This window comes from Mytilus galloprovincialis, chromosome 6 (genome assembly GCF_965363235.1).
Source record: "Mytilus galloprovincialis chromosome 6, xbMytGall1.hap1.1, whole genome shotgun sequence".
In the NCBI taxonomy this organism is placed as follows: Eukaryota; Metazoa; Mollusca; class Bivalvia; order Mytilida; family Mytilidae; genus Mytilus; species Mytilus galloprovincialis.
In genome coordinates, this window is record NC_134843.1 from 9012108 (window position 1) to 9480263 (window position 468156).

Sequence of the window (468156 nt, forward strand, 5' to 3'; positions counted from 1 at the left end):
ACTATGTTTTGATCTTGCCTAACAGATTTACTTTAAGTTTTAAGCATTGAGTGACAACTATGGGTATCAGGGCATCAGTGGCTGTACGCTAATTTTTTTTTCTATAATGGGGAATCATAAAGACCACTGTCAGTAAAGCAGACTCAAATAAATCATAAAGCTAGTGTATAAAATTGAGAATGGAAATGGGGAATGTGCCAAAGAGACAACAACCCGACCATAGAGCAGACAACAGCAGAAGGTCACCAACAGGTCTTCAATGCAACGAGAAATTCTCGCACCCGAAGGCGTCCTTCAGCTGGTCCCTAAACAAATATATACTGGTTCAGTGATAATGAACACCATACTAAACTCCAAATTGTACACAAGAAACTAAAAGTTAAAATGATACAAGACTAACAAAGGCCAGAGGCTCCTGACTTGGGACAGGCGCAAAAATGCAGCGGGGTTAAACATGTTTGTGAGATCTCAACCCTCCCCCTATACCTCTAGCCAATGCAGAAAAGTAAACACATAACAATACGCACATTAAAATTCAGTTCAAGAGAAGTCCGAGTCTGATGTCAGAAGATGTAACCAAAGAAAATAAACAAAATGACAATAATACATAAATAACATCAGACTACTAGCAGTTAACTGACATGCCAGCTCCGGACCTCAATTAAACTGATTGAAAAATTATGTCTTCATCATATGAATATCAGGCACAATCCTCCCCGTGAGGGGTTTAGTATCATACCATCATAACATATATGAGAAGAACATAACCCGTGTCATGCCAACAACTGGTTTATTAAGAATAAATGTGCTTAGTTCCGATGCAAAGACCCTATAAGTGAATCAATATTAACGCCAAAATATGCAATCTTTAATGACCTGACAACACTATCGTAACTATATCCCTTCTTAATAAGTCTATTTAAAGGTTTTGTTAGCTTCTGAGGTGAATACTGACACTTTTGTGCTTTATAAAGAATATTTCCATAAAATATTGGATGTGAAATACCTGAACGTATAAGAAGTCTGCATGTTGAGCTATATTTACGAATGATGTCCTTATACCGATGATAAAATTTAGTAAATGTTTTGACTAGTTTGTCATATCGAAAACCCTGGTGTAATAATTTTTCAGTAATACATAAATTTCTCTCGTTAAAATCTAAAACAGTGTAGTAACTTTCACTAGCTTAATCTAACATCTTTTTAAGTTCAAAATTACATTGGAAGGTTTTAATGCCCCATTTATGGGCACTATGTTTTTTTCGGTCAGCGTCCATTTGTTCATCCCTCTGTCTGTTCATTGTACTTTCTATTGTCCCGCTTTAGCTTAAAGTTTTTGGTCAAGGTAGTTTTTGATGAGGTTGAATTCCAATCAACTTGAAACTTAGTACACATGTTCGCTATGATATGATTCTTCTAATTTTAATGCCAAATTAGAGCTTTAATCCCTAATTTCACAGTTCACTGAACATAGAAAATAACAGTAAGAGTGGGGCATCTGTGTACTATGGACACATTTTTGTTTTAGCAATTTTAGGTATATGAAAATTGTTCAATCGTGTGAATATCATCTCAAGAATGTACAGGTAATTTGATTACCGGTAAACATATTTCATTAGTAAGAAGAAAGTTACCTGATAAATCAAAAGTAATAGTAGTATACCACTGTTCAAAAGTCATAAATAGATTAGGAAAAAAAACAAATCTGGGTCACAAACCAAAACCAAGAGATACCAACTACAAGTATAAGAGAAAAAATTTCACAAAAAACAATGAAACAAACAAAACGCAACTGCTACACAAACAAACATAGAAACAAAGTATTTGATAACAACTGCAATATTCCAATATAATCCCGACTTGGTAGGCTTTCCTTTTATTTTCATACTTGCTAGAATTATTTCATAATGAAGAAAAGGGTTTAAACCATGCTGCAAGATCAACATATTTTTTCTATCAAGTTAAGCAGTACTCGGTCATTTACATTGAAACATTTACTTTTATGTTTAGAAGGAATGTATACTTGTAATCAATCAATTGTTTTTCTACCTAGTGAATTTTCTCTACAAAATAACATCTTTTCAATGATTGAAAACAAAATGTCAGCCATGTAGTTGAGAGGAAAAATAAAGAACTGAAGAAGGCCAATGGCCGAAACGTCTTGAAAAATTGGTTTATTTATACAATTATAAAAAGTATGTTCCCTATTGGAATTTTGAAAACAAGGATACAAAATTCTGTTAAATTTTAACAAATCTGTTGTCAAATTGAGCTGTTAATGATTGAATATAACAACTACAAACAAAAGTTTGGTGATTTGGGAACATTAAGGTCGAGGTTGAAAAACTTGACATAGCAAGAAATGGCATGCTCACACTGAATGCTGACTTTAAACTGACTGCACTAAATTGGCAGAGGTTTATTTGTCAAACATGATAGTCACAAACATAGAAAAGGATATTTCTCTACTACATAAATTTAGTTAGCATACATTGTTCAAAAATTCTTAGTAAGAACTTAATCCAAGTCCTCCACCTGGAAAAGAAAAAAAAAGTTAGATTTTAATAGTGTCTAAATATCTCAATAATACATAAGGAATGCTTGGAAGTACCCAATATTCGGATATAGAAACCATGCCTTCTTTCTTATTTCAGCTGCCAAACTAAGTTAATTTCATACCTAAACATCAGGTTTTTAAAAACAATGAAAAAATCATGAAAACAACTCTTAATAAATTTCATGTGTGACGGCAGTCATTTTGCTGTTATTCCTTAAACATTAATACTTCTTGTAGTTCCGGCCATTTCCCATCCCGGGACGGGCCTATAACGTCAATTTAGGGATAGAAATACGTAAGCTCTAGGGTTTGGGGGAGTTCACTTTTGAGAACATAACGCCAGTTGATAGTTGACTTTATTATATTTATACTACATTTTTATCTAAAACTTCAGATCATATTTATATCTTACTTAAACCAGGTAATGACTATAAATGTAAACTTGACCATCGTATTCTTTATTTATGTCTTTAATATATATAATTGAACTAAATACATATGTAAACAGCACATAATAAACATATACTGTTTACTATAATCATAATTTTATTAGAGAACCTGGAAGAACTTTAGGCAAACGGGAACAATTTAACACTTTCCTGTTACGCATGTATCTTAAGTACTTTTCTGGATATACCTTCATCAGGAACGCCCAAGGTTGCATGATTATTTGAAAGCCAAGAATCTTTAAAACATAACAGATGAAGAGCTATATCAGCAATTCACTAAAAGTTCATGAAAAAAAGTAGATGAGTTTGTGCTTTAGAATAAAATATTTGTATTAATTTGTATTTGTTTTTTTTTTTTTTTTTGGGGGGGGGGGTATGAGTCATAACATTTTTTCTCATGGGAAGCACAAACATTTTTATCTAGTTTCTGCTAATAGTCAAATTATCTGTTTCAAAATTGAACACTCTAAGGTCTGGGGGAAAATGTGGATTCAGAATATTTTATTGTCCGCTGCTTGACTTTTTTACTCCAATATTGGGGATACAAAATTTAAAAAAAAAATTAGGAGAAAAAAACATCCCCCCCACCCGCTTTTGAAGTTAATCCCTTACAAAACGTTCAAATTAATACATACATTAAATTGATAAAATAATATATGGTGGATATCACACTCTAGATCTTGGAGGTGTGCCTTGGCTGGCAGCATATGTTAAACAGATTACAAATTGGTACATTGCAAATGGTTTCACTCCCCACACCCACATATAGCCAGGATTTCGAAATATTTAATTACCTAAGAATGAATCAACTACTAAAAATTGACATCTGGGACATAATATATATTGTCGATATTGATATTTCTGACATAAGACGACAAATTATGTATTCAAATTAATGTGTAACTGTGAGTTAATTTTTTTTTAAGGATAAATAGAATACGTAAAATAGAAAATATTTACATGTAGGTAGTCGTAGAGTGGGGTGTCAAAGGTGGACACATATTCGCCGTTTTTACACATTTATTTAAAACCAAAAATTGCAGCTTTAAACAATATTTATCAAATCAATTTCACTATAGATGAATAGCAGGGATTTCATGAGTGAAAAAAACCTAAATTTAGGGCAATCAGTCAAAGAATTACTAAGAAATACTTCTTTTTTTTTCATTCAGGAATTTTTTTCAGTCCTTTCGGTAAGTGCCGAAATTTTGTCCAATTTCAAAAAATAATCATATTTTTAATTGTTATAATAATATAATTTATTGGCATATTTCTAATTCCCTTTTAGCCATCCTTACACCATTTTTACACCTCAAAATTATAAAAAGGGAAATTGTGTCCCCAGCGAATATAAGTGCCCCACTCTATGTCAATATTCAGACCTATTCTCATTTTACTTGTTTATTTTCAGTCCTAGATGATATAAAAACAGTCCACTTGTCTGTTACCATTTACCATGATCATGAATAAACAGTTTTTTTTTATTCTGTCAAACAGGAAAACTATACACTGAAAAGTCAAGGACTTATAGTCTGAGACGTCCAACGGCTGTTTTGCCAGACAAGCTGGTCCCAGGAATATACACCTTATTGCTATTTCAGTATTTGTTGGCCATTACTGGACATCACAAAGGTTCCTTAAGCTTAGTCCTATAATTCAAGAAGCAACAAGAGTTACACCTTATTCTAGTACACTAATTGATCATGTTTATGTCACCAATAAAGATTTGATACTAGAATCACATGTTGCTAAATTTTCAATAAGTGATCATTTTCCAGTTTGTTTAACTAGAAAAGAAAAAAAATCCACTTGTATCAAAAAAGATATTCATACTACCATTTCTTACAGAAATTTAAAAAAAAATCAATGAGACAAATTTTCTAAGTGACTTAGCTATTGCACCTTTTGATAAAATTGAACATGAAAGTCACCCAAATACATGTATTCAGATGTGGTATGACATATTTAATGCAGTTCTAGATAAACATGCACCAATTGTTACTAAAAGAGTAAAAAGAGACAGACAACCTGAATGGTTCAATAATGAAATTGCATATGCCAGAAAAATGAGAGAGAAATACCATAAATAAGAAATGTGGTCCAAGTTCAAATTTTGGCGAAACAGGACAAAACACATAATCGATGAATCAAAAAGAAATTTTTATTCAAAGATGGTAAAAAATTCAAAAGCTTCTAAAGATTTGTGGAAATGTATTCACAGTCTTAACCCATCCCAACAAGAAAAGGCATATATGAACTCTTAAATGAAGATGGTGTTAAAACTAATAATTTCAGTGACATTTGTAATGTTTTTAATAATTTTTTTACATCTTGTGTTGAAAACCTGAGGACTGACAGATGTATGAGCAAAAATCATGATTATGCAAAATTAACTCAATTTGTACAACAGAAATTTACTAAGTCAGACAAAGTAAAATTTTCAATTCCACCAGTCACAATAAATGGTCTATGTAATGAGATGACCAAACTTGACATTAATAAATCCACCGGATCTGATAACATAGGACCAAAAATTTTAAAATTGAGTGCTCCTTTCATAACTTCATCTTTAACTTACATTTTTAACAGAATAATAGATACAAGTACATTACCCAGTGTTCTAAAGAATGCAAGAGTAACCCCTGTTTTTAAAGCTGGTGAAAAATTCATGGCAACAAATTATAGACCAATTTCAGTACTTCCTGTTTTATTAAAACTTTTAAAAAGGCATGTTTCAAAACATTTGTATGACTATCTAAAAAGATTAGATCTTTTACACCCAGCACAGTCTGGATTTCGACAAGAACACTCTTGCCAAACTGCCCTTATCAATATCATAGATAAATGGATACAGGATATAAATGATGGTGATATCAACTTAGCAGTCCTGTTGGATTTTAAGAAAGCTTTTGATGTAGTAGATCATGATATTCTCTGTAAAAAACTTGAAATTTATGGACTTGATAATACTGCTGTTTCTTTTTTCAAATCAAATTTGAATGAAAGAACTCAACAAGTACAAATTGGTAATGCTCATTCTGAAAAAAACTTTATATCAAGTATGGTATCCCCCAAGGCTCCATATTAGGCCCCCTTCTGTTTATATTATACATAAATGACCTTCCTTTTTATATGAAAAATTGTTGCACTGATTTATATGTCGATGATTCAACTTTACATCTTTCTGGTAATTGTTATCAAACTCTACAGTCAAAGGTACAAGAAGATTAACATGGGGTTGAGGAATGGTGCAATGATAACAATATGTTCATCAATAAAAATAAAACAAAATATATGATTATTGGAACGAAGCAAAGAGCAATGCCACATTACAATGAGAGTTGTTTAACTATTAACAATCAAGTTATACAATCTTCCACATGAGAAAGTCTTTTAGGCATTAAAATTGACCCCTCCCTCACATAGACAAACCAAATTGAAGTGATCTGCTCAAAAATATCATCTAGACTATATCTACTATTAAAGATTTAAAAATTTCTAAATCTAGACTGCAGAAAATTATTCTATAATGGTTATATCTTGCCACTAATTGATTATTGTTGTATAGTGTGGAGTAGTTGTAGCAGTGACGGTTTAAAAAGGATATTAAAATTACAAAAGAGAGCTGCTAGATTAATACTAGAAACAGACCCTTTCGCTCCTTCTGCACCCTTATTCAAACACTTAAACTGGATGACAGTTGAACAGAGAATAAAATATCACAAGTTTGTTATGACATTTAAGTGCATTAAAAATGATGCCCTATCATATCTTACTAACAAGTTTCATTATGTTTCAGACAGAAATCCATACCCCTTGAGAAATGCTGTTCAAGGAAACCTCATACTCCCTAAACCAAAAACAGAATTGTTCAAAAAATCGTTTATGTATTCTGGACCATTCTTGTGGAATAATTTGCCAATACCGTTAAGAAATATTACAAATGTTAATTCTTTCAAATACAAAATAACAGATCATTTATTGAAATCAACCTAGCTGTATAAATAATATTAAAAACTGATTATGTCATCATGTTTATTTTTTACATCAGAGGCCCCTGAGGGGCCTCGGGTGTATTGCCATCGCCGACTTTTCATAGATCTTCAAAGATCAAAGGAATACATATATAATTCGTGTTGGGAAATTAACCATTATGAACCCGCGGACCTATATAGTGCAGAATAATATTCCTTATCGCTTCTTTTAAATTCATGTTTTCATAGGAAACTCAGTTTTTTTAATTTTTCTTAATGCAAATTTATAATATGAAAATGTTTTGTCGATAGAAATATTAGTATATAAAATCAAACGATCTTCAATATCAATTACGTGTCGAAAAATTGTTGTTGCGGATGAATACCACGAGTGCGCAAGAGGACAAGAGCGAGCGTGTAGAAAATCAAGAGGAAATCAATTCGCAGTTACACACAGAAAAGTAATTATATTTCAATTATTTGATTTGAAGTAACCTTTTTAAACCGTTTATAGCATATTTGTCTATAATATTAACGTAGCAAAACCCGTAAAATTTAATCTGTCATAATATTAAAAGAAATTATCAGGTCGCGTCCCCCGCAGCCATTTTGAAAATATCAGCAGATTGGGAAGGAGAAACAAAAATCTGCAAGGCCTTTAAAGATAAGGTTACTTTTTTAGTATTTTTTATAACAACAATTTGTTTTTATAAAGATCTCAGCAATTTTTGGAGTTAAATTTCTTTTCTTCGTAAATAACAAGTAGACTGATCACTTGGACACACACACGGAACTATTTTCTGTTTTTTAAGATACTGTTTCGGATTTTCGCTCCTTCTCCGACTTAGTTTGTTGCATTAGTATATGTGAATATGATTATGTCCCTTGACTGGAAAATACGCGGAATTTGTTTTGTAATGACTTTGACTATGTAAGTAATTCTAATATATAATTATTGGTTGTATTTATTGTTTATATAACATTCAGAGAATCTTCGACTTCTTCTTCCAAAAGTCTTACCTTTACACTGAAACGTCAGAATTTGGGTAAATCATTTACTGAATTACTATAGATATATTGGGAGGATCATTACAGTTTTGGAGATATAAATATAGATTAACTGTCCTGTTTTTTTAAGTCTTCCTTAGTTTGTAGTATTGTATTATTTCGACCATACATGACATGTGTTGCCAAAATTATATGATAATTTGATGACATACTTAAGTGCTAATCATACTCTACAGCATTATTTATTTTAAATGTGTAACCATATCCATGTCAAATTTTAGTAACTTATATTAGACATTTGTTCACACATACATGCATGTGAGAACTTGAATTGAGCAAATATGATGATAGTTATATCTATGAGCAATACAATCAGTTAAATTTATCTATGAGCACCCATGAGATCTAAAAATTGAGCAAATATGATCAGTTATATGTTGAGTAAAATTTGAGCTAGATCTACTTAATTGAGTTAGATATAAATTAATATTGAGACTAATCTAGATGGTTTTTTGAGCACATATGAGCCTTTTTATACTATTGAGAGCAATATTGGGATACTGCATGAGCAAACTAAGCAAATCTTTATTGAGACAAACCTATGAGCGCTATATAATATATGCACAGAGATATTGAATATCTATTTTAAATTTGAGCCTTTTCAGTTTAAGAGCATTAATAATGAGCAACTATCATCACTTTGCTTTATGAATTTTTTGTTTATTAAGATTATGTATAGATGAGAAGTTCTATATTATATATAGTTATAAGTATTAGTCGTGCAGATTGTTGTACATTGATCAAATGATATGTTGAAATTTATATATATCACTAAATACACATAGGCATATATTGATTAATAGTGTGTTTATTATCAAAGTAAATTAACTACATGTATAGCTATACATTTGTTAAACATCGAGAACAATAAAACATACAATACATACATAAACACAAACTACATAGCTACAGGCTCTTGGAGAAAAATGCAACAACAGAATGAATGAAATAATTCCAAACTTAACATCAGTGTTATGTGGGAGTTTCCACCAGGGGTCTGATATATTTTCTCCAAACTCTCGGGGTAAACAGTGTCTTGCTAACTCACTAGTTTTTCTTACTTTATCAAAATTAGGAGACGTCAAACAGTGGTCAAGTGACATTTTAGATAAGGTTCTATTAAGTGGTGATAATCTTTATAACTCAATTAAAAACAAAGGTTTAACACACAACCATTTGCTACCTACAGATCTACCAAAGTATTTCTTTTATCAGAAAAAATATTTTTCTTTAACATTGAAAGAGACATATTCTGGGTACGTAGACAATTTTGTTGATTCTTATCCTTTTCTATCATTAGAAACATGTGTACAACTGCTAGTAAATTTTTTACACTATAGTCATGGGAGAAGTCGTTACAAAGCTAGTGTAGATATGATCTTAGTGGTGTTAGATTATGGAATTGCACTGAAAAAAATAGATGAGAGGGTTTATGTTTTTGACTCCCATAGCAGAAGCAATTATGGTTTGTGCAATGAAAATGGTAGTTCGGTAATGGTTGAATTAGATGGAGATGTTTACAGCATATGTAGTTTTCTAAGGTCTTTAATTCGTTCCCTTACAAGTGCAGATCTTGAAGAAATAGAATTTAACTGTCAGTTTTTAGCAGTGACTGAAATACAGCGTTACTATTTTTTTTCAAAAAAAGAACAAATTTATATATTGGATAATCATGATAACAAAAGTACAACATGTACAAGTCTAGGTAGTTATGAAGATTCAAAAATCGATAAAACGTATAAAAAACAGGGAAGGAAAAGAAAGTTGGAAAGTAACACAGAAGCATTAAAGAAGTGTAAAATTGATAGTTTTGGTAATGCACATGACAAGAATATAGACAATCAATCTGTAAAGCAAACATCATGTGATATCATAACAACTTTTAAGAAAGCTGTTAGTTGTGGTCCTGAATATGTATGTTGTTGTTGTATCCAGACATGGTTTAGGCATAATGTTTGTCGTGATAGCCCAGCTATTTTGAAAAATATTGATGAGTCTCTATTAACTTATAATGCTGAGTCGCAAGGTAAACGGTGGCTGTGTTATTGTTGTTATGACAGTTTAAAACAAAAGAAAGTTCCAAGTTTATCACTTGCAAATGGGTTACATTTCCCTGAAAGACCCCAAGACCTTGAACTAACATCATTAGAAGAGCGCTTAGTTGCACCTCGAATTCCATTCATGGTCATATATGAAAAAGCAAGGGGAGGCCAATATGCTGTAAAAGGTAATGTTGTAAATGTGCCAGTTGATGTGAACAAAACTATTAGAGTTCTTCCACGTATGTTAAATGATTGTGAAACTATACCTGTGAAGCTGAAAAGAAAGCAAAGTTATAAGCACCATGTTTTATACCAAAATATAAGACCAAACAAGGTTCTAAATGCTGCCAGATATTTAGTATCTAATAGTACATTATTTAAAAATGAGGGTATAACAGTTGATGAATCGTGGCTAGAAAATTACCAAACGGCACTAGTAAATAACCAGGATGACGAAATTGACAATAGAAATACTAGTACAGAACTAGAGAGTGAGAATAGCAGTGTAGTTCAAGATAAAAATCTTAATCATGGCTTATTAAACAGTAGTTTTTCTGAAAATGGGAAACTGAATGGTAGTACCACTATTAGTAAACCCTTATATCAAACAGATGATGAATTCTCAGAAGTAGATATGCATGACAAAGTAGATGGTAACCTTGATACTGTAATGCACCCTGCTGATTTTAGGGAATTTAATCAGATATTAAATTTGGCCCCTGGTGAAGGCAACGTACCATTAAGCTTGTATGAAGATAAAGATGCAGAGTATTTAGCCTTTCCTTCTGTTTATGCTGGAACATCGAGAGATTACAGTAAATTCAAAGTTCCAATTTATTATAGCCAGGTTGTTAAATGGGAATTAAGGAATATTGATAGAAGAGTGGCCACTAATGTTCCTCTCATATTTTTTAAGATGAAAAAGGTTCAGATAAAGTTAATGAGAGATAAAGTTTCTATGGCAGTAAGAAAATTCAAGTCAAAAGGAAAGAAGCTAACTGCTGGTGAAGTTGTAGAACCAGGTGGTATAGATAAACTTGTTAAGCTTGATGAAGGTTATAGAGTTTTAAAATCTGTCCGTTCCTCACCACCATATTGGGAGCAAGCTAAAAAGGATATATTTGGTATGATAAGGCAGCTTGGGCTTCCAACTCTTTTCTTATCATTTTCTGCAGCAGAGACAAAATGGGTTCCTCTCCTTCAAACATTGTCTAAACTCTCTGATAATAAGGAATTGTCAGATGAAGAGGTAAATAATTTATCATGGCAAGATAAATGTAGGTTAATTAAGAGTGATCCTGTGACATGTGTCAGGTATTTTGATCATAAAGTGCAAAAATTTATAAACATGGTTTTGAAGCATCCATCTCATCCTGTTGGAGAAATTAAGGATTTCTTTTATCGTGTTGAATTCCAGCATCGGGGTTCACCTCATATTCATATGCTTCTATGGATTGCCAATGCACCTACTTTTTCACCAGAGTACAGTGAAAGCAATGAGATTACTGATTTTATTGATAAATATATATCTTGTCAGAAAGGTGGCGCTAATCCTGATCTAATAAATTACCAATCACACCGGCATGCTAAGACTTGTAGAAAGAAGGGAAAAGCTATATGTAGATTTGGGTACCCATTACCACCAATGCCAAAGACTATGATTTTGACTCCTTTGTGTGCAACTGATAGAAGTAAGCAGGCAAAGCTTAATTTGGTTAAAATCAATGAGGCTTTGAATAATGCAAAACAAGGAGATGAAAGTACATTTGAAGAATTCCTATCCAAATTGGAGTTGAATTTCGATTCATATATACTTGCTGTACGCAGTGGATTGGCAACTACAAAAGTTTTTCTTAAGAGAAGTTTAGCTGAAATACGTATTAATTCTTACAATAAGGTCTTATTGGAAAGCTGGGAAGCTAACATGGACATCCAATTTATTATAGATGCATTTTCCTGTGTGAGTTACATTGTTTCGTATATATCTAAAGGTCAAAGGGGTATGTCAAATTTGCTATCTGATGCAAGTCGAGAAGCCAAGGACAGAGCAAGTGGTGTCCGGGACCAGGTGCGATCAGTCTGTAATAAATTTCTTACTCATGTGGAAATAGGTGCCCAAGAGGCAGTTTATCTACTGCTCCAAATACCCCTACGTAAGAGTTCAAGGGCAGTGAAATTTATCAATACATCACCTCCAGAAGAGAGGACAGTTCTATTGAAACCAAATGATGTTCTTGAAAAGATGGCAAAAAACAGTACAGATATTGAAACTGACAATATATTGAAACAGTACACAAGAAGACCAAAAGTCCTTGAAAATGTCTGCCTTGCAGACTATGTAGCTTGGTTTGAAATAAGAAATTACAAGAAAAAATGTAATGTAGATCAAGACTTCAATTTAGACAGTGAAAATCCAGAAAATGACGATTCTGTAGAAATGTCCGACTTACAGGAAGAAAGAACAATAACAACAGATCCTAATGATACTAGTAATAGATTTGAACAAATTGATAGTAACACATCCGATACTGAATCAACTCATATTACCCTCACTTATCAGCTACCTAAAGAAATAGAGTTGAAAAATGGGCTAAAATTGGTAAAAAGGAAATTTGAGAAGGTAATAAGATATGTTAGGTTTAATGTAGACATTGATAGGGAAAATCATTTTAGAGAAAAACTTATGCTATTTTTACCATGGCGAAATGAAAATATTGATTTAATGGCTACATTTTCTACATATGAGGAACATTACACAAATGTCCAATCTCATATAAGCACAAAACAGGCACTGTATGAGAGAGTTGCTCCATTAAATAATATTGACGAAAATGTTTCCCTTGATGATGATGATGCTATAGACAGCAGCACTGATGATATAGATCAAACTGAAATAAGTGCAAAATATGGGTGTTTTAATCCAGATGATAAATCACTGCATCAATCGTATGACTTGGGAATAGATTTGGGCATAAGAAAGTCAGTAGTAGGTGTTAATGTTGTTTCAGAGGCATTATTACCTGAAAGCAAATATAGAGAAACGATCAGATCCTTAAACAAGGAACAAAAGTGTATATTTTACCATATTCTACATTGGTTTAAGGTCAATACAGATGAGCCATTGTATGCATTTCTATCAGGTGGGGCTGGTGTTGGAAAATCTGTAACAACCAGGGCTATGTACCAAGCATTATATAGGTTTTTTTCCCATCAAATTGACAGTTGTCCAGATGACGTAAGAATTTTAATGTGTGCTCCAACTGGAAAGGCTGCCCATAACATAGGTGGCAATACACTTCACTCAGCCTTCCATATACCGGCGAATCAGAGCTTGTCATATAAACCCCTAGATATGCAACAGCTTAATACTCTAAGGAGTAAATATGCTGCCTTATCAGTTGTTTTCATAGATGAAATATCGATGGTAGGAAATCGAATGTTTAACTACATCAATATGAGACTACAGGAGGTAAAAGGTAATTTAAGGCCATTTGGAGGTGTTAGTATAATTGCCATAGGTGATCTATATCAGTTGAAGCCAGTAATGGATGGTTGGATTTTCTTAGATATTAAAGCAGGTTATGGACCATTGGGATCAAATCTATGGATCGATCACTTCCTTATGTATGAACTACAAACTATAATGCGTCAGAAAGATGACAAGATTTTCGCTGAATTTTTGAACAGATTGAGGGAAGGTTATCACACTAATGATGATCTTAGGATGATTAAAGAAAGGGCTGTAAATAATAAGGACCCTAGGAGACCATTAGCAGATGAATCTTTGCCACATTTGTTTACAACCAGGAGAGAAGTATTTGCATACAATGAAAAGATCTACTGTGAAACAAACAATGCTAAGTGTATGGTTAAAGCTGTTGATTCAGTTTGTGGAGATATGACAATTGAGATATCTCAAAAAATATTGCATAGAATTCCAAATGATAGTTCAAAAACAATGGGGATAGAAAGCACCTTATTTCTTGCTGAAAACATACCTGCAGAGGTTTGCGTGAATATTGACGTTGAAGATGGGTTAACAAATGGAGCTTCATGTTTAGTGAGAAAATTTGATTACAGAGTAGAAGGTTCAGAAAGATGCAGTATAGTCTGGGTTGAGTTCAATGATGAAAATATTGGTAAGAAATGCAGAAATCAATTCAGACATCTATATCTACCTCATATATCAAAAGATTGGACACCTATTTTAGAAGTAACCAGGAAATTTTCTATCCAGTACTTCAAATCTTATCAGATTGTAAGAAGACAGTTCCCTCTGCATTTAGCAGCAGCTAAAACTATCCACAAATCTCAGGGTGCAACAATGCCTGAAGGTGCTGTAATAGACTTTGGTACTAGAAAAACTGATCATATACATTATGTTGGTTTAAGTAGAGTTCAAAATATGTCTAAAGTCATCATTTTGAATTTAAATGAGGAAAAAATATCAACATCAATTGATGTACAGATAGAAATGGAAAGACTACGAAGCATACATTTGCCATTGTCCATCCCAAATTTAAGTCAGGATGATAGAGAAAATTTTACTGTAGCTTACCACAATACTAGGTCATTACATATGCATATGGATGACTTACAACATGAATATGATATGAAAAATGTTGATGTACTTGTATTGTCTGAAACGAGATTAACAAAAAATGATGCATATGACAAGTTCAGCTTGGATGGGTTTACAACTGTTCGGTATGACTATATGACGTCTGATAACAGTAGACCACATTATGGTATGATACTGTTTAAGAAATCATATTTACCAAGTAATGAATGCTCTTACCGATTGTTACTTGGTATTGAAGTTGTCACATTAATATTAGAGGGAAAGATATACTGCTATTTTATATATTGTTCTCCGACCATATCTACAAAAGAGAGGCTGGTTGCCCTTTTCACTCAACTTTACCAGGAAGCAGGATTAGACAGCAAGGTATTCATTATGGGCGACTTCAATGTAGATAATCTGAAACAGTCATTTTTATCAGATTTTGGCAAACAGCTAGGATTTTCTCAACTAATGACGAGCTTTACTACCGACTATGGTACATTATTAGACCACATATATACCAACATAGATATATGTAGCAGTGATATAACATATGGAACTCTTGAAAGCTACTATTCAGATCACAAGCCAATTTTTTTCAAACTAAATTTGAATTCCATCCTAAACAATGTTGAATGACTCTGCACATGATAACGATTATCTACATCCTGTTCTAAGGATGCTACCCATCAACAATTACTTGCTGTGAAACGTCACCTTTGTGTCATTTTTGTGATAAATGTAACAATTAAGAGTAAATTGAAATATATCAAAACAAGATAATTTTCTAATAAACATATAATAAAATCCAAACCATAGTAACAAACTGGATTTTAGTGTCTACATTAATGCTTGAAAATAGAAATTTCCTGTATTTGAACTGTTAAACAGCTAATTGTAACAGGACATAGTCACATTCCCAGGATTAAAATATATCAGTACTCCATAATTAATCTGTATAAAAAATTAATTTCTCTAATCTGGAAATATGAACATTGATGAGAAGTTATAAAAATCCACCTGTTCTATATATTTGCTAGAATTCTAATGTAAAAATATGTGTGGTTCATCCACACATTTGCCAAACATATTCTCAGTAGACTGTGTTATTCACAGTGCTAAGAATTGCAACAATGTAAAAAAATGTAAGTATACACAAATTTACATGTTACAACAGAACCCGGGTCTCTGTACAGTAGCAAAATAAACAGTTGCTTATAATAAATATACATATATATATATAAATATATATTGGGAATGACTAGTAATGGCCTGAACTAAGGTCCCTCTTCGCCATATAAAAAGATCTCTGCCACTGAGACCATTATATCCAATATAATGACAAGAAAATTAGTAATTTTAATGTTAGAACTAATGCCCATATTAAATAATAAAATACATTTATGCAAATTTGTCAAACACTACTGATAACTGCACAAGCTTCTGAAAATGTTTCATCAAAATACCAAATGTGCGACTGCAGAATGAATATAATATATTGAATAATATATCAAAAGGTCATCTTTAGAATGTATTCATACCAAAAGTGTAAATATATTAAATGATACATGTTAAAGTGAGCGCTGTACATGTGCATCTCTTAACAAAGAATATCAGAAGTACAGCAATTGAACAAAATCTAAAATAAATAATGTTCTACATGTATCTTATACCAAGCAATAAAGAGTCCTTTTCATTTCAGATGAACACATTGGAAAAGCTGTCGGATAGGTCTGCACCATTCACGTCGCCCATCAAAGTTAAGATAGTAGCCAGGAGTCAGCAGATGACCTCAAAAGCTGGCAACACATACATGACAATGTCAATGGCTGACAGTACAGGAATAAAGAAGGCTGTCCTGTATGATGTGTCATTAGCAGATAAAATGGAGGAAGGGAAATCAATCCTCTTAAGGAATTACACTGTCAGTAATGGCAGTGTAATGGTAAACACCAAATCTAAAGTGTCAAATACCAGTGAGGTGATGGTAGACAGAGAAAGAGAAAGGCAGGCCAGAGAAATAATATACCCACCTACATCACCGTTTGTGAACATAAAAGAAGCCCTTGTAATGCCAGTTGGTAGCATGCTATCAACAAAAGGACTAATTGTGGAGGTATGTTGTGAGTTTCTATCTTAACATAATCTGATACTTCAATCATCAAAAATATATGTGTTTATTTAGGCGTACTTCCACGTTGTTGTACTCTATGTACATCCTGTGCAGACAATAACTGTAGTATAATCTAATGAGTAAATGGATTGCATGTTTTCCATACCATAAAAGCAACTCGAGGGTAATTCTTGGCGCTATGGTTTCAACAGTTTAGGAATATAGGACCAAAAACAAGATTTTTTTCAGATTCTCTGCAATAATCAGTGTACAGAAATATATGAAAGTATTGGTCCTTGATGAAGGTTCAATTTCATATAAAGAAATCAGTATTAAACATTAAATTTGGGGTTTATAACCTAAACTCTGTAAATTGTTTCGAAAAATGATATATATATCAGTTTTTGGAAATGCTTAATCTAACTGAATTTTATTGTTTAACCCCCATATCAAATTGCTCAATAGTATAGTCCAAAGTTTCAAAATATTGCCAAATATAATAATCACAAGATGTAACAAAATGAATCTTGCTGCCATTGACGATTGCCAAATAAAATAATCACAAGATGTAACAAAATAAATCTTGCTGCCATTAACGATTGCCAAATAAAATAATCACAAGATGTAACAAAATGATCCTTAAATACATGTATATATATATTGTTATATACATGTTTTTTCTGAATAAATCAATATATTATTACAGGAAGCAATGGTGAAAGTTGTTATGGGTGATGTCCCTATTAAAGAAATAACAATAGAAGAAGATGGTAAAAAGATGATTGTCAGCTTGTGGCGGCAACACAGCGCCAATGAAGAAGTTGCCATTGGGAAGTTTGTCCAAATAGAAAACATTGCCATCAAAAAGTTTAATGGCAGTAATGTTGGAAATACTACTGCCAGAACAAAGATAATAGTAAGTTACAAAAATACATTGTACAGACCATGATATTTGCTGGTTATACGTTGTAAGCTATTAAAATGTCAACAGATATGAAAAGTGTGAGTTCACTGAACTAAGGATAGGCGATAATCATATAAAATACATCTATATATATTATTGAAAACATCTATAGTGTAAACTCTCATTATGGGACCATATAAAGCTGACTATGGGGAATGGGCTATGCTAATTATAGAAGGCTGTTTGGTAACCAATAGTTGTTAATTTCTGTGTCATATTAGTCTCTAATGGAGAATTGTCTCATTGGCAATCATACCACATCTGAATTCCCGTATTAACTGTACACACATTGGTGGCCAATGGGTGTTGATTGCTTTCTAATCGGGTTGTTGTTGTCCAAAACCACTCCCGATTTCCATTTGGAATATAATTAACAAATAAAATAAATAAAAAAATTGGCAGGATGATTATAATTGTTGAAAATGGCTTGATTTTTCTGTTAAAGTATACCAACATCTACTATTATTTTTGCAATTATGATATTTAAAAATTTATAAAACATTGAGATGCGGACACATTTTTAAGACCACCACTGATTACATGAGATAAAAGATGACGAATATGTAGACAAAAATAATAAATTATATCTCACAATTACAATACTACATGTACTAATGTGCCTGTCTATATTAAGATGGTGTGAAAGGTAGTTTAAATAATAAGACAAAAGGAATGGTTTTCAATTCAATAAGTATATTTATTGTATAGCAATATAATATTTCCCACAGAAAATAACCAAAAGTTAGCGTGCAATAAATTCCAATATTGCACTAGTGCAATAAATCTATAAAAAAACATGACATCATCAATGTCAAAACCTCATTTAAACCAATTTTTACTTGAAATATCATATTGCTATACAATAAAAGGGTTATTGCATGAATATTGGGGAATATTGTCCCTCGTAGAAAATAAAATTTTATTTTTACTTTCAAATATTATATTGCTATACAATAAAAGGGTTATTGCATGAATATTGGGGAATATTGTCCCTCGTAGAAAATAAAATTTTATTTTTACTTTCAAATATTATATTGCTATACAATAAAAGGGTTATTGCATGAATATTGGGGAATATTGTCCCTCGTAGAACATATATTGCACTCGCAAACTCGTGCAATATAGGATTCTACTCGGGACAATATTCCCCAATATTCATGCAATAACCCTATAGTATTATAACAAATAACTATAATACCATTATACAAAATGTGCCATATCAATAAAATTTAAGCAGTGCAAAATGTTCTATGTATATTAAAACTAATGAATTTAATGCAATTTACAGATAGACGTATCTCCACCAGAAAAAACCCATATGTGTGAGGTGATAGGGTATGAAAAAGAAGAGGAATGCTTGGTCCTAAATTGCTTAGAAGCAGAAAATGTTATAGACATTAAAGTGGCAAGGGCAATTCTTGAGATTTGCTTTGGGGAAGATGCCACACCTGAGGATGTTCTTGACAGAACAATGCCAATAATGGTCAACATAACAGAAGTGTCTGGGGTTGCAACAGACATTGTACAAATATAATTCCATCAACGTGATCAAGACATTTTATGAAATTTTACAGTGAAGTCCAAGTTTTGTTATTACAATAATTATCTCCATATGTACCATTTACAATGCTGAATTTTATAGTATATGGTATATTAATGACAATTGTTTTGAAATAGTGCTGCTGATAAGTTATAGTATTAAGGTCAAAGAATGTTAATTATGCAACACAAATTGTTTCAGTTCCCAATAAAACAACCACAATGATGACATTTCTCATCTCCCAACTTTACAAGATAATGAAGAATGTTCAAATCATTACCTGGGACAATTCTGGCTTCCCGAGAGCTTTGTAATAGTATTTTTGGTATATTTCAATGCAATATATATATAAAATGTAAAATTTCTCTTTTATGAATATTTGTGATAGTTGTGGAAGAAAACCATAATAGCTGCTAATCAAATGATAAGTTGTCTGTGATAACATTATAAATATCTGTGATACTATAAATAATCATAAATGTAGGGCCATTTTTGTGCAATTAAAATTTTATACAAATAAAAAAAATACAAACTAATATAGGCAATGTAAGGATCAAACATTTTGAAGTATAAGTATAAGAAAACAGATATTCATTACTAATAACTGAGTTACTAATATGCATGTTCAAAAATAACAGTGCAAAATTATACCTATATATAAGTGCATGAAAAAAAAAAGGCTGCTATGAATTATGTTCAATTGGATGTCTGTATTAATTATATGAATTGGAAGACAAAATAGGAAAAAATATAAATAGCTACATGAGGGGTATAGGCGTACAATATATATATATATATATATCATTATTTCAATAAAATATATTAAAATTGTTTCCTAATTACTTGCAAGTCCATGATTATTGACACTTGTTGCCAGGTTGAGTGCAGCTTTATTGTTATATTGTTATATTGTAATATAGAAATATACAGATACATTCCAATTGCAAACAGTTGAACCCGGTATGGAAGCAACCTAATATTATATAGCCATGATAGATGATAAGTTATAACAATTTATATGGATGTCATACATGATTAGTTCCAAAAATGAAATAAGACTTATATGGTTAGAAAATGGTTGTTTACATAACAATGCCAATATTTATTGTAACAGATAAAAAAGCTATATAGATATATGTGTAATGATGTGAAAAGAACAAATAGAATCCAGTTTAAAGAAATATTGTTTAATGCATAAATGGTGCAATGAACTATTAATCCAATGATTATGTGCCATCAATTACTATTGTTAAATAGTTCAGAGGTTGAGTTATGGTAAATAAAGAAATAAAGAAATCCATAGTCCTAATGTATATATTTTAGTAGTAGTAGTGATATATATTTAATGTTAAAGACTTAATTAAAAACTGTATGACATGAAATGTGCTGTTTGTAAATATAAACATGTTTGATAAGTTTATGTCTAATGATATGTTCATCCATATTATATTATTTATTATAACAGAAAAAAAGTATTGTTGTCTGCTCTATGATCAGGTTGTTGTTGCTATGACATAATCCCAATTTCTATTCTGAATTTTTTATTGACATATGGTATTAAGAAAAAAAAAGATTAGATAATAAATATATTGTTAAAAGCAAATATAATAAAATGACATCTTAGCTTACTGTTAGGATATGTTATGTTATCTCTTAATAATATTTTATAGATTTTTGAACTAAAACTGTATGCAATGGTCTTTTGTTTGAATATATATATGTAGACAAGATTGTAAATGCATTAATAGTGCTGTTCAAATTCCCAATGCATCTATACTAGTCACTACAATGTTAATGCCCTTTTTGCTAAGCCAATAGAGGCAGTCAATGTTGCAGTTGTCTGTCTGTTTGTAAGTCACTGTTCATCTCGAAATTGATTTCCGTTCTATAATATTAATATGGCTCAACTGAATGTTATTAAATAATTATCAGCCAAAAAACCAAGATAAATTTAAAATTTGGTTTGTGTCCCTCTAATAATAATAGTTTAATTTCCATTTATATGTGGAAATATTTTTATAATTTTTATAACATTTCAAACCCTTATTTGCCGCAGACAAATGTAAATTAAAACACTACTTATTCTAAAGTGCTCATTCCCACAAAAAAATAATCAAACACAAATTTGGATAGTTGTTTTTTTAACTTTTCTAGAGACTTGTCCCATAGTAACATAATATGCAAGAAACACCACTGATACATTCCCAAATTATTTACTGTTTTATATATATAGTTTAGAGATATGTCCTATACTATAGAGATATGTACAACTACAAGTATATGCTATGCAATGTAATTAACATTTTGTAGTTTGATAAATGATTATCTTTAATGAATACTGTATATATGTTAGTCCAATGTATATATTTTTTGTTTGGCATTTTTTACTATTAATAATAGGAATAGATAGTCTATTAAACTGTATTAAATGGAAAAAGTATGAATTCAATTGATAATAAGATAATGAATCAAAATGTTTATATGTACCAGTTATGACATTTTTTAAAGTTATCTCATGGTCAATCCGAAGTTTGATTGTTACACATGTGATCCATATAATCCATTTTTGAATATTAAGAGATTATTTAAATGCTTAATCAGCATATAGATAAATGATTCTAAAACATAACAGATATGTTAAATAAATAATAAAAATGGTTAAATGTAAAATAAAATAAAAATATTTTGGTATATGTTGGTATGTTAAGGAATATCAAATAGAAATTTACCAGTATTATAGGAAAAGATAGGTTCACGAGGGTTTAGAATGGCCCTTAATTGGTCAAGTAATCCCAAATAAATAGAAATGTTAGTGATATTCTATTAAGACTAAAAATATACTATTTTGGCACTTACAATTGAATATCTTGAAGCTTTGACCCCATATTTATACATTATTTGTATTTTCGATCAATTTTGTCTGAAATTTATATGTTTTTTGCATAATTAATCATGGCTGCCATACAATTCCTTAAAGTTTTCATTTTGATGAATACCACATCAAATTATAATCTATTGGTTACAGAACATTTTGAATTGTAGGTGGTGCCCAAATTTTTCTAAAGCTTCCATGTCTGATAATTGTACCAAATCAATATATTTGATAAAATGGGACTAATTGGAGAATAAACTGTACTATTATGAAAGAACTGATTTATTGAGCGATAATATCTGAAATCAACCAATATACGAACCAAATTGTGAACTATATGGAGTTAAATATTATAGAACGCTCTAGACTATAAATGAACTGTGTCCTCTCAATAAGTGATTTCACAATAACACATGTTAGAAAATAACACATTCACAGTACATTGTTAAAGATGAATTTATTCCAAGACTGACCAATGTTAATGATGTAATGAGATTATATATATACTGTTATATATTGTTTTATATTGTTACATATATAAATGAAAATTGAAGCCAAATTGTTGTCATTATTTAAAATAGAGACACGAAAAGGGAGTTATGATTGGTAATCAGACACAGAAACAAAATGATGAAAAAGAAATAAAGCTTACCATACAACATCTTTACTATCAGAACAAACTATACTAAAATCAGCTATAAATAGCCTATAGATATGAAATCAATATTTATAGAAAACTAAAAGCCACATCAATGTTCTAACAGAAAATCAAAAGATATATACATCAAAGAATTACAAGCCCTGTTTTACAGGCCTCTAATAAGAACGAGTGCATTGATATTGCAGTTGTGATCTAGCAGTTTTCATTTGACCACGTAAAATTTTATGGATAATTCACAAAAAATACTATCTACCTATAAGACGGTATCTTAATTATGATAGCAAATTGTTTAATGTGTACTATATTGTAAGGTGAACATCTGTCCAGCAGGTATTATATAAACACCTGTCATTTATCAATAATCCAACATAACATGAGGTCCTCTGATGTTCAGTACTTCAGTACTTTGATTCATCACATTTTATCAAGTTGTATTGAACATTATTATCATACTTGACTTTTTATACTAATGTATGCATGTTTGCATTTTGTTTGATTTTTCATGATGGCCTCAGGGAAGATTAGTTATATAGCTAACTGTGTAATCTCTTAAAATAAAGTATTGTTGTTGTTGTTGTTGTTGTTGTTGTTGTTGTTGTTGTTGTTGTTGTAAATGTACATTGTAATTAGGAATTATACGCAAAATCCTAGTTATGGTATATAACTGTAGTCAGTTGAATCTGTCATGTGACTTCCATCACCATGTGACCAGAGACATATACATGATATTATGGATATATATGTTCCAGACCATATGAGTATTTGGACCGTACGCGTACGGTCTGGACTGTATACATATACTCGTACGATCTGACCATACGCATACATATGAGAATACGCGTATGGTCCAGTAAGAGCTGACCATACATGTTATTGGATCATATGGGTTAAATTTAAACAAACATTTATCACAATCTTTATTTTTAGTTTTACAAATTGCTATTATTACAATTACTAGTAGATGGATAAAATGAACAAGCGAACAAATGAAATTAAATATTTGTTTAATTGTATATCTGAATCCTGTTTTGGTACTCTTGCCCAAGGTGGCACTTGCTACCACAAGTAATGAAATAATGTTTACGTTTACATGTTTGCAGTTCATGCATGTTCCTTTGCATTTGCTATTTTTTGTAAAGTTGCTAAATATTCTAAAACAATTGTCCTTCCACATGTTTACTTATGATATCTTCGATTTCAGTGATCAGAATTCAATTAATGTATTACTGATCGACATGCTAAATACAACAGATTAACAGATTTAATTAGTGTGAATTTTTTAAATAGTTAAAATATAAAGTTTTTATTTCAATTACCATTGAACTTTTTTATATTAATTTAAGCGTTAAGTTATGTTGATCTGCTATATGCATTTGTATCTAATAAACTTGACCAACTTCCTAATATCAGTCAGACCGTACGCATATGGTCTGACTGTATGAGTATTTTGAAAAAGTACACATACAGTCCAGACTACACGTACGGTCCAAATACTCATACGGTCTGGAACATATACACAGAAATTGGCAACTCCGTGTTATCATAAAAAGTCAAGGGGCCAGGAATGAGAATCTTACTGATGAATTTTTTTACAAATTCTGTGACAAATTACCACATTGTGTACCAATTTCTGATAGCTTCACAAAAAAAAAAAAAAAATGGAAAACTTGCCTTAGATCAAATCATTTCTTATCTATTACCTTGTAAACATCAAAGGAATGCTAATCCAATTCCATCATCAGGTGGGGTCCTCCTTCCTTGGCTGTTTCGGCGCTATTCCACAACAACCTCCAGAGGTGCGCCGGCTCAGGTGATCAATCTGAACCTGGAACTGGATGGCCTACACGGCTCCGATGTCTCAGCTGATGTCATTGCTGTTCTTCTGTAACTGAATGCTGTTCTGTATATCTAAATCTGTCCATTATCTACACAATAAATGTTCATTGTTCTAACACTTTGTACTTTTCCACACTTCGTCTCTTTTCCTCCAAATCCACTGTGATGCCACTTCTGCTTCTCTACACACTTCTGTAATCAGTTTCTTCCTCTCTGCTCCTACTACTCCCAAGGTCCTAAGTGCCCGCCACATTGACTGTCCTGCAAAGCCCCTGCATCCGACTTCTATTGCCAAACACCACGTCCTCCATCCCCGCTGTTTGCAATCCTCTACTAGCTGCTGGTATTTTGCCATCTTTCTTTCATAAGCTTCCTCTATTCTGTCTTCCCATGGGACTGTCAGTTCCAGCAAGACCGCCTGCCTAGTTCCCTGTGACCAAATGACTATATCTGGTCTTAGCGATGTTGCTGCTATTTCTGCTGGGAAACTCATGCGTTGATGTATGTCTGCTGTCATCTGCCAGTCTGATGCTGTTCCAAGTATCCCTAAACCTTCTGCCTGGTTATCTTTCTTTTCTCCAGCCCTCACAAAATTTACAAATGTGATGTTCTTCTGCATCTTTCTCTTCTTTCTCCTGGTGGTATCCAACTTTGCTGCTATTGTTTTCAATACACTGTCATGCCTCCATGTATATCTTCCATCTTTCAATGCGACTGGACATGCTGACAACACATGCTGTAGAGATGCTGGTTTGTCTTTGCATAATGTGCACGTTGGGTCTTCTATCAACCCCCAGGTATAGAGGTTTGATGGGCTTGGTAAAACATCATACACTGATCTTAGTAGAAAACTCAATCTGTATCCCTCCATACTCCAAATCTCGCTCCAGGTCAAAGCCCTGCTTCTCGCTCCTTGCCAATTCAACCAACTACCCTGCTGTTTCATTCCTACTGCCTTAACATTCCTACTCTCTTCTTCCATCTGTCGTATTTCCTGTTGTACCAGTTCCCTCCGTCCCTTCTCATTTGCTGTATCCCACCTTGGTTTTGTTGTCATACCAAATCCCTGTCTACCAACTGCTGTTACACCAACGATGACACTGTGCTTTAGTCTAGTCTCAGCTTCCTTAACTGCTTCCTCTGCTTTCCATTTTCTTCCTGTCCTGATCTTTACTTTGGCTCCTCTCACTTTAGCATCTTTGCTGTCTCTCAACGTCATAACCTGTCTTGTCTTTGTAACTTTATACTCTTCTGTCAATGCCTTCATTGGTAATTGTAGCTTTGTTCCTGTGCTGTACAATCCAATGCTGCTGAAACTTCTTGGCACACCCAACCATCTTCTTAGGCATGCACTGATCTTTCTCTCTAAGGCCTCAACTTTGGACAATGGGAACTCGTAAACTAGTAATGGCCACAATATCCTTGGTAAGACCCCATGTTGATATATCCAGGCCTTATATCTTCCTGGGAGCCCACTTTTGTCTATCTTCGTCAGCCATTCTACCAATTGCATTTGAACTTCACCCATGTTTACCATATCTGCTAGTGTTGCATCAAACTTTTTACCTAGGCATTTCACTGGTTTCTCTCCAACTGTTGGTATCTTTTCACCTGCTAACTCAAATGTCTCATCTTGCACTTTGCCTTTCCTCACTATCAAACTTCTAGATTTACTTGGTTTGAACTTCATCCTGGCCCACTTAATCATCCTTTCCAATTCCTCTAAAGTCCATCTTCCCTCTATGACTGTTTTTGCTGTCACTGTCATATCATCCATAAAAGCTCTTACTGGTGGTTGCCTGACCCCTGATGACAATAATGGTCCTCTACTTGGTTTTTCTACTGATTTTACAATCAAGTTCATTGCTGCTGCAAACAGGACTACTGATACTGTACACCCCGTTAGTATTCCAACCTCAAGTCTCTGCCAAGCTGTGGTGAAGTCTCCAGCTGTGAACCTCATTTCAATCTTGTCAAAATACTCTCGCAGCATAGTTCTGATAGTTGGTGGAACATGATACCTCTCCAATGTCAGGTCTACTAGTTTGTGAGGTATGGACCCATAAGCATTAGCCAGATCTAGCCAAAACACTGCTAAGTCACTTTTCTTCTCCTTTGCTTCTCTTAAAATCTGTGTAATAACGCTGGTGTGTTCGATGCAACCAGATACTTCAGGCATGCCTCCTTTCTGGACTGCGATGTCTATATATTCGTTGCCAAGCAGGTACCTCGTCGTTCTCCTTGCTAAAACTGCCAGGAATATCTTCCCCTCAATGTTCAATAGGGAGATGGTTCTAAACTGTTCAACTTTCCTGGAGTTCTCTTCTTTTGGTATAAAACATCCTTCTGCCTTGTACCATGACTCTGTCATCTTTCTCCTTCTCCAAATTACTTTTAATAGCTTCCACAACCTTCTGATCAGTCTGGGACAGTTCTTATATACCCTATATGAAATACCATTTGGTCCTGGTGCTGACCCTGCTCTTGCCTTTCTCACTACGTCCTGCACTTCTTGGAACTTAAGGTCTGACTCATCAAACTGTTCTTTTGGCTCCTCTGGTGTTAACAATTTCTCACATTCTTCCAGGTCTTCTCCTCGTCTCTCATCACTGTGGGTTTTCCTGAAATGTTCTTCCACTTCTTCCCTCGAGTTTTCCAGTTTGCCAGATCCTCTCGCTCCAAATAATCGCTTCATATACTGAAATGGGTTTGCTGTAAATGTTGTTCTCTCCTTTGCCTTTTTCTTTCTATCTCTTCTATGCGTTTCTGCTCTTGTAAGTGTTTTAAGTTTCTCCCTAGTTTCCTTTCTTAACTGCTGTAATGGTAACCTTTCATTCTCATTGGCGACTTTGTACCTCTTCTTTAACCTTCTCAGGTCTCCTCTCAATTCCTTGATCTTCTTCTGTCTCCGGTTACTATGGCCTAGTTTTGTTGGTTGTTTCCCTTGTGGTACCACTCCAAATCTGTCCTTTCCTACGCTGTAAATAATGGACGTCATTGCTGTTATCTTTCTGTCTACACTGCCTGCTAATGTTGCCTCTAAGATGTTTTCCAAATCTTCGTCAAGCGCTTTCCAAGCTGCTTTGTCTGCATTCGTTGGCCATTTGATCTTCTCTTTGCGTGGCTCATTCTCTTCTCTACGGGTTGTTGGTTCTATCCCGTCTTCTTTACGGACTGTTGTTTCTATCCCGTCTTCTCTATGGACTGTTGGTTCTATCCTCTCTATCTCTTCTGCCTCGTCAAGTTGTTCTACCTCTGTAGGCTGTTCCTCGTGCTCATCCTCACCCTGGGTCACAGGGAGGCTATCATCACTGTGGTTTGCTTCCTGGATGGTCTCCTCCTCCGTCTGACCAGATCTCTCTGTGCGTTGATTGCCAGAATGGGGTTGCACACATTTCATTCTACTTTGATGGATCTTCAAACCTCTAGAATTCTTACAGACTTTACCACAAAAACATTTACATCCGTTGTTCTGGTTCGTTGTCCTTGTCGGTTCCATAGTCGTTTCCTGGTCCTGTCCTATGGGCTGTTCATCCTCCCTCGCTCTCGCACAGCCCCGAGGGTGTCTTAGTATATATCGTTCCATAGCGTGTAAAATGGGTTCCCCTTCACAGGAGATGCACTTTGACTTGCCAAGCCTCATGTCCCGGTTACCAGTCTCTCCTGGCTGCCTCCTGTCTCTCCAGGTTGCCACTGTTCTCTTCACAGTCGTCAACCAGACTTTCCTGGTGGTCACTGGGTTTCCAGAACAGGCATGGGGTAATGGTAATCAGTAATTGTAATCAGCTGTAATCGATTACATTTTGCAGTGTAATCCTATGTAATCAGTAATCATGCCATTTCTGATTACAAGTAATCGTAATGTAATCGATTACATGGCAAAAAAAGGTGTAATCATGATTACTTTTAGATTACTTTAAGATTACATTCATAAGATTACTTGATGATTACAAATCTTGTACAAATATGAAAATCGTTTTTGATAGACAAGATGAAAAATAAGAAAATGTAAAGCGTGAATGAAAAATCATGAAACTAGTAATCACAATGATGGGACCTTGTTTAATGTGATCATCTATATAACAAATGTGTATAAACAAGTGTTTTATTTTGTTTTAACAGTTTACAAAAAGAAATTTACTGTCCAATATTTCTTTGTGAAATTGAACTCTTATGATACAAGAATATGCCTTGAAAGCATTTGTTTTCCTTGATTGAAAACTTCTGATATTAACTCCAATTTCCTATTAGTTTACCCAATATTTTTACATAAATACATTGAAATTCAAATGCAGAAAACATTTAGTTCCTATTTGACTTTGATGGTAGGCATAAATATATAAGCCCACTTAATTCAAAATGGAAGTTAAAACCAGGTTTCATTTATTGACAAAATTGAATGAATTTTATTTTCCATAAATTCGTGTATAATATGTGCTTTCTTATTTTTATTCTTTATTAACTTTATTAGCCTTAAGGCTCACCAGTATAAACAAGTACATTTTGTACATGTACCATGTATACATATGGCATAAATATTGCAAACAATATGCATAGTAAACAATAGGTGACGTCAGAAGTTTCATCAATACAATAAACTGTTGCTTAATATGAAGAGAAATGTATAATCTTTCCTAAGTTACAAAACTGTTTTGTGTTTTCACCTGACAATAATTCTATTAATTTCAATTACATGTAGATCAAGTATTAAAAATTTTCAACAAATAATGATAATCAACCACTTTTAACTTTATTTATATCGTTATTAAGACAATAAAATTTTAGTACCAAAGCCCACCCATTGTTTGTTTAAAAAAATGGAAGTAGTGATCAACACCTGTAAAAACATTAATGGATGTGTCAATTATGTCCAACAGACAATAAAACTATACTTAATTAATTTTTCCTTATTTTTAGTTTTTTTGTTAATTAGGCAGTTGGTAACAATTTGTATTTAAAAATAAATTTACATCTTTTACATAGAGAAAGGACACTTGTCTATAGCTATTTTATCAAATTACACATGTTACACTGTAACTGTAACTGTCTTGTCTATAAATTATTTTAAAAGATGAATAAATTAAGGCTTTTAAAAAAAATCACCAAAATAAGTGGATAAAAAGTTATAAAAAAACTTTGATATAGCAATATACAATGTAATCATAAGTAATCTAAAGTAATCATGATTACAATAAAGAAAAGTAATCTAATGTAATCGATTACATATGAAATACGGTGTAATTGTCATGTAATCGATTACATTTTATTAGCAAAGTAATTGTAATTTAATCGATTACATTTTAAAGTAATCGACCCCATCCCTGTTCCAGAAGTTGATTACCTTGTAAACATCAAAGGAATGCTAATCCAATTCCATCATCAGGTGGGGTCCTCCTTCCTTGGCTGTTTCGGCGCTATTCCACAACAACCTCCAGAGGTGCGCCGGCTCAGGTGATCAATCTGAACCTGGAACTGGATGGCCTACACGGCTCCGATGTCTCAGCTGATGTCATTGCTGTTCTTCTGTAACTGAATGCTGTTCTGTATATCTAAATCTGTCCATTATCTACACAATAAATGTTCATTGTTCTAACACTTTGTACTTTTCCACACTTCGTCTCTTTTCCTCCAAATCCACTGTGATGCCACTTCTGCTTCTCTACACACTTCTGTAATCAGTTTCTTCCTCTCTGCTCCTACTACTCCCAAGGTCCTAAGTGCCCGCCACATTGACTGTCCTGCAAAGCCCCTGCATCCGACTTCTAAATACTAACATGACTAAGGTTCTTGGAAAACATTGTATTATTTTTATGAATTTATTTAAGAAAAATATTTTCTGCTCTTTTTGCCATAATTTTTGTTCAGTCCCTGGCGGACGAAGTCAAAGGAAAACGAAAATAGTCAATGCACATGTTTAAAAAAGAAATAAGACAACTTTTTCATAAATAAAAAATATTGCCAGTGGAATTTTGTCAAATGTGTGGGTATGAAAACCAGTTACCATCAGTTATGAATTTAGCCACTAAATGATCATGATGATGGAATTTATTATTAATTTTGAAACAGGGTAAAGAACATCCTTAAAACAATTTTGGTGCATGCATTTGTACTTGCAGATGTTATGAACATTTTGCATGTTGGAGAAAGTGTGAAGTGTTTATATTAGTCATATATATGCAACTAAGAACAATTTTATAATATATTTTATGATATTAATTACCTCATGATATTTTTTTTGGCAGAATTCTGAGACAAGATGAAGTTGACTCACTTCAGTCTTACATTTGATGTACAAGCAAGAGTTTTTGTGGCAGGAGATAGAATATCAGGAACGGTCAAAGTTGGCTTTGGGAAGGAAACTAAAATGAGGTGTAAGTTCATCAAAATTTCACTTTTTTGTGATTCCTGCAAATTGTTATTTTAGAAGCTTATAGATGTCTTTTTAATAGTCCATTTTCAACATAGTACATATATTTTAGACTTTCAACATTAAATTAATGGTCAGTAATTCAGGTAAGAAATTTCAGCATGTATACTCTTGTTTTTATATAAATTCAGCTTTTTTTCTGATTAAAATGAAACATCCATATATTTCAGGTTTAATGTTATGTTTGGAAGGAAAGGCAAAGTCCTATTGGGATGTAAAACAGGGGAAAAGTACCACAAAATACAGAGCCAGAGAAAACTATATCAACCAGAATATACTTCTGTGGGGAGGTTAGTACTTAAAGATAGTTAACAAGTTAAATCAAATTATATCAATCAGAATATACTTCCATGTGGATGTTAGTACTAAAAGATGGTGGAACAGTTAAATCACACCAATCAGAAAGAAGGACATCAATGTCTCTGCTGTCAATTAAATGCTTAATGCAGGATCAAAGGGTAGTTATAACTAAAAATGTGTAAATCTTTATCAGATACAGTGAAACCTGTACAGATAACAAACTGGCATTAATAGTTTAATAGACATAACATTTACTCTTTATAATTCATATGCTTTTCGTATACTCTGATATCATTTTTTGGGATACGATTGCTTTCAAGCAATCTGTAGCCTTATACCATTGACTCAGGGCCATTCCCTCACGTCAACTGTTTTATACTAAACACTAAGGAACATTTCAGATTCTTACGAAGACAGATTGTTTCCGGATAATAACTTTTGAATAAGTCAAAATAAAAAGAAATCAATAAAATTTTAACAGAATGTTTATAACCACAAAAGGAAGCTTGGGATTGATTTGGGGGTTATGGTCCCAAAGGTTTAGGAATTAGGGGCCCAAAGAGGCCAAAAACAGCATTTATCTAGTTTCAGTACAAAAAGATGTGTATTAGTATTTCAATTGTTCTGATATTGTACCACAATGTTTAATACCATGAGTAGAAGGTTGGGATTTATTTTAAGGGGTTATTGGGCTAACAGTCTAGGAATTAAGGGCCAAAAAGGGGCCAAAAACAAGCATTTTTCTAGTTTCAAGACAATAACTTGTGTGTAACTGTATGGATCTCTCTGACATTGTACCACAAGTTTCCATATAACACAGGAAAGGCTGGGAATCAGTTTGGGTTAATTTTTGTTGAGCCTTCGACTTAAGTCAAAAAAGCGAGACTAAGTGATCCTACCTTCCGTCGTCGGCGTCGTCGTAGTCGTCGTCGGCGGCGTCCACAAATATTCACTCTTTGGTTAAAGTTTTAGAATTTTAATAACTTTCTTAAACTATACTGAATTTCTACCAAACTTGGACAGAAGCTTGTTTATGATCATAAGAAAGTATCCAGAAGTAAATTTTGTAAAAATAAAATTCCATTTTTTCCGTATTTTACTTATAAATGGACTTAGTTTTTCTGCGAGGAAACATTACATTCACTCTGTGGTTAAAGTTTTCGAAATTTTAATGACTTTCATAAACTATCCTTGATTTGTACCAAACTTGGACAGAAGCTTGTTTATGATCATTAGAGAGTATCAAGAAGAAAATTTTGTAAAAATAAATTTCCACTTTTCCGTATTTTACTTATAAATGGACTTAGTTTTTTTGCCAGAGACAAAACATTCACTCTGTGGTTTAAGTTTTTAAAATTTTTATAATGTTCTTAAACTATCCTGGATTTCTACCAAACTTAGACAAAAGCTTGTTTCTGATCTTAAGATATTATTCAGAAGTAAATTTTGTAAAAAAAAAAATCACTTTTTCCGTATTTTACTTATAAATGGACTTAGTTTTTCTTCCAGTTAACATTACATACAGTGTGCAGTTAAAATTTATAAAACATTTATTAGATTCATAAACTATCCTGGATTTTTTACCAAACTTGGAAGCTTCTTTCAATCAAAAGACAGTATCGAGAGGGAAATTTTTATTGATGTTTTTCCTCATTTTTGTTGAGTCTGCGATTAACAGCAAAAGTAGGCGAGACACTGGGTTCTGTGGAACCCTTATGAATTTTTCTGAATATGTAGGAATAAGGGGCCAAAAAAGGGCCAAAAAGAAGGATTTTTCTAGTTTACAGACAATAACTTGTGTTCATGTGTATGGATCTCTATATTTTTTTACAAGAAGATTCAATACCACTAAAGGAAGGTTGGGATTGATTTTGGGGGTTATGGTCCCAATATAGTTTAGGAATAAGTGTTCAAAAAGGGGCCCAAAATCATTTTTGTAGTTTTCAAACAATAACTTATTTTTAAGTGTATGAATCTCTCTGAAATTAAACCACAAATTTCCATACCATGAAGGGATGGTTAGTTATGACTTTTGGGGTTTATGGCGCAAAATTCTGAATTAGGGGCAAAAAAGGGGGAAAACTAGGTATTTCTGGTCAATGGACAATTAAGAAAATTTAAGAGTAAGGGAGGTAATTCTCAAACATTTAACTTACAATGTTGGGTATGTTTGTATTTACCTCCCTTACACTACTTGTATATTATGTATAAAGAAATGTCAGGTTTTGGACTAATTGCTAAAAAAAAAGGGGGCGTGATAGTTGTTTTCAATTTTTTTTTCTTCAAATTTCTAAAATTTTTAAAAAGTTAAAAGAAGAAATCTTTAATTGCACAATATTGTGCAATAGATTTATAAGATCTTGACATTTGTTTTTGTGTCAGAAACCATACTTGCCAAGTGACATGATATTCGCGTGTAATACACGCTTTTCAAAGGTTTACACGTGAGGATTTTGTCACATGGTGTGTACCCGCTTTTCATCACTTTACATGCAATTACAAGCCTTTTCGTTCTTTTCTGACAGAAACTCATATTATGTCAAAATAAAATTGTACTTCCATAAAGAAATAGAGAACTATCTAGGTCATTTAATTAACATTTAATATACGTTGTTCCTCCAAATCACAAGTCTGAGGTTTGTTTAGGTAATTATGGGCATGCGTATAATTTTCTTGACTTCCAGGGGTATCAGATTGAATGGTTGCTCTGGATTCCCCACTCCATTGATTAATTTGAAACTCATGAGATCCTTTCTATGCCTGTCTGCTATTGAGGGTTATTAATGTTGCATAATTTTAAATCGTATGCATCATTTAAATTAAAATAAATGTAGTCCACATTGTAAAGGTGTAACTACAACACCCCTTCAGCCGAAATAGAGTCTTCCATATTATCGTTTCAAGTTGTCTCCCTTCAGTAAGTAACCTCTGTCAATTCTGAATCAAAAATACGATACCACACGTCGAGAAATTAACTCGTTTTTTGGATAGACGTTGTATTATATTAAAAACGATTGCAATTTAAACAGAGGAATGTGTACAGAAAGGAGTCATGCCCACTGACCTAAAGGAAATTAAATATTTAAAGAGTTAGGAATGGGGTTCCTTCTAGAATTAGCGTAGGAAAATAGGTGATATTATCTTAAAGAATTGAAGTGAAATACCTTCTCTCACTCTCAGTGACTGTTGTGGAAAGTAAACTTGGAATTGATTGTACAAAACTAAAACAAACTAAAGTACATTGTTCATACACTTGTATCAAGGATTGGCTATATTTAGAGTTGAGTAACTATTCAGATTACATAAATTGCATTTTACATGTGCAGTTGAATTAGTTTTGAAAATAATACCATCCAGCCATACTTGTGTCAATGAAAACAATGGCAATCGTATCCCTCAGAGCAATCTGCTCTATGATTAAAATTTGTGGGTATCAGTTTTCATGGGAAGAAGAAAAAGGGCTTTTCCTGGGATATGTAAATTTATGGATAAGGTTTTTATACGACCGCAAAAATTGAAAATTTATGGGTCGTATATTGGTATGACGTCGGCGTCATCGTCCAAAGACATTTGGTTTTCACACTATAACTTAAGTATAAGTAAATAGAAATCTATGAAATTTATACACAAGGTTTATGACCATAAACGGAAGGTTGGGATTGATTTTGGGAGTTTTGGTCCCAACAATTTACGAATTAGGGGCCAAAAGGGTCCAAAATTAAACTTTGTTTGATTTCATCAAAAAATGAATTATTAGGGTTCTTTGATATATATGCCAAATCTAACCGTGTATTTAGATTTTTAATTTTTGGTCATGTTTTCAAATTGGTCTACATTTAAAAGGTCCAAAGGGTCCAAAATTAAACTTAGTTTGATTTTAACAAAAATTGAATATATGGGGTTCTTCAATATGCTGAATCTAACCATGTATTTAGATTTTTAATATTTGGGCCCGTTATCAAATTGGTCCACATTGAGGTCTTAAGGGTCTAAAATTGAACATTATTTGATTTCATCAAAAATTGAATTCTTGGGGTTCTATGATGGTAAATGTCAAATTTAAATTTTTTTAAGTTTTTAAGTTCAAGTTCTTAGACCACATTCATTCTGTGTCAGAAACCTATGTTGTGTCAACTATTTAATCACAATCCAAATTCAGAGCTGTATCAAGCTTAAATGTTGTGTCCATACTTGCCCCGACTGTTCAGGGTTTGACCTCTGTGGTCATATAAAGCTGCGCCTGCCGGAGCATGTGTTTTTTTTTGTAAAAAAGGTAAAAAAAGTTTTGAAAGAATGTTAAGATTTATACTATTAACTGCAAAATTTAAAAAGAACATGCAGTGAATTGTAAATGGTTTGGTTGTCAATTTTGTGTTTTCCCCATTGTTAATAGTTATACATGCAACAATCCGACAAAGAGAATTTTTCAACCAAGCCCACAACATTTGTTGGTTGCTTATTGCATGTTGACCCCAGAAATGGGTGATAATTATTTTTTTGTCATTCTAATCGTGTGACACTGTATTTTGATATCAGTAAACACCTGACTAATATTTGCTTTGCTCATCACTGTAATAAATCAGGTCTACATACAAACTAATTTGTTCTGCTTACCTTATACTTTTAGGTATGGAAGGATCTCGGTTGCACCCAGAGGGGTATGCTACTTATCCGTTTAACTTCCCTTTGAATTCAGATACACCTTCATCCTATGAGGGTAAAAGGGGATATGTCAGATACACATGTAGTGCAATCATTGATCGACCTTGGAAATTTGATGAAATTATAAAAGAACCCTTTACAGTTATCCATCATTTAGACTGCAGCCAACTTCTCAGTGCTCTGGTAAGTTAGACTGTACAAGTATAAGACAATGAGACTATAAGCAACTAGTGATAGTATTTCAACAAGGCTAAATTCACTTAAAGATACACAAAATCAGTGACAATATATATCAAAAGATGAAGTCTCCAGTGAAAGTAAAACTTACAGAAAAAGTTGCATGTCAAGTCTACAAAATGTCATCTTTTCCAAAAGAAGCAATTAAATTATGTCACATGATTTATTTCTTACAAAATACATAAAAAAAAATCGTGACTATTGTCAGTTTCCTAAAACATGTGTGAAAATAAAAAACAAAATGTAAGTTATTTGATTTTTCTTATATGATTTTAAGCATGTGTGGAATTCAGGTACTCCTCATTACAGAATCTTGGATCATTGGAGTCAGTTCAAAGTAATTTTTCTATGATTCAAAATTAAATTTGTTGAACTATATTATTAAGGATACATATAAAATATAAACACAGAATGGCAACTTTGGTTTGCTTCTTTAATAAATGAAGGGTGCGGTAGTGAATTGACAAAATAGGGTGGAATTCAGGTGATCTTATGAAACAGCACTACTTCCTGCATGATGGAGCTTTATAAAGTATAATGATGTTTTGATAACTCAAAAGTCTGGAGTCTAAATTTTATTTTGTAGAATCCCATTTATGAACATCGTAATGAGACAATTGAAGGTTGCTGCTGTGAAGATGGCTCGGTGGAGTTGGATTTAAGTATAAACAAGACGGCTTTTGTCCCAGGGGAGCCTCTTATTTATGATGTGACGATTAACAATCAAAGTGGCAATACAATATCTGAGTTTTATCTCATGTTACGACAGGTATGTATGTGTCATCATATCTCATGTTACGACAGGTATGTATGTGTCATCATATCTCATGTTACGACAGGTATGTATGTGTCATCATATCTCATGTTAAGACAGGTATGTATGTGTCATTATATTTTATGTTACGACAGGTATGTATGTGTCATTATATCTCATGTTACAACAGGTATGTATGTGTCATCATATCTCATGTTACGACAGGTATGTATGTGTCATCATATCTCATGTTACAACAGGTATGTATGTGTCATTATATCTCATGTTACAACAGGTATGTATGTGTCATCATATCTCATGTTACGACAGGTATGTATGTGTCATCATATCTCATGTTACAACAGGTATGTATGTGTCATCATATCTCATGTTACAACAGGTATGTATGTGTCATCATATCTCATGTTACGACAGGTATGTATGTGTCATCATATTTAATCTCATGTTACGACAGGTATGTATGTGTCATCATATCTCATGTTACAACAGGTATGTATGTGTCATCATATCTCATGTTACGACAGGTATGTATGTGTCATCATATTTATTACATTTCTCAGTTTCTATATTTATAAGATATGAAAACTGGTGGATAGAAAGACATTTGTTATCTAGAAATTTGATGGGAAATTGAAAAAAATTGAGTTAATTGAAATATGAATCAAAGAGAATTGACATGAAATCAACCAAAGGGTGGACAACTCAAATTTCCATGAGGTACAAAACCAGTATTTCGTGTTTCTGTTGAGTTTGTCACAGATTGTACTAGTGGACATGGATCCAATTCAAGTGTTTCATTAAAAGATCTTGCATTATTTGTGTATATATATCCTGTTTGTTAAAGCTGTTATCCTAATGCTTTTAGTTTAAAGGTTTGGTTGGCTTGCTTGCTTTGTTTTTATAATTGTTTGCTCAAGCATTGTAATTAAGATTGGCATCTGCAATCAATAGAAATGTGGGGTTTCAGCTTGTATACATTATCATGATTATAGATACTTAAATGTTATTGGGTGTTATGTATAATGTCAACAAGCTTAAGTTTTGCCTGTCTATTGCTTGTAGATGTCAATCTTAATTACAAACAAGCAAGCCAATCAAACCTTTAAATTACTAGCATTAGGATAACAGCTTTAATTTAAATATCTTGAAAATTGTTTAAATCCTTACCCTTAAACCATAAAACCATATATATTCTTAACTGCCTTTATACAAACTTCCCATTGCATCAAAGATTTTGTCCTTGACATGCCTTATTAAAGTGTAATGATGATCTTTTTCAAAATTGACAAGGTTTACATGACATAACAGTTTGACCATGAAATTGTTTTCTCTTTTTATTCCAGGTTGCAACTTTTACAGGATATTCAGACAGTTTTTTCTCATCAGGAAAACCTCATTATCATACAAAACAAGAAAACTTTAGCATGTTCAACCAGGCTGTTCGTGTTAAGAAAAATTCTAAACAGACATACAGTGGTGCCTCAACTATACCTTCATTACCACCATCCATTCTAGAAGGCTGCAATATTATAAACCTTCAGTATTTTATTATTGTAAGTAAATTTAAAGTTATATCTCAAAAATATTATCAGATGACAGTTATTTATTAATAATTTAATTTTGGATGTAACACGTCTGCTGATTGGCTGACGTTATTATGTTATCAGCCCATAGACATAATTTAGTCATGTGACCGTGACGTCATCAACGTTTTTTCATGGTTTTCTACCGTTTAAAATGGAATTTAGAATTAAATTATAAGAAATGACTGTAATAATTTTTCTGTCTATTCGAAATAATATAAAAAATGTGATGCACACTGTTAAATAACCCGCTTCGCGCGTTATTCAGTGTGCACCAAATTTTTTATGTTATTTCACCAAAAACAAAAAGATATATTTCCAGTCTTTTGTAGAAATTGAATCTGATAAAGTGTTATTTTTTTTTAAACAAGAGTCTCTAAAGAGCCTGATTGTGTCTTTTGCCAAGGTCTATGCAAATCTTCAACAATGGACACTCTCTAACATAGTAGACTAGTAAAATTCATGAGGAAAATCGTTTTGTTGATCTTGTTATATACTGATCATGTTTTATATAAACTATTTCTCTCTATCTTTATAAATTTTTTCCCTAAACACAAAAAAGATAAAAATTGTCTTTTAGTGCATTAACTCCAAGAAGGATTGAACTGTTCATTTTATTTGCAACATTGTCTTATTACTAACTCAGTTTGCCCTTTGCTTTTCTCATCACTTGGTGCCCATTGTCTGTCATTGTCTTTCATTGTTGTTTGATGTTGTCTATTTACTTTTACAAAATTCTTTTCTGAAACTGCTTGGCTAAACTTAACCCAACTTGACCACAATCATGATTTTGGTATCTTGTTAAAAAAATGTCTGATGACTCTCTGCTAACCAAGATAGGAGATATGGGTTTGGGCTAAAAATAGAACATAAAGGTAAAATGAAAGTCTGGATGAAAGGGCAAAAATGTTCAGAGTGTTGAGCTCTACCTAATGTTTATTTAAGTCAGAAGACCTCTAGTAGGGGTTATTGCCCTTAGTTGACTTTTTTAACATGTTTTCATATGTTGCCTATTATCTTGAAAATTTAAATAGATAAACAAAAACTTTGAATTGCAAAAATGATCAGCAAGACAATATAAATAAGTCCACATTTCCAAATTATTCAGTTGTCTTCTTATAAGAGTTATTGCATTTTAATGGTGATTGTTTACCAATGTTTTGCTTTTTTGTCTAATATCTTACAAACCGTATAAGATAGATAGAAATTTATTTACATTATCTAGCATATTTTCCCTATTATCCTGAAAACTGGAATAGATAAATAGACACTCAAAATGGAAATCTTATCAGCAGGAGCAGGATAAGATTTACAAAAATTGTCAGAAGATTCTATATAGGAATGATGTACACTTTTTTGTGTGTTCTCGGACAAAAAAGCAAAAAAACAACATTAAACACAATTATGATTAGCAATGCAAGATCAGCAAAAAAGAGTTTTTGTCTTGAATTAAAATACATATACATTCTAGTCCACAATGTAAGAGAGTTTCCATTGTTGTAGATGCACATAGATAGAGCCTCTTCGTTATTTTTGTCAAGGAAAAGTTCATATCTCAGCTTCAATAAGACTTTATAATTCTGTCATGCAATAGATCTTATCTATTTCGTATGTGTACATTATTTATTTCATATCCTCATTAAAGACAACAACACTCATGAATTACTACAAAGTAATAGTTTTATTGGCCCACATGTTTTGTCAGCAAGTGTGGTGTCTTCAGGACAAGTAAACAATGAAATAAAACAGTGAAGTACAAACAGTTATTGTGGTTAACCAGAAGTAATGTTACAATACACCTTATTGCTATTTGTCCACCATTACTGGACATCACAAAAGTTCCCGTCAAATTTTGACTTCATGATAGAAAATATCTGACGTCACAGTGTGAAGCGATTGTTGTATGACGTCAAAAGTTCGAGAGAAAGTAAATAATAATATTGTTAGTTTACAGTTATTCTTTATTTTAGTTGAAGATTCCAAGTGGCTGGTCATCTCTTAAAGTGGAGAGAGAAATAATAATAGGAACAAAGCCAGCTAGGGCAGTTCAGCCGTGTGCACCCAGAATACCTACATCCAATGAAGTTGCACCATCACAAATTGAGCTTTCAGTGTTCCCATCAGCTCCACCATCATATGATGAATGTAAGGTTATTTTTATGCCCCATTTATGGGCATTATGTTTTTCCGTCTGCATTCCTTCGTTTGTTCATTCGTTCGTCCGTCCATCCTTCTGTCCAGCTTCAGCTTAAAGTTTGTGTTCAAGGTAGTTTTAGATGAAGTTGAAGTCCAATCAACTTGAAACTTAGTACACATATTCTCTAATGATATTATCTTTCTAATTTTATTGACAAATTTGAGTTTTGACCCCAATTTCATGGTCCATTGAACATAGAAAATGATAGTGCAAATGGGGTATCTGTGAACTATGGACACATTCTTTTTTAAATCAAAATATCAATTTCTGAAAAGTTTCATTCAAATTATGCCATGTTATGTTTTTACTGCATTCTCAACTTATCATTGACATTAAGTTTTCTAAAATTTCCTTTAAAAAAGCAGAAGTAAACTTATTTAACATATATGTACAAGCAGAGTTGTCTCCACCCAAAAAATTCATATAGCATCCTGGTAACAAGACAATTTTGAAATACCATCTTGTTTCTAAAAGAATCCTATCCACAACACAATCTACCGGTATATGAAAACCATTATAGATTGCATCACATTCAAGCAATAAAGCATCACATTTACATTACAGTAAAAGCTGTTTGGATAACATTGCACCTGAATCAGAATGTAAATGTTACCACATGTTTTTGTTTGGAAACAATACTTGTGTTAGATGTTATTATATATGTTTAACTTTTTTATGGTTTAGTTAGAACTGAAGATGAATGTTAAAAAAGACCAATTTTACTATTCATTTATATAATATCAATTTATAACAGTATTTTTAAAATCTTGTTATTTATAAACAGAGTAGTGAACATCCTAAAGTTTTTTCTACAATATAATTATCTTTTATAATAGTACCTCCATCCTATGCTGAATATGTATTCTACAATATAATTATCTTTTATAATAGTACATGTACCTCCATCTTATGCTGAATGTGTATTCTACAATTTTATTTTGTTTTATAATAGTACCTCCATCTTATGCTGAATGTGTGTTTGGAGCAGTGGATATTCATGATGAAGATGATGGAGAACATACAACAACACATGGAAACTGGGCCCCTGCTTACACGTACTATAACTGGAACCAGCAGAATTATTCAGGTCCACAACCACAACCAGTACGGCCAGCACCTCCATCTTATGATGAGTTGTAGAATGGAGTATATATATGTATCGCCTTATAGTTTGCTGGTCGGTGTGTGAGCCAAGGCTCCATGTTGAAGACTGTACTTTGACCTATAATGGTTTACTTTACAAATTGTGACTTGGATGGAAAGTTGTCTCATTGTCACTCATAATACATCTTTTTATATCTATATACTTGTTCAGTCTAATAGAAATTCCACAGGAAACTTTGTTATGATCATTGCCATAATATCTTCCTGTTGGAACAAACATTCTATACCATTTATTCTAGTAGGAACCAATACTGTAATGGAAGAACTAATGCTGTTATATTTGTTCCAGTTGGAATTTGTATTATGAAGGAACTTGTTTTTCATGACATGTGATATATATCATTATTTGGATGAAATAATTTCAATTGCACTCATGCCTAAATAATTACATCTACATGTATGTTTCACAAGAATTTATTAGTTTGATTGGCTTGCAACAAAAATTAACTTTTATATCAAAATAAAATGTTACAATTGATGATGACACATCCATCATATTAGAATAAAAATGTAATTATAAGAAATGAATACATTGTTTTGTAATTTTATTGGGTGTAAAAGTGTTGATCATGTATACAGTTTTAAAAGGAATCACATCTTCTCTTCTCATAAAAATGTTTTTTTGGTCAACACTTTCACACCCCAATAAAATTACTAGGTTGTTTAAAGCAAATTTTGCATTTTTGATGGGAAAAGGGGCATTATAGACAGTATCTATCATAATGAACTTTGTAATTTTTATTTCTAATTGTTTACATTCTCCATGTACAAGAATGGGAATTGGCATATGTTTTGATACTTGTATATTCATATCACTGTATGATTTTCTTGTTACCAATATGCCAAACTATAGCATGTATAGTGAAAACTTTTAAAAGCAAATGAACTATATACCTTATTCACTAATTGAACCCATTTGGTAAATTTAATTTGTTAGCAATAATTGACCCATAGTTTTAAAATAATCTATTTTCTCTCTCACTTTATTTGATATATATGATGTACAATTTTGAAGAATATTTCTCAAACTTATATATTTTTTTTCTAGTCATTAAATATTTTATTATTTAAATGATCAGTCTTGCCATTTAAGTTTTATATCATAAAACTGATCAGATTTATATATTTTATTTTTGTCTTGCCTTAGCAATATTTAGAGAGCTCTTAAATAACCCTGTGTCCATATCAATGGGGCCTTGGTGGCAGAGTGTTCTAAGTTGTCAAACTACTGTATCACTACTAAGGCTGTCAACATTAAGATTGTGAGTTGGAATCTGGCCTTTGACAGGTGTGTTTGACTCCAATCTCATATGACTAGGATTGTTAGTTTCTACTGAAGGACGTTGGTTCTCCCTAGGCACTCTGTCTTCCTAAAAAAAAACTGACTGCAAAGAGATAGGGCAATAGTTCTGAAAGTGGTGTTAAACACCAATTTTTCAATCAACACTATCAACCATTATGTATATAATAATAGACAGCTATTATACAGAAACTAATAACTATACAGCAATAATATTTGGTCTACAAATATTAATGCATATTGGAGAGACTGACCATAAGTCATAAAATGGAAGTTGTATGACCAATTGCTATATTTTTCAATCTTTAGATGTTCTACTTTTCTTTCAAATACAATTTGCATATTGTTATAAACCCGCTACGATTTAACTTGGTGAAAAGATGCATCTAAGGAGGTTGACAAACTTCTTTAGAAGCAGATCACTCTGACCATTCATTGACTTTGAATTCAGTTTTATCTGGGTAATGCATATTCCATATCAAGTTTCATTAAGTCTTTGACCATCAAAAGTCTTTTAAAGCTAAGGGTAAGATCTTATATTTCTGTAATCACAATTTGTTTCATGAAATATTCTTTACTTTAAGAAAATTTTTAATGTTTTGAAGTATGAGGGAGCATTTCTCAACACATATCTACTATAGTCAGGATATAGCTACATTCTTGCTAACATTTTCTGACGATTAATTATAAGAATGTGATATTTTAAAATTTTAATTTGGATGATTTATACAAATATTTTGTATGCAAAATTTGATAGATGTGTTTTTAGTGATCAGAAAAAGAAATGTAAAAAATAGAATAACATACTAAGAATTAATCAGAAGTTAAAGACAATACATCCAGACTAACAATACCAGTATCATTGGTATTATCTAAATCAATTAAATTTACTTCATTTTAATACATGGAAAGGTGGAGTTGAACATTATAACTGGCTGATACTTATTGTATATTTTATGTAACTACTATATTAAATGTTGTTTTTGTAGAAAGGTGCTATGTTTATTTCACTTGAAAACGTTTGTTTAAAGTGTGCTATCTTTTAATTTATTGTAGAAAATTTTATGCTAATTGTACATATACATTTATGTTTTAGGTAATTAGATGATTACTATATTGATTTTATAACTAATTATTAATCTTGTTATTTTATTTGTAGAAATATAAATATATTTAGAAAACTCTATTATCTATGTACATGTATATTTTTATATGTAATTTTTTTTTAATTCCCGTTAAAGCAAAGGATGGAATTTTGTCTTTGTGATTTCTAAGCTTGATGTTATTTAATCAAGTATTATGTCTTTTAATAAGCAGTAAATAGTTTCAGGATATAATTTAGTACGCCAGACTCATCAGTGGCGCTCATATCAAAATAGTTATCAAGCCTAAACCAATTATACAAACACAAAGTGGAGAAAATGATAAAACTATCAAATACCAGTAGCTTAGTAGTTGTATACCCACTTCCTAATGGTATGGTGTTAACATATCTCAATTATTATATTACGCTGATGTATTTTGACAATTTAAAGACTTAATTATGGTAACTTGGTGTTCTCCTTTCACAAAAACTGCCCTAAAAAATTATGGGAAATAATGACTGAAATCAACATAACATAAGTTTAATAGTTACTGTCACAAAAAGATGACCAGTATAAGATATGACTATGTCTCAAGTTAGAAGTGACATTTTGTTTCTGTATTATATCTTTAAATACAAGCTGTAACATTTTGAGTTCAGCTTTGGATGGGGTTGATACATGCATAGAAAATTATGCTAACCCTATGTATACATTCGACTTAATCCTTTCAGGGTTCATAGGGTTCCCTCAGTTTTTGTTTCTTTAGTTATTACAAAATGTAGTATCTTCTGAATGGGTTTATAAGATTTCAACATCTGATAACTAATGTAGCCTGGAATTTAGTATTGAAATAGAGTGATAAATGGAACAAAAAAACATAATTATGGATAGATAATTTCCTCAATGAAAAGAATACAATTTACACTTGGGTTTCTATATATGACTTTTGCTCTAAGATATGGACCACAGTTTAAAATGGTTCTCATCAATCTGATAGGCCATATCTTCACCTTAAGATATCCATATATACATTAAAATCTCAAGATGACCTATACACTATATAAATGACATTGACATAAGTTATGTTTAACACATTATATGAGATATTGCCAAGTTATCATAAAAACAAAGATATTTTACATTCAATTGCATTTAAGTAGTTTATGTATAATTTAATTCATTAATACATCTAATTTTTTTTTTACAAAAGACCAATACAGCACATTGTTTATGCTCAACCTAAGATAGTTTATAGGGACTTTATATTTTTCTGGGTTCTGCATCCTAATTGGTTTGTCCGTACATTGGTTCATTCATTTTGTATCAGGTTAAATTTTGTTAAGTAAGTTTACCATTAAGTTGTGATCACATTAATTTGAAACTTTGTACACAGTGTTAATTTTAATCTGAACTTTTAGCGTTGATTTTATTGTTTACTGACCATATAAATGTGATATTGCGAAATCAGTGCATTCGCAGGTTGAATGTTTTGTAAAGGTTCTATACCTAAAATTTAGGGTCACATTATCTTGACACCTAGTTCCCATGTTCATTATAAGGTGAAGTATTCAAATTTTAGGGTGTCCTATTGACATATATTCTTGTTATTGTCTGTTATTGGATTCATTGATATTTTCTGAGTCTTTTCATGACATTTTTATAAAACAATAAGCAATGCAATGTTGTAAGTGATGTTTTTTTTATTTGTAAAATGAAAAAGCTGGTAGTTTTAAAATTAAATAATATCTGTTAAATATTTATGATTTTATTTCAAAATTCAGCTTATAAAAATAAGAAGATGTGATATGATTGTCAATGAGACAACTCTCTGCAAGACACCAAATGACATGGAAATTAACAACTATAGGTAACTGTATTGCCTTCATATTCAGCAATCAGTAAAAGCATACCTCATAGTCAGCTATAACAGGCCGCAAAATGACCAATGTAAAACAATTCAAATAATAAATCTAACGGCTTGATTTATGTACAAAATAATGAATTAAAAAAAGAAACACAGCAACAAACAATAATCACTGAATTACAGGCTCTGCACATGAGGCATGATAATTCTAGTCTGAAGGCGGCAACCCTACCCTTACCTGGGAGAGAGGTGTAACAGTACAACAGGAAAATAAGCTATGAAAATCAGTTGAAAAGGGTTTATCAAAACACAGAGTGGAAGTGGAAAGAAGTAAAATCACAAAATTATTGAACTCCAGGAAAATCGTCTGGATATGTATTAAAGAAGTAACAGTTATTATAAGTTATTATAAGTCATGATCATCTTTTCCTCATTTTTAAAGAAATTTGTTAGAATGACTATCAAATACTGTCAAAAGGCTATATTTTAAATAACTTATAAACGTTAGACGCAAGTTTCGTCTACAAAAGACTCATCAGTGACGTTCATATCAGAATAGTTATAAAGCCAAACAAGTACAAAGTTGAAGAGCATTGAGGATCCAAAATTCCAAAAGAGTTGTGCCAACTACGGCTAAGGTAATCTATGCCATAAACTCATCATAGATATAAATTGATTCTTAAGCCAAAAAGATTGAGAATAGAAACGGGGAATGTGCCAAAGAAACAACACAACCCGACGGAGGAGCAGAAACGGCAGAAGGCATCTAATGGGTCTTCAACATATCGAAAAAAATCACACAAACGGCGGCGGACTGCAGCTGGCCCCTAAACAAAAATGATTACTGTAGTTCAGTGAAAATCCACTTCATACTGAACTCCAAAACTTATAAATTAACTAAAATTAATTACAAAGACCAGAGGCTCCTGCAAAAATGCGACGAGTTAGAACATGTTAAGTGAAATCTCAACTCTCCCTTAAACCTGTAGCCATTGTAGATGCAACGTAATCGAATGCATCACCATTAGAGTCGTGTCTAGCTATGCTCAATCCATCATGCGAATCATGCCAATGTTAAGATGTCACTATTTTGAAAAGAAACAATCAGACCAACCAATCAAGATGGCTGCCATGGCTAAAGATAGAACATAGGGGTAAATTATAGATTTTGGCTTATATTTCTGGAACCAAAGCATTTAAAGCAAATCTGACATGAGATAAAATTGTTGATCAGGTCAACATCTATCTGCTCTGAAAGTTTCAGATGAATCGGACAACCCATGTTGGGTTGATGCCCCGGAATTGGTATAAACTATACGAAAATTTGACAGTTGTTGGTTATTATCTTGAATATTATAGATAAAGATAAACTGTAACCACCAATAATGTTCAGCAAAGTAAGATCTACAAATAAATATGCATGACCAAAATGGTAAGTTGACCCCTTAAGGAGTTATTGCCCTTTATAGGCAATTTTGAACATTTTTAGTAAATTTTAGTAATCTTTTAAAAATGAATTCTCCTCTGAAACTTTTAAGACAAATTGAACCAAATTTGTCCATAAATATCATTAGGGTATTTAGTTTATAAAATGTGTCCGATGATCCTGTCCGCGAACCAAGATGACCGACATGGCTAAAAATAGTACAAAGGGTAAAATGCAGTTTTTGGCTCATATCTCTGAAACCAAAGCATTAAGCTTAAGGGCAAATCTGACGGTGATAAAATTGTTCATTAGGTCAAGATCTATCTGCCTTTACATTTTCAGATCAATTTGGCAACTCAGTGTTGTTGGGTTGCTACCCCTGAATTTGTAATTTGAAGAAAATTTGCATCATTTAGTTACTATCTTCAATATTATTATAGATAGAGATGAACTGTAAAACAGCAATATTGTACAGCAAAGTAAGACCTACAAATAAGCCAATTCAACAAATTGATCAATTGACCCCTTAAGGAGTTATTGCCCTTTATAGTCAATTTACAAAATATTTTCCTCTGTAACATTATAGAAAGAGATAATTGTAAGCAGCAAGAATGTTCAGTAAAGTAAAATCTACAAACACATCACCATCACCAAAAAATGATTTGTCATGAATCCATCTGAGTCTTTGTTTAATATGCACATCGACCAAGGTGAGCGACACGGGTTCCTTGGAGCCCTTAGATTCATTTGTACGATGATTTTTGTCTCACTGTTGATCCGGACACATTTTAATTACTTTAAGAAGTCTTCAAATATCAATTTTATTACCTCTTCCCATGTTGTGCAATTGTGTTATTAGAGGCTAATGTTTGAGTTGTTCAATTTTCACAGCTATATCAAACTTGACCGGATGAAAGTTAAGAAGGCACATGTAGTGTGATTCAGTCAAATGCAATATATCAACCTTTAAAAACAATACATTGTAAAGAAAACATATCTTATGTTGAAATAACTAACATAGTAATTTTACACTCTATCCAATAATATTATTTTTCTATTTCAAGAAATCAATTAAATATGCATACATCAGAGGCGGATTTAAGGGGGGGCATGTGGGCCGGGCCCCCTTTTTGGGGACAAAATTGGTTGCAGGCTTATGGAGGTAGAACGTCATTGTTAGAAAAATTACAAACATGATAAATATCGAGATTCAATGAAATACGTATTTGTGAAGAAGAGATAAACACTTTCGTTGGCTTCCTTTTTGCGGACGCCGAACTATACATCATATATAAGTTTTGAAGAAGTTTTACTTTATCGTTTGAAGTGAAAAATATTTGAATCTACATTTTAAATTGATACAAAAAAAAAATCAAATTTCTGCTTTATAGATTTCCTTTCATAAATGAAGTCTGAAATAAAATTAACGGTACCAATTTTCTTGCACCAGATCCGCATTTCGACAATACATGTCTCTTCAGTGATGCTCGTGGCCAAAATATTTGCACGAGGGAGATACATTCCTTAATTTATAATAATTTCTAATATTTTGTAACAGCAAATTTTAATAACACAAAAACTCCGTATGTTCATGCCAGTACCGAAGTACTGGCTACTGGGCTGGTGATACCCTCGGGGACTAATAGTCCACCAGCCGAGAGGCATCGACTCAGTGGTAGGAATAAAATTAACGGTACCAATTTTCTTGCACCAGATGCGCATTTCGACAATACATGTCTCTTCAGTGATGCTCGTGGCCAAAATATTTGCACGAGGGAGATACATTCCTTAATTTATAATAATTTCTAATATTTTGTAACAGCAAATTTTAATAACACAAAAAATCCGTATGTTCATGCAAGTACCGAAGTACTGGCTACTGGGCTGGTGATACCCCCGGGGACTAATAGTCCACCAGCAGAGGCATCGACCCAGTGGTAGTAATAAAATTAACGGTACCAATTTTCATGCACCAGATGCGCATTTTGACAATACATGTCTCTTCAGTGATGCTCGTGGCCAAAATATTTGAAATCCAAAGCTTATATAAAAGATGAAGAGCTATAATCCAAAAGGTCCAAAAAGTATAGCCAAATCCGTGAAAGGAATCAGAGCTTTGCACGAGGGAGATACATTCCTTAATTTATAATAATTTCTAATATTTGGTAACAGCAAATTTTAATAACACAAAAAATCCGTATGTTCATGCCAGTACCGAAGTACTGGTTACTGGGCTGGTGATACCCTCGGGGACTAATAGTCCACCAGCAGAGGCATCGACCCAGTGGTAGTAATAAAATTAACGGTACCAATTTTCTTGCACCAGATGCGCATTTCGACAATACATGTCTCTTCAGTGATGCTCGTGGCCAAAATATTTGAAATCCAAAGCTTATATAAAAGATGAAGAGCTATAATCCAAAAGGTCCAAAAAGTATAGCCAAATCCGTGAAAGGGATCAGAGCTTTGCACGAGGGAGATACATTCCTTAATTTATAATAATTTCTAATATTTTGTAACAGCAAATTTTAATAACACAAAAAATCCGTATGTTCATGCCAGTACCGAAGTACTGGCTACTGGGCTGGTGATACCCTCGGGGACTAATAGTCCACCAGCAGAGGCATCGACCTAGTGGTAGTAATAAAATTAACGGTACCAATTTTCTTGCACCAGATGCGCAATATATCCATAATAAATGCACCGTATCAAATGCATATAAGAGAACACCTACTTATAAACTGTTACGCGTCGCTAACTATGTATAGAGACATGCATAATAAATCTAAATTAAAAAAAGGAATTTTTAAAGCTCACTTTGATAAATTTTAAACTAACTTCATTTCGACAAGTTTAAATTAAATGTTCAAAAATAGAGCTACAAACAAACAAATAATGCTCAGCTCTAAAGTTTTTCTTTCATAAATGAAGTTTGAAATATATCCATAATAAATGCACCGTATCAAATTAATATATGAGAACACCTACTTATAAACTGTTACGCGTCGCATACTATGTTTAGAGACGTGCATAATAAATCTAAATTAAAAAAAAAGGAATTCTTAAAGCTTACTTTGTCAAATTTCAAACTAACTTCATTTCAACAAGTTTAAATTACATGTTCTAAAATAGAGCTAAGAATTGTTTGCATTGTAGTAAATTTAAGTGTTTGAATTTTTATTCAAATACGCTATTGAACATCACTTAAAGCCGATAAATACAATAATTTTGTGTTTTATAAATTAGTGGCTTCAATAAATAAAAGTCGTCATAGAACCGTCTCATTTTCATACCGGTATTCGAAATGACTCGTTTCATTGCTATTACAACAAATATGTCATAATAACATGACAGAGAGTTTTGTTTCGGAATATTCTAGATAAATATACAAAAATCTAATTTAGACAATGTACCCTCCTAAGCCTGGAAATGGCTAGTCACATATAGTTAACGGCGATGTTCTCACAATGACGTTCTACCTCCATAAGCCTGGATATGTCGTGGCTGGTCACATATAGGGAATCATTGAAGCATGACTGGAGCGGGCCCCCACTTAGGTCAGTCAGTGGGCCCCACTTATGTAAATTTCTGGATCCGCCACTGTACATGTACTTTAATAGACCTTTTTATATCTAAAATTAAGAATGGAAAGAATTATGTACTTTAAAAGACCTTTTTATATGTAAGATTAAAGAATGGAAATGGGGAATGTGTCAAAGAGACAAAAATCCGACCAAACAGTAGACAACAGCCGAAGGCCACCAATTGGTCTTCTCTGCATATTCTAAAAATAAACAAAAAAATAATATCTATATACAAGTTATGTATAAGGTTTTGGAACTGGTTGGGATATTACATTGGTGGTGCATATGGTGTTGTACTACAGGTAATCATTAAACACCAGGTAGGTATACCTGGTGTTAATGTAACAATACTACACCCCGACTACTCCTGTCCCCTCGGCAAATCCAACATCAATAATGTACACAAAGTGAAAGCATACGAAGTAGTATTGCATCAAAATCTATGTATCGTCAATCATCCATATCGCATGACACCTGCAGCTCACTACTTCAATCGATACATTAAATTGCGAAATTCCATCATCTGTACCTATATTAGGTACCAGTCATAAACACGTGGCATGTCATCCGAGACTTCAACTCTAGATTCCTTAAGAAAGTGAGCGGAACAAAGTATAATTTAGGGTTTGTAAAAAGTCCCATCTTAACGCCTTCTTAAATTGAGGGTCATTAGAAAAAAAAACATTTTCTTACGTAGAAAATGGTTGAATAAACTTGGTATGAAGCTAGCTAAATCTCTCACTTGTATGCCAGTCGCTTCAGATTCCATTATATTGAAAACGATGTATGAACGAAAAAATTAGACACAATGGGTAAAATGTCATATATAGCAGTTTTACCGCAACAAGAACAATCCAAAACTTGGGGTGATTTCAGGTGCTTCGGAAGGGTAAGTAGATCCTGTTCCCCATGTGTAAACCCGTCATGCTGCTCATGTTATTACAATGCCGGTAAATAATCTAATTCGGTAGGTCACTTTCGTGAAAAGGGAAGGAGATAGTAGTTATGATATCATCTGTGAAACGGATATTCCACAACGGTCAACCAACTCGTGATGGCATCCGTAAAATTAAGGAAGTGATGATTATTTGGAACAGTTGGTTTTAAAATTAAAAGGTCACAATGGGGAAGCTGAAATATTTTGTCGTAATGTTTTGTTTTCAACCGACCCGCATTGTCAACTTCTAAATATAAGTCCTAATCAAATGGCAAAATCAAAAGCTCAAACACAGCAAACAATAGATAACAACTGTATATATATAGTCCATCGGCATTATTATATTATAATTATTCATCCCTGTCATGCTTTTTGTTGGATAATAATCGAAAATAAATTTGTGCCGTACCTAATGGCAATATGAATAATTAGAAACCGGTGACATAGTAGCCTCAGGAACTTCCGGGATGACAATTGTTATTACGTATTCAATTTGATACCTTTGAAAATAGTCAGATTTACATTTGAGATGTCTTGAATCTTCTAGTGTGTGAAATAAAACTGATATTAATTTGTTTTTTATTTATCTTTTTCATGTCAGAAACATTTATGTCTTCGAATATAATTTAAAATAAGAATGTGTCCTCAGTACACGAATGCCCCACTCGCACTATCATTTTCCATGTTCAGTGGACCGTGAAATTGGGGTAAAAACTCTAATTTGGCATTAAAATTAGAAAGATCATATCATAGGGAACATGTGTACTAAGTTTGAAGTCGATTGGACTTCAACTTTATCAAAAACTACCTTGACCAAAAACTTTAACCTGGAGCGGGACAGTCGGACGAACGGACAGACAGACAGACGGACGGACGAACGGACGAACGGACGCACAGACCAGAAAACATAATGCCCCTCTACTATCGTAGGTGGGGCATAAAAATAAAAGAAAGAAAGAAAATCGTACGTACAATCCTGTTTGGATCTTATCCAAAATATAGTATCAGTTTAACAAATAAAAAGTTTTGTGATGTCTTATGTTAAAGTTGATAAATATCAAATGTATTATGTCAAATAAAAGTGCTACATTTATTGAGATGATATACGGGTATCCCTGTGTGTTTTGACATTAAGTTTTAATAATATAATTCAGTTACCATGTATCAAAAGAATCATAATGCAAAAAAGTGTGTACTAGTTCAGTGAAAATGGACGTCCCACTAAACTCCACAATATGTCTATTCTGTGGTTATCATGTAAAAATGCACTATTGTATTGTTTATTTGTGTATTTTATGTCCTCAATGTTCTTGCATTTATTTTTACTGTATTCCTGTCATGTAAGTTTGTCATTATTGTGTTATATTTAATATTGCCATAAAAGCACGGACCATTTATTATCTTCTGCTTTTTTAGTTACTTTATTTATGTACCATAAATTTATAACAGTCTTTTAAAAAGCGCATTTTTATTAAACAGAGTAGCGAACATCCTTAATCTAAATTTGTATTGTATCTGTAGATATATGATCTTTTTTCATCTGAACAAATACAATGTCAGATATATATATATATATATATATATATATATATATATATATATATATATATATATTGCAAAACTTTTAGGAATTTTGGTCCTCAATACTTTTCAACTTCGTACTTAAAAATATATGTTTATAAATTAACTGTTTACAAAACATTTTAATTTTTGAAATACTAAGGCTTTTTTTTTTACCTCAGGAGTAGATTACCTTAGCTGTATTTTGCAAAACTTTTGGGAATTTTGGTCCTCAATGCTGTTCAACTTCGTACTTTATTTGATCTTTTTTACTTTTTTGTATTCGAGCATCACTGATGAGTCTTTCTGTCGTAAATACTAATTTAATCCTGGTATCTATGATGAGTTTATTTAAAATGTAATTTAGAAAAAAACAAATCGTACGTATAATCCAGTTTGGATCATATCCATAATAGTTTCAGTTTAACAAATAAAAGTGTTTGATAGATGTCTTATGTCATAGTTGAAAAATATCAAATAAATTATGTCAGATATAAGTCCTACATTTATTGTGATGGTATACGGGTACCCCTGCAGTTTTTGACATTCAAAATTTATATACTTGTAATATAATTCAGTTATCAGGTATCAGACGAATCATAATGCAAAAACGAGAAGTAATTCAATTAATTGCAAAGATGTTGTGATCAAACTGTTTTGAGTAAGATAATGTGAATAAATTGTCTTTTTTTATTATAATAAACCATATATATACATAGTTACACAGATGAATGCAAATATGAACATTGGCTTGTTACACTGATGACGCATCACTTGATACACAGTAAGGGTCCAGGCTACTTTCATTTGCCTATCTTCCTCAAACATTGATTGTACTGTAAGTATATGTATTCCATTGATAGATAACGTGCCTTTAGAGTGGTGGGTTATGGGTAAGATTCAGTTCTAGATTATATAATTGCATTGTCTCTTCGTTGTCAAGCACGCTGTTATGATGAGTTGAGATCAGAAGCTGATCAGCTCCCGATCAGAATATCGAGTCAGATCATATAGATGTCTTTTTTATGGTGATTTGAGCTATTATTTTGAAAATCAGACACAGTATGACGGTCTTGTATAAAATAGAGTACAAGCACATACTAGTATATAATTGTCTTGATATCGTTTACATGTTCAACGTTTTAGCCTTACAGATCTAAATTCACAGGAAGCCTTACTTCGTTCATATTTTTATGGATTAAATGAATAGACATTCTCAGAATGTCGAAGCTTTGTATACTGATATAATTTTAAGTTTTATCATATAAAGAGTCAAATATTGTCTTTTCATCGTTTTGTTTTGTTTGTTGTGGTATGGTCGGTGTTTTGTCCATAAACTGTTTTCGATTATCCTTCTAGCTTACTATCTTTTCATCCTTTTTGATAAAAGAGGGGCGAAAGATACTAGAGGAACAGTCAATATTATAAAAAACCTTAATTTTGGTTAACGTTGGAGACCCGGTCATTTTTCTAACCAAATAGGACCTAAAGTAAAGCGTTATCTTGACATATTTATTTAGCTGAATATACGGTGTTGGTTTGTGCTCATGTTATAGAACGTACGATGACCTATATTTGCTTATATGATATATCCACTGTATTTGAAATCTATCTATTGTGGATTGCCATCATTAAAGGATGTCATTTATGGACAGAGACTTCTTATTTTTTATTAAACCTTATAGTGTTCAGCTTTGGTGTTTGGTTTGAGTCGGCGTCTTGTGACGGATAAATGTTACTTGAACTATATTGTTCTTCAACAACTGATTACGCTTAATGTGAAACATGTGGTTATTGATACAAGGTTGAGAGTAAAGATCTGAAGTATGCAAAGAAACCTTTAAATACAGAGCTGAAATGTTGCAGAAAATGTTCTGAAATAAGAACTGCGTGAGCAAAGTTATATCCGATAATTTCCTTCATGGAACCGTAAGTCATAACTGAAGAGACATAGGAGAAGCTTCAAACGGCAAGTCGTTGTTATATTTCAATATAGATCAACACGATAATGCAGATCCGTGACTGAATTAAAGTACCCACGTCTTCGTTTTAGCATGTATTTGTAGTAGAATTAGTATCATCATTTGATAAAGTCATGCTGATCCAAATGTACACAGTTTTCTCTGCTTTTATAATCTTTCTGTGTGAACCCATCCTGTTTTTATCACTACAATACAGTAGTGGTACTCCAGAATGTGGAAAGGATAATGCAGAAGAACAAACGGAATACTACATGTAACAAATACTATTGGTATTGGTATCAGATTCGACCCTGAACCTGTTAATTATTGGTAATATTAATAATATGGAAACAAATGAGCCTGGAATGGTATTTTTTTAAATAACAGCGTTGTCCTATATATTAATTAAACATAAAGTTGATTTCTTTGATTCGTCGTTTCGATGCCATGTCGGCTAACAAATTGGATATAGATATCAATTTGTAAGTGCACCTATAGGTGTTATACCACCATTGATTTTCCCCTATTAGTCTTTGTTAAATTTGCACTTTTCAAATATTGTACAGAATTCATCTTTGTTTCAAATAAAGAAATACTTGGCATTTGTGAAGTTTTATCCTGTCCAGTACTATAGAAAAAATTTCATATAAAATTTCATTGCATATAAGAAAATAACCATCACTGGAAGTTAAACAATCAAATTTCTCCCCTTATTTAACCTATTTACAAGATTTAGTAACCACGTAACTCAAGTTTTCAAAATATTCTATAGAAACCACAAATAAAAAAAATGGTACTTTGAAATACCCAAGACATATGTTTATGACACAGGAATATTTTACTGCAATAAAATGTAGGATAAATTACCTATAATTGTCAAATTCAATATTTTTTTTGCCTTTTTTCGTATACAACCGGATGTGACGTACCATGATTTGTTGGAATTACACATATAGAAATATTGATCAAATCTTGCGACGAGAATATATTTGAAACTCTTAATTCGAGAAATCGATAAAGCTTACATATTATTTCGAAAAGGAGTATATTCTTATAGATTATCGTTGATCATCTCATCGAGATTGATTTTCTCGTTTGAGCCGGTACGGCGAAAGCGAGAAAAGCAATCAAGTTGAGATGACCAATGATTATCTGTTAATCGCTATTTTACCTATGACGACGTTGTTAATTTCATGTCAATTTCATTAGCAACGCCACGTGCCTCCTTAGTTTCTTGCGATTATATTCCATCCCATGAAAAAATAACGTAATTCAGGTTGATATTTATTTTTAAAAAATACCCATCTATGCGAATCAATTCAGAAAATAATCAACCATTCTTTATGACATCAAGCGAGATTAACATTTTTTTCTAGGATGACCTATCAGAAGGTTATCTCGTAATTGAAACAAAAAATATATCCTTCGTACGTTTATGAATTATTTAGCTGACTATGATTGGTTCCGAAGCAATATAGATCGTGGCTTGTTCATTGTCCTTTACAGTTAATTTTCTTTTTCTTTCAGAAAAAAATCGAAAAACAAACGACGACGATGAATCAGAAGCAAACGGTAATTATTCCCATCTTTGTTTTGGTGATTATGAAGTCTTATCGGTAAGCATCATTAATGTCCCTGTTTTAATACTCGTCATGGTTTATACGTACAAGTATTGCTGATTAAGATAAAACTGTTTATTTTGAAATTTAAAAAAAATGTAGTATCATTGCCAAAAAGACAACAACCAACAGAGTTCAAATGACATGAATGAAAGCAATTATAGGACACTCACTGACTAAACAATGACAAAAACCATATCGTATAGTCTGCAAATAAAGGCTATGCCATGAAAAATGAGAAACAATTTAAGCGAGAAAACTAACGCCTTACTTTATAAAATAAAATTGACGAACACATAGATAACAGACATAAACCAACATCAACTACTGAATAACAGGCTCCTATCTCTCAACCATAACAAGAATATGCTAGGCTTACCCAAACCCTAGACAGTGCTTCAACATTACCACATAAAAACATTCTTAAATCAATGGCGCAAGCATTACTAAAAGAAAGAGTACCAAGCGCGATACACAACTTATACACAAAGCACAAATCACATGGTCAATGTATACGTTTTAGGTGTAAAATGCAGAACTGGATGGATATCAACAAATGATTCAAGATCGTGTTATCTTTTTAGTAACGATAGCAGAGATTGGACAGGAGCGCAGGTATTGATACTTTTGCTGTCAGGTACCGTTCTGTTTGAAGAATAATACAAATTCAAATTAAAAACCAATTATTCAGAGAACAATTGAAGGTCTTTCCACCAGTAAGGATCTATTTTGAAATGAAAAATATTGAAATAAATGACAATTCCAGCGTAAAAAAATATAGATAAGGGAGATATTGTTTTACTTCCAGTTTGAAAAATGTCACTTCCTGTATTTGTTGATAGTTTACTTGACACTGATATATACTTTTACATTAATTTAGTGAAAAAAAATAGCGACTTCCGGTTGGTTCAAATGGCTTGCAACCTGATGCAAAATGTCCCATGACTTTATGTATATATACACAGGAGATAAAAGCAAAGGTCAAAATATAGAACGTCGAATCAACTTTTGACCTTTTCCCTAATTTCAAGGTCATGAAACAAGGGCCTCAAATCAAAAGACCCTATGTCTTAATTATGTATGATAAATGAGTTATATCACCATACGTTGAATTTTAAATATGAAAGAGTTGAAAACTCCCATTAAATGTCTCCATACCCTTTCAACTCAAATTTACGTGTTACGACATGTCGCAACTGACAATTCTATAAACATATTTTGTTGATATCTTAAAAGATTTCTGGCAGTTAGTGACAACAAGCCAAAATCAAAATTTTGAACGTGATCTTGACCTTTGACCTTGACCTCATTTTCATTTTTATGGACCAAGAACCTCAAATCAATTGACCCTATGCCTCTATTACTTATGGTTTTCAAGTTACAAATACATTTCACTTATATCAAAAACAAAAGGGGAAATAACTCTCATATGGAATATTTATACGGCTTCGGTCAAAATTAAACGAAACATCCTGAAGACATAACAAGCAAATTGGAAAAATTAATTAGTGGATTTCTTATACGGTTGCAAACTTTTAAAAATAACTAGAAAAACAGTGTTCGGGGAGATAACTCGTTCATGGAAAATTATTCAGTCAAGTAGTAGTAGTTACAAAAGCGTACAATTTATCATATTCCAAATATCTAAGCGATATCTTACGAAACAATAATACAGAAAAGGAAAATAATTAGGCGGGGGAAAAGAAAAGAATCAAAAGAAAACCAATAGGTCTTTCCATGGAAAAGTGGAAAGACCTAATAAAAAATTAAATTCATATTAATGATACGAAAAATGCGTCGATTTTATCGGCTATTTGTTAGATCAATGATGAATTTCAAAGGAGGCAACGCAATACTTATTTGCTACATAGAGTGGCCGTGACCGGGTACTTGTATATCCCAACACAAAGACACTAAGTACAGATCTGAGAGTACTCACAGTTACTGATAGCTAATTCAAAGCCACTAACAAGTAATAAAAAAAAAATCATGCATCAAAGACAAAGTTGGATTGAATGTAATTTACATATATTACTTCTGATTTTTTTCAGTCTGAATGCCTTAAACATGGCGGATCGTTAACAGAAGTTGAAACAAACAATGAATTGATTTTTCTAAATCATCAAGTGAGGATTCGGTCTTTAGGTAAATCTTACATCTGTATTGATTTTTCAACTCTGGTATTTTATGAAAAGAACTTTAAATTAGTATAACATTTGACAATAGTCATGTTTCCAATTAGAAACGATAAAGTTTAAGAAAATAAAATCAAGTTGTTCAGCTGACCAACCATTACATTCTGAAATATGACGTATGATATAAATTAAAGAACGGAGAAAACCAAAACCATCATAAGGCTTGTATACTCTCTGTATATATTTATCTTTTAATTTTTGGATTAAACTCAAAATTGTTGTTTTTGATTCCAATTGATATAGGAAAGTATAGTTCACGAAGAAAAAAAATAAAAGTGTTCATATCATTGCAATGAAATCCGGGTTACAAACTAAAACTGAGGTAAACACATCAACTATAAGAGAAAAACAACGAAACAACAGAAACACTGAAGTGCAACAAACATAACATCTCTGGTTCCGAAAATCATGCCAGTATGTTAGAACTGGCTTCTTAGTTAATGGTACCACTAGGCACCAATAAATCATTATCATCTGAAGACAGAGTGGTAGTATAAAAGGACTTTAAGTTAGTTTTGGTAACGTGTTTATTTTAATTTGTTTTCGTATCAATTGACGTTTATCTGCATTGTTTAAGGTTTGTTTTGTGAAACCTCCTTTTTTAAAAGATCTTTTGATAGCTAAAATATACTTTTATAAGTGACAGATTTTAATAAAAATTGCTGCTATATTTGTTCAGTGCCTGTCTATAACTCAGAGCGCGAAATTGTTTATTGGTTTTATCATACATTGCCTAAACAACATATTATCAGGATAGTTCTATGCAGTTGGCTTTTGTTTTTTCTCTGTATTGTTTTGCAAACTGTTGTTTATCTTTTTTTCGTTTTTTGTTATTTACATGCTATTGTCTGGTTTTCTGTGACTTTTAATATGTTATAACAATTTTGGCATTCTCTGTTTATTTTAGGCATCACTGTCAAGTTTTGTAAAAATCAGTTAAAATATCAATAGTTTTTAGAAACAATAAGCATAATATGTGTCCAAAAAATGCGTCTTATCTACAATATGAAATATGAGAACTTTACAACAACCTGTATCATAAAAATACAGCTTCAATAAAGTATTACTTAGGGCAAAGCATAAAAGGAATATTTGCTTTGGAGTAAGCAATGCTGATTTTAACGTGACAAAACTTTATTTGAACAAAAAAAAGAATAACAGATTAAGTTAGACGAAAAATGTCTGTTCGTTGAAAACTTGAAAATTTTATCTTACCTTTTTTTCAAAGATTACTGGATAGGCGGAACAGACAATGGAACAGAAGATATATTTAGATGGGAACCGAGCGGTCATCCATTCAATGTAACAATATTCAATGTAACACACTGGGGTCCTGGCGAACCGAACAATCTCGGTAATATCGAGCATTGTGTCGATTACTATCAAAAAACGTGGAATGACGCTCCATGCGATACCAAAGTTAACTACATATGTGAAATTAAGGTAATACATCAAAGATGCTAATGATTTAATATGCAAGACGAGAGCTTCGTCGGCAGAAAACTCACTCAAACTTCAAACCGATTGAAGGCCAAAATGAAATCAAATTATATATAGTTGTTATCCATTCGTTTACTGTGTTTGACCTTTGGATTTTGCCATTTGATTAGAGACATTCTTGTCTGGAATTTCTGACTTTCTTCATATATCATTTCTTTTTTTGTCTTGTTTTAAAGTAAAACTATTTCATTCGGAGTCTTTCAAAAATCCTCAATTGTAGTTACAAGAATAGATCTTTTTTTATCATGTACAATGAATTCTAAATTAGAAACAATTTGATAGTAACTTGGATATTTAGACTATCATCAATGCTATCTATATTGATATGAACAGATTTCCGGATTGTAGCATTAAACTATCATCAGTTTTGTAAATGAATTAGGTGCGCTTGCCAACCAAATTGGTAATCAATTATTTTGATATAAAGAGCCTTTCCAAATTAAAGTTTTTTGATTGCTCATCAATGGCAACTGAGTAATACGTATAGCGGAGATCGACTCTATCCATGTTACAATTTTGTTTTATCAAATTGGATGCCATTTGGTCCGCTAGTGTTGACAGTGAGTTACTTGCCATTAATTTTTATAACCCTTCCAAATTTATTTCTCCATGTTTAATGCCTCAAATTGCAAGAAGGAGGGGGGGGGGGGGTGAAATTACACTGTAAAAAAATTCAGAATTTAAAGGAAAGTAGTGATTTGGTCCAGGTGAAAAAGGTTGAAAAATAGTATTTCGGAAGCTGTCAAAAGATTTCAAGACGTCCTAAAGATAAAATTGTCCATATTTTGAGTTAGAGGCGATGAAGTTTTCTATAATTTTGATATAATTTTTCCCAAAAGTAGTACAACACACTGTAAAAGTTTCTTTGAGAAAGCGCAGGTGGGATTTTTTTTATTTTCATTTATGTTCTAAAAGAAATGCACTACGAAATAATTGTGGTCTCGGACCTAATTTCAAAAGTGCTCATTTTAAATTGCTGATACTCTACATGTTGATTTTACCTTACTTTGGTGTTGTAATGTATCTACAGTATTGTTTAAACTATAGTCAATTATGATGTTTTTAGGACTGAGGATATATATTTTTGTCCTTTTGTGAAGTTGACTAGATCAACGTTCACATAATATCATTTGTTTATTTCCGACCAGTGATTTATAAGTATGGCTTTTTACAGGTTTAAATGGATTTTAGAGGAAGAAAGATACAGTTGTTGAGTACTGCTATATACATGTATATGACAATGCAATTCTGTATATGAATTCTGTATATGACAATGCAATTCTGTATATGACAATGCAATTCTGTATATGACAATGCAATTCTGTATATGACAATGCAATTCTGTATATGACAATGCAATTCTGTATATGACAATGCAATTCTGTATATGACAATGCAATCCTGTATATGACAATGCAATCCTGTATATGACAATGCAATCCATATAAAAAATCTACTTGCATTGTAAAGTGTAAATAAAATGATGTTATATGTGGTCAATGACACAGCAGTAAGAGAATAAATAAAGTATGAAAAACGTCTACGCAACAAATCATGTTGATATGATACCAAGATATAGACATAATTGGGAATTAATGTCTTGACGAATTAACGATGAATGAATGTCATAAAACACGTCGACTTTGTACATGTTGGTGAATGATATGTTTATAATCAAGTACGAGTGAGCAGGTCGACAGGTCGACAAGTCAGCAGCTCGATAGAATTAGAACATGAAAATTTTTCGTAGCGTTTCTTGAGTCGACCTAGCATGTTAAAAAAGCGTTTCAGTCTTCATGCATCGAGTTGAATTTTAAAAAAACATGTCACATCTATTTTATTTTATTTCGTTTTGTTTGTCGAGCTTATTTAGTGTATATTTTTTTAATTTTCAGTGCCTCACCGATGCAATGTATTTTCCCATCCTATAATATTATTAAAATTTGAATTTGTTCTGTGTAATTACGATATTACATGTATATTAGATATGCTTTATGTTTTAACCAAATAAATATATATTTTTAGTTTGTTCTTATAGAGCCACAAGTAATTAGTTTGTTTCCCCGACGAAAAATAGTAATTACAAAGCGGAATCTTCTGAACATGTAATAGTTACTCCCCTTTGGCTGACCAACACATATTTACGTTTACCTGACTTATGGATTGTGTTCAATCCAAAGCTTAAAGTGAATTATGTGTTTCGTCATTACGTAAGAATCCTAAAGAGTAATCAGACCAAGTTGTTTTCCTCCCAACCTCCTGTAATATATATCGTTCGATTGATAATTTTGTACTATTTTTTTTTACAACCAGTGACTTTAGCAGCGAATTCTTTTTAAATTATGTTGCTCGCCGATACATATATTTGTCTTGTTTAAACTCTATCAGCAATTGTATTTGTTTTATTTTTTATATTTATGTTACAACATGTATTTTGAATGTGTTATGTTTTCGGCCAAAAAAATATATATATTATTGCATTATTTTAGTGAAGGCAGAATTAATACTGTACAGTAATTATTTATGCATGTGCCTGTACCAAGTCAGGAGCCTGTAAATCAGTGGTTGTCGTTTGTTTATGTGTTACATATTTGATTTACGTTCATTTTTTTTACATAAATAAGGCCGTTAGTTTTCTCGTTTGAATTGTTTTACATTGTCTAATCAGGGCCTTTTATAGCTGACTATGCGGTATGGGCTTTGCTCATTGTTGAAGGCCGTACGGTGACCTATAGTTGTTAATGTCAGTGTCATTTTGGTCTTTTGTGGATAGTTGTCTCATTGGAAATCATACCACATCTTCTTTTTTATATAGTAACAATGTTGAGATTGGTTTTGGACCAAAGCGTTCCGGAGACTCAATATTTGAGTTATTTTCCCTTACGCATTTGATATAAGTGATATGCATTTGTAATTGATAAACCATAAGTGCAATAGACCGAGAGTTTATTAATTTGAGGTCCTTGGTCCCAAAGAAAAGGAAAATAAGTTCAAGGTCAAAGGTCAAGGTCATATTCTAAATTTTCATTTTTGGCTTATTTTCATTTCTTTTTATAAACCGTACAAAATGTAGACTACATATTTTTATCAAATTATCATTTACGACATGTCGTAAATATTAAATTTTCGTTGAAAGTGTGCGTAGACAATTAATAGTAGTTTTTGTTCCTCGTATATTAATAATTATGCGTACATATATATATATATATGATATAACTCATTAACCACATATATTAAAGATTTATCACCTTAAAATTGAAGTTAAGGTCATATATCTATTAGACGTTTTAGATTTTGACCTTTGCTTCAAATTCATATTTATTCTATGACTCTGTGCTTTAGATTACAAGCCATATTCCATATAACCATATTAAAAATATCTTTACTTTGTAAGAGTTATCTCTCCGATCAGTTTTTCTTGTGTATACTACTCCTTCGCAACCGTAAACGATTACGATAAATTTATTTGACCAAATTGCTCGTTATATACTCAGAATGTTTTGATTAATTTTGACCGAAGCCGTTATGAGATTCCATATGAGAGTTATTTCCCTTTATGCATTTGATATAAGTGATATGCATGTGAAACTGTTAAACCATAAGTGATAGAGACCTAGGTAAAAAAAAAAGAACATTAGGTCAAGGTCATATTCTAAATTTTGATTTTGGCTTATTTTCACTTCGTTTTCAAAACAGATATCGATAACATATTTTTATTCAATTGTTAGTTGCGACATGTCGTTATGCATACATATTGTTTGAATGGGTACTGTTACATAAAATGGAAGTTTCCTCCCCCTTTATATATAAAACAACGCGTATGGTGATATATATAGATACTACTACTGCATCGATCGTGATACGATATTTATCCTCTCGCGAAAGTTAAATTTAAATATTTTTTTTTTTCAATGATAGTAATATATTTATTGTAAATGAAACAACTTCAATACATAAAAGAAGGGAAAACAATATAAATATAAAAAAGAAAGTTTTACTAATCACATGTTTCATTCAAGGTCCTTGCCTTCCATTTTCATTTGCTGATCTAGGCTTTCCTGATAATTATATAGACATGTGAGTTTAGGTTGGTAAACACCTTACAAACAAATTGTTTTATATCAAGAAAACATTTAAATTTGAACTATCGAGAGTGAATAAATATCGTATTACACGAGATTTGGTGATGGAATCTGTGTTTCTAATGATTTTCAAATAATAAGCAGGCAAAATGTTTCCTGCTTTTCGAGTGATCTGCCAAAAGATGAGTTCTTTCTACGTGACCTCATGGGGCATGGTCGCCTTTTTCATGCCGTCACAATAGGAAAGTTAGAGGAAAGCAAGAAAATTCGACGTCATAATCGGATTTTAACCAATGAAGAACTGACACCAAACGAACCACACGTTGATTGTTTTTTTTATATAATGGGTGCAGATAGGGATAAATTGACGAAGAATTAGAGAAAACTCATTAACGATTTATAATAAAGACCTAGGGTCTTCTGATTTGAGGTCATTGGTTTATGACCTTGAAATTGAGCTCAAGGTCATTGATAAATTAGACTTTCTAGATTTTGACCTTTGCTTTTACGACATGATAAAGTCATGGGACTTTTTGTATTATCATTCGAAGCTGGAAATCCAATCAGAAGTGACCTTGTGTAAACATGAAGTAGCTTTTTTGTACATATTTAATATAAAGTATATAAAACCATATATTTTTGGAATCGGTGTCAAGTAAACTATAAAATAATATCGGAAGTGTCAGTTTTCAAACAGGAAGTCGCATATCATCTCTCTTATTTTGTATAGAAACCATACTTTTTTTAGAATAAGCATACAATAAGTCATCATTTGACGCTGGAAATGACATTTAAACCGAATTTAAATTTTTTATATCAAAATGGATCGTTAGTGGTGGAAAGACCTTCAATTGTTCTCTGAACAATTGGTTTTTAAGTAAAGTGTTGAGTTGGTAACCTTTAAGAATAATGTATCTCAATTTCTGGGCTCAGTAAACAATATCTCCATAAAAATCACGATATATTATACCAGTTTGAAATAAGTTTTCAACAGGTACAACGAAACTTCCAACCCAAATCTCTATATCTATGATATATATTAAGTAAAGGTCTTACTCTTAGGAAGTTTGTGGTAACGAATTCTCTGACTTAATACTTAACCATTAATACATAGACAACGTTCATTATAATCCAAAACGTCAAAACATAGCGAACAAGCAGTGATATATATTTTAATTGGTTAACATGTCAGCATATCACTACTAACATTTTACACCTTATGTTTTCATATAGTGTGCAAACATAAAGAAATGTATTAACAAATGTATAACACTTTCAAAATGGTATGCATCTTTAGTACTTTACTGGAGTATATGCATCAGGAAACTTCGAATTACTGAGATCTTTATTAAAAGGAGGCACCTATATCATTAAATTATTGAAAACACAAAAGAATCTGTCTACCCTCATATAAAGTTGGCTTAGCCAAATTTAAAACATAATTAAGATTCTATTAAGCTTACCTGGCCTTTTTATGTGAGCTTTTGTCATCACATTGTGTCTGTCATCCATCAATCCATCTGTCGTCTAGTGTAAACTATTTCAAAGATTTTCTTCTCTGAAACCACTCGACCAATTTCAACTAAACTTGGATTGAATAATAATTAAGGTATCTAGTGTAAAGTGTTTTCCCTGGAAGGTCAACACACGTGGTCGTCATAACTAGAACTAGAACAAAGGGGTTTAATACAGTTGAGCCTTTATTTAAAATTAGAAGCAGTTAGAGTAAATCTGACGTAGTGATCAGGTCAAGATATTTCGACTGTGCTATTAATTTACATCGAACAAATGAGGTAAAATCGAACAATCTACTTGAGTTTTTTTGTTTCTGAAATTAAATTTTTCAGGGCAAACTTTCGGAGGTTTTTTTTTATTATCTTGAAAACTTTAAAAGAGATCGAAGAATGTTAAACAGTAAAAATGACCAGAAAAATATCTACAAAGTGGTTAACAGAAAAACGTTTGAGCAACATGCCAGGAAAGAGCGTGATTGATATAATAGTCAATGCATCATACCATTCGTGCAGTTCGACACATGCTTACATCTAAACTTGTCGTGTTACACCCATGAAGCTGAATACAGAAAAAGAGGTGTTGTTATAGACGAACAAATAGAGAGTCTACACATTGATCTTGTAGACAACAGCGATATTGAGAGTGACAATGATGACAATGCAAAACTTACTTTTAATTGTAATATTTTCAAATGTACGTGATGGCACGGTAAATATTCTGTGGTAACAATACCAGTTTCAATTAATATGTATTACATTCAAACATAACTTGAGTATGTTTAAACAAGAGGCACAGAAAAAAAAATAAAGAAAAATAAAAGATAACAATAGATAAAAAGCTGGTAAAATATAGAACAATCAAAAAGAAAGAGCATTCAACTCACCCCACCTTTTATTTCCTTAATTACATTTGATATAGCAATATAATGAAATTTGAATCGACTGTCATACAAGTTAGGGGTTTAGCTAGCTTTTAAACCGGCTTCAACCCACCATTTTCTACATAAGAAAATGTCTGTTCCAAGTCAGGAATATGGTAAAAAAGAATGGCCAACATAGATACAAGTATCTTGTCTTAGGGAGGGATAAATCCTACTTTGTAAAGGATCACTCTGATTCGAACAAAAAATTCTCTGAAACTGATATTATCAAGATACTTGATTTCTTGATTGACAACATATTTGTTACGTTCGGAGGACGTGTTTTTCAACAGACTGTCGGCATTCCAATGGGAACAAACTGTGCCCCTCTACTTGCCGACTTGTTTCTTTATTATTATGAGGCTGACTTCTTGCAGGAACTTCTTAGGAAGAAAGATAAGAAGTTAGCAATATCCTTTAACTCTACTTTTCGCTACATAGATGATGTTCTTTCACTAAATAATTCAAAATTTGGTGACTATGTGAAACGCATCTATCCAGTCGAGCTAGAGATAAAGGATACTACAGATACGGTTAAGTCGGTCTCATATCTTGACTTACATCTAGAAATTGACAATGAGGGTCGGTTGAAAACAAAACTTTACGACAAAAGAGATGATTTCAGCTTTCCAATTGTGAACTTTCCATTTTTAAGTAGCAACATTCCAGCAGCACCTGCATACGGGTATATATCTCCCAACTGATACAATATTCCCGTGCTTGCATTTCCTATCATGATTTTCTTGATAGAGGGTTGCTGCTCACAAGGAAGCTATTAAACCAAGAGTTCCAAATGATGAAGTTGAAATCATCCCTTCGTAAATTTTACGGACGACATCACGAGTTGGTTGACCGTTATGGAATAACCGTTTCACAAATGATATCGGATATGTTCCTTACGTCGTAACTACAATCCCCTTCCCTTTCATGAATGTGACCTACCGAAATAGACTATTTACCGGATTTGATATCACATAAGCAACACGACGGGTGAGATCACCCCTAGTTTTTTGGTGTGGTTCGTGTTGTTTATTCTTTAGTTTTCTATGTTGTGTCGTGTGTGCTCTTGTTTGTTTGTCCTTTTCATTTTTAGCCATGGCGTTGTCAGTTTGTTTTAAATTTATGAGTTTGACTGTCCCTTTGGTATCTTTCGTCCCTCCTTAATATTCATTCGTTTGATGTGTTTGAGCTTTTGATTAGGGACTGTCCGTTTTAAATTTTCCTCGGAGTTCAGCATTTTTGTGATTTTACTTTTTTATGCATCAAGTAAAATCTTTAAGTAAAATCTTCAAAGTAAATTCTTCTGGCTGTTCCATAAAAGATTTCAATAAGTTCAAAATAACATTTGCAACTTATCGTCCCTCCCTCTTTACAAAAAAAAAAAAGAAAAAGAAAAAGGTATATTAAAACGTTATAAAAACGACAAATGCATGTTCATATTTTTCAACTGCTGTCGTGATAATTATAATTTCATGTCCACAATTTCAAAAATGTAAACGACTGTGTCTCACTATTTTCTTTGCGAATATACATATAGCATGTATAGTGTTAACATATTTAAACCGTAGTAATGATCATAACTGGACACTTCACTGACTTTATCCCAAAGTACAAATGGACTGGTTTATGAAAAGCGAAACTATTAAGCCCCTCCCAGTCAAGTGAAATAAATCTAGTAATGAGTATATTAATAGGTTACACGCACGATGTTGTTCATTTATCAATTATTCATACTGTGGATTCATTTATTTTCGTGGGTACCAATTTTCGTGGATTAAGGAAAACCTGCATGTTCGTGGATTTTTAATTTCGTGGTTTTGTCGAGGTCAGCATACACGCCTTTAGAAAATTTGTTATTCGTTGAACATTTAATTTCGTGGTTCATCTGTATCCACGAAATCCACGAAAATTGGTATCCAACGAATAATAATGAATCCACAGTACTACAGAGAAATTTATGTTTGGGTATACTGTTCCAAAAAAGGAAACCATTGTAAGTAACCAACAAATAGTAATTCATTTAAGGTATGCTTACAATAACATTAATTTCAGCTGAATATTTTGTTTTTGTTTCAATAATAACTTATCTATAAACCCAAATAAACTGTCGAGTTCGCATTCACATATATTTCGAATTGGCCGCAAGTAAAACATTTAGACTGATATTTGATTAAATCATTACATTTTCAAATAATCCATTTCATTGTATTCAATATGGTTTTGGTGATATGACAGTATGTATTTTTGTTATCGTACATTCCTTGTATGATAAGTTCTTCCCTTATAAGGATAGCAGCTGCTTCTTATGTTAAAGGCCATGATACATTTTGAAAGAAACATATGTTGCTATCATTATGTTTCAGTCGTAAAAAGATGTATGAGTGTTTTGTTGCATTTGCTTATCTTAAACAGATTTTGCTCCGTGAAGATGATGTTTTGAACAATTTCCCTCCTGATTTGATTTGCTTTTTCTACAGAAAAAAATTCACATCTTTTTCCAGGGTAATTCCAAATTAGACTAAATATTTCATTTTATTTTCAAATTTGAAACAGTGTTTAAGTTTAAGGACTTTTGAACTAATATCAATATTTCACTTTAGATTACTTACTTATTTAGTTTATTGTGAAATTCAAAAGTACTTTTAATGTAATACGTTGGGTAGAAAGTTTTTATAATGTCTTTGCACGATTTTGTTTTAGATAATTTAATCTTGACTATTCCGAATACTATAAAAAAAAAAGAGGGACAAAAGATACCAAAGGGACAGTCAAACTCATAAATCGAAAATAAACTAACAACGCCATGGCTAAAAATTAAAAAGACAAACAAACAAACAATAGTACACATGACACAACATAGAAAACTAAAGAATAAACAACACGAACCCCACCAAAAACTAGGGGTGATCTCAGGTGCTCCGGAAGGGTAAGCAGATCCTGCTCCACATGTGGCACCCGTCGTGTTGCTTAAGTGATAACAAATCCGGCATACAGTCCAACTCGGTAGGTCACATTCATGAACGGGAAGGTGATTGTAGTTACGACGTAAGGAACATATCCGATATCGTTTGTGAAACGGTTATTCCATATAATGCCCGCGTCACACTGTCCCGATTTTTATATACGATGAACACCCGAATGCTAAAATTGTAAGTTCGTACGAAGTTGGTCCCGATCTCGTTGAAATACCAAAAAGTGACCGAAGCAAGTACGATGAATAACGAAGTCTATACGATGGTGCCGAAATTGTATACGATAGCAAAAGATGGACATACGAAGGTTAACCGAAGACGGGTATTTAAGCTTCATATCTCAGCCGTACCCTACACGATGGATCACGAAGTCTACACGATGGATTACGAAGACTACACGATGAATTACGATGATGGCGCGATGGCCATACGATGTCTAGAAAATACGAACAGAATTTCGACAACATATCGTTTCTGTACAAGTCTGCCATGCATGGCGGGTAATCGCCTACTACATGTAAGTTGCGTGGAGATAAAATTGTTATGGACACTCTAGAACCAAAGTGCTTAAAACTTGGTATGGTGTTACTCGTTAAGAATATCTTAAGCGCTATTGACTTTAAAGTTCAAAGGTCAAGGTCACAGTGGCAGTTGTAATACAAGGCAATATGACCCTTGTGGACACTCTAAAACCAATATGCTTCAAAAGATTTTAACCACATTTGGTATATTGTTCCTCGTTCAAGGCCAAAGGTCAAGGTCATGCAGATGGACTTGTTTTTTCTCCTTGAAATAGCATAATACACAGGAAATTGGTTGCTAATTTTTTACCTGCTGGTTCTAAAGACAATATTAAAGGTATTTCAAGTTACTAAATGTTTTGGTTGATTTCTAAAAGAAGAATGTGTCCATAGTACACGGATGCCCCACTCGCATTATAATTTTCCATGTTCAGTGGACCGTGAAATTGGGGTCAAAACTTTAATTTGGAATTAAAATTAGAAAGATCATATCATAGGGAACATGTGTACTAAGTTTCAAGTACTTGTGACTTTAACTTCATCAAAAACTACCTTGACCAAAAACTTTAACCTGAACTTCGCACTTTCATTTTCTATGTTCAGTTGACCATGAAATTGGGGTCAAACTATAATTTGGCATTAAAATTAGAAAGATCATATCATGGGGAACATGTGTACTAAGTTTCAAGTGGATTGGACTTCAACTTCATCAAAAACTACCTTGACCAAAAACTTTAACCTGAAGTCGGACGAACGAACGGACGAAAACATACCAGAAAACATAATGCCCTCTACTATCGTAGGTGGGGCATAAAAATAGTTTATGTATCAAATATGCATATTCAATTTACCTTTTTCTGCATGTGTCATATAGAAATATAGTGTCCATATTTGTCCCCAATATGTTACATACGAGGGGATGCCACGCTCGGCATTGCCTTGTTTGAACTGTAAAATGTGCGCACTAGTCTGAATAATCACCCATAATTATGCCCATGTTTACTGATCTATCTTAAAGGTAAGATAATGGGTTCGTTGATCCCTTTTATTCAAAAAGAGCTCTTTCCAGGAGAATATCACAATAATATAGACAAAAGGAAGGATGTGGGGAAAGCAACAAAGGCGGCAAAATATGAAATATAGAAAAAAAAATGGTTATGTAGTAAACATTCGTGTGACAACAACTCAGACGATGCATAAAAAATCAGAATAATGAAAAAAAAGTTGGTTTCCCTATATACGTGTACCTGCAGTGTTGGTGTACGAGGCGCTTTTATTTAAAGGAACCCCAGCATGTAATGATATGAAACAAACCAGATGGAAAAGGCCTGAACATATCGCTCTTATCATAACTAACGTTTTTGTCTTTTCGTGTTGTTGTTGTTGTGAATAGAAGAAATTGAATATGTTCCGACATTGTCTAATATAAATTAAAAACCTTTAATTATGTCACTTGATATAAAAAATTGACAAAAAATAATATTTTACTTGTAAAAGTAAATCCTGAGCCTGTAATAGCTGCTCTTCTTGTTCCATTTGAATTAATAGAAACAACGCTGTCGCCTTTCTTGTTCTCATAGAATCATATGATATGAGCTCCATGTTTTGTGAACGTCTTTCTTAACTGTCGTATTGGACTGACCAGTGTATATCGCGCATGGCACTTTAAATGTATTTTAGCGCGAAAATTAACTTACATTTAGCTGGATTTATTGCCGTCGTAGTTCCATCTTGTGGCCTTCGTACTTTTATTCGATGGCAACACGACGGGATTACGAGGTCTTCACGAAGTCGTGTTGCTATCGTAAGACCTTTGGGTACCTTCGTGAATCATTCGTGTAGACATCGTAATGTCAAAACTGCCCGATGGAAACGATTGAAACACGAATGCAATACGATGTGCAAAGATGCATTCCCGGTGACATTACGATATTGAGGATGGTGATACGAACTCAATACGAACCCTCAACATCGGGCGCACCTTCTGGGATTTTTTAACATGTTAAAAAATTTAGAACCCTTCACGAAGTTGTCCCCGAAGGCTAGAAAAAGTGGCCGATGGTTAAAGATGGTGAAAGATGGCACTACGAATAGCCCGATTTGGATACGATCAGCCCCGATTTTGAAAATTTCTATTATCGTGTTGCAATCGGCGTAAAAATCGGGACAGTGTGACGCGGGCATAACGGTCAACCAACTCGTGATGTCGTCCGTAAAATTTACGAAGATAAGGTAGATCATAAGTATATATTTTTTTAGACAGAATTTTCTTAAAAATAAAGATTTTACTATGCTTTTTTTTTTTAAATATAATAAAAAGTATGGGTCACCGTGATATTTTTGAAGCTATGCGTCGTTGAAAATTGCCTTAATTTGGTTAGTTTGTTCATGAAAAAACTCTTAAAAAAATTTTCTAAGAGATAGAATTTTGAAATAAATAGTTAGAAGCTAGGTTTCATAATATGTTTGAAGAAAAGGAAAAGAAAACGTGGTGTCACCGAACTTGTTTTCTTGCTACAAGTAAAAATAAAAAAAATTCTCTATTAGCCCAGTATAAATTATGTACTAAAAGAGTTAATTCCCCTTAAATGACTCATTTGAAAAAAAAAATGATTTAAAAAAAAAAATGATATTTGTTTAAATATTTTAAATAATACAATAAATCAACAAGTTTTCTTTATATAAATAAACAGTCTAACCATTAAATCGCAAATCTGTTTCCAAATGTGCAGATTTTGGCAAATAACTAGACCGATTTTGTACTGTGATTGCACAATCTAAGATGGCGGTATACCATGAATCTACTATGTTTTAGGATATTGTATTATTATACAAAGTTACCGCATTGGTGTTTTTCGATCTTCATCCGAAGTTTTTGTACGTTTTCACTTTTTTCCGAAATAATTTCAGGAAAAATTTCAAATCAAATAATATTCTTTTAGATGTACGCCAATTAAAGGCAACAGTAGGCTACCGCTGTTCAATAGTCATAAACCAAGAAGGAGAAAATGAAACCAAGTAACACAAAAAACCGAGGGAAACGCATCAACTATAAGATGAAAACACTTAACTGCTACAAAAAAACCCAGAAACGAACATTTGTTTTATAAATAATGCCGTCAGTTTTCTCGTTTGAATTGTTTACATTTTTCATTTCGGGGCCTTTTATAGCTGACTATGCGATATGGGCTTTGCTCATTGTTGAAGATCGTACGATGACATATAGGTGTTAATTTATGTGTCATTTGGTATCTTGTGGAGGGTTGTCTCATTTGCAATCATACCACATCATCTTTTTTTTTTTATTTGCAGACAACTGACTTATTCCTGACTTGGTAATCGACATTTCTTCATAATTATAAAAATTAAGATTTTTTTTAATAGGAACTGAAGACGAAAATGTATAAATGTAACATACTTCAGTTTGGAAAAACATGAGTTATGTTTAGTTGAACTTTGGCTTTGAACTAGCTTACATTAACTGCGAGTACTCTTATATCGATGATTTGCCTCTATTGTTTTTATGTAAGAGGTTTTTGTACTTCGTACCGATCTTTACAGTTTGGCCAATTGCAACTGATTTTTACAGTTTGTGCATATGTTATGCGGTACGACAACTGTGACACGTTGGGAGAAAGGAGCTCGTACAAACATGTAACCCCGCCACACTCTGTTTGTGCTTGTCCAAAGTCGTGATCATTTAGATCAGTGGTTGAGGTTGGTTCATGTATGTCATAAAGGTTCTTCGGAAGTTATTTTGTTATAAATGTGGTCGTTCTTTAGTTTTCTCTTTTTAATTTATTGTTTCACTTATTTCATGTTGTGGCTTTTTTTTCAAGTATTTGATTTAAAACATATTTTATTCATTAAGATATGAAAGGGATTCAGCAACAGGCATAACCTACAAAAACTCTCTCCATATTATATGTACAAGGTATAATTCAATTATAACAACTATATATATAATAATGTAATATAGTGGAACATGCATGCTACTTTTGAGCACACACGAGCAAAAATGTGTTTACAGTGTTACTTACTAAATCTAAATTAAGCACAAAGGTGTCAGTATTCACCTCAAAAACTAACGAAACCTTTGAATAGACTTATTAAGAAGGGATGTAGTTACGATACTATTGTCAGGTCATTAACGATTGCATATTTTGGCGTTAATATTTATTCACTTATAGGGTCTTTGCATCGGAACTAAACACATTTATTAAAAAACCAGTTGTTGGCATGACACGGGTTATGTTCTTCTCATATATGTTTTGATGATATGATACTAAACCCCTAACGGGAAGGATTGTGCCTGATGTTCATATGATGAAATCATAATCTTTTAGTCAGTTTAATTGAAGTCTGGAGCTGGCATGTCAGTTAACTGCTAGTAGTCTGTTGTTATTTATGTATTATTGTCATTTTGTTTATTTTCTTTGGTTACATCTTCTTACATCAGACTCGGACTTCTCTTGAACTGAATTGTAATGTACGTATTGTTATACGTTTACTTTTCTACATTGGCTATAGGTATAGGGGGAGGGTTGAGATCTCACAAACATGTTTAACCCCGCCGCATTTTTGCGCCTGTCCCAAGTCAGGAGCCTCTGGCCTTTGTTAGTCTTGTATTATTTTAATTTCAGTTTCTTGTGTACAATTTGGAAATTAGTATGGCGTTCATTATCACTGAACTAGTATATATTTGTTTAAGGGCCAGCTGAAGGACGCCTCCGGGTGCGGGAATTTCTCGCTACATTGAAGACCTGTTGGTGACCTTCTGCTGTTGTTTTTTTCTATGGTCGGGTTGTTGTCTCTTTGGTACATTCCCCATTTCCATTCTCAATTTTAGTAAGTATATAGGCAATTACTTATAATTTATTCAAGTACCTTGAAACATGCAAATATCCTTTATAAGTCATTAGAAATATATATATGCACTGAAAAAGACACTAAGCTTAGTGGAATAAATACGGTATGGGGTTTTCTCATTGACGTAAGGCGCACGTTTATACTAAATAATTGGCCTAATAGACACTTTCTCCATTGAATGCTAAGTTTAAATTTTAAGATAAATAATTTTCATCATCTGATTCATAACCAACCATATAATTTTCTATAATTATATTCGATCTTAAATATAAGAATGTAAATGATTTGTGATTAACTTTTTCTTATCATTTCCTTATTTAACTTTTATGCTTTTTATGAAATTAATGCATGTGTATGTTTGTCGAAAGTGGGAGAATTAATAAGAATGACAACCACAAAGCTGTTTTTTTTCATAGTCAAAGTAAGTAAATTTCATATACATGTGTATAAAATAAAATTGAGAAAGGAAAGGGGGGAATGTGTCATAGCGACAACAACCCGACCATAGAGCAGACAACAGCCGAAGGCCACCAATGGGTCTTCAATGTAGCGAGAAACTCCCGCACCCGGAGGCATCCTTCAGCTGGCCCCTTAAAAATATGTATACTAGTTCAGTGATAATGGACGTCATACTAAACTCCGAATTATACACAAGAAACTAAAATTAAAAATCATACAAGACTAACAAAGGCCAGAAGCTCCTGACTTGAGACATTTTTAGTTTCATATATAGTTATATATCAGCAACTGGAGTATGTGACGAAACAGAGTTTTGCCCCGCAACTGTTTTAAAAGTTGGGGCAGGGAGAAAAAATGTCCCCGTGTGTCTTAACTATAAACCAGCTTTGTGTATCTTTCATCAAGCTTTATGCCAAACAGTTTCTTATGAAGTTATATACTTTCATGCATACAGAGAAATAGCATTTTCTATCTCAAGAATTCAATTAAAATAGCATACTTCAATAGTCCTTTCTATATCTGCATATTCTAAAAGTCAATAAAAAAATTTGATATCTATATAAACTAATCATAGATACTAGGATCAATTTGTTACTATTGCAACAGACGCGCGTTTCGTCTACAAACGACTCATCATTGACGCGCGAATCAAAAAAAGTCGAAAACAAAGTTGAAGGCATTGAGGACCAAAAATTCCTTAAAGTTTTGTCAAATACAGCTAAGATAATCTATTCCTGAGGAAGAAAAGCCTTAGTTTTTCAAATATTCAAAGTTTTGTAAACAGTTCATTCATAATTATGAACATGCCAATGATAACTCTAGTCAACACAGACTGCAGATTACTGGGCTGGTGAAACTCGCGGGGAATTAAAACTCCACCAGCAGTGATATCGACCCAGTGGTTGTAAAAAAAATCATCATAGATACCAGGATTGGAATTATATAATTGCGCCGGAGGCGCGTATCGTCATATTTGTATTTTGAATTAGTTATTAGAACTGGTTGAGGTATTACATCGGTGGTGCATATGCCGTATTTCATGTATTCATTAAACGCCAGGTAGGTATACCTGTATTTCTGTTACATTAATACATCCCGAATTCTCCTGGCCAGTCGGCACATTTTACATTTATGATGCACACAAAGCCAAAGCATACGAAGTAATATTGCATTAAAATTGCGTCTTAGTAATCATCTGTGTGTGACACCTGCAGTTCACAACTTCAATCGAGACATGAAATAGCGAAATTCAATCACCTGCACCACACATCTGTTACCCATGATGAACAAGAGGCATGTCACCCGATACTCCAATTCTGGATTCCTCAGGAAAGTGAGCGGAACAAAGTATAATTTGGGGTTTGTAAAAAAAAATCCATTATCACGCCTTCAAAATATGAGGGTCATTCAAAATAAGTCTGACTGAAATATAGTCCACCAGCATCACATATAATCATTAGTTATCTGTGTCATGCACTTTGATGGATAATAATCGAAAATAAATTTGCGCCATACCCTTATGCCAATACGAATGACTGGAACCGGTGACGTAGTAGCTTCGTTCTGAGTGACTTCCGGGATGAAAATATGCATACTAGTATTCAACAGGTTGTAAAATCATTTATAAATATATTTTATCAAACATATTAAAGACATGTAAAAATAAACATTTTAAAACAAAATTGAAACTCGTGTTATTTCTGCTTTAATGAAGCTATTAATTTCATACAAATTTATGTAGGAATTTTAGTATCGGAAAACCAACTTGTTATTTTGCGTTGAAACCTTTAACAATATTCAAGTTTACATTGCGAAAATTTGAAGATGCTTGTGTGTGAACTAAACAAAATCTTAAGTTATATTTTAATTGCATATTATTATATTTTTTCATGTGACCAATATAATGTAAAAAAAAATATATCTTCAAAGTGTATGTACAATTCAGTTTGGATCTTATCCAAAATATAGTTTCAGTTTACAGTTTAACATAAAAAAAAAGTTTTATGATGTCTTAAGTTCAAAAATATCAAACGCATCAGGTCATATACATATAGTGTGATGATATACGGTATCCCTGAGTGTTTTGATATTTGATATAATTTAGTTATGAGATATCAGACGAATCCTCATGCAAACATGAAAAGTTTACCAAGATTGGGTTTTATAAAATTGCAAAGAATGTTGTCGTCAAATTGTAATGAGTAAGATAATCTGAATAAATTGTCTTTTTTTATTATGAAGAACTAATACTATTAGGTAACATAATGTGTTAGTGACCTTATACGATATATGGAATTTACTATCCCCGTATATATCTATTAGGTCATTAGCACTCTATGTAACGAATTTATCTTACCGACTATCTTTATTTGTTGATTGTAGACTAGAATTGTGTCATTTGCAAACATACATCATCTTCTTATATTTATATAAAAGTGTTCAAGTGTTCAATTTTAAGAACCTATTTCCATTGGTTTGCACAAAAAAAAAACTAATGTCAACAATAACAATTTAATATTAACAACCTTGATATAACAAAATTAAACCAAATTTTCAATACATTTAAATATTCAAATAGTGCCATAGTCGTAACTCCACTACTAACTTTGTATTGAAATAAGGAGTGAAGAGCAGAAGGAAGTCAACTCCGGTCAGCATATTGAGTGTGCATAATGATGACTTGTGTTTTATCATTTGATTTTGCCATTTGATTAGGGACTGTCCGTTTTGAATTTCAGTACTTTTGTGATTTTAATTTTTGTTGTGTTTTGAGCTATAACTTTGAAAAGGCAACGCGTTGCGATGGACCTGTATAACAAAGTGTACAAGCATATATCATTGACTTGATATCGTAAACATGTTCAAAGATTTACCCTTACAGGAAACTTTACTTCGTTCAATTTATTTGGAATGAATAAATAGAAATTCTGAGAATGTCAAAAGTTTGTTTTGTTGATATTATGTTAAGTTTTGATAAATAAAGAGTCAAATGTTGTCTGTTCAGCTTTCTTCATGTTGTCGTGGAATGGTCGATGTTTTTGATATATAAAGTTATAGAGTTATCGATTGTCCTTCTAGTATTTTGTCATCTTTTTTTATAAGTAATTTACACAAACATCAGACAGATTAATTATTTCTCCACCGTATTAAGTTCGTAACATTTCATAAACGGTTATACTGAAAAAGCAATCTTCTACCTCACTAATAAATTAACAAGCCCATTTTTCTGCACCAAATACGTATTTCGACAATAAATGTCTACAGGAATGTTCGAGGTAAAACTATTATGAATATCTAAATTTTACAAACGTTGATGACCCGGTACTATTTCTTACCGAATAGGACCTAAGTATATCGATATACGGAAATACTTTGATAACTAATTCTACGTTGTTTGTTTTTGTCCACGTTAGAAGCCGTTCGGTGACCTATATTTGCTTATCTGATATATCTACGTCATTTGAACTCTATCTTTTGTGGATTACCATCATTTGAAGATTTCATTTATGAACAGTGACTTCTTACTCTTTTATAGTACCTTATAGTGTTCAGTTGCGATGTTGGTTTTTGTCGCCGTGTTGTGAATACGTTTAACTTTCTTTGCAGTATTGTGGGGGCCATTGTTCTGTATTTTTGTTTTTCTCTTTGTCAAAGTATTGGTCTCTTTTCCGTTCTATGCTTTAAGCAACCAATAATCAATCAATAAATCTATGTTTAATATTTTGTACTTCCCTCTCGGCACATACCTGCCTTTTTGACATTTCACTATCTTAAGTTTGGCAATTTATTTGTTTGCTTGGTCTTCTTTCCGGTGAAATTGTCATATCAAAGCAGAAGTAACATTTGATTTCTCTTAGTATCCAACCCTCATTGCTGTTTTAGCAAAGGTCAAAGAAAATGTTGTTCTTTTATAATAAAGTATTTACCTATCGTAATTTTGATAATAAAGAAAGATAAACAAATATTTTTGATTTATTTCTTGAAATGTTTTCCTATAATCATCTTACTTTTGTATTGGTCACTAAATGAATACAGTATTTAAATGAGTACTGATTGGTTTAAAGGAAAAAAAAACCAACGTAAATATCTAATCAACAGTTGCATTACAGATTTAAATCGAATTAAATCACTTGATCCTATCTATATTGGATTAAAGGTATAGGGTAGAGTTGAGATCTCACAAAACATTTTTAACCACGCCGCGTTTTTGCAACTTGTCCAAAGTCAAGAGCTGCTGTCATTTGTTAGTCTTGCATGTTTTGTTTTTTTTAATCTTAGTTCATTTATATGTTTTGAAGTTAAGTATGACGTCCATTTTTACTGAACTAGGTCATTTTTTTATTTAGGGTGCAGCTGGGATGCGGGAGATCTCTCTTCGTTGAAGACTCAATGTTGACATTCGGTTGTCATCTGCTCTTTGGTCGGGTTGTTAATATATATCCCATTTCCATTCCCAATCCTTATACTTATAATTACATTAAACAACATGATTTCTATCAAGTTGTCTTTTATTTATCTGTGCACTTTATTGTGGATGTACGTGTCATCATGAATGTTACATTCATTTTGAAATGAAGGTTGGTTTCATAATGACGCAAAATTGCTGTTAGGCAATCAAAATGACGTATCATAATGTAGCATTTATGTTATGTAATTATTTTAATAAGCATGCACACGCATTAAACTATTGTTTGGTACTTTTAGTAATAATTCTAAAGGTTTATTTGAAAATGGCCCATCTATGCGAATCAATTCAGAAAACTTTCGACCATTCTTCATGTCGTTATGTTTCAAGCCGATGTTTTACAATTATTGAATTATCTACTCTGTCACCCTAATGGCAGTGTTTACACTTTTTTATATGTACATATCCTTTTATCGTTCCAAATCTTTTTTGTTTTTGTTTTTTTAACAATTGAAAAATGCCGATCATCCTCTTCATAGGTGTGGAAAAGATCGTAGCCCGATTAACACTACAATCGTAAGTATTTCGCTTTTAAAGTATTTTGATAATGTTAAGGCAGTTGTTTTTTTCTAATAATTTTTTACAGTATGCTGTATTTGATCAATATATGTTTTGTATGTTGTCTGACTTTTTATGTAAAAGTATATACTTTTAAAGGGAACATGATTCAACACTTTGCATAGCACTACTATTTTCGAATATTTTTCAGAAAATATAACATCTGAAACATTTTTAAACATGAAAACAACAAGGCAAGATGAGGCTACATATGCAAAAGCTGACAAAAGAAAAAAGAAGAGAGAAAGGAAACGTTGTTTGATGATCTTTTGTTGTGTGCTCCTTGTTGTTTTTGTGATCGTTGCCATAACGATAGCACTGATTTTTGTACTGCTGATAAATAAAGGTTGGTGCAATTATATGAAATACACCGTTGGTTATATTTGTACTTTGTAAGATAAAGAAGTAAAAAAGGAAGGGTTTTCTTTTTCGTTATCGCAATGTTATTGTCTTATTTAGATAATTCAGAGTTATACAAGGATTGAGACTGTTTATGCTTTTGTATTTTCTCCGAAAACAGTGTGTAGAAATGTTCTCTGCATTTTTTGTTACACTCTGAGATTTAAATAAGAAAGAAAGTTAAACACTATTGAGTTATATCACGAAAGAGCCGTTATAGTATACTATAATAAAATCTATATATTCTTGCATTTCATTTTTGCTAATGTGCTTTGTATATATAGTTACATATTTTCTTCATAGTGATTAAGATCATAACAAAATGTGTAAGACATTTTTATCTATTATGTATGGTTTTTTTTTGTTAACACATTATTGTCAATATAAGGGAATTTTATGCGACTGGCACACAAGTGAGAGGTTTAGCAAGCTATAAAACCAAGTTGAATCCACCATTTTCTACACAAGAAAATGCCTGTTACAAGTCAGGAATGTTACAGTTGTTATCCATTCGTTAAATGTGTTGCAGCATTTGATTTTGCCATTTGATTAGAGACTTTCCGTTTTAAAATATTCCCGGAGTTTAGTATTTTTATGATTTTATTGATAAACCTTGGATCCAAAATTCATTAGGCGCTACACACGTTGTTGAAGATAATTTTGAAACAACTACTGCAAATTCACCTTTTTAACAACTACTGCAAATTCACCTTTTTCTTTTACTTTATTTAAAAATAAGAAGATGTTGTATGGTTACCAATGAGATAACTCTTTACAACCGACCAAATGACACAGAAATTACCAACTACGAGTTATCTACTGGCCATCAACAATGAGTAAAACCCTTACCGTATAGTCAGATATAAAACGCCCCGAAATGACAAATCTTAAACAAGAAAATTAATGGTCTGCAGATTTATGATCCAAATAATGAAAAAAAAACACCACAAAATGAATCAATTTTTATCTGAAAACAATTTCAATCATATCTCCTTTCCAGTAGAATTTCTACTTTATTTGAAAATGTATGTCGTAAGATACAAACAGAAAGAAACTGAAATTAATTAAAATCTTTCATAACTGCAGTTTTATGCAATCCACAGCTAATTATGGATTGGACATATGAAAAATCTGACAATAACATAAGAAACTAATGTAACAAATGAAATTGTGATGCTTTGTATTTGAGTAAATATTGAAAGATTTCACGTGAAAGGATCCCGGGTGTAAAATGCATTCAGGGAAAATCAACCTTTCGTTATGAAGTCAATTCTAACATTAGTATATCATGAACTAAAAGGCCATACGCTCCTATATAGACGAAAAATACGATTATTTTAGTTTCAAGTATTACCAAGTAATAAAAAGGAAATTTTGAAATTACATTTGTTTTTAAGCAGTCATTTTGGCCAAAATGTGTCAAATTAACTAAAATCATCACTGATGAATTATTTACTTGAGAGTGAATAATTTAACCTCAATTGAATTTGTATTCATGTGACCTTCGATTTTACTCCTAAGCTTAATATTGCTAACGCTTGTACTAGACATATTCAGCTATTTAATGGAAAGGAATATCAACAAGGAAAGTGCAACTATTTCGTTGACTGATTCGATCCACAAATGATGATTCATATTCAGGTTTTCATATAATCGGGTAAATGCATTGTTAATTGTTTATTTTTAGATTTTTTTGTTATTTGAATAAAGTTCAGTATGTTATAATTCAAATATGAGAACTAGAGTCAAATTGATGAACTTGAATTTGACAGGTTATGTCCCTTTAATATAAATTTAAAATTAACCCTTTTCTTGTAAAAATTTAAACATAATTATGTTTCAGATTGTAGGCACCTTTAGTCGCTTAGGTTACATACATGCCGTCGTGAGATAACTCGTTTGTTATTGAAGCAACATATATCTCGTTCGTACGTTTTTGGTAACATTTAGCTGACTATAATAGGTCCCGCAGCAATATAGATCGTTGCTTAATAAATTTACTTTTCTTTTTCAGAAAATGATCCGAAGGCAAACGGTAATTATTCCTATCTTTGTATTGGTCTTTAATTGATAGTGGTTTTATCGGTAATTATATAAGCAAACTAAATGACGTTAGTTTTATATGCATTAAGAACTAAAACAGGTAACATTGTTTTCCTTACTTTCTATCAATTGCAAATGGCTTTACTCAATAGATCGGTCCCAAGCACGAGACACAATTTACACACAAAGCACAAGTCACATACTCAAGTATACATTTTAGGGGTAACCTGCAAAACTGGATGGATAGCAAGAAATGGTTCAAGATCCTGTTATCTTTTCAGTAACGATAAAAAAAGATTGGACAGGAGCGCAGGTATTGAAACTTTGCTTTCAAGTAACGTTTTTTTGAAGAACCTATACACATTTGAATAAAAATTAAAAAAAATAAAATTTATACAGGTGATACGAAAAATGCGTTGATTTTATCTCGGCTATTCGTTAGAATAATGGTGACTTTCAAAAGGTGACAACGGACTACTTTTCCACCGTGGTAACGGATATTGGTGATGTTTCAATAATATACAAAACACTGATACGTTTCACGAGGAAATACTATTTTTTGTTGTTTTTTGTTGTTTTTTTTATCAAATTTGACTCCCGTCTTGGATTAAACTGTTTTTTAAACTTCTGATTTTTATATTTGACATCGGGAGGGAATTATGACGTCATAAAGTTGAGTTACAAAAGACGACAACAAAGATTTTCAGAATATCGTTTTGGCAGAAAATTAGTTTTTCCCAAATCAGAAATCGGTTCAACAATTCTAGATAAATACATATTGCATGATATCAACTATCGTTACTATCTTATTTCAATACTAATTAAAAAAATATAGATATAAAAAAGGTCTCAAATTCGTATACTGGTTATGAAAACTATAAATCTTTATAAACTTTAAAAAAAAAAAAATTGTTTACGAAAATGTTAAATATATAACAAGAAAGGACTAATGTCGAGATACACAAGCCTATATGACTCTGAAAATGTTTGGGAAAATATTCGAGGATACTAAAGATAGTTTTAATAGACGCTTCTTTCATTCATTAAAATCAATTAGAATAGTCGTATCAGAATACTAATTAAATACTTCGAATATGTCAAAGGTGATATATGTACATCAACATATGTTTGGCAGAATTCTGGGCTCTCGCTACTCTTCAACTTCATTTTTTATTTGGTCTTTTATTTTTTTTAAACTTGTTTTTATTCAAGCGTCACTGTTTAGTTTTTTGTAGACGAAGGTTACGTCTGTTGAACAAAATAAAAGCTTTGATGAGTCTTTCGTTAATATATGTATACGCTGATTTAATGAAGTAAGGGAAACCAAAATAATTTAAATAATACACGTGACGAGTTATTTTTTTTTACAGAATCATTGATTAAAGCTGTATTTATGCCTTTTTTTTTTAGAAAAAAAATGCAAAGCTGTTTGTCTGTATTTCACATATGTGACTTATTTTCCTTTTCAGTCAGAATGCCTTAAACGCAACGGATCTTTAACAGATGTTGAAACAAGCAATGAATTAACTTTTGTAAACCATCAAGTGGAGATTCGGACCTAAGGTAAATTATACACCGATATTGATCTTTGAAAGTCTGCAACTTTATGAAAGGAACTTAAAATTAGTCTTATATTTGACTAAGTAATATTTCAGAAAAATTAGAAATGATATAATATAGTAGTAAGAAAATCAAATCATGTTTTGCGGCTTACCGCCTATAACATTATGAAATATGAATTTTTGATATAAAGAATGGAGAAAATAAAAACCATCACAATGCTTGTATATTCTATATATATAGATTTAAATTAGATTTGGGAACGTGTTTATTTGTAAAAATTTTGTGCGCATCAATTGACGCTTACCTGCATTGTTGTAGACTTGTTATGTAAAAAGTCCTCTTTCAAAGATCGTTGGATATCTAAAATAGACTGAAAAATGGCCGATGTTTTTGCTGTAAAATTTATTCAGAACTTTTCTATAACTAAGAGCTCAAAATTGTCTCATTGGTTTTAACACACATTGCCTTTGACTCGTATTATTTGGAAATCTCTCTGTGCAACGGGCTAATGTTTTTTCTCCATTGTGTTAAGCAAACTGTTGTTTGTTTTTTTCTTCTTTTTTTGTTGTTCACATGCTATTGTATCAGGTTACTTGTACTTTTGATAATTTATAAACATTTTTGTATCTTCTGCTTCTTTTTATAGGAATATGTCCATCATACCATTTTGAGTATTTACTAAACTGGCTTAATAAAAAAAATATGGCAGAATAAACCGATGTTTAAAATCAAGAAGTACTTGGAATGAGCAAAGATTTATCATTTCCAATACTTCCAAGGGAATTTCATACAACATTTCATTGCATAATAGAAAATAATACCTTATCGAAGGTACACACAATTAATTGTCAACACTCCTGTCTACAATCTTAAGTAACCAGGTGTCCTCGAGTTTCTAAAATATTTTTAAGAAATAATAGTGCGTTGTCTGCTTATGGCTTAGAAATCATTGTTTGCAATCAATGAAATGCAAGGTTTCCTTCCTACAGCTGTATTATTAAATTAAACGTTTTGGTCTTGTTTTTACATGAAACTCTATTAAACACGAAGAAGACATTTTTCTATTGATACACTGTTTATTTTAAGCAAAATCAGTTCAATATCAATAGTCTTTAGAGACAATAAGCATAATTTATGACGATATCTATGTTAGTAGAATTTTATGGAATAAAATAAATCATGCCGTCTCAGTTTGAAATACAATGTGAACCAATGAACAATAAAATATTGATACTCTCATCTACATAAATTAAGATGACATTAGTTTGCCAATGTTAAATCTAGTAAATCGATTGGATAGATGAAAATCCGGAAAAAAAAGAAAACTGAGGGATCATGCTGCGTCTACATTGCAAGTATCTCCTTATATGCATACATAGACCACCTTACTCATTCACATTCAGTCAAAATGTGACAATCGGGGAAAAGTTAAAAACAATAATTCTCAATTGGCATTGTTTAAAACGTTGTGTAGATATTTCACTTTTTCTGTTTACAAGCGTAAGATTCAAAGACACTTTGAAACACTAAAGATTTAGTTTGATGACGCAGATTTTCAGGGAAAGTTTTACAAGTCTCAATTTCAAAGATTTTTGTTCTCCTTCTTCAACATGAAACCGGATGTGACGTACGTTGCTAGTTCCTCACATATAACATTTTAAAATTCGATCTTATGTATATTAAAAGTGACAGTTAAAGGAAAGCATATAAAGAATATTCGTGATAGAGTAAGCAATGTTGATAATAACCTGATAAAGCTATATTTGGACAAAAAATAAAAAAAATAAGTAAGTTAATTTTAAATGGATAAAGCATGTCTGATCGTTGGAAAGTTGTTAATCTAATCTTACCTACTATTTAAAGATTACTGGATAGGTGGAACAGACACAGGTACAGAAGGTAAATTTAGATGGGAACCGAGCGGTCAACCATTCAGTGTAACAGGCTGGCATCCAAATGAGCCAAACAATCTCAACAATAACGAAAATTGTGTCAATTACTATCGACATTCTGGAACGACAGCGTGGAACGACGCACCTTGTAGTGCCAAAATTAACTACATTTGTGAAATTAAGGTAATACAATTCAATCATAAACGGCTTATGATTTGGTATGCAAGACGCGAGTTTCAACGGCTTAAGACTCATCGAATCCAATAGTTTGAAGGTCAAATGCAATCAAATTAAAGAGCATTCGTTTTCAAATGTTATATTGTTGTCATCCATTTGTGTAATGTGTTCGAGCTTTTGATTTTGCCAAATGACTTTTCGCTCTGAATTTTATCGAAGATCGGTATTTTTGTTATTTTATGTTTTGTTATTTTAGAGATATACGAATAGATGAGTTAAACTCAAACACTATCAGGCAAATATAAGACAGGAAAATAAACTTATCCTAGATACATGGATTAAAATTGAAAATTCAAAGCTCATTTCGCGTTTCAGACGCTCGAATGAAAACATTGGAAAAACTTATTGTTGTCGACCAAAGGATTTTGCGCACCTATAATGGTTTTGCAATCTATAAGTGATCAAAAGCACACGTTTACAGTATGCAGAAACACTTATTTTTTTTATTCAATTTGGATGGAAGTATTGAAAAATTATTACATAGTATTTATTTTAAGTAATTTCGTTTAAGTGGGAAGTTTTGCGAGCTGATATTGTTCCCGTTTGGCTCGTTTACAATCATTTTTAAAATTGTATCAAGTAAATAGAATATTGATACTTTGAATATACATTTTTAAGTTTTAATTTTTCTCTCTCTCTCTATCTTTTCGTCATTGAGATAATCGCGACAACGGAATTACCAGAGATATCACGTTTAAACACTAATAAAATTAACGTTTGATTAATAGCTGTATCCACATTTGGAACTGAGACATACATAATAAATAAAATGCTGCAATTAGATATAAGAAGATGGGGTATGAGTGCCAATGAAACAACTCTCCATCCAAGTAACAGTTTATAAAAGTAAACCATTATAGGTCAAGTTACGGACTTCAACACGGAGCCTTGGCTCACACCAAACAGCAAGATAGAAAGGATCCCCAAAAGTAACTATTTTGAAACCATTCAAACGGTAAAACAAACGGTCTAATCTATTTTGAAAAACGGGAAACCATCATGAACCACATCAACAAACGACAACCACTGAACATCAGATTCCTAACTTAGGACATGTGCAAACAATTGCGGGTTGAAAAGTTTTAATGGTACCAAACCTTCACCCTTATCTGAAACAATTGTGTAACATTTGAACATAGAAAGACACACTTTAAAATATCAATTGGAATGGCTTAACTTTTCCACTTTGCCAACTCGACACTCACTCTTTTAAAAAAAGTATATGGTTTCTTACGCTGTGGCGAGTTTACAATTCGCAGTTCAAAACTATTTGATTGTAACAACAATTTATGTATATCTGATGTTTGATTTTATTCTGACTGTGCTATTTTACATTTAAAGCAGTCTAAGACTGACCCTTGCAGAATGGGTGTGAGACTCAGAAACACAAATGATTATACACTTAACGAATAAATTTGATCTATGATACAATGTAAATACGATGAATAATAAAAATAAAAGTATTATACCGGTGTGAAATGCTAAACAATTTCAGAAAATCATCAACTTTGAAAAAAATGAGCCATTTGCATAATCAAAATTATACACAGGTAATTGAAAATAATTTTGTTGTTAAGTATACTTCTTATACTTTGATATGTATGCATTTAAATTGCTTGTTTGTCTTTCAAACCGTACGTACATGCATCACTTAGTAATATTCTAACAATTTTTCATTTGTGTTGTGTTATTTTTATTTGAATTATGTTGAACAAAGAAATTCAATAACTGGGAAAAGCACAAAAACAAGAAAACAACTATGGAAATATATTACTCACCTGATAAAAAAGTGTAATGGTACTTATAACAAATTAAATAAAAGCAAGAGTTGTATTCCGCTGTTCAATAGTCCTATAATATAGGGTTATTGCATGAATATTGGGGAATATTGTCCCGAGTAGAATTTTATATTGCACGAGCTTGCGAGTGCAATATATGTTCTACGAGGGACAATATTCCCAAATATTCATGCAATAACCCTTTTATTGTATAGCAATATAATATTTGAGAGTAAAAATTGGTTTAAACTAAGATTTTGTCGTTGATGACGTCATGAATTTTGAAGATTTATTGCACTAGTGCAATATTAGAATTTATTGCACGCTAACTTTTGGTTACGTTCTGTGGGAAATATTATATTGCTATGCAATAAATCGTTTTATCGAAATCAATTCCGGGTCACAAATCAAAACCGAAGGAAACACTTTAACAATAAGAGGACAACAACGGAATAACAGAAACAATGAACTGCTACAAAAACGAAGGCCAACAAACATAGAAACGGACGATTTGTTTCCAACATGATTCCAACTAATTATGAGTATTGTGACTTTGATCTTATTGTACCAACGGAAATATTCAAACCATAGTTTATAACGAATATCTAAGGAGTGTAAAACTAGGTTTTGGTTTCCTTTTGTGAAGTATAAAACTTTTTAAATCAATGGTAACATATCAATTTGTTTTTCCAACAAGTGATTTATTTGTATGCATTTTACAGGTTTAAATGGATTTTATAGGAAGAAAGATACAGAAGTTGAATACTAATATATACATGCATATGGCAATTGCAGTTTATATACAAAATTAACATTTACTGTAAAGTGTTGCTATACATCTTCAATGGTATAAAATTCCGTACACCCCTGACTGCACCGAGATAATTTAATTTCATATTCAATCGGAGTCGGCCTAGCACAGGCCTCCACCTCTCCTGGATATCATCCAATAGAAGGACACATTTACTCACTACTAACGGTACAATTTGCAAGAGTTGGTCACCCCTCTTTAGGTGGATAGTTTCTACTTTTAACACAACGCGAAGCAAAATTACTTTCCTTTAATTTTACTTTTAAAACACTTCATTTTCATTTGATATTTGAATTTCTTTATTTTTTATCTTCATTTTAGAAAGTTTTCATTCGCTTATTTAATCATAATCTGTTTAGAAAATGCAATTATCGTACATTTTTATATAAAAAAAGTCTTCAAGTTTGTCAGTTGTTCAGTCATAATCTGATATCAGGTATTCAGATGGCCGATTATGAATGTGTTAAGGTACTCTTAGTTTATGAGCGTTTCATTCTCCATACATCGAGTTGAATTTTTAAAAACGTGTCGCAACTTTTGGATTTAAGCACTCTTTTATTTTATTTCATTTTGTTTGTCTATCTTGTTTTGTGGATAACCAACTTTTCAGTGCAAACATGTATTTTCCTTCCAATAGTATTTGTATTTGATCTTTAATACTATTATAATAAATGTATTTTAGATACTCTATTATTTTTCAACCAAATAAATATATATTTTTACATTGTTTTAATGAAGCCATAAGTATCGTTAACCCCTCCCCCTCTACGAAAACTAGTAATTTCAAAGCGGAATCTACTAAATTTGTACCAGTTACTTCCCTTTGGCTGATCATCAAATATTTACGTTGACCTGACTTGATGGATTGTGTTCAATCCACTATTTAAAGTGTACTTTATTTCTCGTTATTACGTCAGAATATATTAGTGTAATAAGAACAAGTTGTAATCCTCCCTCAAGCTGGTCATATATATCGTTCGATTGATAATTTTGTCCTTTTTTTCAATTAGTGATTTATACAGCAGATTTTGTTTCATTTTTTGGCCCGCCGATACATATATTTGTCGTATTTGTTTTTTTATATTCATGTTATAACATGTATTTTTGATGTTTTATGTTTTTCTGCAAATAAATATATATTTTATTGCATTACTTTAATGAAGCCGAAAGTAATCCTGCAACAGTTAACATCAACTTAATTTGGTTTTTTTTTTTGCTGTTCAAAATTCAGTTTTTGGTCCGTTTCAATCATAAATTCTCTCAAACTGATCATATGTTTAGGGGCAGTTGTAACTGATTGATATGTTATTATTCTGTTTTGAAATTTAGGTAACAAATTAGACAATCGATTACTAGGAACATGTTTCACATGCATGCAGCACAATTAAGTAGCAATACTATTGGTCGGGAACACGTTACCATATTTTAGTATAAGACGGACACCTTCAAGTTAAAAGAAATCATCATTCAGAGTTCATTACTTATTACTCAAAATAAAAATAATTGGTACTGAGAAACTTACTTAACACATCAACTTATCATCAATACCCGGCTTAATATTTTATACGCTAGGCGCGCATTAAAACGACACATCAGTAACGATTTACTCAAAAAAAGTTAAAAAATTCAAAACAAAGTTAAAAGTTGAAAGCCCTAATAACTTCGAAATACCAGAGCCTCCTTGCAAGCTTTAGTTTTTATTCACCTCATCAAGTTTTGATTTACAAGTTTGCACCCATATAATATGCTCTCATTTACATATCAGAAAAATCGATTTATGACTATTGAACAACGCGGTATACTACTATTGCCTTTATTTACAGAACACATTTCATAATCAATAGGTGCTGACATGAATATCAATAATGTGGTCATTTTTATAAATTCCCTGTTTACAAAACTTTGAATTTTTTTGAACTATTACGATCCAAAAAGCAAAAATAAAGTTTTGAAACACTTCTTTGGTCACTATGTTGAACACATATATTCCATCAAACCTTAAATATAGGACGAAAAGTAAAGTAGCAAAAATTCCGAAATTTCACATTCCTGCCTTGGCTCTGGCATTTTCTAATGTAAAAAATGGTTTTACCATTAGCTTAACCCCTCAATTGTATAACAGTCGAATACCAGAAATAGTTTCCATGAAAGTTGGTTGCAGCGTATAAGGATTTTTTTTAACTTAGAGTACCCAGTGCTGAAGGTGAAGTCAACTTTCGGAAATTTAAAGATGACAACAGATATGTTCCAATTGTCGTATCAACAATCCCGTTCTTTTTGTAATTTGATGTGACATGCCAAGTTAGATTTAGTAATAGGTGTGTACTTATATGAGCAGCAGGACAGTGCAAGGAACAGGATCTGTCGACCCTTCAGAAGCAAGTCAGATAATCCCTGGTTATGTTATTATTGGTTCATGTGTTCAATGTTTAAATTATTTTTTATCAGTAACAATCTAATAAATCCTGTGCCATGGAATTAGATGAAGTCTCAGAACAAGAATATTAACCTGACACATAGTTTATACATTTTATTGTGTCTAAGGTTAAGAGAGGAGTCCACTACCGATCCGCTACTGGATGATGCCTAATTTTTTGATTTAACTAATAATCGTATTTTATAGAAATATCACGATAAGTGTCGCATTTGGAGTAGGAAATTCTTAATCACTTGAGATCGCCCAAATTTTTAATATTAGGGGTGGGAGGTTGTGATTCGTTTTCTGTGTTGTGTTTTGTTCACTGTTGTTTTTTTTATAGTTTTTTTCCATAGCATTGTGAATTGTCATCAAAGGTACCAGGCTTATAACTTGATACGCCAGACGCACTTTTTGTCTACATTAGACTCATCAGTGAGGCTAAGATCAAAACAGTAAAAAGCCATACAAGTATAAAGTAGAAGACCAGTAAGAACCCCAAAAGTTGTTTCGAGTATGTTTTCGACTTATGAATTTGAATACTAGTATCCCTTTTCTATCTCTCGCCCCAATAATATATCTTCACTTATATCTTTAAGTTGGCAATACGGGTCGTTATAAACAAAACTTTATGACAAAATGTATTGATTTCAGCTAAGAACCTTCTAAATTCTATGTAGCAGTACTATAAAGTAAAATTACAAAAATACTGAACTTAGAGGAAGATCAATTGGGAAAGTCCATAATCACATGGCAAAATCAAATAACAAGACGCATCAAAAACGAATGGACAAAAACTGTCATATTCCTGACTTGGTACAGGCATTTTCAAATGTAGAAAATGGTGGATTAAACCTGGTTCTATAGCGCTAACCCTCTCACTTTAATGACAGTCTCATCAAATTCCGATATTTTTACATTGATGCGTTAAATAAACAGACACAACAGCATCTGCTTATTAAGTATTGATCTCCCAGTTGATTCTATTTTCTAGTAAATGCTTTTCCTATCATGCGGTCGTAGATTGAGGGTTGCTGCTATGGTTCTAAGTGTTAACGTTAAACTTATTTCTGTAATAGTGCTCATCAACTTTGACTTGTAATCATATTGACCTTGCAACTGCTGTAATACTAATGCTTTTGGTGAGTCTAATGAAAACAAAACTGGCATATTATATCGTAAGCCTAATATTTTTGATAAACTTATATAACCACTCGGTTCATGCCACTACTGGTTTTAGAAGTTTGATTTTCATGGCTATCATCAGCCCAGTAGTCTGTGTCCATGTTCAAACTTAAATCAATATCGATACGGTTATTAAAAGTAGAATGTTGAAATCATGTAAAAGATAAGTTTTTTTTTCAACCACCAATTAAGACAGTCATAGCCAGATTTGGCACCCCTTTGAGAATATATTTTGGCTTGCAATGCTGTTCGAATTCGTCATTGAATTCCCCTTTAATTTGTTTTGATTGTAATAGATGAGTAAAAAGTAGCTTTATTTGACAGTCGTGGAAATATTTTCATCTTTTTTTGAATTAAAAAGGAAAAAAAGTATCTCAGGTTATTGATGTGGTCTGACTATAAGATTAATCATAAAAAAAGAAGATTGAGTATGATTGCCAATAAAACAAGCCTTCACAACAGATCAGATGACACAGAAACTAACTAAAGGTCACCGTACGGCGTTCAACATTAAGCAAAGCCCATACCGCATAGTCAGTTATAAAAAGCCCCAAAATGACAAATTAAAAACATTTCAAACGAGAAATTTAACAGCCTAAATCATTTACAAAAAGAACCCGACGAACAAATATGTAGCACAGCAAAAAAACGACAAACCCTGAATTACACGCTCCTAGTTTTGGCACAGGCACATACATACAGAAAATGGCGGGGTTAAACATTTTAACGGGATCTAACCCTCCTCTAACTTGGGAAAGTGATGTGACAGTACAACATAAGAACGAACTATAAAAATCAGTAGAAATATGATAAACTCATCAGATGGATACAAATAATTTGAGATAGACGCGGCCGGGGACATGTATATCCCAACAACAAAAAGATACTTAATACATATCTGAGAGTACTCACAGTTACTAACAGCTAGTTTAATTCCAATAGGAACTATTAAAAAAAACATACAAATAAAACTAAATTATCTATCATTACACATCCAACATACAATGGATTTAGTGTATAGACGTTATAAACAGTCAGAGAAAACATTACCTTGTGCAATGCCAAGATACAGGTATCGAAATATTGTAGAACCAGGAATGTGCATATGTATATAACAATAATATCTAGTTTGCTTTTAATTCACTGATAACAAAATCAATACCCATACGCATAGTAAACAATATTATATTCAACAATCTAACTACAGGGTTGAATAGACAATTTTAATATTACCGACTTTTGACTCCGGGTTCTATAATATTTGATAGGTTACCAACTCTGGTGGTGGAGTTTCTGGTACTCGGTCAACGATTAAATAAAATCAAAGATATAATCAATGCAATTTGGGGGATAAGTTCACCTATAAGTTTGTCATATGTATAGAAAGCATTAAATATATAACTTTCTCTCAAAATTGTACTGATTACAGTTTACTTATTTACGTTGCTCTTGCTTGAACGTGGAACACGCAAGGATGTCCTACGGAAAAATATACAACTGTCATGTCAATATAATGACATTTGATGCTACTGTGATACAATTGAGAGGCTTAAGTACATATAAAACCAGGTTTAATTCGCTTTTTTCTACATAAGAAAATGCCTTGCTGTACCTATTCATGAATATGGCAGTTGTTATCTATTCGTTTGATGTGTTTGAGCTTTTGATTTGCCATTTTCTTAGGGACTTTCCATTTTGAATTTTCCTCGAGTTTTGTATTTTTGTTATTGAGATTTTTTCAATATTTCAAGATTGTAAGAGAAAAGTATTTACAAAAAAACTGATTTCCTATTTAAATCCAAAGAAGGGAGAAGTCGGTAAAGCCTGACAACGATCGGCTATATCAACCAAACAAATAGGAAACAGCTATCGTATTGTTGACTTGGTACAGGTATTTTCTAAACAAAAATAGAATGGTTATCCCCGGTAGCGGGACAAGTTTTTGTTTACGCTCGTGATTAATTATAAAAGAATTATCAGTCTCTTAATTGAACAAAGTTGCAAGAACTTGATTACTTTTATTCATAATTACTTAGTACAGGTTATAATTTATATCTATGCCAGTTCGATGGTAATGCGCCAACAATTTTTGGTTTGTAAATAAAGGCAACAGTAGTATACCACTGTTCAAAAGTCATAAATCGATAGAGAAAATACAAATCCGGGTTACAAACTAAAACTGAGGGAAAGTAAAATCATTCTAAACATAGACCCTTCTTGTATATTTTGTGTTGTTTTATTACTGATATTTTGACATTTCATTTTATTTCTACTTCACAATCAATGTATATTATTTGAATGGACTGTTATTTTCATATTCATATATTTATCAGTATTCAACGTCTGTATCTTTCCTCGTCTCATGTTCATTCAAAAATGCTACAAAAAACATAAAGAACAACTTTAATGTCAACATTGACTTAGTTATCTTCTTTGCAAAACGCAAAAAAAAAATAGTAACGTGCAATCCCGAGATGTATACAATAAACATTGATTTTAAATCATTATAAGTACATGTTCTGAAAGAAGACTAATTTAATCCCGCTGCAAATGTTTGCACCTGTCCTAAGTCAGGAATCCGGTGAACAGTAGTTGTCGTTTGTTTATGTAATTTATACGTGTTTCTCGTTTCTCGTTTTTTATATAGATTAGACATTTGGTTTTCCCGTTTAAATGGTTTTACACTAGTAATTTTGGGGCCCTTTATAGCTTATTGTTAGGCGTGAGCCAAGGCTCCGTGTTGAAGGCCGTACATTGACCTATAATGGTTTACTTTTATAAATTGTTATTTGGATGGAGAGTTGTCTCATTGGCACTCACACAAAATCTTCCTATATCTAAGTTAGAATACCCTGAATATTCGCGTATTGCATACCAAATCATAAGCCGTTTATAATTATATTGCTTTACCTCAATTTCACAAATGTAGCTAAATTTGGAATTACAATTAGCGTCGTTCCATCCTGTCGCTCCATCCTGTTGATAGTAATAGACACAATCCTCGATATTACCGACATTGTTCGGCTCGCCAGGATTCCATTTTGTTACATTGAATGGTTGACCGCTTGGTTCCCATCTAAATTTACCTTCCGTACCGTTGTCTGTTCCGCCTATCCAATAAACTTTAAAGAAAAAGTTCAATAAAAAGATTTTTAACCAACATGCATTTTTTTTAAAAAAATTATTTGATATTTTTTATTTAATTTGACAGATTGTAGTTCTGTCATGCTATATCTATCATTGCAGACTCGATAGTGGTAGTTATAAAATCAACGGTACTAATTTTGTTGCACCAGATGCGCATTTCGACAAAACATGTCTCTTCAGTGATGCTCGTGGCCAAAATATTTGAAATCCAAAGCTTATATGAAAGATGAAGAGCTATAATCCAAAAGGTCCAAAAAATATAGTCAAATTCGTGAAAGGAATCAGACCTTTGCATGAGGGAGATACATTCCTTGATTTATAATCATTTCTAATATTTTGTAACAGCAAATTTGAATAACACAAAAAATCCGTATTTTCATGCCAGTACCGAAGTACTGGCTACTGGGCTGGTGATACCCTCGGGGACTAATAGTCCACCAGCAGAGGCATCGACCCAGTGGTAGTAATAAAATCAACGGTACTAATTTTGTTGCACCAGATGCGCATTTCGACAAAACATGTCTCTTCAGTGATGCTTGTGGCCAAAATATTTGAAATCCAAAGCTTATATAAAAGATGAAGAGCTATAATCCAAAAGGTCCAAAAAATATAGTCAAATTCGTGAAAGGAATCAGAGCTTTGCATGAGGGAGATACATTCCTTAATTTATAATAATTTCTAATATTTTGTAACAGCAAATTTGAATAACACAAAAAATCCGTATTTTTATGCCAGTACCGAAGTACTGGCTACTGGGCTGGTGATACCCTCGGGGACTAATAGTCCACCAGCAGAGGCATCGACCCAGTGGTAGTAATAAAATCAACGGTACTAATTTTGTTGTACCAGATAGAATGGTAGTTTACGCACATTTTAATAAGACTATGTTTTAAGGATAAAGGTTGTTGTACAGTCTCGTTTTTTTTCATAAACAGGATAAAATGCAATGTTGTTTCAACAACTAAGATCTGTTATTTTTTATTTGGCCCTTTAAACATTTTTTTATTCGAGCGTCACTGATGAGTCTTTTTGAGACGAAACGCGCGTCTGGCGTAATTATAAATTTTAATCCTGGTATCTGTGATGAGTTTATTTACGGTACAAAAATAGTACATAACATCAAGTTGTATGTTATAAATGAGAAAAAAATAACTGGGGAATGTGTCCAGTGGACAGATATGATGCCCCCGCTTGCATATCATTTAAAGTTTTAAAGGGAAATAACTGAATAATTGTTAATGTGTTGCAACCTGAATTTGTTACTAATCTGAGGCTTATAGTAATAAGTAGTGTGTATAAGTTTCAGACAATTTGGTTGAGGTAAACTTAAGTTTGAGAACAGAAACGAAAAATTCAGCAATGTGTTCTTTTGTAAAGGAACATAACTCTAGAACAGTCAGGGTGACACCCCCGAAAATCCAACTTGATCTGTATAATATGGTAATAAGCATTTGTGTATAGGTTTAATAACATGTGGGTGAAGCCAACTTAAGTAAGAGAACGGAAACCAAACATTCAGCAATGTTTCCCTTCGTAGAGGGGCATCACTCTAGAACGATTTAAGTTACGCCAACACAATTAGAACTTGGTCTGTGTTTGAATGTAATAAGCATTGTTTATAATGTTGATATCATTTGGTTGATATTTTTATTTGTAAAGGGGCATAACTCTAGAACGGTAAAAGTGAAGCCACCAAACTTCAAACTCTATCTGTGTTTTGTGGTAATTTCATTGTGAATATGTTTCATAATATTTGTTTGAGGAAAAATAAAGTTAGAGAACTAATTAGACGGTAAAGAGTTAAACTTAATGCCCCCTCCGCTACGTCGGGTCATACTAATTTCGTGGAAGATGATAGTTGTAACCTTCAAGTACACCTTTGATTACTCCCCAGTTTTTGGTGGGGTTCGTGTTGCTCAGTTGTTTGTTGTCAGTTTTGTGGTTTGTGTACTGTTATTTGTCTGTTTGTATTTAATTTTTAGTCATTGCAGTTTATTTTCGACTTATGAGCTTGAATGTCCCTTTGGTATATGTCGCTTCTTGTAGGAAATTAACCCTGCATTTTATTGGAGAAATTATCTGTGTAATAAACATATATTTTTGGTGTTTAAGGGGTCGATTCTTTTTCTATTTGGTGATCTTGCAAAAATTATGGACACTCAAGGAAACTAAGCTTATATATTTCCATTAAAGGTATATCTTATCTACAACGAAATATGTAAAATGTTAATTATAGTACCGGATAAGAGAAAACATTATTCATTCAAGGTATTTCTTTATTTTAAGCATAAAATTTTTAATAAAAAAAAAAAAAATGAAAAGAACCGTGGATGTTACATACAACTTTTAATTATTTTTTTCAGTGAAATGCACATTTAATTTTTCTTTCTGAACTTCACTTCAGATAAAGGCGCTAGGATTGAATCACAGACAATAAAAAAATTAAAACTGTATGTAAAGATAATACATGCCTTATGATGCGATCTATTTCTACATTTTTGTTTTCTAAAAGTGAGATTTTTTTATGGTATTGTCGCTAAGCTGAATAACAATGCATTTTTTTTCTAATACTATACCGCACGTCTGGTGTATTAAATTTTAAACCTGATACCTTTTGTTAGCTATTATTCGTGTTTCTCTGTCCTATATTTTCTCCAATTTATTTGTATTGTAGTCTTGTCATACAATGTTGTCATTTTAATTTTATATTTAACATTGCCATTAAAGCGGGAGGTTTGGCATGCCACAAAACCACGTTCAACCCACCATTTTTCCCTAAATTGTCCTGTACCAAGTCTGGAAAATGGCCAATGTTATATGCCTTTTCGCCATCGTATGTGACGTCACATTTTTTTAATTACGTTGACGCCTGGACTGATTCGGGTGTGTCTATTCTGTGTTAAACTTTAATAGCATTATGTATTCGGGTTAAGTTTTCTGTAATTAGTTAATACTTCAGTTTCATTATGTATATCTCTTTCATATTCATTTGTTAAAATTTACTGTTTGCAATAGCATGAATTGTTCTATATAATAAGGATGTTCTTATCCCGGGCATAAAAACAATGCCGTATTTGGCAAAACCTTTTCAACTTTTTATCTTCAGTGCTGTACAACTTTGTACCTTTTTCACTTTCGATCTTTTATATCTGGGCGTTATGTATTCGGGTTTAGTTTTCTGTAATTAGTTAATACTTCAGTTTCTTTATGTATATCTCTTTCATATTCATTTGATAAAATTTACTGTTTGCAATAGCATGAATTGTTCTATATAATAAGAATGTTCTTATCCCGGGCATAAAAACAATGCCGTATTTGGCGAAACCTTTTCAACTTTTGATCTTCAGTGTTGTACAACTTTGTACTTTTTTCACTTTCGATCTTTTATATCTGGGCGTCACTTGTAAGTCTTGTGTGGACAAGGCGCGTTTTTGACGTATTGAATTTTAAACCTGATGCTTTTTGTTATCTATTAATCATGTTTTTCTTTGTCTAATATGTTCTCCTATTAATTTGTATTGTAGTCCTGTAATATTATGTTGTCATTTCAATGTTATATTTAACTTTGCCATTAAAGTGCGAGGTTTGGCATGCCACAAAACCAGGTTCAACCCACCACTTTTATTCCCCTTTAAAAGTGTCCTGTACCAAGTCAGGAAGATGGCCATTGTTATATTATTGTTCGTTTCTGTGTGTGTTGCATTTTAACTTTGAGTCGTTTGTGTTTTCTCTTATTTTTGAGAAATTGAGATAAGACGTGGCACGGTACTTGTCTGTCCCAAATTCATGTATTTGGTTTTCATGTTATATTTGTTATTCTCGTGGTGTTTTGTCTGATGCTTGGTCCGTTTCTGTGTGTGTTACGTTTCGGTGTTATGTCGTTGTTCTCCTCTTATATTTAATGCGTTTCCCTCGGTTTTAGTTTGTTACCCCGATTTTGTTTTTTGTCCATGGATTTATGAGTTTTGAACAGCGGTATACTACTGTTGCCTTTATTTATATAATAGTTCGTTTCTGTGTATGTTACATTTTAATGTTGTGTTTCTGTTGTGTCGTAGTTTTCCTCTTATACTTGATGCGTTTCTTTCAGTTTAAGTTTGTAACCCGGATTAGTTTTTTTTTCTCAAACGATTTATGAATTTCAAGTAGCGATATACTACTGTTGCCTTTATTTATGACTTTAAGAATTATCGTTTTGGTCAAACATTTTACTTGTTTTAACTGCCTATCATAAAATGGTGGGAGTATGAAGATTCAGAATAGGTTTATAATTTACCTGATAACGTACTCCTCACTCTATGGTCTAGAAAATTCAATTCATTGTTTGTTTCTATATCTGTTAAGGATCCGCCTAGTTTACGGCATCCTGACTGAAAAAGAACATGATTCATGTATGTAAATTACAAATTTGGGTAATTTCTACCGTAACCGTATTTGGCACAAATTTGGGGAATTTTGGGTCTTCAATTTAAAAAAAAGCCCATAAAATCATAGAAGACCAACAAAGGCCAGAAGCTCCTGATATCGAACAGGCGCAAACGATGCGGCGGGATTCAAGTTTTGTTTTAACTCAACCCTCTCCCTTTACCTCTAGCTAATGCAGAAAAATTAACACACAGCAATTCGCTCAGTAAAACTCAGTTTAAAAGAAGTCCAAGTCCGATGTCAGAATATGTAACATAAGAAACAAAGCAACATGACAATGATGCATATACACATTTATGTCTTCGTCATATGAAAATCAAGCACCATCCATCCCGTTAGGGGTTTATGATAATTCTATCATACAACATATATGACAAAAACATAACCCGTATCGTGCCAACAACTAGTCTTAGAATAAATGTGTTTATTTCCGATGCCAAGACCCATTTTTAATGACCTGCCAACAGTATCGTAACTATGTTTCTTCTTAATAAGTCTGTTTGAAGGTTTTGTTTTGCTTTTGATGTGAATGCCGACATTGTTGTGCCTTTGTATATAATATTACCATAGAAGATTGGATGTGAAATGCCTGAACGTATAAGATATCTGCATGTTGATTTAAATTTACGAATGCATACTATTGCGAAGTTGTTCGAAATCTACAAGTTTCAAAACGGAACTGAATTTGATATCATTTAATACCTACTGAAGTTATTCAATTTCAATGTAATGATAAACTAGCCTTTTTAGCAGGAGAAGTCAAGAGGATTATTAAACGCATTTCTGGCTTCGATCATTCGATCACACTTCGTTACAAGCGTAAGAGTTTTCACTTTAAAACGAATTATATAAATAATTTTCTTAATTTCATTGATCTTGAAAAACCGGTTTCAATAAGCAAAAATAATACTACCTGCGCTCCTATCCAATCTTTATGGTCGTTACTAAAAAGATAGCAGGATCTCAAACCAAAAGTTGTTATCCAACCAGTTATACAGTTTACATCTAACATACCTGATAATGTTACTACAATAATAAGAAGGTGTTGTATGATTGCCAATGAGGTCACCGTTCGGGCTTCACAATGAGTAAAACCCATACCGCTTTGTCCCCGAAATGACAAATGTAAAAAAAAAAAAAACTTACGGTTTGATTTTTATGACTAAATAATGTACAAAAACACATACGGTATACAGTTATAAACAACACCCACTGAACTACAAGCTCCTGACTTTGGACAGACCCATACAGAATGTGTTGGTATCAAATAAGTTTTAAGAAGCGCCAACCTTGACAATGTTATAACACTATAAAAATCAGTTGAAAATAGCTTAACTCATCAAATTGGTACACATCATGAATATATCTAACGACACACAGAGTGACACAACAACAAAAACCACAATAAGTACACAGCTAAGAGTACTCGCAGGTACCGACAGCTATTTTAAATTTACTAACAACTTATTAAAAAAATCATGTATCTAAGACTTATATATCAATCAGTACGCATACAACATTCTTAGTGTAGTGATTTAGTGTAAAGACGTCATTAACAATCAGAGTAAAACATGCCCTTGTGCAAAGCCAAGATAACGGTATTGACATAGAATCATGAATGAACAGAAGTGTATAAAATCCTATTTAGTTTGATTCAAATTTACTTATATCAAAATCAATATCAATACCAATAAAAATAAATTTGAAAGGTCAATTAAGGTTTTGAATGCGTTACCTTTTGGAATATGTTTATTTATATGATCGATTAGTTTACCCGGATCGTATCTAAAGGAGGGCTCAGTTAACAACATCTCTGTAAAAAAATATAATATGTACTACTAGTATCCCGTTAAAATGTTGGATTAAAACTTGTTTTATAAATAGCGAAACCTCTCACTTGTATGACAGTCGCACAAAACATGGACGTAAGATACCAGAGGGACAGTAAAGCTCATAGATAGAAAAATAAACTGACAACTACATTGTTACAAAAGAAAAAGACAAACAGAAAAATAATAGTACACAAGATACAACATAGAAAATTAAAGACAAAGCAACACGAACCCCACCAAAAACTGGGGGTGATCTCACAACCAAGTCTACATACCAAATCTTTATATCTTTGGAAGAACTAAGAAAAGGTTTCAAGTAATGTGTGGGTAAAAAACTCATAACTTGATGATTTAACAATTATACATGATAAGGTTCATCGAAATCCAAAACTTCACAACAGACACGGGCATAGCAAACTAGTAGTGATATATATAAACACCGTAAAATTGGTTCAGATGAACTTTTTTCTTAATTTTTAGTGTAAAGTTTCCTGTGTAAAACCAAAATATCTAAATTTTGGAGTGAAAAATCATCACCGTTTATGTTGAACCACATATTTTCTGCATTCATATTAGTTATATATTGCTTTGTGTAAATGGTCTTGCTTTTCTGCTTTGTTCCGATCTATTGAGATAAGCCTATGACAACTGATGTGTTTAGTTAGTTCTTATGTTGTGCTGATACAACATTGTTCCAGATAAGGAGAGTTGAGCAATACCAAACATGTTTGATCACGACTCATTCTTAATGTGTCTGCCCAAATTCAGGAGCCTGTAATCCTGTGTTAGCCAAAGAGACAACTATCCCTTAAAGACCAAGACAATGATGAGAATAATAAGTTCGGCCGAAATAACAACTTAAATAACAAAAAAATTATATAGAACAATTCCAACGGCCAAATTAGCACCGTAAATGATTATGATAGTCAGCAACAATCGACTAAATAACACTGGATTACAAATTCCTGTCGTTAGACATGAACATGAAAAAAAATGCGTTTTTTCCATGTTGATGAGCGGTAGACTTTTTCCTATTAAAAAAATCGTATAAGAACCAACTGTAAAAATAAGGTAATGCTTTTGAGGTTTTCCCACAGTTTGCATTCAAGCTTATAGGGAATCTTAACTTCATTGCGCACTTAGATTCGTGGTTCACGTTTGGCAAAAAAATCCATGAATATAGGTATTCTATGAGTGAAAATAGATTATTGTAGATAAAAGTGAAAAACATAAAAAAAATTAGGAAAAAAGATTTTTACTTTAGAATTGAATGCTTCGTTTTTGTAAATTCATTGGGGTGTAAAAGCGTTAACCGAAGTTCATTTAGTATAAAGCGCGGAAGCGCCTCATTCTACAAATGTACACACGGTCAACGCTTTTACAACCCTATGAAACTACTAAAAGAAGCATTCAATACTTATAATTACATTTGTTCGCTATGATCATGAAAACACGATTACTATCAAGTTTTTCTTTTATTTACCTGTGCATTAAATTGTTGCATAATGTGATATCATGAATGTTACAATTCATTTTGAAATAAAGGTTGATTTCAGAATGACATGAGATTGATGTTAGCAAATCAAAGTAACACATACATCTAATGTAATTACTTTGTAATATATGTCATGCTAGATTTTTTTTCAACCATGTAAATAACCTTTTTTATGTGATACTTTCTGAAGTAAAGCGTCGAGCGCTTTTATCAAATTCAAAATTTACACTTGTATCTCAAAAGTTTGAATTCGCATGGCGGGAAATGCATGCAAGCACGCTTACCTTGTAGACATGTGACATTTGAGCATCGTTAAACGACTGCTGAAATGAAGTAAAAGAATATTTAAAATTCACGAAGATTATAAATTACACATCCAGCAAGATGTCCCGTTAATTATTGTCAAACTGCAGTTTTATTGATTTACCTGATGTATCTGTATCAGTTGTTTTACGGTTTGATGAGGTCGTTTGTTGGTTGTCTGTTGTCTCTAAAGTGTTTGACAATTTTTCTGAAAAGAAAGTAAACTTCAATGAAATGTACAAGGAACTCGAAGAAGAAAGATGCCATAAGACCTTTGATAGTCTACGTACGTGCAAATATTTGCCGGTAAATACACAAGTTTGACATACACAGCCAAATATAGTTTTTCTCAATGCCTCTGTCTTAAGCAGTACACTAACTGCTGTAACTCCCAGACATAAACAATGAAGTTACCGCATAATGACATATTTGTCTTAAGTTCATGATATTCTTATGACAAACTTGTTTTACTTTACGCGATGGCGAAATAGTTAGAATAACTTATTTTTCTTAAATTAATTTTCATCAGAAGTAATGCTGATTTGATAAATTTAGTTTTTTCAGTGTCTACCTATTTTGCTCTCTATATGAACATTCTATAACAAAGCCTAAATTCTACTGGGAACTAGGAAATGACTGAACGGGTAATTGGATTCAACTCTATAATAATTCCCAAAAATAGCTTCAACCTTTATAATTCTGAGTTATTATGATAAGAATATTGAAATGCAAAATCAAACAAAAAAGAAAACCCTACCTAGTTTTTACTCCTTCATCATCTCATAACATAATTTTTCTTTATTTTTTTATCAACAATTTATTTCACATAATTGTACCAACCTTTTGCTAAAAGTAGTGCTGTAAATATTATCGTTACAGCAACGATCACAATGACAACAATGACCACAATCAAACGACGCTTTGTTTTCCTCTTGAATGGATTTTTAAAACTATTTCTTATGTCAACATTGTCATATGTATGATCACTGTAAATATGTTCATCGGGCGTTGTTCTGATAAGGTCCTCATACATTTTCATGTCGAAATATTTTTTACATGTTATTTTCCCTTGAAGATAATCTTGAATATTATTTCCTCATGAAATGTAGATTTACGTAATCACATGAGCGTAATCACATGAGAGAACACATATATACGTAAAAAGTTAAACAAAGAACAAAATACATACAAAACAATTCAAAATAATTTAATGATGATGCAAAATATCTGTTTCCTTATTAGCAACTGACCCAACATTGTCATACGACTTTTAAACGGAAAATACTTAAGAAAACGAAGTGGTAGGCTGGCTACGATGGTTTCCACTATCTTAATTGTGATCGGTATTTTTCATTTTTGCAAAATGACGTTATGAAGTATGATCATGATTTATTTTGCAAAGAAAGGCCGTTTTTATATAGACTTTTAAATTTATTAGTTCAAATTACAATTATATTACAATTTACTTTCTGTTATATGATCAGAAGTGGTCCTTTGTTGTTGTACATCATATTATTTTTTAGTTTAGAGGTTGCATATATTCGTTTAAAAAGCTTTACAACTGTCATATTGGGTCTTTACAGTTTGCTAATCGGTTTGATTTGTCAATGTTGATCACCATGTGATCTCTGGAATAAATTTTGTCTCTGTGGCAATTAAATCATATCATCCTTTAAAAAAAAAAAAAAAAATTTCGTCAGGATTTATCAATTTCCAAATTATGACCCAATAATTTGAGAAAACAATGATATCGAACTGTACGAGTAGTGATACGCCATTTTGTTTAAAGACTTGTATGCATATCCATTACAAAGGAGATTGTTTTACCTTCTCTTAAACCGATGGTAAAAAAGTATCAAAAGTTTTGAAAGGTGCAAGACATTCTTCTTTCTTAGAATGCACAGATCATCAAATATTTATCAATTTATTTTTTTTTTAATGATTTAAATTTACAATCTTGAACAGGTTAGAAAATGCCGATATTTTGAAATTTTTAGTAATTTTAAGATTCCACAAGTTAACATTTTTTTATGTAATAAAACGCAGATTATGGTCCTCAATTAGAACTATTAAATTAGGTATAGAGTATACTACAGAAACGCTAAGATCACCACAAGTCACTTCAATTTAATCTTAGAAATGTACAACTAAATAGGGCGTCCTGGTGATCTATCGGTAATTCAAGAGAGATGTCACTTATTATTCTGTAGTTTACATGTTTAACTGTACTATTGAATTATCAATTATGAATTTCTCTGTTCTGGGTGTTCTTGCGTTTATTTGTTAGGCATTCCTGTTACATAATGTTGTCATTTTAACGGTATATTTTAACATTGACATATAAACGGGAGCTTTGGCTAGTCATAAAACCATTTTCAATCCAACATTTTCTACATAAGATGTCATGTGCCAAGTAGGTACCATGGCAGTTATTATCAAATAGTCAGTTTTTATGTATGTAGGCGTTTGTTTATCTTTTAGTTCAGTGCTTCTGTTAGTCCGTTAATTTTCTCTTATAGGTGATATGTTTCACTGGGTTTTGGTTTGTGACCCAGATTTGTTGTGCTTTATCGATTTGTGATTAATGAACAGCGATATGTTACTGTTTCTTTTTTTAATATATTTTTGTACACAAGATCTGCGCCAGGAAGATAAACGAGGAAGAACGATTCAAAACGACATTTTCCTTTTTGTAGGCTTATCATTTCGGAATGGTGGATCCATACGATGTATCTGTGCCTCAATTCACTATCGACATGATGAAGTCATTGGTCATCATAATGGTTGTTTTATCTGTTATTCATCGATGGTGACAGACTTTTGTATTTGCATTGTGGGTATGAATGCATATGAAGAGATGCTTAACCCGTCGAAAAACTAATTTTTGCTGTTTTGAATTTCAAGCTATAACACCATTTTTTTCTTAATATTCTTGAATAGTAAACAATATTTTAATATATCATTACATATATTGTAAACTTACATTGTCATATCGGGGCCTTTTATAGCTGAATATGCGGTATGGGCTTTGCTCATTGTTGAAAGCCGTACGGTGACCTATAGTAGTTAATGTCTGTGTCATTTTGGTCTCTTATGGATAGTTGTCTCATTGGCAATCATACGACTTTTTTTTATATAACAAGTAATTTAAGATGTTATTCCTTTCGACGCAATATCTAGTTATACTGATGAATTGTAGTTGAAATATTGACACTGACATTTAATGAGTGTACGATTTTTTATTTGGGTTTAAATTGATTTATCTGGGAACGTGTTCCCTGAAAAGTAGGATTAACGAATATAATGTTATTTGACTGTTTACAATAGCTGCTTATTGGTCATCTACGCATTCTTATTTCCTTGAAATCAAGCTGTAATCATTTGACAAACTCAGTCATTTCATGTAAGAATTTATGTTTAACAAACCATAGCCAGACTTAGAGAAAACTGATACAAACCAGTCAATATTATTATATTTTGCTTACTGACATTTGAAAAGCTATTGAAAAATATTTGGTAAATATTCTAATTTCAACTCGGATAATATCAAAATGAAATCGGGAATGCATAAAACAAAATCTTTGTTATGTTATGAATTCATACATATAAATCTTTGTATTTTTTGGCGACGACATTGCAATATTTTCACATTATTTTATATACCTATATTAGTTCAAAACATACTGATTGAGAGCTTGCTCGAACATCAATGAAGTTTGGAAGGATGGTTGATCAAAGGATAACATAAGAAAATAAAAAACACAAACAGACAGGAGTGTACAAAAAGGGACGACAAAAAAAATCAATGAAAGACAGACACCACTATGACAAAGAGAAACAATACAAAATACAGAACAGGTTTCACATAACACTGCACAGAAATTACAAACTTAGTATACGAAACCGGGGTTAAACACAGTAAGGTAAATATGTATCCCTTAATAAATTCAAACTTAACATCGTATCTAAGTGAAATGCATGATTCTTTGAGAATCTTAATTAATTTTATGGAATTTCGTTGGTTATTAAAGTAAAATAACACAAATACCGAAATTCAAGGAAAAGGTGAAGGAAAATGCAACTTGGAAATTTCCTAATCAAATGGCAAAATCAAAAGTTCAAACACATAAAACGATAGAAAATACAACTGTCATATTCCTGACATGGTACAGGCATCTGTTTACGTAGAAACTGATATATTAAACAACCTGATTTTATAGCTAGCCAAAACTTTGACAATCGCACACATTTCAATTATATTGACAACAATGTGCGAAGTAAAGCTTCTAATGCATTTTGTTATGCAAGGTTAAAACGTTGAACTATTTGTCCTTGTTATTTCGATATGAAGCAAATTGAATCTTCTTTATCATTTGTATTTAATTTGTAATCAAATCAGTCCTAACAACATTGCCAAGGAAAAGTCTCAGACGCACTAATTTGTTTCATTGCCTGATCATTGTAATTTCAAAAAATCATTTCCGTCTTGTAATCATGTCAGTAAGCATAAAAACCAAGATTTTTATACCTTTTCGTCTCGTCAATGCATATGCTTGGTCGTATGTATAAAGAGCTTTCGACAGCGAAAACGGAACATCCGTTATCATTTAATGCAACAAAGTCAGGCAGGCCAAGAGATTAATAGTCTGCATAATTGGTAAATTACAATTCTTAAGTACGACACAGACCCATTAAAGAAAAGGTCGAGAGAAAAAAATACATGGAAATAGAATATGACACGGAACAAATATAGATATTGTAAATGTGTTGTACATTATACTTTTTTGGACTGATATAGTTCACCGTGTAGAATTTGCAAGTAAATGATTACTTATGGTAAAAGGGTAATGAAATAAATGTCAAGCTTACGATAAAAATAAATAAATAAAATTGATGTCACTGACAAAATTGATAAAAAATTAAAAGTGCGATCAATGTATCAATACGGAAAAGTGATACAGTGATAAAAAAGTACCTCCTCAGCACAAAATAATAATGGGTTAACTAATATACCAAGTTGGCAAACAATTCCTGTTCGTAAACAAATGAGATATTGGTTTGGTAAAAGAAACCCCAGGCGTTTCGAAAATTCCTGAAGTTTATGAAAATCTTTACAATTAGTTTTTTTCCTTTTGTCATAAACGAAAAAACATGGTACAAGAATCGTTTACATGAATTTTGAAACGATTTCAAACAAGATAAAAATTGACTATACATCTAAGCTTACCAGCTTGACATTGGTGTAGGGCTTTTTAATTGGTCTAAGGTCCTATGTCGAATATCTGATTAGTCGTGAAATTTACCATTGAATTTTCATTACTTTAGTATGGTTTATAGTTGATTTTCTAACGCAGAAAAACGTTCCAATACGGTAATGAGAATAAGCAATTAAAATCGACACATCATTTTCAGACATGTTCACCAATTGTTGGACCGATACGTTATGGCTACTTCTATACTTATGAACAGCATATTTACTCAATATTACATCTTAATTCATGAAAAAATGTCTGATCAGTTATTTGCCGAATATGTTTATTCCAAATTGTGATATATTTGATTGATTCTGGATTCGCATGATGAATGATGCATGCACAGCTAGAGAAAATTGCCATGTTGACGATCATCTCGTTCTGTTTACTTTCTGCTTAACTCTTTACAAGTTTTGATCTTAAAAAACTACTGTTTCTTACAAACATACAATTCAATATATTTGTTTATGTGATAAAGTTGAGAAAGGAAATGCGGAATATGTTAAAGACACAACAACCCGACCAAATAACAGATAACAGCCGAGGGTCACCAATGGGTCTTCCACGCAGCGAAACAATTCCACACACGGAGGTGGACCTCAGCTGGTTCCTTAATAAAGATGTGTACTAGTAAAGTGAAAATGGACGTCATACTAAACTTCAAAACAAACAATTGAACTAAAACTAAAAAAACATACGAGACTAACAAAGGCCAGAGGCTCCTGACTTGGAACAGGCGCAAACATGCGTAAGAATTAAACATTTGTGAGATCTCACCCCTCTCCATATAGCTCTAGCCAATGTGAAATAAAGAAAATCAAAGCAATACGCACAGTAAAACTCAATTTAAAAGACGTCCGAGTCCGATGTCAGAATAGGTAATAAACGAAACTAAGCAAAATGACAATGAAACACAAATTATCAAAGGACTATTAGCAGTTATTGACATGGCAGTTTCAGACCTCAATTAAACTAATTGAAGGATTATGTCTTCATCATATGAAAATCAAGCACTATCCCTCCTTTTAGGGGTTTAGTATCATACTGTCATAAGATATATGACAACATAACCCGTAGCATGCCGACAACTGGTATTATAATGAATGTGTTTATTTACGATGCAAAGTTTCTATGATTGAATTAATATTAGTACTTAAATATGCAATCATTGATGTCCTGACAACAGTATCGTAACTATATCCCTTCCGAACAAGCCTGTTTAAAGGTTTGGTTAGCTTTTGAGCTTAAAGCCGACATTTTTTTACAATAAATATGCTTTAAAAAAAATAACACTTGGGAAGTTTAATGATTTTCTGGACTGACATTTAGTAGGAAGTATCGAGCAAAAACATTGAAATATTAGAAAGTATCAAAAACGAAACACTTAAAGAGCTTTATAAACAAAAATAACACAATCCAAAACAAATAGAACTAAGCCAGTGATGTCGTATGGACAAAAATGGGTAAACCGTCCATAATACGAGATGTTTTTCCTTTTTTTGTAGACTTTTTAGCAGCTTTTCTTGCCTTCTTTCTTTCTTTTTTTGTGTTTCCTGGTGTTGTTTCTTTGTTCAGTGACATAGAATGTACCAGAATGTCTTCATCATTTCCATTTGTTAATTCATCAGTTTCCTCTATTTTGTCATTTTCTATAGGAGTTTCATTTTGTTGACTTCCTTCATACTTTGCATTTTCTTCATCTATAGCTATTGTTGTTTCTTGTTGCTCTTCTCCTTCTGTTTCAGTATGTTTTTCACTGTTCTTTTTTACAAAGGTAGGCCATTCAAGCATCTTATCGCCATATTCATTGCATAATCTGCATTTCCATTTATTTGGACATTTATTTATATTATGTCCTTTCAGTTGGCATTTGTTACACAAGAAATATGTCTGTATCTTTCAATTGACCAAAGTGATATATTCTTGCTGTGTATTTACCTATTTTTAGAAACCTTGACAGTGGTTTGTCAAACTTTTTGCATAAGACTATTCTGTCACTGGTCCAGCAATGGGTAACCAAATTGTCAACCCTGATTTTTTCTCTGTTTATTATGATGATTTTGTTATTAATTTATGTCAATTTGACCGTCATCTGCTGCTAGTGGGATGTTTTTAACTATTATTGTTGTTGTTAACCACTCATCATTTTGATAGTATGGGTTCTGAGAATGTAGAGGTACCTTCTTGTTTTTTTTTAAGTGATATCTTCTGTTAGCAACAGCATTCTGTCTACCTCATTGTCTAGGTATATTCTCCACATTTGTTTTATTCTTTGTATGCCTCTTACAAACTGCGGTTTGATCTTATGTTCAAGTGCTTTGTAGATTTCAACATGTGTTATCCAAAGTTCTTTTGGTGATGTTTTGTTTCTAAAGAAGTTTGATTCTTTAATGGAGATAGGTTTCACTCCTTTAAGCTTAGATTCAGGATCACTGAAGGTCTGATAATTTGCACTATGATGTTTGACACCATTGGAAATAGATGGTGCCGAAATAATGTCGCTACCACCGGACGGAGATTTGTCAATTTCTGGTTGTTTACCATCTGAATCTTGCTTATTGCTTTCATTTTACTGTTCCGGTATCATGTTTTGGTTGTTAGACATTGTTTTAATGACATTCTTCTATAACTATACACTTTTTAGGATTTTTTCATCAGAGCTATTCTCCACTAGGCCTTGGTTAAAGGTCGATAATTCCGAGTTCCTCGGGTTGTTTTTTAACACGAAAGGACTATGAAAACTTTTATCAAAGACAGTCAATAATCATTCTTAATTTTATAACTAAATTTGAACATCAATAATCAAATCGATAGATAAACCATCGACTGTTTTTATATCGATCTTCATACTGATTGTAATCTTTAGATATATGAAATGGTTATAAATATTTGAACCGATCCAATTGTTAATAAATATAGGAAGATGTGGTGTGAGTGCCAATGAGACAACTCTCCATCCAAATAACAATTTAAAAAAAAGTGAACCATTATAGGTCAATGTACGGCCTTCAACACGGAGCCTTGGCTCATACCGAACAACAAGCTGTAAAGGGCCCCAAAATTACTAGTGTAAAACCATTCAAACGGGAAAACCAACGGTCTAATCTATATAAAACAAAAAAAAAACGAAAAACGAGAAACACGTATAAATTACATAAACAAACGACAACCACTGTACATCAGATATAAGTTTTTATTCTATCCACTGAATAATGATATAAAAACAATTACATTGTGAAAAAGGCTACCGTGAAAATATAATGCAATGGTTCCCTGCCTCTTAACTAATAATGCTTCATTTGAAACATTAGCTTGCGACAATATTTGAATGTTTTTCAAACACATTTAACTTAAATCAGGAAAAGAAGAAGGGTTATCTTATAATGAACATTGCCTATTACTGTACCATAAGACCAACCATACAGAAATATTTTCAGGGTTTGTCGATTTGAAACAACTTTATAGATAGTATATCAATATGCCTAGACATATTATTTTGACCCAGAGTTGACCACGTTTTTTTTTTTCTATCTCTTATACAAATACAATTAATCTAGACTTAAATCGAACACACGATCTCCGTAGACAAAGCAGGTAAACGATCGTTAGATTGTACTTTGAAAACAAACACATATAATACAGTGAATGTTTGACAAAGATAAGCATTAAACATTAACATGGTCTTGACCCCTAATTTCTATTGAGTGATGCGTGTTATCGAAAATTCTAACTTGATAACCAAAATAACAGACAAATTTCATCAATCAAATACGAATCAAACGTCTTCAGTGTTGCTTTTTTATAGATGCTTTTAAAGAAATGCTAGCATTATATTGACATCAACAAATTAAATTGTTGTTCTGAGTGCATGAAAGAATCAACGAATTTTATAATCAAACGTGTATCTGTTGCATTAAATCACAACTAGGTTTAAATCACTCAAATTCATGTTCCTTCTAGATTTGGTACTTGTTTGAACATACATCATTTCATCAAAATCATTAAAATCCGAAAATTACACAAGGAATTCAATTCCTTTTTTACTTTATATAAATTATTTTGATTGGTTGTTTGATGATCCGAAAATCAAGAGTTATGTCTAATGTATGTGACACAAAACCAAGTTAACAAGACAAATAGAAAATAGTAATTATTCATCCAAGTCATTAGTTGATATTGCTATAAAAAATTGTCTTGTAACGAAAAATGTAAGCACAACACCAACACATATTAAAAGTAAATAACTGACAAAACAATTTTATTTTCGAATCATTAATTTGTTTATTATCAACCCATATACGAACCTTGAAAATCAGTTAACAACTGTTTACATGAAAGACATTTAAAGAATAACATAAAACATAAATTTGATGAACTAAAAACTCATGAACGGGACATATTTATGGTTGTTTAACTTAAGGATAATGACACGGTGTGCTCATTTTTCGAATTCCGCCTTTTTATAACTTTTGTCCAACCTCTCTTTGTTTTAATCCCTGATCTCAAGTGCACTTTTTACACTTATATTGCAACATCCCCATTTTTTTGTACACTTAATATCCGACTTCCTTTCGTTTTTACTCCAATATTCAGTTGTCATAATGGAATTTAAAGCGACTATCATACAAGTGAAAAGTTAAGCAAGGTTGAATCCACTATATTATACATAAGAAAAAGTCTGTACCAAGTCATGAATATAAAGGCAACAGTAGTATATCGCTGTTCAAAATTCATAAATCGATAAAGAAAAAACAAATCCGGGTTACAAACTAAAACCGAGGGAAACGTATCAAATATAAGAGAACTACGACACAACAGAAACACAACACAAAAATGTAACACACACAGAAACGAACTATAATGTAACAATGGCCATTTTCCTGACTTGGTACAGGGTATTTTATGAAAAAAATGGTAGGTTGAACCTGGTTTTGTGGCATGCCAAACCTCCTGCTTTAATGGCAATGTTAATTATAACATTAAAATGACAACATTACACGACAGGACTACAATAAATAAATGGGAGAAAATATAGGACAGAGATAAACACGAATAATAGCCATCAAAAGGTACCAGGTTAGAAAATGTAAACGCCAGACGTGCGTTACGTCCACACTAAACTATGCTCAGATGAAAATAGTTTGAAAGCCAAAACAAGTACAGAGTTGAAGATCGTCGAGGACCAAAGTTTCCAAAAAGTTGTGACAAATACGGCCAGGGATGTCCGCCTGGGACAAAAACATCTTTATTATCAAGAATAATACATAGTTATGCAAACAGTAAATTTTATAAAATGACTATATAATAGATATACATGATTAAATTGAAGTGATGACTAGCTATAGAATAAAAACGAATACATTACAAAATCACAGTCGTGTTAGCCAAAGTCATTGCAACGCCCAAAGTGACGTAACATTTAAATTTCTAAAACCAGTTCCGTAAATTAAGAAAGAATTAGGATGAAATTCAAGATTAGATTTGTATGACATATCTAAATTATATTAATAACAGTGAAAATTATAATACTAATTAATATGTAATTGTAGTAGTAATTAGATAATTAATTGTATTATCTAGCTTTGTCGGTGTTTCTTCTGATCAAACTGCAACCCAAATATATGGTGTAAATTTCGTTGATCCAAAATAAAACCTACCAAATGAACAGGATAATTAGTTATCCCCAACACAACACACGAATACAACAGAAAACAAGAATGTGTCCATAGTACACGGATGCCCCACTCCCACTATCATTTTCTATGTTCAGTGGACCGTGAGATTGGGGTCAAAACTTTAATTTGGAATTAAAACTAGAAAGATCATATCATAGGGAACATGTGTACTAAGTTTCAAGTTGATGTAACTTTAACTTCATCAAAAACTACCTTGACCAAAAACTTTAACCTGAACTTTGTACTATCATTTTCTATGTTCTGTGGAGCATGAAATTGGGATCAAAACTATAATTTGGCATTAAAATTAGAAAGATCATATCATTGGGAACATGTGTTTTAAGTTTCAAGTTGATTGGACTTCAGCTTCATCAAAAACTACCTCGACCAAAAACTTTAACCGGACGGACGAACGGAGGCACAGACGGACGGACGGACGAACGGAGGCACAGACCAGAAAACATAATGCCCCTCTACTATCGTAGGTGGGGCATAAAAAATACAATTTACAACTACAAACGTTAAGACATTTGACAAACTCCGATATAACAGTTGTTTTCCATTCGTATTTTGCGTATCAATACTTTTATGATTTTACTTTTTGGTAACTCAATCATTTTTCTGAAACACAACACAAAAATGTAACACACATAGAAACGAACTATAATGTAAAATCTCACTAATTAAAGGCAACAGTAGTATACCGCTGTTCAAAACTCGTAAATCCATGGACAAAAAACAAAATCGGGGTAACAAACTAAAACTGAGGGAAACGCATTAAATATAAGAGGAGAACAACGACACAACATTAAAATGTAAACACGCACACACAGAAACGGACGAAGCATTAGACAAAATCCTATGAGAATAACAAATATAACATCAAAACCAAATACATGAATTTGGGATAGATAAGTACCGTGACACGTCTTATAGTAATGTGAATTCTCGCTCAAAAATAACAGAAAACAAACGACACAACGAAAACACAACGTTAAAATGTAACACACACAGAAACGAACTATAATATAACAATGGTTATAAACAAAGAATAAGTATCCCACTTGACGACCCTAATGCTATTAAAAAAACTATAACAAACATCTTCTCCTATCTTGTGTCGTCATTGTTAAACGAGACTAATATTGTTGTCACAACTACAGTAATCCGGAATTTAAAAGACATTTATAAGAGGCACAGATTGTGAAATCATCTCTAAATAACAGAACAATGCAGTTTATCGTCTATATTCAAGAGACATTGGCTGCTTCGTCTTGTCTCATTTACCCTAATAATTGGTAGTATATGTGGCGTTTTAACAACGGTTGCATTCTGAAATCTGCAGTGCACTAGCTCATTATCACAACGTTACAGCTATCTTAATTGAAAAAAAGAGTTGATGACCACGTACAAAAAATAAAACAACAGAATAACACGAAGAAAGTGTCTAGAAAATTGGTAATACCGCCTGGTACTTTTTAATAGAGAACATCGAAAGTAATTTTCTTTTCTGCGAGTTATGTGATAGGTAATCTACGTCTTTTCTCGTTCCATATTTAGATGATGGAATTAAGTATTGGATGATCTAATTTACGATTTATTTTATTGCATACAAAGTTTCCCCATAAGCAACACAAGACTGTCTTGTAATATATTAAGTTTCGCCCAATCTGATTTCTGGGATTTGAGCAACGTTAATCCTTGAGGAAGGTAAATAAGTATTTATGTGCAATTTCAGACCTACGTAATCAGAAAATAAAAATTTGATATACGGAACATGAACTTGACATATTGAATACGGTTAATTTCCATAACCTTTCTGTACTGTGACTTTATTTACAAAACTGGTTGATAATTAGAGGGAAAAAAATAATAACTTCATCAGAATTTTGGGAATATCAAATAAATCTAAGTGAAACCATGTTGCCAGAGGATTTCATCATAAAGTTCAAGGTATGTATGTTGTTTTTTTTTACCAAATTGTATGATAATTATGCAAATTGCGAAATATAAGATGAACCAATGTTTCTCTTTAAAATCACAAGTTTCGTTACGTTTTCAAATAATTAATCATAGTTCTTAGATTCATAGATATGTATGCTACTTGATTGACAAACACAACTGTTCGAATGGTAATACAATACAATATTTGTATTGTCAGTCAAAGACTCCCGAACAGGGCGTCTTTAAATACAAACAATTTATTACTATGATGATTGTTAGTTCCTATTTATATAAAATGACAAAATCTATAATAGAAAAATTAAGCATCACAAAAACATAATACTATGTGTTGCCTTAAAAACTAAAAAGAAATTTATAGAAGAAAATAGCAATAATTTAAAATGTTAGTTATGCAAATATTCAAAGTCGATGAACCATGAAGGTACATGGCTAAACAATCTCCATAGAAATGAGATGTGCCAATGTTAATACAACCGTTTAACACATATCATTGACTTATAATAATGTAATAAGTTGTTCCCTTTAAACAAACTTAAAAACAAACATTAACTTGTAAACTATGTAGAAATTTCAAAGTCAATGAATCACGATGAAAGGGTAGGGATATATTATCTCCAGTGAAACGATACTTGCAAATGCAAATGTATTTGCATACTAAATATCATTGAATTAACATTAACAGATCATCTTTATTTGACCGTATCACAAACTAATACATGTAAACTAAGCAAATGTTTCAAAGTCAATACACCATGACTGAGGGGACAGGGCCACATAATCTCCATTGAAATGAGATGAATCAATGCTTAACTGCATACCAAATATCATTGACCTACCACTTGAGGTTCACCATAAACTAGACCTACTCCCAAACTAATACATTGTTGACGCCGCCGCCGAAAACAGAATACCTATGTCTTGTTTAAGAAGGATATAAGTGATCATTGTTATTAGGATCGAAGTCGCAAGAACCGTGTTATAAACAGGGTTCGAACTCAAAACTTCTTTGTTGACGACCTATCGATAGTTTTAAAATTTGAAAAATGTGAAAATTCGAGGTCAATATACGATACAGGTTGCTATATTATTGCAACAGTTAGAATGTGATATAGATACAAAGGAGGGACGAAAGATACCAGAGGGACAATCAAACAATCTTCCTCATTGCAATTACAAATATTTGTCAACAAGAGAGATAGTTGATTCAACATTGAACTTTTTCTTCAAATTAATGTATGAACATAGTTGATCCTCGTATCAAATATTAAAAAAAATAACATTCACAATTGCTTTAGCAATAGTTATCAAAGGTACTATAAAATAAACTGTTATCACATAGATATGTCTCGCTTTTTAGTAATTTCAATAATGCAAATGTTGAAATAAAAATAACAGCAGTTTAACACGTAGGATTTGCAAATTTTAAAAGTCAATGAACCATGACTGAAGGTACATGGCTAATCAATCTCTATTGAAATGAGATGTGCCAATGCTAATTATAATACAATGTAAACCAAAAACTTTTGACTTATCATAAGTAGTTACCTTTAAACAAACCTTAACACAAACTTATACATGTAAACTAAGCAAAATTTCAAAGTCAATTGATCATAACTGAGGGGGCAATCTGCATGGCAATTAGAGGTGCCAATACTAAGACAACTGCATACCGAATATCTTTGACTTACCACTAGTGGTTCACCATAAACTAGACCTAATCACAAACTAATATTGTTGACGCCACCGCCGCCGCCATCGTCCTCTTCGTCGCCGACACCGGAAACAGCATACCTATGTCTCGCTTTTGGACTCCGTCAAGCGAAAAACAAACTATATTACGTGTGATTAAAGAAACCAAACACATTAAATGATCTCGGAAAAGCTCTGTTTGTTAGACATTATGAATCTACAACATAGAGATACTCATCGTTAACATCTAAAATATACTGTCTATTTCCATTCCTAATTCTTCTACCTTATGCATGGGTATCGATCCTTTTCAGAGTTTAATTAACTCATTGAATATTCTAGATATGGTATGCCGCTTTAAGTAATACTTTGTCTTGTTTAAGTTATTCTTTTTTTTCTGATCTGTCTACTAGACTATCACATAATCTTATAAAAAATATCGTTTTCTGATCAAACTGTCTTTCCATAATTATGCCGTCTTGAATTTATTTTTGAATAATAGTAAGAACTAAACATGCTAAAATCTACCGATTGCCTTTGCAGAGAAATGAATGAGGTTTTGTCGAGCCTGCAACTTTTGTTGCAGAAAGCCCTACATAGGGATAGTGATCCGGCGGCGGCGGCGGCGTTAGCTAACTTCTTAAAAGCTTTATATTTTAGAAGGTGGAAGACCTGGATGCTTCATACTTTGTATATAGATGCCTCATGTTACGAAGTTTCCGTCAGTCACATGTCCAATGTCCTTAACCTCATTTTCATGGTTCAGTGACCACTTGAAAAAAAAGTTCAATTTTTTGTAATGTTGAATTCTCTCTTATTATAAGTAATAGGATAACTATATTTGATATGTGCGTACCTTGCAAGGTCCTCATGTCTGTCAGACAGTTTTCACTTGACCTCGACTTCATTTCATGGATCAGTGAACAAGGTTAAGTTTTTGTGGTCAAGTACATATCTCAGATACTATAAGCAATAGGGCTAGTATATTCGGTGTATGGAAGGACTGTAGGGTGTACATGTCCAACTGGCAGGTGTCATCAGACCTTGACCTCATTTTCATGGTTCAGTGGTTATAGTTAAATTTTTGTGCTTTGGTCTGTTTTTCTCATACTATATGCAATAGGTCTACTATATTTGTTGTATGGAATGATTTTTAGGTGTATATGTCTAGCGGGCAGATGTCATGTGACCTTGAGTTCATTTTCATGGTTCAGTGGTCAAAGTTAAGTTTTTGAGTTTTGGTCTTTTTATCTAATACTATATGCCATAGGTCAACTTTTTTTGGTGTATGGAAATATTTTATGATCTTTATGTCAATGGCGGAGGTTTTATTTGACCGTGACCTCATTTTCACGGTTCATTGCACAGTGTTAAGTTTTTGTGTTTTTGTCTATTTTTCTTAAACTATAAGTAATAGGTCAACTATATATGTTGTATAGAAGCATTGTTAGCTGTACATGTCTGCCTGGCATGGTTCATCTGACCGTAACCTCATTTTCAAGGTTCATTGGTCTGTGTTTAGTTATCTTGGTTAATGTTGAGTTTATGTGACAGTTGTTATAAAGCTTAGCTTTATACTTAGGACTATGAACATAATATCAATGATTAGTATAGAAGGTGAGACATTTCAGCGTGTGCACACTTGTTATGCTTGTTATTGTGTGAATTTTCGCCCTGACGTCAAGTTTGACATTTAATTGCTATTAATCGGTTAAAATCTAAACCTCGTAAAGACTCAAATATAATCGCACTTCTGAAATACTGATATATCTGATAAATGCGATATTTCATATCTAGCATTTTACTTAATATAATTGTACATTAAGCAGACACATATGAAAAACAAAAATTATCAGATAGGAATTTGAAATGTCATGTAGTTGTGAACTGTGTATGAACTTTGCCATGTGAAATCTGTGAAGTACAGTTGAAAGTGTTTTGAAACTGCTCACATCATTTTACAGTTCTGTATTTTTCACTGGTTCTTTTTCTGTTATAATGAGTGGCCTCGAAAGAATGCTTAAAGCAAGCACTTTTGGCTTCGAAGTATCTAAAACTAGCAAATAGTCTATTGATTACTGATAATATACTATAGTTCTTATCGGGAAGTCCTAGAATGAATTGTATCGTCTTTTAAATATAACAGCTACATTTGCGGCAAGGTGGAATCTTAAATGTAACAAAAACAAATCGAGGTTATGATAATAGGTAAGTGTTCATTTTTGGGCCCTTGCTTGCTTTTCGATGTGAACCAATGCTCCGTGTTGAAGACCGTACTTTGACCTATAATATTTTATCTTCACAAAATGCGACTTGGATGGAGCGTTGTCTCATTTGCACCCATACCACATGTTCTTTTATCTACATAGTTAAAAACAATGGTTCTAAATAAAGAACATAAGTCGCTCATGGCCGAAAATATAATCATGACTTTTAAAAGTGTCTATTTTTGGTGATAATTTTGGTTGATTACAGTTTCTCTCTTCTATAATGTTTTCATAAACGTAACAATAAAATAAAATACATAAGGGCAGTAAGCGATATATTGAGAAGACCTTGAATGTCAGCTATTCGAATAAGTTGTACACTTTTTCTTTGGGTCATATATTTAACCAAGTCAGGCATATGGAAGTTGTTCAACTTATCAAATACTTCGTTTCTAAGTGTGTTGACGTTTGTTTTTGTTGCACTTTGGTGTTCCTTTGTTTCCTCTTAAAGTTGATGAGTTTCCCTCGGTTTTGGTTTGTCACCCGGATGTATTTTCTCTCAATCGATTTATGACATTTGAACACAGGTATACTGCTGTTGCATTTATTTATAGCATGTAAGAACTGTGAAATCCAAATAGATTGAACATAAAAAAAATATTTTTTCCTGACTTAGCCCTTCTACTTTTTACGCATATTGACCACACATAAATTTTAGATATCACGAATAATTTTTGTAGTAATTTACGAAAGCACAAAGAATTATAATGCAAATTGCATAGAGATTGGTTGCGTGGGAGATGCATATGAAGCATACCTAAAGTTATTGATAGAAAGAGTGTTCGTGATTGGTAATCATGATTCAAGCTGACAGTTATGCAGTGACCGTGTTGATTTTTATAGAGAAAAAACATACAAATATTATGTCATCTTTTTATTGTATTAATTTATATCTTATGTAAATGCATTTTGTGCTTAACAGCTTTTGACTTTTTAGAATTACATTTTAATTCAAATTAGAAAAAAAGAAATAGTCAATGATGTCTTTCATTCCTTTGATAAACAGGAAGTAGGAAGCAATACAAGTTATCAAAAGGACAGTCAAAAAGTCTCGGCAAACACATGAGAAAACCATGAAAACAGTTATCTAAGGTACCATGCTTATAATATGATACACCGACGCGCGTTCCGTCTACATAAGTATCAGTGCCAATGATTCATCTCTCCATAAAAAATGGACATAAAATCTTTACTTTATAAACGGGATAAGTGCCAGTTCGATTGATAATTCGTCCACTATGATTACAATTTCATAATTCTAATATACTCAATTTTCAAACATTGAATTTTGTTTTAAAGAAAACGATTAAAAGCTTTATGCAGTCCAGTTTAATTCCCCATTTTTCCGATTACTTTTTTATATGATTTTCAAAAGAAAAATGGTACTAAATTAAAGAGAGTGATTTAAAAATCCAAAGATTAGATTTTAGTCTTATACTGTCCTTGTTTGTAGAGCACCCGTTTATTAAATCACATGAGTTATAGTAAACATAAATGGTATTGCATAGAAACTACGTCTAAGTTATGTTAAAGTAAGAGGGACATAACACATAAAGGTTGGGTCATAGAAAACAAACACTCCTCATTGTCATTCCTATATATACACCTCGCAAAAGTTAAGCAACACCTAATAATTTTCCAGAATAGTTTTTTACTGAATTCATAACTATTGGAAATATCAAAACAATGAACTAAATTTGCGTTTTTATAAGATAACATGCATCATGTTAATTGAAAAGTGAAAGTCTGGACTGTTTTCATGATTGATTGTTTTACTATTTCATTTTGGGCAAATGGTTGTAAAATGGCAAAATAGAATACAAGATAAAATTTCAAATTATACTGACGTTTTTGAAAAATTTGCTTTTCAGCATACACAAATTTCTTCTTAAAACTCGAGAGTGACAATTTGTGAATACATTAAAGTACAAATTAGGTGACTAGCGAGTGTATCCTACACGCTTCCGGAAAAATTCATTTACACGTCGTCTCATGACTCTGTTGCTTTGAACTAAGCGTCGTAATGTTCTAACAGGAATTATTTGCCATTCTTCAATCAAGGCTGCTCGTAATTCCTGTTAATTCTTAATAGCAGGAATCCTGTTATTAATTTTTCGACCAATATCGTCCCAGACATGCTCAATGGGATTCATATCCGGTGACATGGGTGGCCCAGGTAGCATTTTTTTTTGTAAAATTGCGTCAAAAAGTTCGTGTAGAAAAAGAAAAATCATCTTGATGCACTTATAAACCATCTTTGAAGGCTAAATTAGCACTTATCTGTGTAAAAATAAATTTTATTACACAATAACTTTCCTATTTGAAAAATCCACAGGTGCCAAAATGCGAAACTAAACTCCTAACTGTGTATTGCAACCCAAGGTAGTGCCAGTTACATCCCTGCGTAAATAATCTGAAACAACGAGTGCTCTGTGTGGCTTAGCAATATCGTCAATAAATATTGGTCTAGTTGCAAGATTGTGATAGTCAATATGTTGCACAACGATAACCCGGGTATGTTATTGCGATATTTTTGACACGTCATAGTCCCATCCAGAACATTTTGCAGTCAAATGAAAAGCATCTCCAAACAGTCAAACTCCCTACCACACAACGCTGTAGTTCCAAAAATATACTGTTTCCTGTATGCTGTATTCCGAAAACGCCATACGCGCATGCGCTTATCAATATGATGTTGGAGGAATCTTCTCTCGTCAGACCAATGGACTTGACGCCACTGCCCCAAAGTCCTACTACAGTGACCAAGTGACCACTGATGTCGAGCTTGGCGATGCATACGAGTCAGCAATGGTCTTTTAAATGGTCTACGGGCACGTAAATTGACACAATTTAGTCTGCGATAATAGCTTCATTTCATTTCACGAAACTTGCAAGGATAAAACTTGTATGTATTTTAAAGGTACTTAGGAATTGAATTTGTACCTCAATTCTAACCTGTCGATTAGCGAAATATAAGGAATCAAAGCGGTATCAAATTTAATTTTAAAACAAAAAATAGTAGCAAAAACATTTAGGTGCTGCTTAACAATTTGCGAGGTGTATATAAAAAATATCCTAAAAACACAGTAAAAAGGATATGTTATCAAATGATGTTCTGAATTGCAAAGTTTATGATGATAGGCTGGCAATAAAATCTGGAGGAAATGTGTATCGGATCAACGTTTATACAAACTATTACGCCTTTGTTATTCCCTTTGTAGTGTTACACACGGAAAGGTCATTTTCTGCCTTGTCAATACCATTACAGATTTTATTTGTATAAAACCATGACATACAATTTGAACTTGAGATTTGAAATTGCATTCTTACTAATTACAACAATAAAAAGCATCTTAAACTCATTTTTTTTTGTAAACTTCAATTAAATATTGCTGAATATAGTTGCTTTAACTCTAAAAAAAAAAAAACATGTCGTATTTGGAAAGATTTCCTGTATTACTATTTGCCGATCACATCCACTGGTTTTGGATTTGATTAATATCTTGTCTATTCAGTTGTTACAACATGCAAACTTGAACCGACTTTGATGCAGTAATCCTCCTAATTTCGTATTGGATTTAATTTTGTCGTGCCGTGACTTATCGTTAAACTGTTTGCTTAATTCCTGCTATTCAATTCGTTTTAATCCTACATTCTTCTCTGGATAAACGATTGCTTACATTTCCTTCGTTTTATAAAGACTTGATAAAACGTTTGAAACGACTGCAATTTAAAATCAATCCGTTTCATCTTGAATTTCAATTTCGCTTTTGATATATTGAACTATAAACATCATTCACTGCAGTTCAAATAAGAATGTTATACTAAACTTAGTCCTATCATACTTGTTTCGGATTATTTTTCTTTTCATTTCAATTGCCCTTTTTTTATTCCACATTAAGAAAATATGAAACTGTTTCGTCTACCAAAAATGACCAAACCACTTGTTAGTTTTATAGTGGTGTGTTGGCTTTTTTTATAAGGTAGCAATATACAGTTCGTAAATATACTGTTTGCGTCATATACGGGCATATGCCTATCTGTTTAATCTGTATCTTCCACGAGTTAAAATGGTTTAAAAAATCGGAATATCCATGGCAATATCTATTTAATTGCTATAAAATAGTACTGCTGCAGAAATGGGGTAAAGAAGCCACAAAGTTCCTCAAAATTTGATCAAAAGTAATTTTAATCCCTTGGTGTGATACCTTTTCTGAAACTGTTTACATATATCTTAGCAAGAAATCAAATAAAATCATTTCTTTTGTTCAATATTTTTTTTTTTTTTGTAAAGGAAAATGGATTTAAAAAGAAAGTTCGTGTGATAAAAAGTGTTTGAAAACATAGCAACCACTTCTGGACCTATGGCCGGTTTATCTATGAAAATACGGACAGTCAAACAGGAAATAGTTCCAGGATTATAATTTAGTACGCCAGACACGCGTTTCGTCTACATAAGACTCATCAGTGACGCTCATATCAAAATAGTTATAAAGACAAACAAGTACAAAGTTGAAGAGCATTGAGGATCCAAAATTCCAAAGAGTTACAAAACATGTGTAAAATAATCGTGATGTTCCGTTCCTATCAACCAAACTTAAAGACTAAGTTAGCCATCAACTGTTCAAAATGTTTTTGGCCCAATACATTTGTTATTTGAAAAATCTCCCAATACCAAAATGTGAACTGAACTCCTAGTTGTTTATCTTTCAATTTTGCTGATGTCCTTTGTCTTATGACTTTCTGTTTCTTTGTTACATATTTGTTTGTTTTTTTCAGTGTTGACTGCTGTGCCCGAAGTTTTGACCTTTTTGCCTATTGAGTTTATTTTTATTTTGTTCAGCATCGTCGTCAATATAACGGAATTGTATGCGACTGTCATGGTTTAGCTAGCTATAAAACAATTTATCCACGATTTTCTACTTGAGAAAATGCTTGTGTAACCAAGTTAGGAATATGACAGATGTTATCCATTCGTTTGGTGACTTTGAGCTTTTGAATATATAATTTTATAAGGGACTTCCCGTTTTGAATTTTCCTAAGATTTCGGTACTAATGTGATTTTACTTTTTATGTTAGCACTAACATAAACTGTTGACAGAGATATATGTCGCTTGAATGTTATATTGAACAATCGAAAATGCAAACTATGCAAAATGTTAAACAACAATGACTTATCATAAGTGGTTCCCTTCAAACTAAGCTAAACACAAACGTTTAAAATACAAACTTTGTGAAAGTTTGATTTCAATAGTAAATGTCTGAAGATGGTGGAGCCAAGCAATTTTCAAGAAAAGGAGATGTGCAAAAGCTCATATATCTGCATTACAATTATCATTGACCTACATATAGTGATTCTGCCTACACTGACCTTAAACTTAGCAGAAGTTTCAAGGTCAATAGACAGGAACTATGGGATTTGGGCCAAAAAACCTCCATAGATATCATATGAGATTTACCAATGCTAATACAACGGCACACCGCATATCATTGATTGAACAAGTGGTTTCCTCTCAACTGATATGATTATAAACTTCTACATTGTTGACCCCTTCGCCGTCTTACTCACAAATACAGCACGCATAAGACTCGTTTTTACAACTTCACCGAGGAATACAAAAATGGCAGATAAAAAACAAATTATGACAAAATAATAATGTGATACTAAGGACCTTTATACAGGAATGTATCATACTGTCTTTATGTAATTCAAATCCATCAGAGACAATCAATAGCACTTAATGTAAATAATGTTTTTTAAATGAAATGACTGAGTTTTTAAATAATAAACATTTATATACAAAGATTAATTACAGCAAGAAAGGACAACTTTTATCGTAGTTGAATCAACAGTTTTGTTGCAAGTTTGATCAACAAATTGAAATCTATATTAATGTTACTGCGCCAAAATCGTCTGACACGCCCCCATGTAGTAGCAGGGAAACAGGGGCTTGCTACACCATGGAATACACGGGCAATAGCTCTTCCATTTAACTTGTGTTCCTGGCTGTACATATGGATAAACTGTTTTATATCAGATGACACTTGGCTCAACTCGTATGATGATAACTAAAAGTAAATAAGTAAATGTTTAACAACAATAAGTTCTTACATTACTTAATGAAATCACTATTATAGTAATAAGGGGAGACAGGACCTTTTTCGGGATGTCGAAATCAGGTGTTTAAAGCTCGGGATTTCGGGATTGATACTTTCGGGATCCAGGAATTCTTTTTTCGAAATTCGGGATGTCCGGATTTAAATTTCTTTAAATTTGGCACCTCGGGAATTCGGGATCAGGAACCCTCCGCCCCCCTCAGTAATGAGGCAATGTTAATTATTAAATTTAATAAGTTGTCTGTGTAATCTTCCGGACAACTGATGTTTTAATCAATTTTTGAATATATCCTCCCGAAACAAACATGAGCATGCTCACAAATTTTAATTCATACAGTTTGGATATTTAAAATAAATTTTCTGCATGTTTGTTTTTCTTGTCAAATTTTCTGAAATACATAATCGGTATAATGACATACTGTTGGTGAAAGAAATTTTCAATAACCGGAATGAGTGTTGGTCAAACTACTATATTTTCTATACATTATGTGGGTGAATTTCTTAAAAGATTATGTTTTGGGTTAGGGTTTTAGATTGGCAACAGGTCAAAGTTTATGTCTTAATTTTGTGAAAATTAAACGCACTAAATCTATTCAAATCTTAGTGTTCAATACCCTCTTAAAATGTAAAAATGTTAAGAAATACCTCTGGTTCCGTTGTATCTAGAACTGCTGCCTTAAAATCAGTTTGATCTTGGAAATAATCTTCCAGAATGATCTTGAGTTTGTCATTTTTCTTTTCGTCTAAATCATCTGCACACATCCAGAAGTTTTTGTGTGAAACACTATCGAATAAAAAGAATTATAATACTATATAGATATAGGAAGACGTGGTATGAGTGCCAATGAGACAACTCTCCATCCAAATAACAATTAATAAAAGTAAATTATTATTGGTCAAGGTACGGCCTTCAACACGGAGCCTTGGGTCACACCGAACAACAAGCTATAAAGGGCCCCAGAATTACTAATGTAAAACCATTCAAACGAGAAAACCAACTGTCTAATTTATATAAAAAATATATGTTAAAATGCAAGTTTATGATTTGTCAATTTGAGAGCAATATTCAATCCTAACATCTGTTTTATCTGTGGATATTTTTTTTGAATGTTGTCGTTAACAATAAAATTTGGCAAGAAAAAAGGGTGACAATGTTTTTTTTTTAGAGCTAACAATTTGCCCTATCATCATCTATCTGTTAAATTTATCCTTTCAAACATAGCAACCGCCTTTTCCCTGATTTCCCTTTGAACTTATTTTTATACAGGTTAGTTACAATAACAAATTGATCATAGTTAATTGATAAATAATCATTAAGTTTCAACTCCCTCAGGGAAAGTTGGCCTTAGATGAATTTGGCTATTTATTTTATGTATTTTTGACATATAGCTCTTCAACGATTTTCGGTTTTTATACATCTTCAGATTTCAAATGCTTGGCTTTGAGCGTTCCCGATGAAAGTAAATCCAGAAAAGCGCAATAAATTAATAAACGTGTTGTTTTCCATTTTTTGTGAAGAATCTCATCATTTCTAATGAAACAAAACACAGATGGAGATGAAACGAACAAGGTTAAATATGACTTACAAGCCATAACAAAAATAGTGTTAAACGATTCAAACTACTACATTCGCTAGTAAACAGATTTTCATCTGAGGGGCACATTATGATCTGAGCAGATTTAGGACTGGACAATAAATAAAGAAGTCATCACCAGTCTTCTTTCCAATTTGCATACTTAGTCACTTAAGTAAACTCTGTACTGTTAAGAAAAATTTCTTGCAGACCATTAAGATCAGTTGTTTATCTGTAGAATGTTTAGCAACCGTTATTATCTGTACAAATCAAGTGCGTAAAATGTCTAACCAGTTCTTGTTTGAATATAGGCAAAATGTGTCAACAGTCCTTTAATTTCAAAAAGAAAATACCTGAATAATAACAAGGTTCAACCCACCATTTTTTCTTAAAATGTCCCCAAGTCAGGAATATGGCCAGTGTTATATTATAGTTTGTGTCTGTGTGTGTTACATTTTAATGTTGTGTTTCTGTTTTGTCGTAGTTCTCCTCTTATATTTGATGTGTTTCCCTCAGTTTTAGTTTGTAACCCGGGTTTTTCTCAATCGATTTACTAATTTCAAACAGCGGTATACTACTGTTGCCTTTGTTTAAACTCAATTTAGCTTTTTAAGTTTTAAAGTTTTTACTTGATGTTCAAATAAAAAAAAGCTGTGAAATACTCTAGTATATACTGTCAGTTGAAGGACCATATGCTAAGGTATTTCCCCGAGGGTATCACCTATGCTTAGGTATTTCCCCGAGGGTATCACCTATGCTAAGGCATTTCCCCGAGGGTATCCCCTATGCTAAGGTATTTCCCAAAGGGTATCACCTATGCTAAGGTATTTCCCCGAGGGTATCACCAGTCCAGTAGTCAGCACTTCTGATTTGACTTGAGTTATCATTGATATGTTCATTACAATATATTAACTGTTAACAAAACTTTGAATTTTTGAAATACTAAGGCTTTTCTACAACCGGAATAGATTACCCTAGCTGTATTTTGCAAAAGTTTTAGGAATGTTTGGTCCTCAATGATCACCAACTTCGAACTTTATTTGGCCTTTTAAACATTTTTTGATTCGAGCGTCACTGATGAGTCTTTTGTAGACGAAACGCGCGTCTGGTGTAAATATAAAATCTCAATTATTGTATCTATAATGAATTTATTTGAGGTATTAACCTGTCAAGTAGCAAGTCATTTATCAACGAGGAAAGTATTGCATTGAGAATATAAAATTCTTGTTTCAACAAAAGAGTATTTTAATTTATAGAGATCAAATACAAGTTCATTCCTCACCTATGTAAAGTATCGAACAAATACTTGAGGTTTGTAAGTTCTGCTTTTTCTTGCTTCTGTATTTGGGTATGTAATGACATGATGACGTCGTCAATCTCATCTTCTGTCAAATCACCAGGTGCACGATAGTGGAACGCTAAATTGGCAAATTCGACCATGACTCCAGTCCTCCTTGGACCATTAACACCTAAAAGATTGATAGTCGATACATTCAATTTGAAATACATCGTTTAACATTTTTAAAGTATTGGCTTAAAAGCTTAAAATCGCTTTATCTTGTATTTTTCGTTAATTGCAATAACATGAAGTTATTCAAAGTTTTATCGTTAATATTTACTTGTTCCGATTTATTCAGTAAATAATTGTAAACAAGGATATTAATTGCATTCGCACAAGCACGCCTCATAACTAATGTCTATTGACAGAAGAAAATATACCTGACATGTTCCACATAAGCATTTTGAGTTCCCTTTTAACCGGACCTGAGTCCCAACCCATACAGTCACTAATCTCAACAACTGGGAAGTCGATGTCTGTTTTCCCTGCAAAGTTAATTCCATCTTTCTTAGCTTTAGCAACTGCTACTGCAACTGGAGGACACTGCATACAAATTAAAATAAAAAAATGAAATATTTCGTTCGGTTAGAGAACTAGTATACTGTGGATTCATTATTATTCGTTGGATACCAATTTTCGTGGATTTCGTGGATACAGATGAACCACGAAATTAAATGTTCAACGAATAACAAATTTTCTAAAGGCGTGTATGCTGACCTCGACAAAACCACGAAATTAAAAATCCACGAACATGCAGGTTTTCCTTAATCCACGAAAATTGGTACCCACGAAAATAAATGAATCCACAGTATATAAATAGGTACTCTTACAGCAAGATTGATTGATTGGTTGGTTTTGAATGCCAATTTCAGCTCCAATGTGCTATTTTATGGCAGTCAGTTTTTATTGACGGAGGAAACTCGAGTGCCAAGAGAGAACCATCTACCTGAAGCCAGTTCCCCGAGATAACCATCTACCTTCAATACGAAAATTGACCACTGTAGTCAATTAGGATTGAAATCGAATTTACAACCTAAGTGTTGACTGGCAAGTGATACAGCAGAACGACTAATTAAATAATTCAGACACCGAAAAATACTAACACAACAAGAACAAAACATATCAGGATATGCTAAAGACAAACCCTGTTTTGTGTATTATTCTAAGAGGCAACGTATAACAACAGCATGTGGTATAAGCATGACAACGTATAACAACAGCATGTAGTATAAGCATGACAACGTTGAAAATTATAGCTTCCTATTTATTTTGTAACGGATATATTGGAAACGCAAATATATCATACACATTTCAATTCAAATCAAGGACTAAATATAAACATTAGGGGGTTCTAGTTTAGAGAGACACGTAGTCCTCCATAATGTAGCTTAGCATGGCCACGACCGAACCCTAAATAGGGTCATAATAAATATAATGAAGTTCTATGTCATATTACAAAATCAAATAATTTCTATGATAATGAACCACAATCTAAACTTACGACTGACCTTCTTAAAATACAAGCTTACAGAAAAAAATCTTAAAAACTACAAGATTATACTTGTATGTCTTATATATAAAAGATCATAAAGGAATCGAGAGTCTGGCGAACCTAGTTGTAAGCACTGAATCTTTGACTTTGTTTACTTCCAATTTTATGAAAAAAATGCACTCATCACAGTTCTCTATATTAATCAAAAATAATTCGAAGTTAATAACAAGTAAAACTTTCAGCTACTGCTCACTGATGATACCCCCGCCGAAATATTTCCGTAAACAGGAAGTTGTTGAGTGATGAATCTGAAAACGCGTCATAAGGTATGGCCGACTTGTATAAACCATGAAACAAAATTTCAGTAATCCTTATATTGTAGTTCCTCAGAAATTGTGCGAAAAGTTTCAACTTGGCTATCATGTGTAAAATGATTCAAGTGTTCGGTAAACATGAAGTTGTTGCATGATGAATATGAAAACGCACCACACGGTATAACTGATTTATATAAAGCCTGAAACCAAATTTCAAAAATCTTTGTCCAGTAGTGCCTGAGTAAAATGTGACAAAAAAATATTCATGGGACGCAAGGACGGACTGACGGATGGTTGGATGGACTGACAGACAGAGGTAAAACAGCATATCCCCACTTTTTCTATTGCAGAAACAAAAATATGAAACATACAAATAATTGTTAGAAGAATGAGGCGCTAGTACATGGATATGTTCATAAACTACTGTGCTATGAAAGTGAATGATCAGTCAGTAAGATCAAAGGAAAAGTTCGCAAAATAGCGATAATAAGGAAACAATTGTGTACAGTTTCAAAATAGCCACACACTTTTGTAAGAAAAAGCTCCTGTGATTGTTTGTATCATGAATGTTTGTATTTCACATACAGTTTTAATTAAGTTTTGTTTTGTTTCATTCGTACATACATGTATTATAGCACTATCATTGTATGTTTGGTTTATCTCTACACTGTAGCAAATTCAATATTACTGTCTTGTTTTAAGTATGATTTCGCACAGCGGTATACTACTGTTTATTTGTTTTAAGTATTATTTGATATCTATATCAAATTAAAAGCTTGTATCAGGTTATATGAAATTGACAAATTATGTTCGCCGATTTTTGGTCATTCGGTAATGCAAGATTGATAAATCACGCAGCTTCATTCTAACAAAATTAGATCAATCAATCAAATACATGTCAAACTATCTAAACATCTATGTGGTTACTCTGGCTGAATGTGCGAAAAGAGAACCTGTCCTATGTCCTAAGTCAGGAATCTGATGTACAGTAGTTGTCGTCTGTTTATGTATATCATACGTGTTTCTCGTGTCTCGTTTTTATATGCCAGGATTAGACCGTTGGCTTCTCCAGTTTGAATGGTTTTACACTAGTGATTTTGGGGTCCCTTTATAGCTTGCTGTTCGCTGTGAGCCAAGGCTCCGTGTTGAAGGCCGTACCTTTGCCTTAAACGGTTTACTTTTATAAATTGTAACTTGGATGGAGAGTTGTCATATTGGTACTCATACCACATCTTCCTATATCTATTGTCTAAAAAAAACATAATTTGAACGGAAGTGAATTGTAACAAGAAGTAATTGTAACAGGATGCTGTTACGAAGTCTCCCAAACAAAGCTCCCATAACTCGCCATTTATATGGTCCCATGTTCATTTGATTTGATTTTTTGTCCCATACAAAAATATATATGGCTTACGAGTAGGGATCTCCACCATTTACAAGTATTCAAACGGGAGGGGTAGTGGTGACCCCCAGGGACTTTACCTACATTTCATTTGATTTGTTTTATTGTCTCCTACAAGAATATATATGGTTTAGGGGTGGGGATCTGGACCGTTTACAAGATAATAGCACATTCTCAAATTGAACGGGGTGGGGCGACCCCAAGGAACTTCCCTTTAATTTCATTTGATTAGCTTTATTGTCCCATACAAGAATATATATGGTTTAGGGGTGGGGATCTGGACTGTTTACAAGTTTTCAAACGAGAGGGGGTGGGGTAACCCCCTAGGGACTTCCCTTTTATTTCATTTGATTTGTTTTATTGTCCCCTACAAGAATATATATGGTTTAGGGTGGGGATCTGGACCGTTTACAAGATAATAGCACATTCTCAAATTGAACTGGGTGGGGCGACCCCAAGGAACTTCTCTTTAATTTCATTTGTCCCATACAAGAATATATATGGTTTAGGGGTGGGATCTGGACTGTTTACAAGTTTTCAAACGAGAGGGGGTGGGGTAACCCCCTAGGGACTTCCCTTTTATTTCATTTGATTTGTTTTATTGTCCCATACAAGAATATATATGGTTTAGGGGTGGGGATGTTGACCGTTTACAAGCTTTCAAACTAGAGGGGGTGGGGTAACCCCCTAAGGACTTCCCTTTTATTTCATTTCATTTGTTTTATTGTCCCCTACAAGAATATATATGGTTTAGGGGTGGGGATCTGGACCGTTTACAAGATAATAGTACATTCTCAAATTGAACGGGGTGGGGGTGACCCCCAGGAACTTCCATTTAATTTCATGTGATTTGTTTTATTGTCCCATATAAGAATATATTTGGTTAAGGGGAGGGGATGTTGACCGTTTACAAGTTTTCAAACAAGAGGGGGTGGAGTGACCCCCTAGGGACTTCCCTTTTATTTCATTTCATTTGTTTTATTATCCCCTACAAGAATATATATGGTTTAGGGGTGGGGATCTAGACCGTTTACAAGATAATAGCACATTCTCAAATTGAACGGGGTGGGGATGACCCCCGGAGACTACCCTTTAATTTCATTTGATATGTTTTATCGTCCCATTCAAGAATATATATGGTTTAGGGGTGGGGATCTGGACTGTTTACAAGATAAAAGCATATTCTCAAATTGAAGGTGGTGGGGATGAACCCCCAGGGACTCCCCTATATTTCAAGTGATATGTTTTATTGTCCTATAATCATTTCTGAAGACTGCATGCATCTATCACTTACAGTTTTCAAGTTATATTCATTTAAAAATTTTAGAAAATAAAATCCCATAGGGTTCTATAGTAAACCCCTCCCCCCTTTCTACCCTCCAAAATACCCCTTAATAGACCCCAATTCACAAACAAAAGATTGATGGCTCACCTAGACATATTAGTCTACCATTTTATGAAATCCTAAGTCAATCTGACAAGCGGTTTTGGAGAAACGCTGCGCACAAGTTCATTTTTAAAGTGGCGGAAGAAGAGGAAGAAGAGGAAGAAGAAGAATAATAAAAATAATTAAAAACCAATTGTTCAGAGAACCATTGATGGTCTTTCCACCAGTAAGGATCTTTTTTATATGAAAATATTAAAATTCGGTTTTAAATGTCAATTTTTAGCGTCAAATGACAGCTTATTGAACGGTGATTCCAAAAATGTATGGTTTCTACACAAAAAGATATAAATAAGGAGATCATTTTTTACTTCCAGTTTAAAAGATGTTACTTTCGGTATGTTTTGATAGTTTACTTGACACTGATTCCAAAAATAGATGGTTCTATATACTTTTACATTAAATTAGTACAAAAAATGTCTACTTCCGGTTTACAAAAGGTCACTTCCGGTTGGATTTTTCAAGGTCACATTGCTTGCAACTTTTTGACAAAAGTCCCATGGCTTTATCATGTATATATAAGAGGAAAAAGCAAAGGTCAAAATCTAGAACGTTAAATTTACCTATGACCTGAGCTCAATTTCAAGGTCATCAACCAAGGACCTCAAATCAAAAGATTCTAGGCCTCTACTTTATATTGTTAATGAGTTATATTACCATACAACTAATATTAGATATACAGTACTTGCAACCTTAGGCGTTACTATTTCAGCGATCAGTCATCGGTCATCGATCAGTCACCGATCAGTCAAGTTCGCGTCAAACTCACGTCAGCAATCCGTCAAACTTATAGTAAAAGTAATTGACTGATCGGACTGATCGGACGGATAGTACCGATCGACCTTGATGACGGATTGAACTTTAATACGTCACATGATAAACTAATACAAATTACGGAATCTTAGTTTCGTTTAATCTAATTAAAATGGCGACTCTTGAAAATCGAACGTTCAATGATACATTTTGTTTATTAATTATTTAGCAAAGTTTTATGAATTGAAATGAAAAGAAATGTACAGAAAAAACCTAAATTAAAATATCATCATTAAAGAATGGTCTTTTTCGTTTTATTTAGGTTATATATTTTCAAAACCGGCGAGTTCTAAAACGGTGTCTACATCGCGATTTTTATTTCATTATTTTCCAAACATTCTCGGGAAAAACAAAATGAAAGAATCAGTTATTGAAAATGTAGTCTATATTTTTTTTCAATATTTTAAATTTTTGTATCCTTATCATCATAAAATTCTTATCATAATCACAGACTTTGTATATTCTCGTCACAATCGAAGCATTTAAAATAACAAATTACAAAAATAACTGCTGTTTTTTTTAACAAGAAATAGAAATAATTTTAAACAATGCAAACAACATTACATTATATTTTTCTGATAGTCTTTTTTTAATAAAAAAAGATAACTACTCCTAAACAATAAACAGTACAAAAATCCAATGTTGGTAAACATAAATATATTCCTTAAAAAGAAAGAAATAAGCAGATTTATTCTTGAATAATTCACATTTTCTACAAAAAAACATGAAAATCATTTATAACAACTGATTGAAATTACAATATTTTCGAATATGAGAAGAAATATTTGATTTTTTTGCCAAAGGTACAAAAAAATAATATCTCTTTCCTTAAAGTAAACATAATTTATGAAGAACAACCAATCCTGATGGACAACAAGTAATGCAATCATTTATTTGAAGTATTTTAAGTCTCATTAAATCTCAATTCTAATTAGCAGACTTGTCTCAAGATGATAAAATAACTGATTTCAAATAAAATAGTATCATCTTTAATAAAAAGAAGAATAATTTTGGTTATTTTAAACAATGCAAATAAAATTTTAGTATGATTTCTCTGACATTCCTTTAATTTTATGAACAAAAAAACTATTTTAAACTATAAAAAGTACAAAATCCAATGGCAGTCAATAATTTTCAGTAAAATGAAGAAATATTTGCATTTTAGGTAAGGCGTACAAAAATTTAATATCTTTTTCCTTAAAGTAAGCATGTTTTATGAAGAACAGCCAATCCTGATGTACAAAAAGTACTGAAATCATATGATGGTTTATAATTTGTATAAAAATAAATCAATAACTACATTTTTATTCCACAAAAATAAAAGTTTAAGTATTTTAATTCTCATTATATCTCGATTCTGATTAGAAGACTTGTCTCAAGATGGTAAAAATAACTGATTTCAAATAAAATAGTATCATTTTTGATAAAAAGAAGAACAATTTTGATTATTTTAAACAATACAAACAAAATTTTAGTATGATTTTTCTGATATAATTTTAAATTTAGGAAAAAAAAACTATTCTCAACTATAAAAAGTACAAAAATCCAATGGCGGTCAATAATTTTCAGTAAAATGAAACAATATTTGCAATGAAGGAAACGCGTACAAAAATTTGATATATTTTTCCTAAAAGTAAGCAAACTTTATGAAGAACAGCCAATCCTGATGTACAAAAAGTACTGAAATAATATGATGGTTAATAATTTGTATCAAAATAAATCAATAACTACATTCTTATTCCACAAAAATAAAAGTTTAAGTATTTTAATTCTCATTATATCTCGATTCTGATTAGAAGACTTGTCTCAAGATAATAAAATAACTGATTTCAAATAAAATGTATCATTTTTGATAAAAAGAAGAACAATTTTGATTATTTTAAACAATGCGAACAAAATTTTAGTATGATTTTTCTGATATAATTTTAAATTTATGAAAAAAAACCTATTCTCAACTATAAAAAGTACAAAAATCCAATGGCAGTCAATAATTTTCAGTAAAATGAAGAAATATTTGCATTTAAGGTAACGCGTACAAAAATTTAATATCTTTTTCCTTAAAGTAAGCATGTTTTATGAAGAACAGCCAATCCTGATGTACAAAAAGTACTGAAATCATATGATGGTTAATAATTTGTATCAAAATAAATCAATAACTGCATTCTTATTCCACAAAAATAAAAGTTTAAGTATTTTAATTCTCATTATATCTCAATTCTAATTAGAAGACTTGTCTCAAAATGGTAAAAATAACTGATTTCAAATAAAATTGTATCTTTTTTGATAAAAAGAAGAATAATTTTGGTTATTTTTAACAATGCGAATAAAATTTCAGTATGATTTCTCTGCCATTCTTTTAATTTTATGAAAAAAAACTATTCTCAACTATAATAAGTACAAAAATCCAATGGCGGTCAATAATTTTCAGTAAAATGAAACAATATTTGCATTTTAGGCAACGCGTACAAAAATTTAATATCTTTTTCCTTAAAGTAAGATTATTTTATGAAGAACAGCCAATCATTATGTACAAAAAGTACTGAAATCATATGACAGTTAATAATTTGTATCAAAATAAATCAATAACTACATTCTTATTCCACAAAAATAAAAGTTTAAGTATTTTAATTCTCATTATATCTGAATTCTGATTAGAAGACTTGTCTCAAGATGGTAAAAATAACTGATTTCAAATAAAATAGTATCATTTTTGATAAAAAGAAGAATAATTTTGATTATTTTAAACAATACGAACAAACTTTTAGTATGATTTTTCTGATATAATTTTAAATTTATGAAAAAAAAACTATTCTCAACTATAAAAAGTACAAAAATCCAATGGCGGTCAATAATTTTCAGTAAAATGAAACAATATTTGCATTTAAGGAAACGCTTACATGTACAAACATTTTATATCTTTTTCCTAAAAGTAAGCATGTTTTATGAAGAACAGCCAATCCTGATGTACAAAAAGTACTGGAATAATATGATGGTTAATAATTTGTATCAAAATAAATCAATAACTATATTCTTATTCCACAAAAATAAAAGTTTAAGTATTTTAATTCTCATTATATCTCAATTGTAATTAGAAGACTTGTCTCAAGATGGTAAAAATAACTGATTTCAAATAAAATTGTATCTTTTTTGATAAAAAGGAGAATAATTTTGGTTATTTTTAACAATGCGAATAAAATTTCAGTATAATTTCTCTGCCATTCTTTTAATTTTATGAAAAAAAACTATTTTCAACTATAATAAGTACAAAAATCCAATGGCAGTCAATAATTTTCAGTAAAATGAAAAAATATTTGCATTTTAGGCAACGCATACAAAAATTTAATATCTTTTTCCTTAAAGTAAGATTATTTTATGAAGAAAAGCCAATCATTATGTACAAAAAGTACTGAAATCATATGACAGTTAATAATATGCATCAAAATAAATCAATAACTACATTCTTATTGCACAAAAATAAAAGTTTAAGTATTTTAATTCTCATTATATCTGAATTCTGATTAGAAGACTTGTCTCAAGATGGTAAAAATATAAACTTATTCTAAATAAAACAGTATCATTTTTGATAAAAAGAAGAATAATTTTGATTATTTTAAACAATGCGAACAAAATTTTAATATGATTTTTCTGATATTCTTTTAATTTATGAAAAAAACTATTCTTAAATATAAAAAGTACAAAAATCCAATGGTGGTCAATAATTTTCAGTAAAATGAAGAAATATTTGCATTTTAGGCAATGCGTACAAAAATTTTATATCTTTTTCCTGAAAGTTAGATTATTCTATGAAGAACAGCCAATCATGATGTACAAAAAGTACTGAAATCATATGACGGTTAATAATTTGTATCAAAATAAATCAATAACTGCATTCTTATTCCACAAAAATAAAAGTTTAAGTATTTTAATTCTCACTATATCTCAATTCTGATTAGAAGACTTGTCTCTAGATGGTTAAAATAACTGATTTCAAATAAAATTTCAATATGATTTCTCTGCCATTCTTTTAATTTTATGAAAAAAAACTCTTCTAAACTATAAAAAGTACAAAAATCCAATGGCGGTCAATAATTTTCAGTAAAATGAAGAAATATTTGCATTTTAGGCAACGCGTACAAAAATTTAAAATATTTTCCTTAAAGTAAGATTATTCAATGAAGAACAGCCAATCATTATGTACAAAAAGTACTGAAATCATATGACAGTTAAGAATATGCATCAAAATAAATCAATAACTACATTCTTATTCCACAAAAATAAAAGTTTAAGTATTTTAATTCTCATTATATCTTAATTCTGATTAGAAGACTTGTCTCAAGATGGTAAAAATAACTGATTTCAAATAAAATAGTATCATTTTTGATAAAAAGAAGAATAATTTTGATTATTTTAAGCAATGCGAACAAAATTTTAGTATGATTTCTCTGACATTCCTTTAAATTTATGAACAAAAAAACTATTCTAAACTATAAAAAGTACAAAATCCAATGGCGGTCAATAATTTTCAGTAAAATGAAAAAATATTTGCATTTTAGGTAACGCGTACAAAAATTTAGTATCTTTTTCCTTAAAGTAGGCATGTTTTATGAAGAACAGCCAATCCTGATGTACAAAAAGTACTGAAATCATATGATGGTTAATAATTTGCATTAAAATAAATCAATAACTGCATTCTTATTCAACAAAAATAAAAGTTTAAGTATTTTAATTCTCATAATATCTCAATTCTAATTAGAAGACTTGTCTCAAGATGGTAAAAATAACTGATTGCAAATAAAATAGTACAATATTTGATAAAAAGAATATTAATTTTGGTAATTCTAAACAATGGGAACAAACTTTTAAAATCATTTCTTTGACATTCTTTTAATTTCATGAAAAAAAACAACCTATTCGGAACTATTAAAAGTTCAAAAATCCAATGGCGGTCAACAATAACCATTTTCGTAGAAATAAGTTCATGTTAACAAAGTTATATAATACAATTATGTATTATATGTCTCTGATGTTTATAATATTTAATACGAAAATATTAATCAACACAAACAATTTAACGCTCTAAGCATCTTATTCTGTTAAACTATTTTTACTTTTGTATTGCAACTAATTTTATTACAAATTATAACGTGTAAATTAAGGTGTCTTCGTAGAGGTCCGCGTTCATCGATTGTAAACACTGTGGAGTTCGGTCTACATAAGAATTTTAAATATATACGTTTCCGTCCGATCCGTGCATAAATTTAATTTACTGATCGATCGGTGACAGTTGGCAGGGTAACTCTCACATAGGTTATTTGACTTATCTGACGGATCCTATCGGTCACCGATCACCGATCACTCATCGATCAGTCAAACATCCGTCACCGATCATTCACCGATCAGTCAAGTTCACGTCAAACAGTAACGCCTAAGGTTGCAAGTACTGTAAAAGGGGGCAAAACTCGCATTAAATGTTACGTACCCTTTTAAGTAAAATTTACATGTTACGACATGTCGCAACTAACAATTGTCTGAAACTATTTTGTCGATATCTTGTATGATTTCTGAAAATAAGAGATAACAAGCCAAAATCAAAAATTTGAACATGACCTTGACCTATGACCTTGACCTCATTTTCATACTTTTTGACCAAGGGCCTCAAATCAAAAGACCCTAGGCCTATATCACTTATGGTTTTCCAGTTACAAATATATTTCATTTATTTCAATATAAAAGGGGAAATAACTCTCATATGGAGTCTTCGTAAAGCTTCGGTCAAAATAAAAACTAACATTCTGAGGATATAACGAGCAATTTGGAAAAATAAATTTGTCGCTTTCTTTTACGGTTGCGGAGGAGATCTGATAACAAGAAAAACAGTGTTTGGGGAGATAACTCTTACAAAGAAAAGTGTTCGGTTAAGCAGGGTTAGTTTCAAAAGCCTATAGACTGTATGATATCATATACAAAAAAACTAAGCGACATCTTTTGAAACTTTTTTACACCGCAAGAAAAAAATTAGGCGGAAGAAAAAAAAAAAATTAAAAACCAATTGTTCAGAGAACTATTGATGGTCTTTCCACCAGTAAGGATCTTTTTTATATGAAAATATTAAAATTCGGTTTTAAATGTCAATTTTAGCGTCGAATGACAGCTTATTGGACGCTGATTCCAAAAATATATGGTTTCTATACAAAAAGATATACATAAGGGAGATAATTTTTTACTTCCGGTTTAAAAGATGTTATTTCCGGTATGTTTTGATAGTTTACTTGACACTGATTCCAAAAATAGATGGTTCTATATACTTTTACATTAAATTAGTACAAAAAATGGCTACTTCCGGTTTACAAAAGGTCACTTCTGGTTGGCTTTTCCAAGGTCACATTGCTTGCAACCTTTTGCCAAAAGTCCCATGGCTTTATCATGTATATATAAGAGGAAAAAGCAAAGGTCAAAATCTAGAACGTTAAATTTACCTATGACCTTGAGCTCAATTTCAAGGTCATCAACCAAGGACCTCAAATCAAAAGACTCTAGGCCTCTACTTTATATTGTTAATGAGTTATATTACAATACAACTAATATTAGATATAAAAGGGGGCAAAACTCGCATTAAATGTTACGTACCCTTTTAAAGACCAAACAGCCTATTGTTTATGCGCATCATCTAGCGCAACTTGGTACTGACATAAAAGCTCTATGACGTTGTTTCTAGCAAGAAAAAACGTCAAATTATAACGTCCTATTTCGCGTTTTTCACGGATTCCAACATAGTGTACGCTTAAAAATACGTCTCCCAAGTAAAGAGGAATTAAGCGTCCAGCTGATATCTTGTGGAAATTTAACACAAATGGACACAAAAGATACTACACTATATTTAACCTTCGTTCTAATAAAAACAATAAAATATAACTTTTGATCTCTACTTTTTTGCGGCGATCTGCATTTCATTTTTTTTTATTCTTTCATTTTGTCTTTCATTTGCGCCGATTGTGTACAGGTTACCGGGGTTATTAGATAGGTGAAAGTTATTTTTATGTCCAATTTATGTTTTCTGGTCTCTGCGGCCGTTCGTTCGTTCGTTCGTCCGTCTGTCCTGCTTCAGGTTAAAGTTTTTGGTCAAGGTAGTTTTTAATGAAGCTGAAGTCTTATCAACTTAAAACTTTTAAAATACACATGTTTCCTATGATTTGATCCTTCAAATTTTAATGTCAATTTAAAAAAAAAAATTAAAATTGAGTATTCAGAAGGTCAGGCCGATAAAAAAAATATTCCTAGAAGTTTTGACATACTGGCAGGGTATGCATGTAACTAATGTCTGGATGATTCTCGTAGAATAATGTCCGATCTTGAAGTTAAAATTTATTTATACTGCTTATTTGACAAAATCTTATAATTATGACAAAGGGTCATTGTCGTTTGTCATTTGTTTCATTTCAATTTGTCTTAAGAAAAAATGATAAACATTTCGCCTGATCTCACTGAAGCTTACAGCTAATTTCCTACTGATGTAGATCATCACTTTAGTTAGTTGCTTGCTTTGTTGGTATATTTTGTTAATGTTCAATTGCATTAATATTTATATACAGGTTAACATACCTGTATATGAAGATGTCAATCTTAATTACAAAGCTTGAATAAACATTTATACAAACAAAGCAAGGAAGCTAACCAAAGTTTTACCCTACATGCAGTAGGAAATTAGCTGTTAGGCAAAACATATAAAATAGTTGTAAATTTAACTTATGACAAAAACAATTGCTCCAAGAATAATATCCAACATAAAATCTCTCCCTTTCATTTATCTAAAACTATGACTGGAAAGATTGAAAACAAATTTCGATTTTCAATTCCGGCAACAACCTTGTCTTTTTTTTAAATTTACAAAATTAGCAATCTAGATTTATAATATTTTATCCTGTTTTCAACAGAAAATGATTTCTAAATTAATTTTTGAATTAAAAACTTTTTGTATTTTATATTTACCGTCTCGTTTTTTCAAAACATCGTCATGTGAGGTAGTTATTAACAGGGATTGTATTTCATGATAGATGTATAACGTTTTAAAATCAAAAACTTTAATTTATATGTTATACCTATAATTTTAATTTCCCTATATATCTTAAATATTCAGAAATAATGACTTCACAAACTAGATGGAATAATATCTATACGTTCCTCTTAGTCGGGAAATATAATGGCATAAAGAAGTCCGTCCATGCTTTTGTGTGTCCGTCTGTCAACAGTAGCAAATGAGTTCGTTACGGCAAACTTCTGAAATTGACGCGAACAAAAACACACACATATAGTCTGATATAGTCAAATACTCTGTAGTTAGCCAGTGCCATCTTTCATTTATTTTCAATAATTTTGCTAATGAGGGACAGAGGACAAAAACAGACTTTCCTAACAAAAGCGGCGAGAAAGGTTATTTCAAACAATTTTCCATTCCGACGGATGGGGTTTCTGAAGGTAAATATTGTGCGGCAACAACATCATAAGATCTAATACTGACACATGCATTTAATCTCTTGTATTACCGGATAATTAAGTAGGTAAATAGAGTTGTTATTCTTGGAAATTTAAATGTGGGTTTCAAACGTCCAATTTGCGATTTTTTTTTCAAAAAGTGCGCCAGCAAGGGAAGTTTGTACTATGACGTCAGATGCGATGTTCTGAAGAAAGACAACTCTTTTCTTCAAAACGAACAAGAAAAAAACATGAAAATTGCTCATAACTTTTTTGAAAGGTTGGTGACATACACTTTTTTTGGCTTTATTTTGAAGAGTACACGTGGCACTTTCCTTCTTGAAATTATTATAAAGAAATCACTGGTAGATATTTTTTGATACTGGAAACATTTTTCATGTTTACGTTTTATTTTTGGCGGGAATGAAATAAATCATATTTTTAAAGATCAAAACAATATGAGGCTTAAACTTTTGAACATGTATTTGATAGATACACATCTACTGTTTAACGTGAAACAAGAATTATGCTTGTAGGTTTTATATAAAGGATTTTTTGAGAGTTTAGATAACCAGCAAATATTATGCTAAAATTCTGGAAAACACGAAACTGAGGTTGCTATAGTGACAAAACTAAGTCGGTGACCCTCAATTTTTTTCATCATATTTTGTTCCTCAAGTCATGAATTACCTTTACACAAAATTTTAAGGAAAAATCACTGGTAGAAATGAATAGGCTGTTTGGTCTTTAAGTAAAATTTACATGTTACGACATGTCGCAACTAACAATTGTGTGAAAATATTTTGTCGATATCTTGTATGATTTCTGAAAATAAGAGATAACAAGCCAAAATCAAAAATTTAATCATGACCTTGACCTTTTTTACATAAAAATATTAAAATTTGGTTTTAAATGTCAATTTTAGTGCCAAATAACAGCTAATTGAACGCTTATTCATAAAATATATGGTTTCTATAAAAAAATATAGAAAAGGGAGATAATCTTTTACTTCCGGTTTAAAAAGTTTACTTCCGGTATTGTTTGATAGTTTACTTGACACTGATTCCAAAAATATATGGTTCTATATACTTTTACATTGATAAAAAATAGCTACTTCCGGTTTACAAAAGGTCACTTCCGGTTGTGTTTTTTAAGGTCACATTGATTACAACTTAATGCAAAAAGTCCCATGGCTTTATTATGTGTACATATGAGATAAAAGCAAAGGTCAAAATCTAGAACGTTTAATTAGCATATGACCTTGAGCTCAATTTCAAGGTTATAAACCAAGGACCTCAAATCAAAAGACCCTAGTCCTCTTCTTTATATTGTTAATGAGTTATATTACCATACGTATGATATTAGATATAAAAAGGGGGAAAACTCCCATCAAATGTCTACGTACTCTTTCGACTAAAATTTATGTGTTACGACATGTCGTAACTGACAATTGTGTGAAAATATTTTGTCGATATCTTGTATGATTTCTGAAAATAAGAGATAACAAGCCAAAATCAAAATTTTAATCATGACCTTGACCTTTGACCTTGACCTCATTTTCATACTTTTTGAACAAGGGCCTCAAATCAAAAGACCCTAGGTCTCTATCACTCATGGTTTTCCAGTTACAAATTTATTTCACTTATTTCAATACAAAAGGGGAAATTACTCTCATATGGGGTCTTCGTAAAGCTTCGGTCAAAATAAAACGTAACATCCTGAGGATTTAACGAGCAATTTGGAAAAATAAATTTGTCGCTTTCTTTTAAGGTTGCGGAGGAGATCTGATAACAAGAAAAACAGTGTTTGGGGAGATAACTCTTACAAAGAAAAGTGTTCGGTTAAACAGGGTGAGTTTCAAAAGCGTATAGACTGTATGATCTCATATACAAAAAAACTAAGCGACATCTTTTGAAACAATTTTACACCGCAAGAAAAAAATTAGGCGGAAGAAAAAAAAAATAATCAGAACAAAATCAATAGGTCTTTCCACACGGAAAGGTGGAAAGACCTAATAATCAGAACAAATTCAATAGGTCTTTCCACCAGGAAAGGTGGAAAGACCTAATAAGAACTGAGCAAAAACAATAAGTCTCCAAACTTTGTTTGGGAGACTTAAAAATAGGGGAAGATATCGACAAAAAACTTATTCAATCAACTGTTTTTATTTAAAAATTCTGTTTCAAGCTAGGAATATAATAATCATTACCCTAATTGTCACGTATCGGTAAAATATTCAAAAACTAGACGACAGACTGTCAAACCTGATAAAAACAGGATATATTGATAGTTTAAGAGCATTGAGGATCCAAATTTAAAAAAGTTGTGCCAAATACGGCTAAGGTAATCTATGCCTGGGATAAGAAAATCCTTAGTTTTTCGAAAAATTCAAAGTTTTGTAAACAGAAAATTTATAAAAATGACCCCATAATTGATATTCATGTCAACACAGAAGTGCTGACTATTGGGCTATAACTTTAACTACCATTCCCCTAATTTTCTAATGTTAATATACGTATCTAAAGGAATCTATTAGTATAGCAAATTCAAACAAGTGTGCAATATCACTTTCTTTCTAGTTGACAAACTTTAAAAACATTTATTCATCTCTTTATAACATTTGTGTTAATTTGATATCTTAGCTAAACTCTAAAAACAAAAACAATAACATTTATAAAAAAAAATAAAAATAAAAAAAATGAGGCATAGAAGCTTAACATAGGGCAATCAATTTACCAAATAAATTAAGATAACAAATATATCGATGTTCAAATGTAATACATTTTATAACTATCAAAATTTCGAATTTGAACACTACTCTCTACGAGATTTGCATAACTAACAAAATTGTGAACGTAATTGTTCTGATCAAACAGTTCCCATAGGAACCCTTCATAATACAACACATATTGGGTCTTACTCCAAATAGTTCGTGTTTAACGTTAAGGGAAAAACTAGCAATACATATTATTTCGTTTTGACCAAATTATTAAACAGCTGCGCCATGAGCGCTTGATACGCCCGACGTCTTGTGTGGAAGTTTTATGTAATAATCATCAATAGTTTCTGAGAAAGTTATAAACAATAACCATTTATTGTTTTTGAGACACAGCGGAACATGTGAACCCCCCCCCCTGTTTATTTTTTACAAAAAACTAAATATCACTAAAATAAAATTTTGAATCAAATTAAAAGTATACAGATCTTTAGATTTATATAACAAAGAAGTGTGTACAGTTTCAATCAATAATCATAAATTACTTTTGAGATACGGCACGACATGTAAAACCCCCCTCCCCCCTTTTTTTTTTTACAAAATACTCAATAACTCAAAAACGAAATTTTGAATCATCACCAAAAAGTATACAGATCTTTAGATTAATATAACAAAGAAGTGTGTAAAGTTTGAAGCAATAATCAAGAATTGTTTTTGAGATACGGTGCGACATGTGAAAAAAACACCCCTGTTTTAGTTACAAAGTGCCGTAACTCAAAAAGTTTAAATCTTATTTTCACCAAAAAGTATACAGATCATTTGACCCTTATAACAAACAACTATATTAGGTTTCATGAAATTTGGATAAGTCGTTCTCAAGTTACAGTGCGACATGTTTACGCCGGACGGACAGACAGATAGACAGACACCGGACATTTGTCGTCCCGTCAAAATTTTGACAGGCGTATAAAAACGACACAACACAGTTTTAAACAATGTGTTATTATGTCTTCTTCCTGCACACCTATTTCAACACGTAGCATCTATCAACTTATGCAAATGATTTGGAAAAGTAATGCGTAAATAAAGAAGTATCATTCCGAGTTCAGTACGCATGACAAATGATTCTAGGAAATGGATTTTTGTCAATAATTTCAAACTTAGTTCTAATTTTCCAGCCAAATCAATTACTGTCACCTATCAAGGGAAGGATTTTTTGCAGACTAAGAAATGAAGAAAATAAATTAACGGATTTTACGTTTTAAAAATAAAGTCTACGACATGGATGACGTGATTCTAATCATAAAATGACATGGTATAGTATGTTTAATAAGCCTCACAATAGCATTAAAACATAGCTCGAGGTCATATCATATCAAACGGTATTGAAAAAGAACGTGATGTTTTCAAAATCTTTCTTAAATATTCAGGTTACGCATGCGAATAAATCAATGTTCAATTCAAATTATGATAGAGATTTCAGGGCACAAGACATGCATATCTTATAATATCCCTTAAATGTACGTATAAAATAAAAATAAAATGGGAAAGGCAAACACTTAAATTAATTTCAGCATGAAAAATAATGGGTTTTAATAAACAATTTCGTCAACAGGCTGACATATAAATTTAAGGAAAGATTTGTACCTCAAAATACAAAGCAGAGGTGCAGTAAGTGCCCTGTTGGATTCCCAAAATAAACGTATTAATTATAAGAATCGGTTTAATAGATTTGAACATCGTGTTAGCTACTGTTGCCTTAATAAATTCTGTGTTTTGGTTTGGATTTCACAAAAATCAATCAGATCTGTAGAGGAATGTGAGCACGTTTGTTCCAATTAAGTCAACTTTAGAGGTATGATATCAAGCATCAATCAGTGCATTTCCAACGTATTTCGTTTTACAACGTTATAAACAGTCTGTTAAAGCCACGATAATTGTGTAATGAAACTGTTCGAAACTATAGCTAGTTGAAAATTGATAAACTATGAAACGCACGACAAACAGAAGTGTTCGGTTTATGTCGCCACAGTTAAAGGTTGCCAGGAAACTTAACAAAAACCAGAATTTACAATGTTAGAGGTAAAGTTGACTCCATAGCATTATAAAAACTGAGTTTATCATTGATGGTTCTAACTGATAACGTAACTATATGAATACACTTGTTCGCTATAAAACCAGGTTCAATCCACCATTTTCTACATAACGAAATGCCGGTACCAAGTCAGGAATATGACAGTTGTTGTCCATACATTTGATGTGATTTTGGTTTTTATTTTGCCATTTGATTATAGGGACTTTCCGTTTTTAATTTTCCTCGGAGTTCAGTTTTTTTGTGATTTCACTTTTTTTTCCCCAGCGTTAATCTAGTTCTGAGAATTTGGACATACATAGAACTTAATTCTGCACACTCATTTATCACATTTGTGCCAAAGAATATTTTTTTTTGCGTGATTGAACCAATGTTTTACCGCCATTTGGAGGAAATAATGCGGATATGTTTCAAACTTAATCTTAATGCAATTACTTTTAGAGGTAACTGTTTGCAATATGTCTGGGATTGGTTTTGAGTAAGGTTACTTGTCACGGTACTTTTCTATCCCAAATTCATGTATTTGGTTTTGATGTTATATTGGTTATTCTCATCGGATTTTGTCTAATGCTTAGTCTGTTGCTGTGTGTGTTACATTTTGATGTTGTGTCGTTGTTCTCCTTTGATATTTAATGCGTTTCCCTCAGTTTTAGTTTGTTGCCCCGATTTTGTTTTTTGTCCATAGATTTATGAGTTTTGAACGGCGGTATACTACTGTTGCCTTTATTTACTATTTGAAAGAATATCAATTTAAATTGAACTGATTTCAGTTGAAATTGTGTTTTTGTTTTTTTCAGGTATTTTGTACAAAGTAAGTTATCAAGCTTAATTTGACATTTCAATAGCCGCAGGCTTATTGACGAACATGACTTTGCTCTCGATATAAAGTTTCTAAATTAATTGTTCTCAGTTTTTCAATTTGATTCTATTGTTTTTGAACATAACTAAACCACCATTGGTTTACATTCAATCCCACATGCGTTGCCTGCGGTAAGACTACACAAATTACAGAGATCAATTTAAAGTTAACAACGAAAAATAATATAAAATATACATCCTACATCTACTGTTATCAATACGTATCTGAAAATTAAAATAGAATCATTCGATAGACGTTTGTTACTCTTATGGGATAATAGATTTTCTAGAAAATAATTAATCCAAGATAAAACTGCAACTAAACATATCGTTATAGAATATCTTTGTTCTTTGAAACCTGATAACATAACTACTCAAGGATGTCCTCATATAATATGTCCTTTCCTTTCCTATAGTTTAATATCATTGTCTTGAAATAGATATTCGTTTTACTCTTTTAACTTGGATCTATATTCTCATGTGATTCAATAACTTTATATTTAACGAGTTCGATGCCGAATTTAAAGATTCAGAATCTATTGCACGTAATGGTGAGTGCGACATTTGACGGCATTTTCGTTTTTTGAATTTAATAGGAAATTTACGTGTTAAAATTATTATACATACACCAAATGTAACATGTTTGCCTCATTTATAGAGATTAATAATACGTTCTGAAACTGCAACACGCAAATAATTGTTCAAAAATAATGTTTGAATATCTTAAATAGTTAAATTATTTTTAATTCAACCTACCTAAAGAATCTTTCAACCCACCATTAATTTGCCCTGTACTTACACCAACACTTGATTTTGGTGACATATTAATATTAACGTCAGTTATTAAGCCGTTTGATGTGTTTCACAAAACAGGTTAAAAATATAAACACATGAATTTATTTGATATAGTTCATCAGTTGAACGGTTCTCTCATCTATGTTGGGCTTTTTTGTCATTCCTGTATATCATTGATTTTTTTTTAAATTAGTGTTTCTGATGAAGGCTAATAAAAATACCTATTTAAACGTATCAAATGTATAAAATTGTCATACAATGGTCTCTTTTTACTGTTATATTTCAATACGTATAATGATGTGCCTGACAACAAAAACTATCGACAAGTAAAACTTTGATAAAACTAAAAAGCTGGTATTTGGCCGTAATGTATTATCAGACTATTACATGGCATTTTTCTTATCGCATGTATTATCGATTGGCTCGAGGGCTAATATTGACCGAGAAAAATTACAGATTTATTTATTGATCCTTTTACGTGATTTTCAAATAGAAGTTCAGAGTGAACAGTTCACGTACGTCGGACCCCAAATGTAGTACATTAGATATGAAATCTTTCAATCAAATGCCTCAACAGAGACGAAAAACAGCAGTATGATATATCTTATTGTTGAACATTGTTAAAATTATTTTCTAAATTATGTTTGAAACTTTTAAAAAAGCATCTATTTTATCATTGTGGTTTTCTTTTTTCATTTTACATAATATACTTAATTTCGAGTATCCCAAAAAATATTTTGTATCCTACTTTCTTTCGTTCCTCTTTTGTGATATTTTTCACTGAAAACGTACCATTGAGGTGTATTTTCCGTAATTTGCCGATTATCACCAATATGCCATACGATAACTTTACGGAGAGACATGAGATAAAAAAGGGACGAAAGATACCAGAGGGAAAGTGAAACGCAAAGATTGAAAAAAAAACTGACAACACAATGGCTTAAAATAAAATGACAATCAGACAAATAAAAGAACACAAGACAAAACATGGAAAACTAAAGATTAAGCAACACGAACCCCACCAAAACATGGGGGTGATCTCAGGTGCTCCGGAATGGTAAGCAGATCCTGCTCCACATGTGGCACCCATCGTAATGCTCATGTTATTACAAATCCGGTAAAATGTCTTATTCGGTAGGTCACAATCGTGAAAAGGGAAGGGTATTACAATTACGACACGACATAAGGAACATATCAGATATCATCTGTGAAACGGTTAATTCATAAAGGTCAACAAACTCGTGATGGCGTCCGTAAAATTAACGAAGGGATTATTTCAACTTCACCATTTGGAACTCTTGGTATAATAGCTTCTTTGTGAGCAGCAACCCTCTATCAAGGAAACCATGATAGTAAATATAAGCCCGGGAATATCGAACAATTGGGAGATATATAGTCCGTATGCAGGCGCTGCTGGAATGTTGCTACATAGATATTGAAAATTCACAATTGGTATGCTGTTTTGTCGCAAAGTTTTGTTTTCAACCGACCCTCATTGTCAATTTCTATATGTAAGTCAAAATATGAGGCAGACATCTGTAGTATCCTTTATCTCTAGGATGTTGTTAACTTCGATAAGCATGTGATTCAATATTGTTCATATCAGCCCGCTAAGCATCAATTCGGAAAAATATGGAATTTACGTAAATTATGTGCTATTATCATATGGTAAAAACCATATGTTATTTAGTCTAATTATATGATAAAGTCACATATTCGACATCAAATGTGGGATCATCTATTCAATGGTAAAGGCAAATATTAAGACAGAGATTCGAGTAGTAACAAATTACATGATTAATACCTTGGAAAAGAACAGTTATGAAATTACTTTTATCATAAAGCTGTCTAACGATAAATTTCCCCTAAAACAAATTCCATATAACAGGCCTTGTATCAAATTTCACATATTATTTTGAACCAGACAGTACATGAGGAATTCCAAATCATGAACATCGTCGGAAATAAATCTCCTTTATCATTTTTATTTCATTGTGTACATTTTAATTATCTAGTCAAGAGATGGCTAGCTCTTTTCAAAAGGTATATCTGTATGAATGTTCTGTAATCTTATGAAACATTGATTAATCGGAATTTAAATTTCATTATCATTTAAAACTATATTCTTATAACTCTAATTAATTTCAAGAAAGACAACTACCACTATGTTTTATACATCGGAAATTATATGCTATTAAATTACATCATGATTATCTTAAAATATAAACATCGGAACTTGAGTTTAATATAGTTCTACAGTGTAAGGTATTTTTGTGTGAAAATTTCACCGACATTAACGTTATATAGTTTTCATGTCATGGCATTTAAAACCGAATACATGAACTTTTATAGCTGACTGTACGTTCTCATTGATAAATACCGTAAGGTTGCCTATATTTGCTTATATCCACTTCATTTGAATTTTTGTGGATAGCTTTCTCATTGGCAATCATACCCCCATCTCCTTATTTTTCTTATATTGTACTCATCTTTGTAAGTGCTATTTTGTATTGAGTGTCATAGAACAGCCCATCTATAGATAGGTGCAACTGTATGCATAGGATTTATTTGTTTCTAAAGTTTGATTTAAAAGAATAACCGACTTGGTAAGAAAAAAAACAATTAATTACACCATGACTTAAACTATTCTATATTAATATTTTTTTTAATTGTAAGAAAATACAACCAAATAACGCCAACGAACTTAATTCCGAGTTTATATTCAATTTTCAGAAATTTACATGTAACGTAATTGTTTGTGGCTTAAATACATTCGTGTGTCGCACAGTTCATAATTCTATTTTGCTGTATTTATGAACTGTCGTAAGGTAATTTTTGGTGTTTGTTTTTATGCTGTTGTTTACATAGCATTGTTTTTATTCTGTGGTTTACATAGACAAATTATATATTTGTGCATTTTCTGTCCTGAGCGTGCTTGCATTTATTTGTAATGTGAAGTTTACAAACATATAATAATTGTCATATTTTGGAAATTGTGGATATAAAATTACAAATATTACAGAGAAAAATATGCATATTGTGTTATTCTGTAAAGTTTCGATATACCTTATTCCTCATTTCAATTCGAATGATATGTTCGTTAGGTAGGGGTTATAGAGATACGTTGCAAATGGTACTTCCACGATGTACAAAAGACAACAGTAGTTTACCGCTGTTCAATTTCATAAATCGGTTGAGAGAAAACAAATCCGGGTTAAAGACTAAAACCAAGGGAAACACTTCAACTATGAGAGGGAACACACGGAATAAAAGAAACGCCAATGCAATAAACATATAAAGATTACTTTATTGAACTGCAAGAATAATTTGTTTTAAAGGCTTTAACTGGAGCGTCAGTCGATTGCTGAATCTCTGACTCAATAAATTTTGACCCGTTGCAGACTTTTTTCATTTTTGACTGAGAGGAAAGTATATCTTTCACGCTGCCATACTAATCATACTGAATGATACCAGAACTAGCAGATGTCCTTAAATAGTAAATCTATAAGCGGTATAAAAAAATACTACAATAAAAGGAAAACAAAACATATAATCTTTCTTTTTTTATAAACTGGATATAAACTTTGCTCAGAGTACCTATTCATCAACTTAACAACAAATTGGAACAACATAGTTTCATTTATAGTCATACAATTATATTTCAATTGATCAAAAATAAATCTCCTCAATCGCTGCAAAACAATTGTGTTTAATATTCACCTACCTTTTTAGCAATTTCTTGAAGCAAAGCTGGTCCTCCATAACATTGGATATTGCAAGTTGAGTAAACATTGGTTAGATTTTCCAGTTTCCAGGTTTCGTGGGGGTGTAACTCAAGATAGCAAAATAAAGTTGAAATACCTTAAAGGAAAAAAAAACGTGTCTAATCAAAATATTCAGTGTCTACGTCTAATATGTAACTTTCCCGACAATGTCCTATTCCCAATGATGAAATTTTAATACACTGTAAATTTTCATGGCTAGTGATTCATCCATATCAGGAGGTGCTTACCATGTCGAGATACTTTTGGTGCTTACACGATTCCCCCGGGCTTTGTTCATTATATTTTTATTTGAGTCTCCTTAAATCGACATGCAAGACTTGAACATCGTTTAACTTTTAAACAAATTAAAAAAAATATTTCGTATATCCAAACTTTGTTTTAAGAATTGGATAGTTATTCTTCATTCGTTATGTTGGTTGATTTTGACTATTTTACCGATTATATCTGTTTTGTTCACGAATCGTTGTAAAAATAACGGGATTTGATGAGACTGTTATAAAAGTGAGAGGTTTAGCGCTATATAACCAGGTTCAATCCACCAGTTTCTACATTTGAAAATGCCTGTACCAAGTCAGGAATATGAGTCGTAGTCCATTCGTTTGATGTGTTTTATCCTTTGAATTTGCCATTTTATTAGGGACTTTCTGTTTTGAATTTTCCTCGGAGTTCAGTATTTCTGTGATTTTACTTTTTGATATAGTACAGAGTATAGTGGTTTCATGTTTCATGGAATTCCCATAATATATTAGAGTACGGTATTTTTGTTAAAACACCTTTATTCAATTAAAACTAAAATAAAATTTATATGGAGAAGCTACACGAACGATGACAAATAAGTATTTAAGTTTTGATTCGATGAACTAAAAAATCAACTTTATTGTAATGTTTGGAACGAAATATCAAGGCAATCATACCTTCTTCCTTGACGTCCAGGTCCATAACAAGGTTGTCTATAGGAATTGCCCTCTCGTGACCAGAACACAGTCGTTTTGTATCATTAGTCTCTCCATCCCAATCATCAAATAACTCCTCAGTCTCGGCTAACGTTGCATCATCTGAAGTACTCTCCTTAAGCATATTATTAAAAATACTTGTATTTGTCATTTGTCTTGTGACAATCAAGCAAAAATGGTATTTTTCATACGTTTACTATCTTACATATTTCATATATATAGATGGTTGTTTTTAAAAAATACAAATAAAAGTTATCTGAAATCTATATCATGGCATCAGAATACACGCCAAATCGAAGCAAACAATGACCAATCTCGTGTCCGACCAAACCAAGACAAATCGAGGCAAACAATGACCAATCTCGTGTCCGACCAAACCATGCCAGTCTCCCTACTCAGAATAGATTATTTCGGGAACTATGATAATTAGCGATTTTTAAACAAATATGACAGTGGTCAAACTATACAAAACGAACTGGGTTTATCTAGTATAATATAAAACGACAATTAGGTACGACATCGACATTTTCAAAATCAGTTTCCGATTTTTCTTATGCGTGACAACACAAAATATTTATGAGATATCTCCAAATTGGCACAGACAGTCAACTGTTATACCATACCTGTATTCAGTCAATCAGGAAGCATGGAAAAATAAATCTATGAATGACTGTTCTGAAAACATTTTTACAAAAAAACACATAGGATATTCATCACAGAAGAAAATAGGTTATTCTTATAATTACTAGGACCAGTTTGACATGAATCAAGGTCTCAAATATTGCCATTTAACGACATAAAGACAAAAGGTAAAATCCCAAAAATACTGAACTCCGAGGTAAATTCCAAACGGAAAGTCCCTAATCAAATGGCAAAATCAAAAGCCTCAACACACCTAACGTCTGGATGACAACTTTTTTCCTTACTCTTATTGGAAATCTACTTTACGTACAGATTTTAAATGAAACTTTTGCCATCACTTGGGTTCAATATTGCTGACACGATAATAACAGAAAAGGGAAATTGAAGACAGATAGAATCATTTTGGACATTTTCGGTTACCAACTTATAAGCAATTGTTGAGAACAAAAGTTGTTTACCTAATGAGAAACTATATCAGGTTAACGTTGGTCTTGTCAATAGCTCACATTTAGCCTACTTTTCATCATGTGAGATCCACTACCCCAACTCAATAACCGTTATATATGACGTGCTATTTATTTCTACGAATTAATATAAAATACCTTTAAAGCCTGTTTATGTCTAGTATGAACCTCTCTACATTTACAGGGTGTAAAAACTTTCAGTACAAACTTCTTTAAAGTTCGATAGTCTACAGTATTGGAGAAAGTATGTCTTCTTAGCTCGCTTAAATCTTTTCCCTGTTAAATAAAATACAAAAAAGGGTTGAATGAAAACATGTCTTCTTAGTTCAACTAAATATTTTTCCTGAAACATGAAAGACAAAATAGGGTAAAATGCACCATGCATGTTTCATACAATAACTCAAACCTTGTCAATTTGCCCAAGTTATCGTTCCATTTAAGCGTTTATAAATCTTGCTTTCATCTGGACAGTTTGTTTAAAAAGTAGCTTTTACAAGTTACAGCGACTAAGAATACACTTAATCTTCAAAAGATATAGGTTTGAATGTCAGGCAAGTAATTGAACTCATTCATTTTCGCCCGGAATGTATTTCACTCGGACGAATATATAGAGCAACTACCATATTCCTTCGAAATATATATATATATATATATATTTTCCAGACCATATGAGTATTTGGACCGTACGCGTACGGTCCGGACCGTATAAGTATACTCGTACGGCCCGACTATACGAGTACGGTCGGACCGTATGAGTATACGCGTACGGTCCAGCTGACCATACATGTTTTGGAATCATATGGGTTAAATTCAAACAAACATTTATCAAAATCTTTCTTTTTAATTATACAAATTGTAATTATTACAATTAGACGGATAAAGTGAATAAGCGAACAACTGAAATTAAATATTTGTGACATTGTACATCCGTGAATTCTATTTTGTTACTCTTGACCAAGGTGACACTTGCTTCTACAAAGAACGTCATATGTTTTACATTTACATGTTTTTTTCATGCATGTTCCTTGCGCGGCGCATGCATTTTTTTGTAAAGTTCATAAATATTCTAAAACAATTGTCCTCCCACTTTATTTTAACTTCCGATACCTTCAATTTCAATGAGCATACTCGGCTGCAATTAATGAATTACTGATATGCTAAATACATGAGATTAACAGATAAAAAAGCGTGATTTTAAAAATAGTTAAAATATTAAGTTTTTATTCCAATTGTTGTTGAACTTTTTATATTAATTTGAGATATAAGTTATGTTGATCTGTTATATACATGTGTATCTAATAAACTTGACCAACTTCTTAATATTAGTCAGACCGTACGCGTACGGTCCAAATACTCATACGGTATGGAACATATATATATATTGGTTTATCGTGGAACACAAACATCAATATGTAAGAGAATATGATTGACGAGTATTTGAAGATAACATGTAGAAAGATGTCATGGTACTCAATTAAGTAGTTCAAATCATCAACACAATAATAAGTTAAAAAGTAAGTTTATGAAAACATTGCCGTATGAAGCCCACATAATACTAAATAAACATTTTTAGATTGAGCAAAACGAACCCCACCTACAAATGCGGTTAAAATTAAATCCTCTGGAAGACTAATCAGTTTCTTCTAAACCAATGGCATCTGCTGTGTTTCAAATGACAATTAAAATACTGGCCATAAAATGAGATATAGGGTAATGCAAATGAATCCAAACTATCATTACACAGCTTACAAAAATAAACATTTAAATGTCAGCGTATGGCCTGAAGCTCATGTCAAATAGTATCATTAATATGAATGTCCGATAATTCTTAATTAAATACAATGAAACAGCAAACAAATAGTAGAATGATTCCACTCAATTTAAACAAGTGCATACAGGACAATGGCATGCCTTTCTCCAGCACATGAACATTTTCAATTTGAATATCAGAATTGAGTTGAACATACAAACATTTTAGTAAGCTGTCTCAGATATGATTTTCATACTGCGTTTTGAATTGTTTCAAACATATAAATGCTAGCAGTTATGTGTTAAAAAAAAAATGCAAACTAAGGATTTTCTTATCCCAGGAATAGATTACCTTAGCCGTATTTGGCACAACTTTTTGGAAATTTGGGTCCTCAGTGTCTTCATCTTTGTACTTGTTTGGCTTTATTACTATTTTGATCTGAACGTCACTGATGAGTCTACTATAGATGAAACGCACTTCTGGCGTATTAAATTATAATCCTGGTACCTTTGATAACTTTTTTATGTCACAGTAATCATATTCCCACAGCATATTAATTAATCACAGTATTAGGCTGGTGTTTTTCTGGAGCTTTTAATCTTTCGAACAAAACAAGTTTTATTTATGATCATTACCTCTACTTGATTAGTCCTAATCAACATTATGTAACGTTTGTTACTCATTGTTTTACCTATTTGGTAACTGTTACCCATCGTTTTACATTACTCATTGTTTTACCTATATGGTGACAAGTAGAGGAAAATTCAAATAGGAAATTCCATAACTAAATGGCAAAATCAAAAGCACTAACGCATCAAACGAATGGATAACAACTGTCAAATTCCTGACTTGTTATAGACATTTTTTAAATGTAGAACATTGTGGATTGAATCTGGTTTTAAAGCTAGTTAAAACTCACCATTGTATGACAGTCGCATAAAATCCCATTATATTGACAACGATGACATTTACACAAATCACCATTACAGCTCGAGTTGATTTCATTTCGATGAAATTCATTTGCTGGCACATAATTTTCCTTAATAAGGAGATATTTCGTTTCATAAATCCAATTATTTTTATGCGACTATTTCGCAATTAAATCTTGCACTGGTAAACATACGTTAATTATCAAGTAGCTAACATTAGGTGTTATTCCTTTTCCAGCTTTTCCTAAGAGTGATAGTGATAATTACTTTAAAAATGAACCTCAACTGGCTTTTTGTTTAAGTTATTATTTATCGAGACAACTTAAACACAAATTAATAATTGTACTTCACTTAAAAATAATAAAACTACATTATATGTACGTTGGTCAATGTACTACTTAAATCCAGTTGACGATGACGCTGAATTAAGCAATTTTCCATTTACAAGGGACCCATAACGAACGATCGGTGAAAGTGCCGCCATCAAAAGTTGAGTTTGTTGTTTTATGGTAAAAATCAGCGTGAATAGGTTTCTTTAGACTTTATTTTTTTCGAGCAAACTACTATTAGAATAATAAAAAAAAAAAAAAAAAAAAAAAATTCGGAACATGCGTGCAGACGGACATATATAAACCTTAATGCAGCCTACGCCTAGTTGGGAGCTATAACAATTTTATCAAAATGTGTTTAGGTTAAGAACAATTTTATTAAAAACTTAACTGCATTCTAGATAATTAGTTTTCACGTTAAAACTATGGAGGATATCACCTTCGAAGTGAACACGTTTGTATATGCATTACAGGTGATTTGTATGGACACTAAATAGCTTTAAAACAATTGTATGCAATGAAATAAATCAAATTGTTATACATTTAAGGAATGACTGTCATAGTTTTTCTGTCTATGAAGAAATAACATAAAAAATGTGGTGCATACCGAATAACCCGCGTAGAGGGTTATTTATAAGTGTGAAACACATTTTTTTTATGTTATTTCTAATAGACAGATAAAATATTACAGTTATTTCTTATAATTTAATTCTAAATTCCATTTTAAGTGGAGTAAACCATTAAAAAACGTAGATGACGTCATGGTCACAGGACTAAATTATGTCTATGAGCTTATAAACAAAACGACGTCAGCCAATCAGAAGACGCGTTACATCCAAAATTAATGATTGTTAAACAATAAAAGTTGCTACGAAAGTCGACAAAAATGTATTTATATATTGTATATTGCTAATAGTAATTAGTTGTTGATATTGTAAGGTTTATTTTTAAAAATCTTATACTTCCTAACATTGTCTTGTTAGGTGCAACCATTCATTGGTATTATTTGAAGTCAATAAGAACATTGCTCTTGATTGTTGGGAGTAATTGATTTATTATCATTCTCGTCTTCCAATTTTCAACTTAAGGAAGGAAATATTTTAGATATATTAAGTTGTTTCATTAAACATACAATGTAAATGAAATTTATCAATAATTTTTGCAGAGCCTTAAAGCCACAGTTACTTTTCTTACTTGAATGGCCGCTATCTAATTCTTTCTAAGTGGACAAATTCGATAAAATCCTAATCTACATACAATGGAAACAACAGGGACACGTTTGTAAGTTAAACAAAACATCAAGTTACCGAATGATCATAATTATTACAAGAAGGTTCAAATCACTTAAACTGAAATAGAAACTATGCAGTCATATACTTTTTCATCGTTTCTTTACAACTTTTATTAAAAGTAACAGTTAATAGTTTTGACCAGTTTTTAATGTGTTTCCTGTTTCTGAGGACATGTTGCTGATACAGATTAGAGTAAGCAATACTGCCAAAGGACACAAACTGGCCTTAAAAATATAGAATATCTAACTAATCCGAAGATTTCTTTACACATAAGAAATAGTGAAAACAACCATCAACATTGTCAAGATATCGACGACCTTTTCAAGGGTTCCAAAAGTATCTTTGATGAGTTATTACAAACAATATAATAGGACTATACTAAGGTATGCATGGCATTGTATTAGTCCTGTCTATTGCAGTGAAAAAAATATGATGATCCATCTTTTTTCACAATGAAAAAAACTGACCTTAAATATTTCCAATTTCACAAAATGTTATGAAAGTTTAACAAGGTTTTTGACGGAAAAGTAAAGATGAACAGCCTCATTTGTTTTTCGTTCATATTTTGTATATAAGTAAGGCCATTAGTTTTCCCGTTTGAATTGTTCTACATTGTCATTTCGGGGCTTTTGATAGCTGACTATGCGGTATTGACTTTGCTCATTGTTGAAGGCCGTGCGGTGACCAATAACTGTTGATTTCTGTGTCATTTGGGTCTCTTGTGGACAGTTGTCTTATTGGCTATCATACAACATCTTTTTTTATAAATCTATCGGTAATGTCTGTGATGAAGGTCAAAAGTTTAACGATTGCATTAGTATATAAACATATGTGAAACGACTTTGCCATGCATTGTGATTATGAATTTGTTGCGAATATCTTTGAAAGAAAATGAAACTAAATAGTTATCAAAAGGTACCAGGATTATAATTGTTTACGCCAGACGCGCGTTTCGAATACATGAGACTCATCAGTGACGCTCAGATCAAAACAGTTAAAAAGCCAAACAAGTACAAAGTTGAAGAGCATTGAGGACCAAAACTTCCCAAAAGATGTGCCAATTACGGCTAAGGTAATGTACTATTAGTTAGACCAGCATATTGTCATGAAAGTGAAAAAAAGGTTAGCAAACATCATCATTGGAAATGTGAAATTAAGGTTTCGGGAAATGACTTTTATATAAATGCAAAACAAAGCTTAGATTGTCATCATTGATATAATAAAGACAATAGGCAGGCCATTCATGTTTGCTCTGAACGTGAAAATAAGGTTTGTCAACCAGTAACCAGGCAACAGAATTTCATTGTAAAATCCAGATTTAATTTATTTGTACTCAATTTTGTAAGAAACCGAACCTATTTGTTTTATCTATAATTCTAAAATAACGAGGTCCAATTTGTCAGCCATCATGGGGTAAAAACGACAAATCAAAGAATTCACCTTTATATATAGCTAAGTTAGGACAATGGTGTTGATTAAAATTTACACCACTCCAGACCCTTTTGTTTTCCACATAATTAATATTGTAAATAATTAACAAGTTCCGGGTCAAATCCGATACCGATACCAATAGTGCATTCAGTTGTTACCTATTACCTTATCTGTACGTTCCGCATCTGATAGGCGCACCACCAAACGTTGTATTGAGGATTTTGCTAAATATACGGGTGATAATCACAAGGTTGACACTACTAAATTCAATCATTGTCACATTGTTCCCGATTGTAGTATTTTAGTTGACTTTAAGACATGTCTCGACTGTGCATAACTTCTATGATATAATGTAAAACACTTTAACTGGTGAACCATGCAAAAGTTAAAAAGTCAATTAACTTTGCTGATGGATCGAGGCAAACACGTATCAAGAGAAATTTAATGTATCAATGCTAAAACATTGCATTCTAGTTATCAATGACACCACAAAGACCGGACACAATACTCTTAATCGTTACCTCTGCGACCTCGTCGAGGCGAGATCAAACAAAATAATTAGAAAATATGAATTTATTGGGTAAAAGGGGAGGGTTGAGATCTCACAAACATGTTTAACCCCGCCGCATTCTTGCGCCTGTCCCAAGTCAGGAGCCTCTGGCCTTTGTTAGTCTTGTATTATTTTAATTTTAGTTTCTTGTGTACAATTTGGAAATTAGTATGGCGTTCATTATCACTGAACTAATATATATTTGTTTAGGGGCCAGCTGAAGGACGCCTCCGGGTGCGGGAATTTCTCGCTGCATTGAAGACCTGTTGGTGACCTTCTGCTGTTGTTTTTTTCTATGGTCGGGTTGTTGTCTCTTTGCCACATTCCCCGTTTCCATTCTCAATTTTATTTAAATGTTAAGATACAATATCCTAATAAGAATAAAGAAAAAGGTTGTAAGCAGATATTCTCAAGGACTCGTATTAACTATCCGTTACAAACAAAGACAACAGTAGTATACCGCTGTTAAATAAGTTACAAGTCCTACTAATTACTTCCACAATATATTCATCTGCATTTCTACTTAATCGGGAGGTTAAAAGTTTGCAAAGTAAGAAGTAAAAGAACCTTGTTCGCACCTAAATACTTACGTAGAACAACAACAACAATAATATCGGACTGGGTAATCTTTGCGTAAGGAATATCTGTCAATGAATATTCAAAAGAACCATCCTTATTCTGTCTAATAAACCTTGACGCACCGCTTGTGCAACTTAAAAACCGATTAAATACCAGTATAAGCATTAGTTTTACCCTACTGAGTGTTTTAGGGAAGTGCCTTGAGCTGAATAAATCCTGTATGTCATTTAACATAAGTTCATACAAAGTTCAGCACCATCTTTGTTTTCTTAAATCAGATTCTTGCAACGAAAGCAAATAAAACAAAGCAAATAAAACAATTCCACGTTTTTCTTATTAAAACCTTAATTGAAGAATGATTTTAAAACAGAAATCAATAACCCACAATATATTAAACAATTTAATATAGCAGCCGACAGGGGGAAAGTATAGCAGACGACAGGGGAAAGTATAGCAGCCGACTGGGGGAAAGTTATTATGAATTCAATTTACTAAATTTTATAAAATGGAGATTTTTTTTTTATATTATTAAATAGCTATATTATATACGCATCGTTATATGGACATACATAATCTTTTGGTCGCTTCGATATATAAAATCCTACAATTATGATTTTATCTAAAGAAGAATCGTAGTTTTGGTTTATTTGGAAACATAAATTTTAATAAGATGTTTCGCCTTCTTTACTGTATCTTAGAAACAAACCAAACCAGGAGAACCTTAGATGATATGGGATATGTTTCTTAAGTCGTTACTACAATTCCCTTCCCTTTTCACGAATGTGACTACCGACTTAACACTATTTACCAGGTTTTTTGGTGGGGTTCGTGTTGTTTATTCTTCAGTTTTCTGTGTTGTGTCGTGTGTGTTGTCGTTTGTTTGTCTTTTTCATTTTTAGCCATGGCGTTGTCAGTTTGTTTTGGATTTATGAGTTTGACTGTCCCTTTGGTATCTTTCGTCCCTCTTTTGTAACGACATGAGAAACTCTATAATTTTAACTGTCCCTCTGGTATCTTTCCGTCCCTCTTTAGATTCACAAATTAACTCTGAATATGAGGTTATGTTCAGATGATATTTGACAGGCATATACGCCTTACAATCATTTCATACACTAAATAAAGTTGACATATTGCTTAAATAATTAGAAAAACCAAAAACTTAATATTAAGTTATGAACTGTAAAAATGAGTTCAAGGCAAAAAAACAAACCTTACCAGACTTATATGTTCATCATATATAATTTTCATATACTGAAAAATAGTTTACCTATTGCATACAGTAACCAAAACACTAAAACTTAACTTAAACTTAATCATGAAAATACAAAATGAGGTAAAGGTCATATGGCACCTGCCAGTTGCACATGCATGTACATCTTACAATCATTCCATACACGAAATATAGTTTACCTATTGCTTAAAGTATTTAAGATACGGACTTAGCCTTGTGCAATGCGTCATGAAAGGAGGTCGAGGTCTATTCAAGCAGTCATTGAACAATAAAAATGAGATCAAGGGCGATGGACATATGACAGATGGAAAGTTCATAGCATAAGGTGTATATACACAAAGTATGAATGATCCACGTCTTTCACCTTGCAAATAATAAGGTTTTTATGGTGTTTTTTTTACGCCACCGCCGAATCACTATCCCTTTGTCGAGCTTTCTGCAACAGAAATCGCTTGGTGGAAAAAAATCATGAAATTTCTACCAAATGATTTTTTTTTAAAGAGGGGATTGATACCAGATGGACATTCAAAGTCATTTGTTTAATTTGGCATGTTTATAAAATGGGCAGAAATGACAGAAAATTACAGCATTTTTTTTACATGTTGCCTCACTCCATCGTATTTGATTTGACACAGAAGGTAAATTGATCTTTGATGAAACTTGACATTTTCCTGTAAAAGATTCTTAATGATGTCATTTTAACATTTTCTCTAATAATTCTTGAAATCAAAATGTTACCAAAAGTTACTAATTGCTGCTGACGACAATTTTGATGCATTACAAATTGTGAAAATGTTTATGTAAAGCCTCGGTCACACCTTACCGGATAAGACGAACGGACGCCTAACGGATGAAAATAAAAGTTGTCCGTTGATAAAATTGTTATCCGTTGGGAGTCCGTTGATGTTTTGACCAAATAAAATGGACGCTTAACGAATGCATAACGGACATGCAACGGATATGCAACGTACGAGAAACGGAAACGTACCGGACAACGGATGTCGAACGTACATCCAACGGACTAGTACCGCATAAAACGGACACCTAACGGAAGCGTACCGGATAAAACGGATAAACAAGATCTACGGAAAAATTAAATGCGACAATAATAACACATGTAAATCGATAAATTTTCTAAATGTTTCTGTGTGACTGGTTTTGATTTGTTCTTCAAAATGCTGCCAAAGGACAGTGTCTGGCCTGAATAAGAGCTGCTTGATTGTGAAGACGTGCTCTTACTCTTAGATCGATTAAGAATTCATGAACCTTAAGAAATCTCATTGGCATTTCTGACGCGAAATTTTCAATTGGCATTTATCCGTTTCAGATCCGTTCATCATCCGTTTTATCAGTTATACGTCCGTTAGAAGTCCGTTGGTGAATTTATCTGCCAGAACTCCAACAGATGTATAACGGACACGTAACGGATACAAAACGGAAATGAAACGGACGAGTACCGTATAAAACGGACGCCTACCGGACGTTCAACGGACATTTCATCCGTTTGACGTCCGTTCAAAGTTTTGAACATGCTAAAAATTTTCCACCGGACAGAACGGACGTCGACGGATAAAACGTACGCTTAACGGACATGCAACGGATATGGACGGACGTCAAACGGATAAGAACGGCCGTCTAACGGACATGAACGGATTGAAAAAAAGTTATCCGTTCGGCATCCGTTCGAGCTATCCGTTAAGGTGTGACCGAGGCTTAAGAATTGTTTTTAAAAAAAGGATGATTGATTGGTTCTTCTGAATAAAGAAATACAATGGAAGCTGTAATAACGACAGACAGGATGAATAATTTGGATCTGTATTTTCCTTAGGCGGTATTTTTTTTTTCCGAAACGCAAAATAAGATAAACTTGTATCAAGGGTTGCAATTAACCTTGCCATTTACGTTTCAAATGTATCAAGTTGTTAAATAATAATTGCAATCCCAAACCTTTGTTTTAATATAGTACTCTGTTCTTTATTTTCCGTACTGCATAAATGTACATTTTATTAACAGTTGTGTCTTACGGTCAATATTACAATAAAATATGGTACATCGTATCCGTAAACTCATGTCAATATAAAAATTGTTCTTTATGTTAACAATTTACTGATAACAAATAGTTCTTGTGTTCTGTAAATACTCGTTCTAGATATATAATAGACTTGATAAATGGTATTAAGATGTTTAATAGGTTACGATAGACAACATGCGAAACAAAAATCAACAATAGCCGACCTAGAACGGCAATCATACAACGCAAAATGAAAAATCTAATAGATGAGTACTTCAAATAAATTGGATGGAAAGTCCCATGCTGGAAACAAGCGATAAAAATAACCATAAAAGAAATGTTATCACTTCCGGTGCAAACATAAAATATCTGTAAATTACCAAATACATACTTCTGCCTTTGAATTTTAACAATTATAGAATGCATTTCTCGAATGTTCTACCCCGAATCGTTAACCGATCCATTAATTATTTAAAAGATTTCAAACTGCTAATGGCAAAAGTATGAAACAATTTTTGCATGAAATAAATATTGTCTTTAAAAAAAATAATCAAATACTACAATCATTATAGATTAATATTTACATACAACATGCTGTTAGATACACAACTAATCACAAAAAAAAGCATTCATTCAGATTTAGTGGCCTTCGGCTGATGTCTGCTCTATGGTCGGGTTGTTGTCTCTTTCACACTTCCCCATTTCCATTCTCAATTTTATAAGTCTTAATTTTTTGGTTATTCCTTTCTTTTTTTTTTTTTATAGGAACCAAAGATCGGGTCTGTTTCGATGATATGAACTCAGGAATACTAGTACAAAAAATACACATGTTAACCTAGCACAGAGCTTGGAAAAAAGCAGTCAACCAAAATAATTAAAAACGATTACAGGAAAAGATATTTTTTCTTGAAATTATAGTTGCAAAAATACAGCGTTACATGTTTTCACGTGATAAACTATTTCAGGCACATGACATGAAATTAGGTGAATAAATTGTGAGTCCATGCGCAAAATTACCAAACAATAAAACAGCTAGTTCATCGTTCTTGTTTATGATATGTTAGTATTCTTATCGTCCTACTTTTGGTCGATAATTGGAGTCATAATATTTGTAATAAAAACTAATGGAGATTTTCTTTCGAGAATTCCCCAAACGGGGTGATTACCACAAAATATCAGTTAGAACTTGCAATCGAAATGCTCAAATTATTGCCACCAATAAGAGAAAGCTTTGAATATACCTCCTTCATTTCAAAGAAGTTATACACAAATAACAGAACGTCATGTTTTATTCATATTTTACTTAGGTCTCCTCTTAAAACCTTTTATAACCTTGACTAGTGATTTATCATACAAAATTTATATGCTTTTGTTGATGACATACTGAATTGATTTAATTAACGGTCCAGCGATTGAATATGGGATTTGATTTTTATGAATCTTAACCAGTATTTAAACGTTCTCGTATATAGAAAGTTTCAATGTAATATAAAGTCTAGGAACTCAAAATAGCATTGCTCAACGAACCAAAAACTACCAGGAACAAACTTTAAAACCAATGACATGCGTATAATGTTGTAAATCAGATTTTATGTGCAGATTTAGACATGTCGCAAATGGAAAATAAAAGTGAACAACAATAAAAGGTTCAATTGTGAACTTTGAAAAACGTTAATTACTAGACAGAAATTTCTAAACTTCATTACTTTCAAGTTGGTGCGTATTAATACTGCTAATTAGTTTAGGTATAATTAACACAACATTTTTAACTCTCAGCTATGCAGGACATGATATATTAAATTATTTAGAGGAAATTATTTGATTATAATCTACAAAATACAGCAGTTTTTAAAAAATATTTCAGCATTGAATTTTTGAACATTAACCATACATATTGTGGACATGTTGCCCGAGGATTTCATCAAGTTCAAGGTATGTAGTTTTATTTTTACGATTCTTTCCCCCTTGTTTTCAATAGTGGAAACGGTAAAATACTTAAAATGTCTTTTCGAAAATTAGAGAATGCCACAATATTAATCGATAAAAACAACTATTTGTTAAAATTTTCATCATGAAAATTAACACAAAATGCACATCATTACATGTAAATCATTATATTTAGTGATTTCTTTACAAAAAACAATGGTAAGAAGCTCTGGTAACAAGTCAACGTAAGTACAGGGATATAGAGGAAACAGACAGTAATGCCGTGGATATTATTCTTCCAGAACTGTGCTATCAAAATAAAGCATTATCAATAGAAACTCATGATTTACTTATAGGAAATCATACAACATCTCTCAAGTTTTGTGTTGTAAATGTCAACTTTTCTTCATACTATGAATTGATATTGAATAGTTAATCAGGTAAAGGAGTCTTTAACTAGGCGGAAAATGATGTGTAAAGACTGTGGAAATTGTTGAATTAAATACAAATATCAGCCAATTTATTATTCTGTTCAAAGCAAACATAGTTTTGTCAACAATTCCTGACTACAGAACTTCATTATAAATTTTGATTTTAAACTTTTTCACTTAACAACTGTAATGCGTTAAATAAGCCATAGGGTACTTTCATCCAAATATGATTAATTTGTGTTTGACAGCAGTTTCTATCATATGACAACACAAGGACAGAACAGCGTTTGTATGAAGTTGAAGTCAGTTTTGTCATTATTCCGCTTAAGAAAAATAGTTGCTAGCACATCTTACAACTCTAATAATTATTTGGAAAAAGGTTTACGTTGTTTTTGGAGTTCATGCGATTCCCATGTTGTTTTTTTTTACCTCGTCTCTTGCATATCGATTTACGAGACTTGAACACCGGTAAATTAATGTCGCCGTAATTAATGTATTTATTGTTTCTTCCGACAAACACAGTTTTCAATTTAAAGAGCAGGACAGACTGTGTACCAACAAATGTTTGCTGCTTTTTTTGCTATATATAATAATCATAATCAAAGCATTTACGATTTGAACAAAAGAAAATATGTTATCGAAACACTTTTAATCAAAAAAATTGCACGAATTAAAAAAAGATCCGAGACCGATAACTTATTTTAAGAAACGAATCGATATTTAAAACATTGCCGAATTGGGATTCAATTGAACCATTATTACTAAACACTTTATAGTTTTAAGCAGTTTAATTGACTATTTTTAACTGGAACAAGTCTTAAAACCACCGATTGCATACATACAACAATCAGCTCTAAATAAACTCATCATAGATAACAGGATTGAAATTTGTTTTGGCGGCAGATAATTATATAAGCTCACATTTGGTTTTACATTAAAATGGCGGACGCATGCTGACAAAATGATCATTCAAACAGAACATTACAAGCTGAGTGATACACAGTTCTTGTTAATCTATCATTTATAATATGAACATGGAAGAATAAATGTAATACAAACTTTGGTTTGCAAGATTTATATGATGGCTAGTTACTGTTGTTATTTTCAACTAAGCATGGCCTAACGTAGTACCACCAAAACGTGTCATTAAACGTTTCTCAATGGACTTATTCATCAACCTGGTAACAATCAGAAACAAGAATATGTGTCTCACTATCACATATCCATTTAAAGTGAACAGTGAAATATAACGCTTTTTATTTACGCAGACTTAATTTTAAATCTGATATCATTTAATTTAAAACTATTAAAACTTTAAGAAATTCATAAGTCTTAATTGGTGTTCTTGTTATTTCATTTGAAGATTTAAATCAATACCGAAAGATAATATGAATTTGTGTCCATATCCATGAAAAACCTAAAAGGGGAAAAAGTGAACTATTGGTTCCTTATTTCAATTACAGAATTTGCTTATACTCTTGAATATTTCTTATCGGTATATTATACATATTATGTATTTTTTTCTGAATTATCTCAAATATTTGAAGGTTACATTTAGTAATTTAATCCACAGTTTAATTATAGTGTTTAAATTATAAGCCTTGTACATGTACCTTTGGTAACCATTGTTTTATTTTATTCGTGCTTCTTTGCATGTTCCTGTTTCATATATAGTTTTTACAATTTTGTTTGTTTTATATTCACATGTGAAGTTTAGTTTATAATATTCGAAAGTGTCATTGCTTTAACATCCCGTTTGTTTCTAATACTTGTATTTTGGTAATACCCATTTTTTACTATAAAAAATTGAACAAGATTTGAAAAAAAATTCTATTTTTTGAATTTCTTGGACCAATAAAACCTAGTACCATGGCCTTTTCTAATAAAACTTTTATGGTAAGTGAGGTGCTTCCACAAAATATTGGAAAAGCTTAAATCAATCACATGAATTTTTGCCGTGTTATCATCATGTATATACATATGATATACCATACAAATTAAATATAATGAAATACTTTCGCCTCGGAAAGGAATTACATATCAAACATTACAAAATCTCTCTTCAAAGCAATTGACATCTATGTTATTCAAGAATGAATCTCCATGTCAAACATTAATGAAGATTGTTGGTACTAAAAAAGAACTTTATAGTTGAAAATAATTGAAAATGTTATTATAAAAAAAATTACTTTAACATAGTATAATTAGTCAAGCTATCAAACAAATATAAAACTGTCATTAAAGAACTTGCGGACATATCTCAATAGATTTACAGATTAGATTTACAAAAGATACTAATAAAACAGCCATCAATTCAATCTGTTCGACGTGTATTTTTGGAATACCCTAAATTAGGAACATTTATGGCATAAAACGTTCGTAAAAATATAAAATAACCAAGGCCGGTTTAAAAGTACAGACCAAAAATTTCTAGGGTTTATGTCACTGGTTTACGGAATCAACTAAAGCTAATTACTTAACCTATAAACAATGAATTTAATGTATCAACGTACCAAGCTCTTTTCTGATAAACATTCTCGATTGTGTAGGCAAAAATAAGTTAAAATTGCTTGATGTTTCCCACCTATCCACCGTAACATTCGTAAGTGTTCCCCGGAACACCGTGTCTCGCCTACTGTTGCTATTAGTCGCAGGCGAAACAAAACTAGGGGAACATTTCCCTCTCGATACTATCTTTTGATTAAATAAAGCTTCTGTCCAAGTTTGATAAAAACACAGGATGGTTTATGAATTTAATGAATGTTTTAAACACTTTTACTGCAGACTGTAGTTAATGTAAACTGGAAGAAAAACTAAATCCATTTATTATACACGGAAAAATAGAAAATCGTTTTTTTTACACTTTTCCTTTTAGGTGTACTAGCTTTTGACAATGAGCAAGCTTCTGTTCAAGTTTGGTACAAATTCAGGATAGTTTAAAAAAAGTTATTAAAAAAAAAAAAAAAAAAAAAAAAAACTTTATACAGAGTGAATGTAATTAATGTTAACTGGCAGAAAAAACTAAGTCCATTTATAAGTAAAATGCCAATAAAAGGGATTCGTGTTGCAAGATTTAGTTTTGGATACTGTGTTATAATAATAAACAAGCTTCTGTCCACGTTTGGTAGACATCCATGTAGTTTGTAGAAAGTTATTCAATTTGAAAAACTGTAACCACTGAATGAATATTGGTGGACAACACCGTCGCCGACGACAACGACGGAATGTAAGATCGCCATGTCTCGACAAAAAGCAGTCTACGCGAAAGGTTTTTTTATGACAAAAATCATTTTAAATTTTGTTAACGTTTTTTTTTTGTGCTCTTACCTTGTTTGATTGTCTCTTACATGCGACCTTATATTGGTGGCCAAAGCATTAAATCTCTACCTACCTATCCAACCTTAAGAGGAATGGGTAGGCAATATTAAACAAAGAATTAGTTAAGCCTAGTTGAAGAAAGTCGTGTGTCTTAATATTTTTGAAAAGTTTCAATCAATTATCAGATTCTTTGTCATGCTATTTGCATACCATGAGAATTAAATGCAATGAAAGTTTTCCTCCTAATCAAGGATCTATCAAATATACACTCTCTTCTAAGCAATTGCCATTTACTTAATTTAAGAATGGATTTTAACGTCACGCTTTTATAAAGGTTGTTCGTATTAAAGATTGAACTTAATGGTAAACATAATTGAAAGTGCAACAATTTAAAACATATTCAGCATGATATTATTAATCAGGCTATCAAACAAAAATGAACAACTGCCATTAAACAACATGCGGACATATCTCAATGGATATACGGAATACAGAGGTTCACGAAAACTATCAATTAATAAGCCTTCAGTTTGAAAAGTTGAGGCTTTCTCTATTTCTCATTGGGTTCAAAATTTAAGAAAAGCCAACTTAATTGGCAACTGTCGACGTAGTTTTCTTGGTATTCGAAATATTGAACATGTATAGCACACAAAATAAATTGAAAAAAAATTAATACAATTTAAGTCAAGCTTGTTTTTGTGCTTGTTATAACTAGTTATGATGCTAGGTCCAGTCATCGTGTCTCACTTATTTGTGATGAAACTCAAATGACTTATTTATAGTGTCACACCACCAATTACTCCCTCTAACTTAGAACGTATGTGAAAGTAGACCTACTCGGACCTCGGACAAAAAATAGTGCATTTGATGTCATTTGTTACTTAAACCAACCAACAAATTGGCAGAAATGAAACTTTTGGTGAAAGAAATATATATTAAGACCATTTTGAGCTAAAAATTTACCTGTTTATGAGTTTGCATTCAAAATTGAAGAATTAATGCACTCCATAGTATACTAATGTAAGATTTCCAGAAAACCAGGGGTTATTTTTATTGGTACCTCTATTCGAAAGACCTCTTCTTTCTAATATGATTTTAAACATCTGTTGAAAATTGGCATGCAGAAAGCTGATACATGTACGATTCAGGATATATCTGGTTTCAATGAAGTTAAACTTAAGGTAACCTATTTAGAAAGCTGTGAAAATTGCAAAGTTTTGTTGAACAAATAGGGATATTTAATTGGTGGTCTGACACCTAAAGGTATCCTTTTCTTAAAAAAATATATATAGTAAGTACGGACTATGGTCAAATTGTCCAAATGTTTGAGAATTAACTTAAACGTTTTTTTTTTTGTTTTTTTTTTTTCTGAGTAGGTGTATCCGTTTGTAAATGATTACGTCTTCCTGTAACGTTAAGTTATGAGTGTAAACAATTATAGCAACCACTGTTAATTGTACTATGGTAAGATTTCGTATCCGCAGGTTAAACACTTTGAACATGTTTCCAATAACTGCTACACTCTTGTTGAATAGTTTATTAATTTGTGTTTTTACACCGCTTCTTTTCATTTAGGCGTTTTTCGTGTACCAGATTAACTGCATGTTTTATTATAAACGTTTTGCTAATCTACAGATCAAGATTTACATGTAGAATAGAAAAGGGTGATTTATAAGAAATAATTTTCAAGTACGAGTCCAAAATCAGGGACATTGTCGTATTGTCTTATTATTTTTTTATTTTGAAAATTATTTGTAATAAATGGCAGGTTTGCAATTTTATGTTAACAACTTTTATACAATCGAGACGATGAAAATCTTCATGCACTGTATGGAAACCTGTCTATTATCAATGTGCCCATTAGCTATCTCATTATGATGTCATGTTTCTTTTATACAGCCTTGGTCATGTATACACGGAGTTACAACTATATGTTTTACTACTAATTAAAATATCAATCAACTGCATTTCCCGTTTTGAACTAAAAGCAAAGTACGCCTTGTTCAGCATTTAGTTTTATGTATATGGAATTAAAATAAACTTCAAAATAAAATATAGATGACATTGAATTATCAGTGAATTAATTACATAAATCATCGTTGATTATCTAAAGAATTGATCCAAAATGTATTTCAAATTTTCATATGAGCAATCCCCAAAACAAAGAAATGCACATTATTCCGGGAAAGATGGTATACACTTTACGTTTATGTTAATGCCAAATCATGATAGGAAATCATACAAATAAGCATCGTGAATCAATCATTAATGTGATACCATCCAAGTAAGTTCCAATTCAAGGGGAACAAATCTTGAGTGTGGATATTCTATTTGTATTTGAGATTTACACATTGTAAAACTTCAGTTGCTTCTCATCTTTCCGGAAATAAACATAAAAATATAAGTTTACAAGTGATTTTAAACCTTATATCAATTTCCACTGATGCAAAGATCATAAAAAAAGTCATAATGATTAACACGTATACATTGAACCGTAGTGGTTCTTCGGTGTTTTGAATGAAGGTTGCATGTAAAGATATTTACTATATATTTTCAGAAATTTGAAGTTACTTTTCTTAATCACTTTCATTAGTGGATATTTACCATGTTTCAAGGATATACATGCGATAAAATAAGGACACGTTAATTTTGAAGACAAAAAAAGAAACTACTCCTATCTTATCGTTTTAAACCTCTGGTTCAATCTAAAGTAGATAGCTATACAACTGAATACCACTATCTAACACCGTAATACGCCTTTGTTTAGAAAAATCATTGCCACTAATGCCAAACAGTTGAACGAAATGTGTAGAGCAGATACGTAAAATACACAACCATGTCAGGTTGGGACATTGATTGCAAAATTCATTTCCTATTTTAATTAGAAATGAACAAATGTTACAAAAGTGTCAATTTTATGAGCGCATGTTCCATATCAGAATTAATAGTCAATCGGTCATAGCTTCATTGCGTTTTTTTTTTTGACTGGTGAATTTAAGGGATCAGTGTATATGAGCGGATTAATTTCTCTCAAATATATACCCAAGCTTTAACCAACATCATCCGCTTTCTATGGTAAATGAAAAGCAAAATATAAGTCAAAATGCTAGCTAAAATCTATATTGACGAACAGACGGACGTATAGAAAATAATGATAATACCCACATCGTTAATAGTTATTATAACCAGGATTATAATTTAGTACGCCAGACGCGCGTTTCGTCTACATAAAACACATCAGTGACGCTCATATCAAAATATTTATAAAGCCAAAGTACAAATTTGAAGAGCATTGTTAACCTGTGGAAAAACTATCTATTATCGTAGGCAGGTAATCAGAATACAAATTTAATCTTCAAAATAGCAGACCAAAGAACAAAACTACATAAAAGATATATACATATATAATTAGTAGTATTATGATAATATACCTATGTGTTCTATAACGGATACCTTAAAGGTGCATAAGCTGTCAAATCTATGTTCACGATTTCAATCAGGTTATCATCTACGAACACGTATATCCAAATAACAAAAAAGTTTAAAATAAACAATTTACAATGCATGCACTCGTTAATATGTAGCAGCATTTCTTATGTGTTTTTATCTGGCGACATCTAATTAACGATCGAGTTTACTTCCGTAGACTGACGTTGGTCATAAAACCTGTTATATAAACGTAAACATTAATATCAATAGACCCTGAACACACGCAATTGATAAATGAATTTTTCTAGGACTGTTTGATTTCATGTTAGAAATTAAAACATACGTCAATTATTCTCCATTTTTACCTGTACTTTTATTAACCAAATCAGTCAACGAAATAGTTTACCCTAGCTCACTTTCTCTTGACATTTTGTCCTTTAAATAGTTAAGTACATACGAAACAAATATTTTAGCTTAGGAGATAAATCGAAAGTCACATGAATACGGATTGAATGAAGTCAAACACATGGCTGAAAGGTTGGAGTAACAAAATTACTAGAAAAAGACAAATAGACACTTCTTTTGAAAAATAAATACTACAACGTGCAGCATTATTACGAGTCCAATATCCACTTTGCGTTTGTAAATTATTTTAGGTTATGCTATAATTTGGCCTCGTATTTCACTGAAAAAACATTAATAGCCGAAATGCGCATCAAGTCCAAAAAAACATGTAAATATTAATCATTAACATTGATGCAATTTATCTCCGACAGCGTTTAATATTTAGAACTGACTCTTAAACAATCGATCTAAATTGACCGCTATTGTGCTATCGTATTATTTTTGGTATTATTGATTTTCTCTGTTGGGTAATGAGCTTTTTGTCAGGACGTTTTTTTTGTCGACATATTTGTTTGCTTTTATAGTGATTACAATTATAACACAAAGTTATATGATGTACCCCTTTTTTGGCATCTCAACTTTATATGTCTGTTAGTTTTGTTCACACATTGTGTCAATATAATGGAATTTTACGCGACTGGCATACAAGTGAGAGGTCTAGCTAGCTATACAACCAAGTTTAATTCATCATTTTCTACATAAGAAAATGTCTATACTAAGACAAGAATATGACAGTTGTTACCCATTCGTTTGATGTGTTGTGAGCTCATTTGATTTTAAACTTTCCGTTTGGAATTTGTCTCGGAGTTTGTTATTTTTGTTATTTCACTTTCTACAACAAATTAATATATTGTATTGGTTCATTATAGATTTGAATTTTCAGTTTGAAAATGATTAGCTTTGTGACCAAATAAATTGAAAAGAATAAGGACTAAGTGAACTCTACATGCAATATAAATTAAAAACTGAAATGCATAAAGTAAAACGGACATGTAAGCATACGGAAAACATTAAAATTTCTACAAAAGAGACTAACATATCTGTGACCAAATAAATTGAACGGAATAAGGGCTAAGTGTACTATACATGCAATATAAGCTTAAATGCAAAAACGGTAAATAAATAAAGGCAACAGTAGTATACCGCTGTTTAAAACTCATAAATCTATGGACAAAAACAAAATCGGGGTAACAAACTAAAACTGAGGGAAACGCATTAAATATTAGAGGAGAACAACGACACAACATTCAAATGTAACACACACAGCAACAGACTAAGCATTAGACAAAATCCGATGAGAATAACCAATATAACATCAAAACCAAATACATGAATTTGGGATAGAAAAGTACCGTGACACGTCTTATAGTAATGTGAATTCACACTCAAATATAGGAGAAAACAAACGACACTACGGAAACACAACGTAAAAATGTTACACACACAGAAACGAACTATGATATAACAATGGCCTTTTTCCTGACTTGGTACAGGACATTTTTAAAGAAAAAAAATGGTGGATTGAACCTAGTTTTGTGGCATGCCAAACCTCGCACTTTGATGGCATTGTTAAATATAACATTAAAATGACAACATAATAATACAGGACTACAATACAAATAAATAGGAGAACGTATTAGGCAAAGAAACACATGAATAATAGGTAACAAAAAGCATCAGGTTTAAAATTCATTACGTCAAAAACGCGCCTCGTCCAAACAAGACTTACCAGTGACGCCCAGATATAAAAGTTCGAAAGTCAAAAAAGGGTACAAAGTTGTACAGCTCTGAGAATCAAAAGTTGAAAAAGGTTGTAACAAATACGGCTACGGTTTTCTGCTTGTGATAAGAACATCCTTATTATATAGAACAATTTATGCTATTGCAAACAGTAAATGTTATCAAATTAATATAAAAGATTTATATGATAAAACTGACGTCTTAACTAATTACAGAAAACAAAACCCGAATACATAATACATTGAAGACCAACACAGAAAATAGACACACCCGACTCAGTGACAATCAGGACTGAACGCAAAAAGTCATAACAATGACGTCACATACGAAGTGGTGAAAAGGCACAATATTACGTCATGCAGACATTTGAATTTCTGAAACAGCACAAATATGACGTCATATTTGAACAAGAGTGCACACGCTGAAATGTCTCGCCTTCTATACTAATCATTGATATTATGTTGATAGTCCTAAGTATAAAGCTAAGCTTTAATACAACTGTCACATAAACTAAACATTAACCAAGATAACTAAACAAAGACCAATGAACCTTGAAAATGAGGTCAAGGTCAGATGAACCATGCCAGGCAGACATGTACAGCTAACAATGCTTCTATACAACATATATAGTTGACTTATTACTTATAGATTAAGAAAAATAGACCAAAACACAAAAACTTAACACTGTGCAATGAACCGTGAAAATGAGGTCACGGTCAAATAAAACCTGCGTGACTGACATAAAGATCATAAAATATTTCCATACACCAAATATAGATGACCTATGGCATATAGTATTAGATAAAAAGACCAAAACTCAAAAACTTAACTTTGACCACTGAACCATGAAAATGAGGTCAAGTTCACATGACATCTGCCCGCTAGATAGGTACACCTTACAATCATTCCATACAACAAATATAGTAGACCTATTGCATATAGTATGAGAAAAACAGACCAAAACACAAAAATTTAACCATAACCACTGAACCATGAAAATGAGGTCAAGGTCAGATGACACCTGCCAGTTGGACATGTACACCTTACAGTCCTTCCATACACCAAATATACTAGCCCTATTGCTTGTAGTATCTGAGATATGGACTTGACCACCAAAACTTAACCTTGTTCACTGATCCATGAAATGAGGTCGAGGTCAAATGAAAACTGTCTGACAGACATGAGGACCTTTCAAGGTACGCACATATCAAATATAGTTATCCTATTACTTATAATAAGAGAGAATTCAACATTACAAAAAATCTGAACTTTTTTTTCAAGTGGTCACTGAACCATGAAAATGAGGTCAAGGACATTGGACATGTGACTGACGGAAACTTCGTAACATGAGGCATCTATATACAAAGTATGAAGCATCCAGGTCTTCCACCTTCTAAAATATAAAGCTTTTAAGAAGTTAGCTAACACCGCCGCCGCCGCCGCCGGATCACTATCCCTATGTCGAGCTTTCTGCAACAAAAGTTGCAGGCTCGACAAAAATTATGTCTATAAAATAAGATAGAAATAGGATTGATTTAAGATTATAACAGAACTAAATACTGATATTACATTTAAACACAATGCACATTGCAATACTAATCAATAGCAATTAACTATATTAAATATATGTCCGGTTTGTTTTGAATCTAACTTCAAACATAAAAATCGTACAGATCACGTTGAACAAAATCATAACTAATAAATGAAGGCGGTGATTAATTTTCTTTACCATAACACATGAATTTAATAGAAAAGACGTCAACCAATTTGACAAAATCCGATGAAAATTACAAATATAACATCAAACTAAATACATGAATTTGGGAAAGATATAAGTACCGTAACACTTCTTATAGTAATGCGAATTCACACTCAGCAAAACAGTCACAATCGGGAATAAGTCACGTTCGGTAATTAAAAGTAAAACGGACATGTAAGCATACTAAGAACATTAAAATGTCTACCAGAGACTAAAAAAAAATGTCTGGAACACGTCTCTTAATCTTATTTTTATTAACCACGTGGTTATAAAGAAACCCTGTCTACTAATATACTGTAAAACTACTGTAAATTATGTAACACAATATAAGGGTTATAGCCAAGTTGATAATATCTTAGGAACTATGTTAATTATTCCTTAGTGATTTAATAGAAGAAAAAAGATAATCAAACTTTTCTTCATAATCATGTGTTTTAAGGTTATAGCCAAGTTGATAATATCTTAGGAACTATGTTAATTATTCCTTAGTGATTTAATAGAAGTAAAAAGATAATCAAACTTTTCTTCATAATCATGTGTTTTTATTTCAAGGTGAATGCTCATCTTTATCTGTAAAAACAAAACAAACAAAAACTTTCCCTTGGTCACTGTTGATTACATAATCACGCAATTCAAGCATTCTGTCCAATCCTTAATTAATTAGCAAACACTTTCTTCTGTCTATCCGATATATTGCTTCAGACATAGTTAATTTATATCCCCAAAGTTCTGAAATTTCACCAATACAGGATAACTATTACATTATCAACAATGAAGTTCCGTTTGGTTGTTATACATGTCATTCGCTTTCCTTCATCAAATCAATGACATGTCAAGAAGCTGTATCATGATTTGAAAGTATCAGAAGATATACACATGTCTTGAGATCTTAATATATTGATAAAACAAACTATTAAAGTAAATTATTCAAAAAGTGTAAGTCTACTAAACAGTTAAACAGTTTAGATCTATTAAGCGAATGGAAAAAAATCTCCATTCGTCCAGGCATTCCCAAAGAGAATGCTGAGTTAAACTAGGTTTGATAGTTAGCTAAACTTATTCGGTCTTCAAGATCTTGCAGCTTCTACTCAGACTTTGTAAAACGTCATAAGTGTCTAGACAGAAAGTTGATGAACTTGTGGTATGTCAAAGAACGACTCGTCCTTTTAAAAAAAAATTATCTGAAGGTATCCTTATCATTAAAGGGCTATTACTCCAATAACGAGTCGACTGAAGATCTTCTCATATTTTATTTGAACATCTTGTCTTGCTGATCATTTAAGCAACTCAAAGTTTATATCTATCTGTTACAGTTTTTAAGATTACGGATGACGGACGCTAATGATTTGAAAAGCTCACTTGGTCTTCAAGCCAGGTGAACTAAAATAAGAAGACATGGTATGATTGCAAAAAAGAGAACATTATCAGAACTATTATAGTCCCAAATGACGTGGAAGCAAGGACTTACAAGCCATTATATGGCATGCTACTATATGGCCTCAGTTATGAACAACTCCCATACATTTAATAGGTCCCGACATGATAAAATGTGAACATAATTCATACGAGAACTCAAAGTTCTGATGTAGTACACAACAGTTTATAAAAACAATAATACAGCCGGACAGCAAGTCAAAAGTTCATTTTTCGTTCTCTTTATGGCCCAAGTTTATGTCCTGTGAAACGAGGTAGTTAGTATTTACAAATTCGTTTGTCTATGTCTGTACAGTGGAGATTGTCCATTCAACTCAAGCTTCCGGACAATAATGTCTGCAAATGACAATTCAATTACTTTCCTTTCAAATCACGTTATAAACAGCGAATAAAAAGTTATATATTTTACTAATATTCAGAGAAAACATGTGACACAGAATTGATTTTGATGGTTTGACTGGCATGGGTCTGTCGTCAAATTAAGCATAAACAATTTTGATTGATTGTGACAATAAACAGCAAATGTTTGAGTGAGTTACGCCAACTCAGTTCAAGGACAAAATGTACATAGGACTAAGAAAAACAGCCATATCAGACGAGATGTTTTGACTAATTTATGGCACCTTTTTGACCAAGACAACACAATTTAACACTTGAAATATATTTGATACCGGGTTAAGTCAATTTTTTTCTCTCCAAATTTCCATACATTAAAAGTTACGATGAATTTGAATGATTTAATTTCAATAATTTCTTTTAATTCGCATTAGTTTAGTTGTAAAAAGTGTCATATTTTAAAAACCATTATTTTTTTACTATGCTATATAACGATTTGAGTTTTAAATACTACCCGAAATAATTACTGACCGTATTGTTTTAAATAGACATCATTTTTAGATGTTTTTGTTCATGAAGTCGTAAATAAATCGCATTGTACCGGTATTATCTTCGCCAATTTAGTGTCAAAATATTTCGCAAACGTGCAGAATCTCTCTGCATAGTAAGAGTAACGACAAGAGGAAGCAGTGATACAATTCTGAATGGGTCAATGAGTTAATTGTTAAGCATCAAAATTCAGCAACGATGTTTTATGTCCGACTAAAACGTAAGTTGCATGGCCAATTTCTCCTGTATGTGCTTCACTCAACAGAATCAAAACCGACAGATAACAAAGACTTATGTATTTGTGGTTCCATATGCATGCTTTTCAGAATGGAATTTCTCTTCATCTCTGGCCTATAAGATCGACACCGAAAATAGGTATCACGTCACAATTTAGAAAATACTGTTCGGTGCATTGAAGTGCAAGAAAAAAATGTCGTTAATATGGAAGAGGCCAATAAATCTGTTGGGCTAATATTTATAAATAAATGTCAATCACACAAAACTAATCAGGCTAAATCCTAGTTTTAGAACCGAATAGCTAGTATGTTATCGTCATTACATGGCAAGATGAATGATCAAGATTAGTTTATTGGTACCTAAATGGAACATTAAGAGAGGTACATGTATTTAAATAGCTGATGTAAATAACTTCCTTCTTTTGTTATTTGTTACAGATTTAACGTTACCTGTACCCGTATCTTCTATCGCTAAGTAATAAAACACTATTAGTCCTTCCACTTCGGGAATAATTAACATCGATTATCTCACTCTTAACAAAACTAGAGTTCTAAAGATCCTGAGTCGCTCACCTTGGTCTATGTGAATATTAAACAAAGGACACTTGACAAAATTGTGTTTTGGTAATGGTGATGTGTTTGTAGATCTTAGTTTATTAAACATTCTTGCTGCTTACAAATATCTCTATCTATAATGAACTTGGCCCAATAGTTTCAGTGGAAAATGTTAGTGAAAATTTACAAATTTTATGAAAATTGTTAAAAAAATTGACTATAAAGGGCAATTTCTCCTAAAGGGGTTAACTGATCATTTTGGTCATGTTGATTTATTTGTAAATCTTACTTTGCTGAACATTATTCCTGTTTACAATTTATCTCTTTCTATAATAATATTCAAGATAACAACCAACTAGAGGGTCCAAGGACCCTGTGTCGCTCACCTGATATTTTTATTTACAATTGTTGCATGATAAATGCAACTGTTGTACTGTCATTTAGTTTCAGAGATATAATACTAAAAAGTGCATTTGAAACCTATGTTTTATTTCAGCCATGTGGGCAGGCAGGGTCATCATACACAGTGGTCCCTGGATATCCTAGTGGTGATTTAAACCAAGTTTGTTTAAATTCAACAGTTGTTTCAGGGGAGAATTTTTGTAAAATTTATCTAACAAGAAATGCAAAGTAATGAGAAAGGTGTGAAGTAGTTTTGTTGTTGCGAAACCCCCCCCCCCCCCACTTTGCCAAAAAAAGCAAAAAGGTAATAAAAAATTATCATATAAGGGCAATCTATCCTATTCATGATTTCTGCAAAATTCAGTTGATTGTGCAAGGGTTGTATAGCCAGCTGAGGTCGTTAAAAACTCTCTTTCTTTTGTTGTTGCAGATAGATCTTGACCTGATAAGCAATTTTACCACATGTCAGATTTGCTCTAAATGCTTTGGTTTTTGAGTGATAAGCCAAAAACTGCATTTTACCCCTATGTTCTATTTTTAGCCATGGCGGCCATCTTGATTGGTTGGTCGGGTCACCGGACACAATTTTTAAACTAGATACCCCAATGATGATTGTGGCCAAGTTTGGTTTAATTTGGTCCAGTAGTTTCAGAGGAGAAGATTTTTGTAAAAGATAACTAAGATTTACGAAAAATGGTTAAAAATTGACTATAAAGGGCAATAACTCCTAAAGGGGTCAACAGACCATTTTGGTCATGTTGACTTATTTGTAGATCTTATTTAGCTGAACATTTTTGCTGTTTACAGTTTATCTCTATCTATAATAATATTCAAGATAATAACCAAAAACAGCAAAATTTCCTTAAAATTACCAATTCAGGGGCAGCAACCTATCAACGAATTGTCCGATTCATCTCAAAATTTCAGGGCAGATAGATCTTGACCTGATAAACAATTTTACTACATGTCAGATTTGCTCTAAATGCTTCCGTTTTTGAGTGATAAGCCAAAAACTGCATTTTACCCCTATGTTCTATTTTTAGCCATGGCGGCCATCTTGGTTGGGCGGGCGGGTCACCGGACACAATTTTTAAACTAGATACCCCAATGATGATTGTGGCCTAGTTTGGTTTAATTTGGTCCAGTAGTTTCAGAGGAGAAGATTTTTGTAAAAGATAATTAAGATTTACGAAAAATGGTTAAAAATTGACTATAAAGGGCAATAACTTCTAAAGGGGTCAACAGACCATTTTGGTCATGTTGACTTATTTGTAGATCTTACTTTGTTGAACATTTTTGCTGTTCACAGTTTATCTCTATCTATAATAATATTCAGGATAATAACCAAAAACAGCAAAATTTTCTCAAAATTACCAATTCAGGGGCAGCAACCTATCAACGGGTTGTCCGATTCATCTGAAAATTTCAGGGCAGATACATCTTAACCTGATAAACAATTTTACACCATGTCAGATTTGCTCTAAATGCTTTGGTTTTTGAGTTATAAGCCAAAAACTGCATTTTACCCCTATGTTCTATTTTTAGCCATGGCGGCCATCTTGGTTGGTTGGGCGGGTCACAGGACACAATTTTTAAACTAGATACCCCAATGATGATTGTGGCCAAGTTTGGTTTAATTTGGTCCAGTAGTTTCAGAGGAGAAGATTTTTGTAAAAGTTAACGACGGACGACGACGACGACGGACGACGGACGACGGACGCCGGACGCCAAGTGATGAGAAAAGCTCACTTGGCCCTTCGGGCCAGGTGAGCTAAAAACAGCAAAATTTCCTTAAAATTACCAATTCAGGGGCAGCAACCTAACAAAGGGTTGTCTGATTCATCTGAAAATTTCAGAGCAGATAGATCTTGACCTGATAAACAATTTTACCCCATGTCAGATTTGCTCTAAATGCTTTGGTTTTTGAGTTATAAGCCAAAAACTGCATTTTACCCCTATGTTCTATTTTTAGCCATGGCGGCCATCTTGGTTCGTTGGCCGGGTCACCGGACAATTTTTTTAAACTAAATACCCCAATGATGATTGTGGCCAAGTTTGGTTAAATTTGGCAAAGTAGTTTTAGAGGAGAAGTTAACGATGACGGACGCCAAGTGATGAGAAAAGCTCACTTGGTCAGGTGATCTGAATAAAAAATAAAAATCTCGGTTAATAGAAAGATATACATCATCGGTAAATTATCAACTGTTCGTGGTAAGTGTTGTCTAAAAGTTTACTTTGTAATTATTGGTCAATGATAGAAAGTCATTTTATAATTGTGAAGAAGTTTCAATGACTCCCGAAGAAAGACAATATTTGATAATGGTTCTGTGTTAAACAATGACAATATTGAAAAATAAAAATTATGAAAACCTAGATAAATATTTCTTACTTGTGGGTAAAATATGTGTAAGTCAACTTCCACAGAAGAAACATGTAAAAGTAATTAAAAAAATCATTCATTTAATTTTTTCAAGCATTTGAGTCAATTGTAAAAATTAACCAAGACGTATCGACACTTTACCACCAGCTTAATTTCATTCTGAAATCTATTTCCTTATCAATAATTGAATCTTTTAGATACTGTGTCTTAAATTAAGTAAAGCACAATATAATTGTGAAAAATTTCGGCACCTGGTTATCCTAAATATTACCCTTAAAAAAACAACAAAAAACTCTCCGAAATCTTATATGCACTTTAATATGCTGTTTCCATTGACCTGTTCAATGTCCTTTAAAATAGTAATGTTGTTCTGACAAAGAATCAGACAGTGGTGAAAACATGGCATATAAAAACCCAATCAATTTAACATTGGTTGATGTTCAAAATATATATAGGTGTATGAAAGAGGGGCGAAAGATACCAAAGGGACAGTCAAACTCATAAATCTTAAACAAACTGACAACGCCATGGCTAAAAATGAAAAAGACAAACAAACAACAGCACACACGAAACAACATAGAAAACTAAAGAATAAAAAACACGAACCCCACCAAAAAACTAGGGGTGATCTCAGGTGCTCCGGAAGGGTAAGCAGATCCTGCTCCACATGCGGCACCCGTCGTGTTGCTCATGTGATAACAAATCCGGTAAATAGTCTAATTCGGTAGGTCACATTCATGAAAGGGAAGGGGATTGTAGTTACGACGTATAAGGAACATATCCGATATCATTTATGAAACGGTTATTCCATAACGGTCAACCAACTCGTGATGGCGTCCGTAAAATTTACGAAGGGATGATTTCAACTTCACCCTTTGGAACTCTTGGTTTAATAGCTTCCTTGTGAGCAGCAACCCTCTATCAAGAAAATCATGATAGGAAATGCAAGCACGGGAATATCGTATCAATTGGGAGATATATACCCCGTATGCAGGTGAATATAACATTCGTTTCTTTTTCTTTTTCTAGGAATTCAATCAATATATTTTGATTAAAATGCAATGAAATGTACTATTCAGGGGAACCAATTCAGAATTTTGCTATCATTCTGACCAAAAGTTATCAGGAGATTTATCTAACAGATACGTATACACCGAAGCACGAAAGGCCTACCATTTCTTTCGCATGATAACAGTAACTTTAAAATAGGATGGTGATGACAGTGGGTTTTTGGGGTCATGTTTTGATTTAATGTAAACCAACTCATTTTCGCTGATACTTTATTTCGCGTGTAGCCCTTTCTAGTCAATTTTGTGGCGCCTTAATTTCGAGATTCTGAAATTTACTTGATGTTTTCAAGGAAGGTGAAATCAAAGTCTAAGATTTTTGCGACGATTTATATTCGCGATATTTTTCTACTTGCGAAAGTCGCGGAAATAAATCGCTCGCAAAAATTAGCAGATTTACAGTATTCCTTAAGCTTCTTACTTAATCAGGAATGCAATCGTCACATACACCACATATAGTTGACCTATTGTTTACTACCGTTATAAATGATTTTATATACCAAAATGTAGTTTTCCTATCACCAATAAGAAGTGAACAGTTGCTAAACCATGGACAACAGATTATTGCAAGGTATCAACATACAAGAAATGAAGTATCATAGTATTCATCGTTCTAAAATAGTTCCTTGATACAAAAAGTTAACGCCGTAGCTTCCACCGATAATCTCTATCTCAAATTCTGGATAAGACAATTAAATCGAAAAAAACTGAATGTTTCAAACACTAACAGATTTTAAATTTTACTCTTAAAAAAGATTAGCAACAGTTGACTATTGTTCAAATCTGATAAATCGATTTAGATGACACATCATGACCACACTAACCAAAAAAAAACGAATATGATACCGAGTACGTCGCGATCGACAGTGAATGCAGCTCCTGCATTGTATGTATCATCTGCAATAAGAATGAGCACCAAATGCCTGTAGCAAGTAAGGAATATGACAATTGTAAAGAAAAAACGTTGCGTAAAACACCCCATCAAAAAAATCTCAAAATTGAAGGCAAATAATGCGGAATGCCCGAGTTTTTGACAACATTAATAATAAGTCTACAATTTTCCCGGGGACGACGATGTTTTGTTCAACGTGAAGTAATATTGCCGTTAAGTCGCATTTTCGAGTATATTTTTACATAATATATCTAATATCAGGCATGATAAAACATACTGTACATGCCTTTAAAGCGTACAACGAAAAAAACTCCTTGCAATAAAACCAAGTTACTCTCCTTATATGCAACAAATCATGTAAATAATGATCTACATTTTCATTTTTGACATGTAGTAAAAAAAAAATTTAAAATCACTACAAAATAGTGTCTTCTATAGTCTTATTTAACGGCCAATTAGTTCGAACTTTGGTTCACAAACAATTGGTACGGTGACCAACAAAGTTGTACAGTGATCTGGATATGTCAAGTAAAGCATCAATATTAAAATCTTTACATCCTCCAAACAAGGCCATATGTACTGATAAAAGTTAACAATAATAGTTCCTCTAGTATATTATGTTCTACAACTATCAATGTCTGTGGTGTGGGATGGAAAACCAGTTTCAAGGAATTATATTGTTCAAATTGTCATGTTGCATCTATTTTGGAAAGATGATGACGATAACGAATCATAAATTGATGACAATCAGCTATCAATATGCAGACCCAAACACTCAGTGGACCAGGTTAAGACAAATAATCAATTACAGATAATAATAGTAGGAAGCCGTCGATGATATAAGTTTTTTTTTTCATGAAACTATAAAGTTAGTTTAGTTGAAATTGCCAATTGAAAACATTTTACACTTCTTTCTTATATATCTAATATAAGGGAATAATGTATTTATTCACTTTGCTTGAATAAAACATATCTAAAAAGAATCGCAAAATTATTGGTTATGCATAGTGCATCTTGTTAAATCAATTTCTCGTTCGACTCGAAGTCTACTTTCAATAAAAATGAGTTTTCATCCTTCATTTTGCCTTTCATCATTTTTATTTGAGCGTCTATGAATACTTTACGACGAAACGTGTCTGGTGTACCAAATTATTAGCATGAATCTTTGATGTGATTTTTTTCAGTCTGGAGATATCAAATCTTAAAAATAATTAAAAGCCTTAGCGATTTCTCACATAAACTAATGACACAGAGATATGCATCGTCTTTAAGTGTTTTGAAAGTTTACTATAAATGCAAATTGGAAAACTCAAATTGGAAAATGTTGACAGGCAATTATGTTAAATTTTTAAAATTAATGAACCATGACTTAATGCTGCAGGGTTGAACATTTTTTCAAATGAATGCTATAAGCCATTGTTGCAACATCTGCATACCTATTACAATAAATAAATATTAGTGTTTAACCCGTAAACTGACCTAATCACAAATCGTCACATGTTAAATAGGATTAAATTACTGTGTGATCGTTTCAGTCAATGAACCATGACTAAATGGCACAATTTAATTATATTAGCGCGCATTAGTTGTGATCTGGATTAAAACTATACACCAAATATCATTTATATAAAAGGTCTAATTTATCCCGATCATCATTTTTTTTGTATAAAATAAAAGATCATCAAGCAAAATTTGCACCTATAAACTATATCTGTTTTATATACAAACTATGTCTGATTTCTGATATTCTCAACACACTGGTGACATGTTTCTACAGTCGTAGGTCTTTAGATAAAAGAATATTAGTCTAATTAGTAATTCTACAGATTGTGCCCAATTCCTGTTTTTGAGATATTGATCGGTGTATGATGCATGCTTATATGACTCTTTCTTGTCGATGCATCTGGTATCGCTCCTTTTTTAGTTCGTGTTATTCTTTATGTCATACTTGTTACTACTATCTTGACATGTCTTTTCTGTCGATTAATGAAATTAACAAACATGGTTAAATTAGTGTCGCTTTAATGTAGATCAGTTTTGAGAGAACATAAGTACCGCTTTGTCGGATGTACCAATATGCCATCAGATTGCTTCTTGACATTTCAATGACATAAAAAATGTAAACAAACATGATTTTTTCACAAATTCGACTAGAAAAACTACTTTTATCTGAATAAAGGCATTGTATTTGAATTAATCAAATGATTCTCATAGTTATTTTGTATAAACATATCTGAAACTTGGTAAATGAAGAACTATTTACACAAACATTGATTTTTCGGATCGTGAAAGATCTTACTTTGCATCACAATTCTGCTACTTTTCAGTTTATTACTACCTATCATAATATTCAAGATATTAACACAAAACTGCAAATTGTCCTTAAGATTACAAATTCAGGGACAGCAACCCAACAATAGGTTGTTTGTACGTCTGATAAATTCTGGGCAGTTGAACAATTCTTCTCAGTCTCAACCTTGCTTTTAATGCTGTTGTTTCAGAGATATAACCCTAAAACTTCATTTTACTGTCAATATAAAAAAGAAGATGAAGTATGATTGCCAATGAAACAACTGTCCAAAAGTTCTATTTTTAACAATGGCAGCCAATATTGGTTGATTGGCGGGGTAACCGGATACAATTTTCTATGCGTTTTGAGTTCACTAGCAGACAAAAAATATTTGAAAATTTCATTCCGATGACGTAGATAGACCGAAGTAAATCTTAAAGCCCCTTTCACAGCGCTGGGGGGCATACAAATACTTGAATAAAGTCGGGATAATTCTGTTTACGTTTCATGACATCAACAAGAATAATGGCTTGCTAAGTGCATAAATCTTCGATTCAGAGCCTCGCTATAAGTAAGATAAAAGTAAAATCAAGTACACATCACCAGAAGAATTGCGAAACGTTTTAAAACACGTAGAATTGTCGCTTGTCTGCTTTTTTCCATGTCATCATAATATTTATACAGCTATATTTCAATCTGTCATAACTTTTTACTTCCACTCATTTCCTCATGATCAATAAATTATACTTAAACCCTCGTTGCAGACATATTTCATTTTAATAATGTGTAAATAATAGAGATACCTTATTACTGTTATACTATCATCATTACAAAACTATCTTCCCGAACAAAATCATTAATTATAAAATAGTGTTGTGCCTACCACCTCAAAGACACTGACAGGAAACTATGATACTAACAATATACATAAAATTCTGTATTTCCTCTATGTACAAGCTTTTTATAGCTTCTTACATTTGTATTCAATCTTTGTTATTCTATCTTCCCAATAATAAATTTGTGTTAATACTCTTTCTACTTATTGACTAATGAAATAAATGATAACAACGTTATACATGAAAACGTTCAGTCATAAACATGTTTTCATAGAAAGACGTCAGTATACCTAGAGAGCTATTGTGCTATTATTTTATCGCTATGAAAAATCGTATATAGGGAGGAATCTAATATGCAAATTAAGTATAAGATAATAGTTTTTAATGGCGAATAGACTGTTTCATTTGAGGATTAAGATACGTGCAGTATAATGTCACAGTTGTTAATTAGTAGTATTGTGTTCAGTCTGTCATTCCGAGTTGACAAAGTCATTACCGGGAGATTCTAATGTGTAAATTATTTTTTATTTTGAGTAAAATCTACTGTTCAGTTATTAAATGTTGCCGTATTTAGATTTTCTTATACGTAACCATTCGAAGGTAAGCTTTTTTAAATTTATATTTTATTTTCCATTGTATTTTAAAGAGTAAAATCACAAAAAATACTGACTGAGCTCCGAGGAAAATTCAAAAAAGGAAAGTCCCTTATAGGATGACAAAATCAAAAGCTTAAACACATCAAACGAATGGACAGCAACTCGCATATAACAAAATAACAAAAATACCGAACTCAAAAGATATTTCAGAATTGGAAATCTATCAAAACAGATAAACGTTATCACCCAAAATATTCCGGACTTGGTACAAACAGTTTAAATGTTAGACTGACACGAATAGAAAATATCTACTTATTATTACCAAAAAGATACTACTGCAGACGCCAGGATAATTTGGAATAGATGCTACTGCAGACGTCAGGATAGTTTAGAATAGATGCTACTGCAGACGCCAGGATAGTTTAGAATAGATGCTACTGCAGACGCCAGGATAGTTTAGAATAGATGCTACTGCAGACGCCAGGATAGTTTAGAATAGATGCTACTGCAGACGCCAGGATAGTTTAGAAAAGATGCTACTGCAGACGCCAGGATAGTTTAGAATAGTAACATTTTCTTACGCGCTTTAAACATGCTGATAATAACTTCAGTTGGTGTACTTTAAATTTAAATAAACATGAATACAATTTCAGTATTGGGGTAATCGTGTAAAGGAATACGATGCATCGTTTAAATTTATGTACTAGAAATACAAGTTAAGTAGTAAGGCATTCAAGTTCATGTCACTATTTTCCTTCACGAAGGTAAGGTAGTTTAAAATCCTTAAATGAACAACGATGGATAGTTGCACAGATATATAGGTAATTTAGGCAAGTCCTAATCACGAACGTTAATGTTTATCTTTACATTCATAAATACTGCATATATTTCTTCACAAATGTGTACGGCAAAACGAAAGCAATATTTGGTTAAATTTTTGTTGTTGCAAATAGTGAATTGTTTTTACAAGACAAAACTTACAAATCACGCCAAGGAAACTTTCGCAGTTTTACATGATTGTTTGCCTGTCTGAACTAACAGGGATCTTTTTTGTGCCATGACAATTTTTTTTGAACTTAGCAGCATAACAGAATATCTCATTTATTATAAGCCTTAAGAGCGTATAAGTAAAATAATTGAAAGTTCAGGTTGTAAAAGATATCAAAATCGGTGAGGACCTATGTCACAAAAAAGAACACAAATAAATCCATCTACGATTAACTTCCTTTACCGAATTGGGAACTTAAGTTCATAATAACTTCTTAATTTCTCAACAGTAATTTTAGAATTTTTTTTTATTAATCATATCATTACCGAAACATAGACTACTAAATTGATAGTACCCTTGGGGACAAAAAAAGCCCACCAGCAGCGGTATCGATTCAGTGCCAGCAAATTGAAAACAACAGTGAATAAATTGCATGCGTTTGAGGCGCATGTGTCATTAAGTTATTGGGGGGCTCTCGAATCGTTTCTTCAGAATTTTGTTTTCAATATCGCAACTAAAACAGATATCTACAATACAAGAATGTGTCCATGGGATACAGATGCATGTTATTTTCCTCGGAGATCACTAATTTTATGAATTTACTTTTTGTAAATATGCAACAGTAAATAAACTAGTTCAAATCTATTTACGATTTGTTTCTTTGAAACTTATAACATTTGTTTCTGTATGTTGTTATTAGTGTATGTGCTTTGGGGTTTGCTCTCATCGTTGTATTGCAAACGGTGTTCTGTTCTGTATGCGTTTCATGACATCAAAAGGAGTTAAGTTTCGCTAAGGAAAATAATTGGCCTGAAATATTACTTTTATAAAGAAATATTTTCTATTTAAATTTTCTGAAAGTCATTACCTACCTTTCGGTAAAAATAAAGTTGCTCGGGATGAAATACAAATTATTCCCCTATTCGTTAACAGACATCGAAGTAATGCTTAGTAAAAGTATCGACAAACAGAATGTGACTGCTTGACATATCTGATATCTGATATTCATAAAGTCAGTATGGCATTATGAATTTCCGAGTTATATTCAAAATGATCTTTCAATACAGAAGCTTTTATTATGTAACCGATTTTACACGTAATGAAACGGACTGATAAAGATATCAAATGATACTATCCTCTTGAATTTTGTTTTGGAACGATTAAGTATTTGCCGTGAAGTTTGAGATTGGTTTTTCCTTACGAAAATTTTGAACCGATTATATTTTTAACGATGGTAAGGTTCAAAATAGTATTATAGCTGCATGCAAATATCTTAATCATGTTAAATTCAAACATTGTTCTGTGATACTTGTTCTTAGTGGAAATGTTGGTGGCTGCCTATTATGAATGAGACTAATTTAATGAGGGATAACTATAATCATTTCAAGGGTAAAGTGTGACACAATCAAATTTCAGGTATTTTGACAACGAAAATAAATCTACTTTTGCATAAAAAGGCATTCGTCTGATTTTCAAATCTTTTGTTGTTGGTTATTTTACGAGACCAAAATGTTTATGAATTGTGGCTTACAAATAAGTTCTAGGACATAACGTCATTCACCTGGGGAAAACTTGCCAAACTGTTTCATTTAGTATCTTCTAATTACCATTTGAACTAAAGAAAAACATCAAAGATATTTTGCTCCAATATGTCTTTTAAAGATTCTGGCGCGAGTTAAACAAAATGCATGAATGCTTTTTTAAAATTAATACCATTATCATCTTATTAGCAGTAGTTGCTTTAAAAAATAAGAAATGAATTCACTTAATGAGCTATGTCAAACTTTGTAAGAATGAACATACAGATAGAAAAATCCTTTACAGTACAAGGTTGTAGTAACCTAGATTGATAAATCCTTTACAGTACCAGGTTGTAGTAACCTAATGGCATAGTTTGTTATTACAACTTAAGAGAATGATTCCTTTCTGTTAAGCTCTGAAAGAGTTATTTAATCTTACACAATATGTCATTCATAACTATCCCAATTCAAGTAAGATTGCAGTTTCATGTGTAGTATTTAAAAAAGCATCAAGAAAGCACTTGTTTATACAAAAATGCTGTATATTGTTAAAAACTGAGGAATAAACCTTTGATATAGTGACTTAATTAGTCAACAAAAATCTCCTCTCATGCAAATATAATTGACAATATATTTAACTAAGGGTGCAATCACATATGTAGTACCATAGTAATCGATTAAGCAAATAGAGACCACCTTTCGGCTTAGTCTAATATTCTCACTACGACTACGACTCTGAACTATAAATAAGATTCTAGTTTCACTGATCAATCTTTAGTGAACCAAAGATGCGTCAGAAGTACGCAATTTTAAGCCTGGTATTTATGATGACTTATTAAATAAGGACCTTTTCGCATTAAATGTGACTATACATTCGAAGATATTCGGATCCGAAATAGAAAATGGCTGACTAACGGATACCATATTTTTCGATCTATGAGTTTGAAAAAAAAATGAAAACAACATGTTTTTTTTTTAATTGCATGCATCCGAAGCGCTTTCCTGGATTTACCGTCATCAGGAACGCTCAAAGCCAAACATTTGAAATCCAAAGATGTATAACTACCGAAATAGTTGAAGAGCTATGTGACAAAAATACCTAAAATTGATAGCAAAATTCATTTAAAGTCAACTTTGCCTAAGGGAGTTGAAACCTTAGTTTCTTATTGAATGTCCCTCTGATATCATTCGCCTTTCTTTTATGTATTTATATTCTTCTTTAATTTCTAACAATTTAAAAAATAAAAATGTTTGTGAGATTGAAAAGAAAAGCTTGCATCCATTTTGCAGTGGTAAACGAAAACAAGACTGCATTGTACTAACCTTTGGACTGTAATACTATGAATAGGTTCATCTAGAATTATGGAAAAAAGACGCTGTTACTTAATAAATAACATCAATGATATATTTGGTAGGAAAATTGACTGTAATTTCTTGACAAGTATATATCTCATTGATAAATATCCCCACATTTGTTTTGTTTATCTAAAAAGCAAGGTAAAGAAAATGTATAATATCAAAATAAGCCTCATAATGCAGTCTTACCCAACAATCGTAAAAGATTTTGCAGAGACCTAGGTATCACCTGTAAATTATTTTTTTTTATCATGTGGATAAGTTTCTTTCGAAGATATAAAAAAAAAGGCTTCATGAATTGACAAAGTTATTGATGTATAACATTCTTAATCTACGCACTGAACCTAAATAAAAGTAAACTACGCCGACGCCGACGAAAAAGACATCTGACGAAAACATTGAAAATTGAAGAAGCCACAAAAAAGCGTTCACTTGATTTGTTAGCTTCTTAACAAGTATTTGAAATTCAATCAAAACAATTATAATCTAAACACGATTAAAATAGTAATATTTGATTTCCCCTGATGCTGTCTCATAGTAGTAACGACATTGTGTTCAAGTTTCCTTAAAGTTCATGAAGATTCGATTAAGTTATTGATGCAAAAAAGAAAATTACAACACATTGCACATTTGACGATATATATGTCGTCCAAGAGACTTCAGAATCAAACGGTGTCACTTGGTTGTGATTGATAACATCAATAGGTCTAGACTGATATTAGTCATTGGCACAGAGTAATTGTTAAATTATATAGCCACTTTGCTCTTTGCTTTAAAAATTGCCCCAATTATATCTCGTGATAGACATCATCCAACCAAAAAACTATCTAGGGGACAAACTGTGTATCACTGCATACCGAATTTCAAAGCGAATTATAAAAAAGAAAAGTCAAAGGGTAAACTGTATCAGCATACGGAACGAACGGAAAACAACTACCTGACTACTGAATACTAAAGCAAATAGTTAAATTCTTTTCCTGATCAAATATTAACAAAACTATCAGCAATTTACGTTTAATTTATAGAAAAATATTAGACTTTAATTAAACATAAATTGTAAGGTTGGCGGTCAAATTCATAATCATTGATTCGACTAATAATTGATTTTAATAAAGGCAACAGTAGTATACCGTTGTTCAAAATTCATAAATCGATTGAGGAAAAAACCCAACAAATTCGGGTTACAAACTAAAACTGAGGGAAGCACATCAAACATACAAAAAACGTATTTCCAATTTACAAAGGTAAGAAAGAAACGATTAAAAATGTATGGTCTCGTTTTGAAGTATCAGATTTACTTGAATATTTTATACTAAACGCAATCTATTACTTAAGTAACCGTGTAGTGATAAACGAATATAATTGACTTGGAATTGACATTTTGACGGAAACAGTAATGACTCAAACACGGATACAAAAACTGCTTTATTTATACTTATATCGTTGGTGGAAAATAAGTCGGTAACTGGTTGTATGCGATATGAAGTTAGAACTTTACTCCATGAAGGAAACAAATTTATTTTTCAAAAGAATGAATGCATTACTAGCGTGCTTTATTTTAATAAGTGTATTTTTTTGTACAATTGCGATTGTTCAATGAGTGCAGGTCTAAATTTGTCTCTCGTTTTAATAAACATCAGTTCATTGCTGTTTTTTTTTTTTACAATTTGAAAGAACTATTTATCATAATACTATCCCTTATTAGCAATATCTCCGTGTATTTATTTATTTACCATAACACAAAATATATACAGAAATTACATGAATATCATGTGCACAACATGGAGTTATAAACTGCCTGAAAATTTATGCCGACAAACTGGTGGCAAACAGGACAAAAACAATATTTTAGCCTTTAGTATTAAGCTGAAACATTCAACGTGAATAGATTCTCATCTAAGTAGACTGTAGAAATTATACTTAATATCAATTTTGTATAAAAATGAAGATATTTTGTTGTAATAATTCAAATAATTTAATTTGTAATGGTGCTTTGACGTTACATCTGTCTCATAAAATATGCAAGCTAATCTTATATAAAAACTCATCCATAAAGTCTTATAAAAATTTGTGTTTGTCAATGTCATATTTCAGACATAACCCTGATAAAAATATGACAGACTTCATATATATTTTATGACCACACAAGGCTTCCACAAAAAAAAAAAAACACTTGTCCCTGCTGTTGTTTCAATTTAATGGTTTCCAAATGGATGTATATGAATTTCATTATCAAAGACATGTGTAACACTTTGATTGTTTTTGTTTAACTCCATCAATCTATCTTCAATTAATTAAAGCTATGGTATTTTCGTTTGCAAAACGCAGCATCAGAGTAAGTTATATTCTATGAGGTTTAAAGGTCGTAAAGAAAATATTATAAAAACAACATGTTATAAAATTTTAGCACACGAAGCGGTTTTCTGGATTTACCTTGATCAGGAACGATCAAAGCCATAGTTTGAAAAAGAAATGATACCGTTGAAAAGATCAGGAAATCTTTGGAAGAGGTGAACGTAGACGTAATATGAAAGAACTAAGTAACTTTAATATTCACATGCAGCGAAATTACTTTATGTGTTGCAATGAATACCGACCGAGCGCAGACACTCGAGAACGTTAAACACAAATGCAAAATTGGTAAAAAAAAATAAAACAAGTGAATACCCTGCTTTTAATTAAGTAAAACAAAACAGTTATCAACATAAGATATTTAGTTCACGTTCCTGCAACAGTACTGTACAAAATATATAACCAGTTCGAACAATATTCGGAATTGTTGTTGTTAAATAAAGATCCAGTGTAAGAACATGCTTAATTTCGTTGATATGTATAATCAGTGTGCAATATTTCACAAGACTAAATGCGATTAATTACACTGGTTTGATTCAGATAATTTTTCGGTCGTTTTACAAAAATCAAAGAGCTGAAGAGCTCTGAGGGAAAAGACGGTCATTGTTTCAATTTTAGGGGGGTATCTTCTGATAGTCTACATACAAAGAATGAGCAAAAGAACAGCTAGAACATATAGAAAGGCTAACAATAATGAAACTAATTGTTGTTTATTGTTATTTCATTTCCTTATTTAAGAATTCATCATAGAGACAATTTGGACCAATGAGATCTGCACCTTCTAAATCAAAACATTTGATTAAAGTTGGGGGTTAATTATCTAAAATTCAATTGAATTTAACAACAACTACAATATATTTTAGAATTTTAATTATGTACAACTGAACGGCAGGCTAAGACCATTCTCAATTTTTTGTGACAGTATTCTCAAGAAAGTGAGGACTGAAAAATCTATTCAGTTTTAATTTTCCATTGATAAAGTTCCCAGTTACAACTCTCATCACAGGGATACATGTACTTATAAAATCAAATATGATTGATATAAGCTATGTGAAGTTTGTGTCCAGATCCCACATTTTGATATTTCTGTAAAATTCATGAATAAATAGCTTTAAACTACAAAAAGGCAATATTTAAAAAAAATGACCACTACAATAATTATGTTGGTATGCAAAATTATTTTTTAATTGATGACTACTGTGACATTTTTAGTGTTCAGATACATTAACTTTCATTTTAGTGGGTAATTACTCATCAATTGAGGTGCTCCTTAATAGGAGAAAATTCTAAAAACATAACTTTACAGAAAGAATGAAAACTGCAGTTGCTCTCCCCAATCTCAATAGGTATAAACTACAAAAAGCAACATTTTTTAATTTTTTTTTTAACCATTTCAATAATTATGTTAGTACACAAACATTTTTGTATATAGAAGACTACTTATCATATACTAAATGTCACATTTTAAGTGTTCAGAAACATTTACTTTGATTTTAGTGTCTAATTACCCATCAATGGAGGTGCTCCTGAATTGGAGGAAGATTTTAAAAACAGAACTTTACAGAAACAATGAAAATTGTCGTTTCTCTCCCCAATCTCATGTATCCCCATTGACATTGTTTACCGCGAAAGTTGACCTACGAATTATGTGATTATAGCCTCAGATTAAAGCATTGCATGTTGGTGTGTGAATGATCTACACTACAGCAAACATCATTAGGTTTACATTTAACAAATACGGATTTTAAATTAGTATACAAATACTGTGAATGATTTTTATAACGAATAAAGGATATCCCTGTGTGGCATTCCAACAATGACGTCACTAGGTTAGATATATTTAGAATATTTCGTAATACTGATTTTTCCGGACTGTAAAAGAAACGTATATAGTGTAAGGGAAAGATCAATATACGATAATTTCACGAGAAACAGAAGGGAAATGTGTAAAAGATGTATTTAAAGTCAATCTGTTCTCCTTGTCATCAATTTCAGTATGACATTTTGAGGTGGTTTCCAAACTATCAAAACAAAACGATTGACGTGAGGGAATGATACTCTGGCCAACCACATTAGGGAACTGACGGCTTGAAGCCGTCTTTCCCCAAAAAATGAAATGCACAAGGTTCTTTCTAATCACACTAAGCAAAGGGAACGAATGGCAAACTCGATGTCGAAAAGACAATTGTCTTTATAAAATATTGACTATTCCGTTTATCTTCTCGTTTTAGTAAAATTGATATCGCTTATTTGTTTTAGAATTCGCACCCATTAAATAATTACTACACAGTATGTAGTGTTTCCCTTATCAATGTTGAAAGTGTTTTAATGCAATTACGAAGTCTGTGAACATGTGCACATTTCGCTCGAATTATGGTTTGCCGTTGTAATGACTTTACGCTGCATAAAGCATCATTAGCAATAATTAACACACTTCATAATCTTTTTTAACCAGTTGATCACATCTAATTTAGCATGTGTGTTTAGTTAAATAATTAATTCACTTTAAGATAAGTGATCAAATATTTCTTTCTTCATTGTAATAATTTCAAATTCATCGTCATCCCCAAAAAATCATATGAATAAAAGTCAGGTGCTGGGGAAGTGTAAGCAGTAAATTTTCATGAGTGGCCTACGTTTAACTACTTGTGCAATGAAAACTATTGAACATGGTCTTCTTTGACGCTAATATTACATTACACAACATAAAGTGAATTTACAAAAGTACTCCGAGGAAAATTCAAAAATGTAAGACCCTAGTCAAATGGCAAAATCAAAAGCTCAAATACATTAACCCAATGGATAACAACTGTCATATTCCGGACTTGTTTGAATGTCATGATAGCAAAAGTAATATACTGAGAAATTTCATTTTAAATCGTAATAATTATTGAACCCTTGACGGGTAACAAAAATTCTTGAACATCGTTTCAACTAAAAGAATATACTTTGCATAGACAGGTATTGTTAAAAAAATTAAGCAAACTATATGGAAAGATTATAAGAGTTTTCATCTCAATATCGATGTGTCCTCGGCAAGATTAGGAGTATATATATAATTGCATTTGTAGATTACTCGTTAAAAGTTATATGTGAAACCGTTTTCTTAAGGCAAGCAATTTGGCAAAAAAAAACATAAACAAACTAAAAGTCTAAATTTATCTTTAACAACAGTAATTAGGTATCAAAAACATCAGCGTGTGAAATACGTCCGAGTTAATCATCAATATTGTTTTTATTACAATACGTGTTTTAATATTTAATGTCTGTTAATTAAAATCTAACAAGAATTTTCAATGTGTAAAATTAATTTATATCTAATTCGATAGAAAAAAACTTGATGGAACCGTTACAGGTAAATAAGGTTCTTGAACTGCCAATGTAAAATGTCTCTTAAGATCAAGCCATAAAAGTGTCTAACGGAAACAAATATCTCAAAGGTGTAAGTAATGGACATAATTCCAATGCATTTGATGAGGGTATGTAGCTTGTACATTGCTTTATCCGTTATAAAGATGAGTTTGTTATTGAATGGTAAGGTCGTTGTTGCATACGTTGGTCAATGATAGAAACATTAAAACTTGTCTTCATCTCATTTCTAATAAAGTGGAAAGGGATTAATATAAATAACAATAACTTGTTTTACAATCCACTATAAATAAATATGTTTAAAATAAATAAATTAATCTAATTTCAAAAGTTCGATTTAATCTTGATTGTCAACTCTTATTTCAAAATATAATTGTACCTCCACTAGGAACAACTTTTTCAAATACCATTGATTCATTAATTAAGTGGAACGATTTAACAAAGAAGTTAACACTCTTTCCGAATGGATTAAGGCAGTTAGGTCGTTGATACAAATCAGAATTAAGAAACTGAATGGGTCTATCAATGCCCATGCTACGTCAATCTTTATAGACCCAAATGTTGCAAAACACCTATCCTACCTCCATGACAAATATGTTGTTGTCCCCGCAGATAAAGCCCAAAAAACAACATCGTTTTTGTGTGTAAAACTCATTACATTAACTGCTTGATAAACGAATTAGGTATTGACAATTCACTATGAAACTCAACATATACCCTCACGACACTCATCAAAGAGGAAATCCTGGATAATCATAGGTCTGTTCTGTGTTCCTTTGGAATGTCAACCAAAGATGAAGAACTGGATCTTCCATCACTGTATTGGATACCTAAACTACATAAGTGTCCTTGCAAACAACGGTATATTGCTGGGTCTTCCAAGTGCTCCACGAAACATCTTTTTAAATTATTAACATCTATTTTATCAGCAATCAAAGACGGGTTTCAAAGTTATTGTGAAACTGCCTATTCTAGAGGGGGCGTGAATCAGATGTGGATACTCAAAAATTCCAAAGATCTTTTAGAGTACATACAATCTAACTCTCTTTCATCTTGTAACAGTATTAAAACATTTGACTTTTCTACTCTTTACACTAGTATTCAACATTCCAAACTAAGAGACAAATTGAAAGAGCTGGTATTGCTTTGCTTCATAAAAAAGAATGGCCAACGTAGATACATGTATCTTGTCTTAGGGATAAATCCTACTTTGTAAAGGATCACTCTGATTCAAACAAAAAATTCTCTGAAACAGATATAATCAAGATGCTTGATTTCTTGATTGACAACATATTTGTTACGTTCGGAGGACGTGTTTTTCAACAGACTGTCGGCATTCCAATGGGAACGAACTGTGCCCCTCTACTTGCCGACTTGTTTCTTTATTATTATGAGGCTGACTTCGTGCAGGAACTTCTTAGGAAGAAAGATAAGAAGTTAGCAATATCCTTTAACTCTACTTTCCGCTATATAGATGATGTTTTTTCACTAAACAAAATTTGGTGACTATGTGGAACGCATCTATCCCATCGAGCTAGAGATAAAGGATACTACAGATACAGTTAAGTCGGTCTCATATCTTCACTTACATCTAGAAATTGACAATGAGGGTCGGTTGAAAACAAAACTTTCCGACAAAAGAGATGATTTCAGCTTTCCAATTGTGAACTTTCCATTTTTAAGTAGCAACATTCCAGCAGCACCTGCATACGGGGTATATATTTCCCAATTGATACGATATTCCCGTGCTTGCATTTCCTATCATGATTTTCTTGATAGAGGGTTGCTGCTCACAAGGAAGCTATTAAACCAAGAGTTCCAAATAATGAAGTTGAAATCATCCCTTCGTTAATTTTACGGACGCCATCACGAGTTGATTGACCGTTATGGAATAACCGTTTCACAAATGATATCGGATATGTTCCTTTCGTCTTAACGACAATCCCCTTCCCTTTCATGACTGTGACCTACCGAATTAAGACTATTTACCGGATTTGTTATCACATAAGCAACACGACGGGTGCCACATGTGGAGCAGGATCATCTGCTTACCCTTCCGGAGCACCTGAGATCACCCCTAGTTTTGTGGTGGGGTTCGTGTTGTTTATTCTTTAGTTTTCTATGTTATGTCATGTGTGCTGTTGTTTGTTTGTCTTTTTCATTTTTAGCCATGGCGTTGTCAGTTTGTTTTAGATTTATGAGTTTGACTGTCCCTTTGGTATCGTTCGTCCCTCTTTCTGTATGTAATTCGTAGTAAGAATTCGGAAATGAAATCATTTTTGCAAATTCGTTGGTCGTGTTTACGATTGGTTACTGTGAAACTGTTTTGGTAGTCATTTAAAAAGAAATTCACATAACATCAACTTTTTACTGAAACAATTTATGACACGGAGTGTCAACAGTCTTTTAATTTGTCAAGCATTAAACATTTTTACTATATTTAATATAAAATAGTCAATACTAAGACAGCCTTCTTTACAACTGTAAAAGCTTAGTTGAAATATATTGACAATTTATAAGTATAAAAAATATAATAACGAATTCAGCATACTTACGAAAGTTCACTTTATGTGAAATATGCAACTTGAAAGAAAGTTTTGTTGATGTCATAAAATGTTCATTGGTAAACAAACCCAGTCAAAGAATCATCCATTGTTAAATAATTTATTATTTGTCATATTGCGAAGTCCTAGCGTAATGAAATAACATAAAGCGAGGATTTTTCTCTGAAAGATATTAATATAATTAAAAGCAAAAAAATAAGTTAAATTCTTCCTTACTATATTAATATCTATAGTGAACAGAATGAATACCTGTCAGCTATTTACATTGTAAACAGAAGTAGCATACAGTATAACACAATCAGATTTAATTTACCAGTCATGTAGAGGATGTTATGGATGACAGCAGTATTGTACTTCCTTAATTTGAAATGTCTTAAGAATAATAAAATATAAAAGAATTAATTAGGAATCCTATTAGAACACAGAATTTGTGAAGACAATTGTCGAGTTCAGATATTGTCTTCTAAATAACAATTTCATGTAAAAGTCAAAAGAAGATAAAAAAAAAAAAAATCATTCATAAACAATATCAATTTAGTTTTCCAATAACCTGATTTATTTCTTTTCATAAGGATAGTGATACTCTAAAAATTCTGATAACTATACAGTTGTCGTTTGTTTATGTAATTTATACGTGTTTCTCGTTTCTCGTTTTTTATATAGATTGGACCGTTGGTTTTCCCGTTTGAATGGTTTAACACTAGTAATTTTGGGGCCCTTTATAGCTTGCTGTTCGATGTGAGCCAATGCTCCGTGTTGAAGGCCGTTCATTGACCTATAATGGTTTACTTTTATAATTTGTTATTTGTATGGAGAATTGTCTCATTGGCACTCACACCACATCTTCCTAAATCTATATTATTGATAGACTAAAATATTATAGAAGTGAATGATCTGCTAGATTTTCCGATATACATATGTTTGACTGACCAAAGTTAAACTTTCAGCAGGTAATATAATAATAGTCATGTTTCGTCTCAATCACATGTGTATCTCCAGATAATCAACAAGTGAAACTGCGAGCTACTGCTCACTGATGATACCCCCGCCGCAAGTGGATAATATTAATAGTGTAAAAATATGCAAGTGTTCGGTAAACAGGAAGTTGTCGAGTGATGAATCTGAAAACGCATCACACGGTATAGCTGACTTATATAAATCCTGAATCCAAATTTCAGAAATCATTGTATTGTAGTTCCTGAGAAAAATGTGACGAAAATTTTCAACTTGGCTATCATGTGTAAAATCATACAAGTGTTCGGTAAACAGGAAGTTGTCGAGTGATGAATCTGAAAACGCATCACACGGTATAGCTGACTTATATAAATCCTGAAACCAAATTTCAGAAATCCTTGTATTGTAGTTCCTGAGAAAAAGGTGACGAAAATTTTCAACTTGGCTATCATGTGTAAAATCAGACAAGTGTTCGGTAAACAGGAAGTTGTCGAGTGATGAATCTGAAAACGCATCACACGGTATAGCTGACTTATATAAATCCTGAAACCAAATTTCAGAAATCCTTGTATTGTAGTTCCTGAGAAAAAGGTGACGAAAATTTTCAACTTGGCTATCATGTGTAAAATCAGACAAGTGTTCGGTAAACAGGAAGTTGTCAAGGAATCTGAAAACGCATCACACGGTATGGCTGACATATATAAATGTTGATACCAAATTACAGAAAGGGTGGATGTGTAGTTCCTGAGAAAAATGTGACGAAAGTTTCATGGGACGGACTGACTGACGGACTGATGGACGGACTGATGAACGGACTGACGGACGGACAGACAGAGGTAAAACAGTATACCCCCCCTTTTTTAAAGCGGGGGTATAATTAAGATAGACAGAGATTTATCTCATATAGACGTTAACTTCTGACTTTCATTGTAAATTATAAGGTTTTTTTTCACAAATGATAGTTTCTATCTCCGGTTTCGAAGGAATTTTCAAACTCACAAGTCGAAGAAGTCAAACTGACAACGCCTAGACTTTACAAAACAAATTGACTCAAAGACAAAGAATGAGCTACAAAATACAAAATAGAAACCAGATAAACAATAAAATCAATGAAAATGAATTGAAAGACATTGCACCATATACTCAATTCTTTAATTAGCAAAACATAATTAATTATTCACGACATCACTATAAAAACACTTTTTATTTAATTAAAAACCTACCAGTGAAAATCTCTAGATTCTATTCATGAATTTGATGTTTTTTTAGAAGAGTTTTTTTTTGGTCCACAATTAAGGCAACAGTACATACTCGATGTTAAAATCTGGTTAATCGATTAGTAGTAAGACAATTCAAGATAAAAAAAAAAATTAAAAAACAGTGGGACGTGTTAAGTTAATAAGCAATCTAATCAAATTGAATCTCCTACGCGTTCATTCTAATTATCTAGATATCATATGTATTCATCCTCGATTAGTAGGGTAAACGGGAAAGTTGGATTCGACGATATCTAATTGATTGGACGATATTAGGTATACCTAATCCAATATTAACTCTTGAACCAAGTTCTCTTACACAGACACATATCTCCTGATAAATTTTTAAATACAGTTTTCTTCAAACATATAAATCTCTTTGTTAGATTACGTCACCCAAACTATACAGCTTAAGCATAAGCAGTTTCTTAAAACGACTGCATCAAACTTTTATATGACCCTTGTATGGCCTTCGACTGTAATTTGGTATTTGGTCAGGTTGTTATCTCTTTGACACATTCCCCATATCCATTCTCGATTTTATCATTTTTCTACTCAATTATGTCACATGTGGCAATATATGCATTGTCATTTTATTTATTTTCTTTTGTTACATCTTTTGACATCAGACTCGGACTTCTCTTGAACTGAATTTTAATGTGCGTATTGTTATTCTTTTACTTTTCTACATTGGCTAGAGGTATAGGGGGAGGGTTGAGATCTCATAAACATGTTTAACCCCGCCGCAATTTTGCGCCTGTCCCAAGTCAGGAGCCTCTGGCCTTTGTTAGTCTTGTATGATTTTAAATTTTAGTTTCTTGTGTATAATTCGGAGTTTAGTATGACGTCCATTATCACTGTACTATTATGCATATTTTAGGGGCCAGCTGAAGGACACCTACGGGTGCGGGAATTCTCGCTACATTGAAGACCCATTGGTTGCCTTCGGCTGTTGTTTGCTCTATGGTCGGGTGGTTGTCGCTTTGACATATTCACCATTTCCTTTCTCAATTTTACCATTTAAAATTAAACCGGTTTTGGTAAGCCTTCTTGGCATTATGTGTGTAAGTTCATAACATGGCTGTAGGTTTGTGAAAATTCCCGCAGTAGCAGTGGGTGATGTTTGATATGTTCTAAAGTTCAGTATTTGAAGAGGTTATTCTATGAATAGAACATGTGCAAAGTTTCAATAAATAAGTATCTTTCCCTTCAAGATAAAAGCATGGATAAATATAGGAAGATGTAGTATGATTACCAATGAGACAACTCTCCATCCAAATCACAATTTATAAAAGTAAACCATTATAGGTCAATGTACGGATGTCTGCTTCAACACTTATCGCTTTTTGTTACGCTGTGGTCAGAATCTTATTCTTTATCCGTATCTAATTTATGTCAAAAATACAATTTCCGTTTCAGACTATTCAATATAATTGACAACTCTTCCATATCTAAGGCTCTATCTTTCGGATGCCGAAAATCTTCAATTGTCGGGAATCCCACCTTTTAAAACCAAATAGAACTGAACGAGTCAGATTCATCCTGGTCACGTCATCAATAAAGTGACGTATTAAACTTGAACAAACTGGTGTTGTCTGTTCTGTGGTCGGGTTGTTGTCTTTTTGGCACATTGCCCATTTCCATTCTCAATTTTATTAATAAGAATAATTCTGATTAGTTATATTTGCATTGGAGTTGAAAATCTATATAACGTTATATTTACAACGATATCGTATTAATCTCTTAAGCACGACCTCGAAAACGAACTGTTTTGTCTTGTTTGGGTAAATGATATATCATATTATGAAAAAAATATGTTTACACTGCACAAAACATTGTTTTGTCTCTCATGTTAATCTTGCCAAATACCTATCTTGTATTTAGCATGCAGTGCTCCTCTTTTTCTATTATTACACCATGTCTTACATAGACAAGCCCTTTAACATTGCCTGTTTGCTCAAATCAATTTATATAACAGTAAAAACGATAGATATAAGAAGATGTGGTATGAGTGCCAATGAGACAACTGCCCATCCAAGTCACAATTTATTATGTACAAAAGTATGGTCTTCAACACGGAGCTTTGGCTCCTTATTTTAATAAATTCATTGTTCATCGAAAAACAATATATATGGGTATCCATTGATCCAACAAATTCATTACATGCACAGTAAAAACACGCAAAAAAGCGCTTGAATTTTGTTTCCATACATTTTCTTTGTCTTTAACAGTCTAGGGATTACATAATGTCAGATAATTTGAGCAAAATGCCAGTTCATGGATTTTTTTTTTAATTTTAAACTACAAACTATGGTTTCAAAAAGCTGCCATTATTCAAAATTGTTCATGCTAAATGTTATCAGAAGTTTCATTGTGTACAAAATTGTTGATTTCATTACAGACAGTAGAACAAGACCGAAGGTGTATTCAAACTTATAAGTAGAAAACGAACTGATAGGGTTATGGTATAAACCAGAAAACGACAAAAAACCTCGATGCACTTTAAATAAATTTCAAAAGCGTTATGAATTCGATTTCCAACTTTCTTAGCTAATCAGTCAAGTATTGACTTCGTTTGTCATGGATTCTCTAAATCATCACAACTGTTTTCCCCTTCAATTTTATTTGTTTGTTTAGTTAACAATCTTGTTGAACAACACATAATCAAAAAGTAGTTTAACGTTAAATCAAGTGTAAATCCTTATCAGAAAACTTTGCAAGCATTAACATTTAATGAAATAATTTGTGTTTCAGTATCACAAATTTCCATTAGAAGAAACAACAGCTACTGCAAGATTTCAAAATAATTTGCAATCACTTCATTTTACTAAGAAATGACGTAATGTTAATTGGGTATCACAATTTAATCAATCATCGATGATGTTTTGGTTTTCACTAAATTCGTAATTTAAGTTTATTCTGAGCAATAAAATCTGCACTTTTATATGAAAAGTTACTTATTATTGAAGAAATAGATAATTCAATTAGACGAAGTTCATTTTTAAGTCTTTAACAGGTGTTCATTTTTAGTAACATTGATCTCTTTTTTTGGAATGTTAATTGGAATGTTTCAATTTACCGAACACTTTTAAGAAGGTAAACACACTTTCCTGAAATTACACTACACAAGTATTCAAATACAGATAAAAATTGTTTTACATAGAAAAATGTCGAAAGTTTTAGATATGCTAAAATACCACATACACACTGTTAATTCAATAAATCTAACGAAAATAACATAAAAAATATTTTATAACTTAAGCTTCCATGATTAACGAGAAACTATAACTTCTATTTGTATGTTGCAATATGCAATCAATAACTATCTAGAGTGTTAATTTAACAATTCAAAAGTAGTAAGCAATGTGTGTAAACGATATAAAAGGTAAAAATCACAAAAATACTGAACTCCGAGGAAAATTCAAAACGGAAAGACCAAAAAGGATAGGGCTAATTTTGTTTAACAAACTTCTCATTTTTTTTTTCTCGTAGAAAATGGCTGGCTGCCTTAACAGAAGTCTAGGGAATATGACAACAGAACCACCACCAGATTTGTCCCCGCAGGCCGTTTTAGAAAGACAAATACATTTCTATTTTATGGAGGTTGGAGTGCCAGTTGTCTGTGCATTTGGATTAGTCGGAAATTTACTTAATCTTCTTGTACTAACAAAGGAGAAAATTCATAGATCTCTTACTAAAATGGAAAAGTCAGCACATCTAGGACTGATTGGATTAGCAGTGTCTGATTTTATGTTCTGCCTTCTAGCCTTGTTATTCACATTAATGCCTAGTCAATCAAATTACACCGAACAAAACGCAATCCTCTATTATGAGTGGTTGGGATCTAGTCTTATTACAGTCTTCATCATCACAAGCACGTGGCTAATTGTAGTTATGGCCGGAGAGAGATATTTAGCAGTGTGTCATCCATTCAAAGCTAGAAAAATAATATCATTAAAGAAGACAAAAATTACAATTTTCCTTGTATATATGTTGTGTATGATATTTTCCATACCTCTTTTCTTCGAAAATATCCTTAAAAAGACAAAATGTGTAGATAATACTGTTCTGTACGAGATAACAGCTCGAAAGGAATATGGGCGTGATATGATAGCTTTACGTAGAATGATCTGGGCTTTACTTTTCGATTTCATTCCATGTGCGGCTTTGTTATATTTCAATGCTTGTCTGATCTACAAAATACACAGAGCAAAGAAATTAAGGAAGCAAATGGTAAATGGACACGACGGAAATAGGTGTCGCTTTAATAGCACTACCACTTCCGTTACAACTCCAACAAGCGATCCAGATCTGTACTCAACAGTTTCATCGAAAACACGAAGTCGTCTTATTAAACCAAAACGAAAACAGTCTGATAACGCATTGAACAGTGTCACTGCTACGCTGGTAGCCGTTGTTGTGTTGTTCCTTATACTTGTTTCACCATCAGAAGTACTGAAATTCATATATACGAAAGTCACAAATGAAACACACGGTAAGAACTACACACTGTTAATGATAAAACATGTGACAAATTTCATGCAGGCATTGAACTTTTCTGTTAACTTTGTGTTATATTGTGCTGTAAATAAGTCTTTTAGAAAAACACTGAAAAACCTTTTCTGTTTCTGCGACCATCACAGCACACATTATCACAGATCTCACAACGATGTCAAGTTAGGGAACATGGTTCCTTTGTTTAAAAACAATGTGTCGTAATATTAAGGCTATTATGTTAAAACATGTTCATATTCAGTATCCAGTCATTAAAGATGCTTTGAATATCTTGTTTCAATAAATCATATCAATAAGCTTCAAAAGTTTTGACGTTGCAGATAAAATATTTTCAAAAAGGGACACATTTTTAATCCATGAGATTTTAGAATCTTATTTTGTCGGGTTATGTAATGTATTTCGTCGGGTTATGTAATGTATTTCGGTTGTTTCCTGTAATTAGTTAATACTTCAGTTTTATCATGTATATCTTTTGTATAGTCATTTTATAAAATTTTCTGTTGCAAAAGTATAAATTATTCTAAATAATAGGGATGTTCTGGTACCTAACAGAAAACCCTGGCCGTTTTTGGCACAACTTTTTTGAACTTTTGGTCCTCGAGGCTGTTCAACTTTGTACTTGTTTCGGCTTTCAAACTTTTGAATCTGGGCGTCACTAGTAAGTCTTGTGTGGACACAATGCACTTCTGGCGTATTAAAATGTTAAACTTGTTGCCTTTTGTTAACTATTAACCATGTGTTTCTTTGTCAATTGTGTTCTCCTATTTATTTATACTGTAGTCCTGTAATGTTGTGTTGACATTTTAATGTTATATTTCAAATGGCCATAAAAGAGGGAGGTTTGGCATGCCACAAAACCAGGTTCAACCCACCATTTTTTCCTTTAAAAATGTCCTGTACCAAGTCAGGAATATGGCCATTGCTATATTTTAGTTTGTTTCTGTGTGTGTTACCTTTTAACGTTGTGTTTCCGTTGTGTCGTTTGTTTTCTCTTATTTTTGAGTGTGAATTCACATTACTATAAGACGTGTCACGGTACTTATCTATCCCAAATTCATGTATTTGGTTTTGATGTTATATTTGTTATTCTCATAGGATTTTGTCTAATGCTTAGTCCGTTTCTGTGTTTGTCACATTTTAATGCTGTGTTCTTGTTCTCCTCTTATATTTGATGCCTTTCCCTCGGTTTTAGTTTGTTACCCAAATTAGTTTTTGTCCATGGATTTATGAGTTTTGAACAGCGGTATACTACTGTTGCCTTTAATTATGGCATTCAATGATATTATTGATAGATATAAACTACGAATATGCTAGAATGTTTGAATCAAAGGAGATTTAAACACACACAAATCAAGGGGTGAGATGTATTACAAACTGTAGAAAAATTGCACAATTCACAAATCTTATATAAATGAAAAGAGAGAAAAAGACATATGAAATAAGGCAGATACAACATAAAATACAAACTGGCATCCTCAAAAGAAGGCAGATTAAACCTTTTCCGAATCAAAAAAGAGAAAATGACAATTACAAAAAAAAATATTAACAAATTCTCATTTCAGAAAAGCGGCTGATTAGCACAAATCTCTGACAAACCAGACACATAAGTTCCTCCATAATGTATTTCAAAAGAACCATTTAATCAAAAAAATGTTTTTAAACAAACAAAAAACAATATGTAGTCATCTGAAAAAGAATTCAAATTGTAGCCGTGTCCTTTAATACAATAATGGAAATCGGATGAAATGGAATTAAAAAATGCCATATATATCATGGGTCATTTACAGAAACCTGAAAAACAGATAACAAAATCGACGAGAACATGGAAAACAAATCCAACATTTTTCTAGTTTTATTTAAACACTATGATGTATCAACTTGGAAATTAACGTTTGTATAGAATCTTTCTCAAATGGGATTCAATAAACCGGTCGTTACTTATTTCAATTGAATCCAGTATAATTATAAAACCTATTAACAAATTTACCGAAAAGTTGTGCCATTCACAGCTTAGAGAATCCAGCATACAGGTAGAAAAACATTAATGTACTGAATAATTTTATTATTTATAACTGTTGATGTAAATGTCTTTTGGTTTTATGAGTCTTTGTTTACTCCTTGGTTTTGATTGTAATTGTCTTAATCAACAAATACAAATTTCTAAGGGTTCCGCGGAACTCAGTGTCTTGCCTACTTTTGCTGTAAGTGGCAGGCTCAACAATGATGAGGATTTTTTTTAAAAACAATTTTCCTTTAGATACTTTTTTCAAATTGAGAGAAGCTTCTGTTCAAGTGTAGTCAAATCCCATGATGGTTTACGAATCTAATAAATGTCTATAAAAGAGGGACGAAAGATACCAGAGGGAGAGTCAAACTCATAGATTGAAAATAAACTGACAACGCCATAGCTAAAAATAAAAAGACAAACAGATAAATAAAAGTACAAAAGACACACCATAGAAAACTAAAGACTAAGCAACACGAACCCAACCAAAAACTGGGGTTGTTCTCAGGTGCTCCAGAAGGGTAAGTAGATCCTGCTCCACATGTGGAACCCGTCGTGTTGCTCATGTAATTACAGTTCCGGTAAATAGTCTAATTCGGTAGGTCACATTCGTGAAAAGGGAAGTGCATTTTAGTTACGACATAAGGAACATATCCTCAAGGATATCATCTGTGAAACGGTTATTTCATAACGGTCAACCAACTCGGATAGCGTCCGTAATACGAAGGGATGATTTCAACTTAACCATTTGGAACTCTTGGTTTAATAAAAGAATAACTGCAGACTGTATGTTATGTCAACTAGAAGAAAAACTAAGTAAATTTATCAGTAAAATAAGGAAAAACAGGAAATAAATTTTCAAAACTTACTTCTTGATACTAACTATTTATCATTAACAAGTTTCTGTCCAAGTTTGGTACAAATCCAGGTTATTTCAAGAAAGTCATTAAAAAAAATCTTAACCGCAGAATAATTAGAATATTATTTCAGAAAACCTAAGTCCTAAGTAAAATAAGGATAAACAGGATTATTTCTTTAAATACTCATGGATACTATCGTTTGATCATGATGATTACAAACGTTCTTCTGTCAAAGGTTTGGCACAAATCAAGGATATTTTAAGAAAGTTATTAAAATTAAAAAAAAAATATAAGAGAGTGAATGTAATCACCGTGTAGAACGCCACATGCGGGGTGTCGGCTATGTTTGACATGGGGTGGCAATTTTGAAGCGACGAAAAAGTAACAAGGTAAGTTCAAGCATCAAAATTTCTTATTTTTAGAACTCTCAGTACCATATAATGTATTGCAAGGCAGGAACTGCAACATAATCTATTTCCTGAAAGCAGAAGCAGTCGTTTTCAGTGCTCAGTTTTCTCAAACACCTCGCCCTACTTTTCCGTGTTGCAGATTTTGAGGTTTTATATGCCAATTTCGGTATAAAAAAACTACTTTACACAGCTACCCTCCGTATCATTTATATAGAATTGTATTCCTTTCATTGACTTATACCAATTACCAGTTTCTTAGTTAAAATCAATTGGTTTTAAAACTGTTATTCATCAAAATATAAAGTGTCGCTCGGGGTGTCAGATTTTGCGTCGCAAGGGGTAGAGGCTTGTCATTAAAAAATACATATTTGCATGTAAATTAGCCTTCATATGATACATTTTATTTCAAACACATCTACTTTACCATGACAAAACAAGGATTTTTCATTTAGCCTGTTTTTGGTCTTATAAAAGATATGCTTTTGATTTCATTCACATCTACTTTACCATGACAAAATAAGGGTTTTTCATTTTGCCTGTTTTTGGTCTTATAAAACATGTGCTTCTGATTTCATTCATAGTAAAAAATGGCTCAAAATATTTAGTTTCCTTTTCAGTCACTATCATGGTAAAACAAAGGCAAGGCTATGGCTCAATAAACCAAAACATGGTGGAAAATCACAAAATAGTCTTCAATATAAGATATGCCCGAAGCCTTCACCAGCCAAAATGCATCATAGTTCACCATCAGATTCATCTAAAAAGCACTCGTGCACGCCGCCAAAAACCATCACTCCTAAAAGAATTAGAACACTTTCTCCAATGAAACACTCACCGGCATCTTTTTCAGCGAATGACAACACAACTTTAAGTAATCCTGAAGACGATGATACTACAATTGTCAAAGAGAAAACAACGACTTGTACACAAATATACAACGGAACAGGTCTACATGAAAATATGATTCAAGACAGTTATTTCGTTCGTAATCGCCCAGCTAGAACTACATACCTTAAGTTTGTAATTTCTCATCATAACAGTGAAGGTGTGTTTGAATTAAAAAGTATCAGATAGAGATCGATTTATAAGAAAATGTATTCTTTTTTATGTAACTTTTTTAACTAAGTATTTTTATAAGTAAAATACAGGTAAACTGGATTTTTTATTACAAAATTTGCTTCTGGATACTATTTTATGATCATTAACAAGCTTTTGTCCCAGTTTGGAAGAAATTTATGATGTTGAAGAAAGTAATTTAAATTTTAAAAACTTTAAACAGAGTGAACGTGATGTGATGTTCACTGGCAGAAAAACTAATTTTATTTATCAGTAAAATACGGATACAAGGTTTTTTTTAACAAAATTTACTTCGGGAGACTATATTGTAATCAGAAACAAGCTTCTGTCCAAGTTTGGTAAAAATACAGGATAGTTTAGAAAAGTTATTACAATTTCAAAAAGTTACAGAAACCAGAGTGAAAATTTGTGGACGCCGCAGACGACGGAATGTAGCATCGCTATGAATAACATTTTATGTCATCACGCATATTTCACTACTGGAATCTTTAATACTCTCTGGGACGAAAATTTACTAGCAGTGGCATCAACCGACTAAATCAAGGATACCAGGCTTATAATTTGGTACATCAGAACTGCGTTAGCACTTCCTTAAGATAACAATATCGAGTTCTTTTCTTATTTCTTTCGTATTAATTGACATTCCAATACAGTTTGATAAATGTATCCTTCCTATTAACGTTATGAAAAGAAGACTTAGATACTTTTCATGTCATTTACGGTTGTAGAAAACTAGAACTCCTTCCGGCTGATTACCAAAATTGAACATAGACGAACGAATAAGTCATTATAAATATAAGAATGAAGACGTTTATAAAAAGATAACAATGGAACTGTTGGTCTATTAAAATATAACCCAGAAAAAATCTCATTATATTCATCTACTGTAAAATTACCTTTCAAAGAGGTTCCCGTTAATTAGTGGTTTTTTTTTATTGACATTGAATCTCTTATTCCATTGAATAAAATGTGAATGAACAATGACTCTTTATAAATAGACGCATCAAGATTGAAATTCTATACGCCAGACGCGTGTTTCGTCTACAAAAGACTCATCAATGATGCTCAAATCACTTATAAATGTTGACCCCTGACACACTTATTTAGGCATGCCAATTCACATTGCAGTTCTTGTATTTGTGTAAGGGAAAAACTTGAGGTGAATGTTAAATGATACAAAAATTAAAGAACCTTACTGAGCACGCTCACATACCCCCACGTCCCCACATTGTCATTGGAGAAATTAAATAAGTATAAGAAAAAAAAATTGTATAAGAAAAAATATTGAATAATAATTTCCTGTCAATATACATAGTATGTCCTTATTATCTACAAAATTTCATGAAATTCTGTTGTGTGTTTTCAGATGAGTTGAGATGACAAACTGTTGCAGAAGTACATTGAAACAAATAAGTTCAAAGGGGCATAACTCCTAGAAAAAAAATTGAACCGTAATTTCCTGTTGATATGCACATCTACATAGTATGTACTTATTATCTACAAAGTTTCATGAAATTCTGTTGTGTGGTTTGAGAGGAGTTGCGATGACAAACTGTTGCAGTAGTACATTAAAGTAAATAAGTTCAAAGGGGCGTAACTCCTAGAAAAAAAAATGAATCGCAATTTCCCGTCGATATGCACAACTAAATATTATGTCCTTATTATCTGATAAGGTTTCGTGAAATTCTGTTGTGTGGTTTGAGAGGAGTTGCGATGACAAAGTGTTGCAGTAATACATTAAAGTAAATAAGTTCAAAGGGGCGTAACTCCTAGAAAAAAATTGAATCGCAATTTCCCGTCGATATGCACAACTACATAGTATGTCCTTATTATCTGAAAAGGTTTCGTGAAATTCTGTTGTGTGGTTTGAGAGGAGTTGCGATGACAAACTGTTGCAGTTGTACATTCAAGTAAATAAGTTCAAAGGGGCGTAACTCCTAGAAAAAAATGAATCGCAATTTCCCGTCGATATGCACAACTACATAGTATGTCCTTATTATCTAAAAAGGTTTCGTGAAATTCTGTTGTGTGGTTTGAGAGGAGTTGCGATGACAAACTGTTGCAGTAGTACATTAAAGTAAATAAGTTCAAAGGGGCGTAACTCCTAGAAAAAAAATTGAATCGCAATTTCCCGTCGATATGCACAACTACATAGTATGTCCTTATTATCTGAAAAGGTTTCGTGAAATTCTGTTGTGTGGTTTGAGAGGACTGACGGACGGACTGACGGACGGACTGACGGACAGACGGACGGGTCAAAAACATTATACCCTCCGCAACTTCGTTGCGTGGGGTATAATTAAAGAACCTTAGTGAGCGAGCTCACATACCCCCATGTCCCCACATTGTCATTGGAGAAATTAAATAAGTGTAAGAAAAGAAAATTGTATAAGAAAAAACAATTGAATCATAATTTTTTGTCAATATGCACATCTACATAGTATATCCTTATTATCTACAAAGTTTCATGAAATTCTGTTGTGTGTTTTCAGAGGAGTTTTGATGACAAACTGTTGCAGAAGTACATTGAAGCAAATAAGTTCAAAGGAGCGTAACTCCTAGAAAAAAAATTGAATCGTAATTTCCTGTTGATATGCACATCTACATAGTATGTCCTTGTTGCGATGACGAACTGTTGCAGTAGTACAGTAAAGCAAATAAGTTCAAAGGGGCGCAACTCCTAGAAAAAAATGAATCGTAATTTCCTGTCGATATGCACATCTACATATTATGTCCTTATTATCTAAAAAGTTATCGTGAAATTCTGTTGAGTGGTTTGCGAGGAGCTGCGATGACAAGAAACAGGACTGACGGACGGGTCAAACTGCGTAACTTCGTTGCGTGGGGTGAAATAAAGAGTTATTATCATATTCTGTACTTGAAATTTGGAAAAAGAAACATCTCTATATACGTATCTATTTGTTTGGACCTGTCCTCGGTGGGGTATCTGATGTTCAGTAGTTGTCGATTGTTGATGTTGGTTTTCCTGTTTGAATGGTTTTACTCTTAGCCAAAAGTGCCAAGTAAGCTTTTCTCATCACTTAAGTTGTCCGTTCATTATTACTCAACTCATCTGCTCTAAAACTACTGTGGCAAAATTTAGTCAAAGTATGCCACTATCATCATTAGCGAATCTATTTTCAAAAATTTGTCTAATTACCCGCTAAAAATGACACAATCTGGACTGCCTCAATAATGCAGTTTTTAAACAAGCCTTTCGTGGTAACAAAATGTATTTTATTTTGTAGTAACAAATTCCACCAAATTTTTCTTTCTTTTTTTAAAGTTGGCCCTGTCCAAATTCTTCAACATTCCTGATCAACGAGAGCATAGCGTATTCCAACTTATATACCCCAAATCTCCCTCCCCCAAAAAAATCTCAACTCCCCCCCCCCCCCCCCGAAGAACTGGACTGCTCTTATTCTGTAAAATATACGCGAACTTCAACGAATTCATAGACAGGCCTAACTTGCGCGCTCCTCGTACAGCTATTCATTATTTTATATAAACAGATGATTGACATCTTACATGCGTTATGGTAAACACAAATCACCATTATCAGTTTGTTGGTATTGTATCAGATATTAAGTTATTGTTTGGTGTGTTTTCCGATTGGCAGAAATCGTTCTTTGTCAAAGTTTCAATAATTTAGAACAATTATCTTTAAAATCATATAAACGTAGCTTTTCTATATGACGCATATTTCTAAAAAGGATTTCTGAAAGAACACTTATGTGAGAAAATTCAAAACAACAGGCATAACAATAACACCTAACGTAATATCTTTTTCATAATTAATGAATACAAAATTTGCTACATACGAATATCAGTGGATAACAGTGGATAAAAAGAACAAAACAATCTGAGCGTCACTGATGAGTCTTATGTAGACGAAACGCACGTCTGGCGTATAAAATTATAATCCTGGTACTTTTGATAACTATATATATCTTCATTAATATGTATGAATTGTGAGTAGCAATCTTATATATTATAGATAGGATAACTAAAGGCAACAGTAGTATACCGCTGTTCAAAACTCATAAATCTTGTGATAACAACACATAAAAATACGGTCAGACGATTGAAGAAAAAAAAAATCTCTTCTTAAAAAGATATGGTCACGTCAATTTTTAGCTATGAAAAACTTAAGTAATTTTTACAATAAAATACTATAAAGAACATGTTGCCATTTTTTTATTATTAGGAGATGGAAGTTGAGGAAAAGTATATATAATTATTTTAGTGCATAACAGCAATAAGCATCATCTCAAACACTATCAATGCATAATTTAGATAAAATCCTTCAAAGAAATCCAAAATGTCATCCCCTTGGTGACATGACATTACTATATATTCTCAATTTACAACGTATAAACAATTACATTATATTTAATTTCTGATACCTTCGAGGACTGATGAAAAAGCTTCCATTGTCCAATACTTGACATTTAATAAACCGAGCATTGATTTACATTGTCAGACTTCAACATTCTGTGAAGTATTAATTTAAAAAACAATCACTGGTATCAATAAGCTTTGTCGTATATAGTCACAGTTGTTGTTTTCGTTCTTACTTTTCGTCGTGAAAGATTTGTACCCACAAAAACAAATAGATATAAGAAGATGTGGTATAAATGTCAGTGAGACAAATCTCAATCCTGAGACAAATCTCAATCCAAGTAACATTTTATAAAAATAAACCATTATAGGTCAAAGTACTGTCTTCAAAACGTAGTCTTGGCTCACGCCAAACAGCAAGCTATACTTTGAAATTAGCATAAAAAAAACCCAACAAATAACATAATGTTTAGTCAACTCTTTCCCCATTGATACACCAAATGCTACTATTACTCTTGCGTTTTCCAAAACAGTTCGTTCTCAGTGTTGATATTTAACAGTTGACATATATTGATGGCATATTCAAATGGACAGCACATGGTGATATCTTAACAAAGAAAGTTACAAGGACTCAGTGATCCATACATAATACTTATACAGTTTCTTCTATATTTACTAAAATTCGCTTTAATGTACAGTAATAGCGCTGAAAACTTGATCTGACCACTGGAGGGCACAATTGAGGCCTGGTATGTGTAATAAAGCGGACATATATTGCATAAAAAACGTCCAAGTATGAACCATGATCATTTATTTTCCAAATTAATGAGAGAATCTTTTGAATCCTTAAAACATAACCGCCTACAGTACTTCACAAATGATGTCAATGTCTGACAATAATAATTGACCGAATTAAAAACGACATAAAAACATGAATCCAAATTTTGAGTTAACCAACGAAAATCAACGTTGATACCTTAATAGATACACTGAAAACGTATGGTCTATAACAAATCTTTACAAATAATTACGAAAAAGAATATTTGAAAAAAGCTCAAGGGGTTTTAAACGTTTAATTTGTGAATAGTTGTAATTGTCTTTCCTAAATGAATGTAGAACAAAAGAGGTCCATCATTTTGTCCATACCACGTTGGTGTATTTGTTATGAGAATCAGTTATGTCCATGATGGTTGATTGACCCCTTAATAATTAACCATCTGTTAAGTAGACACCGTAAAAAAGGATATTTCATGTAAAGACTGGTTCATGATCACTTATTGATAGGTAGAACAACCGTTAAAAATTATCATGTCACTAAAAAGCTAAAAATCGCAAAGTACACACACTTTGGGAAACAAGTTTTACCCACGAACCTTCATTTTGATTGAAGTAGTAGAGCCTTTAAAAAATTGAAAACAAAGCCAAACATTTGAAATCCGAAAATGTATAAGTACCGAAACTGTTGAAGAGCTATATGTCAAAAATACCAAAAATAAATAGCCAAATTCATCTAAAGCCAACTTTGCCTGAAGGATTTGAAACCTTAGTTTCTTAATAATTTCAAAATTTATAAACGAACAATTTTAGTATAAAGTGTGTTAAATCATGTGAGTTCCGAAGAACGGTCTACTGAGCTGATGATACCCTCGGGAACTGAAAGTCCACCAGCAGAGGTATCGACTCAGTGATGTAAAAAAATTGAAAACAACACAGTTTAATAATTTCTTGCGTCCGATGCGCTGTTCTGGATTTATCTCAATGGAAGAAGACATTTTTATATATACGAACAAATATAACGTTTTATATAAAGATAAAGAATACAATTTCGCAAAAAATTCAATTAAGGAACATGGATCATGTATCTTAATTGTCATGTTTAATCACAGAAATTTTTCAAACCATTGCAAAAATTATGACCATGTTCCATCATAGTTTCGATCGTTAAATGAATGATTCAACGACGGTGATGATCCCTTATCTCCTTAACAAAAAAGGATTTTATATTTGTTTATCAAAAAACGTATTCTCTGTAACAAACCGAATAATAAATAATCAACATTTGTCTTTCTGAGTGCTTAGATTTTTTATATTAGTAACTTATTTCGAGCAGCAATTCTAAATTAATATGTTATATTTCATACATTGAAAAAAGCAATTAATAGCATTAACGGAGCATTATCCACGATTTAAACAAACAAAGAATGTTCTGTCACGTTTGTGTGTCTCTATTCAAATAATGTTAAAAATTTGAAAACAACAAATGTGCAAATATTTCACCAACAAATAAAAACATATCAAGGACAATAACCCCAAAATGAAGCACCTGGTTCCCCTAAAAATTCCAAAAGAAGATAGATATGTTGAATTCTACTCATTTCAATTATGCTCTACATGATTTAATGCTTTTGAGCATTTTATTTTACGCATCAGTGAATTTGTTTGTTTATTGGTCAAATCCCTAAAACAGATACCTAACGGAGTATTCAATTAAAGTTTTAAATGGAATAAACAACTTTTCATTTTAAGCAATAGTTACTATGATTTGACTTAAGCTGACAATATCAATGTTATAAAACATCAAGTACAAATTCCTAAGAAATTCGCAAGCCTAAAAGAAATGGATCAAATAATTCTAAACACAAATCACGGAATACAATTTCCGATTATTTCTCAAGGTTCAATACACCTACTTTCTTTTTTTAATGAATTTACACATATAACAATGAATAGTATTAGTACATTGTATCAATTTATAGATAATTTCCGAAAGGTCAACTACTACTTCCTCACCCTGAAACTCCATTAATTACTATATAAAATGTGGGTTTTTGATTACTGTAGTGTTCTGTTATATTATCAAATCAAAGTGCTGGATAGCACCTCTGGAAAGTTTGCAACTATATATGTGTATTATTTCAAATAGGTCATGTAGGTTATAGACGTGTATTATTTCAAATACGTATTTAATCTGAATTAAAGTATATAACTATGCGTAAGCCTTATTTTAGTATTGGGATTGTCATCTGATAAAGTCATGCAGTATATAAGATGCACAGTTTTCTCTGCTTTCAAATTCTTTCTGTTTGAATCCGTCAACCTAGATCTTATCAATTATTGGTAATATTAATTACTGCTGACAAATTGGACCTCGTTCTTTTAGTATTACAGATGTTCCCTATGATTTAATCTTTCTAAATTAAATGCCAAATTACAGTTTTTACTCCATTTTCATGGTCCACTGAACATAGAAAATGATTGTGCAGATGGGGCATGCGTGTACTATGGACACATTCTTGTTTATACTTCTAAATCTTAAGACCGTTTTAATTTCACCTGATAAATGTATAACCGAAGAAAGCTACAAGTCAAACTTATATATAAGGGTATATATACTTGATAGGGTATACTGAAAATTTCACCCCTTTACACCTAGAATGGTAAAAGTGACGACAACAAAATTCAAGCTTGACTTGTGTTTTGTGGTTATAAGCATTGCGTATAAGTTTCATAAAATTTGGTTCAGGCAAACTAAAGAAAGAAAACAGAAATCAAGTTTGGGATGTATGGATGTACGTACAAGTAAGGGACGTACATACTTATAGAAAAAAACAAGGATACAACTCATTATAATGGGGCATAACAATAGTAGTATGACCTCAGGAATAAAAAGTTTATATACACTAGATTCATACAATGTTGATCTGAGGTGCTTATAACCCTACAACACGTTTTAGTTTCTGCTGTGTAATCACCATTGAGGCAATGTTATTTGATTTTTTTGTTTTGAGCCATTTATTTGATATACTAGTAATCATTGCATCAGTCTTAGGACGACACATTGTTAATTATACATGTAGGTCAATCTTAAAGAATTTTACTGCCCCAGGAATAAAGTGTGAGGATAAAAAGTTCTGGATCCGCTACTGCATTGTTAAGCACTAAGAAAGTCAGTTTGCTAGTACAATGTACATGGCCCGTGACAAATGTTATTAAATCATGTTTTACAGCACTTGTCTTTAGCTTGATCTCGGTCTTGATACACATGAACTATACACATGAACTATAATATTCTAAGAAGCAGATGATGATTCGGTTGCTTTAAAATTATACTGATGCTATGATACTTATTGTCATTAACAAACGTTTTTTCTGATGTCTGTTGTTAGTTTGACATGTTTGATGCACTTGAGCATGCTGAACAAGTGAAGGTCCTCATATCCACATTGGAATGTGAAACAGTTAGTATTCGAATAACAGAAGTTTTCAAATGATGTTTGCTGGGAACAGTATAACTTACATAATAATATATATGTTCCTGATGTTTGGCATCAAAACTTTCAGATCAATGTCAGTTTTGACAAAAACAATGCACTTTTCTATTAAAGCCGGTATTTACCTTATTTACATGTTCTTGGCGTGAGACATAAGCCATATAATTATCGATTATTTTATATTCTATAACCTGTGTATTGTTAAATAAATCAAACCATTATCCGTGACTTGTCAATTATCCGACAACTTGGTCAAATATCAACTTGTTCTCGCATATCGGACTCTTTCGATATTCTCGGGCTTTTACTTATTCAATAATAAACAGTTGTAAATATCGTACATAGTAAAAAATAGTGCGGGAAAATGTTCATTCATGAAATATTCATGACTGAAACGCTGCCTCGCGTAGATTTTTTTTTATTTTCTTCAGCCAATGGCCGATCCGCAAAGTAGTTTTGTGATACTTATTTGCAAAATGAAGTTAAATTCATCTGAATTGTCGGTAAACATTTATTCCTTTTTTATTCAAGCTGTAATCTTTTCAAAAGAGTATGTAGCAACTCGAAATATCCAAGAACCAGAATTCGAACACTAGTACTACATTATCTTGGAGCAGAACATTGCGATAGTCTGTCTCACTGGAAGTTGAGGCCGACGCCTATGGAAAGTAGCTATAGCAAGCTATAGCAAACTTTCCAAAAACTATTCCCAGAAAAGTTTCATACCGCTATAGTAGTTATATATAAGAACCGATATGATCCTGACGTTGAATTGGGTATGGGATTGTCACTACGATCATTACTAAAACATTTGTATGTGTAACTTTTTTCACAACTGTGAAGAAGTAAGCTAAAAAGAATTTAGAAAACAAGAATCAACAATTTCAACAAGAGTGTACACGCTGAAATGTCTTGCCTTCTCTACTAATCATTGATATTATGTTGGTAGTTCTAAATATATACCGTTACTACAAACAACACATTAACTTAACATGATCCACGAAAATGACATAAAGGTCAGATAAACCAAACAAGAAATACATGTTCACCTTAAAATCATTCCAAACATCAAATATGCTTTTAAAAAGTTACATTTGCTCATCTAAGAAACAAACTTAACCAGAAAAACTGAACATTGATCAATGACCCATAAAAATGAGGCCAAGGTGATATGAACCCTGTCAGACAGACATTTACACATTACAATCATTACAATCATGCTTTAAATATAATTGACCTTTTGCATATAGTATCTGAGAAACTAGATATTGAACGAAAAACCTTTTTCTCTATGGTTAAGAGACAGGTGAGACAATATGCACTCTTATAGTTGACGCGTTCCCTTACTTTTAGTTTGTACCCCAGATTAGTTTTCTCTCAATCGATTTATGACTTTTGAACAGCGGTATACTACTGTTGCCTTTATTTATATTGTTATATAAAACTTGAATTAACTGTGCACACTTAATAGACTAATTATACGTGTGAAGTTTCATTGGTCGGAAGCATTTCTGATCTGATCATTGTACTAAGAGGAAACTTCAAATAACATACGGTACATAAAGGAAACAAAGACCAGTAATTTGAACATGATTAGGAAGGAAAATAAACCTAGTGTGCTATAAAATAATCATTCAAGTGTGATGTTGCCATCAAAGTATAGATTTCAAAACAACATGCACTTTTTTCGGATATTTCTCAAACATCTATGTTTTGTTTCATACAGAAATAGTATTTAATTTAGTTTTAACTCTGATGATTGCCATACTTTAAGGGTTTATATAGATATTCACTGCAGCGTATTCATAAAATTAATACATCAGAGAAAAAGTAAAATAACAAAAAGGTTGATTGTAGATATTTTATAAGGTTTAACTTAGTCAGGTACCTTCACTATAGATGAGAGAGACAAATACAAGACACATTTATTGTAAGGAGAGAGCTTGTTGGAAAGTAACTTATTTCCCAGTATTTTGTCTTCTAGTTATTCATGGAAATACAACATTTGGATAAAAGACGTTTTTGAAACATTTTCTTAGATAATGTAAATTTAGTTTGAGCATTAGAGTGTGTGTTCACATTAACATTTTGCTATGATTATTTTTTAATCCAAATTATCAACGTATTTTTTAACAAAGGACATCATTTCTTCTAATATTAAATGTAATTAATAGAATAGGTTCAAAACGAGAGGCGAAAGATACCAGAGGGATATTCAAACTTATAATTCTAAAATAAAGTTACAATGCCCTGGCTAAAAATAAAGGAGACAAACAATAGTACACAAAACACAACATAGAAAACTAGATTTAGCCACACGAACCCCACCATAAAATTGGGGTGACCTTGGGTGGTCCGGAAGGGTCAACAGATCCTGCTCCACATGTGGCTCTCGTCGTGTTGCTCATGTTAGATTTTTAAGAACATCCCGGTAATCAAATTTGCAAAATGCTCTTGTCTTCGTGAAACTCAAAGAGTCGTGTAATCAAAACATACCATAACTTATCAAAGAAAAAAAAAACACCTCTTGCAAAAACCTTAAAATGTCGATTTTATATATTGACATTATGTTGCTCAATAACATAAACTTCAGCAATTGCTCATACATGTAAGTAAACCTGAAAATAAAGATAACAGGAATTTTTGTTTAATATCTGGATTTTATATTCACATTAATTCTGACCAATCAATCAATGGCATATGTCGCTTTCAGTTTCCCCGTTGTAAAATATCATTTTATTGATAACAGCATTGCTGTAGGGTTTACATATCACAATTGATAGATTTCGGGATTATGTTTACAATGTTTACAATGGACTTCAATAACATGTGTGTCCGCATAACGGAAACGATATTCCTGCCAAAAAATGGCAATTGGTTAACTGATACGATGTGTTTGTCTTAAATCACGAGATACGTGTTTCGTCGTCCTTAATGTTTTAACTTGTTTTTCGTGGTCTTTTTTTTTTTGAAATATCTGAAACACGAAAGAATGTCACAAATGAGGTATAACCATTATTCAAATGCTTCCGAATGATGTTCAGACGTGCATATCAGAGTATGCCAAAGTTACGTTATTTTTTTTTTTGCGGCTGTCCATTGTCAGGAGCCTCTGGCCTTTGTTAAGTCTTTTGTATGTATTTTTCTTTTAATTATCAGTTCATTTAAATGTTTTAGAGTATGGTGTGAAACCAATTTTCATTGAACTACCACATATTTTCACGAAATTCGATAAAACGGACGTCGTTAATACAAGAGAGAACAAAATTGGTCGTCGATTTAAGAACAATGAAAAGAGCCTTGACTAAAGGGCATACAGGATGTCAATTTGGAATGCTATGTTATTGTGACGTTAGATTTAGACATCGATTTGAGGAACAGACGTCGATTAGAGACCGGACGTAGATTTGAGTCTACATATATATCATCAAAGTATCTAAATATTTATCTTCAGTCATTATAACTTGTATTGTAAATTGTCAGTTTTCGAGAATACAAAAAATGTATTCAAGCAAGGAACTTATAACTTCACTTCTTTACATCGATTACATTAGTAAATCTTGTAAGATGTAGGTTGAAAGAGGCAGATGAGAGAAGACCGTTTCCTGCAAATAAACGTAACAAACTTCAACATAATCAGACTTAATAATACCTTTAATGACTAGAAGTGTCTAGTATTGTTATTCCTGGAAATCACTTACTGGTCAGTAAAAGACGATAACCCACAGTAAGTATATGGTCAAGACAACTGAGAGTTTAATTATTCAGTTTACAGTACATTTTTTTATGAAAGAATGTCAAGACCCTATGGTGTGCGTTTACATGAATTTTCATTTTTGTATCGTATTTGTGATTATGTCATCTTAATTATCTTGTTGACACATTTGTATACTGCTTTTAAGAGTTAAGAATATTCAAAAGTGACAATGAAAAGAAATGGGGTTTATGTTTATTAAAATATTTCACTGACACTTCCAACATTCTCGAAATAATTATTCAATAAAATAATAAACTTATATACCTATCGTGCATAGGTTATTTGAAAGATACCAGAGTGACATTCAAACTCCTAGATCGAAACTAAACGGACAACAGTCGGAGTATCCAACGTGTAGAAGTGAGTGTTTTGCAATTGACATGATTAAAATTACTCACATTTCTATCTTTTTATTATTTTGGTTGATACATTTGAATATAGAGACATGTACTCATGCAAACCTTAGATTGTTTGACTTGATGGATTGGGCTATAATTAATTTAGGTCACTTTTTTTGTCGTATAGCTAGCTCTTCAAGTATTTTTGTAAACATAGCTTACAGTAGCAGAGTTGATGGCTCATAAGGAACTAATATCAAGAAAAGTGCGAGACACATAAATATTCATACATTGTTATTTTCATCTAAAATCATTCTACACATTCGATCTAGTTGCCCTAATTAACAGTATCTGAGATTGGAATGTAATTACAAAACCTTGACATTAATCACAGAACAAATAAATGAGGTAAGGTTCAGATTAATCGGTCTAATGAAAACACTCACATGATTGTATATACCAAATATAACTACTCTACACTTGAAATGACATTAAAAAGCAGGAGTGATTAAAACAAAGCTATACAGCACTCCCATTTGTTGCGTTCTTCCAACTTCTTTACAACCAAGGCAAAACTGACGTTAATGATAACATGGCATATAAATGTTTCATTCCTTTTTACGACACAGCTCTGATTATCATAGAATTTACGTTCGATTGAGCAATAGAAGCAAAGGAATGAAAATTATATATATCTACAATCCAATGAGGTGAAATTTATCTTTGTACATCGAATGAAACAAACTTATTTATCCATCACGATTAATAATATAATTCATACTAACAGAAGAATGATGATGATTCCGATTATTTTGATTGTTTAATGTGTGATCTTTGCTATGATTTTATGTTTGTAGAAATCAGGTTGATACTATCAATTGATGAGATTTAAGATCCTTCCCTGTCACATGATGTTATTATTTAATTCGAAGCTGTAATCAGTTTATATTTACATTCTTGACTTATTTTAATTCACACTGTTGAAGAAAAGCATTCTTCACAGCTTTGACATGAATATATCATGAATTGTGTTTGAAAAGAGGTTGGTAAGAGCTAAGAATGTTATCTTGGCATATTCTTGGAAGCATTTCCGATGGTCTTTTGTAAATTTTGACACAGCACGAATGGTTTCATATACATACTCATATTTTTAAACTCTCCAAATTGGTGCGGTACAAACTTTAAGGTGACAATTGTCATGCTACTGACGTACAAGTGAAAGGTTTAGCTAGCTATAAATCCAGGTATAATCACCATTTCATTAGTTGTTTTCCATTTGCTTCGGTGTTTGAGCTTTTGATTTTGCCATTTGATTAAGGACTTTCTATTATATGTAGAATTTTTCTTGGAGTTCTGTATTTTTTATATTTTAACTTTTTTAACTGTTGCTTTGCATGCGTCCCTCACCATGCAAATTCACTCAGTCAAAATGTCACAATTTGCAATAACGGTTGATGCTGAAAATGCGTGGTGTAATCATTATATAATTATGAATATCGTTTTACATATTTTAAAGCATTGCAATTTAAATAATTCTCCGTTGTTTAATAAAGCTTCATAGATATTATTTCAAGTACTATTAACAGATATAGTTCTTCATGCTATTAAACTTATGATCTTAATCGAGCATGAATGTACTGTTAACATATTTAAAGAAGTGATTCTTTATATGCAAGTAAAGCACAAATCAGGGAAACTGGATAACATTCGATATTTAGATAAGTACATTGGAGTCTTCAAGAGACACATTCATCTAGCTATATTGTGAGTTATTCTGTCTCTACATGCATGTCTCAGATCGTTTCAGACATTAACAAAATGTGATTTGTTCAGCTCCTTTTATTGTAAATGCTTACACCAGAAAGCAAGATAAAATTCATTTACAGACTGCTGTTAGCATGAATGGTTTATATCAACATATATCACGATTTATTTCAGCAAACATAAAATGCATGGACAACAAATTATATACAGATGTAAGCCGATTAAGAAATCCACATGTCATGATTACCAATATATTTCATGTTTTGAAAACATAATGGTTTATTTCCTCAAAAATTTACAGTTGCTGGTATTATATAAAAATACACATACTTCCTTAAATGGTCAACTGCTATACTATAGTAATGTAAATCTCTTTAAATAACATGGCACTGTATTTCATTTCATTTAATTTGACGAAAAGATAATTAAATACTGTCTGGATAAATCATGAATATTTATGAAATAACAAAAACAACCCACTTATCAAACTGAGATGTTACTCAGTCCATTTACTCTATCATCAACTGGCAAACATTATGAATATAATATGTCAATGCATTCCTCTGTTACCAGATAGGTATTGGTATTCATGTTGACGAAAAGTTTCATTTAAAGCATATTTATGGACGTTTATGCTGTATGTGTTCAGAGGCTAATGAATATGTTTATAGTTAAATACATATGCATTCTAGACTATTTATTTTTGGGTTTCCTTTAGTTACATTTTTTTTCGAATGTTTAACAAATGTTTAAACATTTATTTAACTTTAACTGTTTATGCAATCATTGAATGATATTGAATAAACAAGAAAAATTAACACACTAAAATACTGCCATATGAATTGATGCTATTACTTCATTTTGACATAAATAAAATATTATACAGTGATAATAAGAAAATCATGAATATTTATGAAATAAGAAATATACAAATTCAATCAGTTATCCGGTACATTCAATCAAAATCATTCCAAAATAATGTCAGAATGCATAGTTTATAGCTTTGTCTATATCACTGTTGATGTGAATTGACAATAGACAGACTGCACAAATTTGATTAAACCAGATTGCAAAAGTGTGATGAAGGACTACGTCTAGTTTTACGAAAACTGTAAATAGCATAATGCGAACTTGCAAACAAAATAATAACTCTTGACATAAGTCATGAATTATTGGTTTTGTAGTTTCAACTAGTTTGGCTTCTGTTAATAGAAACCTTGGTGGACAAACAGTTAATAATACTTAATGATGAATGGAAATTCTAAGCATACTAATAAATCAGTGAAAACAATGAGAAAAACAACAAGCCACATTTAAGGACATTTCAACACTGAAAAATAAATATCCATTTTGAAAGGTGTTGTATGTGTTAATGTATTTTCACCTCCAGATCAATCAGTACGTCAGCATATGAAAGTTTAGGGAAGCTGTAAGCTGAATTACTTGAATGAAGTGACGCAGACTTTATGCATCTAAACCTATTTAGTGAAACAGTCTTTTAAACATTCAAAATACAAGGTAACACTTGTTTTAGAAGTCATCCTAACAACAAAATACATGAAAAAGATCATAACAAACTTATCACCTTATGTACAATTCATTTGTATCAATCACATATCTTAACAAACATCTTATGCCTTATTTTGCAGTATTTTGGCACAATCTATACATTTATGTGAACTTTTGGCTTTTGATTGAATCCTTGTATTTTGGATATATACAGTTTGTAATCTTTGTTTTCGTTGAAACAATCAACAATCCACACTGCCTTCTGTACCTTTGAAAAGATTCAAACTTTAAGGAATTTTGGATCTCAATGCTCTTCAGCTTCGTACTTTATTTGGCTTTTTATAACTGTTTTGGATTCGAGCGTAACTGATGAGTCTTTTGTAGACGAAACGTCCGTCTGGCGTATATATAAAATTTAGTCCTGGTATCTATGATGAGTTTATATACTACTCTCATATTATATGGTAACATGTAATTATTACTGAAATAATCAGGTACGATTCCGTATAAAGCTATGAATTTTCCTTGAAACAGGATATAAACGGAGATATGGGCATCATGTAAGTAAGACAACTACCTAATGCCACAAGTAACTACAGTATTATCTAAAGTCAATTTATTAGCCATCATAAACTCAAATGTTTATGCACCTTTTTAATATTTTTTGCTAATGAATTTCAAACATTATAAAACAAATGCTCTTTGAGTACTCTTTGAACCAAACACATTTTCTTTTTATGTAAATATTAATCCTATAAATCTATGAAATAGTTACCAGTTATTGCAGCTCATCGTTTATATTTATGGTCACACTGAAATATTCTGTCACTTTATTACATAACAAATGCAATTACTCATTTTATGAAATTTCACTTCATAATAAAATAACACTGATGCAAAACAATTTCCCTGAGCAAATAAATTGTACTTGCGAATGGTCATATACAAAGTCATAAATCAAATCAGAAAAAAACAATCTGACAGTATAAACATAACATACAATAGTTTGACATGCAAAGAAATGATCAGAACCTTTATATTATGCTAGTTGATACTTTTGGTCATGTGTTCAAAGAAAAATCATCAAATTAAGTATGTCATGTATGTGTCTTGTAAGGAGCTCAAAACAAAACAAGAATGTGTCCCCAGTACATGGATGCCTCATCCGCACTATCATTTTCTATGTTCAGTGGACCGTGATTCTGGGGGTGAACACTCTAATTTTGGCATTCAAGTTAGATTTATCATATCATGAGGAACATGTGCACTAAGTTTCATGTTGGACTTCAACTTCATCAAAATCTACCTCGACCAAAAACTGTAACCTGAAGCGGGACAGACGAACGAACGGACGAACAAACGAAAGGACGAACAAACGAACGGATGCACAGATCAGAAAACATAATGCCCATAAATGGGGCATAAAAAGTTGGCAGGCTAAATCAATAGTTGTCCATTCGTTAAATGTGTTTGAGCTTTTGATTTTGCCATTTCATTTGGGACTTAACCGTTTTGAATTTTCCTACAAGTTCAGTATTTTTGTGAATTTACCTTTTACCGGTTAGTTTCAGAAAGCTGAACTAAATTTCAGGACTAATCAACGAGATTTGGTCGACATAGCTTAACTGTAACAATAACAGTTGGAAAGCTTAATTAATAACTTAGTAAAAAGGCATTAAAACTATACCAATTCTGATTTGAAATCAAATGGTATCTGTGTGTACAAAATTCTTAGTTTTTCTAATGATTTTATCATTTTATGAACAGTAAGCCGTAACTTAATGACTATATGTGACATCCGTTTTTGCATTTTTATTCATATTCTAATGTACATAAACAATACATTAAAACTTCAAAAAGATATAAGGATGATAAAGTTCTAGAGAAAATCTTAAACCTTCAAATTCAAATACATTAAAACTTCAAATAGATATAAGAAGGATGACAAAGTTCTAGAAAAAATCTTAAACCTTCAAATTTAAACTACTTTGTGATCAGTGAAAATATTAACATCACAGAAAAGATATCACAATACTTGGAGTAATGATAAATACAAACTGTGAACCATACTTCAACTCTTTACCATTTATAACTGAAGACCATCTTCAAACCTAAATCCATTAATACAAATGAGAATATTGAAAGGAGGCATTTAATAAAACTGGACAATTTCCGATAGATCCTTGCATAATGCATTACACAAATAGCTGTGTTAATAATATCAATTGTTTTCCAAATAAGTAATAATAGTAGTCTGGCTCAATTGAATGACCATTCCTATAAATAATAATAGGAAATTACAACAAAACTGTATAAAACCTTTCAACACTGTTAATTACACTAACAAATAGTTCCACGATAATATTATACATTTACATTAGATAATTTAAGGCATTTACACTGTATTTCAAATTTATGGCACAAATAATAAAGTGTTATGTGAAAGGTATAAAGAGGGCATATTTACAAAAACAAAAACAAAACATGACAAAAAATATAAAGACTGAAAAGGTATATGAAAGTTTTACTAAACTCAGTTTAAGTTTCAGCACTTTTTTTTTTAAATTATTCAAAACTTTAATCTTTAATCTGACCCCAAAAAATCCATTTGACTGTCATTTATTAAGACCAATTATTAATATGCTACTGGGAATTAGAACATACATCTCCTCTGCCACTGCAAAAATAAGGGTATGGTGGATAGGAGGCAGATATTGTGCAAGAATAAGTATTGATCCCTCAGAGTTGTTGCAAAAAATCTTAAAAATGCAGATGACCTTCCTCCCTTCTCGTCCGGTCCAATGATAAGTGAAACAGAATGGAAGAGAAAGTACCTTGTCTGTATGCCTGTTACTCAGCATGACATTGCGTTACCTTAAAATATGCTAATTTGCAGCAGCTAAATTCATAAACAGATTTTAGTTGGCATGTTGCTAAATCTTGAATTGTCTGAGAGTATCTAATAAGGACATTTGCACAATGTTTTGTCTTTGAGTTATTTCTCCACTAGTTTAAATTGTTGTTATTTCCTCTATTCCTTAATTTATTTTTAAACTTTTGTTGAAGACTTTACAAATACAATGATTTTGGCAGGATATTAAATAGAAGCAACAAATTTCAAATCTCTGTGACATTCTATAAAATAAAACAATGTAATATTCAGATCACAACTTGTGATTTCTTGAGGCATTTGCATCGGACATTTATTTCAGATGTCTGCAACTTCAGACTAAGTTTTTGCATTGCATAATATTTCTCTCTCACCTTAAATCAATTATAACTACCAAAATTACAATAATGTAAGAAAAGAAACAAAATCAAACGTCAAGAAATCTAATTATTAAAGAACAAACTGTCTTCCATACACTCTTTACCCAAGGGTCTTGGCGACATTTATACAGTACAATCACAAACTTATAACAGGACAGTCAGACAAGAAGACAACAAAGCCATTATTTTACTATATCAAAAACTATAAATCCTGTTTAGAATGACATTTTTTATCGACAATATTCATATACTGATTTATTGTGTATATTAATGTCATGATTTCTGTGCTATAGAAGACTACCAGATGATTACCAGTGACTTATAGCTAATAAGACCAACCAGGACGTTTGCCAGTTCTACTTGTTTTGCCTTATTTTTGTTGTTGTTCAAATGACTCTATCAAGAACGTTTAACTTTTATAAAAGAGATATTTTTTCAGGGGGGAGGGGTATCTCATCCTGTAAACAAGTGAACAATAATATGTGTGTCATACCATAAATGATTGACTGATTCGATCCACAAAACAAATCATTAGTAGACAGGTAAAAACGATGTTTAACCTATCTTTTTAATGTGAAATTATGCAGACCTAGAAAAAATTCAATTGCACGATTTTGCTTTCTATTTATATCTTTATTCATGTTTATATCCCTTATATGACCATTTGAGGTGTTCTTAATTTTAGAAAATTTTAATAAATGTTTCTATGGTTATAAATCAAATATAAGAGTTTGAGTCAAATCAGTGAACATAAATTTAGCAGCTAGTGCCACTTTAAAAGTTTCAGATCCAAGTCAGCATTTTGAAATCTATAGATGTGTACATATTTCATGCACAGCTTAATGTGTTATTAGCATTTTCAGTACTCTTAATAATTATGGAAAAAGGTGTATTCAGTACAATGTTTGACATTGAGGAGGTTTCAAAATACAACAAGGACAAACATAAGATAAAATGGAATCACTGTATAAGCTTATGATTTATATTTCTCTAAATAAATACTATATGTTGACATAATTGTAAATGTACTGTATTCATTTTGTGATCTGCAGGCTACGAGTTTCAAAAATTATATATCTGGCCATTTCTTCCTGATGAATTAACTCAAAATTCAGCAAGTCTCAGAAATAATGAAGGTTGTCAGTACTATATTGAAAATAATGAGAATAAAAGTAGAAGCCTGGTTTAAATATAGGATTGATTCTTTTGATTTACTGGTCTAAGACAGTTCTATTTCTCATCAATCTGATGGCTGGCATTAAAAAACTTAACAGTACAAAAAATTATCCAAGTAATATCACAGAAAAATATGATTAATAGACCTAAATGATTATTTGGTTATACCAATATGATGTGAATGTCGATTACTCAATGTGAAAAGTGTTCAACTGCAAAATAGAAATTAAAGAAACAGCAACTTATCATACATTTAATACAAAATTTCAACTTAATTATTTTATTGTGACTTTGCTGTTAGCAATTAATTTAATCTATAGAAGAGGGACGAAAGATACCAAAGGGACAGTCAAACTCATAAATCTAAAACAAACTGACAACGCCATGGATAAAAATGAAAAAGACAAACAGAAAAACAATAGTACACATGACACAACATAGAAAACTAAAAAATAAACAACGCGAACCCCCACCAAAAACTAGGGGTGATCTCAGGTGCTCCGGAAGGGTAAGCAGATCCTGCTCCACATGTGGCACTCGTCGTGTTGCTTGGAGTATATATCCCTGTATATTGGTGTGTTAGATATTGAATACATATCTAAACTACACTGAAAGGAAGATAAATGTTCAATGAGTTTACACATTTCAGCATAAAAAAACATTACAAAATAAAACCCATGCCTATACACATATTCTTGTACTTTTTTTCCAAAATCACTTCTTTTTATACATTTGAGTACTGTTTGATTGTCTGTGTGATAAGTCAAGAGAATTTGTAACTTGTGCTCAAAAGCTTTGAATTTAATGTATGTTTATAAAACATTTATTGTCAATGATGTTTTAGAAGGTTTAATAAAACAGGATATTTAGACTTACAAATAATATAATTAATTAAGCAGCACATAAATAAGTATTAATAACAAAGAAGTTATTTGAGGGAGTATCTATGAACATCTACCGCAGACAATCATAAGTAAATTATGGAGCACAATTAATGAGTATCAACTTTCTTATACAATTGCACTTGTTCGTCATACAAGTGAGAGGTGTAGCTAGCCATAAATCCAGGTTCAAATCCACCACTTACCACATAAGAAAATGCCTGTAACAGTCAGGAATATGAAAGTTGCTATCTAGTCGTTTGATGCGATTGAGCATTTGATTTTACCATTTGATACGGGACTTTCTGTTTTGAATTTTGCCTTCATCGAAATACCAATATCATTTAGTAAAGAATCTTTCTTAGTTGGAACAATTTCTTATAAAATGTAGGTTAAATTCCTTCTCAGTAGAAATAAACATCCAAACATGGATGTACCAAATGAAATTGATTTGACAAGAATATATCTATATGTTCCAGACACATATATTGCATAAAATAAGACAATGTGGCATGTGTTAATGTGTTAAGCATACAACAACTTGTAAGTATCAGGAAACAGGAAGTATGTGTCTGACATGTCTGAAAAACATTACCAGTCATTCCTGTCAAGCCGCAGACCAGATTTAAAGAAATATTGTTCAATTGTACTTTAGAAATGAGTGACGATCAAAATGCAATTCATTCAACATATTGAATTCAATCACAACATCAGAAAACAAAAAAGGTGTTTTAAAGTTCTGAAAAGTGCTAGCACTTTACAATTTTTGCAGTGTCCAGCTGCCGATAAACATGATGTTTTGTGCAGCTGCTGTCTACCCTTCCCCTCCCAATTAACAAATTAGGGAGTATGAAAAGTCATAAAATAATTCCACACTCAAAAGCTCTAGCTATGATATGATATCATGGGGAGCTTTCTACATTTGACATGTAATAAATACTTAAGATATTAGATTTGCAAGTTGGACAATTCAATACAAATGTAAGGCTAATGCAAACTATCAATTTATTATAAGTTTAATGCATTTAACTTAAAACTGTAAAGGAACTGGATTAACACCAAAATAGTAGTAAGTACCCTCTTTTTTCTATATTAAGATTGCTATCCATGGTTTCTTTAATTAGAGCTATTTTTTTTACGTCATGACAACTTTTCTGAAAACAAAGTTATTGAAGACTTCTTTAGAACTCAATGCGTATCACAATACAACTCCGTCCAATATGAATATTAAATTAATAATTGTTCTGAGCAAGTCCTAGCTGTAAATATTATGGCAATAAATCAGATCAGAATAACCTTCCATCATCATTACCTTCAGAAAACATCCATACTTTATTGCAGTAATATCATTAGGCAAAATTAATTTAAGTTATGATTTCAAAATATTTTTTATTTGAAATTTTCAAATAAAAATTTGTCTGAAATCATAATCATTTTTCGTGTTAATCAACTGTCCTTGATTACATAATGTTTTGTTCTCTGTTATCTGTTGGATTTTTTTCATACTGCATATACTTGTCTATCTAGTGCCATAGCATGTTATTTACACCTTTGCAAATACAATATTCATTCATTCATTCATTCATTCATTCATACTAATGCTATGCAACTAAAATGTCCATATGCCTGATTGTTTTCTTGTGCATTTAGTTTGAGATAAAATACAAAAAAATTGAAAACTATGTTTATATATTATAAAAAATGAGACTTTGTATTTTTAAAGATTGTGTGCAAGTATGCTTCATATTATTTAAATATCCGAAAATGCATTATATATATTATTTTTCACAATATTTGCTAAATATAAACTACCAGAAAAACAAGAATGTGTTCATAGTACAATGATGCCCAACTTGACCAAAAAACTGAAGCTAATGCTGGAAAGACAGACAGACGTCAAACTAACAGATGCACAGACTGTAAAACATGAAAGAAAAAATAAGAATGAAACAAAATTTAATTCTTGAGTGTGTACAGTTTTCTTTTGCAACTGATTCTAATAAAAAGCAAATTCATAAATACTGGTGATAAAGTTGTATGATTAGTTTGAAATCAATTGAAACATTGTACATCAGAATGTCTAGTCATTTCCTATGAAAAGTAATGGAATAAACATGTCAACTTCAGATTCCAAAATATGTATACATATTATCTTTACACAAAAACAGAGTAATTTGCAAAGTTTAGATGAGTAAGAGACAGTACTGACATTGAGAGGTCTCAAAACACAAAAGATCCAATGCTCTCATTAGTGGAAGCCATGTCAATTATTTTAATTACTACCAGGCGCTGATAATTCTATGTTTTGACATTACCTACTTTTTAATTGTCATATATTTTCCAGCTGATACACATAATTAATATGGCTTGATCTAATGAGAGCGCCATGGGAGCTATTGTTAATAGACCTCGTTATATTTGAATTTCCTGTAAAAGTTATCTATTTTTTCCAGTGACATTAACTCAAAGAAAGAATAGTGATAACCTTTACATGATGACTAATAGCTGCATTATGAACTTATGGTGTTTGAATACAGAAGCCAGTTGGTTTATATCCACAAATTTACATTGACACTTACCTTTACATTAAAATTAGGATTGAAGGCTAAATTAATGCTTTCATGTAAAAGACCACGGTCATAAAACTTTCGAGCATGATTTTTGTACTCAGACTCGAAAATCAACCAATCAAATTGTTGGATTTCATGTTTCGAGCATGATTTTTGTGCTCTGAGTACTGAGCAAAGTTTTATGCAGCTGGTATTTGTTGAAAACAAAGTTAAATAAAGCAGATTTATGGTCTATCAAACAAATGGTACTCATAAAATATGGTGGTGAAAGTCAATCTTTATGTTTCATCAATTGCATAAAACTGTATCCCTTTCTTCACTGAGTATACAACCTTTTAATTTCCAAAGCAGTATTTACTTAGATTTTTATAACAATAATAGTGTTTGACAAAATTTCTTGCAAGTGATATTTTTTGCAATTCTTTGAATTGTTTAGACGTTTGTCCCCAAGGGTATCACCAGCCCAGTAGTCAGCACTTTGGTGTTAACATGAATATCAATTATATGGTCATTTTTATAAATTTCCTGTTACAAAACTTTGAATTTTTCGAAAAACTAAGGATTTTTTTATCCCAGGAATAGATTACCTTAGTCGTATTTGGCACAACTTTTTGGAGTTTTGGATCCTTATTCCTCAATGCTCTTCAACTTTGTACCTGTTTGGCTTTATAACTATTTTGATATGAGCGTCACTGATGAGTCTTACGTAGACAAAACGCTCGTCTGCCATATTAAATTATAATCCTGGTACCTTTGATAACAATTTACACAACTGGGTCGATGCCACTGCTGGTGGACATTTCGGCCCCGAGGGTATCACCAGCCCAGTAGTCAGCACTTCTGTGCTGACATGAATATCAATTATATGGTCATTTTTATACACATCCCGATACAAAACTTTGAATTTTTCCAAAAACTCAGGATTTTCTTATCCCAAGATTAGATTACCTTAGTCGTATTTGGCACAACTTTAAGAATTTTAGGTCCTCAATGCACTTCAACTTTGTACTTGTTTAGCTTTATAACAATTTTGATCTGAGAATCACTGATGAGTCTTATGTAGTCTGCTGTATTTAATTATCATTCTGGTACCTTTGATAACAATAAGAACAAGATCTAAACATAATTCACTAATCATAACACTGCTCAAATGTCATATGTCATGAATGTTGTCAAGCCTTTTTTACCATTATGTATTAAAAATGTCGTGTGTAGGCATTACTCCAAAGGAAGTTCTGAAAGTTTATGTAAGAACACTATTTCCTGGTTCTAATTATAATCTAATGGTTTAGGATGTAAACCCCAATCTTTATAACATAAAAATTGCAGGACTGGTAAAACAGACCTGAGCAATTTACTACTACTAAAATCTGTATCATCAGTTTATGTTACATACATGTGAGTAATTAAACTGTCATGGGACAGAAAACCATTTGAGAAAGAAAAAACAGTGTATAAGCAAGAACTTACCTCTGAATCTAAAAACACATGGCAATGTGATGGCTTTCCATCTCTTCCAGCCCTGCCAATTTCCTGGACATAACTTTCAAAACTTTTGGGCATGTTGTAATGGATAACTCCTCGGACATTACTCTTATCCAAACCCATTCCAAATGCCACTGTAGCCACCACAACTCTTAGTCTTCCAGACATAAAGGCATTCTGTACTCTCTTCCTAGCAGCTGCTGACAGCCCTGCATGGTAACTCTCAGCATCCCAATAATTATACTGTTTCTTCCCACCTATTGAAGAAACAATAGATTTCAGTTTTAAGTTCAATTTTGGTCTTTGTCAGTACGCTTAAAATTTAAGTAAAGGTATGCAAAAATGTGCAGATCTAATTTGCCAAATTAGGCCAGAGATAAACAGCTGATATCTGCAGAGTAAAATTTGGTTTATTACAATATAACTCAGCTGATATCTGTTTGTGGAATTCTAGGTCCAGTTATACAAAAAATGTAAACTTTATCAAACACAAATTCTGTTTCTTATCAATTTTCAAATATGCCATATATAAAATCATTAAAATAAAGCAAAGATAATTTATCATAGAACTTAGATAAATACAACGTAATATTAAATTTCATCACAAGGTCATATGAAAATCCTATTAATGATTTATTTTAAGTTGTGTTTCTGGGCAAACTATGATATGTATTTCTTAAAATAATAAATCTGCCAATATCTAATCAAGTTATATTATTAACTAGGATTGTTACTTCTATTGGGTATTAGTGTCATCTCATAAATTACATTCAACAGTTCAAAAAAGGGCTTTTTATAAAAATAATTCCATTTCCTGTCATTAATCAGGAACCATGTTTGTGTTTGCCTGTTTTGTAATATATCAATTTTATTTTTTGGTCCATCAGGGAATTTTGTGTTGATGGAATATCTTTTATAATCTCTGTAAAATGTATTCTGAACTTTTCTAGAACAATGTGATATTTTAAGCTTGACATATAAAGACATGGGTCTCTTGTTGAAGATAATAATTGACCTCCAGGTGTTACTTTTTTGTTGTTTTTTTTTTGGTTACATACAATAGTCTTTTTTAATATTCTGCATAGAGATGACTTAACCAACATTATGAAAACAAATGACAAATCTGCAATCTCCTGCTATCTTATGGTTTAGTATAGACCACTGTTATTAAATCTTAATCAATTGATGTCTGTGGTTCCTCACTTTACCTAATTAAAGGTTTGACTTTATCTTAAAATTTTCAGCTGACAAAAGGTTTCTATATATGACAGTTGTTATACACTTGTTTGATCTGATAACTATATGAGCTTTGGATTTTGCCATTTGATTAGGGACTTTCCATTTTGATTTTTCCTCAGCGTTCAGTAACTTTGTGAATTTACTTTTTTTTTTATCATAACTCTTTATATTTCCATTCTGGAATTTTTCATTCTTTTGAAATTAACATAGTAATAATTTCCCTGAATGGTTTATAACAAGGTATTTTTAAAGCTAAAATAATAATGAAAAAAGGCTAATCAGTCTAGTTTCTGGTCTGACAACTAATCCTACTAAATAGGGTCCTAAAGTGGTAAGCATAGAAGTAAATTTAAAACTAACTAACTCAACTATGGTTTACACTCCCTAAGTCAGCTAGGTTACTTGCAGGAATAAATTATTATGAATTATTCTGAATCCTATTAGTTATTACTTTAAGCAGTTCCCTTTGGCAATCTATGATCTCTATTTCTTAAAAAATATGTAATCCAAAATAATTAATCAGCAAATATCTAATCAAGTTATATTATTAACTAAATAATAACATCTATTGGGTATAAGTGTCATCTCATATAATACAAACAACAGTTCAGAAAGGCCTTTATAAAAATAACTCCTTTTCCTGTCATAAGTCAGGAACCATATAGAAGGTTGCCTGTGTTGTAATATCTCATATTATTTCCTTTTCTATCAGGGAGTTTGGTATTAATTGCACATCTCTGATAACATTTGATTTCTAGTTTTTCTATAACAGGGAATATCATAGTCAGATATGTTGTATATGTCCTCCTCTTCGTTCCATGGTCAATACTGAAGAATACATGTTGTTGCGCATTTACATGTGATTGTTGAAATTTTATTTTAAGATTTTGTATTTCTGATTACTTTTGGTGTTCAGTTTCTACTTACGTGTTATAGTCCTCAAGATAATAGGCAAAAACATAAAAATTAGTCAAAAAAACAAATTGTAATCTATGTACAATACTTAATGTTTGGCAGTTTTGTAGTTCATGTATTGCTGATCAATTTTGCCTGAACTAGCAAATGTGATATAATTTTTGAGTTATTAGCAAAAAACATGAAAATTAGCCACATATAAAATCATCTAATAATGTTGGTGCAAACAGGAAGTAAATCTTGACATTCTTTATCATGTAATGTTCAATCAGATTTTTTCTCTGTCTAATAATTAAAGATTTGATTGCTAAAAGTTTCACAAAATCCCATTAAGGTTTGTCAAATTTATTAATGTTTGAAAAATTGTACGACTAAATCTACATGTTAACTGCAAAACAAATAAAGTTGATTTATCATCAAAATATAGAAAATTGATATAAAAATATTTTCAAAATTTTGATATCAATTTTCTGTTGGTCTTTTGATCATAAATAGCTTCTGTCTATAAGTTGTGTAAAATTCAATGTAGGTTTGACAAAAGTTATTGATGTCTAAATGGAACTTGAATCACACACTGAGCCTAAATGTTAAAGCCTCCAAGGCTGATGTAATGTAGGATACCTAAATGTTTAGCCCACGACAACATGTCACAGACATGATGATGAAAGGAGTTGAATTAATCTTCTTAAATGTATAGTGGGAAATGGCACTTGAATTTTGTGAGAGAAGACATTCTAAAGGGGTGATTATCATGATAACTATTTAAAATTGATTGTCTGCAGAGTTTATCTAACCTCTTCATCTAATTATGTGATCTAACAAACCTGACACGCTAATTAGACACCGGGAAGTGACATTTCTCAAACATCTCAGATTTTACATTTTAAAGTTTGGTTCTCCTTTGGAAATGCCAATACAATGATCGATCTTGGCTAATTCTAAAAGCTTGATAAAAGGATATGTTTAATGCTAAAACAAATACTTGGTACTTAAATCAGTGTAATTACTTTTACCATGCAAAGCAAAGACATGCAGTTTGCAGTTTATCAATTTCAATTCAAACCAATATTTTCAATACTGAAGGTTTTCTTCTCTTGCTCAGAAGATCGTCATCAGTTCAAATTGTCTGAAGCCACATCAATAATAATCAAATTTCCCCATTTATCAGACTTCCTGTCTATTAAAACAGATCTTCAAAAAAGGAAATTAGAAATTGTCTTAGGTCACCATACCCAAGATTTGTCCTTGGATGGCCTTGTCTGTAATGTCAACTATGTTTAGTGATTATGACTTATAAATGCAAGTCTCATCTGTTTAATTGCCATTAAGCTCATTTATCTTATATTTTGATCACTTTCAAGGCTTTATGGCATTATCATTGTATTAATTTCACTGCCAGTGGTCTTTGTTAATAATCTTCTCATCTAGATGAACAAACTTGTTTACAGCTGATCGGACCAGTCTAGGTTACAGGTCTGTTGTTGAATTCGGTCAACAGCTGTACACCTAAGAGTTAACTGCTTCATATATACAGTCAATGCTTAATATTTAGAAGTGAAATTTGGTCAAAGTATGACAAATCCAATACAGATATTCAGCACTAATTAATTTAAATACTGTTCTTTTTTCAAAAAAACTTCCCTTTTCCATTTTACCAAGTTGTTAGTCAAGGTAATTGAACACATTTTTAAACTGGATACCCTATGATGATTGTGACTTAGTTTAGACTAATAGTTACAGAGGAGAAGATTTTTTTTTAAAGTTAATGAACAATGATGTTGGATGACCAGTGGCATAGCTAGGTCATTTTGATGTGTATGCCCGAATCTGGGCAAGAGGTCTAAAGGTCCATAGCGGGTCAAGATCAAAGCACTTGGTGTGCGAATCCCCAAAAAGCTATCGAGTTATCGAGAATGAATGATTGAGATACGATTCCTGCCATTAAAAAAAATCATCAATAGCACATACTTTTAAAAGAATCTAAATTGTTTATTTTTTTATGTTTAATTCATTCACGTGCTTTTGGAATGTAATGGTTGAAGAGAAAACATCCAAACCACTAACTTTGAAATATGTGTAAAGGGAGCAGCAGGGTAATAATTACTTGACAAAAAAAAATTAGTTGTTATTGACAGGTCAATACCAATCAATACATCATACCCCCAAATACCGTTAATTGAAAATCTCGGCACGATAAGCAATGTACAATACCCCAAGCCATGGTATGATAAATCGATATTTATAGTACAAGAATTGCAATCAACACATGATACCAGGCCACCCAGACATGCCAGAGTTTTTTGTTCTATTTTTAAAATATATATATGTACAACAGGACCTGTACAAACCAGTTCAAATTATTGGAATCCCGGATGACTTAATTGAATCGAAATGGCTAACATAGAATAGTGATGAAGGGATTTTTCACTTTCTATTTTGGAAACGTCAAGAATTTTTTGTTACTAGTCCGTCGGGCATATCGGATTACACATTTTAATTGCCCGAGGCGTAAATGATCTAGTCCCGGGCGTCGGGCTAGTGGATTTTTTAACCCCTGACCTTCTCATTTTCATATTTTCACATAAAATTTATAAGTTCCCAGAGTTCCAAAATGAATGAAGTGACAATAATAATTGTTCCTTTTGTCATAATTATTATTCCGGAAACAAAGAAATCTGGTTCCAGGATGTGGTTCCCAACATAATCCTCTTTTAATGATTATATGATAGCAGCTCATTATTGCAATTTTGCCAATGGCGATGCGTTCGATAGAATAGTATGGTGGTATGATCTTCAGCATCAAACTGCCTTACTTTAAAGACAATAAACAACAATAATCATTCTGGTTATATTCTCTCACAACAAATCTATTTTAAAGGTTGAAATTTTTCTTGTAGACCTTAAAACACAAACCAAGAGTCAGGCCATACATTTTATCTCAAAATTAGATGAGAGCTACTGGTCATTTCCCTTACTATAAACCCAGGTAACATATGTAAACAAATATGTACCTTTAAATTTGTACTTTCCTGGGAAAGTGAATGGGTTATCATCTCTTGGAAAATATTATGGAGAAAGAAAACAGTCATTGTCAGGATTTTTTAAGCCTTTTTAGTCATGTCACAAGCATTTTTCTACAATGACGGCCATAAGGTATGCAAACTACTAATTCCTCAATTATATACCACTATCAGCCCTTCGGGCCAGGTGAGCTAAAAATTAGAATTTGAGTTGAATAAGGGAACATGGATTGGACTCTTATGCCCTTTAATTAAATGGAAATTAACTGTTCCGATTAAGTCTTAGCACTTATTATTTTCAACATATCATGAAATACAAATTCATCTTCATTCTTTTATCCAAACACCCACATCTTTTACAGCCTGCTGTTACAGTTGTTGAAACATAGCATATTATTACATCTTGGGCTTCCTTTTTCATAGTTAATTATTGCATAATTGTCAATAGTGCAATAACATTGTCATCAATCTGACAAATTAAAGATAATTTTAGCTGACAAACAATTATCTAAAGTTGGTAAACAACAAGTTTATCATCATGTCATGTAATATTTTGACATTACAACACAAAAACATATTTCCTCCATAAAGGAGATAGATTTCTGTAAACAAAAAGGAAAGACTGTGCAAAATATTATTTTGTATGGTTCAATGGAATTAATTAAGTATTGAAACTACACAAGGAAATCCGTAACATTACATATTTAGTATTTGTTAATTTCTTTTTTATGTCTTGTGTGGGTGAAGTTTGCTGTCTCAAATAGACCCTTTTCTCTTCTTCCTAATCTTTTATATTATTCCAATTTTACCACCAGGAGGTTTGGCTAGTCATAAAACCAGGTTCAAGCCACCATATTTATCTTAAAATGTCCTGTACCTTTAGACAGGAATATGGCAAGTGTTTTTAAATAGTCTTTTCTATATATGTTGGTGTTTTGTTTATGTTGCAGGTCAGTGTTTCTGTTGTTCCATAGTTTTCCTCTTATAATTGATGTGTTTCTTAACATCTAACAGATCCATCAGCTTTAAAAAATATGTTCAGTAGAAGCTGTATTTTTGTCCAATCACAATGTCCTGATACATTGACCTATACAAAAGAGCAAACTTAGTTCCCTGAAAGTACATATGAACATTCAGGTGACTACCTTAGATTTTTCTCATCTCCAACAAAGCAAGTTTGGTTTCAAAAACTAAATTCTTTTTAATCTCTTTGTAAAATTAAAATAGAATTATTGGAAGAAAATTCATTCATACCAAGTGATAACAAAGTGAAAATATATTAGATTTCACAAACCGATTGGTTAAAAAAACGAATATCTCCTGTAGTTTTTAATTAAGGCTCATATAAAACAATTCATGAAAAAATAATTTGTTGATAAATGAAATAGATGTCTGAAGCACTTTTGTGGATTTACCTTCATAAGGAATGATTACTGAAACATTTGGAAGCCAGGATATGTAAATACACTACAGTATTAGAGGCTAAAGAACCCCCCCAAAAAACTAAATAGAATGCTAGTAGCCTACTTCATCTGAGGTCAACTTAGCCTGAGGGAGTTGGAAGTTGGAACCTTAGATTCTTTAATAATAATTTATGAATTTATGAACAAATCATGTCAGTATGAAAGCACTAACTAATGAGTTAATGATAATGGATAAGGTGATGATATATCATTAATCAAAAACAATACATAATAGAACTGCAAATGTTATGTGATCAGTTAATACTTTTTGTGCAAATCTTGATTAAATTATATTTTAACATGCCATCTCACATCATTAGAACAATTTCTAGTGAGCCACATTCTAGTTAATAACTCTATTTAATAATTACACATTACGAAAGAGGTTACATTAAAGTCAATCTGCACATCAATTATTCATAACAAAGACAGATGCAGTTTCATTAAACTGTTAATTCTCTGTGGAAAATTATATAAGAGAAAGAAAATTGGTCTTCGTTTATCAAGGATCTGTTATGCTTTTCTTTTGCGTTTCCCCTAAGCTATCAGCCTTACATAAGTGACAATTTCATTCCATCTAAAGAAGTGACTATTATAAGATGTCATTTCACATCAAATTATATTGATTATAAAATTACACTTTAAGTAAGTTACATAACCATCAGCTTCAGGTTAATTATCTTTAGAAAAATTAATTCTAGGTTATTACTGAAGATTTTGTAACCCAAATATCTTAACTAAGAAGGATTTCTTTCCGGATTTCTTTTTTTTTTTTTTGTAACACTAAATTTTATTTTGTGCTGACCTAGAAAGGCATTTTGGAAACACTAAAGTATGTCATATTTTGTAATGACTAATCAATCTAACAAGATTTTTATTTGTAGTTCATTTGAACTGAATTATGATTTCTGCTGACATAAAATTCATAAGATGTCTTTGTAACATTGAAGCATAATTTATACTCACCAATGAAATTCATAAGACTTTTTTGTAACACTAATTCAAATATGACGTGCTTCTTTCGCTTTGTGAAAAAACCCATGCTCTAAATCCAATAAAATTTGTTTGCACATGCATATATTGACTCCTGCAGAATAATGAGTTTTATCAAATTGTCATGCATTTATTATATTTCATTAATTTAAAACACTTCCAAACTCCTAAATGATGCACATGTTATTACTAATTCATTTATTATGACTGTAATGTGTTGCATTTGGAAATATTTGACCAAGATATGACAACCGTTCATGCTGGCTGTTTAAATCCCCCCTCTGAAAAATCTCATTGCCAGTCGTTTGCTGGTTTACAAACAAAAAAGGGAGGTTCATGGAAGAGCTACACTTATAACAATTGGACATAGAAATTACCCTAATTGTCCTCATCAGAAACCTGCCTAAACCAACACCTGGGTATTCCAAAATCCAGCTTTAACAGACACATTTTCATGGTCCCAAAATATGCATATCCTTGCAGAAAAAACATTAATATTTCAACACTCTGCAAAATCAGACATTTTTTCTGGTCCCCCAGTGTGTCTGATAACACAGGTTACACTGTATATCAAAGGTTTGTATCATTAATGTGTAGTACTTTGTTCAAAACAAAATCAGCATTGATCGCTTATTTTCTAAGGAGTTATGTCTCATGGATATGAAAAATTGTGATGCTAGCATTTTCAAGCCACCTTATTTTGTCAACTATTTATAAAATTTATATCAAAGGTTTATACCAGATTATTTTTTTTTTTTAGAGCACTATTCTTTTCTTGTTTCCTGTTGTTTCAAGTTGTTGTATCAATAAATTTTTATTCACATGCTTTCCTGACTGATGACTTACTGAAAGGGCGACTATTTACGGGAAACTAACCCTCTGAAGATGTCAGTCTCTCCAAATATAGTTTTCAGATTCATCACAACAACTACCTGCTTACCTTATACTTTAAGGGGGCAGAGTATCATTAGTGAGAGTAGATCACAGATAACTTGTTTGATTTAATTTGTCCAAGAAGAAAGTCAGAAAGAATATATTTCTGGGTTGTAGAAATCCCTTCTTGTTGGTTATGTCTATTTTCTGTTCTTGTTTTAATCTTCGACCAATTAAGGTATGAAATATAAAATAAGGTGATGAGTATAATTGCCAATGAGACAGCTACCCACCTAAGTCCAAATGACGTAGACATCAGCAATTATAGGTCACCGTATGACCTTCAACAATCATCTATTGTCCTTTAATTCAATTGTTTTGTTTTATGGTGATAAAAACAATAAAAGTGCATACCATTCTATAAAAGCATTAAAAATCCTTCCCATTAATTTTATTAGACCAGAGAATCTATATAGAATCTATAATTATAAACATTCATTTAACATCAAAACCTAAATGTTTCCTTTATTTCTAAGCCTTCTATTGTTACATCGCAATATATTTTTCCATTCTTGAGTTTATTAACGATAAATGTTAAATAAAATCAAACATTATAGCAAAATAATACTAAAAAGGACATAAAATAGTTTACAAAACACTGAAGAAAGACAGTAAAGCATTACAATGAATGTCAAAGTAAAATTAATTTACAAGCACTGCAGGTTTAGCAGTTAAAAGGTGAACAGTGATATATTTAAACAAAACACTGTACTTTTAATATAACATTAACTACAAGCATTGACCACATTCATCATTGTATCCCATTTCAGGCTCAACAAATCTGAAATTGTTCATCCCTGTGTGAATACTTCATTGCACTAACTGTTTACATAACTAATTCTGGTGAACATAGACAGAATTGAGAGAAAAAATTGAGTTTTGGCAAGATAATTTGTTTTCTTATTGACTGAGTTGTTGATCTGTCTCTTAATAAAGAGTTTTATTAAATAACTTGGACTCTTATGATCGGATAAATTCTTAGAATATCATGGTTTTGAATTCCTTTTGCCTAGCTTACCGGTAATTGAAAATTGGTTTTTGAAATACACTAAAACAGCAGTGCATATTGAAAATTGTTAATTTCTATACAGTTATAAATAACAATACATTCTTATATTTTTAAATCTTAAGGATGTACTTAGGTGAGGTTTTGGAATTTGTGTCAAATGTTCAGACTTCTTGGTGTTTTTCCATACAATACAATGTAAAATATTTTGCCCCATAACACCCATTTATTTTTTCATATAAGATTTAATAGCTCATGAAAGGTCATTTACCAAAATTTTAGAAGATTCTTAATTTTCATTCTTTTGTTTTGAGAACTAATAATACCAATGCAAATATAAGGTAAAAGTCTGGGTCAGCCTTTTCCCACCATATTTTAAATCTCAAATATCTCGAAAAGGAGGTTCATGACCTGTCAATATTTTTAGCTTATTTTTTATCCTTAATTGATGCTCTACCAATTTATAGTATTAATTTTAACTTCTTAATTTATTAATTTTCACCTAACCTCACCTAAGTACATCCTTAAGTGCACCAATAGTTTATAACTTTTTATGTTTTTGGAATTCCAATCGAAGTCACGGTTTGTTTACTAATTTCTCCAGACAATTCTCTCAGACATTGAAGTGGTATAATTACTCTAGCTTTCCTAATACTTATGAACTTCTCTTTCAATTATACCAGCAGCTGTATGACAATTTCTATACAATAATAATTATATGATGATATAAGTGTATTTTATTGTAATACTACATCTACTTAAGACATAACTACCTTGACCCTTAAGTTTGAAGAACAGGTGGCCTTACAAACACAAAACTACATTGCTTTTTCTTCTGAGTGCAGATAGTGCATACAAAATTTGATTGAAAATTGAGTGTTTTTTTGTAACTTTATTGGGGTGTAAAAGTGTTGACCAAATAGCTCTTCATACTAAAAATGTGAGAACGATCAATGCTTTTACAACACTATAAAATTACAAAAAGAAGCATTCAATTCTTATAATTACATTTTGATGCTACAAAATTAACCATTAAATTGTGAACTTATTGAAACTGTTCATGTGTTTTCCTACGTATTGTTGTAAAACTGTCAAGAGAAGCATGTTTTGTCATGAATGTTAAATTCAATTGAGAAATACAATTTAATATAGAATGCCTCGCAATCGCTGTCAGTCCATCACAGGTATAGATTCTTATGAAACATTCATGTCATGTAATTATACAAGAATAAATTTAATTTTTTATAATAATCTCTTTCAAATTTGATGTAGACCCTTAAAGTTTTTTTTTTATATTATTGGTATTGCTCAAGGTTGAAGGTCATACAGTGACCTATAGTTCTTTACATCCTAATATATTGGTCTCTAGTGGAAAGTTATCATGCTTGCGATGTCTCTTTATTCTATATTTCAATGTTCATTTTAATCCCTAATGCAGTTTTACAGTAGAGACTTTCCTGCTGGTACAGATCTTTGACAGTCTACTTATATTCCAATTGTTCTGATTAATGTAATAGACATGTTACCTATAGCCTTTACATTTATATATATTGTTATATGTTTGCATTAATATTTATAAGTTTATTGACATTAGACTTAATGCTGTTACATGGAAACGGAAATTATTCCTGAATAACACCGTCTAAATCATAAGTCATCAAACTTTAAACCATCACAAAATGGTTGAAAAATACAAAAGGTAAAACAGAGATTCAAGGTCATTTGAAATTTTTTAAGGCACATTTATATCTAACTCTTTTTAATAAAATGTTCTATTATTATGATAGTTGAACTTTCAGCAGAAATGTCTAAACATTTTGTACCAGGTTGCTGACTGTAAAAAGGTTTAACCAAAAAAAAATCTCATAGAAATTGTGTCAGATGTTTTCAAAGAACTGATCTTGCATGATAAAAATTATTGTATTATTGAATAAGTTTTCCTCACATCTCAAAGCTCTGATATGAGAATTATTGAGCGACTGTGCAGGGTTAAGGGAAGGGAAATGATGATAAAATGGAATCTTGTCAGTATATTACTGACTCACAGTATCAATGTTGCTGACAAAAATTGAAATCAATCTGTTTCATAGTTCCTAAGAAAAGCATGGTAAAATAATGTTGCATTTCCTTTAATAAAATTTGTGTCAAACTTGGGTTTAATTCTGTCAAGCCGTTTTCAAGAATTTGTGAATCAACAAACTGATATAAGCAGAAATTGGTAAGCCCATGTTTTGGTATTGGAAAACCCCAAAATCATGTGGATCCAAAATTGAAATCAAAAGTGCATGAACTCATATACTTAAGAAGTACCTTTCTAAGTTTGGTTTAATTCTGTCAATGCATTTTTTAGGAATTGTGTAAAAACAAAAAGAGTGTTTCTAGGACAAAGATAAATGACACATGACACTCAATAATTACATTTCATAGAAGTTGCACAAGAATTCCATCATTTTCATTGGCAGACAACATTCATATGGCAATTTAAAGTGATGTTTTACGTCCAAATGAGACACAATATCCAAGAGTGCAGGTGGTGCTATCCATGTCATGCAATGTTACAATAATGCATTGGAATATTTATGACAAAATAAGTGAAAAGAAAGATTTAATTAATTAGTAAGTTCCTGGTTTATTTGTTCTTTTAAAGGGTTGTAAAAAATTGCTGACTGTGCACAAATTTTCAGTACAAACACTTCCATACATTCATACATCGTACAAAATGTGCTGCACTCAACACTTTTAATCCCTAATAAAACTGCATAGAGAACCATTCTAATTCATATAATCTAATAAAGATGGCACCATGGTGTAATAATAAATCAGTAGTAAAATGCACGAAAAATATAGATTGGTGATGACATTTATAACACCCTCATTACCACTTAATCAGTCTTTGGATTAATACATTAGTAACTTTTAGTACTCCCTTGTGTAGGCCAAAGTCATAGATACATCTGTTAATCATCTCAAAATAGATATAAAAAAAAGTGAGTATTGTCAAAAAAAAGAAGCTGATATCGTTTGAAAATCATGTCCTGTAAACATGTAATGAAGGTCAATATGTCATACATTACTAAATTGACCAAATTGTAAATGCTCGAGCCAGAGATAAAAGTAATCAGTGTGCATTCTTTAAACTGGACAACACTGTTTTCCTCCTATAAAGGAGAGAATGCTAGTATACCCTATATGAAAACTTTAGAATGTCAATACAATTGTAGATCACTATCAAGAGTCCTAATGTAAAACTTAATCTATGTCACTAAATCAAATTAAGTAGGACAGAATGATGACCTACTTCAAGTGAAAGACTCCATTAAAAGCATATTAAATCACACTTTCTACTTAAAACTTTAATGCACCACTAAATATTTCATCAAAACTGTAATGTCATATGTTTCCCTGACTGCTTTTTGTTTAAAATGTAAATTCTTCAGATTGTTCATACCGAATGAATATTACAAGGCTGTTTTTAGATAATTTTTTAAAAATCTAAAAACCAAACTAAGGCATAATGGGTAGTCATCATTACTAATGTTACCAGGATGAGAGAATCAGACTAGATAATATAAATCTAGAAACTATTGTCAGGTTTTTATAAATGTGAATAATGCATCTAAGTGAGTAACACAATAATGAAAACTTGCATTTTGATATCTAATACACAAATGTATATTTATCTGTATGCAACTTTTCCCGTAATCGCAATATTGAATTTTTATATTCTTAAAAAATTGCATTAATTTCTGAATTTACAGTAATCAGTGTAACCATCTAACAAATGTAGAAGTAACTAACATCAGCTATGAGAAAAATTACAAAATCAAAGTTTCCATCTATTTTGAAAGTTTTCCCTAAGGAAACATTAAAAAAGACATAACATTTAACAGTGCAAAATTAATTGTATGAGTATAAAGATAGTGATGCTAGCAGCTTGACTTGAAATCCTTGTCAATAGCAAATGGCAGTCTGCCCTCTGGCAGAATGTAGTAGCAGATCTGCACTGTGATAGTTAACAACAAAAAGTAGTACAATGCTGCATAATATTTTACTGTACAAGATGGCAAACAAAAGAAAAAAGCACTATCAAAATTTACTTTTAAATCTTATTAATTTTGCTTGGGTAGGTGGTGTTAAAAAAGTGATGGACTCTTTTTCTCATAATAAATTGATTAAATAATTGGTGTAAAACACCACTTAGAACACTATTGTGCTATTTCATGGAAGTCACATTTTTAAGATGGTGGAAGCCAGTGTTCCCAGAGAGAACCACAACCTTCAGTATTCCTAGTCAGATAAGATTGGAGCTCAATGCACTTGCCCTGTATGGGATTCAAACTCACAACCCCAGAGTTGAAAGGCTAGTGATACATAAGTTGACTACTTACAACTCTCATCTGAACCTGCTCTGTGTGGGATTCGAACTCACAACCCCAGAGTTGACAGGCTAGTGATACAGAAGTTGGCTACTTACACCACTCATCTGCACCTGCTCTGTGTGGGATTCGAACTCACAACCCCAGAGTTGACAGGCTAGTGATACAGAAGTTGGCTACTTACACCACTCGGCCACAGATGTCCCTCTTAAAATAGAAGAACTCCTTTTGTTCATTAAAAATTCAGAGTTTACCGTAAATTACTCTAATCACACATAATTAATCAATCTCCTGTATTTAAATGGCTTAATCATGGTAGGTCATATATGTGTCACTTTTAAAAGTTACATCTCTAAGGGACGACATCAAAAGATCAATGTAAGATAAAAAACTAAATTCAAATAGTTTGGGGGTGGGGGGTTGAACGGCTGCAAGATTTGGTTATCCGACATTGCTTTTTTACATATATCCATATGGGTCAATCAATTTTTTCCAAATTAAGTTAAGAGGGGGGTGGGGAGTCAGTGAAAAACTATGTGAATTAAGTTTTTTATCCTTCATTGAACTTTTGATGTCGTCCCTAATTGAGTTCAAAGATGAAAATGCACTTAAAATTGCAAAAAAAAACAACATTCAAATACAAGGAATTTACAAAGTAAAAAAAAGGATGCATATCAAAACACTTCCTAATCAATTGTCAAGAGATAATTTCAAACCAATTATATCTGTATTTGAATGAAGCCTTTTAAATAAGTATGCACTATTACATCATTCCTTACTGAGAATGTTGAAAGTGCAGCTGCATTAAATAATGCACTATTTAGCCCTCCAATTTGCAAAAGCGTATTAACCTTAGTGATATATACAGACTTTAAAAGTTCATCTATGTTTCAAATAGTTTTCAGATTGGCAGGATTAATCAGGCTCATGCTATTTAACTAATTTTATTGTCTTAAAGTATATCATCTGTACGAACTGCCCTTTTAATTCTTCATTGTGAATACAAAGAAGTAACAGTGATTACACATTCAGTATAACAACTGCCGGTATAGACAATATATATATTCATGTGCAGTTTGCGTATGATTTTTGAAGTATGTTATTTATTCTATTGTGTTTTCACAATAGTAGTTAACGGATTTTGGCGGTCAGTATATAATGAAAGTTTGCACGAGATTAGCTATCGAGGTTTAGGCAGTGACCATTGTCGTACGTTTCTTTTGTATTAAAGTTTAATTTTCATTAAGAATTCTGTTTATTTTAATGTATTGAAGTTGTATGTATAGAATTATTGTGTTTTGTATATATTTTGTAGATGTTTGATTGCTGTCTTTTACTGGTATTGTTGATTGTGTGATGTTTGGAAACCGTGATTTGTTTTCCTAGATGCATGGTTTCCGTATTCAAAACATGAACTGTTAATGATGTTTGATATTAGAAATATTGTGATCTCTGGATCTATAGTTATAAAAATTGAGATGGTCATTGCACGTAACAGTACTTAAATATGTATTTAGTTTTCTATTATGCCTTTATCGTATAAAGGTACATATCTGAATGTGCTCAGATATGTATGTCATTGCATCTAACAGTACCTAAATATGTATTTAATTTTCAATTATGCCTTTATCGTATAAAGGTACATATCTGAATGTGCTCAGATATGTATGTCATTGCGCCTAACAGTACCTAAATATGTATTTAGTTTTCTATTATGCCTTTGTCGTATAAAGGTACATATCTGAATGGGCTCAGATATGTATGTCATTGCGCCTAACAGTACCTAAATATGTATTTAGTTTTCTATTATGCCTTTATCTTATAAAGGTACATATCTGAATGTGCTCAGATGTATATGCTTCCTTAAAATCTAGAGAGATTTAGCACATAAATACTTTATGTTCGTTTGAACACAGTGAATTTAGAACATAAACACTAATAGAATCAACAGCTAGTACCCCTAACAGGTACTGATGGTTAATCTCATCAGAGTACCCCTAACAGGAAATGATGGTTAATCTTATCAGAGTACCCCTAACAGGTATTGATGGTTAATCTTATCAGAGTACCCCTAACAGGAAATGATGGTTAATCTCATCTGAGTATCCCTAACAGGTACTGATGGTTAATCTTATCAGAGTACCCTTAACAGGTAATGATGGTTAATCTTATCAGAGTACCCCTAACAGGTAATGATGGTTAATCTTATCAGAGTACCCCTAACAGGTAATGATGGTTAATCTTATCAGAGTACCCCTAACAGGAAATGATGGTTAATCTCATCAGAGTACCCTTAACAGGTAATGATGGTTAATCTTATCAGAGTACCCCTAACAGGTACTGATGGTTAATCTTATCAGAGTATCCCTAACAGGTACTGATGGTTAATCTTATCAGAGTACCCTTAACAGGTAATGATGGTTAATCTTATCAGAGTACCCCTAACAGGTAATGATGGTTAATCTTATCAGAGTACCCCTAACAGGAAATGATGGTTAATCTTATCAGAGTACCCCTAACAGGTACTGATGGTTAATCTTATCAGAGTACCCTTAACAGGTAATGATGGTTAATCTTATCAGAGTACCCCTAACAGGAAATGATGGTTAATCTTATCAGAGTACCCCTAACAGGTACTGATGGTTAATCTTATCAGAGTATCCCTAACAGGTACTGATGGTTAATCTTATCAGAGTACCCCTAACAGGTAATGGTGGTTAATCTCATCAGAGTATCCCTAACAGGTACTGATGGTTAATCTTATCAGAGTACCCCTAACAGGTAATGATGGTTAATCTTATCAGAGTACCCCTAACAGGTAATGATGGTTAATCTTATCAGAGTACCCTTAACAGGTAATGATGGTTAATCTTATCAGAGTACCCCTAACAGGAAATGATGGTTAATCTTATCAGAGTACCCCTAACAGGTAATGCTGGTTAATCTCATCAGAGTACCCCTAACAGGTAATGATGGTTAATCTTATCAGAGTACCCCTAACAGGTAATGATGGTTAATCTTATCAGAGTACCCCTAACAGGTAATGATGGTTAATCTTATCAGAGTACCCCTAACAGGTAATGATGGTTAATCTTATCAGAGTACCCCTAACAGGTAATGATGGTTAATCTCATCAGAGTACCCCTAACAGGTAATGATGGTTAATCTTATCAGAGTACCCCTAACAGGTAATGATGGTTAATCTTATCAGAGTACCCTTAACAGGTACTCCTTAACAGGTACTGATGGTTAATCTTATCAGAGTACCCCTAACAGGTAATGATGGTTAATCTCATCAGAGTACCCTTAACAGGAAATGATGGTTAATCTAATCAGAGTACCCCTAACAGGAAATGATGGTTAATCTTATCAGAGTACCCTTAACAGGTACTGATGGTTAATCTCATCAGAGTACCCCTAACAAGTAATGATGGTTAATCTCATCAGAGTACCCCTAACAGGTACTGATGGTTAATCTTATCAGAGTACCCCTAACAGGTACTGATGGTTAATCTTATCAGAGTACCCCTAACAAGTAATGATGGTTAATCTCATCAGAGTACCCCTAACAGGTACTGATGGTTAATCTTATCAGAGTACCCTTAACAGGTACTGATGGTTAATCTTATCAGAGTACCCTTAACAGGTACTGATGGTTAATCTTATCAGAGTACCCCTAACAGGTAATGATGGTTAATCTCATCAGAGTACCCCTAACAGGTATTGATGGTTAATCTTATCAGAGTACCCCTAACAGGTACTGATGGTTAATCTTATCAGAGTACCCCTAACAGGTAATGATGGTTAATCTTATCAGAGTACCCCTAACAGGTAATGATGGTTAATCTTATCAGAGTACCCCTAACAGGAAATGATGGTTAATCTTATCAGAGTACCCCTAACAGGTAATGATGGTTAATCTTATCAGAGTACCCCTAACAGGTACTGATGGTTAATCTTATCAGAGTACCCTTAACAGGTATTGATGGTTAATCTTATCAGAGTACCCCTAACAGGTAATAGTGGTTAATCTCATCAGAGTATCCCTAACAGGTATTGATGGTTAATAGTACCCTTAACAGGTAATGATGGTTAATCTCATTAGAGTACCCCTAACAGGAAATGATGGTTAATCTCATCAGAGTACCCTTAACAGGTAATGATGGTTAATCTTATCAGAGTACCCTTTACAGGTAATGATGGTTAATCTTATCAGAGTACCCCTAACAGGTAATGATGGTTAATCTTATCAGAGTACCCTTAACAGGTAATGATGGTTAATCTTATCAGAGTACCCCTAACAGGTAATGATGGTTAATCTCATCAGAGTACCCCTAACAGGTACTGATGGTTAATCTTATCAGAGTACCCCTAACAGGTTATGATGGTTAATCTCATCAGAGTACCCCTAACAGGAAATGATGGTTAATCTTATCAGAGTACCCCTAACAGGAAATGATGGTTAATCTTATCAGAGTACCCCTAACAGGTACTGATGGTTAATCTTATCAGAGTACCCCTAACAGGAAATGATGGTTAATCTTATCAGAGTACCCTTAACAGGAAATGATGGTTAATCTTATCAGAGTACCCCTAACAGGAAATGATGGTTAACCCTTTCCTCCATGAAATTTTTTTTTTTACATACCTGTTTCGCATAGGATTTTTCAATAAAATGTTGAAAATAAGCTTACTTAATGAAATATTGACTGTGCCTTTATTACACCAGCTATATATATATAATTTTGGTCAGTTATAAATCAAAATAAGCACTTTACTTTCTTAAATTTTTTTTTCATATATTTGGTTGCCATGGTAACAATTTTATAGATACAAGTATGAAAATATGCTAAAATAAGGATAGCCACTTGTAACAGCAGTTAAATCTTCTGGAAACCATTAAATGTTTGACCGACTATGAATAACCTGAATGTTAACTTTTTAATGTGCTTTATGTCTCAATTTTTCTTCATAGCAACAGATTTCTTTCCCTAGCAACAACAAAAAATTGTGATGAAATTTTTTTTTTTTTTATATTTGTTGACTGTTATATTACATATATAAGAAATATTAAGAGATGCTTTATCATACTATGTTTCCCTAGCAACAAGTTTCATCCATAGCAAGTAAGAGAAATTTGTTTAAAATATGAAAATTGAACAACAGTCCATAGAAAACAGCTTAAAAAAAATTCATTTCATTCACTATGACGGCCATGAAATAGCACAAAAAAAATCAATATAAATTTGTTTTGTTATCTATTATTTTAATTAAATGGTAATCCATGTTCCTCGTGATACTGTCCAAAGCATGATTCTTTACATAAGTGAATGTTGCAATTTATGCAGCCATAGACAGTTTCTTTTCGCTTTTTTTCACCCTGCTTTGTGCACCATTTACACCTTCTTTTGTTTCTATTTAAACGAACAATGATATGATCTTTATTCGGTTGCTTGTTTACAGTTTTCCTTGTTCTTTTGGTAAAATTTCCAATAAGCTGCTTTGCAATTTCAATTCTAAAATCCAACAAAGAATATCTCTTCTTTCGTGGCGGATACCCGACTGATTCACTCAATACTATATATGCATTTGTAATGCATAAATTAATCATGTAAAAAAACAAATATTTCCACCATTTTTTAGCGGGTCTACCAACTGGTGTTTTGGCACGCAACTGGTTGTTCCTATCCACACCTCCCATATAATTATGGTAACCTTCAACTGGAGGTGGCCTATCGATTTCGACTCCATTACCATTCTTTTCTCTTCTGAAGGTGGAGCCTTCACCTGACGGATTAGAATTTGTAGACAGGAAATGTACCTGAAAAGAAGTTTGTTAATTCAATGATTGTTCAGAATAGAAACAGTTAAGTACAACAACAGACCAAACAACTAGAAAAAATATCATTATTGCTGTTCTTCATTCTAAGTGACAAGAAGTCATCGAACTTTGAGCAACAAATCCTGTAAATACATATATGTCATGTTTTATAACCTTATCTTGCAAAAAAAAATTTTTTAGGTATAGTTTTAGATTTAACAAATAGATAGTAAACTTAAAAACAAATTTTAAAATTTTCTTTATGATTGGTTTTTTAGTTAGATTGAAATGAATTCTTATCTTATTTTAAATGTATACTGATAAATTTTCCTCATATGTCAATAAAACAAGTACATTTGTAAATACTATATTCTGCTAACTAACTTTTTTCTTATCTTGCCACACAGTTGCTACCAAATTTCCATTCTGGCGGGCAATGCTCTCTCCTCGCGCCATCCTCGGGGGATCTGTTATGTCATCTGGAAGACCAATTGATGTGCATTTTATTGTACCACATCCATACATGCCATTTCTTTCCAAACATCTCAACAATGGTACTGATGTAAAGTATCTGAAAATGAACATTAAAACATATATTTTTTGTTTTTTTGATTTTTTTCCCCGAAAAATCAGGTCAATCATTAATAATTATTTTTTAAGTCCATGTTTATGGCCTTGTTTATTTTCAATCTATTTTTTTTTTCATATTTCATTTATTGTTTTCAACATATGATGTATACAACATCACATGGTCAATATTCTGTTGTTTTATGTTGGCATATTACATGTATTACAAGGTAATAATGTACACTTTAGATTTATTTTTGTTTTTCTTATTTTAACGTAATTATGTAGTTACCTATCCATATATATATGGTGTCCTTTCCATTTCAGATCCTTGCATAGCAGTTTCACCACTTTTTCCCCTAGTTTTGGCCCTTTGTTTGGATCGTCCTTGCCCATGTATACATTGAATTGATGACAATATCCAGATGTAGAGTCTGACCTCATCCAGACTTTCATGCCTCTTTTGATTGGTTTTCCTAATAAGAAAAATCATCTTTTGTCATTTTACATTCTATTTGTATTTTTTACCAGGTCAAAAAGAAAATATGTTAAATCAAAATGTGGTATAATTACCAATGAGACAATTCTCCACCTTGGACTAAGTGAGAAATGTGTTGACAACTATACATCACCAAGCTGCCTTCAATAATAAGCAAAGCTATACCGCATATATAAAGATAAAAGCACAATAAGGAGAGAATTTAATTGAGTAGAAATAATATATTACCTGGCATGTACTGTTTAATTGAGAATCTTCCCTTGTATTTAACCATTGCTTCATCCAGTTTGATTCTGTTTTGGTTTGTAATGGTCTTTGAAAGTATGCTCTACCATGTTGATCATTGGTCTTACTTTCTGTAGTTTGTCGAAACCTTCACTGTCCCTTGGTACTGTTGTTTGATTGTTATTGACATGTATATATTGATATAGTTTTGAGAATCTGTTTTCTTATGCCAGTGTTTCCTAAGAAGGGATCTGAACTCCAGTACAGTCTGTATGATGACAGCTGCATCACTCCCATCAAAATGTTGATTCCAATGAATGCTTTAATTTCAGCAGTAGTAACCTGTTAAATTAGAATTATACTCAGATTTATTGTAATAAAGAGTTGTGGTATTTAGATATTGAATGGATTTAATATGCATGTTTTATTTGAAATAACCTTTGTTTGTCCTTGTATTCATCAGTATTTTAATTCCAAAACTGAAAGTCATGAACAAAAATTTATGAGAAGTATTATACATGGATTTAATTGATACAGAAAAGATAAGAAAAAGAACATGTAATATATATATATAATGTAATATGGTGCGCATTTAGAATATATTTGCCATATAAAAGTATTAAATACTGAACTCATTCCTGGAAAAGCAGAACCCTTTAATTTTTTGGTGTGATGATGAATACATCTGAATCAGGACATGTAGTCTGAACCCAACCTCCCCATTTTATAAATGGCTGGATCCGCCCCAGGTCTTAGATATGAGTACATTATTTTACCCCTTATAATACCAGCACTTGCCTCAAAAATTATCAACATTATCAACATAACCCTCTATTAAACTCTACTTATAGAGAAGACATCTTCTTGACTCCCCACCATCACTTTTTCCAAGGTTCATAGAAGATTTTTAAAGAAAAAGATGAGATTGATGGGGACAGTTTCATTTATAAGACATGAATCATACACCAATCTCAATATTTGATTATATGATAAATTTTGTTTACCTCTTCCCAATGCTGGTCATTTTCAGAAGTTTGTTGTGCATACAGGTTGGTTTGCTCTGCTAGATGTTGAAAGAATCCCTCTTCAAAAAACAACTGAAAAAAGTCAACAGCTTGTGCGTTCAATGGCAACATGTGCACAGGACCAGTCATTTCACTAAAATCTGGGATATCTATATCCTCCAGCTGTTCTGACCAAAAGTCCTCATCAGATGTACTAGTGAGTTGGCTGCTAGGTATTTCACTTAGCTGTGAATCAAACTCGCCATCACTGTCCGGCAATTCATCGTTGTCTTCCTCAATATCTGAATCAGGGTTTCTGTCAGAAAGATCTGAAGCTCCATCAGATTCTTCATCAAATGATAAGTCTGATGTTCTCACTGAACTAGGTGGGCTAACAGAACCCGGACTTTCACTTTCGTCCTCCAAATCTGATAATCCGAATCCCGAAAATTGCGAGGATTGGGAAGAAAGGAAAATATCCATTTCTTCAGTCGGCCATGTTTTATTACCCAAAATGAATCTCCAAGTACACAAAAGTAAAAGCTGTGTATTTTTTTTGGCAAAATGATATATCATGAACATAGAAGTTCACGGAATACTGTATGGATTTTTTTATTGAAATAAAGTACGAGAATAAATGGATTTCGTCTTTTTTATACAAAAACAGCGGTGCAAGTGGGGTACTACTTTGTTAATTCCGAGTTGTGGGCGGGGTTTTGAAGTCCGAGAAGAAAAAGTTGAATCAAAGCCTTAAAGGCTGTAAAAGCAATTGCTGTCATGTTAATGTTTGGGGACTTTTATTTTTCATCCACATATATACAAGAATTAAACCTGACATGAGTGTTGTCTAGTTAGAAGTAAGAAGGTTTTAACTTTATATAAATAAAAGACTTTAGCAGAAAGTCATTTTTAATATATTTTATATTTCACAAGGAGACACCACGTTTACCAGGCTAAGGTTGGGGTCAAATATACATGTGCTGAAACATATAACTCAAAAAGAAATCATCATGGATTATCCCCTGGTAGTTATTAATTTATATTTAACCATTAACACAAATGATTAAGTTAAAACATTTCAACTTTCCAGACGCAAATGTTAAAAAACGGGAAAGAAATCAAATATCTTACAAGACATAAACATGTAAAGAATAAATGTATATTTCAGCTTAATAAAAATATTTTCATAATGTTACTTTGTCATCATTTTTAAAACTAAGTTCCAAACATTATTGCTCAGTTGATATGTGTCCTTCTGATGCGGTACGAGCACAGGCACTTGTTTCTATCCATAGGAAGGTCGATTATCCATATAAATAGTTTTATATGGATAGTCGACCTTCCTATGGATAGAAACAAGTGCATGTGGGTACAAGATAACTACAATTCTCATGCAATCCCGAAAAGGGGGGTCATCACAGACAAACATGACATTAAATCGTTATCACTAAACTAGTATATATATTGTATAGGGGCCAGCTGAAGGACGCCTCCGGGTGCGGGAATTTTTCGCTGCATTGAAGACCTGTTGGTGACATTAATTCTGCTGTTGTATGTTTTTCTATGGTCGGGTTGTTGTCTCTTTGACACATTCCCCATTTCCATTCTCAATTTTATTATACGAACAAGAACAAACAGCTCTACGTTGCTTTGATATTTATCAATTTTCAGGAAACATTGCAAAAAATGATCTTCAATATTTCGAAAACATGTGAAATAAAATTGCTAACACGGTGGACCGTCGAGTGTCAACAAACGTAGTAGACTTGTTCACTGAAAAGACGAGGATAATGGTTTCATCTGACATTTGTTATGCAAACCCAGTTTTGATCATGATATTTAAAAAGACGTACTTTTTTCAATCTATGTATTAATAACTAGAAAATTCCAAATTGTAAATATCTCTTCATCTGGACCGACTTGGCATCTACTACGTTTGGACGGGTCCATTTCATTAGTAAGGTGATCGATAAATATTACGGAGTTTTGACAGAAAAGGAAAACGAACTTATTGTTGTGTTTTCAACAAGGGTTTCGTTCCGCTAAATTAATTGCGCAAATAAAGTTTGTCTATTTTTAGATTACAGGTAATAATTTGACACTACGCATTAACCTGTGTAGTGATTTTGATTTTACGATAAATGTATGAATGAACGATAATTTTATGAATGAACAAGAGCACCTGACCTCTTAAAGAAACACAAATTAAACATATAAAACCGTATTTATTAGGAGATAATTCAGTTAAATTTTCAATACTAAATCAACAACTGAAATGAATCCATATTTTGTTGAAACATCGTACGAACGGCGGAAAACGGAATCGCATTTATAAAAATGTACTTTTTTTCACTCGGACTTCTATGTTATTTGATAGTCAAACGGTTGACCCTTTAAATACAAAAATACATCTACAAGAACATATTCTGAAACTTCTTAAATCCACTAACTTTTTTTTAAAGTTTCAAGCTATGTATTGCATTAGAAAACATACATAGGTGTTAAAGAATGACTGACCAGGAGCCTGTTTAACAAAATACTATGGCTTGATCTGGGCGGAGTCTCTGATCTGGGTCACAAAGATGGCCATACGCGACGACATAAAAGCAATTGCTTTAAAAACTGGTTATTTACGTTAAATTTTTCAAGAATTTTTTATTTAGGCTTAAATGATTCAATTTTCATAAGATATATCATAAAAATGCAATGAAAGGTTTATTTTTTTCTGTTTAATAATAGTTATATGTTCCCGCCCACTGTATGATTCGTTGATGCGTAATCGCCGGAAGTCTGAAAAGGGATTCCCCAAAGAATTCACATGTTTACATTTTACACGGTATCAACTTCTTGTCCAAAATGTGTCGGGAAAACAGAACGGTATGACATCCACTGCATATCTTTCATTTCTTAAATGAATTCCTGATATTCCAAATGTTATTTTAAGCACAATTACGTTTTATAGAGCATTTGATTGCAATTTTCTTGTTGCTTTAAACTTGGACTCACATCGACTTGATCTTCATCATTTTAGAAATTCAAAAAATCTTACCAGCACTCAATTCACTTCAAACTATATCGTACAAAATGAAGATAGTGTATTTAATTGACAGTTTTATTAATAACTCATGACAGAAATCGTATTATTATTCGATTTCGGCTGCTTTGAAAAGTTGTCAACAAAAAGTGAGACAAAATGGCGACGGCGTTAAAAAAAAAGAAAACAACAAGTTTAAAATTATAATTCACGTTGATAAACAATTATTTCATCAACACAATTAACACCATTTATTAACGAATTTATACTTCTTATTTTGGATACAACTTTGGTAAAATCTGACGCGGATTACTCAGTAAAAATGCGTTTCATCAGAGATAGTAAATGAGGCATCAAAAGGCGTCATTATGGAGTAAAGGGGGAGGCGTCAAAAGGCGTCATTATGGAGGAAAGGGTTAATCTTATCAGAGTACCCCTAACAGGAAATGATGGTTAATCTTATCAGAGTACCCCTAACAGGAAATGATGGTTAATCTCATCAGAGTACCCCTAACAGGTACTGATGGTTAATCTTATCAGAGTACCCCTAACAGGTAATGATGGTTAATCTCATCAGAGTACCCCTAACAGGTAATGATGGTTAATCTCATCAGAGTACCCCTAACAGGTAATGATGGTTAATCTTATCAGAGTACCCCTAACAGGTAATGATGGTTAATCTCATCAGAGTACCCCTAACAGGTAATGCTGGTTAATCTCATCTGAGTACCCCTAACAGGTAATGCTGGTTAATCTCATCAGAGTACCCTTAACAGGTATTGATGGTTAATCTTATCAGAGTACCCCTAACAGGTAATGATGGTTAATCTTATCAGAGTACCCTTAACAGGTAATGCTGGTTAATCTTATCAGAGTACCCCTAACAGGTAATGATGGTTAATCTTATCAGAGTACCCTTAACAGGTAATGCTGGTTAATCTTATCAGAGTACCCCTAACAGGAAATGATGGTTAATCTTATCAGAGTACCCCTAACAGGTATTGATGGTTAATCTTATCAGAGTACCCCTAACAGATAATGATGGTTAATCTTATCAGAGTACCCTTAACAGGTACTGATGGTTAATCTTATCAGAGTACCCTTAACAGGTACTGATGGTTAATCTTATCAGAGTACCCCTAACAGGTAATGCTGGTTAATCTTATCAGAGTACCCTTAACAGGTAATGCTGGTTAATCTTATCAGAGTACCCCTAACAGGTAACGATGGTTAATCTTATCAGAGTACCCTTAACAGGTAATGCTGGTTAATCTCATTAGAGTACCCCTAACAGGTAATGCTGGTTAATCTTATTAGAGTACCCCTAACAGGTAATGCTGGTTAATCTCATCTGAGTATCCCTAACAGGTACTGATGGTTAATCTCATCAGAGTACCCTTAACAGGAAATGATGGTTAATCTTATCAGAGTACCCCTAACAGGTAATGCTGGTTAATCTCATCAGAGTACCCCTAACAGGTACTGATGGTTAATCTTATCAGAGTACCCCTAACAGGTAATGATGGTTAATCTTATCAGAGTACCCCTAACAGGTAATGATGGTTAATCTTATCAGAGTACCCCTAACAGGTAATGATGGTTAATCTCATCAGAGTACCCCTAACAGGAAATGATGGTTAATCTTATCAGAGTACCCCTAACAGGTAATGATGGTTAATCTCATCAGAGTACCCCTAACAGGAAATGATGGTTAATCTTATCAGAGAACCCCTAACAGGTAATGATGGTTAATCTTATCAGAGTACCCTTTACAGGTAATGATGGTTAATCTTATCAGAGTACCCCTAACAGGTAATGATGGTTAATCAGGGATGATTCCACTATCTAGTTTAGGGCCGCTTAGCGGCCCTTAAATCGGCCAGCGGCCCCAAAAATATGTACATGAAAATTAATTCCCAATTCAGGAAAATAAAATAAAAATCGATATTTCCGGAAAAGTTTCTGTCGCCGATTTAGGCAACTATAATTGTTCATAGTTTGTTGTCAAAATGTTTTAAAATCCAGATGAAAATGCTGTTTACGATCGCATTTTATTAACAACGATTTAATTATGTCAACATGTGGCAAACAATTTAAGCAGCCGAATTCAATTGATTAATATGTTATGGGAGTATCCAGCAGGTTGATAAAAATGGGTATCAAAGCAGACCTCAGCAGAGAGCAAATTCAAATTTTGATTTAACATTGATGGATAAAGTTTAATGGGCGCCGATCTCTTAAAAGCAGATCGCCCAGCAGAGCCGGTTTTATAATATGATGAAAACTTGTTTTGTAAAAGAAATTATTTCCTCAAAAAACAAAAGTTTGAGCGTTTTTTGAAAATAATGTTGATGATAGACCATTCATGAAATACGATGTCATCATAATGGAACTATTTCAAAAGATTTGAAGATGATCCAAATAATTTTATAATCACCGGTTCAATGCTTTAAATATCTTATCAATTAAGTATATGAACTTTTGTAATTGCTTTTCTGAATTCGACAATTGACCAGTTCAATTTGAAATCCATTTGAATCAAGGTAAATTTAGAGAGATTTAGAATTTAGAGATGACCTGCTGTTGAAAAATACCCGATGAATGATTTTTTTCAGTGGTTTATGTTAGCTGAAATATATGTTGTTGTAATAGGCTTAGGTAAATATAGCTATAAGTTGATAGACTAGTACATCATGTTCAATGATATTCATGTAATAACAGTAGCCCATCCAGAATTATTCAAAATGTTACAACTTACATGAACATTAGTGTACAGGTTAAACTTAATAATATACATTTTCCGTTTTTACAGGAAAATAATGTTATTTCATCTTAGATTTTATGCTTAAAAAATTCCCAATTAGAATAAAAATTCCCAATTTGATGTTCAAGAGACCCATTTGAAAACACCTGGAATCATCCCTGTTAATCTTATCAGAGTACCCCTAACAGGTAATGATGGTTAATCTTATCAGAGTACCCCTAACAGGTACTGATGGTTAATCTTATCAGAGTACCCCTAACAGGTACTGATGGTTAATCTCATCAGAGTATCCCTAACAGGTAATGATGGTTAATATTATCAGAGTACCCCTAACAGGTAATGATGGTTAATCTTATCAGAGTACCCCTAACAGGAAATGATGGTTAATCTTATCAGAGTACCCCTAACAGGTAATGATGGTTAATCTTATCAGAGTACCCCTAACAGGTAATGATGGTTAATCTTATCAGAGTACCCCTAACAGGTAATGCTGGTTAATCTTATTAGAGAACCCCTAACAGGTAATGATGGTTAATCTTATCAGAGTACCCCTAACAGGTACTGATGGTTAATCTTATCAGAGAACCCTTAACAGGTAATGATGGTTAATCTTATCAGAGTACCCTTAACAGGAAATGATGGTTAATCTCATCAGAGTACCCTTAACAGTTAATGACGGTTAATCTTATCAGAGTACCCCTAACAGGTAATGATGGTTAATCTTATCAGAGTACCCCTAACAGGTAATGATGGTTAATCTCATCAGAGTACCCCTAACAGGTAATGATGGTTAATCTCATCAGAGTACCCTTAACAGGTAATGATGGTTAATCTTATCAGAGTACCCTTAACAGGTAATGCTGGTTAATCTTATCAGAGTACCCCTAACAGGTAATGATGGTTAATCTTATCAGAGTACCCCTAACAGGTAATGATGGTTAATCTCATCAGTTAAGGGTACTGATGGTTAATCTCATCAGAGTACCCCTAACAGGTAATGATGGTTAATCTTATTAGAGAACCCCTAACAGGTAATGATGGTTCATCTTATTAGAGTACCCCTTACAGGTAATGATGGTTAATCTTATCGAAGTACCCTTTACAGGTAATGATGGTTAATCTTATCAGAGTACCCTTTACAGGTAATGATGGTTAATCTTATCAGAGTACCCCTAACAGGTAATGATGGTTAATCTCATCAGAGTACCCCTAACAGGTAATGATGGTTAATCTTATTAGAGTACCCCTAACAGGTAATGATGGTTAATCTTATCAGAGTACCCTTTACAGGTAATGATGGTTAATCTTATTAGAGAACCCCTAACAGGTAATGATGGTTAATCTTATTAGAGTACCCCTTACAGGTAATGATGGTTAATCTTATCAGAGTACCCCTAACAGGTAATGATGGTTAATCTTATCAGAGTACCCCTAACAGGTAATGATGGTTAATCTTATCAGAGTACCCCTAACAGGTAATGATGGTTAATCTCATCAGTTAAGGGTACTGATGGTTAATCTCATCAGAGTACCCCTAACAGGTAATGATGGTTAATCTTATTAGAGAACCCCTAACAGGTAATGATGGTTAATCTTATTAGAGTACCCCTTACAGGTAATGATGGTTAATCTTATCGAAGTACCCTTTACAGGTAATGATGGTTAATCTTATCAGAGTACCCTTTACAGGTAATGATGGTTAATCTTATCAGAGTACCCCTAACAGGTAATGATGGTTAATCTCATCAGAGTACCCCTAACAGGTAATGATGGTTAATCTTATTAGAGTACCCCTAACAGGTAATGATGGTTAATCTTATCAGAGTACCCTTTACAGGTAATGATGGTTAATCTTATCAGAGTACCCTTTACAGGTACTGATGGTTAATCTTATCAGAGTACCCCTAACAGGTAATGATGGTTAATCTCATTAGAGTACCCTTAACAGGTAATGATGGTTAATCTTATCAGAGTACCCCTAACAGGTACTGATGGTTAATCTTATCAGAGTACCCCTAACAGGTAATGCTGGTTAATCTTATCAGAGTACCCCTAACAGGTAATGATGGTTAATCTTATCAGAGTACCCCTAACAGGTAATGATGGTTAATCTTATCAGAGAACCCCTAACAGGTAATGATGGTTAATCTTATCAGAGTACCCCTAACAGGTAATGATGGTTAATCTCATCAGAGTACCCTTAACAGGTACTGATGGTTAATCTCATCAGAGTACCCCTAACAGGTAATGATGGTTAATCTTATTAGAGAACCCCTAACAGGTAATGATGGTTAATCTTATTAGAGTACCCCTAACAGGTAATGATGGTTAATCTTATCAGAGAACCCCTAACAGATAATGATGGTTAATCTTATCAGAGTACCCCTAACAGGTAATGATGGTTAATCTTATCAGAGTACCCCTAACAGGTAATGCTGGTTAATCTTATCAGAGAACCCCTAACAGGCAATGCTGGTTAATCTTATCAGAGTACCCCTAACAGATAATGATGGTTAATCTTATCAGAGTACCCCTAACAGGTAATGATGGTTAATCTTATTAGAGAACCCCTAACAGGTAATGATGGTTCATCTTATTAGAGTACCCCTTACAGGTAATGATGGTTAATCTTATCGAAGTACCCTTTACAGGTAATGATGGTTAATCTTATCAGAGTACCCTTTACAGGTAATGATGGTTAATCTTATCAGAGTACCCCTAACAGGTAATGATGGTTAATCTCATCAGAGTACCCCTAACAGGTAATGATGGTTAATCTTATTAGAGTACCCCTAACAGGTAATGATGGTTAATCTTATCAGAGTACCCTTTACAGGTAATGATGGTTAATCTTATTAGAGAACCCCTAACAGGTAATGATGGTTAATCTTATTAGAGTACCCCTTACAGGTAATGATGGTTAATCTTATCAGAGTACCCCTAACAGGTAATGATGGTTAATCTTATCAGAGTACCCCTAACAGGTAATGATGGTTAATCTTATCAGAGTACCCCTAACAGGTAATGATGGTTAATCTCATCAGTTAAGGGTACTGATGGTTAATCTCATCAGAGTACCCCTAACAGGTAATGATGGTTAATCTTATTAGAGAACCCCTAACAGGTAATGATGGTTAATCTTATTAGAGTACCCCTTACAGGTAATGATGGTTAATCTTATCGAAGTACCCTTTACAGGTAATGATGGTTAATCTTATCAGAGTACCCTTTACAGGTAATGATGGTTAATCTTATCAGAGTACCCCTAACAGGTAATGATGGTTAATCTCATCAGAGTACCCCTAACAGGTAATGATGGTTAATCTTATTAGAGTACCCCTAACAGGTAATGATGGTTAATCTTATCAGAGTACCCTTTACAGGTAATGATGGTTAATCTTATCAGAGTACCCTTTACAGGTACTGATGGTTAATCTTATCAGAGTACCCCTAACAGGTAATGATGGTTAATCTCATTAGAGTACCCTTAACAGGTAATGATGGTTAATCTTATCAGAGTACCCCTAACAGGTACTGATGGTTAATCTTATCAGAGTACCCCTAACAGGTAATGCTGGTTAATCTTATCAGAGTACCCCTAACAGGTAATGATGGTTAATCTTATCAGAGTACCCCTAACAGGTAATGATGGTTAATCTTATCAGAGAACCCCTAACAGGTAATGATGGTTAATCTTATCAGAGTACCCCTAACAGGTAATGATGGTTAATCTCATCAGAGTACCCTTAACAGGTACTGATGGTTAATCTCATCAGAGTACCCCTAACAGGTAATGATGGTTAATCTTATTAGAGAACCCCTAACAGGTAATGATGGTTAATCTTATTAGAGTACCCCTAACAGGTAATGATGGTTAATCTTATCAGAGAACCCCTAACAGATAATGATGGTTAATCTTATCAGAGTACCCCTAACAGGTAATGATGGTTAATCTTATCAGAGTACCCCTAACAGGTAATGCTGGTTAATCTTATCAGAGAACCCCTAACAGGCAATGCTGGTTAATCTTATCAGAGTACCCCTAACAGGTAATGCTGGTTAATCTTATCAGAGAACCCCTAACAGGCAATGCTGGTTAATCTTATCAGAGTACCCCTAACAGGTAATGCTGGTTAATCTCATCAGAGTACCCCTAACAGGTAATGATGGTTAACCTCATTAGAGTACCCCTAACAGGTAATGCTGGTTAATCTCATTAGAGTACCCCCAACAGGTAATGATGGTTAATCTCATCAGAGTACCCCTAACAGGTAATGCTGGTTAATCTCATTAGAGTACCCCTAACAGGTAATGCTGGTTAATCTCATCTGAGTACCCCTAACAGGTAATCTCATCAGAGTACCCCTAACAGGTAATGCTGGTTAATCTCATTAGAGTACCCCTAACAGGTAATGCTGGTTAATCTCATCTGAGTACCCCTAACAGGTAATGCTGGTTAATCTCATCAGAGTACCCCTAACAGGTAATGCTGGTTAATCTCATCTGAGTACCCCTAACAGGTAATGCTGGTTAATCTCATCAGAGTACCCCTAACAGGTAATGATGGTTAATCTTATTAGAGTACCCCTAACAGGTAATGCTGGTTAATCTCATCTGAGTACCCCTAACAGATAATGATGGTTAATCTTATCAGAGTACCCCTAACAGGTAATGATGGTTAATCTTATCAGAGTACCCCTAACAGGTAATGATGGTTAATCTTATCAGAGAACCCCTAACAGATAATGATGGTTAATCTTATCAGAGTACCCCTAACAGGAAATGATGGTTAATCTCATCAGAGTACCACTAACAGGTAATGCTGGTTAATCTTATCAGAGAACCCCTAACAGATAATGATGGTTAATCTTATCAGAGTACCCCTAACAGGTAATTATAATGATAGTTAATCTTATCAGAGTACCCCTAACAGGTAATGATGGTTAATCTTATCAGAGTACCCCTAACAGGTAATTATAATGATAGTTAATCTTATCAGAGTACCCCTAACAGGTAATGATGGTTAATCTCATCAGAGTACCCCTAACAGGTAATGCTGGTTAATCTTATCAGAGTACCCCTAACAGGTAATGCTGGTTAATCTCATCAGAGTACCCCTAACAGGTAATGATGGTTAATCTCATTAGAGTACCCCTAACAGGTAATGCTGGTTAATCTCATTAGAGTACCCCTAACAGGTACTGATGGTTAATCTCATCTGAGTACCCCTAACAGGTAATGCTGGTTAATCTCATCAGAGTACCCCTAACAGGTACTGATGGTTAATCTTATCAGAGTACCCCTAACAGGTAATGATGGTTAATCTCATCTGAGTACCCCTAACAGGTAATGCTGGTTAATCTCATCAGAGTACCCCTAACAGGTACTGATGGTTAATCTTATCAGAGTACCCCTAACAGGTAATGATGGTTAATCTCATCAGAGTACCCCTAACAGGTAATGCTGGTTAATCTCATTAGAGTACCCCTAACAGGTAATGATGGTTTATCTCATCAGAGTATCCCTAACAGGAAATGATGGTTAATCTTATCAGAGTACCCCCAACAGGTAATGATGGTTAATCTCATCAGAGTACCCCTAACAGGTAATGCTGGTTAATCTCATTAGAGTACCCCTAACAGGTAATGCTGGTTAATCTCATCTGAGTACCCCTAACAGGTAATGCTGGTTAATCTCATCAGAGTACCCCTAACAGGTAATGATGGTTAATCTTATCAGAGTACCCCTAACAGGTAATGATGGTTAATCTCATTAGAGTACCCTTAACAGGTAATGATGGTTAATCTCATCAGAGTACCCTTAACAGGTAATGATGGTTAATCTTATCAGAGTACCCCTAACAGGTAATGATGGTTAATCTCATTAGAGTACCCCTAACAGGTAATGCTGGTTAATCTCATCTGAGTACCCCTAACAGGTAATGCTGGTTAATCTCATCAGAGTACCCCTAACAGGTAATTATAATGATGGTTAATCTTATCAGAGTACCCCTAACAGATAATGATGGTTAATCTTATCAGAGAACCCCTAACAGGTAATGATGGTTAATCTTATCAGAGTACCCCTAACAGGTAATGATGGTTAATCTCATCAGAGTACCCCTAACAGATAATGATGGTTAATCTTATCAGAGTACCCCTAACAGGTAATGATGGTTAATCTTATCAGAGTACCCCTAACAGGTAATGCTGGTTAATCTTATCAGAGTACCCCTAACAGGTAATGATGGTTAATCTCATCAGAGTACCCCTAACAGGTAATGCTGGTTAATCTTATTAGAGTACCCCTAACAGGTAATGCTGGTTAATCTCATCTGAGTACCCGGTTAATCTTATTAGAGTACCCCTAACAGGTAATGCTGGTTAATCTCATCTGAGTACCCCTAACAGATAATGATGGTTAATCTTATCAGAGTACCCCTAACAGGTAATGATGGTTAATCTTATCAGAGTACCCCTAACAGGTAATGATGGTTAATCTTATCAGAGTACCCCTAACAGGTAATGATGGTTAATCTTATCAGAGTACCCCTAACAGGTAATGATGGTTAATCTCATCAGAGTACCCCTAACAGGTAATGATGGTTAATCTTATCAGAGTACCCCTAACAGGTAATGATGGTTAATCTCATCAGAGTACCCCTAACAGATAATGATGGTTAATCTCATCTGAGTACCCCTAACAGGTAATGCTGGTTAATCTTATCAGGAATAGTTTATAATAGATGTTACATGAAATACTACATTTAAGTAATGATAAATGCTAAAACAATTAGCAAGTTGTCAAATGGCGGGTGCATATTTGAAGAACATCTTAGCAGAATTTACATAAGATTGTTTTGTAAAAGAAAATCCTATATTTTTCCTTAAAATATTTTATGAAGGTATTACTAAAATTTGTTTTTGAGACTGCTGCAGTAATGTCATTGCAGTTTTCCTCATTATGGTCCAAACTAGTCCTAAGGTTGCATAACAGGGTTTATTAAAAGCATTTATTGATGACTCATTAATGGCCTTTTGTTGTTTTCTACTCTTTGGTCAGATTGTTGTCTCTGATACTTTTCCCATTTCCATTCTCAATTGTCATTGGAAACTTTAAGTCATTTTTTAAATGTGAATCATTGTCATGAATTTAATTTAGTGATGATGGAGAAATATAGATTCCTACACTGCAACAAGTGTATTACGATATTTCTCCACTCGAGACAGTTAAAATTTATTATTTAAAGCGCAAGGCTTGCCGAGCATTTTAAATGATTAAATTTAACTGTCGAGAGTGGAGAAATATCGTAATACATGAGTTATAGTGTCAAAATCTTGTTTCTCTGATGACTTTAATCATTCTTTTTCAAAGATTTTCAGAAACTTGTGTTCTTTATATGCAACGTCATCAGGCAAGGTCGCCTTTTTTCCCTGATGTCACAATAGGAAAATTGCGAAGAAAACAAAACATTTGACGTCGTAATCAAATTTCGACTAATCATTTGCCGAGAACAGATTTTTCACTAGTGAGGAGAAATATTTTTCTCACACCAGTCAAGAAATGTGAAAATAGCACAAAAATTAGAGAAATATAGATTCCACAACTGCAACAAGTGTATTACGATATTTCTCCACTCGAGACAGTTAAATTTTACTATTTTAAAAGTTAGGCTTGCAGAGCTTTTTGAATAATTAAAATTTAACTGTTGAGAGTGGAGAAATATCATAATACACAAGTTACAGTGATGGAATCTGTTTCTCTTATGATTTTTATCCTTCTTTTTCGAAAATTTGAGGAAAGTTGTGTACTTATAATGTGACGTCATCAGGCATGGTGGCCTTTTTTTATGACATCACCATAAGAAAATTTAGAAGAAAACAAGAAATTTTAACGTCACAATTAAATTTCAACCAATCATTTGGCGAGAACAGATTTTTCACTAGGGAAGAGAAATATTTTTCTCACACCGTGTAGGAAATGTGAAAATAGCACTAAAATTTGAAAAATATAGATTCTTACACTGCAACAAGTGTATTACGATATTTCTCCACTCGAGACAGTTAAATTTTATTATTTAAAGCGCGAGGCTTGCCGAGCCCTTTAAATAATAAAATTTAACTGTCGAGAGTGGAGAAATATCGTAATACACGAGTTATAGTGTCGGAATCTGTTTCTCTAATGCTTTTTATCGTTCTTTTTCAAAGATTTTCAGAAAATTGTGCTCTTTATATGCGACGTCATCAGGCAAGGTCGCCTTTTTTCATGACGTCACAATAGGAAAATTGAGAAGAAAACAAAACATTTTGACGTCATAATCAAATTTCGACTAATCATTTGCCGAGAACAGATTTTTCACTAGTGAGGAGAAATATTTTTCTCACACCGGTCAGGAAATGTGAAAATAGCACAATAATTAGAGAAGCATCCTTCTATTGCATTCCTTACCTTTTCTCTTTGTACGATCTCCAGTCCAGTTCTCTCCCTTCTGATCCTGCAGACTTGTACGTATTAGTGTTGCTAGTCTTTCTGTGGTATCACGTCTAGTGCAGTATAGTATAATAGATTCACAATTTGAAAATCTGTCACCTTGTAACAACCCTATCAATGACTACAAAAAAAAGATAACTTTCAAAAATGAACAAATGCAAGCTTTAGAATATTTAATAGTTTGCTTCTTGAAACATTTTTTTTATAATGAAAACTAACAAAAATGTGTCTGAGGACATAAATCTCACCACTCACGCTTCGCAATCTTCAATTTAAAAAAAAAAAGCACAACTCCAGAATAGTTAATGACTCATAACCCAAATCTAAAAGCTGTCTGCATGTTATGGTTCTTAGCATTGTATGTGAGTTTTTAATCATTTGAATGAGACAAAATTTAGTTAGTGTGCTTAAATGGGCCCTTTGGGCCAGGGGAGCTAAAAAGGGATACCAATAAAACTGTTGCTTGACAGATCAATTTAGATCATAACATTGACAAAACATACTTTTCTATTCCATGATATGATAGTGAATTGTCATTGGTAATTTTTCTCTTAAAACAAAAATATAGAAAGATTTTTGTCTTTGTTTGTCTTAATTCCAATGGCAAATATTTGAGACATATTTTGAACAATGACAAATTGAACTTCACATGCATATTAGAAGTAGGTTCTATAAAGTTGGTCAACTTTTATAATTATCTTGACATTTGGTTGACAAATAATTCTAATTAACTGTTGCGTATGTCTATGTCAATTGGTGTGGTCTTATTGGCAATCATACTACATCTTCTTATTTTGATATTAACCAACAAGTTGTAGACAATGTCGTGCAAAGTATACCCCCACTAGTGATTACACATTGATGGAAAATTTCATGCTCAGTGGGCACAAACAATTAAAGTATGATCAAACAAATATTCACTCCTCTGCAGATATGAAACTCACTTACATGGTAAAACTTATGCAATTTCAAACCAAATATCAAATCATTCCTTAATGACAAATGTGTAATAAACAATTTCTTTCTCAGAAGGTTGAATAAAATTTTGACAAATTATTGTCACATATGAAATGACAGTCTGACAAATCTGAAAATTTAATCCATAGTACAACTCATCATTAAAAAGTTTCACACCAGATATCAAATCATTAAAATATTGGTACAAAGAGTCAATTTGGACAAGTGAGTTTATGAACAGAAAGGACAAATGGATGGACAGAAAAGTGAAATGCATCATCATCAGAAAATGGATTGATTGATTGTTGTTGAATGCCACTTTCAACAGTATTTAGTGGTGGTCAGTGTTTATTGGTGGAGGAAGAAGGAAGCCAGAGTGCCTGGAGATCTAAGTAACATTGACCTTTTGAAGGAAAATTGACAATCCTAGTCAATTTAGATTGGCGTAAAGTACACCTGCCCCATTAAGATACTAGTTTAGTGAGCTTTCTTTAATCAGGGACAAAAACCAGAAAAATATATGGCCAATGTGGGGATCGAACCCACAACATTTGCGTTATAAACACTATATTATGTAAAACTGGTCAGTGACCTTTTTTTTTAAACAGTTCAAAAAGTCATATAAAACTAATGTTAAGAAGACTGACAAAAAAGTCAAGGATTCCATAATTTCTTCTCATGTCTGAAAGTTTGACATTGAAATTTATCCTGAGAGTCTATATCTATCTTCATTTTCATTAACAACTTGATTATAAGTCTTCATAGAAAGACAAGACTGCCACCTATTTTCCTTGTTTGATAATGGGAAATCCTAACATTCAATTCAAACAAAAATCAAAAATAAAAATAAGAAAGTGCACTTCATGTTCTGATACTGTAAAGACAGAAATTATTGCAATGTTTATATTATTGCAAAAAATGCAGCAGGATTATAATCGCAATAATTTTAACTCGCATTTTGAAATGTTTTATATGAATTAATCAGGATTTTTATAATTATTACAGAAAATTAAAATGCATTTTATCCTCAAATGACAAAATCTTAATAAAAAATGCATGTAACGGTAATAATTTCTGAATTAACAGTATTTAAATATGAACAAAATGGTTATTTTATATATCAACTGTAGATAAATGAAGTATCCCTTGAAAAAGTAAAATGTATACAAGTGTGGTACAATAAGTCAACTTTTGAAACTGAGAAATTAAAATAAGACCTTTTCCACAAAATGCATGCTAAGCATGGACTATTTTTCTATTGGCGAAAGTCTCAAAAATAAGTTGGTATACAGTATTTGAATCCCATAGATGAACCAAAAATCCAAGTTTCACTATCTAAAGCTTTAACACTCCATAATTTCTTACTCGTAAATAACATTGAAATTAAAGAAATCACTATATAAAGTCTTGAATACATCACACCAATAAAAGGTTTCTGACAATAATATTCAGTAATTCAATGTTAAAGTGGACACACTTTATATAAAATTAGGAAAATGGGTGTTTTCACACTATTCAGAAACAATTATTTCAATCACAGAAATAGACTCTCACTTGTGTATCTTTATCTAAGACAGTAAGATTGGTATAAATAATTTATTATCTTGCTTGCTTCCTAAATGGATTTGCTCCATTAAGCATTTGTCAGTTACATTTAAGGCAATCCAACTTAATTAACTCCAACTAAGAGATGCTTGCTTGGGCAAAAAATATTACAAGTTTTGTTTGAACCTCCACAATTCAAGAAGCTCAATTTTCCTTTAATTTTAATTATAAATTACAGTTAAACCTGTACATAAAAGTCACCCTTGAGAACAGAGAAAACTGACCATATGCAAGATGTATAGGTATAAGTACTGGGGGAAAACTTTACAAAGACCACATATACATAGTTATAAAATTTGTGTTTTATGATCTGTGATTATGTGATATGCCATCAGACTTCTCTTGGACTGAATTTTAATGTGCGTATTGTTATGCGTTTACTTTTCTACATTGGCTAGAGGTATAGGGGGAGGGTTGAGATCTCACAAACATGTTTAACCCCGCCGCATTTTTGCGCCTGTCCCAAGTCAGGAGCCTCTGGCCTTTGTTAGTCTTGTATTATTTTAATTTTAGTTTCTTGTGTACAATTTGGAAATTAGTATGGCGTTCATTATCACTGAACTAGTATATATTTGTTTAGGGGCCAGCTGAAGGACGCCTCCGGGTGCGGGAATTTCTCGCTACATTGAAGACCTGTTGGTGACCTTCTGCTGTTGTTTTTTTCTATGGACGGGTTGTTGTCTCTTTGGCACATTCCCCATTTCCATTCTCAATTTTATCAGTATTTCATGGACTCATGTGTATATAATTAAGGCCTTAGTTTTCTCGTTTGAATTGTTTTACATTGTCATTTTGGGGCCTTTTATAGCGGTTTAGGCTTTACTCATTGTTGAAGGCTGTACAGTGACCTATAGTTGTTAATTTCTGTGTCATTTTGGTCTCTTGTGGAGAGTATATTGTATCATTGGCAATCATACCACATCTTCTTTTTTTATATCTATTCTGTTCTTTTTTATTCTCTATCTGTTAAATGTGTCAACTTTGAGACTTTTTAAAAGATATATCATACCTCGTCTCTATTTTCATCTCTAGAAACAGACAGAAATAGATTTTTAGGGACTGGCGGACCACGAACAACAGCTTCTTCTATATCATCAATCCCAAGATGCTTTGCAACATCTGCAGCTGTTGACAGTGTAGCAGTTGCTGTAAGGCCAAGGAAACACTTTACACCAAACCTCTCTCTTAAAACCTGTAAAACACAGAAATGTTCATAACAATTAAGTCCATTAGGAATATACTAATCAACAAAAATTAAACCTGAGGGAATTCCCTGACCTAAAAATAGAGTTTTGTAGCAGCTGCAGTTAGAAGGTTACATTGAACTTTAGTGTGAAAAGAATGAAACTGCTAACCAATTAGTATCTGATTTCACAAAAAGATTATTTTTTTAACAAATAATGTTCTATTTTAGCTGACAGAATTAAATAGGAATAGTTTTTTGTTAACAAATTAACTTCCTTTTCATTTGAGATATGAGGAAAGAGTTCTTGTGAAAAGAGCCCAATAGCCACTAACTTTTAGAAGTACTAACAAAGTTATGGATTGGATAGGAAGTTTAGAGGTCAGAGAGACACAAAACCAGTACAAAGTTATCTACATAACCCAAAACACTGTTAACATTCGTAATTTTTGATGTGTCTTATGATTTATCACATTTTTAATTTCTGATGCATAATATAACCTTGTTCCGGTAGTTATAATCACAATCCAGTCCTGAGTGTCCTTTTCCCCAAATGTGATCAACCAATTTAGACTGTGGCCTTTGTTAATCTTGTTTGTTTTTTAATTTTAGTTCATTCATATGCTTTGGAGTTTAGTGTGATATCCATTTTCACTGAACTAGCACAAATTTTTGTTTAGGGGCCAGGTGAAGCTAGAACACCTCCCGGTAATGAATTTTCTTATTGTGTTATAGTCTTATTGGTGGCATTCAGACAGACAGACAGACAGACAGACAGACAGACAGACAGACAGACAGACAGACAGACAGACAGACAGACAGACAGACAGCTGAAGCTAGAACACCTCCCGGTAATGAATTTTCCCATTGTGTTATAGTCTTATTGGTGGCATTCAGACAGACAGACACTTTATAACTTTTGCACTTTTTCCGTACATGAGTGCATTTGATGATGTTTTTTCTCAAGTGATAAAGCCATTTAATGATATCCAACCTTCCTGCTAAATAATTGCATGCAACCCTAGGCCTGTAATGTACATAAAATATAAATGTCTTTGGGACCCAGACATTGTTTCAAAGTAATAAGGCAATTATTATAGAAACATTATAAGTTGTTTCCCAATTTACTGTACAATCTATTACCAGTGTATGCTGTTATACCATCTAATTGTCAGTGTTCACGCTGACTTTCCGACATACATATCAACCATACTTAACATTTAAATTAATGGTATACATGCTAATAATTAGATAGACAAATTGGACCATATATCAGATAAAAAAGGCTTGTTAGACATAGTAATGAATATCAAAGCAATAAATATTTGAAGGATATCCAATTTAAACTAATATTGTTAAATTAATTCAATCAAATTTCTCCAACTTGAACAAACCTTAGACATAAAATCATGCCTTGTATGCATTTCCAAATTCCTAGTATAGACCTTTTGAAATTTCTTATTTCTGCATTCTTTGTGCTATATATACCTTTTTTAGATCAGTGTCTCGCTTTAATAAGCTTTATAAACTTGAGAAACTGTATTAATTTTTAAAGTTTGTTTATATTTTGATTTTCCCCAAAAACAAAAACAAATGTACTTGCCTCATGAAATTGCTTCAGATCTTTTATTACCCCAAAATATAATAAATTATCATTTTCCTTAAGTTCAACATTTGTATGGAAGTATGTAAAATTTCTCCAAACTTTGTCAAAATTATCTCTAACAAGAATGTGTCCTAAGTACATGGATGCCCGATCCACACTATCATTTTCCATGTTCAGTGGATCATGAAAATGGGGGGAAATCTCTAATTTGGCATTAAAATTAGAAAGATCATATCATTAGGAACATGTGTACTAAGTTTCAAGATGATTGGACTTCAACTTCATCAAAAACTACCTCAACCAAAAACTTTAGCCTGAAGCGGGACAAACTGACGGACAAACAGACTAACGGGAGAACGTACAACTGAAGGACAAACAGACGCACAGACCAGGGGCATAAAAACTCTTTTCTCTAAACCCAATACAAAAAGATTTTTCTTAGAAGGTATATGTTGCTGGCTGATAAACTTATGTTTTAATGATGTAAAATAATAATATGGTCACCCACTTAGTATGTTTGTTATACATCAGTTACATGTAATTACTGTTTTTTCTAATAAATCAAAAATGAAGTCTGTGACCGTATGATCATTTTATATCAATCAAAGGAAAGGTCATATATTAACAACATATCATTTTTTAAGATAAATCTTTACATTGCTCATTGATATTGTTGATGAATTGAAGACAATTTTTTAAGTACGTAATTTGATGGGAACAGAAATCAATATTAATGAAATAGTGCCCTACAAGTAACTTTAGTAACTTCATTTAGGATTTACCAGAGTGCGAACTGAATAATTATGATTTCAACACTAGCATTTTGAAATTTTTATTAAACTGACAGTTGGGAAACAACACATGTATCATTTTTATTTTCCCGGCATTAGGTTTGCCTTTTATGTACCCTACTCCGATGAAGGAATGGACTGCATAAAAGACAGATGTTTTGAATTTTGATCACAAGCTCACTAGGAAGATGGTCATGCCAACATTAAATCTCAATTTACATAAAAGAAATTAAAGTACCTTTTATGTTTAAAATGTAAACAAATATTTCTTGGTAGATAAAATATTGTTATCGTGCCTATCTAAAATGATTTGGCCTTTCACAAAAGTATAAATTCATTTGTTTTTATACTGACAACTTTTAACTAACTAGATAGGGGAGGATTTTTACCATGAGACGAAATCAAAGTGCCACATAAAATTTGTCCACCATCTTTTAAAAGAGATGAGTACAATTTATAAAACATTTTACTAGTTATAGGCTTACAAAATTCACCAAGAAAAACATCGATAAACAAATTGTCCCTGTTGCCATGTTTGTGTTTTTATGTTAGTTGTTTTTTCTACTTCATGGCAATCTAATGAGACATGCCATTTCCAACTGTTTTTTACAGTTTATTCTAATGTTGTGTTGTTAGAGAGATACAGAGTCAGTTGTGCACTTACAAGCATGTATAACATCCAACATTCTATATCATATAAAAAAGAAGATGTGGTATGATTGCCAATGAGACAATGAGCCTGTTTTATCTCATATTTACTCAAATCATGAAATACAATATTTTATCAATTTATGTTTACATAGGAACTTTTCCCTAGTGTATGAAATTAAAAAACAGCTTCATTTCTTAATACATATTTTCATTTAAGGGCATACAATACAGTTTTGATCCTTTGTTTACAGTTTGCTGAAAATTTCCATATAGGCTATTTTTTGCCTTATTAAATCAAATATGTAATAATAAATATACCTTAATGTGCTACTTTTTGAGTTAAATGAGGTTGAAATTTTGTAAATTTGCTAAAAATTCAGATTTATGGCCGTATTTTCCCTCTTGAAAAAAAGCCATAACTTTTTTGTTTTAAAAGATAAACAAAAATTTTTTTTGTTAAATAATTTGTAATTTTTTTATTTTAAAGTATCCTAACAATTTATGCATTTTTTATTCAGAAATAACTCATATTAATCAAATGGTCATCAATTGAGAAAAAAACGTATTTTTTTGCTGTATATTTATCAATATTAAAACAATTGCACTATTTACAGTTTTATAACATTTGGTTCACATAATCTCCCTGCAAAATAAAACAAAATGTCATTTTAAAAAATAGGCATCCATCCAGTCGTTTTCAAATTAAATCAGTTTGAGTGATAAAAATCAGTCGAAAAATGCATCTTTTCCCGATATGTCACAGTTTGACGTCGCGAAAATAACATTTTATGTTAGCAACGTCATTACCTCCCCTGTAACTGTATTGTATGCCCTTAAGGGCAACTTCCATGTTTAAAGTTTTTCTGGCTCAAAAAATAAAATGCTTAAAATTGTCACTAAAACATAAAAAAAATAATTACCCTGTCACACAAGAAGAAATAGCTCTTTCATAACTTGAAATATGAAAACATCTTTAGTGTTCCAGCTAACTTTAAACTTTCAAATTGGAGGAATAAACTTTAGGGGAAACAAAAAATAGACCAATTCATGGACCAATTCATGAATGTCAAGAATGGTATACTTTTATTAAAATGTTGTTCAAAAAGAACATATGAATTACAAAAATAAAAAGTTTCAGCAAGGCTTCAGCTTAAAATTTATAAAAATGTCTGAAAGGTTGTCAAACTACAACAACAGATTTTTATGGTTTCTTTTTTTTACAATGAAGTCAATTATTAACAATCTCAACAGGATACATTCTTTTAATTTGGAAAGAAAATTAATGGAATCATTTTTTATTATCTAAATTCAATGCCTAATAAGTCTTACAATTTGTTTACTCACTCCAGTAATTCATAATCAAATGTATGGAAGTAATATAATCATTCTGCAAAGAACAAATTACAAGTTTTATTCCTATACTAGCGGAAGTAAATTAAATAAATTGCATACAAGCTGTGTAATGATATTGAAGATGATCTCCCACTCATATTTCAGATAAACAAATACAAAAAGAAAACAGTTAGTGGAGAGTTATCTCATTGGCAATCATAACATATCTCAATCCTCATTCAAAAATAAAAGTAAAGGACTTTAAGTACTTAAAAAGCTGTAGAGTTGGGACTTTTTCCTGTTTTTTTTATGGTAACTGGGATAAAGAAGTAGGGTCAACTTGGTCTTGATTAGCCGGACAGTAAAACCTTTGCTAAAGTGCAGCATCAGTTTGGCTGTTCTATATGTATACATTTATTTTGCAGTCATAACCAGTCAAAAAGCCAACATTAAATCAGATAACTTAGGTAGAGCTATTGCAACAATCTCTTTATTTTAAAGAAATGTGAAACAATAAGGCCAACCAACAACAGGTGAATAGTTTTCAATCAATTAAAATGAAGGACCACTAGAAACTGAAAGAAGATCTAAAAAAAAAACGTTGTAAAAACTCTTAGAGGGGTATGTAGGTGACAGAAATTTCTGTCCCTATCAAAATTACAATTGGTTTCTAGGGCCAGTGTAAATTTTTGAGCCTTCTTTACTGCTCTCCCAACTTGCAGAAACTACTATTTGTATAAATTATTAATAATTCTCATTCCTAAAAATGATTGAAATAATTGCCAATGGATGTTACTTACTTACTGCCCTTGTATGCCATTGGTGTGTAAGCCAGTAAAGAAGAGTTTCCACTTGATGTTATTAGCAAGCAAAAATCATTTAACCAACCAATCATGTAAAAGAATAAAACAAAAAAACAAAAAACATTCATCATTTTAACACAAATCAAGATGAATCCTATTGACCTGTGAAGTAATACCTATGCAGTTTGAACCTCAATTCAAAGGTCCACTCTCTTGCAAGATCATTTGTAGGACCTGGTTATAGATGTCTCATTGGCAATCACACAACATTTCTTTTTTTATACTATATTACAACCCATAGTAATCAAATTACAGAAACAGACATTGGTTTTATCCAGGAGAAAAGATTGTAAATATTTTTTTAAATGGTTTAGTTTTGTATTAATAAAGGTTAATATTTTGTGAAATTTCCTCTCATTATCTACTTTTTAATGTCAGAAATTTAAGGGTGATTTCAAGCAAATAATTATGCATAGGACAATTTAAAAAATTTTTACTTGCTTAAAAAAATCAATTACTCTTAATTTCAACAGTAAAAGAGCTTGTGTTCCATTATGAAAGTAAAGCAATTACCAAATCAAAGAAATTGACATCAATGATCATAGTTTATTGAACAAGGTAAACTTTAAAAAAATAAATAAACAACTTTTGTTTTCTAAATTTTTTTTTAACATTCACATTGTTCTCGTCTTTTTTCTAGTTCATTGTAATTGAATGAAAGCAACAAGGACAAATTTATCAACAAAAAGTCTATGAACTGAAATTTTGTCAAGGTTAAAATGTAACAAATTTGTTAACACTATTTTTTCAAGACATTGATTGCTAATTAATGAAATAATGTATATAAAAGATTGAAAAACAAGTCAGAGATATTTATTATCAGGGATTTCTTTTCTTATTTTATTCCTACCTTATTATTTGTCCATGCCATTTTTCAATATTTTAACATGAATACAAGGAGGAACTTTTGGAGATATGTTAACGAGACAATAATAAACAAAAGAAGTTTATAAACATTGTGTATGTACATCTAAGGTAACATAAACACAATTCTGAAAACAATCAAAAAATTGCCACAATCTTTTACAAAATCTCATGCCAATAAGAGGTGATCAATTGACACTTTTGCATGGCCATTTAACTTTTTTGTAGATCTTACTTTGCTGAACATTATTGCTGTTTACAGATTATATCTATCTATAATAATACTCAAGATAATAACAAAAAACTGAAAATTTCCTTAAAACTACCAGTTTAGAGGAAGCAATCCAACAATGGGTTGTTCGATTTGTCTGAAAATATCAGGGCTGATAGATCTTGACCAATTGAACAATTTTATTCAGTCAGATTTGCTCTTAAAGCTTTAGTTTTTGAGAAATAAGCCAAAAACTGCATTTGACCCCTATGTTCTATTTCTAGCCTTAGTGGCCATGTTTATCATTGGATCAAAAATTATAGGTACAATTTATTAACTTGATACCCTAAGGAACATTTAGTTAAAGTTTGAAGATATTTGGACCAGCAGTTTCAGAGGAGAAGATTTTTTAAATAGTTTATGATGACGACAGACGATGGACCACAACGGAAGACAAATGATGACAAGGGATGCCAAGTGATGACATAAGCCCACATGGGCCCTTTGGTCCAAGGTGAGCTAAAAAGTGATTTCTGATTTCAACACATGCAATTATGGAGAAAGACAAGACATTTGGCAATCTCTAAAAAGTATAAAAATTCTTAATAAATCTTGCCAAATTTTGTGCACTGTAGTGCTTCCATGACTGGACCAAAGGGCAAAGAAAGCCCTCAAACATTTGTGCACTGAAATTTTTTAATTAAATGATACTAATAATTATTACTTTGTATTTCCTTATGAAAAAACATTTAATTCTGTTTTTAATGTAGAAATCATATAAAAAAGATATTATTCTATTTGATAGGACACTTAGGTATAGGTATAAAACTTATCACAGATTGGTCTTATTACAAAACTTTATAATTACATTAGATGTATGTTTCATTATAATACTTTATTCTGATTGGCTTACTGCACATCACATGTTATTCCGTAAGCCGTTGCATTGCTCAATACAACTTTTCATTCATGAAAACACGTGGTCCAACAATAAAGTGCACAGGTGAATTAAATAAAAAAAATATGTAAAATTCGTGTTTTCATGATTATAGCTAAAAAATGTAATTATAAGTATTGAATGCTTCTTTTTGTAACTTTATAGGGTTGTAAAAGCTTTGACACCCCAATAAATTTACAAAAAGAAGCATTCAATTCTTAAATAAATAAAAAAAAAAATATATCATTCTATTTGATAGGACACTTATGATAGGACACTTAGGTATACATAGTATAGGTATAAAACTTATCATATACTTATTCTATTTGATAGGACATTGAGGTATACATATAAACCTTATCAGTGATTTGACTAACAAACAAGAGGCTCTCAAGAGCCTGAATCGCTCACCTGGTAAACAATGCCTTCGGCCATGTTTTTTGACGAAATAGAAAATAAAACACAAACTTTATTTTATACACCCTACTGATCATTCAAATGAAGTTTGGTTGAATTTGGTTGAGTAGTTTTAGAGGGGTCAATTGACAATTTTGGTCATATTAACTTATTTGTAGATCTTACTTTGCTGATCATTTTTGCTGTTTACAGTTTATCTTTATCTATAATAATATTCAAGATAATGACCAAAAACTGCAAAATTTCCTTAAAATTACCAATTAAGTGACAGCAACCCAACAATTGGTTGTTTGATTCATCTGAAAATTGCTGGGCTGATAGATCTTGACCTAATGAACATTTTTACCCCATGTCAGATTTGCTCTAAATGTTTCCGTTTTTGAGATATAAGCCAAAAACTGCATTTGACCCCTATGTTCTATTAAAAGTAAGGGCGGCCATGTTTTTTGACGGATCAAAAATCGAAGCACACACTTTGTGCAAGATAATCTAAGGAACTATCATGCTAAGTTTCATCCAAATCCATTCAGTAGTTTCAGAGGAGAAGATTTTTTAAAGTTAGCAAATATGATGAACAAATTGTGAAAAATTGTCATTAAAGGACATTTACCCCTTAAGGGGTCAATTGACAATTTTGGTCATATTAACCTATTTGTAGATCTTACTTTGCTGATCATTTTTGCTGTTTACAGTTTATCTTCATCTATAATAATATTCAAGATAATGACCAAAAACTGCAAAATTTCCTTAAAATTACCAATTAAGTGGCAGCAACCCAACAATGGTTTGTTTGATTCATCTGAAAATTTCTGGGGTGATAGATCTAGACGTAATGAACATTTTTACCCCTGTCAGATTTGCTCTAAATGCTTCCGTTTTTGAGATATAAGCCAAAAACTGCATTTGACCCCTATGTTCTATTTTAAGTAACGGCGGCCATGTTTTTTGACGGATCAAAAATCGAAGCACACACTTTGTGCAGGATAATCTAAGGAACAATCATTCTAAGTTTCATTCAAATCCATTCAGTAGTTTCAGAGGAGAAGATGTTTGAAAAATTGTTAACGACGACGACGACGACGGACGCCAAGTGATGAGAAAAGCTCACATGGCCTTTTAGGCCAGGTGAGCTAAAAAACTTCATAAAAAGAAAAATAGAAAAAAATAGTAAATTCAGCACTAAGGAAGAGTCAACATGGAAACCTCTGAAGGTTAATGACCAACATATATATATGTATACTGGCATTTAAAATCAAAGACTATTTTTTCTTATTCTAAGGGATTATGTATTCATATCAAATTTGTAAGGATTATTTTAAAATAGCTTTCACTATTATATATTTTTGTAGTTCTAAACATGTAAGTTTTAATCCTGTTAAAGAGGAGATTAGATTCTAGCAATCTTATAAAACCTTTTTAAGAACTGATAATGTAAACTAAGCAATTTATGTATTTTCCGACTTTCTAGCATGTCATCGTTTCCAAGATAATAAAAGAGCACAGCAAAAACATCTAATATCAATTTTCTGATTCAAAAGATACAGAGTAATCTATTTTCATGTTAATTAATGTATATATATATATATATTTCTTCATTCTCCAACAATAGCAAGACTAATTTGATTAAACCTAAACCCAACTAAAACAAATTCCCCAATGGTAGAATAAATTGACAGATTGACGTTACATCCTGAAGTCAAAGTATTATTTCATAATGAACTTTTTTTATTTCAAAAGAAAATCTGTCTCATCCCCAGACAACCTTTTGTACAAAACAAAAAAACTTTATCTCTACTCTAATGTTGTTGGCTATGCAGAATATGGACTGAAAAGATCAAAATATTAGAGAGAAAAAATTAGCATTTTACCTACATGAATGTCTTGAAAGATTGTATACAGATAATATTTCTATTAGTTTAAATATAGAATACTTCTGACAAACTAAAGGGTTGCACTTAATAACTTCAATACCAAATGTTTATTTGATACTTGTTTTATAAGTCTCTGATTTCACAATAATCAATTACAAAATAAAACCCTGTGAGTGTATTGGTAAATATGAATGCCACCATAACCGGCCCAACAATTTACAGAAAAGAGCGACAATTTACAGAAAAGAACAGAAAAGGACCAAAAAGAACTGAAAAGAACCGAAAAGAACCGCAAAAAAGAGGAAACATATATATTTATTATATAAAGTTAAAACAATGTTTATATACACAGATTTTTTTATATTGTTAACAATTCTTCGTAAGAATTAAAATGAATGCATAGGTCAAATTTAGATTGTGCATTTATAGGAATATGTGAACTTACAAAAAAGAAACAATATAACAGCTTGGTTTTTTAGTAATATTTTTTTAAAATATGTATGTTTAATTATCATTTATTGTTCATCAAGGATTTTAATCTTATCATTTAAATATTTGTTTATATAGATATAAGAAGGTGTGACAACTCTCCATCCAAGTCATAATTTGTATGGGGGTTTTTAGTGCGCAATAACAATTTTAAAGCTTACAATTTTTAGTGAAGTATTTTGTGCAATTTGGATTGTTTAGAAAAAGTGTCATATTTGTATGATGAGTTTACATGCCTTTTTTTTTAAGTCTGTTTGCATGATTCTAGTTATTAAATCAGTAGAAAAGATGAACATGTAGCTAGCAGACCAGGATTTATTTTCTTTTGTAAGGATATTAAACGCTTGTTGAAATTTCCAATTTTGAATTATTCACAAAGATGGACCTTTCACAGGTTGGGAACAGCACTTCAAATGAGGGGGACCTGTTTGTTGGTCATTGTGAAAAAAAGAATAGTACATTGTGCTTTAAATGATTTAATTGAATACAAAAGTTAGTGAAAAAATTACTATTTATTATCTTTATGGTAGTACTGCATCATTGATTTTTGTCAATCAGCCATGCTTTTATCCTTCAGCTGTGTAAGAACCTGCTTGCAGATGAAAATTCACATGCCATGTTAACAATTTTACAACTAGATAAAAACAACACAAGTTCAAAATCTAGCATGTTAGAATAATCTTCAGAGAAAATGTTTTTGTTTGGCTTATTAATTTGACCACGAGAAACATTGAATTTGATTGGCTGAACACGATTGTCTTACCTTGGGAACAAAATAAGGAACAATCATATTTTTGTGATGATTTTCACAAATTCATGTTTTAGAGGTTTTTTAACGATACCTTTAATATAAATATTTTTTAGTAAATGCAAGGACGTATTATAAAACGTCCTTGATCAGAGTAAAGAGAATGAACACAGGGCAAATGTACTATATGGGCGAAAGAACTCAGGACGAGCAGACCAAGGGCGAACATGTAAACAGGGCGAGTCGACCCAATACCAAATTCATGCATGCATACTACAAATATCTACATTAAAAACATCCAGTTACAAGTAAACAAATAACGTTCTTGTAGATGAGATGAAATCTAATAATTTACTATAATAAAAGGGTATATATTTACGATAGTGATTGTTTGTTAATCCTAATTTACAAATTAAATGATTCAGATGCTTAATCATGTGCAAAAATCGGTGTCCAGAATCGGAAGTTGTTATGAAATTGTAATACACAGAAACGGATGCGGCATACGGATGTGGTAACAGTTCAATGATTTTACAGCCTGCACCATAGGCCAGAAGACTTGAAGTCTTCTTCCACCAAAAACTAGAAACAAGAAACGCTTATGAAACACAAACCACATCAACAAATGAAAACCATGCACTTAGGACAGGTGAAAATAAATGCAGCGGGTTTATACGTTTTAATAAGCATATTACATGTTTTCATAATACGCAGTAAAAATAAATGAAAAAGCAAATATTCTCGTACTTTAATTGTTTATCCTAACATTTATAACAAGAATGTGTCCAAAGTACACGGATGCCCCACTCACACTATCATTTTCCATGTTCAATGGACCATGAAATTGGATAAAAAATATAATTAGGCATTAAAATTAGAAAGATAATATCATAGGGAACATGTGTACTAAGTATCAAGTTGATTGGACTTCAACTTCATCAAAAACTACCTTGACCAAAAACTTTAACCTGAAACATGCACTTTCATTTTCTATGTTCAGTGGACCGTGAAATTGGGGTCAAAAGTTTAATTTGGCTTTAAAATTAGAAAGATCATATCATAAGGAACATGTGTACTAAGTTTCAAGTTGATTGGACTTCAACTTCATCAAAAACTACCTTGACCAAAAACTTTAACCTGAAAAACTTTAACCTGAAACATGCACTTTCATTTTCTATGTTCAGTGGACCGTGAAATTGGTTCAAGTTGATTGGACTTCAACTTCATCAAAAACTACCTTGACCAAAAACTTTAACCTGAAAAACTTTAACCTGAAACATGCACTTTCATTTTCTATGTTCAGTGGACCGTGAAAATGGGGTTAAATCTCTAATTTGGAATTAAAATTAGAAAGATCATATCATACAGAACATATATACTAAGTTTCAAGTTGATTAGACTTCAACTTCATCAAAAACTACCTCGACCAAAAACTTTAACCTGAAGCGGGACAGACGGACGAACGGACGAATGAACAGACGGACGAACGGACGCACAGACCAGAAAACATAATGCCCATAAATGGGGCATAAAAATATTTCGTTTGTTTATATCAAGCTACTCCACTCTTAGGCAACAGTCATACAAGAAGAGAGTAACATGAGTAGGAAAAGCATCTCCTTCATTTGAGATCAACTTCAATGCCGCTGTCACGGAATTTGAAGGCAAATGCCCTGGTTTTTCTGTCCATGGCAATTCAAAGAATGGAAACGAATTTCGTTCTTACTCCAGCACTGTTATTTGAAGAAATGGGAGAACTTGTAAAGACCATGCGTCCAAAAAATGCATACAATAAATTGCTAATCATTTGTAGTGACGAAGCAACCCGGCCTTCAGCACTAAGACAGATTCGTGACAAAAAATACCACGATAAGAAAAAAGAAATTCGGAATATAACTGGCGTAACAGTAACAGGAAACCGTGGAAATATGGCAGATAACATACAAACTCAGTATAGAAAATATGATGCAGAATGGACACAGTTTAATTAAGCATGTAGCTCATTCTGGAGGTAAAACACTGTGCGTTATCCTATATACAGAAGAAATGACGAAGGGTGTTGTGAATTTGTGCTGCAGTGGACAAACTCTTTTGGGTTTCAACAAAACATTTAACAATTGTGACATTCATGTAACACCATCTGTTTTCAAACAACTTTCTGTCAAGAAGGTTGAAACAGGAGAACCGTCTTTGTTTGTCCGACCCATGTTTTTACACAACTGTTCACATTTTGATACTAATAGTATTTTTCTTCCTTATTTCCATGATTACAAATAAAATTGATTTCCTTTTCGGTTCTTTTCTGTAAATCGTCACTCTTTTCTGTAAGTTGTTGAACCCACCATAACAGAGTAAATGAGATAGACATGAAGTGCCCTATTCCACCACACAAGTATGACATCATCAACAAAAGGTACTTGTTTATTGTTGAAGACTGAATGTTGCCCTCTCGGTGTTTATCTTTTATTAGTATCTTTGGGTTCCTGTTTCCTCAATCTATCATTAACAAATCTTATTATATTATAGTACAATACACAAAAATTAGATGAAATAAATAGGCACCATAAGAAATAGGTGCAAATTTCATTTTAAAAGACATAATTCTTTCATATTCAAATTTACTGATTCATGAAATAACTACAACTTTTAAATTGAGGCTTGATAAAACTGTGAAGGAAACTGTTGTTTTTTTAATGAAATACTAATACTGTCCATTCATTTATTTTGGGGGTACCAATTTTCGTGGATTGAGGAAAAGGAGAAGGTTCACGAAGGGTTAAAATTGGCCCTAAATTTTTGAAGTTTTTAAAATGGGGCCAATAAATTACAAGTTTTGCATAGAAATACTTGTGATAATACTATCAATACAAAAACATATTTTATTGGCAGCTTCATTTAAAATTTATGAAGCTATGACCCCTGAAGTATACATTATTTGTATTTTACGTCAATTTTGGTAAATTTTTTCCACAATTTTAATTGTTTTTGGAATAATTAACCTTGGCCTCCATCCACGATCTGAAAAGTCTTTTTATTGATAAATTCTATATCAAAATTGAAATCTTTTGGCTACAAAACATTTTGGATCGTAGGTGGCGGCCAATGTTTTCCTAAAGCTTTTAGGTCTGAAAATTGCACTAAATCACCATATTTTAACAAAATGTCCAAAATGGGCCTACTTTGGAGAATATTATGTACTTTTTTGAAAAGAACTGATTTATTTAGCATTAAGTCTTTTGAAATAGACCCATTTACGAATCAAATCGTGACCTTTTTGGTGTTTAATGAAATAGTTGATATTTAAGGCCATATTGTGCCATTAGTGAAAATTGTCCTTTGCATATTAAAGGTTTTGGCAAAACTTGCATACATTCCTTTACAACATTTGTGTTTCATTGAACATTCAAATTCGTGGTTCCCCTATACCAAAGAAATCCACAAAAATTGGTACCCAACAAATAATAATGAATCCATAGTACACTGTTTTTTTCCCCATGAAATCAACAAAAGGCATCAGAATATCCTAAAACAATACAAATTACATTCATATAAACCTATAAATTGTTCTCTTTTTAAGCAAAAAATATTACCAGTATCAGAAAAAAAAATTGTACCAGTCAGTGTTAAGGAAGCTGGCTTGTCATGTTTTGATTTTTTTGTCAGATTTTCGGAATCCTCTGGTTTTATCCATTTGAATGCCTTGAAAAAATTTCCCCGGTGACCCCATTTTTCTTTTTGAAAATCTTTTACATGTATAATGATAAGCCATCTGTAAAAGTCTTATAAAATTTTAATTACTTTTCAACAGTTTTTGAGAACTTCAACTTGTCAATGATAAAGCTATGAAAAGTCAAGAGAGAATTTTTTCCCCCCAAAATTTCAATGGCTCATATCTCGAAAACAAGCACGGTGACCTATATATATTTTTTTTGCTCTTTGGATTCCTTTAACAATTCCCTGTCAATATAAACTAGTGCTTTGAAAAGTTAATTACTTTGAAATTGAGAAGCGAACTCCCTTAAACATTGCGGGTAAATTGACGAATAAATTTCACCATAGATCCTTGTAGCTATGTAACTTCTTACGTAAAATTCAGTAATTAATCAAGTGCTAAACTTTTAATAAAGTCAATAAATAACAGTAAATAGAAAAGAAATATTTAATCAATGTCATTCAAATATCCTCTAGATACCAGATATAAACTTTGTAATTTACAATATTCTCCTCGGAAAACTGTCAATAGCCTGACCAGGATTGGAAAAAGTGTCATATTTATTCATTTTGGTTTATAAGGTACGAATGTAATTAAATCTATAAACATCAAGTTCATTCCACTAATGAAAATTCTCTAAATGTACTGATGTGATTTTGTTAATCAGACATATGTATGAAAAGATGTAAGTTTCCCTTATGGTCAAAGGTTTGAGGTCAAAAAATCATGTGCTATTGACCAGGACATTCTAAATAAACTAGAAAAATATGTTTTTTATAAGAAACAACCTATTAAATAAAAAAAGAATATTTCTATACCACTAAATATTTAGCTATGCGACATTAACCATACAAGAAAACTCATATTGCAAACCAAGTCAAATGAAATACATGATATTTGGAATTTTTCTGTACGTCTAATTTTTGTGGTTAACATTTTTCCATGTAATTTATATATAGAAACACAACCACAAAACAGATTTAACAGCCTGATTTAAGGTCTAGATCTGAACCACAAACAAAACTTGACAATAAAATTATCTGATATTATATATACATATCAACTGTCACATACCTGAACCTACAACAAACATACTTATGATCAGCAAATTTTATTTTGTACTTAAACTTTATTTAGTAACAAATATAATCCAGAGTTACTGAGTATATATTTTTTTCCACTAAAAAACTAACTTAATTCTAGTTTTACCTTTGTTAATCTGAGATAGGATGGCCTAAAGTTGTGTGACCACTCTGACAGACAATGGGCTTCATCAATACAGACAAATGATATGGGAGGAAGATTGGCAGCAGATGTTAAGGCAGACATTGTTCCTCCAGCTATAGCCTCAGGTGATACTAACAGGAAGTGGACATTGCCTTCCTTTACAGACTCCATTACAGACTCCCGTTGGGCCTTGGTCATGTTGGTATGGAGACAAGCCCCTTTCACTCCTGGGGGTAGACCAGTGATCTGAAAATAACAGGAATGGTTATTTTAATATTTTTATCATACTTAACTTAATTATAATCAATTATACTTTCAAATTCATAATGAAACTAACAATCTTTTAAAAACTGCAAATTTACATGCAAGAAAAAGTTATAAATGCAGAAAACTTTGACAATATTCTTATAGCAACTATAAGAAGATGTAATGTGATTAATAACCAGAATTGCATGGTTTTTTTTGTAAACTAGTCTAAAAAAATATAATTCAGATTAAAAATTTAACAATACATACATGACATATTAGTTTTCTCAATATTAAATTGTTTCATATTTTCATGTAGGGTCTTTTATAAATAGGTGACGACGCATATTGTATTTCCTATCTCTAAGATTTTTGTGTACACGTTCATTGTATAATTGTAAGCTGATTGCAGAACAAAGTGGATAATATCACTTTCTTGTTACCAAAGATGTTGAATATTTATATTCTATCTATACAAAGATATATTTTATCTACCTTGAAGAATAAGAGTAAATAGCCATGTTATTTGGTTGTGACTTATTAAGTATCCATCTCCATATAATACAATGTAGAGAGAATGATCGGCTATTGTAACTCTAATTGCAAAGTTTCTTAACAAATCTTGTTTAGAGTTCAGCTTTTAGGTCGATTTCTTCTTACACTTCTTAATTGTAAATTTATTAACAAAATAAAATTATCCCTTACTTGTATTTTTTTTATGTTATTACTGATGCTTTATTTTCACCTTTTCAAATGAAATTTTGGATGGTAGATTAGCATAAGTGAAGCAAACATGTTTTAAATGACACACACTGAAATCTTCAAATCAAATACATCACGTTTGTTTAACAATTAAATATTTTGTGCTAAATCTAATTACTAACAGCTCAATCTTAATTGAATTCAAATTTGTTTGGTTGTATTCTATAACTTGTTTTAAACAAGAGTGTACAGGCTGAAATGTCTTCTCAGCTTTAACTCATCATGATTGAGTTCATGTTGAAGGTCTGTAATGTGAAGGCTTTATTACAGTTGTAACATATACTAAACATTATCAATGCTCCATGGAAATGAGATGATGAAAATAGACATGTACCTATTATATGGTATTTACCTAAACCATTTACAGAAGTTGTATTGCCTGTAATATCTGAGAAATAGTCAAAACCACAAAAATTTAATATTGAACAAAAACTAAAAAAAATCAGGTAAAAATAATATGAGCCCGGACAGACAAACATGTACACCTTCAAATCATTCCAAAACCAAATATAATTTACCTACTTAATTAAATGTCTGCTAAATTAACAAAATTACAAACAAGAATATGTCCCAAGTACACGATGCCCCACTCGCACTATCATTTTCTGTGTTCAGTGGACCGTGAAATTAGGGTAAAACTCTAATTTGGCATTAAAATTAGACAGATCATATCATAGGGAACCTGTGTACTAAGTTTCAAGTTGATTGGACATCAACTTCATCAAAAACTACCTTGACCAAACACTTTAACCTGAAGCGGGACGAACGGACGGAAGAACAGACAGACCCACAGACCAGAAAACATAATGCCCTTTCAATTTAGAAGTCTCTAGGTAAAACCAGGGCATTTATAAACAAGAACCTGTCCAGAGTACATGGACACCCCACTCCCCTTATCATTTTCTATGTTCAGTGGACCATGACATTGGGGTAAAAACTCTTATTTGGAATTAAAATTAGAAAGATCATATCATATGGAACATGTGAACTTAGTTTCAAGTTGGTTTGACTTCAACTTCATCAAAAGTAACCTTGACCCAAAACTTTAACATGATGTGGGACAGACAGACGAACAAACCAAAGGACGACTAAACCGACAAAAAAATAGGAAAACATAATGCCCTTAGGTGAGGCAAAATAAATGAATACATACCTGATCTTCCATTAAAGACACAAGTGGTGAGATAACAAGGGTAAAACATGTAGATTTCTCAGCATACAGAACAGCTGGCAGCTGATACGTCAATGATTTACCTCCCCCTGTTGATAATATCACCATTGTAGATTTACCTGAAACAAAAGTTAAATACATTTGTATATTCATCTGTAGTGATAGGTTAAATCTTGTTGTCACCATTGTGGATTAACATGAAACAATTGTTAAAAAAATACAGCGGAATCATCAAAAGTCAAAGTTCAAGATCAACCCAACGAAACTGTTCAGCTCATCTTTGTGCCACATTTGAAAGAATGTCTGTTTCCCCTCCCCTAGGTCTACTCTTTGTAAACAGACCAGAAAGGCAGGTTAATTTTTATTTTTTTAACTGGGTGTCATTGCATGATAACATATAAAACTAGAGGCTCTAAAGAGCCTGTGTCGCTCACCTTGGTCTATGTGAATATTATAAACAAAGGAAGCAGATGGATTCATGACAAAATTGTGTTTTGGTGATGGTGATGTGTTTGTACATCTTACTTTACTGAACATTCTTGCTGCTTACATTAATCTCTATTTATAATGAACTTGGCCCAGTAGTTTCAGTGGAAAATGTTAGTAAAAATTTACAAATTTTATGAAAATTGTTAAAAATTGACTATAAAGGACAATAACTCCTTAGGGGGTCAATTGACCATTTCGGTCAAGTTGACTTATTTGTAGATCTTCCTTTGCTGAACATTATTGCTGTTGACAGTTTATCTCTATCTATCATAATATTCAAGATAATAACCAAAAACAGCAAAATTTCCTTAAAATTACCAATTCAGGTGCAGCAACCCAACAACGGGTTGTCCGATTCATCTGAAAATTTCAGGGCAGATAGATCTTGACATGATAAACAATTAATTTTAAACCATGTCAGATTTGCTTTTAATGCTTTGTTTTTTGAGTTATAAGCCAAAAACTGCATTTTACCCCTATGTTCTATTTTTAGCCATGGCGGCCATCTTGGTTGGATGGCCGGTGTCATATGGTATTTTGAACCCCATGGTAAATTGACCCCGGGGTCAAAATACCGCTATGGTAAATTGAACCCCCCCATGGTAAATTGAACCCCCCCTGTATGGAAAATTGAACCCCCATGGTAAATTGAACCCCCCTGTTTTTTTCATCCTAGATGAATATTAGAACATTTTACATTATTCTAAAGCTTATCATAGATTAAAAAATCATTCATACAAGAAGGGAAGGTACATTTTCCATGCTTAATTAAAAGAAATATCTTTGCTTGGTATAAGTGCTCTGAAGTCTTTACCAACAAAATGTCATTCAAAATACTTATTGACACATTATAACTAGACCATATGTAGCTTGAATGCTTTAATTATTTGTAATTATAACATATGTATATATAGATATAAGGGTAGTTTTGATTTTCCATGGTAAAAAAGGGGGAGGGGGTCAAAATACCATGGCAAAGTATAATTTTCAAAATATCTTTTCCAGCAAGTTTAATAAATACAAACTACTTCTTGTTGTATTCTAACTTCATAAAAGAGTTCAAATTGCCAGAATTTCTGAAATTAAAGGCCTAGAGAAGGGGGTTCAATATACCGCAGGGGGGTCAAAATACCATGGCAAAGTAAAATTTTCAAAATATCTTTTCCACAAGTTTAATACATACAAACTACTGATCGGTGTATTTTAACTACATAAAAGAGTTTAGAATTGCCAGAATTTTAAAATTAATGGCCTAGAGTAGGGGGCTCAATATACCGCAGGAGAGTCATAATACCATGGCAAAGTAAATTTTTCAAAATATTTTTTCCAGCAAGTTTAATACATACAAACTACTTATTGGTGTATTCCAACTACACCAAAGAGTAAAAATTGCCAAATTTTTTTGAATTAAAGGTCTAGAGAAGGGGGTTCAATATACCGCAGGGGGGTCAAAATACCATGGCATAGTAAAATTTTCAAAATATCTTTTCCAGCAAGTTAAATACATACAAACTACTTATTGGTGTATTCTAACTACATAAAACAGTTCGAATTGCCAGAATTTCTAAAATTAAAGGCCTAGAGTAGGGGTTCAATATACCGCAGGGGGGTCAAAATACCATGGCAAAGTAAAATTTTCAAAATAACTTTTCAAGCAAGTTTGATACATACAAACTACTTATTGGTGTATTCTAACTACATAAAAGAGTTAGAATTTCCAGATTTTTTTTAAATGAAAGGTCTAGAGTAGGGGGTTCAATATACCGCAGGGGGGTCAAAATACCATGGCAAAGTAAAATTTTCAAAATATCTTTTCCAGCAAGTTAAATACATACAAACTACTTATTTGTGTATTCTAACTACATAAAAGAGTTAGAATTGCCAGATTTTTGGAAATTAAAGGTCTAGAGTAGGGGGTTCAATATACCACAGGGGGGTCAAAATATCATGGAAAAGTAAAATTTTCAAAATTTCCTTTTCCAGCAAGTTTAGTACATACAAACTACTTTTTGATGTATTCTAAATACATAAAAGAGTTAGATTTGCCAGATTTGTTTAAATTAAAGGTCTAGAGATAGGGTTCAATATACCGTAGGGGGGTCAAAATACCATGGCAAAGTAAAATTTTCAAAATATCTTTTCCAGCAAGTTTGATAAATACAAACTACTTATTGTTGTATTCTAACTACATAAAAGACTTTAGAATTGCCAGAATTTTGAAATTAAAGGCCTAAAGTAGGGGGCTCAATATACCACAGGGGGGTCAAAATACCATGGCAAAGTAAAATTTTCAAAATATTTTTTCCAGCAAGTTTAATAAATACAAACTACTTATATTTGTATTCTTACTACATAAAAGAGTTTGAATTGCCATAATTTCTGAAATTAAAGGCCTAGAGTAGGGAGTTCAATATACCACAGGAGGGGGGGGGTCAAAATCCCATGGCAAAGTAAAATTTTCAAAACAACTTTTCCAGCAAGTTTGATACCTGCAAACTACTTATTGGTGTATTCATACAACATAAAAGAGTTAGAATTGCCAGAATATTTTGAATTAAAGGTCTATAGTAAGGGTTCCATATGCCGCAGGAGAGCCAAAATACCATGGCAAAGTTAATTTTTCAAAATATCTTTTCCAGCATGTTTAGTACATACAAACTACTTATTGGAGTTTTATTACTTTATTAAGGAGTAAGAAGGCTTGAATTTTTGCAATTCAAGGTATAGAAGGGGGTATATTGAACCCCCTACTATAGACCTTAAATTTCAAAAGTTCAAGCTATTCCAACTCCTTAACATAGTTATAATACTCCAATAAGTAGTTTGTATGTATTTAATATACTGGAAAAGATATTTTGAAAATTTTACTTAGCCATGGTATTTTGACCCCCCTGCGGTATATTGAACCCCCTACTATAGACCTTGAATTTCATAAGTTCAAGCTAATCTAACTCCTTAACATAGTTATAATACTCCACTAAGTAGTTTGTATGTATCTTATATACTGGAAAAGATATTTTGAAAATTTTACTTAGCCATGGTATTTGACCCCCCTGCGGTATATTGAACCCCCTGCTATAGACCTTGAATTTCAAAAATTGAAGCTATTCTAACTCCTTAACATAGTTATAATACTCCAATAAGTAGTTTGTTTGTATTTAATATACTGGAAAAGATATTTTGAAAATTTTACTTAGCCATGGTATTTTGACCACCCTGCGGTATATTGAACCCCCTACTATAGACCTTAAATTTCAAAAGTTCAAGCTATTCTAACTCCTTAACATAGTTATAATACTCCAATAAGTAGTTTGTATGTATTTAATATACTGGAAAAGATATTTTGAAAATTTTACTTAGCCATGGTATTTTGACCCCCCTGCGGTATATTGAACCCTACTATAGACCTTGAATTTCAAAAGTTCAAGCTATTCTTACTCCTTAACATAGTTATAATACTCCAATGAGTAGTTTGTATGTATTTAATATACTGGAAACGATATTTTGAAAATTTTACTTAGCCATGGTATTTTGACCACCCTGCGGTATATTGAACCCCCTACTATAGACCTTAAATTTCAAAAGTTCAAGCTATTCCAACTCCTTAACATAGTTATAATACTCCAATAAGTAGTTTGTATGTATTTAATATACTGGAAAAGATATTTTGAAAATTTTACTTAGCCATGGTATTTTGACCCCCCTGCGGTATATTGAACCCCCTACTATAGACCTTAAATTTCAAAAGTTCAAGCTATTCCAACTCCTTAACATAGTTATAATACTCCAATGAGTAGTTTGTATGTATTTAATATACTGGAAAAGATATTTTGAAAATTTTACTTAGCCATGGTATTTTGACCCCCCTGCGGTATATTGAACCCCCTACTATAGACCTTGAATTTCAAAAATTCAAGCTATTCTTACTCCTCAACATAGTTATAATACTCCAATGAGTAGTTTGTATGTATTAAATATACTGGAAAAGATATTTTGAAAATTTTTCTTAGCCATGGTATTTTGACCCCCCTGCGGTATATTGAACCCCCTACTATAGACCTTGAATTTCAAAAGTTCAAGTTATTCTAACTCCTTAACATAGTTATAATACTCCAATGAGTAGTTTGTATGTATTTAATATACTGGAAATGATATTTTGAAAATTTTACTTAGCCATGGTATTTTGACCCCCCTGCAGTTTATTGAACCCCCTACTTATTGACCTTAAATTTCAAAAGTTCAAGCTATTCTAACTCCTTAACATAGTTATAATACTCCAATGAGTAGTTAATATGTATTTAATATACTGGAAAAGATATTTTGAAAATTTTACTTAGCCATGGTATTTTGACCCCCTTGCGGTATATTGAACCCCCTACTATAAACCTTAAATTTCAAAAGTTCAAGCTATTCCAACTCCTTAACATAGTTATAATACTCCAATAAGTAGTTTATATGTATTTCATATACTGGAAAAGATATTTTGAAAATTTTACTTAGCCATGGTATTTTGAATTTTTGACCCCCCTGCGGTATATTGAACCCCCTACTATAGACCTTAAATTTCAAAAGTTCAAGCTATTCTAACTCCTTAACATAGTTATAATACTCCAATGAGTAGATTGTATGTATTCAATATACTGGAAACGATATTTTGAAAATTTTACTTAGCCATGGTATTTTGACCCCCCTGCGGTATATTGAACCCTACTATAGACCTTGAATTTCAAAAGTTCAAGCTATTCTAACTCCTTAACATAGTTATAATACTCCAATGAGTAGTTTGTATGTATTTAATATACTGGAAATGATGTTTTGAAAATTTTACTTAGCCATGGTATTTTGACCCCCCTGCAGTTTATTGAACCCCCTACTTATAGACCTTAAATTTCAAAAGTTCAAGCTATTCTAACTCCTTAACATAGTTATAATACTCCAATGAGTAGTTAGTATGTATTTAATATACTGGAAAAGATATTTTGAAAATTTTACTTAGCCATGGTATTTTGACCCCCTTGCGGTATATTGAACCCCCTACTATAAACCTTAAATTTCAAAAGTTCAAGCTATTCCAACTCCTTAACATAGTTATAATACTCCAATAAGTAGTTTATATGTATTTAATATACTGGAAAAGATATTTTGAAAATTTTACTTAGCCATGGTATTTTGAATTTTTGACCCCCCTGCGGTATATTGAACCCCCTACTATAGACCTTAAATTTCAAAAGTTCAAGCTATTCTAACTCCTTAACATAGTTATAATACTCCAATGAGTAGTTTGTATGTATTTAATATACTGGAAAAGATATTTTGAAAATTTTACTTAGCCATGGTATTTTGACCCCCCTGCAGTATATTGAACCCCCTACTTATAGACCTTAAATTTCAAAAGTTCAAGCTATTCTAACTCCTTAACATAGTTATAATACTCCAATGAGTAGTTTGTATGTATTTAATATACTGGAAAAGATATTTTGAAAATTTTACTTAGCCATGGTATTTTGACCCCCTTGCGGTATATTGAATTCCCTACTATAGACCTTAAATTTCAAAAGTTCAAGCTATTCCAACTCCTTAACATAGTTATAATACTCCAATAAGTAGTTTATATGTATTTAATATACTGGAAAAGATATTTTGAAAATTTTACTTAGCCATGGTATTTTGACCCCCCTGCAGTATATTGAACCCCCTACTATAGACCTTAAATTTCAAAAGTTCAAGCTATTCCAACTCCTTAACATAGTTATAATACTCCAATAAGTAGTTTATATGTATTTAATATACTGGAAAAGATATTTTGAAAATTTTACTTAGCCATGGTATTTTGAATTTTTGACCCCCCTGCGGTATATTGAACCCCCTACTATAGACCTTAAATTTCAAAAGTTCAAGCTATTCTAACTCCTTAACATAGTTATAATACTCCAATGAGTAGTTTGTATGTATTTAATATACTGGAAAAGATATTTTGAAAATTTTACTTAGCCATGGTATTTTAACCCCCCTGCGGTAAATTGAACCCCCTACTATAGACATTGAATTTCAAAAGTTCACGCTATTCTAACTCCTTAACATAGTTATAATACTCCAATGAGTAGATTGTATGTATTTAATATACTGGAAACGATATTTTGAAAATTTTACTTAGCCATGGTATTTTGACCCCCCTGCGGTATATTGAACCCCCTACTATAGACCTTAAATTTCAAAAGTTCAAGCTATTCCAACTCCTTAACATAGTTATAATACTCCAATAAGTAGTTTGTATGTATTTAATATACTGGAAAAGATATTTTGAAAATTTTACTTAGCCATGGTATTTTGACCCCCCTTGCGGTATATTGAACCCCCTACTATAGACCTTGAATTTCAAAAGTTCAAGTTATTCTAACTCCTTAACATAGTTATAATACTCCAATGAGTAGTTTGTATGTATTTAATATACTGGAAATGATATTTTGAAAATTTTACTTAGCCATGGTATTTTGACCCCCCTGCAGTATATTGAACCCCCTACTTATAGACCTTAAATTTCAAAAGTTCAAGCTATTCTAACTCCTTAACATAGTTATAATACTCCAATGAGTAGTTTGTATGTATTTAATATACTGGAAAAGATATTTTGAAAATTTTACTTAGCCATGGTATTTTGACCCCCTTGCGGTATATTGAACCCCCTACTTTAGACCTTAAATTTCAAAAATTCAAGCTATTTTAACTCCTTAACATAGTTACAATACACCAGTCGGATTCAGTAGAGTCTGTTGGTTTACTGGATATTATCCCACTGCTGTTGTGACTAGAAGCGGATATGTCCTTGCTGGAATTAAGACTACTCTCATGACTAGAGCTGGGGATTTCTGTACTGATTTTACATGTTAATACTCCAATAGGTAGTTTGTATGTATTGAACATGATGGAAAAGATGTTTTGAAAATTTTACTTTGCCATGGTATTTTGACCCCTCTTCAATCATGTTCTGTTCTGTTCTGTTCTGTCCATGGTATATTGAAACCCCTACTTTAGACCTTAAAAATTTTTAAATTCTAGCAATTCTAACTTTTAACATTGTAATAATACTCCAATAAGTAGTTTGTATGTATTTAATATACTGGAAAAGATATTTTGAAAATTTTACTCAGCCATGGTATTTTGACCCCCCTGCGGTATATTGAACCCCCTACTATAGACCTTGAATTTCAAAAATTCAAGCTATTCTAACTCCTTAACATAGTTATAATACTCCACTAAGTAGTTTGTATGTATCTTATATACTGGAAAAGATATTTTGAAAATTTTACTTAGCCATGGTATTTGACCCCCCTGCAGTATATTGAACCCCCTGCTATAGACCTTGAATTTCAAAAATTGAAGCTATTCTAACTCCTTAACATAGTTATAATACTCCAATGAGTAGATTGTATGTATTTAATATACTGGAAACGATATTTTGAAAATTTTACTTAGCCATGGTATTTTGACCCCCCTGCGGTATATTGAACCCCCTACTATAGACCTTAAATTTCAAAAGTTCAAGCTATTCCAACTCCTTAACATAGTTATAATACTCCAATAAGTAGTTTGTATGTATTTAATATACTGGAAAAGATATTTTGAAAATTTTACTTAGCCATGGTATTTTGACCCCCCTGCGGTATATTGAACCCCCTACTATAGACCTTGAATTTCAAAAGTTCAAGTTATTCTAACTCCTTAACATAGTTATAATACTCCAATGAGTAGTTTGTATGTATTTAATATACTGGAAAAGATATTTTGAAAATTTTACTTAGCCATGGTATTTTGACCCCCCTGCAGTATATTGAACCCCCTACTTATAGACCTTCAATTTCAAAAGTTCAAGCTATTCTAACTCCTTAACATAGTTATAATACTCCAATGAGTAGTTTGTATGTATTTAATATACTGGAAAAGATATTTTGAAAATTTTACTTAGCCATGGTATTTTGACCCCCCTGCGGTATATTGAACCCCCTACTATAGACCTTAAATTTCAAAAGTTCAAGCTATTCCAACTCCTTAACATAGTTATAATACTCCAATAAGTAGTTTGTATGTATTTAATATACTGGAAAAGATATTTTGAAAATTTTACTTAGCCATGGTATTTTGACCCCCCTGCGGTATATTGAACCCCCTACTATAGACCTTGAATTTCAAAAGTTCAAGTTATTCTAACTCCTTAACATAGTTATAATACTCCAATGAGTAGTTTGTATGTATTTAATATACTGGAAAAGATATTTTGAAAATTTTACTTAGCCATGGTATTTTGACCCCCCTGCAGTATATTGAACCCCCTACTTATAGACCTTCAATTTCAAAAGTTCAAGCTATTCTAACTCCTTAACATAGTTATAATACTCCAATGAGTAGTTTGTATGTATTTAATATACTGGAAAAGATATTTTGAAAATTTTACTTAGCCATGGTATTTTGACCCCCTTGCGGTATATTGAATTCCCTACTATAGACCTTAAATTTCAAAAGTTCAAGCTATTCCAACTCCTTAACATAGTTATAATACTCCAATAAGTAGTTTATATGTATTTAATATACTGGAAAAGATATTTTGAAAATTTTACTTAGCCATGGTATTTTGACCCCCCTGCGGTATATTGAACCCCCTACTATAGACCTTAAATTTCAAAAGTTCAAGCTATTCCAACTCCTTAACATAGTTATAATACTCCAATAAGTAGTTTATATGTATTTAATATACTGGAAAAGATATTTTGAAAATTTTACTTAGCCATGGTATTTTGAATTTTTGACCCCCCTGCGGTATATTGAACCCCCTACTATAGACCTTAAATTTCAAAAGTTCAAGCTATTCTAACTCCTTAACATAGTTATAATACTCCAATGAGTAGTTTGTATGTATTTAATATACTGGAAAAGATATTTTGAAAATTTTACTTAGCCATGGTATTTTAACCCCCCTGCGGTAAATTGAACCCCCTACTATAGACATTGAATTTCAAAAATTCACGCTATTCTAACTCCTTAACATAGTTATAATACTCCAATGAGTAGATTGTATGTACTTAATATACTGGAAACGATATTTTGAAAATTTTACTTAGCCATGGTATTTTGACCCCCCTGCGGTATATTGAACCCCCTACTATAGACCTTAAATTTCAAAAGTTCAAGCTATTCCAACTCCTTAACATAGTTATAATACTCCAATAAGTAGTTTGTATGTATTTAATATACTGGAAAAGATATTTTGAAAATTTTACTTAGCCATGGTATTTTGACCCCCCTGCGGTATATTGAACCCCCTACTATAGACCTTGAATTTCAAAAGTTCAAGTTATTCTAACTCCTTAACATAGTTATAATACTCCAATGAGTAGTTTGTATGTATTTAATATACTGGAAAAGATATTTTGAAAATTTTACTTAGCCATGGTATTTTGACCCCCCTGCAGTATATTGAACCCCCTACTTATAGACCTTCAATTTCAAAAGTTCAAGCTATTCTAACTCCTTAACATAGTTATAATACTCCAATGAGTAGTTTGTATGTATTTAATATACTGGAAAAGATATTTTGAAAATTTTACTTAGCCATGGTATTTTGACCCCCTTGCGGTATATTGAATTCCCTACTATAGACCTTAAATTTCAAAAGTTCAAGCTATTCCAACTCCTTAACATAGTTATAATACTCCAATAAGTAGTTTATATGTATTTAATATACTGGAAAAGATATTTTGAAAATTTTACTTAGCCATGGTATTTTGACCCCCCTGCAGTATATTGAACCCCCTACTATAGACCTTAAATTTCAAAAGTTCAAGCTATTCCAACTCCTTAACATAGTTATAATACTCCAATAAGTAGTTTATATGTATTTAATATACTGGAAAAGATATTTTGAAAATTTTACTTAGCCATGGTATTTTGAATTTTTGACCCCCCTGCGGTATATTGAACCCCCTACTATAGACCTTAAATTTCAAAAGTTCAAGCTATTCTAACTCCTTAACATAGTTATAATACTCCAATGAGTAGTTTGTATGTATTTAATATACTGGAAAAGATATTTTGAAAATTTTACTTAGCCATGGTATTTTAACCCCCCTGCGGTAAATTGAACCCCCTACTATAGACATTGAATTTCAAAAATTCACGCTATTCTAACTCCTTAACATAGTTATAATACTCCAATGAGTAGATTGTATGTATTTAATATACTGGAAACGATATTTTGAAAATTTTACTTAGCCATGGTATTTTGACCCCCCTGCGGTATATTGAACCCCCTACTATAGACCTTAAATTTCAAAAGTTCAAGCTATTCCAACTCTTTAACATAGTTATAATACTCCAATAAGTAGTTTGTATGTATTTAATATACTGGAAAAGATATTTTGAAAATTTTACTTAGCCATGGTATTTTGACCCCCCTGCGGTATATTGAACCCCCTACTATAGACCTTGAATTTCAAAAGTTCAAGTTATTCTAACTCCTTAACATAGTTATAATACTCCAATGAGTAGTTTGTATGTATTTAATATACTGGAAATGATATTTTGAAAATTTTACTTAGCCATGGTATTTTGACCCCCCTGCAGTATATTGAACCCCCTACTTATAGACCTTAAATTTCAAAAGTTCAAGCTATTCTAACTCCTTAACAAACATTGTAGTTATAATACTCCAATAAGTAGTTTGTATGTATTTAATATACTGGAAAAGATATTTTGAAAATTTTAGTTAGCCATGGTATTTTGACCCCCTGTGGTATATTGAACCCCCTAATATAGACCTTGAATTTCAAAAATTCAAGCTATTCCAACTCCTTAACATAGTTATAATACTCCAATAAGTAGTTTGTAGGTATTTAATATACTGGAAAAGATATTTTGAAAATTTTACTTAGCCATGGTATTTTGAACCTCCTGCGGTATATTGAACCCCCTACTATAGACCTTGAATTTCAAAAATTCAAGCTATTCTAACTCCTTAACATAGTTATAATACTGCAATAAGTAGTTTGTATGTATTTAATATACTGGAAAAGATATTTTGAAAATTTTACTTAGCCATGGTATTTTGACCCCCCTGCGGTATATTGAACCCCCTACTATAGACCTTGAATTTCAAAAATTCAAGCTATTCTAACTCCTTAACATAATAACAATACACCAGTAAGTAGTTTGTATGTATTTAATATACTGGAAAAGATATTTTGAAAATTTTACTTAGCCATGGTATTTTGACCCCCCTGCGGTATATTGAACCCCCTACTATAGACCTTGATTTTCAAAAATTCAAGCTATTCTAACTCCTTAACATACATTGTAGTTATAATACTCCAATAAGTAGTTTGTATGTATTTAATATACTGGAAAAGATATTTTGAAAATTTTATTTAGCCATGGTATTTTGAACCCCCTGCGGTATATTGAACCCCCTACTATAGACCTTGAATTTCAAAAATTCAAGCTATTCCAACTCCTTAACATAGTAACAATACACCAGTAAGTAGTTTGTATGTATTTAATATACTGGAAAAGATATTTTGAAAATTTTACTTAGCCATGGTATTTTGCCCCCCCTGCGGTATATTGAACCCCCTACTATAGACCTTGATTTTCAAAAATTCAAGCTATTCTAACTCCTTAACATACATTGTAGTTATAATACTCCAATAAGTAGTTTGTATGTATTTAATATACTGGAAAAGATATTTTGAAAATTTTATTTAGCCATGGTATTTTGAACCCCCTGCGGTATATTGAACCCCCTACTATAGACCTTGAATTTCAAAAATTCAAGCTATTCCAACTCCTTAACATAGTTATAATACTCCAATAAGTAGTTTGTATGTATTTAATATACTGGAAAAGATATTTTGAAAATTTTATTTAGCCATGGTATTTTGAACCCCCTGCGGTATATTGAACCCCCTACTATAGACCTTGAATTTCAAAAATTCAAGCTATTCCAACTCCTTAACATAGTTATAATACTCCAATAAGTAGTTTGTATGTATTTAATATACTGGAAAAGATATTTTGAAAATTTTACTTAGCCATGGTATTTTGACCCCCCTGCGGTATATTGAACCCCCTACTATAGACCTTGAATTTCAAAAATTCAAGCTATTCTAACTCCTTTACATAGTTATAATACTCCAATAAGTGGTTTGTATGTGTTAAACATGCTGGAAAAGATATTTTGAACATTTTGCTTAGCCATGGTATTTTGACCCCCATGCGGTATATTGAACCCCCTACTTAAAACCACAAATTAAAAAAAATGATAGCCAATAAATTGTAAATTAGATTATCTGCAATACTATTTATCAAAAACAGGGGGGTTCAATATACCGCAGGGGGGTTCAAAATACCATATGTGAAAAATGACCCCGGGGTCAAAATACCATGCGGTATAATGACCCCGGGGTCATTTTACCGCATGGTATTTTGACCCCGGGTTCACTTTTTAGGGGGTTCAAAATACCATATGACACCGGGTCACCGGACACTTTTTTTTAAAGAAGATCCCCCATAGCTGATTGTGGCCAAGTTTGGATTAATTTGGCCCAGTAGTTTCAGAGGAGAAGATTTTTGTAAAGGATTACTAAGATTTACGAAAAATGGTTAAAAATTGACTATAATGGGCAATAACTCTTAAAGGGGTCAATTGACCATTTCGGTCATGTCGACTTAATTGTAAATCTTACTTTGCTGAACATTACTGCTGTTGACAGTTTATCTCTATCTATAATAATATTCAAGATAATAACCAAAAACAGCAAAATTTCCTTAAAATTACCAAATCAGGTGCAGCAACTCAACAACAGGTTGTCCGATTCATCTGAAAATTTCAGGACTGATAAATCTTGACCTGATAAACAATTTTTATCCTCATCAGATTTGCTCTAAATGCTTTGGTTTTTGAGTTATAAACCAAAAACTGCATTTTACCCTATGTTCTATTTTTAGCCCTGGCGGCCATCTCGGTTGGATGGCAGGGTCACGCCACACATTTTTTAAACTAGATACCCCAAAGATGATTGTGGCCAAGTTTGGATTAATTTGGCCCAGTAGTTTCAGAGGAGATTTTTGTAAAGGATTACTAAGATTTACGAAAAATGGTTAAAAATTGACTATAAAGGGCAATAACTCCTAAAGGGGTCAACTGACCATTTCGGTCATGTTGACTTATTTGTAAATCTTACTTTGCTGAACATTATTGCTGTTTACAGTTTATCTCTATCTATAATAATATTCAAGATAATAACCAAAAACAGCAGAATTTCCTTAAAATTACCAATTCAGGGGCAGCAACCCAACAACAGGTTGTCCGAATCATCTGAAAATTTCAGGGGTGATAGATCTTGACCTGATAAACAATTTTACGCCATGTCAGATTTGCTCTAAATGCTTTGGTTTTTGAGTTATAAGCCAAAAACTGCATTTTACCCCTATGTTCTATTTTTAGCCATGGAGGCCATCTTGGTTGGTTGGACGGGTCGCCGGACACATTTTTTAAACTAAATACCCTAATGATGATTGTGGCCAAGTTTGGTTTAATTTGGTCCAGTAGTTTCAGAGGAGAAGATTTTTGTAAAAGTTAACGACGACGGACGCATGACGCAAGACGGACGACGACGGACGACGGACGCCAAGTGATAGGAAAAGCTCACTTGGCCCTTCGGGCCAGGTGAGCTAAAAAGAAGATGAGGTATGATTGTCAATGAGACAACTCTCCACAAGAGACCAAAATAACACAAAAATTAACAACTATAGGTGACTAATCTGCCTTCAGCAATGAGCAAAGCCCATACCGCATAGTCAGCTATAAAAGGCCCCGAAATGACAATGTAAAACAATTCAAATGAGAAAACTAACGGCCTAATTTATGAATGGCTTGACTTATCCAGTCTAGGCCACTTATCACTTGTTTGTGCTCAATTTGAGTGTTTAGATTATCAATCCTTTTGCTTTCAAGCACTTTTCAGAAATGGAAACGAATTATTTTGGGGAATAAAAATAATTTCTATTTTTTTGTGGAAAATAATTTTTTGACCCGGTGTCATATGGTATTTTGAACCCCATGGTATATTGACCTCGGGGTCAAAATGCCGCTATGGTAAATTGAACCCCCCCCCCCCATGGTAAATTGAACCCCCCTGTTTTTTTCATCCTAGATGATTATTAGAACATTATACATTATTCTAAAGCTTACCATAGATTAAAAAATTATTCATACAAGGAGGGGAGGTACATTTTCCATGCTTAATTAAAAGAAATATCTTTGCTTGGTATATAAGTGCTCTGAAGTCTTTACCAACAAAATGTCATTCAAAACACTTATTGACACATTATAACTAGACCATATGTAGCTTAAATGCTTTAATTATTTGTAATTATAACATATATATATATATATATATATAACATATATATATAAATATATATATATATATATATATATATATATATATATATATATATATATATATATATATATATATATATATATATATATATAGGGTAGTTTTGATTTTCCATGGTAAAAAAGGGGGAGGGGGTCAAAATACAAAGTAAAGTAAAATTTTAAAAATATCTTTACCAGCAAGTTAAATCAAACAAACTACTTATTGGTGTATTCTAATTACATTAAAGAGTTAGAATTGCCAGATTGTTAGAAATTAATTGTCTAGAGTAGGGGGTTCAATATACCGCAGGGGGTCAAAATACCATGGCAAAGTAAAATTTTCAACATATCTTTTCCAGCAAGTTTAAATACATACAAACAATTTGTTGGTGTATTCTAACTACATAAAAGAGTTAAAATTGCCAGAATTTTTTGAATTAAAGGTCTAGAGTAGGGGGTTCAATATACAGCAGGGGGCAAAACACCATGGCAAAGTAAAATTTTCAAAATATCTTTTCCAGCAAGTTTGATAAATACAAACTACTTTTTGTTGTATTCTAACTACATAATAGAATTAGAATTGCCAGATTGTTAGAAATTAAAAGGTCTAGAGTAGGGGGTTCAATATAACGCAGGGGGGTCAAAATACTATGACAAAGTAAAATTTTGGAAATGCCTTTTCCAGCAAGTTAAATACATACAAACTACTTATTGGTGTATTCTAACTACATAAAAGAGTTAGAATTGCCAGATTTTTTTTAATAAAAGATCAAGAGTAGGGGGTTCATTATACCGCAGGAGGGTCAAAATACCATGGCAAAGTAAAATTTTCGAAATGTCTTTTCCAGCAAGTTAAATACATACAAACTACTTATTGGTGTATTCTAACTACATAAAAGAATTAGAATTGCCAGATTTTTTTTAATTAAAGGTCTACAGTAGGGGATTCAAAATACCGCAGGGGGTCAAAACACCATGGCAAAGTAAAATTTTCAAAATATCTTTTCAAGCAAGTTTAATAAATACAAACTACTTTTTGGTGTATTCTTACTACATAATAGAGTTAGAATTGCCAGATTGCTAGAAATTAAAGGTCTAGAGTAGGGGGTTCAATATAACGCAGGGGGGTCAAAATACTATGACAAAGTAAAATTTTCAAAATATCTTTTCCAGCAAGTTTAATACATACAAACTACTTGTTGGTGTACTCTAACTACATAAAAGAGTTAGAATTGCCAGAATTTTTTTTAATTAAAGGTCTAGAGTAGGGGGTTCAAAATACCGCAGGGGGTCAAAATACCATGGCAAAGTAAAATTTTCAAAATATTTTTTCCAGCAGGTTCAATAAATACAAACTACTTTTTGGTGTATTCTAACTACATAAAAGAGTTAGAATTGCCAGATAATCAGAAATTAAAGGTCTAGAGTAGGGGGTTCAAAATACCATGGCAAAATAAAATTTTCAAAATATCTTTTCCAGCAAGTTTAATACATACAAACTACTTGTTGGTGTATTCTAACTACTTAAAAGAGTTAGAATTGCCAGATAGTTAGAAATTAAAGGTCTAGAGTATGGGGTTCATCATGTTCATTATACCGCAGGAGGGTCAAAATACCATGGCAAAGTAAAATTTTCGAAATATCTTCTGTTCTGTATACTTTGAACATACATATACTACGAATAAAGTGTATTTTCAGAATTCTATCTGCTATTATTTTCAAGTTTACTATCCACGGCGGTCACAGAGTTTATTAAATAGAGAGGGTCTGTGTGTATACCATATTAATGACCACCATGGATCGATTAGTAAACTTAGAATTGAAGTAAATTACACTTTATTTATATAGTAATGAATGTTCAAAATATACAGATAAGCGCTAAAATTATTCATGTGAACTTTTGATACCTTTTCCGAAATTCTCCAGTCAATAAATCTTTTACAAAATAATCATTGATTACAAAAAAAGAAGATGTGGTATGATTGCCATGTTGAGACAACTCTCCACAAGAGACCAAAATGACACAGAAATTAACAACTACAGGTCACCGTACGGTCTTCAACAACGAGCAAAGTCCATACCGCATACTCAGCTTTAAAAGGCCCCGAAATGACAATGTAAAACAATTCAAACGAGAAAACTAGCAGCCTTATTTATGTATAAAAAATGAACGAAAAACAAATATGTAACACATAAACAAACGACAACCACTGAATTACAGGCTCCTTTCTTAAACGTTCATAACATACTTAATGTATTTATGTTCATATTGAAACTGATAGAAAACCAAAAATTTATAATTTTGGAAATAAAGGAGTAGGGATAACCTATGATACTTTTGCTGAAATTCTCCAGTCATTCAATATTTTACAAAATTCTTCAAACAACACTTTACATACTTTAAACTACGCTCTGGCCCGCGATTTCGCGGGTGTGTTCTAGTAGTTATAATACTCCAATAAGTAGTTTGTATGTATTTAACATGCTGGAAAAGATGTTATGAAAATTTTACTTTGCCATGGTATTTTGACCCCCCCTGTGGTATATTGAACCCCCTACGATAGACCTTGAATGTCAAAAATTCATGCTATTCTAAATCCTTTACATAGTTCTAATACTCAAATAAGTAGTTTGTATGTATTTAACATGCTGGAAAAGATATTTTGAAAATTTTACTTAGCCATGATATTTTGACCCCCTTGCGGTATATTGAACCCCTACTATAGACCTTGAATTTCAAAATCTCAAGCTATTTTAACTCCTAAACATAGTTATAATACTCCAATAAGTAGTTTGTATGTATTTAATATACTGGAAAAGATATTTTGAAAATTTTACTTAGCCATGGTATTTTGACCCCCTTGCGGTATATTGAACCCCCTACTATAGACCTTGAATTTCAAAAATTCAAGCTATTTTAACTCCTTAACATAGTTTTAATACTCCAATAAGTGGTTTGTATGTATTAAACATGCTGGAAAAGATATTTTGAAAATTTTACTTAGCCATGGTATTTTGACCCCCCTGCGGTATATTGAACACCCTACTATAGACCTTAAATTTCAAAAAATTCTAGCTATTCTAAATCCTTAACATAGTTATGATAGTCCAATAAGTAGTTTGTATGTATTTAATATACTGGAGAAGATATTATGAAAATTTTACTTAGCCATGGTATTTTGACCCCCCCCCCTGTCATGCAGTGACAGCCTGTGGTATATTGAACCCCCTACTATAGACCTTGAATTTCAAAAAATCAAGCTATTCTAAATCCTTAACATAGTTATAATACTCCAATAAGTAGTTTGTATGTATTTAACATGCTGGAAAAGATATTATGAAAATTTTACTTTCCCATGGTATTTTGACCCCCCCCCCCCCCCTCCCCCTGCGGTATATTGAACCCCCTACTATAGACCTTGAATTTCAAAAATTCAAGCTATTCTAAATCCTTTACATAGTTTTAATACTCCAATAAGTAGTTTGTATGTATTAAACATGCTGGAAAAGATATTTTGAAAATTTTACTTAGCCATGATATTTTGACCCCCTTGCGGTATATTGAACCCCTACTATAGACCTTGAATTTCAAAAATTCAAGCTATTTTAACTCCTAAACATAGTTATAATACTCCAATAAGTAGTTTGTATGTATTTAACATGCTGGAAAAGATATTTTGAAAATTTTACTTAGCCATGGTATTTTGACCCCCCTGCAGTATATTGAACCCCCTACTATAGACCTTGAATTTAAAAAATTCAAACTATTTTAACTTCTAAACATAAATATGATACTCCAATAAGTAGTTTGTATGTATTTAACATGCTGGAAAAGATATTTTGAAAATTTTACTTAACCATGGTATTTTGACCCCCTGCGGTATATTGAACCCCCCTACTATAGACCATGAATTTAAAAAATTCAAGCTATTTTAACTCCTTAACATAGTTTTAATACTCCAATAAGTGATTTGTATGTATTAAACATGCTGGAAAAGATATTTTGAAAATTTTACTTGGCCATGGTATTTTGACCCCCTGCGGTATATTGAACCCCCTACTATAGACCTTGAATTTAAAAAATTCTAGCTATTCTAAATCCTTAACATAGTTATGATACTCCAATAAGTAGTTTGTATGTATTTAATATAGTGGAAAAGATATTTTAAAAATTTTATTTAGCCATGGTATTTTGACCCCCTGCGGTATATTGAACCCCCTACTATGGACCTTGAATTTCAAAAAATACAAGCGATTCTAAATCCTTAACATAGTTATGATACTCCAATAAGTAGTTTGTATGTATTTAATATACTGGAAAAGATATTATGAAAATTTTACTTTGCCATGGTATTTTGACCCCCCCTGTCACGCAGTGACAGCCTGTGGTATATTGAACCCCCTACTATAGACCTTGAATTTAAAAAAATCAAGCTATTCTAAATCCTTAACATAGTTATAATACTCCAATAAGTAGTTTGTATGTATTTAACATGCTGGAAAAGATATTATGAAAATTTTACTTTGCCATGGTATTTTGACCCCCCCTGCGGTATATTGAACTCCCTACTATAGACCTTGAATTTCAAAAATTCAAGCTATTCTAAATCCTTTACATAGTTTTAATACTCCAATAAGTAGTTTGTATGTATTTAACATGCTGGAAAAGATATTTTGAAAATTTTACTTAGCCATGGTATTTTGACCCCCCTGCGGTATATTGAACCCCCTACTATAGACCTTGAATTTAAAAAATTCTAGCTATTCTAAATCCTTAATATAGTTATGATACTCCAATAAGTAGTTTGTATGTATTTAATATAGTGGAAAAGATATTTTAAAAATTTTATTTAGCCATGGTATTTTGACCCCCTGCGGTATATTGAACCCCCTACTATGGACCTTGAATTTCAAAAATTCAAGCGATTCTAAATCCTTAACATAGTTATGATACTCCAATAAGTAGTTTGTATGTATTTAATATACTGGAAAAGATATTATGAAAATTTTACTTTGCCATGGTATTTTGACACCCCCTACATGGTATATTGAACCCCCTACTATAGACCTTGAATTTCAAAAAATCAAGCTATTCTAAATCCTTAACATAGTTATAATACTCCAATAAGTAGTTTGTATGTATTTAATATGCTGGAAAAGATATTATGAAAATTTTACTTTGCCATGGTATTTTGTATGTATTTAATATGCTGGAAAAGATATTATGAAAATTTTACTTTGCCATGGTATTTTGACCCCTCCTGCGGTATATTGAACCCCCTACTATAGACCTTGAATTTAAAAAATTCAAGCTATTTTAACTCCTAAACATAGTTTCAATACTCCAATAAGTGGTTTGTATGTATTAAACATGCTGGAAAAGATATTTTGAAAATTTTACTTAGCCATGGTATTTTGACCCCCTGCGGTATATTGAACCCCCTACTATAGACCTTGAATTTCAAAAAATCTAGCTATTCTAAATCCTTAACATAGTTATGATACTCCAATAAGTAGTTTGTATGTATTTAATATAGTGGAAAAGATATTTTAAAAATTTTATTTAGCCATGGTATTTTGACCCCCTGCGGTATATTGAACCCCCTACTATGGACCTTGAATTTCAAAAATTCAAGCGATTCTAAATCCTAAACATAGTTATAATACTCCAATAAGTGGTTTGTATGTATTAAACATGCTGGAAAAGATATTTTGAAAATTTTACTTAGCCATGGTATTTTGACCCCCTGCGGTATATTGAACATCCTACTATAGACCTTAAATTTCAAAAATTCAAGCTATTCTAAATCCTTAACATAGTTATAATACTCCAATAAGTAGTTTGTATGTATTTAATATACTGGAAAAGATATTTTGAAAATTTTACTTTGCCATGGTATTTTGACCCCCCTGCGGTATATTGAACCCCCTACTATAGACCTTGAATTTCAAAAATTCAAGCTATTTTAACTCCTAAACATAGTTATCATACTCCAATAAGTGGTTTTTATGTATTAAACATGCTGGAAAAGATATTTTGAAAATTTTACTTGGCCATGGTATTTTGACCCCCCTGTGGTATATTGAACCCCCCACTTAAAACCACATGTTAAAAAAAATGATAGCCATTAAATTGTAAATTAGATTATCTGCAATACTATTTATCAAAAACAGGGAGTTCAATATACCGCAGGGGGGTTCAAAATACCATATGTGAAAAATGACCCCGGGGTCATTTTACCGCATGGTATTTTGACCCCGGGTTCACTTTTTAGGGGGTTCAAAATACCATATGACACCGGGTTCAATTTTTAGGGGGTTCAAAATACCATATGACACCGGGGGGCTTAAGGGGGTGGGTGAGGGGAAACACTTTTAAACATATTTTTAATTTTGGCATTGGTTTCATTTATCAGATGTGTTGAATTACATCATGGTTCTGATTGTATGGTGATATGTAGTGATAGGTAAACAAGTACAATCTCCTAATGATAATGTCACCACTGTGGATGAACCCAATCTGATAAAAAAAAACAAGAGGCTCTCAAGAGCCTGAATCTCTCACCTGGATTTTTTGGCAAATATCTTTCGTTTATTAGTTTAAGTGTCCAATTTCATCGTAGTTTTTTTTTTTTTTTTTTATTTAATGTAGATCTTACTTTGCTGAAACTTTTTGTTGTTTACAGTTTATCTTTATCATTAATAATATTCAAGATGTTAACCAAAAACTGCAAAATTTTCATAAAATTAGCAATTTAGTGGCAGCTACCCAACAATGAGTTATTAAATTCATCTGAAAATTTCAGGGCTGATAGAACTTGACCTAGAAAAACTTTTATCCCATTTCAGATTTGCTCTAAATGCTTTGGTTTTTGAGATATAAGCGAAAAAACTGCATTTTACCCCTATGTTCTATTTTTAGCCATGGCGGCCATGTATTTGACGAAACAGAAAATAAAACACAAACTTTATTCTAGACACTCTAAGGGTCATTCAGCTCAAGTTTGGTTGGAATTGGTTCAGTGGTTTCAGAAAAAAAGATTTTTTAAAGTTAGAAAACATGATAAACAAATTGTGTAAAATGTCCTTTAAGGGCAATAACTCTTTAAGGGGTCAATTGACAATTTTGGTCATATAAACTTATTTGTAGATCTTACTTTGCTGAACATATTTGCTGTTTACAGTTTATCTTTATCACTAATACTATTCAAGATAAAAACCAAAACCTGCAAAATTTCCTTAAAATTACCAGTTTAGTGGCAGCAACCCAACAATGGGTTCTTAGATTCATCTGAAAATTTCAGGGCTGATAGAACTTTACCTTATGAACACTTTAACCCCCATGTCAGATTTGCTCTCACTGCTTTGGTTTTTGAGATATAAGAAAAAACTGCATTTTACCCCTATGTTTTATTTTTAGCCATGGCAGCCAAGTTTTTTTGACAAAACAGAAAATAAAACACAAACTTTATTCTAGATACCCTAAGGATCATTCAGCTTAAGTTTGGTTGGAATTAGTTCAGTAGTTTCAGAGGAAAAGATGTTTGAAATAGTCTGAAAAGTCTGCTGTTTAAACTTGTCTGTGCCAGCATGCCAGATTTCAAGACAACTTATAAGGGGTCGTGGTTTTGCATCCTATAAAAACTTTCCTTACAAAAGGTTCTATATACTCCAAACTTGCCTCACAAATGTTAATGTCTTATATCTATACTTTTCATAATCAAACATATAACACTACTCATAATACAACTTTTCATTTGCCATATTCATTTTTTTTAACTGACCAGGCTTTGTTTTTCGTTCAATAGCATGTAGTTTTTATTTTGAATGGTTGAACATTTGTCATGCTGGGGTCTTTAATAGCTTTTTATATAAGGTGTTGCTTATAGACTGAACAGTGCCCTGTAGATTTTTCATACCATATTTGTCATAATTTGGTTATCTCATGGATAGTTGTTTCAATTGCAATCATTCCATATCTTTTCAATTTTATGTATACTGTGGATTTATTTATTTTCGTGGGTACCAATTTTCGTGGAGTAAGGAAGACTTTTCATGGATATTTGAATTCGTGGTTTTGCCGAAGTCTGCAAACAAGCTTATAAAATTGTTGTTATTCGTTGAACATTTAATTAATTGGTTTCCAACAAATAATAATGAATCCATAGTAGTTTTCTATTGTTCATGAGATAAAACATCTTATTAACATTCATATTAAAATGCCAGATTTAGATTGGCTAATAAGAGGAAGATAATTACTATATCCCATGGCTCAGCGGGAGATAGTTTTTTCAATGTCACCTTCTTGTGAGGACCAATCAAAAATTGATATTATAAATCTAAATGACAATCAATTGATTTTACATCAATAATGTTCAAGACAATGTTAAAGTTCTATGTTTTAGCCTCAAAACATTATCATACACTGTCAAAATGAAAAAATTTCTTGCTTCATCTTTGGGATTTTTCAAATAAACATTTTTGATTCACTTTTGGTTTTTTTCCAAAAAAAAACTCTGCCTCTGTTGATAATGTTTTCTAGGGTTTTACAATCTGCTCTATCACCCATTCAGCTATGTGTTAATCATTAAACATAAACCCACAAACCTGACAATATCCTCAATACTGCTTTCTCTTGTCCATGTCTAAACCTTTCATAACCAAACATCTTCAGTCCTTTTCTTACAGATTCTGGAATATCTAAACGAGTGAAGCTTAGATATTATTATAGATTAATTGCAGTAATGGATAATATAAAACTAAAATATGAACTATAATTTTGCTTACAAAAAAAAACTCAATTCAACAAAAAATCTGTTTAAGATGTCAAAATGTCATTCTCATTTCTGAACAAAATAATTTTCTTATTAAATTTCATCTAGCATTTGTATAAGGATAAAATAAATTCCTTTCCATGCAATTTCAGCGACCAACATTAACTTCTTTCATTCTTATCTCAAAAGCCAAAACAATATCCTTGAATTGATGCAGAGTGTTTGGGAAGATCAATGAAGCCTTGGCTATACATAATTAATAAAGTGATTTATTTCAAACCTTGTGACTGGGATTCCTCCAGTGTAAAGAATGGTTCCATGGGTGGAGGCTTGTCTGGTTGTTCTCTGGTATTTCTGACAACTCCTGCTTCTACATCTAGATCATCAAAATCTTCTTCTTCTTTTTCTATAACCAAAAATCATAATATCAAAACGTTAATAACTTTTTATTTCATAGTTAATGCCTTTCGATCCATTCCAATTTCCTTATTTTGCTGGGAAAATCAGAAAATACCCCTTGAATAATTAGGAGTACCTTAAGCTTACAGTCATACAACTTTCAACTTTTCAAGTACAATTAATAAATTGTGCTCAGACTCAAAATTCAACAAAAACACTTACTAGATTTTGGGATTTCAATAGATTTAAGAAGATGTGATATGAGTGCCAATGAGACAACTCTCCATCCAAGTCACGATTAGTAAAAGAAAAACCATTATGGGTCAAAGTACGGTCTTCAACACGGAGCTTTGGCTCACACCATAAAACAACCTATAAAGAGCACCAAAAATGAGCATGAATTTTGTACTCCTGAGTACAGAGTAAAGTTATATGACTGAAAGACCTGATGAAGCTTTTTTCTTGATTTAATTATTTAATAATTGCATTAACAGGGCTTTCCCTTTAAATTGAAGTAGAAGGCTTAATTAAAATTATAGGCGGCTGTAACATGCGTTCGGCAAAGCCGGACGCCCACCAAGCTGTAAGCTTGGTGCCTTATGACAGGGAGTCTGGGGGCCACTCACAGCCCCCAGAAGCTCTTGCATAAATAGAGCAAATTCCTGCATTCTCGCAATCTCCTGGCACCTAATTTCATCTTTTTATGTATGAAATATACATGATAAAAATCTCAAAGAAATTTAATTTTTTTTTATGTTATAGTTTTTTTTATTTTTTTATTACCTTATGCTTAAAATTCATTTACTTTTAAAGGAGTTTTATTTATATAATAATCCAGTTTGTTCGAAATCTTGATTGATTTATTTTGCATAACTACGTGCATTTGTAAACAAATGACCTCCCTTTTCTCTCAAGACTGTTACACAAATCATACAACTTTCTCAAGTATTGACAGAAAACTGATATATTCTCTGATTTTTTCTTTTTTTTGGAAACTGTTCAATAAGTCGGATACATAAATCATTTGGAAATATTATTTATTTGAGGTCGAGTCGACAATATTCTACTTTCGTTTTTGACCTTGATTCTCTGAACACCACATGGGCTTTGAAAAATGAACTTCAAAAGATACTGTTTTCCAGATTCTGACAATATGATCTACTACACTTTCTTTAAATTGACTGACATTATTCCATAACATAAGATTGTCATCCTATCTGATTTTATCGGACCACAGATGAATTATCACGTTGTGATTGGTTAAATGCCGTCACGTGGAGACCCCCTATGAGACCGTATGAGGTTAGTAAGTTTCATATGGGGTTCATGACGCGTTAATGGCGACATCATCTATTAATGTTGTTGTGTTTCATTGTTTATTTTTCAACAAAACGCCGCAGAAAAAGACCAGCGTCCGATAAATTCGTTATACGGTTAACTACTGACCCCCTATGGATTTTACTAACCCTCTATGGATCCGTATGGGGTCTGTAGCGAACCATATAACTTATAGTCTCCGCGTTTTAAAAGCAAAAAAACAGCCAACGAGTTAATGACCATCGAAACGTCTCTATTGTTAACTTTGAAAACGATGCATTCTGACTTTAAATAGACAACCATTCAACGATGCATTCTGACTTTAAATAGACAACCAATCAGTGACCTGAATTCATGTGAACTATATTTAGCCCAAGTTAAACACTGACTTTTCATCCCTTGTTTATCTTGACCGCGACTTTGCAACAATACGTCTCTCGGCTGCCTGTAAACATTTGAAAAGGATATTTTTTTTCTTTTTGAATTTATATTTTTGTCAGTGAAGTAGCCGGCACTTGAAGCCACCGTAAACGGTGGATTTCCGCCAGCTACCGGCTTCAATGGAAAGCCCTGCATTAACCACGTGCCCATTAAAACAGCTCTAAAATAAACAGATAAGATATAAAACGATTTGTTAGCATTTCTGAAAAATCTAACAGTATATCCATCCTGTGTTTTTTACAGAAATGAATCACTATTATAGATTTGATACTATATATTTTTTGTAGATTTTGTGTGTTAGAGATAAGCATAATTGAAACTTTCAAAGAATATAATTGAAGCAGTAATTGTTTGATGAAGAATATTGTAAATTAATGAAATCATGAATCCTCAAACCAAATGCTACCTCCCAAAGCAAAACATTTACACTGAACTAGTGCACATTTTTGTTTAGGGGCCAACTGAAGCACGCCTCCAGGTCAGGATTTTCTCTATGCACTGAAGACCCATTGGTTGCCTTTGGCTGTTTTCTGCTCTTTGGTCGGGTTTTTGTCTCGTTGACACATTCCCGATTTCCATTCTCAATTTTATTTTAAATTTTACAGTTGATTATCCTAAGGAAAGAGAGGTAACTCAACTGTTTAACCTGACTTGGTAAACCAAAATATGCAATAAATCCCTGTTCTATAGTTCTTTTTCCATTTCCATGACAACATTCACCACAATAATGCAGCTATCTTAATTACCTTCCTGGTTGTCTTCTGTTTCTTCAGATTTCTTTACTTTTGCTTTTCTTTTATTTTCTTGGACATCCATCTTAACACCTTTAGCCATCATTGTAGCTTGTTTCAGGGTTGGGAAATTTTCCTCCAGAACTGGTGGCTTATCATCAATTTCCTCCTTTGCTTTACCTTGACCTATAAATCAGAAACCAACGTTTAACTTTGACCTATAAATCAGAAACCAACGTTTTTTTACCTTGACCTATTAATCAGAAACCAACATTTTACCTTGACCTATTAATCAGACACCAACATTTTACCTTGACCTATTAATCAGAAACCAACATTTTACCTTGACCTATAAATCAGAAACCAAACGTATTTCAATATGGGTACTGTGGATTCATAATTATAAGTGGGATACCCATTTTCATGAAATTTTTTTTAGTATAACAAACTTTCTTAAGGTTTGTATGACTACTATAGACAAAACTATGAAACCAAAAAACAATGAAAAAGTTTTCTTCAATCTTTGAAAATTAGTGTCCATGAAAATAAATGTAAATCACAGTATTTCAAATTCAATTTTTCACCTCTTTGGCTTGGAGCTGGTCACCAGTATGGAAAATGTTATCAAAATATTCAAGTAAAAATCAAAAACTGGTCAAATCTTTCTTTTTTAAATATTGACTTATTCATAACGGATAACTGGTATATATATCTACTTATTCATAACGGATAACTGGTATATATCTAAACTGTTGTTGTAAAAAACAGCACTGATTCACTTAAAATAACATTTTGAAACACAGCTTAAAGGTTAAATTCTTTTCATTTTCTGTTCTTTACTTTTAAGGCTTTCAAGACGATCAAATTCAAAACATTGCTGATAAAAATATGCCTCAAATTACATTGGTAGATGTTACAGTGAAAGTTAGTAACTGTAAGAATGCATGATTTCTGTATCTTAATTTTTGGGGTCTCTTTAAATCTATTCAAATGTATCTGAATTTGTCTTGTCAAGACTTGTCTCATGCTGAAGACCTCTAGATGTCTCAAAGTTTTTATTTCATAATTGGGTTGCTGTTTCATTTAGGTGTAGGCTACATATTCTTTTATTCCCAACTTGCTCTAATAAGAGTTTAAAAGTTAGAACACTAACACTGTTACTTTACATAAACAATTTCAAACTTGTGATTCTTCCAGCGGGTGTTAAAATCTCCCACTTTTCAGACCCTCTTCCGTCCCTCCCGTTAAAATTTAAAATCTTCTGCTTTTTGAAAATGTCAATCTTGAAAAAATTTCAGTAGACATTTCTGTTTACAAAATAGATAGGGACAGGGAAAAAGTCTGAGAAACTCTAAATTGATATGGGAAAAGTCAGAGAAAAACGGAAGTTTCCAGTAATGGAATTTGTGTCAAAAAGATAAATAGGAAAATAGCCTCAAGTAATCAATGAAGGTGTTAAGGATTATAGACTGTATATACAACAATAAAATATGATTGGCATTTACCTAGTAATCAACTAGCTAGTTAAATATACACGTCTGGATGAGTAAAAGTGAAATACTGACAATGGAACAGTTGTATAAACATCAACTTTATAAACTGTGATGCTGTTGAAAACATGGAACACTTAGTTTATACTGAACCTCAAAGATAATAAAATCAACTTAAATATGATATTTATGGCTTGTCTTCTATCTAGGCCAATGGAATACCTATATCAGTGTGTTTGTCTTATAATTTGACAAAATACAAATTGTATCATGTTATCACCAAATACATGTACCCCAGCATAATATTAAAGAAAACACAGTATCTAGCCAAATTTATAAATGGTGCAAGTCCAGTGCCAAGGGTCAAGACCATGCTTACATTTAACAAAAAAGAAAGCTATGCAGTTTAAATACACATGAAAAAATCTTGCATATGTCAATAAAAAGGTCTTAAAAAATCTCCAGTTATGAGGCCCAAACTCCAGCTGAAAATTTCCAAATCTCCAGTTGTGGCTTGACAACTCTGTCAAATGTATGCAATTTGTGATGGTAGAACTGTCCTCTATTTCATTGTAAAGTTGAACAGAAAAAACCCCTACTATTCTTGTAAAATGCTAATTAATTCTTTTTTTTTTTACTTTCAATTTACCTTTACACTTATTAGCCCAATGTCCTTCCTGTCCACATTTAAAACATTTATCTCCATAACTTTTGCTGCGAGACTTCATTTTCTGTTTCCATTGAAATCTTCTCATCTGTGGTCCTGTCATGCCTTTCTTTCCTTTCCTTTTATACGTCTTTATTTTCATATTAAGACGGACAAAATTTTCTGATGATGCAGATGAAGAGGCTTTATTCCTGGAAGAATAAGCATCATGGATAGAAAATCAATTTAAAAAAAAATATTTATGAATATTACTTAATAACTAATCAAAGAATTCAAATAGAGAAGAATATTCAACACATGACCAAACAACACATTAATTCATGAATGTGCGTAGCGCACGAGTTAATTATCAGTGGTGTTCGGTCACAAGTTGAACATTTTTCAATATTTGAATTCTTTGATTAATTATTCTTTTATTACATTGGCAAATGGTTTTTTTGTGAAATTAAAGTAGAAAATGTAAGGAAGTATATCTTTTACTACGCATTCACAATTTGTTTTTATCCAACGTCTTGTTTGTCATATGAGTTTGACAGTCTCTCTGGTATCTTTTGGCTCTCTTTGACAACACCTATTGATGTTTGACTTCAGAGGAATGAAATAACTACGTTTATTTCACATGTGAAATTATATTAGGTTTTTTCACTGGAAAATCAATGTAATTCATTGCAACCAATGTAATAATTATAGTATAACTAATCGCCGTATTTGAATATCAAAAATAAGACAACGCGTGACCGAACGACGCATGGATTAAACGAGTGCGCAGCACGAGTTTAATCCATAGCGGCGTTCGGTCACAAGTTGTCTTATTTTTGATATTCAAATACGGCGATTAGTTATTCTTTTTATTACATTGGCAAAATTTGGCTTTTTTTATTAAAATAATGTAGAAAATGTAAGGAACTATATCTTTTTCCTACGCATTGACAATTTGTTTTGATCCGACGTTATCGACGTCTTGACAACGCCTATTGTTGTATGACGTCAGAGAGTGAAATAACCACGTTTATTTCACATGTGAAATTATCGGTTTTTATCTAACTGGGAAATCAATGTAATTCATTGCAACCAATGTAATAAATGAAATTCTTAAAATAACTTAAGGATGTACTGAGGTGAGGTTACGTAAAAAATAAGAAATTAAGAAACTAAAATTGATACTATAAGCTGGTAGAGCATCAATTAAGGATAAAGATAAGCTAAAAATATTGATAGGTCATGCACCTCCTTTTCGAGATATTTGAGGTTTAAAATATGGCGGGAAAAGGCTGACTTGTACTTTTACCTTATATTTGCATTGGTATTATTTAGGTTTCAAAACAAAAGAAAGAAAATCAAGAATCTTCTAAAATTTTGGTAAATGACCTTTCATGAGCTGTTAAGTCTTTTATGAAAAAATAAATGGGTGTTATGGGGCAAAATATTTTACATTGTATTGTATGGAAAAACACCAAGGAGTCCAAACATTTGATACAAATTACAAAACCTCACCTTAGTACATCCTTAATGTCTCATGAGCAATGGTATTCTTCAAACTAAAAGAATGTTGCCAAATAATTCCAGGAAGGAGGTCACACCGGATAACAGTGTTTAGATAAAAGTTGTCTTTTTTACCATATATTTCTAAGAGGGTCCTAAAGAGGGTTATAGGTATGGACAGACTGGAAATAATACAGCCATTTCAAGATGAACAATAAAATTTAATTATAGCTTGCATATTGTTTTTTTTTTAATATTTGCACTAATGAGCTGCTAGCACAAATTACATGTGAAACAAATGAAAATTGCAAACTGGTTGCACAAAAATACATGCTTTACATCCCCTTCAAAGTAATCAGTGTTTAACGTTTGTTGATGTGGTTCATAAGTGTTTCTGGTTTATATTTTTTATATAGATTAGAACATTGGCTTTTACTGTTTGAATGGTTTTACACTATTAATTTTTGGGGCCCTTTATACCTTGCTGTTTGATGTGAGCTAAGGCTCTGTGTTGAAGGCCATACTTTGACCTTTAAAACGGTTTACTTTTACAAATTGTGACTTAGATGGATAGTTGTCTCATTGGCACTCATTCCAGATCTTCTTATATCTATTTACCTTGCTGGTGCATAAGATTTTTTTGCTTTTGGCTTTTCGTCATCATTAGCTCCTTCAACACTGTCCTTCAGTATAAAACACATTAACAAAATAAAACACATTGTGAACAGAGTTTATTTACACAATTACAAACTGGATGCAAGTAGAGCTATCAAATGTGTACAAGGCAGTTTTACTTTAATTGATATTTTACTATTAATTCAAACTGCATGAGGCCGCCCTTATTTCTATTATATTTTTGGCTGGAATCAAAGCTATTAAAATTTTAAATTATGTAAATAAATGAGAAAATATGTAAAGGTACCATATATGTAAACTAGGGTAAAGATTTCTTAATATATTACAAAATCGTCATAGTACTGTGGATTCATTTTTATTCGTGGTATACCAATTTTCGTGGGTTTCGTGGGTCACAGCGAACCAAGAATTTAAGAATTCAACGAAGAATAATCCCCAGAAATGTGTATGGAGTTCAATGTTTATTTCCGGTTATGTTATGCAGTTCTAGTATAGTGTTGACTAGCGATAAACATTGTAACATAACACGTGATTTTTATTGAAAGAAGATACAAGTATTTTGATTAAATCTATAATAAATATGTCGAATATCAGTGATAATTTACTTTTTAAAATTGATTAAAACTGTTCATGGAAAATAACTGCAAGTTGTTAATTACCGTGTCATAGTTTGGTTTACCTGTGATTAAAAATCAATAGGATTAAGTATGGGGATATTGCCCGTAGGTAATATCGTTTATGACAGGAACATTTATTTTCACACCTTATACTTATATCACTGTTTATTATATCGTGATTAGGGAAATTAGCTTTCAATCATAAAGTTTTGAATGCCTTATAGAATTTAGACAAGAATTTATAAATTGTAAAACAAACAAATAATTACTTGTCTCTGCCCATTGTAATCGAAGTTATCAATGAACACTTTAACCTAGCGAGGATTTTTGACAATTCAAAACTTTTTCAATGAATTCCTTCTTTTTTGTTTTTTTTTATTATTGATCGAACCAGGGATGTTATATGATCTCCTAAATCAAAAAGAAATCCACGAATTACATATCTAATTTTTGTTGTTGTAATCAGCGATCCACGAATTTACGTATACCACGAAACGTCTTTTTTTCCTAATCCACGAAAATTGATACCCACGAAAATAAATGAATCCACAGTAGCTAAGATCCATTGTATACAATTGACCTCCATTGTTATTCAGTGATTGGTGATTAAGACTCATTTTTTTTTTTTAACAATGTTGATTTGATTTGATTTTTGTGTTTTTAACGCCACTTTTAAACACCGCTTTTTTGCTATTTCATGGCGGCCAACTTTCATTGGTGGAGGAAGACGGAGTGACTGGAGAAAACCACAGACCTTCGATAGAAAAACTGACAATCCTAGTCAATAAGATTGGAGTCATGTGCACCCTAACAAGCATGGTTCTAACTCACATCCTCAGTGTAGACATGCTAGTGATTTCAGTAGTAACTAGTTAGACAACTCGGCCACCGAGGCTCCCTATAACTTGGATGCTAACCATTCTAACCTTATCTCTTATGAAGAACATATTATGAGAGGTACTGCATTTGTTGGGGGTAAAAAGATCCTTACTCTTATAACAAGGTACTTCTGTAGCTTGATTACTAGTAATTCAAACACTACAGTAGGTCAAACACTACAGTAATTCAAACACTACAGTATGTCAAATTTTTCTATCAAAATTTTAGTATGCATACAAGCTTCATTCAATAACTTAATCTGAATGATCATTCATGAATTTAAATATATGATGTATATGCACTTTAAATTTTTAATTTTTTAAAAACAAAAAACTTTTAACATTCATCCTTACTTTATTCTCTTCTTCAACAACTTTTATTTTTCTTTTCTTACTGGGTCCATCTGTACTGTCGTCAGCTTTTCTTTTCCCATGCTTTGGTATTATAGGAACATCATCATCAGGAGCATAGAAATTAAACATGTTACTAGAGAGTTGCATTGTGTCTTCTTTATTCATTTCTTGATTCTCAGTATTTTCAGGAATACTTTTCTTCTTCATTTTACTCACAGGTTTCTTCACCCTGTGTACATTAGCACTATTGCTCTTATCGTCAACATCCATTGGTTCATCATGATCAGAAACAAAATGATCATGTTCAATATTTGAATCAGAACTCTGTTCTTTCTTTTTATTAAAATTCTTTACGCTATCAAGTTTTTTAGGAGATTTTCCAACAAAAACTGGATCTTCACTAACAACTTTTGAAGAATATTTATCAGATTCATCAGCAAAAGGTGTCATATGATCAACTTCATCCCATGCCTGATTGGATGATTTTTCAACTTGACCAGTATTTCCACTTTCATTCAAATCATTATCACAAAAACTCTGAGAAAACTGTGAAAGGTTTGTCTTTGGTTTGACCTTGAACTTATCATGGTAAATTACATGCTCTGAATCATTATCAGTTGGTATCTGTTTTTTATTAACAAAAGAGGCAGCTTTTTCAAAAAGCTCATTTTTTATTTTAAAATTTTCCTCTGTGATGGGATGGTCATAAATGTCAGTCTTCTTCTCCCTGCCATTATTACTTTTTAACTCTTTCCGAACAACTACTGGTTCAGAACGTCTGTAAGTTGGTCTAGCATTACCCATTTTCTTAGACCCATCAAACAATTTACTACTAAGTTTCTGAAGATATTGATTAGATTTTTTTCCTGTTGAATCAGTTTGCCCAATACCGGTAGTCTTGTTAACCTCATTTTTCTTTTTATCAAATTCTCTACTCCAAACATCAGGCTCATTTTCACATGTATTTGCATTTATTTGTTTTTCTTCTTCAAAAGATTTGTCCCTATTTGTCTCCCCTTCCTTGCTTCCTGGTGTGGAATGGTTAGAAATGTTTTGATTTTGATCATGTCGTTCTTCTGAATGATCTTTCTCACTGCTTTGACTTGATGTCTTCTTGTCTAATCTTTCCTATAAATAATACACTTGTTTTTTTACATTTTTGTACTATCATTTATGTTAAGACTATCATTTATGTTAAGAGAGGTTACAGAATCTTGTAATGAAAGCTATATCCCTTCCTATCGAAAACAAAACAAATCCCATCCAAAACAAATTTCTAGATTTGCTGATTTGATTGATGTATTGAACCAGTCTTACATCCAGGCCCTTTATAGCTTGATGTTCGGTGTGAGCCAAGGCTCTGGTTTGAAGGCAGTAGTTTGACCTTTTATTGTCTACTTTTTACACATTGGGAATTGGATAGAGAATTGTCTCATTCGCACTCATACCACATCTTCTTATTTCTATTATACAAATGAACTGTTCTCTGCTGTCTTTTGTTTATCATATATTGCATATATTTCCGTTTGCGATAGCATGTATATGCTTCTGGCAACTAAAGTATTCATTAATTCATTCAAATTCAGCGTTTGTTTTAGAAAAAGTAGGTGACCTGCACTGAATAATTATTGCTATGTAAAGCATATCTAAAGGTGTTTTGACCTGAAGGGCACTTGGGTGTTGATTGCAGATCTTTGCATCAACTTTTCTAAATTCTGGACAATTTAGACATTTACATATTAAAAAGGTACAAGTCTAATACTGTTGAAACATGCATGTATGCTGATATGTGCATACTAATGTCTTTTGATACCTTTTTTTTCGTGTAACTGGCTGACATAAGCACATATATATGTTCTTCTTACCCAAAAATATGAAATAAGAGCAAGCTTTTTTACCAAAGGACAAATTATTTATTCATAGTTAAAACATATTGCAGTACAAAGAATAAGACAACAGGCCTACCTGAATCTGACGCTTTAGCTTGTTATAATCTTTGTATGTGTCTAAAATTAAAAAAAAGAAATTGATGGCATAATTAACTTTTTATCATCTGGTACCAAAATCTGGATCATTTTTATGAGGTGATTTAAATACATGCAGAGATTTTTTAAACCAAATAAAATAAGCAACAATAGACCATTGGAAACAAATTGCTGTAGGAAAATGCTGATCAATGTATAGTTTGAATAAAATACATGTGTTTAGCATTACTGTAAACCAACTTATTTTCGCGATTTATTTTCCCAACTTTCAAGACATGAAAGAGTAGAATATATATTAATCGTCGCGAAAATGTAAAACTTGTATGTTTCCTTCTTATTAAAACTACATCATATAAATTTGAAAATCATAAAACTAAATAGCCACAAAGTGGACTCGAAACGGTAAAACTCAATATAAAGTATCCGCGAAAATAAGTTGGTTAACAGTATATGTTCATTTATATGTTTTGGAGTTTAGTATGGCCTCCATTATCAATGAACTAGTACACATTTTTTATTATGGGCCAGTTGAAGCAGGCCTGCCAGTGCAGGATTTTCTCACTGTGTTGAAGACATGTTGGTGGCCTTTGGCTGTTTTCTGCTTTTTGGTTGGGTTGTTGTCTCTTTGACACATTCCTCATTTCCATTCTAAATTTTATTGTTGCATTTTCACCGTATACACGTGAAGCAGAATCTGCTTACTCTTCTAGAGCATCGACCTGTGACTACCATCAGGTTTGGTTGAGTTTGTATTTCTCAGTCTTTGGTTTTCTTTGTTGTCCTATGTATTTAGTGTTGTTGGTCTTTAGTTTTCTAAGTTGTCCTATGTATTTAGTGTTGTTGGTCTTTAGTTTACTATGTTGTCCTATGTATTTAGTGTTGTTGGTCTTTGGTTTTCTAAGTTGTCCTATGTATTTAGTGTTGTTGGTCTTTGGTTTTCTAAGTTGTCCTATGTATTTAGTGTTGTTGGTCTTTAGTTTTCTAAGTTGTCCTATGTATTTAGTGTTGTTGGTCTTTAGTTTACTATGTTGTCCTATGTATTTAGTGTTGTTGGTCTTTGGTTTTCTAAGTTGTCCTATGTATTTAGTGTTGTTGGTCTTTAGTTTTCTAAGTTGTCCTATGTATTTAGTGTTGTTGGTCTTTGGTTTTCTAAGTTGTCCTATGTATTTAGTGTTGTTGGTCTTTAGTTTTCTAAGTTGTCCTATGTATTTAGTGTTGTTGGTCTTTAGTTTTCTAAGTTGTCCTATGTATTTAGTGTTGTTGGTCTTTGGTTTTCTAAGTTGTCCTATGTATTTAGTGTTGTTGGTATTTAGTGTTGTTGGTCTTTAGTTTTCTAAGTTGTCCTATGTATTTAGTGTTATTGGTCTTTAGTTTTCTAAGTTGTCCTATGTAATTAGTGTTGTTGGTCTTTGGTTTTCTAAGTTGTCCTATGTATTTAGTGTTGTTGGTCTTTAGTTTTCTAAGTTGTCCTATGTAATTAGTGTTGTTGGTCTTTGGTTTTCTAAGTTGTCCTATGTATTTAGTGTTGTTGGTCTTTAGTTTTCTAAGTTGTCCTATGTATTTAGTGTTGTTGGTCTTTAGTTTTTTCTTACAACATTCTTTTGCTCAGTCTTAGTTTTTCTATGTTGTGTTTTGTCTTTTAATCTATTCTTTTTCATGGCAATATTTTTCTATTATTGAGTTTGAATTTCCCTCTCATATCTTTCCCTTCTCTTTCCCAACTCCCTTAGGTAAAGTTGACCATGCATGTATTTGGCTATTCATTTTAAGTCCCTACTTGGTCATATAGCTCCTAGCATACTCTATTACTTGTATATCATTTGGACATCACATTCTGGGTTTGAGAAATCCTAGTGAAGAAAAACCAAAAATATTAATTGGGACACACCAAATCTATACATTGTTTTTTCTTCATTATGATAAAAGCTGACATGGACTTTTAACTGTTGGCTAACATGTGAAATATTAAGTTTTTGAATTACTGGTAGGTCTTAAGTTACAATGATCATTACCTTGTATGTTTTGTGGAGCTGCATCAATATCTTCCTGAAAATAAGAATCAAATAAACATAATTTAGATAGTGTAATATGATAGTTATAATTCTTTAACCATAAACATTTATGACATCTCATGTTTTAAAAATCTATATTTCAATCATTGCCGATCTTCAAATGTGAAAATTTATCATATTAAATATCAAATATTAGAAATCTGCCATCCGCACATGAACATCTTAAATAGACATGTATTTTTGTCCATCTGATGAGTTAAGCCTTTTTCAACTGATTTTTATAGTTCGTTCTTATGTTGTACTGTTATACCACTGTCCCAGGTTAGGGGAGGGTTGGGATCCCGCTGACGTGTTTAACCCCGCCTCAATATTTATGTATGTGCCTGTCAGGAGCCTGTAATTCAGTGGTTGTCGTTTGTTTATGTGTTACATATTTGTTTTTCATTCATTTTTTTAAATTTTCTCGTTTGAATTGCTTTACATTGTCATATCAGGGCCTTTTATAGCCGACTTTGCCGTATGGGCTTTGCTCATTGTTGAAGGCCATACGGTGACCTATAGTTGTTTATGTCTGTGTCATTTTGGTCTCTTGTGGACAGCATACATGCTAAGTGACATGATATTCGTGTGTAATACACGCTTTTTCAACCGTTTACCATGTTTACACGCGAGGATTTTATCCCATGGCGTGTACACGCTTTTCACCACTTTACACGCTTTTTCGTTCTTTTCATTTTTTGGTCGTTAGTGATATCGCTTTTCTCGGTTTTTTTCATTATTCGGCGATAAAGACGGAAAAATTTGAAGTAATTATTGCCATATAGTTTATTTTTCTATATGGACAAACACTTCAAACAGTAAAAGGTAAGTAGTTTGTGATTAGTTTTAAACGATTTTGTGACTTTCTTTCAAGTTCACTTTATAGAGGAAATATGCACAGAAAGAGTTAACTTTCAGGGCCTGTACGTCGTCTAAAGCGCAGATTGTTAAGCCAAAACGATGTGTACGGCAAGATTCAAAATTTATAAATTATATTTTGGAGTTCGAGTTTAAATGATCGAGTGACAAGTAAGGCATAATTTGTGCATTCTATGATGCAATGATAAAAAACAATACATGTTAGAGGAGAAATACTATGTAGCTACATGTATTTGAATAAGCATTCAACATGTTTATCTAATGGAAATCAAATTTATAAAACATTTTTCTTTTTCAATTTCAGTTTCAAATCTAGCCAACAGATTTCTACAGGCCATGGGATGAAAATATCATAGAACTGTTGGGTCAGCTCTCATAGTACCAGCTATCTTCTGATGAACCACCCAGTTTTGACCAGGCAATAGCAATGGGAGCAATGGCAGAGATAATAGATGACATTTTACATTGCAAAAAAAAAGACATTATGACATTCTAATCTTTCAAATCTTGATGAAGCTACATGTAATTCAGTTAAATATCAATTCCTACTGTTGGAGAGCATTTTCAATTATAAAGAAATTGACACTGAATTCTGATCAGAACTTAACTATGTTACATTTATATTGTGTGCTGCTATCAAATAAATGTAACTAAACTTGAAACTGGCAGTTGTTTTGAATATATGCCTAGTGGTGGTATTTTACAATAAAAGTTAACAGTAGAATATATATTGTTTTTTATATTAACAAATTTGTATGTGAAATTATGAACATTACCACATCCATATTAAAAGGTCCGCATCTACGTCACGCGTTTTCACACGCTTTTTGACATGTCATGTCATGTCATGTCATGATTTCCCATTGTCAGAGGTTGGCAAGTATGGTGGACAGTTGTCTCATTGGCAATCCTACCACATCTTCTTTTTTATACATATGTACTGCTTAATACATAGTTGTATTGAATTATCATATATTTCACATTGAACATTTTCAGGCTGAATGCTGTTGAAATGTACAAAGTTGACAAACGATATGTTATAGACACACAGGAGGTCAACTACCAGATGAATTTAGGAATACAAGAAGTTAGTGCAAATATCTAACTGATGCATGAACATTTCTTTTGCATTTTGTTACAATTTCAATTATGAACTTACTCAAACAGACATGCTTACCTTTTTAGGTTTTCTATCATTCTCTGATATAAAATCAGCTTCCCATTTCTTCAGATTCTTTTTCAATTTTTGAGCTTCATCATAACTACTTCCAGACATCCTGTTTCATTCTAGTTCATGATCTTCTTTTAAATATGTCTGAAAAACAATAAGAGATAGCTTTAAAATACATAAAATGTTGAACTGTTAAATGCATGTTTAAATTAAAGTATACAGGAGAAACTTAACAAACAATAATCTTTGTTTAAACATGCTTAAAGGAATTGATATTTTTTAATTAGTCTTTCTATGTTGTGATGTTGCACTATTTTTTCAGGTAAGGGTGAAGATCAACTCATAGATAGAAAATAAACAACCCCATGGGTAAAAAATAAAAAACAGACAAAATAATAGTACACAAGACACAACATAGAAAACTTAAGACAAAGCAACACGAACCCCACCAAAAACTGGAGGTGATCTCAGGTGCTCCGGAAGGGTAAGCAGATTTTGCTCCACATGTGGCACCCATGGTGTTGCTCATGTTATTACAAACCCAGTAAATAGTCTAATAGGGTACATTGTAGGTCACAATCGTGGTGAAAAGGGAAGTGGATGTTAGTTATAACTTAAGGAACATATCCAATATCATTTGTGAAACGGTTATTCCTTAAATAATGCCAAGGCTCCATGTTGAAGGCCATACCTTGACCTATAATGGTTTACTTTTGATAAATTGTTACTTGGATGGAGAGTTGTCTCATTGGCACTCGTACCACATCTTCCTATATCTATTTATTTTTTTATAGGAGTGCAGAAGCAAAAACCGATTTTACTGTTCTCGGCAAGACCACACAGGAGTTAGATCCAACGCATTCTGGACCTCTATGGCAAACAAGAGACCACCAATACTGAGAAATAAAGGCAATAGTTGTAAAATAGTTTCATAGTTTTCTCCTTTTTTTATGGTGTTGTTGGTTTTTCCACTTTTATAGATGCCCATGCTGCCTTGGTGTCTTTTCATATATTTATGATGGTGATTTTTTTTTATCTGAGACTGTTTGATTAATGCTTGCTTAAGTTAATGACTTATGTCCAATGGCAATTATTTCATGAATATTCATGATTATAGAAGAAATTGCCTATAAATTCAATAATTAGTGTATTTATTGAATTACCTTATAACCAGTGTACGTATATATTAATGTTCATAACATGATTTAAGTAGTTGATAACGCTGTTGGAGATGTTTAATTCAATTTGAACCATTTGTCAACAAGTTCTCTTTCCCGCAATATTTAATTCAACATAACTGGTTTCCGATTTTAAACTGTTGATATCCGTAGGTAAAATTACAATGAAACCAGATTGTACAGAACAGTAAAAAAAAAACCAACAACTTTCTTTCTTTTATATGCATGTGCTGTACATATTTTTAATGTGTTTACAAATTTTAATACGACATTAAGGGTATATACTCCATTCGGAGGTGCTCCTACTTAAAGGAGGCTAATACACAGAAGAAGAAGTAAAGTGTACATTCGAAATGATAAAGTGTTGGTTCAATTTTTGTGAAATTATTTACCGCTATCGTATGATTTAAATTTTTTAACAACTTGTTTAAGATAACTTGTAGATGATGTGTTTATATCTTGCATATACTGTTTAACTATGATATGTATTACAATTGTAAAGGTAAAAAGAAAAATTACAAAAATACCGAATTCCGAGGACAAAATCATAATATGGTCATCTGTAACGTTGGTAGTATTTTATATTTAGTTTTCAACATAGGTAAGAAGATGTGACTGTAACTACCTTCAAGAAGCATAAGCTGCCAAATCCATGTTTACTGATATATCTCAAAATCTCACATTTAATTTATAATAAACAAAACGTCAACCAAAATTAACGATTAACAATACATGGCCTCTATGATATGTATCAGCATTTTGTGTGTATCTAAGTTTTGACCACCATTTAATTAACATGCCATCGATATGACCTCCGACGACTGCCGACGGTCATACAACCGATAATAAACTTATGTATAGATATAAATAGATATCAAAAGCACGTGCATCTGATTATTTTTTCTATGTGACTTTTTTAATTTGTCTGTTTGGTTAGATATTGCAGATTTTAAACATGCGTATACAAAAATCATGCCGGTATTATAATGCATACTGTTTGTTGATCGAATCAGTCAACGAAATAGTTAACCCTTGTTTCCCTTTCAATGATGACCGGTATTCTTTTCCTTTTTACAGCTAAGCACGCCTATTACATATAGAGATCATAGTCTTAAGCTAAGGGATTAGATTGAAGGTCACGTGAATACGGATTCCACAGGTTGCCGATTATTGATTTACCATACCTTCCAATTTTTCAAATGCCCATTGGGGGTTTTGTGTGCAAGTTTGCTCTACAAAATCGTCAAGGCGGCCTTCTAATGTATTTTAAAACTGTTATTTTTCGGCTTCTTCATACTTTGAAAACCCTACAGCTATGGTGAAATTTATTGTTTTGTTTAAAATTGTTGAAAAAATTGCTCCGCATTCAAATTTAAATTTGGAAGCTTTCATGGGGGAAATATCCCCGGCGCAAATAGTGACAGTTGGCAGGCATGACTTACAAGTGAATAATACATCACTGATGTTTAGAGCTTATTTTAACATATTTGGGTCAAACTGACTGCTTATTACGAACTATTACTTTAAAATTGCCCTTTCATAAATAATTTTGTTGATGTTCTAGTGTCGTATATGCGACATGCCCCTATAGTTATTAGTGATGCGGTATGATATTCTAGTGTTGTTATTGCCAACTTCATCTCGCCATCCTATCACCTAGCTGTTTCAAATGACTGACGTACGTAGGAGGGGGTTTGAGGTGTCCAATCTCAAACGCGGTAGTCGTTCATTTCAGATTAGGCTGATCATCTTTGCACAATATCTAATTGTTACATGAATGGTGTTAAAAAGTGAATCCAAAACTGTGCCTGCGTACTCAAGCAGTGGATTCTAGCATCACTGATGAGTCTTTTGTAGACGAAACGCGCATTAGGCAGAAACACAAAATTCAATCCTGGTATCTAGATGGTGAGTCTATTTACGAACACTGCCTTTAAGTTTGGGTCGATGCCACTGCTGGTGGAGTTTTTATTCTCCGAGGGTATCAACAGCCCAGTAGTCAGCACTTCTATGTTGACATGAATTATCATTAATATGGTCATAATTGTAAATTAATAGTTTACAAACCTTTGATTTTTTTAAATACTAAGACTTTTCTACCTCAGGAATAGATTACTTTAGCTGTAATTGGCAAAACTTTAAGGACTTTTTAGTCCTCAATGCTATTCAACTTCGTACTTTTCTGGCCTTTTAAACTTTTTTGGATTCAAGCGTCACTTGTGAGTCTTTTGTAGACGAAACGCGCGTCTGGGGAAAATACAAAATTGTATTCCTTGTTTCCGATATGATGAGTTTATTTATTAACTAACGTTGACATGGTTGAATTCCGTAAAAGCAAATTCCAAGCGTTCCCATGACATGTGATAAACGAGCTTAGGCCATATTCCAAAATGTACTCGCATAAATTATAATGGGCTGACTCGGCTTAATACCGATAGATCTGGGAACAGTATATCTAACATAGCATGTTCCTGCCAGTGGATAGATGTAACAATTCATAAAACCTTAAAATGACACACACACACACACAAGGAATATAAATTAATCAACCAGGGCCTGTATCAAAAAGAAACATACCCCACTATCAACACTGAGCAAATAATCTATATATATATATACCCGTCAGGTAGTTATTCAGTGATGTTAAAAATGAAAAACAATGAAGCCTTTACCGAAGATGTTGTTTAATCATGAGTTTAAAAACAGCATTAAAAAACAATCATTGAAAATGCTTAACTGGGTAAAACATGCATTTATAACAAATGTCCAATACTTTGAATACACATTAAGTTGAACAAAATTACATACAGAAACCGGAAAACCCCCGGAACTTTGAAGTGTTAATTATACGTTAATATTTCTGAACAACCCCTTCTTTATTTTATTCTTTTTCAGTTTGTAAAATACCTTGGACTATTATACTAACAAATGTAGGGCAGAAAGTCACTGGACAAAAAGTCACAGACAAAAAGTCACGGACAAATAGTCACAGGACAAAAAGTCACAACTCATTTTTTCTCCGCATTATTTTCTTTAAAAAAGAAAATAAATTAAATGCTTATCTTCCCAAAAACATTTTTGTATTTTTCTTAAACTATTGCATATAAACCAACTTTGTAAACAAAATTTATAATTTTTTTTATCAAAGATGATCAAATAACTGTTAAGAAAAAAAATGTACTAAGAAATATATCCTTTGCATGATTAAAATTAAATAAATCTTATTTTTTCAAGCATAATGACACATTTCCTAAACTTTAGTATGAATATTTGTATTAAAAAGTAAATATTTCAAGATATTTTTTCAATATATTCAAACAATTGTCAACAAATTATTTGTGACTTTTTGTCCTGTGACTTTCTGTTCGTTTACCTACCAGCACAGGCACTCGTCTCCGAAAAAAAATCCTACAATAACTTTTATTTTCAATAAACTATCATTTTGACAAGGTATAGAGAAATTATATATAGAAATTTATACTTTTATATAACACAAAGGTATATAGGAAAAAAAATCCTGAGACAAGTGCCTGTGTATATCAGGTGCCGATTTGACCAGATGCCAATTTAACCAAGTGCCGATTTGACTATATCATTATTAAACGCAATATGCTTTATTTGAAAATAAATGAGAAAGTAGTCTAAACCTGGGGTTAATGCATTGGTTTTATAGTCCCATAATAAAAAAATCCTTCACAATTGTTTTCCAAATTTTGGTAACGCGGAATGAAACGTTGTCCTTATCCGAGATCCAGTCCTGCATTTAGAATAGATCAACATGGCTGCGCCCATTTGAAAACATGCGATAATTGTTTACAATCTTTAGCACTGTCCACACCTGATTTATTTGATCATAGTTGATGGTTAAGGTTTCCCTTTACATAGGTAAAGTTTGTAAATAACAAGTTGTGTCGTTTGACAGACCATAGCAAAAAATATGTCTGTTTACTAGGCCTAGGGACAATGTTTTTAATATAGTTTTAATTTTTATCTAAACATGTCTTACATGTCTTAATGTAATTTTTCACATGTATATATACATTTTCAGTTAAAAAAACAGTACCAAAGTCATTATATTTAGGCATCTTCATCAGTTTGTAAATCATTTGTGAATATGTAAATATTATTTTATTCAGACACAAAATTTATTTTAGTATTGACTATTGATTGTACCTGGAACTAATATACTAACAGGACTGGAAACTGTTCGATCTGTTGAGATTTCAATGCCCTGACAGTGCGATTATTGATTTTTTGAAATGATTGACAGCTTATCGTGTTTATATGTAGTGAATCAGCATTCGGTACATGTAAACAATAGATTTCATCAAACAAGTCAGCCGATAGAAAACTGTTAAAATTGGTGGATTTAAAATAAAGAATAATTATTAAATCAATAAGATTAAATGCAAAAAATTGATATTGTTTACGAAAAATTAATATGAGGCAGTTCATCATAACAAATGGACAAATATGGCCGTATTTTCACCTCAAAAACTGCTCTGTGTACAGACTTACCTGTGCTGTTTGGAAAGTTTTAAGGCCTAGCATCCAGTAGATATATAAAAGTTAAATGCATTTTGTGGTTAAGAAAGATAAAATCTTTCTTGGTTTTTGATGGGCATTTTTTTTTCATTTCTGCAGAAGATGTAAAAATAAACAAACACCTGAATTACTTTGAGACTGTCAACTCACTGACTCAGATAAACGCTTTAACTCACCTGTATTTGTGAAGATACTCTTGTCCATGTCAATTAAGGACAATCAAAACAATACAAACATGTTTTTTACCTGAGGGAGCATCTCAAAGTTGTACCACAGCTTAGTTAATTTTCACACCTTAAGCATGAAGGGAAAAAAATGCCCATCAAAATCCAAAAGAGATTTTACATGTAACTTTCTGAATCACAAAATGCATTTAAATTTAATATATCTAGTGGATGCCAGGCATTAAAACTTTTCCAACTTCACAGGTAAGTCTGTACTCAGAGTAGTTTTTGGCATGTAAATACAGCCATATTTGTTCATTTCTTATGATGAACCTTAACTGTGAACATGGTGAATGGGGACGAAGTCTGTATGAATTAATTTTTTATTCAAACATACATGTATTTTAACTTCAAAAGAAGCGGAAATACCGTAACGTTCCCGATTTCTGTTGTTGAGGATTTTAGTTGTGACGTTATTTATGTTGTGACGTCATATTCAATGTAAACAAAGAAACGCTATTATCAGGTAATGTTTTTTCGTGTCAACAGAGCTCCAGATAAGCTGCGTATATGCTTGATCACGCAATAAAAATAATTGAAAACCCAATGCAATTGCCCATTATTGGATGAACATACTAAATTTCAAAGTTTTTTATGAACTTATCTGCTTTCTGTAAATAATTTTTAAGTTATAAAATACATTGATAATATACTAAATTACAAGTGTTATTCGGATATTAACAGTGTTATCTGGTCATTCAAGGTACCGATATTTAACTGATATATTTAAGTGAATGTGTAAGTAATGTATAAACTTTTTTTTTGTAGATAAGAAATGGGTGAATTTAGAGTACATCACATAAGATTTTTTAATTACCAACCACTTGCCATACATTGTATAGATTATAATAAAGAATTAAACCGAGTGGCTGTGTCAAGGTAAGTTAATGTAAACCTTGATATTTTTATTCTGATTCTAAAAATAAACTGAATTGCATGTAATTAAACACTAAAAAATTTAAGCTCTAGCCAATAGGGGATGGGAACATAAGTTGTATTTCTGTACATTCATATACCTATATATGTATGTTTGGAAAATTGGTTTCTTTTTGCTTACTTCAGTAAGCCTCAATCAAATCATATAAAATTTTGTAATATTGTTAGAGTCCACTCAACATGCTTAACACTGACCTACTTAGAATTTGACTGATTTCAAGTTTGTCTAGAAATTATTAAATGTGTGTAACAATGTGAAAAATGCAACAAGATTAATATTGCAACAAGCAAAACTTAATAGTTGTAGATTGTAATATTCTTGTTGAAGGAAAATGAGGAGAACAATTTTAAATGAAACATTCACAGTAGTTATATCTCATGTGTGCTGATGCAATACTAAATATCACTATCAAGAAAAGACAAAGTATCTTAATTAATTACATAAAAAGGGGTATTGTATGTGTTTTACAGCAGTAAGTTTTAGCATAGCACGTACATACATCAAATTACTATTTTCCCTTCTTTGTTTTTGTTTTTTTTAGATCTGATGCATCAATAGAGATCTGGAGCATTGGAGATGATTGGTATCAGGAGAAGGTAAACAACACAAACACATAGATGTCATATATAGATAAGACAGCCAGCACTTATTAGTAATTTAGGTATCTGAGAATTCCTTAAAAAAGTGTCTTTAAGTAAACATCACAGGGTTGACTCCATTTAGGATATCAAGTCAAAAACACAACTAGAAAATAGTGAATAACAGAAGGAATAGGTAGAGTGCAAAACTTAATTGTAGGTTGAACAATGTGTTTTTCAGATTTCAAGTTAAATGTCAAATTTTGTTATTGTATATGTGCATTAAATGTACTTGTGTTGATATTAAATACTTGCAAATTTGAATTAATTTCATGCTCTATTATTTTTAGATGATTCCCGGTAGTGAGTCAAGGTCAGTTGAAGCCATCTGCTGGCAGGGCTTAAGGTTATTCTCTGCAGGATTAGATGGTAATGTGACAGAATATGATTTAAAGAAACTGAAACCAAAGGTACATTTTAGTTTTATACTCATACCTTCAAATGATACTTGTGCTATATATTGTATCAACTTAAAATACTTGTTGATATTTATTATATCTAGCAAGGTGATCCAGATATATGCCATGCAGTGATATTATGCTGTATGTTTGTAAAGAAAATAAAATAAAATCTGTTTTTTTTTAAACTTTTTATTTGTGATTTAAAGTTATCTAATGAATTCTTGCAAGTTTCATTTTGCTTTTTACTGTTTTGAAAATTAATGTCATAATAGAAATTTCTTATATTATTTTTCCACAGGAACTGGCTCCTTCCAATGCTGGACCAATATGGTGTTTATGTAAATGTGCCACTCAACAGTTGTTAGCTGTAAGTTTTGAATAGTTTAAAAAGATAACATATTTGTAAATATTTTTATCTTAGCTATAGGACACCTAAAACCTTATTTATCTATGTATATTTAAAGACGGGTATAAACACAACATGTACAAATATTGCTGCAGTTGATGAGGTATAAATATTTGTAATGCTTCAAGCCTTTTAATTTATATGGGGATGATAACTGTTTTGAACTATTAAACTGGTCATCATACCACTTTACCTTCAATGAGTTACATTATAATCACAAAAAGCATAGAACTCGTATTGATTCACCCCAGTATGTTTGTTATTCTTTTATGAATGATGTGCCTATTGTCACACACTTGTAAGAGTATTTATTTATGTGCAAAATTCCAATTTTCATCTTCAATACTTTCATGATTTTTCCTGAACTATTTTATTTTTTGTTGTAAATATTCCTAAATTTCTTATGCCATAAAAAAGAATAAGTCTGTTTCTAACTTGATCTACTCAGAAAAGAGCTGCCCACTCAAAATCATTCATTGTCCTGCTGTGATTTTTTTTTAATCAGATACAATGTAGACATGAAGACTTATAGTGTCCGACACTTCAAGCTATCTTTGCAGAAAAAAAATGCCTACCTACCTACCCACCCACTGTCTCTACCTTTGGGTAGGGTTTGGGCAAACCAAAATAATTTTAAGTGTGGCCTAATTTTGCATACATTGAGAAATTTGATTATGCAGTTGGTTTATAAAATATTAAATAAAAAAATTGAGAATGGAAATGGGGAATATGTCTAAGAGACAACAACCCGACCAAAGAGAATGTTTTGTTTTAAAAATTAATTGATTTGATTGACAGGCAGGAACAGAGGATGGATGTGTTGTTGTGTTCAGTACACAGGACGATTCTCTAATGTATCATCAGGCATTTGATAAACAGGAGGGTATGTATTTAGTACACAGGAAGATTCATTAATGTATCATCAGGCATTTGACAAACAGGAAGGTATAAAGTTAACTCTAAATAATATGGAATCCTAGATTCACCTGTAAAAAAGCAGGAGAAGAGATCAGGGGGAAACCAAAAACCATAAATCAAAGAAAAACAGACAAAACTAGCAAAACAACAAAAAACAGTGAAAAGGCAAACAACAATCCACAAAACACTTCACAGTAAACTAAATTACCGAACCAAGAACCAGGAACAAAATCAGGTGCTCTGTAATGTATAATTGGTAGAAAGCAATATGTTTTTTTTTGTTTTTTTTTAAATCTATGAAATTGCTAGGCCAGTCAGAAGAAATCTTAATCTTCACAGTTCTGATAATGTCTAGTTATACATGTAGTATTGAACTTTTTACTGATAAAAGGGGAAATAAAATATTTATTTTGGTATTTATCTATTGGAAATAGCAAAAACACAAGAGAATAACAAGTATTGTTTATTTTCAGTAAAGGACTCCTTTTTACATCTATTTTGTCCAAAAATATCATTGCATAAGATTTGTGAAATTCTCAGTTTTGTTTTCAGTTTGGCAAAAGTATTGAATAATCAAATAGATGAAGTGTCAAAAAAGGATTACTGTTCCCAAGTGTGCTCAATATAAATCTTTTTTTAGCACAAATTTAAAATTTACATAAGTATAGGTAATTATTGGTACATTATATTTTTTTCTAGGTAGAATATTAAGTATAGCCTGGCATCCAACAGAAGATTTAATAGTGACAGGGGGTGTAGATAATATAAGGATATGGAGTATTAACTCAGGCCATGCCATACAGAGACTGACACTCGGCAGACAAGAGAGAAATAAAGAAACCATTGTGTGGTGTGTGGCTGTTACAAGGTATGAGTAGAAGAAAATCAGAGTTTATGCCTTGCTTTGCATTTATTTAAGAGAAAGCATACAGTAGCTATATACATTTTCAAATAAATTGTTTTTACTCAAAATATTAGTTTTATTAAACAAAAAGGATGAAAACAGGAATCTTTTATAAAATTTAAAAATTATGATATAAGACCACTCAAGACTTTAACGAATATGCTTCTAATAAATATGTTTGTTGTTGACATATATAAATCCTTGAAATTTCCATGTTTCAATTCTTATAGCGAAATTGCCCAAAATTTCTATCAAATTTGTCATAATAAATATTCAATGCAGTATTAAAATTACGAGTGTGATAGAATGATATTTTGTATTGTAGTGACTTCACAATAATCAGTGGAGATTCCCGGGGAAAGACCTCTTTTTGGAATGGAAAGCAAGGAACACTTATAAAGGTAAGATACGTGTAGCATGGTCATGATTTCTACAAACTTTGACTTTTTTGTCAGGCATAGGACCAACGGAATGCAGGGGTTTGTTGGTAAATTAAAAATCAAATGGTTCCACATGGTAGTCAAGACCCAGAGGTAGGACAATCTTCCAGAAGTCTGTAAAGAGACTGATAAAGTTTTGATTTAAGTGCAGTGATTTCATAAGTAAACACAATTTATTGTAAGAAATAGAGTTATCTCCCATGGAATTCAAATGGTAATTCACGCACACTTGTCATGAGATTTTTCACAGTTATTAATGCCGGAAATATTGTAATGTATAATTTTCCTTGAATCCTGCTAAGAAGTTGTATTTATTTTTATTTTATTTTTAGACATACCAGAGTCACAAAGCAGATGTTCTATGTTTAACACTGAATGAGGTAACTACTTTATTGTTACTCTAGATTTTTAAGAAAAAGATTGAATCCTCAATATTCTTACATTTGAATTTTCAAAATTCAATTCCAAATACAAAATGGATTTAAAGCTGTATATAGCTGATTCAAAACAACTGAATGAATTTAAATCAATGTTACTTTGGACTTGTGATGAGTATAACAAGATTGAGACAAAAACGAAGAGATGTGGTACAATGCCAATGAGAGTGCTATCTATCTGAGTCTAAATGTAGTAGATGTAAGCACAAACCATTAAACTTTGAGTAAAACCCATGATTGTGAGTGATTATAAATAGGGCTTTGTAGTATTTGAGTACCTTGTTGTATTAGTTTCAATCTTTTTTATCTGTATTTTAACCTTTTATTAGAAACCAAATGAATTAAAAAAAGTTTCTAGTGTTTAAACAATAGAAAGATTTGCTAATTTTTCAGGAAGAGAACAAGGTGTATACATCTGGTGTAGACCCCTCCATTGTAGCATTTGAGTATACCCCAGCTAACATTGAGAGTGATTGGAAGTTATGGGTCAAGTCAGATGTTTATCACTTCCATACTCATGATGTCAGAGATCTTGTGGTGGCAGGCGATAAAATTGTTTCTGGGGGTAAGAAAGTCTGTTTATGTTAAATTAGGGATGTCAACTCGGTGAAGATTTACTAATCAAGTACTTGTTGGATTTACTGAGCTATACTCAAGTACTTGCTCTTTTAAATATTTACAAAATTAAAACACAAAATTATACCAATTTTATGTATTGTGGGTTGTCTTAAGAACATAAAACCCCTTAATATTATCAATATTGCAAGGAATTTTATACCATAATTAATTACTCATTTACTTGTACTAACTATGTAAACTGGCAATAATCTAATCAAGTAATTAAATAATTTCTATAGAAAAATTAAATACTCAAACAACAGTATATGTAAAGTGTAAAAATGCATTTAATAATTAACAAAGAGGGGATGATTACAACTTACTGATGTCTTAAATCATTTTCTGAGGGTCGACACAGGGCGCATTGAATTTTTTCTTATTTAAAATTATTATCTTGATAACTTTTTCTGGGACAAGAAAATTTCTCAACTTTATAAAATTGAGAAAGGAAATGGGGAATGTGTCAAAGCGACAACAACCAGACCATAGAGCAGACAACAGCAGAAGGCCGCCAATGGGTCTTCAATTAAGCGAGACACTCCCGCACCTGGAGGCTTCCTTCAGCTGGCCCCTTAAAAAATATGTATACTAGTTAAGTGATAATGGACGTCATACTTAACTCCAAATTATACACAAGAAACTAAAATTAAAAATCATACAAGACTAACAAAGGCCAGAGGCTCCTGACTTGGGACAGGCGCAAAATTGCGGCGGGGTTAAACATGTTTATGAGATGTCAACCTTCCCCCTATACCTCTAGCCAATGTAGAAAATTAAACGCATAACAATACACACATTAAAATTCAGTTTAAGAGAAGGCCTAGTCCGATGTCAGAAGATGAAACAAAAGAAAATAAAGAAAATGACAATAATACATAAATAACAACAGACTACTAGCAGTTAACTGACATGCCAGCTCCAGACCTCAATTAAACTGATTGAATCATATGAATATCAGGCACAATCCTTCCCATTAGGGGTTTAATATCATACTATCATAAAATATATGAGAAGAACATAACCCGTTTCATGCCAACAACTGGTTTTTAGGCAGTTAAGCTGCCTTATGCGAGCACCCTGGATTTGTGTGCTACCCAAAAAATGCCGAAATACGTGTCATTGTTATCATCTAGCTGGCTACTATGTTATTTATAACTTATTGAACAGTTTTTTCTTACTTTTCATTCTGGATTACAAAAAATATGACCAGAAAAAACTTAAATGATCGTCGATTTTCCCAAAAGTTTTGAAGTTGCACATAGGAAGTAGAGCACATTAGGAATCCTTATGTAGTTTATTATCCCCTGAGCTTTTGGCTAAGAAGTCAAAGAACAAATGTATGAAATATTTAATCGCCGAAAATCTCTAAAGACAAGTAGTTAAGATTTCCCAAATTGCAAAAGTCGTAGGAATATTGTTTGTCATCAATACGTAGTCAACTACGTCAGTAGTAATATAAGTTCAACTGTTCACGCTGTTGGCGGCAATTTTGAATTAGAAGACGAAATTTTCGTATCTTTTCAATTTGGACGCAGGGGTTCAAATTAGGCAGCAAGCATTTGATTTTCTGGGGGGGGGGGGGGGGGGGGGGGAGGGGCTATGGTTTTTTTTGGAAAAAAAAGTTTGTTTCCAGTTTTTGGTAAAAAAAATAATTTGTTTTGGACCCTGAGAAAAAAAAATTGTTTGTTTCACCCTCAGCTGCCACTATATGTTATGCTAAAATTGAAAGAAAAAACTTGTTTTCGGTTTGACGCTAAAAAAATAGATTGTTCTTCGCCGAAGGCGAAAAAAAAAGTTTGTACAGAAAAAAAAACCATAGCCCCCCCCAGAAAATCAAATGGTTGCTGCCTTAGCGGTGGTCCGAGGTCTGCGACCTTCCACTTTTGCAGTCGGACTTTCTACTTGGTTACTAGCAACGCCCGACATGCCCGACGGACCTTGAAAGAAAATAAAAAAATAACTTTTTTACCAAAGTTTCCTAATAAACGATCTCAAACTCATTTTTCATCATTACTGTTCATGACAGCAATTTTCAATTTGTTAAACCGCCATCTTTATACAGAAAATCGCCGACAAATAATGTGTAAATCCGAGTAAAACCGTATCTCACAATCTGACAAAAACAACATTGAAAAAAAAAATGGCTGCCGCGAGAAGACAATTACAATATCGGATCCGATTCCGGAACCGGATAAGGGTAATCCGGGTTTTGGCTATCAGCTAAAAAAATCCAGACAGGTGACAAAATACATCTATGCATGGTAAATAAATATAAACACTAGAATAGAAAACCAAAAGATATATGTAAAAAAAAGAAAAAGCAGAAAATATTTTGTACACCAATTTTAATGTCAAAATCCATTGTATTGGACCAATACAATGTGACAGCTGGGAACAGTTTATCTAACAATATATATGTTCCTGGTAACAGTATAATTTTTTTTATCAGTGATAAATGTTAGATGCATGTTAGATGCTTTAAAAGTTAAACATATTACTGCAATTTCAAGGGGTATTTTTTCTTCTCAATTTTGATAGGTCAGTTAAAATAGCTGGAAGTTTCTCATATATAAAAAAATGATGTGAGATGATTGCCAATGAGACAACTGTCCACAAGAGACCAAAATGACACAGACATAAACAACTATAGGTCATTGTACGGCCTTCAACAATGAGCAAAGCCGATGCCGCATAGTCAGCTATAAAAGGCCCCGATAAGACAATGTAAATCAATTCAAACGAGTAAAACTAACGGCCCTATTTAAAAAAATATAAAAAAACAAATATGTAACCTGAGACTACTATAAGTAGTCTCAGATGTAACACATAAACAAACGACAACCACTGAATTACAGGCTCCTGACTTGGGACAGGCACAAATAGTGCAACTATATTATATGATACCTGAATGTAAGCAAATAATATGATATATAGGTGGAGTCCATTGGGCCACTCGACCTCCTCCTGTTTGATAACTTTGAAACGGATGAGATCCCCACTCCTCAACCATATACATTTATGTATGAGACTAAATAACTAATTAAATGAAATATAGGGGAAGTCCATAGGGTCACCCCACCCCCTCATGTTTAAGAACTTGGAAACAGTCGAAATCCCCACCTCTAAATCATATTTATTCATGTATGGGACAATATATATTGTTTTATTATCTACATCAGCTGAAGGACTACGAGAAAAGCTGGGAATGCTTGATAAATTTTGCAAAGATTGGTGTCTCAATGTGAATACTAATAAGACAAAGGTGCTGATTTTCAACAAGGCAGGCAGACATGTAAAACAGATATTCACATTTCAGAATATAAATCTGGAATGTGTTTCAAAATACAAATACCTAGGTTTATATTTAAGCTCATCTGGTTCATTCAGTTATGCTCAAAATGAACTATACAAAAAATCCCTGAAAGCTCATTTCAAATTAAGGAAAGATCTTTTATCACTTAATCCTGATGTAAAAACAAGTATTCATGTTTTTGACCACACTGTAAAACCTATTTTATTATATGGTAGCGAAATATGGGGGATGTTTAATTCTCTTTCCTCTAAATGTAAGAAGGAAGATATATCTTTTGAAAAATTGTATTCAGGTTTACCCTGTGAGAAACTTCATATAAAATTTTGTAAATTTATACTTGGGGTACACAAGAAAACAACAAATGCTGCAGTGTTATCTGAACTTGGAAGATTTCCAATATATTTTAATATTATAAAAGGAATGTTATTGTACTGGTATAGATTAGAGAATTTAGGTAATAATTTTCCTCTATTAAAAGAGGCATATACACAATCAAAGACACTACATCACATGAATATAACATCATGGTATGGTTCAATAAATGTTGTTTTTAAAATACTTGGTATTGACTATACAAATGCCATAAATGCTCCATTTTGTGAATCCTTATACAAATTTAAGAAATATATACAAACCAAGCTATCAATATTGTTTATTAGCTGTTGGAAAAAACAAATAGATAAATTTTCAGACAGTAAACTGAAAACCTACCTTTTATATAAAACAAATTTTGGTTTTGAAAAATATCTAACATTGATCAAGAATTTTGAACTTAGAAGAAGTTTTACTAAATTACGTGTATCTTCTCATAGATTACAAATAGAATTAGGTAGATATCAGGGTATTCCCCGAATTAACAGAATATGTAATAAATGTTCTTCCAATACTGTCGAAGATGAGGCTCATTTTCTATTTGATTGTAACAAATTTGAGGATGATAGAAATTGTATGTTAGCTAGTATTGCACAATATAATTCTTATTTTAATCATATGAACAGTCAAAGCAAAATTATCTGGTTATTTAGTGTAGAAAATGTTGAGTTACTTAAAATAATATGTAATTTTATATACAAACATCTTCCTTAGTGAAGATTAGTTAAAGGAAATCTATGTGTGTATATACATTTGATTGGACATAGAAAATTATATTCATCTGAATATCACAAACATACTAGCCGATTAAAAAAAAAAAAAAATAATTGTTAAGATATATTATTTATTCAAATGTTCTCTTATATCCTTGAGGCATCGTCCCCTGGTATCAACTGCATTCAAGTTACCTATGATGCTTCCTTGTTTGCTTTTGATACAGGTAGGAAAGAGACATTTACACACATTTTACATGCCTATGGCCCATAAGGTATCGCCCCCTGGTGTCAGCTGCCTTTAGGAAACCATAATGCTTTCCTATTTGCTGCTGACACAGGATGAGTCATGGACATGTTTAATTTCTACTTTCTTTTTGGCTAATTATTATATATTTAATTGATCCAACTTTTTGTGTACTATACATATGTGGATATCTATTTTTCTTTTTTTCTTTTTGGGCTGCTTGTTTGTTATCTATATCAACCACACTTGCAATAAAATGCATTAGTATTAAAAAAAAAAACATACTATAGATTCTTTATCTACGTATTCTTTAAGAACTTAAATAGTTCTCGTTTAACTTTTTTTTTTTTTTTTATCTCATTGTTTGTATTGTATTATGAAAAAATTATTGATGTTGTAATGTTTATGCCCTTTGGGGCCCATAATTGGAAAATAAAATATCTTATCTTATCTTATCTTATCTTATAATCAAATGAAATATAGGGGAAATCCCTGGGGGTCACCCCACCCCACCTCTTTGAGAACTTGGTAACGTTCGAGATCCCCACCCCTAAACCATATATCTTCATGTAGGGGACAATATAACAAATCAAATGAAATATGTAGGGGGAGTCCTTGGGGATCACCCTACCCCTCCAATTTGAGAATTTGGAAACGGTCGAGATCCCCACCCCTAAACCATATATATTCATGTATGGGACATTATAACAAATCATATGAAATATAGCTGGAGCTCGTGGGGCCTTTCTTCCCCTACCGGTTTGAGAATTATAAATCGGTTGAGATCCCCAATCTTGAACCATATTATATTCATGTATGGGACAATATTTCAAATCAAAGGAATAATAAGGGGGTTCCTATGGCCACTGTACACCCTCCTGTTTGAGAACTTGGAAAAATTTGAGATCCTCACCCCTTAACCATATATACTAATGTATGGGACTATATAACAAATCAAATGAAATATAGAAGTCCCTGTGGTCACCCTACCCCTCATGTTTAAGAACTTGGAAACAGTTGGGATCCCCACCTCTAAATTAAATGAAATATAGGGGGAGTCCCTTCAGTCACCCCACCCCTCCTGATTGAGAAATTGGAAACAGTCAAGATCCCCACCTTTAAATTAAACCATATATATATTCATGTTTGAGAACTAATCAAATGAAATATAGGGAAAGTCACTAGGATCAACAACCCCCTCCTGTTTGAAAACTTGATAATGGTTGAGATCCCCACCCAAACCATATATATTCATGTATGGGACAAGATAAAACATTAAATGAAATACAAGGGTAGTCCCTAGGGTCACCCCTCCCCCTCTTGTGTGTGTTTTGAGAACTTGTAAAAGATTGAAATACCAACTCCTTAACTAAACCATATTCATTCCTGTTTGTCATTTCAAAAAGATTGAATGACATACAATGTCAATCTCATAGGCGTCACATATGCATGTCACTTTGCTAGACCTAACCAATGTGTACTAGACCTTGCCCAATTTCAGGCGACCATGAGAATGAATAATTATGAGAGCTTTGTTTGGAAGACTTCGTAACAGCATTATGTTACAATCATTTTTTTGATAATTATAAAATTTTATTGATGAAAAATAATTAATTGGTTTAAAGAATTTACCTTAATTATAATTTGAATTATTTCTGGTCCTATAAAGATTTTCATTTTCATATGGCTCAGTTTAAAGAAAACATATCTTTCAAGCCCAAGACTGTTTTTATAATTACCTGTCATTTTATTCCAAACTCAGACATCATAGATGAAGTGGGGGACATTTACATTTACTATGGACAGGTTCATCAGACCTCATCTTTGATCTCTGTAGTAGTAAACATTTGTCTGATTTGTGTCTCATAACTTTTGTACTGTTGAACACAAACTCAGTTTTCTTTCCAGGGAAGAAAGTCCATTCATACTTTTACAAGCTCGTACTAAAGTCAACTTAAACTACTAACAGTCAACTAATACCGACGTTAACTATCAACTAGAAGAACTGCAATCATTGCAAACTTGTACCACTGCAGACTCATGACCATGAAAAAAATATACTTGATATATGCGTTGCTTTTAAAAACTTTGACAAAATATGAATTATTTGCCTTAATGATTAATATTAATTCATTAAATGAACATAAATGTACATTATATGAATGTTTAATGTTTGTTCTCTTTAAAGATCTTTAAAAAATAATTGAAGCAACATTGCCACAGTTTTTATAATTATGCTTGGCTTGGTTTTTGGTTAACTGCCTACAGCGCTTACAGTGCTTTGATTTTTTTTAATAAATGTGTTTAGTTCCAATGCAAAGACCCTATAAGTGAATCAATATTAAAGCCAAAATATGCAATCTGTAATGACCTGACAACAGTATCGTAATTATATCCCTTCATAACAAGTCTATTTAAAGGTTTTGTAAGCTTTTGAGGTGAATACTGACATTTTTGTGCTTTGTAAAGAATATTACCAAAAAAATTGGATGTGAAATACCTAAATGTATAAGATGTCTGCTATAAGTTAACTTAAAGTCCTGCTTATGAAAATATATTTTTTTTGCTCTGACGGTATAGAGGTGTGGGAAAGACTAAGATTAGCTAAAAGTGTTAGATTTGGAAAAATGGTCTTGTTCATAGCCTACCTGCAGTCTGTTTGGGACAATTGAAGAAAGCACCAACATTCTAACAGGGGACTGATTAGTCGAGTATCATTTTGATATTCGATAATCAGTACTTCCGAGCAATACTCAAGTACTTGAGTACCCGTTGACATCACTACATTAAAAAAATTGAGGCAGATAAACACAATGCTCTGTTATATATACAGCTTATCAAGATTTAATTTAGAGCTTGACATTTTTTCAACGGGTTTCCAAAATACAAGATCTCACTTTCCTTTTTTCACACATAAAAGGCAAAAGACTTATAACTTTTCCAAAATTTTAGCTTTTTACAAATTAATTGTTTTGAATCATATGCTTAAGTTGTTGTTATACCCTAGCAATAGTTTATTTTTTTTAAATTACCAATTTTCTCTGATTGGTTGTTAGTTACTGAGACCTACATTTTTAGCAAATTGTGTATCATAGATTCTTAACTTTCCAACTCAGTTGCTATGAATACTTTTCTGTATGTTTTAGGTGTTGATACAAACTTGGTTGTTGCCATGGCAAAGGAAACAAAGGGTATCAAACATAGGCGGAAATATCCAGGATTTCCTAGTGTAAGTTTATGGATTGCCTGTATTTCGTCATCAATTCTTTTTAACAGTTTGAATAGACAGTAGAAAGAACCTAAATCTTGTCTACTTTGTTTGATGATTTATTACTAAAAAGAATCCAGTTTAATTCATAATTGTACTCATATAGAACTTTTCAGTTAAAGGTTCATTATATCATGTTTAAATTGAGAAATACTTAGAACAATAACTATTTTAAGAACAACCTCATGTTTTCCTGCCAAATATTAAAAAGTACATAATAGTGTGATTTTACAGTAGTACTTCTGATGAGACAATAAGTCAATATGATCTATATCGTATAAAGGCCGTATGGTGACCTATAGTTGTTAAAATTTCTGTGTCATTTGGTCTCTTGTGAAGAGTTTTCTCAATGTAACACTATGACTGTGACTGTGAATAATATATAACAGAAAGTAAGACCAACTACTGTGAATTTATTTATTTTCGTGGGTACCAATTTTTGTGGATTGCAGAATCCTTGCAATTTCATGGTTCTGCCAAAGTCTTGCTTCAGCTTTACATAAATTTGTATTTCATTGAACTTTTTAACTTGTGGTTCTTCTGTACCCACGAAACCCAGGAAAGTTGGTACCCAACAATTAATAGTGAATCTGCAGTATAGGTCAAAACTATAGCTTTTAATCATTGATGCTACCTATAAAACCCAAAAATCTTTAATGGTATTCCCTCTTTGAGAAGACTAAGGTAATAAAAGTCAGCAGTATTGTTCATACTAGTACATTTTTTTGTTGCAAAGTCTTAGCATAAATTGTTTGTTTTATAGTATTCCATGGTCAAAGTTGCATCAGAGGCCAAAGTTGTCATGTTACAATATGCAAATTACTTAGAAGTTTGGAAACTTGGACACACCACTAAAAATTCAGGTAGATATTGATTATTATACTTCTCTGCTAAAAAGTCATGATTTGCAAACAAGTTTAAAAGAATTTATCTATGAGAGATTTTTATGTCAGACATCAAAATACTGCAACAAGAGGAGACACCAAAGTCTGGTATCCCTAAGTAGAAATTGTTTCTTTTATTTAGACGTGACATTACACCATATTTCCTGAGTGGTCAGTGATTGTAAATTTGTCATGAGTCAAGTATTTAATTTGGTGGATCACCTGTACCAACAAACTCAATTAAAATTGGTTGAATCCACAGCAGATCAGTAACAGAAACTTCCCTTTTGTTTTACAGATAAAAGTGGAGAAATATTACCATTGATGTCAAAACCAATCAAATTGTTACAACTGAAGACCAAGGATAGTGAAAGAATCGTGTGCTGTGCCATTAATAAAACTGCTGAATATCTGGCTTATAGTGATCAAGACACAGTCAAAATATACTCATTATCAATGGTGTGTAGTCTAAATATACTCATTATTAATGGTGTAGTCTAAATATACTCATTAGGCCACACCAATTTAATTTCTTGTTCTACGGATTTTTGGACTCCAAAAATTGGGCCGAGCGAGCTATTTGAAAATTTAAATAAAAAAATATTTAATTTGCAAATTTTTAAGGTGAAGCTTAAAAAGTAAAGGCGAGCGATTATAATTTTTTTTTGTAAACATAAAATAGTAGGTTTTGACTATATTAAAATTTGATTTATCACTTGTATCTTGACATTTCTTTAATTCATGAAGTATTTTTTCCCTGTTAACAAGAAATAATTGAATAATTGAATCTGGTCTATGTATGTGTGACTGACAATGAGACAATTCTCCATCCAAGTCATGATCAGGTTCAGAACAACCCCTTAATGTTATGAATATCCCTTTTATGAGGGGTCAATATACGTTATAATATATTTTTTTTGTGAAAACACTTTTGGTACAAAAGGGCTAATATTTTCCCAAAGAACTATAATATCTATATGGTATTAAATAGTCAAAACATGTCCAAGAATTTTGTAATATTCTTGGACTTTAATCATGTTTACACATTTACTTTAACAGTTTAATATTTTTCAAAATAAGTGGACCCCTCTTTTAGAAAAAGTTGTTTAAAATATAATGTATTTCTCCTCTTTTTGAGTAAAAAATTCTAAGTTGTCAAAGGTTTTTGTCGAGCCTGCAACTTTTGTTGCAGAAAGCTCCACATAGGGATAGTGATCCGGCGGCGGTGGCGGCGTTAGCTAACTCCTTAAAAGCTTTATATTTTAGAAGGTGGAAGACCTGGATGCTTCATACTTTGTATATAGATGCCTCATGTTACGAAGTTTCTGTCAGTCACATGTCCAATGTCCTTGACCTCATTTTCATGGTTCAGTGACCACTTGAAAAAAAAGTTCAGAATTTTTGTAATGTTGAATCCTCTCTTATTATAAGTAATATGATAACTATATTTGGTATGTGCGTACCTTGCAAGGTCCTCATGCCCGTTACACAGTTTTCACTTGACCTGGACCTCATTTCATGGATCAGTGAACAAGGTTAAGTTTTGGTGGTCAAGTCCATATCTCAGATACTATAAGCAATAGGGCTAGTATATTCGGTGTATGGAAGGACTGTTAGGTGTACACGTCCAACTGGCAGGTGTCATCTGACCTTGACCTCATTTTCATGGTTCAGTGGTTATAGTTAAGTTTTTGTGTTTTGGTCTATTTTTCCCATACTTTGTGCAATAAGTCTACTATATTTGTTGTATGGAATGATTGTAAGGTGTACATGTCTAGCGGGCAGATGTCATCTGACCTTGACCTCATTTTCATAGTTCAGTGGTCAAAGTTAAGTTTTTGAGTTTTGGTCTTTTTATCTAATATTGTATGCCAAAGGTCAACTATATTTGGTGTATGGAAATATTTTATGATCTATATGTAAGTCCCGCAGGTTTTATTTGACCATGACCTCAATTTCACGGTTCATTGCACAGTGTTAAGTTTTTGTGTTTTGGTCTGTTTTTCTTAAACTATAAGTAATAGGTCAACTATATTTATTGTATGGAAGCATTGTTAGCTGTACATGTCTGCCTGGCATGGTTCATCTGACCTTGACCTCATTTTCATGGTTCATTTGTCTTTATTTAGCTATCTTGGTTTATGTTAAGTTTATGTGGCAGTTGTTAAAGCTTTATACTTAGGACTATCAACATAATATCAATGATTAGTAAAGAAGGCGAGACATTTCAGTGTGTGCACTCTTGTGTCTAGTAGCACTATACAAATCCTTAGTATTTCTATTTTCTTTTCTACAACAGTAAACATGGTAAAATGACCCCTTCAAGGCCCTTGTCTGAGGGATAACCTGATAATAACAAACATAGGTCAAAGTATGGCCTTTTACACAGAGCTTTGATCCAAACCAAACAGCAAGCTATAAGGGACCACATCTTAGTATTGCATACCATTCGAACAGGAAAACCAATGACCTAATTTATATTTCAAAACTAGAAAATACCAATGAACCACATCAACAAACGATAACTGCTGAACGACAGGTCCCTGAATCAATCAGGACAGGTGCACAAACCTGCAGCGGGTATGACCGTCAGCATACATTATAATTGCAGTTGAAGGCAAATCCTTCAGAAGTTCTTTGTACTTTATTATTTTAACAACGAACATTTTTTGATAGGGAATATAAGTGAGGGGGAAAGAAACCAATGTTTTTTGATTTGTACAGGTATTTCCGCTGTTATATATTTATATCGGAGCACTCCCACTTCAAGGCACTTGTAATAAATTGGTTTCATGCTGAAACAAATATTCTCACAGATATTTACAGTGTTGTGGGGTGCTTATAGTTTTAAAATCGTTATATAAAGGTTATACTGTGATTTTATTAAAAACAAATGCTGAGATCTTTTTATAATATTTACAAAAAAATGGTGCAGGAAATGGACATGATTACATTTCCGGATGCGGGAAGCGGGAATATAATAAAAATAAAAAAAATCTGTTTTGAAAAAAATAGGTGCGGGCGGGTCTGTCGAACAAGGTATTAAATTCCTGTGGCCTTATTAATGGTGTGTAGTCTAAATATACTCATTATTAATGGTGTGTAGTCTAAATATACTCATTATTAATGGTGTGTAGTCTAAATATACTCATTATCAATGGTGTGTAGTCTAAATATACTTATTATCATTGGTTTGTAGTCTAAATATACTCATTATCAATGGTGTGTTGTCAATTATACTTATTATTATTGGTTTGTAGTCTAAATATACTCATTATCAATGGTTGCTACTAAAAATATTCTCATTTTCCAGGGTATGTAGTTATACCATACTCCTCAATATCAGTTATAAATTACTAAATAAAGGCAGCAGTAGTATACCAGTGTTCAAAAGTCATAAATCAATTGAGAGAAAATAAAAATACTGAGTATCAGTCATAAATTACTAAATAAAGGCAACAGTAGTATACCAGTGTTCAAAAGTCATAAATCGATTGAGAGAAAATAAAAATACTGAATATCAGTATTTTGTCTTTTTCTTATGGTTTGTTGTCAAACTGTCTTCCAGAGCAATAGGATTAAGTAAATACTTCCTTTATGGTCATAAACTCAACACATGTTTTTTTTGTATGTTAGACACACTTTTTGATTGTTTACTGTCCATCTTTTAAACATTTTCAGTGGTCTGTATGCAAATTTGATGCTTTATGAGTAAGAAATGTACACTTAAACATATTGTTAATAAGGGGACAAAAAATTTAAAAAAAAATATAAGAAAAAAAATCATTCTACTAATTATTTGAACTCAAAATCGTGAACTTTTTTATTTTCAGACTTTTTAGTTTCCCGCATTTGCGCAGAAATCTACTTCCTTTTTCCGGTCTTGTTTGCAAGAGACTTTGAGTAAAATATATATTTATCAGTCTAGTTAAATAGAGGAAGGAACGCAATACCAATTTTATTTTTAATAATTCCTTCTTATGAAAAAAAAACGTTATTTGATGATAGGGTTTCTTTGTTTACATTGAATATGTTATAACTTAAATAACGTCACAAGTTAAATCCCTAACAACAGAACCAAAATCTGAAAAGTTACGGTATTTCCGTTTCTTTTTGAACATATTTTGAAGTTAAAATATGTTTGAATTAAAAAAAAATCATACAGACTTCGTCCCATTTCACAGGTAATGCCTGCCTCATATTAAAAGATGACAAACTTAGTAGTGACAGACTAATGATCAAGTTAGATGAACAATAAAAGAATACCATAGTGTACCCCTTCAGAGTTTTGATGTTAACACATAATCTGTAAACTGAAATTTTCTTATTTTGTCAATTTTATATATTTCAGGACAACCAATATGCAATGACACCACAGGTCACATTAAAGAAGGTTAAAAGTAAATCTAGTCTTTCACCAGCACACAGAATGCAGTTTTCTCATGATGGGAGGAGCCTTATCACTGTGACTGACAGTACAGAAATACAAGCCATCAGTCTTGAAGACAATGAAGCAGTTATTACAGCAACCATTCCACCATTGTCAGGTTAGTAACATCAATACTGGAAATTGTCCTCAAGTCTGTGAATTGTTCATCAGTATTTCCTATGAATTATTATCATTTTTAGCATGGCGTCTGTCGTCCGTCGTGTCATCGTTAACTTTTACAAAAATCTTCTCCTCTGAAACTACTTGGCCAAATTTAACCAAACTTGACCACACTCATTATTGGGGTATATTGTTTAAAAAATGTGTCCGGTGACCCGGCCAACCAACCAAGATGGCCGCCATGGCTTAAAATAGAACATACGGGTAAAATGTAGATTTTGGCTTATATCTCTGAAACCAAAGCCTTTAGAGCAAATCTGACATGGGGGTGAAATTGTTAATTAGATCAAGATCTATCTGCCCTGAAATTTTTAGATGAAGCAGACAAATCGTTGTTGGGTTGTTGCCCCTGAATTGGTAATTTTAAGGAAATTTTTTTGTTTTTGGTTATTATCTTGAATATTATTATAGATAGAGATAAACTGTAAACATCAATAATGTTCAGCAAAGTAAGATCTACGAAAAAGTCACAATAACCAAAATGGTCAGTTGACCCCTTACGGAGTTATGGCCCTTTATAGTCAATATTTAACAATTTTTGGTAATTTTTTGTAATCTTTTATCATCATAAGGGTATCTTGTTTAAAAAATGTGTCCGATGACCCCGCCCCCGAACCAAGATTGCAGACATAGCTAAAAATAGTACATAGGGGTAAAATGTAGATTTTGGCTTATATTTCTGTAACCAAAGCATTTAGAGCAAATCTGAAATGGGTTAAATTGTTTATCAGGTCAAGATCTATCTGCCTTGAAATTTTCAGATGAATCGGACAATTCGTTGTTGGGTTGCCGCCCCTGAATTGGCAATTATAAGGAAATTGTGCTGTTTTTGGTTATTATCATGAATATTATTATAGATAGAGATAAACTGTAAACAGCAATAATGTTCAGCAAAGTAAGATCTACATTTAAGTCAACTTGACCACAATGATCAGTTGACCCCTTAAGGAGTTATTGCCCTTTATAGTCAATTTTTAACAATTTTCATAAATTTTGTAAATTTTTGTAAATTTTTACAAAATATTTTCCACTGTAACTACTGGGCTAAGTTCATTATAGATAGAGATAATTGTAAGCAGCAAGAATGTTTAATAAAGTAAGATCTACAAACACATCACCATCACCAAAACACAATTTTGTCATGAATCCATCTGTGTCCTTTGTTTAATATGCACATAGACCAAGGTGAGCGACACAGGCTCTTTAGCGCCTCTAGTTTGTTATATTAAGAATTTTCATGTTGAGCTGGATGTACATTTGACAATGAGTAGAAACATCATAAATACTTAGAAACATGTAGTGTTGTATTATATCACAACTTTAATTTTGTTTGAGAAATTGTCTATTTTTTAATTGCTTTGGAAACAAATTTGAGTAATTTTGGAATTGAGAGAATGTACTGTTTATTCATTTATTGCCATGGATACCAATTTTCATGTTTGAGAAAAAATATTATTTTCAAGGACCTTTGGTTGGTTGTTGCCAAAGTCTGCATACAAACTGATTGAAATTTTCATATGAACTGATTGAAATTTTCATACGAACAGATTGAAAATTTCATACAAACTGATTGAAAATTTCATACGAACTGATTGAAATTTTCATACGAACTGATTGAAAATTTCATACAAACTGATTGAAAATTTCATACGAACTGATTGAAATTTTCATACGAACTGATTGAAAATTTCATACAAACTGATTGAAAATTTCATACGAACTGATTGAAAATTTCATACGAACTGATTGAAATTTTCATGCGAACTGATGGAAAATTTCATACGAACTGTAATTTGGTACTTCATTGAACATTTAGATTTGTGTTTACCTTAACCTGTGAAATCTACATAAAGTGGTATGCCAGAAATTATACTGTAGATTCACAAATTATTACCATGTTTTTATTATTGTAAATAATGCTACTGGATGGATATCGCAATAATAAGAACTAGCATTCTGATAACTGAAACATAGATCTGTATGCAGGGTTTTTTTTTTTTTTTTGAAAATCATGATATTTGAAAAATCTCAATAATGAATGCACACAATAATTTCTGAATTTACAGTAATGAATCCCAAGTAAAGGGTTTTGTAAGTGATATTGTTGATAAAGGAAAGAAAATATTTAAATTTTGTTAATGAAATTGTAATAGTTCTTATATATATTGTTTATAGATGATGTAGACTCTGTCCATCTGTTATGTGTAAGTCCAGATGATACAATGGTGTGTTTAGCTGATCATACTAGAAGTATACTCATCTTTAATTTAACAAAACAGCAGGTAGGGATCATACTAAAAGTATACTTATCTTTAATTTAGAAAAACAACAGGTATAGGGATCATACTAGAAGTATACTTATCTTTAATTTAGAAAAACAACAGGTATAGGGATCATACTAGAAGTATACTCATCTTTAATTTAGCAAAACAACAGGTATTATATAGGGATCATACTAGAAGTATACTTATCTTTAATTTAGAAAAACAACAGGTATAGGGATCATACTACAAATATACTCATCTTTAATTTAGAAAAACAACAGGTATAGGGATCATACTAGAAGTATACTTATCTTTAATTTAGCAAAACAACAGGTATAGGGATCATACTAGAAGTATACTCATCTTTAATTTAGCAAAACAACAGGTATTATATAGGGATCATACTAGAAGTATACTTATCTTTAATTTAGAAAAACAACAGGTATAGGAATCATACTACAAATATACTCATCTTTAATTTAGAAAAACAACAGGTATAGGGATCATACTAGAAGTATACTTATCTTTAATTTAGCAAAACAACAGGTATAGGGATCATACTAGAAGTATACTTATCTTTAATTTAGAAAAACAACAGGTATAGGGATCATAATAGAAGTATACTTATCTTTAATTTAGTAAAACAACGGGCAAGGAAAAGAGAAAATCTTTTGACCCATGAATTAATATCACATATGAAAGGAACTCATATTTTTTAGAGATACCCAAAAGATAATATTTTAATCAATGTTTAAACATCTTGATTTGAATATTACATTTCAATCTTTATTATTAAAACATTATTTTTTTCCCTTTCTTTTTTAAATGGTGTTGATTTATATAATATTAATAAACCTTTTATTAGATATAAAAAAATAAGTATTTAACAATTTTTACCCTGCTAGATAATTGTTTTGCATTGCTATTTTTAGATTCACTGCAGATTACCAAGATATCGTTGCCAAGCAACTGCTGTGTGTTTTAATGCTGATGGAAGTAATTTGTTGATAGCATATGCAGACCAAAAGGTAAACATCCTCTACCAATAGAGACTGGACGAATAACGGAATTGAGCTGTATTGAAAAAAAAATATAATCATTAGAAAATCAATGCTTTTCTTTAAAGCATACAAATAAATATTTTATATTTTGCATTTTTATAATGTTCTGTTTGCTCAAAACCATATAGCATAGATACAGGCATATCTGATACCAAGATTTCCTTCCAAAAGTTTTCTTGCTAAATTAAACATTTTTTGCAATATTTCTGACCACCCCAAAAAAGTTTTGAAGATAATAAAAGATGCTGTATAAAAGGAGAAATGTTCCTTATGATATGATCTTTCTAATTTTAATGCCAAATTAGGGTTTTTAGCACAGTTTCACAGTCCACTGAACATAGAAAATGAAAGTGCAAGTTTGGCATCAATGTATAATGGACACATTCTTGTTTTCCTATATTTTCTACTTTCAAAAATCCATATTTAATGTTTATTACCTTATTTTTGTTCATTTTAGATTTATGAATATAACCTAGAAACAGAAGAATATACAACATGGTGTAAACAAACTTGTTTGAAGTACCCTAAACAATGGCTGACAAGGCATAGTAAAATTATAAACATACAACAGCACCCTAACGACCAGAATAGAATTATATTTCATGATGAGCAGATGTTGTGTGTATTAGACAAATCACAGGTAAGTTTTCATAGTAACTTTATATGAAAATTGTAAATGCCTCATTGTTGATGGCCATATGTGACCTGTTATTGTTCACATTCCTGTCTTTCTTTTTTAAGTGTCTTCCTCCATTTCAGAAAGGAAACACTTCCATTTTGGTAATGACAAAAAAATATGCCTTTCCTTTAGTAGGGTCACTATGATTTCTGGTCTTTGCATTCCTTAGTCTGTCTGTTCGTCTATTATATAATTCATGTATTATGAAAGTTTTTGGTTAAAGTAGTTTGCCAAAAAGTTACGGTCAGATCCACTTGAAATCTCTTGCACATGTTCATTATGATAAGAATCTTTAATTGTATGCCGAACAAGGATTGAGGCCCAGATTTTGCAGTTCATGGAACATGGCAATTTTGATAGGGTGTCCTATCTTCTGACAATTATCATATTCTAATTTACAACTATCACTATATGAATAATCTAGAAAATAGCATTCAATTCTAAATTTTATTTTGTAACAGACAATAATGAATATTCAAGTAATACATAACAACAATGAATATTCTTAGTAATTATTAACACACACACTATTAGTAATTAATAAAACACTATGAATATTCTAATTAAAAACAACACATACTGAATATTTAATGTAATTGATAACACACAACACACAAATGAACATTGTAATTATTGTTGATATTTAACAGCAATGAATATTTGAAGCTAAGTAATTCATAACACACAATGAATATTGTAGTTAATTGATATTTAACACACAATGAATATTTTTAGTACAAAGTTCCTCAGATACAAAGCTTATAATGTTTTATGCCAGTTGCATGTTATGACTTATTTTAGTGACCCTCCAATCAAAAGGTTTAAATGGCAAATTAAGTAATTAAAAACATACAATGAATATTATTACAGAGATTTCCACCAGTAGAAGCTCCTTTGTTCAGTTATTCTGCATGGCAACATCAGGATAAAATACCATCATCCACAGCATTTCACATCAGTAGTAAATACAAGGTAAATTATCAGTATATGAAGTATGTACATTTAAGGTGGTATCTAACACTACAGGGAGATAACTCTGTAAAATCAGCTAAACGTTTTAATTACCTTGTGTTGTTCAGGGAATATTAAGCTTCTCAATGATCAAAATTAGTGTTTGTCAAACTGCTATATAACCAGTGTAATTTTTCTGATAAATTGGTTGGTTCAAATTTTTTGAAATTTTTATATTTTTGTCAAAGGGTCAAAGTAAATACTTGTCAAAATTTTATGAAAATTAAACAAGCCAAATTAATTTTAGTGAAAGTGTTGGGTACCATCTTAAAATATCACATTTATTCTGTGACATAAGAATATATATCAAAGCAAAATGGCTTTGTTATTGTTATCAGTTTTGTATACTGTACAAACTGTTTGATGGATGAGTAGTCTAGCTAGGTATTTTACAGACCTCTTTAGATTGTGACAAATAGAAATAGGGTTTCAAGAGTTCAGTCATTTGTATAAATTGTAAGGTCCAACTGAACTAGTATGTGCCAAATTGTATAATGTCGATTGTTGATATTGTGTATGTAACTTCTTGCTACCATTACATTGTGATTAATGTGCTAATAAATCTCATTTTAAAGAAAATTGTGTCTCATTTTGTCAAATTAAGTTTTTAATTATCACACATGCTTTTAAAAGTAATATTCTTTTACAATTTTACTTTGTTTATAGCTAATTATGACCTCATGTTAAAGAATGAACCAATGAATTTGTTTTGTATCTTTTCAGTTTTTGTTACATTTAGAGGCTATAAAGGATAACTGGTTAGTGGCTGTAGAGAGAACACCATTAACATTGACTGAATCATTACCTCCTACTCTGAAGGAGAAAAAGTTTGGTACATAATAATAAAATTTATAATTGTGTATGTTTCATTTCAATCTATGTCATTGATCAACAAGCTAAATTGAAACCAACCTTGAAGGCATATAAATAAGAAGAAACGGTATGACTGCCATTGAGACCACTCTCCTTCCAAGTCATATTGCAATTATAGGACAAAGTACAGTATTAGACAGAGCCTTGGCTCACATCTGCCAGCAACCTTCAACGGGCCTGGGGAATGAATCAATTAAACCAATTCAAACCAAAGGTCTAATTTCTATAAAAAATGAGAAACCAAAAACACCTAGCAACCATATCAACAAACGGCAACCGGACTCAGAAATTTTTTTATTCATTACACCCTAACCTAGTATTAAGGTTGAATAGCATAGATTTCAGATATTAGTAATCATTAGAAATTAGAAGATGTAGTATGAGTGCCAATGAGACAAGTCACAATTTGTAAAAGTAAACCATTTTAGGTCAAAGTAGTCAACATGAAGCCTTTATTAAAAATGTTAAAAGAATTTGGAACCCAGAGCATATCTTTGAGAAAAAACAGGAATAGATAACATTCCTTTGAGAGGGAAAAAAAGAATAGATAACACCTTTGAGAGAGAAAAAAAGGAATAGATAATAGATAACATACCTTTGAGAAAAAACAGGAATAGATAAGTGGGACGAAAGATACCAAAGGGACAGTCAAACTCATAAATCTAAAACAAACTGACAACGCCATGGCTAAAAATGAAAAAGACAAACAAACAACAGCACACACGACACAACATAGAAAACTAAAGAATAAACAACACAAACCCCACAAAAAACTAGGGGTGATCTCAGGTGCTGTGGAAGGTTAAGCAGATCCTGCTCCACATGCGGCACCCGTCGTGTTGCTTATGTGATAACAAATCCGGTAAATAGTCTAATTCGGTAGGCCACATTCATGAAAGGGAAGAGGATTGTAGTAACGATGTAAGGAACATATCTAATATCATTTGTGAAACGGTTATTCCATAACGGTCAACCAACTCATGATGGCATCCGTAAAATTTACGAAGGGATGATTTCAACTTCACCATTTGGAACTTTTACTCTCAAAGGATAACATTCCTTTGAGAGTTAAAAAAAACAGGAATGGATTCATTTATTTCTTGAGAATTATCTAAAGGTCTGCATAATAGGAATTTGTTATTATTGGTGGAGAATGTGTGATTTTGCAGGTTAATGAGAACCCTAAATTATTTTTTTTTTGAAATGTGCAAAATTCCTATAGGATTGAATGAAACCGTTGACAAAACCACAAATTCAAGTATGAATATCTACGACCACCAAACCTGTCTCTTGTGAATTGAATTATGAAAAGGAACCATGTAGAGATACATGATATTTCTTAACATAAACTGCATGTTCCTGATTATATTATAGTTTCTCATGCAGTTACTACATGACAAGACTCAAACTTTATTTGGGCAAACTATGGAATGTCTGTTTTAGATTTGGTTCTGCAGTGAATTGTAGATTTTGACCCTTTTTAATGGTTCATTTAGCAATGTTAAGCTTATATCAGTAGTTTATCAAAATCCTCTTGTCATCAGTCAACTTAATTTTGTCTATATTCTTGTAAGATGTACATGAAGGTGAAGTTTGGTGCCTGTTTAAACACTCTGCATTTGTTTGCACCAGTCTTAAGTCAGGAACCTGTTGTTCAGTAGTTGTCGTTTGTTGGTATAGTTCATCAGTGTTTCTTGTTTATCCATTTTGTAATAGATTAAACCGTTATTTTTCCTGTTGGAATATTGTTTATCACTAATCATTTTTTGGCACCTTACAGCTTGTTTTTTGTTGTGAGCCGTACTTTAATCTATTATGTCACTCATAATACATCTTATATCTACTAGTATGTCCGTATAAAAAGGACTTTATTTTCATGACAAATATATTTAACATTGTTAATCTATTAATATAAGTAGGTAAGTTTCATAATAGGTCTTTTACATGATTTCACAGCCCCATTGTTAATTTCATCTTTGACCTAAAATAATTGTTAGCATGTGCCCTGACAATGCTGTTGATCTCAGAGACTTTCAATATAGCATGTCTACTGTGAGATATTGGAGTGTGTCCTTTTATTATTTTTATGAGTATATATCAATTTAATATATAAAAACAAATTAAAAAAATACCGATTAACTTTGATTTTGTCAGTTGGATGTTTATTGTTCCAGTGAGCTGCAACACGACGGGTGCCATATGTGGAGCAGGATCTGCTTACCCTTCCAGAGCACCTGCTATCACCACCAGGGTTTGGTGAGGGTTCGTGTTGCTTAGTCTTTAGTGTTCTATGTTGTGTCTTGTGTACTATTATTTGTCTGTTTGTCTTTTTAGCCATTGCGTTGTCAGTTTATCTTCAATCTATGAGTTTGAATGTCCCACTTGTATATTTCGCCCCTCTTATAATGAAGAGTAGAGGTTATCGTTAAGTACTATTGCCGTATTTTTTTATTGACATATTTTGTCAGGGTCCTTAAAAAGCAAGTTAAATCTATTATCACATTTTGCATCTCTGAAAATACGCTCTTCGAGTGACAATTATACAATAATAGCATTATACGTCTCTGGCACTTTAATATTCAAAATTCTGCTTAAGTGACAATTATCCTTCTTACGGAAGCTTGTTGAGTGGAACATGATGTTATTATATAATCTTATTTTAGTTCTGTAATTAAGAAACTTTCCTTTGAACTTAGAGAAAATGTAACATTAAACCTAACGACCTTGTAATAATGGTTATACTATACTGCATATCCTCTCTGATAAATCCAGACGTTATTTAATTTTCTGGTGAAACTAGCTTAATTAAGTCTAAAATCAACCCAATCATGTCATCTTAAGTAAAATCATCTTCGGGCAATAGGTTAAACAACATCCAGACAAAGGGTGGTGATGAAAGTACTTTTAATTTCAAAGTGCAACAAATTGTATTATGCTTGTAAACCCTATTAATCCTGTCGTTAAATTCCACTGCTCTAAGATGACTACAAATATTGATGACTGAGAGGGCCAGAATTATTCGGGTTGAAGGTTTGTAGTATTTTTATGATAAGGGTTGTGGAATTATATTTATTTTTTATGTATAGCTATGCATTCAAAGTATAGTCATACTTTAATGCAGCACTGAACAGTTTGTAGAAAATGTCTTCAAAATAGAAATAAAGTTCAGACGGGTTTCTTAGTTCCTTTTTTTGGTAAGTTTGATATCTAAAAAATAACAACTGCTTAAAAAGGGAATTGCGTTTTCTGAAGTTCTTACTACAGGACATTTCAATAATATATAGGTGACATTTTAACAGGCGACCTTACGATTCATAACAATGATGAATAGGTAACCTTTTGAGTCCTGTAAGTAACCGATAGCAGGTTAGGATCATGTCAATGACAAAAGGTCGACCAAACAATAAATCACAAGATGCATCTCAATACACAAGGTTATGTTCATAGTACTAGTAATGATGTATTTCAACTTACTTAAAAAAAACGTAGAGATCATGATATCAATTGCCATGTGCCAATGTTGTCTTTTAATGGTAAAAATGTGACATTTTTAAGATTCATTTCAATAAAAAAGGGTGATTTAAAAAATAATCTTCAATATGTGATCGAATGATGCTACATGGTGACTGAATGATAAAAAGAGACATTTTTGTGTTCACCATGATAAGGAATATTTTGTCCTTTCATTTAAAGGTGACCTCACAGTTAATATCTATGGAATTCATTTCAATAATGAAAAAGGTAACTTTCATGTCCATTTGAATAATGAAAAAAGTGACCTTCATAATCATTTCAATAATAAACAAAAGTTATCTTCAGGTTCATCTTAATAATGAAAAAGATGACCTTCACGTTCATTTTATAATGAAATAGGTGACCTGGAGGTTCATTTTAATAATAAAACAGATGACCTTTAAGTTCATTCAGTAATAAAAAGGTGATCTTCAGGTTCATTTAATAATGAAAGAGATGACCATGAGGTTCATTTAAATAATGAAACAGATGACCTTCACGTTCATTTTATAATGAAATAGGTGACCTTCAGGTTCATTTCAGTAATAAAAAAAGGTGATTTTCAGGTTAATTGTAATAATGAAAAAGGTGACCATCAGGTTCATTTCAAAATAAAAAGGTGATCATCAGGTTCATTTGAATAATGAAAAAGGTGACCATCAGGTTCATTTTAAAGTGACAAAGGTGACCATCAGCTTCATGCTAATCATAAAATAGGTGAAATTCGTGTTAATTTGGAAATAGAAAAAGTTATCTTCAGGTTCGTTTTCCTTCATAATAATTAAAGGTGATCTCCAGGTTCATTTTCAAAATGAAAATGTAATCTTCAGGTTTATTTTAGAAATGAAAATTTGATCTTCAGGTTAATTTCGATAATCAATGAACAAGTTATCATCTTTATTATGTGGTGACGAAAAAAAAGGTGACTGTTTTGTTTGTTTCTGTGATGAATGAATATGTGAAGTGGATATTTGAGTGATCAATGAATATGTGACTCTTTTTGTTCATTCGGTGGTGAATTAATAGCTGTCCTTCGGATTCCTTAAGGTGATGAATGAAAATGGGACCTGGTTTTGTCTGTGATGAAATAATAGGTGTCCTTTGTGTTCAGTTAGATGATAAATGAATAGATGACCTTTTTGTTCATCTCGGTAATTAACAAGTAAACGTCTGGTTCATTTTAATGATAAAAAGGTGGCCTTGAGGTTCATTTCAATAAAAAAAAAACGTCAGGTTGATTTTGTAAATGATTAAGTAGATGATCTTATTCGAGACATAGGGATTAACATAAATATTGCTCATCTTTTAGGAATAGCAAAATCTTATCAACGATGCCAGCCTTATAATTTTGTACGCCATAGGCGCTTATCTATAGTGTGTGATACTGTAATACTTTTGAACCTAAATTCTTGAAAATGCATGAACAGATCTGTCACATATTCAAGTTAAGCATTTGCCGTTGTTGTAGGATTGTAAGATGAATGTTACTCATGTGTCCTGCTTAGGGAACTAAGTCACTTTTTTCTACAAACTTTTCAAACGACTGACACTGTTTTTTTTCAATCAATTATTGTACTTTATTTGGCCTTTATAACTGTTTTGGATTCGAGCGTCACTGATGAGTCTTTTGAAGACGAAACGCGCGTCTGGCGAATATATAAAATTTAGTCCTGGTATCTATGATGAGTTTATTTAGACCTGAAGTCCTCGAAACTCCACATAAAATTTGAATACTATTTTTATAATTTTTATTTCCATATATTTGAATGTTTGTGTTTTATAACACTGTCTTAAAGCGGGAGGTTTAGCTAGCCATCAAACCAGGTCCAATACACCATAGTTTTTCTTAAAATGTCTGGTACTAAGTCAGTAATTTTGCAGTTGTATCAAATAATTCTTTTTTATGTATGTTGACATTTGTTTTTGTTGCACATCAGTGATCCTGTTGTTCCTTTGTTTTCCTGTTATAGTTGATGTGTTTCCTTTGGTTAAGTTTGTAACCCGGATTTGTTTTCTTTCAATCGATTAATGACTTTTGAACACCGGTATACTACTGTTGCCTTTATTAAGACCCTTCTCAATTAATGGAAAATATTTCTAATCAGGTCATTTTTGTTTTTGTCAACTTTATTTTTAATCCATAAAAATCTACACTTGACAGGAACTTTTTATAATTGACCTTTATTTAAAATGTCAAATGAGAAAAGTAGCTTGAAGTAGCACACTATAAAAAATGATATATGTACTTCAGTGCAAAAAGTTATTTGATCAAATAATGTTATGGTGTCAATGAACTTTGAAAGAATATGTAGGGTTATATCAATAGGTTTGTGTAATTTTTAGATCCCAGTCATACAATATTAAAGTTGAAGTAGTTCATTGATTTTGTTGTCAATATTTTTAATGCTATAATGCTTTACATGAAAATTTCAAACACTTAACATGACTATTATTTTTCTTTTCAAATTATGTGTTACGTTATGTGCGTTATTTTGACAAACAACACATGTTGATGTTTTACAACTAAATAATGATAGTTTAAAAACCTTATATAATGAAAATGTGAAGGAAAATCATGTCATGCATCCCAGTTATCTAGGCAATCTAGCTAAATGATAAAACTTCAAATAAATTGTAATAAAATATATATATGCATTAAAGAATAATGTAGTCATTAAAACTTCGATCTATCCAAGATTGGTAGGTTCGTGTTATAACATTAAGATTGTGGTTTGATGGCTAATAAAACAAAAATCTAGCGAAAAATAAAAAAAAAACATAAAGGTAGAGTTCTCCAGTATGTCTAAGGTATCCCGACAATAAATGTGTTTAGGCTCGATATTTTCTAATACTCTGTACTATGACGAACAACCTACAAACAGTAAATATGGCCTATGATCAGTAGAGTCACCTTTCGTCGAATATGTATCTCTGAATCTATGTTAAAATTTTCAATAAATTGGACACGTTGTAAATATTTTAACGGCGAGCAATTACATTAAAGTGAACGCGTAAATTAACCATTTGTATTGATATTCGGTGTAATTAAATCTAGTATCAAATATTTTCAAACAATCCAGTATTTTTGATTGTGTACGAAGCGAAGAAAATTTATCTTAAATTCTTAAAACGTTAGATGCATACAATTAATAGCATTCTGACGATAGAGGTTTGAATTTTATTTTCAATTAACCCGTTAGTTTTCTTCCACAGACATTTTTTGGTAAAACCCTATGTCGTGAATATTGGTTTCCATTTTTGGATAGACATCTAAAAATCAAATGACTATACATTTGAAACTATTATATTTATATTTTGTAATAACAAATATCATTTCATATCAATACTTTTGTTGACATAATCAGACACTAAAATTGTCAATCCGACGCGGATTTGGTGATATGAACCCTTAATTCATATTAATTGGCATATGGGCGTTTCTGACCATTCAATTTAAAAGCCTGCACATTAAAATATTATATTGTCATTAAAAGTTGTGGTTTTGTATTTTATAATGGAAATTACAGTTATTGTCCTTGAATAATCTTCAATGCCTAACACATCTGTCAAACCCACTCTAGTTAAGTAGTAATGCTATAAATCACCTCTAACTGACCCTGTGTTGTCAATACAAGGGTTTTATATGTCAATACTGAATAAATACAATCCAAGTTCATGGTCGTTCCTTATTTTTTATAGGATTTCTTTTTTATTCCACCACACAAACAACAGTATCGTTTAATAATCTTACCTAATTCAAATTACTCATAATTGGTAAATGCATGATGTTTCATTAAAGTTATACAATACAAATAAAGTAAATTACACCCTTTCTTGTACAATTAAATTGATATCCTTTTACAGCTTTTTATTAATACATCAATATATGCAGCATATCTTATTTTAACCTTTTTTTTATATTGGTTTTCTCTATGTTTAGTTCAGAAACCTACTAGTTCGAGTAAATATCAGTTGCCGCCTTGAATCTTTACGTTTATCATTTCTACTCTTTTTAATATATAAAAATAATTGAAAAGAAAATCAAATTCTAATTAAAATTGAAAAGAAAACTAAATTCCAATTAAAATTTGTCTTTTTAAACATGTGTATGTTGACGACGTAAGAAAAGCGCAATATTATGCTTTTACAGGTTTAAGCTTGAGTATCGTGACTTTCTTTTAGAATTCTACTTGTTTTTATTTATATTATTATGGTACATGTGTTTTTATATTATTATGGTATATAAAGGTTACAGTAGTATACCGCTATTCAGAAGTCATAAATAGATAGATAAAAAACACATCCAGGTTACAAACATAAACATAGAGAAACACAACAACTATGAAAGGAAAACAACGGAACATCAGGAACATCAGGAAGTGTAACAAAAACAAGCTCTAACATTAATAGAAACGAACTGCCATTTTCCTGACTTGGTACAGGACATTTTAAGAAAATAATGATGGGTTGAACCTGGTTTTATGGCTTGCCAAACTTCCAGCTTAAATGACAATAGCAAAAATATATCACAAAAATGACAACACTGTACGTCAGTATACAGTACAAATAAACGCAAAATTACTCAGCACAGAGTAACGCATAAATAAATAATATAAAATGTATATTAGAAACATGCAGACCGCCCATAAAAGTGACAGCACACTCCAACTACGAGTTCTTGTGCATGCTTTTGTAAATATTATGGGATTGTGTCTCCGACACTTTGAACATATCCGTGCATGGTCATCTGTGACAAAACTTAATCAAAACATGTAAATCTGCTGAATATGACTTCTTCTTAACAACTAAAAACTCTTTGGGCGTTTGGTTTTGCCATTTTATTAGAGACTTTCCAATTTGAATTTTCATTGGAGTTCAGTATTTATGTTACTTTACTTTGCAATAGCTCATTCGATAGAAGAATGCCTCTGCCAAATAAAATATGATAGGAAACGCAAGCTAGGGAACAAATGATAATTTGGTTTTGCTCACTCTCCTAGAAGAACTCATCAATGACACTAGGCTTATAATTTGAACACCTGACGCGCATTTCGTTACAAAAGATTCATCACTGACGCTCGAATGAAAAAAGTTTAAAGTTCAAAAAAGGTACGAAGCATTGAGGAAGTTTTATGTCGCAGCATATCAACATCTTATCTGTTTCGAATACAATTTACTAAAGGTTGAGATAATTCAGTTTGGTAAAAAAGCATATCGATCAAGTGAAATAACAAAATGCCGAACTCCGAGGAAAATTCAAAACCGATAGCCCGTAATCAAATGGCAAAATCAAAAGCTCAATCACATTAAACTGATGGATAACAACTGTCATATTCCTGACTTGATACAGGTTTTTTCTTCTGCACAAAAATGTGGGTTAAAACTGGTTTTATGGCTACCATAAACTTTCTCTTGTATCACAATCGCTTTAAATTCAATTATATTGAAAACGATGTGTGAACAAAACAAACAGACATAATGGGTAAGAATGTAAAAAAATAGGGGTACAGCAGTCAACATTATGTTATAATCTTACTCACTTTAAAAACAAACAAATAGGTAACAAAGAGGCATATATACAAAGATAAGATGTAGAGTGATCGATGACAATTGTTTTGATTACCAGACCATCAATTGTAAATGGAACATCATTCAGACATCACCTATATATACACTAACCTCAAGAATACTTGTTATTTATAGTCATGTAAAGCCTATTTTAAATATTGCATGCATTATTTAACTCTGTACAACAAACCTATATCTGTATATTATATATATTGTAACTGATGTATTCGAGTGCATTTCTGTTATATATATATAAAATAAAATTTTTACTTTAGAAGCTATTGAATATTTTATAAAAACTTTTTATATTATATATCATTTATCAGGTGAGGAGCTCCAGTAGCAATTCTCTGGAGTTATATTGATTTGTCTAAATATTTGTCCCAGTACCTATACACTCATGTATAAATAATAAAACGAGAAAAGTTTTTGCAATTTTTTCTTAATTAAACACAACAGGCTTTTAGGCAAGATATAAATCTAGATAAAGTTTGCGTAGACGTTTACGGACATATCCTTCATTATATAGAAGCCATTGTGTGGCCACTAATTATCCATTAAGCAATATGTATACATTCGACCTATAAAAGTAGTTTGCAAATTACTAGCATCTTATTATCTAAAGTAACCTAGAAATTAAGAATGACACCGTACCTTTGTCTACTATTCAACTGAATACCAGGAAACTTTGAACAAAACAAAAACAAAATCACACAACTCTTTTTGTGTCTTGTTGTCCAACTAATTGGTTTTCTATGTAGTGTTTTTGTAAGTGCATTCCCATAATGTGATACAACAATTTCAAAGCCATCAATTATATATTTGTCTGTCTTTTTCATTCCGTCTATGTTTCTTTATACATTTTGATTGACCTGTATTCTGTCATACTGATTTTCCTTTATTTTCCCATAAACGATTCCCTCCTCATTGATCTACGAACAGTCTCTAAGGCCGTGTTCACACCAAACGCCATGTACAGTAAACATGTTTACATTTAGTTTAATGTAATGTACACTGGTTTCACATTAAATGTGTTCACATCTATAAACCTTGTTTAATTACCTGTACATAAGATTTGTTCACACTAGTAAACTATATGTCATTTAAATGTTCATTACGTAGAACCGAATGCAAATTTTTCGGACAACTTTTCTAGCAGTTAGGGAACGACCATTTGACTTTAAAAAGGGAAAATATTCTGGTCATAGAGATGATAAAAAAGAAAATATTCTGAATTCAGAGTTTCCCCATACATTACAGTGTTAAATATTGACAAAAAGATATTTGATTGTTGGCATCGAAAAAAAAGCATAAAAACGTTCATGCAAAAGAAATTGTGACTCAGAAAAATAATATACACACCCCTTTTTGTCGAGCCTGCAACTTTTGTTGCAGAAAGCTCGACATAGGGATAGTGTTCCGGCGGTGGCGGCGGCGTTATGTAACTTCTTTAGAGCTTTATATTAAAGAAGGTGGAAGACCTGGATGCTTCATGCTTTGTATATGGATGCCTCATGTTACAAACTTTCCGTCAGTCACATGTCCAATGTCCTTGACCTCATTTTCATGGTTTAGTGACTACTTGAAAAAAAGTTAAGATTTTTTGTAATGTTAAATTCTCTCTTATAATTAATATGATAACTATATTTGGTATGTGCGTACCTTGCAAGATCCTCATGCCTGTCAGTTTTCACCTGACCTCGACCTCATTTCATGGATCAATGAACAAGGTTAAGTTTTGGTGGTCAAGTCCATATCTCAGATACTATAAGCAATAGATCTAGTATATTCGGTGTATGGAAGGACTGTAAGGTGTACATGTCCAACTGGCAGGTGTCATTTGACCTTGACCTCATTTTCATGGTTCAGTGATCAAAGTAAAGATTTTGAGTTTTGTTTTGGTTTTTTTTTCTTATACTGTATGCCATAGGTCTACTATATTTGTTGTATGCAATAGGTCAACTTTATTTGGTGTATGGAAATATTTTATGATCTATTTGTCATCGCGCAGGTTTTATTTGACCTTGACATTTGCACGGTTCATTGCTCAGTGTTAAGTTTTTTGTGTTTTGGTCTGTTTTTCTTAAAACTATAAGCAATAGGTCAACTATATTTGTTGTATGGAAGAATTGTTAGCTGTACATGCCTGCCTGGCATGGTTCATCTGACAAAGACAAATTTCATAATAAGAATAAAAACAGTTTAAACAACAAATTTTATTTGTAGTTTGCGATATTTTATGTATAAAAAAATAACAAATTTTTCTACATAAATAAATATATATATATCAGTATAAATCTTTAAACAGGTCACACCGGGTGTAGTAAATTATTTTGATTAACAAAGACATGTATGTACAACCGGATTTCTGATAAACATAGAAAAATAGACTAATTTTTTTAATTATTCTGAAAAATCTTACTTCTGAAGCTTTATACATGTATGTTGTTTCAAGATACAAATTAGTGCATGTTATATTTCTCATTTTCTTTTTCCTTCCACACTTAATTATTTATCACGTACAATTAGAATGAAAACAAAGTAAACTTAATTTTACATTCACTAGTTGAATTCAATTAATGGGTATTGCTTTTGAATATACAACAGCAATGTAATAAGACTGGTATATATACCTGACGGGATTTTCAAGTCTATTAAACAATATTAAACTATCTACATTTTCAAGTTTCATATTAATATTAGGTGATCAAATATAGAACATTGTGGATTTTTTTTAAAGTAGGTAAGGGTCTTCTTCTAAAAATGAAGAATTGTGCCCCTACATTTCACAATTCAAATAATCCAATAACAAATTATTTACATTTTCCCCACTCATTTACCACAAGGTAATAACAAAGTCCCATAAACCATCAGCTTGACCACAAGGTAATAACAAAGTCCCATAAACTATCAGCTTGACCACAAGGTAATAACAAAGACCCATAAACCATCAGCTTGACCAAAAGGTAATAACAAAACCCATAAATCATCAGCTTGACCACAAGGTAATTACAAAGTCCCATTAACCATCATCTTTACGAAATACGAAACTTGCAAGCTCTAGTTTATGACCGGGTCAGATTTCCAAAATAGTATATCAACAATCAACAACAACAATAAAAACAACAAGTAAATAACAATGGATATTATAACAAAACAACACAACAGCATTAGCATTCTAAAAACCTACATAAATAAAAATATCATTATATGCAACCGTGAAAGTATTTAAAGCAACCACTATCATATCATAAGCATTCAAATGGTTTTGTAGTAATTAAAATGTAATATTTACAAATGTGACTAAGCTAATCAATACAAACTTGAACCGATATATTTTAACAAAAGATATATTAGTATTAGTCCAAGATATAAATAATACAGCAATGAAAGTTCAATAGAAGGAAACTGTGTATATTCATTCATGTTAATACCATAACAATGTGTGTGTAAATTTATAGCTGCCAAATTCAAATGTTTCCTATTTAAGTACTAGTATATGTGTGATTTTATTTTTTCTCTAATTCAAAATGTACAATATCACATTCAGCAAAAATGAAAAAGTGTTTGAAAAGATATCAGGGCAATGCGAGAATATTTTGGTATACAAAAATTAGTAATCAAAGATGCAACTAAGAGGGAAATAATTTGGATGTTTTACAAAAGTTCATATCGATAATAATCAAAGATACAGAATATCTGTTCCCCTCCTCGCATGTTAAAAAGAAATATTCAAGTGTTAAAGAGCTAAACAAATAGCGACAATTAATAAAACATCTTTGAAAAAAAAAATCGAATATGAAGATGACACTAAATTGTTGTCAAGATCAACATAAAATATTAAAACGGGTGATCGATTCTTTTTGATAAGTATAATTTCAGGTTTTTCTTAATTTCTTCCCAAATACTGAGACTATTATTTTCAGTACTGTATAAAACACCACCTAATAATTCGTATGGTAATGTCTGAATATCTAATTTCCAGATACAAAAATTCAAAATAACATGAAAACTAACCATTCCTATGCCAAGTAAGTTATCAAAGTAGGCAGCTATGTCAATGCTAACGTAATACATACATTTTGGTATAAGCTACATGTGATATGTGGATAAGTCCTAACTAGAATAACTTGATTGTCTGGGTTTAAGGCACATATTCACCGGCTCTTTTGGTGTTGGAAACAGAAGCCGAGTTGTTTTAATTTCTTTTTCTCCATTCGGTAAAGAAACTTCAAAATTTTGTATAATCTACAAAGAAATAAAGAAATTATATTTAATACTTATGGTTAAAGATATTTATTTTATGATATAAATGAAAAAAATGTATACACATATTTTTTCCTTTATAGGCGATTTGATTTTCAACTTTATTCATAAAATTTTAGTTTCCTTATCCCCTGTATGGTATTCATATTGAAAGTACAATTGAGAGTTAACAACACAGCAAGAAATCCTTTGTTTACTATCGTAAATGAATTGGTTTTGTATTGGAAATTAGAAAATATTTTCAATTGTTTATAATTTATGTAATATTTGCAAAATATCATATTTTGAGACGATACGTCACCAGAACTTATATTCAATGACTTGCATCATCGACACATGAATAATTTACATCGTTGACGGAGTTGCTAGATTTACTGATTTGTCTTTTGAATGTAAACTTACTTTAGCCACAGAGAGCATCATGGTCGGTTTTGCCACCCTTACTCCTGCACAGCTTCTTACTCCAAATCCGAAAGGTTTCACAATTACATTTGGAAAGTTTTGGTATCCTTTATCAATAACATCGGTATTGCCATCTCTCGTCCATCTTTCCGGAATGAATTTTGTGGGTTGGGGGAAAAAACGTTCATCTAAACTCATCATTTTATGATTGATATTGATATTTGTCTACAAATATAAACATGGTTATTTTTACTTGAGTAAATCTTTTTATCAACCAATAGAATCATATTTTTATATTGCTAAAACTAAATCAGTGACATCAACAGCATAAAACAGACAAAAAGTCGGGATCATCATGAAATCTTTGTGTTTTATTACATACGATAAAAAAAAAAACAGCAACAGCAACAGCAAGAACAAACAAACAACAACCATTGTTTCTTTTCATAGATCTTTAACATTATTGTCAACTGAATGAATTAATCAAAAAATATAAGACTTTTTGGATGTTAATCCGCTATTCTTTTCCGATAGGTTATCTTCATAATATAACTTTGAGATATCTGGAAATTTGGTATATTTAAGTGTAATAATAAGCTGGACTTTTTTATCTGCTAAAATAACATAAAAAGTTTACAAGAAAGGAAACCGTTTATCTGGGTTTTTTCTACACTTGCTTATACCGTGTCACCAGCGTAATCCGACACTTGAGTATTTCAACATCCTGCTTTAACCGACACATTTTCATGTTCCCAAAATATGCCTATCCTTTCGGAGAAAAACCTGAGTATCCGACACCCTGCTTAATCCGACATTTTTTCTTATCCCCCCCCCCCCCTCGTCAGTGTGTCGGATTAGATAAGTTAGACAAGAATCATACTCACCCCTTTGGGTATTTTGTATCCAGCAATAGTAACGTCTGTCTCGGGTATCCTCAACGTGCCAGGAAAAGGAGCGGTTAGTCTGCAAGCAGTATATTTTATTACACATTTAATTACATTTGAGATTAAGATTTGGTAAAATTATTATTAAATTTCAGACAAGAAATATAGAAATCACGAAACCTATCCGAAGAGTCTCTTTATAATATTTAAGCATTAATACCAATTAGCACTTTAAACCACTACGAGAATTTAAATCAAACCAAAAAAATAAGATGATCACAATACACAAATTTGATTCTATAAAATTTGATGACAATAACTTGTACTATTTCCTATTGTTGCCGAAGGTCACTTATCTTTGTTTGATTTCATCATTGGGTTCTTCTTTCATTCTGCCTTATATATTTTCTTTTACAGAGCTTTTTTTTCTTGGTAGGTCGGGAAAATGCACTGATAACAAAAAGAGTTCTGTTCTTAGTAAACATGTATTTTTAATACATATTTTATTACCTCTGAGATTCCTTTATACAAGCCTGAAGATACGACATCTTTTGTAGAGCATCAATGCCTATCACTGATTGGTCACCAGCTACTTGAGTAATTTCTTCATAGAGAGTATCTTGTTTGTCAGGATTTAGGGCTAGATCACACAATACAAATGTAATTCCATTGCCTAGCTGAAATACAAATACAGAAAATAACAGTTTTGTTAATTCTAAACAGCATTTTTAAACAGGATAATTTGAATATGTTCTTAAGTAGGACGGAAATTCAAAAAGTAAAGCTCAAAGGTAATTAAAAACATGTTAATACTGTTATTTTGCTATGTGATATTGTATTGTTTGTCAATGTTAGGTGCATGTTAGTTAAATCATAAAAGCTTTCCAGTTCACCCATCAAGTTACAATGCTGTCTCTAAATTTCAATCAAAACTAAAGGGAAATAGTTCTGGAAACAAAATTCAGGGAAAAAAAGCGGTACCATGTAAAAATCGAGTACCTTTACTGCTCCAGTGTTAAAGTCACTTATCAGTGTGAAGTAGAATGAAGATTTTACAATACGTACTCCTTCAACCGCTCCAGTGTGAAGGTCACTTATCATTGTAAAGTAAAATAAAGATTTTACAATACTTACTCCTTCAACCGCTCCAGTGTGAAGGTCACTTATCAGTGTAACAATTTCTTCGGCAGACAGTTTTCCATCTGATAACATTGCATAAATCAAATTATATTCATCTTGTAAGTAGTCCATTAATGTGCCTTCATCTCTCATTGTATTAAGACGTAAGATTTGTTCTTCCATATTTTTCTTTAAGAATCTTCAAAAGAAAAAGAAAACAATGCACATATTTTACATGTGTCATATCATAGCTTGCTATGCGGTAGGATTTTTACTTATTGTTGAAGGGTGTACTATGATCTTTAATTGCTTATCCTCTTCGTTATTTAGTCTTTGGTGGAGAGTTACCTCATTGTTTATCATATACCATCTTTTTGTTTTTATAAAAGACTTGCCTTTTGTGTTATTTTATTAAAATGTTACAAATTCTTCTTCAAAATAATTCATTGTGAGTTTTGGAAAGGTGCTCTAACATTAACATCAGACTCGAAATTGTAACATCGTATGTATTCTTGCTGGATCGTTTATTAATTTGTTAAACTTTATACCGACTTATTTTCTTCTTATAGTTGATGCATTTCCCTCGGTTTTGGTTTGTGGCCCGGATTTGTTTTCACTCAATCGATTTGTGACTTTTGAACAGCGGTATTCTACTGTTGCCTTTATTATATCTTCATGTGATATCCAGTAAAATGTTTAGTTATAGTTAAAAGGTGGAACATAAAAAATAGTTTTGTTCTTGCATATTTTCAAAAGGAAAATTCAAATAAGATACTTTATATATTTGTGATTCAAGATGGATTTAAACTTTTAACCAAAAAAGGTAAACTACTGCTATACCGTATCTAAAATAAGGAATAAACACCAACTGAGTTGTAATTCTGTTTTAATATTGTTAATTTTCTAATCGTAACTTATTCTTAATACACAATATGGTAATAAAAATCAAATTCCAACATAAAAACATGTGAAACAGAGGCAAAAACATAACAAAGGGAAATTTTAACTCATAAGTCAAAAATAATCAACGCCATGGCAAAAACAAGAAAACGACAAACAGACGAACTAATGTACACAAAACACACTAATGAAAAAATACGAAAAATACAAAACAAACTAGAAGGGATCTCAGATGCTCATGAAGGATTGAATAGATTCAGCTTATAGATATAGGAATATGTGGTATTTGTGCCAATGAGATAACTCTCCATCCAAGTCACAATTTATAAAAGTAAACCATTGTAGGTCAAGGTGCGGTCTTCAAAACGGGGTCTAGGCTCAAACCAAACAGCAAGCTATAAAGAACTCCAAAAATTAATAGTATAAAACCATTTAAACTGGAAAAACAACAGTCTAATCTAAATAAAAAACAAGAACGAGAAACACTTACGAACCACATAAACAGACAACGTCAATTACTGAATATCAGATTCCTGACATAGGACAGGTGCAAACAATTGCAGCGGGGCCTATATGCATCATACAAAAGACACTTGTACTATAAGGAAATGTGATATAAACTTACTCTTGTAACTGTAAAAAGGTTTGCTCAAATTCTCTGTATGTTTTGGTTTTATAATATCGGTTAATATCAAATGGCATTAGAAATGCTGTTTGTAATGTCTTTAAAATTGTGTTCAATAAATTTAACATTTCATCCTGGGAACTGTCATTTAAACAGCCATATCTTTGGTTGAATGATGCTATACCAACGCCTACAAAATACAAAAAATCCGCGCTCATTATTGATATTCTTTTAATAGTATAAAAATCGAAAAACTCATATTGGTAATACAATGTATACCTACCTATTACCATAAATTCACAAGGTTTCGAAAAGAAGATCCAAAAAAAAAACCTTGAGACGACGGAAAGAAAATCTAGTTTGGCACATTGTAGCTTGAATGAAATTACAGAGTATATATGGTTTACACTAAAAACAAACATCAACTTTGAGACGATATCCAAAACGAAATGGGATTAACATACCATAAAATTGGCGTTTAAACCTTTGATCTCTGAAAGCACAGGAGATGAATATCCATGTATGTACTGCTATCTTAGATCGGTCTGTTCTTTTGTCATTTTGTTAGTTATACAGCCCTGGGATTTAGTTAATTGCTTTTCAACTGATTTATACACTCTTTTTTTAATTTTGTGCTGTTTCATCACTGTACTATATAGAGGGAGGGTAAAAAGCTTGTTTAACCTGTTATATTATTTTTGTCGATGTCCTAAGTCAGGATCATTTACTGTTGCATGGTCTTTTGTTCGTGGTGGTGTTCTCGTTTAATGGAAATCGTTTAAAATAAAGACTTTATTTTTCTATTTGAATTGTTTCACATTTGGTTTCATATTTGGTGCTAAAATATACAAAATAGTGAATAATGAGCAGAATTAATGAAGATTATAGAAAAAATGGCCTAAATAAAAATAAAGGAATAAAGAACCTGCCAACCAGACCTTCCTACAGGAAGTCTGTTCTCACAAAAAAAGACCTTTGCTGATTTCTGAGATTTAGAGTTGAATGATAATGCTTTATAACGCATGATTTAATCTGAAATAAAACTCACATTCATATGCGTATTTCGAAATTTCCCGAACTGCATCATTAATTTGGAGTTCTGTTTTCAGATTGTCTATGAAATCATTAGCAACTCTTTCAAGTAGTGGAGTGAAATTCGCCATTGCTTTCGGCTTTAATAGATGTTCGTTTGAAGGCATTCTAAGCTTAGCCCAATCTTTACCACTCCTGGAACAAAGTATTACAAATTTAATACTTACAACATCAAAGAATCAAACATATAAGTCTGATTATAGTAAAAGAATAAATAACACTTTATCAAATTTAAAAATAGAAAATATTGCAATCACGGGAGTAAATTCAAGAAGCTTATAAAGATGATGGTATATCTTTTACCTCAACAAAGAAGTATGCATCTCTTTATTGTTCAGAATCTTTATTCAATTAATAGAATATAAAACATATATGATATTTTATTTATCTTTATTAGTGTGTTGAAAATTTTGGAAAAGCTGTAGCCGTCATCTTCCATACTTTTAAAAAAAACTTCATGGATTTAGAAATATCCAAAAGGTTGCCTACTATAAGATTTTTGTAGGATTTTGCATACTTTCATACTTTGTACCAAACAAAACTATGGGCCTCTGTGGCCGAGTGATCTAAGTAGTTTATACTGTAATCACGGGCCAGTCGAGAAGGTTGTGAGTTTAAACCCCGCTCGTGATGGTACATTCGACTCCAATGTACTTTAAAGTGGCGTTAAAATACACAAAAAAAAAACAAAACAAAAAAAACCAAATCTAAACAAAACTTACATCTTACCTCATACTTAAGGAGCGTGGTATGTCATTATATTTATAGAAAGCTTCTATCATACCAGGGAAGTGTCGATGATTCTCCTTATACGGCAGCCGGAAGACCTGATCTGCAATATCTGGATGGCATACGTGTAGAACATGCCTGTTACCAGCTCGTACTTTGAAAATGTCGCCATATTTGTCGCGAAAAGATATCATAACCTCGATAAAATCATCCAATATTTCATATTTTGCTGTAAGAAAGTAACAAAAAATGAAATCACAAAAATATCAAACCTCCGAGGAAAATTCAAAACGGAAAGACCCTAATCGAACGACAAATCCAAAAACTAAAATACATCAAACGAATGGACAATACTGACGAACTGTCATATTCCTGACTTGGTACAGACATTTACAAAAAAAGTAAAATCACAAAAATATGAAACTCCGAGGAAAATTTAAAACGGAAAGTCCCTAATCAAAAGGCAAAATCAAAGGATAAAACACATCAAACGAATGGACAACAACTGTCATATTCCTGACTAGGTACAGGCATTTTATAGCTAACTATGCGGTATGGGCTTTGCTCATTGTTGAAGGCCGTACGGTGACCTATAGTTGTTAATTTCTGTGTCATTTTGGTCTCTTGTGGACAGTTGTCTCATTGGCAATCATACCACATCTTCTTTTTATATTTAATCCACCATTTTCTGCTAAAGAAAATGCCTGTACCAAGCCAGGAATCATACGATACAGTTACAGGGGAGGTAATGACGTTGCTAACGTAAATTGTTATTTTCGCGACGTCAAACTGACTTAAAAAAGGTTCAGTTTTCGACTGATTTTTATCATTCAAACTTATTTAACTTGAAAACAAGTTCATGGACCCCTATTTTTTAAAATGCCATTCGGTTTGATAACGTTAGAAGATTATGTGTGCCAATTTTCATGAAAACGTAAATAGTGCAATTTTTTAAAATTTGAAAAATATACATCAAAAAAATTATGTTTTTTCTACATTGATGAACATTTGATAAATATGAGTTATTTGAAAAATAAAAATGCAAAAATTTAAAGGACATTTTTATAAAACAGAATTTACAGATAATTTAACAAAAAAACAGTTTGCGTTTATCTTTTAAAACAAAAAAGTTAATGTATTTCTGTCCAAAGGAAAAATACGTCCGCAAATCCGAATATTTGGCAAATATATAAGATTTCGACCTCATTTTACTCAAAAAAGTAGCACATGAAGGTATATTTTTTATTACATATTTGATTTTATCAGGTAAAAAATAGCCTATATGCAAATTTTCATCAAAATTTAAATATGGGATCAAAACTGTATCGTATGCCCTTAATGTGTTTGAGCTTTTGATTGTGCAATTTGATTAGGGACTTTCCGTTTTGAATTTTCCTCGGAGTTAAGTATTTTTATGATTCTACTTTTTATCCTCTTTAAATAAAGAATTATTATCATTAGTATTATTATCTGCAAGATGAAAAAAAAAAATAAAATAAAAATCTTGCTAGTACAATTTTAAACTTACTAAATGGTTTGAAATTCAAAGCCATTCCCAAATATGGTATATCATGTAAGCCAGTTGGCCCTGGAAGTTCACTGAAAGTTTTAACATTGCCGCCATCCGTTTGTGGGAAAGCCGCAGTGGTTGAAGCAATTGTAGATGTCCTTCTTAATGATGACCGGAAGTGAGATTGTAAGGGTGTGATTATCTTCTTCACAGATTTCATACTACAATACAATGATATCAACAAATAGAAAATACGTGCACAATAATGTCAACAAATAAAAAATACGTGTAGCTAGAATCAGAAAAAAAAAATCATAAAAAATATAGCATAAGTTTACCTGGTGTCAAAATAATATTTTTTTATGTTTTGATAGTTGAAACTTTGTCACGAGATCCTGGTTTCTTGAAGTATTCTAAGACGGGTGTGGAGCAGGATCTGCTTACCTTTCCGAAGCACCTTAGATTACCTCCGGTGGGGTTCGTGTTACTTAGTCTTTAGTTTCCTATGTTGTGTCTTGTGGCGTAGTCCGTTTATTTTCAATCTATTAGTTTGGGTGTCCTCTGGTATCGTTCGCCCTCTTCTAAGACATATTCTAAAAAAAGTCACGTGACAAATTTTAGGGCTATCATATGAACATCCTAGGATACGTCTTAGACTGTAAATCAAATATGTCTCAGGAAATCATTAGGAAATCCTACTGTATTAACATCCATTTAAAGGCATTCTTTCTTTCTACAGTGAAGAAAAAAAATCTAATTTTGTTTGATTATAACACGATGGTTATTATACAAAGAATGATTATAATTCGTGTGATGATTCAAACGATAATAAAATTATAATAAAAAGTAGAGAAAATAAATACATTAACGTTATTTACGATCAATTTGTTGTTAAAATGAAGTTTTTGTGCTTTAGTATAAGTCATATGATATAATATGTGAATTATTTTGTTAAGGTTTTAAAATACAATTGAGGGATCTTTGCATATCACCTTACCATTTTAGTACAAAAAGGTCACATAGTCATTGGGTAAATTTATGGTTAAAAAGATTTCGATTTTGTCTGAATTTTGAAAATTTGTGTTACTCTTTTTGCACGTCGTACATATGGATATATGCAGAATAATAAATTCTTCTATGTGCTCCTTGCATGACCCATGAATCAAATAACTTGTTCAAAATTTGAACCTTTATTAAAAGAATTTATTTACGACATTATACTATAAATAATGATTTTTTTTTACAACCACTGGGTTGATGCCACTGCCGGCAGAATTTTGGGTACTCTATTCTCTTCAATTTCGTTTTTTATTTAGCCATTATTTTTCACTTATTTGATTCGAGCGTCACTGACTGTTCTTTTCGTAAATAATGAACATTTCAGAAAGTACCGCTGACTGTATCAAAATTCTTATTTTCAATACAACGTGTGAGTCAAATAATACATTTAAAGCTAAGGGAAGCAACTAGATGTGTTATCGATGCAATTTCAGAAGAAAAACATTTCATACCATCACGAGACCATTTTAGACATGTATTTTGATGTCTTTTGACATTAATTTTAGGATCATTTGTGACTTCAGACATTGAAAAATCCACACACAGGACTAGGTGCATATGTACTATAAGTATATACGAACTTAGAAATGCCCTGAAATAGATTTTGGATATATTTTAGTAACGAATGATAGATATAAAATTAGAAGATGTGGTTAACAACAACAGGTCCACATACTGCCTTTAACAATAAGCAAAACCCATACAGCAAAGTACGCTATAAAAGGTCCCGAAATTACAAATGTATTTAACAATTCAAACGAAGAAACTAAAGGCTTGAATTATGTAAACAAAACAATAAATTCCTCTGCCCAACAAATGGCGAATTAAACTGAGTAACTGAAATAGAGAGCGTGTTTAATTCAATATCTTCTGTCGTGATAAAACAAAAATTAATCTCAAAAACAAAAAGCAAAAAATTCTGAAACACAAAATGCATTGACTTAAATATGCATTGGTGCTCCCAGCAGGGTTAAAACTTTTCCACTTGTAAATGCTAGTATGTTCTCAATATAAATTACGTGTAGGGTGTACATGTACTTGTACGACTGAATTTATTAAAATTTTAAAGATAAACATGTTATGAACATTTATTTAACAAAAGATACCCTAAAAAGAGCTGAAATAGAGCATGCAAAAATGAATTAAGTTGCATATACAATAATGCACCTATACCGCGCCATACATTTTTTAACCTTGGTAGGTTTTAAACATTTCTTTTGTAATCGTAAAAACTGCGACAAAAGGCCTCGAATACGATATTATCTTTACTTATATTGAAATTATCCTACTATACAACAGTTTTCAGAACATAGACATATATGTTTTGATTTTATTTTTTTATACCCGACCTTTGTATTTTTCCTATCATTATTATCAATATATAAATCATTTTTATGACTATTTGAATAGAGCAAATAAATTGAATTTTTAACCTCAATGTATAAAAAAGTGAGGTGCCAGTTTTTATACATTTACATACAACATAAAAATAATGCTATACTAAGTAAGTCTTTCATATGAAAGCTTTGAATAACAGCCAGCTATATAAAATACTAGTGAGTACCATACAGTCGCCATAAGATAATCTTTAAGTCTGTCGTAGAAAAAGTTTTAGGACATGTCTTGGGATACTTTCTAAATCAAAGAGAATCGTTAAACTATCATGTTTATATAAAAAAAAATATTTCAAGTTTACATGACTTTCGAGGTGTCCAGATTACATATTCATACGGCGTCTTTAAGTCTTTCCATTCGACCATTGTTAAAATATATACTACAGGTCCTGCGACAGGATTCTGATAATTATAAACAAATTAAGAAAATTATTTTGTGATATTATTTTTCTGCATGTTAGAGATGTATATGTGTATATGTTTCTGGTTTTATTTAGAGATAGGAGACATATTTATAAAGACATAGTACATATATTGTATATCATAATAGTTTATTTCAATATAATTTAATTTTGGATGTAACGCGACTTCTGATTGGCTGACGTTATTTTGTTATGAGCCCATAGACATAATTTAGTCATGTGACCGTGACGTCATCAATGTTTTTTCATGGTTTTCTACGATTTAAAATGGAAGTTAGAATTAAATTATAAGAAATGACTGTAATATTATTTCTGTCTATTCGAAATAACATAAAAAATGTGGTGCACACTCTTAAATGATCTTAAATAACCCGCTACGCGCGTTATTCAGTGTGCACCAAATTTTTTATGTTATTTCTTCATAGACAGAAAAAATATTACAGTCATTCCTTAATTGAAAAGACAATTAAAACAATTTATCTTGTTACAATGATTGAATAGTGTTTGATTTATGTCGCATCAGCACAATGGGGCTATATCGCGGCGACCTTATTGTAACGTGATTGCTGTAAAGATAAGAAGATATGGTATGATTGCCAATGAGACAACCAAATGACGCAGAAATCAAGGTCAACGTACCTTCAACAGTGAGAAAAAGTTATTTGAAATAATAAATAAATGATAGTTATCAATAAAAACTAGAAACTGATAACAAGGTTATTTTTAAAGCAAAGAAATGTAAGCCGCACAATATTTTTCACAAGAAAATTATAAAAAAAACATAGTCAAAATATGAATGAAACAAAAATGAATAAACTTTACACTAGAATAGGAGGTGTCTTTATACAGTGATCTAAAATGCTAAAATATATGTTTTTATGAGTTCAATGTTTGCTGTTGGTAGATAACTAATAGCTGAATTACATTAAATGTCACTGAATATCACTTACTATTACAAATCAAAAACAGGTGGAATATTTTTACCAAAGTTCTCTCATTTTCCTTGTTTTGTAAAGATTAATTTAAAATTAATTTTTCTCTTTGTGTCTAGACATATAAAACAATAAGGTTATCTGGTCTTATAAAATATCCTGGAAAATCAATGTATCCGTCACTTTATACCAGGTTTTAAAAGGAGACAATAATATAATATAATATGATATATATTAATTTGAACATTTAATTTTGATAACACTGTCTTTCTGTTTTAGTATTATACAAAACAATCACCATCTCAGTAGATATTCATGCCTTTAATTGTAGAGTAAATACTAAATTGTATTTAAGAATTTTATATTCTTCCTTTAAAACAAGTCTAAATCTATTGAAAGTACAAACAAACAAAATGCCTTGTAAGGTTTTTTGTTGTTTAAAGCTCATAATAGACTGAAAGCACTTGAGCAGAACTTATAACGATTATATAATACGTCCAATAAATTTTAACAATTCATTTGAAATACAAGTTGCATTAAAATCCTTCTTTGGTTCAAAATTCAAATTCAAAATTTAAATACTATTAAAAGAATACATGAAATTGGGAAATGCATATTACACCTTAGAAAATAGTGCAAATAAGTCAGGGTGATTTTCCGATTAGGGGTAGCTAACGGGTGTACACAAAACAATCGCCTGTTATTGCCTTTTTATTACTGTAGTGTTTTATTTGCAACTTTTTTTCATCCTTATACAAATTATGAAGAGATACATTTTGGTTATATGATAAAACACATTTGTCAAACCATTATGAAAAATTAATGATATGATTTGATTTTTTCTTTCTTGAAATAAACCTCAACTTCAATTTTTTTTTTTATCAAATTGCTGATTTATTTAAATATTGGAAACATTAAAGAAAAACATATTGATAGTTTAATCGTTGAGCTAACAATTAACTATATATAATAAAAAGCACTGTACCTATCATAAGAGTACTTAAAACAATAAACTGATCAGTAAAACAAAACTCTCGACTTTTTCAGTAGCAATTTATCATCTTACATCAATTTCTAAATTTAAAAAATATTAAATTAAAACAATTTTTATATTTACTAACACTGTACCTGACAAGAGAAAATTAATAATATTCCTTTTCTTGTGAATAAATTTTGGAAAATAAAATATTATATAGTTAATCACTACATGTCGCTGTGAAGTCTGTTTCTGTCATACAAAATTAAAGAGCGTTTTCCTAAGATCTTCCAGTAACACAGCTGATCACAAAATAAGCGTATTTATATCCAATATTTAACAAATCATATATTTGTCTAAAAAAAGAGAAACAACTTCATGCATCTAGAACTTGTAGACTGTTTGTTTACAAATAATAAACGCTTTTTATACTTAAGTTACGAAATTGGATAATAAAATACCTCCCATTAATTGACAGGTATATTCAAATTTATCTTTAAAATCAGACTTAACCATCGGCGTGGAAAATGTCATTTACCGGGACATGACCCAGCAGGGTGAACGACCTAAAATTAGCAGAAATCGATGCATAACTTATTCTTTACTGATCAAGGGTTTCAAATCAAATATTCAATACAACACAACTGTAAAATTGAGTTGTATTGAATAAAATACAACAGGCCTAATCTAAAAATACAACGTGACCTACTAATAAATATATTAAAGTTTGTAGAAGGCTGTTGCTTAGTTTAACATTGAGATATCGGATATTGTAATATGATCTTTATTGCAAGACAAACTAATGGTGCATCAGTTTGAAGGACGATAACAGATAAAGTATCAATGTAGAAATAGGGAGGGATGTGGTAAGTCCAAATAATTATGACGTCAGGCAAGGCTATTTTAATTGGCCGTCTCAGAATCTAAAGGACTATGGGTAATTGCATTGGCCGTACCCCAAAATGAAAATAACGTTACGTCATTGGTTGAATTTCCATTGTTTATGACATTTATAACCAATCACGACGTTTTGGTGTACACTTTTGAAAATATTACCCATGATTCCCTAGATTCTGAAACGGCGAATTAGGAAGGCGTGCCAGAAAAAAAAATTAAAATAGCCTTGCCAGACGTCACGATTATTTGGACTAGGATGTGGTATGATTGTGAATGAGACAACTGATCACCGAGACTAAAATACTAGAGTATGTCAACAACAACAAGACACACGACCTTCATATCGTATGAGCAAATCCCTTACTGTACAGTAGGCTACAAAAGGTCCTTATTGCAAACTTGAGTAGTGTTAATTTGTCATACTTGTTTGTACCTTTGCATCGTATGAGCAAAACCCTTACTGTACAGTAGGCTACAAAAGGTCCTTATTGAAAACTTGAATAGTGTTAATTTGTCATACTTGTTTGTACCTTTGCATCGTATGAGCAAAACCCTTACTGTACAGTAGGCTACAAAAGGTCCTTATTGCAAACTTGAGTAGTGTTAATTTGTCATACTTGTTTGTACCTTTGCATCGTATGAGCAAAACCCTTACTGTACAGTAGGCTACAAAAGGTCCTTATTGCAAACTTGAGTAGTGTTAATTTGTCATACTTGTTTATACCTTTGCATCGTATGAGCAAATCCCTTACTGTACAGTAGGCTACAAAAGGTCCTTATTGCAAACTTGATTAGTGTTAATTTGTCATACTTGTTTGTACCTTTGCATCGTATGAGCAAAACCCTTACTTTACAATAGGCTACAAAAAGTCCTTATTGAAAACTTGAGTAGTGTTAATTTGTCATACTTGTTTATACCTTTGCATCGTATGAGCAAAACCCTTACTTTACAGTAGGCTACAAAAGGTCCTTATTGCAAACTTGAGTAGTGTTAATTTGTCATACTTGTTTATACCTTTGCATCGTATGAGCAAAACCCTTACTTTACAGTAGGCTACAAAAGGTCCTTATTGAAAACTTGAGTAGTGTTAATTTGTCATACTTGTTTGAACCTTTGCATCGTATGAGCAAAACCCTTACTGTACAGTAGGCTACAAAAGGTCCTTATTGCAAACTTGAGTAGTGTTAATTTGTCATACTTGTTTGTACCTTTGCATCGTATGAGCAAAACCCTTACTGTACAGTAGGCTACAAAAGGTCCTTATTGCAAACTTGAGTAGTGTTAATTTGTCATACTTGTTTATACCTTTGCATCGTATGAGCAAATCCCTTACTGTACAGTAGGCTACAAAAGGTCCTTATTGCAAACCTGAGTAGTGTTAATTTGTCATACTTGTTTGTACCTTTGCATCGTATGCGCAAAACCCTTACTTTACAATAGGCTACAATAGGTCCTTATTGCAAACTTGAGTAGTGTTAATTTTTCATACTTGTTTATACCTTTGCATCGTATGAGCAAAACCCTTACTTTACAGTAGGCTACAAAAGGTCCTTATTGCAAACTTGAGTAGTGTTAAATGTTTCGTGTTTAATACTACAACAAAACATGTTGGAAAACTTTCTAGAGGTTTGCAATTTATTTGTAAATGCTTTCTTAACTTTAAATTAAGTTTACTTTAAATTGATGTAATGAATTGAAAACAACAGCAAGTTTCTTTTATCGGGCATGCTTAGAACCCTGATGTTTTTTTTTAGAGATCTATATAAATATGGAAGGAGCTGTTTCATATGTTCATGTCGAAAGTGGCCAGTATGCCCTTTTCCTTATGAAATTGCCACTTTTTTTTGTGTAAAAAAAATATGAATAAAAAATGAATACAAGTGATAATGCCAAATGCCGATATATTAACTAATACTTTAAGCATAGTATATTTATAGCATTTTATACACACATATCGCCACTATATTTTCACAATTTCATTTTCCATCATACATACATCTAGTACACTATCCAATTGAAACCTAGATGAGGATACCTCTAAGTACAAATGTAGTAATTAGTAAAGAGAGAGTAGATGCTCCGTATTTACATGTGGTAAGATATAACTTATAGTCTAGTTAAAATAATTTCAAATTTATTATAATCACAATCTCTATATTATACTTCGTGGGGCAGTGAAAAAAACACAACAAGCATACGAATAGTCCAAATAAATTTAATGGACAATTTGATTGAGGAAGATATTCTAAATCGATATTAGTCTTGATTATCTGATTAAATTATCTAATAAAAATGATAACAAGATAGAGATGTTGTATTTATAATTATAATTACGAAATATTGCGCGTTAATTTTACACTATGAACTTACTTTTTTTTGTGAATGAAGCGTCCAACATTCCTAGCGTGTTTTTGACAGGTCAGTTAAACAGAATGACCAGGTTAATTCAATATATACATGTTATATATAGTTCTAAAAGTCCACTGGTCACTGAACTTTTTAAATGACCATGACCAAGTTGTAGGCGTTTAAAAGTCACCATAAAATTAAGGAAAATTCAATGTTCATTAAGCTACAAGGGAGGTAAAGGTGTCCAGTCTTGTTTGTTTCGTAACACCGTATACAGCTAAAAAACATCGTTCTAAAATAAAACTGGTACTTTGCCACTGAGGTACAAATTTAGTTAATCTTCAATTTGGAGCAAGTTATTTGTTGAAGTTTTTCTATTCATTCTCTTAAAATACGAACACACACACACACAAACCAACTCGTTAACAATGATTTATGCTTGGTGGGAACGACCGTTTGATAACTTGGGGAGTGACAATTAGCATTTTGTCAAACACCTCCGGGTGCGGAATTTTCTCGCTGTGTCGAAGTCCATTGGTGGCATTGTGCTGTTTTTTGCTCTTTAGTCCGGTTGTTGTCTGTTTAACACATTTCCCATTTCCATTATCATTTTTACTTATTTTACAGAGTAAAATTGACCATACTTGCACAATAAATTAAACTGTTAATGATTCGGGATCATTATTTTCAAGTTGGTTCTGAGTAGATTATTATAAGGATTTATTTTTATACTGCAATTGGCTATTTTATGGTATCCTGGCTCAGTTACAAAATTAACGGTTACATACAAAATTACTGTTTTAAATTCGTTGTTCATTTTGGCGCCTAGACGTAGAATTGTTTTATACTCGGTTTTATACTGTAAATAATGCTATTATAAATATGTTTTATAACAGATGCATTCTTTATATAATGTTTTATAGTCTATATGTACAGAATGGTTCTCTTTTAATTCTATATCTATATATTTTTACACTGAATGTAATATTGTATATATTATTAAGGGATGAGACTTCAATAAAACATTGAATTTAATTTGATGGCCTTCTTCAAAGTCCGCGTCAAAGCAACCTCTGTTTTTGTTAAATCACAGGTTAAAATCAACTAACATAAAATTTCCGTTCGCTCTACGAGACATTCCCAATTGTTCAACCCCTTTGTACTGTCAATGCAATATTTGAAATGAAATAAAATGAAATACAATAGTGTTCGTGTCCTTGGTCATGTTGACGTACACTAAAACAGTCATAACATATACAGCCTTTTGTTTGTATAATAAATATCTTAGTTGCAACACGGAACTCGGTCAGTTACCTATCATGACCTATTTGCAAAATCAATGATTATAAATAGTTGACCGTTGTTTGCAATGTCATAGGGTTGAATTTCATCTAAATATAGCAATATGTACTGTCCTTGGTTATGACCACGAGGACGATATTTATTTACTTTGAATTAGAGTTTTCGACCTTGTTCTTGAACAAAAACAGATGTATATAGGTGTACACCGACGAGGAAGTAAAAAAAAATAAAAAAAACGGGCGAAAGATACAATATACCTAATTTGTCCAGGATTCTTTTGTCTAGTGTCGAAATGACAAACATTTTAATCAGTGCTAAAAGGTTTTAAATGTCAAATGCACACCATAAATAAAGGTTTTTATTTACATCAATAATGACTTTGATAGATAAGCCAAAAAGTCTTAAAACAACTTTGAAAAAGTAAGTTAAATTATGTGTATTTTAAAAAAACGTTATTTTAATTAAAAGAAAAACATGAATGTCGGTTCCAGAGACCAAACTTTCACTAATCGACTTCAAGCAACTAAGGTAACGACCATATGACTTCAAGGGGATTTTTTTCCCCTGCAATGGGATTTTGTTTTCGTACAACGCAAGTTTGAAACTTTTTAAACACTCAATCAGATATTGTTTGCTTCTCTCTGATCTAAAATATACGTTTCTTAATTTGGGAATTAGGATAATAAAAATAATAAACCAATCCAACCACACTACACCAATCTCTGTTGGCAAAGATATATAAAAACATCTGGTATTTTTGAACTTAAACAAAAGAAAAAGGAAAAACATAAATTAAGTGATGCCAAAATATTTCCTTTTTTTTTAACATCAAAAGCGCATATCAAAAACCAGCAGCCTGTTATTTTAGTTGCTGTCATTTGTTTTTTTCTCTGCCCTGTCTTTTTATTTTTCACTCTATTCGTTCGGTCCTGCCTTTTTATTTTTTTACATAATTTGTCTTGCCTTCTTATTTTTTTTTACATAATATGTCCTGCCTTTTTATTTTGGCAAGTTGATCATTCTGCCTTTTTTTCAAAACCCCTGTCCTGCCTTTTTAATTTTTTTTTATCTTTATCTGAGACAAGTGCCTGTGATGGTGACAGAGTTTTTTACTTTTTATGTCATTTTGTTTCTGATGGGGAGTTGTTTCATTAGCAATCATGCCACATCTTCTTATTATTAAATATACATTATACTTTAAATCAATCATAAGTCAATTTAGCCTTCATGACTGCATTAAGATGCTAGGACGATTATCCAGGTATACAGTTAATTTGAAGGCCGTGCGGTGACCTATAGTTGTTAACTTCTGTGTCATTTTGGTCTCTTGTGGACAGTTGTCTCATTGGCAATCATACCACATCTTCATTTTTATAGCTGTTCAATACAATTTCTTCGGAAAGTGCATGTACCAAGTCCGGAATATGACAGTTGGTTTCTAGTTGTTCTAATGTCAAGCGTTTGATTTTGTCTCTTTTTATGGACTTCCCATATTTTTTTATTTTTATTTGATTAAGACCGTTTTGTTATATTTCATATCTTTATATCCTTAGATAATGGTTTGCAAAAATTCTATAGTTTCTTTTAATAAACTCGAACGGGTTCAATCCACCATGTTCTACAGTTGATAATGCCTGTACCAAGTCCGGAATATGACAGTTGTTGTCCATTCGTTTTTGATGTGGTTGTCATTTGATATTGCAATGTGATTAGGGACTTTCCGATTGAATTTTCCTCGGAATTAGTATTTTTATGATTTTACTTTTTGATAGCAGATCGTAAATCATACCTGTCACATCAAAGATCAAATCTGATTAAATAAGTACGTTAAATCTACAAAGGGAAAACAAAATATTTATGAAAATAACCCCCACCTTTTAACTCACCTGGCCCAAAGGGACAAATGAGCTTTTCTCATCAGTTGGCATCCGCCGTCCCCCGTCGTTGTCCGTCGTTTCAAAAGCTTTTACAAAGTTCTTTTCCTCTGACTCTACTGGACTAAATGTTACCAGACTTGGCCACAATCATCATTGGGATATCAATATTGCTCAAATAGTTATTAGTCACTCTTCATACGAGTGATTTCCCAAAATTGTTTTACCTTTTTTTCTGTTATGAGCAAAAATTAAAATAAGATAGGGAGAATCCCAACAGATCAGCATTACAAGGTCAACAAATGTTCGAGAGAGTCCATTGTTGAATGTTGAATATTCACATTGACCTAGGTGAGAGACACAGGCTCTTTAGAGCCTCTAGTTTTTCGATATGACACAGGCTTTTAAGAGCATCTAGTTTTTTTTTCTATTAGAATTAAATTGCAATCATAAAGGTATTGGGGACTTGTATTTACTAACTGGACACGTCATGTCCTTGCATTCAAAGTAATTTAATCCTATAACCAGACAATAACTGTAAGAACTGCAGATGAAGAATCAGCTGCTGTCTGTCTACAAAATTTTCTACCTAGTGTTGAAGCAAATATGGTTAGCATGGAGCCTTAAGCCTCTCATGATTAATCTTCTTGAAAGTATTGAAAATCGCTTGGTTGATGATTAATTTTAATTCTTTCATTCATTTTATCAAAGTATGTAGTTTTATTGTTATCATTTGTACGACAAATATGCACACTGACACTCTTCTCTCAAAAAACAACTTTTGTTGTACCTTTTGACTCCAATTACATTACAAAGCATTACTTATTTTTGTAAAAAAAAAAGACACGTAAGCGAACTAAGTACGATACGGTTAACATTTAAAAGGCATATAAATAGTAGGTCAATGAACTTTACAGAAAAAAATGAACACAAAATAGCAATAATCGTCATCACCAACAGCAACAACATAAACAAAAGTTCAAAGAATCTTTAAATATCTCCCAAAAATGGCTCATCAAAAAAATCTACAAAAACCTTGCCATTTGGCATACGAAACATATAATATCTTAATTATTAGTGTTTTAATACATATATTTACAACCAGTCAATATAAACAGCATGATATAAAAAATACAAGACCCGTTCATGAAGCTAATCAAAGTTTAATTGATAGAATGGATTACAATAATCATTTTAAAACTCTTTTAAGATGTTTTACAAGTGATAAAACCAGGTTCAACCTACCATTGTCTACATAAGAAAATGCCTTAACCATGTCAGGAATATGACATTTGATCCATTCGTTTGATGTGTTTGAGCTTTTGGTTTTGCCATTTGATTAGGGACTTTTCTTTTTGAATTTTCCTCGGAGTTCAGTATTTTTGTGATTTTACTTTTTAAACTACAATGTATGTGTGGTCTAATAAGGTTTTACATATTTTGTTTTTTTATGGCTAAGTTAAGTGGCAATCTGATATTTTTTTAACAACAAGCAAGACGAACATCTAATAGTATTGGTGCTTTGAGAATTGGATGGTTTTTGCATAGTATTTTATGGCTTTTTGTCTGGTGGTGCATTCATACCCTTATACTTTGATTTCCGAAAAAAAAATAGCAGTTCATAAAGTGACTTGAACTGCGCAATTCAGACGTTAAACTTAAATGCAGAATAATACTCATTCCACTAAATATGTTTTATATAAATCTTTAAGGGATTTAATGTGTAAAACATTTTGTACTTGGCTTTGACGCAAAAAGGTCCAAATTGCTGTAAACACATATGCATGAAAAAGGTGTTAGCTGATTCCAATTGCCCAAATATGAGGACTCAACTAAAGGTTGCTTACTCTACCGAGGTGTCTGGGGTCACTCAATGACTTGTGATTGAGGAAGTTTTCACTACTATGTCACGTGTGTTTTGCAAATGAGGCAGTTTTCACTAGGTAGTACCATGTTAGTTTTGTGATGGTGAAACTGTCATCGGCACACAATGTATTACTATATCTTGTTGATATTATACAGCTGTTATCGTTTTTTTTGTGAATTTTAAAACATTTTTTTTTGTCATTTATGTCTGAACTAATTTCTTAGTACTTAAATGTTAGTAATCTTGTTTTTTTTTTATTTTTATTTTTGATTTGAACATAGCATACTTCATCATCGTATATTTTTGTTAAAAAAAAACAATCGTAGTAAAATTGTCTTATTCTTTAATTCGGTTTATAGGTGTGGGCTTGACCAAGTTGATGAATGCCGCTGCAAGTATAAATTTTCATGTCCGAAGCAAGTCAATATTAAATATATTTTCTTGCCTTATATTAAAATATATTTCGAGAAAAAAAATCAGTGGTGAATATGCACTTATTATAAAGAGATCAACATTTGACAATACTTAAAAAAAAAATAAAAAATAATCAAATTCAATTTATACAAAATGCTATATCGAATATCCAATTTGTTGCGAGTTTTGTATTGATTTCAAAATTTAAAACAATAAATAATATTGGTACACTTTTTAAGTTTATTTTTCTCAAGCAAATATTTATTAAATTTATGACATTTCAGGGGTTTGTGCCCTTATTTGACTACAATCCAAAAATTATCAGATATATCATGATTTTTGTTTTAAATTTAAGGGTATTGCTTTATTGCAACATTTGAAAATAAATGCAGAAATAACAAAAAAAAAATGATGTTTTTTCTTGTCTTCGATTAAAAAAAATTAAGAAGAATACTAGTAGTCATTTGAACCTACTATTCAAAAAATGAAAATATCCTACGATTGATTATTTTTGTTCGTCCTACTGAAATGCGCAGTACTTACAATCAATAATACCAGTAACCTTTTTGTGAAAAAAATGTTGTAGCTCCTTCCAAAAGATTTGTTTTCGACAAGAACAATTTGTAAAATATTAGTTCTGAAATTACTATCGATAATCATTCCTATTCAGATTTTTTATGAAATCGATCGCTGATCGGCTGCAAAAACAGAAGTTGAACTTTTCACTATCGTAAAATTTTGACAAATTAAGTCGCATGACGGTTGATGATTCCACAGCAGGACACTCTTTCTCTTGTTTCGTTTTGGAAATCATGCGATTACCTTAATTTTTCAAAAACCTTGATTTGTAAAAACAAATCTCGAGAACTATAAGCACAATTATTTGTATTCTTTGTCACAGTGACACATATGTTTTATGGTATAACAATACAGTCTTATTTATTATAAAGTGAGTTTATAGAAAGAATTTTACTTACGTTCTTTAAGTGTCCTTTATAGTTTCCATTGGGCATGTGTTCATTCGTACATAGAAACAAATATAAAATCAAACATTGGGAAAATCATACGACAAAGATAAAGCCTTTTCTACCTGTCGATATACCTATACACAAAGTTGGTTTTAAAAATTACTGTTTTCCGTTGAAATGAAATGATTCCTCGTATTTTTGTGTAAATACTACAAGGCTTGAATGATTATTGCCTAATTAAAAGATAAAAACAATTACCCCCGTCTTTCCTCCAAATTTAAATACTAATTATTGTTATTCATTTTGTAAAATACAATCATCCTTTCAATGCAGTAGTATCTCTAACTTTAAAAAAAAAATTGTAAAGTGTTTGAATTAAAGAAAGTCACAACTTACGCTAACAAGTGATAATAGTCGACTTTGCATGCATTGGAAAGCCACATTTTTATGAATATTTTTAGTTCAGTGGAGTGATGCGGGACTACAAAATAAAAAGTGAAAACAATTTCGGAATATATGTTCTACTTATGTCTGGATTGATTAATGCATTGATATAATAGCCTATGATTGTTGCTAGTCTAACAGTCAGTAATAATTATAAATGCTTATTAAGAACGAGGAAAAAAATCCAAAAAAATTAACAAAAAAAAATGTTTAACCGCGCCGCATTTTTGCGCCTGTCTCAGTCATGAGCATCTGGCCTTTGTTAGTCTTGTATGTTTTTAAATTTTAGGTCATTTATGTTTTGAAGTTTAGTTTGACGTCCACTTTTACTGAACATTTTTATTTAGGGGCTACCTGAGGGCAACCTACAGATGCGTGATTTTCTGGCTGCGTTGAAGACCAATTGGTGGCCTTCTGCTGTTGTCTGGTCTTTGATCTTTGACATTTTCCCCATTTCCATTCTCTATTTTAAGGTGGTTTTAACGGGATAAAGAATGGAACTAATGACATTTCATGGTAAAAAAAAAAATAATAAGCAACGGATTTCATAAACTTTTCCATTTCCTGTGATCAAATGTACAATATACATCGAAAATTTGTGCTGCATAGGACGACGTCTAAAACGAATTAATACCGCCAAAAAAAGGTTCGTTATTTTCAGAAACAGAAATCATGCTTGCTGTGCAAAACAATTCGATATCAATAATTATGTAATGTCTTACTAATTGTGTTCTTTATTATTCGTTTAAAGAAGAGTTAAATTGAAGGTGTGTGTCGTTTGTTTTTCTTTATTTACTACTGTTTCTATTTATGAACGATTGATATTTGCACTCATAGTTTACTGAACTAAGTGCACTTCTGGTTTAAAAATAGATATGGTCGTCCTTGAATACAATCCACTCCTCAAGATAAAAATAGTAAATAAATATTTATATTGACGACTAAGCACAGGAAATGCACAATAACAAAATATGTTCTGATCACCTCAAATTCATTTATGCAAACATGAAGACATCCAATGAAATACTTCAATGTTTCAGACTCGCAACACCTGGATATACCTCGGATATACGGTCGGATACTATTATACTGTTCTCTGTAGTAATAAGGTCTCTGTAGTAAAACAATAAATCATTTTAGTTAATTCCAACGTAACCGAGGTGATAAAATGTTTTACAGTTTGTTCTACTGCCATTGTCCTAGATTTGAAGAGGATTGCGACCTCATAGACTTGTTAACTTTAACTTGACCCCGCCACATTCTGTATGTGTCTTTTCGAAGTAAGGAGCTGTAATTCAGATGTTTGTCGTTATTTGCCTTCTGTTGCATCTGTTTATCATAAATCAGGCCATTGTTGTTTTTGTTCACATTTCATTTTGTCTTGGCTATGTCTTTTACAGTTTACTATACTACACGTATGAGTTTATCTCATTTTGACTTATATTTGGATTAAACGCGCGTTATTATGCTCAGATGATTGTCAGTTTACTTCCGCTGATAATGCAAAAAAAAACAAAAAAAAAACAGTATGACCTACTCCCCGAAACACGGTTTTTTATGTTCTAATAAATTAGACTGAAGCAACTTATTTGGTAACATTGTTATAATTTGTAATTGTTTTATTTGGTTTGCTGCAAAAATATAAAGCTTTTATTAATATAGAACAGAAAATGGAAATGGTGTGTGTGTCAAAGAGACAACAACCCTACCAAAGAGTAAAACAAAACAACACTAAAGCAGAGGCCACCAATGGGTCATACATGCTCGATTTATCTTTTTATAAATTGCAAGATCTTAGCATGATTTATTTATAAAATTATCCTTTGAGCTATATCGAACACTGAAGTTTGGGACAATGAATATGGCGAATAAGAGATTGGTAGAAACGAGTTAATTTATCGAACACATTTGAGGTAATTATTATAAGGATAATATAAAAAATAATATCAGATAAACAGTTTTTGTCATATAAGAAAGATATGCAGCCAAACTCTATATCGAAAACTTTAAAGCAGTCTAATACTCTATAGGTTTTTCTCATTGTTGAAGGCCATGCAGTTGCCTATTATTGCTTGCATCCTCTTCATTTGAACTTTAAATTGGTGGATAGTCTTCTTATTAAGAATAAAAACATTTTTTTCTCCTTATTTTTATTTTACAGCTCTCTATTTTTACATGTAAAAGCATGCATTACGATGACATATTCAAGTGAGAGGTTTGGCTAGCCATAAAACCAGGTTTAATCCGCCATTTTCTACATAAGAAAATGCCTTTACCAAGTCGGGCATATGAAAATTGTTGTCCATTCGTTTGATGTGTTTGAACTTTTGATTTTGCCATTTGATTGGAGAATTTCCGTTTTAAATTTTCTTTGGAGTTAATTATTTTTGTGATCTTTTTTTCAATAGAATTATACCAGTGGACGTCAAGCAAGCAATAACCAATCAATGAAAAGAACTGAATTGCTCCATAGAAAATTATCTTTGTTGTCATAAGTTCAATCATGGAAGTATTATATAGTACTTCCATGGATGGTTCAATCTTATGATATAGATATAATTTCATATCACAAAAGTCTACAAATTTTGATAAAATCTGATTTTATATATTTATATATAGTAATAGTACATATGTATAGCTCGGTTTTAATGTACTGTCTGTAATTTTCATATCATGTTTTTTTTCAATGGTCGTTCCACTTTATAAGATAAAGAGAGAGAACATTATGTAAAGGTCTATATTTAGAATAAGAGTTAAATATTGATAGCAGTCACATAGTATATTTGTCCTTTTTAACTAAGGTTTTGTTTTTTCCTTAATGAATACCAAATCAATGAGACACAACAGTTTATAAAGGGTAATGTCTTATTGAATAATATAATACTAATAAAGATATAAACAAAAATGGGGTGATTTTCTGTACGCAATATGCATATTTCTTGAATAACCGGCAGAAGCTACGCTCATGGCCAAATGAATGAGTCGTCAAAAATAAGAAAACTTTTTAAAGCTTAAAAACTAAATGGGAATAACTTGAAGAGGCAATTTAAATAAAGGGATACTTAGGGTAGGAACTCGTGTTAGGAAAACTTTGCCTGATGTAGTCACAGCTTTAGTTGCAGAACAACTATATAAGTACACGTTCGCGTTCTAAATCGAAACTTTAAGCATAACAGTTCCAAGACACTGGTTATTGGACCGATGTTACCCCGGGGACTGATATAAAAGATCGAAAATTCTTTTAATATTAGCTAGGACTTAATATGTAGAGGCAAGTAGAAAGTAAAAGCACAAAAATACTGAACTCCGATTATAATTCAAAACTTAACTGAAGTCCCTAATCAAATGGTAAAATCAAAAGATCAAACACATCAAACGAACTGTCATATTACTGACTTGGTACAGGCATTTTATGTGGAAAATTGTGGATTGAACCTGGTTATATAGATAGCTAAACCTCCTAATTAGTACTTGTATGACAGATGTATCAAATTCCATTATATTCACAACGATGCTTGAACAAAACAAACATACATAAAAGGAAAAAAAATCAAAAATAGGGATACAGCAGTCAACCCTGTTATAATCTTAATCACTATGAAAACAAACAAATATTAAACAAAGAATAAACAAAAAGGTACAAGTCTGCTGCATATCAAAATGTTTTTGACCAATCTTTAACGTAATTTTACAGTTTTCTTATTGTCAAATTTCTATTTTTAAGTTGTTCAATGTCAACCTTTTTCATATTGTCAAATTGACATTTGTGATTTCTAATAATTAAATGTCATCTGGTATCAATTAAAATAACTTGTTTGCTCCATAGAAAATCATCTTTGTTGACCTTAGTTCAATCTAATGATATAGATATAATTTCATATCACATAAGTTTACAAATTTTGATAAAATCTAAATTTATATATTAAAATATAATAACAGTTCACATGTGAAGCTGAGTTTTAATGTACTGTCTGTAATTTTCATATCATTTTTTTCAATGGTCGTTCCACTTTATAAGATAAAGAAAGAGAACATTATGTAAATGTATATATTTAAAATAAGAGTTAAATGTTGATAGCAGTCATATATTGGTCACCTTGAACTAATGTTATTTTTACCCCTAATGAATTGCTAAATCAATTGGGCGGGATCTCGGGTATTCGTCATGCCAGCTCCAGACCTCAATTAAACTCATTTAAAGATTATGTCTTCGTCATATGAATATCATGACTGTCCCTCTGGTATCTTTCGCACCTCATTTAGACATTAAAAAATGTGATTTTTCCACAAAGTCTTCATTTCCTAATTTATGTCAATCAGACTTTGTCCATTATATGTATGCCTTTCCTTGATAGTAATGTTCTGTTAATTCCTACTTATTGAGTCATATTTCTCACCATGGTAGATCAGCGTGTTCGGTTTTATTGGAAATAACGTTTCTACAAAATGTATTTATAAAAAATCTGCTGATAAAGATAAAATTATCATAAATCAGTCACGTAATTTTGACTTTAAATGGACTTATTATGGAAGAGCGGTTGGACTATTAGGAATTTGTCAAAAAGAATTCTTGTATTTGGTCGTACAGTTTAAACATTTTTAATGGCTAAATATCAAGAACTTACAAATGGCCTCTTCAGTTAACAAGCACAAATTATAATTCACAAGCATCAGAAATATACATATTAAGGAAGTTCTGGATGGGGGTCCTTTAATTTCATATTAATAATTTTTTTATTCTTTTTTCTCTATTTGTTGTAAATTTTGCTTATCATTCTCTATTCTTTGTACATTATGCCTATTAATTTGTATTTTATATATTTTGTCACCCAATTAATCTCTTAGTTGCCTGATTTTCTCTTTTCTTTATTTTTTTGCACTTCATTTTGCACTATTTGCCCAGTATTCTCTGTTCTGTACACCTCATCCAGACCGACCATAAAGAAAAAAGTAAAATCACAAAAATACTGAACTCACAGGAAAATCTAATCGGAAAGCCCATAATCACATGGCAAAATCAAATGATGTACATTTAAAAAAAAATGTTAAAAAACAAACAAAGAAGAGAAAAATGACATCCAGAATGAAAATTTATAACAAGAACACAATTAAAGACGCCCGCTTTTGTGGTTATGAATACAGCTCCCTTTTGTTAAAAAGTATGTTTTCTTTCTTTTCTTTTTATTCCTCATTCATTCATTTCCTAGTTTTTAGTTTTGAATGTTGATATTGAATGCATTTACAGTTTTCGGAACATCTCTTGACTTGTCTATAGGGGTAAAGATGAGGACTTAATATGCCAGATATTAAAGTGCTATATTTCTGGATGTTCGATATATTTTTTTTAACATTACACACATAAGATTTGACAAAATAAGTGGTGTATTTTTTTTAATGAGACACAACCTTATATAGAACTTATAGAGAATTTTGTAGTGGTCTGTGGCCAACTGTCTTAAAGGTCATATAAAATGAAGAGGAACCAATAATTCCTTGTACTTATTTGGAAAGTACATGCACTCTTCCCAAGTGAACGTAAATAAAACAACAGTTTTAAAAGTACATAAGCTAATGTAATTAGACGTGCAGTATTCTAATTTGTTACTACGAAATTGTGCAAAACATATTTTTCCCAAAGATGCAAATTGAAAACGTTTACTACTAATCATGTTTGTGTAGAAGGCGAGTAGACTAACATCGATGAATGGAGTGATCCTGTAATACAACTAATTAGATTTAATGAATTAAACCAGTTATTGAACGTAAGTGTTAGTGTATATAAGTTCATAGTTAATGTAAGACATGAATTTGTAATATTTAACCATAAACAGACAAATCCCATTTAAAAGTGCATACACGATCATATTTGATGTAATTTTCAAAATAAACATTTTAATATTCACCTCAAAGTACTTACAATGTCAACATTGCAATTCAATTTCCGCAGGCTTGAAGAGAATAACATTGAATGAAACCCAGAAAGGCCTTTCCGTCATTATCGGCCTTGATTTACCACATCTTACCATACTACCGCTGGTATATATATATATATATGCAGTTTGTCAATAACCGATGGTATAAACGTCCAACCTATAGTCAATCTGATTTGGCACTGCCATATTTAATTTCCGAAATTCCAATAAATAATCAGTTAACCAATTGCTAAGCCTCTTTTAGTACATTAAAGAAAACAAAGATTTACTTACTCGTTCATTTGAGTGTGAATTCACATTACTATAAGACGTGTCACGGTACTTTTCGATCCCAAATTCATGTATTTGGTTTTGATGTTATATTGTTTATTCTCATCGGATGTTGTCTAATGCTTAGTCCGTTGCTGTGTGTGTTACATTTTAATGTTGTGTCGTTGTTCTCCTCTAATATTTAATGCGTTTCCCTCAGTTTTAGTTTGTTACCCCGATTTTGTTTTTGTCCATAGATTTATGAGTTTTGAACAGGGTATACTACTGTTGCCTTTACGTAATTTTACGTCACATTTGTTTACTCCCCTTTCATTTTTCCCAGTATTTTGTCATCTATAAAGCCCGGAGTGTTCTTGTTGGAGGTAATATAGAACGCTGCAAATTGGTTATGGTTGGTTGTGAAATGAAAATATTGATAAATGTATACATGAACACTACGATACAAAAAGCCAAAACATCAATTAGTGGTCAATAGTTCCAATTCTGCAAGTTTTAGACAAATGATAATTGAATTTCTCTAATTCTTCGTCAATTTATCCCTTTCTGAACCCATTCTATAAAAAAATTTAATTAACGTGTGGTTCATTTGATCTCAGTTCTTCATTGATTAAAATCCAATTATGACGTCGAATTTTCTTGTTTTCCTATGAATTTCTTATTGTGACGGCATGAAAAAAGGCGACCATATCTGATGACGTCACATAGAAAGAACACATCTTTTGCAGATCAGTCGCAAAGAAGGAATAAGTTTGCCTGCGTATTGTTTGAAAATCATTAGAGAAACAGATTCCACCACCAAATCTCGTGTAATACGATATTTATCAACTCTTGACAGTTAAATTTTAAATATTTAAAACGCTCGGCGATTCTCGCGTTTTAAATTTGAAAATTTAACTGTCTCGAGTGGATAAATATCGTATTACACTCGATGCAGTGGTAGAATCTATATATGTCGAACAAAATCATGATAACTCGATGCAGTGGTAAAATCTATATATGTCGAACAAAAATCATGAATCAATTTTTTTAAATTATTATTATTATTATTATTATTATTATTATTATTATTATTATTATTATTATTATTATTATTCTTAATGATAAACATATTATTATCACTATTTAGATATAAGTAAAAAAAATAATAAAACCGATTATCAAATAGTCATTATTGATACAATTCATGAATATGAAATGAAAACGATTTGAAAATATGTCTTTCTTTTTTTTTCAATATGCGAATAGAGTCTACACGATGAACATGTACAAGCCTGAAACTCAATTTTACGAAAATGTTATTCGGATTCTGTTTGCTTGTAGGTAAGAATTTTACAAAACTAAAAAGCGATTTTAAAAGCCTGGGCGTTGGGCTTGTGGTTGTGCGTGAATTCTGAAACATAATTGGTGTTTTATTGTACCACTTGTATAAACTAATTTAACCCTTTTCGGGATACCGTTTGATATTCCTTATTCCAACTCCATAGATTAAATACAGAAATCGGTAGTTAATACAAACCCATATAGTGATAGAAGATAGCCGATATATATTAGTGCAACATCATTGCTGTCACGTGATTGTTCAGGGAATACTGTTTCTAGGTCGGTCATTCGCCTTTAAAGATCAATACAAAATAACTGCTGATCACTCGATTTTTTAACTCATTGCAATCATAGATGTATAACCACACATTGATAAAGCTCGTCAAAAGTTCCCTACTGGGTTATACATATATGTTACAATGAATATAAGTTCTTTAACGACTGTAAACAGGCCAATAGTAGGATGAATCAGTTCACATGCATTTTTAATTTGTTTCATTTTTAATAATCTATTATGTCCTATTATAGCATTCATGCTATTGGGAATCAAAGAAATAGGATATTGGATTTGTGAAACTAATTTCAAGGAGGATTTTGTCTACTTTACAGTGTGACATTGAAAATATCATTATAAAACAAAAACGATATGGAGTCAAGTACAAATTTGCAAAAATATAGCGCTTAAAAACAAATTAGCATATCATTAACACCAATCAAATACACATTTTCTTCTGCAGAAGAAACTGTTTTTTTTTATCTACTGCCACGAATAATAGATTATGGACAAAATTCATAAAGACTGAAGATTTTACTATTTCACAGATATTTTCCGCATTACATACAAAATATTTTAACGAAAAACTGGCTCTAAATAATCAAGCTTAAGCTGTACAAATGAAGCAATCCACCGCATTTTACACTCACGAAAAACAATGTTGACTGTAATTATGTCCTATTTTTTATAACTTATAATGAGAATTTTCAAGAAAAGCCAAACTTAATACACCTAAAAGGTTATAAAGAAAGAGTTTTTAGAAAAAAAATTTGGACACACCTGTTCACCTTTCCAGAAATAAAAATGTTTGTTTTAACTATGAGTTAACTAGGAGATGATAAACTAACTAACTACTTATAAATATGAATTCACTTGATAGTTTCCATGGTTATTCATCGACTAATTCACAAGGACAATCGACCAAATGCTGTAGGTAGAGTTATTTTTCATTATTGCAAAGACAAGTGCAATAAAGATAATTTTAGAGAATAAACAAAGAAACGAATTGACACGTTCTTAGGCGTTCTTTCTATTTTTTAATTTTCATTTTTTTAAGGCGATGTTCCATTGGCTTTTTCTAATGGAATGTCCATCTCGTAATGTGTTCGATGTGCACGTGTTTTGATTACCATTTAAATACTTGATTGTTTAAATGATTAAGATTATAACACAAGGTTGACTGCTGTACACCTATTTTTGACATTCGTACCTATTGTGTGTGTTTGTTTTGTTCACATGTCGTTGTCAATAGAAAGGAATTTGATGCGACTATCATATACAAGTGAGAGGTTTAGCTAGCTTTAAATCCAGGTTTAATCCACCTTTTTATACATAAAAAAGTGTTTGTGACAAGTCAGGAATATGACAGTTGTTATCCATTCGTTTGATCTGTTTGAGCTTTTGATTATGCCATTTGATTAGGGATTTACCTTTTTGAATTTCCTCGGAGTTCAGTATTTTTGTGATTTGACTTTTTACAGCAAGCATATAAATGAAATTGTTCCCGAATTTTCCTAGATTATGACGATATTTGCTGTGGCAGAATTAATCCATCTGTATGTATGTTTAATAGGCGGTATTGCAACACGTTCATTTTATGACAATACCATTACCATTTACAAAAATTTAACTACAGCATATTCTCCTCTATAATATAAACATTGATAAGTTGTTTCCTTTAGGTTTGAAATAAGTATATGTTTTATATTACTTGTTCAAATTAGAGATTCAAGCTCAGGATTTTTTATTTGTGAAAAAAATCGTATGTTTTCTATTATATATGTTTGTCAACAGGATATGTACTTTGATCTTTGTTTCAGTAATAACTAGTATTCTTTGTTATGGTCTTATGTGTTATTTTATTGTTTTTGTATTTCATCACCAATGATTGTTCTCTTTTGAAGCGGGGTTAGTTGATGGAGACAGCAAATTGGCTTGTGGATTACCACACGTTCTTTAATTTTATTTCAAAGATACACAAACTCGTAGAGTTTTCACATTTACTATGAAGTATTTGGAAAAAATTATTCTTCGTATGCATTTTTAATTCACGAATATCACATGTAAATGTACTAGTAACTTTTTTTGCAAAATAATCATCTTTTAATACGTTTACGTGTATTGATCGGTCGTTGTCCTGAATAATCAATTAACCATCACATATACAGTATAGAGTATTAGATTATGTATCTTCTGACTGAATGATTCCATATTTTCACACAGTATTCTTTTTTAGATTATAAATTATTTTTCATTATCCATAAAAAAAAAACCTTTTTTTTAATGTAATTTAACAACAGAAAAAGTTGTTAATTTCTATGTCATTTGATCTCTTGTAAAGTGTTGTCTCTTTTGCAAGTATACCAAATTTTCTTATTTTTCGAATAAGTTAAAGAAACCAGGATATAAGTACATGCATGAAATGCTAGCAGATTTAAGGCAATTAAATGTCTATATAGACAGAGGTAAACAAAAATTTCATCTGCATTACTTTAGTGTAAATGGTGTTGAGAGTAGAGAGTAGAGAGTTGAGGGTTCGGAAAATTGCCCCCATTAAATGACGAGGTATAAGAAGATGTGGTATGAGTGCCGATGAGACAACTCTCCATCCAAGTCACAATTTGTTAAAGTAAATCATTATAGGTCAAAGTACGGTCTTCAACACGGAGCCTTGACTCACATCGAACAGCAATTTGTATATATGGCCCGCATTAAAAATAAGACACATGGATATCATGGTCAATCCAGATTAGGTATCAACAATTGTCTTAAGATTGTTTTTATTATGATATGTTTACATGTCTCCTATTGTTTTATAGTACGTTTGTAATGTTTTATATTGATATTTGATGAAACATATCTTTCCATTAAAATATTTATATTGGCGTGGGAATATCAGACTGATTCAAAAGAAAACAAATAATGGTTTCGAACTGCGATACTATATAGTGTATTTCCCAACTAATTCTGTACAAAAATCGACCAAGGCATTCAGAAATAATTACGAATACATTAACACAAATGTTATTTATTGACAAGCGGAAAGATATCCTTTACTTAGACGAATGTACATATAGGTGAATGACTGACTTTTACAAAAACTGTAACAATTAATTCATAAAATATTTAAAACTATTTATTTGACGGTATGATATGTAACATTGTAATCTTTAACGGTACATAAACAAATAAACTACCGCCATCTTCATGTCACATCACATCACGTTCACCCAATATGAACCCGACCAGAAAAGGCATACATTAACTATCGGAAGTGTTTTACATGGTACATGCGGTGGTGTCTCGATGTCAAATATAGCACGAGTGCGAATCCTGGCGAGTTAAAACAAAATGTTGCTTAATATTCTGCACCTTTGCAGATTTACGATTGTTGTACTGATATTTTAGAGTAGTTATTAAGATAATATTAGTTCACCAGCGATCCAATGAACTGATCTGTCGAAGAGTTGTCAATTGTTTAGACATACTTACTTATATAAGTAAATTTTATTTGAGAATCGACTGTATCCGTAATATCCCAAAAAATATTCCAACTCTTCATGTTTACTTTTTCATTTTAGCACTTAGCACGTATCTAAATAGTTTAACAGTGACACTCAAACCTTGTCTCAAATGTTACAAATCAATGCTATTAACAAGAGGTTGTCAGAGCGACAGCAATCTGGATGTTTTAATTGTGTTCTGGCATTGTTTAATATCACAAGGAGAATTACTCCTGAACTGGGGAGGTTAAAATCGTCAATTTCGAACTGGACAACATCTATAACAATATATTAACATTTGAAAAGCTTTGGTTGAACGGTTTATGCACGGACACTGTTTGATAGCCGACCGCCCGCCCAGATCCCAGACCGCCACATATACACATTTCCAAATCAATAACCGATTTTTACAAGAGACATATAGAGACAGATATTAACAGCTATAGGTCACAGTACGGCCTTCAACAATGAGCAAATAATATACCGCATAGCTATCTACTAAAGGCCCAGAAATCACAATTGTAAACAATTCAAATGAGAACTAAAGGCACATTCATCATGTTGATAAAGGATTAAGAATTAAAATCATATTAGGATTGGTCTCACAAAGGAATTTAATATTTTGTGTAATACTTGAATTTTCCAAAGACGGGAAAATAGGTAAATTCTGCGTTTTCGAAAAGACATTCCAATTTAACGTAATTTTGTCAGTTACAGGTAACGACAGTTACATCTGACGTTGCGTCTAACAGTCTAAAAATATGTCTTGAACATTGTCCTAACCGATAGTTGTTCGTTGTATCCAACCTGTTTAGCATTGGGTTTGTATCAGATAGTTCCATGATTTGTACATAATATTCAATTTATAAGTTGTACTATATGGTTTCAGGCTTATTTTATTTTAAATATCATGAAGAACAGTCAATGTGTAAAGCTAGTGACCATAGCTGAGTCTATCCGAGTAGCAGTGTATACTTATTGACTGGGAATGAGTTGAATTGTAAGTTTATTCTCCCCGAAATGCAACTATTGCAGTCTCACATTCTCCGTACTAGATACAATACATTAACCACCAATTTCGTCATTACAGTCATAGATTGTTGCAGTTCTTCTTTCTAGAAATCAGTAGTCTTCCATTTGTCCAAGGAAAGTAGTTTTCAAGGGATAACGGTTAGTTCTGTGGCATTTACTTTAGATAATGTGAAATGGCATAGAAAGCATGAATGATCCAATCGCTAGACATTTTAATTGTCACTGTCATTTGCGTTGTTGTTGATGGCTGGTTTATGATTACTAATCACTCTTTTTCGTAAACAAAAGTCAAGGCAATACCGCCTGGAGATTTCCAGTCTGTTTATATTAACTGGAATTATCTATACAGGCAGGTTTGGAAAGATTCCTACATGTCTCAATCTCTAGACTGCATTAGATCTTTTCCTTTAAGTGCTTAAAGTCGCCGACATGCAAAAATCCGATATTGCAACAAGCAAATTATATTTACGCGAAAGTATAATATACTTGTACAAACTATGTATCTAACTACTTGTAACTTAAACCAAAGCAAGTGAGCGCGGTCAAATATATTAAAGGTATGTGAAGAATTTTTCGATGGGTAACAAGCAACATGCTTATTCTATATAATGAGGTCGGAACAGATTCAAAAAAACCTGAGCGGTTATTTACCTGATAAATGATATCGCACGGTGATGGAACCTATTGTACCCTGCAATGCCATTTCTAAAGAATTATAATAAAGACAGAAACTTAATAGGTCTTATATGACATTTGTTTGCAAATATATTAATGATATAGTAAGGGTGTTGTGACACGAAGTGAAAAAATAGTATACGTCGTCAAAATTAAATATTCTATTTGCATAATGTAAAAATATTTGATACCTTAAAATGCAAATTTTTAATTCTACCTTTTTACACTGCAGCATTGCTGTTTTACCCATTTACACCGAGTTTCGTCGACGTAAGCAGGGTTTTTGTTATCCGACAGTATGTACTGTTTTCCTGCCCGTAGTGTTGTCATTTTGGCAATATTTTTTTTTAAATTGTCATATATTAAAGCGGGAGTTTTGTCTACCCATAAAACCAGGTTCAGTCCATTATTTCAGGAATATGGCACTTGTTATCAAATAGGACGGGTTTTTTTTATATCTTGGCGTATGTTTTGTTGCAGTTCAGTGTTTTTGTTCCGGTGTTTTCCTCATGAGTGATGTTTCCCTCCGTTTTAGTTTGTTACACGGATTTGTTTTCTCGTTATCTATTTAAAACTTTTGAACAGCAGTATTCTACTGATTTCGTTATTTTTGTTATTCTACTTTTAAAATACTATTTTAGGATATCCATTAAATGTTAACCAAATGGTTTTATTTAAAATTGACCTCATGATTGCAGTCAATCTTATTAGACTGAGTATTCTGTTCTTCATATGTCAAATGTTGCAGTATGGTAACGTAACTGGTTATTCTTTGATTTACATCTGTATAAATAACCATACCGCGAGCGTATGTTCGTGGGGGTTATGAGCTGATATTTTTTTACCAGTTAATTAGTAAATGTGCATGTACATTTTAAAGACGTTTTCTGAAATTAAAGCTAGCACACAAACATTTATCGTAGATAAGGAATTTTTCGGATCTCATACACAAAACTAAACTTTCCTGAAAAAGTGAAAACTTTCAGATCTACGAAAACTTAATTTCTGGAAATAAAAGTTTAAGGACAAAATTTTCAAAATCAATACACCCTGACAAACAAATATAAATTAACCAATGATGGATTATTAATTTAAACAATACTTAACTCATTAATCATATCCCGTCTTAAAATATCGTTATTTGTATTTGGGTGTGCGGTTAACGACTTCGTTTTGTGTATTTTTTGGTTTATACAATCAAAATAACGTTAACGATTGATTATTTGAAAGAAAAGAAACATTTTGCTGATTTTTTCAACCTGATTTACAGTGTTAATTATAGTATGAAGGTTAATTTACACTTATGCACGAGGAGCTAAACAATTTGTTCCTTTATTTAGTGTTTTATCCTTCATCGTACGTATTATTATTTGATAGATAATAACATTTGAATGCTTCGGTTAACAGATTGTAATAAATGTATATGTGCAAATAAGTGGAAAATGAATGGATGAATATTACACAATTTTTACTGTGGACATTTTATCAATAATTTAGAACCTTCATGGATGTTCAACGAACACTTATTAGATCACTTTTTATGTAATAAAAAAACATTTCCAAAAATTTCCAAATTTATAACTTATTTAGATAATACACGGAAACTTGTGTTGAGTGAACATCATCATTTAGAATATAGAACCTTAAACATCCAATTTATTTCTCGATAAATCAAGTAGACACCTACAATTCGAGGCCACAGTAGTTAAACTTTATTCACATTTTGTAATTTCATTCATAATATGCAAATCTAGGTAACAAAAAAGATTTGAGAGAATGGCATAAATACACTCATCATACATACCCGGATTATATTCTATATTTACGGCAGATGCGCGTTTCGTCTACAAGAGACTCATCAGTGACGCTCGAATCCAAAATAGTTAAAAAGGCCAAATAAAGAACTAAGTTGAAAAGCATTAAGGACCAAAGTTCCTGAAAGTTTTTTTAGATCCCAGATTTGACCCTCTATAAACTCATCTCTTTCGAAAACCGGATAGAAAACCGTCGGCAAATACGGTGTTTTGCTCGCACAATAATGGCCAACAAATCACTTATTTCCCGGTAAGTTTTGTCACTTTTCTTTTAGGTACAGTGTTTACTCGAGAATAGTTGTCGCCTTATGTAATCAAAGTCACAAACAAAAGTGAATTTGTTTCGAACATATCGACACAGACATTAATAACAGTTTTTCTATCACACATTCGTAAATGCCAAACTAATGGGAACAGTAGTTTAACGATGTCAATATTTCAAAAATCAAATCCTTTGAGAAGATAAAAGAAGTCATATGAAACCTCAAATTAAAAAAAAATATGTATATGATTTTTATAATTAAATGAATGACAGTTTTCGTTATACAACTTATGTGTATATACTTTTTTTCTGAGGAAAATTCTTTAATTTGTCCACATTAAGAAGAAGTTTTCTTATTTCTAATTGCTTGCCTCCAGGAAGCAATTCGCCGACATATTTTCCTATGCATAGTGACCCTCCTCGTAAAAATCCGGTGATCGCAATACGCATGAATCTGTTATTAAAATAAACAATTATCTAATTGTTCATGTTAAACACGTGCTCAATACCCATGCTTGTTGTTGATTGTTTACTATAAGGTAACAATCGGTAAACTTCGGCTTAAAAACACGGCATTCATGAGCAGCCATATTTATTAAATCATAACAGACAGAGAGAAAAAAAAATTGACGAGTATACGAAGTTGCCTTTATTTATACGATATGTTTGCGTAAAAATGATAAAATCGTGCACAAAGGACTACGTTTATGATATATACATGCATCGGTTCAAGAATTGGATAAACATTATTTTTCACCAGTCACTCGTTTCATATGACTTTAAGGTAAGACAAAACTGATGATTTTTCATGAAACTGAAAATGAGGGAGAATAACTGCGTTGAAATAATAGAAATATGTATAATAAAATAAAGGAATATAACAAAATTCCGAACACCGAGGAAAATTCAAAACGGAAAGTTCGTAATAATATGGCATAATCAAAAACTCAAACACTTGTATTTGCGCAAGACTTGAGTTTCGTCTACAAAAGACAAAAACTACATCAGTGACGCTCGAATAAAAAAAATAAAAAGGTTAAACAAACTAAATTTCACACTTGTATGACATTCGCATTAAATTCCATTATATTGACATCGATCAATTTGTGACAGAAACTAAGTCTAATAAAGAAGCCAATAAGATACTCACCGCAAAAAAAAAAACAGTTTGAGCTATTTTCACGATTTTTGCTCTCAAAGTTTTGTGGCCCGAGAACACAGCTATTTCGTAGTGCATTTCTTTTATACCATAAATTCAAATTAAAAAAAAAACGCACCTGCTCGTTCTCAAAAAGATTTTTACAGTGTAGTGTACTACCAGTGAGACAAATAATATCTATACTATTAAACGAGAAGACCTCATTTTGGGTGTCGCTTCTCTCCTTTCCACAATAAATTAATCAACATGGCTCTGTGTCCTATAGGTACAGTGCATAGTCGCATTTGTCATCCATTTATATGATTATTCAGATTGAGTTATTTTGGGAGAAAAACGAGAAAAAAGGCATCCGGATATTGTCCCGTCATTGGACGAAATTTTAAGTCAGATTAAACTTCCGGTTTGCGTTTTTCTGTATACTTTGAACATACATACACTACGAATAAAATGTATTTTAATTCGTTTTTCTGTATACTTTGAACATACAAATACTACGAATAAAGTGTATTTTAATTCTATTTGCTATCATTTTCAAGTTTACTATCCACGGCGGTCACAGAGTTTATTAAATGGAGAGGGTCTGTATACTATATCAATTGACCACCATGGATCGATTAGTAAACTTGGAATTTAAAGTAAATACACTTTATTTATATAGTAATGAATGTTCATAATATACAGATAAGCGCTAAAATTATTCATGTGAACTTTTGATACCTTTTCTGAAATTCTCCAGTCATTAAATCTTTTACAGAATTCATTTATTACCATTCAACAACAGAAAAAGATGTGGTATGATTGCCATGTTGAGACAACTCTCCACAAGAGACAAAAATGACACAGAAATTAACAACTATGGGTCACCGTACGGCCTTCAACAACGAGCAAATCCCATACCGCATATTCAGCTTTAAAAGGCCCCGAAATGACGATGTAAAACAATTCAAACGAGAAAACTAGCGGCCATATTTATGTACAAAAAATGAACGAAAAACAAATATGTAACACGTACATAAACAAACGACAACCACTGAATTACAGGTTCCTTACTTTAATGTTCATAACATACTAAATGTATGTTCATATTGAAATTGATAGAAAACCAAAAATTGGGAATTTTAGAAATGAAGGAGGAGGGATAAAAAAAACATTTTCCTGTCCCCAATAACCTATGACTTATGATACATTTGCTGAAATCCTCCAGTCATTCAATATTTTACAAAATTCTTCCAACAACACTTTACATACTTTTAACTACGCTCTGAATGCCCGCGATTTCGCGGGTGTGTTCTAGTCAAAATTATAGAAACTTCTACCAGCTCTTACTCAAAATATTGACAATTCTGTATTAAGGGGGTGTAAAATTCAGTTTGACAGTTTCAGACGTGATAAAATTTGACCTTTTTCAACTGGACCAAATCACTACTTAACATAAAGATTCGGCACCCAAATTTTTTTAACATGTAATTACATCCCCCTACTTAATATTTCATGCATTTAATATCAAGACATAAACTGGGAAAGTGTATTAAATAAAACATGCAAGTTATACACTGTTTACACTAGGGACTATATTCGTAGACAACGAAAACCAAAGGACGATAACTGTGTCCTTGGACCTTGTGTACCAACCCTGTCTTTAAACAGTGTTGAATAAATATTTCAGAAAATTAACACTTTGTTGGTGACTTTGAAACATCAAGCGATTTGTTATTTGTAAGTCGAATTCTTCAGGACGAAATGAAACTATTCAAAAAAGGCAATAAGAGTAGTACTCTGCAAAGTGTTCACAAATATAAAAAATTTGATCTGCCACTATGAATAAAGTCATCATTGATACCAATCTTGAAATTGCGTACGCCAGACGTGTGTTTCTTTTACAAAATACTCATCAGTGGCGCTCGAATAAAAAAAAATGAAAAAGGCCATAAAAAGCACGGAGTTGAAGAGCATTGAGTATAAAAAGTCAGAACGGTTTTGCCTAATACGGCTAATAGTGTTGTAAACAGTTACTTTATAATTTTTTTCATATAAAAGATAATTCATGTCAAAACAAAGGTACTTGCTACAAGGCTAGTGATACCTAAGGAGATGAGGTATGGTTTTGCATGTTTAGGAAAGACTAAATTATTTTAGAAATTTACAAACACAACCAATTATTTATGTAAACATGTTTATTAGTTCGGTTAATCTTTTGTTTTAACGGACGCCTCCGTGCAAAGAAAATAAAGTAGATTATGCATTTTGAAATGAACTGAAATTATAATTAAGTGACCTAATTATTATTAAACCCCAAGTGTGCATAAGTTCTGAAACGGTAAAAGTCAAAAGTATTTTAAGTTTTTCAAGTTTAAAGATAACTAAGGGGAATAACTATTGAACGATAAAGGCCAATCGAAATTAACCTGTGTTGTACTATCTCCGGAAGATTTGGTAGTAAGTGATACTTTAAAGTCAAGGTGTAATAATTATATGGGCTATATCATATATTTAGGAAATATCGCATACAACTTTGGCTCGTTGAATTATATATGAAAATCGAAAAAAAAAAATCATATTCCATGAAATATTTTATATTTATCATATACTTAGACTAAATAACATATGATTTTTACCGTATGATAATAGCATTAAATTAAAGTATTTTCCATATTTTTCGAATTGGTGCTTAGCGGGCTGATATGAAAAGTTTATCACATGCTTCGATTGTTATCACATGTCTTTCCGTAACGTTATCACATGGCATTCCGGTGATACTCGGCAAATTCCGGAAAATACACCTCAATGCTACGTTTTCAATGAAAAACATTACAAAGTAGTGTACAAAACAATTATTGGCAAGTATATACTGGAAAGTATATTGTGTAAAATAATTTAATCTAATTTAAAAAAAAAATTATTAAATAAATGCATTTTTAAAGTTTTTCTGAAACATATTTTAGAAAGTTACTTTAAAAAAGTTGACTTTTCCAAACAATGTTCATTATGTATATTGTTGAATTATTTTTTGTCGATTCGTCAATATTAAAATGTGTTTTTTTCTCTGTTGAGGCATATGATAGAAAGATTTCATATTGAATGTATCAAATTTTGGGTCCGACGTCCGTGAACTTTTTACTCTTTCAACTTCTTTTCGGGAACCACGTAGAAGGATCAATATATGAATCTGTTATTTTTCTCTATTGTTGAAGCATATGATAAAAAGATTATAACATGTCATTTTTCATATCGCATGTATTATCAGCCCTCGGTCAATATCAGCCCTCGAGCCATGCGGCTCTTGGGCTGATATTGAACCTAGGGCTGATAATACATGCGATATGAAAAATGACATGTAATAATCTGATAATATCTGATTGAAATATTTCAAAATAGGTGACCTTTGTATAGAAAGCCCAAAAAATTGGTTAAATACATTCATAAATTTCTCTTAAAATCATCAAATTTATGAATCCTAATAAATAGTAGTTTTTTCTTTACAAACCATGTGTTACAAACATTTCTGTTTTAATGATAACAGATAATCATATGGTCACCCACTTTGTCTTTGGTTTATTAACCAACGTAGTATATTATTGGTAGTTTAAAACGAAAAACAATCGATGTTTTACAGCCTACAACGTGATGACGCGGTGTCTTTTACGTGCAAGAGATGTGCTCTCTCCTAACTTGGGTAAGCCATTTATCGTCCCTTTTCGACGGACTATTATCGTTTCTCGAGACCATACTCGCAAATGGTGTCAAGGGAGGTAAGAAGTAAGGAAAACTCCTAGAAAGGAACATATCAAAACCAACGAAATAATATTATAAATATATATTATATCGTGTATCTCGTGACAGACGAATGAACGAACAAACGGACGAAAATGAACATCACTATAAATAAAGGCAACAGTAGTATACCGCTGTTCAAAACTCATAAATCTATGGACAAAAAACAAAATCGGGGTAACAAACTAAAACTGAGGGAAACGCATTAATTATTAGAGGAGAACAACGACACAACATTAAAATGTAACACACACAGCAACGGACTAAGCATTAGACAAAATCCGATGAGAATAACCAATATAACATCAAAACCAAATACATGAATTTGGGATAGAAAAGTACCGTGACACGTCTTATAGTAATGTGAATTCACACTCAAATATAGGAGAAAACAAACGACACAACGGAAACACAACGTAAAAATATTACACACACAGAAACAAACTATATAACAATGGCCATTTCCCTGACTTGGTACAGGACATTTTTAAATGACATATATGTTACAAACATTTTTAAGCGATTGTATGATTACTTCAGTATTTATTTCAACTTTAGATTCGTAGTTTTATTGTATATTTATAATAGTGACGTAACTTTATATTGTACCTTTGGGGAAATTGTGCACATAGTGTTCATACAAAAATAGCAAAGTAGATAAGTAGTTTGATATTTTTTTATTTCATATCTCTGGTTTTCAATCCTCATGAAAATGTTGTGTTAAACTTCTAAGCCAATTGGAAATGTTCGTAAATAATTTCGACTGATATACTGTAACCTCATTCTAGCCAACGGTTATTTAGACAATTGTTTTAGTAAAATCGTATGGATAACTATTGGTATATAGTGTTACAAGTTGCATTATATCATATTCCTCTCGGAAGAAATGACGGTAAATTGATCTATCATTAAAGATTCATTTGTTTACAATTGAAATGTGAAACATGATTTTTTAGAAACAAAATGAAGTGGTGGTCTTTGCAGTTCAATAAACTCACCCTGTTTCCTATTCAGTTGATGAAACTGGTTTTAAGTTGCACCTCTCAAAGATACGATAATCCAGAATTTTCATTTTCTATGAAGATTTCCTTGATAGAGGGTTGCTGACTTTAAGGTAGATTTTAAACCAAGAGTTCCAAGTAGTGGAGTCTTATTTTTATTAGATAATTTCACGGAAACCATCACACGAGTCGGTAATCGTTTTTGAATATCTGTTTCACTGAATACGACAAATATGTCCAAATTGGCGTAGCCACCAACACTCGTCCGCCTTTCTATTTTGATCTACAGAGTTAGACTAATCTCCTTTTTGTATTAACATTAGCAGCATGACAGGATACATATTTGAAACAGGATCTGCTTACAATTTCGGAGCATCTTCAGATCACCACTGCTTTTTTTTTTTTTTGGGGGGGGGGGGGGTCTTGTTTCTTCGTATTTATTTTAATATGATGTGTACTGTTGTTTGTCTTTTCGTCTTTTTTTGTTTTGTTTTTGCATAGACATTGTCAGTTTGATTTTCGATTCAAGAGTTTGATTATCCTTTTACTAGTTTTAGTATGTTTTGCCTCTCTTTTAGATTAAAAGGCTTGATTAAAATGACAAAGACTAAACATTTCAGATGGTGATGATGATATTTTGACATGCAATCTTAGTATGAACCATGCTACAAGAATGATACACGGAGCCAGAATTGTTAGCATTCTAGTGTACAGGATGACAGGTCACCAAACACACATTATTCTTACTCCAATCTAACCAGTCTTTGTTTATTATTTCTTACACTAAACGGAGAACAACAAATACCAAATTTGAAGTCTTTCAATCACAAGCGGTAAGAACACATGACCTCCGGCGACGAGCACGCTACCACAAGACTTTTGAAAACAATTAAAGTTGATATAACTTAAATGGGTCTATACAGAACATTAGAAATGATCTAGGGTCTATAACTATATCTTACATTAATACATTAAGATGTATGGCTTTAAACAAAGAGGACAATAAGCCAAGTTTGTAGAATATACGGAATATTTTGTTAATAGTGAACAAAAAAACTACACAGAAGAAACAATTGATCAGTATACATGAGTTTCTTATCGACAACATATTTGTTGAATTTGGAGGTCGACTTTTTCAACAAATTGTCGCGGCATGTCTATGGGAACGAACTGTACGCCTCTCCTTGCCGGCCTCCTCTTATTTTCATATGTATCGGAGTTCCTTTAGATCAAAGAAGCAAGATCATTTAATTTCCCATTCAGATATATTGATGATGTTCTTTCCATTAACAATCCAAACTTTGCTGATTGGGTTCCGTTGATATATTTGCCAAAACTAGAAATTCAAAAAACAACAGACACACACCTCGAATTTGATATACACGTTCATCTCAGTACCAGAATCTATAACAAACAAGACGATTTTAATTTTGAAATAATAGATCTTCCCACCTTTGTTGCAATATACAAACTTCACCTGCTTATGGGATACACACTTCCCAACTTATTCGGTATTCAAAAGAATGCAGCAACTTCTCAGACTTTGTAAAACGTCACCTTTGACTGGGTAGAAAGTTGATTAATAAGGGGTATGTGAAAGAACTTCTAATCTTTTTTTAGGTTCATTGGAAGGCAAGAAGACCTTGTTGTTAAATTCACAAATAATATACGATGGTCTTGAAGTAAAGATTGTGGATACTTAAATTGTTGATCATCGTGAAAGCGTGTTATATCATTCTTTTAATTTATCTTTATGCATACTACCACTACTGTTTTGTCTGTTTCTGGTGGCATCCACTTGACGTGGCTCTGTACTTATACATCCCGTCATTGTGTTATTGTTCTTTGATAACTTTTGCATTCTTGTCTTCTATTTTTGCCTATATGCTTTGTCTAAAAAACAGGGGGCGAAAGATACCAGAAGGACATTCAAACTCATAGATCGAAAATAAACTGACAACACCATGGCTAAAAAAGAAAAAAAGAGCAAACAGACAAATAAAAGTACAAAAAACACAAGATAAAAAACTAAAGGCTAATCAACATAAAAATCTGGAGGTGATCTCAGGTACTCCGGAAAGGTAAGCAGATCTTGCTCCACGTGTGGCACTCTTCGTGTTACTCCTGATATTTCAATTCCGGTAAATAGTCTAATTCGTGTGGTCACATTCGTGAAATTGGAACAGGATTGTAGTTAAGACAGAAGGAACATATCCGATATCATGAGTGAAACGGATGTTCCATAACGATCAACTAACTCAGGATGGTGTCCGTAAAATTTGCGAGCAAAATTAGCAGCAACCTGCTATCAAGGAAATCATGATAGGAAATACATTCCGCCCAGGAATAGCTTATCAATTGGGAGATATATACTCCGTTTGCAGGCGCTGCTGGAATGTTGCTACATAGAAATTGAAAGTTCTCAATTGGAAAGCTGAAATCATCTCTTTTATTGTAAAGTTTTGTTTTCAGCCGAAAGTAAAGTTAAAAAATATTGCTAACTCCTTTTCTTTCTTCCTAAGAAAGTCCTGTATGAAGTCAGCCGCATTAGAAAAATGAAGAAGAGAGAAAGAAGAGGGCACGATTACTTACCATGGGAATGCCGACAGTTTATTGGAAAACACGTCCTCCAAATGTAAAATCAATCAAGAAATCATGCATCTTGATAATGTCAGTTTCAGAGAATTTGTTGTTTGAATCAGAATGATTTTTTTATGAATTAATTCCAACGCTTTTCAATTTGTTTTAGTTAGGGATGGGAAATACTTGTGTCACCGGTAGAAAATTCAAGTGTTTTAATACTATTGCAAGATGAAAGAGTCTTAGATTGTATGTACTCTAAAAGATCTTTGGGACTTTTTAGTACTATTTAGTAATCACCTCTAGAATAGAGAGTTTCACAATAACTATGAAGCCCGGCTTTGATTGCTAATAAAACAGATGTTAATAATTTAGTAAGATGTTTCGTGAAGCACTTAAAAATACTACATTTGTTCTATGTGTCCCTTTTTGTGTTTCTATTTTTACATAAGAAGTGGCTCTGTACTTATACATCCGGTGTTGGTCAAATGGCATTGATTGTTCGAATTTTATGAATATAAAATATTTTAATCAAGATCGTCACCTCTACTGTCCTATAGATTTATCGGTCGAATAAGACAAAACATATATGAAAAACTACTTTATTTATACTCAAAAAAGCTGCGGATCGCAATTTATTCCTATTTACATTCTGACATGCCGAGTGAGGTGTTACATAATCTTATCGACTAGCTGGAACTTAGAAGTACTATTAGCTAAAGTGCATTATGTTCGGCATGTCTCTTGGTCGGTGATTGACACAGACAAACTTTATTAACTGACATTATTGTTTCACATGTAGGAGAGAGTTCAGATAAATATAGTCAATACAGAGGTGTAACCGAATTTAACTTTTAAGCCATAAGAAAATTGAATAACAGTGAATAACGCAATTTATTAACTGACATTATTGTCGCACATACAAGTTCAAATAAATGCAGTCAAATACTGAACTGTAACCGATTTTCTTTGAAACCATAAACATGTTCAATGACGTATGGGTATCTGTAACACTGCTGCTTTCTGTAAGGGTACATGCGTTGATTTAAGAAAAATGTTATTATTTTTTGACATTCGAAAGTCGAATAAGTAGAAATAATGATGTTCACTATATAGCTATATTTGTTATTTTAAATTACAAATAGCTGTACCAAATTCAGCTGTGCATAACAGAAAACGAGATATTTATCGATTAAATTGGAAAATTCGATAAGTGACCAATAGTTCGTTGAGTGCTTTTTCTTTAATAAGACTTTCAAAGAACACCGTATAAAAATTAAAAACAATGTAGTATAATTGCCAATGAGACAAATCTCCAACATAAAATAATAATAATCAGTTGAAAAGGGCTTTACTTGACAGATCCATACAAAATAGAAAAAAACAGTAATAAAAAAACCAAACCGGACATGGCAGGGTAATTATACAGCTCTGAGAGTACTCGCTATTACTGAAAGGTATTTCAAAGCAACTAATATTCAATAAAAAATCATGTATTTAAAACTATGCTGTTGTCTATGGTTAGGTTAATGTCTCTTTGACACATTCCCCATTTCAATTTTATATTTTAAGAAAAAGTATCTATCTACACATCTAACTTCCAATTGATTTAGTGTAAAACAGTAATTTTTAGAAAACTCCGAAATGCCGGTATCGACTAGCTGTAGAACCTTGATTGTGCATATGATTGCACATTAGGGAATACGTTTCATATGATTGGTCAAAATCGCTTCGAGTGGTGGTTTTTGATATTATCTATTTTTTAAATGACGACGTTGACCTAACTATTTTTGATACCCAATGTAAACATGATGGCAGCGATAACAACATGAACCGGCTCGACGTTAAAGATATGTATGTTCACTTCGCGTTAATCGTTAAATTGATTAATGAATAACACTTTCATTCGAATTATTGCTTCGCATCACGATGCGGAGCTACTAGTTTCAGTAGACATACACGCCATCTTGAAATAATTACTGATCACTGATTGGTTATTTTATGATGCGGCTGAGAATCAGCAACAGCCATTGGTTTAAATGAGGTAAATAATTACAGATTTTTCAGGATAAGTCATTAAAAGCCGGAAAATTAACTATGTGTATATCAGTTCCGATCAACTGTCATTATTTCATGTTCGTTTTATTATGCGTATTTTGCATACTCAAATTCTCAATATTGAAATATTAATTATCAATACGCGTTTATTTGCTTTGTCAATCTGCAATATGCACGATTTGTTTTGCTAAACAATGTTTCTATACAACGTTTTCAAAAAAGCATTATCTGAATTTTATAACTTTTCCTAATCTAGGCACACCTCCAGAGAGGCACACTCATAACGCACACTCTTAAAGTAAAACCATTTTATATATACCACATGCACACACATTAAATCAAATTAGGATAGATCGAAGCAGTCCACAGCTTTTAAGAAAGCTTAAACTGGTTACGTAGTTACAAAAGTATGGTTTGGGTTTATTTTTTTTCCAGAGAGCAAATTTTATAGAGTAAATTTCTGTATTAACAAAATTATTTATGCGTGCTCCAAGACAATTCAATGACACAAATATACAGTTACATGTAATTGAGGCTACGAAAAATTACTCTCCATATATAATGAATTATAAGGATTAAAGACATTTTTCAAGGAATGTATTGGTCTGTAAACTGGTCTTATTCACTCACAAACAAATCAAAGTCCGTAAGATTGTTATGATATGTCTAGTAAGTGACTTGGTCAAGTTAATACACCAATAAATTCCTTGAAAATTCGTTTATTCCTATAATGATATAAGTTTAGTTTAAAATTAATGATTACAATTTCAAAATTTGTACCAATAAAACAATATTCAAAAATCTATTTACAGTGCTAAATTGGTAACCTTTTATAGTAAGTGTATTTAAGGATCGATAAATTTACTCATTGTAAATCATCAAATATTTGAAATGTGTGATTAATTACAGAGAAAACATTATTCCAAATGATAGCGACTTACGATTTTTGAAGTGTTGATGTCAGCAAATCTTATTAATAACATCCTTCAGGATTTAACTTCGTCAGGAATAATCTAATCAATACATTTGAAAGCCAATTATGTACAAGACATAAGGACGTAAAGAGCTATATGCCCAAAAGGACGAGATGTACAAGACATAAGGACGTAAAGAGCTATATGCCCAAAAGGACGAAATGTACAAGACATAAGGACGTAAAGAGCTATATGCCCAAAAGGACGAGAAGATAACACACCAATGGTATGCGTCTCTACGAGACGTTACTACTTCTAAGTGGCAGCTTCCTATTCGATCTGCGAGTCTTTTGTTCGTTTGTTCTGTTCACAAATTGCTTCAATGTAATGTAATTTATTGCGACTGTCATACGAGTGAGAGATTTGCTAGCTTTAATGTGGATTTAATCCACCATTTTCGACACAAGGAAATGCCTGTACCAAGTCAGGAATATGGCAGTTATTTCCCATTTGTTTGATGTGTTTGAGCTTTTGATTTTGTCATTTGAAAAGGGACATCCCGATTTGAATTTTCCTTACAGATTGGCTTTTTATTTATTATTTTGAGCTGCTTTTCCGAGAAGTATACCTGAGTTCACCCCAAGTTTAAAATGGGTTCATGTAGCTCAATCTTCAGTTTTCTATGTAATTTTCTATGTTCCTATTTTCTTGCGTTTGATAATGACGTTGCCTGTCTTTCTTCGACTTATAAACATTTCTTTTCTTTTTTCATAAAAATGTCTAGTTTATGAATGAAACAAATCATATATTGTCAAAGAGAATGATGTACATGTACTTTATTGTTATTGACAATTTTGTTTTGTTTTGTTTAATGGACAATTCCCAAAGACGATGTGCATTCTTATGGACAGTAAAAGTGCCGTTCGTCAACTTATCTTTTTTAAATAAGTGACTCGAAAGAGGGGGGCAATAGGGGGTCAGGTAACATGTTAACAACACCTCGATTTCGGCAATTGCAAAAAATGCTTATAACAGTTAACACACTGGGTTTAAAACTGTTTAATTTTTTCTCCGAGAAAAAGTGAACAACACCTTGCAAAAGGCCAAAACAGGTTAATATAAAAAGGTATTGACCCCCCCCCCCCTTTTCCATACACGAGAATTATTTTTTAGAGAAAAGGTAAAGTCTTTATCTTTGTCAATGTGAATTCACCATTTTTATTTGTTATACTTTACGTTTAAATATCAGATTATGATTGACCAATTCGAGACAGTTAAATTATCTTTCCCATAGCTCAGCGGGAGACAATTTTGTAATGTCATTCTGCCGTGCAGACAAATAACATCAATAACTATAAAGTTCTATTTTTTTTTTATTCAAAACCTGTTATAGCTGTAACGTTGTTATGTACATTACGTCATAGAAAAGTACTTTCAATTTAAAATTTTAAAGACTATAATGTCAAAAATTTTAAAGACTATAATGTCAGAACATTTGTATCAAAAATTGAATAAATTAACTAAACATAGATACCAGGATTGGAATTTTGTATTTACTCCAGACTAGTCTACAAAAGACTCATCAACGCTCGAATAAAAAGAGTTAAAAAGTTAAAAAGGCCAAATAAAGTACGAAGTTAGAGAGCACCAAAGACCTACAATTCCTAAAGATTTTCCCAAATAATGCCAAAAAAAATTTGTTCCTGAGGTAGAAAAGCCTTATTATGGCAAAAATTCAAAGTTTTGTAAACAGTTAATTTATGGTTATGACCATATCAATGATAATTTATGCAAACACAGAAGTGTTGACTACTCGACTGGTGATACCCTTTGGGAATTAAAACTCCATAAGCAGTAGCATCGACCCAGTGGTTGTGTACTAACTCATCACAAATACCAGGTTAGTTAACATATAATTGACAGGGGTGTTTTATCACCCTCTCAGCTATGCATTATCTATGCAGTGTCAACATATAAACAGCACTTACATATTGGATTAATGTAACGTTAGGTTGATAGAATAGTTCAAAATTTGAATTCCCTTAAAGCACTTCATTGAAAAAATTAAGGAGGTAACAGATATTTTCCATTTCTTAATGATTGCAATGGTGATTTTCAATTATAAGCATTTAATTATGTTGAATAATTTGCGCAATGTAGTATCATATTTTTGAAACCGCTTGCTCAACATGTGAAGGAATGGCCTATTCTCCTTCACGCATGCATGATGTTCACTAAAACTAAATTTCTTGACTTAAATACAACTAACTAGAAAGTGGTATTATGTTTGCAACATCGAAACTTTTAAAACAAGGATCATTATTGGTAGAGTAAACGAGAGACGAAAGATACAAAAGGGACATTCAAACTCATAAGTCGAAAATAAAACGACAACGCCATGGCTTTTGAAGTCCTATCTTTCGAACGAAACCATTTTTTAATGTACTTAATCGAATAGGTGACATAGGTGACCACATATATGTCCCATTTGTTCTAAACAGAATTCTGACCTCTTTTTGGATGTTTATGACACATCTGAACGGTATTTTCGGCGCGATGTTTGTTGTCATTAGGAAACCATTGAATGATATAAATTAGCAAGGACTTTACCAATTAATCTGGTTAACACTGGTTTCTAGCGTAAATTGTGTTTCTAGGACTTTACCAGTTAATCTGGTTAACACTGGTTTCTAGCGTAAATTGTGTTTCTAGGACTTTACCAGTTAATCTGGTTAACACTGGTTTCTAGCGTAAATTGTGTTTCTAGGACTTTACCAGTTAATCTGGTTAACACTGGTTTCTAGCGTAAATTGTGTTTCTAGGACTTTACCAATTAATCTGGTTAACACTGGTTTCTAGCGTAAATTGTGTTTCTAGGACTTTACCAGTTAATCTGGTTAACACTGGTTTCTAGCGTAAATTGTGTTTCTAGGACTTTACCAATTAATCTGGTTAACACTGGTTTCTAGCGTAGATTGTGTTTCTAGGACTTTACCAATTAATCTGGTTAACACTGGTTTCTAGCGTAAATTGTGTTTCTAGGACTTTACCAGTTAATCTGGTTAACACTGGTTTCTAGCGTAAATTGTGTTTCTAGGACTTTACCAGTTAATCTGGTTAACACTGGTTTCTAGCGTAAATTGTGTTTCTAGGACTTTACCAATTAATCTGGTTAACACTGGTTTCTAACGTAAATTGTGTTTCTCCATTTACAGTATTATGGACACAAACTCCGGACAGTGATCGTTTCCGTTCCGGAACTGTTTTCCTTTACTCCATCAGGCCCGTATGCGGATCGGAACTGGAACTGCCGGGGAGTTTGTTATGGACAGTGTTTTGGTAGACGGATGTTTATCTTATCATAATTTACAGTTTATCATGTTGTTGTCTTGGTTTTTTTGGACCCATGGATTTCGCCCTTGGTATTTTCGTCATGGATAATTGTACATAATAAACATTAATGCCGACGGATAAGTCATAACTCCGTTTTCTCTTCAATAACTTCAAACTAATTTTAAAGAAGTGATGATGATCCTAAACGCACGAATAATGTTCAATTAAACCTGATGTTAAGAATCATTTACGTTCATATCTATGAGTTTATCTAAATTAATAACTTAGTTTCTTGTCTAAAAGTATTATTTACGCTTTCAGTCTTGCGAATTTCTTTAATCTAATGAATTATTCCGAATGATTAGTATACACTAAATAATTGGTTTTTACACGATATCATAGCTATTAACAATTTTTTTTTAAGTCTAAAATATTTAAATAATTGAAAATTTCGATAAATTCACTGATCTCAATTTTACTTTGAAATTCTTATCATTTGTCATAATTATTTAATAGATGTGATATGAGTTCCAATTAGACAATTCTCCATCTAAATAACAAATTGTTAAAAGATCTTAAAAAGTAAACACTTTGCAGTGCGTAGCATTTCCGTCAAAAAGTAAAATCACAAAAATACTGAACTCCAAGGAAAATTCAAAAAGGAAAGTCCCTAATCAAATGACAAAGTCAAAATTTCAAACACTTCAAACGAATGGCTAACAACAGTCATTTTCCTGACTTGGTACAGGCATTTTCTTTTGTAGAAAGTGGTGGATTGAACCTGGTTTTATAGCTAGCTAAACCTCTTATTTGTATGACAGTCGCATCAAATTCCATTATATTGTTACCGATGTGTGAACAAAACAAACAGACATTATAGGTAAAAATGTCAAAAATAGGGGTATAGCAGTCAGAATGGAGTTCCAAATAGACACAAAAACATTGTTTAAGTGAACATCGTTCATGCGTTAAGGAGCATCATCACTTCGTTTAGATTAGTTGGCTGTTGTTGGAGAGAAAAGGGACTTATCCGAAGGCATAAATGTGGAGTCAATCTTGCATTTCAAAATTTTAAGATCAACAAACTTCCGGTGGAATACTTAAATTATATAACACATCAATGTAAAAAGACAACTACAAGCAACCATGTAAATTTCTAAATCAGCTTAAAACTATTCGTCAAGTCATAGCTCTTATATCATGATGTTCAAACAGTAGGTTTTATAGATGTAAACTAATCATTACAATAATTTTTCTGGTTTGTTTTATGTTTTATTTTAGTTTTTGTTGTATTTTCTTTTTGGAAGAGGGAGGGATAAGAGACTCAGCAGCTTATAGTTTAGTGGTTGTAATTGGTTTTTATGTCTGTCATATATTCATTTTCGTTGATTTTTGTTGTTGTCATGAATACGAATTGAATTGTTCCATATTTGTCATTTCAGGTCATTTTATAGCTGACTGTATAGTTATATATTATTTCTCATTGTCGAAGGCCGTATGGCTGTCTAATATTGCTTACATCAACTTCATTTGACCTTTGGTGAATTGATGTCTCATTGACAATCATACCACTTATCCATTTTTTAATATAAGCATAATGCATCACTATAAGGCATCTGACAACAGATGATCCATTATTAACTACCAATGCTATTTTCAAACCATATTGAGTAGAAGGTGACGGTGATGTGTATAAAGGGTGTAATGACAACATTCTATGCTTACCAAAAGAAAATTATGACGAAAACAAGGTCTGAAAATCAAAGGTTGGAATGTAACTAACAAACTCTAACTCATTGTAGATTCTCGGATAAAAGGATCTTATTGAAAATAGTCTGAAATACAGCTTGTGGCCATTTAAATTTTTTACTTGCGTGATTCGAGAATATATGATATTTTGTCTTTCATTACGATAATTATGTCCTTGACATCAGCTGATTTCATAGGAAATAATACAGAAAACCTGTTAATATCATTTTTAGTTCCTTGTTGATAAAAGATAATGACGGTTGTTTATCCTTTCAATGCTGGATTAAACAAAAAAGCATCGTGACAGACGCAGAATATTGCGGACATGACTTTGAAGATCATTATGGAGATATCGATTGATAAAAGATGACATGAATGACTTATATGTATAAGACAAACGTAATATGAGTGTCCTAAGGCACACTGCATAAAGATTATTATAGATTATGCATCGCTGTTATGTTTTCTTAACTGGATTGAAAATGTACTCACTTTGCACTACGCACAATATGTCCTGTGGGCAGCATAGACTAAAAAATGCACTTTAAGTTTACCAAGTTACAACGTACGATTAAGTTACTCATCTGCTAGTTCATTGGAGTTAATATCGTCAAGAAAATACACAATTTTATAAATAGCTTCATGCTATCTATTTGGGGAACTTTTTATCAAATTATAAATATGTTTAATTTCAAACTTGTGGTTATAATACTTTAGCACTACGTACAGTGTGTCCTTTGGGCAGCATAGACCAAACACTGCACTATAAGTTAACCGAGAATATTGTACGATTAAATTACATTTTAATCATAATCTTTTTTGCCCATTTTTTTTTTTTTTTTGCATGAGAAATCGGTGTGCACGCAAGTGCATGTCGGCGTAAAGGGAGCTTTGCGTCTGCCTGAGTCATCTACTAGTACATTGGAGTAAATATTATCATGATCATTATTCAACTTAGAAATATCATATATTCAAACTTATGGTTAGAATACTCTTTTGTCAAAGCAGGAAATAATTGATTTAAGGAATTAAATCACAGCAAAAAAGACAAGAGGTGGAAATAACAAAGAGTCATTCAAAACTCATCACTCGAGTTAAAGTGACAAAGTTTTGACAAAAATGAGATACTTCGAAAAAACAAACAATTTCACAAAACACTACATACAAAAATAAATACTGAGCATCACGAATCACATTACAACTTGGGTAATCTAAGAGTTCGTTTGATTCAGACTGTTTCTACAAGGTATGTACATTTATCTAATGTTTTTTTCTGAAAACTTTTTTGAAGGTATCTGCTTAATTTTTTTTTTCAAAATAATATCATATAGTTTTCTTTATATTCAACTAAAATCGTTTTTCCTTTTATGATCCATACGAAATTTGTGAATACTTTATAACTTAAAAATTAATCGTGATGGCCTGTTTATTATTTCTATTTTCCAAATTTATAAATAAGGAATTTTATTATGTGTCCCTAATTTCTATATTTTGCATATAACTTATACCCTTGAAGCTATTGGTGATAATTGCGGTAGTGATTAATAACTATTGTCTGCCTACTTAAAAATAATGAGAAATGCATGTTTTTAAAGATGTATAGTTAAAAAATAATGTTGATGATGAGGTTTTTTTGAAAACATCCTTAGATCCTTATTTCTACAAAACTTGTCTATATTAAAGTTTTTCTTGAAAAGAATTATGAAGTTGTTAGATAAATAATCGGCATGACATTAGCTTTAACTAACCCATGAAATAAAAAAAAAAATATAACGTATGGCTGTTCTTAAGGATGGTATCATGTAGACACTTGAAATGTCTTTTTTGATGTCAGTATTATTTGCATGATATTTAAACATACATTTTGACAACAATAAGAGAACCTTAGTGAGCGTGCTCACATACCCCACGTCCCCACATAGAGACGCTGGAGAAATAAAATAACTATAAAAAACAAAATTAAATCATAATTTCATGTCGATATGCACATCTTCATGGTATATCCTTATTATCTAGAAAGTTTCATGAAAGAGGGACGAAAGATACCAAAGGGACAGTCAAACTCATAAATCTAAAACAAACTGACACCGTCATGGCTAAAAATGGAAAAGACAAACAAACAACAGCACACATGACACAACATAGAAAACTAAAGAATAAATAACACGAACCCCACCAAAAAACTAGGGGTGATCTCAGGTGCTCCGGAAGGGTAAGCAGATCCTGAAATTTTGTTGTGTGGTTTTAGAGGAGTTGCGATGACAAACTGTTGCAGAAGTATATTGAAGCAAATAAGTTTAAAGGAGCGTAACTCCTTGAAAAAAAAGTGAATCATAATTTCCTGTCGATATGCACATCTAAATAGTATGTCCTTATTATCTAAATATGTTTCATGCAATTCTGTTGTGAAGTTTCAGAGGAGTTGCTATCACAAACTGCTGCATTAGTACTATATATCGAATAAGTTCAAAGGGGCGTAATCCTAGAAAAAAAATGAATCTTAATTTCCTGTCGATATGCACATCAACATAGTATGTCCATATTATCTAAATAGGTTTCATGCAATTCTGTTGTGTTGTTTGAGAGGAGTTGCGATGACAAGAAACAGAACAGACACAGACGGACAGACGGACCAAAAACATTATACCCTGTGCAACTTCGTTGCGTGGGGTAGTATTATTACAATTATAATAGCATTATCAAGTTCAGTTATAAAAACATTATGGAATACTAGTACTTCCAATCGTATGAAACCAATTTCCGTGTGTTTTATTTTCCAGCATGTTTCTTGTACGACTTTCACTAATTATGCTCGGGATAAACGTTGAAGACAATAAGGTCAATTTTGAATTTTGAAACAATCATTGGTTAGCGCCAAATGTTTTTTTTTTCACTAAACCTTAGATATCAACCACATACCAAACCTCCCTTTTGAACAGGTTAAGGATGATCACTTGTCATGTTTTAGGATTTTTGTCAGAATTTCGGATTCCTCTGGTTTTATCCATTAAATTTCCTCATATTTCACTGCAAAAATTCTTATCCAAAATCATTAACTTAATATTCTTATTATTGTTGAACAAAACATTCGGTCAAGAGTCAATAAATAAGAAAGAACCGGTTTTAACTTTTTTTCAATTCTGGAAATAGTAAAGAAATATGAAATTCATAACAAATGTCAATATGCTACTTCTGATGATATTAATACTGTTTTGTAAAATATTTGATGCGAAAAGTCACTGTGACATGTAATTTCAAATTTGTCTTTTCTTTTTCTTTTTATATTTGGTTCTAACAAAATTATTTTTGCAGTGTTAATTTCAATAAGGTTTAATTTGACTTAGAAAAGATGAGTAGGCACTTATTATACAGATTTGTATACCAACATATTTATCTATATAGCACAACATGGTTCAACATATATAGAGTTTCTTTTGAAAGAAAAATCCTTGATCAATCTGGTTAAAATGACATTAAAAATAGTTCATTGACCCTACATTTTGAACTCGGTTTAAAGATGTTTCTGAATATTTTTATAATATTAAACTTCGATATATGTGTACTTGTTTAGTGAAAAAAAATGTATAGAAAATATAAATGACATTAAAAATAGTTTATTGACCCTACATTTTGAACTCGGTTTAAAGATATTTCTGAATATATTTATAATATTAAACTTCGATATGTGTGTACTCGTTTTGTGAAAAAAATGTATAGAAAAAATAAATGATCCTAAACATAATACCATTGCGCTTGTTGCTAAAACGTTAGTGTCTATTTAGAAATAAGGCGATCAAGTACAAAAAAATACAGAAATATTGATGTTCTAAATTTACATATTAGGTCGTTGAACAATTCAAATTCAAGATTAACTCCATTTAAATTGCTGGCTTTTTCTTGTACCCTCCTACAAATATATCTCAACATTTTTTTTTAAATTTAGTTTTATTCTCGATTCTGTGACGAGAGATATATTTGAGTCAACCTGCAATCAATTTCATCTTCATGCCTAATTTATCATGTACTGTGTTACAACTCTAGATTCTACATTACATTGAGCAACAAATCATTACATTGAGCAACAAATCATTACATTGAGCAACAAAGCATTACATTGAGCAACAAATTATTACATTGAGCAACAAATTATTATATTGAGCAACAAATTATTACATTGAGCAACAAATCATTACATTGAGCAACAAATCGTAGGGCGTATCTTGTTTGTATTGGATACCTAAGCTTCACAAAATTCCGTACAAACAAAGATACATTACCGGTTCATCTGAATGTTCCACTAAAGAATTGTTCATTAGATTGACTAAAAGTCTGTCCGCAATGAAAGAGGGACTTCGGAAATCTGTGAAACTATTTACTCGCATATTGGTATTAACCATATGTGGATTCTTCAAAATTCTAAAGAACTTCTAGAAAATTTTAAATCTCGGTCTTTTTCTGAAATTAGTTCTATCAAAACTTTTGATTTTTCAACCTTTTATACCACCATTCCCCATATGAAATTGAAAAATCGCCTGAAAGAAATAATCCACAATACCTTTCAACATAAAACTGTTGCATACGCTATAAATGAATTACTTGTGAATATCATAAGACATATTTTGTCTTCATCTTTTATATAAGCTTTGGATTTCAAATATTTTGGCCACGAGCATCACTGAAGAGACATGTATTGTCGAAATGCGCATCTGGTGCAGGAAAATTGTTACCGTTAATGTTATTGTTAAGAGTGAACAAAAGAGTAAAACATGCTACATAAAGGAACAAGTGATCAGTATGCCGGAGTTTCTTATCGACAACATATTTGGTGAATTTGGAGGTAGACTTTTACAACAAATTGTCGGCATTCCTATGGGAACGAACTGCGCGTCTCTCCTTGCCGACCTCTTCTTATTTTCATATGAATCGGAGTTCCTTCAGACACTGGTCAAAAACAAGAAGATCAAAGAAGCCCGATTATATAATTTCACTTTCAGATATATTGATGATATTCTTTCCATTTACAATCCGAACTTTTCTGATTGGGTTCCATTAATATACCCCCCCCCCCCCCGAACTAGAAATTAAAGAAACAACAGACACGGCTTCCTCTGTCTCATTTTTAGACTTATACCTCGAATTTGACATATAAAAAAGAAGATGAGGTATGATTGCCAATGAGACAACTATCCACAAAAGACCAAAATGACACAGACATTAAAAATCATCTCAGTACCAGAATATATGACAAACGAGACGATTTTAATTTTGAAATTATCAATTTCCCCTTCCCTAGTAGCAATATACCATATTCAACTGTATATGGGATATACATTTCTCACCTTTTTCGATATTCAAGAGATTGTAGCTCCTACTCAGATTTTGTAAAACGTCACCGGTGCCTGAGCAGAAAGTTGATGAACCAGGGGTATGTCAAAGAACGTCTCGTCCTTTTTCTTAGAAAGTTCATCAGAAGTTACCAAAATCTTGTTGATAAATAATCCGTATCAACTTCACAAATAATACATGATGGTCTTGATGTATAGATTCTGCGTACTTACGTTGTTTATCATCTTAACAATGTGTTATATTGTTATATCATTTGTCTTTGTTCTATTATTAATATTAATTTTACCGTTTGGTCTGTTTTCTCTGATATCCATTTGATGTGGCTCAGTACTTATACATCCCGTCAATGTGTTTGTATTATATTTCATTTTTGCTGGTGTGTTTTGTATGTACGACTTTTTTGTATTTTTCGTTCATATAACGTGACTCTGTACTTTTAAAAATCCCGCCACTGTGTTATTATTCTATTATATGTAATATGTCATTACGTTATTGTTCTATTATAAAGTTGAAAATGCTTTTAACGACAAAATTATTTTATTCGCGTAGGGGTATCAACCATATGTGGATTCTTATAAATTCTAAAGAACATCTTGATAATTTTAAATATCAGTCTCTTTCTAAAATTAGTTCTAACAAACGTTTGATTTTTTTATCCTGTATAACACCATTCCCCATGTGAAATAATTTTATTTTTTAAAAAATTATTCTATATTTCTATATGTGACGCTTTTTTTGTTAAAATATTTGTTTATTTTGAGATTGCGACACAGTGATGTCTGCTGTAGCCATATTTTGACTATTTACCTAGCTATGTCTGTTTTGTTCACTGTTTTAAATATAATGGAATTTAATGCGACTTTCATACAAATGAAAGTTTTAGCGCTATTAAACCAAGTCCAATCCTCTTTCTATATTTGAAAATGCCTGTACCAAGTCAGGAGTATGACAGTCGTTGTCCATTCGTTTGATGTGTTTTATCATTTGATTTTGCCATTTGATTAGGGACTTTCCGTTTTGAATTTTCCTCGGAGTTCTATATTTTTGTGATTTTACTTTCTACTAACGAGGACAGGTAACACTAAAAGCCACCAAGAATAAAACTTTGCTTCCTCAAATTTTCAGATTAACATTTTCGTGCTGATATTTAGAGTAATTATATATGTATGAATACATACTCATTTTGTCTCATAACAGACAATACTAAACTTTGTAATCCTTACTCGTTGTAAACAAGCTTTTGCTACACCAACAGCAACACTCCTTCATTATGTCCAGCGCATTAGACATGTTGGCCTATTAGGTAATAAAAAGTTCTACGGAAGTCGGCAAATGTCACAGTTTAATCGTGAATGACAAATTGAAAAGTACGATGATTACTTGTCATAATTATGATACAATCACAGAAATATGTGTTTATACATTTCTCTTTACTTGAGCCAATTCAACGTTATATAATATTTTACTTAATAGCAGAGGCAACAATAAAAGAGACGTTTCACGATATATATTTACATTCAATCCTGGTAATCGCCCAAGAAGTTCATCTGTATTAAGCAAAAAACTGTCTTTTCAGGTCAATTTCTATTGTCCCGCTGTATTTATACAGGTACTGATCACCAAATCAAATGTACTTTCTCTTATAAGGTCATTTTTCTCTCGTCTCGAGGATATGACTTTCATATATAATATAGGTTTGACTAATTTAAAGACTTCAAGCTCATGCTCGGTATGCGTCAATGCGATAGCTTCAAAATGAATTAATATTCATCTAGAGGTCAGCATACGGGAAATCGGTTCCACAAAATTCAAAACACTGATCGCCTTGAGACTAGAAGATTTGCAAATAAACGTAAATAAATTTATCCCTATATATAGTTATCAAAGGTACCAGGCTTATAATTTGTAACGCAAGGACGCGCGTTTTGTGTACAGAAGACTCACCAGTGACGCTCAGTTAAAAAAAGTTAGAAAGCTAAACAAGTATAAAGTTGAAGAGCATTGAGACCCAAAATTTCAAAAAAGTTGGCCAAATACGGCTTGGGTAATCTATGACTGGGATAAGAAAATCCTTGTATATCGAATAATTTACACATTTGCAAACAGCAAAGTTATAAAAGTGACCATATAATTGAGATTCAAGTCAACACCGAAATGCTGACTACTGGGCTGTTGATACCCTCGGGAACGAAACGTCCACCAGCAGTGGTATAGACCGAGTGGTGTAAATAGTCATCAAAGGTACCATGCTTATAATGTGTTACGCCAGGATGCGCGTTTTGTTTACATAAGACTCCTCAGTGAGGCTCAGTTCAAAAGATTTAGGGATTAGAGTTTGTAAGTCAAACGTTTCGTCTACAAAAGGCTTATCATTGACACTCAAACTAAAAAAAATAAAAGGCCAAATACAGTTCGAGTTTGAAGAGCATTGAGAATCCATAATTTTAACTCAAATAATTATACCTATTAATGTTTTTGATGTTCCACTAAGTGATTATTATATAATGTCATTTGTTGCTTACGTTTTATTGATACATAAACACTTTTATTGTATAGCAATATAATATTTCCAACAGAAAGTAACCAAAAGTTAGCGTGCAATAAATTCTAATATTGCACTAGTGCAATAAATCTTCAAAATTCATGACGTCATCAATGACAAAATCTTAGTTTAAACCATTTTTCACTTTCAATATTATATTGCTATACAATAAAAGGGTTATTGCATGAATATTGGGGAATATTGTCCCTCGTAGAACATATATTGCACTCGCAAGCTCGTACAATATAAAATTCTACTCGGGACAATATTCCCCAATACTCATGCAATAACCCTATAATACATCAATCTGTGTTATGATTTGCAAAATTTATTTGAACTAATAACAAATTATTAATATGGAATGTAAAAGCTAAATTTTACTGTGGTTTTAATTGATCGCATCTTCATTTGTGTAATAACAATGTACACATAAAAAATGAAAAAGAAAACTGAGTACAAGAAAAGCAAAATTTAATAAAACATAAAATGTAAAATATGTAAAACATGTAAAAAAAAAATGACCAAGTAATGACAAAATAATTAATGTCAATTAAAGTGACAGTTGCTTACCGATGTTCATATCTTGTAAAATGCTAATGAAGAAACAAAATAAACAATAACTGAAGGAATCGTAGAACTCCAAACTGTACCGAGACTGAGTGAATCGAAAGGATACGAATGTCAGCGTATCATGCCATGCATGCATAACCGCCATCTCAATTCACAATTGGTCAACATGTCTCAATCGGGAATATATCTTAGAACGAGAAATACCAATTATTGACATGGTTATGTGAAATATTGCTGTACTACAGTAAGGAGTTAATTTCATCCGGCAACGTCTACAATTTGTTGAAAAAAACTCAATATTTTGCCATGCCCAGAATAGATTTGCACTTAATTCCAATGCAATAAAATGAAACATGTTATAAATACGTGATTTGATTGTCATTGAAACAACTCTCTCAAAGAGAATAATATCATAAGAATTTAACACATATAGGTCACTGTACGGCCTTCAACAATGAGCAAAAACTATACCACAAGACTTTAAAATGTCACGTAATGAAAAATGTAAAACAATTCAAACGAGAAAACTAACGGCCTGATTTCTGAAAAAAAAAACAATAAACAAAACAAAAACATGATGTAAGGCAAAAACAGACAATCACTAAATTGTAGGCTTTTGTCTTGGAAAAGATACATACAGAATGTTGCTTCAGACTTTTATTAAAGAATTGGTCGAAGTCTCAAACCATTATTAAACAGTGACACTATAATGTTAGTCGTTTACGATAAGTCTGGTAAGTATTAAGTAAACAAATTTAATGGAAAGTGCCTTTTATAATACTTGTTAACTTATATTTCATTTAAAATCTGGGACTAAAATACCACTTCCTATTAAATTCTTGCGGATGGAATTTCACATCCTTTCTTGTACTTCAACTTTCGTATTCTTCTTCTTTTCCTACTTCTTCGTTTCTTCTTTTTATTTAAAAAAAAAGGGGAGGGGTCTTGTTTCTATGTCTCTATGGTCGATTCTTTTGATTGTTCTAGTCCACTGGCATCCTGAAATTACATTTAATTAACCACTGGATGTTATCATCCATCCACTCATCATCTACCCATCCATCCATTTATTGTAATAGAAACAGGTCATGCGTTTATTCTTTGATATATCAACAGCTTGAGGTACAATCCCGCTGAAGGATCAATTTATATATCATGTTTATCGTTTGCAAGTGGCCAATTCAATAGTGTCGGGCGGAATTGATGACACAAAGAATCATAATATTAAAGTCATGTATTGACGTTGCCATGTTTTTTTTAAAGTAAGATGTTCGTAGAATTGTTGCAAGCATTAGGGATAAGTATGAAAACCAAAAGATTGTGTTTAAACAAGTACAAATATCCTCCTTCTACTCTATTTTCATTTTTTAATATCAATTAAATTCATCGAACACGGTAGAACCAGAAATGAGTTTATATAAATGTCGCGTTAATTGGCATCGCTCTTATGTCTGACGTACTTATATCTATATGCACAACCCACGTACTGACGTGTATGTGTGGGCAAACTGTCAAAGGAAATTTATGTGAAGGTCATTGTTTATAGACTACATGTTCTTTTCGGATTTCACATTTTCAGCGGACTTTGCGGTATGGGTTTTTCTCATAATGTGGCTATAACTGCTGATAACCACTTTTGTAAACTCTGGTAGATGATATATGTCCTACTGTCAATCATACCATATTTCCTATATTTCATACAGATTGTACGTATTGGGTTTGGTTCAATGTTGAAGGTCACACGTTGACCTAGTTGCTTACATCTACGTCATTTTGACTCCGGCAGGTATAGTTGCCTTATTTATTTGCAATTATACCCAATCTTTTTTTATATGTTGTTTATAGATATAAATGATATAATTTTCAGACATCTGTCAATAATTAGAGAGTGTGTCTATGGGTCACAGATGCCTCAGCTTGTAAATATGCATGAGTCAACTTCAACTCCTTCTGACAAAGAAGACCTTAAATGGATTTTTCTATTTGTTATGTACTTTTTGGTTATATAGCTTTTCAAATTTTTTGGCTCTTATTTATCATCGCCATTCGAATTTCGGCTTTGAGCGTCCCTGATGAAGGTATTTGAAAAAAACGTTCTTCGGACTCATGAAAATTAATAACGTGTTGTTTGTTTTTTTACAGCACTAGGTCGTATCTCTGCTGTTGGACTTTTTTCCTGAAACTAATATCATCAGTTCAGTAGTCAGTTCCTCAGTACTCACATGATTAATAATAAACCTTACTAAAATTGTTCGTATATGAATCTAAAATTATAAAGAAAACTAAGGTGTAAACTTCTTTAGGCTAAATGACAAAAATCACAAGGTTTGAACTACATCGTAGGACGTAACGTACGGTAAGGTTGGTTGGTGTGTCTTCTTCCATCTTAGATTTTGAAGAATCAGATGTCAATTGGTCTTGATCTTAATGAAATATGCGATTTTTTAGAATAGAAAGATTTTCATGTACAGGTAAATATTTTGAAAATTATGTGTCGTATCATATTCACGGCTGTTTTTTTCTAAAATAAACCTCACATTACGTTTGTTTATTCATTTTTGCCACAAATAGGTGAGATAACTCAGATGAAATAATTTGTAAAATAGAGTCTAGAGAGTGTTGTGAATCGAATGAACCTATTTTGTCTTGTAGCAAGAAAACCTTATTTCTATCTTTACTAATATCTAAAAGCATACTTAAAGAACTGTCTTCTCACATTTTATCTAAAACTTCTATAGTGTAACAGTGTAGGTTTCTTTTTATCACATAAAATTGAGGGTCGGAAAGCCCTTGACCGCCAGGCGTCAAACGTTCATTTTCGTGATTCGTCAAAATCAATCGATTTTTTATCGTCTAAAATTGAAAGTGTGCGTTTTATCGTTATGCAGCAAAATTTACCGATATCGTCGTTTGGCAATGTTTTTAACCGTTACGCGTCATGAAAATACACCCGTTACCACCCTCAAAATGTATTTTCCATACATAATCTATACAAAATCAGACAATTTTTACCAATCCGGTAAGCCATACTTTTTATTATAGTTTGGAAAAAGCATGATAAAATGACATGACAAATTATTAAAAAATTCTATTGATGTTGATTAAGATCCCCACTTTCCATACATTCCCACCATCCTAATGAACACAACGTTTTGAAAGTTTGAAAAAAACATGATAATTCAGGCATTCTCATGTTTTGAAATTTCTCAGACATAAAAAAACAAAACAGAAAAACATCATTAATAATCATTTGATTGGTTCTTTTTATTTATGTTTATGTCGTCAATGCCCTCGGGAAATGATTGTTTTCATGGGTAGACAAAACTTCTAATCATACCTCCATAACACTTCTAGGCATACGATTGGTTAATAATAACCTCATGGAGACCTTGTATATTCCATAGTAGTTTAGTAGGCGGGGCTTGTTTCAATACACGGTTAGCCTGGGATCCTGGTTCGCTGCTCGAAGTCTTAGATTGGGTCAGAATGCCAGGCTCATACACGATAAGAAGTGGTGTTACGTTCCTTTATAGTGATTACAATTAAAAAAAACAATGTTGACTGCTGTACCCCTATTTTTGACATTTTTACCTTTTATGTCTGCTTGTTTTGTTAACCGTCACATATTTGTCAATATAATTGAATTTGATATGACTGTCATAAAAGCGAGAGAATAAGCTAGCTATAAAACCAGGTTAAATCGACAGTTTTCTACATAAAAAAGCCTGCACCATGTCAGGAATATGATTCGTTCGAGGTGTTTCAGCTTTTGAATTTATTATTTGATTACCGACTTTCGGTTTGAATTTCCCACGAAGTTTAATATTTTTACTATTTGATTTTTATAAAATGATTAGAAAATGGATTTGAGGGAAATTCAGTAAATTTCAACAGATGAAAACATTGATGATAAGCTATTGCAATCAATTTATAAAGATGATTTCAAGCTTACAATTTGTTATTGTTTATGTATAGACAAATGAAAAAAGGTTCTCAATACTAAGTATTGAAGACTTAATCACTATGCTATCGTTAAAAGAGGGACGAAAGATACCAAAGGGACAGTCAAACTCATAAATCTAAAACAGACTGACAACGCCATGGCTAAAAATGAAAAAGACAAACAAACAACAGCACACACGACATAACATAGAAAACTAAAGAATAAACAACACGAACCCCACCAAAAAACTAGGGGTGATCTCAGGTGCTCCAGAAGGGTAAGCAGATCCTGCTCCATATGCGGCACCCGTTGTGTTGATTATGTGATAACAAATCCGGTAAATAGTCTAAACTACACAAATTATCATATTCAAACAAGCATAACAAAATATAAGAGCTAAACAAACTTAACAAAATGTGTAAAGTAAACATTTGTTTTATCTTTGAATTGAACACAACAAAACAATCATACTAAACAAAATGTCAATCATCACTGTATAATCAAAAAATGCATTTTTTAAAATTGTATCCTAAGTTGGGAAAAAATAGGTATATATTATTGTCAATGAGACAACTCTTTACAAGAGACCAAATAACACAGAAATAACAGCTATAGGTCACCGTACGATCTTCAACATTAAGAAAAAGCCCATACCATATAGTCAGCTACAAAAGGCCCCAAAGTCACTTATGTAAAGCAATTCAAGCGAGACTTAAAGACACTTCAAGAGGAACGACACTCCCAAAAACAGTGGTAGAAGAACATCTTTGATTAAAATTCAACAACAAAACAATAAAAAAACAAAAACAAAAGACAAGGCAAGCAAACATAACAATGTGTTTGAGCTTGTGATTTTGCCATTTGATTAGGGACTTTCCGTTTTGAATTTTCCTAAGAGTTCAGTATTTTTGTAATTTTACTTTTTTCTGTGCTCATTAAGAGTTCTTCTTGTGCACGTGTATGAATAGGAATTTATATACTAGAACCTTTTCAGAGTAAAAAAAAAACAGTGTTCTTAAATGTCTCTTTCAGATATATTTGGTGATGTCCTGTCGGTCACCAACCGGCATTTCAGCGAGTGTTTGTATACCAATTATCCAAGTTAACTTGAAATTAAGAATACTACCGAAACCAGATGGTATACTTCATATATTCACCTTTTTATTTATTTGACACAGATGGACGACTTCTATGACAAACGTTTCCAATGTTGACATCCCACTTCTCAGCAGCTACATATTCTCTGCCCCGTCGCTTATTCTTTACACATCTCAAATAATACGTTACGCTCGTGGGTGTTCAGATTATACGGTCTTCATGATGTGCTGCTTTTATCATATCTGCTTAAACTGGGTTATAATAAACAACGAATGAAGTTGACGTTACATTTGTTTTACGGCTACCATTATGAATTGCCGGTACAATATGTTTGGGTCGTAACGGATGCCCGACACATTTTGCTGTCTTTGATTTCTAGATACGAGAACAGTCTATTATTTTATCGATTGTGTCCTTTTCTTGATTGCGACAGATTAATTGGTCGAGTGTTGATGATGCATGTGTAGCAGGCGATTCATATACCATGTTGATGGTGTTGCTCCTTTAAGATTCGTGTTGCTTATTCTTAGTTTAATTTTTTTTTTTGGCAAATCCTTAAACTGCAATTACAGGAAATATATACAAAACCAGAGGCGGATTTCGGGCTATGTTGTGTCATGTGTACTTTTGTTTGTCTGTTTGTCTTTTTCATTTTTAGTCATGGCGTTGTCAGTTTATTTTCGATTTATGAGTTTGACTGTCCCTCTGGTATCTTTCGTTCCTCTTTAAGGAGTTCGTGGATTTTCCTTAGCTTTCATTACATTAATTTGCATCGTCTTTGTCGGTTTATGAGATTTGAAAATAGATTCACTACATTTGCCTTCATCAAAAGTATATTGAAAGGGTTTGACATTTGGATAAATGTTTCAATTTACACCTTTTGTCGATCAATTTTCAAACAGTGAACTTCAAGGTTTTAGTCAACACAGTTTAAAAGCTGATTATTTTTCAAATATAGACTTTTATTCCTAAACTCATCTGGAAAGTAGAAGTCGTATTAAAAGTAGGAAAAGGAAACGAAGAATGTCTACGTCTAACTTAACCAAAAGTCATGCAATTCCTTGTGTTGGCTGTAACTCGACATTTTTGAATATATCTTTTTGGGACCAAGATTTGTTTGGTGATCAAACGAGAACAGAAGATGATTTTTTCGAAATTAATCCGCTACCGTTATCATTTGTTATTCTCATGCTGCTCTTATACGGCATTGTAGTTGTCGTTAGTTTTGGCGGGAATATTGTTGTTTGTTACACCATATGCGATATGAAAGCGTTACATACAGTGACGAACTTTTTTCTTGCAAGTCTATCTATTAGTGACGTTCTGACGACTATTTTCAGCATTCCAACTACTATTCTCAGTAATATGATTTATCAGTATTGGGTGCTTGGATCATTCATGTGCCCTGTTATGCAATATCTTCAATTAGTGGTATTTCTGCAAAGGGCATTTTCAATGATAGCCATAACATGTGATCGGAATTTTGTTATTTCTAAACCACTCCATAAGAGAATGACTAAAAGAGCAGCTAGATTGCTTGTTCTTCTGCTTTGGGTTTCTGCATGTATTATTGCTTTGCCAACAGCCATCTTTTCTCAAATCTACTATTTGCCGTATGAACCAGGATCAAAAGGAATTTGTATTGAAGTATGGAGCATGTACCAATTACGATTCATCTACAACATCATGATATTATTACTACAGTATTTCATGCCCTTACTTATAATGATATGCGCATACGTCCACATTGGATACATGATTTGGAACAAAACTATTCCAGGAGAGGCTGACAAAAAACGGGATAGAAGAATTGCATCTTCTAAAAGAAAGGTTTGTAAAATAAGTAAAAGATAGAAACGCTGTAGACTTACAAATTGATATCTAGATAGAAAAATCCTTACATATTGTTACCTTAATTTTAAGAAGTAGACTTAAAGACCAAACAGCCTATTGTTTATGCGCATCAGCTAACGCAACTTGGTAGTGACATAAAAGCTCTATGACGTTGTTTCTAGCAATGGAAAAACGTCAAATTATAACGTCCGATTTCGCGTTTTTCACGGATTTTCTTCTTCACTTGTGTTGATTTTGTCTTTCGTTTGCGCCGATTGTGTACAGGTTAGGTGAAAATTATTTTTATGTCCGATTTATGGGCATTATGTTTTCTGGTCTGTGCATCCGTTTGTTCGATCGTCTGTCCCGCTTCAGGTTGAAGTTTTTGGTTACAGTTTTTGGTCAAGCTAGTTTTTTTTTGACGAAGTTGAAGTCCTATCAACTTAAAACTTAGTAAACATGTTCCTTATGCAATGATCGTTCTGATTTTAGTGTCAATTTTGGACATACTGGCAGCATGTTCATGTAACTGTTGTCTGGATGATTCTCGTAAAATAATGTCCGATCTTGCAATGAAATTAGAATGTATTTATATTGCTTATTTGAAAAAATCTTATAGTAAAAATAAAATGATGGCAAAGGGTCATTTTTGTTTGTCATTTGTTGCATTTCAAATTGTCTTAAGTAGAATTGATAAACATATCGTATAATCTCACTGAAACTTACAGCTAATTTCCTAATGTATGTAGATCAATACTTTGGTTTGCCTGCTTGCTTTGTTTGTATATTTTGTATAATTATATTTTGATAACGTCCAATTGAATTAAATAGCATATATACAGGTTTACATACCTATATATAAAGATGTCAATCTTAATTACAGAGCTTGAGTAAACATTAATACAAACAAAGCAAGGAAGCCAACCAAAGTTTTACCATACATGCATTAGGAAATTGGCTGTAAGGCAAAACAATATTAATAAAACTAATACTCAGCGAATGTGAATTAAAATCAAATTTTCAGTGTTTAAAACTAAATTGTTGTAAATTTAACTTATGACAAAAACGATTGCTCCAAGAATAATATCTTACATAAAATCGCTCCCTTTCATTTAGCTACAACTGTGACCAGAAAGATTGAAAACAAATTTCGATTTTCAATTCCGGCAACAACCTTTTCTTTGTTTTAATTTCCAAAATGAGCAATTTAGATTGATTATATTTTATCCGGTTGGAAAAATCTTTCTTTGTAGTTTTCAAAAGAAAATTATTTTTTGAATCAAATTTTTTTTGTATTTTATATTTACTGTCTCGTTTATTGAAAACACGTGAGGTAGTAATAAAAGGATTGTATTTTAAGATAGATGCATAATGTTTTAGAATCAAAACTTTCATTCCTATATTATACCTATAATTTTAATTTCCTTATATCTTAAATATTCAAAAATAATGAATTAACAAACTCGATGCAATAATCTCTAAACGTTCGTCTTAGTCGGGAAAAATAATGGTATAAAGAACTCCGTCAATGCTTTTGTATGTCCGTCTTTCAACAGTACCGAATGAGTTCGTTACGGCAAACTTCTGAAATTGACGCGAAAAAGAAACAAGCACATTTAGTCTGGTATAGTCAAATACTCTGTAAGTTAACCAGTGCCATCTTTAATTTCTTTTTTTATTTTCAATAATTTTGCTTATGTGGGACAGAGGACAAAAATAGACTTTTTATAAAAAAGCGGCGTGAAAGGTTATTTCAAAAAATTTTACATTCCGACGGATGGTGTTTCTGAAGATTTATATTGTGCGGCAATAACATCATAAAGATCTGAAACTGATACATGCTTAATCTCTTGTATTACCGGATAATAAAGTAGGTGAATATAGTTGTTATTCTTAGAAATTTAAATGTGGGTTTCAAACGTCGAATTTGCGATTTTTTTTTCAAATAGAGCGCCAGCAAGGAAAGTTTGTACTATGACGTCAGATGCAATGTTCTGAAGAAAGACAACTCTTTTCTTCAAAACGAACGAGAAAAAAAACATCAAAATTACTCATAACTTTTTTGAAAGGTCGGTGACATACACTTTTTTTTGCTTTATTTTGAAGAGTACATATAGCACTTTCCTTCTTTAAATTTATATGAAGAAATCACTGGTAGATATTTTTTAATACTGGGAACTTTTTTCAGTTTTACGTCTAATTTTTGGCGGCAATGAAATAAATCATATTTTTAAAGAACAAATAAATATGAGCCTTAAACTGTTCAACCTGTATTTGAAAGATACAAATGTACTGTTTAACGTGAAACAAGAATTATGCTTGTAGGTTTGACATAAAGCATTTTTTTTGAGAGTTTAGATAACAAGCAAATATTATGTTAATATTCGGGAAAACACGAAACTGAGGTTGCTATAGTGACAAAACTAAGTCGGTGACCCCCAATTTTTTTCATCATATTTTATTCCTCATATCATGCAACATCTTCACACAAAATTTGAAGGAAAAATCACTGATAGAAATGAATAGGCTGTTTGGTCTTTAAAATTGTATAGAGTACATTTTTTTCCAGCCTTAGCATGGTCTTTCCTCAGATATCTGTTCCATGACGTCATGTCAGTGAAATCGGCGGCCCTTTGCCTATACAAATCTGTGTTCTTTCAATAGGTAGGCTTTCAGTAATGAAACGTGATTTGAAAAATGCACATATAGACTGTGGAGAATCTAAAAGCGCCGCGTCAACATCATTTTTATTTTTTTCTTTTTCTTTTTAAAATGATGACATTTAAACAATTTTATATTATTTCTAAATGCCGCAATTTTTATGATTCCTTAAAAAAATAAAGTTCAGCATATTTGTATAAATTATAAATTGTACTGGGGAAATATCTATTTCTATGTAGTAATATCAGGAATACAATAATCGCATCTTTTGTTTCATTTTATTTTATAACAGCATTCTGTATGAGCTACATATCATCGAAAATTTATTAATTCTTCCATTAGGTTTCCTTAAAAGTATAACGGGTTTTTTTTGTTGCGTAAATAACACTGAACATATGAGAGTTTATAGCCTGTTGCTTAAAAAACAAACTCGTTGACCTTATTATCAAGCCTCATTACATAATTAAAACTTCCATGATAGACTATTTATAGTTTAAAAAAGAATAGAAAAAGGAGACGACTGTTCAGAACTTATTGTACAATATTATTTTTCTTTGATCTTAAATTACTTGGCAGATTGCATAAGTTATCTAATGACATCTTTTCTATTGTAGAGTTTGAAAATGTTATTCATCGTGGTATCTGTCTACGCAATCACATGGCTTCCAATTCATATAATGACCATTATTGGCGATCTTAATCCAGCATTATATGATGATATGTTTGCTCACATAATGTGGCTGTGTTTTCATTGGCTAGCAATCAGCAATACAGGTATCAATCCTATGGTTTATTGTTGGATCAACAAGACATTTAGAATTAAGTTAAAAATGTTACTTAGTTTGCCTGTTTGCAATCGCAGAAAAGCGTTAAAGGAACAAAAAAGAGTATCAATAATTGCTTTGATGGATTCTTCTAAATGGAAGAAAATGAACAGTCACTTAGAAGCAAAACGAAAGTCTTATTTCTCAGACCTTGTATCTCAAATAAAGGAATCAGAATCAACAGAAATTACATTAGATAAAAGTAGCATGATCGACACTGTCTTATGATTGGTTAATTTACAGTCAATAACGATCGACATTGTCTTGTGATTGGTTTATTTACAGTCAATGACAAAATTAAAAATAGATATGCATTGGTGATTTTGAAAACATAAATATCAAAATGGATTGAATGTTATATTTGAAAAATAATACTATGATTATTTTTAGAGCATACGTTGATGTTACATGAACAATTGTAGTCTTAAAATTGTCTTAATGATCGAAATAAAAATTGTTTTGTATCTTGATAAATTTCATTTTGATTGGTCTAATAACATTTAAGGGGGTTATTATAAAAATAAGGTGATATGGTATGATTGTCAATGAGACAACTATCCACCAAAGTTAAAATGAAGTAGATGTAAGCTTTTTTGTATTCAACAATTAGAAAAATCAAAACCATATGGTCAAAAAGCATCGACAGGAAAAATATGAAAAAATTCAATTAAGAAAACTAACGGCAAATATATAATGAATAAACAAATAAAACACAAAACTACAACAATGCAAAAATGTATTTCTATGTTTTTCTGTTATTGTTTATGTTTATGTTATTTTCACTATTTCCACGAATATAGAATACTTGTCAAAAAGGTAATGGTAAAGTGATAAGTATTGCTTAAATTGACTGGTATTGGTAGGGATATCTTTTTCTTATACATCTTCTGTCATCTGCATAGAGATTGTTATATTTGTATTTACAGGATAGTAAGATGGTAAATATCATATATAATACTAAGGCTCTTCTATGCCAGAAATAGATTACCTTAGCTGTATTTGGAGAAACTATTAGGAAATGTTGGTCCTCAAAGCTTTTCAACTTCGTACTTTTTTTTGCCCTTATTAACTTGTTTTAGTTCGAGCGTCACTGAGTCTTTTGTAGACGAAACGCGCGTCTGGTGCAAATATAAAATTGCAATCATGGTATCTATGATGAGTTTATATATGCAGTGTTCAATTTCCTTATTTGTGGTTATACTTTTTAGCAGGACAACGACCTCGTTTGTTATTTTGTGAGGTTGTTTTTTATTACGTGTACCGGCAGTGCTAATCTGATATGACTTTATGATTTAAATCAATCCGTAAACCAGCTGTGGAGTATTTATACCCATTCAGTAACCGGTCGGTCATTCACCCCGAGACTAACATCTCCGACATCTAAACATGGACATATTTAAAAGTAATTAATCAATGATTGGAACAATCCATTATTCTTAAGTTGTATTAAAATATCTGAAATCTTCTATACTTCTTTTCCAAATTTCAAATTAGATTTATCTTTTGAAGAATCCAATACTTACAGAGAAAAATAGTTTGTTTTCCACTATCACCAAACACAAAACAGTTTATTAAATTGGTTGGCTGACGCATTATTATTTCTATCAAAATAATGAATTTTCGTGCAATCTCGGTGCCTGTTAATGTCCGATTGGAGGGGAAGGCGGAATGACAACAGACAATATCGACTTTGTTTAAAACTTTTACCTTTAAAATGGGTCAATGAATTCGATTATGGTAAATCTTAAACTGAGATAAACAGTAATAGAATTGTTACATAATTTAACCGTAATGCATATCGCTTTTTATTTCATAATTTTTGCATGGCTTTTTTTTTGGCTCTTTTTTTAAATAATATTCATCATAAGAAAATCAATATACAGGTGACTTTAGTTATCACAAATGTAATTAAAAAGATAAAGAATAAATGACTATTTTTTAATAGCAGTAATAAAGTTAAAGCTCATTTTCCATTTACAAATGACAAATATTTGTTGCTTTAAAGGTAATTTTGAAGAAAAAAAGTAGATTTGATGTGGATATTACAAGGGAAAGAACTGTTACATCATATTTTAAATTATAGCTGTCATAAATAAAAGTGAATAGCTTTTCGTGTTAATATAAAGTTAATGGATATTTCGCGGAAGTGGAGTGCAAGTTTCAAGACACTGTCATAGTTTAGGTTTTTCAAAGAGCACTGAGATAAATTGATGAAATGAGTTCAAAGATACTGATACCGTGAAATTGCTGCTCTTTTTTTATACAAAAATTGATTTGACTTGTTATCGTTTATAAACAGATTTAGCGGCTGTCTGCAGAACTATGGAGACCAAATGTCCTCATCTCGTCGACATGTTCCTTTGTGTATGTAATGCCTTGATACCTCATACTAATCCGTTAAGGGGACACAGCTAGCTGTATGTGGTCCATTGCTGGAGGGAACTTCAAAAAGTGGAAGAAGGAGGCGGCGATGAAATTTAACTAATTTGAATTACGTGTTCTTATATACTAGCAATTATCCATTTAGTGAAAATTTCAAACAGTATCTACTTTGTGATGGGATGCATTTTCCCATTATTCATGGCCATGCGATTGCCTATAAATAATTACACCCAATTCATTTAAACGTTGATCGACAGTTGTCGCATTGGTAATCATGCAATGTGTCATCATATGATTATCTAGGACTTTGAAAAGGATAACAAAATGAATTATGACGTAAAGAAATTTGTTAACATGCAGCTCATTCAAAAAAATCAAAATCAAAATCAATACTTAGGTCCAACTGAAATCCTTTAATTTTAAATGTGGGTGTATTCTTGCCTCCGCTACTGTCAATTAACGATTCTTTTTCTAGTGACGTTTTCATGCGTAAGTGAAATAGGCACTCCTTCGTTAAATGGTTCAGTTCGATATTGAAATTGGATCCTGTAACATTTGGTATTGGATCATAAAAGAAATCTAAATGACAAGACGAATGCAAGGTCAATTTACAATCTAGTTTATTGAATTATATGGACACATATTGGAAGAAATGACTTGAAAAGGTCTGCCAAATTGTTCAACATTGTGATCAGTATCTGAGAAAATCAAAGTTTAAAAGTTCCCCGTTCACAAAAATGCAACAGACAAATTTTCTTCAATATCTCAATGACATTAAAACAAGTATACAAAAGAGACTTTTTTAAATGGATAATCCCATTTATTTTGCTAGAATTTACTGAATCAAAAATATATAAATGAAAGGTATTATATGCTTTTCTTTATTTATTCCCAGTATTGAAGATCGTTCGTCCGCTTTAATTTCCAAATTGATCATTAAAATATATGAATAAAACTTAATTAAGAAACTGAATATATTATTTTATATCTAGTTAAACGATGATAAATGATATGATCCATACGAGTGGACAAGAATAATAAATCAAGTAAATTTTGCTCTGTAACAATATGATGAATGAACCCTTTCCAACTAAATTTTACGTTCTACTATTTCACTGCTCACAACGATTGTTTCACAATTAAGTATTAACAGCAATGTTAAACGTCGTAACAACTCTTTACAGCAAAATGCATTGCGTTTGTAGCTAAAAGTGATATGTTTGGTTAGATTGTTTGCTAGCTGAACCGAGAAGTTATTATTATGTTAGGTACACTACTCTCCTTTCGGAGTAGTCTAGTCTTATCTACACACCCAATGCATTTTCTTGTAAATAGATGTGCGATGAAAGTGCCTGTCATACAGTGCTTGTAGCTGATTGTAGTCTACCGTTATTGTTTAGTTTACTGGTGCATGGGTTTGCTTATTTTTTGGTGTTGTACTGTGACCTATAACTGTTTAAACCTTTTTGTATTAGTTGTTTCATAGGCAAACGTTCTTCAAAGTTTTTGCTTTAAATAACCCAGATATTCAGAACTAAATTTTGTTTTCGGATTTTCTATTTTACATTAGCTGATAAACCTATAATCTAAAGTACATTAGATTATTTGCAACAATTTATTCTCGAAAGGTTTGTAATATATTAATTTCGAATTGTAAATAGCAGAGGTTCATGATTAAATGTTTCACGGCCGCGGAAGGGCTAAATAGCAATAGTAAAAATAGATCAAAAGATACAATACAAAATATGCATTCGGTGTGATCCAAGGCTCCATGTTGAAGGCCGTACATTGACCTGTAATGGTTTAACTTTTTTTTTAAATTGTTATTTAGATGGAGAGTTGTCTCATTGGCACTCACACAACATCTTCCTATATCTATGAAATATGTGTCTTTATATAGAAGTTATGTAATCAGGAATTAATCTTTAATATATAAACCGTGTCAAACATTGAGCAATATCAATATTAGATTTTATTTGCAGGGTTATTTTTCACCGTGTCAACATTACGCAACGTAAATATTGGATTTAATTTGCAGTTTTATCTTTAACAATGTTCATAATGCTGTTCCACTTTGTACTTTATTTGGTCTAGTTTAACCTTTTGATTTGAGTGCGTCAAAGATGATTCTTTCGTAGGCGAACCTCTTGTCTTACGTATACAATTTTAGTCTTGGTATAATTGTTGAGTTTATTTACATGCTTAACAGAAGATTTAATTGTCTGTTTATCATTTTACTTTTGGACATGGTGTTGTTTGTCTGTTATCCCGTCTGAAGAGGTATAGAACTAATGTCATCCATATATTTCTATCAACTTGAACTACAGCTCGGCCTAAAAGGTATAGAACAATGGTCTTCCATAGAATCTCCCATCCGGCTGTAGAACATTGGAGTGGCAGTTCGGATGTGTAAAAATACGCTGTCACGTCTGATCGGAACGTGGAAATCAAATCCGAGGGCCCATGTAGAACATAACTTTCTGCCCGGCGTGAGAGATAACCAAAAAATCTGCGCACAATTTATGCAACTTTAAAATATAACCTAAAGATTCAGCAGCAATTAAAATTTACCCAACTATAAATTTTACCTAAAGTTTCAGCGGTAACCATAATTTCGACACGCCTAGCAGAGGTTCTACAGGAGTAATTATTTTCAATTATGACCATATTTAGTCTTTATAAAAAAACAAATTGTTCTTGACAAAAGATTGGTAATTATTGCATGCAATTCTTTTCAATTTGGCATTATAACTTAATATTCGTTTGCCACGTTATGATGTGTATTTCGTGAGGAAAACAGAAAGGAGCAATATAGTCTTAGTCTAATCATCGTCATCCTTTGTTAAAAGAACTATTTCGTTGGCTTTAATCTTATGACGTGTGACAACAGCTAGGGTCTTTGTTTCTTGGCAATCATCTATTTCTTAGCACTGATTACCAAGATCTACTTAATTTAGCTCCTTTCCTGTACAAACATTCCTATCATAAAAGTGAGAGGTTTAGCGCTATAAAACAAGGTTTAATTCACCATTTTCTACACAAGAAAATGCCTGTACTAAGTCAGGAACACGACAGTTGGTATCCGTTTGATGTGTTTCAGATTTTGGTTTTGACATTTAAAGGAATTATCGTTATAATTTTCCTCGAAGTTCGGTATTTTTGTTAAAAAACTTTGGCATTTTACGAAGAATTTTATATTTTGTGAAGATATATGTGATCAACAATTGAATTACAAAGGCAATCATTTCACAGTAGTTTCTAAATAAAAAAAAAAGACATTTTTACGTAAAAGATAATTTAAAATGTAATAGTGCACACATAATATGTTACTGTCAACCTCTATTCACCTTTCGCATATTATTTTGATATTCAGAAGTCAGAATATATATAATATGCTGATCTCTTCAAAGATAATAAAAAAAATCATCCCTCCTTGATCCATGGCCTTGATTTGATAAAAATGACATTGCACGAATATTGAAATTACATAACTTTTTGATAAAATCGATGCTGAGTTATTTCTTCATTTTTAGTTCCTGGAAGAAGATAATCAATTTCTTTATTTGTAAATGAGATGACAGTGTTGGCGAAATCAAGTTCTTACGTCATTATCATAGAAATAGTAAAACTGCTATTTTGGACATGCTCCACAACAAATAAATCTTTATGTTAATATCTACATAATTACTACTATGCATCATTTTGTTTATAATTTCAGTAGTTAATTGTAGATCAGGAAAATATTGATTGAAACATTTGTAAATTTCTTACTCAATTATACCATAATGTTCAACTATTTATTCCGGGTTAATAGTTATCAAAGGTGCCAGGATTATAATATAATATGCCAGACGTGCGTTTCGTCTACATAAGACTCATTAGTGATGCTAAGATCAAAAAGTTATAAAGCCAAACAAGTACAAAGTTGAAGAGCATTAAGGACCCAAAAATCAAAAACAAATTGTGCCAAATACAGCTAAGTTAATCATTCGTGGGATAAGAAAATCCTAAGTTTTTCGAAAGATTCAAAGTTTTGTAATAGGGATTCCGAAATTTATATAAAAAATGACCATATAATTGATATTCATGTCTACACATTAAACCTTACAAAAAAGTAACACTGTACAATCAATTAATTTACAACCTCCAATAACATGTCTATTAATATAATAAGTTTGAGTAATGAAGAAAAAAGAGAAAATATAATAATAAACTTTAAAGATCTATAAAATGCTCAATAAAACTATTACATTTTGTTTCAGTTTAACATTCATTGAAATCATAAGTAATCAATATTTAAAAAAAATCTGTTATTCAAAATAAAATTGGAATGTATGTGCATTTGTTCATACGAGACAGACTTTATACAGGAGATACAAAATAAGAATGGCAACAATTTAGTATTATCCTTTTACTTCATATTCCGCTATATAGATGATTTCCTTTCATTGAACTATTCAAAGTTCGGTTACTCTGGTGAATGCATCTATCCCATGGGCTTGAAATACAGGATATACAGATACAGTCAAGTCTGACTCAAATCTTGACTTGCATCTAGAAATTGATAACGAGGGTCAGTTGAGAATAAAAATATATGACAACAGATATCAGTTCAGCTTTCTAATTGTTAAATACCCATTTGCACTTAGCCATATTCACACTAGTATGTGTATGTTTGTGATATCGGTCATTTTGATATTAGCATCATCTTTAAATTCTGAACAATAATTTGAAACGTCACGTCCAATCTTTCAGTCAATTCTGAGACTTATCTACTGCAGTCAATTTAATACTGTACAGACAATTCGCTTTCAGACAATTCAGTTTTTAGTATGATGTTGGTGTGAACCGGGGAGTAACAACAACTGAACAGTCTGAACAAAGAAGGAACATATCTTATTATATTATTTTAAGGGAGACGACCCTGGAAGTGACCTAAGTATAACAAAACTGGATTTCGTCTTTTGTCTTACGCATTTATTGAGCTGTCTATTGTGCCAAAATATTTGACATCTGCTTTTGGTAGACTATGTTTCGAAATATAACTTCACTGTATATAGTTTTAGTTCCTAAAACGATTAACAATTCATTAGAGTATAACTCTATGCTGTCTGCTGTACCCATTTTTTTTTTACATTTATACCTTTTATGACTTATTGTTAAGTTTTGCCAAAACCAGCTAAGGTATTCTATGCCTGAGGTAGAAAAGCCTTAGTATTTCAAAAATTCTATATTTTGTAAACAGTTAATTTATAAATATAACCATATCAATGATAATTCATGTCAGTACAAAAAGTGCTGACAACTGTGCTGGTGATAACCTCGGGCAAATAAATCTCCACCAGCCGGTGGAATCGACCCAGTGGTTGTAAATAAACTCATCATAGATACCAGGACTACAATTTATATATACGCCAGACGCGCGTTTCGTCTACAAAAGACTCATCAGTGACGCTCGAATCCAAAAAGGTTAAAAAGGCCAAATAAAGTACGAAGTTGAAGAGCATTGAGGACCAAAATTCCTAAAAGTTTTGCCAAATCCAGCTAAGGTATTCTATGCCTGATGTAGAAAAGCCTTAGTATTTCAAAAATTCTAAATTTTGTAAACAGTTAATTTATAAATATAACCATATCAATGATAATTCATGTCAGCACAAAAAGTGCTGACTACTTGGCTGGTGATACCCTCGGGGAAATAAATCTCCATCAGCAGTGGCATCGACCCAGTGGTTGTAAATAAACTCATCATAGATACCAGGACTACAATTTGTATATACGTCAGACGCGCGTTTCGTCTGCAAAAGACTCATCAGTGAGATTCTTTATATTGACGGCCTGAAAAATCTAATAAATGGTCAACTAATGAATTATGAAATCCAGGTTGTAGCTTGATAGGAAGATATGAAAATAACTTTAGATTTGTTTGTTATACTCTAAAGATGGCTAAAATATCAACAATCAATACATTCTGTTTTTAGTTTCCCTAAAGTTAGATTTAGTTGGACTTTTTTTCTGTTTTTATTTGAGGTATAATGCTAAAGATTAAAACTTAAAAATCTTCTGTTGCAATTAATTCAAGGTAAAGATCAAATTTATGCTAGATTGAATGGATTATAAATAAGAAAATACCGATACAAAGTCAGGAATATGACACTTGTTATCTATTCGTTTTGTGTGTTGGATGTTTTGATTTTGCCACTTGATTACGGACTTTCTGTTTTCAATTTTCCTCGGAGCTTGGAATTTTTGTTGTTTTACTTTTGATATATTAAAGACTAAATATTTGGTCTATGCCTTATAAAAGTGGCCTATGTTATTGCGGACATGACAAACAATAAGTTAAGCTTGGTTCAATATTGACAGAATTGATGAACATTCCAAACTAAGATACAAATTGAAAGAGTTGGTATTGCTTTGCTTCGTAAAAAAGAATGGCCAACGTAGATACAAGTATCTTGTCTTAGGGAGGAATAAATCCTACTTTGTAAAGGATCACTCTGATTCAAACAAAAAATTCTCTGAAACTGATATTATCAAGATGCTTGATTTCTTGATTGACAACATATTTGTTACGTTCGGAGGACGTGTTTTTCAACAGACTGTCGGCATTCCAATGGGAACAAAACTCTACTTGCCGACTTCTTTCTTTATTATTATGAGGCTGACTTCATGCAGGAACTTCTTAGGAAGAAAGATAAGAAGTTAGCAATATCCTTTAACTCTAATTTCCGCTATATAGATGATGTTCTTTCACTAAATAATTCAAAATTTGGTGACTATGTGGAACGCATCTATCCCATCAAGCTAGAGATAAAGGATACTACAGTTAAGTCGGCCTCATATCCTGACTTACATCTAGAAATTGACAATGAGGGCCGGTTGAAAACAAAACTTTACGACAAAAGAGATGATTTCAGCTTTTTTTCCAACTGTGAACTTTCCATTTCCAAGTAGCAACATTCCAGCAGCACCTGCATACGGGGTATATATCTCCCATTTGATACGATATTCCCCTGCTTGCATTTCCTATCATGATTTTCTTGATAGAGGGTTGCTGCTCACAAGGAAGCTATTAAACCAAGAGTTCCAAATGGTGAAGTTGAAATCATCCCTTCGTAAATTTTACGGACGCCATCACGAGTTGGTTGACCATTATGGAATAACCGTTTCACAAGGTTTCACAAGTGATATCGGATATGTTCCTTACGTCGTAACTACAACCCCCTTCCCTTTCATGAATTTGACCTACCGAATTAGATTATTTACCGGATTTTTTATCACATAAGCAACACGACGGGTGCCACATGTGGACCAGGATCTGCTTACCCTCCCGGGGCACCTGAGATCACCCCTAGTTTTTTGGTGGGGTTCGTGTTGCTTATTCTTTAGTTTTCTATGTTGTGTCATGTGTACTATTGTTTGTTTGTCTTTTTCATTTTTAGCCATGGCGTTGTCAGTTTGTTTTAGATTTATGAGTTTGACTGTCCCTTTGGTATCTTTCGTCCCTCTTTTATAATGATATCATGTTTATGCTTTATGATTTCAGTCGATAATTGCATAATATTCTGGAGGAGATATATAAATAAATCAAAATTCGAAGAAAAAAATCAATTTCGAAATAAGAATGAGATGAATTCCAGAAACTAACGGCCTTATTTATGTAAAAAAATGAAGTTTAGGTGGCAACAGTATTTGCTGGATCAAAATAACACAAAGTCGATATTGATTGCCTAATTCAACATGCAGATCAAATTGAATTTTATTTTATTTCTAAGATCTAAAATTCAACCTTAAATCAAGGTTGAATTTTAGATCTTAGAAATAAAACAAAAGTGTACGCAATCAATATTTTAAGAAGAAAAGGTAACTGGTTAAACGAAAATATATTATTATTATCATATTCATAACTTCAGAAATAAATTGGAAACGCATGTTGTACTTAATGACTGTTTTCAATTTATTCGAACAAATTAAATTTCAAAAATAGAATGTCAAACTTATATAGGTGTTTGTGCGATAACAGTATGTATACACCGTCAACAGCAATGTGCATTCCATCAATTTATCTAGTTCTCCAAAAGAAATATCAATGCCTGCTCTCTCAGAAACAGTTCTGTTAAAAACTTGCAGAAAATCAGATGAAAAGTCCATTTACCTTATCATATTACCAGCATATCAATAAAGGCAACAGTAGTATACCGCTGAAATACAACTATAAGAGGAAAGCAACGAAACAACAAAACACTAAAGTGCAATAAAAAAAACGAACGACAATGAAACATACGTAGAAACGAACTATCAGATAACAGCCATGTTCCTGACTTGGAACAGGACATTTTAAGAACAAAATGGTGAGCTGAACCTGTTTTTTTTTTTGGCTAGCCAAACCTCGCGCTTTATCCTCTATTTGTATTTCACAGTATGAATAGTTAAAGACCACACAAACAGAGTGTACAGAACATTCTCTTCCGAATGGTTTACAATATAGCCGTTTGTTAGTTGAGTTTACAGAAACTTCAATAATATGCATAAAGTCACCCCAATACATTGTGTACCAAATATTTCATAATTTTCACGTTTTTTTCCCTTTTAAACACGGTCTAATAATCGATCCTAGTGTAATGCCTTGCATGCATATATCCAAAAATCACAATTCACAATTTAAGTTATCTGTCTTACAAAAATGTTTCGAGCATTAACTCCAAGTATAAGTATTCGCATAATATCTGAATACATATATTTTCGTTTCCATCGATTATTTGCCCAAAACTTCACCGTTCGTGGTTTGTTATGCACTAACATTAATCATGTACCCAAATTTTCGTTTACCAAAAAGTTTAGAGTGTGTTTATTTTTAAACAATCACAATTTAATTAGTTCCGTTATAAATTTTCACTGATATCATTATTACTATATCTCTATTTGTCGCAATCGAACAGATCATATTGTCACTACACATTCAGATGGTGGCATCCCCCTTTGTAAAAATAGAAGCGAACGACGCAAGAGGGACATTTAAATAGAATTACCATGCCATGGCTAAAAAAGAATAATACCAACACATAAACATAGAAAACTAACGTCTGAGCAACAACCACAAACCTTACGAAACACTGAGGGGATAATCTCAGGTGTTTCGGATAGGGAAGCAGGGTCTGCTCCACATGTGGCACCTGTCATATTGCTTGCAGCAATCGAAAAACATATTTAAGTTTTCGTTTTCGTCTTGCAATTCGGATGTCCGATGCTCATATTCAAATGCATTTTATAATTGTATTTTAACTGTGATGAGTTTGTCTAGGATGTCAAATGCTTTCGAAAACGACCATTACCTTTCCTTGTGGATAGAATCAAATATAAAAAAGAAGATGTGGTATGATTGCCAATGAGACAACTGTCCACAAGAGACCAAAATGTCAGAGACATTAACAACTATAGGTCACATAAACAACTATAGGTACCGCCTTTTTCAAAGTCTGCAAAGTTGATGTAAATAGGAGCACTTCATGTACGTACTTTTTCCTATTTGAAACCAGCTTGTTATTGTCTTATTTCTTCCCCTATTCCTACCTGAATCCTTTGAATGCTGAATTTGGAGAATACATAACTTGGCACATATAGTATAGTTGTGCCTCTGTAGTTTTCGCGTACTGTTCTATCTTCTTTCTTTATTATCTTAAAAATAATACCTTTATTCGATTCTATTTGTATCACTTCTTCGTTCTATATCATATTGAAAAACTTTAGCAAATATTTAGTAGTTGTTATTGTGTCTGGGTCTTTTTTTCTTCTGATTTCCCATTTTGCAATCTTTCAGATGCCTTTTCCCAAATTCAAGTTTCCATTATTTGTTGGAGATCCACAGTTTATGTCTACGCTCTTGGATTCTATAGTATTTGTTGCTGCTTCTTTGTATCATTTCGTCATCCCTTCCACAAATGTAGTATGCCCTGTAGTTTTTTTTTTGGAGTTGAAACTTTTTCTTTATTTCAATTGAAAATGCTCTCATAACTTCTGGACGTTGCAATATGGTGATATCAAATCGCTTCTTTGTAGTATGTATTACTACTGCTGCTCCTCTCAAAGCCCTTGTGTCAAGGATTGAAGTTCTATGTTGTCTTGGGACTAAGATATGGTCTGTTTGATTTTCTATTCTCTTGTTTGATGATATCCATTCTACTCTGTGTTTGTCTTTATGTTGGAAGCTGTTTCCAGTAGTAACTATGTTAATCATTAGATATATCATGAAGGTTCTTCCTGTTTTCGTTTCTTCTTTCTATTTCGTGCCTTCCCCTGATTATCTCTAGGCCTACGTAGTTGATTTCAACCTTTATGTCTCCCATAACTTAGAGGATGTTAAGCGTTCTTTTGATTCGTCTGTAGCACATTTTGTCTGTAGATATACCAGTATAGTGATGATATTTATTTAAGCGTAGATATATAAATTCTGGCACACATTAATCTCTCATTGATTGATTTCCATTCAATTAATGACATTTCAGCTCGCTTTGACAATATCAATCTAACTCCTGCTTGATGTAATTCATCAATACTGCCCGAGAATAATACAACTTTACCGCTTTGAAGTGTGATCTTTCAGCAGTCTATCCATCTGACTTCCGTTGTCTCTCTGGGTTTACTCCCAAAGCCTTTGATTTTCCCAAATCTACACACAAGGCATTGCTTCTATGTACGCATAGTTAGGGCAAGGTTGATGAGTGCAAAAATTTCAATCCTGTTATATATGATGAGTTTATTTATATGCCCACGCACTATTTTTGTGCCCCTTACTGATCCGAATACCTCTACAATGCTGCTAGTCCCTAGTTATCAAGGAGGTATGTACTGACAACCGCGATTGACGCATACACAGACATGTGGTAAAAATCACCGCTATAAGTTTGCTTACATTTTTTAATCGCGGGTTTTCTGTCTTAATTAACTTAAGAATTGCGCGGGTTGCCGAAATTCTTTCGAGAGGTTTTCGTGGGTAAGGTCACGCAGACAGAAAAGCTATCAATCGATAATTTAAAGTACTGGAAGTCAATTCAATAGCATATTTCTACTACGTTTTTTTTTTTAAAAGATTTATGATTCTTTGTTAAGAGAAAGTTTATGCACATGTTTTTTTTTTATGTAGAAAAAAACTTATCCATTCAAGTACATGTATATAAAACTATTTAACTTTTTTTATTTGAAGTATCATGATATGACTTTACCATTCATGCTGCTTGATTCTATATCGTTGTAATTAGCTTAAAACGATTGAGTAAGGTTAAACTCAAACTTTGTCTATTCTCTTGAAAACCAATTGAATAAAAATATATAAAACATGACAGACGGTGATAACAATGTTCAAAAGGGTGAGATCTTCCTTTGACCGATTACCATCAAAACTGTCAGACAACTTCCTGTGGGACTGATTATTGCCCTAAAAACGGTTTTTTTCAAAAATCATTTCGCCCATTATCTAGAAAATGGTATAAGTAACAGAAAGAAGGGAAAATGACCAGAAAGAACTTTTCTATAAATTTTGCATAGGTAAAATCGTTAGTTGGTTTCTTATTGAGATAGGTTCCCATTATTGGCTATGATATCCTTGTCATTTTTGCGATTTTGCCTTTTATCTTGAAAACAATATTAGATAGATAGCAACGTTAAAGAAGCAAACATTATAAGTAAGACACGATCTACTTAGAGGTAAATTGTGGAAATTGTAAATTCAAAGTCTTCTTTTGTAAATCAGTATATCAGTCCTCTTGCTGATAACATATATATATATAAGATA

The 468156-nt window shown here is 32.0% G+C and overlaps 9 protein-coding genes and 2 long non-coding RNA genes across 16 annotated transcripts; 7 read left to right on the forward strand and 4 right to left on the reverse strand.

The window, feature by feature from the left end:
• The first annotated feature begins 3757 nt into the window (after nt 1-3757).
• Nucleotides 3758-46126, forward strand: LOC143078874 (arrestin domain-containing protein 17-like). Its single transcript, XM_076253895.1, has 8 exons — nt 3758-3911; nt 30883-31011; nt 31238-31357; nt 35995-36212; nt 36853-37035; nt 38385-38594; nt 40595-40769; nt 41774-46126. The coding sequence occupies exons 2-8, from the start codon at nt 30897-30899 to the stop codon at nt 41959-41961; spliced, it is 1209 nt and encodes a 402-aa protein (XP_076110010.1). The 5' UTR covers nt 3758-3911; nt 30883-30896; the 3' UTR covers nt 41962-46126.
• Nucleotides 7348-22696, forward strand: LOC143078875 (uncharacterized). Of its 2 annotated transcripts, none has more exons than XM_076253896.1 (4): nt 7348-7441; nt 16357-16770; nt 17474-17683; nt 19020-22696. In XM_076253896.1, the coding sequence occupies exons 2-4, from the start codon at nt 16357-16359 to the stop codon at nt 19263-19265; spliced, it is 870 nt and encodes a 289-aa protein (XP_076110011.1). In that variant the 5' UTR covers nt 7348-7441; the 3' UTR covers nt 19266-22696. The 2 variants fall into 2 exon arrangements, with proteins under 2 accessions (XP_076110011.1, XP_076110012.1); XM_076253897.1 differs by lacking the exon at nt 7348-7441 and adding an exon at nt 7835-7911.
• On the reverse strand, nt 24753-28040 carry LOC143078503 (uncharacterized). The gene has a single exon (XM_076253365.1). The coding sequence runs from the start codon at nt 28038-28040 to the stop codon at nt 24753-24755; it is 3288 nt and encodes a 1095-aa protein (XP_076109480.1).
• Nucleotides 46127-57227: 11101 nt separating the features above from the next.
• On the forward strand, nt 57228-63014 carry LOC143078876 (uncharacterized). The gene is made up of 5 exons (XR_012979291.1): nt 57228-57274; nt 57845-57936; nt 59373-59466; nt 60745-60959; nt 62191-63014. It is a non-coding gene; the product is annotated as an uncharacterized LOC143078876 (long non-coding RNA).
• Nucleotides 63015-84037: 21023 nt separating this feature from the next.
• LOC143078877 (uncharacterized) lies at nt 84038-87393 on the forward strand. The gene is made up of 3 exons (XR_012979292.1): nt 84038-84131; nt 85288-85381; nt 87245-87393. It is a non-coding gene; the product is annotated as an uncharacterized LOC143078877 (long non-coding RNA).
• Nucleotides 87394-95914: 8521 nt separating this feature from the next.
• Nucleotides 95915-106140, reverse strand: LOC143078878 (perlucin-like protein). Of its 2 annotated transcripts, none has more exons than XM_076253899.1 (6): nt 105743-106140; nt 105027-105110; nt 102186-102298; nt 101124-101217; nt 96611-96822; nt 95915-96079 (listed from the first exon to the last, which is right to left on the reverse strand). In XM_076253899.1, exons 1-6 carry the CDS (start codon nt 105939-105941, stop codon nt 96071-96073), a joined length of 711 nt encoding a protein of 236 aa, XP_076110014.1. In that variant the 5' UTR covers nt 105942-106140; the 3' UTR covers nt 95915-96070. The 2 variants fall into 2 exon arrangements, with proteins under 2 accessions (XP_076110014.1, XP_076110015.1); XM_076253900.1 differs by having other exon boundaries at nt 102186-102277; nt 105743-106138.
• A 21264-nt stretch (nt 106141-127404) lies between these two features.
• Nucleotides 127405-338386, reverse strand: LOC143078879 (ATP-dependent DNA helicase Q4-like). Its single transcript, XM_076253901.1, has 22 exons — nt 338238-338386; nt 337081-337218; nt 334986-335019; nt 332954-332994; nt 330989-332116; nt 329122-329186; nt 327004-327212; nt 324880-325050; nt 322257-322382; nt 321810-321902; nt 298265-298401; nt 296086-296349; nt 280211-280393; nt 276598-276760; nt 240276-240547; nt 157158-157295; nt 155875-156028; nt 154900-155036; nt 131161-131323; nt 130724-130910; nt 128513-128651; nt 127405-127819 (listed from the first exon to the last, which is right to left on the reverse strand). Exons 2-22 carry the CDS (start codon nt 337177-337179, stop codon nt 127583-127585), a joined length of 4140 nt encoding a protein of 1379 aa, XP_076110016.1. The 5' UTR covers nt 337180-337218; nt 338238-338386; the 3' UTR covers nt 127405-127582.
• On the forward strand, nt 168921-210843 carry LOC143078880 (putative G-protein coupled receptor 139). The gene is made up of 2 exons (XM_076253902.1): nt 168921-169053; nt 209554-210843. Exons 1-2 carry the CDS (start codon nt 169024-169026, stop codon nt 210778-210780), a joined length of 1257 nt encoding a protein of 418 aa, XP_076110017.1. The 5' UTR covers nt 168921-169023; the 3' UTR covers nt 210781-210843.
• A 3620-nt stretch (nt 338387-342006) lies between the features above and the next one.
• On the forward strand, nt 342007-368001 carry LOC143078882 (U3 small nucleolar RNA-associated protein 4 homolog). Its single transcript, XM_076253908.1, has 19 exons — nt 342007-342137; nt 343790-343900; nt 344500-344554; nt 344887-345006; nt 345296-345364; nt 346202-346286; nt 347021-347189; nt 347551-347626; nt 347998-348045; nt 348496-348667; nt 356512-356594; nt 357397-357496; nt 357816-357976; nt 361869-362064; nt 364302-364408; nt 365323-365418; nt 365909-366091; nt 367001-367102; nt 367865-368001. The coding sequence occupies exons 2-19, from the start codon at nt 343797-343799 to the stop codon at nt 367979-367981; spliced, it is 2043 nt and encodes a 680-aa protein (XP_076110023.1). The 5' UTR covers nt 342007-342137; nt 343790-343796; the 3' UTR covers nt 367982-368001.
• An 11295-nt stretch (nt 368002-379296) lies between these two features.
• On the reverse strand, nt 379297-403232 carry LOC143078881 (1,25-dihydroxyvitamin D(3) 24-hydroxylase, mitochondrial-like). Of its 4 annotated transcripts, XM_076253905.1 has the most exons (11): nt 393558-393822; nt 388961-389215; nt 388641-388843; nt 387113-387341; nt 386340-386518; nt 385292-385481; nt 383713-383965; nt 383158-383324; nt 382648-382726; nt 381764-381988; nt 379297-381343 (listed from the first exon to the last, which is right to left on the reverse strand). In XM_076253905.1, the coding sequence occupies exons 3-11, from the start codon at nt 388840-388842 to the stop codon at nt 381212-381214; spliced, it is 1656 nt and encodes a 551-aa protein (XP_076110020.1). In that variant the 5' UTR covers nt 388843; nt 388961-389215; nt 393558-393822; the 3' UTR covers nt 379297-381211. The 4 variants fall into 4 exon arrangements, with proteins under 4 accessions (XP_076110020.1, XP_076110021.1, XP_076110018.1 ...); XM_076253906.1 differs by lacking the exons at nt 388961-389215; nt 393558-393822 and adding an exon at nt 403087-403232; XM_076253903.1 differs by lacking the exon at nt 388961-389215.
• Nucleotides 403233-449658: 46426 nt separating this feature from the next.
• Nucleotides 449659-454214, forward strand: LOC143078504 (RYamide receptor-like). Its single transcript, XM_076253366.1, has 2 exons — nt 449659-450498; nt 453777-454214. Exons 1-2 carry the CDS (start codon nt 449692-449694, stop codon nt 454212-454214), a joined length of 1245 nt encoding a protein of 414 aa, XP_076109481.1. The 5' UTR covers nt 449659-449691.
• The last annotated feature ends 13942 nt before the right edge of the window (nt 454215-468156 follow it).

Coding starts and splice junctions, on each gene's coding strand:
- LOC143078875 (XM_076253896.1), top strand. CDS start 16,357: ATGAACACATTGGAAAAGCTGTCGGATAGGTCTGCACCATTCACGTCG. Junction 16,771..17,473: donor CAAAAGGACTAATTGTGGAG/GTATGTTGTGAG, acceptor ATATTATTACAG/GAAGCAATGGTGAAAGTTGT. Junction 17,684..19,019: donor CTGCCAGAACAAAGATAATA/GTAAGTTACAAA, acceptor TGCAATTTACAG/ATAGACGTATCTCCACCAGA.
- LOC143078503 (XM_076253365.1), bottom strand. CDS start 28,040: ATGAAATGTGTGCAACCCCATTCTGGCAATCAACGCACAGAGAGATCT.
- LOC143078874 (XM_076253895.1), top strand. CDS start 30,897: ATGAAGTTGACTCACTTCAGTCTTACATTTGATGTACAAGCAAGAGTT. Junction 31,012..31,237: donor GAAGGAAACTAAAATGAGGT/GTAAGTTCATCA, acceptor CATATATTTCAG/GTTTAATGTTATGTTTGGAA. Junction 31,358..35,994: donor GAATATACTTCTGTGGGGAG/GTTAGTACTTAA, acceptor TTATACTTTTAG/GTATGGAAGGATCTCGGTTG.
- LOC143078878 (XM_076253899.1), bottom strand. CDS start 105,941: ATGAAAATGTATGAGGACCTTATCAGAACAACGCCCGATGAACATATT. Junction 102,299..105,026: donor AACTGATACAGATACATCAG/GTAAATCAATAA, acceptor TTATTATTGTAG/TAACATTATCAGGTATGTTA. Junction 101,218..102,185: donor AAGATTGGATAGGAGCGCAG/GTAGTATTATTT, acceptor GTTCTTTTTCAG/TCAGGATGCCGTAAACTAGG.
- LOC143078880 (XM_076253902.1), top strand. CDS start 169,024: ATGTTGCCCGAGGATTTCATCAAGTTCAAG. Junction 169,054..209,553: donor AGGATTTCATCAAGTTCAAG/GTATGTAGTTTT, acceptor TTTTTCTCGTAG/AAAATGGCTGGCTGCCTTAA.
- LOC143078879 (XM_076253901.1), bottom strand. CDS start 337,179: ATGTCTGGAAGTAGTTATGATGAAGCTCAAAAATTGAAAAAGAATCTG. Junction 322,383..324,879: donor AACAGAAGACAACCAGGAAG/GTAATTAAGATA, acceptor TTTTGGTTATAG/AAAAAGAAGAAGAAGATTTT. Junction 296,350..298,264: donor TGTCTTTAATGGAAGATCAG/GTATGTATTCAT, acceptor TGTTATTTTCAG/ATCACTGGTCTACCCCCAGG.
- LOC143078882 (XM_076253908.1), top strand. CDS start 343,797: ATGGGTGAATTTAGAGTACATCACATAAGATTTTTTAATTACCAACCA. Junction 343,901..344,499: donor AACCGAGTGGCTGTGTCAAG/GTAAGTTAATGT, acceptor TGTTTTTTTTAG/ATCTGATGCATCAATAGAGA. Junction 357,977..361,868: donor AAATATACTCATTATCAATG/GTGTGTAGTCTA, acceptor TATATATTTCAG/GACAACCAATATGCAATGAC.
- LOC143078881 (XM_076253906.1), bottom strand. CDS start 388,842: ATGAAATCTGTGAAGAAGATAATCACACCCTTACAATCTCACTTCCGG. Junction 387,342..388,640: donor TTTGAATTTCAAACCATTTA/GTAAGTTTAAAA, acceptor ACTTTCTTACAG/CAAAATATGAAATATTGGAT. Junction 386,519..387,112: donor CCACGCTCCTTAAGTATGAG/GTAAGATGTAAG, acceptor ACTTTGTTCCAG/GAGTGGTAAAGATTGGGCTA.
- LOC143078504 (XM_076253366.1), top strand. CDS start 449,692: ATGTCTACGTCTAACTTAACCAAAAGTCATGCAATTCCTTGTGTTGGC. Junction 450,499..453,776: donor TTGCATCTTCTAAAAGAAAG/GTTTGTAAAATA, acceptor TTTCTATTGTAG/AGTTTGAAAATGTTATTCAT.